General features: G+C 42.7%; 7 protein-coding genes and 3 long non-coding RNA genes across 27 annotated transcripts in view; 5 read left to right on the plus strand and 5 right to left on the minus strand.

Annotated features, from left to right (window-relative positions):
* Positions 1-12,714: 12,714 nt before the first annotated feature.
* On the plus strand, positions 12,715-110,320 carry PLXNC1 (plexin C1). 4 transcript variants are annotated; one of them, XM_053255787.1, is made up of 31 exons: positions 12,720-14,034; positions 30,344-30,472; positions 32,087-32,221; positions 34,033-34,133; positions 34,792-34,906; positions 40,481-40,640; positions 47,830-47,905; positions 49,874-49,958; positions 50,047-50,106; positions 54,781-54,917; positions 58,709-58,885; positions 63,150-63,237; positions 68,395-68,589; positions 68,707-68,907; positions 72,964-73,057; positions 75,838-75,948; positions 76,740-76,843; positions 77,887-77,934; positions 80,352-80,473; positions 84,792-84,990; positions 86,451-86,597; positions 90,399-90,576; positions 92,257-92,360; positions 94,984-95,035; positions 97,835-97,866; positions 97,945-98,052; positions 98,710-98,873; positions 100,477-100,624; positions 103,389-103,529; positions 103,860-103,934; positions 107,772-110,320. In XM_053255787.1, exons 1-31 carry the CDS (start codon positions 12,805-12,807, stop codon positions 107,874-107,876), a joined length of 4,821 nt encoding a protein of 1,606 aa, XP_053111762.1. In that variant the 5' UTR covers positions 12,720-12,804; the 3' UTR covers positions 107,877-110,320. The 4 variants fall into 4 exon arrangements, 3 of the variants coding, with proteins under 3 accessions (XP_053111763.1, XP_053111762.1, XP_053111764.1); XM_053255788.1 differs by lacking the exons at positions 98,710-98,873; positions 100,477-100,624 and having other exon boundaries at positions 12,715-14,034; XR_008308547.1 differs by lacking the exons at positions 100,477-100,624; positions 107,772-110,320 and having other exon boundaries at positions 12,716-14,034.
* Positions 109,127-161,257, minus strand: CEP83 (centrosomal protein 83). Of its 3 annotated transcripts, XM_053255793.1 has the most exons (17): positions 160,940-161,256; positions 154,510-154,773; positions 152,819-152,969; positions 144,228-144,320; positions 143,900-144,031; positions 142,370-142,621; positions 140,468-140,599; positions 135,763-135,877; positions 134,500-134,644; positions 133,582-133,731; positions 132,355-132,430; positions 131,324-131,481; positions 120,788-120,917; positions 114,622-114,725; positions 114,022-114,199; positions 113,018-113,127; positions 109,127-111,621 (listed from the first exon to the last, which is right to left on the minus strand). In XM_053255793.1, the coding sequence occupies exons 2-17, from the start codon at positions 154,659-154,661 to the stop codon at positions 111,603-111,605; spliced, it is 2,097 nt and encodes a 698-aa protein (XP_053111768.1). In that variant the 5' UTR covers positions 154,662-154,773; positions 160,940-161,256; the 3' UTR covers positions 109,127-111,602. The 3 variants fall into 3 exon arrangements, with proteins under 3 accessions (XP_053111768.1, XP_053111766.1, XP_053111765.1); XM_053255791.1 differs by having other exon boundaries at positions 109,127-113,127; positions 154,510-154,666; positions 160,940-161,257; XM_053255790.1 differs by having other exon boundaries at positions 109,127-113,127; positions 160,940-161,255.
* Positions 161,258-163,873: 2,616 nt separating this feature from the next.
* Positions 163,874-351,281, minus strand: TMCC3 (transmembrane and coiled-coil domain family 3). 7 transcript variants are annotated; one of them, XM_053255796.1, is made up of 6 exons: positions 227,740-227,831; positions 212,924-213,034; positions 212,604-212,727; positions 174,430-175,340; positions 172,434-172,569; positions 163,874-171,138 (listed from the first exon to the last, which is right to left on the minus strand). In XM_053255796.1, exons 3-6 carry the CDS (start codon positions 212,631-212,633, stop codon positions 170,836-170,838), a joined length of 1,380 nt encoding a protein of 459 aa, XP_053111771.1. In that variant the 5' UTR covers positions 212,634-212,727; positions 212,924-213,034; positions 227,740-227,831; the 3' UTR covers positions 163,874-170,835. The 7 variants fall into 7 exon arrangements, with proteins under 7 accessions (XP_053111771.1, XP_053111773.1, XP_053111774.1 ...); XM_053255798.1 differs by lacking the exon at positions 212,604-212,727; XM_053255799.1 differs by lacking the exons at positions 212,604-212,727; positions 212,924-213,034; positions 227,740-227,831 and adding an exon at positions 351,215-351,281.
* On the plus strand, positions 213,900-216,895 carry LOC128327253 (uncharacterized). The gene is made up of 2 exons (XR_008308550.1): positions 213,900-214,041; positions 216,246-216,895. It is a non-coding gene; the product is annotated as an uncharacterized LOC128327253 (long non-coding RNA).
* Positions 351,282-364,301: 13,020 nt separating the features above from the next.
* On the minus strand, positions 364,302-373,899 carry NDUFA12 (NADH:ubiquinone oxidoreductase subunit A12). The gene is made up of 4 exons (XM_053252056.1): positions 373,690-373,899; positions 372,562-372,644; positions 371,328-371,415; positions 364,302-364,563 (listed from the first exon to the last, which is right to left on the minus strand). The coding sequence occupies exons 1-4, from the start codon at positions 373,776-373,778 to the stop codon at positions 364,383-364,385; spliced, it is 441 nt and encodes a 146-aa protein (XP_053108031.1). The 5' UTR covers positions 373,779-373,899; the 3' UTR covers positions 364,302-364,382.
* An 8,645-nt stretch (positions 373,900-382,544) lies between these two features.
* On the minus strand, positions 382,545-465,762 carry NR2C1 (nuclear receptor subfamily 2 group C member 1). 4 transcript variants are annotated; one of them, XM_053252055.1, is made up of 16 exons: positions 465,626-465,762; positions 459,913-459,965; positions 446,991-447,066; positions 446,034-446,141; positions 440,491-440,721; positions 436,694-436,775; positions 426,597-426,776; positions 414,938-415,085; positions 414,765-414,855; positions 412,437-412,621; positions 410,980-411,145; positions 409,023-409,144; positions 398,745-398,884; positions 397,150-397,287; positions 387,116-387,221; positions 382,545-385,261 (listed from the first exon to the last, which is right to left on the minus strand). In XM_053252055.1, exons 3-16 carry the CDS (start codon positions 447,042-447,044, stop codon positions 385,087-385,089), a joined length of 1,926 nt encoding a protein of 641 aa, XP_053108030.1. In that variant the 5' UTR covers positions 447,045-447,066; positions 459,913-459,965; positions 465,626-465,762; the 3' UTR covers positions 382,545-385,086. The 4 variants fall into 4 exon arrangements, with proteins under 4 accessions (XP_053108030.1, XP_053108027.1, XP_053108028.1 ...); XM_053252052.1 differs by having other exon boundaries at positions 414,938-415,103; XM_053252053.1 differs by lacking the exon at positions 465,626-465,762 and adding an exon at positions 464,825-465,067 and having other exon boundaries at positions 414,938-415,103.
* A 60-nt stretch (positions 465,763-465,822) lies between these two features.
* LOC128326017 (uncharacterized) lies at positions 465,823-495,299 on the plus strand. Its single transcript, XR_008307800.1, has 6 exons — positions 465,823-465,973; positions 478,779-478,869; positions 485,303-485,399; positions 488,092-488,127; positions 489,550-489,635; positions 494,906-495,299. It is a non-coding gene; the product is annotated as an uncharacterized LOC128326017 (long non-coding RNA).
* On the minus strand, positions 481,140-570,149 carry FGD6 (FYVE, RhoGEF and PH domain containing 6). 2 transcript variants are annotated; one of them, XM_053252043.1, is made up of 21 exons: positions 569,814-570,149; positions 536,583-538,974; positions 522,953-523,109; positions 519,930-519,997; positions 519,805-519,835; positions 513,710-513,861; positions 512,778-512,934; positions 509,321-509,408; positions 501,016-501,066; positions 499,111-499,169; positions 496,524-496,595; positions 495,390-495,458; positions 494,421-494,504; positions 493,566-493,645; positions 493,131-493,233; positions 491,930-492,076; positions 490,350-490,452; positions 489,509-489,639; positions 485,252-485,380; positions 484,670-484,818; positions 481,140-481,910 (listed from the first exon to the last, which is right to left on the minus strand). In XM_053252043.1, exons 1-21 carry the CDS (start codon positions 569,824-569,826, stop codon positions 481,874-481,876), a joined length of 4,272 nt encoding a protein of 1,423 aa, XP_053108018.1. In that variant the 5' UTR covers positions 569,827-570,149; the 3' UTR covers positions 481,140-481,873. The 2 variants fall into 2 exon arrangements, with proteins under 2 accessions (XP_053108018.1, XP_053108019.1); XM_053252044.1 differs by lacking the exon at positions 569,814-570,149 and adding an exon at positions 542,102-542,139.
* LOC128326018 (uncharacterized) lies at positions 526,588-528,433 on the plus strand. The gene is made up of 3 exons (XR_008307801.1): positions 526,588-527,249; positions 527,607-527,797; positions 528,219-528,433. It is a non-coding gene; the product is annotated as an uncharacterized LOC128326018 (long non-coding RNA).
* A 64-nt stretch (positions 570,150-570,213) lies between the features above and the next one.
* VEZT (vezatin, adherens junctions transmembrane protein) overlaps positions 570,214-576,716 on the plus strand; it is a 71,943-nt gene continuing 65,440 nt past the window's right edge. For 2 of the 3 annotated variants that reach the window (XM_053252049.1, XM_053252050.1), the window contains exon 1: positions 570,389-570,995. In XM_053252049.1, the coding sequence (XP_053108024.1) occupies positions 570,876-570,995 (120 nt within the window). In that variant the 5' untranslated portion in view covers positions 570,389-570,875. The other variant, XM_053252051.1, reaches the window with a different exon arrangement.

The following is a 576,716-nucleotide window of genomic DNA, read 5'->3' on the forward strand; positions in this document are numbered from 1 at the left end:
ATGGCATTTGGGTTTTTGAGGTGAAGGCAAAGGGAGATTGCCTGGTTTTGATTTTGAAACTGTTCAGCAGCAGTGGCATCCTCTATTTCCAACACCTCCTCCACCTGCGCCTGAGCTACTTCTTCAGTTGGTGGTAATTCTTCTAACATATCTTGAGCCTGTGTTGCTCTTTGCAGTTCTTCCAGCTCAACTCCTGTGAATACTTTATTTCTTATTATGAATCTTCTCTGGTCTGCTAGCCTTTGTCCTGTTATTTCTGTATCTGGATGCTTCTCTTTCCAAATTTGGTACATTCTTTTAAAATAACCCCTTCTAGTTGGACTAGACTTGCAATAGCAGATCATTATTTCCTTGTTGGCATTTTTCATATATTTTTTTCGGTTAAGCGATGTTTCTTCCAGTAATTTTGCAGTCTCCAGCCCTGGTTGCTCAACTGAAGATCCTGAGTCCTGTAGCCCACTTGCCACCAGATGTCCAGGGACTCCAGCACCTGGCGTGGTCCTTGTTGACCCGGGCGACGACCGATCCGGTATAGATTTATTAAAGTTACATCTCACCATATTGTTGATGGCACTCTTTGTCTGGGTCCTCTGGTAAGACCTGTCCAGTATGGTTGGACCTCTGGCATATCTCTCACCTTCCTCAGAGCACGCAAGCCCCACAACCACACCAAGGTGATTATTATTATTGTTGTTGTTAAGTTTATATGCCGCCTTTCATTAAAACAATCCCAAGGCGGTTTACAGCAAAATTTAAAAACAAGATTGTAAAAAAGACACAATTAAAATATTAAGCTAAAAATATAAAACAAATCTGATGAAAAATTTTAAAAGCAATACAGAGTACAAAGAGCAGCAGCAGAGACAATCATATGGGTAAAAAAACCTGGGTTAAAAAGTCACTATATAACATGCTTTCTAAAAGCATATATCAAACGGACTTCGGGGGTAAATCTGGACAATATGTGAATGCACACCCACCCTCCCGGGGGTGAAGCAAAGTAAAGTTGCTGTCTGGGAAAGCTCCAGCAATTGGCTTAATCTTACCTTTAGAACTGAAAATGGGGGAGGATTCATATGCTAATGGTTTCTCTGAATACTAGGTTTTGTAGGCGCAAACAGATTTCTGTCTCTGCATCCAAACATGTAACCCAGCTAAGCTTTTATTATTTCAAGTAAAGTTTTTGTTGGAAGTTAAGGACTTTGCGCTGTCTTGTCTCAGACAGTGGAGGACAGACTAGTGAGTCAGAGGGCTAGAGTGTCAAGACATTGGTCATCCCTTCTCCAGTGCTCTGATACTATCCCTTTGATATGTAGATTGCTAATCTCAGGGACTAACTTCCTTCCTCTCCTCTCTTCCCTACCTGCCCTTCTACCTTGCAACATGGCAAGCTCCTCTGTCCCTGCACCATGTGTGCCGAGAAGATGCAGAATCCATCTGCATCCAGCTAGATAGATAGATTAGAGATCCTAACTCCTCACTTTCCTATCTAGAATGGAGTTCCTTAATAAATGCCTTATATATTGATTTGAAACTATGAATTGGCTCCAAGTTACTGTACTCTCAGCATACATGCATGCCTAACTAAATCCGCTGTGTTGTGCCTCTGTGCACTCTGCTATAATGAGAAAGGGATTCTCTCACCACAGAGAATTTCCAACAGTTTTGTGGTTTTGTATTATAATTCCAAGTGGTTTCTTCAGAACCCCACTCTGTTACCACCCATAGAGTGCTATTTTAAAAGAATTTAAAGGAGACTAATAGGTGCTTAGTAACAATGTTAAAAATAGGCCTCACAGATAACATGACATATTTTTACAATATTTTTTCTAAAGTATTCATATCACACCACCAGCTCAGTCTTGTGAGCTTCTGCACCAGTAGTTGAGATTGTGGAACAAGAAAAAAACAGACACAGCCCATATCAGTTAATTTCAGTTACCAACTGGCAGCTACTTCTAAAGAAAAAACTTTGCCAGCTGTGGGTGGACAAGTTTCAGGCACTGATAGCATGCTTTGATTAGTTTTAGCAAACTTTTCCAGCTGAGAAAAACTTGTGCAAATGAACATCAGTTAATTATCGGTTAATGAACATTGGTTATCTGAAAAAAATAAACCAGTGTTCCATTGTGTTTTTGTACCACCCTTTCTTTTCAGTTTGGTTCAGCCCAGGTGTACAGGTGAAACTCGAAAAATTAGAATATCATGCAAAAGTTCATTAATTTCAGTAATGCAAATGAAAAGGTGGAACTGATATATGAGATAGACGCATTACATGCAAAGCGAGATAAGTCAAGCCTTAATTTGTTATAATTGTGATGATCATGGCGTACAGCTCATGAGAACCCCAAATCCACAATCCCAGAAAATTAGAATATTACATGAAACCAAGAAGACAAGGATTGTAAATAGAACAATATTGGACCTCTGAAAAGTATAAGCATGCATATGTCTTCAGTACTTGTTTTGGGCCCCTTTTGCAGCAATTACTGCCTCAATGCAGTGTGGCATGGATGCTATCAGCCTGTGGCACTGATGAGGTATTATGGAAGACCAGGATGCTTCAATAGCGGCCTTCAGCTCTTCTGCATTGTTTGGTCTCATGTCTCTCATCCTTCTCTTGGCAATGCCCCATAGATTCTCTATGGGGTTCAGGTCAGGCGAGTTTGCTGGCCAATCAAGCACAGTAATCCCATGGTCATTGAACCAGGTTTTGGTACTTTTGGCAGTGTTGGCAGGTGCCAAGTCCTGCTGGAAAATGAAGTCAGCATCCCCATACAGCTCGTCTGCGGAAGGAAGCATGAAGTGCTCCAAAATCTCCTGATAGACGGCTGCATTGACCCTGGACTTAATGAAGCACAGTGGACCAACAGCAGCAGATGACATGGCTTCCCAAATCAACACAGACTGTGGAAACTTCACACTGGACTTCAAGCATCTTGCATTGTGTGCCTCTCCATTCTTCCTCTAGACTCTGGGTCCTTGGTTTCCAAATGAGATGCAAAAGTTGCTCTCATCAGAAAAGAGGACTTTGGACCACTGAACAACAGACCAGTTCTTTTTTTCTTGAGCCCAGGTAAGACGCTTCTGACGTTGTTTGTTGTTCAGGAGCGGCTTGACAAGAGGAATACGACATTTGAAGCCCACGTTCAGGATCCATCTGTGTGTGGTGGCTCTTGATGCACTAACTCCAGCCTCAGTCCACTCCTTGTGAAAGTCCCCAACACTTTTGAATGGCCTTTTCCTGACAATCCTCTCCAGGCTGCGGTCATCCCTGCTGCTTGTGCACCTTTTTGTTCCACACTTTTCCCTTCCACATAACTTTCTATTAATGTGCTTTGATACAGCACTTTGGGAACATCCAACTTCTTTTGCAATTACCTTTTGAGGCTTTCCCTCCTTATGGAGGGTGTCAATGATGGTTTTCTGCACAACTGTCAAGTCAGCAGTCTTTCCCATGATTGTGATTCCTAATGAACCAGACTGAGAGGCCATTTAAAGGCTCAGGAACCCTTTGCAGGTGTTATGGATTGATTAGCTGATTGGAGTGGGACACCTGGAGCCTAGACTGTTGAACCTTTTCACAATATTCTAATTTTCTGGGATTGTGGATTTGGGGTTCTCATGAGCTGTACGCCATGATCATCACAATTATAACAAATTAAGGCTTGACTTATCTCGCTTTGCATGTAATGCGTCTGTCTCATATATCAGTTTCACCTTTTAATTTGCATTACTGAAATTAATGAACTTTTGCACGATGTTCTAATTTTTTGAGAGTTTCACCTGTATAGGAAGCCGGCGATGCTGTGGGTGCAACCCGCCACCTGCAGCCCCTAGGCACCCTAGCGATGTCAGATGCAGGGGGTGTGGCCAGGTTGGATGGGGCGGTTCCACAGGGGGTGGTGGCGGGTTCTTTGGATCTGTCTGCACACTGGTGGCTTTGCCTCTGGTTCAACTCCTTTTCTTTTTGGTGCTAATATAGAAACACATGAAGACAATAAGTACCTCTGGTGTGCCCCAGAGGGTGGCTTAAGCCATGAGGCTTTGTGGCCAGGGTCCTCTTTAATCCTGCCACTCAAACTTGTAGGTTGCTAAGCTCACTGAAGGTAATATCAACAGAAAATTGTTAAAAGCTGTAAAAATGATTCTTTGGTAGCCATTTGGAGAGAGTGTCATTAGTTCTATATCTAAAGGCACAAAACTAACTTTTTATATCATTCTCTCATGTTGTGGACCTTTACACTTTATCTTCTCCACAGGAACCACAGAGGAACAGAAATTGCTGACTGTAAAAAAAATAATAATAATAAAATCCACTGCTGAAGACATAATTTTAACTATTAATGTGATTTCATTAAAGCACAATTAGGCCTTAAAGCTAGATACTAGATAAAGTTATTTGAAACAGGACGGGGATTTTTATCCAGCCTTTTTTTTATAAATAGCTCTTGGTATTGCTCCTGATAGTTACTCCTGATAGTAACCTATTTACAGTTACTATCATATGACTCAGGAAATGTTACCTTCCTTTTGCCCCATGTGTCTTGGCCTCTGTTCCCCTATCCTTTCTCAGTTCCTTCAATCCATTTACCTCCTCTGTGATTCTACATACATTTTCTGCCAGTAGCCTCTGCTGTTTCTTAGTGCTTAGCTTGCAGCTTCTTATTTGCTTTAAACCGCCTCATGCTTTCATATCCCTTTTCTGCAGTCCCTGGGTGCTCCCTTCCTAAATCTGCCTCATTGGCTTCTAGAAGCTTACACTAACAATATCAAATCGCATAATTTCAGAATTAACTTAAATTCTTCTCATAAAACACAACCTCTCAGAAACTTATGCTTATATCACTAGCTAAAATGGAGCTAAACTTGTATTTAAAGGCATAGGGGGCAGCTTGGTACAGCAATTTGGAGAGGAAGCTGCAGGCTGAGAATGGGTTGTGCATCTTTCCTTCCTGGGTAACATCTATAGAATGACTGAGAAAAGCACACACTTATGGGTATGCTGTCAAAAGGTCAATAAACTAGAAAACCTAAGAGGAATAAACTTCTCCCCTGAATCAGAAACCAAAATTCTGAAGGTGTTTGTTAAAGAGGCAACTAAAGGGGCATCAGTTGCTTTTATTTTCAATATTTTTTTGAATGCAATAGATGTAACAATAAACTAATAAAGTGTGATGAGAGTGATAAATACAATGGTGCAACTGTTGCAGTAGTGTGTGGCTTCACCAACCTTATGGTTGCATAAATACACATTCTAGTGGGAATGAAGAGAAAACATTTCTTGACATGACTATGCATTGGAACTATTGGTCATGGAACTGACCAGAGGGAAAGCAACCCTTAAATTCATTCTTAGTGGTACCCGAGATCTGGTGAGAGATTTAAATGTCAAATTGATTAGGAACTTCCACAGTCAAGAAGATCAGTTGTCTAGAACACTTGGGTTATTTCTAGATTAAATTGCTCATGAGTAGTCTCATTTAAATTAATGGAACAAATTAGTCATGTCTGACTTATTTTATTAATTTGAATTGGACTATTTATTATTACCTTTACTCTGGATGATTAGACAAAATGCACACTGCAGATCAGAGAAAGTATAAACAAATTCAAAGGGATGTCACCATGGTTAACAAGCAGAGTTCAGGAAGCTATAAAAGGCAAAAAAACTTCCTTTCAAAAGTGGAAAGCTTACCAAATGAAGAGAAGAGCTCAAAATATAGATTAACAATGAGACAAAAAACCCAGACCTCACCCTTTATTGCTAACAGCTTTAAGACAAACAATTTAAATACATCAGAAGCAGGAAACCAGTTGGGGAGATGGAATATGGTGATTGCAAAGACGCAAGACATTGGGCAGACACCAATGTTGAACAAATTGTATTTATTTATCTAGCAAGGAAGGGCCTATGAAAAATGATGTCAAATGAGATTAGGAGATGGAGTTGTACAACTAACTCACAAATAAAAAATTAAAAGGAACCAGGTCTAGAGTGCATCCTTAAAGGGCCCCTTGATGCATCGCCAATGCAGCGGGCCTTCAGAGGGTGGAAACAAAAGCATGGATTTTAATCCTCTGTTACTGGCTTAGGATCCATTTCTCTCCTCTGGGATTGATCCCTCTTATGTTGGCTGATAGTTTAAATCCACCTGGACATGAACACTGATGAGTAAACTGTCATCACTTGGCCTTTCTGCTGAACATTTGTCATTACTAGATTACAGTCATGCCAAGGAGATCCTCAAACAGAAGGTCTCGGACACTGAACATCAGAACGATTTAAGCTCCATCCCGGAGACCATAAGAGGGTGCCTTGGTGGCTTTAACTGGGAACCTACTAGCTGGTTATTGTCCCTTTCTTTACCAAGCCACCACAGGGTATTCCTTAGAGCAAGATATGATGCATCAGGAGTTTTATCTGGAAGGTTTTTGAAAACCCCTCTGGCCAGTCGGTTTTGCCCCTGTAGCTCAGGTCAGGTCGAATCTGTCCACCATGTGCTGCTGTTTTGTCCTTTTTATAATGATAGCCAGTGCGGTCTTATTTCTCACTTGCTATCATGCTTCCTCGGCTGCACGGCTGAATTTCACACCACACTACTTCCTGAAGATAAGAAGCCTTCCATCACCTACAAGGTTGCCAAATTTTGTGCAGCTGCTGTTAAGATCCGTCAACAGCTAATTTCCAGCCCTTCCTTTTAGATGCTGTTACAAAGGCTTCTATGTTGGTGTATTCTGTATGATTTAATTCTTATCTGAATGCAGTATCATCTGTTTGTATATATAACTGATCAATCATCATAATGAAGCTATTCATTCATTCATTCATTCATTCAGGTACAGCATTTAAACCTGTATTTTTTCCATGGAGCTAATTTGGAGTGTGTGCGTGCGTACGCGCGTCTGATTTGGATCATGGAAATGGTTAAAAGGAGAGGGGACCCCTTAGTGCTACTACTTTGTTCAAAGTTGGAGCCTTTTGCATCTCTTTTAATGTAAATCACAGATCTCCCACATAACATGTATTTTGGCCTTGAAATGTCAAACTGTTGACCTTCTAACAAATATATGCAAGTTGCCATTACAATCAGCCTCCTTACCATGAAGCATCTGCATGTAGCCATTATAATATCAATTTTGAAAAAAGGATCCTGCCAGTAAAATTATAGAAAGTTACAGAGAGCTTAAAAAAAAACAAAAACCCAAGTAAACAGATGGAAAGCATTGTTAAAGTTAGATTGGTTAAAGGATAAGAATATTGGAAAAGATATTTAGATGTCGTGAAGTGTCTATACCTACAAAGATTAGAATTTTTTTGATAATGGTTTTTCCCATGAGACGTGAAAGCTGGACTTTGAAGAAGCAAGATAGAAAAAGTATTGATGCTTTTGAACTTGCACACTGGACTTCTGCAAATAATAGAAACTGGGAAACAAAAGAAGGTGATACCACAAGTATAGAAAATACAAAATATAGCAGTTACTCAGTTTTGTCTCCAGCATTAATCAAAGCACATGGGCTCCATTGTAAGGCAGAGAACAGAAGTAAAATAGAACCATTGCAATCTTTATGTTAACAAATCTGGAGATTAATTTTGCACTAAGTGCAAAGTCTATATTGGGCTGTGCTAGTGGTTGGAAAGTTGACCTGTTGTAGTTGAATCTACTTTTGCATCAACAGAGCAGCTGAAATAATCACAGCTTTATAGCAAAATTGTTGTCAAATTATACATCTGAGAGGTCTGCCGAAGCAAAATGTCTGAACATTTCACTTCACCATGTGGCCTCTAATCTAGCTGTATCGTCTGGATGGGCCTTTTAATAATATTGAAAGGAAAACAGGCAGAAAGAATAGAACTGTTTCATGTGTTACTTTGTCATGAACCCTGCCACATATTAAGATAATCTGGGGAGGTCCGGTTATGGGTACCACTGCTGGCTTGTCTGGTGGTGACTCCGGTCTGGGCATTCTCTGTGGCTGCCCCAGGGCTTTGGAATATGCTCCCTATCAAAACAAGGCTTCTTCTTCTCTGATTCCTCTTAAAAAGTCCCCTAAGACATCTGTTTTCTCAGGCTTTTAATTAAAATTAATTTTAAACTGTTTGTTTTTACTCTGTGAAATTGTTTTAGTTTTTATTCTGTTTTGTTTGCTGTATTTTGGATTATGTAGACGGCTTAAAAATACACAGGTCAGGCGGTATATAAATAGGATACATATTTTTTGCAACATGAAGCTCAGACAAGAACCTGCATTTTTAATGTATGAATTGAGGGGGAACTGACCGGTTGAGCAACCTATAGAAGCATGTGGGGATAAGCCACATGTTAAAACACACATCAAAAAGTTCTGGTGTGTTAATCTGTTTCTTTTAAATTTAACTGAATTTTCATGTAAACTGAGAGGACGTTATATTCAAGTTGCTGTTATATTCAAGCAAGACAGTTGTTCTTTTAACAGAGATCTTATAAGATTTTCAAACAATATAATTGCTCCTCAAGAGGGCCTTTGTAACAAAACACATTTGGCTTCCAATCAAATCAAATATATAATATTATACATTTACAAGCATCTGGAGATCTGTTCCCTCTTTTTGTTGGCATTTTGGTTAATGTTTCCTGGGTTTTTTGTGCTTTAAACATTTTCTGTAGCCTAATTCTTCTATGTAGTGCCTGGTGGAGAGAAGGAAGGAGTGGGAGGTGTTCATTAACATTTCTCAGTTTCAGTATGTCAAATCTTAAAATGTATACTGTGGCCAATAAGAATTTATTGTGCATAAATGCCTTTCAATGAGATTTGTGCAGGAGAACATCCTGCCGGGATTGTGTCCATCTATCCTGTTTCCAAATTTCTGCTTCAAAATAGAAAAACTTGCAAGTAACTGTTCATGTTCAACACATATACATGTTCAACATGTACATTTCCTATCTGTACTGTACATCTGAGGGTGGGGGCTGTACTTAGGTTCACTCTTTAATGAACACATGTACAGTTTATTCACACAGTCACTAATATAAGATGATGTCTGAACAGGGCTACAGTGACCTGCAGTCACCGAAGTCTGCATCCTGTGTAAGAAGCTGACCTAGTCCAGGAAAATATTTCAGATATCACTGCAATTATTTCCATAGAGTAAGGGCTTTTTGCTTCCTCCTGAGTATGCATTAGTTGTTCTGCTTAGCTGCCTGCTAACGGGAAACAGGAGAACCATGCAAGAGGCAATTTTCCAACAATGCTAAAAGAGGTTGATTTCATATTCAGAGATTAGTTTGAAGGGGAATTTTAATGTCTTCTAGAGAAAGATGAAATAAAATAGGGGAAATTTCTATTTTTCTTTACAGTTTTAGACTGACCATACCTGCATATGAGTAAATTCCAATAATGTTAGTGGGACTTACTTCCAAGTAAACATGGTTAGGATTTGCTGTAGGGCTACAACACCTAACCCCATTAAAATGGGTGGCATTTATTCTGCAGTACCTGCCACTTACTTAAATGCCAAGAAAGCAATTTTGGCAAAGATATAGCTAAAAAAGAGAAGCCCACACAGAATTGTCCTTTATTATCAACAGTTTAAGACACCTCAGCAACTGCAGTGTGTGAAATGGGAGGCTGTGCACTAGAAGCTGCCTTAGAGAAGGGGTTCCCAACCTTGAGTCTCTGGATTCTGTTGGACTACAACTCCTATCATCCCCAGCACAATGGTCTGGTCACTGTGGCTGGGGATTATGGGAGTTGTAGCCCACCAACTTCTGGGAATCTAAGGTTGGGAACCCCCACCTTAAGAGTTGATAATAACAGAGAGAGCCGCCCTACACCGGTTTAGGCCACTAGTCCATCTAGTTCACTGTCATCATCCACACTGACTCCCCAGGGTTTCAGATGGGAGCCTTCCCCAGGCTGCCCTACCTGGAGATGCTAGGTTTTAAACTGGGGTCATTGGACATGCATCTGCACTACCCCTGAGCTAAAGCCCCTGTATGCATGTGCACTAGACATAAGATGCATCTGCCCATTCACTCATATTTAAATTATAGAAATCTAGAGGATGAAGTTGAACTCTGAATGACAATGCTAACAGTTCACATTAACACAATTTTTATTAATAAAAGACAAAAATAGGGACAGGACTGAGATACAGATTTACCAGGGACAGTTGGATATTAGGCTACTGCACTCTACTTTGGGGAGGCGAGGAAGAACTCTGGCCTGCCCCATTTCATCCCCTCTACAAAGTAGCCCCCCTCTGAAACTCGTAGCTGACCACCAGGGGCATAGCAGGAAAGTTATTAGGGGTGGCACTGCCAGGCAGCAACTAAAGCTGCAGTGCTTCAGAAGGTGTACTGCTGATGTGCAGCAGTCACCACTACTAGCAGAAGGTCCCCTGGGAGGTTCAAACTTACCTGTTCTGTGTGTCATGCCACTGCTTGCCATGGTGGCAATTCCACCATGGATCCAGTGTTCCCTCTGTGCATGCACTCATATGTTTTTTGATGTACACTTGGTTAATTTTAGATTCTGCTCAGGTTAAATCAGGAAGGTGCACACTGCTTTGATACTGCCGCCCAGAACAAAACTCAGTCCACACACTGATGACAAAAATTAAGAGAGAACACTGCATGGGAATGGGCCCATTGCACCACCCGAAGGGAAAGTGCAGGTGAGTGAGCAAAAGGGAGGATTAGTCCTGTTACACTGCTCGGGGGGGGGGGAGTCACCACCTTTACACTGCACACTTATTTGCCTCCTCTCACTGGGACCACTCCCCCACCCCACTCTCCAAGACAGCTCAGGTATATGAGTGGACAGCGTCAGCAGCTGCTCCTGCAGAGAGCAGCTACCACCTCCTCTCAGGAAGGGTCTTAGTCTGGCTGGTTTGGCAGTGGGGATTGGGCCTAGAGGTAGGGCTGCCATGTCCCTCGGATTTTGGCTCCTCCACCCGGCTGCTAAATTCCACCCAGATTTGCACGGCTTTCAAATGCACTGCCCGGATTTAACTCTGGATCCGATCACATGGGAAGGCAGAGGAGGAGGGAAAAGTGTACACATATGTCAAAAATAAATTTAAAAAGCCCAAATTAGTTGCCACATAATTTGCATAATATGCAAATTATGCCACCCGGATCTGGGAAGCTTGAATATAGCAACCCTACCTAGAAGTGAGCCCAACCCTCTCAGCTGCACAGTAGGGGTTGCCAACTTTCCTGGACTGGCTTGGAGTCTCCAGGAACTGACATCCATTTCCAAGCAATTTTTGAAAGCAAACCAGGAGATTTTAAAGACTTGGTGTGCTGAAAAATATTTGGGGGCAGGTGGGGGGAGAACGGAGAGAGAGAAATCTCCAGGAGTAGCTTTGCTCAGAGCTGGTAACCACAGCTACAAATTCTGGCTGCTGGGGATGATGGGAGTTGTAGTTCAGAAACACCAAGAGAGCCTCAGGGCGGCCACCCCTACCCTAGCTGCCCTGCCCAGAGAATGCAATGTGGGCATCGAGGGAGCATGCAGAGTAGTAGTGTGCCCGAACCGGTCCGGCGGCCATTCCAAAGAATGGCCGAACTGCCGGACCGGTCCGGCCCTGCCTGGTTCGGGTCTGGGTGGGGGGTATGCCTTTAAGGGCGGGAGGGCTTACTTAGCCCTCCCGCCTCCTTGCCCCCGCCAGCGCCCGTATTTTCTAGTATAGGGGCGCTGGAAACCAGCCGCCCTCCCGCCGCTGCCGCGGCGGCGAAAGAACTCCCAATGCCAGCCCTCCCTCCCTCCCAGCTAGCTGCCCGCCCGCCCGCTCGCTCGCTCACCGCATAGAAAACGAGAGGAGCTCCGGCACAGAGCTCCTCTCCTTTGGAAGGCCTCCGGCATAATGGTGTTTTGCGCGCACGCGCGCATGCGCGCGCCGCAAAACACGCCGTTCGCCAGAGGCCCGGTCTACCCGCCGGGAAAGGGCCGGGTAGACCGGGCCTCCGATCGTTGGGTAGACCGGGCCTCCGGCGATCGGAGGCCCGGTCTACCCAGCGATCGGAGGCCCAGTCTACCCAGCGATCGGAGGCCCAGTCTACCCGGCCCTTTCCTGGCGGGTAGACCGGGCCTCCGGCGAACGGCGTGTTTTGCGGCGCGCGCAAAACACCATTATGCCGGAGGCCTTCCAAAGGAGAGGAGCTCTGTGCCGGAGCTCCTCTTGTTTCCTATGTGGTGAGCGGGTGAGCGAGCGGGCGGGCGGGCAGCTAGCTGGGAGGGAGGGAGGGCTGGCATTGGGAGTTCTTTCGCCGCCGCGGCAGCGGCGGGGGGGCGGCTGGTTTCCAGCGCCCCTATACTAGAAAATACGGGCGCTGGCGGGGGCAAGGAGGCGGGAGGGCTAAGCAAGCCCTCCCCGCCCTAAAAACAAGGCCCCCCTTCGGTGCCGGTCTGGACTTCTCCAGACCGTGCACATCACTAATGCAGAGGCAAGAAGCTTGCAGCACAATCCCGCCCCCTGTTGGGGGTGGGGTGGGAATCTGGCAGAGGCAGTACTAGCTCCTGCTCTCGTGCTCCCCCTCATGCTGGAAGGTAAGATTTGGACCTGTTGAAACACATGAGCAAACAAGTGGCAGCTGCTCTCCCCACCTTGCTCTCTGGACAGCGGGGTAGGGAGGATTGGGCGGGGTCAGCAGGGCGGGCCCCGAGTCCCCACCTGGAACTGGACCTGGGTCCCGTGCATAGCCCCATAACATTCCCTAATAATTTTCCCTCCTGTGACGCTCTGAAGCGCAAAGCCCGCCTCAAAAGCCCACCTCGCCGTTTGGGGGCCAGGAAGAAGCGCCGGGCAGGCTATTGATGAGCACGTGCGTCTTCGTAGACTCACGCGCTCCCAGGCCCACCAGCGAGGGGAAGGGGAAGGAGGCCGCTCCTCCCAGGCGGGGAGGGCGGGGGGAAGCTTGCATAAGTCAGCCAAGCGGACCAACAGCCATCCCATGTAGGCGGGAAAAGGAACTTCTGTGGCAGACGGAGAGAGGCCCCCCCTGCCCTCAACATATCCATGGGGCGCTTGTTGCCGTGCGGCTCGCAGAGGCGCAGCCGGGCAGCTCCAAAGCTTTAGGCAGGTGGAGTGTGGGGCTGCCAGGCGCGGCTGGTTGGCTGCGAAGGATGAAGGAAGAGGCGGGCGGCGGCCGCTGCTGGCTGCTGCTGGCCTTGGTCGCGGCGGGGGTCGTGTGCCAGCAGCAAGAATTTAACAGGAGCATCGACAACCTGGCCGTGATCCTGAGGCGCGTGTGGGTGGCCACCGGCAACTGCCTCTACGAACTGGAGCCCTCGCTAGAGGGGCCCCTCCCGAGCCCCTCTTGCCAGGAGTCCCCCGGCACTGTCAACAAGCTCCTGCTGCCCTTCGGCGAAGGGGACGACCGCCTACTCACCTGTTGGACCTTGCCGAACGGCGACTGCTACCAGCACCGCCTCAGAAGCAGTAACGAGACCGTGGAGTGGGGGCACCGCTTCGGGTCCGAATTGGTGAGCTGCTGGGAGCGGGGCTCAGCAGCCGGAAAAATATACAAAGCCGACTCGAATTGGTATCTGATCGTGGCCACCACTACCCCCCTGCATATACTCCAACCCGGTTGCGTCCCGAGGACCGAGGTGATGTATATTAAGGAAGAAACAAAGGAAGTGGCGGAAAGTCGGCTGCTGAAGGTACACGCAAATAACTCCTTATACTTCGTGGATATCTATCAGTGGGGACGGCATTTCTTTTTTCCTTACTACCACACCAACAACAGCATGGACCCCTTGATGGTTATCACCACGCAAGACTTGAAGAGGCACCACCTCCAGGGGCACGGCTACGGCCAAACAGCCTTGCGATGCGCCCGCGGCACCAAAATCCTCTCCTCCAGCTGGATCGAGCTGTCCAAGCAGCGCGTTTTCTGGGTAGGGATTTTCGGCTCGGCTCAGGCTGGGAGCACTCCGTCTTCTACGGCCCTTTGCATCTTCGACCTGACGCAGGTGCTGAGCAGCGCCCAAGGCTGCACCTTTAAGGACTTTGCGGAATTAGTTCCGTCTCATTCCCCATGTGTGAGTAGTTTTGTTCGTTTATATAAGTTAAGTTGTGCCCAGGGGCCTAGTGAGACTCCCAGAGGTCCAGGGACAAAAACTGTATAGGGGGTCCCCCTCTATCATGCGTGCAAAGTGCATGCACACCACAAGCCACGCCCCCTGCACCTGACATCAAACACAAGGAACGGGGCAACAAACATCTCTCCCCGCCGCTGCCACCATCCTTGCACCGCCACCCCTGCCTTTGCACGGCCATTGCTTCTTATCTTTGCTCATGTGATGGTGGCAGGTGCTGTGGTTGGTCTGGGCCTCTCCTCTCCGGCCAGCCTCTTTCTCTGGCCATGAACTGCGCCCATGTGCAGTTCCAACTATTGACATTGCATGCCTGTGACATCACAGGTGTGCGACTTCCATAGTTGGAACTGTGCACGTGTGCCGTTTGGCCAGCTGGTAAGAGAGTGGCCTGCCGACTGGCTGGAAAAGAAAGGCCCAGCCACAACACCTGCTGCCACACAGGGGCAAAGATAAGTGGCGGCGTGGCAAGGGCGGCGGCAGGGGAGGAGCGGTCCAGTCTGCTTGGGGGCCCCCAGTCAAGTCAGTGTGGACTCCTGGTGAGCACAGAGCCATGTGGTTTTCCTTGGTAGAATACAGGAGAGGTATACCATTGCCATCTCCCACGCAGATGATGCTTTTCAGCATCTTCCTATATCTATATCACTGCTGTCCGATATAGGTGTTTCCCATAGTTTGGGAGACATACCAGCAGGGATTTGAACCATCAACCTCTTGCTCCCTAGGCAAGTTACTTCCCCGCTGCACCATTAGGTGGCTTGTAGGAGTTGTCATGCATGGTCTGGCCATCTAGCCCAGTACTGTCTTTGCCAGTGGTGATCCAGCTGCTTACAATAGATCACTGGTGCAGCTCAGTCCTTTATATGCTTACTAGGAAGTAAGTCATGTTCACTATAGTGGAGCTTACACCTAAGTAAGGGTGCATTACATTACAACTTTAATATGGTAAAATATGTTGCAGTCTAATTTCAGGCTTGAAACTATTAAGTCACTATTTCCAAAGTACAAAGGCAGAACTGAAGCTGAGAGGCACAAGTTCAATTCTTGTGTTATGTTCAGCATGCATGCAATCTGTATGCATGGATACAGATTGTATTCACACATTATGTTCAATGTATGTACAGTAGTACACTTCCTAGCTTTACTTGTATCTGAGAGAATCTGTACACATGTTCAGTTTTGAAATGAATGCATGGGTAGTCATTCACACAAAAACATGTACTTACTGTCAGTACACAGCTACAGTGACCTGGCAATTTCAAGATTGGGGCATTAAAAATACTTGTCACACCATGTATACTAAGCTTTCATGGATTGCAGTCTGCTTCACTAAATTCATGAAGTAGGCATTATAGAGGAGATACATTTAACAAGAGGTGTTAAATAATAGGAGATGCAAGAGTCTTAATTCTGTGGTAAGCTTTAAAGCAGGGGTGTCAAACTCAAATCTGGTGGTGGGCCAGATTAGGTGGTGGTGGGCTAATTCCGATGCATCTCTGGGGTGGTCACACATAGCCTCTCTTCACCTTCTGTCACCTTGCACCCACCTCATACCACCTTCTGTCTTCCTCCCCACTTTTTTCTCATTCCCTTTCTTCTCCCTTTTCTTGCCCTGCCAATTAAATGTACTGAATGCACTGCTTTTACACTGGAATATGCTCACGGAAAATTAAAATTATTTGGTAGTTTTTGGAAAGAAGTCTGAATATTATACTTCCAGTGACCAGGGAGAATGGGTGGGGTGGGGTGGAGTGGGGAGGGAGGCTTGATAAGAGAAAGGGGGTGGAGAGGCTTGAGGAGGGGGCAAGGGAGAGAAAGGTGATGGGCAGGCTTGATGAGAGAGAGGAAGAGGATGGAAGAGGGGGAGAGAAATACTGGTGTGGGGAAGAAGGAAGCCGCCGGTGCTTTGGCAAGGTGGGAGGTGAGGGGAAAGGAAGGAGCGGCTTCAAGGGGAAAGGAAGCCCCGTCTAGCACAAGGAGCGACACAGTGTGTGTGTGAGTGGCGGGAAGGAAGCCACCAGTTTTGACACTGGGTAGGGTAAGGAAGGAGCTGCACAGCACAGCGTGGGGGATGAAGAAAGGTCGGAGGGCCAGAGGAAGGAGCTGCACAAGCTGGATCCAGCCCACGGGCTGGGGGCTTAACAGCCCTGATTTAGGGCATTATAGGTAAAAACCAGCACCTTGAATTCAGTTGGGAATAAATAGTAACTGATGTCAATCATACTATTGACATACCATCGACACATACTATTATATGTATCCTATAATTAGGTCCCAATTGGGAGCTGGGCTGTTGTAGTCTGTACCAGCAAAGTTTCTGAACTCTCTTCAAAGGCAGTCCCCTATACAGTGGATTGTAAAAGTCAAATCTAGAAGCTACCAGAGTATGCAGAATAGCGGCTCTACATAAAAGGACATGGCTGGCAAACTAGCTGAAGTTGAAAGACCATACACCTGGCCAAGGCAGTCACCTGAATCTAGGAAAACTTCTAGACTGCAAGCCTAGTCCTTAACAGGCAATGGTATCTTATCAAAAACAAGATTATCATCCATATCCAGGTTAATATCAGCACCTCTGTCTTGTCTGGATTGCATTTCAGCATATTCACTTTCATTCAGCTCTTTACTGGCCTCAGTCAGTCACTTGTGTTTCTGTTACACCTGTGCTGGGGGAAAGGAGAAACAAAGTTGGATGTCATCAGCATATTGGTGACATCACATTTGGCCTCTAGAACTGTCTCACTCTGTGGCTCCATGTAAATGTTTAAGAGCCTGGGAGACAAAATGGAACTTCAGAATGCTGTAGAATAATTCTCTTTGAGCCGAGCAGTAATCTCACAACACCACTATTTGGAACTGTTACATAGCAGCATAGGAATCTGCCATATACTGAGTTAGACCATTGGTCCATCTAGCTCAGTATTGTCTACACAGACTGGCAGCGGCTTCTCCAAGGTTGCAGGCAGGAGTCTCTCTCAGCCCTATCTTGGAGATGCCAGGGAGGGAACTTGGAACCTAGATGCTCTTCCCAGAGTGGCTCCATCCCCTGAGGAGAATATCTTACAGTGCTCACACATCAAGTCTCCCATTCAGATGCAACCAGGGTGGACCTTGCTTAGCTAAGGGGACAAGCCATGCTTGCTACCACAAGACCAGCTCTCCTCTTTTTAGGAGGCAGGAGTAGAACAAACCTTTTAGGAGTAGTATAAATCTCCTCCTTTTAGGAGGCAGGAGTAGAACAAATGGAAAACAGTGCCCCCAACTTACACAAGTGGTCTGCAAGAACACCACAGTAGAGAAGGCCACTAAGAGCTCCAGAGAATCAACCAGGTCACTTTCTTCTGTGCATCTCATCATATAGGTCATCTCTTAAGGTGACAAAAGTGGTTTCATCCCAAACCAGAGCCAGAAACTAGTTTGTAAAGGCTCTAGAGAATTTCCTTTATGTTTGTTTATTTATCTATTATCATTTTTATACTGCCTGACATGTACATCTCTAGGTGGTATACAAAAGTTAAAACACAATATAAAACAGAGTAAAAACAGTTAAAATTGTACAATATATAGTAAAAACAGTCTAATAAAACAAATTAAGCAGTTTAAAATTGATTTCAGTTAAAAGCCTGCGAAAACAGGTGCATCTTGAGGGACTTCCTAAAAGCAAACAGAAGGAGATGCTCTTATTTCAGCAGGGAGCATGTTCCAAAGCCCTAGGGCAGCCACAGAGAAGGTCTGGTCCAAGTCGCTACCAACCATAACCGGATCTCTCCAGAAGTAATAGGCAACAGACGTTCATGACAAAGAAGGCACTCTCTTAAATACATTGAATGCAAGCCATTAAGAGCTTTTTAGGTAACAACCAGCACTTGGTATTTTGCCTGGGAACATATCGGCAGCCAGTGCATTTCTTTTAAAATCTGTGTTATATGGTCCCTTCAGGATATCCCAGAGACCAGTCTGGCTGCCACGTTCTATACCAATTGTAGTTTCCGTACTATGTACAAAGGCAGCCCCATGTAGAGTGCATTACAGTAGTCAAGCCTAGAGATTACCAGCATATGCACTAGGGATGTGCCCGAAACGTTTCAGAGGCCATTGTAAAGGCCTCCGAAACGTTTCGGCGCTGGGGCGGGATTCGGTGCTTCGGCACCGGCGGGGGTAGGTCTTTAAGGGCGGGGGAGAGTGTACTCACCCCCCCCGCGTTTCCCCCGCCGGCACTCTTCAAAGTCCAAGCCCCTCGGGGCGGCAGCGTTCCTCCCTGCCACCCCGTTCCCCCTGTCGGCCAGAAGTGGCTGAAAGTTGCGACTGCCCGTGCGCCCGTCGTGCCCGCACGTGCCCGTCCGTCTGTCGTGCGCACGACGGGCACAGAAGCAGATCTAAACCATCTTTTGGGTCCCGATCCCCCACAGTCAGTACCTCTGTCTTATTTGGATTAAACTTCATAATCCCAAAAGATTAAACTTAATTTAAAATTAAATTAAACTTATCATCCAAAAGTGCCTGGAGCTCTAGGCACCCCTTCTGTCTGAGATGAAGCAGGTGGCAGTCAGGGAGAGGGCTGTTTGGTGGTGGCAACCTGATTATGGATTTTCCAAAGCAGCTCACCTTGTACCTAAACTCCTACCTTTTGGCACTAGGCAAATACTTATTACACCCCCAGGCCCCAATGAAGACAGGACACACTTAGTTGGAGTAAATAAGGGCCACTTTATTATTGTACAGAGGTAACAACACTTGCAACGGGGTCCAGATTAACCAGAGTGTGGGTACTCTCGCGTGGTGGCCCTTCCTAGTGAAGGGCACCCCACACCAGGGCGAAGGGCCGGGTCCTGATTTGGTCAGGCTCCAAGTCCTGACCTCCTCTCCCTGTGGGGCTCCACCCCACCAAGGGGGGTGGTCCAACCCCCCCAACCCAAGCCGTCAAAGCTCTGAGCCGGTGAGTCAAGCCCTGAAAGGCTGTTCCTTGACCCACCCACCCCACCTAACTGGCCCTCCAGCCAAACACCGATCCCTGAATCTACCTACCCAACACCCTCACTCTCCTGCCACAGAAGTGGGGCAAACCTCTGTTTAGCCCTGCTTTCCCCACCCCACTAGTACCTCCTGAAGACCACATTGAAAATTCTGGAGGAACACCTCGTTCCCCTGGTGATGCACTCCATCCCCTTCTGTACAGGGTTGCATCCTGTACTCGTATGTCAGGGTGCTGTGTTACCCTAAGGCAGTGATCACGCACCCAACCGCCTTATTTACTTCCTTATGCACCCTATTGAAGCACAGGGGGCCCCCCTGGCCCCTCCAGCATGTCCTCGGTAGCAGGTTGGACCAGACCAACCACATCTTGGGCCATCGGGCTGCCAGGCCCCGAAAATCCTCGATTGCCAGGGCCCTGCCTTGTAGCAAACCCAAGTTGTTGCCTCCCAGGTGAACGACCAAGATGTGTGGTGCCCCCTTTGCAGCAATGCAGAGAGACTGTTGATAAGGAGGCTGCCGGGTTAGCTCTTTCCCCCGGCCCCCTCTCCTGATTGGCCAGACCCTGGCCACATGAAGGGGGCCAAGATGGCATTGCCGTGCCTGCCTCTCAGGCCAGACGCACAACCCGCCCCCACCCCACCGCTTGGGCGTAGTGGTGGGAAGCGGCATTTATTTTCCAGGCTTTTAAGCATCCATCAAGTTTGATTTTTAATATTGACTTTTCTCTACTGCTTGATATATTGAATTGTTTATTGTGTGTTTAATGTTTTATTCTGTGTTGTAAACGACCCTGGGACTCACTGATTGAAGGGCAGTATAAAAATATAATAAAAATTTGTCATCACTCACTAAACCACCTTGTCCAGGAATAATAACACAGACCTATAGTTCCACAGTATTGTGGATTCAAGACTTGACATTTTAAAGAGACTTGACTGATGAAGATTATGATGGGTGGGGCAGACGGTGAATGGATTCCAGGTCTGCCTTGTAGGAGAGCAACTGGGGTGCACAACTCAAATACCCCAGTGGGCCAGAACCAACCGTGACTTGGTGCATGGGGGCCGAGGTAAATGTTCAGCACACTAATGATTACATTAACATTAATGATTAAATATAAATGAAAGCAATTAATTACTCATTAAAAATTTAATGAAAGCAATTATCAGTTAACCACCACATGAGAGAAGAGGAGACAGATAGCAACTTTCCCCTCTCCCTGCCCCTCATGCACTTTCAAAGCTTAATTTGGAAAGGGGGTTGGGCCTTGCCCCTCGGCCCACTAGGGCCGAGGGGCAAGGTAGCATTTTGTACCTCACCTCAGGCACCACAAAACTTTGGGCCAACCTCTGGGGCCAGCAAAAAAGTCCCGATGGGCCAGATATGGCCTTCCAGATATGGCCTTCTAGATATGGCCTTCCAGATATGGCCTTCTAGATGGAGGGAATCAAACCATTACAAATTTGAGTTGGGTTCTGCTCAGTTTCATCACATATTTAGTTATCTGGTTCAGTTCCTGCTCGGACACTAACATTAAAAAAAGTTGTTTGGTAGCTGGGCCCTGGCCTCTTTGAATGGGTTTAGATACATTTCATGCAAAATAATCTCAAACTGGCTGGGCATAACTAAAGCAAGGTCTTGTGACATTACTCAGCATAGCTAGGAATCAGGAACTTGGGCTTGCAATTGCAAACATTATATTGAGACACAATTACTCAACAGTTTGACAGAGGGCTTTTCAAAGCTAGGTTTATGCTCATGTGACAACATACATACACAAAAAGCCAGAAAGTACATTAAGACGTCTCCTTTATTAACTATTAAAATGTAAATGGTTGCAACCACTCTTGAATCAAAACAATTTGCAATTGTGCGTTATCCAAGATCTTGCAAGGGAGAATGCAGTATACTGCTAGTATTCACACTAGCAGGAATTCAGCGTGAAGGCTGAGGGCAGTATGTAATCTTTATTTTTATCCAGCAGTTCTCAGTTGTACACTAATCCTGAAGGCATTACATAGAAATAAGCCCCACTGAAATCTGAGATTTAGCTCTGTGTAGTTACTCTGATGGGGGCAGGGTCCTCCCACATGCAAGAGATCCAAGGTTTATAAAAGTTATCACCTTGTCACATCACGTCGGCCCCAAGTTCAAGTGACCCCCCCCCCCTGCTGCTTTCTAAATGAGCATGAGCAGGTTTTCACTTGATCTCCTTCCTTTGGATGTCAGCTTCATCTGCTGCAATGTGTAAGCAAACCTTTTTCAGGCCTCGGCCAGCCAAGACTGCACACCCTAAGGCAGGGCTGTGACCATCCCTCCAGCAGTTGTCGGCCTACAGCTCCCATCATCCCTGGCTACTGGCCATTGTGACTGGAGATGGTTGTAGGCCAGCAAGAGATGGAAGGCCACAGTTTGACTCCCCTGTCCTAAGGAATGACAGCAGCAATGCCTGCCTCCAAATTTGTGCCCTTCAGGGTTCATGAGGAAAAGAATACCACTTCCGTGAGAGCCCCTGAATAGATGACAGACTGGCCTCAGTTTCCTACCCTTAAACCAGCAATGCTTTAAGTCAAATTGTATTAAATTAAAGGAGCACTTATTAGGAAAAAACAGTTGCATAAGTGGCCATCCCACATGGTTTGCCGCTTATTCCAAACCATGGTGCCTCTTTGTTCTCTTTGCCATTGCCAAGCGCATCTGTGTGAGTGGGTCTTGGTCCACTTTTGCCCCATACTGTAGTGTATAGTATATATTTCAGCTCTCAGCAGAATGTGATCCAATGAGTCATTAGTCTCTAGCCTTTGAACATGCATGCTTTTGCTGACATAGACAGGCAGGGGGATATCTGAGCGGGTGGCAGAGTTGTACATGTTTCTACCCATACGTTCCTCATGACATCAGTCTGTGGTCTTATTTTATGGCTCTCACCACTCTCTCTGCAGTGAGATGCATTGCAAGACAAAATCTGGTATGTGCCAGATTTCAGATGGCTGAGTGGAACATTGCATACCAACAGGGCGTGGTTGGTATAGGTCTGAGAAGGGTCACAGGATCCTGTTCTTTCTAACAGTTGCACCATTAACAGAAATCCAGTGTGAAGCTTTCCTGGCATAGAGATGCAGGGATGAGAAAAGCTGTTGCTTCTAAATTTCAGTATGTTGCACAACTTTATTAAAGGCACAAATGCTCTGTCAAAAAATTGGTAACCATAGAGTCTAATATTCAGATAGATAGTTACTATAACTTTAATTGGCTTCAACTGACACAAACCAAAGTATTCCTGCTGAAGGTTTTAGGAGTGCAATGAGAAATTCCTGCTGAAGGTTTTAGGAGTGCAATGAGAAATACAGAGAAAACCTATCTGGACAGACTTTAAAAAAGGATAATAAAAATAGAGGATTTCTTTTGCAGAAAGGTGCCACATCATAAATTAATTTCATGAAAAGGGTGGCGATAGGTATGAAAGGCTAATGAGACAATAACAACAAGAAGGGGAATCTTTCAGAGAAGAGGAAATCTGTGTTCCAAAGGAAATCCTTTCATGTGCGTGTTGGAGGGTTGTGAAATATGAAAGAAAAACAATATAACATCAAACTATACATGCATTTTAGAACTAGATCAGATTTGATTGTAGGTATAAAAGAAATGTCTTGGAAGGAGGACTTGGAGTGATGTTACTCTATTTGTTATAGTGAAACAAGTTAAAGTGCTAGCTAAAATTGAAATGCATGCAATGAAGGAGGAAACAGAAGAGGAAGCTTCTGCTTAATGAGAAAAAAGTAGTTGAGAGAGATTCATTTTCATAAATTAAAAACTAATGTTTTAACACTACTAAATTGTTTTCTATAATCCATGTACTCAAAATCAAAACAATTGTTCTCTTTAAAAATAACTGAATTATTTGGGTATATCTACACCATGGACCTAAATTGGTTCAATAATATTTTTTTTCCTCCCTTGGAACTGTTCTACTGCTACTTCAACAAATACTGCTTTTCAAGAAAAGTCCTTAAAGCAGTTTACATAGAAAATGAGCCATACATAAGGTGGTAAATAAAAATTGCCAAAAATAATGGCAAAACAATAAAAGCAATGTCAAAATATCTGTGGGCCTTTGTGAGAACCCAGTCCATCTTGAGAAGCAGCAGCTGATGGAGATGGCAATGGTGATCTTTCACGTTGCTGGTTTCTTTACTTCTCCTTATTTGGCTCACGGGACAGTTGGTGGATTCTGTCAGCCTCAGTGAGGAAAGGAGGGACATGATGCTAAGGCATCTCGTAGGATGCTGTCTCCTAGTCATGTGGGCATCCAATTTGGGGTGTCTTGGAGCTTATTTTGAGGTGCACAGCATCAGCTCTGTATTCTCTGACATAGGATGGTCATCAGCCTGGAAGACTTTAAGCGAAGTTTAGACAAATTCATGAAGGACAAGTTTGTCAGTGGCTTCTAGTGCTGATGGCTGTAGGCTACCTCCATGTTCAGAGGCAGGATGGCTCCAAGTACCAGTTGCAGAGGAGCAGTGCCAGGATGCCTTCCCAAGGCATCTGAGTGGCCACTCTATGAAACAAAGTGCTCGACTAGATAGGCCTTAGGTCTGATCAGAAAGGCTGTTCTTATGTTCTTTTATATATGAATGGGTTAGTACTGGACTGGGCCAGTGTGCTTGTCAGTATCTTGTACAGAAATGAAGCATTGGACCAGACAAGATGCTAAAACCTCTAATAGGGGACTGTTTCCTATTTGTGTGGGTGTATGATCTGGGATGGCTCAAATCCCATGAATGAATATATGGTGTAACAGATTAAAGTCTTTGTCTCAGAGCAGCTCACATCAGGGGGGGAATGCTGAATCATCCCTGGCAAGCTGCCTGGCTGGGCTTCTAATCTATATTTCCAGTAGAATTAAAATGCTGTTGCCACCACCCCTCTTATCAACAGAGCTTGAACCTCCCTGGGCTTGGGTTGGGATTCCAGGGAAAACTCTCTTTATTTTGCTATTGGATAAGTACAAAAACCTTCCACGTGTAGGCCTACGCGTGATGAAAAAACTTATAGCTGCTGAGCACTTGAGGATGCTTTTGCACCAGGTAAATCTCCTTTCTGCCCTCCCTTTTTCTTGAGTTAAAAACCAACTCCGAGAGGCTTGTAAAAAGAAAAGAACAAAATCAGTTTTATTCAGTTACTACAGACTGCTTTTGTCTGAGGTGTATAGGTTTTAAATACACTCAGAAATAATTAGTAGGGTACAAAAATAGGTTGTCTTCTGTTTCAGGTTGCATTTAGGCATGCTTAGAAGTTTATAAAGTCTTTTGCAATGCCTTAGGTGGGTTGAGCATAGGTTAGTGTATTTTATTTTAATTATGTTGCAGGTAAATGATAATAGAACAGTATCAGGAATATGCAAAGCACACACACAAAGAAATATAAGTATCTAACACAAAATCTGTCTAACAAACTGTTCCCTATACTGAATTCTCTTTTCTTTGAAAACTCACCCAACACCTGATGAGAATCAATCTTTTTGCAATCCTGTCTCTCAAGGATCTGCAGAGTTATTTCATGAAAGGAACCTCCATGCTGGCTCCTGCCATGAGGGAGCAAACTCCATGCTCCTACTAAGCCTTTACTCACACACTTCTCCAGCACAGAACTTCCTTTCTTGTTCCCAGAATTCCCAGCAACCACTCTCTAGGTCCCACCCACCTGGTGTACTAATTGGCTGCCCGGGAGTTCACCAGCCTGTCTATCAAGACAAGAGTTAACTTCCTGTTAACTCTTTAGAACAGGGATGTCAAACTGTGGCCCTCCTGCAGATCTTGGCCTACAACTCCCATCATCCTTGGCTACTGGCCATTGTTATTGGAGATGTTGGGTTGTAGGCCAACAACAGCTGGAGGGCCACAGTTTGACACCCCTGCTTTAGAGGGAGGGGAGGCTGATCACTATATATGGTTATTCATATATGTTGCCTGGAGCGTCATGTGTTAATGTGTTCTATGTAAAAATAATGCTATGGCATGGACTTGTGCATCTTGAAGAAGACAGTTTTCTGGTGAGAGGTATATATTTTTTATTATTTATATACCACCCTTCCAAGGTAGCTCAGGGTGGTTTACATTGAAATAAAAAACAATTAAAATCAATTAATAATTAAAATAAAAAATCAGTTAAAAGCAAATTACAATTAAAATCAGTAAACTGCCCAGAGATGCAAGTTTTGGGCAGTATAGAAATATGTTAGATAGATAGTTAACATTAAAACTAGCTATCATTAAAAGCCAGGCTAAAAAGATGGGTCTTTATGGCTCTGCTGAAGGCCATAAGAACAACTAAGACAATCCTCTTATATCAATGGGGAGCATGCTCCACAACCTAGTATGATATTTTATTTATTTATTTATTTATTTATTTAGATTTCTATTCCGCCCTTCTAAAAATGGCTCAGGGTGGTTTACGCAGAGAAATAACAAATAAATAAGACAAATAAAAATGGATCCCTGTCCCCAAAGGGCTCACAATCTAAAAAGAAACATAAGATAGACACCAGCAACAGTCACTGAAGGTACTGTGCTGGGGGTGAACAGGGCCAGTTACTCTCCCCCTGCTATTTCAAGAAAGAGAATCACCACATTAAAAGGTGCCTCTTTGCCAAGTTAGCAGGGGCAGCCCAAAACCTATTTTGGGATTCAGTGAGTTGAAAAATTTATTCCTATTCAGGCTGATCTGCCAGCTCTTTGTTTCTTGTTTTGCGCTTTGGAATATGCTCCCTGCTGAAATAAGAGCCTCCCCATCACTGACAACTTTTAAAAAGTCCTTAAAGACGCATCTATTCACCCAGGCTTTTAATTAAATAGTGTTTTAACAGTTTTAACATAGTTTTAAAAAGTTGTTTTAAAATTTAAATTGTTGTAATGTTCTAACTTCTACTATATCATTTATTTTGTTTTAACTACTGTTTTCAGTTTTCTGTTGTCATTTGTTTTAACTAATGTTTTAACTTTTTGTTTGCTTCTTGCAAACGTGAGGTTTGGGTGGTATAAAAATAAAATAAAATAAATATGGAACTAGGTACCTACTTCAGCATCATGTTTCGGTGGAAATAAAAAGTACCAGCTGAGGCCAAATGTTGCTTATGATAGGATAACATTTTTACTTTCTGAAACCAAGCAGTATTTAATAGACCACATTTCCTTTTCTGTAAGTAGGACACCAAAAACAAACACTGAATCATTTCATCTTCAGATTGTGTGTGTGTGTGCTTGCACGTGCACACACATACACATGTGGTGGTGGTGGTAGGAGGAAAACTTTATTTATCAGTGTTACACAACTTAACAATTTCTCATCTCATGTGTAACATTTTATAGGACTTTGAGTTGACAATGAACATGTACATTGATTTCTGAATATTTCTAAAACTTTTTAGAACACCATTGGCATAACCAGTAATATTGGCATGCATCGTCTTGAAATAGAACTACTATACATATGTGTTTAATATTGTTTTAAAATACAGAGGGATTCAGTGGCAACACTCCATGTTATGTCTTGAATTAAGCCATACACTTAAGAACATTTAAATGCTAAAAAGCAAAAATTAGCTAGTGCCTGCTTTCAGTGACCTTAATCTTATGCTAGGACACAAGATAATGGGTTGGAGCCAGAGACCTGTGAGCAAAAGGAAAATAGCAGATAGTGCTGTTCTGCAAATGCTTGCATAACTATGAAAGATGAGCTTATGTGGTTCTGCTTGTGCAAGTGGTTGCACACACTCATGAGGAAGGAAACTCTTGCACAATAGAACATCTTTGAAATTAGTTTCATTTTTCTTGCATGACGTACTAGTGCAGCCTTTTCAGACATGTTCTGTGTGTGGAAGGGCACCTTTGACTCTAGCCCTAGAAAAAGCATGGAGGCCTCTCCAGAACTGAGAGATCATGCTTACCTCCTGACAACCCAAGAAACACAGCAATATGCGGGGTGGAAGAGCTATGCTTATCTGATTGCTGATTTCTTGGAGCAGGTGAAAGGAATACAAAAGAAATTGCATACGTCTGATCCATGGTTTAGTTTAATAAATTATTTACTATCTGAACCCAAAACATGTGCCCAATCTGACTAGGGACTGTTTCTGCATGGAAGCAGGTTTCTGTGCACAGATTCCTAGCTGGATGGGGTGTTACATATGCAAAAGCTCCTCTGCCAGTCTAACTGTGAAATTTCTGCATATGTAGTTCTTTAAACAAAACTCAAATCCTGCTGCTTGGCACAGAGAAAACAAGCCTGGGTCATCTTGAAATAGAACTGTGTGTAACTATTGCTTCAAAACACAGAGGGATTCAGTGGCAATGCTCCCCCCCCCCCGACAATTGCTCAAGTAGGGTTTCAGCCTTTTTTTATTTTAGAAAGAGCTACGCACATGCTGCCCCTGTTGCTCCATGTGTACTCACCTGGTCTGGAGCAATGGTGTCCAATTAAAGATTTTTCTGGCTATAGAATTCCCCAAATATTGTTGCACATTTCTCAGGGGGAGAATATGAGGAGAGGGGACTTCTGGGAATTTTCTACTGAACTTTAGCATATTCTCTTAAATTCTCATCCTCATTCAGGAGAAGTAAATAAAGAAAAAATCCCCAGCCAGCCACCACAGATGGGAACAGAAACAATTGAGCCTTATTGGATTGTTGCTTGCTTTTTATAAAATGGCAAGAGAATCATTCCACAAGCAGCTGACTGAATCTATTTAATTTTATAATCAAGTTTATGAACAAGTTTATGACTCTGCACATGCTCTACACATGTTTGTGTGTTTATTACCTGTAGTGGAGAGGAGAGCTGGTCTTGTGGTAGCAAGCATGACTTGTCCCCTTAGCTTAGCAGGATCCACCCTGGTTACATTTGAATGGGAGACTTGATGTGTGAGCACTGTAAGATCTTCCCCTCAGAGGATGGAGCCGCTCTGGGAAGAGCAGGAGGTTCCTCCCTGGCTTCTCCAAGATAGGGCTGAGAGAGATTTCTTCCTGCAACCTTGGAGAAGCCGCTGCCAGTCTGAGAAGACAATACTGAGCTAGATAGACCAATGGTCTGACTCAGTATATGGCAGCTTCCTATGATTATGAAGTGTGGATGTACTTAGATTCATACAAAGGGGATTCGGATCTTACACTCTGCTCATGGCTCAGAGTGAGCATGCATAATTCAGCAACAGGCCTCACTGAATGAAGGGAGAGACTTAAGAGGGGTTGATGGTGTACTGAATACCTGTTAATAACTCTTCTCTGATTTGCAAAATAACTTTCCACTGCTCAGGTGCCTTTCAAATTTCAGATTAACATTTTATTATTCTATCCTACAGAAGAATGTTTTATCAAGACAATTAGGGCCTTTGTTTCTCTGATCTTGGAAACAGGTTGTTCTAGTAAGAACTAATCTGCCTACTTTCCTTTCACTATCTCTACAACTGAACTAAATTTGGTTCAAATTGGGGTCCACAAGTTAGATCTCTTGCACCTCAAATGTTCACGCATCCACTGTCTTGGATCGGGGTGGATGACATCATTACAAACTACACCATTGAGATGTCCCTGTGTGTCACTCACTACAACTGTATCTCATTTGGTAAAAATCGGTTAGACAATCTTCAGGTTAGTGCACTTGTGCCTCAAAAGTTCTCATGTCTGCCATCTTGGATCAGGGTGGATGACATCATCACTAATTGTGGCACTGAGATTTCCCCATGTGCCCCTATAGCTGTAGCAAATGTGGCTTAAATTGATTAGGCAGTTCACAAGTTAGCCCAATTGTGCCTCAATAGTTTATGCGTTTGCTATCTTGAATTGGGCTGGATGACATCATCACAGACTGCGCCATTGAGGTGTTCCTGTGTGTCACTCACTACAACTGTACCTCATTTGGTTCAAATCGATTAGGCTATTCACAAGTTAGCCCACTAGCACCTCAATAGTTTATACGTCTTCCATCTTCAATCAGAGTGGATGACATCATCAGAAACTATGCCATTGAGGTGTCCCTACAATTGTACCCGATTTGGTTCATATTGTTCCAGACATTGCGAAATTAATGGGGGCGAGGGGGACACACACACACAGAATGCCAGGTGATCTCATAAGCCTACTGGAAAGTAGGCTAAAAATGACTTTTGTTCATTAACTTGCTTATGAAATTAAATAGATTCTATTAGGTTCTTATGCACCCTTAAAAAATAAAAACAACCACCAGAAGTCTCAGGTCACTGGCTTTACCCTCTGAGTATGCTCCTTAAGATTTTCTGAAGTTGTTCTTCCTGTGTCAAACAAGCCCTCAAGGAGCCATCCATGGATATGTGAAACATTCTTGTGTGAAGAAATTGGTGAGGCTAGAATTTGTGAATCGGAGTATAATTCTATTAAGCATTCACCACCACCACCACCCCAACTGCCCTAGTGAAGAGTATTTTTTGGAGGGGGGGGGAACAGTGGCTGGAGAATATTCTCCTCCGTGTCTTCTGCAGAAAGCTTGCTTCATTTGCACAGAGTAAATGACTGAGAACAGAAGTTATTTAATTTTGCATTTCCTTTGTTTTTGGCATTGCAATTTTGCTATTCTTGTGCTTTAATGGCCTATGATGGTGTTTTCAAGGACTGCCTGTTTTGCACTTATTGACTAACTGAATAATTTTTTCCTTTGTTAAATTGCTTTAATTTATTTATAGCTTGCAGCATGTAACTTTTTAGCTAAACAGGCACAGCTTGTTGCATTTCCATCAAGTATGGGTGCTGGGAACCAAAGAACATGATAGTGTGGTAGGATAGGTATGCATAGCCAAACTCATGATTGAGAGGGAAGTATGCCAACAAGTCATGGCTGTGTCTATTTCATTGCTTTCAGTGTTGTAAACAGTGAATGGCCATGTGTTCACTGATTTTCTCAGACCTCTCAATTCATGATCAGCTTTTGAACTCTTCTGTAATAACCTTAACTTGTCTCCCATTCTCATTTATCTTTCCCATGATGAAGTTGTTACATTATCAGCAGGTGACTACAATGTGTACAGAATGTGTTATGTGAGAGACAAGGTAAAGGTAAAGTTGTGCTGTCGGAGTCTAGTTAAATATATAAAGGTTTTGCAGTATTGTTGCATTGAAGCCCTACTAGAAATAAAATAATGCATCCAAAATTTGTGGTTCATTGGCTGAGCTGCTATCTGCTGGCAATAGTTTCTTGAAAAGAATACTCTCCACATATGATTAACATGTTTTTCTCCTGTGTAAAATCTTGGCAGAAAAATACAACACAGCCAATCAATGGATCACCTTCCCTGAGTCGCTCTGATTTAACATCCGTTTATGCCACTGTTGTTCTGGGAAAGATTGTTTTGTTTTTGGGAACAGAACAAGGACAGTTGCTGAAGGTAGGCAGTCTATGGCTTATATTGTGAATCTCTGGTTTGTTTCATGCATTTTACAGTCAATGGGGGTCTGTTCGCATTTTTACAAGCTCACATTGCAACAATGTCACACTATTTCTGATTTATATTTTGAGGTTTCTTCAGAGAAACTGTATCATAATTATTAAATAGCCGAGATCTTTATACACTTCCTAAATAAGCACACAGTGGGTGCCTCTACCCTTTTACTCTGGCCTTACCATCCTTTCCCCCCTCATATTTATTTATTTATTTATGTATTGTATTGTATTTCTGTACTGCCCCAAACTTGTGTCTCTGGTTTACAATAAATACAGCATAAAACAACGATTAAACATTAAGACATTTTAAAAATCACAATTAAAATCTAATTAAAAGCTTGGGTAAATAATTATGTTTTAAGCAATTTCTTTAAAATGGCCAGAGATGAGGAAGCTCTTGCATCAACTTCATTACAATATATGAGACAACGCAGGACAGGACCCCAGTTATTAAAGCCACTAGGGGCTACCTACAACCAATAAGGGGCAGGCGGAGGGGGGGAGTAGCACCCAGTTCAAGCCACTAGGGCTGCTGGTACAATTAAAAAAAATTAGAAGAAAATAAAAGCATTTATAAATGCCAAAAGCATTTGCAAATTAAAAGGATTTTTTAAAAATAGATGCGCCCAGCAGGCACTATCTGTCTCTCTCTCTCTCTATTCACTGGGCCAGGCAGACAAGCAGGCCCAGACCAGCACCACCAGTCTCTGCTCTCCTCTCAGTGCTGCTGTAGTCTCTCTCTGATCCCTCTCTCCCAAGGCACAAAATGGCACCCTACCTCCAAGCAGCCACTTAAATACATTTTGAAAACCCCTCCTTTGGCCTCCCCCCTTCCTGCTCCTTTCCTCCTCCACCAGCCACTGGGGGCACACTTAATTTGAATTACAACAAGCCAACCAAGAAGCAAGGAGATCTCAAGCCAATCAGAAGGCAGTGCCAGAAAACTAATCAGCAAGGGAAAACATGAAGACAAAAAGGCGCTTCAATTACTTGAATCAGTGGTGATTCAATTTGAACTGGAATCAGGCCCTTTATTTTAGGGGCGATTCGAGTTCTAATCGCTCGAATCATCTCAATTTGAGCTCAAATAAATTTGAGTCTAATTGATTTGCACATCTCTAGTAATAATAAAATAATAATGATAATATGTAGTATATATATATATATATATATATATATATATATATATATATAGCCTTTTAGAATGTTAAAAGCATTAGCTTAATAATCAGAAAATTACCAAGGATGCTTCATATACATCTCTTGTTCCTGACACTTCCATTCTCATTGAGTTAAACGTTCAGCAGCCCTTTAAGAGGCAAACCAAGATCTGTGTGTGCTACCATTGTGCTTCACTGTGTGAAGCAGCTGCTTGTGAGGCTTTTATTTTTGCTATTTTTTGGTCCTAAAGAATGCTTCTTGAGGCTAGAAGAGAGAGAAAATGGTGGAGCTGGAGGTGCAGCATTGTGATGAATGGACAGGAAGTGGGCAACTGTCTCCTAAATAATTTGCAAACCTTTGATAGTTTTGATGATTTTATGTATCTTGTGCTTTTTAGGTTCTTCTTGATGAGAACATGAAGCCAGATTGCCCCAACATTTTATATGAAATTGAAAGCGAAACAGCCATTTTTCACAAACTTGAACTTGACCCTGTGAATAAGGATTACATCTATCTACCATCTGTTAAAAAGGTTTGCTGAATAATTGATAACATTGAATAGTTAGTACAAATGGTATTTCCAAAGTTGATTGCCAAGCTTCATCTGGCTGGTCCCTGGTTAACTGAAGTCTATCAACTGTACTGCAGACTATTGCTATACTTCCGTAGAACAAAATGAATATCTGCAAATTTCATTACTGGTTAAACAGTTAGTTATCCTAAAATCTGCAACTGATTTAAGTAGCTTATCTAAGCTATCAAGTTTATTCAGTGTAATTTGGGAGATTTGCTATTGCACTTTTTTCCTCAGTATTTGCCACTGTGTAACTGAATCACAACTCCTTGCATAAGCATGGAGAGGCATTTCAGGACTGAGATGATTAAATGAGAGAAATGTATGTCATCAGCATGCTGAAGTGTCATCATCCTTGTCTCCATATGACTTGGGTATTGGGTAATGATTTGGCTATTGGGTAAACAGCCATCATTTATATGTTGGACCTGGAGGATGATGAGCCCCTTTAGGATCCCACAAGGAACATTTGGAGGGATGATAAGAAATTAAAATCACCTGTTGCCACATTCTGTGTCCTCCTTACTAGAAATGAAAAGAACTCTTACCAGATCTTATAGTTATGTCACATCATGGTGTCAAATGCTTCAGAAAGACTTAAAGGGGTGCAGTTGTTGTGTGATAGGGGGCCACCCATGCAATCAGTTCAAACTACAAGCCAGACTTGTGGGTGGTCAGAAAGTTGGTGTTCTCAACATGAACCAGGGATTGAAGGACAACCACTAATTTCACTACCTTTCCTAAAAATAGAGTTGGAGCTGGGTATAGGACTCTGCATAGAAATTAGTTTTATGTCTCCAAAGCATTAATAGACAGTGCCAGCAAAGGACTCGTGCTTTGTCAGCTAGTTTTCACCAGCTAGAATGGGCACAGGTCCAGTTTACAGTATCCCATATATACCATCTGAATTATTTTAAAAGCCTGTTAGAAACTGATGCAAATAATTGGACTTGACCTGAAGAAGCCTAAGAGCATAGTCCAAATACCCTTGTTAAAATATTCTAGGAAACACCTTTGAATGCCTTAAATTTAAAACAATAACAAAACAGGTTCTTACGGAACCTTGAATATTAAAATATTTATATCAGCATAAGCTTAATTTTATCAGATGCATGTTGTGTTATTCTTTAATTGGGGTGTGTGTATACTTGTACACAAATAGAGAAAAATAAAATTTAAAAATTGGTGTGCATGGGTTACGAAATCTGCAGTCATTTTATGTAAAGTTAGAAAGCTTATATCAATAGTAATTAGTGATATGTGGTATTGCAAGATATCCAAGATAGGGCTGAGAGAGATTCCGCCTGCAGCCTTGGAGAAGCCACTGCCAGTCTGTATAGACAATACTGAGCAAGATGGACCTATAGTCTGACTCGGTATGTGGCAGCTTCCTATGTTCCTCAGTGACTGCAATCCGAAACACACTCATTAGGGTATAATTCCCATTTAACACAGTGGAACTTGCTTCTGAGTAAACATGCATGAGATTCAGCTGTAGATTCCTTAATGTATATAGTGAGCATATATCGTGAAATAGAATGTCTTTGTTCAAGCTTAGGTGGAAAGAATCTGACTTTGACAACTTCTAATTCAGCAGTTTCACTCTGGAGTGTCCCTTTGAATTCCTTTGTTGTAAAATGGGGACATTTGCTGGTGAATTATAAAGTTTTGTTCCCATCCCTGTGTTTCATGGGTCCATGGAAATATAATTTGATTGTTTAAAAAGGATGTCTACAGATGTTCAAAAATGATTGCTTTCTGTATTTTAGATCAGGAGAATACCTGTTGCAAACTGCAGCAAGTTTATTTCCTGTAATGGCTGTTTATCTTCAATGGACCCACACTGTGGTTGGTGTCATTTGAACAAAAGGTATTTCTCCTCTTTGCTCTTTAGAATCATGTAAATAAATGTTGCTTCCCCCACCACACACACACACCTCCTCCCTTTATTTTTTCCTTGGTAGGTTGTATCTTATTATGTTAAAGTTATGTTTAAGGGATTTTTCTTTTTTTCAGTTATACTCACATGTATATTATTATTATCCTTGATTATGTTATATGCACTATGGTAATCTTATTGTAATAAAAAGGAAATGCTGCATTCTCAGTAACTTGAGAATGTGTGCTTGGCTTGAGGGGAAATTCGCAGTGCATTGTGGGCTAGCTGGAGGCCAGGACACATTTTCCTAGGCTCCAGAACGTCATGTGGCTATCAGCAGCATCCATCTTGTTTTCGGGGCAAGCCGTGCAGCTTGGATCATGCCAGGATCATCTGGGGGGAAGGTAGGTTCAACCTTGCCTTCCCCTCTGCCCTCCCTCCTCGCACCAGTGAGACAACCTTACTATGTAGTTTTAATCATCTCTTCTGAGACAGATATCTGAAGTTCAGCCTATTGAGAATGGAACAGCCAATATAGAAAGGTAAAGTTGAGGTGGCCACAACTGGTCTAGTGAAATAGAAATAAAACAAATTTCTGTATAACATTAACATATCTTTCCATATTTATTAAACTTGGATTTTTTTTCAGGTGTACTTTAAAAGGAGACTGTCCATATTCAAATAACTCGGAGAACTGGATAGATATTTCATATGGAACAGATAAATGCCTAAAGATCTACATAACTGATTTAGACAGAGGTGAGGTATGTTATACATAATTTTATTTGCATTCAATTATATAAGATTATTACTAATAGGAATAATAGATGGAGAAGATAGCTAACCTATACATCATTTTTACAAATGCGGTCATAGAATCTTTTATTGAGTTATCCCAGGAAGCCAGTCTAATAGGCTAATAGTAACAGGCATGGATATATCTCTCAAAATCATTTCATTTTGTGGCTAAGAGCAGATGGGGCAGATTTTGATAGGGTCTGTACCGTGGGCTGGGGGGGGGGTACCCTCCCCGCTAATGCCAATTCCCCTCAATGGAAATTCCTCCCATAATTGCTTCTAGCTGCATGGAGGAATATACAGGCACCCTATTGTGCATTTACATTTTCCCACTCTGCATCCAATAGCTCTGAAGGGATTATTTCTGTCAGGGAATCAGCATAGTCAAAAAGGATTAGATCCATATGCCACAGTTCCAAATTGGGGCCTCCATAGTTGTTCTATCAAGAACAATCACCACCACCACCACATTGGGAGATGAATTCTTTCACACATCTACGATATCACATCTAAGTTTGGTCTAGGGGTGTGCACGAAACCAATTCTGGCGGTTCAGTTTTAATCCAAACTGGAGTTCTGGTCAGTGCCGGCTCCTCTAAACTCCAGGCCAGGTCCGATGCTCCCAGCAGCATGGGCTGGTTCCAGCCTTTGTGCATATACAAATGGCATGTGCAGAGGTCAGGACCAGGCTGCAGTGCAGGGAGAGCTGGCCCCGGCCTGGAATTTAGAAGAGCCACCACTATCGCAGCTGCTGCCAGTGGTAAGGTGCCCTCTTGCCGCCCGCCCCCCTCCTAGCTGCCATTAGAAGTATTTTAAAGGCAGGGTACTCCACTTTGCTTGTAAAGGGGAATCCTCACCAGATTCCCCATCATAAGCATAACCTTCAAACCACTGAACTGGTTCCATTCAAACTGGGTTTGGTTCAAATTTGGACGATCACCCCTTTTGGGGGCTCCGATCCAGTTCAAATAGAACCGGTTCCGCTCATCCTTTGTTTTTTTGTTTATCAGATTTGTATACCGCCCCAAACTTTCGTCTCTGGGTGGTTTACAATAACCTAAAACCAGTTAAAAACATATACAAAAACTTAAAAACAATTTAACAATTTAAAAATAACCAGAAATTAAAACCCAAAAATATTAGGAAGCTGGGAAAGCTTGGGCAAAAAGATGGGTTTTCAGGTGTTTTTTTGAAAATTACCAGAGATGGGGAGGATTGTATCCCAGCAAGGAGCACATTCCACAATCTTGGGGCAGCAACCAAGAAGGCCCGTCTCTGTGTAGCCACCAAACGAGTTGGCGGTAACTGGAGACAGACCTCCTCAGATGACCTCAATGGGCGGTGGGGCTTGTAATGAAGAAGACACTCTCTTAAATAGCCAGGGCCTAAGCTGTTTAGTTTGATCCTTAAACATAATTTACTGCTCAATCCTAAGCTTCCTGAACCTTTGTCCTGGTGTTGGGCTCTTTACACACTTACACACACTGTAGTGGGGCTTCAGCAGGCCTATCCCTTGCTGGAAGTTCCTCAGGAAGCCCTTGCAATGCAAAGGGACTTTTAGTGAGCCGGCAAAAGGTGGATGTGGCTACCGGTGCTCCTTTTCAGTTCATCCTAAGGGCTCATACAGCAGGGCCTGTTCCTGGTATTGTGGTGGAGTCAAGCGGGGTTCACACAAGTGATACAGAGCTTTAAGAAGTCGTCCCACTTGTCAAGATCAGGACGTTGATCTTTAGCTAATACTGCAGCACAAAACAGCCCTTGCTCTGTAGAACTTTAAGCTCAGCATTGGGCTGCTAGTTGTGCCCCACCAAGCTTTCTGTATCTAATGAGGCAGTGGCAAAACTCACTCTGACTTTGACAAGGAGAGCTGGTTTTGTGGTAGCAAGCATGACTTGTCCCCTTAGCTAAGCAGGATCTGCCCTGGTTGCATATGAAAGGGATACTATAAGTATGAGTCCTGTAAGACATTCTCCTTGGGGGATGGAGCTGCTCTGGGAAGAACAGAAGGTTCAAAGTTCCCTCCCTGGCTTCTCCAAGATAGGACTGAGAGAAATATCTGCCTGAAACCTTGGAGAAACTGCTGCGACTCTGTGTAGACAATTCTGAGCTAGATGGACCAATGGACTGACTCAGTATATGGCAGCTTCCTATGTTCCTGTGTAATGCCACAGTTTCTTGTTCTGTGACTTTATCACATTATTTCTGAATATTTCTATATGCTAAGAAGATACTATAAAAGCATTAACTGGGAAAGAGGAAGGATGCTGCTGGAGCAGTCGTGATGTCTTCTGTTGTACCCCATATCTCTTGTTTACAACAGCATTAGATTCCCTTGCTAGTTTATAGAGATGACTGGCCTCCTCAGGATGGCAATGGTCCTTATGAATCGGCTTCTCTGAGCCTTTGCCTTTGGAGCTGGAAGGGAAAGTACTGACATATTTTAAAATGGGATTTGCTAAGCTCTTAGTGCACTCACCGCATTGTCACCAGCTGTACAATCTTCTTCACAAAACTGAGCTCAGGGGAAACCAGTTCTGCCAATACAAAGCAGAAGCTGGTTGTGCACACAGTCCTTATTGTTGGATGTCTGTGACATCATGGAGCCACCTTTCCCACCTCATCCTGGAAGCAGCTTTTCAGGATTGTTGTTGTTGTTGTTTTAAACAAAAAACCAATTAGGAAATAAAAAAGAGATGACAGGTGATCTTTTAAATGTATAATTGTAGAAAGTTAACCAAAAACAGGAATGAAGCATAGAAGAGGGGCAAAGTTGATGATGAAAGCATTGTTCAGAGGTAGGTATAAGTGTGTTGCTTGTATTGCGAGGGTGGCTAGAAGATGGGCTCACCCTGTAGTACAAAAAAATAAAAACACCTGAGTCCTATTTGGGGTATGTCTGGACTTTCCCATGCTGGCTCTTACAAGCCAGGGTCTGAAAATTGCCTTGGTGATGTGTTCTCCCTTAACCCATTGTTTTACCATACACGATGAAACTATGGTTAACAAGCCAAAATCTCTTGTAAACCAGAAACTGAAGCCGTGGCCTGAAGAGTCTTTACAAACCATGGTTATGAGGGATCATTGTTTGACTAAAATGGTTTGCTTTGGTACACATGACATGTGTGGAGGAATGAGGCTTAGACCTCTTGAGTGTCTGTAAATAAGCCCTTGCATTGTTAATATTCCCAAACTTCTTTTTGTAAATTGCCCTTGTATTATGAATGAATTATAAATGAGATTATATTCCCAAAACTGCATTATTGTAAATAGGATTCTATGGTTGCAAATCCCTGTGCGTGGAGAAGGCTGGCAGGGCCAAAAGTTCAAACTTGTTTTTCTGTAGTTTGACAGTTGATTTTTGGAGGGGAAAGAGAGTTTAAAAAATGGAGTAAAATTTTGTATTTTTTTGTTTTTTATATCCCGCTCTTCCTCCAAGGAGCCCAGAGTGATGTACTACATACTTAAGTTTCTCCTCACAACAACCCTGTGAAATAGGTTAGGCTGAGAGAGAAGTGACTGGCCCAGAGTCACCCAGCAAGTATCATGGCTGAATGGGGATTTGAACTCAGGTCTTCCCGGTCCTAGTCCAACACTCTAACTACTATACCACGCTGGCTCACTCATTAGAACAATTTAGTTTGTTCTAATTGAATGACTTTAAAAACTGCTGGGCTGGAGAAACTATATATTTGGGAGAGTTTTGAGAGGGTTGAGAGAAGAGAGTCCTGGAAGGAGAAGCCAAGAGAGTCTGCTGGAGGCAGTCAGAGCTGGAGGTTGCAGAAAAAGGAAGAGAGTCTGGAAGTCTGCTAGAGTGAGTCCATGGAAGTAGCGATGTGCACGAATAAACTTCAGCACTGGCGGGGGTAGTACTTTAAGGGCGGGGGAGGGTGTACTCACCCCTCCTGCCGCATTTCCCCCGCCGGTGCTCTGTGATCTTTAAGCCCCTTGGGGCAGCAGCATTCCTCCCTGCCGCCCCATTTCCCCACCAGCTGGAAGTGGCTGGAAGTAGCGAGCGTGCGCCCGTTGCGTGCGTGCGCCCGTTGCGTGCGTGCGCTCGCTACTTCTGGCCACTTCCGGCCGATGGGGAAATGGGGCGGCAGGGAGGAACGCTGCCACACCGAGGGGCTTAAAGATCACAGAGCACCGGCAGGGGAAATGCGGCGGGAGGGGTGGGTACACCCTCCCCCGCCCTTAAAGTACTACCCCCGCTGGTGCCGAAACGTTTCGGAGGTCTTTATAATGGCCTCCGAAACGTTTTGGGCACATGCCTACATAGAAGCAGAGAGTGAACAGCCAACAAGAAGTGAAGCCTAACTAAAATCACTAGAAGAAAAGGAAGAGCCAGGCTGGATTGAGCCCCAGACCTGTGAGGTAATTAGAACAAGAGACTACACAGCAAGCTAGAAGCCCAAAAGAAAGCACAGAGGACTCTTGAGTAGGGACCAGTATAGTGTCAGGTCGTGATTGCATTTTCCCAGTTTTTATTTTCCCCTGACCTACTCTGTTGTTAACTTTTTTGAATTTGTATTTTTTGCTGCAAAAGTAATGTGTTAATTGAACAGGTTTTTTTGTAAAAGTAAACTTTCTTGTTATAAAAAACCCCTAGAAGCTTGTTGTTTGTCTCCACCCCACGCCTATAAGCCTTTCCACTGAAGTTTGTTTTGTTTGTAATTTTTGAGAAAGGTGAAGGGCTGTTGTAGTGGACCCAGCCATACCAAAAGTCCACTTGGTGGCAGCAGTAAAAAGGTTAGGAGGAACAGAGGACTGTTCCGCCACACATGGTGGTAGAGGTGGGATGTGTCACCCGTGGTAGCATGGTGGATAGCTGTTCCTCCACATGTGGTGGCAGTGGTGGGATCTGGCACCTATGCTAGTGCGGTGGGATAGCTGTTCCCATAGTTATCGCAGCCATAGTTGCGATAACAACATCAGGAAGTAAAGGAATAGGCAAATTGTTCTGGAGAAATCTCACAGGCGATCTCAGATCTAGTCTTGTTTTAGCAAGCATGAATTGTCCCCTTTGCTAAGCAGGGTCTGCCTTGGTTTGCTTTTGAATGGGAGACTACATGTGAGCGCTGTAAGACATGTGAGCTCTGTAAGACCTTCTGCTTGCATGCAGAAGGTTCCAAATTCCACCCCGTCCCCAGCATCTCCAAGACAGGGCTGTGAAAGACTCCTGCCTGTAACCTAGGAGAAGCAACTGCCAGTCTGTGTAGACAATACTGAGCTAGACACACCAAAGGCCTGACTCGGTATAAGGCAGCTTCCTATGTGCCAGCCCTTAATCTAGTAGGAATCTTAGAATGCAGTGCATGGGGTTGGCAAAACTCAACATGTAGCCATTACCAAGGCAGTTGCCAGTAAAATCAGGCAGATTTTGGAAATATTTCTCACTATATACTCTGATTTAATTTATCTATTTAGTCTTATAGTCATTAACCCGTATGTGCACAAACTTTTATTCAGTTTTCTTTCAAGTTCTTCCAATCTATCCAGAGATGAAGAAATCTTGTAATCACTCTGTTTCCATATACTTCTAGATTTCCATGACTGCAGTTGTGAATTTTTCAGGCCTTTCTAAAAGAACTTCAACTTGCAAGGTGATAAATACCAAGACAAACAAAATTATTTGTGAAGAAGGCTTTTCAGACCTCATGAACTGTTCATGCCACTTTAAAAAGGCAGATCTAACTGACAAAGGTAAGTTTTCTTAATATTTTTAACTATGTGGCTTGACACATTCTCGGTAATTCATTATGTGTGAAAGTTTAGAATTTTCAGAGGCACGGTGCATTTAAGTGAAATGGAGCTTCTTTTGTAATATTGTTAACACTTACTTTGCTGCTGATTCATTGGTTTTTGTCCATGTTTTTTAATATTTATACACACACACACACACACACACGTACACACACCCTCTGCTCCAGGCAGCCCTGGATTAATCTGATTACTTAGATCCTTCCAGTCTGGCTTCCGGCCTGGATATGGGATGGAAACTACCTTGGTCGCCCTGATGGATGACCTATTCCAGGTGGTAGACAGAAGGAGTGTGACTCTTGTTAGTTCTCCTAGAGCTCTCAGCAGCTTTTGATACCATCGACCATGGTATCTTTCCGGGTTGGGACTTGGGGGCACAATTATATGTTGGCTCCACTCCTGGCTGAAGGGTCGTATTCAGAAGGTGGTGCTGGGGGATGCCTGCTCCACCCCTTGGCCTATGGGGTGCCACATAAATCCATTTGTCCCCTGTGCTGTTTAAACCACTGGGAGAGGTTATCCATGGATATGGACTGTGGTGTCATCAATATGCTACCTAGCATTTAAGTCAGCAGATACCAGGAAGGCAGTGGATATTCTGAACCAGGGTTTGGAGGCTGTTCTGCCTGGATGGAGGCAAACAAGTTGAAACTTAATCCAGATAAGACAGAAGTGCTCTGGGTTAGTAAAACTGATTATCTGAGTAGTGAGGTAAATCTGGTCTTGGATGGGGTCGTACTTCCCTCCACCCCTGAAAGACAAATTCCGAGCTTGGGGGTGCTTCTAGACCCGACTCTGTCCTTGGAGATGCAGGTGGCAGTAGTGTACTGAAATGCTTTTTACCAGCTACAGCTGGTACACCAGCCACAACCCTACTTGGAGAAGTCAGACTTCACCTCAGTCACTCATGCTTTGGTGACATCTGGATTGGACTACTGCAATTGTCTCTGTGTGGGGCTGACCTTGACACTAGCTCAGAAGTTTCAGCTGGTTCAGAATGCAGTAGCAAGGATGCTCGTGGGCGAAAGTCACTTCATGAGTGTTACACCCATCCTGTGGCATCTTAATTGGTTACTAGTCCACTTTTGAGCTAGATTCAAGATGCTGGTCTTGACCTTTTAAAGCTCTACATGGCTTGGGGCCGGAGTACCTGTTGGACTGCATTTGCCCATACTAACCTGCCAGAGTTCGCTGTTTGGCATCTTAGATCCTGTTCATGGCCCCACCACAAATGGAGATCCAGTTGGCGAGGACTAGAGACTGGGCCTTTTCAGTTGTGACCCCTCATCTTTGGAACACCCTCCCTGAACAGCTTCTCCATGCTCCCTCCCTCAGTGTTTTAAAAAACCATTAAAAACACATCTACTTAGACTTTTTAATATTTTTTTTCTGCTGCATATATATGGCAGGTTTCTTAGCTTTTTATTTATAACTTTGAATTTGAAACTTTTACAATTTGTACATTTTAAATGAGCTTTTAGTCTGGGCTTTTAAATTTTTGATTTTTTAAAAAATGTTCTATATTGTATCTCTTTTATTAACTTTATAAACTGCCCCAAGAAGTAGAGTACTGGAGGGGTGGGGTATACATATTTTAAATAAGTACATTAAAACCCTAAGTAAAGGAAAGAGTGCAAACCAAACATTATTGTAAGGCTGTTTGACAGAAGAGTTGGATGATGTTTCTAGGTGGTGGACAACTTTGTGCCAAATTCCCCCTTCAGGTGGCCTCCAGCTGGTTTTCCGTTGTCACTCATCTTGCTCTAATAGAAGAAACCTTTCAGCCCATCACACCCCCTTCATAGCTAGCAATAAGAAGAAAGGGGAATTTGCCAAATATACACAGGATGTGGTGCTTGCATATTTTTTGCTGTCTTCATCATCTACTTCTGCTCCCAAAGGAAGACAGCACGCGCCAGGCTTTCGATTTCAGTATGTCTGTAGGAAGCTGTCTTGTACCAAGTCAAACTAGCTAAATATTTTCTACTCTGACTGGCAGCAGCTCTCCAAGGTTTCAGGCAGGAATCTTTCCCAACCCTACCTGGAGGTGCCAGGGAGTGAACCTGAGACCTTCTGCATGAAATCTATCCGCTGAACCCTTTTCTGGCACTGAAGTACACTGATGAAGAAATCATCAGCTGTTGAATTTATGCCTGTCATGCAGCGGTTCAAGGCAGAGGAACTGTTTAGAAAATAAAGTTGGCAATCCTAAAAGTTAGGTTTTGTAGAAGATAGAACTAACTTGTTCCTGTGCTTGGTTTGTGCTGTGATTGGTCAGCCAGGCAATTGATTTTTACCCCACCATTGGTATCTATCTTACCTTCAGCCACATAATATTGTTTGCAGTACCTTGCTTGCTTATTTTTCCAGCACACATTTTTAGAGAGGCAGAAAATGTTTCTTTGTTTTGTTAGTGTTACCTGACTCTCTAAAGTTGGTGCAGTTACATTATTCATATTTTCTAATAAATAAATTCTTTTAGAATACTTCGTTATGCATTTGAATGTAATAGTTTTAATGAAAGGTTTTATCATGCTTGTTTTAAAAAAAAAAGTCTATTATTACTTCTCCCACATCTGAGGCTAAAGGCTTTTGGGCATTACGGGAGACGTTTTGGGAAGTGGAAAAATCAGACAGCCATCCTCCCTTTGCCTAGAGGAATTATGAGGATTTTGTAATTATGAGGATTTGGGATAAACCTCTTAATATGACAAATAGTTCACAGATAATCAGAGTTCCATCCTTCTTTCCCTTACATTTATTTCTTTATCAGGGCAGTGCTAGATGGTTTGAAACAAGCACAAAGGCTGACATGCTGTCTAATGAAGTACTGGTGCAACAGGAGAAGCACTGGTGCTTCTGAAAGGTTCAAAAACCTCAACTCCACTTCTGACTCAGCAGTGGGGACACACTATGTCCTTGAAGGTTTTGCAGCCCTCAGGGTATATTTTTAGATGACACAGAGGGCTTCCATGGGAAGGGGAGATAGTTGAAATTCCATCCACAACACACTCTCCCTCTCACTCCAATGAAGTGTTAGTCTGGAACTCTTCAGAAGCACTGGTGCTTCACCAGTGCTTTGTTAGTCAGGGTGTCAGCCAGAGTTCCTGACTCCTGTGTTTGCCTCCTAAAAGTCCCTGGTGGGAGGCATTTGCAGAAATGAATCGGTTGAGAGGAAGCAGTCACTTAACTTTTCCCTGGCTGCCAGTTCTCCCTTGGAAACCTTTTCCCCACCTTCCTCCCCTCCCACACACATTACTGTTAACCAGCAAACATGTTAAGGAAAAATGTGTTTGCTGATGTAATGTATAGTTCTGTCATTGCTCTGACATTTTTTCCCCAATTGAACATGGAAGAGAGGTTGTGAGGAAGAGAAGAAAATGTCCAGTTATCAAGCTGAAAGTCATTCCTGTTGTAGGTCATTCCAGAGAATAAATAATCTGTGTCTAGTGGGGTATCCTTCCATGAGGCAAGGTGAGATGGTGCCCTCAAATAGCAGATTTGGGCACCAGCAGGGTGGCAACAGCTTTTTGCTGAGTGGTGGCATAGTCACTGCTCATCAAGGAGCCTCTCCAAGATGATTCTCTTCCACCTTCTCTTTCATGTCAGCAACACCCACTAATGCTGCCTGATTTAGCACACATTCTCCTACCTACCTCATGTGCTGCTTTGCTAGTTATGAAGAAGGGAAGGAGGCAGAAGAGGAACTTGTCATGACTCCTTGTCCGTGACTCCCCAATTAGAGGATGAAGCAGACAGTTCATGGGATGAGGCAGAGTGCGGAGACTCTATGACCTGGGTGACTAGAAGAACCTAGGAAATTTAGGATCCCACACTTCAGAAATCAGGCAAGGGCCTTTTAAGAAACAACCTTCCATAGGGAAAGGGTGGGGCCAATTTACTCTGCCAGGGCAGCAGATTTTTTTTAAAAAGGCAGTCTAGTTGAAGAAGCTGCTGGAGCAACTTTGCTGCTATGTTGCTGGATCCACTTCTTATAAATTCCCCTTGGAGCTGTCTGTGGTCCATTTCCCCCAGATCGTTGCCTTAGTGGAGATCCTGGCTTGACCTAGAACAGGACAGAAATGTGAAGCATCCCCAGTCCTCTGCTATTGCCAGTTGCCTTTAAGCCCTCTCAATCTCAGATTTTTTAGAACTAAAGGTGGTGGTTTTATCCCAGCGGCCATTGGGTTGTTTATAACTAAATCCCTGTCACAACTCACCTATGAAGCCCAGTTGGGCCCCTATAACTATTTTACCCTATTAGAAAGAATTCAATCTGTTTTTCTCAAAGCACTGTTTTAACACTCCTAAATGTACCGCTAATGCAGTGCTCCGGCAAGAGGCAGGGCTTCCAAAGGTGGAATCTAGAGCTTTAAGGATTATTATTAACTTACTGGCTGAAGATCTGCTTGCTGCCAGTAGGTCTAATACCCTTCTTCCTTCCTGTCCCCACCCCCACCCCCCGGCCTTCTTGGTTCGAGGGGAGAATTAACAAATTGCTTTCGATAGGGTTAGACTCTGAACAACTCTTGGAGCTGGGATTTTGGAGAGCAAAGGCTATGGTATCCAAACATCTTTCTGACATCGAGCTACAGAATGAGACAGCTCTCCTTCCAATCCTATATAGGCCTTTAAAATCATGTGCAGGATTCTCTACTGCCCCGTACTTGTCCACTATCACCTTTTCTATGTTTCGTTCAGCCTTTTCTAGAGCTTTCTAATGCCCTGCCATCTGCTTTACTTTATGGTAGATTTCATCAGTGGCCGATAAGAGGTGCGATTATGTCCCTGCAATGCTAATGAGATCGAGACAGTTGCCCATGTGTTACTTTATTGTGAATTTTATCAAGATGTCAGGAAGCATTTAATTGGCCTTTGCTGTCTCAGTTTTCTGATGGTCCTGGGCATTTTTGTATCCCTAACGATTTGTTAGTAAACTTCTTACTTGAAGATAAAGTCTCTAGTGTTTCTTGTTCAGTGGCAAAATTCTGCTTACATTGCTGGTAGAATTCGGATCACCCTGGTGCATGGTGGGGCCGGTGGGATTGTTTGAATGTATTTCTTGATGGTGCTGCTGTTTTATTTATGTGATTTGCTGTTCAGTTGACCGAATAAAGATGTCTGACTGACTGACTGGCCCTCTCAAGCCCCAGCACCATCTTGGAAGATGTGCGCACAGTCCTGGGAAGTGTAATTCTTTTCAGTGTTTTCTCCATAGAGCTCTATAAGGGATGCACTGGGAGAGTTTTGTTTGTGCTTCCAAGATGGTTTTGGAGCTTGGCAGCGCTCCACTTCCCGTAATCTGCTCCCCCTGGTGCTGGGGAAAGTGCAGCTCAATATGGAGGTCAGTGTGGTGAGCAATGGCTCTTGCATTGAAGGGTTTTTGCCAGAGTGGCCCCTGCCTAAGAAATGGTGAAGATTACTTGTTTATGCTATTCTCATAGCACTACACGGAAGCATCCTATTCATAGATCCTCTAAACAGGTGCAGATCTTGTTGACTGAAATAATGTCAAATGGGCTCTCTTTCCCCATCTCTCAAAACCCTGTATTATTTTCCTTAGAGTACTACATCATGGACATAATTTAGCACAGTACTGTAATTATCTGTGATGGCACCTACACTTTTAGGGAATCTCCCCTTAGTCATGAAGTTCCCTGGGTAATCTTGGACAAGTCATTAAGGTAATTCACACAATCAAAAACTGTGTTCTACCTGGGTTTGGGAGCTGTGTGTGCTCCCAATTTTCAGTTGTGTGGAAGCAAGTTAGGAGGAAAACCTGGGTAGCTTTTCCTCCTACCTTGCTTCCACACAACCAGAAATGTGGAGCACACACAGCTCCCAAAGCCTGGTAGAACACAGTTTTTGATTGTGTGAATGACCTCTTTGATGCTGTGAGGAGAAAAATGGGTTAAGGACAGGGCACAGCATCCTGAGCTCCTTGGAGGAAATGTGGGATAGAAATAAATAAAATGTTTTAAAACCAACAACTTGGTAGGGAGCATGAGATTTCTACAGGTAGGAGGAAAGCACAGAAGTGGCTGAACTCATAAACTTGGGTGAAGGTATGTGTCTAGTGGCAATTAGGTCAGAAAGATAGAAGACAGATGGCTTGGTTTAACATACCTTTGCACAGTATGTTAACAATGGGAAGTATATTCCTTCAGAAGAACAGAAGATGAAGAAATTTATTTCGAGCCTGAGCCTCAGTTATTGGGTTTGCCCAAAATAAACAAGGCTTTGAAACAGTGTAAATGCAGAGAAGTTGCTTTGTATGCTGCTTGTGGGTGAAAAAGACTGTTTGTGGTTAAAGGAAATGTGAATACTGTTGGGCTTTTAAAAATAAATAAATCAAAACCGTATCTTCTGTATGCAAGTTTGAAGAAGTTGTCCTTTCTGTTTGCCATTTGTTTCATTGAAATAACATTCCACTTCCCGAATCCAGTCCTAAAGCTCTGATCTTATGTTGACAGCAGTAGATAATTTGTGTATATATTCTGCAGTGTTTTCTATTGCAGGGAAAGACTTAATATTAAATTAAAAACTAGTTTGCTATCATATGACTTGCAAAAGTGTGGGACAGAAATTGAGAAGAATTGGCAGAAGTGCTGCTTTTGTGGGAATGGGCTGTAACTCAGTGGTAGAGCATCTGCTTTGCATGCAAAAGGTCTCTGATTCAATCCCTGCCATCTCCAGACTCCTGTTTGAAACCTTGGAGAGCCGCTGATCATCAGTGTAGGCAATACTGAACTAGATGGGCCCATGTTGTGGTATAAGGCAGTTTCATACGTTATGGATTTGCATTGTTACCATCAGCTACTCTGGATTTATCTGCAATCCCATTTCTCTCTGATCTGGAGTGGCCTAGGACCTGGATCATGTCCCCAAATTGCCATGGCTCAGAAGAGACTGCTGTATACACCACATCAGTGTATCCTTAGCACATTGTGTTTATGAGATGGATGTTAACTTGTGTAGGCCACTTTAGGAGCCTTGTCTGAAAAGTGGGGTATAAATAGAAAGACAATCTTTGTACATCTTAGACCTAGATTTAAATAAATCATTTCTGAATTACCCATTACATCTGTGCTTGCATCTGTTATGTAAACACTTTCTTTCTTATTCTTTCCAGTTCAAGTGTCGCTCATTTCTGGTTCTTGGAATTGGTCAGAGATATTAGAATTTGATGACTGTTCATTTAACAAAATGTAAGATATGTTCTCCATTGTGTGTGTTTGTGGTTTTTGAGTGAGTGTGTGGCTTTGAGAAGCTGCCCCAGTATGGTGCACAGTTAAAGTAGGTGTTCTGTTTGTGTGTGTGTGATGCTTTACTATCAGCACAAAATATGCACTAGTATTGCTACTAGGACCATGGAAAATTATTTTGTTGAACTATTGCTATAAAGTCCAGTTCTGTTGTGCTCTGCATGAAAGTTCCAGGGCCATGACTAGATCAGGGCTGCACAATGCAATAGCCTTCCATATATTGTTTGACTACATCTCCCATCATCCCCAGCCACAGTGGCTAAGAGTCAGGCATGATGGGAGTTGTAGTCCAGCAACACTTGAAGGGCCAAAGTTGTGCAGTCCTAAACTAGAGAATAGCTTGTCCCCTTGCAGCGACACTGGGAGTTGCTGATAATGCTGCCAAGGAGCCACTATTGTTGCTTGCTGTATGAACCTACCTATATCTGGTAGGTTATTTAGTTTTTATAGTTTTAAAATAACTTTTAATTTGGTGTTTTTTAAAAATTGTAATATTTAATGTGATTTTGGCCCATTTTTAACTTTTAAATTTAATCTTTTAATCAGATCTATATTTTTATATTCTATCTAATATTTTAATTTGGTAACTTTTGTAGTCTTGTTTTAACTGTTGTGTGACCCGCCTTGAGATTGTTTTAATGAAAGGTGGTATAGAAATCTAACAATAAATAAATGAAATAAATTTGTTTAACTTTATTAGTCTTATTTTACATCGTATCTTTTTATTAATGTTGTGAGCCGCCCCGAGCAGTAGTGTACTGGAGGGGCAGAGTATAAATATTTTAAATTAAAATAAATATAACTCTTTCTATATCCATTGTGTAGTGTTTTGCACCAGGCAGTTTCAGGATAAGGAGAGATAGTAAGGAGGAAGTAGGACAGGCTTCACAAGAAGACCTGCCACTTCTTATATTGTCCAAAAGGTACCTCAAATTTCTACTAGTATTGTTTATTATTCTTTATTATTCTTTATTCAATTTCTATCCCGCCCTTCCAAAAATGACTCAGGGTCGTTTATACACAGAAATAATAAATAAATAAATAAATAAATAAATAAGATGGATCCCTGTCCCCAAAAGGGCTCACAATAAAAAAAAACATAAGATAGACCCCACCAACAGTCACTGGAGGTACTGTGCTGGGGGTGGATAGGGCCAGTTACTCTCCCCCTGCTAAATAAAGAGAATCGCCACGTTAAAAGGTGCCTCTTTGCCAAGTTAGCAGGGGTTAGTACAAAGCTATACTAGCAGTGTCTTGAATCAAGTGAGATCGTAGAGATGATGGAAAATTAAATGTCAAATAGGAGAGAATGGCAGGGTTCCACCACTCTTTTCTGGCACAACGTGTCATTCTTCAGAAGGGCAAGTCATCTGCTTGTGCCAGCAGCTGAAACAGCACCGTAGGAACAGGCTGCTTGAAGAGAATACCTTTCCATCTTATTGGAGCCATTGTATTCATTCATTCATTCATTCATTTTATGCCACTTTGGGAACTTCTGTTGAAAGTGGTATTTATGTATTTATTTATAACGCTGTGGGAGGGCTGTTGTTCTCATGCTCTGCTTGTGAGCTGCCATGAGACAACTGGCTAACTACTGCAGGAAGGATACTGGACTGTGTGGGTTTGGTCTGATCCAGCAAGGCAGAAGCATTTTGCTATAAATGTAGAAGAAGAGGTTTCTAGGTTGAAAGCAGTACCTTTTTGAGATTCTAGCTAATCAAAACTGAATTTAAATCCTATAATTGTGTATAAATCCAGTTCCCCAGCACATAATAACTATTTGCGGCACATAAGCATCCTGAATACAACCTAGATCTGCATTGTCCGCTTTTCCTGATCTTTAGACTCTGCTTGTGCTGATACCTTGCCAGTCCCTGCAACGGTGTAAGTTATTTTTAATAATATTGCTAGGTGCGAAGAATGTCATAATGCTGGCTGCATCTGGTATGCAAGGGAAAACAAGTGTGCTGCCTCTACTGTGACTTGTAAGAAAAAGGTAAGATGTCCTGGCTTTCATAGAATTTAAAATGCCACACACAAGCATAAAGGTGTGTTGATAATAGGAAATATTTTCAATTTTTCAGCTTGACTGTGGTACAGTTCTCAATGCTTCAAATGGGAAAGGTACGATGCAGAGACCAAAGGTCAGTGAATATTCTGAAACTCATGCAAATTATACCAGAATTAATAGGAAAAGAAATATCCATATGTGGTGCTGTCTCCATCTTTCCTCATAATTTACCCAGTTAACTGTCACTCTCATACTATCTGTAGTAAGATATGAATAAATGTACTGCTTGATTGAACTCTAAAATTGTTGATGAATTCTTATCCCAGTGGATGACTTTTCTCAAAATCTAGTTAGAAAGTTTATGACAAAGATTGAGAAATAAAAATTCATAATGAAGAGAACTGAATACACAAAAATCACATTATTTGCGGGATACGAATGCCATAAAGGAACAGTAAACCTGCTCTGTCTGTTGTCTTTAGTGCATTGAGTTTATATAGTACGTTGTTTCTAGTTTCAGATTGTAAGAATGATGAGCAAAAACCTCAAACAGTCAAAAGGTTGTTTTGGTGTACCACGCACTTGAAATTCTGCTTTCCTTTCCTGATCCTTAGATAAAACAGCAGTTGTTATTTGAAGTACACCTTCCTATTGAGGGAAGACACTATACCTTCATATATTATCAAGTTAATGACTATACTTTAAAGTGCCAAGAAGTGCATATTATGTTTTGCAGAGGGCTTTTCAAGTGATTAGTTCCTCAGTTGGAGTATTTTTAGGTATTCAAGCTGTATTCATAACCATAGTTTCAAAATGACTTAGAAATGTTGTTGTGAAAATATCAGTTTCCTTTCCTTGCTCTCCTCCGCCCACTTCAAATTCAGACACACACCAATTTGTTAAACTTAGTAAGTCAGTTTGGCATTTAATGGTGATAAGGTTGTAAAAGCAAATCCTCCATTCTTTGAGAAATCAGAGGTAGAAAATGGTATTACTTTGTATGTGGAACTGGCATCTTGTCCTTTTGTTGGGACTTCAACATGGAAATTGGCTATCAGAATTCTGCCTTATGAAATGTTCTTGTTCTTGTATTATTTCTGTATAGATAGCAACTGCCCCATCCATAGAGCTAGCAATCCAAATATTTTCAGCCAGCTTTGATTAGATCTTTGAATATATTAAGCACTCTTGTCTCATTGGAAGTCCAATGGAAGAGCATTAAGTACATGCTTATCTTTTCCATTGAAATAAATGAGACTGAAATGTGCTTAATTTGCTGATTAAGACTTCTACTTGGTATTGTATCCAATTTTAATTTTTGTCCCTATGATGACATTTCAATTTAAGCATAATTGTGTACATTTAATCTCATTTAAAAAAACCAAAATAAAAGTATCTCTTTGCAGGTATACATATAGAACAATGATTTCCTGCTGGACTTGCATGTCTAGCCTAATATTCAAAGAGGTTTTTTAGGTGCACACAAAGATTTGGGCATACATGGTGAGATTGTTAATCTTTTCCCTCTTGAATGCAGCAGAATCCTGTGTCCTATCACAAAAGTGCTTTTGAAAGTCCCCACAGATTCCAAAATTGGTTGTGATGTGGCTTGGAGAGGTGACAGCTGTTCAGTAAAGACATGTCTAACTCTTCTGGGTGTTCAGAAACAGTTACATGCTTCTTTGGATCCTGATCCCTGGATTTTAGATTTTAGCATTCAGACCTAATAGTTAGAACTATCTAAACCATTAGGAGACAACTGCAAGGTCCTTTAAAACTGCAAGGTGGACTGAATTAGAAAAAAGGAGTAGAAATGCCCTCTAAGAATACTGTGAACAACAGGGTTCCATAAAGAGTCTAGAATGGAACAGTCTTAATCCTTTTTAAATGTATAGAATTGGTTGGAGGGAACGGAGGTTGGTGGCAAAGCTCCAATCTTGCTTGTGGAAGACCCTAATTTCAAGCCCTGGCATCTTCAGGTAGGATGGATCCTGTCTGAAACTCTGAAGTGTGGCTACTGAGCTAGATGAACTAGTGGTATGACTTGGTATAAGGCATCTCCCTATGTGCTATATACAGTAGTATCATTGTTCATTCCCTAGAGTCCTAGTAGAAATTAAAACCAAAGGAAGGGAATTCAAAATGCAAACACTAGAATTATATGAAAGAGATTTACATTGTTAGATGGATTAAAAACCCTATGAATGGCTATCACAAATAGGTTCAGGGATATGATAATCTGTACAAAACTATCCTCTACAGTCAGAGCATAGCTTTTTCAAACAGTCTTCCGATACATATAATTTGTTCATTTTTGCATTCAGTTGTAGAACTTCATCAGTCATAGTTTTCAACTCAGCAAACCTTGGTGACGTAGGCAGACCAAAAAAATGCTGGGAAACTACAAATTTCAGTATGCTGGGGCTCATGAAATACCCAAATACTATGTGGAGGTGTACTTGGAAAACTAAACAGAAGTGCCTGTCTAATTCTCTACTATGCACTGTAGCATCACTATTACATAAGTTTTAAAAATAAATGGAGAATTTGACTTTTCCCAGATAATCTGAAAATAATTAAAGGATATGCAGAGTAAACTGTGTCACTGCTTGGAATATATTCTAGTATTTCAGAAAGACAGTTAAAATGAGAGAAAGAGAGCAAGAAACTCCCTGTGGGCCTTAATACTAAGGATTTCACACTGATTCAAAGACAAACTCACCATTAATAGCCATATTATTACAACATCACATTTAACTCACTTATCACAAGAAGCAAAGTAAGAGCAAATGAATACAATCCTAGCTCATAAGCTTCAGCTCAGTATTCACAAGCCCTGATTCTCTGTACATAGTGCCAAACTAAATATGTGTACAGTGACTTATATTAATTTTTTTTAAAAAAATTTTTTTACCTGTAGCCCCTTTGGGGGGCTTCCTAAAGGCCGTGGGTGGGGGTCTGCAAAGGTTCCCCCTCCCCCCACTGGCCTCTAGAGCCTCACAGGGATCATTTGAGCATGTGCAGTGGCCATTTTTTAAAATAAATTTTGTTTTTAAAAAATGGCTGCTGAAAACAAAATGGCCACCGCGCATGCTCAAATGGCCTCTGTGTGACCTAGCATGGCCTAGGGCCTCACAGAGGCCATTTGAGCATGCACGGTGGCTATTTTGTTTTCAGTGGCCATTTTCAATTTTTTTTTAATTTTAAAAAATGGCGCCCCCCTTCAAGTGGTGCCCGGGGCATGTGCCCTGCCTGCCCCACCCTAGATACGCCCCTGGTTGGTAGCTTTATCTTTCTCTTTAGCAGCAAGGGTTGAAAAGCAATTTTTGAAAACTGCCACCATGTTTAGCTGCTACAAATGGCTTAAAAGATTCCTGAGAGAACTAAGCAGACTATTTGTGCGCTTAATTGTGTCATTCAAAAAAGTACTCCTATAATTTATAAACATTCATTTGAAATCTCATTCATGGAAAGGATAATTGCATATCATCCAGTTAGGTGTGCTTGACCAGTGGTGAAGTACCTATTTTCTCATTGTCACTCTATTCCAGTGATCTCTTGAGGGATCTATGTGCACACATGGAAATCCTCCATCTCCAATAGCTTCCCATTCCCATTAGTGCTGCTAATTGGGCAAAGAAGTATCTTTTAAAGTGGTGGCTATCTCAGGGGGATAGTGACTGTTCCTATTCATTCTAGAATAGTGTTTTTCACAGTGGCTGATGCTGGTTGCTGTCTTGTGTATCTTTTTAATTTGTTTCCCTTTGTCTTCTCATTTATTTTGCTTTGTAAAACTCTTTGGAAACTTTTTTGTTTGGTTTTGTTAAAAAGCTGTTTTTGTTTGTTTGTTTTTTATTTAATCAAGGAATCATAATCAAGGAATCATATCCGCAGTCTAGGCTCGCTGTCAGCCTTTAGGAGAGCTCTAAAAACCTATTTATTTGGCCTGGCCTTCCAAGGCTTGTAAAGTGTTGATGTTTTTAAATGTATTTTAATTGGTTTTAAATAGTTGTAATCATTTTTGAATTGTTTTTATATTGTTTTTAGCATTGTTTTATTTGTGGGTTTTATGTCTTTTTAAAAGTTGTTGTACACTGCCCAGAGCCTCTGGATGGGGCAGTTTATAAATGCAATAAATAAATAATAATATTTCTGTTCTGCCTGATATGTGTATCTCTAGGCTGTGTACACAATTTAAAGCACAACAAATAAAAAACAGAATAAAAACCATTAAAACAATTTCATGGGAGGGAAACAAACAGTTTTAGAATCAGTTTCAGTTAAATGCCTGAGAAGAGAGGTGTGTCTCGAGGGTCTTCCTTAAAGCAAACAGAGATAGCTATGCTCTTATTTTGTGTGTGCCAGCACCTCATGCAGGCTGCAGGGAACAGTGTCGCAGCCATGCGCGGCCTTTGGTAGAGCGAGCACCGCACCTGGAAAAGCAGCAGGGTGGCAGTGGAGCAGGTAAGGACCTGCTTACCTGCTTTTTAAGGGAACCACTTCCTGCCCTACCAGACTGGTCTGGCTGCGGGTGCCTGAGTCAGTTCGGCGCTTCCGAAAGGAGGCACCGAACTGGCTCATGCACATCTCTACCTTTTTGACCTCAGAAGCAAGATACCTCTAAACACCAGTTGCAGGAGAGCAACAGCAGGAGAGCAGGCACACCTTCATCTCTTGTATTTGGGCCTCACAGAGGCATCTGGTGGGCCACTGTGGGAAACAAGATGCTGGACTAAATGGGCCTGGGCCTGGTTCAGCAGGGCCCGTTCTTCTGTCGTTAAGCCTAGTTTTACTTTGTTTCCAATAGTTCATGCTCAATGCTTCAATTGAACCAATGTGGATATCGATATTGGGCAAAAGTGAAGTAATAGTCACAGGAGACAATCCTACAGTGTCAAACATTTTGGTGGAGATAACTGGAACCAGTAGCTGCAAACCAGATGTGTGAGTCAAAATAATATCAACAGTCTTATCTTTGAAATGTGCATACACCTATATAACAGAGCAGTAACCAGCCGTTTAATCAGGAAAATGTTTGAAATGTTGCTAGGACTGTACAGTCAAGATGGTGCTTTCCAACTGTAAAGTTAATACTTGCTTATTCATACTGTACTGGAACTTTGAATCTGTCTCGTATTTGTTGTGTTAGTCACAAAAGCTGAATTTTTCTAGTAACTTGATAATAGGAATACTTGCACATATTTCTGCTTTTAGTCTTCATATGATGTATTTACTTATGTGTGGCATGTGAAAGAGTTCAGATCTCAGTTGTAAGAGTTCCTCTGCAAAATGTGAGCAACTCGGAGGCAGTGTTCCCTCTAACAGTGATTCCCAAATGTTGTTGATCACAACTCCCACAATCTCCAAGCAAAAGCCATTGCAGCTAGGAATTCTGGGAGTTGTAGTCAACAACATCTGAGAATCCCTGTTAGAGGGAACACTGCTCTGAGGCCTGGCACCAGTCTTGTTGGACATAAACTTCAGTGAGTTCCATGAGAAGCCATACACTATTTTGAGCTCCTCCCCAGTGAGCGCCCACAGAGCCCTGTGGTTTTCTTTGGTAGAATACAGGAGGGGTTTACTATTGCCATCTCCCACTTAGTATGAGATGATGCCTTTCAGCATCTTCCTATATCGCTGCTGCCTGATATAGGTGTTTTCCATAATCTGGAGAACATACTAGTGGGGATTCAAGCCGGCAACCTCTGCTTGCTAGTCGTCATTTCCCCGCTGCGCTGTTAGGTGGCTTTGTGGGAAAATTACTTGACTAGCTACATTCTCTTAAATGTTTAAAATCTGGGGAATAAAACATTTTGTGCAGACTTGAGTTTTAAAAAGCAGCAACTTCCTCTTTGCTGCTACTTTTTTGTTTTGAGCAGAAAAATACACTGCTGCCTAAATAGACTGTGAAAGAAGGGACAATAAAATTGATTATCCCAACTAGGGTTTTGGAGGATGGAAGATTCAACTCCAGCACCCTTTCAAATCTAGGTTCTTTTTTAGAAAAACACACCACTAAGAGAAAATGTGTGAAAGTATTTTAGTCTTTGTTCAAAATAAACTCCAAACAAGAAGTCTTAGAATATTGTAATCAACACTAATCATATTTCAGATTCAAGAAATCTTTCCATCAGATATGTTATTCAGATTGCTTCAAAATCAGTCTCCAAATCATTACTGCAAATAAAACTTCTGTGCTTAAGTTTCCTGAGTATGTCTTTTGTCATCTACTTTTCTGCGTTGTAAGCTTTGTGTAACTTATCTATCTTCTCTCAAGATCAGGCACTGTTTCTTTGCTGGCTTCTGACTTTTTTTTCAAGATGAAAACCCATGTGTTCCCTAAACCTAAAACCTTTCAAATCTATCTCCCATTTTCTTTCTCTCTTTCTCGTACTCTCTGCTACTCTTAACCTCCAGCTCTTACTCTCTTTCTCTTTACTTACTCGGTTCTTCAACTATACTAGAGCCCCTGGTGGCACAGTGGTAAAACTGCCGCCCTGTAACCAGAAGGTTACAAGTTAGATCCTGACCAGGGGCTCAAGGTTGACTCAGCCTTCCATCCTTCCGAGGTAGGTAAAATGAGTACCCAGAATGTTGGGGGCAATATGCTAAATCATTGTAAACCGCTTAGAGAGCTCCGGCTATAGAGCGGTATATAAATGTAAGTGCTATTGCTATTGCTATTGCTATTTCCCTGCTAATCTCCCCACCCCCAAGCTAATTCCACTTCACCTAACTTCATGCTTCTCCTCTTCCTTCTCCCCCACCTTCATGAACTTTCTTGTTAGTCTTTAAAGTTCCACGTACTTGAGGATTATGGGGGTGGATTCACAACCATATTCTGTCCTTTCACCGATCTCCCCAAGACTTGATTCCCAAATGTGCTGAATTCTGCTTTAGGGGTGTGCACAAAACCGGCTGGACCGGTTTGGTTCAAGGCTGAAGTGGCCTCGAACCCAACCAGGCCAGTTTGGTCCGGGACTCCCTCTCCTCAAAGGAGTTCCTGGAGGCAGTGGGGGGGGGGTTGTCTGTGGAGGTTCCCTTCCCCCCACTGGCCTTCTAAATCACTCCCGCCCCATTTTGAGTGCTCTGCGGCTGGTTTTCAGCCTTCATCCAGTGGCCAGCGGCCATGTTGGGGGCTGGGCGCCTGCACGGATGGTCTCTGTGTGGCTCAGGCCACGCAGAGGCCATGTGCACAATCACTCAGCCCCCAACATGGCCACTGGGTGCAGGCCAAAAACCTCCACAGACCCCCCACCCACCACCTCCAGGAACTCCCCCTAGGGGTATAGAAGGTCTTTTAATATTTGCAGTTCACGAACCCCCAAACTTCAGGGGAGGGGGGTTAGGTTAGAGGGTCGAACCCCCAAACCAAAACCTCGAACCTGTTTGCACATCCCTATTCTGCTTTGGTCAACTTTGTGCCAACTTACTGATACCACATGTCTTTATTCTTGTTGACCCCTCAGAACATATGGTACCATTTTCATTGCCTCACCTTAATCTAGACACTAGGCCTATTTCTAGATCTAATTTAGGGGGACAGAAAGCCATATCACTTCCTCCTTTTCCGTGTCACTCACACATACCACTGACCATCTTAGCCGCATACTTTATCTTTTTTTTCCAGCATTACTGGTTTTGCTTATCCTTGCCATTCTTTTCTGTCAGGAAGCCTATCTATCTGCCATCTTTTGTCATGCTCAATTTCAATCTCATTCTGAATCTTATATTGACTGATATTTTATCTTATCCTAACTTAACCATTTCTTACCTAAATATCATCTGCTACAATAACTGTTAAAATCCCGGATAGCTCCACTGTTTTCTGTGAGTAGTTCTCATTCCCATTCTAGGGGAAACCAAAACGTAGCTTCCAAAGTGACCCTGGAAGCCCTCACTGTGTGCAAGTCTTTCCAATATGGAAACTCTTTGAATGTTTGTCCTGACTGAGCTGAATTCCACAATGAAATATTATAAACATCCAAATAAGGCTATTTTATGAATTGTTACAGCATTTGATTAACAACTTTGGCTGTTTGTACATATTCATTCAATTTTTATTCTGCCATTCACAATCATGTCAAAGCGACTAACAGAAATGATAATAAAAGCAGAGAAACCTAAGGATGTTCCTTTCTTTCTGCAGTCCCAGGCAGCTGCCAGTTAGAACAGAGCAATTATTTTTAGCAGGGATTTTGGCACAACCAGACCCTGTTTGAAGTAGACTGAGGCATGTCATTCTATAATACTTGCTGAATGGAACATTATTGTATATACTAATACTTCCACTCAAAGGTGTGATGCAAGACCTGATTATTTTTTGTTTTTACCGTGTGTTTAGTACCTGATCTTTATGAAACAAACTATATTCCTAGAGTATTTCATCAAACTTTTGTGTAGCCTGTAGAACAGGGCTGGGCAAACTTGGCGCTCCAGCTATTGTTGAACTACAACTCCCATTAGTAGTTCAATAATAGCTGGAGGGCCAAGTTTGCCCAGCCCTGCTATAGAGCATAGAGAGGTGCTGGCAGTCATTTGCTTAGTAGTATGCAAGCAGGTTGCATTGCATATGGGCCTTAACTGAATTCCTAGCTTCCACGCAATGTTAATTTTGGGTTCCATAGAGACATTGGGCAAGATTCAAACTTGGTCCAATGGGAATTGAATTTCTAAAGTGGTTCTAGCACAAAGTGACACATTTGACTTAAGGGGTCACCTTATTTTTCCTCCAGCATACCCGTCAGGAACAGAAATGGAACACACATGAAATTTTGTTTACCACCAAGTCGCAAAGAAGTCAAGAATATATGCGTAAAGGCAGATGGGTTTGAATGTTCACCCCCTGGACTACTATATTATGTTTCTCTCCCAATATGTTCCAAGATCTTTCCAGATATCTCCTGGATGAGGTAATTTTTGAATTATTTTTCTTATGAAAATAATAAATTGTATACGAATGTTAAACCATGGAAACTGTTTTAACTTAATACCCTAAATCAAGGCAGTACTACTGACTTTAGTAGTCCTTTCAACTTTATTGGTCAGGTTCCCGTCATGTATAGATTGTAGATGTCTTGTTGACAAAGCTGAGTCCTGCTATATGCTTGTATTATCGAACATATAAATGGTCCAGTTCATTTTATATTTAATAATTCATACTATAGTCTTTCTTGCGTCTTCAGAGAAGGTTATTTTAAATATTTCATTCTAGATGGACCCCTGGTCCATCTAGATCAGTATTATCTACATTCACTGGCAGCAGCTCTCCCAAGGTTTCAGACAGAGGTCTTCCCAGCCCTATCTAAAGATGCCAAGTTGGGATGTGCACAAACCTGTTCGGAGGCCCTTTTACGGACTTCCAAACTGGTTCGAACACTGGGGGGGGGCAGGGGTTGAAGTTTGATGCCAGGGGGTGGAGCTTTAAGGGCGGGAGAGGGTGCATTTACCCATCCCGCTGCTTTCCACCTGTCGGCATCAGTTTTCCAAAAAGCCCCTCCGGGTGGCAGTGTACCTCCCTGCCAGCCCATTGCCCTCCTCGCCGGAAGTGGCCAGAAGTACCGGGTGTGCATGCGCCCGTCTGCTGTGCATGCGCACACATGCTACGGCTGCACATGCGCCCAGTACTTCTGGCCACTTCTGGCTGAGGAGGGCAGCAGATTGGCAGGGAGGTACACTGCTGCCGCCCGAGGGGCTTTTTGGAAAACTGACACCAGCGGGGGGAAAGCTGCCGGAGGGGTAAGTGCACCCTCCCCGCCGTTAAAGCGCCACCCCTGCCGTTTCCGAACCGCCCAGCCACGGTTACGTGCACATCCCTAATGCTAAGGATAGAACCTGGGATCTTCAGCATGCAAAGCACAAGCTCCACCACTGAGTTATTTCTCCAGAGTTTCTTCGTCTGGCAAAACAAAAGTGTGTGTTGCTATTTATTTCTTAGGCATGTATTTCTTCATGAAACTTATGTATGAAAGCTATTAGCAATTCTGATTTTAAAGTACAGCTGAAGCTTGTTCTGTAGGAATGTGGCCTGTCATAAAAATAAGTGAGGAGGAAACACTTTTTTTCAGCAGAACTGTCAGGATTTGCTGTGTGAGGCTGCTTTCACAAAAAACGTGGAGGCACAGTGAGAACAGAATATATGCCATTTATGGAAGGTTTTTGGATTCCAAAATCCAAACACAATCCTAGCTGGGTTTGAGACAGTATCTTGCATGCCATGCGTACCTGCCAACATATCCCTACTTTCCCATTCAGGTGAAGGGGGAAATAGGGACATATTAGTAGGTATATGTCATGTGGGGAAGGGAAGGAGTAGACATGGTGAGATCGGATAATTCTATCTCATGAAAATTAGCTCATTACTGGTTAGGATTACTGTGTCTAATTGGCTTATGATGAAGTGGCCTGTTGAGCAAAGTGGTCCACATTCTGCACAGCAATAGGTGGGTGGGAGGGAAGAAGGGCTGCGTGCTTGCGAAACCCTGTGGCAAAGACTTATTGCACAGCTGAGCAGTCAACAGGGTGGGAGGGAGCAATATTTGCATCTCTGCCCTCACTGTAAAGGATTTTTCCACTTGCATAAATGTGTTTTGGGGTGACACAAAGGGTTTCTGGGGGGAAATGAGGTAGTTGAAATTCCCCCTCACACACACTAGCACTGGTGCAGCATTAGTTTGGAATTCTTCAGAAGCACTGGTGGCTTCTCCTCTTGCACCAGTGCTTTGTTAATCAGAAAGTCAGCCAGGACTATATTTTTTGTGTCTTTAAAATGTGAAGAGAAGTTGGAAGTGAACACCCAGTAACTCATGAGAGTCAATCAAAAATACCTAAGTATCCTAGGAAAATATCTTTACACACACACACAGAAAATACAGTGAGGGAAACAAGTATTTGATCCCCTGCTGATTTTGTCCGTTTGCCCTCTGACACAGAATTGACCAGGCTATAATTGAAATGGTAGGTTTATTGTAGCTGTGAGAGACAGAATAACAAGAAACAAACCCTCAAAAGCCCAGTGCCCAAAAGTCAGCGATGGATTTGCATTGTAGTGAGGGAAATAAGTATTCGATCCCTTCACAAAAGATGTCTTAGTACTTGGTGGCAAAACCCTTGTTGGCAATCACAGAGGTCAGACGTTTCTTGTAGTTGGCCACCAGGTTTGCACACAACCCAGGAGGAATGTTGTCCCATTCCTCTTTGCAGATCCTCTCCAAGTCAGAAAGGTTTCGAGGCTGATGTTTGGCAACCCGAACCTTTAGCTCCCTCCACAGATTTTCTATGGGATTAAGGTCTGGAGACTGGCTGGGCCACTCCAGGACCTTCATGTGCTTCTTCTTGAGCCACTCCTTTGTTGCCTTGGCTGTGTGTTTTGGGTCATTGTCATGCTGGAATACCCATCCACGACCCATTCTCAATGCCCTGGCTGAGGGAAGGAGGTGCTCACCCAAGATCTGACGGTACATGGTCCCGTCCATCATCCCTTCGATGCGGTGAAGGTGTCCTGTCCCCTTAGCAGAAAAACACCCCCAAAGCATAATGTGTCCACCTCCATGTTTGACGGTGGGGATGGTGTTCTTGGGCTCATAGGCAGCATTCCTCCTCCTCCACACACGGCGAGTTGAGTTGATGCCAAAGAGCTCGATTTTGGTCTCATCTGACCACAACACTTTTGCCCAGTTCTCCTCTGGATCATTCAGATGTGCATTGGCAAACTGCAGACGGGCCTGTACATGTGCTGCCTTGAGCAGGGGGACCTTGCGGGCACTGCAAGTTTTCAGTCCTTCACGGCGTAGTGTATTACCAATTGTTTTCTTGGTGACTATGGTTCCAGCTGCCCTGAGATCATTGACAAGTTCCCCCCGTGTAGTTCTGGGCTGCTTTGTCACCGTTCTCATGATCATAGCAACTCCACGAGGTGAGATCTTGCATGGAGCCCCAGACCGAGGGAGATTGACAGTTATTTTGTGTTTCTTCCATTTGTGAGTTATCGTGCCAACTGTAGTCACCTTCTCACCAAGCTGCTTGGCAATAGTCTTGTAGCCCAGTCCAGCCTTGTGCAGGTCTACAACCTTGTCCCTGACATCCTTCGACAGCTCTTTGGTCTTGGGCATGGTGGTGAGTTTGGAAGCTGAGTGATTGCTTGCTTCTATGGACAGGTGTCTTTTATACAGGTATTGTAACAAGCTGGGATTAGGAGCACTCCCTTACAGAGGGTGTTCCTCATCTCAGCTTGTTACCTGCATATAGTGAAAAGACACCTGGGAGCCTGAAATCTTGCTGGTTGATAGGGGATCGAATACTTATTTCCCTCACTACAATGCAAATCCAACGGACAAAACGGACAAAATCAGCAGGGGATCAAATATTTATTTCTCTCACTGTACACTTAGAGAGACAACATATATTAGTGTTTTGACTGTTGGCATTATTGTTTCAAGCTAAATGGGTGATTTAGAAGATGTGGTATGAAAAGATAAATAGAGTAGGTGTACCAGAAACCTAGAAAAACAATTTACAGTTATTGCTTGTCACTCTATAAACAAAGCTTGAGTAAACTATCCTGGAGATAGGACTGCCACATTGATACATTCCAAACTATGAGTTTTCTGAGGTGAGGCTTAGTGATGTCACAACTGTGAATCCTTGAAAAATGGAGGGAAAAATGGTACCGGAGCCCAGTGGCCGCCCCCAAATGGCCTGGAATTAACTTTTACTGCCTGTCTGAGAAAAGAGCAAACATCTGAAGAAACTGTTCATTTTTTATAAACTGGCAATTCTAACTGGAAGTAATGTTGTGTAAATACTACATTAGGCAAACAGCCCAAATGAATTAGTAATTTAAGAAGAAACATATGTATTCACAGAATTACTATGAATAGAAATTCCAGGATGAACAAGGTAATATAGTTCAAGACATACTGTCTCAGACACAGACATACGCACACAATCAAAATTCTGTAGGTTGTCGATTATTTGGGATCAGCATTTGGTTTTGTGAATATTTGTGCTTTGCATTCATACTCTGAAAGAAATAGGAATATTAGACTATAGATACTAATAGGAATGTTAGACTATAGATATAGTCTGTATTAGACCCTGACATAAATGTCTTATTTGTAGAGAGATCCAACCTTGAAGCCTTTCCTCCCCATTCCCTCTTCCCCTTTTCTGTTGCAGTGGAGGTCGTAACATAACCATATCTGGAAGAAATCTGAATATTGCAGACATAGTGATTGTTTCAAATGAACAGGGAGTACACTTGAGTGTAAGTCTTGTATGCTTTCTCTAATTCATTTTCTTCCAAATCTGTCTGGCTTTAAATGGTTAAAAACTAATGCTTTGATACCTTTTTTTCACTCAAGAAATCAGTAAAGTGAATAGTGCTTATAAAGGATTTTTTTGCATCTCAGTGAACAAATAAGTAAAAACTGGCGACTTCTTTGGTACAAGTTCTACTGGTAATGCTTACAACACACTGTATATGCTGTAGGAAGCAAACAGGAAGCTTGCTTGCTGAGAAGTGCTAACTGCTGATCTCTTTTATAACACCAAGCACACCAACATATCATTGGCAGGGGCAGATCCAGCAGGAAATTACAGGGGATGCCCAAGGATGCTTTTTTCTCCCATAAAAGATACATTTTAAAAATATATAAAAATATTGGGGTTTGGATTTTCTTTCTCTTGCAAATGTCTCATGCCAGGATGTCAAACACAAATCTGCTTGTGGACTGGATTGGATTCCGATACACCTCTGGGGGGCCACACATAGTGTTGCACTTTTTCCTGTCACCTCGTGCCTACCTCACACTACCTTCTGTCTTCCTTCTCCCCCTCTTCCTCTCATTCCCTTTCTCCCCCCCCCCCCCACTTACCCTGCCACTTAAATTAGCAGAATGCACTACTTTTTACACCAAAATATACTTGGAAAGACTGAAAATGTGTTTGGGGTATTTTTAGAAGAAATTCTGAACAACATACCTACCAATACCAGATTTTACATGGACAATCCTGCAACTCTCCCCTGTTCCTCTCTCCCTTGCAGAGGTGTTGTTAGGTGCTTAAAAGCTCCAGGGCCTAGGCTCACAGGGCCTGGCTGAGGCCCACAGCTTCCCCACAATTTGGTAATTAAACCATTTCATGCTTTCTTCCATACTCTTTTATCATTCATTCATTCATTCATTTATTTATTCGAATTCTATACTGCCCTTCCAAAAATGGCTCAGGGTGGTTTACACAGAGAAATAATAAATAAATAAGATGGATCCCTGTCCCCAAAGGGCTCACAATCTAAATAGCAACATCAGATAGACACCAGCAACAGTCACTGGAGGTACTGTGCCGTGGGTGGATAGGGCCAGTTACTCTCCTCCTGCTAAATAAAGAGCATCACCGTGTTAAAAAGTGCCTCTTTGCCAAGTTAGCAAGTTAATATTTTCTATTAAGAGAAAATATGCCTTAGTCGAAAGGGATGAGGGAATTAAAGTAGATGGTGTCAACGTTAGCAACCTAAGATATGCTGATGACACCGTCATTTTAGCTACTTCCTAGGAAGATCTACAAAACCTAGTAATAGAAATAGCAACAAAAAACAAATGGGCCATAAAATAAATACAAAAAAGACTATAACAATGTGCATAAGTAAAATGAGATTTATCTCTCTCTCATGCACACACTTCCAAATGGGGGAGGAATGGAGGTTGGAAGAAACACAAGCAAACTGGCTTTCAAATGCACACAGGCACATACAAGTTTTCAAGCTGGGAGGGAAGAAACACATACACACAAATGGAAGTTTTCAATGTTGGGGTTCATGATTATTTATCTTTCCCTTTGGGGAAAGTACAAAGTATTCTAGAAGAGTTCTAAGGAAAACTACCACTCCAGTTAATGGAGTGGAGTTTAGTTGCTGTATCATCACTGTTTCTTAGCTACTACCAGTTCAAAGTCAGTGTCTTCCATTACCATTTCTGTCACTAGTTGGATGCTACTTTCAGTATTGCTTGAAGCATAAAGCAAACTAAGGAACATGCATGGAGATCACTATAGAGTCCACATAACTAGTTTATTGACATTCAGATAGGAAAGACCTAACCCTATCTAATAGCTACCTATTGAATAGGGGTGGGTGGGGGAGAGATGTTTCCATCTTCTCCCTAGGAGGAAAGGAAGAGGACCGACTCACCACAGGAAGTACCTGGGGAGTCAAAGCAGGGGTCATAGAGTATAGGCAAGGAGACCCTCACTAACTACCAATGCCCTAGTGGTGATTAGGATAGCCGTTGCAAAAGGTCGATATCACTGGAACTCCATCTCCAACATTCAAGTGGAGGTGAGACTTCTCATGTGTGTGTGTGACACACACACACGGTTCATGTGGGGCGGGGAGGACAAAGTGGTATAAGCAAGGGAAACAAATCACACAGAGACAAAACAAACAGATAAGTCCTGGGTTTTTAAAAAATGTTTTACTTTTCTTGAGGAAAGTGCCAGCTTTCAGATCCTCCTGGGAGCTTTCAGATCTTCCTGGGAGCTTCCTTGCTCTGAAATTACATTCAAATGCCAAGTGGGCAAGGAGCACAAGACTGCAGGTGAACCAATCAGGTGGTGGCTGCTCCTCCTGGGAGAGGGCAGGACTAGCAGCAAGAAGGAAGATTAACCCTTTTTTGATTCTGCTGGTGATGGTGGCGGGGGTGGTGGACTCCTCTTTGGCAGTGGCACCCAGCACCACTCATGGGACGGGGAGAATAAACGCATGGTGCCACTGTTCACAAAGGGTGCCAGAACATCCTGGTGTGCACACACACCCCAGATCAACCTCTGAACATTGGTGAACAGTGCAGCTATTGAAGGAGGACTTGGCTTCAGCCACATTAATGGATCCATCCACTTCAGTAAGAAAGTATAGAAGATGGAGTACAATGACAGCATCACCAGTGCAAGATAATAATCTTGGCCATTAAACTCAGAATGGCAACCCACGAGGGCACAGCCCAAATGCAACAGAATAGCTCAGGTTTGATGCTGCAGTGTGTGCAAGAACCACCACTACCAAATGTAGGGTGGAAGGGTCAAGACCAAAGAAATCTTGAGGTCTTGTCTGCAGATGACAAACTGATGCAGCATCCTAAAGTTACTTTAAAGGTTTCATAGAGGCACCCCCACCCCACAATAGACTTAACATTCGGAAATAGCCTTTTAGGTTTGTAATGGCAGACAGCGCAACTTCATTTATTTATTTGACATATTTAAATACTATCTAAACATATGTCTAAAGGTGGCTTACAAAAGTTAAAATTCAGACCATAAAAATTAAAATACAATTTTTCAAAAAAGCAATAGAAACATGATAAAACTACTTAAAAATCAACAAAAAGTCTGGTTAAACAGGTACACTTTGAGCATTCTTCTAAAGACTGCCTGAGATGCTAGAAGCACTTATTTCACATTAGGAATGCCTCTAAGATTTTATCCATTTGACTTTTTCCATAGATTTTGTGGTTCTGGTTTACCTTGTCTTAGGTGCACAGCAGCACTAATGCATTTGCTTGGATGTCCAGAATGTGTATGGACCATGGTGCACAAGTTGTTAGCTCTGGCTTCAACTCTGAATTTCTTCCGTTCATCGTTGAATTTTTCCCCTTTTATGCTGTTAAATCATGCTTAGAAGCAATAGTTAAATATTGCATAATTTTTTGTTTTGAGCATAAACAATTACATTCCTTGGCAGCCTCTCTTTTACTTGATCTGTCAACTGTATGACTTGTAGTGCTGGTCTAGTTCCCCATTTTGAGCCCCCTCTAACATGCTAGTGCTTGTCTAGTTTCCCATTCATTTAAATGGGGAACTAAGTTGATCAGTTGGAAAGCGGGTAAAATGGAATCTGCCAAGAAATGTTGGCATATGCAAATGACCCCCAAAAGTGCATTTTAAAATTGTGCATATTTACAGCTGAAGGAAATAAATGATGAATGGAAGAACCAGCAAGCTGCTGCAAAAGCAAACTCTGCATACTTAAATTCTGAAAGTATAAAAAGCAGTTAGAGTGGAATAACAGGCAAATCCAATCTGTGGAATGGAATGGAGCTGAATGGAACAGGAGAGCATTATGGATTGCGTTGCTTTTGCACATTAGACAGTACCTCTGGAGCACTATTCCCTCTAAGGTGTGCGCACGTGCGCGTTCGCAAGTTTTCTGATGTCCACACAGTTAATTTTAGATTCCACTCAGGTTGAATCATGAAGGTCCCACTCTGAATGCATGTGCACACACGTGCCTTGATACTGCCGCCCAGAACAAAACTCATTCCACAAAGAGATGGAAAAAATTAGAGGGACCACTGCTCTGGAGCTACAGTAGAAGGTACATAAATATACCAGGGCTGTTCATAATCTACACTAAAAAATCCAAGTTCTATGAAAAGAAAAGCAGTTATACAGATAAAAACTTGTAATATTTATTCAGATTGTTGCCTAATTAGGGTGCATTATTTTGTCCTGAATACCAGATTTGGCATAAATTTAATTAATTAAAAATGGTAAGGATCTTGGTCTAAGCATCTAGCTGTGCTTCCATGGATATTTATAGCTGCAGTTAAGCTACAGACTCCTTACTAAACCCTTGCACTGCCCAAATATCAAGTCCCATTATGACCTGACATTGAGATTTTTGGGAGGGGCCATGTTGGCCCCTCCCAAATGCCATGTCAACTGTGTCAGATCAGGGACAGTCAAGCTCCTCCTTTTTTACCTGGGATGTGGATGGGGTGGGGCAGAAGATAGGCAGTATGAAGTTATCCTTGTTTTGTAGTGAGCACTCCACCAGTCTTGCCTTCTGGCATCCCACCTCCCCACCCACCTTCAAAATCCCCTTGGAGTCCCTTAGTGGTGTGGGTGGCTCTGAGATTTGTAGTTGTTCTGAGGCTGGCTTGAATGGTCCCTATGGAGTGAAGAGGATGTTGCACTGACTGTCTCTTGCCCCACATGGCTCACAGGTAAAGGAAACGGACTGGGTAGGGCAGGTACAGTCCGACAAACATGTTGGAATTCTTGAGTTCTGACAACAATGAGAGGAAGAGGCTTCGGGCTTGTCAGAGGCTCCCTGCTATCATGACGGAACTCTCTCTGATGATGATTGACATACCAGACTGATGTGACTGCATAGCTCTACTGCTTATTGTGTAAAATAAATGAGGTTACTGTAGGGATTGTTGTAAATAGTCCACTTTAACTGTCATAAGGACTACTGGTTAAATCAATGTAAGTACTATGTAAAATCACACTGAAATCAGTGGAATTTTAGCAGCTTGACTCTGCACAGAATTGCATCCAAAGTGATCCTGACACATTTTATCAATATCTATTGAATACCTTGTCATGCTCTATAATTTTCTCAGTTTTGTTCTCTTTTTTTAAATATTAGAACTTTACATGCCGCAGCGACCCGTGTAATTTTACAACGATTAAGTCTGAGAAAGGAACTAAAATTGTTAATATCGATCTAGAAATAGAAAGGAAACGTATAGCATGTGGAAAGTTGCGATATGGCCCTGATCCTAAATTTATTCGCTTTGAACTGACAACTGACATGGAACCCGATCTGGAGTTAAAAATATACGTAAGTTGTTTTTTTTCAAAACACATGTGCACACACACTCTTGTTTTTGAACATTCGTGTAGTAATTGCATTTTACTGCATGTTTTATGCTTTAACTTATTTGTCATTTCTTCCCAGGGAGAAAATGACAACTTCAAAATTTTAAGAAGTGAGATTGAAGTTTATCTGTCTCACATGACTGATGAGAAATTGAGAAATCTAACTTTCACTGTTCAGAATATTACTAAGACTGAAACTTTTAGCATTATACACTGTAGAGCCAAGTGGGAAAATAATTTTCCTACTAGCAAGTTTGATAAATCCAGCGTGAAAATTTATGTGAGTAAAAACCTATTGATTCTTTTTTTCATAAAACTTCTTTAATTGGTCACAAATGTTGCTCTGAAGTTCAACGTTACAATTTTAAAGATATTTCATAGTCAAGTGACCTTTCTGTAATTTGACTGTTCCAGTTACTATGCAAACTTGCTGGAAACAGTCTGTATCATTCTGATGAATTAAACTATCTGCCCTCAGTGCCGTGGGCAAATTTCAGATCCCTTGAAGAAATTGTGTAACTTCCTCTGCTACAAAATACAGGTGTCAAAGTCACTGCCATTTGCTGGAGCAAAGTCTGGTAAATCTGTTCTCTTCAAAGATCTGCTATCTATAAAGATTGAGTGACTGAGAATTGTCTATGTGTGTGCGCGCCACACACACACACATACACAAAGTGATGGTTGCTTCTTATATATTATGCTCTAGTAAACCCAAGTTTGCAACATGATGTTTCACTTTCACTATGGGCTATGTTAGGTTTGAAACCTGTGTCTGTTTTGCAGTATACAATATACTTTTAGTCACAAATCAGACCAGCAGACATTTTACAACTTTACTGCGGTTTCAAAGCATACAATCAAATGACATGAAAGGCAGGCTAAGAAATTACAGGTACAACAATTGCAGACTTTTTATGGCAAAGTAAGTGGCTTGATTAACAAGCAGAAGGTTGCCGGTTTGAATCCCTGCTGGTACTATATTGGGCAGCAGCGATATAGGAAGGTGCTGAAAGGCATCATCTCACACTGCGCAGGAGGAAGCAATGGTAAACCCCTCCTGTATTCTACCAAAGAAAACCACAGGGCTCTGTGGGCGCCAGGAGTCGTAATCAACTTGACAGCACACTTTACCTTAAAGTTTCTATGAATCACTATTAAATCTATAAGGGAGAGAGAAATGCAATGGGAGATTACATGAGAAAACAAATTTTGGCATTTAAAGATTATTAGCCAAATAAAGATTATTAGTCTAATAAAAAACTTTTAATTTTATAGTTTAAATATTGCAATCAGTATGACACACATTATTAGCATATGTCTTTATTGCTATTACATTAAAAGAAGTGCACTATTAAATTGAGATTAAGAAAGATTCTTATTAAATTGAACAAAGTTATTCACAGGACTCTTCAAATAAATCACAGTCTATCCAAGAATAAAGCACAATTCTGGCTTATTCTATCCAGAAATTTTCAAATAAGCCACAACAGCTCATGTTTTATTTGTAGAGCTCTGGTTAGAATAAACCAAGGTCAGCTGGTTTAGATGTCACAACCGATCCTGGCTTGTTTCTAACCACAGTTAGAAGTAGAATTCTTCTGAGTCTTGCATGCAAAGGGGAGTGGGGAGCACACATTTCTGAAGCTCTGAGACATCTCACCAAGCCAGAGTTTAATCTGGCTTCACATGACATTTGAACCAGCTCAACTATTTGGCCTTACTCCAGAGTGATACTTTCAAGAAGGATTTAATATCGATCCTCTCCTCTCATGTGACTCACACATCCCTGCAGATGTGTGAGTTGCTACTTCAGACATTACAGAAGGTGTACATCTTCTCTAGACTCTTGAAAGTGATGTTTGAAGCCAGAGAGGGTAGAGGGCAGTTGCTAATAACTGCTTGATAGCAATTAAGTGGGGGAAGGGTAAGAATGGCATCAACTTTATATTCGCTATTATACTGGAGACATACATTAATAAGTTATTATATATCACTATTTACAACTTGCTGTACATTCACTGAGCCCCATTATTTTGTGTCTTTTTCCAAGTTTATAGGAATTATTGGCTGACAGGTGATTAAATTATTCAATACAAGTCTCGTTGAATTTAATTGGATAAGTTAGTCGTGACTAACTTGTCATATTAATCTTAATGGGACTTCATTGAATAATTTAGCCAGGATGGCAGCCCTTGAGTAGGGAAGACTAGGATCCAGATGGAGGATGTGTTGGCAGGGGGTATTATTTGTATTTAAGCATTTTTTAAAAATCGCTCTTTCCTGAAGGATAGGTGATTTGGTTGTGTGTTCATGTGCATAAAGGATCACTGGGGGCACCAGAAATGTTCTGGCCCTGGGCATGCCTGGTTCACTCGGGCCTGTGTTAATTCCTACTCTTGATGTAAGAGATTATTGACATCTGCATGCATAGGTCCAATCCACATTATTTTTACCCCTTGCTAATTTGGGGGGAAAGGATTGCAGTTATTGGGCCTACATAAAGTAATAGGCCTATGCAGTCTAAACAATGCCAGATCATACCCAACAAAGATACTGTTGGGAGGGCCAACAGCCTACACGCACATACACAGGTTGTCAGGTCAGATTGGAAATTTCCCAAAGTTGTCAGTTGCCATTTAAAACTTAAAGGAATTCTCCCTTTAACTTTTAAGCAGCATCCAGCCAAATGGCAATCAGTCTGCCTCTCAGGTGAGGGTTGGTGGTGTTACATAGGAAGTCCTCCATTCATATGCAACCAGGGTGGACCTTGCTTAGCGAATGGGACAAGTCATGCTTGCAGTTGCTACCACAAGACCAGATCTCCTCTCCTGTTTAATTTGCTGTTTAACTTTCAAAGCAGAGCTGGTCTTATGGTAGCAAGCATGAATTGTCCTCTTTGCTAAGCAGGGTCTACCTTGGTTTGCATTTGAATAGGAGACTATATGTGAGCACTATAAGATATTCCCCTTAGGGGACAGCGCCTCTCTGGGAAGAGTATTTGCATGCAGAAGGATCCAAGTTCCTACCCTGGCAGCTCTCTAGATAAGGCTGAGAGAAACTCCTGCCTATAACCCTGGGGAATTCACTGTCAGTCTGGGTAGACAGTACTGATCTAGATGGACCAATGGTCTGACTCAGTATAAGGCAGTTTCCTATGTTCCTAAATGGCCCACATGCCACCTCTCAGTTGAGAGGCAGCACGTGGGCCACTTGAAAGTTGAATGGTATGTTAGACATCCAACAGTTTTGCCAGGACAGAAGGGTTCTTACTTGGAGTTCTGACTGTTGGGGTGTCCCTCCTGTCGTGGCAGAACTTTCTCCAGAGGGCATATCAGGACTGTCATGACTACACAGCCCTGTAAATTAGACCAGGGCTACACAACTTCAATCCTCCAGCTGTTGTTGGACTACAACTCCCCTTGTCCCTGACTACTGGCCACTGTGGCTGGAGATGACTGGAGTTGTAGCCCAACAACAGCTGAAGGGTTGAAATTGTGCAGCCCTGAATCAGACTATAAGGTCATTTACACAATCAGAAACTGTGTTCTACCTGGGTTTGGGAGCTGTGTGTGCTCCCAATTTTTGATTGGGTGGAAGCAAGATAAGAGGAAAAACTACCCAGGTTTTCTTCCTAACTTGCTTCTACACAACCAAAAATTAATTGTGGCTACACCACAGTCTTTGATTGTGTGAATGACCTATATGTGTGCATGGCTTCCTAGTTACACATTAGGCTAGATCAGATGTTCATGAATCCAGGAGTAAATTCTAGCTTCGTGTGACATTCCTAGGTCTCAGGAGCTCATCCTCCCCACTCATGAGAACTGGAACAATTATATTTCTGATTCTTGTTAGAACAAGCCAGGATTGCTTGCTATATTTGAATGGAGTGATCCTGGCTTTTCCAAACCATGATTTGAAAATAAACCAGGATCTGAACCTAGCTTCACATTACATCTGAATTAGCCCACTACATCTAAGGTGCAGATATAAGGCAAGGTGGGCCAGGGGGTGATGGCAGAAGGAACATTTACTTTATTTGCTTTGTCATGCTATGAATAGGCCATAAAATGCCTACTTTACATTTCTATATACGTTTCCAAATGCAGAAGTATTTTATTTTATTTTTTGGCAAAATGTGGTCCACTTTCAGTAATTTAATTTATTTTTAGCATCAAGGACTCTTCTCTTTTTCTTTTAATCTTAGATGTGATAAAGGAACTTTGAACCACTTCCTTTTATTTCTGTAGACAAGGGGTTTTTTAAAGGTACAAATCATAGTGTGTTACAATAGTCCATAGCTCATTTTTATTCATTTGACTTCTTTATTATTTAGGTCAAAATGGGAAACCTGGACCTTGAAGTCCCAAGTAAATTGCCCAGTTATCCACTTCTGTATCTTCTTTTGTTCATCCCAATAGCAATTTTGGGTATGTGACACTATACATCTCTGTAGTGTTTCGTTTGTTAAAAAATGACATACATGTTTGTATAATTTTATTGTATAATTATATAACTGTATAATTATTAGAGCCCATATAGTTAAAGTATTCAGTATATGAAATTTGAACTCTTTCCCCACACTTCATTGTTCCTCTGTGTATCCATCTCCTTTACTTATCAGGCCTTCCCATATAGAGGAGGGCTACTAATCAACTGTGAAGTGGTTCACTGAGGACACTAATCATAGTCTAAACATAAGAGAACTCCTTAGGTATTGTTTCAAAAATAAATTCAAAATAAATACATTTCAAGCACCTTCTTCTAGGTGAACTCTAGCAAATAATTAAGTAATTTCCATTGAACTCAGTGGCCTCTGGAGGACCAAACTAGATAAAACAGTGAAAAATCATGACCAGGTTTCATGTCTCTTTAAATTTTTGCAAGAAGCTACTGTGCCTCTCCTTCTCAATATGGATTGGAACTGTTTTGCTGGGAGAAGAGCTTAACTCTTCCTCACACGTATACAGGCAGTTCTTCTCTAATGGGACAAATATCAGCTTTGAAACAGTGATTTTCATCAGGGAAGCTGCACAGGAGACAGGGGTTAAACACTTCCTTCCCTAATTAAGGTGCAGCCTTGATCTGCATTGGCTGCTCTGGTGCTGGCCAGCATTTAAAGATATGGGGGGATCCAATCATGCATATTTCTCACCATGTCTACTTTTGCCTTGAATGCGTGAATGATTTAAGGGAGGCACTCAGCATGAGATGACTATTCCCAGACCCTGGGAAAATATGTGGGTACTGGCAAACGTGATGGGCATCTCTATGTCATAGGGGTCTGCTGGGGCCAGGGCTGTCCTTAGAGAGCCCTGGCAGGGTGTGGGGCCCCCTTCCAGTTAATTCTAATGGGGGTTAAAAGAGTGGGGCCTGGGGCAGTCACCCTGCTTGCCATGTCCTAAGGACAGCCCTGGCTGGGGCTTGCTGCATAAGAAAAATGGCCCCAGTGATGTCACAATGGGGTGGCTGCAGAATTTCTTAAAACTGCTTCCAAGCAGCAGTGCAGCGCTCCAGCCATTGCAAACAATTGAAGTGTCTGCATTTTAAGTTGTGCAGCAATTCCGGCAGATCCCTACCATCGACAGAAGGCTGCCTGTCATGTCAGCCACTGAAAATTATCTAGCATACCTAGTCATAGCTCTGTTTAGAAACCAACTCTGCTTAGAAATCTTTTCACAACCTGGCTCAGTAGGTTCATGACTTTTTGTTAACCACATCTGTGCTGATTAGATGGAATGGCAGTCTGGGAAACAGATTCCCAGGAGGAGAATAGTAGGAAGCACTACAAGTCATGCATAATGAGTTATATAAGGAAGTGGGTCGTGATTTGTCATGAACATGGCAAGAAAGGAAAAGGCAAAGGATGAATATTTGTTACAACTGCTGTTTCAATTAATATGTGCCTGGCAGTGTGTTTGGAGTACGGGTGGTGTTGAGGCTGTAGCGCAGTGGCATACCATGTGCTTTGCATGCAGAAGATCCCAGGTCCGATCCCTGGTATCTCCAGGGAAAGACTCCTGTCTGAAACCCTGGAAAACCACTGCTTATCAGAGTAGACATGATTGAGCTAGATGGAGCTAACTCAGTATAAGGCAACTTCTTATGTCCCTATGAGGATGTTTAGGGCTATGCAGATTCTCCTACTGGATTCTAAGGAGAATATAAACACCAAACTGCAATCTGGGGTACAGTTGAGACAGGACAAAAATAATCCCTCATCCTAGACACTGGAGGCAAAGTTAGCCTTCATCCCAATGGTGCTTCTAAGTGTAACCTTCCATTTTACAAATGATGCAATCCCACAGTAAGAACTAAAAGAGCTGTTGGATTCTAAAAGGGAATCCAACAGCTGCCACCCAACATCATTTAAAACAGCAGACATAGAATATCAACAATCAGGCATGTGAAAGCCTACAGGAATAAAATGTCTTTGCAGCAGTGAAAGATTAAGAGTGGGCTGGTTAGAATGATACCGTCCCTTCCCATGTGATGCCTGTCAGGACGTCCCATTGGTGCTAGGCCATAAGATTAAATTCCAAGTTTCTTTGTTCCTCTCTGAGGACAAAGAGGCAGCAGCCATGATTCCTAGAATGCCTTAAGACTTTGAAACATCTTTTATCATCCTAAGTAAATCAGCCTTCCAATCTAATCACAACTACTTGATCAGGTAGTAAGCACAGAAATATGGCATATATTCTTTCATGAACCCTGTCACCTATTATTAAGATCATCTGGAGAGGTTCAGTTATGGTTGCTGCCGGTTGTGACTTGAGACTGGGCCTCCTCTGAGGCTGCCCTGGGGCTCTGGAGTACACTCCCTGTTGAAATAAGAGCATCTCCTTCTCTGCTTCCTTTTAAGAAGACCCTCAGGACGTACCTGTTTTCCCAGGCTTTTAACTGAAATTTAAATTTTACTGTTTTTATTCACTGAGATTGTTTTTAACTGTTTTATATTGTTTTTACATTTAGGTTTTATTTATCATATTTATTTATTTATCATATTTTTATACTGCCTGATATGTACATCTCTTTGCGGTGTACAAAATAGTTTTTAAAACAATATTTAAAAATAAAAGTTTTTACTTTGTACACTGCCTAGAGATGTCTATATCAGGCGGTATAGAAATATAACAAATGAAATAAACATATTTATAAGAAGTATGTATATGTTGTAGATGGCTCATTCATATTTCTCTTATTAATTCAGTTTTTTCAGTTCCAATTTATATGACCCGAAGAAAATCTAAGCAGTTAAATCGCAAACTGAGTGAACACTTGGAACTATTGGAATTTGAACTTCGTAAAGAGATACGCGAGGGTAAGTTTACCTGGACTTGGTGTGATTGGTAGAGTAGATTGATACCTGGAAGTGTTTGGGTATGAGGCTCCAGTTCAGTAAAGTGCACACTGCATGTTTTCCATGCCATGCCATTTCTTAGTTATGATAAAATATATAATTCCTTTTAGTACTAAGGAATCAGTACTAGCAATTAGTGCGATAGAATGCTTTTAAAGCCGCAAGCCAAAGTACAGCAATACTGAGAGCAGCCACATCCTCCCAGTATCAAGGGGTTGGTGCAACATACTCAGGTTTAGCCACACTGAAGTATAGGCCTAGTGTTTTCCAATTTGCATATATTAACCCTGAGGATGACAACGATTAACTAGGCGGCCAGATGTAAAATGCTGACCTATCTAGTGAAATCCTACATGATCTGCTCTTTACCATGAAATTGAGTCTTTAAAACCCAGGGGGGCAGATTGTGGTTGTGGCTCGGTTTTAAAAAGAGCACATGCTCCTCTGCCTTGCAGCTTCTGCTGGTAGGGTGTAAGGTCCCACTCCTCCTTGCTCTCCACTCAACGGCACTTGCCACTTGCTACCATCCATTCACCCTGCTAGCTTCAACTTTAGTGTGTTTTAAGAATACTGGATAAAGGACATGCAATCAATATTGCACTTCCCACAAAAAGGGAGTGGAGGTGGTGGAGAGAATGCATACTGTGAGAATTGTCTCTAATAACCACTTTTCCAGGTCGTATTGAAAGCTGCAATTAAGATAATGTTATATTTTAAAGACTGGTGCTCCAGGGGATCTTTGTTTGTTACAGGATTTGTTGAACTACAGATGGAAAAACTGGATGTGGTTGATAGTTTTGGAACCATTCCTTTCCTTGACTACAAACACTTTGTTCTTAGGACTTTCTTCCCAAAGGTAAATGACTGCTGGTATTTTTGTTCTAATCCTTCTATAGTGAAATAGCCTAAATAAATAACATGTAGTGGCTTACAAATAATGACAACAATGATGTAAGGGAAATGCTTAAAAACGATGCAGTCACTTAACCTCTTATCCTGCTCATTCACTGGTCCTTTCATCCACTCTTCCCTCTCACTTCTCCAGCCTATAATGCTGTAGATAGGAAATCAGTTTTCTTTTTATCCAACACCTTTTCTCTTTTCGTGGCCTCAGTTAGTGATACAAAAGGTGTATTGAACTATGCTCTTCCAATGACTGAGAAAGATACAAGAAATCAAGGAATCTGATGTGGCTCATATATATTAAAATATGTATATCTTGACTTATGTATTTTTAAAGTCCTTCCTGTTGTTTTAAATTTTCACACCACTCCTTGCTCAGAACCAAAATTAACATCATTTCATGACTGTTTTCCTCCAAGATTTCCTTCATTTACATAACCATTATTTCTAGGCTGAAAACAAGGGGTTGATTTTTAAAAAACTGATTTTTGCACTGATAGCCTAGACCCCAACACAATAAATCTGTGTTTAATCCATCCTTCATTTAAACTCTGTATTTGATCTTTGATGGAAATAAACATTGATTGATTCATCCTTCATCCTTTTTGGGGCATATTGTGTTGCAATGATACACCATTCAGAAGGCCTGATCACCAAGTGACAATCCACTAAAAAACCACTAAAAGTTGACTTCAAGTCAAATAAACTATTGTGTGATTCCATGCTACATTTGTTTATAATATAAACCTGTATGTCATAGGTTTAGAAGAAAGTACTTTTATGAAAAATAATTTCCTTCAATATACAGTATTGCTTTTTTGCATATCTAGTCCATTCAGTTCTAACTTCTTGCAGAATAAGTGCAGTTTAGTCACATGGGCAAGTCTAAATCACCACTGTGTTTTGCTATAATACCATTATTATAATAATGGTATGTATGTCTAGCAATTTTTTTAAATTTCTAGCAATAAAATATCTACTAATCTTTTATTTTAGTCTGAAGACTCTTCATCTGCCTTCACTGAAGACACTAATGAATCTCTTGTAAGTGTTTATATATAATTGTAGCTTTCTTGGAAAAAGTGGGCAACTTGTTCCTTAGAAAGGGACACACTGGCTGACATCCAGACTAGAACTGTACTGGCTCAGAAGTGCTTGACATCCAGACAAAAGCTGCACTATCACACAAGGGAGATAATGATCTATTATCTCTCCTTGCCTCTGAAGTCCACTGTGCATCCAAAAAATATATCCCTGAGGGTTGTGCAACCTTCCTTTTTGGAAGGCTCAGTGGGCTTCAGAAGGAAGGTGAGATGGTTAAAAATCTCCTCTTCCCCCTTGCTTTCTGGCAGTGGATGTGTGGCATTGCTGCACCAGTGAAATTCTAGCCTGGATGTATGTTACTGATAGTAGGGTGGTGGGGGGTGTTTTCATTGTGAACTTATTTTATTGAATTTTGCCTCCATGCAGATAATACAACAGATTCATTCTGTCATAAGCTGAAAGCTATAGCTGTAGCATACATATATGTGCACAATTCACCTGGATTCCCATTTCATCTTCATGCAAACCATAGTTATGGACAAATGGCAAAAGCTAAAGAACCTACCAGATATAAACTAGTAGATGAAACATTTAAAAGCCTCTTTAAAAATATGTGTGTTTAATAGTTATTTAAAAATACTGAGGGAGGGAGCATGGCGAAGTTCTTCTGGGAGGCTGTTCCAGAGCCGAGGGGCCACAACCAAAAAGGCCCTGGCTCTAGTCTCTGCCAACTGGGTCTCTGTTAGTGAGCAGGACCTGAGATGCCAAGTAGAGGGCCCTGGCAGGTTTATATGGGCAAACTGAAGTTGGAAGCTTCAGTTGGAGTTGGACACAGCAGGAGTTTTTGTGCAACATCCCCAGGCTGGGTGCGGGGAGTGGACTGAGGTTCATAGTCTGATCCGAATTCTGACCAAACCATGGTTCCATGGACCGTTTTAGTCCAGTTTGGCCCATACAAAAACCGGTTTGGTGGTTTGAGGGCACATTATGGTGGTGCTGGCAGTGAGCAGTGCCTTTAAACGTAAGCAAGCAGGTCCTTACCGGCATGACCGCAGCTCCAGGTAGTTTCCTAGTGTTATGGTGCCCCCCCCCCAGTCACCCACGTGTAGCAGCCATGCAACTCCAGCACTCACCTGGCCTCTGCGTGTGGGCTTCTGTGGGGAGCACTGCCACACCAGGAAGCTGCCTGGAGCTGTGGTCATGCCAGTAAGGACCTGCTTGCTTACTTTTAAAGGTGCCACTCACCACCCCCAGCACCACTCTCACTGGCCTTCGAACCGCTGGACTGATTCCTGTTTGGGCATAACTGGGCTGAAATGGTCCGCAGAACTGCGGTTGGGTCAGAATTTGGACAGGACCATGAACCTTGATCTGTGCATACCCCTATCCCAGTCTGTTTGCACTGTTGGTCTAACCTCGGTGATGGGCTTCCACTCTTACAAAGCACTTCCGGAGTGTGGGCAGCACTTGGAAGTATTGGTGCTCTTGTGCAACAGTGCAAGCACAAGGAGACTAGGGAAGTCTGTGAGGGCTTCTGGTGCATCCCTGCAGACCCTACTAATGTGCATGCTTGGTTAGGAAGTTGACAATCAAGATCAGCCTCAAAGGCCTACTTTCTGGCATGACATTGTCACATATTTTGTTGGCTGTGACTAGAAGTAGGGCTTTTTCTGTGGTGGTCTTTTGGCACTGGAATGCCTTTCTGGGGAGATTTGGCAAGCTTCCTCACTGGCATAAAACATGTAGGGCTTTGAAGGTTACCACCAGCGGTGCTCCCACAAACCAGGTCACAAAATATAAGAAAGCTGTGAGAACCCTCCTCTTTTGACTGAATCTTTTTAGAACACCTGTAGAGTTTAACTGGGGAATTAAATTCTGCTCCGATTCTGATTGTATTGTTTTATGACTCTGCTGTAGTATTGCTTTTTGATGTGTTTTAATTGTGTGCAGTTGTGTTTTATTGTGACATTCAGTTGTCATTTTGTGAGCCCCTTACGCCTTGTCCTTGAAAGGTGGGATATTAAATATTTTAAATTAATAAAATAACATTCTCTTCACTGAGAGAGAACAAGAGCCTTATTTATGTAGCAGTGAGGCCATATATCCATGACTATTATTAGCAGAATAGGTAACAGCTGGGGAGGACCAATAAACTAATTCTTACCATAAAACCTGTTTGTATGATAAGAAAGTTGAAGTTTTAATTTTTCACACTCTTCTGTTTAGAAGGAGGAGTGCAGCAACTCTGAAAAACCACCTAACACTCACTAGCAAGAGTTAATTGATTGAAATATATTACTTTGCCTACCTCAGTTGCGCATCTTATGATAATGCAGTATCATCCTTTCTAGACTTCTAGGATGTGGCATCACATTTACAAAGAAACAGATATTTTTGTTGTCCTTTAACTATTGCAGAGTAATCCAGGTCACAAGGATGAAAGCATTACTGCGTTAAATGCATTAATTTGTAATGAGAAGTTTCTGATTACTCTGATTCACACTCTTGAAAAACAGAAAACCTTCTCTGCGAAAGACAGGTATGATATAAAACTTGCATTTGTCAGCCTACAGAAATACAGAACATGCTTTATATCCTATATAATAAAACGCTTGGGTGCCTGCGGCCGTGTCTGCATCCGTGTCTCCGGCGGGTGTTCTGTGCATGCGTGGTGTGCACGTGCGCAAAACACGGCAAAAGGGAAGCGGAGTGGGCGGCCGCCGCCATGTTGGGAGCATCGGGGAGGCGTCCTCCCCGCGGCCACAGCGGGGGGATTGGGCCCACTGGCGGCGGCGGGACTGGGCCCAATGGCGGCGGAGGCCGCGGGGGGGCGACTGGGCCCGATGGCGGCGGCAGCCGTGGCGGGGTGCAGGGCCCTATGGCGGCGGCCGTGGTGGGGTGCAGGGCCTGCTGGCGGCAGCAGCGGCGGGGTGCTGGGCCCGCTGGCGGCGGCGGCCACACTCGACCCTGCTGGCCACGCGGTGATGGTGGTGCGGCGGGGCGGGGGCAGCCCGGCGTTCTTCTAGCACCCGTTAATGTAACGGGCCTAATGTGACTAGTAATACATAAATGCCAAGCTTCCTTTGGTTAACTCTAGATAGCTTCCTCATTATTCACTTTTGTACTCGCAGCAGTACTCAGAATCTGTTTTCATCAAATAAGCTCTTGGAAAAGAAATGCAACTGTTAGTTATAGATTTATTACAGCCACAACAATGGAAATATCTCAGAATTGAAATCAGTATCTGGGAATATTACACAGTTGTGTTGCAACAAAATATTCAGAGTAAATTGAACTAGAAGGCACTCTGCTGTAAATGAAATTAACACATAATGGTGTAAATGATTTATGTTTTATGGATACTTTCTGTCTTTTCAGACTAATCAGTGAGGCAAAATTGGAAGGGGGCCCCAACTGGGCGCCGTAGAGGAGTTGCACCAATGGCTTGGCCTCAAATAATTTGAGCGTTGTGGAAACGTATTGGTCACCTCTAGTCCATAGGAATTTTAGAATGGCAGTGGAGCTCCTCTGAGCGGTGGGGGCAATCGGCCTTTCTTGGGCCAGAGGCATGTAGAGTAAGGGTGTGCAATTTGGGTTTTTGGTGATTCGGTTTGGGACCCGAACCAAATCGCCCCCGTTCTGTTCTGTGCCCGAATCTGGGCTACCCGAATCACCCCTGATTCAGTTCGGATTCGGATTAAATCTGAATCGATTTGGGTAAGAAAAAAGGGTCCCAGGGGCAAAATAGTGGGGTGGGGTGGTAGTGCCCAATGGTTGGAGGCTACCACCCAAATTTCAGGGGAATTGGGCAAAGGGCTGATTTTTGGGGAATTTTTGAAGTTTTAGTGTCTTTGGGGCAGATCGGGGGCATAGCGTGGGATCTGGGCAAAAAGAGTGGGGTGTGGTGGTAGTGCCTAATGGGTGGAGGCTAACACCCCAATTTCAGAGTGATTGAGCAGAGGGATGATTTTTGGGGAATTGTTGAAGTTTATGCATCTTTAAGGTTTTTCCCCATAGAGAAGCATTGAGGTGTCAGCAAATGTATAGCTTCACGCGGGGGGCAAAGGGGTGGCCTAGAGCAGTGTGGAGTTGGTGGTAGTGCCAGGTAGGGTCAAGGAAGCTACCTGAATTTTTTCAAAGGATTTGGGCAGAGGGCTGATTTTTGGGGAATTGTTGAAGTTTACGCGTCTTTAAGGTTTTTCCTCATAGGGTATACATGGAGCTTTCAGCAGCCCCATAACTGCACTTGGGGGGTGCTGGGGTGGCCCAGAGCGAGTGGTAGTGTAGTGCACATAGGGTGCCAACCACCCCCATGGGTTTCTAACCCATGGGGTACAGGGTTCTGTTGTTTCAGAAGTATTCTGAGTGTGGATTCTATGATAGCTAATGAGATTTTCAATGAAACACCATGAATCCACTCTAATTTGCTATCATAGAATCCACACTCAGAGTCTTGAAATTGTGTGTGATGGCTGAATTGCCATATCCTATTTCAGATCCATATCACTTCTGCAGTCTGAGGCTAAGCACAACCCATCTTTAAATCCTGGCTGCGGCCTGGTGATTTGCATAACTGCAGTAAGTTGACTTTTTAGCTGGTGCAGTTCATCTTGGTGGGAATGTGAGGCTGCAGTTTAGCAGTCTCTGTGGAGGTAGTTAGTTGAGGCTTGTCTTGACTGGATAATTTATTGTGATTGGGGTTATATACTTTGGCTTATCTCTTGGCCGGAGATAGGTTTTCTCTCCTTTGACTTCTCGTTTGAATGAAAACCCTCTTTGCCGAAATGTTGTAAAACTGCAGGCTTTGTGTCAAGCACATTAATTTTGAGACCATTGCTGCATTTTGAAAGGTTAAAAAGAGCCTTTTCATTTTCAGTCTTGAGGGGAGATAGTAGTATGAAACTAATCCAATTGTTTCTGCCTGAGAGTTTGAGAGACAGGGCAGTGAACCAGCAATAGCCTGGCAGCTAGTCCATTTGTGATAATCATTTCTGGGAAATTCAAGGACAAGTTGAATTGTTTGAAGAACTCCATGAAAGTTTGGCTGACTGTTGATTCCCAAGAGCCCTGGTGGTGTCTTATGTGTGGGGAGTGGAAGTGGCTGGTCGGAAGTAACTAACAGCAACTGTATTTTTAACCCCTTGTTGGTTCTTTATGATGAATTGGTCAAAAACCTGCTTTAAACTGTCCATTTTTTCTGCAATGACATTCAGACAGCCTAGAATTATTATTGAGGATTCAGCTGAAATTAAACAGGCATCACTGAGTTCCGGTGATGAGGTTGAATGTGGGGTGAGATGTTTGGCTGGGAGCTATGGAACCCCTATCTCCGTGTTTCAAGGAACATCCCTGATTGGCCCTCTGATGAGACAGTTTCAGAGCAGTTTGATTTAAAGCTGCCTTCCGAGATGGCGGCTTACGTTAAGCAGCCTCCTTGGCTGAAGGAGAGGGAGATTCCGTGCCCAGAGCCATAAATCTGTTCTTGGTACTTACAGTGCTCGCAACTCTTGCTGCCGCCTCCGTGGGGGAGAGGAAGGTATCAGTTTTCATTTGCTTCTGCTTTCCTGCATGACCTCCACTGTCATCGACAGGGGTCTTATTGTCAGGGCTCTTGCAAGTTCTTTTCTTCCCCCTGAAGGGAGGCAAGCTCCTGGAAGACTTGCCCAGGGAGGGGGGTAAAGCCCGGGCTGCAGCAGGAGCTTGTGAATTGAGCTGTTAACTGGTCACCATCTTGACTCCTCCTTGGGGGCATAGTCAATAAGAGGGTGCCTTCACTTCTCTTGAACCTGTGTATTGTGTGTGTGTGTGTGTGTGTGTGTGTGTGTCGTGGGTTTCCAGAAGTGGTGTCAAGTAAAGGTCTTGTCTTATGCTTGATACTGCCCTTTCTATGAAATCTCGAGTGTCAAAAATGGCTAGAGGTTGTGTGTTTCAGCTGTGAAATTTACCCCTTTATCTTGAGGTAACTTCATTTCTTATAAAGAGCCTCTTCTAGCACCCTTTCCCTAGTACTTGAAGCTTGCGCAAAATGCTGGCCACATAACTGCTTTTTGGTCTAGACATATCATATTGTTCCCACTCTGATATATATATATATTTTAAATAAATATATAGGTATCTATAGAAATAGTGGTACTGGCCTTATTAAGGCCTAGAATTATTAGAAGGTCTTATTAAGGCATAGAACAGAACAGGTCCTGGCTGTATTTGAGAACTTGCTATGTGAGGTACTCAAATTTGAGTGTTCTTCACCCTGCTTTATGCTGTTAGGAAATCATGCCTTTCCTATGGCAGATACCACACTGGATTCCTTCCAGAATTTTTCTTTGATTCTTTCTCATCTTTAAACATCATCACCCATTTTTTTTCTTGTTCTTTGGGTGTTCTTAGTGAATCTTAGTGACTTAGCATTTACAAAAGTAACAAAATCATTGAGAATTCTGAATGTATTGTATTGAGCTTTATGCAACTTGAGTGATAGCTGGTGGAGTGGCTATGGCTATATAAATCAACATGATGTGCATTTCTAACAGAAGCACTAGAACCTGTGGCACCACTGCTACAGGCCTGGACAGCAATGCCACTGTAGAAATCCAACATTACCATACCTCTTCCCATTTACTACAATGGGAATAAATACGGCAACATGGATAGCACTTACTGCTGGTACTTTACAGTGGTGCTACTGCTTCCGGGTCTGTGGTAGTAGCACTGTATGTTATAATGTCTCCATTAGAACTGTGGATCACGTTGGCCACTATTACTACTTAAGCTGAGAGTAAAATGACACATTAACTTAAATGAGAATCCTTCAGATCTTTCCTTTGTGCCATGAAATTTGTTATTCTTTTTGTGAACAGGTGCTTGTTTGCATCTTATTTGGCCATTGCACTACAAACAAACCTAGTCTACTTAACCCATATTCTAGAGGTTTTGACAAAAGACTTGATGGAACAATCTAGTAATATACAACCTAAGCTGATGCTAAGGCGCACAGAATCCGTGGTGGAAAAGCTGCTGACAAATTGGATGTCTGTCTGCCTCTCTGGTTTTCTTCGGGCAAGTATTATATCTTTTCACAGCTTAGACTGGGATTTTGATTTTTTTTTTTCTTCCATATACAGAAATGGAAAACTACCACTTCTGATATGCTTTGTGATATTGGAAGCTTAAATGTATTCAGAATCTCCTATTGGGAATTCTCCATTCAGTTCAATGGAGGAAGTCCATCTTTATGCAATTTATTTTCAATAAATGGGACCCTCACATCTGAGCACCCACAGATGTCTAGATTGCAATGCTGGTGCTCAGTGTCAGTGAGATGAGGAGTTTGGAGAGCAACAGAAGGACCTATCTAGATGCATCTCTGGAATCTGCCATTTCAGATATTACACATTGTACCCCAAAGTAGAGCACATATATAATACTGCACTTTGCTCTCCAAAAGGCTAGCACATTCTGCACTCCAAAAATACAGTCGTCTTTTCTCATTATATCTCAGTCCCCAATAAACCAGTCTCTTAAAGCTGCTCTCTCTCTCTCTCTCTCTCTCTCTGATATGAATTGCCTGCCTTATTCATTTCCAAAAAGAAACTGTCTCAGACTGGATTTCCAAATTAAAGGCAGCATCTTTTCATCTATTATAGGAGTTTTGCTCCCAACTGGGAACTTTCTCCCACTGTATCTTCAAGCAGTTCAGGATAGTCGCCACTGGTCATCTATGCAGACTGATCATTGAACCCCACGAATGAGCAGCATGTGTGGCTGAAGTTAAAGCCATAGGGACATAGGAAGCTGCCATTTACCAAGTCAGACCATTGGTCTATCTAGCTCAGTATTGTCTTCACAGACAGGCAGCAGCTTCTCCAAGGTTGCAGGGAGGAATCTCTCTCAGCCCTATCTTGGAGAAGCCAGGGAGGGAACTTGAAACCTTCTGCTCTTCCCAGAGCGGCTCCATCCCCTGAAGAGAATATCTTACAGTGCTCACACTTCGAGTCTCCCTTTCATATGCAACCAGGGCAGACCCTGCTTAGCTAAGGGGACAAGTCATGCTTGCTACCACAAGACCAGCTCTCCTCTCCTCAGAACTCCACATCTCTCAGTTGGGGTGTCCCAAACTCAAACGTTGCCTAGGGTCGTCCCATAGGGCTGTCCCTGGCTGGACAAAATCCCTGTCTGAAACCCTGGAGAGCCATTGCCAGTCAGTGTGGACTGACAACCCTGACCTTGATAGACCAATGGTCTGACTCAGTATGTGAAGCAGCTTCATGTGTGGGTTTAATGATAGGGGTTTAATGATTTTTCTTGCATAGAAATGTGTATGATTTTGAAGCAGACTTGGACCAGGACAAGTATTGAACAGGGGCATAGTTATGTGTAGTTTTCCCCATTGTTTCTCTTTTATGCTGCAGTAATGTGATTATGAGGAAGTCCAGGGAATGCACAATGAAATGTAAAGAATTAGATAAATGAGATAAACAACATATAAGCTGTGGATTTTTTAAAATTTTGTTTCTTAGGAAACAGTTGGAGAACCATTCTATTTGCTTGTAACAACCCTAAATCAAAGGATAATCAAGGGTCCTGTAGATGTAATAACTTGCAAAGCCTTGTACACACTAAATGAAGACTGGTTACTGTGGCAAGTTTCTGAATTCAACACAGTGGTATGTTTGTTGACTTGTTAACTTATGTCTTCTATAAATGAAACCAACAAGCTTTGTAAATGAGAAGTTGTATATTATGATCAAGGCTTGATGTATTCTGTGCTTAAAGTCTTCTGTTTAATTAACTTATTTTGCATATTTGATTCTGCATCTACTAGTCATGGAGAATAGCAAGGGCCTGAATGAAATTTCAGGCCCTGGTTATGATAAATAGTATTGAGCCTGCCCACCTTTTCCAAGCATGCCAATACATTTTTCAAGCGTATCTTTGTATCCATCAAACTAGCATGATCCATGCACAGCTGCATATACAGTCATCCCTTGCCAACCACAGTTTTGAGTATATGCGAATGGGAAACTGTAACAGGTCTTGCCAACCATGACCTGAGTATTCACATTTGGCAAGGTTTTTTTTAGTGATTTTGAAGGGATTTCAGAGATTTGGGGTGGGTTCAGAAGTTCGATCTGCTCATTCCTCTTGGTGACCCTTGCTGAACTTGCTGTCCCTTGCCAAAAAAATGCAAAAAAAAATGCTCAGAGGTTTGATCTGCTCATTCTTCTTGGGGATATTACTGGATTTTTAGGGGGGGAAATGTATTTTTCCCCTTATTTTTTTGGTCTTTTTGTGGTCGTGGTTCCCCTAACCTCCTGTTTCCCATAGACTTTAATGCCTCACCAACTGCTAATTTGCCAGTGGTGAGATTCTATCTATGTGGTCGCTAAGAGTTGACACCGACTTGATGGCACTTAATCAATCAACCAACCAATCAATCAAATGTTTAAAAAACAGTCTAAAACTAAAAACTAAAACTAAAATGCATGGGCAAACGGGCAAGCTGGAGGGCTGATAGAGGCCTGAAGATGCCTTTTAAAAACCCAGCCACGATTGACAGGGTTGGGTGGTGGGTGAGAATGCATACTCCTGCCAGTTGGAGCTCCAGTATGTGCCAAAATTTTCTGAACCACATCTGAGAACTCCTAAGTGACATAAGCTTTCCAAGGCCAGGTTTGGGTTTTCTCTGACATGGCCTAAATCAGAACATTTGTGACCTCCCCCATCCAAACTTTCACAGCCCTAGTAGCTACCACATGCCAGTCATTTCAATGGGAGGTTTATGCACACATCTTATGTCTATGGACCCAGTGGCGGCTGCTGGGGGTGGTGACGGGGATCACCTTTAAATGGCGGAGGCCATTTGTGTGGCCAGCAAATGGTCTCCATGCGTGTGTGGAGGCCAGCTGAGTGGCAGTGTTGGTGAGCCGCTGCTGAGCAGAGCTTTCAGGTGTGATGATACGGGAAGTAAGCACCTACTAATTTACACTTAAAGTGCCTCCTGCGGCGCCCTCCAGTGGCACCCACGCCAGCTGCCACTGTATGTACCCATTTCCTCTCCTCACCATGGCTCTGCCCTTCAAAACTATTTCTGCTCCAATGCTATGTTCACCATAAGTCCAATGCAACATAGCAGACCAGGCACTTGACTGTGTCTTATAAGAGTGAGAGCAAAATATTGAAGATGTGTTTAAGGAAGAAACTAGCCCACTCCATGTTCTGCAAACAACGTGTCTCCTGTTTCATCAAACAAGAAGAAAAGGTTTTGCTTCCTCTTTTATTTTATTTTTAGTGATTTTATTTTATTTTCATAATCACCTTATGAAAATAAGGTAATTATGAAGCAGAATAGAAAAACTTCCATTATAACGTGTATTCACCCACTAAATCATAAAGAATCCTGATGAAATTTAACTCTTTTGAACATGTTACATTAAAAAAAACCAAATGTTTCTTAGTGCTGGATATTAAGTAAAACACTTCTTTGATGTATACTGATACTGTATGGGAACACACACACACACACACACACACACACAAAATTACAACTGTAAGTTGCATGCTGCATAAAGGGGGGGGCAGCTTTTGGCATTGCTTACTTAAATGTAGCTCAGACTTGATAGCACAACCATTCCACTCCTCCCATTCTTGTTTTATGTTGCTCATGTAATGTGTGTGTGGTGGGGGGAGGTCCTTTGGATATTTTCTTCAGAAATTGCTGAAATCTGGTATGACTTCATTCCATAACCAAGTCTGCAATGAGATGTGTGTATCTGAATATGTACTGCACAAGCTTGTTTCACTTTGAAAGCACCATCACAAGGGCTGTTAATTTTGTTTTGTTTTGTTTACTCTTCTTATTTCATTAGCATTCAGTATATGATGGACCATCTTGTATAAATTAATAATTTCTTTTCAGTATCTGGCTTCTGTTTCAGGTCTTAGTTCCAAATGTTGTCCCATTGGAGATTTGATCATAGGCTTGGTAATGAGTTTATTGGGAGGCCTTCAAGCCATAGAAATAATTTATTTTATTGATTGCATTTATTTCGCACCAGTCCTAGCATACATGAGGTAGTCTTTTCCACCCCATTTTTATCCTCACACCATCTCTGTGAGGCAGGTTAGTCTGAGAGATGGTAATAGCTTAAAGGTAACCCAAGTGAGTTTCATGGCTAAGTGGGAGTTTGAACCCAGGTCTCCACTCTATAGTCCATTCGCTACACAAAACCTGGTCAGGTGGCAAAAATAATGATCTGCCTGACTCATATGTATGTTTTAAGGATAAATGTGTGGGAAACTTTTCATTTCCCTGTAATAATTCAGCAGGCAGGATCCAGATTAATTAGTCCTTGCTAAGCACTATTGGATAAGTTAGTCATGCTAATGTAAGTACCATTAGAGTTGATAGGACTTAGTTTTGACTGACTTAGTCTGAATCCTGCCCTTATCATTCAGAGCTCCTGTGTGCATTCATTTTACTCAGAGATCCTTCATTTGCAAACTTCTCACTCATTTCAGTGGAACAGGCAACTCCCTTTGTATATGAAGATTCTGCAATATATTTCTAAAAATAAATGTTGCCTTTAAAAACTTTTATTGAGCACAAATATCACACATTAACACAGCAATTAACTCTACCTAATGAGACACTTACTCAAGTATCATTTGCTTCTGGGGAGGTAACTTGTCGGACCCCACTTATGTCCTGTGAGACAATGGCTAGTAATTTTCTTTAACAGTAACTACAAGATTGTTTTAATGTCCAATTATTTCTCAAACTGGTAACTACTCATGGTAATTTTTAACCTATTAAGATTTATTTTAAAAAATTATTCTGCCATTATTTAAGGTGGTTTACCAAAACATTAAAATACAATATATAGTTTTTGTTGATGACAATGAATATTTATATACCACTTTTCAACAGTTTAAATAGATATAAACAGTATGGCTCCCTGTCCCCAAAGGGCTCATAATCTAAAAAAGAAACATGAGAGACCAGCAACAGCCACTGGAGAGATGCTGTGCTGGGGATAGATAGGGCCAGTTGCTCTCTCCTGCTAAATAAAGAGAATCACCACTTTAAAAAGGTGACTCTTTTCATGCTGCAAAAAGTGTTTTAGAAGCCTTAATTAATTAATTTAATACACACACAAGACTGCTGGGTGAGGTGGGTCACTCCTGTATAAGTATTTTCAAGTGGGAAACTGAGGCTGTGAGATACCAACTTACCTCACAGTCCCATGGGTATGAAACTTGAACCCAACCCTCGCTGATCCACATTCAGCATACTGATGCAGTAGGGAATGAGTAAATACCAAGTGTGATAATATTTTTAGATATCTTTGTGGGTTTTTTGGAGGTAATGCAAGACTGGTTAATGTGAAGCCTATTGATTCACATAAATCTAGATTCCTATCTGGTTTCACTTCTCAAGCTGGTTTGAAACATTTGTACTCTTTCAGGCATTAAATGTTGTCTTTGAAAAAATCCTGGAAAATGAAGTTGAAGAAATCACTCGGAATATCCAAGTAAATGTTCTGGATTGTGACACCATAGGGCAGGCCAAGGAGAAGATCCTGCAAGCCTTTCTAAACAAGAATGGTTCTCTTTATGGTCTCCAGCTGAGTGAAATGGGTCTTGGTAAGGCAGTGATGCTGCTGTACATATGTCACAGTTTGCTGCATAGTTAGGTATTCATTTTGCTGTATCAGTTTTATGGGCAAATAAAACAGGCAAATCTCATTCCTCGCACGGGTTCCATTTCTCGCTTACTAACGTGAGTAGCGAAACCATGAGGCTTTATGCCTATGGGGAAAAGGGGGCTAGGTTCCAGAATAGACCAAAAAGGTGGGGGGGGAAGCAAAAAAATCAGCGGGGAAAAGGTGAAAATAATTGAAATTGTTTACTGTACCATGCCCACTTAACCTGCAAAATGTCCCTCAAACCATGAAAAATCACAAGGTGGTTTGTTTGTTTTTAAGCAATAAGCCACAAAATGGCTCCTTCTGATTTCTCCTGGGCAACTCCTGACGAAATGGAGGCTGGATGTAACCTCCGGCCCTCTAAGAACTGTGGATACATGTGTTTTAATGCTTCTGTATCCACGGATAATTGAAACCAGATTGAAACCAGGTGTCAATTGGACACCAGTGAATATGTGAAACCGTGGATATAGGGTCCATGTATAACTAGGTTTGCCTGTACCCAACTTTTGAAACTGCAGTTATTTTTAATAAGACTATTTGAGTTGTGAAAAACTGAAAATGACTATATCCCCATTTGTTGTTAAATTAATAGTGAGACCAGACCAACAAGCCATCATTGAAGTCTTAAGTAATAAACAAAGCAACTTAATGACTTTATTTGTATAGCACCCTTCATCCTAAGTAGTGTAATGGCAGATTTTCAAATGTAATATGGGATGTCATTTGTTTGTAGTTTTTTTAAAAATAGATTTCGATATAGCAGCCTGAGCATTTGAGAGAGAAGTTATTTAGGATTTGGCAAAAAGAATGCTGTGTTAGCACAAAGCCAATGTTGCTAGGGCAGTTGTGGACCTAGAAAGCTGTGTTGAGAATAACCGCTGCAGCAATGGCAGCAGCTACATCACCTGATCAGGCATAGTGACTCTCCACACAAAGTGGTGCAGAAATTGGGATGGAAGGAATGAGATATCGGACATCCCACAATATCTGCTACATCTATGATAATACATTTTAAGAACTTGTTGTATTATGAGAACTGTAGCAGACAGGCAAAATAGCAAGATACTGTAGGTTGCCTAACAACTTTTGTGTTCAAAATCTGATACAAATGAAATTCATTGCACATGGGAGGGGATTGTGGGGTATGCTGATAGGAATTTTTTCTCTCCATCTTGTTTCAAGAGATCACTACCCCTTAAGAATTCATTTGTAGACAGTCCAGTGCAAACCAAAATCTCAGCACATGTGAGGGGGTCCTGGAATATGCTGATGGAGGTATTTCTCCCCATCTGCTGTCTTGGTTCAAGATGGCAGCCACTCACAATATGAGCAACATCCGTTTAGAACTCTCGTGTGAACTGTGAATACAAACCAAATTCACTGCACTTTGGATGGGTCTTAGGATATATCCTAATGATATGTTTTTCATTGCAATCCACCATCTCTTTAAAATGTGTATTTTTAAAAAAGGACAAACAAGCCAGATTACCAAGAACAATAATCAAGAATAGTAATACCCACTATCAAATGCTAAAACCCTTAATTTCACTTCGAAGTTGAAAAACGTGGAAAGTATATTCTATTCGTTCTGTTTAGAATCTTTTTTTTTTTACAGCTCTTCAATCAAATGCACAAGCAAAAGAACTTCTAGACATAGATAGTTCCTCTGTTATTCTGGAAGACAGAACTACCAAGCTGAACACTATAGGCCATTATGAGGTATGAACAAAAACTTTAATCTGTTTAAAATGTTTGTTTATAAGGAAGATCTCCCATGGTGAGGAACCATGTAATCAGTGTGGTATCTGTTTGAAGGAAGTCCTTAGCAAGGATGCATTTCTATGTGTCATTTCTTGAAACAGTAATGAATGTTCATCTTCATAAAGTATAATTTTAAAAAAAATGTGCCTAAAAATAGAAAAATGGCACTATTTTGTATAATAAAGCTAATAATGATCTGGCCCAAAGTTAAGCATGTTTTAAGCCTGTGTTTAAATATCTCCCAGTGAAATCCTCCTAATTGCTCCTACTGATTTAAATGGGATAAGCAGGACAGGCTGAAGCTTGTTTACGCAGAACCAAGTTCTGTGGAGTTTACTTCCAAGTAAGCATGCACAAGATTGCAACCTTAGTTATGACCAACCTTAACTGGATTGGGGTTACTGAAGATAATGGGTCTGTGTATGGGACATAGCTGTGTTTATTACCTCAAAGCAGATCCTCAGTTGCTTATTGGTTATAGTTTTTCAGCTGGTTGTGAACTTATTTTACAGTATATGTATCCTACATTTCCTTAATTTATTTAGGGACATGTCATGTAAAGCTTTGATACCATCTTACTGAAGTCTAAGAATCCATTTCTCACATCCATTTAACATCTGTCACTACCACAGAAGGAACTGGAGTTGGTTTGGCATGATTTTTTTCAACCAATCTAGGTTGACTTAGTTGGGTACCCTGCTTAGGATCATATGCACATACATAGACTGGTGATTTGACAAAGCATATTTTCTGGTACTCAAGTGAGACTGACTGGTCTGTTGTTCCTTGGGTCACTCTTAGCCCTCTTGAATGGTTTTTAATTTGCCCTTTCATTTACCCCCCCTGAGTTTCTTGTCAGCCTGACTTCATATTCTGTCTTTTGCCATCCTAACTTTGGCTCTGCTTATTTGTGCTTTGTATTCTTTTCTTTATGTTGGGGGGAAGGCCCATAGCTCAGTGATGGACCATACGTTTTGCATGCCATCTGTTTAAAGGATCTCGGGTGGCAGGGCTGAGAAAGAGTATCTGCTTGGTACTTGAGAGAGATGCTGCCAGTCAGGCTGGGCTCAGTGGAGCAAAAAGCAGCTTTACATGTTCTTCAGCTTTCTATTGTTGTCAGCTATTTTTGTCTGAATTTTAAATCACCAAATATTTCATTAATTGAACCAGAACCAGTTCTCCCTTTCATCAGAAATGTGAAAGGGAGAAATGTCTTCCTCTTTCAAGCAGTATCTCGTGTTGTTTTTTTTTAAATCCAACTTGGTCTCCTGGACATCTATTGAATTACACATTATGCATAGAGAAATGTATGTTTCCTCCTCCTACACGCAGAAGCAGGGGTAACTCCAGGATTCTTCTGGCAGAAGAAAAGGTTTTCTACAAGTGTCTAGATGAGCAAACAGTTTTTCCCCTGGGCTCATTGCCAGGTTCTTAATATATTTTTGCCCCCCCCCCATTTCTGGCAGATCCAATGCCAGTCATTTCAGTAATTAAAGTGCAAACGATGCTAGCATTTTGAAAGCACACGGTATTCAACTGATGAACATTATGCACAGCAGCTGAATACTCTGCAAGTGGTTTACCTTTGGAGCCATCCATTGACAGCAACAAGCTGACTGACCAGGAGATTTTTAAGCAAATATTTATAGTTTCTATTGCATAACTAATGTAGACAGAAGGAGAAAGCAAGAAGATATTTGTAGAAGTCTCTAGGAAACTGTGTGTGTGTTTTGACTCTGTTTGTCTTGAAATCGAAATTGATCTTGGTTGCTTTGGGAACTGAAAAGTAAAAACAAGTACTAGAAGAGTAGAACATAATTGACTCAATTCCTCTTCCCCAGCTCCCAGCCTAATTGCACAACTCAGTGGAAAAGATAAGCTGCCTGCAAGAGGCTCAACATTCAGGACTGGGAAACTAGTGTAATCTGCCAGAGTGGGTGCAATAATGATTGCAATAAGGATGTACTAAATATAGTGCTAGGAAATGGTTAGTGTCTTCCAAAGAAGAATCAGGTTAATATGGGGAAGGAGGTAATACAAATATTCATAGTAGGAAAGATAAGGGTGCACAGTTCAAATTACTTTGAGGGCTCCTACTTAAAAAAACAACCCCAAAACATTTTGTTAATCCAAGGAAGTCATGTTGATGGTCTATGGGTCTAAGGTGGGAACGGGCAGTGAACAGTAAGCTTTGGAATTTCCCTGGATGCTGCAAAGAGTCAGGAAGGGGCCACTGACTTTCAAGCAGGGCTTAATTTTTGGAATAAGCACAGTTCCATTGAAAGTTAGATGCAGCTGTGACCACTCAGTTTGCCCAAAGGCTGTACTCACCAAATGCCCAGGCTGTACTCCTATGGTGAGAACTAAGATGGATTTAAAAAATGGTGGCTGGATCAGACCAAAGGTGAAGCATCTGTTTCCATCAGTGGCCAGCCATATGTTATTTACTGTTAAAATGTTGTGAAACACACATTTTATCTTGTTTAGTCATGTATAACATAGAGCAGAGCACATGAAACATAAGGACTCTAGATTGTATAAGAGTGTGCATATTTCAGCAATACTTTATTTCCCTTTTCAGATTGCGGATGGAGCCACCATTGAAGTCTTTAAGAAGGAAACGGATCTACTAGGTATTGAAAACAATGAAAACTTCTTATTCTAAAATTATAATGGCTTGACAGAGATTTAGTTCATAGCAGGACTGTGCAAAGTTTCAGGGGACTGAAGCAAAGGGCCATCAGGTTGGGGTTGAAGTGGGACCAAAGTGAAGCACACTGGGCTCAGCCCTTCACTTCTGCCAAAGCTTTGCTTTGGAGGGCCAAAGTATTCCTGGAGTGAAGTGGGAGCCTCTGAAGCAGGTCCAAACCAAATGGGGATGTCTCTGAAGGTCCAAGGTTATCTTGAAGCAAAGTGGGACTGCTTCGCACCAGTGTTCCCTCTAAGGCATGCACACGTGCACATGCTCACAAGTTTTTTGATGTTCACTCAGTTAATTTTAGATCCCGTTACAGGTTGAATCAGGAAGGCGCAATTCTCAATGCATATGCGCACACACTGTCTTGATACTGCCGCCCAGAACAAAATTCATTCCGCACACAGATAAAAAATTAGAGCACTGCTTTGCACAGCCCTGGTTCATAGTAGCTTATGCCTTATGACACAGTTTTATGTGCCATAGGAATGAGGAGAATGGATGTTGAACTTTATGAAATATACAGTCAGAAGCATGAGAACACAAGAGCTTTGCTTGATTAGACCAAAGATCCATCTAGCATTCAGGTTTCAACAGTGGGCAGCCAGATGCATCTGGAAGGTTTGCACATGGGGCATGAAGGCAAGAAGACTGGGGGGCTGGTTGAGAGGCCAGGGATTTTTCCCCTCTGAATCTCCCCAGCCTGAGCCAGGAGATGTGCTGAGCCTGCCCTTCCTCCTCCAGAGTCCACATGAGAGGTGAGGTGCTGGGGAGCTTGACATAAAAGGGCAGAGGCAAGCTAGCAGTGCAGGCGCTGGTAGGCCATCTGTCTGCAGGCAGCTTCTGAAGCCAGCCACTAGATGGATTGGTCCTTTGGTGTAGGACTGAGGTCTGAGGGGAAGTTAAGTTCAGAGGTCTCCAGTTTTAGTTTTAGTTAGTTTTTTTTGTTTTAGTGATTTGTGCCAGGCTGCTCACAGGGATGTGTCTTGGTTCTCTTGTTAAGGATGGAGCAGAAGGCACATTCTATGAGATTGGGGTGACTATTTCAGTAGTGGTGGGAAATAGAGGATTGGGCATTGGCAGGCCAGGTCAGTTCAAAATAAGATTGAAATCATCCATGATTTGATTGTGGATGAAGGAGCTGACCTGGCTTGTATAACCGAGACCTGGTTGGGGGATGCTAGTAGTCTTGTGTGGGCACCACCTCTTTCCCCAGGATGCTGAGCAGGTATGGGGAAGGGGGCAGAGTGACTGTGGTCCATAAGAATAACATCTCTCTTACTAGGATCCCTGTGAGAGAATGGACTTACATTGAGTGTCTTTATCCCATGCACCCTAGGATATGCACCCTAGGACTAGCATGTTGCTGGTCACATGCTGCATTTGGTCTTCTGCTCAGATCAGGGGTTCTTTCCATGAATGAGGTCTCCTGTAGTTCGCCCTTTTCAATGAATGGGCCACTTCCTGGTTAAGGTTGATCTCACAGTCATGTTAGACCCCCTGCAGGGTGGTAGGCTTATTAGTATGGTCCATCCAAGAAAGCTGTTGGATCCAGTAAGAATCCAAAACGGCCTTGGAGGGTTTTGGAGTTGGTTGTGCTCATGATTCTGTCGGTGCCCTGGTGGATACCTGGAACAGGGAACTTACCAGGGCAGTAGACATGACTGCTCATAAGCATCTTCTCCACCTGCTTCATAATCAGCTCCATGGTATACGGAACAGCTATGGGAGCTGAATTGGCAAGGTAGAAGACTGGAGCACAAATGGAGGAAGATTAATCTTGAATTCAATAAGTCACAGCATAGAGCCCATTTGAAGGCCTATGTTGTTGTGACAATATGTGCAGCAAGGAAGCAATTTTATTCTGCACATATTGTGTCTGCAGGTTCTCATCCGGCAGAGCTGTTCCAGATTGTTAGGGATTTAACTCAAGCCCCTTCTGTTTCAAAACTGTTTCCATTTCAAAACTGTTTCCGGAAACAGTGCCTCATTGTGACGCATTCAGTGAGTTCTTCGCAGAGAAAATCCTTCATATTCGGTCTGACCTGGGCTCCAGTGTTTCTGCAAGGCCAGTTATGGAGGTGTCCAGCAATCTCTCTTGCAGTATTAGATTGGATCATTTTCAGTTTGTGACTCCTGAGGATGTGGACAAGCTGCTTGCAGCGGTACTGCCTTCCACCTGTTCTTTGGCTCTTTGCCCAACATGGCTGTTTTCATCTTGCAGGGAGGTTGTTGGAGCTTCTCAGTTGTCACCCCTGGGTTGTGGCACAGTGGACTGCAAATGGAAAGGGAGGTTGTTGAAAATTACCTCTCCTGTAGCATGTGCACTGCCAACATGCATGGTTTATTTCAAGGAATACAAAAGTATCCTATAGTTTACCTTATGTTTCAACCTCCTCTCAGAAGGTTGGAATAATCATTTGTGGTAGGTGTATAATAGTATCAACATCCTTTGCATGTCAGAATGTGGGAGATTTGTCTCTGAAGACCCTAAACTTGCAAAATAGGAGCACTGAAACCAGTGCCAATGATGATTCCTTGTGGGGTTTTTTTCTTTCTTTCTTTCTCATTGCTCATCTAGAGTGGTGGGAATTCCAAGGTCTGAGTAGCCTGAATAGAAATATAATTGAACCTGCATGCCTGGATTTTCTTCCTTGTAGTCCAAGCAACAATCTACTGTGTGCACTTCATTTATTCTTTTTTCCTTTCCTTTTTTCTCTGTTGACATGTTGCTCAGGTGAGGAGTACTCTGCAAACCATCGCCATCTGGTAAGCCAGGCTAACAAACTACTCATTTGTTTACTTCCTTAGCTACCATATCTGCATTAATGTAAACCTTTCTTACAGATATTACCAGATTCTGAAGCAGCCAAAGATATACAGGGTGTGAAGCACAAAGGAAAACAAAAATTTAAAGTGAAGGAAATGTATCTCACCAAACTCCTGTCTACAAAGGTAACTCTGGGGGTTTATTCCAAGCTAGAACGGCAAAAATAAGAATGGAAGCTTTACTAATCTAGCACATAGTTATATGGGCTGACAACACAACAGTATGTTTGTCTAGTATCACAAGTTGTGCAGGTAATGCAAGTTGCACAAATGACATTACAGGAGACCTTGGGAAAAACTCTTGCCTGAAACTTTGGAGAGCCGCTGCCAGTCAGTGTAGACAATACTGAACTAGATGGACCAAGGGGGCTGATTTGGTATAAAGCAGCTTCCTGTGTTCCTATGCCTTTACGGGGCCCACAAGCAGGGCATGGAGGCAATGGCCCTCCTCCACTGTTGCTCCCCAAGGTTGGTAGTCATTAGCATCCTGTCGATGAACACAGAGGTTCCATACTAGCCATTGATGGGCCTGTCCATGAACTACTCTAATCCCTTTTCAGATTGTCTAAGTTAGTGGCCACCACTGCATTCGGTGGCAACACATTCTATAAATTTTAATTGCACCTTGTGTGAAGAAGTGCTGTCTTTTGTCTGTCCTGAGTCTGCCAGTCCATTTGATTGGATGACCCTGACTTCCAGTTGTGCCTGGGTGCATTTCCATCTCAAGAAACACTTTGTCTGTGTACACATGTCAGGAAAGCATCCATTTATTTTTCTTCACAGGTTGCAGTTCACTCCGTAGTTGAGAAGCTCTTTAGGAGCATTTGGACTTTGCCCAACAATAAGGCTCCAGTTGTTGTCAAATATTTTTTTGACTTCTTGGATGCTCAGGCTGAAAATAAAAAAATTACCGATCCTGATGTGGTCCATATATGGAAAACCAACAGGTATATATGCATGCATCTTTTTACTGTAAAATTCAAACACAACATTCCTGTTCAGAACTAGGCAATGTGGGCCACCTTGGGACGTAATGCAGAACATTAGACCTGCAGTTCCACCCTCCCCCCCGCCACCCCCTGCACTCCCATCTGCATTCGGATGAAACAGAGACCTCCTTCTCTGCAGTTTCACTGACTGCAGAGAGAAGGGGGAATTGGCTGTGCGGGCTTCCTTCTTCTCAACTGCAGTTGCAGAGGGAGGAAACTGTGATACCAGTGTTTGGACGTAATGGTGGTACCTCAAAACCGGAGTTGGAGGCAGCGAAAGCTTGTGAAAACCAAAGGTACAAAGCAGATACAATTTTGGGAGAGAAACTGTGGGTTGATTTCTTGACAAAACTGCAGTTGCCCACATTCGGACTTAGAGTTTCTGAAACCATAGGTGAAGGGAATGCTGGTTTCATGTTACATGCGAATGTGGCCGTGGTGTACCTTGAAGGCTACACTGAAAGTATATCCTAAGCTCAGGACACAACTAATTGGTATGCTGAACCTTGGATGGTTGGCATTCTGCATGTTGTTGCAACTTTCATGAATGTGTGTTGGAGGTTAAATTATTTTTAGTGGGGCTTGTTGAACTGTCACTATAGCATTGTTAATCTGAAATGATAGGTTTCCCTTAATTTCTTTCAAAAGTCAGCTCTCAATGGCCCAGCATTATGAGCTGCATGCAGCACTTAATCTGAGGCAACACATAGTGACACTTGGGGCCAAACCACATTGTATGTTGAACCCTCATTAGCACTGATGGGCCTTGATTTTCTTTTTAAAATATAGCTGCTGGTTCAGCCCTCCTGTAAACTGGGACTGTCCTGGTTAGGTAGGGGATTTTAACTCTTCCCCTGGTCCCAACCAGATCAGGCCTCCCACTGCTGCTCTTTGTCAAGGGGAAACGCTCTGCTTCAGCCCCACAGTGGAGGAGGAGAATGCACGCCCTCTACTCTGCCCTGCCATGGTCCCAATCTGCAGAGGATGGATCTCGCTGCTCATTTTAAAAGAAAAGTTAAAACCCGTCAACACTAATGAGTGAAGACCACCTTGTTCACCCAGGCTTCTTAACTTTAAAATGTTTTTGTCTCTTCTTGTGACTTTTTGTTTCTTATGTGCTTCTAATCTTGTGTTTTATTCCATTGTGGGTTTTTTTGGCCTATGAGCCTCTCAGAGAACAATTGTTGCTAGTTGACAAATAAATGTGCTGTTAGTTGTTGAGTGTAGTTTGTCCGCAAATACCACAATTCATTAGTGAGAGGTATGTTTATGCCCATTAAAAATGGTATTTCAAGAGGCACACTTTGTTTCTTATCCTGGTGATGTTTAACAGTATTGAGCAGGTCCCAGACTAAGCTAATAATCACTGAGATCACTGAAATAAATGAGAGAGAGAGAGAAAAAGTTAGACATGTTTAATAGCATTAAATTCAATGGTACTTAGTCATTATTAACTTTGTCTGGATCTTGCCCATTTATTCTCAGTCATCTAAAAAGTAGCCTAGAAAAATGACCTGCCGTCTAAAGTAACTTACAGGTGTTTTGGTTTTTGGCTGACTAGTCTTCCCCTTCGCTTCTGGGTGAATATACTGAAGAATCCCCAATTTGTCTTTGATATTAAGAAGACTCCACATATAGATGGGTGTTTATCAGTAATTGCCCAAGCATTTATGGATTCCTTTTCTCTGTCTGAGCAACTACTGGGAAAGGTAATATATCACATTCCTATTTTATATCTTTTTCTCAGCTTTGCTGGTCAATGACCGAATAAACTTATAACACCCTTTTTCTCAGGCTCTTTATTCAGACTAGTGATTTTAAGCCTGTTAAATTAACGGGCGCTAGTAGACCTTTGGGGCCAGCTTTCTCCGCCTCCTGTAGCTGGACGGCGTCCTCCTCCTCCCGGCCGGGCCCTCCGCCTCCTCTGGCTGAGAGTGGGGGTTCTTTTCTGAGAGTTGTGTTCTTTTTGCTCTGTGTGCCCTCATTTATTTTATTACTGTTTGTGTTGGTTTCCGGGTGTTTTGGCGGGCGGGGGGTATTGTGCTTAGTGCAAACCTCTGTGTGTGTGTGTGCGCATTGCAACCTTTTCTTTATTGTCGGGCTGGTTCTCCCTCGCCCGGTCCAGACCCGCCCTCGATGTTTCTCCCCTCCCTATGGGCCCCGGTTCCCGCTTCTGCTCCTCCTTCTGTCCTCCCCAGTCCCCGCTTCTGCTCCTGCGGCCGTTTCTCCCTCAGCTGGCCGCCGCCTCTGCCCTCCCCGGTCCCCGCTTCTGCTCAACATGGCCGCCTGGTGCCTGCGGCTGTATCTTCCTCGGACGTTCTGGGCACGCGCTCCGCGCATGCCCAGAATGTCCGAGGAAGACACGGGCGCAGAGACACGGGCGTACACCCTGGCTCTTTATTATAGAGGATTAACTGTTCTTCAGTAGTTATTATGTTGAAGCCAATGTTTTTATTCAAAACTGTTCTTGAGTAATTTGAATATCTGATTCTAGTAAAAATGCATGTCCTGATCCAGCAAGCACAGATTTCTATAGACAGAGCCTATTGGTTGTCTCTTCCATGCACACAAGAGCGTTTGTATGGAGTTAAAAAGAAAGAAAAGAAAAAAGCCTCATACCTAAAACTTGGCTGCATATACTGTGATCTTTGCTGGATTAGATCCACCTAGCAGGTGGCTGGCATGGTGGGCCTTTTAGGAGAGTAGAAGTTTTTTCTTTTTTCTTTTTCTTGTTCTATCTGATTGGTAGGTGATCATGTGGAACATTGCTTATGCAGCAGCATACATGCAACTTGATTGATTTTGATTCCTAACTTCCTAGTTTAAAGGTACATTGAAAATAGGAGTAAACTGCATAATATTGGGTCGGTGGTGCTTAAAGACTGTGATCTAGAGACTGCCGGTGCTCTGCCCTGTGCTTTCAGGTTAATCCATAAAACCATGATACCAATAACAGAAAATTTGGCAGAAGTGGATGTTTCTTGCAAGTTCCCACTGTACATGCTTGCAATGATGAAGAAACAATTTTAAAAACTGAGTGGCTCATATACTGCACAGAAGTATGTCAGCCTATTAACGTTGTGTTTGCCCAATTTGCTTAGAACAAGTGAGACCACTGGAGACAATGGACTTATCCCTGTGTAAAGCGGACTGTGCAAACATAATGTTATTAGGCTGATGTACGCTTGCACAGTATGTGAAGCCAGTGGCTTTAAAAAAGTAATTTATTGTTATTTCATCGGAAAAGTGCTCAAAGTGGTTTCTCATAGAAAACGTTATACATAATAGTAATATGATTCCCTGACCCAAAGGGCTCACTATCTAAAGCTTAGTTTTTTAAAGTGAACTGAAAATAAAACAAGTTGCCTTCTCAGCAGTGCCATGGTTGAAACTTCAGAGAAACTCAGAGCTGTGCACCCAGCCTGCTGTGTGGAATGCCTTTTAAGTGGCCTCCCACATGTTGACTGTAGAAGAACTGGCCTGACAGTATCTTGACTGCGAAATGTCTCCGTAGCACCCAGCATGGATATCTCCCTACCACCTAGCAACATTTCCCCTTCCCTTTCCCTTCCCTCAGGATGATCATTCTTTTGGTTGCAATAGAGGAGGGCTGCCTCTTCAGAAAGAATACAGCCCAGCAGCCACTTGGCAGGTGTTCGACAGCCACCTCTTTTTTGCAGTCCTAGACAGGCAGCAAAAACCAAACCCAGGTTTATCAAGCCCCAAGTGGGCTTGGTGTGCACATTGATTGGTTTCAGACAGTCTTCTTAACCTCAGGCTCACATGTTCCCTTCCTCCTCTTCTCCATCTCACACACACACAAGGGTAAGAGACTAGAGGCTGCCACTTTTCATTTTGAATAAACCACTGTTTCCTGTTAACATCTAAACTCAAGGGTGGTTAGTTAACTGTTAAATCTCACTGTGGCTAGTTAACAACCAAACTCTGAAACCCTGTTTGATTGTGTTTTGAAATAGCCAGAGCTAGAATAAAATGTATTTCCCCAGTTTTGGACAGAATGAGCAACTGCAGTTTATTCAAACCTGATAGTGGAACCTTTCAGCCGCCTCCTTCTTGCAAAGCAGGAGGAGGGGAGGGGAGAGAAAAGCCTCACTGCAGCTCATTCACATAACGCTAAGTATAGATTAGTGTTGCCCCTGAACTGGGCCTTTGTGTAGGCTTGAGGTAGCTATATTGTACCGAGCAGATGCAGTCCAGTTTAGTCTTCATTTCAAAGCTTTACAGCATGGTTTCCTGCATGACAGGAGTCTCATAAGAAAATGAAATGGGCAACAAAGAACAAGTAAATCTGGTGAATAGTCTTCAGTACAACCTAGCTTAGGAATGGCTCCATGAGGTCAAAGCCTTGTCGGTCATTAATAAATATCACAGGAATGCTAAAATATTTTTCTGCTGCTAAGTTGTGACCATTTACCAAGTGTTGTAAAATTTGTCTTTTTTATGTATTTAAAGGAAGCACCAACAAATAAACTTCTTTATGCTAAGGATATTCCACAGTATAAGGAAGAAGTTAAAGCTTTCTATAAAGCAATAAAGGATTTGCCCTCATTGTCCACTTCAGAACTAGAAGAATTTTTAACTCAGGAATCTAAGGTATCATTTAATCATCTTTGCTGTGTTTGAAACCTAAAGAAACCCCAAGCCATGTATATGGTCTGCTACAAAGTCTTTAAAGTAGATGCCTTTAAAAGCAGGCTTTCCCCATGTCTTGACTGTAAACTTGGCCTTGGCCTCAGTAGTGCCTTAATTGAGCAACCTCTCTGTGAATCTAGTTGCACCTACCTAAACACTTTCTCTTTGCTTTCAAGTTAATATTATTATTACAATTTATATGTTGCTGCTACTATTACTAAAAGATATCCTCAAATATAAACTGTTTCACCAGATCCCACCCCACTTTTACCCCATTCTTCTTCTTCTCAGAAACATGAAAATGAATTTAATGAGGCTATGGCCTTGACTAAAATCTATCAATACATGGCAAGATATTATGATGAAGTAAGTATCTTTGGTCTTTCTCTCTCTATCGTTCTCTAGTTAACCTGTGTAAACATGCTACAAGCTCTGATATCTATATATGAATATGCTTTTGCAAGATAAGCTTTTGATATTGATTGATGGAGCTGGTGTCATGTCATAGAAAGTTTATGAGCTGAGGGAACAATGTGGTCAGAATGTTTTCTGTATACAGTGCATATCTACATTTGGATCAGGGCCACATGTAGAACTAAGCCATGGTTTGGAGTTGTATCATGAGCCTCAGACTTATGTTTCCCTATGCCTCCTCTTGCACACACCGATTCCCATCCTTTTGTTGCAAACAAATTCCTCATTATATCTAAACCAGCAAACTGTGGTTTGCACTTAGTATCCTAAACAGAGTGGTATATAATCAAACTATTGAACTATAATCAAACTATGGTTTGCAAGTTTGACTCGAAGGGCAAGCACAAACCATAGCTTGCCTATTCAGATGTGAAACAGACTATAGCCCTATTCAGATGTATTAAAAAAGCTGTTCTCACGTACAGCTGTTGAAATGCGGGGAGGGGCAGAAGTCCCACCTCTGATGTGTCAATCGGTTTCTCTCTCCTTCTCCCACTCACAGTTACTGTGGTCAATGGAAGAGGCAGCCACCATGAGCATGATGGTGGATGCTTCTGTGACCAGCTTCCTGAATTTCCCCAGGTTGCCAATCGTGGAAATGTTCACCATCAAAGTTATGGCGGTTGCCTCTGCAGACTGTTGCAGTAACCCTGAGTGCCATGGGAGGGAAAGTGTAGGAAACTGATCACTGTGTCAGGGTGAGACTACTGCCTCTTCTTTTTGACAGTTGCCCACAAGTACAATATCTGAATAAGGCTTATGCTTTGCCACAGAAGTGCAACAGTAAGGAGAGAGAGCCAAGCTTAAGATTTGCTGATGTAGTTCCAAGATGTGATTTGGCATTGTGTCCAAACAAGTCCTTTTTCACTAGTTTCCAATTTTTTTTGGTATATTTTTAATTGCTGCTCTTTGAGTCTTTAGAAGCTTTTCATTAGTACAACTTGTATGTGGCATCAACATTTATTTCTTAACACCAAGCTTTATCTGCATGTATATTTTGATGAACTATTATGTTTTTTTAAAAAATACATAAAGTCCAAATCAATTCAGTTCAGTTTATTGCGATCTTTGCTCAGATACACAATCCAGATCAAATAAATCTACCGTGAGGGTAGATATCAGTATAAACACATACATGCATATACATATAAAAAATCAGTTACATAGAAGATTGAGATAAAAATATATAGGATAAAACACAATTAAAAAGGAAAAAGAGGGACGATTAAAATTGACCGTTTCTGACACACCATGAGCAAATTTTAATCGCAACCATACAGAATTTGGCTACTGAGTGTGAGACATGAGCATGTTTATCAGAAAGAAATACGTTTATATAAAATTTATCCGAATTGTCAGGGTATCTAAGAATGAGAGGAGCAATATATTTAGAACGCAGCTCACGATAGAAAGAACAATACAGAAGCACAAGGCCAACCGTCTCAATATTCCCACTTCCACAAGGGCACAGTCTCTCCGAATAAGGAACTCTCTTATACCTACCCTCTAGTACTGCAGAGGGCAGCACATCCAGCTGAGTCAATGTCAGGGCTCTTCTGTGTGCTGGATACAGGTATTTACCTGGTTTTTGTGAGGGCTTGGTGCCTGGCTTAAATCTGTCTGGCGTTCCATATCAATAATACGCCACTTAAGGATCACTATAGATAGCGTTATCATAGCCTAGAGGGAGAAGATATTCCATTGACAGCCCATATGATTTTAGCTTTTCAGTAATCCGATGCATCCAATCAGAGGGATGTTCATCCTTAAAAATTAGGGGAGCTAAACCAGAAAGGGAATACAGGTGAAACTCGGAAAATTAGAATATCGTGCAAAAGTCCATTAATTTCAGTAATGCAAATTAAAAGGTGAAACTGATATATGAGACAGACGCATTACATGCAAAGCGAGATAAGTCAAGCCTTAATTTGTTATAATTGTGATGATCATGGCGTACAGCTCATGAAAACCCCAAATCCACAATCCCAGAAAATTAGAATATTACATGGAACCAAGAAGACAAGGATTGTAGAATAGAACAATATCGGACCTCTGAAAAGTATACAGTGTACTGTGCTTGATTGGCCAGCAAACTTGCCTGACCTGACCCCATAGAGAATCTATGGGGCATTGCCAAGAGAAGGATGAGAGACATGAGACCAAACAATGCAGAAGAGCTGAAGGCCGCTAATGAAGCATCCTGGTCTTCCATAACACCTCATCAGTGCCACAGGCTGATAGCATCCATGCCACGCCGCATTGAGGCAGTAATTGCTGCAAAAGGGGCCCAAACCAAGTACTGAATACATATGCATGCTTATACTTTTCAGAGGTCCGATATTGTTCTGTTCTTCAGTCCTTGTCTTCTTGGTTCCATGTAATATTCTAATTTTCTGGGATTGTGGATTTGGGGTTTTCATGAGCTGTACACCATGATCATCACAATTATAACAAATTAAGGCTTGACTTATCTCGCTTTGCATGTAATGTGTCTGTCTCATATATCAGTTTCACCTTTTAATTTGCATTACTGAAATTAATGGACTTTTGCACGATAGTCTAATTTTCCGAGTTTCACCTGTAAATCAGTTTCAACCAAAAGCTGAAGATATAAGTCCAGGCACAGGAATCCAAGCTTGATACAGTAAGCCTGCTTCCAAATGCAATCATAAAGTCCAAATAGTGATGAAAATTTTATTTGTGAGAGTTTGAATAATTAGCAAACTTTATCCTGCATTTTAGGGGCAGTGGAGGGCTTGGTTTAATGAGAGTAGGACAGTGGAAGCTGATGACAATTAGTGAATGATTTCTGCATTGAAAAGAGTTGAGTGAGAACCTATATCCAGATAGAATGTGAGTCAGGGATGAGCCTTCCCTAAATTGCACCATTGACAAAGTTTATCACCCATCCCTCTTCCAAGAACCTTTGATGCTACTGACCTAGATACCAGACAGTGCCCTGCTGTGTGGAAGAATGGAATGAACCATGCATCCATGCTATAGGACACTTCTCCAATTTGGAATGATGGTAAAATCCTTAAGCATCACAGAGAAGCTGCATGTTTGCAAGCAGCATTGATGGGCTTTCCACACTCACAGAGCCGGGGCATATTCCCCATTCTTTTATCAGCAGGGCACTGTGTGGCATCTAAACCATTGTAAATCCTTTCAGTGGAACTGAAATCTGGGTCACCTTAGTTTCCAATCTCAGTGCATCGCTCTGGACATCTTTTGTGCATTATGTATTTGTGACTATTGTCACTTGAAAGGGTTCTTCTAATCAAGACCTATTCTCATTTATGCTGGAGTTTTAAGATACTATAATCCAATCAGTGGCAGTGGGCTAGAGCATAATTGGTGTGTCTTTGGACAGGTGCACATCTCTGCTCAGTCCTTGATAGGCCAATGTGGGGGTAGCTTCCATTTACTGGGCCCATCATGTTTTCCATGACCATTGAACCTGGGAGCCCCTTGATCTTGCCACAGTTCCATAGCTGCCTGCTGCTGCTGTTGCTCAAGGTTGGGCTTGCATTTACTAAAAGATTTGAGGTTTTTAATTGAGACCTCTATCAGCAGTGAAGGTGGTGTTCATCCTGTGATTGATAATGACTTGTAAAAATAAAATGCAGAAACAGCCTAGCATTAGGGGGGATGGTTTGCTCAAGCAGGGTTTACGCTTTACATAGAATGTGTTAAAATAAGTCAGCCCACATGTCTTTGTTTCCATAGATACGGAATAAATTGGAGAAAGAACGAGGGCTGGAAGAAGCTCAAAAGCAACTCCTGCGTGTAAGATATTTAGCTGATGAAAAGAAAAAATGCAAGTGGAATTAAGAAGAGCCTCATGATCCTCAACTGTGAAGAGATGAATGTTAAAAACTGGTATTGTCACTAAAACAGAATTCAGAATATTGACTCCAATCCAGCTCTGCTCACATATAACCAGTATCGCTAATGAACCCCAGATGGGATGCAGCCCCCACCCTCCACCCCCCTGCTGAACCTAAAGACTCATCTAAGGCAGGTCAGTGTGGGCTGGATACAATAGTCCACTATGTAGATCTAAGCATAATGTCACAAACAGAAGACTGCTACTACATGCAGATCATGTGGATTAGAACCATGGAGGCATTTTTAGCTGTATTTTAACGTAGTATTCACCTTTTTTACTGTGGCAGGTGTCATTTATATATGTGCAATTTAAACCAAGCCCTAGAGCCACAAACCTTATATAAAAGGACATGCTTGCGTTTCAATTGCAGAATGGTACTCCCTACACCAGTTTGCCTGGTTCGGTTTGGGCCTTAAGAGGGTCCTCTGTTATTCCTACATGAAGCACAAATACATTCCCCTGCTGCAAATAGCCCGGGTGCTAGAGACTTTAGGAGCAGCAGACTATGGGTACTTGTGAGGTCCAAGAGGGCCTTGGCTCACCACAGATGTTGTGGAGTGCTCAAAGGCCAGCCGTGCACATGCTGTGGGACTGACACCAAGTAGACAACTGCAATACATTCCTAGGGGGAGGCACTTGGATCCTAGTTTTTGCATGAAGAAGGGGCTGAAAATGTTCTGTGACTGTAGCTGTGTCCAGTAGATGGATATAAACTGGTGGCATTTCTTATGTATTAGTTCTTTGTAAAAGCAGAGGAAAGAAATGCTGTTGCTGTACACAAGTTCCAATGAAATCTCAGGTGACCCAAGGACTCTTCAGTCTGAAGACTTGAGCCAGAGTTCATAAATACACATCATAGTTTCATTTCAGATATGTACATGTGTTGCATAGCCATCTTTGTGGCCTTTCCCCCCTGCCTTCCTTTCAGTTGGAATATAGAACCCTTCCACTTTATTGAATGCACATCCCAGGTTTCCCTAACACTTATCCCACACCCTAATCTTAGGCGTGCTGAAGGGAGCACAGATATCTTAGGCGTGCTGAAGGGAGCACAGATATTCATGGAGTTGTAGCAAAAGAAATTCCAGCTTACTGAGGGCATCTTTTCCAGCATTGCTCAAAGACAAATAGTGTGTTCTTGACAGAAAAGAGATGCTCCTTTTTGCTTGATTAAAATAATTTGTGCCTGTAGTTGTTTACAACCTTTTTTATTTTTATTTTTAAAGAAAACTGCAAATAGATGGGAGAATTACCACATTAACTTATGGACAGGCTTGCAAGAACAAACAGTCTGTAACACAGATTTCAAATCTGACTCTCTCCACTGGCCAGGCAGAGTCACACTGGCACTGATGCTGCCAATGCTGAGTCAGCTCTTATCACTATGATATTTTACTATAGGGGACACAGTTGGTTCACAGAGTGCCACAAAACATACTTATCAAAATACATTAAGTGCAAACTATCCACTAAATCTAGGCAGAGCACACCAGTAACAAAGAGGTAGATGACAACTATTTGAAGATAGTTTTCTTTTCCTTCCTTTGTCCATGTTTGGTATACAGGCGGACCTTGTTATTCATGGGGATGCTACTCCTCGCTTTCGACCACAAATAATGAAACTATGAATAATGAGTCATTGCATCTATGGGAATTAGGAGGTTAGGTTCTGGAGCCTAGAAAATGATCCCCAAAAATCAGGGGGGAAAGCAGAAAAGGATGGAGCACAGCACTATACCATGGCCACCTCAGATCTTATGCTCTCCCAATCTCTAGCTCCTCCAGTAATGCATACAGTACAGTAATCACGAAGCTGCCTTACCCCCACAGTTGAAGTTCAGCACTTATCAGCACAAACCCCAGGCCAGACTGGTTGGCAAGTTGGCCAGAGAGGCATCACAGTGTGGGAGCCAGTTCAAGTGAACACTTGTGGGGATTCCTTCAAAATGTCAAGTTCAAGGTCAAAGTTTCAAATTAAGGGCCCAAGTGTCAAGGTCAAGCTCAAATTTGCAGATATACAAAACACCCTACCATGAATATTGAACCTGGTGCTTATTTTTAAACTGTAGATATGCAAAACCACAGCTGAGGTCCGCCTGCACACATTTCTCTCATGGGTTAGAAGGAAAGCTTACTCAAGGTGGAAAACTTAGCTGTTTATATGATAGTGATCTCTTGTCAGTGAACACCTCTGAAGCAAACCAGCTTGGAAACAGCTACTATGTATCTTTAAAGTACTGGTGTTTTGTTTTTCAGACTTTTTAATGTCTGTTCATGTAGTGTGGGAAATAATGTCTGTCCTATTAAAAAAAAATAACAGCAGTATTTTCTGTAAAGTAATTTATTTTGTATGTTGTATATTAAAAACAAATTTAGTAAACAGGAATTGATTAAGTAGTATGTGTATAATTTTTATGAGGCCCTTGTTTCACGGTGCCCGAGCCCCAACCATCCCCCCTCCCGCTTGGCCACAGAAACCAGAGAACACAAAGGGGGAAAAGGAGGCACTTGACTCAAGGTCCATATAGCTTGCTGACATCTGGTGATTTGACTTGGGCCAGAGTGATTTAGAAGAACTCTCTCTCTCTCTCACTCACTCTTATGGTACAGCAGCTGAACTGGCATAGATTTTAAGACGTGGGGGGACTTGCTCTTGTGAGAAACCTTTCGTTGGGCCACTTACATTAATATGGTAGAGTAGAGCCCTCTCACAGAGACCGTGCAAATAACTTTGGGGATGGTATTTGTTCTGTTGCTCCTGAGCAGAGGACTAGAACTAGTGGGTTGAAATTACAAGGAAGCAGGTTTGAACTAGATATTAGGAAGACTTTCCTAACTCTGGGAACTGTTAAATAATGGAACAGTCTGCCTCATGCAGTGCTAGGCTGGAGGTTTTCAAACCGAGATTAGCATTAGCTAGTCATCTGTCAGGAACACTGTTGCAGTTTCCTGCACTGAGCAGGAGGTGGGACTAGAAGACCTCCAAGGACCCTTCCAGCTCTTAGTATGATGGGACAAGCTACTGCAGACATATCATGATGGAGAAAAGTCTTGAAAACTTACTTTTGATATTGTCAGCTCTGTAGGTGAAGCAGACTTGCCACCTCATATGAGAATTTCAAGTTGCATTGTGACTATTAATATCATAAGCATTTTATATAAAAGTAGGGTAATTAATACATGCTTTAGTATTTGAAAAAGGTGAATGACTTGGCTAAGACTTTGAAACAGTTCCTCCCAATTGTCCCGTTTTAATATACCAAACTATATAGAGTGCAGTATTTTTTTTTAAGTATTGTTTGACTCACTTGATACTTACTGTGTATTGCATCTCTGACAATGCAGACGAAGCACTGTTACTGTAACTGCATGAAACAATCTGAATTTATTTTCAGATGTATTTAGGTAATAACTCATTTGACAAGAATAATTCCTATATATGAGATTTAAACTGGGTAAAATTTAAATGTAGATGAAAAATATCCTGGATGTTTATATGAAATATTTTATTTCAAATATAAAATGTTTGATGTTTAGTTAGTGAATTTGTCTGTCTGTGTGTATCTGACATACTAGTTTACCTTTGAAAAGCTGGAACAAAAGTTAATCAAAATTGCATGTTGAACAATGAGTTAAATAGGGCAGTGTAGATTGGCCTTATATTGAAGTCAGTTTTTTGCAGGACACCTGTCTTGCAAATGGAGACAGACAGACAGACACACAGACACAGAAACACACACACACACACACAAGAGAGAGAGAGAGCCTCCAGTCAGTTACAGTGGCATGGCATTCTCGTCCTCATTCTCACAGTATTACTACACCCAGGTACATACTATTTCTAGAATGGGCCTGGAACTAGCTGCAAAGTGGTTCCAGGCCCGTCTACTAGTTTAAGTCCAGTTGGGGCAACACTCCCATCCCTAATCAAACCATTATAGTGGACACACAGGCTTAAAACCCATATGTCCTGGTGCATAAAGCACAGGAAGAATGAGGTTTAGAGTCTCTGGAGGCCGTATCCTGATTCCTCTTTGACAGGTCATGACCCACTCCCTGAGAATTATTGTTGCCTGTTTAGTATTTATACATCCCCATCAATGTGGATGGCAAAGGGTACAAATAACAGGCTGCACGCACAGAGGAAAAATCTGAGGAAAACAAAGTTTGCTAAATTAGCTGTGTGGAAATTAGCACTTGAGTAGTTGCAAAAGCACTCTGGATAAAGAAAATCTGATGACTTTCACAAGTGCATGCTCTCGTCACTGCTGCAGTTTAAAAGGTGACACAATTTCCCTTATTGTGTCTTGAACAAGGTGTCTTTCTCTAGTCTTGTTCTAGAGTAAGGAGTGTTTGAACCAGAGCAAGATTTGTTGTTCCAAAGCAAGGAAAACTGTATTTCACCCAAACAACACAAGGCTGTAGATTTTACAAAAATATATTATATAATTATATAATAAATAAATTTATTTATATAATAAATAAATTTGATCACTGTTAAAGACATTTCTTTGTGCCACACACAAAAGTATCTCTGTATAAAGATAAACCCAAACATTTGCACTACTTTTATAATCATTTTAAGAACCTGATTGAGAAAAATAACCCATAATATTGTGTTAAAGTGCAAATAAAAACTTATATACATAGCAATCCCAGCATTTCACCAATTGAAAAATTCATGTAATTTGATTTTACATTATCATAGTATTTTTAATTGCATGATACTAGCCACAGAGTTCCAATACTAATGAAGGTGGAGAACTTTTGAACAAAAGAGTAGGAGGGGATTTTCTACTGTATTTTTCTGAGCAACCAAACTCCCTAGAGACTTGAGTTGCCTCGTTCAAAAATGTTTTAGTGCAACATAATCCCTTATAATAATTTTAATTAAAAATAATACAAAGTGATGCTGAATATATTCAGACCTTTCATGTAGTCCAAGGCACATATAGGTATAAGTGTTTTTGGCAAAGGACAAAAGGTATCTAATTCTTAAGAGCTCAGTGTTTATGTGGAGTCCTCAACTGGTAGATCATACTCTTCAACAAGCTTATTTCTGTAATCAGCACTTACTACTGACCAAGCTCGCTCACTAGAGGCACCAAGTTCTTGCAACTGTTTTCTTTGTGTGGTTTCTAGTTCTTCCAGGCGCTTGCGAAGTAGGGAGAGCTCTCTTTGATGCTGTTCCTCCTTGACATTAAGAGACATACCAAAGGAGGAAGAGAGATATTGTTATTTAGCAATGCTTACAAATACATTACCATGATTTTAGCTATAAAACTGTAATCTGTGGGAAAGAAAGTATGTGTGGGGTGGGGTGGGGTGGGGGTGTCAATAATATAATATGTTCCAACTAGTGTGCCCTCTAATGGATTCCCAGATGTTGACTACAACTCCCATAATCCCCAACCAAAAGCTATTGCAGCTGGGGATTCTGGGAGTTGTAGTCAACAACATCTGGGAATCCCTGTTAGTGGGAACACTGGTTCCAACACATTCTGCTACAGAAGCAGAAAATACACGCTTGCTCTCTGATGGGACAGACAATTTGATCAGTGCTTGAAGCCCATCTTAAAGAGGTAATATGGATGCAGTTTCTTTGCATATTGCACTGGTCTATTAGGAGTGTTCCTGAATTTAGAGAACCAAGAGATCTATGTATTGCTGAACCTCAGAAGTCCTAATTAATGTTTCACCAAATGACCTCAGTAAGTATGATCTGGCTGCAGTCCAAAGAACAGTGCAATTAGTTCCACACATGTGAAATGGGGATGGTGGTTTGCAATTCTGCTTGTCAGACATGCCATCTGATAACACACTTTTGAAACTGAGAAACTTTCAAGAAGCAGTTTAATATTGCACAGTTCCCTTATGTAATGGGAAAGAAGTAAAAACTTGCACTGGGTATACCAAATCCCTTGAATCTGCCTAAAGGAAATCTTTGGCCGAAATCCACATCCTAGCACAGACTGATATGCAAAAAACTTTCAGAAACATATCCCATACCTCTTTTGTCATAGTTCATTTTATTGCTCTTATCCCATGAAACAATCCCTTTGGGAATTTCTACATGATGACACCAACCTGTAGGTGAGGGAAGGATGCCTCTGGTCCAGGAACTAAAGCTGAAGACAAAAAGCTTACTGGATTCACTGCTGGGATGTTTGGAAACAGAATTAGCCGGCGGAATTCATTGTGTCTGCGCTGCAAGTCCTTTAATCTTTTTTGAAGACGAATGTGTTCTTCAAAAGGTACGTTCTGCCTGAAGCAATTAGACAAAAGATTTATTATGCAGACCTTCCAAAATGGGATACTTACTGTGCAACTCTCAAATACTGGGAGCATTTAAGGAAGGAACTTAATAGTTCTTATCTCCGAAGCTTATTAAAGGATGTTATCTTTTATAATGACAGTGACCCACATACCACCCACTGTTAGGTGGACGTTTTGTGCTGAAATCACACACCAGGGACACACAGCAAGGAATTAATGGCTGTACACTCATACAACTCTTTCACACAACTGCAACATTTGCGCAACTGCTCTAGCGCAACTTGCATTTGGAAGACGCAAACACATCCATGGTGCACAAAACACCCACAGAACATGGTGTGGTATGAGAGAGCCAGTAATCGTATCCCTGAGCTACAATGCAGTCAAACCTCAAGCAACACTTAAACCTACCTGTTTAATACTTGATTTTCTGTTTCCAGTTCTTCTTTCTTGGCTTCCAAGAGTTCAATCTTCTCTATCAGTTTCTTCTGCTTATTGTCATTAAGTGTCTTTCTCTGTGAAGAATACAATGTGTATATTTAGAGAAATGGTTCCTCCCTCAATGCCTTCACTTGTACGTTTCATTCCCAGCCCCCATTTGCTATACCTGTGGTCTGATTCCAACGTTCTCAAACTGAGCACACAAACTCACCAGAAGAGAGGGTGGGGTTTAAAAATATACTGAGCAAATCAAGTGCCTTCCCATAGGAAAATATAAGTATGATGTAGGACACAATACTGTAGTGAAAATAAACTCTAGGGATTTGGGTGGAGTGTTTTGCATCCCTTTGATGTAAAAGCAGCATCCTCCAATTTATTTTGTTGCATCACATACATTTTTGGCAATGAGAAAAAGGGCTAGTAGCAATAAAAGTCAGAGAAAGGCTGACAGGATATGAATATTTAGGACAGAGGGAAAGCAGGTTGCTTACCTGTAACTGATGATCTGGTAGTGATCCGTTGACATCCATTAGAAATGGGTTCTGCGCCTATGCAGAATCCCTTGGTGTGGAGTATCACAGCTTCTCGTGGCGTTTCTGCCCCACCCCGCCCCACGTGGCTGCTATTTTAAGGTGAGAAAAACAACACTCCCTCAGTTCCTGGACGACTGCTGGAGCAGGCAACCATCCTTGCAATAAGTAACAGGTGAGTTCTTTTACAGAGACTATAACTACTGCAATGCGGAGGTATGGGAGGGTCTAATGCAGGGCTGCTCAACTTTGGCCCTCCTGCAGATGTTGGCCTACAACTCCCATAATCCCTGGCTATTGGCCGCTGTGGCTGGGGGTGATGGGAGTTGTAGTTCCAAAACAGCTGGGGGGCCTAAGTTGAGCAGGCCTGGTCTAATGGAAGTCAATGGATCACTACCAGATCATCAGTGACAGGTAAGCAATCTGTTTATCTGGATCATGATCCGTTGAGCTCAATTAAAAATTGGTGTTTAGTTAGCTCATCTAGGAGGAGGGACCAGTAAACTGCAGCATCCTTTTTATTACACTTCTCCCAAAATTAGCCTCCGCTGCAGAGCGTAAGTCAATGGCATAATGTTTCACAAAGTGCAACTCAGATGATCAGGTTGCTGCCTTGCAAATGTCTTTGAAAGAAATGCTAGATAGATGGACTGCTTAGGCCGCATAGGCTTAGGCTGGGCATGTCCTTATTAACTTAGGCGGTTCTACTTTTGATATTTGTACGTTAGTAGAATCAGTTCCACCAGCCAGTGTGACAGCCTCTGTTTGGATATGCAGCAGCCCTTTGTCTTTCCCTTGTATGAGATGAAAAGTCTTTTTGTCTTGCGAAAAGACTTGGTTTCTGCTAGATAGAATAACAAAGACCTCCTGGCATCTAGGGAGTGAAGTGCCTTCTCCAGTGAGGTGGCAGGGTCTTTAAAGAAGCTTGGCAGAACAATATCTTGGTTCAGGTGAAAATCCGATATCACCTTAGGTAGGAAAATACTGTCAGGGCTCATGAGGACTTTATCTGAGAAGAATTGTGTGTACGGCTTGTTCATACACAGTGCCGTGAGCTTGCTCACCCTTCAGGATGTTGTGATTGCTACCAGAAAGGTAGTCTTTAAGGTGATTAATTTTAGGCTTGCTATGGATACAGTAGAGGCTCAAACGGCTTTTCAGTTAATGCTGAGCAAACCAGAGAGATGCTCCATTGGTCTAATGGTTTTCTGATTGGCGGGTATCGGTTTGTGAGGCCTTTCAAGAAACTCTTGCTACTGTACTTGGATGGGAGAGAATTGACTTCCCATCCCAGCCTGGATGCATTGCAGAAAGTTCTGCCAGATGTGCCTTGACTGAGACGTTAGGCCTTCAGACTTCATTGATGTCAAGTATAGTACAGTAGAACCTGTCTGACTGATGCTCTTAAAGGGCAGAAGCCATGAGATGATGCATAAGATTAAACCTTTTCCACTTCTTTGTATAGTTCTTTCATGTGGATGGCTTCCTTTGGTTTAGAATAATTTGGTCTAGAAGCCTATCCTCCATGCTGTTAGCCTCAAGGTGCCTAAGTAGGGATATAGTACCTGTCCTCCTTTGTGAGACAGAAGATCTGGGTATTGAGGAAATCTTCTGTAACTTTGTTGGGATAGTCTGAGAACTAGTGAAAACCGAGACTGTCTTGGCCACCATGGTGTTATCAGAATTCACGCAGCTGGGTAAGTCAGGACTCTCGCACTACCCTTACTATGAGTAGAAGAGGAGGGTACATGTACGAGAGTTCCTTGGTCCAGACCATCTGGAATGTGTCTCCCAGAGACATTGGATCATGTCCCGCTCTGGAACAGAATTTCTTGCATTTGGTATCGATATCACGAATAGGTCTATCCAAGGCCAACCCCAGGGTCTGCATTTGCCACTTGTGCCGATCTCTGTGTAGAAGCATGCAACTCAAGTTGTCTACTAACACATTGTCCGTCCCTTTTATATGAATTGCTTGAGGACGGATGTGATTGTGGATGCACCAGTGCCAGAGATGGATGCTTAAGACACATAGAGACCTTGAGACAGTTCCTCCTTGCCTGCTGAGATATGTGATTGCCATGGTTTTGTCTAGATGGACTTTTACTGTTTGACCCTTCAGCATAGGCAAAAATGCTTTCATTGCTTGAAAAACTGCCAAAAACTCCAAGAAGTTAATATGAAGCTGTCTTTGGCAATAGCTCCACTGCCCCTGAATCTTGTTGCCATTGCAGTGACCTCCCCAACCCATCATGGAAGCATCCGTCGTCACCCATACAGAAGGTGTTTGCTTTTGGAATGGGACAGCCTGCAAAAAGTTCTCTGGACACATCCACCAATGAAGTGATTGGATGACTTGTGGAGAAATAGTAGGTCTCTGCAGCGGGCTGTCTACATTTGGATAGAAAATGGAGAGGCACCATAGTCGTAACTTCCTCATTTTCAAGCGAGTATAATGGACTGTCATCTTGCAGGAAGCCATCAGGCCCAAGAGGTGCTGAACTTTTTCAAGCATGTTGAATAGGCTGTGCTGTAAAAATATGGACTAGGGCCTGATGGATTGGAATCTTTCCAGAGGTAAGTATGCCCTTCCTGCTTGAGTGTCCAGGATTGCTCCTATATAAACTGTTACTGGTTCTAGGTGAGACTTCTTCCAGTTCACATCTGTGCCCAATTTTTGGAATAGTTGCAACAGATACGATATCTGAGAACATAACTCTTCTTTGTTTCTGGATGCCAGAAGCCAATCATCTAGTTACAGGAATATTGCAATTCCTCTGGTCCTCAGCTGTGCAACAATCGCCACCATGCACTTTGTGAGTACGTGTGGGGCAATGCAGAGGCCAAAGGGAAGAACCTTGTACTGCTAGATTGAGTTGCCTACTGTGAATCTCAGGAATTTTCTGTGAGCTTCCCAAATTCCAATGTGAAAATAAGCATCTTTTAGGTCTAGCGTTGCAAGCCTGATGCAATAGTGGTAGAATGTCCTGCAACACTGTCATTCGAAACTTTCTCACATGGACAATTTTTTTTAGATGTTTCAGGTCCATTATTGGATGAATTCCACCCCCCTCCCTTTGGGGATTTGGAAGAAGCGGGATTAGAATCCTTCCTGCCTGTGTGCCCACCGCACCAGGACTATTGCACCTTTTGATAACAGCTCCTTTGCCTTCTCCAGCAGAGCAGGTATGACCCTTGTAAAGTGTACACCTTTGAATGGCATAACCTTGAAACTCCATAGCTTAGCCTGCAGATATTATCTTCATGACCCAACAGTCCGATGTTATGTGGTGCCATGCAGATGCATGGCTTGCCAGTTTGATGGTATTGGCAATTGTTGCTGATGTTATTGGTGCTGCAAGGATGGAATTGGCAAGGATGGAATTGGCAACTATCTGTGGTGCCATAAGGATGAGATTGGCATATGCTTCGGCTCGACTGAGGTTTAACAATGTTAGCTTGTATAGTGGGCTGGCCTAGTTCTCAAAGATGCTGCTTTGGGGCCTCAGCCTGTTTATTGCGTTGGCTCTGGTTTCCTTTATTCTTGGCTTGATAGGGGCACTTGTAAGGATTATAGGACTTCCTGTAGTCCCCCCATCCCGTTGCTTGTAACCCGACCTTGGTCTGTTGTAAGAATTATATTTGGATGTGTAAGTAGTTGTAGATGCAGAAAGGAGTCTAAGTGGTAAAGTTTACTGCTAAGATTTCTTTAACATTTCCATGGTGAAATCAGTTTTGTATGAACAACCTCCCAAGCAGTTTTTGCAGCTCTGGAAATTACTGGAAGAAGTGGGAAATCCAATGATTGTGCAGAGAGAGAATCCAGTTGTAGACTGGATCATCAATAGTCAGTCTGTGCCTTGAGATCTTAGCCTAAGGCCTCAGCCATCTCTTTGATTTGCAGGTGGTAAGCTTTCATCTCAGTCAGAGACACATGAGTAGCCACATCTGGTGACAGATCTTGTAGCGCCCCCACAGTCTGATTCCTGGGGAAGAGCCCGGCACTGGGGTCTTATGACAGAGACCTCAGTGGAGGAGACTGGGGTGCTTGAATTTGAGTCTCAGTAGAAGTGGTTTGTTTGAGTCCAGTCTGAGTTTGCGTGGTATTTGACCCAGATCCAGAACAATGGGAGGCTGAATTGGTGTTGTGGCTGGCGAACTCAAAGTCATCTTCGGTGCCGATAGTGGCCTCGGTATTGAGACTGGAGTTGGTGTCACCGGCCTCGGCATTGAAGGCTTTGGCGATGATGGATGAGGCACTGGCAATTTCGAAGGCTTTGATGCAGAAAGGCCCTGCGAGTCTACCAATGTCAAGGGATGCCTTGGTGTCAACATCAATACTCTCTGTGTTGTGGGTCTCGATACGGATATTATAACAACATCCTGGAGACTCAGTGGCGATTGAGTCTTCTCCTAGATCAAGGTTTTCTATTTCTTTGACAATTCTTAAGTCTCCTCCTCTGCAGCTCGATCCCTCGATCTTTTTGAAGGCTTTGGTGATTTAAAACGGGGCTGCTGAGGATTTAGACTGAACAATTGCAGTCCTCAGGCCAGGAGGCTTGGTCAATGAGCCCATCCCTTCCTTAGACGTCGAAGGAGTTGGGGGATTTAAGGCGTCATCATACAAGGCAGCTCACAGACAGAGTTCCCTATTGCACATAGTCTGTTTCGAAAATGACATACAAACCTTGCAAGCTGAGGTGCTGTGCACTTCGCCAAGACAAATCAAGCTTAGATCGTGTCCGTCCTGAGAAGGCAGCTTTGCTCTGCATTCGGAGCAACGCTTGAAGGTCTTTCCCCCCATTTTTCCCCTCCATCTTTTTTGGATCAACCATAGTTGTCATTATTGTCTGAAGTCTTTTGCCAGAAAAATCAGTCCAATTGTTTGTTTAGTAAAGAGAACTCACAGGGATGCTGAGGGAATCAAAATGAGGAGCCCCAGCAACCGAGTGACAAATAACTATGGCAGTCGAAAAGGAATTGAGGGAGTGGCATTCTTCCCGCCTTAAATAGCAGCCACAATAGCAGTCATGTGGGGTCGGGTGGGGCTGAAATGCCACGAGCAGCCGTGGTACTCAGGTGCAGAACCCATTTCTAATGGAGCTCAATGGATCACAATCCAGATCAACAAGATAAAGACAATGACCTCTACTAGGATGAGAGAGCCTTCTTTAGTGTTCTTTTACTCTCCCATTCAAATGCCATTTACTTCAGAGTGCAGGAGAGGAGTAAAGGGGTGGTATTTTGCAAAAATCTAGTACACATAATTGAGAAAACCTTTGTACCACACATCTACATATTTCTGCAGGGAAAATATAGTCACATATAAAATCTGCAGTTGGTTTGGGTATGTAGCACTTAATTCTTGGTCCCTTAAATATCAAATAAGGTTTTAACATCATGATTGAGCCTACATTTTTCTTTAGACTGTCACAGCTTCTCGCAGCCATCTAAAACTCAAAATAAAGGTTTTGGTAATTAAATCTAAGACTGTTTTTACAAATTAGGACATCCTGCTTACTGCAGCTACAATCATGGAGCAGAATCATAACTCAGCTATCCCCGAATGAAAAGCTTCCCTCAGAAATATGCACTTAGGAACATGCCTTCTTCTGAGCAAGTGCTGCTCGATGCATTTTTTCTTTTATCTGGTTATATTTTTCTTCTCCCTCTGTGATGCGCTGAATAAGTTTGTGTTTTTCTTCCAGCCATTCTATACGTTTATCTTCCACACTCCTAGGGAGAGAAGAAGAAGAAAAACCAGTGTTGCGTTGCAGATCAAGTCCATTTAGCAGTGGGACTGAATACGGATTATTGCCAGCACTGGCTTAAATGCTGTGCAGCATCTCATAGGCACTGTGGGCACCGTGGGAACTGCTGCATGCTCTTAACACAAGAGTGCACAAGAGCACTCTTACACTACGCTAATGCAATTACCTGATGGATGGTGAGTGGAAATAATGGGTGCCCATTGTGCAACTTTGTACAGTTTCCTGCATTTGTGCAAGAGCATTCACTCTGGGTTAAAAGATCCAGTGGTGCCTACAGGATCCTGCACAGCATGTAAGCCACTGTTTCTCACTTAGGTACTGTGTACACTGTATACAGCTAGCTGAAGCTGTCTTAAAAGGGCCAAGGTCCTTACAACACAAGTCAAAGAGGCAGGAATCTGAGAAAGCACAATTCCAACAGCAGTTCCAAAACTATGTGTTGGGGCTTCCTTCTGTGACACAATAAAATTAATGTAAATAAACACTCCTGTGAGCCTGAAGTATCCATCCACAAAAGCAGCTGTACGATTTGCTCTTGCCTCACCACCTTCCAATCACTGCTACTGGGGATAGGTCCTCACATCATCTCACTCCATAACATTCTTAGTGTAAGATGCAAAACAGCTTCAGCGAAATTGTTGTGTGCCTGCACTAACTAGAACTTGGCCCCTTCCCTGAAAGAGGCACCATGTGAGAACTCCTGCAGTCTGATGGGAAGGGCCCTGCAGGCAGGTGGCCCATTCTTAGCCTGACATACTCAAAAATTACACTTTTGGGGGGTCTAAGAATGAAATGTGCTCACAACATGTGCTTCAACCATCAGAAGTTTGGAGAACAGTGTGCTAGATACATCATGAACGATATTGAAAAGGCTTCTTTCCTTGGCATATATAGCAAAAATGGACTTTCAGATCAAAGCATAGGTTAAGACAGCCATGAGCTCAAGGGAAAAGAATCTCCTGGCACATTAGAACAACTCTAGCTATTAAGTGTCTTCTCGATTAAGCTCTGCAGCAAACAGGACTGAGGCTAAGGGACAACATCTTCAGGCAGGCACCGAGGCCTCAGGACCCCAGAAAGGTACACTGCTACAGCTGCTCCTCACTGCAGCTACCACTCCTTCACTTGCCCGCCCACTCAGATGACGACATGGAGGAGCTCCTGCTGCCACTACCACCACCAGTAGCACCACCTGGGGGCGCTCACCAGAAGTCATTTGGCTAGAAGCTTCCAACACCTGAAACCCAGACTGGTAGCAAATCCAAAATATTCAGAGAGCAAATCTGAAACATTTAGAGAAAAATAAAAAGCTGCATTCCTCCTTCCCATCTACATGCAAGTTCTCAGAAAAACTACCACTCCAACAATGTTAAGTCTGTAGCACATCTGCAAATATAACATATTAATCAATTTTTGCAAAACAGTGGCGTAATTAGGCCTAGACTCCACGAAATGAGACGAATTAAGGTAACAAGAGCTGAGGGATCAGATGCATAAACAAATCACTCTAACTATGGAAACATGTTTAGCTGCAGCACTAATTTGCCCCCCTCTGCACCATTTGCCCCCCTCTGCACCTAAAACTCCTTGTATGCAGCAGTGGGTTGTGTATATGGTACTACATACAGTGCTTCTTTCAAAATACCAGCAAGGTTTTTTGAAAAAATCAATAAGGATTAAGTGATTTCAACCTCCAGTAACAACTTATCAAAAATATGTAAGTGCTCCACTATAAATACTTAATCGAGCTATCATCTTGAAACTGCTGACAAAGGCTTGAGCCAAACATTCATAAACATCGCTCATGATTCACAGTTGAATATGCAATAAGCCAGCTCTTAAAAGTATCTTGTTGGACTTAAGAACACTACAGCCTGAAAGTGAGAACCACTGAGAGGACCAGTTTGCCCACCTTATTTCTCAGTCTTTACAGGTTATCTGCTGGCCCACTCCCTCTTCAATCGGCCTGATATTGGCTTGGGGAAGAGGATGCTCTGGGGAGCCGCAACTGTCTTCTCTACTGTTCCAACTGCAATGTCCTGTTCAGCTGCTATAGCAACACTTCCAAAGGACTATGGGACCGCTAGAAAACTGGCTGACATACCGTGCGAGGAAGCGCCAGTGCAATGAGACAAACAGGCTAACATCATTTCCCAACTAACTGCATCAAAAAGAGGTCTATTTTGAGACCCTCCTCTTCCTCAGAAAGCCCTCTTGCCTGGAGCACCAGGGCAGTTAGCTGGGCAGTAATGCTACCTGGCTCCTTTTGCTGCACTGGTGCTTCACTGCTCTGTATGTCAGCCACTGAAACCTAGAGGTGAGAAGGGTTTGTTCACCTTCCTCCACCCCAGCATGTTTGGATTGCAAAGATTGGATGTGCATCCTAACTGCTCCCAAAAGTCCTTGTGGTTGCAACCCTATTGCCATCAACTTTTTATTTTTTACCATTTGACTGAATTTATTAATTGCTTTGATTTGCTTTTATTGGAAACTGCCGTGGACACCATAGGCTGAAAGTACTATATATAGTAGATAAACTATGAGGCAATGTGAACGTGCCATTTGTAACGTTTGATCCATGACAAGTTTCATATACCTGCAAGTCATCACTAGATGCTGCATCAAATGATGAACATGCCTGTGTGAAGTCACACATTTTATACAAAGAAAACTGTTATCGTATATAATGAGGCTTCAGTCATACTTAATGGAAAAGAATAAGCTAGCTTGCCGATACATTACATGCTTTTATGGCAACATACTACCTAACTCTTCATACCATAATGGAAGTAATTTTCAAATACAGAAATAAGTGAAACCTCAGTCATCATTAATAGGTTTGGGCGTCAGCCATTCTGAATCTGAACAAAGTGCACTGCTGTGACGGTGCATGAGGAGATGGCTCCTGGTGCGTAAGCCGGGTCTGCAGAATACTGGGCACTTCCAGGATGTGGAGAGCCTTCAATAAGAAGTTGAGCCCCGCCCTTCTTTCATAAGAAGTTGAGCCCCGCCCTGGTGACAGCTGGGTTGGCATGTTGGGCATACCAGGTGTACACAGAGAACAATGGGAGAGGTAGCCCCCGAGTGCTTTCCCTGGGAAGTCTATGGGGAAAGTGCTCAGAGGGGCAACCCCTTCCATTGCTCCTCGAACACATCTCCTGCTGTGCTCCGTGCACCGTCCCCATTGCTGGAGCAGTATGGGGTGTAGCTTCCCATAAAGGAGCCCACACACACAGCAGAAGCACACGTAATGTGTGGAGACAACTGCGCTGTGAGCAGCTGCCGCCATGTGACAATGACACAACACATTCGATTAGGAAAGGCTACTAATTGAACCATATTTGAAAATTATTACAATAGAGAATATTTGTATTACAAGCAACTGAACCCAAGAAAAACAGCTAAGCTAATTTTCCACATTTCTTTACTTTCTTATGACAAGTGTGGTGTAGTATTTAGAGTGTTGAACTAGGACTGGGGAGACCCAAGTTGAAATCCCCATTCAGCCATGAAATTCACTAGGTGACCCTGGGCCAGTCACTTATCTTATTATTTATCATATTTATATATCACTTGATATATACATCTCTGTGTAATTTGGTACACAATCTAAATTACAATATAAAAACAAAAACAAAACCGTTTCACAAATTAAAAACAACTCACAGAGTAAAACAATTTCACAGAAGTAAACAGTAATTAAAAGCCAGGGAAAACAGGTGTGTCTTAAGGCTCTTTTTAAAAGCAATCAGAGATGGCGAAGCCCTTGTTTTGACAGGGAGTGCATTCCAAAGCCCTGGGGCAGCCACAGAGAAGGCCCAGCCACAAGTCGCCACCAGACGAGCTGGCGGCAACCATAACTGGACTTCCCCAGATGATCTTAATAGGCAGTAGGTTAGATATTTCAGTCTAATATGCTTCACAGGGTTGTTGGGAGGCAAAAAAAACAGGTTGCTTACCTGTAACTGATGATCTGGTAGAGATCCATCGATATCCATAAGAATGGGGTTCTGCGCCTGTGCAGGAGCCAAGCAGTAGCCATGCCTAAGCTAGTCGAAGCGCCCAAGCCACGCCCCCACAGTGCAGCATGCTATTCAAGGCGTGGCTGAGGCGCGAAGTCCCTCAGTTCTTGGACGACTGCCGCGGACGACGATCATCTATCAGGTAAGTTCATCCATGAAGCAGAAATGAGATCCCAAGTGAACCGAAGGAGGCTGCACACCTGAACGCACATAGATGCAGCACTACTGCAGAGGGGAGGACGGAAGGGTCTTATGGATATCGACAGATATCTACCAGATCATCAGTTACAGGTAAGCAACCTGTTTATCTGGTTCGAGATCCATCGATGCCCATTGTAACAACCACATGATCCAAGGGTGGTGGTCCCTGCAACGAGCCCAGTTGCACATCAACTTCGTCGAACTTCTAGCTGTCTTTCAGGCACTACTGGCCTTCTTACCGATCCTTTGCGGCAAATTCATCCAGATTTACCTCGACAACACGACAGCGCAAGCTTATATCAATCGCCAAGGGGGACTGTGTCCCGCAGCCTCTGCGCCCTCAGTGTACAAATGTGGCACTGGTGTATTCAGCACAAGATTTATCCAATAGCCGTACACATAAAGAGCCTGGACAACTCCTTAGCGGACGACCTCAGCCGGGTCTTCCTGCAAGACCGTCAACACGAATGGGAACTCCAGACGTAGGCTCTCACCCCCTTCTTCGACCTGTGTTTGAAACCCACCATAGACCTCTTTGCTTGCTCCGAAAATGCGAAATGCAGCCGCTTCTGCTCGAGGGCGGGTCACGACCCCCAGTCCCTTGGGGATGCTTTTCAATTAGATTGGTCCCTGGAGACTCCTTACATGTTTCCTCCTCTACTGTTAATACCCAGAGTGGTAGCTCACCTACTGTCCAATCCAACCAACTGCATCCTAGTGACTCCTTGATGGCCAAGGCAGTCCTGGTTTCCACAGCTATGCAGACTGGCATGGAACTGCTACAAAGACCTTCCTCACCGGCGAGATCTACTCACTCAAGACGAGGGTCACGTTCTGCATCTAGACGTCTAAACCCTCCGCCTGACCGTGTGGCGGATGCTCTGTTAGATCATATTCTACTCAATCAACGGAAGGAATCCACCCGCCTGAATTATCAGAGCAAATGGTGCCGATTTAAAATCTACGCCCGCTCCAGAGGTTTCCTTCCTAAACATGCTTCAGTCCGGGAGGTTCTTCAATACCTCACCATGCTCAAAATGAAGGGTCTGGCTAATGTATCCTTGAAGGTCCATCTGGCCGCCTTGTCCTCTTACCACCTCGGGTGCGATGGGAGTATGTTATTTTTGCACCCCTTGAGCAAAGCCTTCCTTAAAGGCCTTTCACGAGTTTACCCTCTGATCAAGTCTCCAGTGGAACCATGGAGCCTCTCATTGGTCCTGTCTTCGTTGACCCAGGCTCCCTTTGAACCCATGGCCACCTCCTCACTGAGGCTGGTGTCTTGGAAGACAGCCTTCTTAATTGCCATAACTACTGCCAAACGTGTGAGCGAACTCACAGCCCTCAGGACTGACTCCCCTTATACAGTCTTTTACCCAGATAAAGTCCGCATGCGTCTGGACCCCTCGTTCTTACCTAAAGTAGTGTCCAGATTCCACTGGAATCAGGAGATCATCTTACCTACCTTCTTCAGGAATCCTACTTCTGCACTTGAGCAATCATTGCATACCATGGATGTGCACCGTGCCCTCCTGTACTACATAGACCACACGAAAGTGTTCAGGCTGTCTACCCGCCTCTTTATATCCTATAAGGGACCAACTAAAGGGTCCCCGATCTCTAGACAAAGGATGTCAAGATGGTTGATGGAACTTATTCTGTTTGCTTATCGTCTACAAGGTAAATTTATTGTTGTATTTATTTATTGTTGAATTTCTATACTGCCTTTCATTAAAAACAACCCCAAGGCGGTTTACAAAAGTTAAAAACATACAATAAAAATGACAGTTAATATATTAAGCTAAAAATATAAAACAAATCTAATTTAAAAACTATAAAATACAAGCATAAACCACCTCCAGAAGCCATTAAGGCCCACTCCACCAGGGCTCATGCTTCCTCTGCTGCACACCTTTCAGGGGTATCCTTTGAGGACATCTGTAAAGCTGCTACCTGGTCCTCAGAATCCCCCTTTATAAAGCACTACGTACGCTCTGCTGCGGAGGCTACCTTCAGGAGAAGTGTTTTAAAACAGGTGTTATATTAATCACTACTGCTCCCTCCTCCTACTGGACTGGGCTCCTACTGGGCTCCCCAACCTATCAGGGAGGCGTTGGTTGCCATCCACACCACAGGAGAAGGAGCCTGGAAGGGGACTCCGCTGAGCAAGTTCCTCTGAGTCATCCACCAGGTAAGCGATTGAAAGACTTATGGCGGAAGCAACAAGCACTTGTTCTGGCTGTCCCTGGCAGGGTGGAACATAGACAGGAACCAGAGCTGAAGCTTTCGCATTTTCAGCCGCGCATAATGGATTACTGTGTTGCAGGACGCCATTAGGCCCAGTAAACGCTGTACCGAGCGGGCCAGCTGCAGAGGATGGTGATGGAACTGCGAGATCAAGTCCCAAATACAAACAAACCTGTCCTATGGCAGGAATGCCTTCTGCTGCACTGTATCCAGGATCGCTCCTATGTAGAAAGTCACTGGTTGAGGTTCCAGATGCGACTTTTTCCAATTTATCTCGATACTCAAATCGCGGAGTAAGCTCACTACATATTGGATGTGCGAATGTAACTCGCTTTTGTCCCTGGCAGTCAGGAGCCAGTCTTCCAGTTAAGGATAGACCAAAACCTCCCTGGTTCTCAGATGAGCAATGACCACTGCCATACATTTTGTAAAAACCCTTGGCGCGGTGGACAGTCCGAAGGGCAATACATTGTATTGAAATACTTGGATGCCGACGATGAACCATAGGAACTTGCGATGACAAGGCCTTATATTTATATGAAAATAGGTGTCCTTCAGGTCCAGCATTGCAAGCCACTTTTCCCCTTGGAACAGCGGAAGGATTTGTTGCAATGCCATCATACGGAACTTCTTGATGCAGATGAACTTGTTCAGGTGGCGGAGATCCATAATCGGCCAAATGCCTCCATCCCTCTTGGGGATCTGGAAATTATTATTATTGTTGTTGGTGTTGTTGTTGTTGGTGGTGGTGGTGACAATCCTCAAAGACGCTTCTGAGTATCCTGAGACTTCGTGCGCTGGGATTGAGGAGCCTTCTTCTTTTGGTAGTAAGGATGGCGCTGGTAGGTAGAGTAGAGTTTCCTAAAATCGCGTCTGTCCTGATTCTTATATGAGGAGCAGAACTTGCCATAGTTGCTACGGTAAGTTGCTGATGATGTAAAGGTGGATGGATGTGAGGTGAAGGTCTGCTCCATGGTCGAGTCGGTTGTTTCACTGAAGAGACCGGAGCCATCAAAGGGCAGCCCTTCTATTTTCTTCTCATGTCCAACTGGAGGCCCATGGATCTTAACCAGGCGTGTCTCCTTAACGTAATGGCCACTGTCATAGCCCGTGACTCACTTTCCGCCATATGCTTGGCAATGCTGAGTTGTCTGTGAGTCAGGTCTCCAGAATTCTCTAGGATTTGGCAAAATTTGCTTTTGAAGTCCTCAGATCATTCAGCCATGATACTAGCTGGGTGACTCTGGGACAGTCACTTCTCTCTCAGCCTAACCTACTTCACAGGGTTGTTGTGAGGAGAAACCTAAGTATGTAGTACACCGCTCTGGGCTCCTTGGAGGAAGAGCGGGATATAAATGTTAAAATAAAATAAAAAATAAAAGGAGTGAGTCCAGTTCGCCTTCCAATAGTTCCCAAAAGCCATGCGCATATTTAGCTGTGCAGGACGCGTAATTTGCAACCTTGATAGACAGGCAAGAGGTTGAGTAAACCTTTCTCCCAAGAAGGTCAATTTTTCTACCCTCCTTGTCCAGTGGAACTGTATATCGCTTGCCGGTCTTAGATGCTGTGGCGCAATCAATCACTAGGGGGTTAGGCGCGGGGTGTTTTAAAAGGTAACCATTGTCTTTTTCCTGAACTCTGTAAAGGTTTTCCAACTTCTTTGAGGTTGGAGTGGAGGTATGCAATACCTCCCAAGCGCACTTGGCTGCCCTAATGATGACAGGTAACATAGGCAGAGCCACAGGGGCAGTGGATTGCGATTTCAGCATGAAATTGTACACAGGATCATCAATGGTGGCTAACTGTGACCAGATGTCCAACCCCAAAGCATCAACCATAGCATGAATTTGCTTGTGACAAGCTTTGAGTTCATCATTAGGAGAGTCGTAAGTTACTGGAGCTACATCTGTAGGTGGTTCCACCACTGAGCTATCATCGTCTGGATCAGATTCGAAATCCGAGGATCCGTAATGTTCTGACAGAGAGGGTTGATGGTGGACGGATGTCTTCGGTTGGGCGAGAAGCAGTCTGAGTTGCCAATGTGATCAAAGGGACTGGCACTGATGTCTGTGTAGACTCCGAGCAACAGGGAACCGTGAGGGTCTGGGAAGCCTGTTGGACAACAGCCGGGGTGGAGGTCTGAGTAGCCACTGACCTGACCACAGGGGAGGGCCGAGCCAATGTAAGGGGCCTCCAAGGTCTATCACTCTCATCCCCATATGGGCCAGCAGGAGAAGTGGCACCCAGAGATGGGTGACAGTGCCCACAGGAATGCCAGGGAGTCGGAGGACGAAGATGGCTGGGTGACAGAGGAGCTGCATGTAGCGGCGTAGAGGGCACTCCAGGCTGAGGTGGATCCAGGTCTGTGCATGGAAAACCAGCAAATGTCGAGTGAGTACTCGACATCGAGTCCAACAGTGGAAGGAGGGAACGAGTCGCTGTCAGAAGAGACTCCTCGGCATGGACATTGATGACTTGGAAAGATGGAATAGGCGCTCGATACCGAGGGGTGACCTGAGTCGAGGCTGAAAGGACCGGAGTATGCAGCGCAGATGGAAGATGTACAGTAGTCTGCGGTGTCGAGGGAGAGGCTGAGGCATCGGAGCTGGAAAGAGAGCTCTTGCAGCCGGCATCGAAATGGTTGTCGGTGATGAGGGATGAACGTTCAAAGTCTGGTCGGCATCGAACGTTATCGGCATTGAATGAAGAGCAAAACTCACGGGTTGTTCGGCGTCAATCGCAACAGAGGTCGATATGGTAACCTCATTAGATTCCGAGGGGTCGTTGGCGTCGATAACTATCGATGTCGAGGCGGTAACCGACTGAGGATTCAGCATCGAGAACGCAGCAGAGTCCTTCAACGCCGAAGGCGCAGGAGTCGAAAAAGGGCGCGACAGTGTCGAAGGTCATGCCAAAGAAGGAGACAGCGTACGGTCTCATCCCTCCCAATCCTTTCGATGTTTGGCCCCCCAGTGGAGGGGAAGAGCCATCATGCCGCCGCGTACTTGTCTTACCCCGTTCCTCAGATCGGTGTGTCTTTGAGGAGGAGGAGTTCGAAGAAGAAAAAGACGACCTGTCCGATGTCAAAGGCTTGTTCGATGTCGAGGGTTTTTTGGATGGATCGACACTAGAAGACTTGCGAGAGCTTGATGCCGAAGCGGATTGAGCCGTCTTTTGCACGGGTGAGGGGCGCGCAGCAGACGTCGAAGGGCGAGGTGTGCCTGGCGTTGAAGGGCTCAGTACTTCATCGTAAATCGCCACTTGAAGGTGAAGTGCCCAATTTTTTAAAGTCTGTTTCGAAAAGGACAGACATATTTTACATGAGGAGACGTTATGCTCCTCCCCAAGGCACAGTAGACAAAGGTCATGGAGATCTTTAGATGGCAGTTTCGCTCTGCAACCCTCGCACCATTTAAATGATTTCTTTTCCTCAGCCATAATCGAAGTCAAGCTGTTCCGTGGTCAGAATGTGCCAGAAGGTTTCCAAGCCGGTCTGAGTCAAAGCCAGAGAATCGGCATCAGCCGTTCCGAAATAAGGATCCCACAAAGCCCGATTGCCAGTCCATTGTCAAAACCAGAATAAACAGATGGATGAACGAAAGAACAAGGAACTTTCCGACTAAGAGGCAGCAGACCATAGGTCCGAGTTGCAAGGCAGTCGGAAAAGAACTGAGGGACTTTGCGCCTCAGCCACGCCTTAAATAGCATGCTGCAGTTTGGGGGCGTGGCTTGGGCACTTCAGCTAGCTCAGGCATGGCTACCGCTTGGCTCCTACGCAGGCACAGAACCCCATTCTTATGGGCATCGACAGATCTCGAACCAGATCATAACCATGAGCATGACTCTGTGCTCCTCACAAGAACAGGATATAAATGTAAAAACAAACAGCAGAAGGAAAGCCTACTTCTCTGAATCTAGTTGAGCCCTCTCTGCTTGACTTCTTGCATTCCGACATTCGTGTTTTAATCTGTCCAGCATTTCCTTAAGTTTCTGATTGGAATCCAGCAAGTCATTCTCGGACTGTGAAAGTGAGGCTACTTGGAGCTGCAAATCATGGATGTGCTGCAAAAAGAAATACACATTACCAAAGTAATCCATACAATGTCATTTGTCATAGTTCTAGTGGGAGAGTTAGATTTGTCTCCACACTTACAATTGTGGAAGAGCTACAGAAGGCTTACAGAAGGCTTCAGCAAAGGCTCTTAAACCAGCTCAGCTGACACATTATGAGCAGAGAGATTGCTTTTCATAGGCAGCAATTGCTCAAAAGAAGAAGAAACCCAAACAAAGAAAACAGGGTGTGGAACTGCTATGTGGTTAAGCCTTTGAATGAAAGGAAATAAACTGCACAGCTCTCAACAATTAATTACTTGGTAAAAGGGAATGAAAATATATAAGTTTAACCTTCATGTAAACATAAAAGCAGATTATGATCTCATGAACTAATGGACAGGAGGAAATTTATCTCCCTATTCATAGAGAAATTGATTGCTAGTAGGATCAGGACAGATGAAAGTACAGTACTTCTTTGCTCAGAGCATACACAACTTTTGGAATTCAGTGCCACAGGATGTGGCAATTTTATCACTTTAAATTAGGCGGGTTCATGACAAAAAAGACAATCAACAATAGTAAAATGCTTTGCTTTATTCAGAGGCAGTTTCTCTGCTGGAAACATCTGGCCCTCATGCTTCACTTGTGAGCTACCCAGAAGCATTTGGCTGACCAATGCTGGAAACAACACAGTCCTTGTGATGTCCTGGGAGTTTCAAAAGAGCAGATGGCATTTAAAACTGAAAAGTTTTTGAATGTGAAACACATCAGAAAATAAAATAAAAATCCCCAACATCTGCCGGTTTCTAAATCAGCTGCTACTGAACTAAAACAGAATGATTTACCATGATAAGATGAAGGACTATGACCTCAGACACCTACCTGCTTTAGTTTAGAATTTTCGCTTTTTTCTTTTTCTAGCTCCTCAGAATTAGTAACTTGCTGTTGAAGCTTTACCCTACAGATGAATACAATGAACAATTCTTAATTTTGTTTTTAAATAAATCTATTCTAGATTGATATCTTCAAACTGATACAGAGAGAAAAATTGCATCTGTGTGTGTGGTGGGAGGTGGAATCCAGAACACTGAAAGAAAGCACTGACCAGTATTAAATCCTCCACTATGGATTAAATCCAAGACTGATTCAGCAGGAGATTCTGCACAGAATTCACCAGAATCCTGTGGAATGTCTGGATTGCTACTGATGTCCCTTGGAGGTGTAAGACCCTCTTTTGAACACAGAAGCCTGAATGTTAAGTGAGTGAACTGGCAGCTAAGGTATAAGTTGCATATAAATGCAATGCATATATAAGCCAATACATGAAAGAAAGGTATAAAGAAACATGGGGACATTTTGTAGAGACAGAAACAGCATAAAAAGTATATAATACTGACATCTAAATTGTTTGTTTTCCACATTTTTCTTTTCCTCTCTCCCCTTCTTTCTTTTCCTTCTCCTAGTTTTTTCTCTTGCTGTGCATGTGGAAGCATGAATGGTTATGTGTGGCTGAATGTACGAACAGTTCACAAAAAGGTCCATAATCCTTAACAGAAAGGATCCTTTACAGATAGTTGAAATGGTAAAGACAATATTGAAAGGAAGGGGAATTATGCTGAGGAATTGTGGGAATGAAAAAACATGTAGAGTATTGGAAGTCCTTTTAAGTAAGTGCTTACATGTTTGTAAAATTAAAATAAAATCCAATACAGTCATTTAGAATACTGTGAAGGAACTGTTGTTAATAAATGATAGAGCTTCATCACCTGAAGTTTTAGTTTCCTTTACTGATGCAAATCTTGTGAGCAGCCTTGTGAGCAGCCTTGTGAGCAAATCTTGTGAGCAGCCTTGGAAGTTTTAAGAAGAAATTGAGACAATATGCTTGAACTGGCAGGGAGGAGTTGCAAAAGAATGGCCTTCAATTAAATATGTATTGCTAGAAATTCATTTCTGAAGGAAAGGGGGAAACATATTCTGTCAAACTTATACACAAACAGCAAAGCGCTGAGGTCTGTGTTCATATTCTAGGCAGGTTTGTGCAGCAAGAAAAGCACTTTCTGCTAAAACATTAAATGCTCGAATTCTAAACACAAAATCACTACACATTACCTAAGATTCTGGATTTCCCTTCTGCCGGACTCTTCTGCCAGTTGCATACCAGATAACTTCTCTTCATATCGATCCTTTTCCAATTGCCTCTGAGCATCTTGCTCCATTTTGTTTTTCTCCAATTCAGCTAATTTGGTCTCAAGTTCTAACCTAAAACAGTATCCAATACTTAATATCTGTGAAGTGGAAGATTTTTATCTAAATAATAATTATTATTTATTATTATTATTTTTACATTTATATCCCGCTCTTCCTCCAAGGAGCCCAGAGCGGTGTACTACATACTTGAGTTTCTCTTTCACAACAACCCTGTGAAGTAGGTTAGGCTGAGAGAGACGTGACTGGCCCAGAGTCACCCAGCTAGTTTTCATGGCTGAATGGGGATTTGAACTCGGGTCTCCCCGGTCCTAGTCCTGCACTCTAACCACTACACTACGCTGGCTAAATAACCAAAAGCCCAGCCCCCGCACCAAGTACCGATGCCACAACAAAAAGAATGCTTTCTATTACTATCTTGTGATGGTAGTAGAATGTCACTTCTACTGGTATAGTCCCAGTGTTCTGTGATCTGTGCAGAAATTGTGCCATATCCCTTCCACAGATGGCATGGCCAGGAAAAAACTAACACAAGAGTTTCCTTGGATAAAGAAAGAATAATTTCAGGGCATGGGAAAATAAACAAGATACCTATAAAGCACTTTGTAGACTGAAAAGTGCTGTAAGAAAAGATCAGTAGCAATTTTACAGCTGGGACAGAATGCACAGCTGACATGCACAAGGCCTAAACTGCTTTGGGAACTTTCTAGTAGAAAAGTGGTATTTAAAAAGTCTTATGCACACAGTATATATTCATAAAGAGGGAGATCATTAACAGGTTTTAGCCCCTTGAAAGCTGGACAAGAAAATGAAAGATCATACTTTTCCTCCTGTAAGGTAACACATTTCTGGAAGCCTTCTTCTTTTGCAGCTTGTACTTTGCGTACTAACTCACGATCCTTTTCTGCTGATAGCCCTTTGTGCCGCTCAAGTGTCATCTTAAGAATTTCATTATCTGAGCGTAACCCTGTTTTTATAAATTTAAGAAGTTACTAATCAGCATTCCTAATATCTAATATTTAAAGTACCAATCACCACAAGGCAAAGGCTGATACACAGGAAACGGTTGCTCACTCTCCTGCTCTACCTTCCTTTGGACAAACTTCAGGACAATTAAACTAATCCAGAGTAAGCAAGGTCCAGAAAAAATTAAGAACCTTCAAGTCATACTGGTTCTAGTGGGAAAATGAAGACTCTTGAACTCTCCCTAGTGGAAATAAATGAAATGTAGAAGTACTTAATTTTGGCTGGAATGTGCCCCATATGCACTTAGAGGGTTAATGGGCACCATTTATACCAGGATTAGTGAAAGTCTACAAGTATAAGTGATGCTTGCAAAACTGCAATTCTCATTTATGGGAGGGCATCCGCAAAGCAATCTTATGATGAAAACTTCTATCTGGGAATAATTCCTCAAATACATTTATGCTCACCCCACTCCCCAATAAAATTGCTGCAATATGCCTCAAGTTATAGAGAAAGACCACATGAGATATTTAAAATAATTCACAGCGCTCCTTGAATTCTGGAATTACAGCTGACTAGATCCATAATTACCAGGCTGACATGTTATACTGATTCATGTGAGCACAGACCTGGAGACAGTGACTAACATCCTAACAAAGCTCTGCAAGATGTGCCGGTGATGTGGATGGGAGGGCAAATTTCCATGATTTCCCATTCCCCAGCATTCTTCTATGTCACCCAAAAATATATCCCTAAGGGCTGGGTGATCCTCAGGGACCTATTTTCAAGTGATACAGAGAGCTTCTGGGGAAAGGAGAGGTCATCAAAATCCCCTGTGCACAAGTGCTGGTGCTGAGTTACTCAACCCTGACTGCAATGTCAAAGCATCAAGATGTCAGCTGATGGGGGTTACTTGATAGGCCCAAATGTTTTAATCCTTAACACCAACCTTTATTGATTTTGAACTGTTAAAATGAAAAGATTCCTAGTGAAATAATGGACACAATTATTTCCCCTGCCACACATAGTTACAGCACAGCAGCATTTGCTGAATTGTATTCATTGTTCCATGTTTATAGTCAATGACTATAACAAATCACTGAAGTAATAAAGTTTTACCATCCATTTCACTTTGAATCTTGTTTCTTTCTCTTTCTATCTCACTCTTAGCTCTTGCTGCTTCCAGCTTGATGTTTGTTATTTCTAACTTGTGTGAATGCTTAAGTTCTTTGACCTATAGAAAAGAAACTGTTATCAGTTTTTGGTTTTTATCATATCAGTTCTTACAAAGGAACATTGGATTTGCAGTGAAGACTCTTTCTGTTCAGAAGAGTATGACAGCATAAGACAGGCAACATCTCTTCTGGAAGCAGGACTTTCAGAGGCTCTCTCTCTCCTTGGGGAGGAGAACTGGTCTTGAGGTAGCGAGCATGAATTGTCCCGCCCCCTTTGCTAAGCAAAGTCTGTAATAGTTTGCATTTGGATGGGCAACTACATGTGAGCACTGTCTGCTGTAAGATATTTCCCCTAGTGGACTGAGCTGTAGCTCAGTGGTAGAGCATCTGCTTGCATGGAGAAAGACCGAGGTTCACTCCCTGACATCTGGAGGTCGGACTGGGAGGGACTCCTGCCTGAAACCTTGGAGAGCTGCTGCCAGTCAGTAGACAGTACAGAGCAAGATTGACCAATGGTCTGACTTGGTGTAAGTCAGCTTCCTATTTTCCTATGATCCTGTTCTCCTAGGAGGAGTTTCCCCGTGAAGGAAGGTGATGTTGCTGAAGTGGTTTTGAAAACTGTGGTTAGCCTTTTCTTTTTGTGTTTCCCTTCCCTCTTGGGCATGCTGTCTCCCAGTCCTTGAAAAACCACCCACCTAAAGCATGTGTAGATATAAAGACTGTCCTTCTACAACTGAAGGGGGATATGATGGCTCAAGTTCCCAGGAGTGAGAGAGCTTAATCTTGTAAGAAGCACTGGCAGCAGGAAATCCAATGGACACAGAGGGCTGCTACCTAAGCAAGTGTGGAAGATGGCAAAGATGCCTTTAGGTATTTTGAGACCAACAGCCTCTGTCAACTTCACCTTTGTCAACTTCTCCCATGCACAGTAGTCTCTTCCTGCATCAGGGAGCCTACAAATTCAGTGTAATTAGTAGATGAGAACTGTCCTTGCAAGTTCCCAGGGGTTTTAGTGGCTACAGTAGGTGGGATATTTTGTTGAGTTCCAACATGCTCTCCCTGCATTGCTGGCTGACCATAATACACACACAACTACGAAAAATCCATACACACACTTCATCAAACTAGCTAGTGAGGTTAGCTAGTGCGATTAGATGTGGTCAGCAAACAATGGAGGGGAAGCTTGTTGGAACTCAACACAAGGCCCCACATGTCTCAGAGGCTTGCTGATCAAAAGAAGAGCAAGAAGACTTGCTTGTTTAGAAGAGGCGGGGCAAGATTGAAAAAGCATCTTCCAAAGACAAAGCCTCTGAAAGCCCTGCTTCCAGAAGACAATTGGAGAGGTTATCTATTTCAAGATGCCCTCCTTCTATGAATGAGAATATATGCTTCTTAAATAAACATTAAAATAATGTGGCAAGCCACGTATATGCTAAATATGAGGTGAACCACATATGTGCTTGCTTTCTCACTTAAAAACCTCACAGTAGTTCTCTGAGGACACAGTGCATTCCATAGCAGAGCTCTAGTGATAATGAAAGTTCCTTGCAAGGGCTTCCATTGCTGCTGTCAGGAGTCAACAGAGGGTCACAAATCAGAGACTTGAGGGTGTCAGGCTGCATGCCATCAGTGATTTCTGGTTAAAAGCAAGACATTGGAGATAATTGGCAGCAAGACCAGCAATAACTGCCCATGGGGAATTCATCTGACCCCCAATAAAATCCTTCAGTTCAGACTCATCAGTGGTATGGAGCAACAAGGGGCTTCTGCTGCCCCTTCTGCCTTGTAATAAGCCATCTTGACCTCATGTCTGCATGATCATCCCCCAACTTGACAGGAGTTGGGTGAGTTGCTCAGTCAGTGGGTCAGTCTCTCTATTTTCTCTCAGCTTCTCTTCTAATATAAAAACTATGGGAGCAATACTCCCACTGATGCGCATTGCTAGGACATGCCCCCAGCCCATTCCAATAAATCAAGTTGTGCTGTACACATTTCTTAGGATGCAAAACTATTAAACTGGGTAATCACAAAGCAAATAATACACAAGAGCATTCCAAAAAGATCAGCACATCAGAAGTCTAAACTTTTTACAGTATCCAATGAACACAAACAAGACACACAGACACACCCAGTTGGGCAATTCATTCTTCTCACTTTGTTTATGCATTTTGCAAGGCAACTGGCAACAACATAAGTCTTCAAGCTAAAGTCTTAAAAACAACATTAAATCCTTAGCTCAGTATTATGATCCTTAGCTCAGTATTATGGTTTTTGCTGCTATGATTTTAAGTTTTAATTTAATTTTTTAAATTAAAATTTGAAATTAAAACTTAAATTAATTTTTATTTTTAATTTTAATCTGGTGGTGTTTTTTAAAAATTTTAATTGTTTTATTATGTGTTTTTGATTTTAATGTAAACTGCCAGAGCCACTTTAGGGAGGATAGTATATAAACTGAATAAATAAATTTTTAAAATGGTGCATCTCTTTATGTCACTCTGTGAGCATTGCACATAACCCTCTGGAAAATAAATTGTAACATGCTTCCCTACAAAATGCAACAGAATCTAAAGCTAAATGCATACGACTGACTGCCACAACACTACAAGTTGTTCAACTAAAAATCAAAACACTAAAGTTCAAGTGTTTCTAGTACAGTAATTAAAGAGTCGGTGAAAATTAATTAACTAGAGAAAAGCTCTTATAATCCATTTTCAATGTCAAACATAATCACCTGTTAATCTGTGGAAGCTACAAAAGGTTAAGAATGGCACAGTAGTTGATTGAATAACTATAATGTGAATTTCTTTTTTTGTTTTTTTTGTTTAAATGGCCCTTTAAAGGGGATGGGGTAGTTTCCCATGAACCTGAAGGCAGCTGTGCAACTCCATTGTACAGTTTCTCATGAAACTGAAGGCCAGAAACTTTAGGACCAACAAAAGGAAATACTTGTTCACACAGCATAATTAATCAATCTATGGAATTCTCTCATGGAGGGCAGGTATATCAATAGCTACTAGTTTGGTGACTATAGGTCACCTCAGAGACAAGATGTCTCTGAATACCAGTTACAGAGGAGAGGGCATGCCCTCACTTCTTGCCTGTGAGCTTCTCGGAGGCATCTGGTGGGATACTGTGGGAAACAGGATACATTACTACTCCAGGATACATTACTACTCTACTGGACTTGATAGGCCTTGGGCCTGATCCAGCAGCGCTCTTCTTATGTTCTAAGCAGCACAGTGTAACTTTAAAAAATCATGGATGCATTGCAAGGCTTGAACATAATCCATCAAACTTGGTGATCATCAATGCTTCTTCCATAAAAGACACTTAAAACAATTTCTATATAATTATCAGTCCATGATTGTGTGATCAAAAACATCTTTAGTGTCATTTTCTGTAAATGGACATATTGGCTCTGACTTGCTCACAAAGGGCCAGTCACTTCTCACAGAGGCCAACCTGTTCACTCTCAAAAGAGCACTCAAACAGCAAACAGCATTCTATATGAAAGGCACAGGAAGGATGGGGAACTTTCTACTTTTCACAAGTATTTTTCCTTCTCCAGGACTCTCCCCCAACAAGAGTCTCACATGGTCCATGGTTTGCCAACTCCTAATTTATATTCCTTATTTTATCTATTTTTGTACTTGTTAAGAATGCTACAATGAGAACTACTCCTCACTGGAGACAATCCAGTACTATTTCATGCTGGAAAAAGCTGCCTGAATGTATATATTCATCATATGATTGTTACAAATAGTTTTTTTGTTAGTCAAGATGATATCCATTATTATATTTTTTCCTATACTTTCAATAATTTTTTTTAATGAAACAGGACTATACTGTATATGGGCTCCAACAGTCTCTTATAGATTCTGTCAGGTAACATTCCAATATCATAAGAAGATGGATGCATGGTTTCTTTGTACAAATATCTGGTTTCTTTGTACAAATTACTGTTACAGAGTGAAGGCCATTACTGAAAAAATGTGGTTACAGTTTATCATTTGTACATTCTTACAGTTCTTTTCTGCAGCTATCCAGCTTTCACTCTGTGCAGAGTTCTCTCTACTGTTAAAGATTTTAGGCTCAATCCTGAAATTACCATGAAAGAAATTAACCTAACTTTAAAAAATGTTTCGAACTGAAGAATATTCTTTTGTTCCTATGTTCTCACATGACTGAATGTTCCCCATGCATGCACTGTCCACACTGCAAACTAGCATATCAGAAAAAAAGGCTAGTTTTCTATGTGGAGGGAATATTTTTATGGAAGAGTTTTCAAGTGTGTGAGTTCCCACTTGCTATCTGAAGTAATACAGCCTAGACACAGTTTACTACGTCATTAATAACTAGGCTAGACTGACCAATGGTCTGCCTTAGCCTAAGACAGCTTCCTGTAACAATAAGTGCTATTAAATAAGACTTGTGGATGTCGTTATTGCTTTAGAAAATAGCTCCAAAGAGCAAAATGCTAGGGATCTTTTTGTACCAACAGAAAAATCTAAGGACAGTAAAATATTGCTTTTCAAACTGTGAAAAAAAGGGGGGAAACAAAAACAAAAAAGTCTTCAAAGAGACATGCAGGGATGTTTCCTGCAACATTTCTGAAAATATGGTCCAGGCACCATAAAGGTACTTACTTTTGTAGTCAAGGAATTGATTTCTCGTTCAGTTTTATGTCCTTTGCCAATTAACAGTGCATTTTGCTCATTGCTCATCTGCAGTTCTTTTTCAACGCGCTCAAGCTGCAGTTTAACAGACTGTTTTTCTGCCTTAAAATTAAGAAAATGGAAGCTTAAGTTGCTTTAGGGAACAGACTCTTGTAGCACAATCTTATTTCTGTTTAAACAAACTTAAGTTCCATCAAAGTCAACTGAATTTGCTCAGGATTGCAACATTAATATGTTTGGGGCTTCAAATCTATTTGAAGTATAGAACATAAAATTACACATTAACACATTTTGGACTGTAATCTGCTTTGGATAAGAGCCTACCCACTATTTGGGGAGGGTAAAACTAGTAGATTTTAGGCACTAGATTAGAAATAATATAAATGGCTGATATCCAGCATGACCCTCAGAGACATATTTTCAGGAGGCACAGTGAGCTTCAGAGGGAAGGCAAGAATCATGAAAATCACTTTTCCCCCATAGTACCAGTACAACTTTAGTTCAGCCATTAATAACAGATCATTATGCAGAATATTAAATATAATTTAGGATTAGAATCAACAGGTAGCTTCCAAATTTGGCACAGCCACATACTATTGTCAGAAGGATACGTCTGTCAAAGGGCCCTTGCATGAACGCAACCATCCTTCTGCTCACGGAATGAGCTGCTGTGAATGGCATGCCACTATGTCAAAGGGCTGGATGCTGCCCAACAAGCATAATTATTATTAGTTCTAGAGAGAAGCTTGCTTACTAGAGAAGCAAAGCTACAATGACTCTCTCTCTTCTCCCCCACCACACACACCTGCTTTAAATTATTTATAAAAACTTCTTGCCAACAAAATTTTGTAGTTTATACTGATTATCTACCAATATCACAACTCAAAAGTTCTTAAAAACACATATACATTTCTAGTACAGGTTGAGTATCGCTTATCCAGACTGCTTGGGACCATCAGTGTTCCGGATTTTGGACTTTTCCGGATTTTGAAATTGTCCATATAAAGTACACTGAGGCAGAATTCTCGCAAGAGTCTGTGCAAGAGTCCAGTGTCAAAAAACTATGGCAGTGGCGAGGAGGCGGCAGCAAGGAGGTGGGCGAGCTGAGGAGGGTAGCAGAGGAGGCGGGAGGCGCCAGTGGCGACAGGGAGGTAGGCGAGCGGAGGAGGCTAGCAGAGGCGGCGCCGGTGGCGGTGGCTGGGCGGCAGTGAGATGGCCTGGCCCTGGCCCTGAGGAAGGTGGCTTGACCACATTTTTAAAGTGAGATGAGGTGTTGTTTGTTTGTTTGTTTTACGGAGTGGTGTCTGGATTTTGGAGCATTCCGGATTTTTGATGTCCAGATAAGGAATACTCAACCTGTATGACTTTAGTCTTTTTCGCATGTTAAGTTCAGTGCTTGTACAATCTGTGTACGTACAATATTCATGTGTAATGTTCAACACATACAATAGTGCACTTCCTATCTGCACCCTACATTTGAGGTGGCCTCTATTCAGGTTCACTTTAAAGTGTACATATAAACAGTTATTTACACAAAAACATGTATGTGTATATAGATAACTGTAGGCATGTATAACATAATGAATGAATATGACTTTTGTGAGGAAGTTGTCTGCTGTTTGAAGGTGGGTGAGATTGAGTCTGATAAGAAAGAGATAGTCAAGTATGAACCAATTCTTTGATGGTTTGATGTCAGTTGGGTCTAGGGCCAGATCTCTCTCTCACTTACTCACTCACTCACACACACACCATAGCAAAAGCATAGTCCCTTTTCATGCCGTGCAAGGCTATAAACTGCCCTGGACCAAATTGGGAGGGGCGGTATAAAAATTCAATAAATAAATAATAAAATAAATAATTAGAATTTCTTACCTCCAGGGATCTCATTGTAGCCTGCATCTCGGCTAACTGCCGCAGCTGTATTCTTTGCACATTTTCTGCTTGCATTCCAGAATTCTCTCTCTGGGCTCTTAATTCTGCCACTTCCGCTTCAAAGCCCTTTAATTTCTGGAGTAGCTGGGTTTTTTCCCTTTGCAATGTTTCCACACGCTTGTTATCTCTTATAGGATCAATACTAAGCATCTGGTTATGCAATTCTTCTTTATCTTTATTCACTCTTGCTATCTATTAATAGTTGGACAGAAAACATACATTCATTCATTCATTTATTTCGCACCGTATGGGCCCAGTCCACCTCAAATGTCAGATACAGTGCTCATGTGTGGATGAATCCCATAGGGCTCAAAAGCCCTGTCTCCCTGGTTACATATATGTGCAGGCAACGTAGGGATCAGTGCAAAGAATGGGAGGTTCCACTTCCATATCCATACCTGGCATAAACATTAGTTGTGTTCCAAATGCACAAAGATATGTAAGTTGCACACAGGTCTCCCATTCCCTTCAGTGATACCATATGCAGAATCTGTGTGCACAGATGCAAGAGAGAGAGAATGGGAATCCTCCATGCACAAGCACCGGATCAGACTGGATCAGGTCCTATATATTTATATACACATTTTAAATTGTTAAGCTAAACTAATGAAATAATACATTGAAAAACTGAGAAATATTGGCCAAGTGCATTAATTATTATTATTATTATTATTATTACATTTATATCCCGCTCTTCCTCCAAGGAGCCCAGAGCGGTGTACTACATACTTAAGTTTCTCTTTCACATCGACCCTGTGAAGTAGGCTAGGCTGAGAGAGAAGTGACTGGCCCAGAGTCACCCAGCTAGTATCATGGCTGAATGGGGATTTGAACTCAGGTCTCCCCAGTCCTAGTCCAGCACTCTAACCACTACACCACGCTGGCTCTCTTTGTGCATTAATGATCTCTGTTGTAAATGTAGTAAGATGGAATACATTGATATAATTAGCACAGTGAACGGATTCAGACATCACACAGAGCCAAGATTAAACCCCAGGTTTGAAGTCTAGTACAGATTGTGGTTTATTTCAAGCATATTGGTTAGAATAGGCCATGATAGAGCAGTTTTGACATCATGAGCAATCCTGGCTCCACCTGGCCACAGCCTCCACCTGCTGTTCAAGCAGGAGCCATGAGTCCAGGAGGACCCCCAGATCACAAACCGTCTCTCACAAGGGAAGCGCAACCCCACCAAGAGATAAACTCGCACACGGCAATTGGCCAGATCGCAAACTGAACAAGAGCAACTCGGTCATGAAGGGATTAAGCCTGAGCTTGGCCCATCCAGGTCCTGACAGCCTCTAGGCACTGAGCCAGCACATGAACAGCATCATCTGTTTGCCCAGGCATAGAGATATAAAGCTGAGTGTCATCTGCATATTGATGAAAACATACCCCAAGCCAACGGATGAGCATGCTCCATTTTCCCTCCCAGATTTGTGTTGTTTCTAGTAGTGCAGTGTTCCTTACCTCAGATTCATATTTTAACTTTTGCTCTTCTAAAATGCGGGCCTGCTCTTCTTTCTGATGCCCAATCTCCGATTTGAGGAAAGTATGCTCATAACGAAGTTTGTTGTATTCAGTTCTATATTTTTCTACTTCCTAAATTAAAAATAAATAAATCTGTGATTGAAGTGAATCAAAGTTAAATGAAGAACAGAAACTCATGCTCCCAAACAGCAGCCTAAAATGCTGTTACCCTTTTGTACCACAATTCTACTTTCAAGAAAAGGCTGGGTGAGCATCTGTCTTTTCCAAAAAAAGAAAAAGAAAAAAGAGAGTCCATGTTCATACTTACGTTGTCCAGCTTCTGAAAACGCTCTCTCATGGGTGCTTCTGATTCATGTTGTATTTGGGCTTTCAGAAGTTCCAGCTTCTGTGGAGTTATTACCTACATGTCAGCAGAAAACAGACACACAAAAGAAGTAATCAAATAACAGTTGTATCATGGAATACATTGGAAAATAAGTGACATTTCTCTATATGCAGTACATATATTCTGCTACCATTTAAAAATGTGGAGTGTCTGCAAATATATTAAATGAGGAAATTAACCATTTGAGTACACCCAGAGATGAGAATTTGCTCATTAAGTAATTCTTCCCCTGGGTCAGGGAGCCTCTGTTCTGAGATCTGATGCCAATGATGTCCTCATGGAGTTTACTGCTTTTTCTCTCCAATTTTTTCTCAGTAATGGGTACATCTAACCCCCTGTTATGCTGCATATGCTGTTATATCCCTAAACTACTGGAACTGGCAACAAAGTTGGATCATGGCTGTTATCCAAGAAAGTTCTCCTCAATGGGCAACTGCCAAACTGATTCAAGCCAGAGTTGCCTAAGGGGTATACTCATGGGTCAAATGGGCCGTAAGCCAGAATTTGGCTTTATAAAAGCCAAATCTGGCCACCTAGATTCAAGCAAAGGAAACTAATTATTAAGATTCTTGCCACAGACAAAGGCTGATCTTAAGAATAGATGAACAATTGTTCAGGAACTATTTGGTGGCATAATACAAATTTAGAATTGCTCTCAAATTCATAACGGAGAAGTGTTTTAAGCTGGGTAACATAGGAAGCTACCTTATACAGTCAGACTATTGGTCCATCTGACTGAGTATTGTCTACACTGACTTTTAGCAGCAATCCAAGGTTTCAGGAAGGAGTCTTTCCTATACCTGGAGATGCCAGGGATTGAACCTGGAACCTTCTGCATACAAGCAGATGTTCTACCACTGAGCTATGACCCCATCCCCGAAGGGGAATATCTTACAGCATTTGGTGCTCACATGTAGTCACCCACTCACATTCAAAACAAGGTAAGCCCTGCTTAGCAAAGGGGACAATTCATGTCTATTACTGCAAGACCGGCTCTCCACCCCCAAAGATTTACAGAGGTGATGCTACACAATAATTAATTTAAATAGTTATTAGAGAAGCAGAGACTGTAGCAACCTGAAATATTTCTTACAGGTTTGCTTTTCAAATAGGCTGCTACAACTATTTTCCTCCACTTCAGAGAAAGAGGTCTGTTATCAATATAGTTATAAGACTGCATGCTACAAGAGGTAGTATTTCAGGGGTCATACAACTGTTTGGTAGATTCTCTCTTTTTCTTCACATTTCACTAGTTGAGAAATACAGACTAAGCTGGACAAAATCTCACAGGCCAGATGCTCCCTTTAGGCCACTAGTAAAAGTTCTGTGCAGGCTGGGATGCACAGAACCATGAAACTAGTTCTCCTGAGATTGTATTTCTCAACTAGTAAAGTGTGAAGAAAAAGAAAATGTACCAAATTATTCCTGGAATCCTGGGAGTACTTCTGAATTCACCCCTCTCCCTGGTTTCTCAGGTTGAGGCGGTGGCCAGGGGTGCTTTCTATCAGCTCCAGCTGATACGCCAGCTACGCCTGTTTCTCGAGATCAACGACCTCAGAACAGAGGTACCTCTGTTGGTAACCTCCAGACTGGACTTCTGTAATGCGCTCTACGTGGGGCTGCCTTTGTATGTAGTCCGGAAACTTCAGTTGGTTCAGAATGCGGCATCCAGGTAGGTCTCTGAGTTATCTCGGAGAGATCACATTACTCCTTTACCGATGGTGCTACACTGGCTGCCAATAGGCTTCTGGACAAAATACAAAGTGCTAGTTATGACTTATAAAGCCCTAAACGGCTTAGGCCCTGGGTATTTACAGTAAGAGAGCGTCTTCTTCACTATGAGCCCCCACTGCCCACTGAGGTCATCTGAGGAGGTTCAGCTCCAGTTACTTCAACTCATTTGGTGGCTACACAGAGACGGGCCTTCTCAGTTGCTGCCCCAAGATTGTGGAATGTGCTCCCGGTTGAGATACAATCCTCCCCATCTCTGGCAATTTTAAAAAAACACCTGAAAACCCATCTTTTCGCCCAAGCTTTCTCCGCTTCTTAAAATTGTCGGTTTTAATTTTATGGTTGTTTTTTAACTATTGATTTGTTTTAACTTTTATATGTGTTTTAATTGTTTTATGTTAACCGCCCAGAGACTAAACTTTGGGCGGTATATAAGTTTTAAAAATAAATAAATAAATAAAATAAGCACAGCATCTTCTGACTTTAGATCCTCATTCCCTGCACTGGGGGAAAATAGTTGCAGCAAGCTATTAAAAAGCAGGGTCAGATGACTGGTATCCTAGGGTGCTAAAATAACTTGCTGATGTATTATCAGAATGTCTACCATCTCTGAGAAATTCTGGAGAACAGGTGAGGTACCACAAGACTGGAAATCAGGGATGTGCACAAAGCATTTCATGCATCATGGGGGTGGCAGAAAACAGGTGCTTTAAGAGGAAGGCAGGACTTACCTGCCCCTCCATTGTTGCTGCTCCACTGCACCATGGCACTATCCATATAAAACAGCCACACTGCAGCTGCTTCCTGCTTGGGAACAAAGAAATTCCCTGTTCTCAAACAGGAAACAGCCACAGTGTGGTTTTTCAGAACAGACAGCGAGGCTGTTTAATATGGACAACGTTCCAGTGGGGCAGCAGAGGAGTGACGGAGGGGCAGGTAAGGCCTGCCTTCCTCCTTTTAAAATGTCACAATACTCAAATGGTGGGGTAGGGAGGTTCCAAGAAATTGCAGTCTGATCTATCTGACTTTGATAGCAGAGAAGATACTACAAGAGATTATGACCTTAGTTGCCAGAAGCCTTGCAGGGAGGAGGAGGCTTTAACATCTGCTTCCCAGAGATAGCTGCTGCCCAGTGGTGAGAGCCTGTGTGGTTTCTGTCTGCAGCTTGCCAGCCTGTGTGCCCCCTAATGTGTGGGGCAGGGCTGTGGCTGCTGCCCTGTAAGCGAGTCTGTGTGGGATCAGTGACAGACGGAGTGAGTCAGCAGTTCTTGGGGATCAGCTGCTTAGATTAGCCATCTCTCTGGGCTTATAAAAGGGCTTTCTTTCTGCCTAGATTAGCCCATCTTTCTGGGCTGCCCTGTGGCAGCAGGCCTGCCACCAGCGGGCTCACCACCGAAGAGGCAACACCAAAGCCCCTGTGGGGGAGCCACTTCGGGGGGCAACGAGGAAGAGGGCAAGGTGGTATTTTTTGGCTTCTGTTGTTTTTGGGTCCTGGGTTTTTCAGATGTGTCTTGTTTCTCTGGGGATGGGGAGATAGGGGGTGTGTCCACTGACTGTGGGGTGGCTATTCCAGTGGTGGTGGGGAATAGAAGAAGTAAAGTTGGCAGGTCAGCACGTCATTACAGGAGAAGGAAAGTCAGAAATCTATTAGCTGTTTCCCCTTGGGACTGTTGTGCCAGGTCTTTGACCTTGGGGAGCAGTGCCAACCTCCCACAGACCCTCACCTTGCTCCTCTGTAATGCCAGGTCTGTATTACAGGGACTTGGTTAGGGGAGGCTGGTGGACCAGTCTGGTCCCAGCTTCTCCCTCCAGGGTACTCTGTTGAGGACCAGGTGTGGGGACGTGGGCGGGGAGGTGGAGTGGCTGTGATCTATAAGAATGACCTCTCCCTGACCAGGATCCTTGTGGAAGTGTCTGACCATATTAAATGTGTGTACCTAAGTTTGGGGACCAGGGATAGACTGGGACTTCTGTTGGTGTACTGATCACCCCGTTGCTCGATGGAGTCCCTAACTGAGCTGATGGACCTGGTTTCGGGTTTGGCGTTGGAATCTCCCAGGCTTGTGGTGCTGGGCGACTTCAATGTCCACTTTGGGACCAATTTGTCTGGGGTGGCTCATGAGTTCATAGCAGCCATGACAACTATGGGCCTATCCCAAAGGGTCTCGGGACCGACCCACATCACAGGCCACACACTTGAGTTGGTCTTTCACTCTGATCAGGAAGATGTTCCGTGGGTGGGGACGCCTGTGATTTCCCCATTGTCATGGACAGAATACCATCTGGTTAAGGTTGGACTCACAGTCACACCCCACCTTCGCAGGGGCAAGGGGTGCATTAGAATGGTCCGCCCAAGAAGGTTATTGGATCCAATAGGGTTCCAAGAAGCCTTGGAGGGATTTAATGTCGGCTCTGCCGGTGATCCTGTTGATACTATGGTGAACTGGAACAGCAAGCTTACCAGGGCAGTCGACATGATCGCACCTAAGCGTCCTCTCCGACCCGCTTCAAAATTGACCCCTTGGTATATGGAAGAACTACGTGGGCTGAAGCAGCAAGGTAGACGACTGAGTGCACGTGGAGGAAGATTCGACTCAAATCCGACAGATTACAACATAGAGCACATTTGAAAATCTATGCTGTAGCAATATGGGCTATTCTTTTCGGCCCATATTGTGTCTGCAAGTTCAAGTCCAGCAGAGTTGTTCAGGGTTGTGAGAGGGCTAGTGAGTGCCCCTCCTCCCTTGAATCAGAATTTGGAACCATCTACTACCTGCTATGATGTGTTTAATGATTTTTGTGTGGATACAATCTCTCATATTCGGTGCGACTTGGATTTAGACCCCACAATTACTGCAGTGTCTTGAATCGGAGGTGTCCAGCTACTCATCTTATGTGGTTAGGCTGGATCAGTTTCAGTTTGTGACTCTTGAGGATGTGGACAAGCTGCTTAGAGAGATGCGGCCTACCACCTGCTCTTTTGACCCTTGCCCGACATGGCTAATACTATCTGGCAGGGAGGCTGTTGTAGAAGGCCTAGTAGAGATCATAAATGCTTCTCTGAGGAAGGGCAGGATGCTTCCTTGCCTTAAGAAGGCAATTATTAGACCACTTCTGAAGAAGCCTGCCTTGGATTCCTCAGAGTTGAGCAACTTCAACTCCAACCTTCCGTGGCTGGGCAAGGTAATTGAGAGGGTGGTGGCCTCCCAACTCCAGCCAGTCTTGGATGAAACTGATTATCTAGACCTGTTTCAGACTGGCTTTCAGGCGGGCTATGGGGTGGACACTGCCTTGGTCGGCCTGATGGATGATCTCCAATTGGGAATTGACAGAGGAAGTGTGAATCTGTTGGTCCTTTTGGACCTCTTTGCAGCTTTCAATACTATCAGTCATAGTATCCTTTTGGAGCATCTGAGGGGGTTGGGAGTGGGAGGTACTGCTTTGCAGATTCCAGATGGTGTCCCTCGGGGACTGTTCTTCAAAAACTTAACTTCAGTATGGTGTCTCTCAGGGCTCCATATTGTCTCCGATGTGGTTTAACATCTACATGAAACCGTTGGGAGAGATCATCAGGAGATTTGGTGCAGGGTGTTATCAGGATGCTGATAACACCCAAATTTTTTTCTCCTTGTCAACATCATCAGGAGAAGGCATAACCTCCCTAAATGCCTGCCTGGAGGCAACGATGGGCTGGATGAGAGGTAACAGGCTGAGGCTGAATTCAGATAAGACGGAGGTACTTATTGTGCGGGGTCAGAACTCAGGAGATGATTTTGATCTGCCTGTTCTGTAGGGGATCACACTTTCCCAGAAGGAGGAACAGGTACGCAGTCTGGGGATCGTTCTGGACACAAAACTCTCCCTGGTGTCCGAGGTTGAGGCAGCGGCCAGAGGTGCCTTGTATCAACTTTGGCTGATACGCCAGCTGCATCCATTTCTTTAGATAAATGAACTCAGAACAGTAGTACCTCTGCTGGTCACCTCCAGACATGACTACTGCAATGTGCTCTATGTGCGACTGCCTTTCTACGTGGTCCGGAAACTGTAGTTAGTCCAGAATGTGGCAGCCAGGTTGGTCTCTGAGTCATCTCAGAGAGACCATATAACGCCTGTCTTAAAGGATCTACACTGGCTGCCGATAAGTTTCCGGGCAAAGTACAAAGTTTTGGTTATAACCTATAAAGTCCTAAACAGCTTCGGCTCTGGGTATTTAAGGTAATGTCTTTTTTGCTATGAACCACACCACCCATTGAGATAATCTGGAGAGGTTCATCTGCAGTTGCCACCAGCTCGTCTGGTGGCTACTCGGGCACGGGCCTTCTCCATTGCTGCCCTGAGGCTTTGGAACACACTTCCTGCTGAAATAAGTAAATAAGCCTCCCCATCTCTTACAACTTTTAAAAAGGCAGTCAAGACACATTCGTTCACCCAGGCTTTTAATTAGATATTGTTTTAATAGTTTTAACATTTTAAATTTTAATTGTTGAAATGTTTTAATCTTTTTATTGGTTGTTTTTATTGTTTTGTTGTAAACTGCACAGAGAACTTGCATTTTGCACGGTATAAAGATTGTGTAAAATAAAATAAAATAACGCAGTCAGTCTGTCAACATATGGATAACAATGCACTGATTAGTAAAAGCCAGCATGGAGCTCTTGCTAAACTATTCTTATCTCTGTGTCCAGTTCTGCATCCCATATTTTAAGAAGGATGTAAGCAAATAGAAATGATTTCAGAGGAGGGCAATGAAGATGGTAAAATGCCTGGAACAGAAGCCGTGTGAAGAAAGGTTGAAGGAACTGAGTGTGTTTAGTCTAGAGAAGGCTGAAGGAGGATATGAGAAGATTCTTCAAAATATGTAAGATTCTTCAAGCAGGAAGCAGCCGTCTGTCACACAGAAGGGGTGCTGGACTAGATCTAGTGGGTTTAAGTTACAGAATGGTAGATTTCAGGTGAAGACTAGGAGAAACAACTTAACAGTAAGAGCAACTTGACAATGGAATGAATTATCTAATGGAGTGGGGGTTCTCCTGGAGGTCTTCAAGCAGAGACTGGGCAGCCACCTGCTGGAGATGCTCTAGTTCTGGATTTCCTGTATTGAGCAGGAGGCTGGACTAGATGACTATTAAAGGCCTCTCCAACTCTATGATTCCCTGAGACCAAGGGGGCTTTAGACTTATTTTGCTCAAACAACATCCCACATGCCTCATAGCAAACTAGTTTTAAAACAAATGGCATCTTCAAATGAGTGCAATAGAATATGGAGGTCTGTTGTTCAAAGAAAAGGAAAATGTTACAAATGTTACTGGTCTAGCACAAGCCTTCTGTATGAGCCAAAGCAGTTATTTAGATACTAGTCACAGTTTAAGCACAGAGGAAAACAAGTAGTTCTGGTAAGAACTAATATGCCTACTTTCCTTTCACTTCCCCTACAAATAGACTAAATTTGGTCCAAATTGGTTAGGCAATTCACAAGTTAGCCCACTTGCACTTTAAACATTCACACATCCGCCATCTTGAATTGGGGTGGATGACATTATCACAAACTATACATTTGAGGTGTATCTACAACTTTACCAAATTTGGTCAAAATCATTTCCCACTTGTGCCTCAAACATTCACGGATCTGCCACTTTGAATCAGGGTGGATGACACTATCACAAACTACACCATTGAGATGTCCCTATGTGTCCCCACAGCTGTAACAAATTTGTCTCAGATTGGTAGGTGGTTCCCAAGTTAACCCTCTTGTGTCTGAAACGTTAACATGTTCACCATTTTGAATCAGGGTGGATGATATCATCACAAACTACACCATTAAGGAGGTGTCCATTTGTGTCACTCAAATTTGGTCCAAATCGCTTAGACAGTCAACAAGTAAGCCCACTTTCACCTCAAATGTTCACGTATCCGCCATGTGGAATTGGGGTGGATGACATCATTACAAACTATACCCTTGATCCGTCCCTGTGTCCCTACAGCTGTAGCAAATTTGGTTCAAATCAGGCAGTTCATAAGTTTTCCCAGTTATGCCTCAAACATTCAGGCACCCGCCATCTTGAATGGAATGGATGACATCATCACAAACTACACTGCTGAGTTGTTTCTATGTGTCCCTACAACTGTAGCCAATTTGGTTCATACTGGTCCAAGCATTGTGAAGTTGATGGAGGGGGTGGCCTATATGGGCAAAGGGACCCACACAAACAGAATGCTGGGTGATCTCATAAGCTTACTTTCCTTAAGGAAAAGAGGCTAACAAGAAATGTGAGAGCTGAAATACAAAGTACGTGAATTAATGTACTATGTGACATACTATTATATATGTGCTTCGGTAAGGGGTTCCCTTAAGAGGAGGCGGGCAGGTCCTACCTGCCCGTCCTCCAAGCCTCCGCTGCAACACTGTTTAAATTGAAATACCTCCATGCAAGTGGCACGGTTGTGCCGCTTGCCCCTTTAAAACGCCGTGACTATGGGCTACGTCCCACGGCATCCCTCGCGCAGGGTCAGCACATAAATGGCGTGTGCTGGGGGACGCAACCCATTGCCGCAGCATGACATTTTAAAGGGGCAAGTGGCACAAGCTACCACTTGCACAGAGGTATTTCCATTTAAACAGTGCTGTGGCAGGGCAACAAGGGCTTGGAGGATGGGCAGGTAGGACCTGCCTGCCTCCTCTTAAGGGAACCCCTTGCCAAAACATTTTGGCGAAATGCTACGGGCTCATCCCTACTATATCAGTTTGATACTCATAAAACCAATTGGGGGAAATATGGCCTTACCTGCATCTTTAACTCTTCTACTTCTTTAGTTTTATTCAATAATTCCTCTCGGAGTTCAGCAAGTAAACACTGAAAATTGTCATGAACAGTTTGCTTTTCATGTAACAGCTGTTTGAGTTCATTTTGTGATTTTGTATAGTCATCCAGTAGCCTACAAAAACAAGATTTTCCTTTTATGTTATAATATAATATATTCATTTTTAGATTATACTCCTATTTATCCAATTAAAATCTATATGCACAGAAATTTCAAAAATATGAGAGGATAGGTCCTTGCCCCAAGGGGCTTACAATCTATAAATCAACACAGTCTATAAATCAATCTATATATACAATCTATAAATCAACACTTTTTGACCTTTAAAGCCTTGCAGGGTTTGGCACCTGTCTACCTACAGACCCGCGTCTCCCATCTAGTTACATCCCATCCGGTCAGATCTGCTTAGATGGCCCTTTTGTCGGTCCCCAATTTCCGAGAGGTTCGGGGCACTTGGACCCGTGAAAGGGCCTTCTCGGTTGCTGCCCCACTTCTCTGGAATTCCCTTCCCCTGCAGATTCGTTTAGCTCCTTCCTTGTTGATTTTTAAATCTTTATTGAAGACTTTTCTTTTTTGCCAGGCTTTTATCCTGTAGTTTACCTATTTGCTTTTCCCCCTCTTTTTGTTAAGTTACTTTAGTTTTATTTAGAATGTAATTTTAATGCTGTCTTGTTTTGCATGTTTTTGTACACTGCCCAGAGTCTTCGGAGTGGGCGGTATATCAAATGTGTCAAATAAATAAATAATCAAACAAACACAGGAGAGATGAGACAATTGAGTATTTTCATACTGAAAACACCAAGATACAACAATGGCATGTCTGATGTGCCATTCCTTAATATAATTGCCATACTAAATATTTGATATCCCAGCTTCCCAAGAGACACATGGCTAAGCCAGGTATTAATTTAAACAAGTAGGCCCTGCATGTTTATTTTCCTTTTTAAAAAGAGCAGCCATGGGAGACCCCTCCTGATCAGCTCTATAGCGCAGGAGAGGAGGGGTGGGGAGACTTAATCCTTTGCCTGCTGAGATCTAGATGCCACCCACCTGTGGCTTCTGTGTGTCCTAGAAAGGAAGCTGCCATTGGCACAAATGGCAGCTAGAAGCCCTGATTCTGAGTCCGACTGGAGTTCCATGCAGCTGTTGTTTGCAAAACAAATAGTCAAATAAAAATCCTGCAAACACATGCAGGGCCAAGTTCTATGCTTAAAGTTTCCTTAGTTATCCCTAAGGCCCAATTCACACAAATCAACAGCACTGACAGCCACTTAAAACACAGTCACCGGCATAGAGGCTACTCTATTTGGCAAGGTGTGCTGTGGCCTGCCATGCAAAGTCAGTTGTTTTCACCAAGTTATTGTAAATTGCCCACAAGAAAGGTTTGCCATGACATGAAGAAGAACACTGGGACATGATTGGTCTTATTAGTGAGATTTACTGCAATTAATCTGTAAAAACTTGTTTTCATTACCAAAAGCCAATGGCTGACCTCCTGACTAAAAACTAGAGGAAGTCTCACCGAAATTAAGTAACGGAGTAAATTTAATCAGGATGTCAGCAAATACGTTTAAATAGCATAGGAAAATTTTTCTATTCATAACTGAAGAGTAGTTTTTCACTCAAACTGAAAAAGAAAACAAGCATACTATACCTTGTATGTTGCTCCTTTAGAGTTTGGTAATTCGTTTTATGATGTTCGCACCTCATTCTTGCGTCAATTAACAACTTTTGCACTTCTTCTTGTGAGTTAACAAGATCGCCACTTCCACCCATTGCCGAGTGGACATTCTGCAAAGTATCCATTCTGACTGAATGTTAATGAGATGACAATCAGGTAAAAATGCTGTCAGCACAAGCCTGCCACCGTCACAGAGACCGCTTTCTCTCCTGAGGACATCCCTAGAGGTCAAATTATCTTTACAAACATAAAAGCATCCAATTAGCAGTCAACATATTTGTGGCTTAAAAGTATGTTCGAATTAATGCCACGAAGCATCATGATTTCTCTGAGAAGGCTTATGTCTTTGCCAAGAATATATATTTGGGTGCACTAATTTTATCTCAAAAGCAGAGTTTCATTAAACAAAATATTTTAGCTTGCTAGAATTTTGTGGGAGCACTGAATATCATTTCCCATTACCTAAACTTTTTTCTTACTACACTCTTGAAGATCCCTTTGGGTATTAAATAACTGTTCCTAAAGGACTCTTTACTCTGAAGCTTTACGTGGAAGTCGGTCTCTAATGAAAACACATCTTGTTTAATGACAGATGCAACAAAAGCCATGACATATGACAATTTGCCTGAACTGGATTTCTTGCGAAAATGTTTCCTGCCATTATCAGCACGACAAACATTATAGTATAGTAAACAATCCAATCAAATGTTGTTTAATGGCTTTCAGCCCAGTCTGAGGATATGGACATGGTTCTTGCAGAGGCCTAGCACCTGCCAGCTTGATCTTTGTTCCTCTTGGTTCATAACATGAAGTAGTGGTGGGATAACTAGCTGGGTCCAGGAAGTTATAATTGCCTCTCTGCAAAAGGAGATGGTCTCAACCGCTCCAAAAGAGGCAATCGTGAGAACATTCCTGAAAAAACTTCTCTAACCCCAAGGGTTATTGTGTCCAACAGAACAGTTGCAAATTTATCCTTTTTGAGTAAAATGCATGGGCAGGGGTTATTGTGCAGCCACTTTTAGTTGACACCAATTGTCTATAGTTATTGCAGTCTGTTCTCCAGCTGGGGTTTGAAATTAAAACAGCTCGAGCCATGGTTGACAAGCCAGGAGGCACACAACCCTATTACTGGCCTTTGATGCCATCGATCATGGCATCCCTCTGGATCACCTGTCTGATCAGCTGTAGGGATTGGGAGCACTCTGCTTCAGTGCCCTTTTGAATGACTATTTCCAGAAAGTGGTGCTTGGGAGCTACTGCTCTGCCCCACAGAAGTTTTGCTATAGTATTCCACAGGGCACTATTCCCCCCCCCCCCCACATGCTATTCAATATCTGCACAAAGCTGCTAAGTGAGATACTATCAATACGCTGAGGACACAACTCTATTTCTCCTTTTCAAATAATTCAGGTAAAATCATGGGACGTGCCTGGAATCAATAACATGAGGACCAACACACCAAACCTCAGTCCAGACAAAACGGAAGAACTGTTGGGTGGGTAGCATTCAGTGTTTGGGTTGGAGTTCAATCTGTTTTGGATGGCACTCCTCCTAAGGAATCATGTAGTAGTCTAGGAATGACATTAAGTCTGGCCTTGCCTTTGCAGGCCCAACGGGCTTATGTGGCACAAATCACCTTCACCATCTGAGGCTTGTGCTTGATGTAGCTGCTCCTTGGCAAATAGCTTCACCACAGTTATTATCTGTAACATCCTGTTTGGTTTACTACAATGTGCTTTATTAGGGACAATGAAGATTGTTTGGAAACTGCAGCTGGTTCAAAAAACAGCAATCGGTTACTGATTGGGAAAGGGCAAATGTATTTTATTCATTTATATCGTGCTTTTAAATTAAAAATATCAAAACAGCTTACAATACATGCAGAAAGGTTTTAAAAAGTAAAAGAATAATAAAAATTACATCAGATTAAAAGTGGGTAAGAGGCAGAAGGTTGCCAGTTCGAATCCCCGCTGGTACTATATCGGGCAGCAGCAATATAAGATGCTGAAAGGCATCATCTCATACTGTGCGGGAGGAGTAAACCTCTCCTGTATTCTACCAAAGAAAACCACAGAGCTCTGTGGGCGCCAGGAGTCGAAATCGACTTGACAGCACCCTTTACCTTTCAGAGCAGTCTAAGCAAGACACAAGATAACAACCATTTTATGTTGCAGAATTAAAAAAACACTGGGAACAGGAAGGTTTTCACAGTTAAAATCTAAAAGTGAAAAGTCTGATCTGATCTTTTAAGGCAGCTAGTTTTACAAATCAGGCCCTGATTCTGGTACTGCAGAATCTCTTTTAATGGTTGACCAGAGAGAAAGGTTCCGACAGCTGATCTCAAAGCCTCATAGAAGAAGGTAGGCCATTAACACAACTATACTGGTTCTCATGATTATTACAATATAAAAAACAAGCATTATTTTTAATGTATATTTTTACATTTTTTAATCACTTCCATAACTGCACTGTATTAATGTTATTTTCATTTTAGTAAATCTTATTGGCATCCTTAATTTGTTACGGATGCTGAAAAAATAATTTGGATTATGCTGACACCTTGTGGCAAGCTTCCAAATGCTTAAAATTCTCAAAAAAATTGTTTTCCATTTACATAGGAGCTGTCAATTTCCAGTTGTCTAGAGTTGAAAAGTGACCAATTCCAGGTATTTTGTAAGAAAAGCAGCACTAGAACGGTAGCCATTACACCCTAGGAAGCACCTTCTCCTATATAACCCCTTATTGACTGAAATTTTCTCAGTAACTGCTTCATGTTCCATTCTCAAGGATATTAGAAATAAAATCACCCTATCTTTCCTTATTTCATTTGATTCAGCTAGGCCTAGAGATGATGGCCTTTTTACCTAAAACCTCTTCACCTGAAACTTCATGGTTGCATTTCAGGATGTTTGCAGATTTTGTAAAGTTAATCCCTTCTACCTTAGTTTTCTTCTCAAACACACGGATTAGTGAGGGGATTTAAGACCTACACTTAAAGAGGTTAATTATAAATTTGAGTTAGAGTAACAATATATAAAAGAAGCAGCAGCAAACAAATGTGTGCATGACCACTAGTTTCCTATTAGGAGAGGACTAGAATGCTGATGTGTACAGAGTTATGGTTTTGTAGTTAGGAGAAGTTTTAGGACTTATTAAAAAGGTGGAAAATTTGATGGGTTTCTTGATATAGCCAAGGCTCAGGAAATCCACTAATCTACTAGTTTATGAAGAGTGAAAAATGATGCCTGACAAGTGAAAAAAGTCCTGATGAGTAATGTACCGACATAGCTCGAGGAACCATCTGACAAGTAAAATATTTTTGTCTGGCTGGTGAACTTAGCCAACATTTCTTGACCCCTGGATATAGCTTACAGCTAATGTAAATACTGGAGTGTAAAAGGTGATTACCAGAGGCAATCCACAACACCATTTCATTGGTATTAAAAGCGCAAAGTAATATATTTGTTGTGGTATGGCACTTTTGGAGCATCTTTCTCAGAAAGGCCTGCCTTGCTATATCATCCCTTAGTTTGTTTAAAAAAAAAAAAAACCAGTGAAAAACTAATTTACCAAACAGAACTTTGAAGTTATTTAATATTTAAATATGCTACTACAAGTTTTAAGATGAGTTTTTAATTTTAAAATTGTGATTGTTTGACTTTGTATTTCACCTCAGATGCTTGGAAATGTGGGAGTGCAGTTTATACATTTAAAAAATAGATCATTAGACAGTCCCATGCATGGAAGTTGTTGATAAATAATAGGTTAGCACTGACAGTGTGTGTAAAGCACTTTGCTGTCATTATCTAGTCAAAATAAGACGACAATTCAGATTTAATACTTTGCATTCAGTTTATTCAATATATGTATACATATGAATATACAAGTGGCCCTTGTTATCCACAGTCCCAGCACTTGCATTTTGTGTATCTGCGAATGGGTCTTAGAGTCCCAGTTTCTTTATCTGCAGTACAAAAATAAGCTAATATTCGCCTATTCACGGTTGCTGAGTGGTCAGAAATGACCTGGAAATGACTTCCAGTTTCACATCCGGCCACCATTTTACAGCATGGAGCCGTTTTAAGGCTTTTTCTTTTAAAAAACCTATATATATATTCACCAAAAATTCTGCCGATTTGAGAGTTTTGGGGGGGCATTTTTGGAGCCCTGGAGAGCAGGGTCCTGTGCATTTTTACTCTTATTTATTTTTCCACTTCCCACTTTTTTGGCACTTTGTTGTTGTTAGGAATCTAACCCCCAGATTCCCATAGGGGTTAGGTTTATTTATTTGTGGTTTATGTACCTGCAGTTATAGGAGAGAACAAAACTTCCTTGAATAAAGAGGGCCACCTATATTTGTTTGAATGCAAGAACCATGCAATTTGTTCAATAACAGCCCCATAGGCTGGATAAGTTAGATCTAGCTTAGTTTACCATGTTTGAATAAGATGTGCAATTTCAATATTGTGTCAATATTTGCATTTCCATGCAGGCATGAGAATAATCATTTTGCATGGGTAACAGCAAATAACTGAAAACTTGAAACAATTGTATCATCAGAACTAGCACTTCAAAAACCCCAAAACAAAACAAAAACAGAAGAGCCTTGTGGCACTTTAATGATTAACAAGTTCACTGTGGCATAAACTTTCACAGATTATTAGATGAAGTAGGCTTTAGACCATCAAAGTTTATGCTGCAAAATATGTTTGCTTTTAACGTCACGTGCATGTGCACGTATGTGTGCGTGCACAGAACTAGCACCAAGGCTGAAAGTGTGACTTTTTCAAAGCCAGCTACTAGTCATAGTTTTTTGAATTATGACTTCCAGTATTTCTCTATCAGTTCTACCAATCTGTATCTCATCCTTGGTCTCTTCATTGAACATTCTTTAATCTGTGAAGAGTCAACGTTCATTTACTAAAAACTACTGTTATTTATATGCTTTTCAACGAAAATTCACAAAGCAGTTTACATAGAAAAAGAATAATAATAAAGTGGTTCTCTGCCTCCAGTCTAAAAAGAAACACAAGACACAACCACAGAAGGGATGCTGTGCTGGGGCTGAATAAGAACTGTTGCTCTCCCCCAGCTTAATATAAAAAGAATCACCACTTTGAAAGGCACCTCTTTGTCCAGTTAGCTGCTGGAAATACCCATTTCATTGATGTCATGTTGTATAGCACGGCTTCATAGTTGTCAGTGTACAACTGACAGGAGAGCTGGTCTAGTGGTAGCAAATATGACTTGTCCCCTTACCTAAGCAGGGTCCTCCCTGGTTGCATTTGAATGGGATACCACATGTGAACACTCTAAGATATCCCCCATAGGGGATGGAGCTGCTCTGGGAAGAGCATCTAGGTTCCAAGTTTCCTCCCTGGCTTCTGCAAGACAGGGCTGAGAGAGATTCCTGCCTGCAGCCTTGGAGAAGCTGCTGCCAGTCCATGAAGACAATAGTGAGATAGAAAGACCAATGGTCTGACTCAGTATATGGCATCTTCCTATGTTCCTACAATGATCTGTCCCTGATTTTGAATGTTATTAACCTGCAAATGGGCAAGAGATTGGATTTTCTCCTACTCTTAGATAGCATATTCTGGTTGTTGGGTCCATCCCCACCCCCCACATGGAAATTCTAATCAGCTACAGGAATAAATCTACTGGTTAGGTGTAGTGCAGGTCACTAAGTATTGTAGCACCCTTTGGTGGGTGGCTGCTGCTGCTGAAAGGTATTCTCAAAGCCAAGAGTTCACATCCACTTCCCTCCTGGGCAGAGATATCATCACTATAATAGTGAAGAACTGAACTCGTTCTGGAATTTTTGTTTGTATGCCCCCCAGCCCCATCAATTGTAAGTCCCTTAGGAGCAGGACTATTTAAAAAACAAACAAACTATAAGCTACTTTGAGTCAAGAGAATATAGCAAGATATAAATCAATAAACAAATAAATCCCAATAGGAAAAAAATGTGATTTCTTATGAAGGGCGCTCCTTGTACATTAATTGGTGAAACCTAGACGAGAAGAAGTGCTCCGGATTAAGCAGTTTCGGGACTGCAGTTTAACCAGTCTGCTTCAGTCTTGCCTGGCCCTTTTACCCAGCCAAACACAGGTTTCTTAGGCCGTCCTAGCCAGGATAACTGAGCTGGGGCGACAAAACACAGCCTTGCCAAACAAGAAATAAAGAAGGGGCCGAAGGTAGCCAGACGCGCACTTTCTTCCGCTAATTAGAAAGGGGGAAGTGAGGAAACCTTCAGCCGCAAACACGGGCAGAGACACTGGGCAAACCCAAGGGCCGGAGAAAGAGAACAGCGAGGTTTCTTCAGCACAAGAGCGGGGGACCGCAGCGGTTCCAGCCAACTTAGAGACACGGCAGCCCGCGACCAACCCTTCCCCACACTCACCTACTACCAGCGAGAGCGGCTATACCGGTTGCTTCGGCCGTTTAAAAATGGCGCCTCCGCTCCGCTCGCCCCGCCTCTTCGTTTTCACTTGAGCCCTCTCGGGACCCGTAGCCAAGTTCTACCTTTTCATTTCCAAGCGGCCGGCAGGGTGGAACCCACCGGACAAGATTTTCGCCAGCCCCGAGGCATCACGGGAAGGGAATACGGAAGCGTGGTTGAGGCCGTAGAATGGAGAGCGCGGCGCGAGACGGCGCGCGAAGCTAGAACAGGGCGGAGCTTGCTCGGTTTCTTGGAGGCAGCGAAGCTCTTGAGAAAGCGCCGTTGGCAGAGGCTAGCTACTTTCTTCTTCTTCTTCTTCCAAGGAGTGATTCACTCGGGTTCTTCCTTGCAGAAGTTTGTTGACATTTTGCTTCCCCCTGCTGCCTGAGCAGAGGCACTTTTTAAAAGGGATGTTTCTCTTCTTTGATCAGCAACTGGCCCTATCCATCCCCAGCACAGCATCCTCCAGTGGCTGTTGCTGGTGTCTAGTTTATGTTTCTTCTTTAGATTGTGGGGACAGGGATCCATCTCTTTACTGTATGTAAACCGCTTTGGGAACTGTTGTTGAAAAGCAGTGCATAAAATATTTGTCTTCGCCGTGGTGGTAGACATAGCTGCCAAAACCATTGTTCTAATAGTGTGTTTATGCCCACTTTTTAAGAAGTCCCTCGAACCCTGCTGGATTGATTTCTGAGTAAGCATGCTAGGATCCGGTTGCACACTGTGTAAAGCGTGCCATCGAGTTGGTGTCAACCCTGGAGCCCACAGAGCCTTGTGGTTGTCTTTGGTAGAATACAGGAGGGATTTACCATTGATATCTCCCACGCATTCTCTGCTAATGGATCGAAGAGGCACTTTTTAAACTGTCAGTTCAGTTGTGGGGTGGGGGCACAGCGGGGAAATGCTTGACTAACAAGCAGCAAGTTGCCAGTTCGAATCCCCACTGGTATGTTTCCAGACTATGGGAAACACCAAGGCTGTTCCGGATATAAGATAAGATTTACTTCTGAAGAAGATTGTTTCAAAACTGGTGAGATAACCTAAGACACCTGTAAAGGGATTTATATTTCCAATTTGTGAAGAATGAGGACATGTTTTGGTATCTCCAGCTTTGAAGTACTTTGCATGTTTTATACTCCAGCTGTGAAGATTTAGACTTGAACTTTTTGTACATTCACATTTTCTGCTTGTTGCATTTTTGCATTTGTTGTATTTTGCTGATTCTATTCATGGTCTGTGATCAGTTGCATAGTTTGTATGTTTACAGAGATTCTTTATGTGCATGTTTAATATATTTTGATCTTGTTTAAGGTTGTTTCACAGATTTCCGTTTATGCATTGGTACCGGTATACCTCTGAGTAGCAGTTATAGAGGCAAACAAGGTACTGGCTGTTCGTTTGCAGCTTGCTTGTGAACTTCTTAAGAACAATTGGTTGATTATTCTTGGACACAAAGTAATAAAACTTTTGATCTTATCCCAGTAGTTCTTGCATTTAATAATAAAATAATAATAAATACACTTTGTTAACTGCCCCATAACAAAATGGCTCCCAACACAGCATTAAAACATGAAATAAAAACATGTAACATATTAAATCATAACAGAAAACATGTAACACATTAAATCATAACAGATCAAAGGGTGGAAAGAAAAATGCAAATTAAAGAAAAATTAAAGAAAAAGCCCTAAGAGGGAAATGCAGTACCTTTCCCTGAAACAGCTACTGGTAAAGTAATTGGGTGAACAAGTGCTGTAATCCTACTCAATCTGAGTGCAATGCAGTCCTGATATAGTTTAAACGTGGGGTGATGCTCAGGTAAATACTGTGATGAAGTTTAAAGTAAGCATAAACTTGGTGCTTATATGACTTAGAATATTTAAAATACATTATCTAGTGGACGCTTGAAGAAAAGCTGTTCCATTCTCCAGTGCCTTTCTAATTTTAATTGGTCAACAAAAGAAGGGAGTTAAGTATTTTCCAAACTGCAGCATACTTTTAAAAAATCTGATTAAAGATTTTTATCTTTACTAATACTAATACTTTACTAATACTGATACTAATTTGGATATAGATTTGCAGTTAGAATTAGTGCCCACAGAGGGTGCTGTACCCACAGAGATAGAAAAGGCAGGTATTGCTTTTCCCTGCCTCAATGTTCTTTCTCTTAACATGATAGTGAGGAAAATGGCTTCACTCCCTGTAATGGTAGTAGGGACCCAAGTGTTCAGTGCATGGGTCCAAGGGGAAACACTAGCAAAGAAGTGATACCGAGGTAGCAGCCATTTAGCATTCTCCAGAAAATATATAATTAATAATTTTAATAATTTGTTTTACATTGTTTTTATCGTGTTGTATGTATTTTAACCTGTGATTTTAACACTGGAATTTGTACACCACCTAGAGATTTACATATCAGGTTGTATAAAAATATAATAAAATAAAAGTAATAAAAAATAGAGTCCTGAAATGCTCAGACATATATTTGGGAGGCACAGTGGGCTGCATTAGGAAGGGGAGATTTGCAAAAATTGTCCCTCCCCTATTGTGTGCATGTAGTTTGGATGGCAGCCAATACCACAGAAAATGCAGTACACTGAAATATGGGCTGAAGTTGAAGGAGTCCCCAGCCTGAGCCTATTCATCTTTACACAGAAGAAAATCACAAGGCCCATGGTACTTACTCCCAAGTCAATGCACAGAAAATTTCAGCACACCAATTATATTGGCTTTCCCCAGCACCATCTATTTCTTATGTTACTGCATGGTCATTTTCTCTCATTAGAATAATTAACTGTCATTACAAAATGTATGTATGAACTGATAAAAAGTTGCTTGGTAATTCTGGTGAATAGATTTAACAAACTGGTTTAATAACCTGAACATCATACCAAATTAATTTAAAAACTTTTTATTAAAAAATTTGATGGTTCCTTGAGGCAGTCATGATCACCCTATGAAATCTACAGAAAACACAATAGAGAATGCCAACACATTTATATTTTACACAGTGCCACACAAAATGAAAGTGGTATGGTTATGCTGTATGTTACATACACTGAGACCAATTTTCTATTCAATGCAAATAGACTTTTGTAGACTTTTTCCACATTGCCTGATTGGCATTATCTTACATAAAAAGGAAGGAAGGACAGTTTGGGGTACAACTCAGTCTACCAAACATATGCAATAAATTAAAATTTTACAGGACAGTTCACCCAGTCACCATGCAAGCAGTATGTACAGTGTTTTCAAAATTCATACTGGTAGTTAAAAGTCCAAACCTGTATTTGTACAATGATTGGTAAGCCATGAGATTCCACACATATTTCAGTGTTCTTGCTGAAATATATTTTCTTGCTCTAATGTAAAAATAACAAATGTAAACATCCTACCTGTTTAGTTCTGTTTTGCACATCTTCAGTCTAGAGTCAAATTTTATTTAAAACAAATCAGACAAGACACTGACAAAGCACTATGGAGAATTTTTAGCATTAGTTTCCCTAAGAAGCTAAACACATTCTTAATCAAGTATGTAAATTATATTTATAACTCAAATCGCAGGTGTTTGATGTGTCAAAATTATATATAAATATATCCAATAGTGAAACTATGAGAACGAGTATCATGGACAATCAGATAAAATAAAAGCACCATTGAATTCCATGAATAAGACACCATATAAGGCAAAAAAGATGATGAGGTAATGTGAATGAGAATTCACTCAGCTATTACTCACAAAGCAATTGTGGAAAAATTGTTTAGCTGTTTCAGGTCTGTGTTTACCCCCAAACCTCTTGAATCAAAACTGCTTCACACATTTTATATGTACACATAATAGAAGTATATGGATGCACCAAACAAACGGTCATAAAGATACCAAGTGGTCACAAAGTGGATGTAGAAACAACCTACCAGAAAAAGAATGCTAACATGTTCCAAGTGATTAATCAGGAGAGGTTTGCTCAGTTTCTGCAGTGACTGCAGTTTGTTTTCTGTGAACCTCAGGCCTGTAGAAGTACACCTGTCAGAGAGTTAAGATTGGCTGCAACTGCTTGCTGCATGATCACACAGTGACAAAGTTGCATTTTCTGATATGTGATGTGTGGAGAGAACTGCAAATGTTTAATAGGACATTCTAAGACAATATCTGGGTGATCTGAATGTATACAAACTTCACTTGAATCAGCTGGGCTCTTGTATCATTTATTGTCAGTGTAGTACCACCAGTCATGTCAATAATATAGTAGATTAATTAAAGTTGGATTTAGATTTTAAACTGGTTTAGATTTAAACCAGATTATTCCCTCCTAAATCAGTTGGACTATATTCACTTAATTGCTATTACTTTGGCTTAAGAGATATCAGTTTCCCTTAAAAGTCTGCATGATACAAGCTCACATTTCTGTATCACACCCCAATAGCAATACTAATATTATGGACACTTCATCTGTGCCCTTTATTAGCTTATCGAAAATCTACTACCCATGAAAAGCGGTAGAGCATTGGGAAGCGCTTGAAGGAAGGGGGCCTCTCAATTCAGTGGGCTGCTATGGTTCTTCTCACACTTGCTGAAGTCTGCACAGCACTTTCCAATAGTGTTATAGTGGGGAGAGACTCCCATTGGGCTCAATACTGTCAAAATTAGGACTGCCCCGGAGTGGCTCTCCAAAAGGCCTGGGCAGGTTTCAGATTGTTTGAAGTAGCCTGAGGTTCTCAAGAAGCAGCAGAGAAGCAAGAGGTATCATCTTTGAAGGCTGGTGCCTAAAGTTTCCTGTCCTCTTCTCTTCTGTTCTCCATTCTTCTAATCTCCAGCCAGGCCAGTGTTGGCTGCTGCCACTCCCAGATACTGCTTACAATCTGTGCCCACACTTGAATCCTACCTGGGTCCTCCCTTTCCACTCTTTCTAGTCACCTGAGTTGCAAAGATGGAAACCAGTAATAATGGATAGTTAACTGCATATTTAACTCCACAGCATAGTTAACAGATAGTTAACTCCCGCAGAGAGAGAGAGAGAGAGAGAGAGAGAGAGAGAGAGAGAGAGAGAGAGAGAGAGAGAGTATGCACACTTCAGCTGCACTTTAGCAATTGTTTTGAGAATTTTTGCTCTTTTTTGTCCTTCTGTTACAATTGTCAGCGTTCTAAATCCACACCCCACCTTGCCCCATTGGCTTCAAACTGGCATGCTCAGAGTTCATCACATATGCTCATTTCGATAAAATGAAGCAAGGAGCTGCAGCCATTATGTGCTTCCTAATGCCACCTTGGACTTTTGTGGAGCATGATGACAAGCTTGGACCTATCTCCACCGCCACCCTCACGTTTCCAGAGTCTGCAGCTCCACTGAATCCCAAGAACAAGTCTGGGGAACCCCAGGGAGGGCTGTGACGTGTCTATACATAACTGGAAGGCCGTTATTGTTCATATAGAGCCCTTTCTCACGATTGAGTGAAAGGGCTTGAGGTTGGACAGCGGGAAACGCGGTGACAGCAGCTTGCCTTCCCTGCAGACGATCTATGTGGAGTTGCTGGGTGCACGAATCATGCCCAGATGGTTCGCAGCTGCCACGGGCAGTACAAGGTGTGGGGGTCAGGACACATCGTCCTGGCCCCCAGAAATCCCACAATGCACCACATGAGTGCAATTGTGAATACGAGTGAAAGCAGCCAGCGCTGACACACAGTTAATTAAATGGGGTTAAGAGAGCATTCGCTCCCTTAACTTAGTTTAACAGCCCGGCTCCTTAGCCTGGTACATTGCTGCAGTACTGCTGGGAGCCGTGTGACTCCCGAAGGTTCCCACAAGCAGTCAAGCCCAGGGCTTAGTTGCCCTAGCCCAGTCTTGGCTGCTCATAAGAACAGCCTCAGAGTTTATTAATGGTAATAGGATTTTTGTTACTTACAAACCTGAATGCTTTTAGTATGCTGCCTCTGTTCAGCATTAGTGGCTTCTACTGCATCATATTTAAATCATACCACATTAATGTGACTCAACAAGGTACCTCTGACACAGAAATACTGGCAATGTACTAAATTACTTTGGAGAAATATTGAAAATTAATATCTTTTCAGTCAAAGCTTGGGAACAACAGAAACCAGAATGGTTTGCCTAGAATGTAATGTCTGCTCTGCAGTTTGGTAGATAGTGGTGAAATAAAAATCCAAACAAAACTGAGCCTTTGGGCTGGCAGATGTTGTTGGGTACTAAACCGGGGACAGAAAGTAAGGAAAAGTCAATTACTCTAAGATTTTAAGTAAACCAAGAGTCGGTTTTGACATCACATTTGCCATCCATGGAACAGCATTTGTTTCCCATGAATATGTAAAAATTCCTCACTGCAGTGAGCCGTCTGTGCAACTTCAAGCATTGCTGCACAACCTTCATTCCTTGTGCAACAGAGCAATAGTCATACTTAAAATGATAGTTTTACTTAAAGTGATAGTTTTTTACACCTTAGATTCTTGGCACCTTCAATTGTTAGTACTTTTATTCTTTTGAAGAAAAAAATCCAAACTTTATACTGTTGCTGGTTTCTTATTAATTCCACATTTTGTAAAGCATTTTCAAAACACTTTAAATGTCAGATAAGCCAGCCTGCAATACCATACATGTGAAAGAGGAGAGTGTAAACAAGAGACTGCTATTCACAACAATGGGTCACATATATTAAGAAAAATCAGTAGTGTTTGCACCTGAGGGAATTGCTGCTTTTTAAAAAGTTGTTTAACTACTGTGAGATTTAGACACTTCATAAGAGAATTATCAGCACTTTAGAAAAATATTCTTTAAAATGGCAAATTGCCGTATGCAAAGAGATGTATACCATGAACAGTTTTTGAATCTGAAGCATAGTTCTGAGCTGAGAGACTGGTGCATTCCTATGTTGATGTTCAGTGCTTACAGTGCTGTGTGCATGAACAAATATAGAAAAGCACTGTTTAAGCAAAGGAAAAGCAAGATATTCCAAGGCTGCGTCACAAGGACCAGTAATCAAAACAAGGGAAATCCTCTAAAGGGAAGGGACATATGAGTTCTGGATTAAATCCAGAGAAAATAAATATATTTACACAGAAGGGACTTTACGGGCTGCAACTGAAGGAAAAAATTAAACGAAACTTGCACATTAATTCTCACAGTCCATATTCTATTGCAATTAAAAACGGTTGCACAAGCAGGATACTTAGATAACAATCAGCCATGGTCAGAATAAATATTTAAATTCCAAATTAGGAGGTTTTATAGGAGATAGACATATGTAACATGCAGAAAATAACTAAACATGACAAAATAGTTTAAAAACAAAAACCTCAAAGGAATATACTACAAGCCTGAAAATTGTAGAGAGCAAGCTTTACATCCAGGCACCCAATTTTGTTTGCCCTCTGAGATACTTTGGAATTCTTTGTTTGCTATAAACAGCATTCAGTTTATTAAGATTCAATGAAGAAAAGGCAAGTATTACTTTGATTGTATCTTGATTTATATATCATGTCTGACAGTTATGCAGAGAGGTTCTGCAGGGTTTCACACAGTTAAACTTGGGAGTAAGCCTCTTTGAACTCAGCCGGATGTACTTTTTTACATTTTAAAAACATCCCTGTTGTCACCACTTCTGGATCACTGAAGGACAAACAGTTTTCTGAGAATCACTCCGTTAGTATGCTGCAGAAAAAACCAATGGAGTTCTACAACATCTTATTATAACATGACTTTTGTGGACTACATGATGGGGCAGCTGTGGCTCGGGGAGGGGGCTACAGCTAAGAGGCAGGGCCATAGTTCATAGTTCAGAGCATCTGCTCTGCATGCAGAAGGTCTTTTATGGTGACATAGGGTTTATTGCATTTTCTGAAGGAGAAAGAATTGACAGTGCTAGACGTGCAGCCGTTGTTGTTGTTTTTAATGGAACTAGACTTGACGGGGAAATGAAAACGAAAACATACTGGCAGACATCCAAACTAACAAAGTGCCTGTGTAGCAATGCTGTGCTGGTCCTAGGGATAGGGACAACTTTTGTTGATCTCCCCTCTGCTCTGAAGCCTACTGTGACTCCTGAAAATAGGGCTGTGTGGACCTAGGGACATATTTTTGGAAGTCACAGTGGGCTTCAGCCTAAAAGGGAGATCAATGAAAATTGCCACTAACCCCTAGGATCAGTCACAAACACGTTGTTAGTCTGAATGTCAGTCACTGATTTGAAACCATTTTTAAAGCACAAACATTACCTGTATTTACACAGTTAGCATCATCTTTCCTCATAATGTACTAGCGCCTCATAACTTACCAAGGCTCCAAAGGGGCTTTCTAGGCTCTGGGCTTTCCCCATGAGGGGCTGCACAGTCTTTCCCATTTCTTCACTGTCACTTGAGACTTGCAAGTATTGTATTCTTGCAGGTTCTACACTGCTGGTTTCCCAGCACTAACCCTGACATTTCCATTATGGACTCAGTAAAGTGGGCTAGAAAAGCACTAGCCATCTGCACTGTTACTTTCACAGGCAAATGTGTTGGAAGTGCTTTAGGAGCAAAATCCACTAGAAGTGTCTCCTGTGCAGACCCCATTGAAATAAATGGGAAATTGCAACCATGACAAGACTGCTTCATTGAGTTCCAAGCAAAGCAATGTACACAAAAAGTGTTAAGACAGTTTTGCCCCAGCTAGTGCTGAAAATGAGATGAGCAAGTGCTCTTTTAAAAATTAAATTGAAACAGAAACATATCATCTATCTTTTTACTTCCTAGTCAAAATGTATTCAAATATCTTGTGAAAGGATTTCTTTTACATGAAGTTTTATTTCCATATAAACTTCACAGTGACAGCGGCGTTTATTGAAGGTTGAAATGCATTGATTTGAGAGTACTGCCTGCTATAGCTGAATCTAGGTTGTAGAACATCACTAAGTAGTACTTAACATCACAAAGTGGACAGATGGGTGGGAGCACTGAATTAGAGAGGGAGAAGGGATGAAGGAGGAGAGCAAAGGGAAAATGTGCATTTTAAATGGTTGAAAAATATGGAAGAGGAAAAATCAGGAAAAAGTGATACTGTTCTGCTCATGTAAATCCTCCCTCCAACTCCCACCCGATCATAACAACATCCTTTATAACTCTGCAAGAAGGTGAAGAGGATATCCTACCTCTGCATTTCTGACAAAAAGGAACTCCTCATAGACCACAGAGATTTTCCCCAAAAGCACAGAAACCATTAAATGGACCATGGGAAGAACCGCATGCTTGGCACATTCATTCATCAAAGCCATTTGTAGATTTTTATGATCAGGAAACAGAATCGGAATAGAAACTAATTTGTAAGGCAAAACAATCTCTAGAAACAGTTAAGCAAGAATTTTCCATAAATACTTGGCAAATGTCAATAGTAGGCAAAAGAGATATTAATTCCACCAGGAAATGTAACCAACATTTTCAAGATGCATACTTCTCAGTTTACCATTTGAATCTGCTCCATAAGGGGAAAAGAAACTATTACATGGAAGTCAGATAATGTAGGTTACCATATATTAAAATGTAGTCTTGTAGGACTGTTGTTAGTTATTTCTATTATAGCTCTCTTAAACTCATCTAGTTAATACAATGGCTTGACCACTGAGAGTTCTGTTATGTGGAAACGTTGACTGGATTAAGGCAAAAAGATCTATATGAGTAATTGATTCATAACAGATTCACCTCATCCCATACAACATGACTGATCAGGCAAATGTACTGCTAGGAGTTAGCAGTTTTACAACTTTATACTCAGAAGGCAAAAGGTCTTCAGCTAGTTTGCAAAATTAAAGATCTGGTAATTTGTTTAGCAGTTTTTCATCTTTTAAAAATAGCAAGGCTCTGGAGATATCAATTCATCTTGGTATGATCATTTTTTCTATTGCACAGACAATGTGATCCCAGTTTTTGCATAAAATTGCAAGCAGAGTTACTGCAAAAAAGGTGCAAATAATATGGAAACGACTTCTCATCATAGGAGCTACAAACTTTGCTATGGTAGAGACGCACACTAGGATGACAGTCATGAAGGCCAAGACCACATTTATACATTTCCCCAGGAGGACTTTGGCGTTAACAGTTTCTGACTGCAATGCTTGCTGTTCTTGCTGATGGAGCTCCAGCTTAGACACCCGTGTCTGGCAAGATTCCAGGGCTTCCTATCAACACAAAGCGGGATGGGGGAGAGAAAAAATAAGATCAGGAACCACCATTGTGATGACCCAAAACTGATTCCCACTCCCATCTGATCAGTTGGAGATCTCATTTATAAGGGTCAGCTCCCTTCTGTGCATAAATAAGCTAGTTTTTGGGGTTTTTTTTAAAACCACCCAGTAATTTACAATTGTTTGATAGTTATAGACAAAATTACAAATTTATTAAACATGCGTGGTCTCAACTTTCCTCAAAGGAGAAAAACATGAGCAAGGTCAGTGGTTTTGTTTGTTTTGTGTTCTTTGACTACGCTGATGAACAAAAAGTTGGGTGAACAATAGGGATGTGCACAAACAGGTTCGACATTCCCTTTCTGGGGTGCCTGGCCTGTTCAAATGCTGGGGTTCGAGCTGGCTTGACAGGCGGCAGCAAGGGGTGGGATGCCTTTAAAGAACAGGTAAAGAGCTTCTTACCTGCTTGCCCTCTCCCGCTGCTTTCCCCCGCCAGCGATCATTTTAGAAACAGCCACGCAGGGCTGCAATGTTCCTTCCTGAAGCTGCTATTGGCGTCGGCACATGTGCACCAGCCATTTGCATGGTCAGTCTGGCATGTGTGTGCCCTGGCCATGTGCGAGCCGACGCCGATCAGAGCTGCAGGAAGGGATGCTGCAGTCCCACGCAGTGGTTTCTAAAATGAGTGCTGGGGGGGGGGGAGCAGTGGGGAGGAGGCGAGCAGGTAAAGAGCTCCTTGCCTCTTTTTTAAAGGCACAACTCCGTGTCCCTCAAGGGAATGCATGAACAGCTTGTGCACATACCTAGTGAACAATAATGTATATAGGACTTCCACGTATTTTAAAGTCTACATTTTGTTCATTACCACAACAGCCGTATGAGAAAGAATATAATTGCTTCCATAGAAAATTAAGGCTGAAGACCAGTTCCTATGTTGCAGGAGCAACAGAGATGCCACCTTGTGGATACCTGCCAAACTAGTGGTCAGATATGCAAGCTCCGGATATGGAGATTATTGCTCTGGAGGAGGGAACCATGACTATCTAAGGTGCAAAAATTCTATTCCAATATGCTGAAGAAACACAAAAATGGGAAGCAAGGAGCACTTCTACTTCCTTTTCTTCCTGCATCTCTAAAAGTCAAAAGCTCTTAAACTTGAACGCAGGTTTAATTTTAATTCTCTTAAGTTTAAATTTCCCAAAGTCCAATTCTCCACCCAAAATGCTACAGTGACTAAAATTCTTTGGAAGCACACAACAGTCTTATGAATTAATTTTAAAAGTTGATACCTGAACATCTCGTGACCGCTCATAAGCCTGATATGCTACTTTTTCTTCAATACTAGCTAGCTCTTGTTTCAGGTTGGCCGTTTCATGCTGATGGAGGTCCGTTAGATCACTGAGCTGGTCTTCTAATCGTTCATACCTTGACATCAACAACAGATATTTATATTAATAAATTTAAAATGCTACATTCTTATTTGTGGGTTGTGTCATCATGTTTCTCTATAAAGATAGCATTTGCCTGAAATCCTTGATTAGACTAGTTTTAGAGAGGTAAGCTGCTCTGTATATAAGCTGAACAGTTAAACCTTTAGGAAGTACATTTATTTCACATTTAACTCCTGCTCCCCTGCCCCCATCATCACTCCAGTCTCCAAACAAGCTCTTGACAAGAGATTTAATTTCTCTCCATGAGTGCTCACAGGGTAAAGCTGTTAACTCTGGAAATATGCATATGTACAGAGATGGTGCAGCAACTTGATTTGCTTCTGCAGGTGCACCTAGCTTCTAACAGGGATTTCCAGATGTTGATGACTACAACTCCCAGAATTCCCAGCTGCAATGGTTTTTGCTTGGGGATTATGGGAGTTGTAGTCAACAACATCTGGGAATCTCTGTTAGAGGGAACACTGCTAGCAGGGAGAAACAGCCAATTGTTCCTGCACATGAAAATGAATAGTATATGCATCCAGAAACATGGATGTGCTGCCTTCACATTATTTTACAGTTTTATAGATATACCAGATGTAAAATGTTGTGTGTGTGTGTACCTGTAAAGAAAGATTAAACATGTGAAGTAGTCCTCAATATTTAACCTTGGGTTCAGACTTGCTGCAAAGTATCTCACTGTCCATATTGAATGGCATAAGACATTGATTTTAAAATAGATATGAACCATTATGTCTGAAAGCTAAAACCACACTGGTCTGATTCAGCTGAGCACAAGTCAAAGGAGCTCTGAGCCCATTCACTCCCTCCTTTCCTTCCCCTCCCCTCATGCACTGGTGCAAGGGAGGAATTCTAGAATACTTTATTAAATCACTCCCATGTGTTATCTGAACCTGGAAACTTGGGTTTAATGACAGTTTACAACCCAGGATATTGAACAGGGGCCAAGATAACAAAGATTTCTGGAAAGCTCTAGATGTATTTGATACAATACTTGCTTGCAAAATAAATATGTGGTGGCTGATATGTTTTCTGTATGTCGCTAGGATTACTGTGCAGCTTCACAGGGCATCATGAAGGACAGTGGAAAGAAGAGGCCTCTTGAACTCCTGTGCCCTTCCCAACAATAAGCTGCACTGCTCTTCTCTTTCTTCTCCTCTCCAGCAATTTTGCTTGCTTCCTGCTACTAATGGTTCTTGCTTTTCCACAGTGCCTCTTTTTCTCAAGCATTCTGCACTCTGTATTCCAGCTTTCTTCCACTCCTTGGCCTTGCTGCCCCTTCCTGGTGCTACTCTTCCTCAGGCTGGTGTCAGGTAGTGAAGAGCCCTTGGACAAAACCTCTGATGGGCTCCGTGGCCCCACACCCCCCATGGAACATGCTGCCCCGCAGTGGTGCATCAGGAGATTGGGTACTCTGGAAAATCTAAACTGGCCCTGCACATAAAGGAGACTAACCCAACTCAATGGAGGCTAACCCACTAGGCAGCAGCTGTGGATGCTGGGGCTGAAGTGGTTGGCTGTGGGGGAGCAGACTGGTCTGGGCAATCTGATGCCAACCCTGCCCTGTCTCTCTCATGCCACCCATGCTTAATAAAGCCCCATGCCCTAAAAATCTGAAACAACCTATGGCTGTACATTGTCACTATCAAAGGTGGAGATCAAGTACACTTCAATATGTTGCTGGTAACTCACCCACATTCACATCGTCCTTATTTGCTGTGTTGCTTTGACTCACCCACGTTCACATCGTCCTTATTTGCTGTGTTGCTTTGACTCACCCACGTTCATATCCTCCAGTGCAACATGATTTCAATAGAACAACAAAATGGCATACCTGTATCTTTCCTCCTGCAGTGTTTGAGAAATAAAGCCATAGTCTCTCTTGAACTGCACTTTTAAATTCTCTATGTCATCTGCCAATTGAGATTGTGCCTCCTTCATTTCCCGCAGTTCCTCCAAGAGCATGGAAAGTTTTCCATGGCTGTCCAGTGCATTTGGCCCACCATGGCCAAAGGACTGGTTGCCATTACTGTCTGCAGAGCCAGATGTTGCACTTGAGCACTCATCATCACTGGTGTATTTTGGTTTAGCCACTAAAGTGGCACTGCCACCATAGGCCCTGGGACTAGTTTCTGGTCTGAAGTCATCCAAGTTGCTCTTTAGGTGAGCAATATTGTCAGCACTACCAAATTTATTCCGGATCAAGTTTGCAAACTCTCTGGATTTGCTGAAAACAAATACTGGTGGTGTCAATGAGACCCCTGGAACGCCTGTCTTACTTTCGCTGCTGTGGCCAGTAGTACGAGATTTTCCATGGGCATCCTTTAGAGATTGGATTTCCTTTAGGCTGTCTTTGGATGCATCCTTCGTACTCTTGGAGGAACCATTTTGTTCAATATCCTTGAGCTTTCTCTGATACTGTTCCAGTTTCTTCTGAAGCTGGGCTATGGAATGGGCAGACTTTTGGTTCTTCTTTTCAAAGACTTGTTTAATTCGCCCAGCTTGCTGTTTGTCTGCACTGTTTACCAGCTTTAAATACTCGGCCACATTCCCATCCCGAGCAGTTTGTTCTATTTTGATTTGTTCCTTAACTTTCAGAATCTTTTGTTTCAAGCTGTCTGCATTGAGTTTTACTTTCTGAAACTCAAACACACCGTCAGGTACATCGAAATTGAGATTGGTGTCCGAACCTCCCCGACGAATGTTAAGAGGCAAACTGAGCGTATTCATGTCATGTCTTTCTACCTGCAAAGAGATTAAATTCAAAAGTGGATTAGAGGTTTCTTTGATATTACACACAGAGCTCAAGTTGATTTCCGTTAAATAATTCTAAGCAGAAATTAATGTGTGACCACAAAGTATGAAGCACCTTGTGGGGGATATGATCCTGATGCAGTAATCAGGATGAGGAAAGTGTTCAGCTCACTCAGCTATGAGGAACACAAGTCTAGCGTATACAGTTAACCAGGGCATTGCTAAGTATCTAAAAGATTGGGGGCTTAGGCTGACAGCTCCCTTTTGATAATTAAACTCAGTCATACCCACCTCCAGAAGAATAATTACTTGTTTTTTAAAAAAAAAAAATTCTAAAATGGTAATACAACACCTATGAAGGTGCAAGCAGCAGAGAACTAGGTGAGGCCAGACGATCCCACCCATGCTCTGTGCAGGGGTTTCCACTGCTGCACAGAGGTCACAGAATGGGGAGGCAGCTGATGAGATTCGGGGCTCTAAGCAATTCACTGGGGGCCTGTGCCCCATTCACCACAACCCAGCAGTTAACAAAAGACACAACACTACATGATTTACCTCAAATAGAAAATAAATACTAAGCAATAGATTATTGGATTTTCTCAAGACTGTTTGCAACCAGTTACAAAGTTAAAACAATACTTAGCATAAGAAGCAAAATAATAATAATAATCTCACAGCTTTTGTTTATATAAATGGCTTGTATCCTCAGTTTTCCTAGCTAAGCTGTCCTCATACTTTCACTGAACTGGTTTCTGATTCTCAGACCAAACACAAAGCTCCGTTCTTTCCACAAACTTTGTAGTTCATATAACATGATTTCTTTACTTGACCTCTGATCCTATAGCTCAACCAGCACTTTCAGCCATTCATTCCAGTGCATTCACATCCCCAACACCAGCCAATCAGCACTGTAAACAGCTCACTTATGCTGTAAATGAGAAGAACCTATTTTTCAAAGAGCTTGAAAGGAAAGATATGCCTCACAAAAACGTGGACAATGCATTTCAGAGCATAGCAATGTCATTTTTATACTGTATACATTTGGTTGTATCCTTAATCTGCAAAGTTATCCAGCAGCAAAGTTTTAAGATAAAGAGAGACCCAGGTTAGTCAAATCTTGGTGCAGAAAGAAAAGGCTACCATTTTCCAAATCACAGAAGGTATCCAAAGTTCCTGCAGAGTGCTAGCAGCTTTAATATTAGTCCAGTGAAATCCCTTGAAAATGCAAAATGCTCTTAACCTAAAGAGAATGTCCAAGATACTAGTATTGAGTCCCTATTAACCTATTAGATACTTTGCACATTGGACCCTGATAAGCATTGTCACAAGGTGGAATCTTTGTACTTGGTTACAGCAATAAAGCTTCTTGATTATCCAATCCTGTTTATCTAATCAAGCAATAATTGCTAAGAATATTTCCTTATAGGGTGTTTATTCTCATATGGGTGTTTGTGCACAAGCATGTACATGACAGGGAAGATGTTATTTCACTAGAATATACTTTGCAGTACAGATGTAACATGTTCATGACAGAAATCAAGACATGCACAATCTGCCTTAGCATTCAAATTATAGCAGCTGTTTCTAATTAAAGGTTCTCACCATTCTGGATCTTGAATATCTAATTGCTGATTAGTTGCTATGTGAAGCTCCAGTCAGAAGACTCTGCTGCTGAGAAGGAGCTAGCTACACATTACACAAACATGCCATATAAGAATCCCAATGCTAGGTTTGGTTATATTTTGTTTTTTAGAAAAATAATTTCATGAAGGAGCAATTGAGAGAGACGTGATGGAAGAAGGATGAAGGGCACAATCCTGCCACACCCACTGTGTCTTCACTCCAAATCATCCTCTCCAAGCTGCTTCCACACTCTATGGGATTAAAAACAGATGCAAACCTGTTTTCAAGCCCTGTGGAAGGAAAAGCTACTGAGGTGCCATTTGAGAAGAAGGTGGCATGCCGGGAAAGGATTACGTGCTGCTCCTCTGAACACTCGTCTGCTCTCAACTGCTGCTTTTCAGGGCAGTTTTTATTTAACAAAATGGCATCAAGGTTCCAATGTATACAAGTGCACATAATATGAAGTTAATTCCTGGGAATAAGCACACCACACAACTGTGCCTGGTGAGAAGGCTAGTTATGAGTGTTGGGCCTCCAATAGTAATAATTTTATATAGCCACCCCATAAGAAATTGTTCTCTGGGTGGCTTACAAAATAAAACAAAATAGTACAACATATGCACATTTGGATCTCTGTTTCTATCTATCAATCATATTTTTATACCACCTGATATGTACATCTCTGTCATTGTACTTCATATCAGATGTCTTGAGGTGTCTCAAAAATGTGGCAGTGTTGTTTTAAGGTAAAAGAGGGAACTTTCCCCTCACCCCATTCCACCACACAGCGGCATTTTATTTATTTATTATTTATTTAGCACATTTTTATACCGCCCTCACCCAAGGTCACCCAAGATCTTAAAGTTAAAGGGAGAACCTTCCCCTCACCCCCGCTCCCCCCAGCCACCCACCGCTGTGCCTCCTTCCCTGCCCCCCATCCTGCTGCTGTTAGAAGAAAAAAGAGGAGGACTTCCGTCTTGCCACTCCTACCCTCAGTCCCCACAAATTTTGCCGCCATAAGCACATGCCTACTTTGCCTCTCCTTAAATCCTCCACTGCAATTATCCAAAGATTCAGCTGAGATGGCACAAAGCAGTTGGATTATTGTAATGCATTGTATGTGGGGTTGCTTTTGAAGATTGTTCAAAAACATCCAGTTCAGTTACTTTGGTTTCCAAGTGGTTTTAAGTCATTTTAGAGATCTTGTTGAAAAGCAACACATACATTTTCATACCTTGTATGAAAAGTAAAGTAAAGTAAGTAAAACTTTATTTCGGTCATAGACCAGCAATTGTATGAAAAGTAGCATACATATATGTGTGCATGCATATGCACGTGTGCACACACACACACAGCCAAAGCCATTTGCAAAGGATCTAAAAATAGGCGAAACATTCAAGACACATCTTCTCTTTTTGACCCTTAATGAAGAATTAAGAGACCCAGCAATCTGAGACTACTGGAGAACTATTTGGGAGGAGTGGTCTCATGTGTATATATTACTTTCTATTGTAATTTTTCACCAGGAGAACTATAAAAATAATATTGACGTTCTCCAGTTTCAAGATAAGTTCGTGGGAAGCATGTCAAACATATTTTATTCTTCTCCAAACCAAGCCAATAGCTATTGTTAATGCATATTATTATATATAACTTTCACAAAGACTACTGATGCTATTTCTTATAACAGCTAACATAGTCCTCTCAGCATTACTTTCTTCAAGGATGCCACTAAGACCATCTTTGTGTGCGTGTATTTTAAATTTCTCTCTCTGGATAATAATCTTCCCCCTCCCCTCCCCTCCCCCACAAAAGATGTACAGACGTAAGAATATTCTATGCTTATTTTTAGTAACACAGTTCCAGTAAAAAGCTAAAATATATATAATACAATAAAGTATACCCTTTGACCACATGCCTTTCTGTTTGGAAAGAAAGCACTATTCAGAGAGAAAATTAATCTAAACACCCTTGTGAAGCTGCCCTGAACTCTACTGTTTGACCTGAGATTTCTCATACAGAATTTCTTTTCGTTTGGAATACTTGTATCATTTCATAAATGTTAAAAAGTTTCCATTGCATATGACACACAAATGAGTCATTTGCTTACTAGGCTTGGATAGGTTGTAAGAACCTAACCAACCCTTCCCATTTTCCTGTGCACAAAGAGAAAGAAATAATTCAAATTCAGATTTTGTTTATGGAAGAAGCTCATAGGGATATGCTACTAAAAATGATGAATGTGGTTGTTTTTTAAACAGCACCATTGACTAAGTCTGCACAACATGGGAATTCGTTGAATGAGTATGTGCAAGAGTGCTAATAGTAATTCTTTGTACCCCATCCACCAGTCCTAACATTTCCATTCATTCTAGTGAAGACATTTCTACATATGTTGTCTGCAAAAGGAAATTTGCTGTAAAATTAAATTATAATTTAGAAGTATCCACCCATACTTTTTACTTACAAGGGGGGAAACACATAACTGGGATAATGCGAAGATAGGAGTAAATGAGATAAAATTAAACATGCTTAAATTACACTCTAAACCGTTAATTCCAATGGGACTGAATAGCATATAATGTTTTCCAGCTTGCACTAATTAAACTCCAAAATAAATATACCAATATTTACACGCCTAATTTCACCTTTGCTGACTGTGGCAATCCAGATGTACCTAAAGCAGACTGTGGACGTGCCCATGCCATGCATGTTGTGTTCTGGTGACCCACACATTTAATGCTTTGCTTATGATCTAGCAGAGGATCAAACCAGGTCACACAAAAAACATTTCATCCCATGCTAATCCTGGCCATGATGTTGGTGCAGTTTCTGAGAGCAGCACAGGGGAGCAGTGCTTGCAGTCTGTGTTCTGAGTCAACTGTTAGCAAATTATATTGAAGGATAAGAGGCAGCTCCAGATGTGCCCTAACAGCTTCGCCAGTACACAGTCTGTTGCTACTATTCACATTGCTGGCAATGTGAAATATCTTTATACTCCCCCCCCCACCAACCCCCGCTTGCTATGTCCATGAGTGTAATATAAGATAGTCAGAGGTTCTGTATGGGCACTTCTAGACAGCGCATTTTACAAGTGTTTAGCAACACAATTCATCATGCTCAACACTTTCAAGACAAATGGGAATTGTTCTGATTGTTGCATGTTCAAAATGACCAGCAGAATCAGCAGAGATGCTACTATAAGTCTGCAACAGAGCATGCCCTAGACTTTTCACCTATTCTCTGTGTGTCTAGTTCCCTGTTATCTTCTGCCAGCTGCTGCACACTGTCCCCAGCCTCCACTGCCTCTCCTGACCTGTGCTTAACATACATGTGCAGTTAAGGTGCATGCTAGTCAGTACCTGCCAGAGTTGCTCTTGACTTGCTGCTGCCGACACCAGAAAAAGATGCAACGCGGTCCCAGCTGGGAGAGCAGTGAAGGGGAGAAGCAGATTGGAAGATGTTTGGCATATTAACCCAAATTTGCCATCTCTAAATGTGGCAACAGAGTTGGGGGGGGCATTGCTCTCCAACACATGATCAGGCAACACAAGATTTTGTGTGTGAAATTTGATGAACATAGTCCATGTGCTTTCCTGCAAGGTTTCTACCGCAAGGCTAACTGCATACTTCCAGTACTCAAAAGGGCAGTACAGAACTGAACAAATACAATATTTTTTTTCTGGATAGCACATTAATTGTGCAAGTATTACAAGCACTTGAGTATTGCTTATCACAAAGCCATTGATAAAGAACTCCCCTCCCCCAGCAGTGTTCTCTCTGATTTTTTCATCTGTGTACACAATGAAGTTTGTTCTGGACATCAGTATCAAGGCAGTGTGTGCGCACATGTATTCAGAGTGGACCTTTCTGATTCAACCTGAGCGGGACCTAAAATTAACTGAACGGACATTTTAAAATGTGTGGGCACATGGACGCGTGTACGGGGGAACACTGTCCCGCAGTGCCTACACTATATTTTATTCTTTGTTAGGTGTGCACTTTGCACTGTTCAATTTCAGCATTCCTGTAGCCACATTTTTAAACAATGTGTGAACCAGCAGCAAAACTAATGCTCATGAATTTACAAACATCTGTGTGTTATTTTATCTTTAATTCTTTGAATAATGTGAGCCAGCATGGTGTAGTGCTTAAGAGTGTTGGACTATTACCAGAGAGACCCGAGTTCAAATCCCCATTCAGCCATGATACTTGCTGGGTGACTCTGGGCCAGTCACTTCTCTCTCAGCCTAACCTACTTCACACGGGTGTTGTGAGGAGAAACTTAACTATGTACACCACTCTGGGCTCTTTGAAGGAAGGGTGGAATATGAATGTAAAAATAAACAAACGTTCTCTCTGCAGCTTTGGAATGGACATCTACCTAGATGTTTCTTTAAAGAGTGGGAAACAAACAGCTAACTATCACTACAGTAATGTCGCCTTCCAGACAGCAAGCCTACCCACATGCACTGAGGTTATACTGTTGGTATTATGAAGGACTTTCCAGTATGTTGCACAAAGGTTATCATACGCTCAAGGCATGTTTTTGACTAATTATGTGGAAAGGCTTATGGTTATAAACCTATTTGTTTTTTACCCTCTGTACTCTATTCTTCCAATCAAACATATCCTCTATACACGGAACCATTAAAATGTATTCATTAACTTGAACAAAGTGTACTGAAATGCAAAAGTGAAAACAAAAAACCTGAAATGCACTGTACTTCTTCAACTTCCAGCAGATGGTGCTACTGCATAACTCATCCCTACTGAGAGGAACAACAAAATTAGTGGTGAAGTAACTGCCACCTTAAGTAGTGCAGCGGAGAAATGCTTGACTAACAAGCAGAAGGTTGCCAGTTAAAATCCCCGCAGCTACTATAACAGGCAGCAGCGACATAGGAAGCTACTGAAAGGCATCATCTCATACTCTACAGGAGGAGGCAATGGTAAACCCCTCCTGTATTCTACCAAAAGAAAACCACAGGGCTCTGTCAGCGCCAGGAGTCGAAATCGACTTGACGGCACACTTTACCTTTAAGGGGCCCTAGTTCTCAAATATGGCCTACAGATGATCAGACCCAAACTGTTAAAGCTAACCCCTTCTAAGTCTATCTCCTGCTTCTGAGTTGGCAATAAAAAACCAGCATCTAAACTCACCAACAGAAATCCCAAGACAACTGAAGTCATGGAACAACTCCAACTGCCTTCCAAGCAGGATTTCCAGTTTTCTCATTGGAGAGTGTGTGATGCTCTCTCATGCGTCAAAATGAACGAGGCTGTATCTGCACCAATATAACTGTCAGATTTAATTTCATGTGACTGTAATTTCACTCTCTGGCCCAAATAATGTTCACACATTTCCAATACATACACATAAACATCTTCATGAATTTCTGTGCCTTGGATATTAACTTTTAACAAACAATATACAATATTTATGCAATTGCTTCCATTTATCCACATACCTTCAAATGAGATTTATGCAGTGTAAAAAAAATGGAAAAGACAACCTTGAATCAGAATAAAATAGCCATGTTTATAGAATTATAGAACAGCCTTGCAAATAGCATTAACAAGGAGCTTAAGTACATAACTTAATGCACATATAGGTATAAATAAACTTTGTTTCTCCCACAGTGATTTATTATTCAGTAACACAGAAATAAGCAGCATAGATTATTATGAGGGGTTCGATATCAGTCAGAAATATATAGCTGATATATATATGACCCCTTTGGTCATAGCTATATAGAAAGAAGTCCCAATCCAGATAAAGTTAGTGATGCTTAAATCCCATTAAGATTAGTGGAACTTTAGTTATGATTAACTTGCCCCAACAGAACTTAAACATGACTAACATTATTTGGATTGGAACATTACATATATTAATGCTAGCATACCTGCATACTTATGATGAGGATGCTAAATATTATCTACATCTATGTAACAACAAATAAATGTTGTTATAAATAAAATCTATCCAATATTTTAAATTGTATGTATTTATGCATTAAAGGTAAAGTGTGCCGTTGAGTCAGTGTCGACTCCGGGCAACCACAGAGCCCTGTGGTTGTCTTTGGTAGAAGACAGGAGGGGGTAACCATTGCCGCCGCCTCCCACGCAGTATGAAAGGATGCCTTTCAGCATCTTCCTATATCGCTGCTGCCTGATATAGGTATTTCCCATAGTATGGGAAACATACCAGCGGGTATTCAAATGGGCAACCTCATGCTTGCTAGGCAAGTCATTTCCCCGCTGTGCCACTAGGTGGCTCTATTTATGTAATTAGACTTTCGAATATATTTATTATAGCCAATACATTTATATACAAAATAAGTTTAAATAGGTCTGTCTGTCTTGTTATCAAACTGTCAACTTGAAAAGAGATTCAAAAGGTCCAAGATAATATCCTAAATAATTATAAAGAGTGGCCCACATGATGTACAAGGCAACGCTGGCATTCCTGATTAGCTGATGCTACTGCACATGTGGAATGTTATGCAAGATCACAGCTGCACAACTATTTAAAACAGCACACACATACTTGTACAGTGGAACTTACAGCATTTCCAATGCAAATGGAAACAGCGCAAGTGCAGGTGCCCTGTTTTAAGCAGTTGTGCAACATCACTGGGGCTGGCTTCCAGTGTGCAGCAGCTCTGGTTGATTGGCAATGATGGTGTTGCCTTGTGCATCATGTGGGTCAGCATGTTCTGCATTCATTTGCCATTACATTAATTAAGAGTGAAATCATCTATTCCAAGTTTCACATATTATGCCAGGACGACTACTTTTTAACAAGATTTAATTTAGTAATGCACTGACTGGGGAAACTCTTCAAATATGTAAATTAACCAAAAGAGTTTCATTTAATAGCCTAGAAACAGCCAGCAATGTATCTATGATAATTAGTTTTAGCATGTGCTGTATTGACTGTTAAGAGAACAGAATTTTCAAACTCTGTCCTACTTCTTCTTCCAAAGTCAAGAAAACCTCCTTGACACCCACAACCTCAGTATTAACAAAGGAAAAGAGAACAGCTTAATTACAGTTGGTAACATGATGCTCATTCCAATCTCATGTCTAGGTCCAGGAAAACAAGAGCCCATTTTTCAAAAGTAGGTTTTGACACATTTATTGTTTTTGGTGCACATCATCAACTGGAACAGTTGCTGGAGCTGCCAGTCCACTACTTTCCCAGGAGAAAGGATACCTATCATTTCTAGGGAAGTTCCGAGAATAGTTCAGAATTATCTACTTAATTAGAAAGTGCTAAGAACAAGAAGCATGTCCAGCTGTCTCGTCCTCAAAAATAGTTTATTTAGAATATTTGTATGCTGCTTCTTTTCTGACCCAAGGGGCTCCCAATCTGAAAAGAAACACAAGGGAGAAACAATATGCTGGGTCGAACAGGGGCTGTTGCTCCTTCCCTGCTATTCAAGAGCCACTGCCAGTTAGTAGGAGAGATGGTCTCTCAGACATTAGTGGTACTACAGCGAAAATTATATTCTAGCACAAAAGACCAATTCAAACCATTCACTGATGGATAACTTAGAGGGGCATGATAGATCAATCAAAAATAGGATGGAAAAGGTAAAACACTGAGAAATTAATTTCTAGTCCTCTAAAAACCAGAACTCAGTCATGACAAACAAAAGAAAATATCCCTTGATTTGATGCATAATTAGCTATGTCCACCTAATGGAGCAGCAGGGAAATGACTTGACTAGTAAGCATGAGGTTGCCGGTTCGAATCCCTGCTGGTATGTTTCCCAGACTACAGGAAACACCTATATCAGACAGCAGTGATATAGGAAGATGCTGAAAGGCATCGTCTTATACTGCGTGGGAGATGGCAATGGTAACCGCCCCCCGCCACCGCATCTTCTACCTAAGATAACCTCAGGGCTCTGTGGTCGCCCAGAGTTGACACCGACTCGACAGGACACTTTACTTACCTTCATTATGCCTATTTGTGATTCTCCCAAAGGCAGGGATACAGACTGTTGGACTAGATTCATTTTTGGTATGATTAATTGCTCAATAAAGTTTTTGTTTTTCAAATCTTGATTTGAAAACAATGTGTGGGTTAAGTTTTAGGTAGACTCTGATTTCTGAGATATTATAAAGACTTACTAGATAGAAATATGCTTTCTGGCAGCAGCGATATAGGAAGATGCTGAAAGGCATCATGTCATACTACGTGGGAGATGGCAATGGTAAACCCCTCCTGTATTCTACCAAAGACAACCACAGGGCTCTGTGGTCACCAGGAGTTGACACCGACTCGACAGCACATTTTACTTTTAATGGTTGTGTAGCAGAGGGAATCTGGCAAGTGAGGTGAGAAAAGCTGAACCTGCCAAAATTCACACTTCTACACAACCATTAAAAGGTACAGGAGTTTTGGCTTCCTTTGCTTCTGATCAGCCTATCATCCAATTTGCCTTAGTATGTTTTATTGTATTTATTTTACATCTCTATCCCGCTCTTCCTCCAAGGAGCCCAGAGAGGAGTACATGGTTCTGTGTACCCTCACAACATAAGATTTGAGAGTCTCCATATTCTAACAAGAGCCATTTCTCTCATGATCTACTGCAATAGTGTTAACAGAACCCATGGATGGAAACATCCATGACTGGATGCAAACCATGGATGCAAACATCAAGCCATGATCCATGGCTTGTCTATTGCAATGCGTTCTACGTGGGGCTCACATAGTTTGGAAACTTCTGTTAGTTCAAAATGTGGCAGCTAGATTGGTCTCTGGGGCAACCCGGAGAGTCCATATTATGCCTGTTTGAAACAGTTACACTGGCTGCCAATATGTTTCTGGGCAAAATACAAAGTGCTGGTTATTACTTTTAAAGCCCTGAATGGCTTAGGATCAAGTTATCTTAGAGAGTTCCTTCTTCTGCATGATCCCCACTGCACGTTAAGGTCATCTGAGGAGGTCCGTCTCAAGCTACCACCGGTTCGTCTGGTGGTAACTCAGAGCTGGGCCTTCTCTGTAGCTGCTGCTGAGCAATGGAATGCACTCCTGGCAGAAGTCCATAATTTGAGTTCATTACTGTCTTTCAGGAGAGCCCTTAAAACCTATCTATTTGGCCTGGTCTTCCAGGGTTTTTAAATTGTTTTAAATGGTTGCCCTAGTTTTCCAGGGTGTTTGGCTGCTTGAATGTTTAATTGGTTTTATTCTGTTTTTATAGTTTTTATTTTAATTGTTAACTGGTTTTAATTGTTTTTATCCTGTTGTAAGCCACCCTGAGCCATTTTGGAAGGGTGGTATATAAATCAAATCAATCAAACATAACACTGATTTTAACAGGTTGCTGCTTCTAGTTTTTTGTTGTTGTTTTTAATCAAACTGAAACCATCAGATAGTCTAAAAACTTCAATTGAATTTCACAAGATATAGGAAATTGATTCGTTGACATTTTACAATTGTTGCAATATCTAACAAGACAAGACAGAGAGATCTATAAATCTCATATTTAATTCTCTCAGTGGGCAGATAGTTTCATGTTCTTCATTAAACTTTTGTTTAAAAATGTGGCTTCCATGCAGTGATTTAAATGATAGATTAGGCCCATTACAATTTTCACACAATAATTTAATAGCCTGTGCAAAATGTTAACTGAAACATGCTGTTCGTTTTTTGAAAGCTAGTATTAAGAATGAATTATACAAATGTTTAAAGACTAAACCTATAGATTGTTTACATATCAGAAAAATCAATACATTTCTGAAGCACTCCTATTCCTTTTAATTTTATTGATTTAAAACCCCCACAAACTAGTTTTCTAAGTTTAGGTTAATTTAGTTTTCTTTTTAGATTTCTGGTTTTTAAAGTTAGAGCATAAAGTCTAATTTTTAGTTACAGCATACCTCATATACCAGATTCCAAAGCTTGTGAGAAGGCATAAGAGATTTCTTAGGAAATTTTGTCACAGTGCAGACTCCAATAATCAGGAATCATTTTAAATTCAAATTAAGTTCATTACAGTCCGAGACCAGAAAACAAACAGAAACAAGGGGGGAAATGCGGAGTTACAGAAAAATTAATACAGCTAACTTACATTTACAATATTACAGATACACTAAATCAATACTCAGAGTCCAACACTTCCCCAGGGAATCAAATTACATATCTATAAAACTGGCAGTATAATATCACATGGTCCATAGTTTCAACCTCTCTCAATGGCAGAGACAAATTGGATATTGCATAAGGAATTCAAAGGTATCTCCCCTCCAGTACAGCTGATGGCAGCACATTAAGCCAGGCTAAGGTGAAAGAGCTTCGGTACTTCGGTTTTACAATATTGTAAAGATATTTTGCTGGGGAGAAATCTTTAATAAGGTTTCAACCTCCACACAACGGGAGACCAGACTACTGTCCATTTGAAAATCCATGTCCCAAATGTGTTGTTTTATGGGTCTCCTTTGCTTTAGAATATCCCACAGACAGCAGAGCTGGGGGAGAGAGTCTGCAACTCTGGAGTTTCTCTTCTAAAACTCTCATCCAACCTCAATGGAAGCTGTCAACCAGGGTTAAGGGGCCAGTCCCACAGAGTAAATCTTTAGTTTGAGCCAGAAATTGGTCTTATTTAACCAGGCTCATGCCTCTAATGAAACGGACCCTGAATCTATACAGAGGTGAACTGTGTCGGGGACACAGCGTGATACACCAAAGATGGCTTTCGAAAATTTGACTGGATCACCTCCAGGGGGCAAAAATCCTTATAAACACAGGTCTGTGATCCACATAACAGTTGAGCAACTATCTTACCTTGGAACACTCTAACCACAGGAGGAATAAACGACCCTCCATTTGAAAAACAGAATCTAAGGTTTGCTGCTACACTTCTTTGGGCACTCTCTGTAGCATGGGAAATCTGGGCCCTCCTAACCTTTATAAATTTATCTGTCATCTGTGTTTAGTTAGGCTCTTTAGTAAAGATCATAACTTCTGTTTCAGAATAATTGATGGTCAACTTTTCCTCTGAGCAATAGGTGGAAGAAACCTGGAGGGCTCTCCTCAGCCCTAGTAATGAAAAAGGGAGAATAGCAGTATCATCTGCATATAACAGGCCAAGAATTGGCCTGCTCGCCAATCTTGGATTGTGAAAGCTAGAGTCAATAAGAGCCTGGATCACTGAACTGATATAATTAAACAGGAAAGGGGCCAATATGAAGTCCTGCTTCACCCACCTGTTTGAAGGAACTAAACAGGTGGCTAGGCATCATTTTAGGTAAACTATAATGATTCACAGTAATCAACAAACAAGATACTGGGATTCAGCCCTACTTCTAGTACATGTACGAAACTTGCAATCCAGTAAAACTGAAGTACATGCTATATTTTTAAACAATGTTAAAAAATGGATTTGTAATCCTATTCCAAAACAACTTCCCTTCCCTTAACCAACGCCTATCATGCAATTAGCATTATTCTATGTACTCATTAGCTTTCATACATCACTCCCTTTCCCCTAACACTTACTGAGGCTATTCACACGACTGCAGAAAATCGGACTAGCCTCCGCTATCCTGATTTTCTGCAATCGTGTGAACCACCAGGCTCGGCTGCGAGCCCTGTGGTTCTAGAGCGGGTAACCCGCTCAAGTAAACCCGCTCAAGGTCCCCCTCCCCTAAAACCGGGTTTGCGGAGCGAGCACTCTGCAAACCCGGGTTTTTGTATTGTGAGTAGGCGTGGCGCAGCTCCACGCCATGGCTACTCACGAGGAGACTCCCGGAGGGAAGGCAAAAAACCACATCCTGGCTCTGGGGGTCTCGCCAGCATGCTCTGCACATTCGCACAGGGCGTGCTGGAGCTTCCGGGGGGTGATCAGCCCCCGCTTCCCGCAACCCGCACCGGCTCCGTGACAGAGCTGGGAATCGCGTGGGCGGCTGATCCAGCCACCCAGGCCTCCCGCTCTGATCGTCTGCGGGGAGAGCGGGCTTAGCTCGCTCTCCCCGCTCAGCTCACCAAACCAGGTCTCACTGATCGTGAGACCCGGCTCACTATCTCTGTCTCAGTGCTACTCTTTTTCTCACCAGCCATCCACAACTGTTTGTTATTGCCAGTTCTAGAAATGTCAAACTGAAGTTACCTAGCCAATGAGAGTTTGTCCATGTGAGAGATGCATTCCACTGAGTTCATGAGTTCATAAACACTCTGCAAGCTGAATATGTGCACAGATGTACATATTTTGAGAAGACACAGTTCTTCCCACCCCAAATTCACAGGCTATGTGATACACAGAAGAGGGCAACAAAGATGATCAGGGGCCTGGAGCACCTTCCTTATGAGGCTAGGCGACAGCATCTGGGGCTCTTTACTTTGGAAAAGAGGCAGCTAAGGGGAGACATTACCGAGATGTATAAAATTATACATGGAGAGAGTAGACAGAGAGAAATTTTTCTCCCTCTCTTACAGCACAAGAACCAGGGGTCACCCCATGAAACTGAAGGTCGGCAAATTTAGGACTGCTTTAGGAAAAAGCGGAAGTGCTTTTTCACACAGTTCATAATTAATCTATGGAATGCAGTGATGGCCACCAGCTTGGATGGCTTTAAAAGAAGCTTAGACAAATTCATGGAGAACAGGTCTATCAGTGACTTCTAGTCTGGTGGCTATGGGCCACCTCCAGCCTCAGAACCATGATGCCTCTCAATACCAGTTGCAGGAGAGCATCAGCAAGAGAGAGGGTATGCACATACCTCTTACCTGTGGGCTTCCCAGAGGCATCTGGTGGGCCAATGTGTGAAACAGGATGCTGGACCAGATAGGCCTTAAGCCTGATCCAGCAGGGCTGATCTTTTGTTCTTAAGTAGCGGCTCACATTGCGAAGGTTTTTCCATTCACTTTTTTTATTTGCACCAACAGGTTGAATGATGGACTTGGGGGCTTCTTTAATCCCAAAGAATAATGTCTGATTAATTAATAATGAATCTCTAGTAGGCTTTTCGGTATTTCTCCACCTTTCAGTTTTGGAGTAGATAATTCTTTCTTTTTAATTCTTATGGGATGCACATTCATCTATAATATTTACATTTACCCAGATACATACCTATATTTTCCTCAGTTATGCTTTTTTTAACAGCTCCCATATAAACACATCAAAATACCAAGGGACGCATGAAGAAACCAACAAGCCAATCTGATTGACCAGTAAAATGGTATGATCTCATCTTGTTCATGATGTGACCTCTGATTGGCTAGGATCATTTATTTACTTTTACATTTATATCCTGCTCCTCCAAGGAGCCCAGAGCAGTGTACCTGGTTATGTTAATCCTCACAACAACCCTGTGAGGTAGGTTAGGGCTGCAAAGTAAGTGATTGACCCAGAGTTGCCCAGTGCGTTTTGTGGTTGAATGGGGATTTGAACTTGGGTCTCCCTCATCCTGGTCCAACACTAGACCTTGCTGGCTCTGCATCATGCAGTTAATGCCTCTGGATCATGCAGTGAAGAAGGCACAATGGTGCCAGAGGAGGAACATAAAGCAGGACTATCATGGCCACAAACAGCCATTTTCAAATGTTTATTTGGGTTTTTTTAGATACAGTATTTTCCAGCTCCCAGTTCCCCTGAACATCTTCATGGGTGATAATCTTTCTTGATCTTAGTCTCAACATGGATTCTCTTCACTGAAAAAAATATGCCTCAGAATGGAGCACATGTGTATTGATAATCCAAAAATATGTGTTCATTGGCACAAAAAGACTCAACTGCAAGGAAGTTGCCCGCTAGAGATAGAAGATGGCAAATTTGTTAGCATGAATTTGCTTGAGTTTTGCATCACCAAGAAAGGATACTGTACTAAACAAGAGCCTGTGACATTTACAAAGCTTATACAGATACATTCTTAAACTACACGTGTTTTATTCTGACCTAAATCGGCGTCTCTGAAATCTTTTGAATATATAGATTTGTAAGGGTACAGGCAGACAAAAATGTGGTGAATGTTGCTTGAACATGTTTGCTGCATTTGCAGCCACAACAGTCTTCCTTTTTGCTCTTCCACTGGCACAATTAATAGCTTCTTCCCTGAATAGTCCTAGCCAGGCAGAGGTCACATAGTCAGCAAGATGTCACAATCACTACTAGCCAAGCAACTTGAAAGAGGGAACTTCAACCAATTGCCTTTTTTCTAGGCAATAAGACACCCCAGTGAGAGGTGGTATGGAGAATTACTCCCCCCCCCGTGACTTTCTTGATATTTTGGTTTTTTGTTTCTATGTAAATACTTTGGGAAATACAAATAACTGAGAAAAAAGGGGAAGTGCATCTCCTAGGTAATCAGGGACACATCCCTCTCCTCCTGTGCTACAGAATTACCCATCCTGGCAGGACAGTGCCAGAAAAGATTAAGCAATTCCTGGCTGTCCCCTAGGCGAGGGATTCTCAACGTTGGGTCTCCAGATGTTATTGGACTTCAACTCCCATAATCCCCAGCCCCAGTAGCTTTTGGTTGGGGATTACGGGAGTTGAAGTCCAAGAACATCTAAGGACACAAGGTTGAGAACTATCATGCTCCTGTCCTCAGATAGCGAAGAAGGGGAAGCTGGCAGTCCTCCAGCAGCTACAGGGGTACCTGAAGGGCAGAGCCTGGCTGCCAGCCCACAGGAGATAGCTGAGGCAGGTCCGGTCAAAGCTTCAGGACAATCGGGGCCATCAGAGGCAGCAGAGGCAGGGAATGGAGAACAGAACACTGAGGGAAACAACAAACCACCTCTGCCTCCTCGCGAGATAAGACTGATGAAATGTCAACAACAGGAGAAGTAAACGGCTGCTCAACAAGCCAGATAAACTCTGAAACTGTGTGAGCTGGCCAAAGGCAGAGAAAAATTAAGCCAGGCTATAAATTAAGTCTGAAGGCTGTAGCCAAACGCTGGAAGCAACATGTCTCCTGGAGCCTGCTTCAGCTGAACCTCAGACTCAAGAGGAACCCGAGCTTCATGTTGGCCTCTAGAGACCAAAGTGTTTCCTGCTTTAACTCTGCTACCTGACCGAGTCCTGACAATTGTACCTAGCTACAACATCTCTCCTGGGAACGCCTTGCATCCCTTTTGCTCTGGAACAGTGCTATCTGGTGAGCAGACTGAGCTTGTGGGGGAGGCTGTCTGAACTTGATACCATAGTAAATTGTTCTTTCTGCTTTTCTTGCAGACCAAAGAGCATTCCAAGGACCTTCCAGTGACCTTAATGGAGACTGTGACTTCGACACCAGACAGACAGACTCCTGACAAGAACCCCTGCTCTAGGCAACAAGTGGATGCACTCCCACTCCCTTCCACAAGTGAATATTTTCCCTGTTTTTGCAGGTCCCACAAATCATCATCAGAGTGGTACAAATGGGGGCTGACGAGCCAGGGGAGGCATTTCAACTCAGCCCTAGTTTAAACCACTTCCACCACACCTTAGAATGTAGATCTGTGTTCACCACTATTCCACCTAGTTTCTTAACCCTGTCCCCCACTCACAACCCAGCATCAACCATCTCTTTACTATGTGAGTATGCAGAGATCCTCATTCATAAATGGATGAAAAAGATTATAGCATTATAATATCTGGCAGCTAATATTGTCTATTTGGTGGTTCAGTTTTTCTCATGTATGCCACAGTATTATTTTAATTTGTAACAAAAACACTGAGTAGCATTCACAGTTGTCCTTAGCCTAGAAAGGAGTCTTTTGTCTGGAACAGAGGTTCATGTTTTAAGTCTGGAATAAGAGCTCCTGTCCAGTCTAAGATTTTTGTTGCAGACTAAGGATGTGACGATTTATCATCAAGAACAACTTGACACCAGAAGATGAAAAGAGAGCTCAACAACCTGGATGGCTTTAAGAGGGGTTTGGATAGCTTCATGGAGGAGAGGTCTATTAATGGCTACTAGTCGAAGGGCTATAGGCCAGCCTCAAGGCAGGATGCCTCTGAGTACCAGCTGCAGGGGAGTAACAGCATGAGAGAGGTCATGCCCTCAACTCCTGCCTGTATGCTCCCAGTGGCATCTGGTGGGCCACTGTGTGAAACAGGATGCTGGACTAGACAGGCCATGGGCATTATCCAGCAGGGCTGTTCTTATGTTCTTAACTTATGTAGACAGAGGTTAAAAAACCCCAAAACATACAGTATTACAATTCAAAGAAGAAAACCCCAAACAAATAAAAACAAAACATTTGCTGAACAATCTACATCAAAATCATTCTTAAACAAATACATCTTTTCAAGCCTGAAAATTTTTTGAATTGCTCCCTTCCATATTTTTTATGATTAAATAATAATAATAGATCATGCCAAATCATAAAGATAAAGATGGAATTATGCCTTTTCAAATATTTAAATAACAGGTTAATTTTTCAGCTGTTGCTATATACCTATATAGAGGATTATTATACTAATCCTCTAAAGATTACACTCCCTCTTTCCCTTTCTAGCTCGGATCAGTCTGGCTGCTATTAACATATAGGATAGTAAGTCTTCAGATTTCAATGACTCTTGTTCTCCTGAAAAAATACCTAACAAGGCCCAAAAGAGGTCATCAACAGAGGTCGTGACTTTATGTAAGCCAGAGAAAATAAGGCTTAAAGGACCAGATTATCCTGAAGCTCAACTGGCAGTTGATTAAAGAAAGGAAGTCAATTTCCTCATTTTGCTTCTGAGAAAAATAATCATTGTGTTACATATTTAGGTTGCAATAATAAACATAGTTTCTAGGAAATAAGTCCCACCAAATTTAGTGAGACTTGTTTCTGAGTACATAGGTTTACTTTTTAAGAAATCTGAAAATATTTCCTTATGATGTTACTTTAATGATGGTTTCGAAAGATTACTTCTCACTTGGCCAACACACTAATATTTATAATTTTAATCTTTGCCGTTTTGTTCAGAACAAAAGAAACAAAAAGAAGTTATTCATACAATCAAAAACTGTGTTCTACCTGGGTTTGGGAGCTGTGTGTGCTCCCAATTTTTGGTTGTGTGGAGCAAGGTAAGAGGTAAACCTAGGTAGAAGTGATTGTGTAGAAGCAAGGTAGAAGCAAGGTAAGAGAAAAACCTGGGTAGCTTTTCCTCCTATCTTGTTGCCACACAATCAGTTCTACCCAGGTTTTCCCCTTACCTTGTTTCCACACAACTGAAAATTGGGAATACACACAGCTCCCAAACCCAGGTGGAACAGTTTTTGATTGTGTGAATGACCTCAGAGTTAGGCCTAACTTTGATCTATCCTTATAACTACGCTGATTAAATCAGAACATGTGGCCTTGGAAATCGACAAAAATTAAGAGTGTTTTGACTATGGCAACATCACTATTACATATATTCCCTTGTATCTCCCTTTTCATAGCCCAAATAAATCAGGGGCATTTGTTTGGAGTTCTAACCCTAACGTATTCTCATTACAAAATTCCTGTGGCAAGTATACAGCTTGTTTAGGTCAAGCTGCTTTTTAGAAAGGAGGACACCTCGCTCATATACATATTAACTGTGCATACCAAAAGCATTTCACATATGCAACAGAAAAGAAGCAACTTTCGTGGATCCCGTTCTTTTTGCAATCCACTGTGGCACCCAAAAAATATGACCCTGATGGTTGAAGAGGGAAGGGCAGGGGCTGTAGAAAATTATGTCTTCCCCTCCAGTGATGCAGTAGCAAATTCAGAAGTGCAGGCACTCTCCATGACAGCCCCCATGGCCATGCCCACCCCAACAACCAGAGAAGCTGAGAAGGACCAGCGCTCGGTCTCTGCGCATACCCCCTCCACTACACTCCAGCTTCTTCCACCGCATTGTAGGATTCATCTGGATGTCAGCCACTGTATTCATTTTACAGAGTTGCACTGCAAGCAAGAGTTCAATATTATTATTCTTGAAAGATATCTAAACTGGTTCAAAGTGCTGGAACCAGTCACCAAACCACTTTTTAAAGTTAGTGTCTGAACCAGAGAGTTAAAAAATATTGATGATCCTGAATCAGAACTAAACCCAAACGGTTCAACTTCCTGGCTATAAACTTGTTTTTTTAATTTGTTGCATTTACATCCTATCCTTCATTTTAAAAGCTCAGAGCTACAGCCATAGTTCACCCATTCATGTCTTTGGATGAGTTCAGCATCAAGTAGTGACTGTGTAAATGAGTCGACACAGATATGGGAATTTCATATCCACTTACACAAAATGCTTCCCCCAAAAGAGTCAGTTTACATATTCTTTTGCAAGTCATTTATTCAGTAATCCAGTGATGAAACTGTAAGTAACTGCCATAGCCTCTCTAGGAATGACTGAATCTTTTGAAAGGATGACATAAAGTAGAAAGGAGAGTGTATCTACTGAAGGGTGGCTGGTACCAATGTGCATGAAGCCTTTCCCCATAATGGCACCTAGCCTATGCAATTTGCCAACTGAGACATCAGATTAGTCCCATCTGTGCCCAATGTACCACCACCAGCGAAAAATTGTTTTGTTCCAGCAAAACTTAAATTTGTCTAGTGTTTGAATTCTGCTGGGGTATTGTACATTCTGATATTGCCTTCCTGTGACAGATTGTATTTGGTTATATTTTGCTTATCTTGTTTTATTGTGTTATGGTTGTTAACTATTTAGGACATTTGGAAATTGTTAACTATTTAGGGTTTGGGAAATGGAAAAATGGGACAGAAATCCTATTATAAATAAACTGAGTCATCTATTTTACACATCGGTATAATACCCCTCAATCAAAATGGTTCACATATGACAGATGATAAAATCTGGAAAAAATATACACAATACAATAACAGAATATTGTTTATGGGTTTCAGTGTATCTTTGCATGGAAAAAGTTTGTAAATTCATTTTCAGATTTTAAAGTGTAAGAAATGTGAACATGATTACTCATAAGTGACAAGATGCTGTACAAAAATTACAAAGTCTGTAACCAATGTGTAAAATGAATTCAGTGTATGACAAGCATTTGATACATTTTGTTCTTTTCCATTGATCCTGAAGGTGAGTTCACATTTTCATCATTCAGTGACTGCAATGTCAAGAGATGGCTTGCATGTATGAAATGCCCCCCATAGATGAAACACCTTGCATGCCATCAAGATACAGGGGCATTCTACAATGAGTAGCATCCCAGTCATGCTAGCGCAATGTGGTTTCTTCCCTGTCCCCTCCTCCTCCTCAAGCCTATCCTGAAAGGCCATGACTGACGGTCAGGAGACCTTCAGCAACAACAGAGAATGCAACTTCCCAAGTTTTCCTTTCTCCCTTTATTTCTGTACTCAATGAGTACAGAAACCCCTGCTAACCTGGCAAAGAGGCACCTTTTAATGTGGTGATTCTCTTTATTTAGCAGGGGGGAGTAACTGGCCCTATCCACTGCCAGAACAGTACTTCCAGTGACTGTTGCTGGTGTCTATTTGATGTTTCTTTTTTGGATTGTGAGTGATACTGATAATTCTGATATAGTCTCTGAGCACCCGCTTCAGGACCAGTACAATGGCTCTCCTTTATTCTGCATGAGATTCCTTAGTAATAGTGACATATATAATCTCCATTATTTCTTTCATCACTGAGTGAAGGTTACAAAGTTTCTGATCACTTCCCCTTTGCAAATACTATGGGTTATTTATTTATTGTTCAACTTCTATAGCACTTTTCATAAAAATTATCCCACAGCAATTTACAAAAGTTAAAATACAACAAATAAAATCCATGAAAGTTGTATTAAAATAAAAATTTTAAAACCCCATAAAAATACAAACAGAGCAGCAACTATGAAATAAAGAGACTGAGCAACAGGAGAACAGAGAGACCAGCAGCCCCTAAGTGGCAAAGGCCTGAACAAACAACAAGGTTTTCAGTTGCTTTTTAAAGGCAGCCAAGGAGGTCAGAGAATGGACCCCACTGGGAGAATATCCCAAAGCCTGGGGGCAATTTAGAGGCAGTTTTGACCCACAACAGTCTAGCCTCCCCCAACATCGGTGTACAGAGCAGATCACTCTCCGGTGACCTTTCTGGGTGGGCAGAAGCCTTTTGGTATCAGACACTCCTTTAGGTATCCAGACCCCCAAAAAGCTGGTTTTAATGGTAATAACCAGTACCTTGAACTGGATCTGGAAACTAATTGGCCACAGTGCAGCTCTTTCAAAATGGCCATAATATACTCCCAGAGAGCAGGAGCATAATATTGACCCCACCACCACCAATCCCGCCTCAGCAACAAGGATAATATGGCCCAGTAGTTCACCCCTTTCCTTCTGTTTCAGATTGACAAGCTCAATTTCTATGAACTAAGCAAAGACCCCCTAGTCTCATTTTCAGTATCTAGGACTGATTTCTCTTCCCTTCCTTCCTCTGGACTAATCCCCACCAAGCCCTTCCTTTCCTGCCACTCTTAAATAGCATTTAATACCCACATCAGGGACTGGACCTCTCTGCCAGAATCTTAAATATATCTGATCAATAATATTAATACTTGAAACAGTCTTTGCTATGACTCAATTGCATTAACTAAGCCTTTTCAATTGGCCATTGCTGTACCTCCTCAGTGTCACTTGTAAATATTCTAGGGAGCTATTTATTGCAACAAACTTGGAAAGGGGAGGGAGGTGGAGGATGGACACAAAGTTATGCATACGGCAGACCAAGCTGTGCAAGTGGATTTGGCCCTAGTAGATCCATGGGTACAGTAGCCAGCTGCATACTTACAGAAGCCATGGAGCCACTCTTCCATCTGCAAGGGGCAGGATCCAATGCAAACATACTTTCTCCCTCCCACCAAGCACTTGCAGCAGAGGTGGAAGCAGGGGAAGCTCCCGGGGGCCAACATCTCCCTGTCACTGCTCCTATCTTTTGTTGGCCGCGCACGGCACAGCTACTGCCCCTGCCCCTGCCCCGACACCGCTTCTTATCTTGGCCCCCATGGTGGTGGCAGGAACTGTGGCTGTCGAACCTCTCTGGCCAGCTTGCACAGCTGTGACATCACGGGCATGCAACATCCATAGTCGAACTGCACAGTAGTGCAGTTTGGCCAGAGAGGTGCACAGGCCAGCCGGAGAGGCCTGAAAGCCACAGCGCCCCGGGGGGGCAGGGGGGTGGTCTGCTTGTGGGGGGCCCTGACCCTCTGGGCCCAGGGACATTTGTCCCTGCTTGTCCAATGGACGCTACGCCCATGGGTGGAAGAAGACCTGCAAGTACATCACTCTTGCAAATCTCTAATCAGTCAGAGTAATATACCTTCCTCTAAATTTTTCAATTTCTAACAGCAACTCAAATTATCACATCTCTGATCATATGCTGCTGCAGCAGTCTTCATTCCAAAAGAGAAAAATGCAATTTGAAGTATACACTGCAATTTTATCATTGATTCTGACAACATGTTTGTCTCATAATTACTAAAAAGCCTGCAGGTTTGCAAATTCCAGGAGTCGCTCTTCAAGCTCTCTGGCAGCTCTTTCTGGAAAAACATGATGATTAAAATTAAAAAAGTAACCACTGCTGTACAGTGTGTAAGATCTTTCTACTCATGAGATTCAAAAAACTATGAAGTTCAGCATACTTTGACCATCTAAACTTTGATAATCGGGTACACATTGAATTATCAAACTGATTCGATGTAATTCACAATACTCAAATTATATTGATTGTCCCCCACTATACATGCAGTGCAATCCTAGGCAAGTTCACTCAGAAGTAAGTACCACTGTGTTCAACAGAACTCCCCCTCTAGCCTTGGGGTGGTCCAATGCAAAATTGAAGTGAATGAAGTACACTGAAACACAAACAGAATTCCAGTCTTTCCCATAGTACTCCCAGGAAAATTAACCAACTGTATGGAAGCAAATAAGGAATTACAAAGTCACTTCCATTTCTAGAGCACCATATTTTATAATTCCCTCTAACCTATGAAACTATTTGGACTACATAAACACTTAATGGAAAACTTACTTTAAAAGGGGGAAAGCAAGGAACAGAAATTCAATGTTTATACCCACAAGTTTAGACTACCATTTTTTACAGCAGTAAAAAGAGAATGAAAGCAACATCAGCTATCTGAATACTTAGAAGGACAATCAGACATTTCGAACAATTAAATTCTGTGGCATTAATAATGCCTGCTCCTCCCCCTACACACTCTGCTTATGCTTTCCTTTTCAAAAGTGATACTCCCACCCTCCACCAAGCAAATGTTTTCTATAGGGTGTCTGGGTCTTTGTCTTATGTTATGTCTGAGCTTTTTAGGTTTTTGGTTTGAAGTTTGCCAGTGAAAATGCATTGTGCCTGCCTCCTAGAACAATGCCAAAAAGAAAGTCTTGAGGGTGCATTTGGGCCACTATAAGTTGATGGGAAAGAAATCAGTACAGCCGTGCAAGCAGTATAGTCATGCTGTGACAAGCTTGTAAGCTGCACAAAAGCCATCTAAAAGATTTTGGACAGAAAAGCAGGAAGGGGCAGGAGGAGATAAGATAATTTGTTTTTGTTTTTTTGAGGAGAACTGAAATAAGTTTGCCCTATATCCTTTTGAAACAACATAAGTGCAAATGTTTAAGAAATCTTATTAGTTATCTGTAATTTTGTCTAGGTAGGTTGTTAAGTAGTAAATAAATAATACAGGGTAAAATCATAAAACTCTTTAGCTTCCACAGTCAGCATTTCTAAACTTTATTAACACAGCTATTCCTTGTGTTAATAGATTCCTGTACAAAAGCATGTTATGAATGTAAATCCTCGTTTTAAAAAACTAGACTCAAATATTATTGAATGGTTTATCTTGAATCACTCACTCATATGGTTGTCTAATTTAGCTGATCATGAAAAGCAAATGATTTTGTGCAACGGGGATCAAAATCCTGCTTGGCTTGAAACAGCATAAAAATTACAGTTATCTATCTAATTGCCTAACAGCCCCCAGTTCACTCAGTCACTTATCCCTTCAGCTAAATTTTCATTTAAATAATTCATTTAGAGATTGACATAAGAACTGCAGAAATTGTGACCAACTGCTCTCACCATGACTTAAGAACATCTATCAAAATAAGTTTGTGTGTGTGTGTGTGTTTTACAGTAATGGCATTTTGATAAGACAGAGTTCAAAACTGAAAGCAATTTGAGGTATCTGTATTACCTTCAAACACAATTTATCATAACTCTTTATTTCCCTATGGCTTATGAGCTTCCTGTGGCATCCAGACAGCTAAAATGAAGTTTTTGTGTTGTTCAAAGGTTTCATCATGTATGTGCCAGTAAGGCCATAAGAGGGACTTGCTCTCCCTTTCCTTTCCATCTTCCTTCTCATTGACACACTAGTTCCGAGAAAGCCTAGGAAATGGAAGAACACATTTTGTAGGGCTTCAAGTTGATGGTCTGCCAAATCCATATGCCTGGCCAAGGGAAGAAAAAGAAGGCAATTGCCTAGTGTCTGTCTAAGGTTGGGAAACCAGTTATTGAAAAATAAGCAAAGAGGAAACTGTGGCAAACAGGACTTGTGGAGGGGATGTTTGCAGGATCTGTGGAAGGGCCACTGTGTCTTGTGGAAATCAGCCAGTTGAAGATTTCAGCATAAGTCTCTTAGGCTTAGAAGCCGTCAACCTGGTAGGGTTGGTTGGTAGTATGTATGAGCAGATTTTTAAAAATGTTATGGACCCATTCTAACACACACAAGTGATTGAATATGAATGAAAACCTAAGCAATTTTTTTTTAGTTTGATATCCACATAAATACAAAATCTGAGCAATCTCCCTATTCCATCATCACTCGTTCACATGCTATATACATCCTAGGCCACTTTGAAGAGGAGACAAACTGGGAGTCAGAACTCATCCTTATTTCCACCCTCAAAGTGGACTGCCAGCAAATTTGATTGCCACACCACTCTCTACACATTTGGGGGCGGGGTTGAGAACTGGGGGAGGGACAGCTGGTGCTCTACAGAAGGCCAGCTTTGGCCATGGGGTCATATTACACACGCAAGAGAGCAACCAATGCACTACAGAAGTGCTCACCACTTGTATAGTTAGGTTTCTGTTTTAAAACCTTAAACCGCCAAGTTCCAATTATGCTTACTCAAAAATATGTATGGTTAAGATTGCAGTTCAGGTCTGTAGCCAAAGTGATATATAAAAGCTCATCTCTCAGTGACATGTTAATATGGAAATATTTATGCAACTATCTTTCAGGCATCTTCAAATTCCAAAGTATGTTTGGCTTGATTTTGTTTGGCTCTACTTTTGTTATCTGAATTGTTTAGATTTTCTATTGTTCGAGAAAGTAATGAAAAATTAGGAATATAAATAGTCAATAAAATAGTTTATCCCCAAAGCATAACAATACTGTTCTGCAGGGCGTCAATTACAACAAAGCTTCACTTCCAAATGGTAGGATGTTTTTCTTCTAAAAACGCTCTCTCTGTTACTAGCAGGACAGCAGTGTATCCAAATCAGTTTCTTTGTACTTTTAAAATACAAGCAAAATTGAAGGGCTACTTCAGACATGTATAAATGAAGGGCTACTTCAGACGTATATAAACCCTCATCTCACATCTGCTGAATCTTGCTCTTCATACTTATTACATTAACACATTTTTCAAAAGAAAAGCTAAAAAAGGTCATGAAGATTACTCAGGTCTGCAGAAAAGTGCTGGTGTAGATGCAGATATATGCATGACACATTTTGCATTAGTAAAGAAGTCATTAGATATAGAAATAACTTTTATGCTGTGAAGACCAGAGATAGCAAATTATTGATAGCATTAAGGGCTTGTCCGAAGAGACTGGAAGGACAATACTTTTCTAAAATGTTCACATTCTGTTTCCATCTTATTAAGCACTGCACATGTGACATGCCATTATTCCACAAACAAGTGAATTGGTATTAACAGCTTCTCAAATGTTAGCAAGGGTGATATGCCTACTTCAACTAACACAGAATGCTTGAGTAGCTTTTGCGACTTTCATCTCAAACATAAAAGGGTCCCTCCAATTATGTGCCACACAACTGACATAATTTCATTTTGTTCAGATACAGCAAGATTTTTAAACTACCTCAAAACACCTGACTACTATATACAAATTTAATCACAGAGTATATATTTATCTGTCTAGCCAACCTATTTAGTCATCACTCACGAAGAAAACACTTGTCACTACATAAAAGGATACAGAAGCATGTGCCTTAAAATATTGGTAAGCTGTCATTTGGATTCTTGACTGCCAGAAAAGATGTTCTGCCTACCTTTTTATTTTGAAAGAGCTACAACTCTCAGTTTGTTCAGTCTCATGATTAGAGAAATTTCTCCTATAAATTTCTCTAGTTCATGTGACAAAAAAAAGTAGGCCTTACCTTTTGCCTACACTATTATTATTATTATTATTGTTGTTGTTATTGCTGCTACTACTACTTCCACTTCTTCAGGATGCTAACTAAGCAAACCTAACCCCTGCTAACTAAGCAAAGAGACATCTTTCAAAGTGGTGATTCTCTTATATTTAGCAGGGGGAGAGCAACTGGCCCTATCCAACCCCAGCACAGCATCCTTCCAGTGGCTCTTGCAGGTATCTGCCTAATGTTTCTTTTTAGATTGTGAGCCCTTTGGGGACGGGACCATCTTCTTGATGTATTATTTATTTTTCTATGTAAGCAGCTTTGAGAACTTTGGTTGATGAGCAGTATATAAATATTATAGTGGTGGTGGTGGTGGTAGCAGCAATATATATTCAACCAAATATTTCTGGTGCAGGTTTTTTCTTGTTGGAGATATAAACACTGTAGAATTGCTAGCATATCATAATGCCACTAGTAAACTGCTGGTGCAAATCAAGCTGATTTATGCCTGTAAATCTTTCTTACCTTTGTTTTTCTCTTTTAATAACATCCATGTACCAATAACATCCTAGCCACCTAATGGCGCATTGGGGAAGTAACCTGCCTAGAGAGCAGGAGGCTGTTGGTTTGAATCCCCGCTGGTATGTTTCCCAGAATATGGGAAACTCCTATATCAGGCAGCAGCTATATAGGATGGTGCTGAAAGGCATCATCCCATACTGCACGGGAGATGGCAATGGTAAACCCCTCCTGTATTCTACCAAAGAAAACCACACGGCTCTGTGGTCGCCAGGAGTCAACACCGACTCAACAGCACAACTTTACCAATAGCATCCTAAGTTGGTTGTATGAGCAGATAACTCAAGTGGCTACAATAGCAAGGGCAATTTAAGGTTTATACTGATGGCGATGTCCCTGTACTTGCAAAAAATAAAATTAGAAGTGGGGAAGCAGTTTCCCCTAGCGTCAAATCACTCCATAATGAATGCATGCATGCCAACTTCATCATCAAGAATTAATTTGGGGGAGAGGCAGAATCATCTGGCCTGCCTCTATTTCCTGGACCCAGACAAAGCTGTCACTGAGGCTCAATGTGCTCCCACTGTTGCTGTTTCTATGCATGCTCTGAGTTATTTAAAGAGTCAGAGCTGAGGCAGGTGGACATGTTAATAAGAGGTTCCATCATGTCATGAAGTACTATATCCAATATTGCATAGGCACATTCCCCTCAAAGATATCTGAAGATGCTGATGAAACCATTCTTGATGTAGCTGCTATCTCTTCTAACAGAGCTCAGGGGAAACACAAGAAATTCTAAGCAAAACTAAGAGCCTACTTTCTGCTTCTTTCAACATGATGAAGTTTACAAGATACACTGAGATTTTGACCACAGTATAAACACGTGAGTGTAAAAGGGGAGACATATAATTCAAGCGGTTGCCATCTTGTTTCTAGATTGCAACTGAAAATAAAAACATCACTGCCAAGACCTCCTGGGACCCTTACTCAAAAGCTATACATTTGGTTTGTATCAGACTGGAAACAGATAAGTTGTAAAGGGATTGTGCTAATAATTTGATTGGCTGCCATCTTCAAACAAGATGATGAATCACAACAAAAATACTTCTGTCAGCATCCCCTAGGACCAGTGTTCTCTCCAATTTTTTTCATCTATGTGCAGAGCGCGTTTTGTTCTGGGCGGCAGTATCAAGGCAGTGTATGTGTACATGCATTCAGCATGGGGCCTTCCTGTTTCAGCTTGAGTGGGATCTAAAATTAACTGAGAAGACATTTAAAGTGTGTGTGTGTGTGTGTGCGTGCACGTGCGCGCGCGCGCGCGCGCACACACACACACACACACACACACACCTATCCCTTAGAGGAAACACTGCCTAGGACTCCCCCCATGTGATGTAGATTTGGCCTTTATCAGACTGCAAACACAAAAGTCTTGTGTGGGACACATACACGGACATGATAAACTCAGACTTCTTCTATTTGGAAAGTAGGTTAAAAACAGTGATGTACTGCAGTATAAAAGTATGCAGTAACCACTGGAAATATGTAGTCAACTTGTTCAGTCACGATGACTAAAGGCAATATTCTTGTCAAGACACAGGCCAGGACAAAATGTGGGTTGATATCCTGGTTTGTTCAAACTCCAGTTAAGATGCAGTTCCTTGAGTTCCTCCATAACATGGAAGTGCAATTGACTTTTTCCCCTCATGCATGAGAGAGAAGGAAAGGGCCATTTTGGAAGGGTGGTATATAAATCAAATAAATAAATAAATAAGGGGAGGCCTTGAACCTGTGGCCACCTTTATGGTGCTCTAAACCATGGTTTAGCATTATGTTTGAACTAGGCCACTACCAAAGGAGTGAGAAAGTCAAAATACCCAGGCAATGTGTATTCTCATAAGATTCTCAGTGCAACTGAGACGTTTAATTTCAATCTTGGTTTTAAAATTTCAATCCATTGTATCCCTAATGTATGCAAAACAAACCCATTGTTAAGATTATTTTTTTTAAAAGATTCCTTGTTAGATACTATACTATCAATTCTGGTCCTTAATTATGCCTTTAAGCATTTTGAGCAACCATTTCTGAAAGAGGAAAACTTTGGAAATCATTTGTCATGTCATGGCTGGAGAAAGATGGGGGAAATATTGGTCTTAGAGTAGAAGCAACTTTTGCTATAGTTCAAATGTACTTCCATAATAAGTTACAAGGCACCAGGGAAATAGTGGAGGCAGAATATTTAGACTGTGAGTATGAAGGCTGAGCAGAACCACCTTCAGATTTCATTAACTTTGGAACTTTTATTTCAGCCAGACATCATAGACAGAGGCCATCAACCCCATCTGTACTGCTAGGGATGCTAGGAGACCACTGCAAATAGACCAGGATCATTGGCTGACTTTTCATCAGTGGGAGCTAATGACAGGAGATTTCCCCCAATATCTGGGGATTTTGTTCCAGGTTTTGGATTGTGATATTCATTCCAAATATCAATCAGTCCTAGTGAAGTTGGCACCCTTCTAGCTAACGGGAGGGGGCAGAGAAACAGCCTGCAGTTTGACATGGAGGAAGCAGAGGTTGAAGGCTGTAAGATGGCTGAAGTAAAAACATCCTTGAGGTCCAGCTGCTCTATCTGGGGACCTGAGGCAACATTAGCAGTTGTGCCAACTGCTGAAGGAATCTATATGCCATCATTATGCTCTGCTAGGAAACCAGGGGAAGTCCATTACATCTATGGTTTTTAGGTTATCCAAAATATTTTTGATAAATAAGAGAGGAATACAAATCCTCTCTTTACTTACAGATCACAAGCATGTGTGAAGGTACAATTATCTATTTTACTCCGACTAAAAAGAATATCACCACAGCAACACAATTTCAAACAACCCCCCTTCCCCTTTTTTGAAACCAACAAGGCTTATCATTTAAATTTAAACACTTTGGAGTGGGGAAAGTCCCTACGCTATACAAAGTTTCTGAGCAGTCAGACATGCAGCCAACATGTATATAAATAGCTCAGCTGGCAACTGACAGAGCACAAAAGGGCATCATGCGCTCCACTCAAAGAGGGAAGTCATCACAAATGAAATGCAAACCCAATGCACACTGGAAGCCGAGTGTCTGGCACAACCCAAGCATTTAATTCTGAACCTCAGGTTCCTAGCCAAAACAGAACAGTCTTCAGGAAGAATGCATGTACTGATAATTCTGCAACATGAAAAAGGACTGACACTCCAATTATGTCAGATAATGTTCAATGTGCTTGGCAGAAGAGTATAAAGCATCAATTGCTCTCTTATGGCCTTTCTCCTGGTTTTCTACTCTCTCTGGGCGATGAAAAGTCTAAAGATATCATCCAACAGCATATATTGGATACTGAACTGCAGAGTGATTTAAGCTTGCTGCAGGTGGTCCAGAATGCAGCAGCCAGTTTGGTCTCTGGGTTATCTAGGAGAGCCCATATTACTCCTGTGTTGAAAGAACTACACTGGATGCCAATACGTTTCTGGGCAAAATACAAGGTATTGGTTATCCTCTATAATAAAGCCCTTGAGTGTAATCCCGTGTCCCTGCATGTGTCTTTCTCGGCCGTTCTGGGCATGCGCGGAGTGGAGCGCATGCCCAGAACGTCCGAGAAAGATACGGCCGCAGGGACACGGGCGGCCATGTTGGGAGCAGGGAAAGACGAGGCATGGAAAGACACGGGGCAGGGAAAGGCGGTGGCGGGACCGGCCTGACCGCGGGGGGGGGGGGAGGGGACGGCAGAAAAGGGAACAGCCTGACCGCGGGGAGGGGGGACGGCGGGAAAAGGCGGTGGCAGCGGGAGGAGAGAGAGGAAACAAACGGCGGGGCCAGGATCCGGACCGAGCGCGGGGAAGGAGGGCAGAAGCGGCCGACTGCTGAGGAGGGCAGAGGCAGCCGAGGAACGGGCTACGGGGAGGGCAGAAGCGGCAGCTGGGGGGCCAGGAGGGCAGAGGGGGCACGAGAGGACCGGGAGGACAGAGGGGGCAGCGGAGGAAAAGGAGGCAGAAACGGCCAGAGAAAGAGGGGACCGGCGCGCTGCAGCCAGAGGAGGCGGAGATAGGCGGCACCAAAGTACTACTAGCGCCCGTTAATTTAACTGGCTTAAAATCACTAGTTATCTATAAAGCCCTAAGCAGATTAGGCCCTGGGTATTTAAAAGAATGCCTTCTTTACCATGAGCCCCACCTCCTGTTAACATCATCTGGAGAGGTTCGTCTGCAGTTGCTGCCAACTCATTTGGTGGCTACTCAGAAACGGGCCTTCTCCATTGCTGCCCCTGGACTTTGGAATGCACTCCCTGTTGAAATAAGAGCCTCCCCATAACTGGCAACATTGAAGACACATTTCTTCACCTAGACTTCTAATTAGATTTATAGTTCTGAAATTTTTAATACTGAGTTTTAAATATTTTTAATGTTTTAAATTATTTTTACTGTAAACCATCCAGAGATGCAATTTTTGGGCAGTATAGAAATATTTTAAATAAATAAATAGTTCATATAGGTGGCTGAGAGAACTTTCTAGACCTGTACCAGCATACTATCTATCAACTCTCACCTACCCAAAATATCACCGTGCTTTTTCTAGGGCCCGTTTTAATTAGGGATGTGCTTGAAATGCAATTCAGCAACTGAATCGCAACACAATCCCTTAAAACCAAGGGCTTACACCACCTCTTTAACATGGAGGAGAGCAGATCCAAACCTGCTCCTCCGCTCACCACCACTTCTGTAACTGCGGCACTCCACCCAGCAATGACTGCACGCCAACAGGGCATCTCCCAGCAGCCCCTGCGTGACACCAGCACACAGATGGTCTCCACGCACGTGGACCAGTTTACTTGCTTTTTCAAGGAACTGATCCCCACCCATGGTTGTCCAAGCCAGTTTGGGCACATCCCTAGCTAGGACTATAAAAATGGTAAGTGCAAGAGGCTAGTGGAAATACAACTATATAATGGTAAGGGGTGATATCTAAACCACAGTTAAGAAAGCAGGATTATGCCATTTCATTACATACTCCCCCCATTTCTTCACCTCTCTCCCCAGCATGAATTCCTCCCCCTGCCCTCCCCATCCCCTCCACTTTACCTCTGACTGATAGGTATTTCAACACTTACAATAACTGCTGCTATGGTTAATCAGGCTCCCTGCTTTCCTAGGACTCTTATCCAGCATCAAATCCATGCCAGTCTTAAATGTGGCCAACAAAGCTGATGTAATGCCTAAATATTGGGAAGCAACAAGCCAATAACACCCTAGATTCCTATTTATGGGACATGTGGGTAATCCTAAATAGGATCCTTAAGAGGAAATGGAAGTGCTGAGCTTTGACCTGAGATTAACTCAGTGGTGGTTGTCAATTTTTTTAAAAAAGCCTCAATCTCACTTTCAAGTTTACCAACAGTTATGCAGAGGTTTGTGGTCTATGAAATATGGTGTTAATATACCAACCATAGAATCACACATTTTTATTCTCTAGCACCACAAATAACTAACTTTTCCTGATGTCAAATTTAACAGTATCTGATACTGTTAAAAACTAACTGCCAGCTATATACCAGATTATTAGACCTAAAATATCAAGGCATTTTAACAACTTTTAATCGCAATGATTTTAATGAAAGACGTTTGAACAGTTTGGCCAGATTGTGTCCTATATTTTTCCAACAATTCATAGGCTTTAGAAATGAAACTAAGCCCATTTTTTCCTTCTTAGCCACCTGCAATTTTGCTTGAAGAATTATCATATCATAATGTAAAACTCGTTTAACATTCTGAAGGCTCTTATTTAGTATGCATAGGTCATGCCCTTCTTCCAATGATTTAAGCTTAAATCTCCTACTAAGAGAAGTTTCACATTTTTCAGTGTATCAAGTATTAGTTTATTAGCTTTATTTGTATGGTCCATACTAATAGCAGGGATGTGAAGTCTGACTGAATATTAGATCAATATGCCTCCAATATTGGGGATTATTGAAAGGATTTCAGATACAACTGCAATCCCAACTAAAATCTCAGGATATTAAGGACTATGTATCATGCATATCGTGCTAATACTGGTCAAGGACATACAATACTGTGGAATGAGGGGAAAATGCCTTTTCTGAAAGCTGCTTTGTAATTACTTTGTTCTCATGGAATGGGAAAGTGTCTTTGCAAAAAGTGTGAGAACTCAGGTTTGCACTGGTCAAGAAATGGTTAATAGAGTCTACAAGTTGCCTTGCCAAATTCCTAGCTGTAAAGCCATAAATTTGCTGACAAGCTAGAGGGTGAAGAGCCCCCCCCTCCTTTCCTTGTATCTCTTGAAAAAGCAAAGGCCTGAAAAATAACACTTCAAGGACATCTGGCTAGAGAAAGAGAATAAGAAATGCTTCATTGTACCAAGAGGAATGTTTGTCTAAACTAGCAATGATTATAATATTTGTAATATGACGGACAATGATGCTAACCAATGAACTAATTGGTTCTTTGGGGCTGAATGTTGATGCCCAGCTATGTAGTTATGCCAAAGTATAAAAACTTGTGACCCAGGCAGCTGCGCGTGACTCTCAGGTTTACCGTGAGGTACTGGGAAAAGCCACCAGCGCTGGGTTAAATAAACGGTGATTTTGCTTCTTTCAACCATCTCTGCCGTCTGGTTTGTGGTAACTGGGGGCCTCCCAGGTAACAATACATTGATTGATTAAAATCCTGTCATGTTGGAAATCCTTGCACTTCCAACATTCCTACTGGACCAAAACCAGCCTGGAGGTCAGCTTGGAGAAACTCTTCTCTCCAAGCCAGCTCCAGGCTGATTTTTAGGGACTGCACCCCTGAAATTGGAAGAGGTTGGGACAAAGGTAACCTCCCCACACAAGGAGCCCTCTAGCACTGTGGGTCTCCATTGAGGTACATTTGCCTCCCACCCCCTATATCACAGGTGCACTTCTTAAAATCCTTGTCAGGAGCCAGTTTTGAAAGAAAATATCTCTAAGCCAGCTTCCAGGGTATTTAAGGATTGTACCCCTGACATTGCAGGGGGGGGTCAAAGGTAACCCCCACAAAGCATCCACTGGCTCAGTGGGTGCTTTGTGAGGTTACCTTTGCCCCACCCCTGGTTTTGGGGGTGCAGGTCTTAAAGTCCACCTTGGGAGATGAGGTGTGCCCTTTTCCCCCGCCACAATAGACATACCAGAAAATATCAGGTCAATTCCGATGGCGTTGAGGATACTATATCCTGACATTTTTTTGATTGGATCAAATTGGATTGGAATTGATCTGATATTTTTGGTGGAGCAAAGGCATACGAAATAGCATTTCACTGTCTTATTCAACTATGAAAACACATTGTTATTACATGGGCCATGTTTTTATTTGTTTGTTTAAATAATATTTTAGTATTCTTTCTGTTTAAATGCACTATTCATTTCTAGCTTTTGAATGATGTTTCTTAAAATACAAAACTTGAACTTCTGTGCCATTTCCTCCATCATCATCATCATCATCATCATGAAGCTTTCTGACAGTTTGAATGTTGTTCTCTGTTCTTTATTACAAATTCCCTGTAACTATCTGTCTTACTGTGGAACGTTAGTTACAGTCATTTATTTAAACCAGAGTCACAAGATCTATTGCTGTCTCTCATGCCTGAATACATTATTTACTCTAAAGGATTTACCAAAATAAACCACTATTTGTGAAAACTCCAGAACAATATTCTTAAACCTATGGGACCCAACTTTTCAAATCTACCTTTCTCTTCGAATCTCACATACTATGTTGTTTATGGATTTTAAATGTATGGAAATTTATTTCAGTATTTGTCTAGGAATAAAAAAGATTGAAAGACTAAAGTGGCTCCATAGAGCAACACACAAAGAAACCAACAGTCTTGTATTTCCAAGCTTCATCTATAGATAGGCCCACCCAATTACACAAGCAACCTGAGCGGAGACAGTAATTTTAGAGGCACCAATGAAGAAGTACCTAATCTGAGAAGTGCACCCCAAGTCCCCTTGCAATATTATCAGCTTTTAATGGTGCTTTTATAAGCATCATTATAAACCACTGATTTCATTAGCAGCTATTCTCATCAGTAACATGTATTGAGTCAGCTCTGTTCAAATAAAACATAGCTGGCGTCACTGTTCCCTCTAAGGCGTGCGCATGTGCACGCGCTCACAAGTTTTTGGATGTCCGTTCAGTTCATTTTTTATCCCACTCAGGTTGAATTAGGAAGGCCCCATTCTGAATGTATGTGCGAACACACTGCCTTGATAGTGCCGCCCAGAACAAACTCATTCTGCACAGAGATTTTAAAAATTAGAGGGACCCAAGCCTGGGGTTTCAGAACTACTTTCCACTTTACTTTCCCCTACTCATGTTCTTAAGATCTAACTAGAGAAGCAGTTAGGGAAAAGGTCACAGACTAAAATGAAACCTGCATTTACCAGGCCTCCCTGAACATGGCCCACCCAGTTATAGATGGCAGATAGGCCTGGGGAATAGCTTCAGACAGGTTACTCAGACTCCCGTCTGACCTTTGCATGCTACAAAGACCCATATTCCAGCTCAAAACCTGAGGGTGGGAACAAATGCCCCAAATTGCCCGAAAAAGTCTTAATTCTTAGGACTTAATCTTGAAACCCATTTTGTAAAGTATATTCCAGTCAACATTCAGAGTCAAGCTAGAACAAAAACGACACTCAGTTAAAGGAGCACAGCCGCACTCCTGCTCCTCCTCCACCGTCCCGTTGCTTCCATCCTCCTAACCCCTCTTGGTTGTGGCTGCAGTGTTGCTGGTGACTATTGGTCAAGCTACAGCCCCTATCCCCAGAGACCTCCCCACCCTCACCCGAGCCCTGCTCCTGCTCCTCCCCACAGTAGCAGCAGCGGTTGACCAGCCCCTTCCTCGCTGCCAACACCACCGCTCGTTCCCCTCAGGCCGCTGACAGGCCCAGGCCCATCCCTTGCTTGCCTACCTCCGTCAATGGCCTCAATAGGGAACAAAACCTTCTGCTCTTCCCAGAGCGGTTCCATCCCCTGAGGGTAATATCTTACAGTACTCACACTTCTAGTCTCCCATTCATATGCAACCAGGGTGGACCCTGCTTAGCTAAGGGGACCAGGCTTGCTGACACAAGACCAGCTCTCCTCGCCCTAGACCAGCTCTCCTCTCAGATTCATCTTCATGACCCTTCTTTTTAGAAATGCACACACAGCTCTATACTCAAATGGCAAATCATATATGGGAGCCAAATTATGTTTCCATTGAAACTAACTTTGTACCATTCACCTTTCTGGAATAGAACTAGGCTACTATCACTGTTAAAGCTGCACTCCTGTGGACGCTTGTCTAGGAATAAACACCACTGAATACAGTTAGACTTGCTTCTGAATAAACATGCATAGGATTGCTCTTCATAGACCATACTCCCAATCAATAGATCACGTTTTCAGACCGACTGTTTGCCCTTCTATATTTTGAACAAGACTTTGTTATGATTAATGTTTCCAAGCGTATACATTACAAGTGCAAGAGCTAATATAGGGCATTTTCTGTAGAAAAGTCTATGTGCCGCACCACAGAATTTTGCCACCAGGAAGGAACATGGTTAATCAAAGGAAGCATAAGAAACCCAGACTTCAAAGTATGATTTGAGTAATCTTGTTAGCCAGAGAGTGCAGCTCTTAAGTTTAATTACATAACTACATAACAAAATGTGTTCTGCAATGATATGTTTAGCTTATCCTGTGACTTATCATTTTTCTTTCCTATACTTACTGAAGAGCACAAAGCAAGCCATACGTTCATATTAGTAGTTATGATGGTTTCTTGTCAGGATTTTCTGGGAGGACAGCAGGAAAGCATGTTTTCAACAAATTAAGACTTTGCTCTTAAGCCACCTCTACATTAGAAACACATAAAGGGTTTAAAACAGTTAATTGTGAAAGACAACAACAAACTAAATTAGTACTAGTAAGGGATGACAGAAACAAATGAAAAACAAACACAAAATACAAGACGGGGGACGGGAAAACTATTGCCAGGACCACTGAAGGAAAATAAATACTGGCCGGCATCTTAATTAATACTGTGCTTACACAACAAAGTTGCGCTAGTGCAAGAAGATCACAGGGGATGTTCAAATTTCACTCTTCCACAAAAGTGCTCTGCAAGACACATGAGGCATGCCACAGGTTGTGCACCTTGTCCTGCAAGAGCAAACATGTTTGTGTTAGTACAACACTAGTCTGGATTGCAAGCTCCAGACTTGGAGCAACTATCTAGCACAACAGCCATGTGCTAACACAACAGCCTTGTGCAAAGGCAGCGTTAGTCCAGATATCAGCCACTGAGTTCAAACTTCAGCAAAACTAGTTAACTGGTGCAATAATTTAGGAAAGTTTAGACAATGAAGCAAGTTGCCTAAAATAGTCTGGCATCCTCTTTCTGTGAGATTGACTAGATGAACACTCAAGGGTGGTTTAAATCTAGGATATCATTCTACTATATGAAGTTGAACTAGCTGAACTTCCTTTTTAATATGTGATTCATTTCCAGTAAGGTACCCAGAGAGTGGAACAATCCCTAAATGAATCGGGTCTCAAATCACAAATCATTAGAAATTAAACTCAATGCTCTAAGTCTGAACTCCAAACAGAAACAAACGAAGTTGCTCTAGCCAACTGTGGAGGAACGAGGCCTAAACCTCTTGAGTCTCTGTAAATAAGCCCCTGTGTGGTATAGTGTATTAATATCCCCAAACCTCTTCTCATAAAAAGAGCCCTAATAAATGAATTGTGTTATATTATATTCCTAAAAACCTCTGTATTATTGTAAATAAGATTTATGTGCTTGCAAGTCCCTGTGCATGGAGAAGGATGACAGGGTCAAGAGTTCATTCTTGATTTTCCGTAGTTTCATGTTTGGTTTTTTGAGAGTTTGGCATTTTGACAGTTGATTTTTAGAGGAGAAATATTTCAAAAAATGCAGGGAATTTTTTGTTTGTTCTGATTGGCTGGCCTGAGAAACTGATAGGCCAGAGAAACTGTATATATTGGGAGTGTTCAGAGAGGGAAGAGGGTGTCCTGGAAGTGAAGTGAAGTGAACAGAGACCTGAGACAGAGAGTCTGCTGGAGCAAGTCAGAGCTGGAGGTTGCAACAGAAGGGAGGGAGTCTGGAGGTCTGCTAGAGTGGATCCAGTGAATCCATGCAAAGAGTGAGCATTTTTTTAGAAGCATGTTGATTTGTCTCCACCCCATGCTTATAAGCCTTTCCACACTACTGAGGTTTGTTTTTGATTTTTTGTAAATTTTGATAAATGTGAAGGGCTGTTGTAGTGGACCCAGCCATACCAAAAGTCCACTTGGTGGCAGCGGTAAAAAGGTTAGGAGGAATAGAGGGCCGTTCCTCCACACCAACCTATTACCATATATATATATGGGTTGGGCCATCAGTTGCTGCTCATAAAAAGTTCTAAGATTGATTTTTAAAATGGGAACAGCTATGTAGCACAGTAATTATTGATCACAAATGTATTCACCACTTGACTGGACTGTTAATTTAAACAGCCATAGAATCAGATCACATAACTTTGTTAATCCATACAATTATAAAATACTTTTTAAAAAAGATCCCAAGTGCATGGTTCAGAAATTCAAGAACCCTAGAGGTGTCTAGAGCCTTCCTCACTAATTTCCCAGTGAAGAGAACAAGCTCAGAAAATGGCACCACTTGCTTTATGTGCTTTTTTTAAAAAAAAAAGCTCAAATGGAATATCTGACAATGCCAGATGACTTCTGATCTAAACTTTACTATTGAGTAACAAATCAAAGTCCACCAAATGAAGTGAACCCGACAGTCTCTAGAATGTAGAGACATGGTGCCAGCTGGCATTGCTTCTGAAAATTCTACACAGAGACAGCTGCAATGACAAGTAAGCAAATTAAGCTTCTGCATCCCACCAGGGAAATGCCAAGTTGACAGAAGGACAATTCAATGTCCTTCAAAGTTATCCAGAACCACTAATCCATGAATTCTTGACTGAATGGCTAGGAAAAGGTAGGCATAGATTTTAATATATCACATGTAGTATTTAATTCTATCCAAGTCCTTCAGATGCATAGTAAGTACCTTGCTAAGGGATTCAAACAGAAAACACTAAAATGCTTTGGCAAGGGCTGTCTGCAAACTTTAGACAGCAGCAGGCCAAATTTAAGATGTTCTCAAGCTCTTACAACACAGTTTACTTGATCAATCCAAATATTTGTTCAGTCATCAAAGCAGAATTTCTAACACCACCATGGCAAAATTATGTAACATAATTCTTCTGCTACTACCACCACCTGACCCAGGAAATGAAAGTTTAGCAGTTGCCACAGGCATAGGAAGAGCCCCACTGTTTCAAGAGGAGGAGCTGGTCTTGTGGTAGCAAGAGCTGGTCAAGAGGAGAGCTGATCTTGTAGAGAGCATGAATTGTCCCCTTTGCTAAGCAGGGTTTGCATTTGAATGGAAGACTACATGTGTGCACTGTAAGATATTCCCCCGAGGCCACTCTGGGAAGAGCACCTGCATGCTCGCATGCAGAAGGTTCCAAGTTCCCTCCCTGGCATCTCCAAAATAGGACTGAGAGAGATTCCTATCTGCAATCTTAATTTTTTTTAAAAAACATTTTATATACCACTCTACCTCCAAGGAGCCCAGAGCAGTATACTACATACTTATGTTTCTCCTCACAACAACCCTGTGAAGTAGGTTATGCTGAGAGAGAAGTACCGTAACTGGTCCAGAGTCACCCAGCAAGTATCATGGCTGAATGGGGATTTGAACTCGGGTCTCCCCAGTCCTAGTCCAGCACTCTAACCACTACACCATGCTGGCTCAATCTTAGACAAAGCCCCTGCCAGTCTGTATAGACAATACTGAGCAAGATGGCCCAATGGCCTTACTCAGTATATGGCAGTTTCCTATGTTCCTAAGACATCTAGAAATTGAGTTAGGTTTAGGCATTTCAGCTGATATGAAAGCTACAAACCTGTTGCAGCCAGAAGCAAATTGAAGAAAGCATGAAAAACAAGTGGCACCCTAATAAACAGGGTATATGAACACGGAAAGGCTCCCGACAAATAGTTAGCAGCCAGCATGTCATCAGAAATGGAAAGCACAATCTCATGTGCCACCACCTCTTTTCTGAAAATGTGGCAGCATCACTTAATTTTTTAAAGACCCAGGAAAACAATGGAAAATTGCAGGGGGTGGAGGGATTACCCCCAAGGCCTGAAATAGAAAAACTGGAAATCTTGCGGGAAACCTTTTTAAAAACTCTCTTGAAACTATCTCTTTCAGAAATGATTGAAACCTGTTTCAAAGCAAAGTTTTAAATAATTGACTGTAACAGTATTAATTCTGCTCCAAATCTTTTAGATCAAAAATTCAGAAATGATAATCATGATGGAATTGCTACAGCATTTGATGAACAAGCACAGCACTCTTAGGATTTGATGCTGGAAATGTAGCTGCAGAACATCTTCAGGTATTCAGCACAGGGGCACAGTTTTGAAGTCCACCAAGCATGCTCCTCCTGCAATATGGTGGCAACCCTCTGACTCCTCTTGCTTCCCAGTTGCTTCAGATTTCTCCATCATCACGTGACAGGATGTTTGAAAATACACGCACCACCATCAAGGAGCAAACTAACATATGAAAGATATGAAAGAGTTGAGAATCTTGTTTCAGTTCATTCAAACCTTTCATTTTCTGCAGCTCAGAGTAAAAGTTAAGAAACATAAGCTACAGATTGTTCAGTACACTTATTCTGATTAAAGAAATAAACTTACACTAGTATTTCAATGATATATTGTTTACGGGGGTGAAGTGAGGTAAAATAAAACTGATGAATAAGGCTTTGGGATAGTGAATTCTGTACACAATTACTATGACATTTCCTGTGCATGATGATAATGTATTATAGGAGCTCCGTATTTTTCTTCCTTATTCTTGCTTTTTAAATTACATTATAGGGATTCTATGTTCTGAGCTTTTACTAAAAATAAATAAATTCCTGTATGATAATGCAGAGGCCTACCATTTCTAAACTCACCTAATTAATCTTTCCCTTTTGCTTATTACATGGTTGATGGTTTCTATTTTTAATTTTTCTGTATTTTCCCAATGAGAAAAACCTAAGATATATTTAGTTATTTTAGGGTGCAGCAGCTTGTAGCTAAACATATACCTGTGCCTAAACCAAGCTTCTCAGGGACTAAAGAGACTGAGTACTAAAGTACTCAGTGCTAAAGTACTGAGTCAAATACAAGTGATGAGAGAAAACATTCTAAACTGCCTGGGAAAATTAAAAATTAACAAATTGCCAGCACCAGATGGCACCCTCTCAAGGGTCCTTAAAGGACTCAAATGTGAAACTGCCCCCTTGCAAAAATATGTAACTTATCCCTACAATCAGGCTCTGTACCAGAAGACTGGAAAGTAGCCAAGATAACACCAATTTTCAAAAAGGGATCCAGGAGGATCTGGGAAATTACAAGTCAGTTAGCTTAACTTCTGTTCCAAGCAAATTGATGGAAAGCATTCTCAAGGATAAAACTGTTAAACATATAGAAGAACAGGCCCTGCTGAATGACATCCAGCATGGTTTCTGCAAAGGAAAATCTTGCTTCACCAACCTATTGGAGTTATCTGAGAGTGTCAACAGGCTTGTGGATAAAGGTGATTCAGCTGGCATAGTATACCTGGACAAGTTCCTTTGTCAAAATTTCCTCTAGAGGAAATGTAGCAGTCATGGGATAAGAGGGCAGGTTCATGTATGGATTGGTAACCGGTTGAAGGACTAGAAACAGAGGGTAGGAATAAATGGAGAGTTCTCTAAATGGAGGGAAGAAGTGGGGGTCCCCAGGGATGTTGTACTGGGACCAGTGCTTTTTAACTTATTCATAGAATATCCAGAACAGACCATGGCTGGTGATGATAGGAGTTGTAGTCCAAAAACATCTGGGGACCAACAGTTAAGAAACCCTGATCTAGAAGTTGGGGTAAGCAGCAAGGTGGCCAAATTTGCATATGGCACTAAACCAGGTCTGCTCAACTTAGGCCCCCCCCAAGCTGGTTTTGGACTACAACTCCCATCATCCCCAGCCACAGTGCCCAAAAGCCAGGGATTATGTGAACTGTAGGCTAACATCTGCAGGAGGGCCGAAGTTGAGCAGCCCTGCACTACACTATTAGGGTAGTGAAATCCAGAACAGATTTTCTGGAGCTCCAAAAGGGTCTTTCCAAACTGGGGGGAGGGGGCAACAAAATGGCAAATGCAGTTCAATGCAAGTAAGTGTAAAGTGATACATATTGGAGCAAAAACCAATATGCTGATGGGGTCTGTCGGTGACTGACCAGGAGAGGGATCTTGGGATTGTGGTAGACAGCTCATTGAAAGTGTGCGGCAGCTGTGCGTGGCAGTGTGCAGCAGCTGTGCAAAAAACAAGTTCTATGCTCTGAATCATCAGGAAAGAGATTGAAAATAAGACTGTTAATCTCACAACGCCCTTATACAAATCTATGGTGCAGCCACATTTGGAGTACTGTGTATAGTTTTTGTCACCATATCGCAAAAGCTACATTGTAGAACTGGAAAAGGTGTAGAAGAAGGCATCCAAGATAGTCAGGGGCCTAGAGCACTTTCCTTACGAGGCAAGGCTACTACACTTAGAGGCATTTTAGCTTAGAAAAAAAGATGACTAAGGAGAGACATGATCGAGTTCTATAAAATTATGCATAGTGTGTGGGGAGAGAGAAATATTTTCCCCTCTCTCTCAACACTAAAATCAGGAATCATCCCATCAGTTGTTGCCAGGAAATTTAGGTTTGACAGAAGGAAGTACTTTTTCACACAGTACATAATTAATATATGGAATTCTCTGCCACAAGATGTGGTAATGGCCACCAGCCTGGATGGCTTTAAGAGATAGCTTAGACAAATTCATAGAGGTGAAGGTCTATCAATGGCTATTAGTCTGAGGGCTATAGACCACCTCCAGCCTCAGAGGCAAGATGCCTCTGAATACCAATTGCAAAGGGAGCAACAGCAGGAGAGAGAACATGACTTAATCTCTTGCATTTGGGCTTCCCAGAGGTATCTGGTGGGCCACTGTGCCAAACAAGATGCTGCACTAAATGGGCTTGGGCCTTATCCAGGAGGTCTGTTCTTGGGTTGAGAACTGGGCTAAAGACACTGGGTGCAAGTGACTTTGGGCAGAAAAGTGATAATTATTTTTGAACAAACTGATGAATGTAGACATTTACATTTCGTAAATACACTTAACAGTGCAATTTCCTATTCTAACACAATGCATTTCCTGTTCTTAAAGTAGTCAACTACTATGAACATTTATATGCAGTTGTCCGTCTCCAACCACGGGTTTGCCAATCGCAGATTTGAGTATCCATGCACATCCCTAACACCAGCAACAGTCACTGGAGGGATAATGTGCTGGGGGTGGATAGGGCCAGTTGCTCTCCCCCTGCTAAATAAAGAGAAGCACCACTTTAAGAAGGTGCCTCTTTGCTCACCAGGGGATAAAGTAAGTTTTGGTTCGATAAGACAATAACTACTGCAACTATTTCAACTTCTTCCAAAGTTTCCATCCCTTGCCTGCTGTAAACAGTTTTTTCATGACTTCCAGAAGTTTAATTTCTCAACTTGCTTTCTTTCACTCAAATAGAAGTTGGCATTACCAAAAAACTTCGAAGAATCTGAGAGAAGTAAATTTGTCCAGCAAGACAGATGGCTACTGTCAGTACCCGATATTGCTAATAATCCCTTTATTGAGTTCTTGGTTGCTTTAAGTAATCCAGTTTTCTATTCCCTGTGTCTGTAAGGGAAAGGGTCTAACTACAGGATCTGAAAACGTAAAAGAATACAATACCCCAATATTTTTTTTAGTCTTAGCCCAGGTTTGTATGTTATTCACAGCAGCAGACTTTGCATTGTGGGGAAGCAGGCAAGTATCCCTTGAAATATGTAGGCCAGGATTAATTAATCTTGTCACATTATATATCAAGATGGGCATAAGTAATGAGGATGTCATAACTGAAGGTTCATGAATCCAAAAGTTATGGGGTCATCCAGAGCCTCTATTCAATCAGACATTGGTGCGAAGGTCACGGCTAACACATTCTTGGAAGCATGTAGTGGAGGAGAGGGGCATGTGCCCCTCCATCAAGGAAAGCTGTCACTCACAATACAGAAACTAGTACTATATCCCAGGGATTCTGGAGCTGGCAGAGATGAAATCTAGTTATACTACTTTTAAAAGGGATATGTAACATCTTTATTGCACGATAAGGGGCTTTTAAAAGGAATACCTGTTGAGTAGATAATTTTTAAAAGCCCAACCTCTTGAGTTGCTTTCTTACTGGAGGAAAGCTACTATCTGAACCATTCTGGATCCTATCTGTCTCCAGTTCAACAGAACTTAAAACATTATCAGAAACTCCAAGAATCTTCCATGGAAATGCACAAAAATATCTAACACTCCCCCCACCACCACCAGACACACACACACCAGCAATAATAATACTAAACTTCCACCCAAAAGCCAAGACAAATAAAGTTTATTTTAATCTCTCTGAAGTCCACTGTCTCCATCACTGCCTCTAGGAGAATAACTCCCGAGTTAAGCACATATAAATGCTATGCATGCTATGTTGACAGTGAGCCAACAATCAAAGCCACAGCAAATGAGTTTACTTATTTTAAAACGTTTAATTATACAATAGCAATGTGAAGCACACCTTCTGTTTGGCAATGTCGTTTAATGTGATAGGAGGGGTAGAAAGAGACTAACATTCTATACAGAAAGATTACTTCCTTTCCCAGCACAGATAAATAATCCAACTGCTTCAAGCTGTGAAGCTCATTTATTCTAAAGCACTAAACATTTCACCTTAGAAGAGGGAAAGCAGAACAAGTATTTTTGCCTCAAGCCAAAACTAGCAAGGGGAAATTACAATATAAATAATGAAGAGCCACTTTGTTTGCTTTTACTGGTCAAAGATGCCTATACTTACTCATAGCTGACTGCCTGAAACATGTGTGCAACCTAACCAAACCTTTGCCCCACTTGTAGCTATCAAGTCTGCGATTACTGTTTCAGAGTTATCATCAGATTCACAAGTTCACTTACATATAAATCCCATGCAACTTCCCAATAAAGGATTGCTCCATACATGACATCTTTTAAGTATGAAGACATGAGTTATGTGTCGAAAAAACATACAGTGCATGTACACTATAATAAAAAACCGTGTGTCCATTTCACAAGTATGCACACTGAAAAACCATAGTTGATCATGGCTGCCCACCATGTGTACACACAGGAAAAACAGATGTGTGCATTATTTGAATGTGTGTTTTTTTAAATGCAAGTGGTATCTGAATATCTTTAAAAAATAAAAAGCTGGTGTAACAGTGATCAAGAGACTGAGCCACAGGTCAGCACATTCCCATTCTAAATCTTGCCTTTGCCACAAACTCAGAAGATTAAACTCCCTCTCAGATGCAGCCTCCAGCTGCAATATGGGGACAATACTACTTAGAAATAAGTCATTTTCTGGAGACATTTAGGATTGACTTCTTACCAGAGAAAAGTTACTTCCTCCATGTATCTTCTCTTAAAAGCCATCTCACTGTGAAACTTTCACATTTGTAAGAGATGAGTCACGCTACACTTTAAATCAGCCCCGCCCCCAATCCATTCCTGATTGGAGTGTGTGACTCCACATATTCACTGGATTTAACCCAACCTCCCTGTGGACTATCAGGGACCAGGACAGACAGGGCTTTGTTTTCCCCCAAGGGAGGCTGTGAATTCTGCCCGAGGTATGTCCAACTTAAAATAATCCTCTATTTCCAGCATCTTTTGAAAAAAACCTGACATTTCTGCTAAGCTCCAAGGCTTGTCTTTGATGTGCGTAGGGCTATGTGAATGCTCCACTTAATCCCCTGGATTAAACTGTCTCGAATCTGCTACGAAACAGATTTGCTCTTCGAATACCCCACAGCATAGGAACATAGGAAGCTGCCATATACTGAGTCAGACCATTGGTCTATCTGGCTCAGTATTGTCTTCACAGACTGGCAGTGGTTTCTTCAAGGAATCTCTCTCAGCCCTATCTTTGAGAAGCCAGGGAGGGAACCTGAAACCTTCTGCTCTTCCCAGAGCGGCTCCATCCCCTAAGGAGGATATCGTACAGTGCTCACACTTCTAGTCTCCCATTCATATGCAACCAGGGCAGACTCTGCTTAGCTAAGGGGGCAAGTCATGCTTGCTACCACAAGACCAGCTCTGTAAAACCTCCTGCAGATGTTGGCCTATAGTTCCCATAATCCCTGGCCATTGGCCACTGTGGCTGGGGAGTATGGGAGTTGTAGTTCAAAAACAGCTGAGGGGACTATGTTGAGCAGGCCTGCTTTAAATACTCCGAGAATGGCCCTATCCACCACTAGCACAGTACCTCCAGTGACTGTTGCTGGTGTCTATCTTATGTTTCTTTTTAGATTGTGAGCCCTTTGAGGACAGGGATCCATCTTATTTAGTTATTATTTCTCCATGTAAACTGCCCTGAGCCATTTTTGGAAGGGCGGTATAGAAATCTAATAAATAAATAAAATAAAATAGCCAGCTTGCTTTTCATTTTTTTGTGTTTACATTTACTCTCTTCCTCTCAACAACCTCCACTTGATTTCAAGCTGCATCTTTGCAGCTATGGCTACGATTTAAATATGTGAAGAGTCCCCTGCTAACAGAGCAAAGAGGCTCCTTTTTAAAGTGGTGATTCTCTTAATTTAGCTAGGGAGAGAGCAACCGGCCCTATCCAACCCCAGCACAGCATCCCTCCAGTGGCTGTTGCTGGTGTCTATCTTAAGTTTATTTTTTTGATTGTGAACCCTTTGGGGATAGAGAGCCATTTTATTTGTTTGTTTATATCTACGTAAAATGATTTGGGAACTTTGTTGAAAAGCAGTATATAAATATTCATCATATTTGAATTTGTTAAACTGAATGTTGAGTTGACTGACTTAAAAAGTGGACTGACAACCAGATGAGGGGGTGGGGGAGCGATCTGCATTGAGGCCAGGATGTAGGGGAGGATTTAACCCTTTGTTCCATGCCTTTGATAACAAATCACACCCATCTACCAGAAGCCGCAAATAGATATGCAAGATAGATAACAGAACTTTCTTCTAGGATGCAATAGCAAAATATAAGTCTGGGAGATATCTCGTTTGTTATGTTTAGGCATACGTATAGCTATAGCCTCTCTCTTCTGGCTATATCTAGGTGGGAGTGATAAGAATTGTAGTACAACAATATCTGGGAATCCAAGGTTGAGAACGCTTGGTCTATATCACCTAAGCAAGCACTCAAGTTGTGGAGTTATCGCTGCACACCAGATATCATACCTCTGTTGATCCTGGTAATGAGCAATTCCTGCCTCCAAAGAGTTGCTCACTCTTTGGTGTTCAAAAAGAGGCTATGCTAAAGTCACTGGCACTGACTAGACACAGTATCTGTGACATTACTGAGATATGCTATCTATCTATCTATCTCTTTTTAAAGCAACTGTATGGTGTTCCAATTATGATCAGAAAATGTAGTGGTAGGGAATCTTTTCCCCTGTGCCATTGTTGTGATCTAAACTGAGAACAGCCCTACTGGGTCAGGCCCAAGGCCTATCTAGTCCAACATCCTGTTTCACACAGTGGCCCACCAAATGCCTCTGAGAAGCCCACAGGCAAGAGGAGAGGGCATGTCCTCTTACTTGCTGTTGCTCTCCTACTAGGGATGTGCACGGAACTGCAGTGTGGGGGTCTCTTTAAGGGCGGGGGAGGGTGTACTTACCCCCAGCACCACCACGTTTCCCCCACCACCGCATTCGTTTAGTAAAGCTTTGGGGGCGGCAGGATACCTCCCTGCCGCCCCTTCCCCCAGTCGTCGGCAAAAGGCTTCACAAAGCCTTTTGCGCATGCGCATGCGCATGCCACGTCTCCGTGTCATGTGCACGCGCGTCGCAGAGACGTGATGTGAGTGCGCAACATGCGCACCCGCAAAAGGCTTTATGAAGCCTTTTGCCGACGACTGGGGGAAGGGGTGGCAGGGAGGTATCCTGCCACCCCAAAAGCTTTACTAAACGAACGCGGTGGTGGGGGAAATGTGGGGGGGGGTAAGTACACCCTCCCCCGCCCTTAAAGAGCCCCACACACCCGTGCCGGACCGCCCTCATGTCCGGACCGGTTCGGAGGCCTTCAAAATGGCCTCCGGACCAGTCCGGGCTCATCTCTATCTCCTACAACTGGTATTAAGAGAGATCTTATGTCTTAAGGTGGAGGAGGTGGCCTGTAGCCCTCAGACTAGTAGCCATCAATAGACCTGTCCTGCACTGTATGAAAAAGTACTTCTTTTTGTTGGTCCAAGTATACTATGTCAACTGGATCACCTTTATCCACTTGCCTGTTGATACTCTCAAAAAACTCTAAAAGGTTAGTGAGGCAAGACTTGTCCTTGCAGAAGTCATGCTGGTTCTCTTTCAGCAAGGCCTGTTCTTCTATAAAAATTAAGAATTTTTTCTTTAAGTAGGCTTTCCATTTACCCTGCACAGAAGTTAAGCTAACTGACTTGTAGTTTCCTGGATCCCCACTGGATCTCTTATTTTAAAATTGGAGTTGCATTATCTAATTTCCAGTCCTCTAGTATAGAGCCTGATTGTATGGACAAGTTACATATTTTTGCTAGGAGATCTGAAATTTCACATTTGAGTTCCTTCAGAACTCTTGGGTGGATGCTTTCTGACCCTGGCGATTGTTAATTTTTAGTTTTTCAAGACAGTTTAGAACATCTTCTCTGGTCACCTCAAATTGGCCCAGTTCTTCAGCCTCCAAGCCTAAGAAGCTCAGAGCAGGGATATGGGCAGTACCCTGCAGGGATGTGCATGTACTGGTTTGGAGGTCCAGAGTTCAGGCCGGTTCCCTTTAAGGAGCAGGGGGGTGCTCATCCCCCACCCTCCACCGGCACTGTCTCGGGGGGCAGCAGCGTACCTCTTTGCTGCCCCAGTCAGCATTGGACCGGAAGTGGCCAGTGCATGTGTACCAGCCACTTTCAGTCCAGTGCTACTGGGGCTACAGGGAGGTACGCTGCTGCCCCACACCAGGAGTTTCGGAGACAGCACCTGCAGGGGAAACCCCCGGGGGGGGCATGCACCCTCCCTGCTCCTTAAAGGGAATTCCCCGCCCCGAACTGGCTGAGTGCTGGTTCGTACACATCCCTAATATCTTCCACTGTGAAGCCAGATGCAAAGAACTCATTCAGCTTCTCTGCAATCTCCTTATCCTCCTTAATAATCCTTTTCACATCCTCGTCATCCAAGGGACCAACTGCCTCCCTGGCAAGTTTTCTGCTTATGGTATGAAGTATTTAAAGAGGTTTTTGTTATTCCCTTTGACACTTCTAGCTATATGCTCCTCAAACTCTCTTTTTATATCCCTTATTGTCTCTTTGCATTTGTTTTACCAGAGTTTATGTTCCTTTCTGTTCTCTTCATTTGGGCAGGATGACTTCCTTTTCTGAAGAAAGTCTTCTTCCCTTTTATAGCTTCTCTTACTCTACTTATTATCCATGCTGGCGTCCTCCTGAATTTGGTGGTACCTTTCCTCCTCCTTGGTTTACATTTCAACTGAGCTTCTAGAATTGTGATTTTAAATAAGTTCCATGCTTTCTGGAGTGATCTGACCCTCCTTACTTTCCCCTTCAGTTTCCTTTTTACCTCTCCCCTCATTTTTGAAGTTTCCTATTCTGAAGTCCAATGTATCTGTTTTGGACTTCCTTGGCAATGCTCCACTTGCATGTAAGCTGAATTGGATCACACTATGGTCCCTGTTCCACAATAGTTCTACAACCCTGACATTTCACATCAGGTCCTGGGCACCACTCAGGGTCACCTTTTCTCTGGTTGGTTCTGCGACCAACTGTTCTAAGGCGGTGTCATTTAGCATGTCTACAAATGTGACCTCTCTGTCAATACCCGCATGTGAAATTTGCCCACTCTATATGAGGGTAACTGAAGTCACCCATTATTACAGCTCTGTCTCTCTTTGATGCCTTTCTGATTTGCTTCTCCAACTCCAAGTCACCCAGTGTTTTGATCCAGAGGGTGATAGCATTTCTCTAGTAACACATTTCCTTTCAGTGGCGCAGCGGGGAAATGCTTGACTAAAAAGCAGAAGGTTGCCGGTTCAAATCCCCACTGGTACTATATCAGGCAGCAGTGATATAGGAAAATACTAAAAAGCATCACCTCATACTGCGTGGGAGATGGCAATGGTAAACCCCTCCTGTATTCCACCAAAGAAAACCACAGGGCTCAGTGGGAGCCAGGAGTCGAAATCGACTTGACGGCACACTTTACCTTTATTTTCACCCATAATGATTCTGTGGAGGACTCCAGTCCTCCTAGGTTTTCTAGATTGTTGGATTCTATCCCTTCTTGTGCTACTCCACCCCCAATCCGCCCCTCCCTGTCTTTTCTGTAGAGTTTGTATCCAAAAGTGTCCCACTTGTCTCACCATTCCATCAGGTTTCCATTATATCCATTATAGCTATTTTTTTATTAGCAACCAAGCACTCAAGCTCCCCTATCTTGGCTCAGAGTCTTCTGTTCTGGCATTGGTATATAAACACCTATATGCTGATTCTCTTACCTGGCCCATGAACTGGACCAATTGCTCAAGTGGGCCAAACTGCCCCATAAACCTACCTATATTTTTCTCAGTAGTGCTAATTGCTTTGGGAGCGCAATAGGAAAATGCAAAGGAAAAAGGGTTAAGCCTCCCTTCATGCAAAGACCTGCTCTAATCAAAATTGGGGGGGGGGGGTTGGCAGCTGCTTCAATTTTTTTTCCCTTTTTTTTAAACTTTTTTTTTTTAAGATAAGACAATCCAACAATTAATATCATGAACCAGGTCTGTTCTGGCTGATTGGGAGGGCAAAAATAAACATTAGGATTTTACAACTGGAACTCCCTGTGGTTTTTTGTCTGTCAAAACAAATCTGAGGGAGGGGTCTGGGGCCCCATCGGCACTGAGTCCAAAGTACAGGGGAGGATTTAACCCTTTGCTCAATGTGTTTCACTGACAACAAATCACACCCATCTACTAGATAGAAGCTGCTAATTAGTGGGGGAAAGAAAAACATTCAAGGCCAGTTTCATAGAACACTGACTATCCACCTGTTGCAATGTGCCAAACTGCCACACACAGTCAACTTAAAGCCACCTACATAGGGAGAGGTACTAGCCACCTATTTTTCTGATGTCTACTGAACTACATTCTCCCAGGAAAAAGAGGCAGGTGTGTGCTTGACAAGCACACCTCCTCCCACTGACTCAAAGCTCCGTGTGTCAGAGCCACACAGATTTCTGCCACCATGGCACCGGGAGGACGCTCCTGTCCCTGGATGTCCCAGAACCCCAGCAGCAGCAGGGCAGGGCGAGTTAAAACTTGACGCTTTGACACATCACAGAGACACGCAGCTGAACTGCAACCGGGCTTGGGGTTGCTGAGGGTGACGGGCGCCTCTGACAACACCCACAGGCGAGGAAAGGCATATCCTCCGAGGGAAGCCCCGAGCGACCTCCAGCACCCAGCGCAGGGTGAGCAGGAGGAGGGGCCGGGCGGGGGCCCTGCACTAACACCCCGCCACCATGCGGGTCATAGTGACACAGCCCGAAGAAGCAGGGGCTTAAAGGGAGAGGCGGAAGGGAAAGCAGTGCTCGGCACTGCCGATCGAGAGAGGCTGAGGCCAGGGAGGGAGCCTCCTGCTGCTGCTGCTGCCGCCGCCGCCGCCTTAGTTACCCGGGTTTTGAAGCGCCGGTGCCTCTCGGGGTCCGAGTAAGTCCTGTCCACCGCCAGGGCGGTATCGCTGCCAGGCATGGTGTCGGGCGGCTTTCTTCTCCACGGACCGCGTTGCAAGCCTCGCGCGCTGAGCCACCCGGGAGCCCAAGTTACGCAGCTCAGCCTCCCCGAGCGCAGCAGCAGCAGCAGCAGCAGGAGGCTGCTTTGGCTGCCTCTAGGGCGCGTTGCTTCGACTGGTCATGAGAGCGCGCGCAAGAGAGTGCGAAAGGCTGAGGCGGCGCGCGAGCTGGGGGCGCGCCCACACTCGCGGCTCTCCAGCACAAAAACCGCCCTGAACTCTTCCGCAGCGCAGCTGTCTCGCGGCGCACTTTCCTGGAGAGCGCTCGGGAGGAAGCACAGCGCGTCCAGACAGAGAGGGAAGGAGGCGGTCAGTCGGCTGGCCCTGTGTGTGCGTGCGTGCGTGTGCCGGCGGCCAGCATTCTCAAGGCTCCGTCGAGATGACAAAGGGAAAGAAGAAGGGAGGGTCTTGGGAGAAAAGTTGGCTTGACTTTCGGGCCTCCGCAAGTTGACCTATAGCCGACCCCGCCTCGACTCCAGGGAAGGCTGCAACCCTTTCCCCAGCTATTTTCCCCCACCCAGACGCCCCCGCTTTTGCAGTCCCCCTCTCTAGAGGAATTCTCCAGGAAAGGGGATTGGTCATAGCCGGACTGAGTGAGGAGCATTGTTCTGGGGACTCTTGCAAGTGGAAGCCACAAGCCAAAGGAAACGTCCTGAGCACATAACAGGAAATCTAACTCTGTCGAAGATAACAGACACTTCTCTGAGGCCGCTTCTCCTAGGCCGAAATGGAAACTAGGAAGCAAGTCAGCATGATGATGAAAAGGCCTCCTTAACTCACAGTAACTCATAATGTGTTCCCATGTCTGACCCCACTTGGATTTGTGTGGAAGGAGCTCTTTGAGTAGTGCTCCCCCCTACATTAAGGATTTGTGATACTGATTTGTATCCCACTGTATCATCACCCCATAGCACCTTACAACAGTTTTTCCAAGAGCAGAACTACTTTTCAGTTATTGCAATATTCCCATGAAAGCAAACTGCTTTCCTCTCACTGTCTGATTGTTTTACCATCTTTTGAAGTCCATTTGTCACAGTGAACCAAGGACAAGCACTCCTATAAATCAGGAGTAGGGTGCAAGTTGTACAACCCGGCTTTCCCCACCTTTTCTGCATCAAAATCCACCTAGTCCAACATTGTTTTCCACACCGGCCTGCCAGATACTTTTGGAAAACTCACAAATTGCAGAGTAGCAATAGCTTCTCTTACTTCTATCCCAAGTACTTGATCCTCATATACTAGTGTAGTGGGCAGCCAGCCAGCAATTTATAGGGTTAACTGGTTTTCCTTGATTGTAGCCCCCTAGGTCATGATGACCCAATCATTTAACTAGTTGGGTGGGACTAAAGGGCTCCTGAGGCTCTTCTAGGAAGAAAAAGGGGTTCCCAGGGGAGAGAGGAGCAACAGAGTCTTGCCAGATTCTCTCAGGGTGAGTTCTGCAAGTCCCTGTGGGGCAGGGATTGGTCTCACCTAAGTCCTGGTGAGGTCCAAGGGGAGGAAGCCAAGCCTTATGGCTTTTGACATTTTGCTGTAGGACAGGGTTTCTTAACTTTTGGCCCCCAGATGTTGTTGGACTACAACTCCCATCATCCCCAGACATGGCCTTTGTAGCTGAGGATGATGGGAGTTGTAGTCTAACAACATCTGGGGGCCCAAGGTTAAGATGCCCTGATGTAGGAGAAAGTGTTTTAGTAAGACTTGTGTTAGAAGTTATTTTCTTTTATGGGTGTTGCTTTGTTTACCCCAGTTTCTGCTTTTGCAACTACCTATCGTCAACTTCAGTCTAGGAACGAACAAGTTAAGCACCGCCTGAGACCATCCGGGTGTTCTAAAAAACTCTTGTAACCACTAAGCTAATATTATCTGCAACAGCTGCGTGTGAAATCCTGAACTGGCTTATTCTTTGTTTTTTAGTAAATCAATAAATTGTTTTTCTTTGTTTTTACAAACCATCTCAGAGTGTCTGACTGACACTAGGAGAGGGGGAAAGGAAGCCTCTAGTCCGCGTGCCCTCAAACAGGATAGCAAAACCTGCTACTTCCCCACTTAAACATATATAAGTGGAACCATAGTTTTAATATTTGCTAGGGATGTGGATGGAACAGGAGGGGAACTGGTTTGACAGTGGAGGGGGGTAACTTTAAGGGTGGGGGAGGGTACACTCCCCCCCCCCAAGCACACCCCGTGTTTCCGCCACCAGCACTCGGTTTCCTCAAAGTCTGTTGGGGTGGCAGTATAGCTCCCTGCTGCCCCACTGTCCCCTTTACTGGAAGTAACCGGAAGTATTTAACGCACGTCAGGCACGAGCACATGCACCCGACATGAGTGCTCATGAGCATAATGTCTGCGTGCCCAACGCACACAGGCACATAGAATACTTCCGGTTACTTCTGGTAAAGGGGACAACGGGGCAGCAGAGAGGAACGCTGCCGCTCTGACTGACTTTGAGGAAACTGAGCAGCGGTGGGGGGGAGTGCACCCTCCCCTACCCTTAAAGCCAGCTCATCAAACCCCCTCTCATCAAGCCTTCGGACGTGGCTGTGTTTGAACCTATTCGGAGGCCCATGAAACGGCCTCAGAAAAGGTTTGTGCACATCCCTAAAACCTGCCTGCTTGCAAAGTAAAGGGTGGACTGGAAGTTTTAGTGTTCCCATTCCAGTTCAAGGTAACTCTCTTAACTAAGGAACGCTTGGTGGCAGCGGGACAGTCTACCAGAGATTCTTCTTTTCTTTTTAATTAATGTAAAACCCAGTCAGCCCACGAGGCTCAGAGAGGTGTGGCTCAGAGTCTCCTCTCCGGTGGGCTGGGCTTGGGTTTGGTTCGTTACAACTAGGTCTTCTGAACATATATCAGTTGCCTGACCAAACCTCATGATAAACTTGAGATGCAGAAAGAAGTCTGAGAGTCAGACAAAGATGAGCATAATGGTGACCAACTTTCCTCACATTTATTGGATAAATGTGCATTCAGGTCACAGAAACAAAGTTCCTAAATGCAGTAAATGCACCTTAGGGCCCTCAGCATAGCGCAGACCTGCTGCATTTCATGGCCTTTTGACTCCACTTTTACATTTTTTCCTCTGTATTGTCTCCCAGCTTAGGATAACACTTAATGAATCTGATGGAAGGTTCTAGCCCACAAATGTTTATGTCATAATAAACCTGTTACATTTGGCACGCTAAGACTTATTGTTTTTGCTACAACAGATTAACAAAAGGCTTAGAACAGCTAATCATAGATACTGGGTAGAGGAGAGGCAACCCTTGACCTAATAACAAGTTGTGCCCATTATCTGGTGTGAGATGTAAGGCTGTGCCAAACAGCTCAGGAAGAATGACCAAATTCGACTACCAAAGCTTCAAGCTATAAAATTCAACATAAATGTAAGTGGAAGTTTGCTCAGAAAATCTGACACAGTCATGTTTAATTTGAAAGGGGGGGGGACTTCTAAACAATGAGGGCAATCACTGAAAGGAAGTCAAAAGGGAGATTCAGGGGGTCAAATGTCTTGAGGATGCTTGTAAGTTACTTAAAACTTCTATAATACAAACACATAAAATGTATACCACAAATACGAACAAGACCCAAAAGGGTGCCAAAGTAGGCAAAGAGCAGAGTCAAGGAAACCACGGGAGGCAAGAAGGCTTCCTTTTGAAAAACAAAAATGAAAAATGCCCAAATTAGGTGTACAAAAAGGATCACACACAGGCTGGCAAAACAAATATATAAACTGAGAATAAAGCAAGAGGGAAAAATAATTTGATGAGAAAATCACTAGAAACATTAAAATAAACATGAAATCTTCCAGAAGGGTTAACTGGAGAAGATGTTGGATATGCCTGAACCACATTTGTCACAGAGGGAGCTTTTGAAGAACTAAAAATCAAATAGAGGTTACAAAATATGACTTTCAAGAGCCAAGTGACTACTTCAGAATCAATACATCATCAAGTTCAGATGGCATACACATGAGAGGTTACTTCTGCAAAACTGCTGAATGTTTAACAAAAAATATGCAGCATCACTAACACTGATCTCACCAAAGAACTGGAAGGTAGCCTGTCTTGTAGACATAGTGGCCTAGAGACTGAACTACAAATAAGCAAGACCCTGGTTTGAATCTCACCTCTGCCTGAAGAACTCACTAGTGCTTTTAGGGAAGAGAAACTCCCTCTCTTCCTCCTTCCCCATGTGCAATATGGAGAAAATGCTACTCACTTATCTTCCAAAGTCGTCGTAAGGATTCCAAGATAATATATTTAAAGTGTTTTGAATACATGTAAACACTATACAAATGCAAGTATTATTAAATAACACCACTTTAAAAACGGGATTCAGGAAATAAAAGATCTGACCCAGGTATATTGGTGGAGAACATTATGAAAGCCTTAATAGCATTACTGAAGTTATAATCATTGAGTATACAAAAGAACAAACCTTGCTCAAGAAAAATCAGCATGGCCTGTGCAAAGGCCTCCACAAACATCTAGATCAGGGTTGCTCAACTTCGGCCCTCCTACAACTCCTATAATTCCAGGCTATTAGCCACTGTAGCTGGGGATTATGGGAGTTGTAGTAAAAAAAACAGCTGGGATAGGGCCTATGTTAAGCAGGCCTGATCTAGATACTTCTGCTCTAATAGACCAGGTGCAGGCAACCTTGGTAGACAAACCTTGTTCACCTACAATTTTATTGCAGCTGAAGATAATGGGAGTTGTAGCTCAACAACAGCTGGAAAGCCATGGTTGCTTACCTCTGACATAGACAGTGGGGCTATTCTTACGATCACAAAAATCGGGCTAGGAAAATCCTAGCCCGATTTTTGTGTCACAGCTGAGCCCGGTGGTTCTGGAGCGGCTTAGCTGCTCCTGTAGCCCGCCCCTTAGCCCGGGTTTGCGGAACAAGTGCTTCACAAACCCAGACTATCTGCTCATGAGTAGCCGTGGCGCGGCTACTTGCAAGTAGACTCCCGGCTGGGAGGCTTAAAAGTAGCCTCCTAGCTTGGGGTTCTCCCCAGTATGCCCTGCGTGTTCGTGCAGGGCATACTGGGCCTTCCACGGGCCGTGCAGCCCCCGAGCTCCCCAGCCCCCACCGGCTCCGGCTCGGAGCAGGCCATCGTGTAGGCAGCCGATCCGGCCACCCAGGGCTCCCTGCCTGCTCATGAGCGGGGAGAGCAGGCTTAGCCCACTCTTCCCGCTCACGGCTAGGAACCGGGTCTCACTGATCATGAGACCTGGTCCAGTGTATGTTTGGACTACCAGAAAGATTTTGATGACAGTCCTTCATCAAAATCTCCTGAGTAAACCTAACAGATGGGTTCTCGTATAATATGAATTCTTTAACTGATTAAAGAACAGGAAGCAGAGGCTCTGCAGCAGAACGAAGGAATAAGAGGCCAGTTTCTACAATGGAGGAAATTAAGCAATGAAATCCCTCAAGGATCTGGGTCTAATAAGTTTAATATAAAACATTATCTGGATTCACAGATGAACGGTAAGGTAGCCAGGTTTTCAGATGACACCAGTTATTCAGGATGGTATAATTAAAAGCAGACTGTGAAGGACTCCAAGTGATCTCTCCAAGTGGGTGAATGGACAATTAAAAGGAAATGTGGCTCTATATAAATAAATGAAGAAGTTATGCACACTGGGGCAAAAGAAACCAACCTATCTTTTAACTATATATGAATTAATGGTGTGCACAGAACCACGCCTCCATGGTCCGGTGCCATGGGGGTGGTTCTTTAAGGGCAGGGGGGTACACTTATCCCTCCTGCTGCTTTCCCCCTTCTGGCGCTCCTTTAAAAAAAAAAAACCTTCTTGTGGCAGCAGCGTACCTCCCTGCCGCCCTTGCCTCCGTTTTCGACCGTTTTCGACTGGGGAAGTACCGTGTGTGGGGGGGGGCGGAAGTACCGTGTGTGTGGTGGGGGTACATGTCGCCTGCATGTCTGACATGGTCATGCACATGCATGCACAGTACTTCCGGCCTCTTCCGGTCAAAAACGGGGGCAGAGGCGGCAGGGAGATATGCTGCCGTCCCAAGAAGTTTTCTTTTTAAAGGAGCGCTGGTGGGGGGAAAGTGGCGGGAGAGGTAAGCGCACCCCCCACCCTTAAAGAACCACCCCTTGGCACTGAACCTTCGAACTGCACCACATTTGAACCAGTTCGGAGGCCTCTACAATGGCCTCCGGACCAGTTTGTGCACATCCCTAACATGAATGAGGCCTGAACAACCTATGACTTTCACAGAAAGAGATCTTGGGGTTTTTGCAGTCAGTGATGAAAACACCAACTTAATGTGTAGAGTAAAGATAACGTGTGCCATCGAGTCCGTGTTATCTCCTGGCAACCACAGAGCCCTGTGGTTGTCTTTGGTAGAATACAGGAGGGGTTTACTGTTGCCTCCTCCTGCACTTTCAACATCTTCCTATATCGCTGCTGCCCGATATAGGTGTTTCCCATAGTCTGGGAAACATACTAGCGGAAATTCGAACCAGCAACCTCTGGCTTGGTAGTCAAGCCATTTCCTCGCTGCATCATTAGGTGGTAGCAGCAGTGAAAAAGACAAATTACATTTTAGAGATTATTAGGAAAAGGATTAAAAATAAGCATTCTAATGCTTTTACATAAATATATGATGATGCTGCACTTGGAATACTGAATACAATTCTAGTACTAGAGCTTGGGGATCACCCAATGATACTGACTGGCTGTAGACACAGGACAAATAAAATTAAGTACATCTTCACACACCCTAACTAATTTTCAAATGAAATGATTCAGAGGCAGCATATGTCAGAGAATACCAGTTACTGGGGTGCCCAAAATTCAAGGTACCCTAATGCTTGGGACTTTTCTGGATGCATCAGGATATTCACGCTTGGAAACAAGATACAACTTAGATGGTCTGATTAAGCAGGGCTCCTCTGATGCCCCATTGAGCTAATAGAAATTGATAGACTTAGCTACTATTAATTTCCCAAATCCTTTTTAAAAGCCAGCTAAGTCAATGACCATTGCCATATCTTTGGTAGTAAACTCCACAAAGTAGTTATGCATTAGCTATACAATCATCAAGACCAAATCCTCTGAAAGCTAAGACAAAAAGCAGATGTTTTCAGGATTCATTCCACAGTAATCTCTCCAGTCCAGTGAACTGATACCTAAATTGATTGATGAGAAGAAAACTGCTCAGGAGGTCAAACTGAGCAATCTGTGTCTCTGCTTTCATTTCATTTTTTCCCATTTCTTCTGTCCAGGTTGAAAGTGTAATACAAGGCAGGTTTTCTGCTTTTCTAAAAAACTGCCAGACTGTGTGGCTCAATTAGTGTTCTTGAAATTGGAAAGTATTGTGTAAGGCAGAAAAGATGCGGGCAACACTGCCCTCCTGCCTTCAGTTTTCCCTCTCCCTTTCTTAAAAATCTATCTGTGCCCTGCAAATGTAATTTTGTTCCTATATATTTTAAAAGAGAACCATGTAGTGATTTTCTGATGTCATCATGGAAGCATAAGATAAAACAAATTCAGAAGCAATTTCAAAAACCCCAAGTGGCACTTTATTTAACTGTCAAACCTGCTGAGCTCTTGGAAGTTGCATAGTTTTGCATTGCAGCTTTATATGCTAGGAAATCTGCTAAATACTTGTAAGTAGGCTGGCATTTCCAATGGGGCAAAAGATAGCTAGCTCCCTAAGCTGTTGTTGAACATCTACATATAAATGTCAGTGAGGCTATTCTCACGACCAGCAAAAACGGGGCTAGGAGAGCCTAGCCCGATTTTTGCTGTCGTGTAAACCACCAGGCTTGCAGGCGAGCCCGGTGGTTTACAAGTGGCCAGCCCACTTAAGAAGCCCTCCCCTTAGCCCAGGTTAGCGGAGCGGGCACTCCGCTAACTGGGGTTAACAGATCGTGTGCTGCCGTGCCTCGGCTCCGCACTGCGGCAACTCACAAGGAGACCCCTGACCGGGAGGCTATAAAGCAGCCTCCCAGCTTGGGGGTCTCTCCAGCATGCCCTGCGCACTTGTGCAGGGCATGCTGGAGCTTCCAGGGGCACGCAGTCCCCAAACTCCCCAGCCCCGGCTGGCTCCATGACAGAGCCGGCAGTCGTGTGGGCGGCCACTGCAGCCACCAGGAGCAGACTGACTGCTCGTCTGCGGGGAGAGTGTGCTAAGTCCGCTCTCCCCGCAAACCTCATTTTGGTGACTCCCACTGATCGTGGGAACCGCCTCTGTGCCAAAACATCAGCTCTGCTTGTGGACATGAACCCAGTATTTTCTTTCTCTCTCCCTCCACCATGCTGACTCTTACCCAAGGAGTTGAACTGACCAAGGGGAATGCCTTCTAATAATTACTAAGCAACCACATATTGCTTACCAGGGTGGAAGCAGCACCAGAGTGGCAGTCCACCCAACTAAAAGGACTACCTAATCCAAGGCAAGATGTTGAACATATATTATTGTTTTCCACAGGAACTAGGGTCTCTTTACATCAGCCAAATGCCTCCTGCTTCTACGAAGACTACTTAACATCGTGCTGAGAAAAGCTTTTGCTAAAGAAACAAGTTTCAATCAACTCAGAATCATTGGCTGACATCCTGACTACCAAAATGCACATGTAAAAGAGGACAGTGGGAACACAACTGGAGTTTGGAGTGGTACAATCCTATTAAGAACAGGATTGCACCACTGGATTCTTTATGGAATGGATTGATGCCAGGATATCCAATTATGTTCTAGGCATAGACTAGCTATTGGTGGAACTGTAGAGTTTACATATTTCCACTTTTTACTTTGTCGTGATACTGGTTATATTTTTGAATTAATTTATTGTATACTTCATTATACTACAAGTATGCTATAGGTATTGTGATTCTAAATAATACATTTTTCTACATTAGATTTATACATTTGGGTACTTTTGTGTTTTGTCCTAGCATGATGAGAGCCATTTCCCACTTCCATGCAGTGCAGTGCTTTACCCAGAGCCAAAGAGTAGTGTGTGTGTGTGAGGGGGGATGCTATAAGAAATGGGGGCTAGGTAAAGCCTCAGCACCACCTTGAAAGGCACACACAGAGCACTGGGAAGTGTTATTCTCCCCAGCATTTTGTCCATAGCCCTGCCTTACCACCAACCCCAATGCTAACTGCAACCCCATGCTAATCCACACTTACACTAACCCTAACTCTAACCCATGCTTTTCCAATGGGAGAGTTTCCCTGCATTTTCTGGGAATTTAATGGATTTTTCTTGTGGTTTTCCTTTTTTTCCTTTTATTTTATTTTTATTTTTTGGTAGTCTGGGCGAGATCCAGAACCTACCTGTGCCTGTCTACTATGTGTCTATCTTTTGTGGTCTGGGAGTTACATGTCAGTCAGTGAGTTAGTCAGGCACAAGCAGCTTCATATTATAGATAAGAATACATATACAAAACCTGACACACACATATATATTTTATTTATTTATAATAAATGTCTAATTTATTTATTGGTCAGGCTTCTTTCACTTCCACACTTCAGTGTGCCATAGTTAAGTATTAATATTATTATATCAGTTATTTGTTGTTGACAGAGGAAACATTTCAGAGCTTATCTGTCAAAAATCTGTATGGCAAATATACCAAGAAATCACAAAGCAGAGATTTCTGCTTTCCTCATTTCCTAAGACACCATGAGCTGCAGGCATCAAGGTATCATAAACAAAGTCGCTCTCATCCAAACACTATTTGGCCTGCTATGTAAATAGCAATAGGCAGCCAACTATCAGTGCCAGTTCTAAATCAGCCCACCAATTAGAAGTGCGGCTGTGTGACACAGGACATGCTGTCTTTCCCAAGAACACTATCAATGAACACTCCCAAGTTTCTGTCAGCCTTCCAAAATGAGATATTCCAACTGCTCAGGCATATGCTCTTCTGCCTGATACAGCTGGCATGAAATCACACTGTCCATTGTGATACACAATGGATACAAACACTCACTCAGGTAGTTAAGATTACTCAGAATATTGCATGCAGATCTTGCACCTATAGAGCATTATTAACGAAACTGTTGCTTCTTCCCCTCATGACAAAGGTGACAATAGTTTGTAAACAACTTACTTGCAATTTATTTATAAACTTGTATTTACTTTTTTCAGGTATGTGTGAAAAGGAAAGGTTTACAAGAGATCAAAATAAGTTCTTCTTGCTCTACCAGGGAGAGCAGTCATAGGTTACATTCTTTACATAATTTTTTTGTTGTCTTTTACTGCTTTTTTGATGTATTTTACTGCTCAGGTCAGACATCACAACCAAACTACAATATGACCACTGAGTACATGCTCCATTCTTGCATGCTTCCTCCTTGCATTCTCTGATTCTCTTCTGTTAATATCCTGCACTTCTTGGTAATCGTAGTTTGTTTCAGAAGTCAGTATTAGCAGTGCCAGGTAGGAATTGATTTTTTAGTAACACATTTGAAACAGAAATACTAGGAGCTGGTTCTGACATGTGTCCAGCAGCTAACAGGTTGAAGGTGGTGTTAATGAAACTGACTTGAAGGTGATTGGCCTGCATCCCCTAGTTCGGGTGAATGTGGGGTATTTAGCTCAAAAGGAGAAACAGTTCCAATCAGCCATAATTTGTGCAAGCAAGCATTATGAACTCAAGAAAACCGGCTTGAGAGAGGTTTTAATTAAATAAAAAAGGAGTTTATTTAAAGCAAAAATAAGACTAAATAAAGTAGAAGCAATGCAAATATGTTTAAAAATAGTCTACTGTAAGGCACATTTAGCTTAAAGTTCCAAATTATGTGTAAATTCCCAGGAGGGCTAGAGAAGTACTTGAAGATAGAGGGGCAAGATTTCAGAAATAAGAGAAAGGGATAGATTCAGCCCTGAAGAAGACGAGCAAGAGGCTATATCACCTGTCCTGGAGAGGAACACCAAGGTGGTCTGCTGGAATCAATTTTTGCAGTCTGCTGGGGTCCAGAGTGAGAGGCACAAGGGAACACTGAGATGTTTCACAGTGAGAGTCCCAGTTAGAAGCACATTGGGTCATGGAGTTAGGGATACTTACATCCCAAAACGTGCCTTGAGGGCACTTGTCTTTTGTCCTGCTCTGCTGAACAGTGGAGCCCAGACAACCTTTTTTCGGAATACATTGTGTCTTAGTCCTTCCTGGGTAGGAATGTGTGTGAATTGCCTATGGCATTCAAGGCTGATTGTGAGGACAACTGGAGTGTGCAGGTGCATTTAAAGAATATCCTGTGCTAGGAAGGGCTTCCCAATAATTCTATCAAGAGTTTCAATGGGCACCTCTTCAAAGTTACATCACAGACTCATCCCTATTGTAATAGAGTCTGTTGTCTTATCTTCCTTGCCTTCCAGGCCTGAGTGCTTCCTTAACAACAGGTGTTATCTCTCTTGCAAGAGGAAGAGGGGAGTTTAGATTTCATTCCAAGGCTGAATGACCTTGAATGCCAGACACTTGCAGTAGCTAGTCCTGGAGACTGGAGTCTGCTTAGTCAGGGCCCCGTCACAGAACCAGGGAGTGTGGATCTAATCCCCTTTCCAATTTGTGGGGCTTGCAGCCAAATCAGGGGCAACCAGTCCCCTGCCAACTAAGCGACTTGTCCCCATGCATAAGACAGACTGGGAGCTCACATTGCAGTGCAGTTCCTGAGCATAGCAAAAGTGCAATCTCCAAGCCTGGAGATGCTGTTGCAACCAGGGAGGCTTCTGGGAGTGAGCAGAATAAGCCTAGCTGGCAACAGTGGAGATATGGTGAGAACGCGCCTATAGTGATGTCACTAAAAGACATTCCAATGCACTGTTGGGACATTCTTTAATCACATAAGAGGTATGTTCATCTGAATCAGCCTTCTGCACACGCTCCCAAACCCTGTTTAAACAGGGTTTTGGAGCATGTGTAAAGGGGCGATTTGGATGAATGCCTCTCTAATGCAATTAAAGGACACCCTGAGAGTGCAAAAGGATGCCCTTTAGTGACGTCAGTAAGCATGTTCTCGCCACATCCCCGCAACGCATGAGCTATGTTCAGCCAAACTGTCCCTATACGTCATATGGATACAAAACAGGATTGATGATGCTATGCTACTGACCAGACTAAGACACTAATTGTCTCTTAGATCAGAGAAGCAAACAAAGTAAGGCCAGACTTTCATCTGATAAATTTAAATAATAGGACATTAAAACAGACAATGACTGTTCATCTTACACGTTTGTAAACAATATGTGGTGGGGTAGCAGGATCATGCCCACAGATGCCTACTTTGTCCTCAACTTCCATGCATGTTCTCCATGCCTACAAGGTGTAAACATGTGCTCTTACATGTATATTAACATATGAAACTGTTTTATACCAAGACAGATCATTGCTCTCTCTAGTTTGTATTGTCTACATAGACTGGCAGTAGCTCTCCAGAGGTCTCTCTTCAGAGAGACCTTTCTCCCAGTCCTACCTGGAGATCACTGAACCTGTGATTGAAGGTTTCCAGTCCTTATCTGAAGATGATTAAAGCGGGGCCTTCTGCAAGCAATGTATCTGCTTTCACTGAGCACGTGAATCTTGCACTTTCACGTGAATCTGCTTTTCACGTGCACATACATGGCATGCATGCATGGGCTCATGCTGACATGCGCGGTACTTCTGGTCACTTCTGGTCCGACAAGGGGACAGGGCTGCAGGGAGGTACGCTGCCTCCCCGCCTGACCATTTGAAAGTGCAGTGCCAGCAAGGGAAACACAGTGGGAGGGGTAAGAGCACCCTCCCCCACCTTAAAGGTATCCCCCCCACCTTCAAACCAGCCCCTGCCAGTTCTGTGCACATCCCTAATGCCTGATAATATACGATCCTTAAATTCCAACCCCACAAGATCAGAAAATAAAGAGTATCTGTTACTGGACATACACACATGGGATGCTCTATTTATACACCTAGGCAGTGTAGCACACATGTAAAGGCCAGGGTGGGGTCTCAGTGGTCTACCAGGGATTTACTTTATTTATTTATCTGCCATAATTAATTTTTTTAAAAAACCATTAAAAGCAGATTAAAATTACAATTACAAACTAGATAATATTAAAACTAAATATCATTAAAAGCCAAGCTAAAAAGATGAGTCTTTAAGGCTTTCCTGAAGGCCTGCAACGAAGAAAATCCTCCTATTTATCCAGTTTACCAACCATGTGCAAAGGCCTAAAGTCAACTATTAATTTTTATGTCCTAGCTTTTATTCAAATTCACTGGATTGACTCCTGGGCTTTTGGCAACCATGTGCATAACCCATTTATGTGTTTCCCCCCAGCTTGCTCCACATTATGAAAATCCCCCTTTAAAATTACAGGAACACAGTTCTGTAACTATGTAATCTAAGCAGGTTAATAGGATGGTAATGATGCATTAAGTACTGTTTTGTAATAGGCCATTTAAAAGGAATAATTAGAGAGAACATTTCTGCATACTCCATAGTATTTAAAGCTCTCAAACAGCCAAGGCCCAAAGATGCATTATAGATATCTCTCTAGACTTCATACGACAGGAACTACAAATCTGTGTTCACTGTATTTAATGTGTCAGGTTTTTGATCATGGCCGAATTCATGGTCCAAACATTCAATAAACCATTAAATTGGCAGTAGATAGCCCACTTCAGGTTCTGTACATTTACGAATACTGTAAATAGTAAATAGTGTAAATGAACCAAGGCCATCTTCCATAATGAGCTACTGATTCTCAGAGGTGCCAGGCCCATGTCCCACTTTACAATTAGTGCACCTAATTGACAGCTAGTGGGTGCTCTTCACATTACCTGCTTATCTGAATGGGCTTCAGGAGTAAGAAGAAACTACTGCAATGCTTTATTTCTGTAACTATGTTGATAATTTGTTTCTGAATTTCCAATACAGTGTATTGACTTCCCTTGAGAAGACTTGTGATTAAAGCATTGATGAAATCCAGGGCTGTAGAGAAGCCCAGTACTGCTTAATTTCTGTTAACACTGTTCAGAAGTAACTTACCCATGCACTTCATGTCAAAAACATAATTAAAATGCTATTAACTAATCAATCACATATCTGCACTATGGAACACTGCCTCTATCTCACCTTTATACCAATCCCTTTTAAAAACTGCTTACTGCAGTATGCAGAAGTGTTTGTACTGATATGATCAATTGACTGAAATAATAAGCAGGTTTATTGATTGGAATAATTGCGCTTTCACTGTACTATACAAGAACATTTCTCTTGGAGATATTTTACAGAACACATGAAAACATTCTAGTATTCTACGAAGAGGGATTGTATGTTTACCTTTTAAAAAATGGTCTCAACACACCCCAAAAGAAATCAAACTTCTATGAAGGTTTGTATTATTATATATTAGTGGCATCTGTAACAGAACCATCACATTTGCCCACTATGGTTTGAACAGAATATAGTTATTAGCAGACCTGAGGCTGACTCTGATGATATATAAATATGAATATGATAAATATTTATATACCGCTTTTCAACAAAAGTTTCCAAAGCAGTTTATAGAGATACAAATAAATAAGTAGGTGAAATGGTTCCCTGTCCCCAAAGGGCTCACAATCTTAACAAATTGTTCCAGTAAGAACTAATCTGCCCACTTTCACTATAATCTTAATTACCATCTTCACAAGTTAGCCTAGTTCACCCTTAAACATTCACATGTCTGCCATCTTGAATGGGGTGGATGACATCATCACAAACTACACTGCTGAGGTGTCCCTATGTGTCCCTACAACTATTACAAATTTGGTTAATCAGTTAGGTGGTTCACATGTTAGCCCAATTGCACATCAAACATTCATACGCCCATTATCTTGAACTGATGTGAATGACATCTTTACAAACTACAATGTAATCCTTAAAATCAGTTAAACAATAAAAACCATAACATCCAAAAAAAAAAAAGACACCACTATAAAAAAGACAACAGAACAGGAGAACTGAGAGACCTGGCAGCTCCTAAGGGGTAAACTCTTATTTTTATCCTTTTGCTCCTCCACTACCACCTCCACTGCTCACTTGACAATTCTAGACCAGTCTGAAATCCTTTGGAGAGATTCGTGGTCAGGCAAAGAGCTTTTTCTTTTCTCAAGCTTTTATAGTATGGAATCAAGGAACTTGGTGAAAATAATGGATATATCAATCATTGATATCAGTCTGCTATACAAATACCTGAAAAGATACAATCCTGTGCAGAGTTATGTACATTGAGTCCTACTGAAGTCAACAGTCCTACAATATTTAAAACTAAGTGCAGGATTGCAATACTGTACCAGACCCATCAGGATTTGGGTCTGAAGTGGGCAGCTTTATGTCAAACAGAGCCTTGAGTTCATGTCTGTCAAGGATTTCCCCAATGAGGACCCTGAAGACACTTCTGATGAGGAACCCCCAGCAAGGAACTTAAGAGGATCACTGAAGAAACCTCTGATGAGAAGCCCTCCTGGTAAGGACCCTAACTGATTATTGAACAAAGCACACCCTGAGGAATATACTTCTGACAAAGAACCCATCGGTGGTGCCCCACCCCCCAAACACAGAAATAGTGACATCCTCACCTGGCTCCTTAATAGACCCCATACTGGCAGACCCCCAAGAATGCCATGCCTCCCAAGCACCTCTACAGGTCCTCCAGGCAACACAGCCCCAGCAAAGGAGGAGGGTGTCCAGGTTGCAGATATACCCAGAGCAGGAGTTACCACCATCACCTCCAAACCCACAGGAGGGACGCCATCACTAAGCTCAGTTTGAGCAGTAACAACATCGGAAGAATGCATGGCTGGCAGCTTGACGCCTTGCCCTAGAACAGGCAACTAGTAAGAGGAGTCTTCTCAAGAAGAGGAAACAGGACCCAAATCAGGTGCACCTGATGAGAGCCTAGGGAGCTAGCAAAGAGGCTGAGACCTGCAGGCTCCTATACAAGCATTGCAGAAGCACAAGCTAGTTGTTGGTACAACAGCCCTCTAAGTTGTGTCTTCCAGCTCTAGATGACCTTGCCTTGTACACTGCAGGACACTGGGTCCTGTAGATGCTGCTACTGTTTTTCACCACAGATTCTGCCTCAGCCTGGGGACCATAGCCCCTGTTCTGCCTGTTGTCTACCCAGGTGACCTCTCAACTCAGCCAAGGCTATTACCTTGGGTCTGGCTCCCTTCAACTCCACCCGAGCCTGCTCAGTTGTCTGACCCTTATTGGTTTGACTACCAAACCTCTCTCATTGTGAGTTGTCACACTTCTGCAGCCTTGCCTGTTGAAAACAGGACTATGTCTCACAGAAAGAAAACCAGCAGACAGAGATGCAGTGGCCAACCTTACTTTAATTGAGGAATGGGTAATTGGGTTGTAATGTCTCCCCACTATTGACATGCCTTTCCAAGGCCCATGCTCTCCAATGCATTATGTCATTGCCGGACTGGGATCCTCTTCCTGGTTTCACAGGAAAACCCCTTCCTCTGCATTGCAATTGTAGTCTCAGTTAGATATGTCCTCAGCCAATGAGTGATTTCTCACTGCAGCTCCTCCACTGTCCCTACCAGCCCCAGCCCCTCCGGAGCCCACTGCCTAAATAAGAAGGCTGATCTTTCCTCCCTGGGTACAGCTTCCCCTCATCCCTGTCCTCCTGGCTTCAGGTGAGCCATGTTGAGACAGGACTGCACAGCCCCTCTGTGGAGTCCTAGCATCTCCATGGCTTGCTGGGATATTATATTTGTTTGTTTGTCTGTCTATTTGATTTATATACTGCCCTTTCAAAAATGGCTCAGGGCAGTTTACATTCAAAACACTAAAATCAATTAACTGTTAAAATTGAAGACTGTAAAAACATAAAACCATTATTAAAACAAAACAGTTTTTAAAACCCTGGAAAACCAGGCCAAACCTTTACGGTTTAAAAACAGTTTTAAAACCCTGGAATGCCAGGCCAAGCAGATACTGTAGGTCTTGAGGGCTCTCCAGAAGCCAATAATGAACTCAGATTACGGATTTCTGCCAGGAGCGCATTCCACAACCCAGGAGACACCACAGAGAAGGGCCTGCCTCTGAGTCACCACCAGATGTGTTGTTGGCAACTGAAGACGGACCTCCTCAGATGACCTTAATGTGCTGTAGGGATCATACCAAAGAAGGCTCTTTCTAAGGTAACCTGGACCTTAGCCGTTCAGGGCTTTAAAGGTAATAACCAGCACTTTGTATTTTGCCCGGAAGCATATCAGCAGCCAGTGCAGCTGTTTCAATTCAAAATGGGCATAATATGGTCTCTCTGAGTTGCTCCAGAGACCAATCTGGCAGCTGCATTTTGAACTAACTGAAGTTCCCAAACTACGTACAAATGCAGCCCCATGTAAAGCGAATTGCAGTAGTCAAGCCTGGAGGTTACCAGCTGATGCACCACTGTTTTGAGGTTGTCCTCTTCAAGGAATAGATGCAGCTGTCAAATCAGCCAAAGCTGATAGAAAGCACTCCTAGCCATAGCCTCCACCTGAGATACCAGAGTGAGGCCAGGGTCTAGGAGTACTCCCAAGCTGCACACCTGCTCCTTCCGAGGGAATATAACCCCATTCAGCACAGGAAGATCTAACTCATCCCTCAGATTCTGAGCTCCTACAATGAGCACCACCATCTTACTTGGATTCAGTTTAAATTTGTTATCCCTCATCCAGCCCATTACTGCCTGTAGGCAGGCATTTAGGGAATGAATGTCATTTCCTGATGATGAAGATAACAAGGAGAAGTAGATGTGGGTGTTGTCAGCATACCGATAACACCCAGCACCAAATCTCCTGATGACCTCACCCAGTGGTTTCATGTAGATATTAAAAAGTATTGGTGACAGAATGGAGCCCTGAGGGACTCAATATAACAGCTCCCATTTTGATAAGCAGCTATCACCAAGCTCCACCATCTGGAATCTACCCATGAGGTAGGAGCGGAACCACTGCAAAGCAGTGCCTCCTATCCCCAACTCCCCCAATAGTGATGTGCACAGACTGGTCTGGAGGCCATTCTGCTCCACTGTATGGTCAGTGGAGAGGCTGCCCGCACAAATGCAGCAGCTCCCAGCTTCCTCATTGCTCTATAGGTGGCACTTTATGTTGTAGAGCAAGCTGGGCTGCTGGGACTTGCTGCAAAGTGCCTCGACACCCCCCCACACACACACACACACGACTGGGACTGTGCAGTAACAATGAGGCTATGAGGCTTTAACCTTGCTTAAAGCTAAGGTAAGAGATTAGGGTAGCCCCCCTCTGGAGCAGCAGGACGAGAGCAGGTCCCATGGAACCACACAAGCCTTGCTACCTGGGTTTTCCCACTCCTGCCCTGCTTTGGCTAGTTGTGAGAATCTTTATTGTTTATATAGTTACTTATCCAGGGACTGAAAAGAGATGAAGCTGTGCAGAAACATGATTGTTTCTGGGGAGCAGTGATTAGTGCTGCCATGGAACTATCCTTGATCCAGCATTGGTTGTTCAATAATGTTATCATTAGAATGATAGAGAGCCTTGTTGCTGGGAGCACTGAGGGGAAAAGTCTGATGGCTCCATTATCCTAACCGCTAGTTGCAGCCATTTATCCTAGTCCTACATAAAAATAGCAAAGCTGCTTGTCTGGTCAATATCGCTCATAAAGAAAACTTCTCAAAGCAGGGTTTTGTTTAATGCCATGGCGGACGGCACTGCTGAAACCGAAAAGGTTAATTTTAGCTTTACCAGCTTATAGCTTGATTGCTACAAAACCTATAAAACCTGTTGGACCAGAGACTCTGGGGGACGCACTAAAAGAATGACCACAGTCAAGGACTACAGGCTATTATCTGCACACAGCTTGAGTCAAGAGCTTCTATCCTTGTGAGGGCTTCCTGATTCCACACACACACTCCTGCCAACTCATTTGAGTTTTCAATTTACTTCTTGAACAGGCACACAAATGAGACAATTGAGCAAACTTATTTGAAAGGGGGAAATCCTTAACATGTAAATAGGCCACAAAAGTGGGGTGGGGAGGGGAGGAATGGAGAGGGAACAAATTACCTGAGTGCTTGCAATTATATATATATATATATATATATATATATATATATATATATATATATATATAAAAAACATTTTCATACTTTTTAATAAGAAAAAGGAATAAAATCACCAGAGTTTTAAGCAAGACTTTTGAATAAAGCTTGCTAAACAAACATGATGGTGACCTTGTATAGGTAGATTCTGCTACTCTATTAATATTAGAAGTATATTGTACTTCCTGCATCTTTTCATGTGTTATCCATGGTGTCCTTTCAATATGCTTGAACTGTGTCCAGGTCTTTTAAGTATCTATTCCAATTTGTCACTATTGCCTGCTCATACTGCACCAGTACTATGCATTGTCCCTAAGTACAACATTGCCTATGGAACAGAGCAATGCTCACCTGGCTCAAGTTATCAGCAACTGTATGGTAATGAGTGTTTGAATGCATAAAATATACTATTCATTTTTATCTCTCTGTGATTTGTTTTCCATACTAACCTTTTACTGTTTTTAGCTGCATAAAGGCAAGGAGAGATCAAATAAATAAGTCGGCAGAGTGCATTTGAAAGGAAATATGAGAGATTACTGCCAAACTACTTGTCACACATCATACTAACTTTCTCCAACACTTGTTTTGAAAAGGAAAAGCAGTTGCAGGAGACTGCACCTGAGTGGAGCCACAAGGGGCAAAGGAGTTACTAACCCTTTCCCCTTCCTTGGCTGTTTTCCCCTCAAAATTACTGCCTGAGGCTGAGCTGTTTTTCCTCCTGCAGGAGAAAAGATACAAGCCCCTGCATCTTTTCCTCGGCAGGGGGGGAAAGCATTTTGGTTGGGGAACCATTATGAGCAGACAAATGGCCTGAGGAGAAAGGATTAATAGCTTCTCATGGTTGTTTTTCCTTAAACAAAATCTGAGAAAGTTACACACAACTTTATGTAACATGTGGTTTGAGACTGAATTTCTGGATCAGGTATGTTGTTGAAGGCTATTACATCAGCAACATACTCCCTTTAAATGAAAAGCCATGTTAATGTAGTTTGACTTTAAAAGTTAGTGACTAATGCTATGGCTTATAGTGGGGCGTGTCACACGGTCATCCTGGGAAGCTTGGGAGGGCGAGGAAGGACGGCTGCACTTAACCTACTTTTCCCCCAGATGACCGAACCCTCTTCCATCAGTGCACCTCCTGCACACCCACATGGACAGCCCTGCTCCGTGCCACTCCATGAAGGGCAGAGAGATTGAGGGCCAGAACTTGTTGCTCCAAGCATCCCTCAATGAAATGCTTGGCATGCACATTGCATTGGGGATTCCTCCATCAGACAGGGAATCTATGCACCTGACTCTGTGACTCCTCGGGCTGCACACTTCTCACAACCAGCCTTGGGGCAGCCCAGGGAGGGTTAGGCTGGTCATTAGAACAGCTTCAGTGTATTACCAAATATCTACTAAGATTCAAGGGAATTAATCAAAGGTTATCAAAGGTTATCAAAGGTTATCATTAAACGTTATTGTTGAGGTGTCCAGTAACTCCTCTGGTTCAGTTAGAGTGGATCAGTTTCAAATTGTGAGGAGGATGTAGACAGGCTCCTTGGAGTTGTTTGGCTTACCACTTGCCCTTTGGATCCATGTCCAACATGGCTTATAACATCTAGCAAGGAGGCTGTTAGAGATGGCCTAGCTGACATCATAAATGCCTCACTGAGGGGGGACAGGATGCTTCCATGTTTGAAGAAGGCAATTGTGAGACTTCTACTTAAGAAGACAGCCCTAGAGCCCTCGGTGGTGGATAATTATAGGCCAGTCTCCAACCTCCCTTGGGTAGGCAAGGTAATTGAGAGGGTGGTGACTGATCAACTCCAGGCAGTTCTGGATAATACTGATTATCTAGATCCATTTCAAACTGGTTTTAGAGCAGGCTATAGGGTGGAGACAGCCTTAGTCAGCCTGATGGATTATCTCTATCAAGGAATGGACAGAGGGAATGTGACATGGAAATAGACATGGAAAAACAAGGCAAGTTTTCAAAAAGATCTCTGAACTCAGAGGGAGGTTCCAACCTTGAATTGGTGTGTTAAGGGATGCCAAAGGACAGATAGTAAATGATTCAGAGAAGATCGAACAGAGATGGAAGGAGTATACTGAAAATCTGTACAGCAGGGACATCAACATCCAAGATACTCTAGAAGATATTCCCTACTTGCAAGAACCTCTAGTACGGAAAGGTGAAGTTAGATCAGCACTCCAGTCATTACCAAGTCGGAAGGCTACAGAAATGGATGGAATAGCTAAAGAAATATGGCAGGCAACAGAAGAAGAAACAGTCAAGGCTCTAACCAAACTATGCCAGCAAATTTGGAGAACAACACAGTGGCCAACAGATTGGAAAAGGTCAGTCTACATACCCATACCAAAGAAAGAAGACTTAACAGATTGAGCAAACCATCACACAATATCCTTAATTTCACATGCTAGCAAAAGAATGCTCAGGATCATCCAATGCAGATTAAAGCCCTACGTGGAAAGGGAAATCCCAGATGTTGAAGCTGGTTTTAGAAAAGGCTGGGGAACAAGAGATATCATTGCTGATGAATGCTGGATAATTGGGAAAGCCAAAGAATACAAAAAAGAAGTCAATATGTGCTTTATTGACTACAGAAAAGCCTTTGATTGCGTCGACCATGTCAAGCTGTGGAATATCCTTAGGAAAAAGGGCATCCCAGAACATCTCATTGTTCTCATGAGAAACCTATACACAGGACAGGAAGCCACAGTCCAGACAGAACATGGTGAAACAGACTGGTTCCAGATCGGCAAAGGAGTAAGACAAGGCTGTATACTTTCTCCTCTATTCAATTTATATGCTGAAAATATTGAGAGAAGCTAGATTGGAAGAAGATGAGCGTGGTTTTAAAGTTGGAGGAAGAAACATCAATAATCTGCGCTTCGCTGATGACACCACTCTGATAGCTAAGAATGCGGATGATCTGCAAGCTCTAATAATTCAAAGTCAAGGAGCACAGTGAAAAAATGAGACTACAACTAAATGTCAAGAAGACTAAACTAATGGCAACGGGTACAGCAACCAGCCTCAGAAATGACAATGAAGACATTGAAGTGGTGGATAGCTTCTACCTTTTAGGATCGACCATCAACAGTAAAGGATCCAGCAGTCAAGAAATACGCCACAGACTAGCACTTGGTAGGGTTGCAATGAAGGCCCTGGAAATGATATTTAGATGCCGTGATGTGTCTACACCTACAAAGATTAGAATTGTTCAGACAATGGTTTTCCCCATGACACTCTATGGATGCAAAAGCTGGACTTTGAAGAAGCAAGATAGAAAAAGCATTGATGTTTTTGAGCTTTGGTGCTGGAGAAGACTTTTGAGGATACCATGGACAGCCAGGAAAACAAACAAATGGATCATAGAACAAATCAATCCAGAATTTCCACTCGAGGCACAAATGACCAGGCTCAAACTATCATACTTCAGAAACATTATGCGAAGACCCAGCTCCCTTGAGAAGTCCATAATGCTGGGGAAAGTTGAAGGAAAGAGAAGAAGAGGACAACCAGCAGCAAGGTGGATGGACTCGATTACAACAGCAATGAATGCACCACTGAGAGACTTTAAAGGCCAAGTTGAAGACAGATCATTCTGGAGAGGATCTATCTATGTGGTCGCTAAGAGTTGACACCAAATTGACGGCACTTAATCAATCAAAGCATTTCAAGTTCACTTTTGACAAGAACAAAATAGGACATGAAAATCTAAGACACTGGGATGTTGTGAGACATCCCTAAAGTTGATGAATGTGATGTGTCAGGCTTCATTGCTGTTGTTAGGCTAGAACATATAGTAAGAATGCTGCTAAAATTTCCCTGTCTAGGTCTTGAAGACAGACATGTGTATATGCTGAACAGTGGAAATAAAGACCTTAGTCAACAGAAAGAGAGGCAGCCAAGAGAGAAAGGCATATAAGAAAGCATACATACATTGAAAAAATTGTGTTGCTCACAAAGGAAGCCAGCCATTAATGAAAAGTGAGACTTGGGACAGGACAAGATCTACTGATCTATTTCTCTTCCTTCCTATTTTAACATGGCTTGCAAATTTAAACATGCCCCATGATATAAAAATACCAGGTAGCAAATGCTAGGTAACAACTTTCAGCTGAAAGCTGATTTATCTACAAAGTATGCATATAAATTACTTCCTTGAACATTTTTTTGAATAACATTGTGAATAAATTGTTTGGAAATCAACATAAAATAAAAATACAGACAAATTAACCGACAGCACTCAAACAGTTTAACTTGTTCAGATTGAGTCAAAGAAGCCCAGAGCTAGACAGGACTTGAAGATAATTATCCAACTGGTTGTAGTAAGGAGTAAATGTTTACACTAAACATGCCTAAGCGGCGAGGATGATCAAACTAAAGCATGCTTGATCTTCCTTTTTTGTGTTTTATGGCATGCTATAATATGGCATAATCACTTATGACCATTTAAGCGTTGTAGGACCATATCGTATAAGACAAATTGCTTCAGCAAGGAAATAGTCTTATGCTGTAACTGAAGTCCCTTTCTTCTCTCATCCCATTTTTACACACTAGCCCTGTTCAATTGTGCACCAGCCATGAATACTGTACCTCAGTTCAGTGGAGCACACTGGCAAGCCCCGTCCTCCACACTGATTTGTTCTGTAACCCAGCCCCGCCCCGCCCTGTCCCTGGGTACAGCATTCGTCTGTACTTTAGAGGGAGATGTGTGAAAAGTGAATTCTAATGCAAGCTACAACTTTGTACATTCCAGTTTATCAATATTATTGTAATGAAATAACTCTGAATGAAAACTCCTATCAAATCAATTTCTACCCTTGACCCAAAAGTATATCTCACTATCAAGACATCAAGAAATCTAGTGTTGAATGGTTGGACATGAACCTAGCTTCCCTTAATTCACACCTTGTCTACAGTGATTAGGGTTAGGGTGATAATAGAGTGGTTGCCATGTTTATTTTCTTGCTACAGAATCATCATACAGGGCCACTGACATCACTCTGCAATCTGCGTCAGTATTTCTGTATTATATGTACTGTGGCACATCTAAAGCAATGAAAACTTCACAGATGATCTGACTAGGCAAAAGGTTAATAATATTCTGATGGGATGACCTTGCTGTTCTAAGGGTACTGTGAATGTTCTTCTGTGTAGAGGAAGCAGTTTACAATGAAGGATTTCCTCCCTTTGTATGCACATTCAACATTGTTTATCTTATTTTCCACTCCTATTTTCCATTAATGATCTTTCCTATTTTAATTTCTGATCTCTCATAGCATCTCAAGTTTTGATGTGTGCTCAGTACAATGAGTTTCCGACTCTAAGGTATGAGTACATTCTCCCTTCCCCATTGTAACTGGGCAATGTAACTTCCCCATTGTAACCCAGACAAGACAGCAGAAATATTGTAGTGAGGCCCCTCCCTTATAGCAATAGCACTCCCTTATGACAGCAGGTCTGGTGTAAAAAATGGAAGTTTTAGGAAACATCATGTCAGTGAAGTGGGGAAAGGGGATCCAAATCTCAGGTAATCATAGTTATCCTCTCACATCATTTCCGATTCATTTATTCGGAAAATAAATCTATTTGTGATAAGCTTGCTAACTTTGCTCCCTGGTACAAACAACCAGGTATCATATCTATTTATTTATATCAGAGAGATAATTATATCTTTGGAACCTTTGTTGAAAAGCGGTATATAAATAATATTTGTCATGTTCTTTTATCTAAATAGGATACATTATTTGGTTCTCTTGGCTTTCCCCCTCTCTTGATTGAACTTTTGGTTTCCCTTAGAATATCAATCTTATCCATGATGCTGAAAAGAACTTACAGACCACTGAACATCTCGAACGTCTTTCCTCGGGCCAGATTCAATTCTGGCTTGATCTATAAATATCCCTGCTTTTTTTTTTTTTTTTTTTTTTTTTTGGCCTTGGGTACCCTTCTTTTCTTTAATAAGAGAAAGATTATTTGTAAACTTTGACCCAGCTTCATAGTCAGTTCTTGCTCCCTGTTCCACAAAAATACTGTATGATATGGATGATTTTTTTCCTCCCAACCAGGTGTTGAGACCAAGCTATGTGCAGAAGCCGAGTTCTTCCGCATGAGGCTTGGAACAGAAAAGCAATGACTGGTAAGTGATGCATTCTTCAGTCTGGAAGTGCCCTGGTTTTGGAACATGACACCTGCACACCCTAGTAAATTCTAGATGAAGCTACTAAAATGTGTTTTGAATAGAGCTGCCCAGTACAAAAATTTCATGTGATCCTGAATACACTAGCTTGGGCTAGCAACTGGGACCATATTATACCACTATTAAAAGAACTTCCTTGGCTGCTGATTGTTTCCAGACTGAATTCAAGATGATGATTTTTACCTTTAACGTCCAAAATGCTCAGGATTCAGGGCACTTTAGAGCAGTGAACGTCACTATTTTCCAAGCAGGGGCTACTACAGCAAAAAACCAACCTCCAAACCTTCAATGACGCATAGCCACCATTGCACCAGGCGTGTGTGTGTGTGTGTGTGTGTGTGTGAGAGAGAGAGAGAGAGAGAGAGAACCCAGGCCACTATGCCCCAGGGGCTGCACCTGGCACCCCAGCCACACACCCATGTCTGACATCATCAGATGTAGGGGTGTGTGGCCACAAATGGGGCTGTGTGCCCTGTTTGCAAGTAAACTTCATCCAATGCCAAATTTGCAGCACAGCCCAGAGAGCTTTTTACTGCTTGAAAAGGCAGAGAGAGGTTGTTCCCGGCCAGGCTGGGAACTCAGCGCTGGCTGAAACCTCTCAAAAATGAGCAACACAGAATAAGTTTGGCTATTTGAAGCGAGGCCAGGAGCACTTTTTCTCCACTTGGAAAAGCAGATGGATGCATTCCCAGCCAGTGGGTTCTCCACTGGCTGGGAACTGAATGCTAGCTGGAGCATCCCAAAGATGGAGCTGTGCAGCTCCGTTGCTGAGAAGCTTCAGCCAGTGCTGGGTTCCCATCCTGGCTGGGAATGCATCCCTCTGCCTTTCCAAGCAGAGAAAAAGTGCTCCCAACCGCACTGCAAATATGGCGTGTGGCTCTGTTTCCAAGCATGGCCACGCCCCCTGCATCTGACATCAGGGGGTGTAGCTAGGGGGCCGCCGGCAGCGGCCTGAACCAGGGCCACCAGCGGCTTCCCTGCACCACCAGTGGCTTCCCTACACCACTGGTAAGAGTCTAGTGTGAGATACTTTCAGAGAGTGCTGTACTTTGCCCAGGATGGTGTGGCCCTTTAAGAGAAATTGAGCCCTCTTGAGCCCCAACACCATCTTGAATGGTGCACATGGAAAACTGGAAAGCACTGGGAGGGACTACACTTATTATTTATTTATTGAATGTATATACCGCCTTGCAGCGTTCATGCCTTCCAAGATGGTGCTGGAGCTACCATTTCTCTTAAAGGTCACCTCCAGTTCTGGGCAAAGTGCAACAGTATGCAATGGCAACAGTAGCTTTTGAGCAGTGCCAAGGGGCTGTGCAGAGTATTCAACTTTGGCTGAAGCTTCAGACAGGCCTAATAATCAATTAGTCAAGGAGCCATACTTAGGGTCAATGGGAGCCACCACTGGCTCCCAGAACTTACAATGAAGAACACTGCCTTAGAGAGTGCCCAATCTCCCATGTAGGCCTCCCCAGCTAATAAAGATATTTGGATGGAGCTTTGCATCCTGTCGTCATGGCTGAATGTGAGGTTGGTATCTACCAGAAGCAGGACCTTCTCAGTAATGGCAACTTGTTTATGGGCTGCCCTGTCCACAGGCCAGCTTACTGCTGGTCTTTCAAAAGCAGGTAGAGACCATTCTATATTATTGGTCTTTGGGAAATTTTATTCTTGTGTGATGTTCTTAGAGATTCAAATTGTTTAAAAGAATTGTGGAGTTGTTTTCAATAGAATGCTGCCTTAAGAACCTATTCTAGCAGAAAGATGGAATAAAACGATTTAAGCTAATTAAGAAAAATGAATGCATCCCTTTTGAACCTACTGCCCAATGGAAAAATCTCTCAGGGTAGGATTATCAGAGGTGTGTTTGTATATAGCAACCCTTCCCTTCCCTTCCATTCCAACCCAGTTCACTGCATCATAAGAAGCAGTCTAGCACCACTTGAAACAGGCTGTCTCTACTACCCTGCAATGGTGGCAAGTTTATATTTATATTTCTTTTTATTATCTATCTATCTATCTAAAAAACTTCTGTGGAAGAGTACACTAGAGGTTTTCCCCATTGCTCACCAGATTAAAACTGATGAGATGACCATATTTTGGGGTCCCTTTTTCTAAATCTAAAAATAAACCAATAAAAATTATGGTGGTGAACCATGACAATATTTCCTAGTATAAGGTTGTAGCAAGGCTTGGAATTTCTGACAGAAAATACTGTCAGGGATCTCATGCCGAAAACACATTCTCCTGGCTGCTAATTTCACTGCAGCAAGTCTGGTCAAGTATCGGTGAATCACACAAACATGTATTTACCTGAATTGTGCATAAATGTGTCAGTCTGAGCCTGGATCATTACTGTAGAGAGGCCACACAATAATCAAACCTGCATCTCTAAACAATGAGGCTGACTTGTTTCTGATTCATGCATCACACATTATTCAGTAGCTGCAGGCAGCTATTCAAGAGGCACTTTGTGTCCTTTTATGTGGAACTTGTGCCTCTTCCTTGACCTGTTCAATACAGTCAGCAAATTCATGCATCAAGTGGGTGACCATGGATTTTAGCTTGAGAGAGTATCCATGTCAACAAATTAGTCATGTCTAATGCTACACATTTCCATGACTAAGGGTTGGTTCATAGTGCACTTTTTACATGTTCTCATTTCCGTTTTACCCTGGCATTCAAAACTGGGCTCCCTTGAGAATATTACAGAACTTAGCATGCCAAAGAAAAGGCCCCTAAGCCTTTGCATAGTCAGATGGGTACATCTTAGAGAATTATATATATAGATGTATGTGTCACTGTCATATGCATGTAATGTTTTTCTCCCATGTGTTAACAGAGTCTGTGAGCTGCATCTTCTATATAAACATACATCTCACTTTGAATGTATGGCTGACATCTAAACTAATTAAGCATTGGTGCAGCGACACTGCAAGCTGTACAGGTGAGGGGCAATTTTCATCAGTCTCCCTTCCCTCTGGGCCAACCTTAGGGTCATGCAGCCCTCAGGGACATATTTTTGAGAGTTGCAGAGAGGGAATCAGAGAGCTTCAGAGGGAATGAGATCTACAAAAATTGCCCATTCCGCACAGCATGTGCAGTATCACTGCACCAGTGCTTTGTTAGTCTGCATGTCAGTCTATGTCTATAATACTGGAATTTTAAAACTGACATACCATGCAAGGGTATATCAGCGCAGTATCACTGTATGCATGCAAGTTGGGTAAGTGGTGTTACACAAGAGTAAGCTTATTATTTCCAATAGGCTTGCTCTTGTGTAACATTATTTGCACCATTTTTGCATTTGCAATGTTACTGGGCTGACATACCCTTGCACAGTATTTCAGTTAGTGTAATCAACTTGAATATGGAGTTGTGCAGTACGTCACTGAAGATTATTCAGAAGCTTCAGCGAGTGCTATATCACCCTTTAATGGTGATATATAATTAGGAAGACATTGTTGTAGAGAGTTCCAGCATTTACACTGAATTTCTGCATCATGGTTTTAATATGTTATCCGAGTTATCTTAGAGAACGCCTTCTTCTGCATGATCCCCACCGCACGTTAAGGTCATATGAGGAGGTCCGTCTCCAGTTACCACTGGTTCATCTGGTGGCAACTCAGAGGTGGGCCTTCTCTGTAGCTTCTCCCGGGCTGTGGAATGCACTCCCAGCAGAAATTCATAATCTTAATTCCTTACTGACCTTCAAGAGAGCCCTTAAAACCCATCTGTTTGGCCTGGCCTTTCAGGGTTTAAAATGATTGAAAATTTGTTTTAAATTATTTTAAATGGTTGCCCTGGGTCTCCAGGATTTTTTAGCTGCTGAATTGTTTAATCGGTTTTATTCTGTTTTTATAGTTTTAATTTTAACTGTTAACTGGTTTTTTAAAATTGTTTTTACCTTGTTGTAAACCACCCTGAGCCACTTTGGAAGGGTGGTATATAAATATAAATAGATAGATAGATAAAATTTATTTTATAAAGCCCTACATAGCTTGAGTACTATACAACTTTGATACTGCCTCCTTCTTTGTGTTCCAATACGATCTTTCCATTTATCTGGAATCTCTTACTTGGATGTCCTTTCCATATAGCAAATCTGAATTTTATTTTATGATATATAATCCATTTTTTGCCTTCTGGCTTCAGCAAAATAATTTAAAAAATAAAATTACAGGAGCACTAAAACTTTAAAAGACAGAGCATAGAAACTAACATCAAATAAGAGAACCCCATCTTAATTTATCACAGGGCACCCATCAACACAAGTGAGTCAATCTGAAGGTCAGGAGAGATGCAGACACACCTCTCGGCGGAAGGAATTCCACAGTGTGGGGGCTACCCACTGAGAAGGCCCTGCCTCACATGTTTATTGGCGAAACATCAACAGGTGTTGAGCAGAGCCTCCCCACAGGGATAATGGGCACATGTGAGCAGGCAGTCCTTAAGACAGGGGTAGGCAACCTTGATTCTCCAGCTGTTGTTGAACTACAACTTCAATCATCCCCAGCCACAATTTTTGTCTTTATTAGAAAAAGTATTAACACCTCAGGTAGAAAATTTTTACTTTTGCAATGATGCAGGCTAAACACGAGTTATGAGTTCAGTGGACTCAATTACCTCCAGTTCTGGTGAAAGTGGGGCATGCCTATTCTAACTGAAGCCCAAATTCATCTATGCTCTGTAAAAGGCTTTCTATTACATTTTGGTTACATTAGGTAAACAGTTCCCCTCCCTTATCTGCATTACCCAGCACAACATCCCTCCAGTGGTTGTTGCTGGTGGCTCCCTTACATTTCTTTTTAGGTCGTGAGTCCTTTTTGAACAGGGAACCACCTTATTTATTTCCGTACTAGACATTAAGCCCATTACATTAACGGGCGCTAGAAGAGTTGTGTAGAGAACAGTCTTTCTTCAAGGGCAAGGGACGTGGACCTCCTTGTGCTTGTTGCCTCAGGTTTAACGGGTTGCTACGCGGACATACGACACAGAGACGGTAACTACGCGTGCATGCAGTTGTGTGCATAGTTTCCGTTGGTGCGTCCGCGCGCGCCACGCATGCGCATAACACCTGCAAGAGACATGGACGCAGGTACCTTAGGGTTTTATTATATAGGATGTGAACCATTTTGAGAACTTTGGTTGAAAAATAGCATGTAACTATTTGTTGTTGCTGCTGCTGCTGCTGCGGTAGTATAAACCCATCAATATTCTAGACTACACCATGCATCCAACAAAATGAGCTCTAGTCCATGAGAGCTTAAAAGGTAAAGTTGTTCCCTCAAGCCAGTGTCGACTCCTGGCAACCACAGGGTCCTATGGTTTTCTTTGGTAGAATATAGAAGGGTTTTTAAATTGCCTCCTCCTGCACAGTGTGAAATGATGCCTTTCAGCACCATCCTATATCACTGCTGTCCGATATAGGTGTTTTCCATATTCTGAGAAATAAACCAGCGGGGATTCGAACCAGCTACCTCTTGCTTGCTAGGCAAATCATTTTCCTGCTGCGCCATTAGGTGGCTTCCATGAAAGCTTAGACTACAATATATCCAAGATGCTGCTGTGTGACTCTTTTATCTTTTTGCTATAACAGATTATTGCAGCTCTCCTTCTGGAATTTATCACAGGACAGCAAAGCAGAGCCTTACATGTTCCCAGATGGTGGATAATTGAGAATATTAGTAACCTGGACAACATGAGAAGCAGAATACAAACTGCACAGCAGAAGAGTTGAGTGGCAGGCTAGGCTGGGGTGGCAGAGAGAATGACCATCTAAGGTCAAACTTTGTATTTGGCCAACAGATAATAAACTGTGGCTTGTGGGGCAAGGATGTGGGTCCCCCAAATATAGTTTCCCACAGGGCCCTCATATCCTTCAATTTGTTGCTGTCTGAAAAAAAGATTCCTTCTCTTTCTCAATGAATGTCCATCCATTCTAAGCAATGCAAAGGTATTTAACAAATTGACCTTCAATTTGCCCTGTCTGAAAAGGGATTAAATGAATGCATTGCTAAGGTATTTAACATGCACTAGCCTTTAAGGCATATTTTCTTTTTCTGTGATGCTGCCACAAAAAAAAATTATATCTTATCTACTGTACATTGTGCAGTGATGGCAGTGCCCTTTTAGACATTCTTCCAACCGCCTGGGATCCATTCAGCAGCTCTCAAGTATGGCTGGGCAAATATTTAAATGACCAAAATACATTAAATTTTGGACCTCTCATATAATTAATATTTCACACAAATGGTACAAATTCCATATGAACGTCCCATGTGACTGGCCTGCACCCACAAGGTTCAGTCATTTAAATGTTCTCCCTGCCAGGGAAAATGATGTGGCTCCCATGTGCGGAGGGAGAGAAGGTCTAAAGGGAACATGATTGGAGGCAGAAAGTCTATTTCATTTAACATAGCAGAGACTAGCCTTGGGCCCCAGGCTATTCAGATTGTTGTGACATCTCCATTCCTACTATTGCTGCCCCTAATTTAGAGTAAAATCAGATCAAAAGCTCATTTACTGGAAGACAAAGGAAATTTTACTTAGCAGGGGGGAGAAATTAGATTTGCTTTCCTTTAGCATAAGTTGATGGATTGTTTGCCATGCAGGAAGAGTAGGTGGTTGCTTATGGCATCAAACTAATGTCCGTTTCTAATTTAAAACACCAAGATTTGTAAGGCCCATGCATTTACATACTTGCATAAACAAACAAAAATGTAGGGAAAGTGCTCACTGATCTGCAATAAAATTTGCAGCTCAGTTGGTGTGTTTATTAGGGATGTGCACGAAATACTTCAGGCACATCCCAGGGGGCAAGGAGGGGTCCCCTTAAGAGGAAGCAGGCAGGTCCTACCTGCCCCTCCTGTGAGCTTCTGCCGCCCCATCACTGCGCTGTACTCCATAAAGATCCACCGTGAAAGCAGCAGCCCGTGCTGCTATCTCCTTTAAGATGCCTGACACAGCGATGGGATGCTGCTCCCAGCATCTCTCATGCAGCATCAGCACGGAAATGGTACTTACACATGCACCGATACCATTTGCGTGCCAATGCTGTGTGAGGGATGCTGGGAGCAGCATCCCATCGCTGCGGCCGGCACCTTAAAGGAGACAGCAGCATGGGCTGCTGCTTTCACAGTGGATCTTTACAGAGTACAGCGCCATGATGGTGCGGCGGAGGCTCACAGGAAGGGCAGGTAGGACCTGCCTGCCTCCTCTTAAGGGGACCCCTCCCCACCCCCTGGAATGTGCCCGAAGTCTTTCATGCACATCCCTAATCAAGTGTTCCATTCATTTTCCTCTGGACTCACCCCCAAATGAATGCATTGTTTCTGCTGAATTGCAGCTCATCTAACATACACAGATTGCTGAAACCGCTAAACTACATCATCAGGAGATGTGGAGTAAAATGTTATCAATGCGTGCATGTCAGGGTCCCACCCTGATGCCCCTCTCAATTCTAGGGAAGTTATTTGTTTTTATCGTTCCATGACCGTTTAGTCTCTGTCAGGTTCTGGGAATTCATTCAGCTTTTACTTTCCCTTGCTACCACCATACAAATTCTTGTTACTTGCTCTTAGTACGCAATACCTTTGGCTGTGTAGCCTCGTGAGTACAGGATAGGCGTATATGTTCAGGATATAAAATGAAACAAAACTTGAGGTATAAAATAAAAACAAGAATAAGTTTATTATTTACAGATTAGAATAAAGAGCTCTGCAAAGCAGGGCACACAAGCTTCTTTACTAAGTTACTAAGTATGTCCGCTCTTCTGGATAAAATCTAACATATAGAGAGGTGAGATAACTGGGATAGAGATAATTACACTTGGGCTTATAAACTTAGTGAATTCTGAGCCAGCGTGATGTAGTGGTTAGAGTGCTGGCCTAGAACCGGGGAGACCCGAGTTCAAATCCCCATTCAGCCATGAAACTAGCTGGGTGACTCTGGGCCAGTCACTTCTCTCTCAGCCTAACCTACTTCACAAGCTTGTTGTGAAAGAGAAACTCAAGTATGTAGTACACTGCTCTGGGCTCCTTGGAGGAAGAGCGGGATATAAATGTAAAAAAACCAAACCAAACAAAACAAATTCCTCCAGACCTTCTTGTCTGTTATTAGGAGCTGCCCAGAACACTGCTGGTTCTCCAACCTCCACACATCCACCCTTCAGATTCCACACAACCCACTCCCCCAAACAATCTTTCCTCTTCAGAACTCACCAACCAATCTCTCAACCCTCAGCCCAACACACTTCCTACTCCCATGCAACAAAATCCAACTCTCTCTCTCTCTTCTGTCTCAACTGCCTTTTTTAAAATCCCTCCTCCTCTGAACCTTCTGTGCCTGGTTACTAGGGTAACCTACACACACTCACAAACACACTCACCAGCTCCTATATACATTCCACCACAGTGTATGACACCCAACTCTATATTTCTCCTGTAAGATTCTGGTGAGGCTGTGGAAGTGCTGAATTGCTGTCCGGAGCCGGTAATGGATTGGAGGGTGTGTCCCAGAGTGATGAGGAAGAGTAGCACCCATAATGGTGAAGGACTGACATTTACTGTCTCCTGCACTCTTCTGAACTCATTCCTGAAGCGATCACCTCCTCTGCCACATGGAAAGGCTGCCACTGGCAGTGACCCACATTTTAGACCATGGGTCCACCATAATAATTTCTGGTTAGATCTGTGCACTGAATCCTATGCATATTTACTCAGAAGTATGTCCCAATGAGTTCAGTAATAAGTATTCTTAAATAAGTGTACATAGGGTATTAGCAGCCTTAGATAACATATATAAGATATGTGCAGAGCATGCACTGAACACTTTGTGAAATTAAAAAGCCTCTGGATTGTAGCAGTTTATGCAGTATGATTTATTCAGAAGTATTACTTAATTTGAAACTAATCCCCAGATAAGTGTGTTTACGATGGGAACCTTAGTCCTGTATAAGGAATTAATTATGTTGTTGTTGTGGTTGTTAATTATTATTCTCTATTATCAATTGCTGGGACTTCATGTGCAAAACCATCCTCTATAATAATTCCCTAGAGTGTGCGCCCGTGCTGCCCGTGTCTTTTTCGGCAGTTCTGAGCATGCGATCTGCGCATGCTCAGAACTGCCGAAAAAGATACGGCCGCCCAGACACGGGCAGCCATGTTGCCTAAGATTAAGGGCCAAATCGGCCCATGTATCTGCCCCCACGGCCCCGCCCGCCCGCCCGCCCTCCCAGCTGTTTTTTTATCCAACCCCCCCCCCCGATTAAAGGCCAAATCAGCCCAGGCACTTGCCCCCGCGGCTTCCGCTGCCAACCGCCCACCCTCCCAGCTGCCGAGACCTCCTTACCCATAGCCCTGGACCACGTCCTTCGCTTGATCGCATTATCTATTTACAGAAGGAGAGAAGAGCTCGCATGCAGAGCTTCTCTCTCTTTAAAGCCTCTTCCCTAACTGGCGCTATGGACGCAAAGGACGCAATAGGCATCCTTTGCACCTAAAGCGCCAGTTCGGGAAGAGACTTTAAAGAGAGAGGAGCTCTACATGCGAGCTCTTCTCTCCTTCTGTAAATTGAAAATGCAATCAAGCAAAGGATGTGGACCAGGGCTGTGGAGGTCTTGGCAGCTGGGAGGGCGGGTGATCGGTCGGTGGCGGAAGCCGCGGGGGCAAGTGCCTGGGCCGATTTGGCCCTTAAACGTTGGGGGGGGGGGCCTGGATCACAAAGCAGCTGGGAGGGTGGGCGGCCGGTCAGCGGAGGGAGGGAAAATGGCGGCGGGGGGCCAGGAGCACCATTACTAGCGCCCGTTATTCAACGGGCCGAAATTCACTTGTCCTTTTATATATGGTTTCGTCATGTTCTAATCTTTTGACATAATAAAAAGCAGGGGAGGGGGATTAGAACCTTTACTTTGTTTCCCCAGTGAAGTTCTCCTGACTTCATCACTTTGTTCTTTTAGACGCCAGATAAAAGGTTCACCTAAGCCTTTTAAATTCAGGTTTTCAGATTTGATCTGATTTTTAACTAATTTTAAAATGAGTTTTTAAGCTGCTTTGTATTGTATTTTGTATTTTCTTTTCACCTTTTTTGTCTGTTATGATTTAATGTGATATGTGTTTTTATTGTATGTTTTAATCTTCTGTTGTGAGCTGCCCAGAAAACAATTTGTTATGGGGTCACTAACAAATAAAGATTATTATTATTTATTATTGTTGTTGTTGTAGCAAAAAGGGTCACAAAGCTGTTAGATGGAAAGTAGTTAGGTTTGTAAAGCTGATTCTAAAAATGATTCTCTACCTAAAATCAGGATTGTGTGGAATTGTACTTCTTTGACAACTACTGGTGTATGTGTGCATTTTAGGTATAGTATGAATTTGCTGTTTTGAACAGATGTTAAGATTCTAACTGTATGCATCATGTTTTGTTCACCAGTGTAATAATAATAAGCTTATTGACATGTAAAAATGTTAAATTGTATTTAAATTATAGTACTGTGTTTTTCCTTAGCTGCTATGTAACAGCATACCTATGCAAACTGAACTTCGGTATGGTGTCCCTCAGGGCTCTGTATTGTCTCCAGTGTTGTTTAACATCTACATGAAACCGCTGGGAGAGATCATCAGGAGATTTGGTGCAGGGTGTTATCAGTATGCTGATGACTCCCAAATCTATTTCTCCATGTCAACATCATCAGGAGAAGGCATATCCTCCCTGAATGCCTGCTTGGAAGCAGTAATGGGCTGGATGAGGGATAACAAGCTGAGACTGAATCCAGAAAAGACGGAGGTATTTTTTCAAATTCAAATTTATTATTACGATCAATGACCAAGAAAACGAGGAATAAAAACAATACAATACAGTAAAAATATACAAAACCAAAAGAATAAATTAGATAAAACTGAGTTACAAGGATGGCAAGGTCATGCACAGCTAAGTTTATTTCGACTCATTTTACATGCTGCAGCACAAAATCTTGCAATCCTCTCTGTAACCTCCACGTGGCGATCCATTAAAAAATAAGAAACATAATAATCATCAAAATAACCCGGTTTAGCGTTTAAAAGAGGTTCTATCCATATAGAGCAAATAGTCCTATAAAAGGCACTGTGTAAAAGGACGTGCGCTACTGACTCAACAACTCCAGTGCCACAAAGCATAACTGATTCCTTAGGGGAATTTCCTTAAACCTCCCTTCTAACACCGCAGAGGTAATGTGTTAAAGCGTGCCTATGCAAAAGCTCTTCTATTAGTTAGAGTAGTCAGGCCTATCAAGTATCCTGCTGGCTGGGGATAGTTCAAAAAGCTGTCTAAGGTGTTCTTTGCAGTAATCAAACTTAATTCTCTTTGTTTCTCCATATTGTCTGGTGGCTACTCAGGGAAAGGGCCTTCTCCATTGCTGCCCTGAGGCTTTGGAACACACTTCCTGCTGAAATAAGAGCCTCCCCATCTCTTACAACTTTTAAAAGGGCAGTTAAGATGCATTTGTTCACCCAGGCTTTTAATTAGATACTGTTTTAATTGTGTTTTAATAGTTTTAATTTTAGAATTTTAATTGTTGAAATGTTTTAATCTTTTATTGGTTTTTAATTCTCTTATAAACTGTCCAGAGAACTTGCATTTTGGGCAGTATAAAAATTTGTTAAATAAATAAAAATAATAAATAAATTTTTAATAAGAAATAAATGACTGAAAGGAGTATCTTTAGAAAAAAAAATTAAAGAAAAATATTTTATTGTAAAATTCTCTTTTTCCCCCTACACTGCCAGGATAAAGATAAAGACTAATGATGAAACAGATGCAGTTTTTACAGATTTGTTGAAGCACCCTGGAGAGACACTCAGGGCAAGTCAGTGCAGACACTGCTCTGACTTGCATTAACAGTATTGAACTAGATGAATGAAGTGTAGTTTCAGATGTTCTAAGTATATATATGCATATAATATTTTAAACTTTCACACAGTGAGGAATTTCAGCATATAAGTTCATTTGTGAAACTCCATCTTGTAGTGAATCCCACTTAAAGTTTTTTTAAAAAACCCAAACAAAACAGAGCATACCAGGATCTATAAATCTACCCAAAAAACCACAGAAAGATACAAGGAACAATATACAGGAAAACCTTAATATTTGCGGGGGTTCCATTCCAGGCTGCAGCCATGTATATGGAAACCACGAACATCGAGTAATTGATCCTACGGGATCGCGGGGGTTACTTTCCTGGTCAGCTGGAAATGGCAGAAAATCGGCCAAATTTCACGAAGGGGGGAGATTCTTCCCTTGCTCTGCTGCTCCCCAAGTTGTGCTGTGCCCCCAAATCAGCCCCAAATCAGCATTTTCTTGTTCTTTTTTTAAAAAACAAGGACAGAAGCCATTTTGTAGCCACATTGAAGAAAATGGCAGCCGGAAATGACCTCTCCGATCATTTCCAGCCACCTCCGAACCACGGATACGTGAAGTCAGCATGTTTTTCATTTTTTGCATATGCTGTGGTCGGGTGTCTTTTCCTGACCGTTGATATGAGAATCTATTGGTGTGAAATCCATGGATAATGAGGTCCACCTGTATATGAAACATTTAATACCTCATATGTCACTGTGAAGGAACAAGACCTAGACCTCTTGATTTTTGTAAATAAGCTTTTGTATTATAAATGAATTGTAAATTGTATTGTTACAATTTACAAACTGGCAGGATCAAGAGTTCATGCCTGCTGTAGCTTAGTTTCACTTTGAGAATATCAGTCTGACAGTTTGTTTTTGGGAATGGGAAGTTTTGAAAAATAGAGGGAAATTTGAGTTACACCGATTGGGTTGTTAAAAAATTACACTGATTGGGTTTTTTATATCTGTGGGAGCAGATATATAAGGGTTGTTCAATGAGCCTGGTTAGTTGAAGTTGGAGTCTGAGTGAGTTTAGCATTGGAATAAGAACAAGAAGAGTGCAGTGCAGAATTAGAGAGGAATTCAGCATGAAAGTTGAAAAAGAAAGACAGTCTGGAGAGAGACTACAGAATTGAAGAATTGCAGGCACAGAGCTGTGGCAGTAGATAGAGTGCCAGTGTGGTATAGTGGCTAGAGTGCTGGACTAGGACCGGGGAGACCCGAGTTCAAATCCCCATTCAGCCATGATACTAGCTGGGTGACTCTGGGCCAGTCACTTCTCTCTCAGCCTAACCTACTTCACAGGGTTGTTGTGAAAGAGAAACTCAAGTATGTAGTACACCGCTCTGGGCTCCTTGGAGGAAGAGCGGGATATAAATGTAAATAATAATAATGATTAATAATAGAGCTGTTGAATTACTGGCAGAGTGGTGCAAACTCTGCAGAGCTGAAATCACTCAGGGCTGGGGGGAAACAGGACCTAATTTTGAACTAAGGAAAAGCCAGAGTTGCTAAAAGTGATGACTGAGGACTCTTAAATTAGGGCACAGTGAGAGTAAGGTTAGTGGATGCGTTTTGACCATATTTTGTGTATTCCTTGTACTCTTTTGGTTGATGGTGTTTTGTTTGTTTTTGTACTAAAGCAACTTTTAATTTAAATAGAATTGCAAAGTAAAAATTTCTTGTTTACCTCTAAAGAAAAATTGTAGCTTCTGTTTTCTCCACCCCAAGCCTATAGGCCTTATCAGTCTACCAATGTTTGTTTTTGCCACAGAAGTTTGAAAGGCTTTTGTGGTAGACTCAGCCTAAAGCACAAAAGTCTAATTGGTGACAGTGGTTAAAATGGTAATTGTCAGGGAGATCCATGTCACATGTAAGCAGGAGTGCAGATCCCCGACAGTCACTGACCAACATCATATAAACGGAACTATAATATAGGCACAAAGAATTATACAGCCATCCCTTGCAATCTATGGGTTTCCCAACAGCGGATTTAAATATCCGTGACTGGGAAACTGTGGCAGGTCTCGCCAACCGCAACCTCAGTATCTGCAGTTTGGCAAGACTTTTTGGAAATTTGGGGGAAAAATTGGGGGTCAGAGGGTCATTTCTAGAGGGGCCTATTTCCAGGGGTCAGGGGGCAGTTTTTTTCTATTTTTAACTGAGTTATTTTGTCTTTTTATGACCGCAATTCCCCTAACCCCCTGTTTCCCATTGGTTTTAATGCCTTATCAACTGTGAATTCCCTTAAGGTATGAGGGTGTAAATACTTCTACTCTGTCCACTTCTGGTTACCACAGAACCTCTGTGGGTGACAATACAAGGCCTGAAAGGAAATGTGCTACTAGGAACATGCTATAGTGCGATCAAATTCAGCATACATGCAATGAGAGAATCACGAAGGAAGTCTAACACAGACACTTTGAACTTCAGCAGAGGAAACTTCTCTAAAATGAGGAGTTTGGTGAAAGGGAAAGGAAAAACCAAAAGAATCACTTCATTCCAGAATGCATGGAGTTTATTTAAAACCATAACAATAGAACCCCAGTTAGAATGAATACCAAAAAAAGGAAAGGTACTTCCAAGTCTGGAAGGATGCCACCATGGGTAACAAGTAAAGTCAAGGAAACCATAAAAGGGAAGACAACTTCCTTCCGAAATGGGAAGGCCTGCCCAAATGAAGAGAACAGAAAGGAACACCAATTCTGGCAAAACAAATGCAAGGAGACAATGAGGGATGTAAAAAGAGACTTTGAGGAACATTTAGCTGAAAACATCAAGAGGAATAACAAAAACTTGTTTAAATACATCAGAAGTAGAAAACCTGCCAGGGAGGTGGTTGGTCCGTTAGATGATGAGGGAGTGAAAGGGATTATTAAGGAAGATATGAAGACTGCAGAGGAGGTCAATGAGTTATTTGCATCTATCTCCACAGCAGAGAATACTGAGCGTATACCTGTGCCTGAACCGAGCTTCTCAGGGACAGAGGTTAAATAACTGAGTCAGAAAGAGGTGACAAGAGATGATGGTCTAAACTGTCTGAAAAAATTAAAAAAATACAAATTGCCAACACCAGATGGCATCCACACAAGAGTCCTTAAAGAACTTTCAAACAAAGGTCACCAGTGAAACTGATGGCCTAAAAGATGTAACTTGTCCCTACAATCAGGCTCTGTACCAGAGAATTGAAAAGTAGCCAATTTAACACCAATTTTCAAAAGGGATTCAGGGGTGGGTGCGAGAAATAATAAGCCAGTTAGCTTAACTTCTGTGCCCGGCAAACTGTGCCCGGCAAAAGCATTCTCAGATACAAAATTGTTAAGCATATAGAAGAACAGGCCCTGCTGAGAACCAGCATGGCTTCTGCAAAGGTAAATCTTGCCTCACTAACCTTTTGGAGTTCTTTTCGAGTGTCAACAGGCGTGTGGATAAAGGTGATCTAGTTGACAATGGATACTAGGACTTCCAAAAAGCTTTCAACAAAGTTCCTCATCAAAGACTCTTGAGAAAACTTTGCAGACATGGGATAAGGGGACAGGTTCATGTGTGGATTAGTAACTGGTTGAGTTACAGGAAACAGAGGGTAGGTATAAATGGACAGTTCTCTAAATGGAGGAAAGTAAGGAGTGGGGTTCCCCAGGGACTAGTACTCTTTAACTTGCTCATAAATGAACTAGAAGTTGGGGTAAGCAGCGAGGTGGACAAATTTGCAGGTGACACCAAACTACTTAGGGTTGTGAAATACACAACAGATTGCATGGAGCTCCAAAAGGATCTTTCCAAACTGGGGCAGTAGACAACAAAATGGCCAATGCAGTTCAATGTTAGCAAGTATAAAGTGATGCATATTGTGGCGAAGAACCACAACTTCACATATACATTGATAGGGTCTGAACTTTCAGTGATTGACCAGAAGAGAGATATTGGGGTATTGGTGAACAGCTTGTTGAAAGTGTCGACACAATATGCGGCAGCTGTGAAAAAGGCCAATTCAATGCTTGGAATCCTTAGGAAGGGGAAGGGATTGAAAATAAAACTGCTAATATCATAATGCCCTTGTACAAATCTATGGTGTGGCCATATTTGGAGTACAGTTATGGTCACTATACCTCAAAAACGACATTACAGAACTGTAGAAGGTACAGAAGTGGGCAACCAACGCTCAGGGGCCAAAAGCACCTTCCTTATGAGGTAAGGCTACAACATCTGGGGCTTTTAATTTAGAAAAAAAAGACAAAGAAGTGGTGACATGATAGAGGTCTATAAAACTATGCATGGTGTGGACAGTGGACAGAGAGAAATTTGTCTCCCTCTCGCATTACACTAAAACCAGGGGTCATCCCATGAAACTGATTGCCAAGAAATTTAGGACTGACAAAAGGAAGTAGAAGAGGACAGCTGGTCTTGTGGTAGCAAGCATGACTTGTCTCCTTAGCTAAGCAGGGTCTACCCTGGTTGCATATGAATGGGAGACTTGATGTGTGAGCACTGTAAGATATTCCCCTTAGGGGAATGGAACCACTCTGGGAAGAGGAGAAAGTTCCAAGTTCCCTCCCTGGCATGTCCAAGATAGGGCTGAGATAGATTTCTGTCTGGAACCTTGAAGAAGCTGCTGCCAGTCTGTGTAGACAATATTGAGCTAGATTGACCTATGGTCTGACTCCGTATATGGCAGCTTCCTATGTTCCTGTGGAATTCTCTGCCACAAGATGTGGTGACAGCCAATTGCCTGGATAGTTTTAAGAAGAGCTTAGATAAATTCATGGAGGAAAGTCTTATCAGTAGCTACTAGTCTAAGGGCTATAGGCCACCTCCAGCTTAAGAGGCAAGATACCACTAAATACCAGCTGCATGAGAGCAACAACAGGAGAAAGGGCATGCTCTCAACTCTTGCCTATGGGGTACCTAGAGGCATCTGATGGGCCACTGTGTGAAACAGGATGCTAGACTAGATAGGCTTTGGGCCTGATCGAGCAGGGCTGTTTTTATGGATTCATTAATTGTAATTGTTGAAAAAGCTTATGAGATTTTAATGTATACAATATGCTATATCACTGAGGCTTCTCCAAATGGAGCATTCAAACTCCTAAACATTTTTTTGGGGGGGGGGAGAATTTTCATAGTTGTGAATTATTAAATAAGTTATCTTATTTGGAAAATAGAGACACTGAACTATTTCTTGGAGGGAATCAACTTTTCATCTTTCTCAAACAAACAATGAAACAGGATTGCCTAATCAATAGTATTGTACAAATAGGCATCATTTTAGAGAAGTTGCTACTAGAGAACAGAAATGTTTGTGCTTTTAAAGATCATTGAGATTCGTCTATTTGGTAGAAATGCATGATTCTGTTAACTACTTCTGTAGATCTCTGAAGGAAACATGGATTTTAAATAGATAGTATTGGACAAAAATATTCAGTTTTACAAGTTTTTACAGCAGTCCTTTATAAAAATTACTTTTAAGTAAGAACTACCTCAGTCTAGATCAGGGATTCTCAACGTTGGGTCCTCAGATGTTATTGGACTTCAACTCCCATAATCCCCAACCAAAGGCCACTGTGGCTGGGGATTATGGGAGTTGAAGTCCAATAACATCTGGGGACCCAACGTTGAGAATCCCTGGTCTAGATTATCTACACTATGAGAGCCAAACCAGATGCATCATTATCTAGCAAAGGAATTAAATTTACTCCAAAGTAGCAGCCAGGTGGTGCTGATTTGGATCAGGCCATTTTATTTATTCATTTGAAATATTTATGCTCTGCCCCTCCACTGCTCAGAGCAGCTCACAACATTAATAAAATAGATACAAAAGAAAAATAAAAGATGAACAAAAGTTAAACAAGTTAAAAGATGAAGATAAAACCACATTTAAAACTACAATGGGAACTAGAAAAACTCAAGAAACTACCAGATATTAGCAGCAGATGAAACATTTAAAAGCCTCTTTAAAAGGATGCATTTTTAATTGGTTTTTTTTAAACAATGAGGGAGTGAGCATGGCGAAGTTCTTCAGGGAGGGTGTTCCAAAACCAAGGGACACAACTGAAAAGGCCTTGTCTCTAGTCCCTGCCAACTGGATTTCTGTTAGTGGCGGGGCCATGAGCAAAGCCTGAGATGCTGAGCAGAGGGCCCAGGCAGGTTCATATGGGTGAATTAGGTCTAATAGGAACCCCGGCTCCAAGCCGTGCAGAGCTTTAAAGGTCAAGATCTCCACCTTTAATCTAGCCCAGAAGTGTACGCATGACCCATGAAGCTGCCACCGTATGGGTGTGACACTCATGTGCGCCCACAAGCAGCATTCCAGACCAGCAGAACCTTCCAAACTGTCATCAGGGGCAGCCCCATGTAAAGCGCGGTGGTACTTAGGTAGAGGTTTAAACTCTGACTACTAAGCTGTTCTCATCAAAAATCCCCCAGTGGCTTTTTAAGAGCGTTATTTGCTTCAACTCTCTGTAAAAACTAACATTTCCCTCCAAAAATGTGCTTGTTGTAGTTTGCTTTGTTATAGCCTAGAAATATAGGTTTGCCTTAAGGAAGTCTTTACTCTCACTGATAAAAAGCGAAGCATGTCTGCAGCATCTGATAAGGGACACAAAGACTGTGTAAAGGAAATTAATTTCTTACTTCAGGATTAAGGGCAGTAAGACAGTTACCAAAAGATAGAAGTACTGCAAAAATGTCTAGGGATGAGCAAGAGCCACTAAAAACACAGTTAAAACACCTAAAAGCTTTGAACTCTGTCTGATCCTAGCAAACCTTTCCTCAAGCTAATCAAATCACCTTGTAATTTTAGCTCTGTAATTAATATTTATTTAGTGCTTTCTATGTGCATGGAAGCAGCCACCTAATGGTGCAGCAGGAAAATGACTTGACTAGCAAGCCAGAGGTTGCCAGTTTGAATCCCCGCTGATATATTTCCCAGAAGTAAACACCAAAGACAACCACAGGGCTCTGTGGTCGCCAGGAGTCGACACCGATTCGACGGCACACTGTGTACATTGAACTTTACAAGAAATGAGAGGACAGGTGCCTGCCCTGAAGGGCTTCCAATCTAGATATCGAAGAGAGCAAACGGAGTGAAATGGGTAAGCTGGGGAAGAACATGCAATTGTTTCAGTTACATATACTTAAGCTTAGTTAGGTACATGTGTTATTCTGGTGGTGGGTGGTAGTATTATTCATTAGTATTATTCATTAGTATTATTAATATTATTATTTAGTATCGGAGTATTTTATGTTGTCTGTAACTGTAATGGCTGGCTGGTTGTGGACTGTAAGAAATGATGATGATGATGATGATGATGATGATGATGATGATGACGATGATGATTAGTTAAAGTGGCTGACATGTGCAACATTACCGAGGCGTAACCCTATGCCGTGGGGCTGCTTATGCAGATTCTAAGGGCTTTCAGAAGGGGCAGTTGCACAAGCAACGCTTCCACAAGCCTTCCTATTTGGAACAATGGGGAAACCTGTGGAAGGTCTGGTTGCACACCCGCCCCTTCTAAGCAGCCCCAATACTCCCTTTGAAATCTGCAACAGCCCCACAGCACAACATTATGCATCCGTAATACTGTGCATCACGTTAGCCACTAGGAAAGGAGGATTAAGGCATTATGATAAATGTTTTGTGGAAAAGATAGGTTTTAAGAAGGGGTTTGAAGTAATAGAGGAGACATCACAGATGTTTTTCAGAAGGCCAATCTAAGAATATGGGACAGCAGGGGGAAATAGGGCAAAGTCATATAACCAACAGAAAACAAAAATATTATATGGAGATCCAAAGTATTACACTTCTTTATTGACACCTGGAAGTAAATATCTACCTTGGGAGGAATTATGAATATACTGTAATTAACAGAATGTAAAAACCTATAAATGATAAGTAATTTTGCTAATTACACCATGTGCAACTGATTGGCCCTCACACAATAAGGTCATTCACACAACCAACACAGAGGTGTGGTCAGGGAAGGCGGTGCCAAACCTACCTTCTCCCCAGGAGATCCATCAGTTCCTGGGTGGAGTGTGGCTCGCACACCCACATGAGCTGCACAGCCCCTGGCCGTGCAGATCTCTGGAGACCAGGGAAATGCCTCCAGGAATCCCAAAATGCACCAGACGAGCAGCACAGTGCAGCATGGTGCATTGAGGGAATTCCCCCATGAGTTGGATGCTCTAGGTGCCCAACAATGTGTGCACTCGGGCTGTGTGCAGTCTGAGCACACACGAGACTCCAACACTGGGATTAAGGGCACATTCACACCCTTAAGCCTTGCTAAAGACCAGGGTAAAAAGTCGGGCTACCCGCAAGGGCAGGGCCTGGATCAGGCTTGATTCCAGTGCTCCACACGAGCAGCCCAACCCAGACTGAGCTGCCCAAGCCTGGGTTGGGCTACTTGTGAGAACAGCCTTTATATCTCTGTCATTATGATGTCCTTTTTAGTATGATTTTGTAAAACAAATTTGTCCTTCATGGCACTTGCATTTGTATGCATGTACACGCATATGTGTGTTATGTTTTATAAAATTTTCATTATTAGGCTCTCATTCATACTCTATGAACGAACACCTAATAACAGAGTTTTTATGAAATGTATCTTCCGTATCCTTAACTCCTGACATTTTACTTCTACAAATTACACACATCTTCTTTGAGGATATTTGTAATCCTATACAGTTCAATGAGACTAGACTCTTCTTCAAAGGGGCCTTCTTAACAGGGCTGTAATGTAGTATGTAAACTTTGTGAAGCTCTTCTAGTTTGCCCCGATTGGACCTTTGTTAAGTGGGTCAGACCTGAACAAGAGCAAGCAAGACAAAGCATGATCTCAGCAAGAAAGAATCATTTTCTTTGTGTTCATTAGGATGAAAGCATCTTCTGTCCCATTTTGGACAATAGGACTTTTATAGCAATAGGGAGATAATGGAGGAAAGGAAGAGGTTAGCCCAGAAACAGCAGCACTCTGCAGTCTGCAAAATAGTCTGCAGTAATATCTTCCACAATGTTCCTGTGAGGCTGTGGCAGTTGGTCTGAGTCAAGGATGCGCGTAAAGTTTATTTTAAGTTGTTTTTCACTTTAGATGTTATTTTGGCTTGTGTAAGTGTACTTATTTTTCTGCTGCTACCAATTATGCGATGAAGCCTCTGTGTTGGTTTTTTTACCCTGATAACATGGCTTTGCAGACGTGAGGAGGGTCTGTTACAGAAATCACTCAGTCGGATGCACTTTAAATTAAAACATTTATTTAAATATGTTATTGGAAGTTTGTTTCACTACTGATTAGTAGGGCTGCTTGGTTACAAAGTTGATGATTTGAACTTCTCACAGAACATAGTTACTTTACAGCAGGGATGTGCAGAATGTTTAGACTCAAAACAGGCCGTTTCAAGTGTTTCGAGCTCGAAACAGAACAACTTCTAAATAAAGGGCCTGTTTCAAGCTTAGAACAAAACAACTCCATTTTGATCAAAGTGTTTCAATGTTTCAAGCACCATTTTGGAAGTCTGTTTTACCCTTGCTGGTTGGTTTTCTGGCACTAGCTTCTGATTGGCTTGCAATCTTCTTGCTTCTTGGTTGGCTTGTTATCATACAAATAAAGTGTCATGGGCAACTGTGCCCCCATTGGCTGGGTGGAGGGGGGAACCCAAAAGGAGGGAATTTCAAATGTTCAAAGGGACTGGGAGGCAGAGAACCCTTATAATGTGTCTCTCCTGAAGAGGATACATGAGGAGGAGAGGAGGAAGGAATCAAGGAAGTTTGATTTTGTGGCTTTCTTTTCTCAGCCTTGAGAATAATATGCTGTGCTATTGCTGCTATAACTATCGGGTTTTGCTGGATCTCAGATTGACAAAGGCAGAACCTGGGCGCCTGCCTTCCTTCAGTTCTGGTTTGTTTTATTTGTGAGATAGTGTTGTGATGAGAAATGGGCAGTAGCAGTGCTGTGTGTGTGTGTGTGTGTGTGTGTGTGTGTGTGTGTGTGATATTTCTTGGTGATTAATGTGATGAACTCCATGTCTGGCCTTGAGACTAACTTGTGCTTCGCTCACTGCTCTGGTCTGCTCTGCAGTCTGCATTGAAATGTACTCAGTTGCTCTAGGATCCTTTGGGAGTTTAGGGGAAAGGTTAAAAATGTGTTTAAAACCACCTGTTGCCCATTTCTTTTGTGGGTTGGGTAGCAAGTAGCACGCATCATGCCCTACCTCCTTGGTGTCCTTAGGAGCTACCCATGGAATGGGGTGTTTAGAGTTTCCCCATTGTTACTGATGGCTGAAACACTCAAAACGTTTCGAGTTTGTTTTGTCGAAACAGCCAGTTCGACCGCTGTTTCTGATTAAATGTTTTGACTGCTTGCATTTCATTTCGATCGCTAAACAAAATGCAAAATTCATTTTGTGCACATCTCTACTTTACACACAAGACTTTTCACCTTCTTATCCCAAGTGTGCTGTGGCTGACTGTGGTTAATCCATTCGGAAAGGAAATAACACTCTGCAAAAAATGATAAGCACTTTCCTATTGATTATTACTTCACATGTTCCAGAGCTGAGCCCTGGCCTTAAAAACAGGCTGTATAGCTCAGGCCTGCTGAATTCTGCCACAGAATTCCCCTACTCCTCTCCTCTTCTTAATCTGTTCATAGGTATTGCCCTGTTTTTGGTTGCCATTTCCCGTAAACTTTAAAAACCAGACCAGATTCTGCCCACCCGTTTCTGTTTCAGCCCATTCTGGTAATTGTTACAGCAGATATAAGAAATCCCAGGTTGTGCAGAGATAATGCAGTCCATATGTGAAAAGATGTAAGCTGGTACAAGGAAAAACACAGAACACTGAATTCCATTTCTGATACAATTTCCTATACATCCAGAGGTTCTCTTACCCCTGGACTTCAGGGCCAAAGTCCAGGGCCTCCACAGCCCCTGGGGGCCCCTAAATCCGTTTTAGTCTGTCCCAGGTGGTGTGGTCGCTTGGCCGAGCATGATGATGCTTAATTTGCGGGGGGGGGGGCTCCAAAGGCCTATAGGTCCAGGCTCCAAAACCTGGAGTGCAACTCAGTCACATCTGACTGTATGCTTGAGAGTCAGTTTACACATTATGCTCACCATAGAAGAGCTTGGTTCTCCTATTGGGAATTCCTAAGGCTTCAGCAGAGAAGGCTGGAAAAAGCAGCAATTGTACACCCAGAAAAGGAGCAGCTGCTGGCTACCTTTCTCTCTCAATTCTTTAAACATATTTCTTTCTCCTTAGTTTTCCCTGTTCTTTCCCCTCCCAGTTAGTAAAGCAGCTGCTAGGTAGAGAGAAAAGCAGAAATAAAGGATCAAACTATGCATTTAACATAATGAAGTCATTCACACAACTGGGTGGGTGGGGTGGCGGGCAGGCGGGCGGGCGGTGGGAAGGCTGGTTAAACTCACTTTTCCCCCGGACAAGAAATCACTTGTTTCTGGGAGCATGGACAGATCTCCCAGCTCCAGAGGCCAGGATGATACGTCCTGGCCTCCAGACATCCCACAATGCACCGCTCGACATACGTGATGCATTGGGGGATTCCCCCAGGAGACTGCTCTAGGCACCCATCTCTCTGTGTGGTCAGGCTGGAAGCAGCCTGAGCTTGCACACACAAGCAGGAAGCCCAGGTTAAGGGCGATCGCTCCCTTAACTTTGGTTAACAGCTGGGCTAAAATGCCGGGCTAGGTGGCGCTGCCTCATTGGGATCAAGCCCGATCCCAGCAGTTCTCATGCACAGCCTAACCCAAACTGGGCTTCCAAGTCAGTGGAGAGCCTTCAGAATTCTCAGTACACAGTCTCAAGCTGATTTCATGTGGCAAGCGTAACACCTAGCTCTAAAGCTCTAGACATGGAGGAGAATGGGCTGATAGAATGAACTTCACAATTTCAGACTAGGGAATCGATGTGCGAACAGGTTCAATTCCAAACCTGTTTAAAATTGAACCAGTTCAGTTCAATGGTTTGATATTGGACCGAACCCACTCTGCCCCCGGCCTGTTGTTGGGGGTGGGTGGGTTCCAAAGTTGTTGTTTTTAACTACTCACACCCTGGTGCTGCCACAGCCATGGGGATGTCTCCCGAGGTACCCCCTCCCCACACTGGTCTCAGTTTATGCCCAAATCACCTAACGGCCACACAGAGGCCCATTGGGCATGTGCGGCAGCCTCCAAATTGGCCACCACAATGGAGGGCAGGCCTGGAATGGGCTGAAGACTGCCCAACAGTGTTCCTTCTACGGCGTGTGCATGTGCTTGTGCTCACACAACTTTTGATGTCCGCTCAGTTAAATGTAGATTCCGCTCAGGTTGAATCAGGAAGGCTTTACTCTGAATGCATATGCGCGCACACTGCCTTGATACTGCTGCCCAGAACAAAACTAATTCTGCACATAGTTGAAGAACTATGGGATACCTCAGGGGCGTAGCAAGGTTGGAGTGGGCCCAGAGACAAGATTTTAAAATGGGGCCCCCCCTCACTGAAGCTCAGCTCATGAAGTAACGTAATCTTAAATGAGGCTGAATAGTGGTAACAAAAAGCATAGTAAAATTGTGTGTGTGTGTGTGTGTGTGTGTACACACACTCACTCTCTCTCTCTCTCACACACACACACCCCTATGTGCCACAACAGAACATTGTTCTAAATTATTTTTTTAAAGGTTTTGTAAATTGTGGATGATGCAAGTCATTTAATGGTACTAGAGAAAGACATGCTGTTCTGGTAACTCCAGGTCTTAACACTCACATCAGTTTCGGAGGATGAATACAACTGAAGGAAGCCCGGGCAGGTGCGTGGCTGGGGGAGTCAGTCATGTGACTTGCCTCTGGGGGCCCCCCAAGGCAGTGGGCCCCCAGACAACTGTCTCCCCTTGCCCTATTATAGTTACGCCCCTGGGATACCTCCAGAGACCACTCTGTGGTTGCGGCAGCACCCTCCCCCCCGGGTGAGTAATTTTAAAAAACCATTTTAAACCACAAACCCCCACAAACCAAACTGGGGGAGATTCGGGCGGTGCCAAAACTGAATATGCCCAGTATAGTTCGAGTCTGCTCTCGAACCGAACTGGGTAATCCAGTTTTGTGCACACCCCTATTTCAGACTACCGTTGTGGGGGATATATATATATATATTTAATTCTCTCTCTGCAAATAAAAAACACTAGCATTGTAAGGAGAAATAGTCTAGCCAGGTCTTTTGTCTTTTTTCATGGTTTTCTACTGGCAGAATTTGTTTATTTTTTAATGGAACAATAATCAGAACTGTGATTTCCCCCACCTGGGTCTGAAGTTCTGTGGTCCATTCTACCACCACATTCAGGGCTGGCCCTAGGATAAAAAGCACCCTGAGTGCCTCTTTGGCACCCCATCTAGTTAGTTTTGCAGTGTTGCCAAGTTGTGTTGCTTGTGCAAAACTAGTAACGTAAGAAGCTCTACTGTTCCCAAGCTCTTTCAGCAATGCTCACAGAAAGAATCCAGAGCTACCTCTCAGTAATTTGCTGCTTTGCAGCCTGTGCTCTCTTGAAATCTCACAGGTGTTCTACAGCTTCTTCTTCTTCCCAATTTCCACCCACACAACCCACCGTTCAGTAGAGACAGTACACTTGACAAACAGTGAGCCGCCAATTTCAGCTCGGCACTTCCTTCAGGTAGATTCCCTCAGTGACTGCCCAGGCCACCCATCCCTAAGGCCAGGGCTGCACAACCTCTTCCCCCACCCCACTCCCCAGCTGCTTTTGGACTACAAAAGCTCCCATCCCTGGGTATTTAAGAGAGCATCTTCTTCGCTATGAACCCCACCGCCCATTGAGGTCCATCTCCAGCTACCGCCAACTTGTTTGGTGGTCACACAGAGACGGGCCTTCTCGGTTGCTCGGTTGCTGCCCTGAGATTGTGGAATGCACTCCCTGCTGAGTTACGATCCTCCTCATCTTGGACTATTTTTAAAAAACATTTGAAAACCCTTTTTTTTAACCCAAGCTTTCTCAGGTTTTTAATAAAAAATACTGTTAGTTTAATTTTATAGTTTTTAAATTATTGTATTGTTTTAACTTTATATGTGTTATGTTGAACTGTTTTAACTTTTATATGTGTTTTAATTATTGTTGGTTGCCCAGAGACGTAAGTTTGGGCGGCGTATAAATTTGACAGATAAATAAATAAATAAAATAATCCCCAACCACAGTGTCCAATATTCAGGGATGATGGGAGTTATTGTCCAGCATCTGCAGGAAGGCCAAAGTTGTGCTGCCCAGCCAAAGGCCAACCCTGACCAAATTCTGAATGAAATCAGAATGCCTCTTTCACTGCAGAAGTTCTAGTTAATTGTTTTGTTTTGTTATTTATTTATTTTCATTTATATACTATCCATACCAGAATGGCTCAGGGTGGTTTACATAAAAAATTCAAACCAACTAAAATTTAACATAAAACATAAAATCAAAGCAGTTAAAAATATGACGACTCTGGCTTAAACAATACATCGTAAACTATGCTGCTTTGGAATCTGCTCTTGACCAAGGACCAATCTAAATGGTACATGTAATACATCATAGTCTCCAGTGTGATTTCCCCCCACTTTCAAACAAGCAGCTTGAGGGGTGGGCAATCCAGACCAGGACTGCACTGCAGATGGAGAGGAATTTTAATCCTTTGTACTCTTGCAATTTGAAAAGAAACACATACACAAGAAATAATGGCATGTTAAAACATATCACCTGGATTTGGTTCTGAGAATATGGCCACTATGCATAGCTACAAGGTTTTAGAAAAAAGGATTATATGTTCTTATAAGGCCTTCAACATATTAACAAGCAAGGTTAATTTGATTTAAATCACAATTTAAACCACTAGTCAGTAAGATTCTATTTAATCATCATTTTCTAGTAAAAACACATTCGTGTTGTATATCACATAACCTTAATACATATTCAGGGATATATGTAAGTTTCATTTCTAGAAGGTAGGTACACACTAGTGCACATATCTCATAATGCTGTTTCATTGGGGCAACCAGGCCTTGCATTTCTTTGTTGCAATGTTTGCATTTTACACACATGCCTGTCTTATCCACAGGTACAGAAACGTCATTAAAATACTCTCAAATGAGGTTGTTTTTACAGCCTTCTGCCATGGTAGATGTTTCATTGGAGGACACACTCAAAATAATTAAGTTTCCTTAGGACTGTATGACTATGTTCTGTTTACTTTTGGTTTCACTTTCTATTCCCATCCCCTAACCCTTGAATTTATAGCCAGACTACTACTTCTCGCTCAGATCTACTCCATCCCCTCCCCAAATTTTCAATTATTTATTGGCCTTCTTTAGCCCAATTCAGGCATTACGTTTTACATATCTCTTTCTACTTTGGTGGGTGGGGGCTTGACTGTATGTGTGTTTGCGCTGCATGTACAGCACCTACAAAATAAGATTAATCAGGTCTGTTATCTCTCATTACCATATACCACTGTTAGCATGTTCATAGAATATAATTAAAAGTTATTATTAACATTCATGATTATATTTTTCACACAGGTTTAAAAAAAATTTTAACGTTAAATTTAAAATTTAAAAATCCAATCTAAATAAAAATGAGATATTATATATATTATATCAAGTTTATATATCTATTATCAAGAATATGTTAAGAATGCTTTCTCATTTGTCAAGTCATATTGCATGCATATTCTTTAATATAAATATGCAATGAAAAAACTAATAAGTAAAAGATACAATCTGTCAAGCACCAATTCTGTGCAACTTCCATTTAATTATGTAGGATTTGTGGTGGGCTCTCTCTGAAATGAATGGACACTGAACAGCAGAACACACTTGAACACCGTTCTAGTGTAATGTTATTTTGATCAGTGCTGTATCAGCTAAGTCCTTTCAAAACAAAACAACATCCAATGTTTCAAGAGCTCTGCAGAATCAGAGCTCTTTGCGCAAAATAACACCTTGCCCCAAACACCTAAACTTTAATCACCACTCAGGAAACTTTCAGGTATCAAATACATATTAATATTTTGAGCCCTGTATACCTTCAGGACCTCCTACGGTTTACAATTCTGCCTGCACATTGTGATATTTCGGGCAGAGGGTCTTCTTCATCTGCTGACAATGGTTGAAGCCCGGCTGGCTGCATGCACAGCAGGAACTTGTCTGTCGTGGCTCCTAGGCTATAGAACTCCCTATTGCAGGGAGTTTGCTGTGCCCCCTCCCTTCTGGTCTTTATGAAAGTTTGAAAGTTTTAAAGACCTCTGTATTCCGCCAGGTCTTTGGGGTATAACTGAAGGGTTGGCTCCCCATGATGTGATGCTGATGCTTTTATTATCTATTATCTATCCTTAGCTGTCAATGTATTTTATAAAGTAACTTGACTGTATCTTAATATTCATAGGAACATAGGAAGCTGCAATATATTGAGTCAGACCATTCGTCTATCTAGCTCAGTATTGTCTTCACAGACTGGCAGCGGCTTCTCCAAGGTTGCAGGCAGGAATCTCTCTCAGCCCTATCTTGGAGAAGCCAGAGAGGGAACTTGAAACCTTCTGCTCTTCCCAGAGCAGCTCCATCCCCTGAGGGGAATATCTTACAGTGTTCACACTTCTAGTCTCCCATTCATATGCAACCAGGGTAGACCCTACTTAGCTAAGGGGACAAGTCATGCTTGCTACCACAAGATCAGCTCTCCTCTCCTTATTTGATATATTTTCAACTTATTTGGTTAGCTGTTTAGGGGGCCACTGGAAGAAGGAGAGATATAAAATTGAAAAATAAATAATAATTACTACCACCATTCACAAGTTATTAACTTTTCCCACTTTAGTGGTATGATAAAAGTAAAGTGCATAAAGACTTTCTTAATCACAATGTAAGAAGGAGTCTAATGGGAGTGTGGGTAAAATACAAAAAATGGCTGGAATCTAAAACTCCATTATGGGTATCCCTGACTGAAGCTTTGGCATGTAAAGAGATGAATATGCAATCTGAATAGGGTACCTATAGGGATTTGTTATGTTTTCAAGAGAGGGGCTGCAAATTAAAAAAACCTAATCGAAGTACAAAATTTGGTTAGTAACTGGTTTCAGTATCATCAGCTAAATGAAATTTACAAGAAGGATCTTAAAGTTAGATTTGAGGATCAAATGTCGAGATTCAAGAAGGAATTGTGTGAAAATGATGAAAAATTAGTCTCTAAGATGTATAAGTTGTTGCTTTTGGAGGAGACAAGAGATGAAGTGGTTAAAACAACAATGATAAAATGGGCTCAAGATGTGGGTCATAATATAGATATGGCAGCTTGGGGAAAATTATGGAAAACTGATTTAAAGTTCACTGCATGTTATACTTTAAACGAAAATTATTATAAGATGATGTACAGGTGGTATTTGACACCGAAAAAATTAGCATGAATGTATAAAAATGTTCCAAACAAATGGAAATGTGGACAATGTGAAGGAACCTTTTTTCATATGTGGTGGTCATACGGGAAGGCAAAGGCCTTTTGGGATATGATATATAATGAGTTGAAGAAAATTTTTAAAATGACATTTCCTAAGAGGCCAGAATCCTTCCTGCTGGGAATAACGCAAGGAGAGTTCTCCAAAAGAAACTTAACATTTTTTATGTATGCAACCACAGCGGCTAGAATAGTATATGTGCAGAAATGGAAAGATAATAAAATGCCCTCAAAAGAAGATTGGTTGATTAAAAAAACTGAATACGCTGAGATGGCAAAACCTACAGCACTCATAAGGGATGAAAACTTGGAAAGTTTCAAAGAAGATTGGGAACCATTCTTACTTTACTTAAATAACTATTTTTCCAATATGGACCTTTCAGCAGGGTTTGAAATTTAGTAACAACAGCAGGTTGGGCAGGGTAAAATCGAGTTTACAATGTGGAGTATATATGTTTTGAATTATTATAGCAATGGTAGATTTGTATAGCCAATATGAACCGTGCAGACTGGTAAGCGGGAAGTCAATTTTTACTTAATTAAATGTAATTGGATTGTTAAGATATTGTAAAACTAATAAAATTTTAAAATGCTTAAAAAAACCTTTTCCTACTTTAAATGTCACCATACTCAGTGCTGGAATCAAGGTTTGGCACAGCTGGGCTATTACTGAGGGCCTAGGACTTGACTAGCAAGCCAGAGGTTGCCAGTTCAAAATCCCCACTGGCATGTTTCCCAGACTATGGGAAACGCCTGTATCGGGCAGCAGTGATATAGGAAGGTGCTGAAAGGCATCATGTCATACTACGTGGGAGATGGCAGTGGTAAACCCCTCCTGTATATTACCAAAGACAACCACAGGGCTCTGTGGTCACCAGGAGTTGACACCGACTCAACAACACACTTTACCTTTAGAGCCCTCAGAACCAGAAGGGTCCACTGCTGATCCTTGAGAGCATGTTGGTGCCCATAGCATTTGTGCAGTTCTAGGGAGTGACTCTCTTGGCCAAAGAGTTACTCCTATGTCACCTCTTCTCCCTGTTCAACAAGGTAAGCCCCACCATGAATCTTAGAGGAGGGTCCATCTAGAGAGAAAGGGGCAGAGGTGCCTTTCCCACCAGTCCCCCACAGCCTCACCAAATCCTCAGAATTTTTTCCCAGGGGGTGAGGGTGGCCGTGCCACCACCTGGCCACACCATGCAGGGTAGCTGAGCACAACTGGACTGAAAGGGCTGCAGCCAGCCCATGTCCCACCCAATTCCCTCCACATGCACCACAATGGTGGGGCCAGGCCAGAAAAGCAGCTTTCCACCCAGCCAATGTGTGTGCATATGTGATGGTGTCAGCCTGTCAGTCATCCTCAAGCAGCATGCCCAAGCTGTGCAAGGGAGTGGACAAGCAGCAAGGCATGGCAGGCTGCCTGAAGGCAGAGGCAGCTGAGAAGAAAGGAAGCAGAATGGCCAGCACTGACTGCCCAATAGAGCACTGTGCGCAATCTCTGGCCTGAACTTCTCCCACCTACTGGTGTGCTGAGCCTGTGCCGGGCTGCCTCGACCTCAGACCTAGTAATGGAAGGTATGTGATTTCCATTCGGTGGTGATCCCCCCCACTCTTTGTATATTTATGGAATAGCTTGCCATAGGGGCTTTGATATTGGGAACAGATGTTGGGAAGGGTGGGAGGGTTCTGTACATTTAAAATTGAAGTGGATTGGTCTACCCATAGTTTTAAATTATTATTTAAAAAAAAAATTTAAAAGGTTCTATAAGTCACTTGTTTCATGGCAGAAAATTAAAAAACCTCTGGAATTAACCCCCCCCCGGACCACTATTACATCCCCAAGTGGAGGAATCTGCCCTTTGCCTTCATAAAAAAAAGGATAAAGAAACTCCCCCTTTCCCCCTCCACCCTTTAGATGTCCTGGAATGGCTTGGCATAGGGCTTTGATATGGAGCACAGATTGTAGGGCAGGGTGGGAGAGGCCTGTACATTTAATTTGAAGTGGATTGGTCAATCCATTAATTTTTAACCAACGTTTCCCCTATTGCAGTAAAGCTGACAGAAAAAGTTCTCTCTATCCATAGAGTAATTTACACCTTGTGAAAGTGGAGCTGTTAACATCTGAATATTTTTTTTAAATAAATCCACTATGCTCAAGTTGTTTTGCAGTCTAGAACGTCTGAGTGAACTGTGAAGCAAGGGGCATGTGTTGTTGTTTTAACTTTCCCCCCTTACAAATGCACTATATGTCCAAGCTGGTTTGTAATACAGGTGTGTGTTTGAACAGTGGAGCAAGGGACACATGTTGTGTCCCAGTTGGTTTGTGAATGGTCAAGAATTCATTGAGGGTTGTGTTGCCTTTTTTTTTTACAAATGCACTCTGGCCTAGACGTATTGATTTGTGGTGGATGCTCAAGAAGGTTTGTGGATTCTTTGGGGGAGTTGCATAGTCTGTCCCCGCTCCCAAATACATTCGAGCCCACACCTGTGGGTTGTGATGAATGATCAAGGTGGAGTGTGGATCCTTCAGCTATTTGGCAGGTGGGAGGAGCTGGCTGCTGCAGAGAGCTCTGTGAGCTGATGCCTCATTCTGTTCCTGCTGAAATGTGGTTATAAATTGATCTTCCTGAAAAACCTTCAATAGATTGCTGCCTCAGTATGTTCCTTAGAGGGAACACTGTGTGAAATGTGTCTGCCATTCTCCATCTTATTCCAATCTTGGTCGCCTCAGGGCTTTCAACAACAAAGGCTCTGTACTCTTTCTTTCACATTTCTCAAATCATACTAAAAGCAAATATAAAAGCTAGCAATGAGTGCATAGCAATATATAATGTCATAAAATTATTTCAAGTGCATATATATTTAAAGGGAATTCTAGCAGATGGTGTTTGGCTAAAAACACAGAAAGATACTGGGAGGAGAACTATGTGGTAACAAGCATAAACCGTCCCCTTTGCCAAGCAGGACCTGCCCTGCTTAGCATTTGAATGAGATACTTCATGTGTGAGTACTGTAAAATATTCCCCTTAGGAGATGCGGCCACTCTGGGAAGAGCATCTGCATGCTTGCATGCAGAAGGTTCCATGTTCCCTACCTGACATCTCCAGAGAGGGCTGAGAGAGATTCCTGCCTGTAACCTTGGAGAAGCCACTGCCAGTCTGTGTAAGACAATACTGAGCTAGATGGACCAATGGTCTGACTCAGTAGAAGGCAGCTTATTATGTTCCTATGTTCCTAACACAGCTGTTCTTTTCACCCTAAAAACAATAGGAACTACCAAGAAAATAACTGCGCTGAACTGTTGTTGCTTTATATTTTAACTGTATGAATCAAATGAACTATAAAATGAACGTTGCGCTGCACCTGGAGCTCCTCCTTGTGTTTGAAACACACACTTTTAAAACTGTATATTATTAATGTCTTGTTAATCTTAATATTGTTTTAATAATGCCCTATAGGTCCAACACACACAAACACAGAGACATCTAAATCACAGAACTTTTACTAATGTAATTATATATTAATTAAACAAATAAATGAGAAAAATATGTTTAAAACAACTGAGAGATGAAAATGCTTCAAACACATATTATATAATGGTAAAGTAAAGTTGTACCCTCAAGTCAGTGTCGACTCCTGGTGACCACAGAACCATGTGATTTTCAATGGTAATCAGCATTTTTGTTTCTCATAAGGTAAGAAGAAAAAATTCTCCTTTATTTGGGGGAAAAGATAAACCTTTTACAGGACTTGTGGAAATGTCACACTAATGTCATCACACAGATTAGATTCAGCTATTTACATTTAAGTTAATTCCAATGGCCCACATTATTCAGAGCTTTATAAGGGTGAAGCAAACACACTGTATTTGCATGGAGCCAGCTGCATTGCAAGCTTGCCTCAAAACCCAGTGCATGGCAAGGGGATGGGGACGCAATTTTCACTTCTCCCCACTTCCCGCAAAAGCCCCGTTTGTTGCCAGAAATATGTCCCCGAGGGTTGTGCAGCCCTCAAATGTTGCTGCATTCTGCAGTAATGCAGTGCACACCCATGAGGGGTATGATTTTTGCTTACTTTTCCTGACCCAGAACTGCTCTTTGGGATCTGGAAATAGGTTCATCAGAGCTGAACAACCCTCAGAGACCTACTTCCAGGTCACACAGAGCACTTCTGAGGGCAGGGGAGAGAGCTCTGTGTGAGAGGGCAGGGGACAGTGTCCGCACCCCCCGCAAACAGCAAAACACACTAATCTGGTGCATTCTTCATGTGCATGTGAGCCAAGGATGCCAAACAAAGCACCTGAATAGCTTGTCTCTCCTCTTAGTAAAAAACATTTTTGTGGGACATCAGATGACTTTTTGAAGAGAACCATTTTTTCAAAATAAAATTATTGGATGAGCCAAGACTCCATGTGAAGCACACATACTCACTGAATATGATAAAGTTAAATTTTATAATGCTAAATTGCTTAATTATCTTATTTTTCACATTTTCTAAAGGTCTAATTCTATGAGGTCAAATCACATACATCAATATGAAAAGGGGGCATTCAACACCCAGCAGAATCAAGATTCGTAATGAGCAATTATGCACAATTATCGATGCTACTGTTTTTCTTGCTCTCCGCTATTCTTGAACTCTTGCTTGCCCATTATTTGCCTCAGGGAAGAAAAAAATAATCATTTAGAGACAAATTTACTTAGAAAATGCTTTAGTAACAGATCATGGTAATTAGGGACTTTAGAACTCTGTTAAATTTTGATTAAAATTTGCGATAGTCATCTTGCTCTCGAAATGTCATTAAATAATATGCATGCATTTCAGATTGCATATTAGCTGCACACTGCATGCTTTCCATACTTTTTAGTCATTATGGAGTCTCTACCTCATTTGAAAATGTTTAAATGGTAATTGTTTTTCACACCAGAGACACAAGCATGCACTCGCATACCTTTCATCAAAAGAAACAGATTGGTACTTGCTCATTTACAATAGTAATATAATTTAAGACAGAATGTGGTATGGGACATCCAAGAAAGAGCCATTCTAAGTCATTGCTGTAGTGAAAATAAGAACAGCCCTGCTGGGTCAGGCCCAAGGCCCATCTAGTCCAGCATCTTGTTTCACACAGTGACCCACTAGATGCCACTGGAAGCCACAGGCAGGAGTTGAGGGCATGCCCTCTCTCCTGCTGTTACTCCCCTGCAACTGGTACTCAGAGGCATCCTGCCTTTGAGGCTGGCAGTGGCCTAGAGCCCTCCGACTAGTAGCCGTTGATAGACTTCTCCATGCCCCTCTTAAAGCCATCCAGGTTGTTGGCTGTCAGCACATCTCATGGCAGAGAATTCCATAAGTTGATTATGTGTTGTGTGAAAAAGTACTTCCGTTTGTTGGTCCTAGATTTCCTGGCAATCAATTTCATGGGATGACCCCTGGTTCTAGTGTGATGTGAGAGGGAGAAGAATTTCTCTCTATCCACTTTCTTCACACACCATACATTATTTTATAGACCTCTATAAGAACATAAGAGTGATATTTTAGAGCCAACCAGTTCCTGTAAACATCTTTGGTACCCAAAGGTCTTCAGAATAATTTGCATCCTAAACAGTTGGGAGAATTGAGGAATTTGAGATGCTAGTCCACTACTGTGTTCTTATATCCCACTATAACTAATGCACATTTATGGAATAAACAACAAGAACAAGATAAACCACCATTATTTTTATGCCATTCTTTCTACAGTATTTGTAACTTGGCTTTTGCTATTTCCACAGTCTCTGGGTTTGCTAAAATACAGGTGACTGACAAACAACAAAAACAAGGTTGAACGGGCTAGAGAGCAATCTACAATTACGAATTGGCTACCCACATACTGGTAACATTAAGGCTGAATTATTTTAATGCACTCTGTGGGGGCTGCCTGTGAAAAGTGTTTGAAAAACTTCAACCAGTGCAGAATCTGGCTGCCAGACTGTTGACTGGCACTAAAGGTTGTGAGAGTGTCACATGCTTGTTGTATTATTTATATTGGCTTTCAATTTGTTTCCATAAATTCTACTACAATTCAAGCTACTACACTACTACAAGGTGCTGGGTGTTCTAGAAAAAAACATTGGCCTTACTGTAAAGGGTTCTTTTTCACAGTATAGAGAGGCCATCCATTAACATGGGTTGTGGACCCAATATGTTCCCTGCAGACAGGACAAAAATAGAAAGTGAAAGTGCTAGTTCCTGCAGGCAGGTGGTGCCAAAACCCCAGTTCGGTTACTGGTGCTACTGCTCAGGAGAAGAAAGACAGAACATAGGAAGGCAAGAAAAGTCCCAAGGACAAAGCGGAGTTGCTCCAGAAACTATGCTCTCTGAAAGTTGCCACCCTCCTAAAAGCAAGCCCCAAGCCCAAGGAAGACGCCTGCCCAAAAGAGATCCATGGGTGGGCCAGATGACCTCCGTACACTGTGAAAAAGAACCCTTCATGGTAAGACCAATGATTCCCACCCACCCCACACAGTGTAGGGGAATGATATCTGAACATGAGATATCCTTAATGGCCATCATGGCCTTGACAAGGAAGACCTCAAAATCTGATGTGGCAGAAAGGCAAAATGAAATGGGGACCTGAGGGCAGGTTTCCTCATCAGACCGTTGTCCATCCTTTTTTTCTGAGCCTAGGGAGTAGTGTGTGCCTGCTGAATGCTTGGATTAGGAGTCAGACACTGGAATCACTCAGTTGGCCAGCGGATGGGGTACTGGTAGAGCTGAGGCCAGAGGACCTGGAGGTACAGGGGGTGGTGTAGGAGCCGCCTCGATGGGAAGATAGGCTGTGGAATTGGCCTTTTTAAAGGAGGATGGAGTTCCTCCTCCTCTGACGAAGATGAGAGTGACAGCCACTCTCTTGCACCAGGGTGCTACTAAGAACAAAGCACCGTCTTTCTGTGGGAGGACTAATGTTCCAAAGAGGGCTGGAATCCGGTGAAGTGGAGGGGTGAGAAGGGGCTGGTGGCTGTTCTGGGGCAATAGGAGGGGTGGTGGGTGGAGAGGGGCCAGGCTGGGGAGCCAAAAGGGATCTGAACTCGTTAGCAATAAAATCCTTTAACCAGTGTGCCACATCTTCTAGAAATGGATTCCATGACCCCTGAGGTGGCAGGTGGACTGTACTTACATCTGGTAGTGCAGGAGCACTGAGACCCGGCTCTCTGGGAGTAAATATAGGTGCTGGTATAGAAGGCAGTACTGGCGCCTCAGGGCGGTCAAGTCTGGAAGCCTGATCTTTTAGCCCTGTGCTCGTGCCCTCATCAGGGTTGATTGGGGCCTCAGTGGGGAGGCGTGGCATTGCCAGTTCCCCATTGCCCAAGTGCAACTGCTGCTGCTGCGGTGAATGCTGTACAGGAGGGGTGCCAAGCAGAGGCGTCCAGGCACTCCACCTGCTCTTGTTGGGCCTGTGGAGGTAAGCAGCAGGGCAGACTCTACTTGCACACTGCCTGCACAGGAAGGTGTTCGCTGAGCCGCACTGCATACAGCTTTGGGAGTTTGGCTCACTGCTTCTGTGGAGGCTCAAGGATGGGTTTCGCCTCATTTGAAGCTTTTGGGGGTGGCTTCTCTTGGTGAGCAGACGAGGAGAAGGGAGGAGTAGAGCGGGGCCCACTCTGTGGGGAGGCAGAGCAGGGCCATTTGTACCTTGCTGGCAATTCTTGGGAAGTGATGGCATCACACAATCACACAGATGATATAGCTATATAAAAATAATATATAGCTAATATAAAAAGAATATATAGCTAATATAAAAATAATTAGTGCAAGTTACACCCCAAGAGTGCTATTCAATTAAATCAGCCTTCCATCCAAATTAACTAAGTGTTGTATGTCTTCTTTGTAACTTGCGCTTTCCAGGTTCTGAAAGTAGTGGCCCAGGAATTACATTAGATTTTACAGACTTTACTAAATAATATACAGAAAAATAAAATACATTTATGCAAAACCGCTAATGATCAGTTTTAATGTCAAATTAAAATATTAAGAGAAAATCAAAGAGCTAAATATAGACTCCATATCAACTAACAAAGGTTCATACTCTGCAATGGTCCTCCAGGGCAAATCAATAAAGCTGAACTTTCTGCCAGAAAATTCACACACACACACACACACACACACACACACACACACACACACAATGTGAAAACCACAAAAACAAACTAATGAAATAAGTATATTTGGGAAATTTCCTTCATCCTACCCACAAAACCACAAACGTCTTTGCATTAAAAACAAAACTGCCCAAATCAGCATATCTCCAGCTGGCAATCAGCATTCTTCCTCTTTCCCTTTTACTTTAACAAGCTTTAAGCTAAAAAGGCTGAAATGTCTGTCTCAGCTAACAAAATACACAGGTCATTAATCACGCACCAACAAATAAAGTCATGATACCGACAAGATTCACATTCCCCAGCATTCTTTAAGGTACTATAAGATATATATATAATTTTCTTGGCTACTTACTCGTGGGTCTGTGAGATTCTGCTGCTCACATTCTATGCTGTCATCTTCTATATACCAGACTGAATTTGCCATTTACTTGATCTAAAAAGTATTTCAGGTCGTTTTGCTTGGTTTCACAGGGACAACCTGTACAGCAGTCTTAGCCACAACTTGTGCTGGCACGAAGTCTTCACTAACAACACAACAGGTAATACCAGTTGAAACTCATAAAACTCAAATGAAATCTGCTTTCCTGGAGTAGCAAAGTTCAAAGATTGCATTTGCACTTGATGTTCATAACAGGTTGGGTTGCTGCAAGTGGCCGAGATACCTATTAAATTCATCTCGTCACTCAGCTGACTCACTGTAAGTATGTAACTATGTAATACAAAGGTGTGGCAAACTTCTAGTTCAGTTCTGAATCACACTGATAACAGAAACTGGCCAAACAGAAGATCTGCCCTAAGAAAGAAGAACCCCTTTCTCACAACACTAAAACCAGAGGTTATCCAATGAAACTGAGGTCCAGTTAATCTGGAAAAGACTAAAAGAAGTAGTTCTTCACAATTAGTCAGTGGCATTTGTTTCCATAGGGTGTGGAAATGACCACCATCTTAGATGACTTTGAAAGAAGACAACTATTAATGGCTACTAATCTTGATGGCTACATGCTACCTCCAGGTTCAGCGCCAGTATGCTTCTGAATAGAGCAATGGCAGAGCAGGGGACATGCCTCCATCTCCTGCTTGGAGGCTCCCGGAAGAATCTGGTGGGCCAGTGTGGGAACCAGTATGCTGAACTAGATATAGATAGGCCTTGGGCCTGATGAAGTAAGGCTCTTTTTAAATTCCCATGGTGTCTCAAATGCCAACAGCTTTCTATCTGCAATGTAGCTACTGGAGGGGTTTGTTTGTGTAAAATAATTACAAGGCCAGTTAAACCAAGCTCCTCAGAGAAACCTTACACCCAAACCATTATAACATGCTTCTAAGGATGTTCTTAAGCTTCCCAGGAAAGGTTAATCCAGGTATGAAAAGCCAGAGTTGTTTTTATTTGTTAAAATATGCACCTAGGCCAAGAAAGCATATGAAAACTGTATGTGCCCAGCACACAGACAAACATCTTAGAGCAGCTTCAGTAGCTTTTACTTCCTGTTGCCAGGTTATCAACTTGGAATCCTCATCTCAGAGCCTCAGCACTCTTATTCTTTATTCAGAACTTTTCAGTGAAAATAGGAAAAACAAACTCTAACCATAGCCATCTTCTGCACTCTCTTTCTCTCAGGCAGCAGTAAACCCCAAGGGTATAATTGTCCTCATACCCAACATGCCTTAAATAGGTGTAAGGTTTCTCTCTTCATGCTCTCCCCTCCCCCTTAAAGTCACTTACAACAAAAAGTTAGCTTTGTTCCATTCCACTGTCCCAGTGACACTGCAATCCACACCGATAAATGAGAGGAAGCGAGAGGGAAGAAAGAAGCCACCTTCCCACACTCTGCTGATATAGGGGCTACCAAAAAAAACATCACCAGAACTCACCTTTGATCTGGTTGGGGCCAGTGCACCCTCTAAGGCATAGGCACGTGTGTGTGCTCACAAGCTTGTTGATGTCCACTCAGTTGATTTTAGATCCTGCTCAGGTTGAAGCAGGAAGGCCCCACTCTGAATGTATGTGCACACACACTGCCTTGATACTGCTGCCCAGAACAAAACTCATTCCGTCCACAGATTAAAAAAATTAGGGAGAACACTGGTTGGGGCAATGGTGGTAAAAAACAGAAAAATCCACCCTCCAGCACATTCCTTCATTCTCACTCTTGCGTGAAACTAGCTGGTCACACCAGGAATTTCTACAGAAAATGCCACCCAAGTTTCTGAGCAACCCAGAATTCTCATATATTTGCATACAAGAACTCAAAAGATTTCACACTAATTCAGAAGTACAAGAACTCTCAAACATTTGGCCCGTGGCTTTCCAGACTCCTCTAAGAGATGGATGGCTCTCCAACAACATCAGCCATCAAACAGGCCAACAGTTGTGCATACACTAACAAGCCAATATCCTCTTAGTATATCAGAAAGCCTTGACTAAGTGAAAGGGTATAAAATTGAGACATCCAAGCACAGTGCAAGACAGACACACTATCAAATAATTCATCAATCATCATCATTGGAGTTTCTAGAGGTGGTCAAATGAGCTAATCAAGCGTAGCAGCAAAAGGTCTGACCTTATGCTCCATCTCACAGATTAGTAAAACTGTACATCACAGGGGGGGAAAGCATGACTGGTGGTATCACTAGGCCAAATATAGACCTATTGCACCACATGCAGACATATTGCACCACATAAGTAATGCATACGTATCACTTGAAGCGTAACAAAATTCCACAACCTGCAAAGTCACATTAATGACTAGAATACAATTACACAAATTATGAAGGTGCATGTTGATGATTTCATCCAACAATTCAACTGAAGCCCAATTCCCTGTCCTTTGATTGGGCACTTCTTTACACTCAGTGTGATGGAAATGGTGAGATGCTGTGGCCAGTGACTGCTCAGCTAGCAGCCTGCTTGCTGGTCACACCACTAGCTAAGTGTACTCCATCCTCTAGCTGACCAACCAGCTATCCCCCAGATCAGTGGCAGCAGGAATCCCGTCTTAAGCCACTCTTCCATTCCAATCTCAGCATATGGGTTCTCAGCAACATTGGATAATCTCTTCTGGCTTTTCACCGACTTCACAGAAGCTGTAAACAATAAATTAGTGGTTCGTTTCATCTCAGTTTTCTTTTGTGTTTCCTATCCTTCATCTTCCCACTTTGCTGCTCTTCACTGCTGGCACAATTTGATTTATTAGACAGAAACTCCATTCAGCATGAGCCAAACTGTTTATTTCAAACACCACCATCACTGGTACTAATTCAGATATTCCTGACAGGTTAATGACACAATAATAAAAGAGAATGAGAGGAATCTGTAAAGAACAGAAGTGTTTCCTAATGACAACTGCTTCTAAACTTTCTCTAGACTCAGTCCTGATAGTAGATGCTTTCTTCAGGTTTTTAATTTTATCTCCACCACTGTAAGAATTAGAAGCACTCTCTTTCATAATGAGCTACTTTTTAAAAAAGTAATCTAGTGGGCATAATTGATTATGTATTAGAAGTTAATCTTGGTGGTTCAAGGTATGATTATGGATATAAGGCAGAATCCCTGTGCATAATGGAATAGGTGAGAAAATATAACCAGAACCTGGATGAGCCATGAAGCTTAAATATCTCATTTCCCATATTGTCAAGGCTTCACCCGGGGGGGGGGAGGTAAAGACATGTGGTTTACAAATTTTCATGATAGATATGGGAACAAGTTCATTATCTGCCACCCCAAAGGATCCCATTCACAGAGGAAATGCCAAAGAATCATAGCATGATTCTCCACTCAATTCCACATTTATTTTATTTATTTATTTTTGCATTTATATACCGCCTTCCGTTAAAAGACAACCCCAAGGCGGTTATATAAGAACATCCTTATACAAAATAAATACTTTTAAGAGCACACAAAGTGACAGGAGCATAACTCTTCTAATGTGTCTTTACCTTCTTTATATATCAACACCTGACAATAAAACTAACAAGGCAAGCCAGAAATTTCTAAATGTTTCTTAGTTATAATTAATTTGGAAAGCAAAAACTCACCAAAGCAAAAACAGACAGGAGGAATTTAATGTCATAAGACACAAATATAGTAAATGTTGGTTTCAGTATAGAAGAAAATTGGCAATAGTAAGAGTATGCAAAACAGCTGAGTATAGGTTGCTATAAAAACGTCTCATCCGTATTCATCACGAAGCTCAAAACCAGCAAAACATACAAGTTCTGAAAAAACCAAACCAAAACACATGTACCTGACTAACACCAGCAGACCTCTTAACATCTTTGCCTGGTGAGATGAACTGTGTTTCCAAAACCAAAACCAATGTATTCATATCCTGAAAGAGTTATCAAATCTGATCTCTCTCTTATTTGATACAGAAAAGAAGTTGCAGGAGGAAATAGATATGTAAAATCAGATTGACAAATATTGTTATTTTCAGCAACTTCACTGTATAAGCTAAGCAACTTTTTATTCTAGCAAAGAATTACATTATAGTCTAAGGCCTTGCAAGAGTGTAATTTTATTAGTGATATTAATTTCCATGCTTCATGGGAATTAATGCACAGTGAACACAGGCATTAAATTACCAGAGCTAGAAGCATAGGAGATATTTAAGAGAGCAGACTAACCTGTTTAAAAACTGGTTTTCTCTCTCACTTCTGTTGATTTGCTCTTCCTACCCTTCTGTCTTGCCACCTAATGGTGCAGCAGGGAAGTAAGTTGTCTAGGGAGCAAGATGGTACTGGTTCGAATCCCTGCTGGTATGTTTCCCAGACTATGGGAAACACCTATATCGGGCAGCAGAGATATAAGAAGATGCTGAAAGGCATCATCTCATACTGCATGGGAGATGGCAATGGTAAGCCCCTCCTGTATAGGGATGTGCTCGGAACCAGGCACGGATGGCTCGATGGTGGGGGGTGTCTCACTTTAAGAGTGAGGAAGGGTGCGCTTACCCCTCCCTCCACTTTTCCCCTGCCGGCGCCCAGTATTTTACATGTCCTATGGCGTGGCAGTGTACTTCCCTGCTGCCCCATTTGCTCTTCAGCCAGAAGTGGCTGGAAGTGGCTGGCGTGTGTGAGCCCGCCTGCCCGCCATGCACAACGTGCATGTGCGCCCACCGTGCACATGCGCGCCAGCTACTTCCAGCCAAAGAGCAAACGGGGCGGCAGGGAAGTACGCTGCCGCCCTGTAGGACGTGTAAAATACCGAGTGCCAGTGGGGGGACTGCAGAGGGAGGAGTAAGGGCACCCTCCCCCACCCTTAAAGTGAGACACCCCCCATCTTTAAACTTCGAACCCCCTAGTGTTCGAACCTGTTTGGAGGCCCGTAAAAAGTCCTCCGAACAGGTTCGTGCGCATCCCTACTCTTGTATTCTACCAAATAAAACCACATGGCTCTGTGGTCACCAGGAATCGACAATGATGCGATGGGCACAACTTTACTTTACCCTTCTGTCACTTGAAAGAACTCTCATGAGGGAGTAATGGGAATTGGCGTGTCAATCATAATTTACAAGAAGCCGGCTGATATGTTCTGTCTTTTTGAACTAGAACTCAAATATTGCTTTCAACAATTTTGGGCTTGTAAGTGTGAACTGGTACCACCATTTGTTCAGTATGCTACAGCCTCACTTCTAGCCATTGGAATTTGTCTATTCAATGCAAATATTCCCTGGCATGCTACTAAAAGCAGTTTTAAACGTAAAATTTTATGCATATACATTTCCCCCCATGCACTGACAATGACAAAATGAATCAGGACATTCAGAAGTGTGGCTAAAGAAATATATAACCACATCATTAGCACACATTTACCTTCTTGTATGCACTTTGTGGAAGAACAGTCAAAACATTTTACTAACAGTAATGAATTGGGACTCATAATTATGCTGAAATAAGTATTCTCTAAATGTTGTGGGTAGTGCAATATTCCTCACACGAGTTATCTTATTTGCTAAATTATCGTGCCTGTCTTTTTTTGCTAGTGCAATAAATAGTACAGTAAATATTAACTGGAACCTAACAGAATTTCTTCTTTTATTCACCCTCCGAGGCATACAGTATTCCCACTTAAAACTGACTCATTAAAAAAGAAGACATATTCACTATTCTGCCCTGAGAAGGGAATGCTTCTGGATGATCAAACTGAAAACCAATGCCTTATGTTCTCAGTTCAGAGAATAATACATATCCTGTTTTTAATGCTTGCATTCCTATTTTAAACCTTTCCTCCTGCACAGACAATGCTCCATCTTTGGCAGATGTCTCTGTCCCTCTGTGTTCTGAAAGCCATTCCTTTGATTCTTACTGCCTGTTCTAAAATATGACAGCTTCAAGTTCCTGATAAAGGCGGAAGCCAAAAAGTTTCATTAAGGTTTGCCTAGTTTTATGCTTATGGCTATTTTATCAAATCATACATTTGCCAATTAATAATTACTATAGATTTTCTTTGTGTTGCCCTCCACATCCCCGTTTTGCCTTGCATCATTTAGCCACTCCTGGTTTTTAGACCAATTTCCACTTTCCAGCCTGCTTGCTGCTCTGGACTTCAACCATGGGAGGCTGTGCTCTGGATTACAACCTGCTCGTTTTGGACCATGCAGTTTGCTTCTGCACAGTCTACATGGGCTGATATCCAGCTATCTCAGGTCCTGGAACCCAACATTCAGGAGCCTTATCCTTTTGGGGACCTGACACCTACCTCACAGCACTGTTGTGAGGATAAAATGAGAGGTAAGAACCACATACTGCTGAACTCTTCGAGGGAAGGGCATGATACAAAATAAGATAAATACAGTGACTTGCATTCTCCACAGTGCAACACAGGTGGTAATGCACTGCCCATGCTGCTGCATCCATGTAAACACCACCACCTCTGTGAACCCCAATGCAGCTTCACTCCAACATAAAGTTGCACAATCACATTTGCACATAGGAAATAATGGGTCTCCTGATGTTCAACTGCATTTGCTCAACTTTATGCTGGAGTGAAGCTGTGCTGGGGCATAGCAGGGTTGGCATTGCTTACACAGACATGGGTGGTGCTCCTACTGCCTGTGTTGCATTCTGGAGAATATGAACCATTATAAATTATATTTTAATAGCCTACTAAGGTTGTATTCTTGGATGGATATAATAATACTGTAAGCTCTTTGGGGAAAAGAAGCTCTTTTTTTCTAACGTTATTTTGTAGAGCACAACAGACAATAGCACTATTTAAATTATCTAATCATCATCATAAGCTTGGGTTCAATTCAGGATAGAGACTGTGATAAAATTTGAGAACTGCCCACAGTAACTGATCACCACACAGCTGTTTAGCATTACAATGATTCTATAGGGCTAACATTCTATAGCGACACCAGTTTTATATTCTGCCTCTTGAATATATGAGTTCTGCTATGAGCAATATTGGATCCCAAAATAGAGACAAAATAAGTAGAACACAATGGTGATGCTGTAATACTTGTTCTGAAAGGCAACTGCAATACTGAGTGGGTTAGAATTCAGAACTAAAAGCAGACTTGTGGATTGTACGGTAGCAAGATGTACTTGTCAAGATCAGATATGCTGCGACACTATGCCATGTTATCTGAACTATTTTGATCTAGATAATGGCATCCTGATGTGAGCAGACATTGACTTGAATAGGACACAAGTTTTATTGATTTCAAGGAAGGTAAATTCAAAACAAATGCTAGTTTCATAGCAAAGTTAAGTGGCTGACATACAGAGCAAGAAAGCATCCTCCAGCACAGTACTTCCAGTGACTGTTGCTGGTGTGTGTCTTATGTTTCTTTTTAGAATGTGAGCCCTTTGGGGACAGGGAGCCATCTTATTTGTTTGTTATTTCTCTGTGTAAACTGCCCTGAGCCATTTTTGGAAGGGCGGTATAGAAATCGAATTCATCGTCATCATCATCATCATCATCATCAGTGCAGTGAGGAGGAAGCCTAACAACACTTCCCAATGAACTGCACCCGTGAAGGGACAATTTTTGACAACTTCCCCTTTGCCAGGAAGCCTTTGGTGCACCAAAGCTATAGTGCAGCTTTGTGCCATCCCCTAGGGCCCTAAGGCCTGGGTTTGACAACACTGCTAAAAGATACTTTGCAAATGCAATGGCAGAAAGATTTCTTCATTACTGCCACTGCTGCAGCAAAATTTTGACTTCAGAAGAACGTCACCATAATCTCTTAGATTTGGAATAAGAATATTCTGCCAAGGGCTGTTATGTTAAGACACAGGATGGAGCCTTGGATTCTTGCATCCTCCCCTACACAAGCAAGCTATACTCATGCAATGTGTTACTCATGTACAGACCCATGTGCATAAGTCCCAATTCACATTTAAAGGCTCTACACTCCTTGGGGGAGCAGTGCACAAGCTCAGAATTGCTCCCACGTTTCACCACATATATGTATAATTGCTTGGGCCATGTATGAACCGGGTCTAATTGTGCTTTTGGCAGACAATGAAATGTATGCTTTAAAAGGTCCCAGTTGTTAAACAAATCTGCCATTAAACTAAATTCTGCCATTAAACCTGGTTGGGAATGCTGGGAATTGTAGTCCAAAAATACCTGGAGAGCCAAGTTTACCAACCTCTGGTTTATAGTGTAGACCCCTGTTAGACCCCTGCTGAGTAAAGAGAGACCTTTTACACTGGTGATTCTTTTATATTTAGCAAGGGGAGAGCAACTGGCCCTATCCAACCCCAGCGCAGCATCCCCCCAGTGGCTGTTACTGGTATCTGCCTTGTGTTTCTTTTTAGATTGTGAGCTTTTTGGGGAAAGGGGACCACCTTAATTTATGTATTATTTATTTCTCTATGTAAACCGCTTTGAGAACTTTGGTGGAAGAGCGGTATATAAATATCCACTGTCATCATAGTAGTAGGTTTTGTTCTACAGCATGTAGAATTTGCCAAGATTTTATTAAGTCTCCACCTAAGTAGTAGTTTAGTTTAGTAATATTTTAGGTTTTTGGCAAAGTTGAGATGTGCATATTTTACTATATAAGCTTTGTGTTTCTCTGAGAATGTTATATATTCTACTTTATTGCATGCTGGTCATAGACCGTAATAAAGATATCTGATCTGATCTGATCAGGAAATTGCATAGAGTTTACCTGATTGACAGTTGGCTGTTACATGAGACAGGAAACATACACAGAGGTAAAAGCTTTTGTGATGTCAGAAAAGTTCAGAATGGAGTTTCAGAATAAAGGAAAGTTCTGGCTTTTGGGCTAAACAAAGGCTGGGTTCTCTACATATATATTTGATTGTTTTATGAATAAGAGACTGCAGTGACTGGAAATATATTAGATCTTCAAAACTGAAAAACTCCTTTTAAACTACTGAGGTAATCTAGGAAATAGATGGTATATTTGCTACGTAGTTCTGTTCTCTAAAAATGAGTCTAGTTTAGCTTGGGGGGCAAATTGTCACCACAATGTAATTGTTGTTCAACACAAACCATATATTTTATATAGGGTTGGTTCTCATGATCACAATGATGCCAGGTAACCATTAAATCTGAAATTCTTGTGGCACTCATGCTCATATGGAGTGTGTCATGAAAACCTAGATGTTTACACCAATCCCAGATCCATGATACAGCGCACCAGCATTTAACCGAGATCAACAAGCTGAGTTCAGACCTAAGATTAACAATCCTGGTTTAATGTCATGTTGGTGTATCTCTAACCAGAGATAATAAAAAACTTCTGGTTTCTCACAACACGCTCTGCAGGAGAGTGTGCACTGTGAGAATTTCGGATTTAATGGTTATCCGGTGTTGTTGTGATTGTGACAACAGGCTCATAGTTTCTCAGATTTGTTTCAAACCACATTTACTTACTTACACTTACTGATGTAAGTTTTGTGTCTTGAAAAAATGCTCTGTTTTTAGCTATCATTGGTAAAGTGCAACAAAAGCTGAAGTGCCACTGCATACATATTTGTCATTCATATCACCTTCTAATAGAGGTGGAAACATGTAAAATTTTGTAGTACAGAGACAATTTTGAAGCACATGTATAACAGAAAGAGGAGCCACTGCTCTTCAGTTCAGGTTATTTTGAAAGAGCCTTTTCTGTTAAAAAGGAAAGCACATTCATTCCTATTTTAGAATAGTACATTTATTCTCAGGTCATTGAGTATGTATGTAAATGAGAAAATCAGTCCAAGTCAGGTTCCCAGATCACTGCATTTATTAAACATTTGATGCTTCATTGTTGAAAACTATAATTCACTAACAATGCACATTAAATAGATGTGCTATTCTTTGACTACACAAATAACACATCAAACATTCAATACTGTAGTTCAAACAATCTCTCTGGAAGATGGCGTTTTAACTCAAGGTGGATTCAAACAATCAGCAGCCGGGTGATGCCCACCCCCACCCACCCAATCTGACTGTATAAAGTTTGCTTCTCCAAGAGGAGATACAACAAATATTGCTCTTAAATTTCAGGTTGCAGTTATCTCTCTCTCTGTGGCTTGGGTTGCCTGCAGTTTCACTGCTGACAGAAGCCATGAGAGTACACAGCATGATAAGGGAAGGGAATGAAAACCAAGTGCATCCACACTTGGCAGTTGTATTCAATGCTTTTTTACAGTGTAAACTAGCTCTATCGAACAGCTCTCTCTCAGTTAAGTGTATCTGCATGGTTCATGTATAAAGGACAATAGAGAAGACACCTGTGCTAAGTCTGTTGTGATGGAAATGCTTAGAAAGAATTATAAGTGGTAATAGTCTCACTGTGTGCATGAATATATGTTGAACAATACCTTCAACAACATGTTTATATATACTTGAAAAGGCATAAAACATAGGAAGGCATGGATATGTGGATGCATGACTCACTTGTGGTATCCTTTCCCTCCTTTGTCATAATGTACCTTTGAATGGCATGTGCCAGCAGTGAATCTGCAGGCAATGCCAAGCCTGAGAGACAAGCTGAGGGAAACAGCCTTCCTGTATACTCCACATATTCCTAGACTCCCAGGGAAATAGGTGGGGGAGAAAGACAGTGGTGAGATAAGTTAGGCTAAGACACTGAAGACACTCAATAAGCTCCAAGTCTCTCTAGGATGCAGAGGAAGAGTATGAAATATCCCCCTGTCAAAATCCAACACTGGATCTACTGTAGAATCTACTATGTAGTGGGGTTTTTTTGGAAGGATAACATTCAATAATAGAGCATGAAAGATTTTCAGTGAAGGAGAGATGTCTGTTTGGTTTTTCTTTTTGTCTCCCCTAAATTAATATAATTTAAGAAGCATAATCTGTTTTATAGATACGGAGGCTGAGATATGTAAAAAAGTAAATAATAGATAATATCCAGACTAAATTACTCATGGAGTAGTCCCACTAATATCAATGGGAAAAGTTAGTCATGATTAACCTGTCTCAGCCATTTCAGTGGAACTATTCACGAGTAATTTAGTCTGGATATCGGCCAATACATTATTATTATTTATTATTTTTACATTTATATCCCACTCTTCCTCCAAGGAGCCCAGAGCGGTGCACTACATACTTGAGTTTCTCCTCACAACAACCCTGTGAAGTAGGTTAGGTTGAGAGAGAAGTGACTGGCCCAGAGTCACCCAGCAAGTATCATGGCTGAATGGGGATTTGAACTCGGGTCTCCCCGGTCCTAGTCCAGCACTCTAACCACTACACCACGCTGGCTCTCATTAAAGGGCACACCCAAATCTGAGGGCTTGTGCATATATAACATTAGCCATAGAAGCTGCCAAAATGCGCTTCCCCATATCAAGTGTGCCATGCCACAAGTGCATGATTGCCACACCATATGACAGTGGACACAATAAGCCTCTCTAGACATTGCAGCCTCAGCATGAAGTATCCACCACAGGGAGAGTGTTTTTGCCACTTCTAAATTCACTCTTCTTTTATAGGTAATTTTATCAGTAAATGTTTTCATGCCAGTCAGCGTCACTTCTTTAAATTGCAGGAGTTTGCTCTATGCTAGCTCAATGTCCACAGGTATATAATCTATTTATCTGAAACTCCTACAGAGTTAATACAAATTGCTCAGCAGGTGCTTCAAGAGTCTATGTAAAGAAAACTGCTATGCCGAAAACAGGGATCTTCTTCCTCAACAATAGTGAGCTAGCAGGAATCTGCAGGGCTTAACAGTACTTTTCTCTTTTACTTTTATGACTACATTGATATGTCTTGAATTTTTTGAAATTAAAGTCACTCTGTTTAAATCTTTCCTACTGTTATACTGAATAATAAACTTGCAATGTGGCTTTTAAAACTGCTCCACCTTCTCATGTCTAGTGCAATTATCAAAATATTAAGATTCTAAATCAAGACTGAAAGAGTTCCTATATGTGCCATTGCTAATCACAAACCGTAATGTTTGAGCACTTAGTCTGGGCCCTCAAGAATACCTTATCAATTTCTCTGAGTAAAGTCAAACTCACTGTAATCCAATCAACATAGTTCCTGCTTAAAAAGCTTTCTGTTCCTTGGTTCTAAAGATCATGAGTGCTCCCTCTGGCTAATATCAGCCTTTATATAGAGCATCTTGAATTTCTGCTCTAAAGCTGAAGGACCATTTGTTGTAACTAGGAGGAGGAGGGGTAGCAAGTGAGAATAAAAGGTCAAGCCTCCACTGCAAAACCAAAAGAGAAGAGCAAGAAAAGCAGAGAAGAACAAAAGGAAGAACAAAAGAGATTGATGCCTTTTATTCCTTTCCTTTTCCACTGGGGTTCTATACTGGGAATGCATATAAATCTCAACAGGGAGGGAGCCAGTGGTTCCAAGCCATGATAAGGCTTTACCAAACTGGATTTGCAACCTCAGGGATGTGGCTAGTACCTTGATCCCAGAAGCATCTGGAAAGCACTGAATCTCATCTGTCAAATCATGACATTCATTCATTCATTCATTCATCCATCATATTTATATACTGCCTGATATATACAACTCTAGTCATTCTGTTGCCAGCCATATAAACTCAGAACTAAGCCTGAGTTCAATACTTTTTTTTTTAACCCTAATTATTCCTAGGATATTTTAAGTACCTAGCAATGACCCTGCTCTGAGATAGGTTACGCTGAATGAAAATGGTCTTCCCACGATCACTCAGCAAACTTTATTGCTCACTGGAGATTTTAAACAAACATCTTAACCAAACGCGTGCCCTCCAATCACCTCAGACCTCACCACTACCACCACTTTGCAATTATACAAACGATATGCTTTTCATTAACTCCAGAGGAGAATCTTCGAAATGTACAAAAAGACATAAAGGTTATTCACATGAGTGATGGGACTGGGGAGCAGGGGGAGGCAGACTCCTACCTACCTTTCCCCACATGTTCCTTGCTGCTCCCAGGCTCCACTGTGCCACACGCCCATACAAGCAGTGCGACGGCGACCAATGCAGTGAATAGGAAGTGGGTGAAAGGCATCTGGGCCATCAGATACCCCACAATGCACTGTGCAAGGTCCACTGGGTTACCTCCCGGCTGCCAGGATGCTTCTTCTCCTGGCCTCTATGGGCAAGATGGCTGCTGGCAGCCTGAAAGGAGCAAAAAAATGGGATGCATGCCAAATCAGAAGGAAAAATGAAAAAGAAACCGTGTAAGTCGTTGGTCAGGAGATTTGCTAGTGCTTGCTTTATTGTTACAGAATGTCTCTGTTCTCTGATGAAGGGTTATCCGAAATGGGCTTAAGAATCCCGGGCTAGCCTATAAGGACTCTTTCCAAGGACTCTTTCCATCCTGGCAAGACTTCATTTCTTTTTCATTTTTCCTTCTGGCAGCCTGAAAGGAGCTGCCAGCAGCCCACTCACCCACAACACAACCGTGCGGTGAGATAGGAGGTGCATGTGCACACACCCCACCTCACTTTTAGCCAGGGTTTAAAACCCAGGTTACCAAGCAGAAGAGTGCCAGGATCAGGAGTGATCCCAGCAGTTCTCACGACCAGTCCTACCCGGGCTAGTACTGTCCTACTCAGTTAGGGCTGGTTGTAAGAACAACCTCATAAAATCTTTCACCGGTTCCATTGAGAATCAGAAATGACCTCCTCCAGTCAGCACAGCCAATCAAATGGCTCAGAACATACAGATTGCACCCGTCTGGTAGCATAAACACGAAACATGAACATCAACATGCTGCAGAATGTAAGTGAAGGAAAGACTTCTAATCAAACCACATAACAGAACTATCGTATAATTCTGAACTCCATTTTGACCTTTTCTTCCTGCCTCACATAACAGTCTCTTATGGTAACTCCTGTGTAATTTCTGGATTGTCAGAAAGCTACTTGAGGTGCTAAATGGCCAGCCTTCATGCAAATAGATTCCCCTATTGTCTAAGAATCTATCACTATCAGGGGAAGCAGTAAGTCTTTGAATTTGGTCCTCAGAGCCACTGACCAGCAAATGCCATAGCCAGTAGCATTCCCCACAGTCCCGTATTATAAGGAAAGTCCCATATCTCAGGCAAAAATCACTTGTCCTGAACAGGATACTGTTTTTCCCATATTATTGGCAGAGCCTGGGGATCTCCCTCATCCCCTAATGCATTTGCATTGAGCTCTTTGAAGTCTGGGTGAAGTCCATATTATAATGTAAAAGAAACAAGAAAGTTCACAAAAGAAGCCCCAATTGCTCTGCAAACTTGCAGGAGCAATCGCCTGATTTTATTTACATCTTGCAAGGTGCTAATTGTTTACTTATCAAATGTAAATAGACCTACAGACTCCTACTAACCGACTCACCACTTCTTGCAGATAAATATGCCTTTCAGTGAGGCTTTCAGCGAGGAAGCTGCCAGGATGTAGAGTGTGTGTACGTGTAAATCTGGGGGGTTCTCTTAATTTTTCACCTGACACTTGCTCTATGTCTACGTGGGATAGTCTGTGTGGACAGGTAGTTTTGTGAAATCATGGGGCTTGTTTTGTTGTTGTTTCTACAAATGTATTGTTACTCAGACTTCTAGGATGACTCCACCCACAGATGACCCTGCCACCAAGACACCCCCTTATACAGACACATATTTCTATATAAAAGCTGAGATAGTTTTCGTCTGAGGGGAAGTTTTTTGAAGGTTAAATTATTTTGTTGTTCTTGGGTGGGAACTCCTGAGAAGCAGTGAGTCCAACCCATAGGCTCCAGAGTTCCTGAGACCATTAAGAATCTTGTTCCCTGTGACAAAGGCAGATCTTCATGCAGTTAGCTTTACCTTTTATTTATTTATTTATTTATTATTGTTATTATTATTATTACTACTACTACTACATTTATATCCCGCTCTTCCTCCAAGGAGCCCAGAGCAATGTACTACAAACTTGAGTTTCTCTTTCACAACAACCGTGTGAAGTAGGTTAGGCTGAGAGAGAAGTGACTGGCCCAGAGTCACCCAGCTAGTATCATGGCTGAATGGGGATTTGAACTCGGGTCTCCCCCGTCCTAGTCCAGCACTCTAACCACTACACCACACTGGTATTGTAAGTGTATTGTAACCAATACTCTTAGCCTCCTGACTTAACAAGATCATGTCAGGCTGGAAGGAAATAGCCTTCTACCTTTATGAAAATCTGTTTTGATAAACCTGTAAACTGCCTCTTTTTTATATTAAATAAAGTCAATTTTTAATTCTTGCTTCATCATAAAGCTGACTGTGCTGACTTCTAAATCTACATTTGCCTCCCCATGTTGCCTGCTCAGGCTCTACACAATTGAAGAGGTTTTGAGACATTTTTTGATATAATCTTGAGGTCACCCCTGTTCTGGGCTAAACAGGGAAGATTTATCCCACAAAGGAATGGCGGCAGCATTACCATAGGGTTAAAAGGACCCTGGATACTCAATGAGGCCAGCTAGACCGCAGCTCATCTGGGAACAATGTATAACCCTCAAGTCTCTCTCATTGACCAAATTCAAAATCAAGCTGAGAAATGGGTGAAATAAAAGGGTGGTCTTACATCGTTGTCTCACAGCAAGTCTTCTTGTGTGTGCACTAGAGCTTGGCAGCCTCCTGTTGCAGTTGCCTCAAGCAAGCTTATTTCTAGGGGGGGGGGATAGCAAACACTACTGAGCAAGTGCAACAGCATTGTCATGCTGCCATAGAAAGAAATAGGACATAAATCATTATTTTTTAAAAAAAAATTTAAATGGCCAGTGTTGGCCCATGGCCAATTGTGCTCTGGAAGCACTGAGAAAACGGAAGGTCACTTCCAAGTGCATTGTATATGGATGATACCAGTTGCCAGTTTATTCCAACTGTATCATTCTATGTGGATGGTTCCAGCTTCCAGCTGGGTAGTTGCAAAGTGTAATGCTAATTTCAGTTGCATGATAGCTTCAGTTGCAGAGGCTTCATGCATGTGTTCTAGGAAGGAAGTCCACCATTCTGACAGCCATCCAGCTCCAAGGTAGTGGTGAAGCTGGAACAAATCACAGCGTAGGATATGGTACCATGTCTATATTGCCTATACAGTGTGCCTGTTAAGGTTGTGGCCACAGAGGCTGTTCCCATGAGCAGCCAAAACCAGGCTAAGGCAGCCAAGACCAGGCTTAGCTGCCCATGTGAACTGCCGGGAGCGTGTGGCTCCTGGTGGCAAACCCACCAAAGCAGCCCACTAGTTAGCCCAGGTTGAGGGTGCGCTTGCACCCATAACCCTGTCTAACTGCTTCTGTGTCAGCACCGGTAACTTGCAGCCAGCACTGAGATACTGTAGCATTCCTGGCCGGTGCTGGTGGGGTGAGATCCCCACAATGCACCGTGCACACATGCAGTGCATTGTGGGATTTCCTGCGGCCAGGACGATTCATCCCGACACCCACATCTCTGTGGCAGCAGCAGACTGCATGGGTGCATGATTCACGTGCCCAGCAACTCTGCAGGAATCATCTGCAGGGAAGGAGAGCTTCTGCTGTCTTCCCTGCCGCCCACTCTCAAGCCCTCTCACTTGATCATGAGAAATGGCTCATAATTTCCTGTCATTTTTGAGTATGAGTGAATGTGGTAAGCTAATAATATGTTAAACCAAGAGGGTTTTTTGTCTGTTGGATTATGTGTAATATGTGGGGATAGATTGGTTGCATAGCAAGAGTATCTGAAAGGTTTCATATTTAGAAATTTAGTTAGTATAAAGAAAGAAAATCCTCTCTGCTGCTCCACATGAGCTACTGCAATCTGAATTCTCTTTTATTCTAAATGACAGTTTCTGAATGTGTTTCCCTGTGTATTAACATTCTCCTGTCTTTGCCCATAGCCTATACCTTCCAATATGTAACTGATGAAAACAGGCACACCCCTATGAATGTGTAGGGGCCATGGTCCCTTGGAACTTGGAAGTGTGGTGTACAGTGTATAAGGGGTGTGGCCAAGCAACATAAGAGCTTTGTCATACAATTCTGATGACAAGCATACCATGAATGGAAGGCAAGTAATAAAGTGCATGTAGGACATATTATTCCTGATTACCAAAACAGATGAAACAAGCCCATACCTTCCAACATTTTATAGGTGAAAATACGGACTTCTAACACTTATAACAACCAATTCTATACCGAGGATTACTTCCCAAGTCTCCCACGCACTATTACACATTGCTGAAGATTAGATTCCACCCCCTATATCCTATGCATTGCATAGTGCCTTCATGTTGTGAACCCAACATGCAGGTACACTAATGAGGTTGCCATCTCGCCTAAATTTCTCTCTATTTACCGGATTTTAAGCGTGTTCTCCAACCCTTGGTTAACTCATTAGCTGGCCCAGATTCCCAGCTTTCAAAAGCTAAGCTCTAGCCCTTGTAGAAGTTAAGGAGCAAAACTTGTGGTCACTATTCTGTTCAACCACTGGACTTCAAGAAATCCACTTTCAAGTATACATTCAAGTAAAGCACAGGACGCTGGCTGGGAGAGGTTCACAATAAGTAATTCCCTGAGGAATGTAGCCGGTCAGCTCAGCAGGGGATCTCTATTGGGCAATTGGGAGGATAGCTTGGTTTTGATGTAAATCACTGCCTACCTGTGTACAGCAATGTTTAAGGTTTTTGGCTTTATAGTGCAATCCATTCTATGCATGCCTACTTAGAAATAAGTTCCATTGGTTTCAATCAGGGTTTCTCCCAAGTAAGTGTGTATAAAATTGCAACCTTCACTGAAAAGCTAAGTGTATTTTTCTGTTCTATTGCTGTTATTAATATCTCAAACGTAGTGTAGTCTTCATTTATTTTCTATATATATTATCTTGTTTTTGTGTGTTTTTTAATTTTGCTTTAAGCCACCATGAATTCTCTCTGCCCCCTGCTCTTTTCCAGCCAATAGTCATTTTGGTGTTACATTTTATGTACTTATCTCAGGATGTAAATAGTGAACATGACAAGTCTTAAGCATGAAAGCCTTAGTCCCTAGCACCAGTTTTATAGGGTCAATTGTAGAACTTCGTGGTAATGAAAATACACTCAGTTGTTACTAACAATGCTTTTCTGCTAGCTCCCAGGAGCGCACACACACACACCCCTCCCCGCTTGTGTTTGAGTCTCCAGGCTTGTGGCACATGGAGACAGGTCATTTAGTTGACAGTGGGCCGGTCACCCCTAGATTTGGCTAATAACAAGCAAATTGGAAAGGGGAACAGATGCACGCCCTTCCTATCTGGAACACCCTAAGTAGACCCCAGAAGTTAGCTAAAGCAGGTTAACTTCCAGCCAAGGCCACTCACTCAAAGTTAACTGCCTCAACTCTCCCTCCTTTTGCAAAGGATAGCAGCAAGCTAATGTTCCAATTAACTCATCAGGAAGAATGCAGATAAGGCTCACAGAGGTAAATCTCCCCCCTCATAAAAGAGGTTGAGTCAGCAATAAGAGATGCACCCATTAAAAGTACTGATTGGATTATTGGACGCTCCATCCATGCAGATTTTCTGTTTTCACATCTATGCACTCTATTTTCAAGACAATCAGCCTTGGCTTGCCTCAGCAGTTCCCACATTGTTACACCCAGGAGGAGCGATCAGCAACAATGGAATCCTTGCCACTTCCACCCAACACACCTATTCAACAAAAAAGGTTAACTGGAATGTACCCCCAGGACATGTTTTGGGGTATATCAAATCCCAATTCCATGATCCGGTGTGCTCTCTGCGTACCTTGGAGTCACCAGTTACTTGGGTGATCTACTGTTCACATGCCACCATGCCAGGTTGCGTTCAGTTCTACATGCACCTCTCCAGATCAGCTTTATTGACTAGCCAGATCTACCCAGTCTTCCTTGACAACATAGGAAGCTGGATCCACAGAAGAAGCACCCTCGTGGATTCATCTCTATCAACTAACCCCTCCAACCTTCTCGTCCCTGTCTCTGACCAAGCTGTCCCTGAGGAACAAGGTCCTTTAGTTGTTCCAGAAGCCGAGGTTTCTTCATCCTCGCTGGGACCAATTCTATCCCTTTTCTTAAATTCAACAGCATCCTCTTCTAAAAAGCCTCTTTCTCTTGCCCACCTGGGAATTTATACAATTAGGACTTAAAGGTCAAATGCCTCTTTGCAGTTGAACATACCCATTCAGTTATTGGCAAATGGAGTACCACTTTCTGGTATTGGCAAATGGAGTGGGATGGTAGTCTGCAGTTGGTAAGGAATCCATGACAGCACTACACACAGCTAATTAGACAAGGTTAAAAATCGAACTTGAATTTTATTTTGTTTTATTATTTTATTTTATTTAACATATTTTATACCGTCCAAAACTTACATCTCTGGGCAGTTTACAACAAAAACAGAAAAGTTAAAACTTTAGTTAAAACAGAAAAATGACAACAAAGAAATTAAAATATTGGTTAAAATAAATGACAGAAAGAAGTTAAAACATTACAACAATTTAAAGCCTTAAAACAATATTTTAAAACAAAGTTAAAACTTTTAAAACGGTATTTAATTAAAAGCCTGGGTGAACAAATGTGTCTTTAAAGATTTTTTTTTAATTGTCAGAGATGGGGAGGCTCTTATTTCAGCAGGGAGCGCGTTCCAAAGCATCGGGGCAGCAATGGAGAAGGCTTGTCCCCGAGTAGCCACCAGACGAGCCAGTGGCAACTGCAGACAGACCTCTCCTGATGATCTAGGCAGTGGGGTTCATGTGAATAGGCAGTGGGGTTCATGACGAAGAAGATGTTCTCTTAAATACCCATGGCCCAAGCCATTTAGGGCTTTATAGGTTATAACCAGCACCTTGTATTTTGCCTGGAAACTTATCTGCAGCCAGTGTAGCTCTTTCAATACAGGAGTAATATGGTCTTTCCAAGATGACCCAGACACCGACCTGGCTGCTGCATTCTGAACCAGCTGTAGTTTCTGTACTACATACCAATGCAGCCCCACATAGAGCACATTGCAGTAATCTAATCTATTAGAAAGTGTCTATTAGAAAGTCTATTAGAAAGTGTTGGGGTATAAAGTCTGGGTGTTTAACACTCAGGTAAATGGTCAGGTAAAGAGATCCTCCCCAACTATTGTTGGTAGATATCAGAGCAAATAAAGGTCAGCTGAACAGCGCATCATAATTATTTGCAAGCTAATTTGCATAAATTAGGGTACCTGGATTTGGAGAGTTTGAGTATGGCAACCCTCTGCACTAGAGACAAAATACATCTACCCACCAACTTGTAGGTTTAATTTCTAGAGACTCAGGGGAGGGAGCTGGATTCTGAAAAATGACCACTCCAGCAACTCACATAACAAGGTATTCCCAAGAGCAAGAATAGAAACAAAATAGTGACAGTAATTTACCAGGAATAGCTTCCAGAGAATTCAGACTGTCCCTGGTGAACAGAGGTAGCTGGAGCCTATTATAACTCAGAACAAAACAAAGATCACCTGTGGGTGATCTCAGCTATAAATAGATTTATTTGGTAGATTATTTTTTTTTACAGGACCATGAATCAGTGAATTGACAGCAAGGTGAAGAGACCATGAAAGGCTTAGCAAAGAAACAGTTGTTAAATGCAAAACTGTGCAGATGATCATTATCAAAAGTTATCAGTTTGTACAAATGCAACTCTCCCCAACTTTGTGACTCTGGAACTTGTGAAATCTAAATTCCTGCAGGCAGTGAAGTGCTCCAAGTACCAAGCTGGGTCTCCAGTGCCATCCTGCATATGGAGACAGGCCTGATCAAGATGGAGGCTAGGGCATGGGTGGCCATGCTTTGCTACTGGCTCAGATGATCTTTCTGCCCAGTTGGTCTTGCCCCACTAACCCTAAATGATGATTACCAATCTAGTTGGACTCCCGTCAATTGAGACAAAAAATAGCTACTCTTGGCCTCTCTCCTTTGACCTTATTTAGCATGGGCCATGCCCAGACAGAAGCCAACATCAAGCAGCACATCATAGACACTGAGTGCCAAACCGATCTTAGCAAGGCCCCAAACCTTCATATCAGTTATAGGCTTAGATGCTCTGCCTCTCCAGCAGCATACCTTATTTAGTTGGAGGTCCCAAAGCACAGGAGGGTGTTCACTTTGGCTCGCTGTCCCTTCAGCAGTGCTAGAAGGCTATTACAGAAGGAATCCATTTGCAGAGTGACTTTGCCCCTGTGGCACAGGGCAGATTGAAACTACCGAGCATGGCCTCCTCCACTGTCTGTTTTACAGCGACATTTGCACCTCCCTCATCCTTCCATTGCTATGCAAGTATCCAGGACACGCGAGTCAATTCTATGTCTCTTTCTTGCTTTCTGACTTTAAGCCTGCTATCACATATAGTGTTGCCAGGTTCTGCATGGCAGCGACCAGCATGCGTTGGAAGGCAATGGATGGGTCCTATCAGCCTTAGTCTGACCTCCAATGACAGAGTGGGCTCTACACTTTGCTCATTCAATACTGTGCACCCTAGACTCTTCTCTTACTGTCCCTTATAGTCCTATAGCCTGGCATTCATTCATTCAATACATTTATATACCGCCCCAAACCAAAGTCTTGGGGCAGTTCACAATCATAAAACAATACAAATAAATAAAACATTAACATCAATTAAAACTCCAAAAAGCTGCTTAAAATGAAAAATTTACAATATTTAAAATTACAAAAGCTAAGAGGCCTGGTTAAAAAGATGAGTCTTCAAAAATCTTTTAAAAACCACTAGAGATGGGGAGAGTCTTATGTCAGCGGGAAGCGCATTCTAAAGTCTCGGAGCGACAACTGAGAAGGCTCGTCCCTGAGTGGCCACCAAACGACTTGAAGGTAGCCACAGATGGGCCTCCCCTGATGAAAGCTGTGGACGATGGGGATCATGCAGAAGAAGATGCTCTCTTAAATACCATGGGTCTAAACTGTTTAGGGCTTTATAGGTTATAACCAGCACTTTGTATTTTGCCCGGAAACCTATTGGCAGCCAGTGTAACTCCTGTAATATAGGAGTAATATGGTCTCTTCGTGATTACCTGGAGACCAACCTGGCTGCCGCGTGCTGTACTAATTGTAGTTTCTGGACTATGTACAAAGGCAGCACCTCATAGAGCGCATTGCAGTAATCGTCTGGAGATTACCAGTAAATGTACTACTGTTCTGAGGTCATCAATCTCAAGAAACAGACGCAGCTGGCGTATCAACCAAAGCTGATAAAAAGCACTTCTGGCCACTGCCTCAACCTGAGAAACCAGGGAGGCGTGAATCCAGAAGCACTCCCAAACTGCATACCTACTCCTTCTGAGGAAGTGTGACCCCATCTAGAACAGGCAGGTCAATATCATTTCCCAAGTAATGACCCCGCACAACAAGTACTTCCATCTTGTCTGGATTCAGTCTCAGTTTGTTATCCCTCATCCAGCCCATTACCACCTTCAGGCAGGCATTCAGGGAAGATATGCCTTCTCCTGATGAACTTGACATGGAGAAATAGATTTGGGTGTCATCAGCATACTGATAGCACCCTGCACCAAATCCCTGGATGATCCAATTATCCAATTTCATTACTCATTAAATTTCATTACTCATTATCCAATTTCATTACTCACGCTTTTATGCATTTTTGTCTTTTTATGTCTTCTAACCTTTTTATATCCCCTTTTTATGCCCTCCATTCTTTTTATGCTTTTTGTGCTTTTATATTACCTTTATGACTTTTTAGGCTTTTTATGCCCTTATGCTTTTTGTGTATTTTATGTACTCTTACTTTTATTGTACCTTTACCATTTGTAATCACCCTTTATACTTTATGCTGGTCTATGACCATAATAAAGATTGATTAATACAAATGCAACTGCACGGAAATCTTGCAGGCTAGTTAGTTATAACTAACTTGATTTCAATGGTGCTTTGTCATGACTAACTACATGTGGGTGTTGCTTATTGTACTCAGCTGTGAGGCATATCCAAGAACCAAGATGGACTTCCTGAAATACCTTTGAATATTAAACCAAATAGACTCTAAGACTTTGCAACTGACAATCAGAAGTGCAGGAAAGAGGTCTGACCTGAGACTTATTAGCCAAGTCCTTAATAATCACCACCCCTCCAAGAACAACTTGATTAACAGCCTGACTCATCTGATATGCAACCATCAATGGAAGCTGAAAATATTTTGAACTTGTTGGCTCTAGATAAGATGCATGTGTTTTGTCTTATACTTTTCAGTCAAGAAGGGAAGAAGAAAACTACATTCCTATCAGCAGCCCTTTGGCAATGAGACAGGGTTTCAGTTTTCTTCTGTAACAGTTACTTGCCCCTCCTACCATGGTCATTGAGATCAAATCTTTCAGATCTGACCCCATAATGCTAGCACTTGCTGCCAGGTCATTTTCCCATTCACTATCTACCCCTCCATCCCTGCAAGCCTGACACTACGTTATTTCTCCATTGCATCATGGGACAGATATGTACTAAACACCTTGCTATTCTTTGGTACAGAAGTCCAAAAATGCAATATGGATTTTTTAAAATTTCCATTTGACTTCAATGCCCATGCTTTCATAACAGCATCAGAACAGATACACAGAGAATGGATAATATTTGTATCTGCAAATTTTGAGGCCTCTAAGATGCTGAAACCTTAAGTGGTGCAGTGGGGAAATGCTTGACTAACAAGCAGAAGGTTGCCAGTTCAAATCCCCGCTACTATAACCAGGCAGCAGTGATATAGGAAGATGCTGAAAGGCATCATCTCATACTGCGCGGGAGGAGGCAATGGTAAACCCCTCCTGTATTCTACCAAAGAAAACCACAGGGCTCTGTGGGTGCCAGGAGTCAAAATCAACTTGACGGCACCCTTTCCCTATAAGATGCTGAAAGGCATCAACTCATACCTGCTGAATGAGATTCATGCTGAAAGGCATCATCTCATGGTAAACCCCTCCTGTATTCTACCAAAGACAACCACAAGGCTCTGTGGTCGCCAGGAGTCAACACCGACTAAACAGCACACTTTACCTTTAATTTTCATCCTATAACATACAACAATCGCTTTCTAAAGTAAATGCTGTTGAAATATTCCTCAACACACACCATACGTTCAGGATGCTGAGTTGTTGGCAGAAGGTGGCCAGCTTTTTAAAAATAATCTGGTTCTATTGTAAATCTCTAGAGTATGTTTAATATTAGGAGTTATGTAAAAGGTAGCTGAGATAACTAATGGAAAAGACCTGCCTCCTCTTGATCCTCTCTGCAGGCCAAAAGCATTGAGTGATCAGTCATAGAACTCCTCCGCTCTGAAGCCAAAAATGAACAGCCAGCAGGTACACAGAGCTCTGCATACAGATTTCAGATCTTTATTTCATAAGCTCAGCATTCAACTTGATGTTAAGTTTCCTCAGGTAAAGTAATAAAGTGCTGTGAACACGTGTGGGACAGACCCACCAAGTAATTATACCACAAGCTAACTCTTGTTTCTCTTTCCTTCGGTGTTCTCTTTTAGTCATTTAAGCTTGCCCCAATCAATTATTGTAGGAAGAGGACTGTTTTGCAAAAACATTAAAGAAAATAATCTCATTAGCTTTATAGAGTATCATGATAGTGTGTTTGGTAAGCACCTCTACAGAGCTGCAGACGCTTTGCTAAATGATTAGGTGAAACAGAATCTAAAACATTGGCAAATATTAGAGCAAGCTCTCACTGGCTGCTTGAAAGAGAAAATACGTACTTGCAAGATGTGTTCTGAAAAACACTCTTCTCATTAGCTTAAAAGGGCAGGCAACTGGATCACATACATTTACTTTACTTCTGCAACAAAACACACACAGGGGAGCAACAAGAGTGTTTCAGTGGTGCAACATGTGCCAGCGTAAGGCACCCTCCCCAACCCCTTCTCCCTGCTGAAGTCCCCAAGTCCCCCCAAATGCCATGACTGCGAGTCAGGGGACCTTCAGCAATGGCATGGGATGTGACACAGAGGGCTGTGAGGGAGGCGGGATACCTGGAAACCCATGCCATTAATGAAGATCCTCCAATCCTCAGCTTTTGGGGGAGCTCCAGTGAGGAGGAAGGATAAAACGGTGTTTTGCACTGGTGCATGTTACAATAGTGGCACTCCACAATAGCCTTCTTCAGACATTATTTTTGGAGGCTGAACTCACATACAGCCTCCAACAGCACAATGGAAGTCCCTTCCCTGGCGCATCACTCACTCACCTCCCCTGCAGGCATTCATACTTACAATGTTCATCTGATGTGGTGAACACTGTAAGCAGGATGGTGGGCACTTCCATGATCGTGTGCGTTCCTGCCAGAGAGGGCGAGTGAGTGATGTGCCAGGGGAGAGACTTTTAATATGAGTACAGCCTCCAAAAACAGAGTACAAAAAAAAAAGATTACAGCGTCTGAAGAGGGCTATTGTTTTACATCAATCCAGTGAGTGGTGTACTAATCCTGACAAATGGTAACAATCCTGCCAGTGCAACATCCGCACCCATCTCAAGTGATTCTAACATGTAGCCACTGACATGGCACATTTTTCACAAAACTGTACCACGTTCAATACACAAGGTTTGGGGGGCAGACAGTCATTTGTTTGTGTCCCCACATCAAAGTCCCCTGCCATATGAAAAGCTTATTTTCCCCACACCTTTGGAATGTGGTCTGAGAAAATTCTGTTTCTCCTTGGGAGGAACCATTAAATTCTCTCTTGAGTTTCACTTTGGACAAATTTCAGTTCCAGCCCTATGTAAGAAGACTACGACATGAGCACCAGCAAAAATGAAGCTGCTTAGATCCAAACCACAAGGATGTGCCCCATCTCTTTTGATCCTAACGGCCTTTTGACTCTTAGGATACTGTGCAGTGAAGCTGTCCTTAGCTTCTCCTCCCCAGTTCCACAAAAGGTTGCTAATATTCTTTACACAGGATTAGTAAAAAATGCAACCAAAACACACCTTTCTTGTAAAGGAGAATATTTTATTAACCATGTGTAACCAAAAGCAGAAACAAGAACCTGACATGACAACATATTTAACATGTTCATGGAGAAGCCTCTTTGATTACATGTCTGTTGTTTCTATGCTACAAGGACAGTGTCAACATGTCAGCAGATGTGCTATTATTCTGTAATAATTTAAACCATTTATCTTTGGCTTAACAGTTTAACTGTATTAAGTGATTACTTTAGCAATGAGAAATCGTCATGAACAATTCACGAGGGCTCCAGGCTATTATGGGTACTGCTTGCAACCCCAACAAATTATGAGAAATTAAGCATGCAGTATAATGGCTTTTGCACTGCCAGCCTATTTATTTATTATGGGAAAGATCAGAACAATGTTCCCATTTATTTTTAAAAACCAATGGGGAAGGACGCTTTTTACTCTAATCTTCGCATTCTGAATTACATTTATTGGCTGTAGCAAAGCCTTCTATGCAGCTTACAAATTTATCATGCTTTCCTCATAGATTAAGAGCTATATCATCACAGCAACTAAATCACATGCTGTAAGAACAAACAAAAAACCCCACCTAGAATTAAACTGTTGGGGGGAAATGTGTGTAAAATCTGTTTCTTTGAAGCCTGGCTCATCCAGGCAGATCTGGCCAGTTACCCATGCATTAGTAACGTCACGGCTGCATTACTGTAATGCACTCTACGTGGGGCTGCCCTTGAAGAGTATCCAGAAACTGCAGCTAGTGCAAAATGCGGCAGCTAGGGTTTTATCTGGAGCTGCCCGGTGGGAGCACATCACACACATTTTGAAAGAGCTGCACTGGCTACCAGTTTGTTTCCAGGTCCAATTCAAGGTGCTAGTTTTGACCTTTAAAGCCCTTAACGGTTTGGGCCCAGGATATCTGAGGGACCGCCTGCTCCCAAGGGTTACTGCCTGCTTGACGAGGTCATCTGAGGGGGCTCTGCTCCAGGTGCCAACAATGAGGGAGGCTCAGTTGTCATGCACATGGGACAGGGCCTTCTCTGTTGCTGCCCCCAGACTCTGGAATTCTCTCCCGGTGGCTGTTCGCTCCTCAGTCTCCATCACAGCTTTTAGAAAGCATGTTTAATCCTGGCTTTTTACCCAGGCTTTTATTTGACTGTCTCTGCTGCTGCTCTTTGTACTCTATATTGCTTTTATGCTTTTGTTTTAAATTTTTAATCAGATTTGTTTTATATCTTTATCTTAATATTTTAATTGTGTCTTTTTTACAATCTTGTTTTTAAATTTTGCTGTAAACCCCCTTGGGATTGTTTTAATGAAAGGCGGTATATAAATTTAACAATAAGTAAAATAAATAAATAAATCCAATTTCAACATTAAAAACATACAATGGAATATCCAAAGTTGTGCTGTTTCTGTCCATCTGTAAGTTGTGTTAACACTGCTGGAGAGTCTCTGTGGCTCCTAAGAACAGCATCAGCACTTAGCAATGCTTCTCTCATTAGGAGTAATGGGAGAGACATTTCTAAACCCTCACACTATTCTTAGGAGCCACAGAGGCTCTCCAGAAGCATCAATGCAATTTGCAGACTGATGGAAACAATGCAGATGCCCCACCCTTGATCAGCAGGTCCTTAAGCTGTATGGGAGTCCATACATTTAGAGAGCCCTTTTAGCATGCTCTCAATGTGTGCCCTTCCTGTATACACTGAACACACAAACTGTATACATTAACTACACAAAGAGAATAATTCTGAAGATACAAGAAATATAAGACATTATGAAGGAACAAAGGATAGCGGATGGTTCAGTCTAATAGATCAAAATATTTAAAGAAACTATACTTTCTTTTGCAAGTTGCAAGAAGTTAGCAAGTTGTTCAGAGAGCTTTTTATCTGCAAAACATCCATGAAAATCGGATGCTCCTGTAAAAGTCATTAATACTCTGGAGTGCTTCCTGGTTGGTGACTGTTGGCCCTCAAAACCTGAACCAATTCCAAATGTTAGCTTTGCCATTCATTTTAATGTGATCAGGCAATAAGTTATTTGGGCTGTTCATTCTGTTCTTCCAACCACATCTGTACCTTGGCAAACTGCATTTAATCTACTTGTGGACAAAGTTTAACAAATGCAAATGAAAGTACTTTTTAAAAGTTTCTAATTTTCAATGACATTTCCACAATGTGTTAGGTCTGAGGAGATCTAGATCTCTCAGTCCTAGATTGAAAGAGAATACTCCAATCAATTTGATTATTTAAACATTTTTTCATCAATTAAAACTTGCCCTTGATTAACCAGGCAGCAAGTTTTTAAATTATTTTATATAAGTACTTGCAAATCTATGGCTGGCAGATGCCTTCTTAGAAGAGGCATTATTCCTTCTCTCACACAAAGCAGGGAATGCCTCTCCTGAGATAGTGGTCCCTGCTCTGTGACACAGGCATGCATAATCTAAAAACAAAGAATGTGAGAACTATTGTTTATTAATACGCTAATGTATGCAGTACATCTATGTGGTTGCTAAGAGTCCACAGGCACTTAATCAATCAATCAATGCAGTACACTTTTAAAAGAATACCAAAGCCCCTGTACAAGAACTATTGATGCCCCGCCCCACCCTAAAGTGGATCAAAATAAAAGCTGTCTTAGAATACTAAACCACAAGTGCCAGAAAGGAGATATCTTGTTAAAAATGTACCTTTTAAAGAGCTCAAAGCAGACTATTTGGCTTATAGGAAAGGTTGTGCCATGGAGTCGGTGTCGACTCCTGGAGACCACAGTGCTATGTGGTTTCCTTGGTAAAGTACAGGAGAGGTTTACCATTGCCACCTCCCACGCAGTATGATATGATGCCTTTCACCACCTTCCTATATTGCTGCTGCCTGATATAGGAGTCTCCCATATTCCGGGAAACACACTAGCGGGGATTCGAACCAACAGCTTCCTGCTCTCTAGGCAGGTTACTTCCCCGCTGCATCACCCATAATAGCTTCCAACTCTTGACTTCAGACAGATGACCAACCTGTGAACACAGAAAACAATTACTTAGTATGGGAGTAATCTGACTATAAATGCCTTTGTTTTAGATTTTATACATAGCAAACACACAAGCATCATTTGCTACCAACTGGAAAGACTCAAAATTCGAAGTAAAATTATTTTCTTCATTGGCCACAATCTCACTCTGAGAACGATCATGGTTAAAAGGTTAACCGCAATTGGCGAGCCCCGCACACTCCCGCAGAGCATGTCATGAGAATTTCCAGGCTATTCTCATTAAATCGCTGGGGTTAACTAGCGTTTAACTAGAATAGATAGCTTGGATCTGATATTTCCCACTAGGAGAAATATCAGCCCTAGCTCCCAAGATATGAGTGGGCCCAGCCAGCAACTGGCTGCCAGCTAGGTAGACTACTTTACTTTCCCCTTGCCGTGGTAATGGATGCAGGTTTCTTTTACACTTGATAGGCCAGCAGTAGTGACAAAAGCGCTTTAGCAAATGGTGCTGCCTACCATGTTTTTCTCCACTACAATGTACTACGCAGTACGACTGAATCATAGAATCATAATCTGGTGGCTAAAGGCCACCTCCAGCCTTAGAGACAAGATGCCTCTAAATACCAGCTACAGGGGAGCAACAGCATAAGAACCTAAGAACTGCCCTGCTGGATCAGGCCCAAGGCCCATCTAGTCCAGTATCCTGTTTCACACAGTGGCCCACTAGATGCTGCTGGAAGCCTACAGGTAGAAGTTGAGGGCATGCCCTCTCTCCTGCTGTTACTCTCCTGCAACTGCTCTTACTCCCCTGCATCCTGCCTTTGAGGTGGAGGTGGCCTATCACCCTCTGACTAGTAGCCCTCGATTCACCTATCCTCCATGAAGTTATCCAAACCCCTCTTAAAGCAGGAGAGAGAACATTTATTTATTTTTACACCTATATCCAGCTTTTCCTCCAAGGAGCTTAGAGCAGTGTACATGGTTATTTTTATCCTCACAACGACCCTGTGCAGTAGGTAAGGCTAAGAGATACACTGGCCCAGAGTCACCCAGTGAGTTTCATGGTTGAATGGAGATTCAAACCTGGGTCTTCCTGGTCCTAGTCCAACACTCTAACTACTACACTATGCTGGCTCTCATGCCCTCAGCTCTTGCCTGTGGCAGCTCTTCCCAGAGGCATCTGGTGGGCCACTGTGTGAAACATGATGCTGGACTAGATAGGCTTTGGGCTAGATAGGCTTTGGTCTTATACTCTTATGTAGTTGGAAGCAGGGGTGTAGGAAGGCTGACATGGCCCTGGGATAAGATTTAAGGAGATGCAGAAGCCCTTCATTTGGCTTCTTTCTTCTTCCTTGTCACTGTTGCAGAAACCCACTCCTTCACCACATTAAGTGGAGAGGCCTTACCAGAAGTTAACTTGCCGAAGGTCTCAAGCCTGAAGCCAGCCCTCAATCACAGTGAAAATGTTGTGTACATTTACAATAATTCTCAATTTTAAATCTGTTGGTGCCCTTCTTTTCCAAAGGGAGGGAGAAAATAAAAAATCTATTGTATATGCATTGCAGGTTGTGATATATTGGAATAAAAACTGGTGTGCAAGTTCAAGACACAATTTTCGTTCAAACCCAGTGTCAATCACAGCAGCCATTTTCAGGAGAGCCAGGAGTACACAAGGCCACACTGTGCTTTGGTAGTTAATTAAATGTTTTCTTTAATTTAATTAAATAAAAATCTGAACAACTGCCAGAATTACCCAGCCTGAAATGTTTGGGCACTTATAGCTTTAGGCTATTTTTTCAAATGATTTGAGCTATCACAAAGACTTGCAAGATAGCCAAATCAAATGCATCTTTGCCAGCATCAATGATCCCAAACTGAAGAGGCTAAACAGGGTCCTGGAAGAAATAAAATAAATGTACAATGGGAGTGAGAGTTAAGGGTAAAATGGTAACGTTTAAAAGGAATGAGAAAGAGTTGCTGTTACCATATAACCATTATGACTCCTAGGAACATAGGTAGTTGCCTTATACTGAATCAGACCATTGGTCCATCTAGCTCAGTATTGTCTACAATACATCAGGGCTGCACAACTTTGACCATCCTGCAGATGCTGGACTACAACTCCCATCATACCCCTCAATTGGCCCCTGTGGCTGAGGATGATAGGAATTGGTCCAAAAACAGCTGGAGGATCAACGTTGTGCAGTCCTGGTCTACACTGACTGACAGCGCCTCTACAAAGTTTTGGGCAGAAGTCCTTCCCAGTCTTACCTGAAGATGCCAGGGATTAAGCCCCGAGGTGTTCAGCATGCAAAAGATGCTCTATAATTGAGCTATGGCCTCATCCCCAGGTTTACAGTACCTGGTATTCCGAGGCAGCCTCCCATCCAAGTACCAGACCTGACCCTACCTACCTTCCGAGATCAGACAAGAGCAGGCGCATTCAGGGTAACAAGGCTGTAGACTCCTGGCTGATCTTCTGAGGAATATAAGCATTGTCTGTAGTGGTGAAATCATGATTGCTAAAAAGCCCATATTTGTGAGCATGAAAATAAAAAAAGGAAAAGGAAAACAAATTTTTCCTGTTGCACCCAACCAACCTAGAACAGGATCAGGACCCAGCAACCAATTAGCCCTTGCCCAGATGTGTTCAGACTCCTTCAGAGCAGGGACATCTCTTCATGGACACACAATATCATAAAAACCAGTGAAGCCCTGCAGAATACCACAGGAAGCCAAACATCTTATATCCCACGATGTGACTTTGTACCATCATGTGCTGCTTCATAAGCCCAGCAGTGCCAACATCTGTGTGGAATAGAGCAGACTATCCTGCAAGGGCTCAGGCCTGTCTGAAATAGGGCCTGAGGGGTGGTTTCCCCAGGGCTCCATACTCAAGGGGGGCCCTGTGCTATTCATAGCAAGAGAGACTCCAGTGGTTGGAGGGGAGGGCAAAGGCAGAACAATACTAATTCCTATAGGGCAATGTCTTGCTAAAATTAGCAGAGATTATTTCTAAGCAGTGCTCAAATTACAGGAAGGCTAAAGGGGGCCCATCTACCCCCTTATCTTTTGTGCTGGTCCCCTTAGCTACTGTCTTTAGAAGGTTATGGCAGAAGATCACATTTGCCTAAATAAGAGTGGGGAAGGGTAATCAAGGACTGGGGATTGTGGATTTCATTAACGGCTTGCCTACCTGTTCCTCCCTAATTTGAGCACTGCTTCTGAATAAATATAGCTGGGAAAATGAAATAAGTGCCTTCATGGTGTTTGCAAACATACAATAATCAGTAGTTTTATGACAAATCCTTCAATAGTTTTTACAGCTACTGTTTTAATTGTGTACACTTGTGAAAGCCTAAACAGTTTAATGTGAACATTTTAACTGTATGATTTGGTTGGGAGGGTGTTTTTTTTAACAACAGTATGAGTAATGAATGACCAATATTCTGGGAGAAAAAATGTAAACAAAAAATTATGAATGAAAGTTTACACACTACTTACTGGCTGGAGGAAGCCAAGTAAGCAGCTTGGAGCTTTTTCACACAGGGCTTTTAGTTCGCATCTCCTCCAGAATGGAGTGTGTGTGGTTACATATCAGCCAGATTTACCCCGAATTCCCTGCGAGCTATTGGGCAGCACTTTACACACTATTTGGATTTTTCATTGCGCATTGGAGTGTAGCCTGATTCATATCCAGGATTTTTTTAAATCTACTTTTTGCATTGGGGTTTTTGTTTTGTTTGGGGCAACTTCAAACTCGCAGTACAGCCTTGCTGTAAACTCACAGTAAAGCCTGTTTTCTGAAAATGCTCTTGCTGGTGCTTAGTTAGAACACATCCATCCCAACTTAACGGTTAATCACTAGTATTCAAAATCCTGTATAAATGGGATGAAGTAAGAACAAGAACATTTTCACTAACAATCATTGACCATGAAAAAAAGTTCACCTTTACTCACACATTGATCCTGTGAACAGAAAGTTGGCCAGCGTATATAAATGCATTATTAAAGAATTTACATCAAGTGACCTTAAGAACATTCCCTAAAATATAAATGGCTTAATTAAACCATGATAGAGCTAGTATGTGATCTTGTGAATGCTTAATTTTCAGCACCACAAAAAGCTATCTTTGTTAGGCCTGTGAAAAGATTTGGCTTCAAAGTGCCAAAGCCGAATCATTTCCACCTCTTCCCTGGCCCTGAACAGAGGCAGCCACTCCCCCACTTACCTCTGCACAGAGCAGTCCATGCACAGTACCAGGGAACACTAGCAAGGGAAGCTGTGGGAAGCCCTGGTGATGTTGTGGAAGACACGCAATAAGACACATATGGAACACTGGGAAATGTAGTTCTCTATTGTTCAATTTATATACCACCTTTTATAAAACTTATCCTAAGGCGGTTTACAAAAGCTAATATAATATCGCTTCAGGGCCTTTTGGCTAAGATCAAGGGTTAGGGTTATCCACAGAATCACATGGAAACATTAAAATCAGTTAAAACAATAGAAATACCATAAAACACCAAAAAGCAAGTTCTTTCCAGTGTTTTCTTCATGGAGCTGTATAGGGAAAGTGTTACTACATTTCCAGACTTTCTTTGGGTAGCTTCCTGTGTGGCTTCCATGACAGCACCAAAGCTTCCTGCAGCTTTGCTCCCTTTGTTCCCCAATGCTGTGGACCAACTGCTCTGTGCAGAGGTAAACAGGGGAGCAGCTGCTTCCGTGTGGGGCCAGGGATGAGGTGCAAATTATTCAACTTTGGCACTCAGAAGCCAAATGATTCCACAAGCCCAATATTTATCCTGTCTTTAAAAAAAAAAAAATATCATTGTTTATGTACCACAACTAAAATAAGTCTCTCTTTTTGTCCATTTGAAATAAACCACTGAAAGGATTTTTATCACAGCACGTAGCATAGTTTCCACTTGCAAAATTGTACATTATACATGTATCTGTGATGTATTTCGCTGCCCGCTCTACTTTTCTCTTTTACCCCCCCCCCCCTAAAAAAGAGAGCGAGAGAGAGAGAAAGAGAGAGAGAAAAGACCAATCATACACGTGTGTTCTCCAAGGGACAAAATTACTGAACACTGCAGCAAACCCAAACACCTTTGTTGAGAGACACAAACCTATAATTCCTTCTGAACAGCAGGGTCCAGGTGCCTGCTGAGACACCAGACTAGCACTGTCTAATACAAAATGTCGCATTTCAGCCTGAGCTCACTGAATGTATGTATGAAATGATGAAATTAACTCTGTGAGTACAACTGTGAAAAGCAGAGCCTTCTCATCCTGTGAACTGTTAGAAGCTACGGAACCTTTTCAATAAAATTGCTACATCCAGAATGATGCAGGAAGAAACATGGGAAATTACTGTATGACACATATGACTTACTTAGATGTGCCACTGTGTGCTGCATGAATCAGAATAAGGAAAATTGGAACAAAATACTTATGGGATTCAGTTCATCAGAGAACAGTCTAATCCTGCAATATTGGTTCTTGTTTATATTGTACTTTTCATTGAATGTGTTAAAATGTAGCTTGAAAACAATACATAAACAGGTAAAGAAAAGACAATCATACTAGTCGTTATAGCACTATGTCCCCACCAAAACTGCCAAGTTATTGAATTAAAGTATTTACCCTGCAGAGAGCAACAAGCTTCTACTTGAAAACATTTTTACAACACAAACACTACTTGAAAACATTTTACAACACAAACACAAGCCTGCATCTGCGCCATGCAAGAGAAAGGCAAAGCACGAAGGAGCAGCAGAGAAGGCAGGAAGGACAGGAGGTGGAGGCGCCAGTGGGAATGTTTATTTTACTTCTTCTTCTTCAAGCTCTCGCTTTATAAATAAAGTTAAGAGGGGCGGTGTGGGGGGGGGGGTTGAGCAGGAGTGGAGGGAACAATTTTTTTTATACTCAAATAGCCAGGTGAGTCAGTCAGTCCCTGAGGGAACAAAATAGATGGGGGCGCCCACTTGGCACACTGGCCTGCCCTCTCTCCTCTCCTGGTTTTCCTTATTTCAGGATCCCCCACACTGCAAGCATTATTTAAAAGAAAGGGAAACAGGCAGAAAAACAAGAAGGGGTGAAAAGGACACCACAGCAGGAGACTAGCACTGTCTGAAGGAGGCGGGGCAGGGAGAGGCAAGCATTTGGCATTACTGGAAAACTCCTAATGAAAATGCTCTTCAGTGATCAGTCATCATTCGAATAACATAAAATAATAAGCCTTCGAATAACATCATTCGAATAACATAAAACAGTCATCATTCGAATAACATAAAATAATAAGCCACCTGGCAAAAGCTTATGCTGCACTGCATCACATATGTATTACAAACAAATTCAACAGATAAAGTTTTTACCAGGATGGAGATAAACTGAGGTGGAAGCTGGACCAGTTGAGTTTATGCAACTTGTGCAAGCTATTACCAGTACAGTGCCTCCATCAGGGCAATAAGAGCTGACAAATGACTTATTTAAAAACAATATTCTGGTTCTGAATAGGATTGAAAGTGACAAAGCTTTCTAACTAAATGGGATTATTCAAACATCACAGTTTACTTTCTTTAATTTGTAATCAATGAGATTCTATAATTACCAAGCCTTGTTTCAGTATTATATAGAATTTCTTCAGAAATTGCCTGTGACCACAATATATTCAGCACTAGAGTCCAACAGTTATAGCAGCTATAGTAAGCAGGCAATTAATCAAAGGCAATTGATTTCTATTATTAATATTAGTCATTAGAATCGTATTTTATTTATTTAACATATTTCTTAACCGCCCAAAACTTGCTTCTCTCAGCGGTTTACAATTAAAATCATTTAAACATTAAGTCAATTAAACAATTAAAATCATTTAAACCCCAACATTAAAAATATTAAAACTTAATATTCAGTCTCAACAGGTATGAATATTATCATATTTAATATTAACATAAACATGAGATCACACATTTATTTTATATTGCAGTCAATTTACAATAACTATAATACATTTGTTTTGTATTTGGGCATATTTGTTTTGTTTTGGGTTTTTTGCACATCAATACAAATCCTGTGTAAAGATTTTTAGCTGGGCGACCCGGGGGGGGGTGGAATTCACTGGGGCCCGAACCAGCTATTGGCAGTCCTGCCCACACCCATCATCTCCACACCCGGTTTATAATCCAAGTACTTTAGTCAGATAGTACTCATGGAGATGAAAATGATTTTTTACTATTTACTATGTGTCTTGCTCCAACAAACACAGGACAGCACACATGATGTGGTTATCCCATTTTATCCTCACAGCACCACCATGAGTCTAAGCTGAAAGATACTTACTAACTAAAGGCCTTTCAATGAGTTTCATGGCTGATCGGGGATTTAAAGTAGGGATGTGCCCGAACTGTGGTTCGAACACTTTGAGGGAAATTTAAATGGGAATTTTGAGAAAACGGAGAGCAGGTGTTTACCTGCTCTCCGCCACCCCTGCCAGCTTCCTGCTGGGGAGGTGCATGTCCCAAAACACCTGCACACTGTCAGCATGCACATGGCGTCAACATGCACATGGTGTTGCTGACCATGCAAATGGCACCAGTAAGCACCTGCTCTCCATTTTCTTCAAGTTCGCTTTTTAATTTCCCTCAAAATGCTCAAACCGCACTTTGAACTGTGGTTCGGGCACATCTAATTTAAAGGAAGGCTTTCGTGGCCCAGGCCAAGACTTTGTACACTATATGACATCTCCCCCATATGATATGCAAGGTAACGTGGGTGGATTTCGGCTTCAGATACCATTGTTAAACAAAACATCAAGCCTTTTAGTTAAGCTTAAAGCTAAATACAAAACAGTTTCACTGAGTCTGCTAAAAATACTCAAACAGAATGCTGATTTATGGCCTTTCTGGATATATAAAATAGATAATAAAATAGTTTGATATTGTCAAATTACCAACATTGAATGGATTAGCCTTGAAATTTCTCAATAACATACATTTGGGCTATAATGCCTCATTATTTAAGAACGTTGATTTGAATTAAAACATCACTTTTTCTTGTACACTGGTCTAGCTTTACAGTGTTTTTGAATGCTGGTATCATGTTTAGAGAAGTAATAAAGTTGTTACAAAAGGAAATTTTCATGGTATCTATGTTGCTGGTCTTACAAGTCAGGTTTCTAATGCATTGTACAGAGTTTTTAAATAGCCATTTAAGGCAACAATATATATTATACTATTAGTCAAACTAGTCACATGGTTTTGTCATAAAGTAATTCATTTGTCTGGTTCCTACAGATTACAGGAACTGATTCTTGCCAAATATAGAATTTTCTTATCAAACCCTGTAGCCAAGTTCTTACCTCTGAGACATGGCCAAGACATGAATCACTTGAGAACTAAGGTTATAAGAAGTGCCCTGCTGGACCAAGCCAAAGTACATCTAGTCTAGCATCCTGTTCCAATAGCGGCCAGTCAAAGGCTGCCAGAAACCTTAGACTAGAAGCAGGACAGAAAAACAACAGGTGCATGCCCTCTTATCTTGTAAGACCTCAACATTTGCTATACTGTCTCCACACATGGAAGTTCCACTTGGACATGGCAGCAAATAATAGACCTATCCTCCATAAATTTGTCTACTCCATTTCTAAAGCCATCACTATTTCCCATGGCAGTAAATTACACTATGCATTCCATGGAATAGTGCTTCCTTTTGTTCCTTTGGAACATAGTGCTGAACTCTATTATTATGAGAGAGGGAGAAGTCTATCCACTCCATACCATTGATAAGGCGGAATGGAAGGGCAGCCTGGTACGCCCTTGCATTATACAGCTCAGTCTGCCAGATCTGCTAATGAACCAGAGCACTGGTGGTGCAGATAGTAAGGTGCTGAAGACTAGCCCTGGGAGGCCCTGGTTCACTGGGATCCCGCCACCAGCACCGTACACACCATCAGACACTGCCACCTTCACAAACCGTTCCCCACATGATTGTGTTGCTGCAGTTGTTGAGGACAGTTCTCAGCACATGTCTTAACAACAGCACCAAGAACAACTACAACATGTAGTTAGCAATCACACTTGGTGAGAGCACATATATACAATAGTAAACAAGCAACATTTGAAAACAGGAATAGGGTTTATTGCAACATTATTAATTCTAAACTTTCATAAAGATAAGGATCTGATTGCTACCCTGGAGATGGGGTGGAGGGGAGATTCAAAATCTCGCAAATATAAAAACTAAGCACTCGAGCAAAATTTGCTCAGCTCATTACCAAACCACCAACAGAGAAAACATAAGGATTGCTCACTTATTCCCCCCACAAATGTTCAGTGAATGTATGGAGAGCAAGTAGACTTGCACTAACTGGCCCTGCACCTCATTCAGTGAGAGGGTGAAAGGGACTGTACAGACATCGGCTCCTACATGAAATCAGGAATTCTGATTGCCCCAGGGTTCCTCATCACATGGAGGAGCCAACATTTATTTATTTATTTGATTTCTATACCTCCCTTCCAAAAATAGCTCAGGGTAGTTTATACAGAGAAATAAATAAATAACATGGTTCCCTGTACCCAAAAGGCTCACAAACTAAAAAGAAACATATGACAGACACCAGCAACAGTCACTGGAGATACTGTACTGGGGGTGGATAGGGCCAGTTACTCTCTCCCTGCTAAATAAAGAGAATCACCACATCAAAAGGTGCCTCTTTGACAAGTTAGCATGTGTACACTTGGACATGGACAGACATCTTTTAACACTACTATTGAATATGGAGATGAGAGCCAGTGTGGTGTAGTGGTTAGAGTGCTGGACTAGGACCAGGGAGACCCAAGTTCAAATCCCCATTCAGCCATGAGACTTGCTGGGTGACTCTGGGCCACTCTCAGCCTAACCTACTTGACAGGGTTGTTGTAAAAGAGAAACATAGGAATGTAGTACACTGCTCTGGGCTCCTTGGAGGAAGAGCGGGATATAAATGATGCAATAATAATAATAATAATAATAGAGAGTAAAACATCCCACATGTTTGTAGCCATGTCAGTGACCCTGCCAACACTGGGGCAGGGCCATCTGATAAGCTCCCACCCCAGTTGTAGAAAATGAAGATGCAAAAATATTATGGGACTTCTGACTACAAAAAGACAAACATCTGCCACACAATACACCAGATATAACTGTAGTTGAGAAGAAAGAAAAATAAGCTAAAATAATCGACATAGCAATACCAGAGGATAGCAGAATAGAAGAAAAAGAAATAGAAAAAAATCACAAAATACAAAGATCTACAAATTGAAATTGAAAGGCTGTGGCAGAAGAAGACCAAAATAATCCCAGTGGTAATTGGCACCCTGGGTGCAGTTCCAAAATACCTTGAAGAGCACCTCAGCACCATAGGGGCCACAGAAATCACCATCAGTCAATTACAAAAAGCAACATTACTGGGAACAGCCTATATTCTGTGACAATATCTATAATAATAACAGCAACAACATAGATAATAAAATTCAGCCATCCCAGGTCCTTGGGAAGGACTCAATATTGACAAACCAGTCAATAACACCTGTCTGACTATGTAAACAACAATAACAACAACAACGTGAAAGTCAAACATCTCACATGTTTGTAGCCATGTCAGTGACCCTGCCAACACGGGGAGGGGCAGTAGATATGCTCCCACCACAGCCCTCCACACATTCTGTGAATACATAGGTGGGAAGTCTGCACAGGACTATATTTAAAACATTAGAACACAGAAATTTAAAAGCAAGGAGGAATAATTGCAAAGCGTTTCCCCCCCACACTTTCACAGTACATTGATAAAGTGGTTCAATACTGTCAAAATGTCCATGCTCAGCTGGACACATGTTTTCTAGATCTACCCATGAGCATCATCAACTGAATGCTATATAATTGTTGGCATGACACTCTCCTGCATTAGGACATTTCTAAAACCAACTTATCAAACCTAGATGGTATACATTAGCATGCAGTATAATTTCATCAGGGGCTGGTGGGGGTGAGTTCGAAGTTTAAAAAGGGGGGGAATCAAAGTAAAATGTTGTAAAACAAGGGGAGATCGAAAATCAAGACCAAAATGTTATATTGAATCTGGAAGAGTCAGAGAGACATACTGAAGCATTGAAAATGTAAAAATTCCCCATGAGGATTATTGCAGTCAGCAAGTACAAGAATAAGTGAACCTACGAAAAGTATCTTTCTGCTAGAATATTAGAATTTTCTGTTCAGACCAGCAAGAGGGAGGATTTGCAGCATCAGGGTTTTTTTAGAGCAGCTTCTCTGATTAATAATCTCATTAGAATGTCTGTGAAGCAGAGTTTGCCCCTTGGGAAGACTTACCTAGAACACAGTGAAGATTTTAAGCACAGGTTGCAATTGTCAGAGCACTGGGGAGGAGGAGGAAGAGGAGGAGGCGGCGGCGGTGGCATTCTCCCTATATACTCTTGCTCCAGACTTTAACACACACTAGCTATAATGATTAAGTTCCTATAAATAGGCTATCTAGTGCTTTAAAATCATTATGTGAGACAAAATAAGCCCTAAACCAAAGGATTAACTAACCTGTATTTAATCATGTGTTAGGCAAGGATTGCACACATGTGAGGACAGCTGAAAAATGTATGACCTGCTTCAAAGTCCACCTAGCTGAATTGTGGAAATATCACTGAATTTCAAACTTTGGATTAGGCCCCCGGAACAAGAAAGGGTATTTCTATACCACCATTCTCTGTACAGAATATGATGTCACTGTAGAAGGAAAAACCGACTTATCTGCTATCCATCTCAACTGCGCTGTCTTCACCTTTCTGCTACCCATCTTTAATTAAAAATCAGATACTTGTACTCCTCTCTTTAAAGCCATTCTTATTGAAAGCATCTGTTTTATACAAAATGAGCAATGACAAGCTGTGTTTTCTGATAAAATCTCTTCCTGCCTGAGGTATTACAGCAACGAAATAATTCATGGCTCTGCAACAAACAACAGATGCAGGCAGAACTGCCACACACTCCAACAACTCCTAAAGATAGCTCAAGGCTGTTCCTCAGACCTCATTTTTGGGTCCAGCAATGGGAAAAGCACATGCTTCCATCAAAGCAACCCCTGCATCAGGTATACAATGCATATGTCTCTCCTCTGTTTTATTATAATATGAAATAAGGTTTTTGTTAGCTAGCTTGAAGTCCTAGAAGTATAACCCTTCCTTTTATCTGAAATACGCAAGAGCGATAAACAATAACATGCGCTACTAGGTTGAATCAAAGACTGCAACTAACATCACTTTAAGTACATGAATCCATGGCAACTACTTTCTAAAAGCAAGTAATGAGAAGAGGGTTTCATCTGTAAGTGCGAAAGTTTCACTACCTTAAATCTCCAGTCTTTAACACACATTTATTGTGCAGCGCAAACTAATTCAGTATCAACAGGATTTATTTTCAAGAAAAAGAAGGAATTGCAGTATTGGAGGGAAAGCCTTTGTTGAGCCACAACACAAAGCAATCTCAGATAACCTTAATCTGCTAAATTTCAACCAGAGCAGAAGTCTACAAAACTGCACACATCTTGCTGATTTCAAAGTGCTTTACAAGATAATCCTAATTCAAATCTCTGCCATTTTCCTCTGATTAGCACCAATACGAGTGAGATTCAAAATCAATATAGATTCAATTATATGTTGCTTTAATAACCATTTCACATAGAACAATGCTCTTCAGGTTTTCAGAGAGAAATTGTCACATGGAACATAGTGACAGCAATATAGGTAGGCTCATATGGCTGCCACATATATGAAATATTGGGCTGGCATTCAGTCTCAGCCATTTAGTTGCTTCACACCATGTGTGTGAGACTGATTACTGTATTTCAGCACCAGTGATGTAGTTTCAAATTCAGAATTGCAGGCGCTCTCCATGACATGCCTTACAGCCATGCCCACCCCAATAGCCAGAGAAGCAGAGAAGTACCAGTGCTCCATCCCTGCGCATCCCCCCTCCACTACACCCCTGTCCAGCACTCAGTGGCAGAGCATATGCTTTGCACTCAGAAGATCTCTGGCATCTCCAGGTCAGGCTGGGAAAGATTCCTTCCTGAAACTTCCGAGAACAGCTGCCAGATAACGTAGACAAAGATGGAGCGATGGTCGGACTATAAGGCAGCGTCCTATGTTTCTGAGCACTTTTGTGAGAGTTGCTATAAAAGTATTTTACACACACACACACACACACACACACACACACCCCCCACAGCTTTACAGCAAATCAAACTGCCTGAAGTGCAAACACCTTGTCAGAACTAGTATTGCTCAACTACGTTCTTTAAAAACTATGGAGGCAAATGCATTAGAAATGTCTTCAAGCAACACTGTAATTCTACTCATAATATCTGCTCCAAGCAGCCATACTCCTGCCATAGCCAAATCTTGCCTCTGCTTTAATCTTTCCCAAACCTTTTACTAATGGGAACACCCAGTCACTTTTATGTACTCTTCTGTACCCACACCGATTCTTGCCATCATGGCTATACACCGACAGAAATCGTAGGCAGCAACCCTTTGCACACTTAACTGGGAGCAAGTACCATTTAACACAGTAGGATTTACTTCTGAGCAAACATTTACAACTATGAATATTTATGATAAATCTTTATATAATGCTTTTCAACCAAAGTTCCTAAAGCAGTTTAAAGTGTGCCGTGGCGGCCACACACACTTTGGTATGAATACAAGAGGGGTTTACCATTGCCTCCTCCTGCGCAGTGTGAGATTATGCCCTTCAGCATCTTCCTATATTGCTGCTGCCCATTTTTGGTGTTTCCCATAGTATGGGAAACATACCAGCGGGGATTTGAACTGGCAACCTCTGGCTTGCTAGTCAAGTCATTTCCCCGCTGCACCATTAGGTTTACATAGATATAAACAAATACAATGGCTATGCAAACATGCCTAGATTATGCTGTTAAAACACACTAATGAGTCCCATCCCACTGAATGCTCTGAGGGCACATAATACACAAAGTCACCTTGCTGGTGACTGATCTGGTCAGTGCCCAGATGTATAATTAATTCCCTGATGAAAGAAAGGCAGAAATATAAATGTAATAAAATGAAAACTGGAATTTTCTTCCTTCAAGGATTTTAGGGAAATGCTGGATGCATTAGTTCCAAACCTTTATGTGTGGGATCTTTTGCCACAGGATACAGGCTTGGGCTAGTGGTTCTCATTGTAGCTGGTAATTCTGTGAATTGCTAAGCTTGACACTTTCATATAAATCAGAGTGCTCTCTAACTGAGCACAGCTGAGACTATCTCACACAACTGAAAGGACAGTGTACACTGTGAAAGGACCTCACAATAACAGTCACGGTGGTCAAATTAGAGACATGACAGGAATAATAAGGAATTACATTGTCCTTATCAGCTTTGCTCAACCCCCAAGTCTGCAGGGGTAGGGAGGGAAACCCACCATCATAATAGCTTTGCTAAGAACCATACTTGAGACACACAGGGTTTCCTACTGGAAGCCACAAAAGAAAAGAGTTTCCAGAAACTTTCACTATTGCTAGCACTACCAGATGTCAATTATTCTGAGACATTAATACCCAGCTGCATAGATAGCTGAACAGCCCAGCCTTGATCTCAAGACCCCTGAGAATCACAGAAAAGAAACTGTTGTCTTTGTTTTGGGATTCTTCAGCTCCACAGAGCATATGAACCCCTCCTTCAGTACACATATCAGAACAGCATAAAACAGCAGTTTTGTTTCTTTTATGTGCAAACAGAATATGTTTCTTTGACCAGTGTCACAAGCCAGTATTTATACATCAAGAGTTTAATATTTTACAGCAAAAGGCTAAATAACTGTGAAACATTTTAAAGTGGTTAATACGTTATTAAGCATGGGTGAGATCTGCAAGTCCCACCTCATAAATTACAGCAGAAACAAGGAGCAAAGTGCTTCCCCCATGTAGCATATGAATGAGCTCTTCATATCATTCATGTGATAGTAAAATATGTCCCCACAGCAAATGACCATGGTGCCAGTCTCACACCAGAAACAGGGAGGAAATGTATTGTCTACATGTATTGTATGTATTGTGTACAATATATAGATGTACACTGTATCGCTTGTACTGGTCCCTATCCGTTGATGAACAGATAAAGAGGAGCTTGGCCCTTTGCCATGGGCTGCACAGACAACTACTAAAATGTGGTCCCCATAAATGCACATATGCCAGATAAGACCAAACAGACTGGAAGCAAAAATCAGTACACCTCAATGGGAATCTTGCCATTGATTTCACTGAGATCTGCCTTTCACCCTGAGCTAAAGTATAGCCACATTCCGAGTGAAAGGAAGTGGTCAGGACAGGTGGTGCTGAAACCCGACTTTGATAGTTTGCCTTTCCCAATAAACACCGAAGGGAAGCTATAATTATCATACCTCAATCCTCTTACGACAAGGAAGGCATCTTACTGCTTCAAATTAGACAATAAATTGCTGCTTAGAGAAAGGAATCACAGGGGGCCAACGTCAGATTACTGAACCCCGAAATTCAAATACCTCCCCTCTGTGAAGCACCTGGGCCACAATCTAGGAAAACAGCGCACTCTAACGGCCAACGCCGATGCTGAACACTTAGGAGACCAGAATTGGCTCGTGCGTGAAATTATCAATGCGAAGAACGCGCTGGAGACCGTGCGGGAGACTCCAGGCTTGGCGCAGAACTGCCCTGGCTTTCGTTTCGTAAATTCGTAGTACCACCAAGGGGCCGCTTTTCTACCACTGTGCATACTGGCCCGGCGCTTTAAACAGACCCCGCCGGTCCGGGTAGGCACGTGACGATACCCGAGCGCCCATGGAGGGACGTCTTCCAAAGGCGCACAGCAGGGTCTCTCTCCCAAACCTGCTGCGTCCGCTTTTGCGTTTCAGATTCGGCCTAGCGGGTCCTCCTCGCCAGGCACAAGGTACAAAAAATGATCCCCCCCACCCCCGTCCATTCATTTGGGGCTGCCTTGGGGACAAGCACGTGGAGCGAGCAAGTTGCGCTCCATCCCTCCCTGGGTGGTCTCAACCACAGCGGCTCTCGAAGACTCAACCACTACTGTCCTGGAGCGCGCCAAATCCAAATGCGACTCCCAGGTGGTCAGGAGTGGACAGCAGTCAAATGGCAGGCACAGGTGCAGGCGGCGCTCAGCCTTCCCGACCTCTCCCGGCGAGCCGGTTGCGGCGCGGGGGGTAGCCTAAGCCTTACCTTCCGCAGCATGCTGGGCAAGCAGCGGCTGGGACTCCTGGCGCCGGCACGCTCTTGCTCCTCGCGTTCGCTCCTGGCCCATTCACTGGCCCATTTCTTGCTGGGAGATTTGGCCAGCCCCAGGAGCGCACATTTCATGCCCGCCGAGGCAGCGGCTCCGAGCCCGGAACCTTCGCTGGCACATGCGTGTGGCACGCACAGGCTCGGTCCCCCCACGAGAGCCAGGGCTGCCTCCTCGGGTTGCTTGCCGCGAACGCTCACCCCACGGCTAGCCAGCCTGGCAGAGCAGCCGCCGGCTTCAGAGGGCAGCGCAGCGAATCAAGCAGGCAGGCAGGCGGCAGCTGGCTTCAGCAACGCCGAGGTGGGGGAGGGGGAACTCCCTCACGTTCCCCAGCAGCCACCCCCGCCTCTTCTCCTCAGCGCGCGAGCTCCTCTTAGGCGCGCTCGGGAAGGCGAACTTGAGGGTGCCCAAAGAAGGCGAGCGCGCTCCGAGGCTGGCAGCGGAGGAGAGCAAGCTGGTAGCGAGGCAATTGAGCCAACCGCTGTGTGGAAAGCTAGACCAGCTACAGGGGAGGTGCTTAGCTGGGAAGGAGCCACACAAATCCCCCCCCCTTGCTCGCAAAAGCCCCTTTAGAAATTACTGACTAAAAAGAGAGACCTGGGAACCATTTTTGCAGCTAACGTACTAAGTCAATTGGTTCACCTCTTGACTAATACCCACTACATGGACTGGCACCTACTACACGGCTTCCCCATCTCCTTTAGCCAAAGGTGCCGGGGATTGAACCTCGGCCGTTCTACATGCAACATATATGTGCTCGAATTGCTTAGCTGTGGCTTCCCATCATCGCTTCTGCCTGGGCTTAAGCCTGTCTGGAAGGCGCATCTGCCAGAATAGGAAGCTCCCACCAGCGTGCAGAGCGCTCAGTTCCAGAAAATTCTCATCCAGCTCCGTGCTGTCAGCTTTTCACACTTGAGGCTCTTGCTTCAGTCATTTGCAATGTAGATATAAAGGCTGCATTGGCCAGAAAGTTCATTGGCAATACCATCCTGCTGCTTTCTCTTCCCCATGAGCAATTATCAAGCAGTTGACATAAATAGCGCAAGAGAAGCTCAAAGGCAATTTAAACCTCCCATGTGAAAAAAGCTCTTAAAGGCACCACCTTCTTATCACTTCACATTTGCCTGAGTACTGGGCTCAAATAAGGCTCTCACCTCTTGGCTAAGACCCAATAACTAATAAGCCCTCACATTAAGCCTTGCCTGGACTTTTCACTGGAAGAGTTTAATTAATAGGAGCCTTGGCTTACTAGGATTTTGACCAATAACCTGTTTCAGTGCCAGAACTCTCTCCTGACTGAAAAATGTGAAATAATATAGAAGAGAGTGTGTCTGAGAAATGTGCAGAGTACTTTTCCTTCACTACAGAGTAATTGGCACACTCGCTCCAAGTGTATGACTTGCAGGCAGGCCGAAAAGCCTTGCCAGTGTAGAAAATTTATTTATTTGGAACATTTATAACATTTTTCTTCTGCCCTTTCTCCACAGAGCTCATTGTGGTGTTTGTTACATAGGAAGCTGCCTTAAACGGAGTCAGACAAGTGGTCCATCTAGCTCAGTATTGTCTTCCCAGACAGGTAACATCTTATCCAAGGTTACAAGAAAGGAGTCTCTCCCAGCCCTATCTGGAGATGCCAGGGAGGGAACTTGAACACTTCTGCTCTTCCTAGAGGGGCTCCATCCCCCTGAGGGGAATATCTTAAGGTGCTCACACATCAAGACTCCCATTCATATGCAACTGGGGTCAGAGGCGTAACTAGGGAAAACGGCGCCCGAAGCAAGCACTGAAATGGCGCCCCCCCACCGCGCCCCCCCCAACATACTACATTATACTTAGGTTTTTCCTCACAAGCGCCCGCCGCCGCCGCCGCCAAGCCAGGCCACTGACTGGCCGCCAGGCGCCAGCAAAGCAATGGGGGGGGGGCGCAGGTGGTGCGGAAGGGACCGCTCGTGGGGAAGGGGGCACCGACGCGCTCCCTTGACTGCTGCAGCGCTGCTGCACTGAGCAGGAAACATTTGTATTAACAAAAAATTAAAAAGAATTTGGTCATGGCGGCACCCCCCACGTTACTAGAAAAGATGGCGCCCGGGGCACGTGCCCCCCCTGCCCCCCCTATAGTTATGCCTCTGACTGGGGTGGACCCTGCTAAGCTAAGGGGACATTAACTTCCCAAACAGCCCCATCTTACAGTGCACACATGTAGTCTCCCATTCAAATGCAAAACAGGGCATACTCTGCTTAGCAAGGAGGGCAATTCATGCTTGCTACTGCAAGGCCACAAGAACACCATTACTTCAAACAATCTTCTATATATTTATTTCTCCTAGGCGTACCCATCGTTAATCCATGCATGGCAACTCTTGTGAGAGAGCTGCGGATTGACAACAAGGACAGGAGGAGAAGCAGGAATGGAGGAGAAGAGGCACCTGCCTGGATGGCCAGCTGCGCAGGGGAAGTGGCCTCCTCCAGGCCAGCAGATGGCTGGCCGAGGAGAAGCAGCAGCTGGCCGCTGAGGGAGAACAGGCTGGGGGGGGGAGAAAGAAATGGGGCTGGGGCGGGAGAGAAAGAATTGAAGATTGGGGAGGAGAGGCAGGGAGAACTAGGGGCGCAGATGCTCTGTGCCAGGTCAGCTAGTTTATATTTCAAGTCCTAAGCTGTTTTATGGTATTTCTAGTATTTAACTATACCAGTGTTGACAAATTGACCATTTTTATCTGAGTTCTGTCTAAAATGCAATATCTGATCCCTTGACCATCACAGACCTACACATCTCACCAACAAATCTCTGAGAGGAGTGGGGTGGAGGAAAGACTTGGATGGTGCCCGCCATAATATTGCTGCTGATGGATCTCTTGATGCTGAGCAATGGTTGGTGTGGCGTATGTCTCCATAATGCATTGAGCTGTTGGGATGCAGAGTAGTGATTGGTGAGATGGCAACACCATGGTGTAGTGTCAACAGGGATGAGTGCAACCAGGGGTGTGGCTAGAGGAGAGGGGGCCTGTGTTTGCCCCTCTCCGGCAGCCCCTCGAAGTGAGGGAGATAATGAAGAAAAAAGGGAGGGGTGTTGCTGGGAGGCCCTCAGGAGCTTAGGGACCTGGGTTCTTTGAACCCATGATTCGCTCAATTATAGCTACACCCCTGAGTGCAACCTCCTGTATGCATTTAGTGCACCACAGGTCCTGCTGCATCTTCCTAATGGCAATTGCAAAAGCACACACTTGTGGAAACACTGAAACTGCATGAAGGAACTGTGTGATTTCAGGGTTTCCACAACAAGTGCACACTTTCACAACTAATTTGAGGAAGATGTAGCAGCGCCTGCAGTACACTAAACACACATGGGAGGATGTGCTGTATTTCAGCATCTATTAGGGAATATGGGAGGAGGAGTGGCTGTTGCTGAATATAGGGTACTCTCTAGCTTGACTAACAGCACAATCCTATGCATGATTACTGGATGCTATGCATGATTACTGTTTTCAGTGGGGATCTCAAGAAAGTTACCAGTTTTGAGTAACACTTATGCTTTTCTGAACAAAACTGATCCTGTGGAAGTCAGGATTTGGCCCTTCTGACAAGACATAGGATCCTGCTGCAGCTGGCAGCCTCTCCATAGGAACATAGGAAGCTGCCATATATAGAGTCAGTGCCATTGGTACATCTAGCTCAGTGTTGTCCACACAAACTGGCAGCGGTGTCTCCTAGGTTGCAGGCAGTAGTGTCAGCCCTATCTGGAGATGCCAGGAAGGGAACTTGGAACCTTCTGCATACAAGCATGCAGATGCTTTTCCCGGAGTGGCCCCATCCCCTAAGGGAAATATCTTACAGTGCTCACATGTAGACTTCCATCCAAATGCAAATCAGGGTGAACCCTGCTTAGCAAAGGTGACATTTCATGCTTGCTACCAAAAGATCAGCTCTCCTCCCATTAGACCATCCATATCCCTCTCCTGTTTCTGCCCCTTCTCACCCACCTGTGTGTGGCATTAGGTTGGAGCAGCAAGATAGTATGGTCCTTTAAGTAGGACCTCAAAACCTTTGTCTTAAGGAAGATTTTGGGTGGCATACAATTCTCTAAAGAACAACTGTGAGGATTGCAGTCATAGGCCTCTATATTTGGGATGTCCCAGGAAAAGGAATGGTATCCTTCCCAATTGGCAAGCAGGGTGACCGCCTGAGTCCCACTGTTGTTGCTGCCATTAAAAGTATCTAGAAAGAGGCCCCACACTGGCTGATTTGCCCTGGACCCCACACCTCATCAGGTCTCTCTAAGGACACCCTTGGCAATCCTATACATATGGAGTAAATTCCATTGAATTAAATGGTTTTCTTTTAAATAAACATAAATTGTACCTGCTGCACAAAGACCTTTTAGTCTGGAATTCATTATTGATGTAGCACATCAAGAGTGGAAGAGGACTGGAAGAGAACCATTTTAATATAGGATATTACATTCTAGTCAATGGAGGCTTTTCATTTAAATAGCATACTTGGAAAATGCAAAATAACTGTTGAAAGTCACTTGTAAAAATAGCCTCTGAATTTTATAGTTCTCCAGTTTCACACATACAGACAGTGATCAATTTATGTTAGCTAGATGAGACATTTCATACTGATAAAGCAATTTGCTAGCACTTTAGTTTTTATCCTGTCCAGCACGTAGCTAACCTTCATTTTATCTTAATGAAGACATAACACCATCATAATGCTATTAAAATATGCCTTCAGACCTTTCAAAAACATAGAGTAAATGGGCTGCACAAAATATCAAGTTGCTACTCAGTTTTTGTTGGGCACTTCTGATGTGAGAATATCATAGCAGCCATATCAGAACCACAATATCTAGGATTAACCTTATTAAAGGATGTAGATACAAGGAGGTCTAGCCAATGAGAGGGAAGGTCTGGAATTTCCTTGAAAGGCAGAATAACTACAATGGATTACCTGGTATTGATGAAACTGAAAGCATTCTTTTACAATAATAGGTTGAATACAAAAAAACATCAACTGAAAGGAAATAGCCTCAGTGTTCCACAACAGCTTGCCCAAGAGTTCATGCAGTACTGTAACAGGTATATCATTCTATAGTAGTCTCATGCTCTTCCACTTGCACAAGAGATTGTGCAAGATCTTGTGCAAACAGAATAACTTTTTGATTGAGATTCATTTTTCTCACATAATGTGATAGAACAAAGACCCCTGTAAGTGGAAGATGATCTCTAAATACAGTAGTGGACCTTTGGCTCCAGCCCAGTGAGTTTAACTTCTGGTGATCAGCAAATGTGGGTTTTATTTATATTAATCATTTACTAAGTTTATATATTGCCTTTCTTCAGAAGTTGGAACTCAAGGCAGAGTACCCATCAAAGTGGGTTACATTTTTTGGTTGATAGCTTGAAATATATTCCAGTGTATAGGGTGCTACAAAAAACTAGGGGTGTATGTTTGGAAACCTCTCTTCCATTCTATTTATTTTAGCATGTTCTCCATGGGAACTTTGGATAACTTGTAAAAAGCTAATGTGTAGCATCTGAGTTCTGGATTTTAGATGTTCACTAGTCCTAATCACACATTATATTCAATGCACTTATAATCTGTGTAGAATGTACACACAGAGTTATTCACTTCTTGAATGCATGTACAGCAGTTCATTTCCTATCCATACCTACATTTGAGGAGGTCTGTACCCTGGTTAACTTTTAAAATGTACATGTATAGGAGGCCCTCTTTATTCACAGAGGTTCCGTTCTCGCCTATAGGTACAAATATGACATTGTTAATAAAGAAATCTTACCCCATGGGAATCCAGGAGCTAGGTTCCTTACAAAAAAAAAATTAAAGCCAAAAAGGTGCGGGAATAAGAGTGGAAAAGCACAGTACCTTGCTCTCCAGATCTCCAGCAATGTCCCCCCAAATTCCAAAATTGGCCAAATTTTTGGTGAACATTCACCAAAAACATATCTCCAAGATGTGTGTTCTATCTGGGTTTGGGAGCTTTGTGCGCTCCCAATTTTTGATTGTGTGGAAGCAAGGTAAGAGGAAAACCTGTGTAGAAGTGATTGTGTAGAAGCAAGGCAGGAGGAAAAGCTACCCAGGTTTTCCTCTTGCCTTGCTTCCATATAACTGAAAATTGGGAGCACATACAGCTCCCAAACCCAGGTAGAACACAGATTTTGATTGTGTGAATTGTCTCCTTGTTTCATTATGCCTCTCTCTCTCTCTCTCTCTCTCTCTCTCTCTCTCTCTCTCTCTCTCTCACACACACACACACACACACCCCCATGTGGATAACCTCAACTGGCCTATGCCCTGGTCATGGCTGCATGGAGGTAGATGCTTGCAGCAGCCTGCACATCCTTTTATATACCTCACTTAATATAAAATTGAGAAACAGTTTAGATTAACTGTTGGTGTCATATTTGTAATCTCCTAATTTTCATTATTAATTTTACTATAGAACATTACAATTTCTGATTATGTTTGCATATCTGTATGACTTAACAAACTGATGCATTAAAACTGCAGTCCTACACACACCTACTTGGGAGCAAGCCCCTTTGAACTCAATGGGACCTACTTCTCAGTAAGCATGCATAGGATTTGACTGCAAGAGGCCACTTATTTTAGCATATTAAAATTATCCATATATAGAAATGATGTTATTATACAGTACATATTTTGAAAACAATATATTCAGTTAGGGGTGTGCACAGACCAAAAAACATAGTTCTGCTCAAATTTGAATCAATTTTCACTGAACCATGTTGCTTCAAAATGGTTTGGTCAAACTGACCGGCCAATCTGGTTTGTTTGATCGAACCAGTTTGGCGGTTCAGGTGGCCAATATACTTGTAATCTCACTGGATTCCCCTTTACAAGTACAGGGGAGGGGAACTCTGCTAAAGGTAAGGGGTGCTTGGGTGGGGGCGGTGAGAGAGGTAAAAAGCTCCTTACCTGGCTGGCGCGGCTGCCAGTGGTGCCACTTGCCCTCCCAGCACGGCCCCAAGTGCACCCCCCCTTCCTTTACCAAGCCAGTGGCTTGGTAGAGGAGGGGGGAGTGTGCTTAGGGGCATGCCAGGGGGAAAGGTGAACAGCAGCACTGCTGGCCAGATAAGAGCTTTTTACATTTCTCGCCACCCCTGCCCAGCCACCCCTTACTGTTGCACAACTGGTTTGCTCACACCGGGCCTGGTTCAGTTCGATATACAATCGAACCTACAAACCGGTTCCGCTACAAACTGTTCGTCTACAACCCTATATTCCGCAATATGAATATTTTAATGATGTTATTCCCAACCAAGTTTCTTCACAGCTTGTAAGCAGAGAAATATAAGTGCATGCCACATATTGCAAACCACCGTCCTTCCTGCAAGCCTCAGTGCAAAAACGTTGTCATGGCAACAAAGCCCCCTTTTTGTTCCAATCAGATCAATTCCGAATGTAAACCATGGTGATGATATCACAACGCGTACAGCCCACCCAGACTAGAGGGGGGGAAATCCCAAACTGAATCAACAAAAGGGTTACTACAAAGGAACTGGAAGGTAGAAATGAAAATTCTTCTATTAGAAAAAGAAAAGAAAATTGTCGACATTGCCGTGACAATGCCTAAAGTACATAATGTGCCTTTAAACATATTGAATCATGATTGCAGGTCATTTTATTTCTGAAAATGAAATTAGCAAATTAAAAAAAGACTCTCTAGCTCAAATCAGCAGTCACAACAATAATGACTTAATAACTAAACCATTAATAATATATATTACAAATATGTTACAAAAGTAAGGAGAAGTTCCAGCTTTAATTTTTGGAAAATTATGACATGTCTAGTCTTATATTATATTTTGGCTAGGATCCAAACCAAATCCCATCCCAAGGCACATCAAAGGGCTTGTGTGCACACAGAAGGGCTTCTTGCCTGTCCTCCCAGGCTCGGCAGCAGCTCTCTGCACTTAGAAAGTTTATGATGATAAAGCATCTATGTGTGCAGATTATGTCTTTCTTTCTTTCTTTCTTTCTATTTATTTATTTGGTTTACCAATTTTTTTCACATATCTCAGATATTTATTCCAAATACAAATGCCCACCACAAGCTTCCATACAGTCAAGTTGTACCTTTACATCCTACCATTATCCATACCTTTAATAGCCTACTGGCTATTAGCCTTTCTATCCCTGAAAGGGGCCTGGACAGCATTATAAATTACAATTATGGACACTAGATGTTAGACTTGGAGATACTGTGGTGTGCGATCCAGACTAATTTAGTCATTATTATGTCCCATTGGAATTAATGGAGCTTAAGCTAGTGCTCACAGAACTCACTCACATCCTATCCTACCTCATCTAGAATCACTAGGTGTATGCTACCTTCAAATTCTTGGGAGGAAGAATGGAATACAAATTCACATCCCCAATCCTATGCAGGTTTACTCAGAAGTCAGTTTCAATTGTGTTCAAGAAGGCTTAAAACCAGGTAAGTGTGCATAAGTTTATAGCCTCAGTGTGCCTCTTTTAGCATCCTGCACAAGTATGAAAGCTATTAACCATGATCACCTTAAGCTATTAATATGTTCACTTTAAGCAGCTGATTTCTGAGTGTTCACCATTTCCCCACTGGTCTTCATTTCTGTGAATCATTTTATTTAAAAAACAAACAAACAAGAACAAGAACAAAACTCCTATCCAGAGTAATAGAGAGAGGCCACTCCGACTTGCAAATTGGTGCAAAAGCTGGCACTATTCATACAAATCAAACTAATACAGTTTTAGTTTTGAAATGCCATGTGCTATATTAAAACATATTCATGTTGGGTGGCATCCACAATGTCCCTTCCTCCAGAGCAATAACTCCTTGTTCCTGAGGAAGAGAAACTGTGGGTACCACCCATTATCTTTACAATACAGATTTGATAAACTTATTTTATTTGATTTCAAATACATCTCTCCTTTGCTTGTTTTGATCACGATCTAACCAGAATTTGTCAGTATATGTACATGAGGCCCTTCACAAAACATCCAATAACCTCTTCAGATAAGGAGGCACTTGAAATTCCACTCCCAGTTAAAAGAGGAATTCAAGCCCAACAAAACAAACAGTTATAAGTGTATTTGGCAACACAGCTGCCCTAAATAGTTCCCTTCTTCATCAGCACTGGTTTGTCCCAGTTTCACCACACATCCAGTTATGAACAGCTGTTTGCAGCAAATGCCTCCAGTCTTGCCTGCCTCTCTTTCTTTCTTCCAGCTGTCACTCTTGATTGGTTCTCATCAGTAGAAGCCACCTGCATCCATATTCTTAATAATACCCATTCCAGGTGAGTATTCAAAATGGTTACTCCAAAACAAAGACAAGTACTGCAGTACCAACACACAAGCAGACTACAGACAGCTTTCATCTTTCATTCACAGCTAGACAGCTGTCTGAGTCATATGAATGGCGGAGATCTTCTTGAGCACAAAGGAATCTCAAACCATTTGTTAAGCATATCACACTATTGCTAAAAGAAGGGAACTACAGTTTTCAACATCAGCCCACGTCAGACCAACAGTAAATGAGGGCTGGCAAAAAGGTATCTAATTCTAGGGACCTGAGATCAAAAGCACTACATTGATACTGTAGAATGAGAAATCTGCTTGAGAGATGTTGATGTATATTTGTCTTCTGTTTGGGGTACAGCATTATGTTGGAAGAGGTTAATTTATAGGTTAAGTCTTCCCTCTGCATTCCCTCCTCCCAACAGAAATAAATTAGTATCAACCAAAAATTAGGTCCGAGTAGTTTATACACACACAAGTGAACAGCTGAGCCTGACACAAAGAAGTACAAAATTGCAGATTACAAAAACCGGCGCTATATGGGGTAGCTAGATTGAGGAGGAGGATAGAATATCAGTGCCAGTATAACACTTTCTATACACTATATATGAGTTATAGAATAGATCTTCAAATGCTCTCTATGTAATAATCTGTCGGATTCGAGTCAAGTCTTCCTCCACTTGCACTCTAGTCATCTACCTTGCCGCTTCAGTCCCCGTAGTTCTTCCATATACCTAGGGGTCAATTTCTAAGCGGGTCTGAGAGGACGCTTAGGAGCAATCGTATCCACTGCCCTGGTGAGTTTATTCTTCCAATTCTCCACCAAAGTGTTGACAGGGTCACCAGCAGAGCCAACACTAAATCCCTCCACAGCTTCCTGGAATCCTATAGGAACCAGTAACCTTCTCAGGTGGACCATCCTAATGGGCCTTCTACCCCTGTGGAAGTGGGACATGGTTGTGAGTCCAACCTTAACCAGATGGTGGTCCGTCCATGACAATGGGGAAATCACCGGAATCCCCAACCATGGAACACCACCCTGTTCAGAATGAAAGACCAGATCAAGCGTGTGACCAACAATATGCGTTGGTTCTGAGACCACTTGGGATAGGTCCATAGTCATCATGGCCACTATGAACTCACGAGCCACCCTAGACAAATTGGTCCCAAAGTGGACATTGAAGTCCACGAGCACCACAAGCCTGGTAGACTCCAGTGCCAAGCCAGAGACCAAGTCCGTCAGTTCAGTTAGGGACTATGTTGGGCAGTGGGGCGATCAGTATACCAACAGAAGTGACAGTCTATCCATAGTCCCCAAACTTAGGTACATACATTCAATATGGTCAGACACTTTGACAGGGATCCTGGCAAGGGAGATATTGTTCTTATAGACCACAGCCACTCCACATCCCCACCCATGTCCCCTTCCCTGCTCCTCAACTGAGTACCCTAGAGGAAGAAGCCACCAGCCTCCCGCAAACAAATCTCTGTAATACATACCAGATCGGCCCCTTCATCCAGAATTAGATAATGGATGATTTCAGGTTTATTCTGGGCTGACCTGGCATTACAAAGCAAGATGAAGCTCTGTGGGTGGTTGGCATTGCTTCCCAAAGTCAAAGAGCTGGCAGGACAGCCAGAAGGAGAAACAGCAATTAAGTTTCTGATTCCCTTTTCCCTGCAATGTCCTGCTGACCCGTCAATGTTACTTCTTCTATTCCCCACCACCACTGGAATAGCTGCCCCATAGTCAGTAGATACATCCCCTATCTCCACATCTCCAGATAGACCCAGACACATTAAAACTGAATTCACCCAAGATTTTAGACAGAAGCTGAATTAAAATACCCACCCACCTTCACACACCATGAGGGCTCCTGAGCCAAACAGCCTGGCCCTCACCCTCATTGTTGGAAGTGAAGGACTATGCGCTGTCTCGTCTCAATGACAGTGGAGGACAGACTAGTGAGTCAGAGGGCAAGAGGGTCAAGACATTGGTCATCCCTTCTCTACTGCTCTGACACTATCCCTTTGGAATGTAGATTGCTACTCTTAGGGACACTTCCTTCCAGCCACTTTCTTTCTCTCCCTTCTCTTCCTGTTCCTTCTACCTTGCAACATGCAAGCTCCTCTCCCCTGCACCATGTGTGCAGAGATGCAGAATCCATCTGCATCCAGCTAGTTAGATAGTTTAGAGATCCCATCTCCTCACTTTCCTATCTAGAATGGACTTCTCTAATAAATACCACTTATATTGATTTGAAACTATGAACTGGCTCCAAGTTACTTTACTCTCAGCATACACGCATGTCTAACTAAATTCCACTGTGTTGTGCCTCTGTGCACTCTGCTATAATAAAAAAGGGTTTCTCTTACCAGAGAAAATTCCCAACAGGTTATGGGAGCCCAGTATTTTGAGCTGCGTGTACTGCAACTAAAGAGTTAAGTCTGTTCCAGGAGATCCAGTGAGATCTAGCCATGGACACGTTGAATCTACAGCAGCTGCCCTTTTATGGAGCTCAGTGAGGATGGCTACTTACCTAGAGGGAAAGCTCAGGCTGACTATCCTGAACCCAGACAATTACTTGGAATGGAAAACTCGGCTGAGGATGGCAAACGTGGCAACTCAAGGATGCAAAAGCTCAAGCTCTGATAGCTGCTTCTGTGAGTAAAAATTATCTTTCTACCATATGTGATCTTGAAACCTCAAAGGAAATGCTAAGCAAGCTAGATTCCTTGCATATAAAAAAGGGGTGGGCATACATTTTTAACTTGAGAAAGAAAATGCAGAATCTCCAGTATAAAGACTGGGACTGTTTCGCCGCGCATGTAGGATTGCTGCAAGATTTTTTTCTTTGAATTTAAAGCTGCAAGAGAGGAATTTACAGAGAGTCAGAAATTGGAAGCTCTGTTCCTAAGCATGCCGTCCAGCTATAGCAATATAATCAGCCAATTGGAAACCCACACCGCTCTAACCTTTGAGAGAGCAGTGGAAACTATCTCTGCTGAAGCAAGCAGAAGAAAAGTTTTGAATTCTTGATATGAAGGTGAACTGGCAAATAACTTTGCTCTTAAGGCAACATTCCAGAGGAAATGCTGCAAGAAGAAACTGAATGGGCCCTCCACATTTGCATACAAAGAGGTCTGGCTCCATTGCCAAGGGAACTCAGTCCAGAGAGAGAGAGGTCACATGACCACCAGCAGGGGGACTGCTCCTGGAATGAGGCCAACTGGGACTAATGCCTTTAGATGTTTTCTGTGTAACCAATTTGGCCACAAGGTGGCGTACTGTCCCAAGAATCAGACAAAGAAAGCTGACTTTACAGAAAGAGATTCAAATAAGAATTTCAATGTTTGCCTGGTGCAAGGTGATGAAAATTTTATTCTGGACACAGGTTCCATGGTCCATGTTTCAAACCACTTAAATTTCTATACTGAACTGTTTGATATTCCTGAAGAGATTGTTCATCTGGGCAATAATACTACAATTAAAGCAAAGAAGAAAGGGGAAGGAATTTTATATTGCAAGTTACCAGATAGATCCATTAATCAATTTCTAGTGAGAGATGTTTTGTGTATCCCTGACTTCTCAAGCTCCTTGCTTTCAATATCCAAGCTAGAGAAACAAGGCTGTGAACTGTATATTAGAAATGGACAATGTGTTGTTACCCAGAATGGAGAAGTTTGCCTTGTAGGCTCTGAATGCAAAGGCCTGTACAGCATGCAGGAGCAACCTGTGTCAAAGACTGACAGAGAAAGACCAGCCTGGTCCAAACCTGAAGCATGCCAGCCCAATGAAGTGAACCTTGCTCAGTCATGCTCGCATGAAAACTGCTTGCAACTGTGACATAGATGCCTAGGACACAGGAGCGATGAGTCAATCCAGAACATGAAGGAAAGGGGATTAGCTGATGGCATTGATTTTGTACCATGTGACATTGTGACTAACTGTGTTTGTTGTCTTGAGTCCAAAGCAGTTAACCAGCCATTTCCTAAGCAGAGTGAAAGGAAGATCAGAAGACCCCTGGAGCTGATCCACAGCAATATATCTGGACCACTACCAGCAACCATAGGTAATTTCAGATATTTTATCACATTCATGATTTCTCACAATACATAGTTGTCTTTCTACTAAAGGAGAAATCACAGATGCTCAAGAAACTCCAGGACTACATGGCCAAGCAATAAATTTGGGCAGAAGCCAAAAATCCTGCGCACAGACAATGGAGGAGAGTATATGTCCAATGTCACACAGCAGTTCATGAGAGAATATGGAATCGTGCATCAAACCACGGTAGCTTACAATCCATCGCAAAATGGAGTCTCAGAAAGAAAGAATAGAACCCTCCTGGATATGGTAAGATGCATGCTTGCTGATGCACACATCCCACAGAAACTCTGGGGAGAAGGCATCATGACTGCTACATACATTCAAAACAGAATGCACACAAAGCCTGTAGGAACAACACCATGTGAACTTTGGCATAGTCATAAGCCATCCATGACACATTTGCGTGTCTTTGGAAGCACGGCTTACTCATACATCCCAAAGGAAAAAAGGACTAAGTTAGGGGCTAGGACCACAAAAGGGACTTTTGTAAGCTACTCAGCGCAATCCAAAGGCTACAGAATCCTGGATCCTGACACTAACAAGATAACCATAAGCAGATCAGTGTATTTTGATGAGAATGAAAGAGCTACGTCTTCAGAGGAGGCCTACACCGAAGCAAGCAACCAGACCAAACACCCTGATGACTGGATTATGCTTCCTGATCTCAGCAGAATTGAGGAGGAGGAGACAGCAGATCCAGATCCAACCACGCTCAACACAGAGACCCCCAGCGATCCACCAGATGCACCTGAGATAATGGAAGAGACCACAGAGGTTGAGGTGAGGTGCTCAACCAGAGGTGTTCCAGCCCCAAGACCGTCCTACCTCGCAAGAACGGTGGAACAACCAGAACCCTCATCATGAGAGGAAATACCCCAGCTACCACAACCATAAGCCCAGAACTGGAAACAAGCTGCAATTGGAGAGCTTGAGGCTCTACAGAAAAACAAAACCTGGACTCTTACTAAGTTACCTCAAGGAAGGAAAGTTATAGGCTGCAAATGGGTTTTCAAACTCAAACATGATGCTGATGGTGAGATTCAGCGCTAAAAAGCCAGATTAGTAGCAAAAGGATATTTACAGAAATATAGAGAAGATTATGATGAAACCTTTGCACCAGTGGTCAAGCACACCACAGTAAGGACTCTGTTAAGTATTGCTGCTAGCAAAGGAATGCATGTCGAACACCTAGATGTGAAAACTGCATTCTGTTCTTGCATGGCAAACTAGAAGAGGACATTTATATGCAACAACCACCAGGTTTCTTAGAGAGAGGCAAAGAGGACCTTGTATGCAAGCTGCAAAAGAGCATTTATGGTGTAAAACAGGCTGCCAGAGCATGGAACACAAAAATAAATGATATGCTGCTTCAAGCAAACTTCAAAAGAAGTGAAGCTGATCCCTGCCTGTGCACTCTGCTATAATGAAAAAGGGTTTATCTTACCAGAGGAAATTCCCAACGGTTATCCTCCCAAGGGAGCAACCCCCTTTGGTGTGATCCTGCCAGTGGTGGCCCACCACCACAGGTAGCATTCCTATAAAGCCCAGAGCTAGGCAGCTTACCCCAGGAACTGCTGAGTCACCCACCCCTGGCCCTAGTCCTGCACACACTCCCCAAATGTTACCCAGAGGCAGCAGGCTGCAGTCTCACAAGGGGAAGCCTATAAATTACCTATAAAGCCCTTCACAGCTTGGGTCCTTAAGAGAGCACCTTCTCTGTCATGAACCCTGTTGCCTATTAAGATCATCTGGAGAGGTTCGGTATTGTTGCTGCCGGCTCAATTGGTGGCAACCCGGGACCAGGCATTCTCTGTGGGTGCTCCAGGGCTTTGGAATATGCTCCCTGTTGAAATAAGAGCATCTCCTTCTCAATTTGTTTTCAGGAAGACCCTCAAGACATACCTTTTTTTTCTCATGCTTTTAACTGAAAAATGTAAACTATTTAACACATTTTTATCTTGAGAGAATGTTTTATTTCATAAATTGTAACTGTTTTTATACTGTTTCTATATTAGTTGAGTTTTTTAAATTTGTACACCGCCGATCAGGCAGTATAGAAATATGATGAACAAAACAAAGTCCATAAATGGACATACTAATATCAGCCCTCGGACTTGTGCATGATAGTGTCATTGTCATATTAACACTGCTGGTGAGAAAAAGAAATACAACTGGAAATCAACAACCTGTTGTTATTTCTAAGTCTCACTGGATACAAAATGTCACAACTATAGCCCTGCTGTTCTGTCATGTCAAACAGAGAAATTGACCTCTGTCCCTAGGCTTTATATGGTCTGATCATTTATAGGACAATCAATACTCTGACAGGTAGTAATTTAACACTCTTAGGATTTGATGGCTGATTCACATGTTCAGATAAATCACATGGTACCTTAATTGTTTGGGACAGGTTAATAGTTTCTGCATTCATTTTGTACTTGTTGGTAATTTGTACAAGCTTTGCATTGTTAGTAATTTGTACTGTATTGAAGTGTACTAAATTCATTTCCCTAAACCCAAACTATTTCTTACTCCATTGCTTATCTTTGTTCTGTAACTCAAGAGATTTTTATTCGCAGGAACAGTGATCTGTTAGAAACCAGCTTAAATTTAAACAGAATTTCCATGCAGTAATGAGGAAAAAAGAAATTAAGCATTAACTCAACACAAATAGCATTGCCTTTGTCCCCTGCTACAACAACTATATAAGAGTGTGCAATATTACTTTTTAAAGAAACTTATATTTATGCAATATTACTTTAAGCAGGTTTTGATTAGTTGTCTCTACCTTGATTACTTTCTAGGCTAAAGATGCCTCTTAGGAACATAGGAAGCTGCCATATACTGAATCAGACCATAGGTCCATCTAGCTCAGTATTGTCTACACAGACTGGCAGCGGCTTCTCCAAGGTTGCAGGCAGGAATCTCTCTCAGCCCTATTTTGGAGATGCCAGAGAGGGAACTTGGAACCTAGATGCTCTTCCAAGAGCACCTCCATCCCCTAAGGGGAATATCTTACAATGCTCACACATGTAGTCTCCCATTCATATGCAACCAGGCTTGACCCTCCTTAGCTAATGGGACAAGTCATGCTTGTTATCACAAGACCTCATCACCCTCCCCCCTCCAATTCTGAAAGTCAGTAGGATCCAATGGTCATGTTTTGAATATGAACCAGGAAGATAAACTCCTATGTTAGCCATGATCCCACTGGGTGATTCTGATAAGCCAGCATTTCTGTCAATTAATTTTGTCCCTTACAAGTTAGGCTGCCTATTTGACAAAAATAGTTTATTTATTTTAATGTAAACTGCCCTGAGCCACTTTTGGAAGGGTGGTATAGAAATCAAATAAATAATAAAATAATAAATAAATAAAATGTCCCAGTTGTCTGGAGAGGTCTATTTAAGCAGCTTAATGTTTGCTCTTTTGTAAAACTTCTCTAAGTTAACATTTGAAAGCACTAAATGTTTTTCAATGCATCTTTTCATCCTGCCTCACAATGTACTATTTGACAAACAAGACAAAACACCTTACATATGAAAAGGTGCAATGAAGAAAACTAAGCAGCTATACCCAGAGGAAGTTATCTATTGAACACGCATATGTCAATCTTTGTATTCTCAGTCAACTTCTTACACCTATCCCAGATGTAGGTACAGAAAGAATTATTGGTTAAACAAGTCAGATGGATATTCTCTGTCTGGCAGATTATCAATTGCTTACTGTATATTGTCAGTTCTGTGCAGGGTTGAAATGAATGCCTACCAACACAGAAAACATTCATAAGAACATAAGAACAGCCCTGCTGGATCAGGCCCAAGGCCCATCTAGTCCAGCATCCCATTTCGCACAGTGGCCCACCAGATGCCGCTGGAAGCCACAGGCAGGAGTTGAGGACATGCCCTCTCTCCTGCTGTTACTCCCCCGCAACTGGTACTCAGAAGCACCCCGCACCCAAGGCTGGAGGTGGCCTACAGCCCTCCGACTAGTAGCCATCAATAGACCTCTCCTCTATGAAATTATCCAAACCCCTCTTAAAGCCACCCAGGTTTTTGGCTGTCACCACATCTCGTGGCAGAGAGTTCCACAAGTTGATTAGGCATTGTGTGAAAAAGTACTTCCGTTTGCTGGTCCTAGATTTGCTGGCAATCAGTTTCATGGAATGATCCCTGGTTCTAGTGTTATGGGAGAGGGAAAAGAATTTCTTTCTATCCACTTTCTCCACACCATGCATGATTTCATAGACCTCTATCATGTCTCCCCGCAATCGTCTTTTTTCTAAACTAAATAGCCCCAGGTGTTGTAGCCTAGCCTCATAAGAAAGGTGCTCTAGGCCCTTGATCATCTTGGTTGCCCTCCTCTGCACCTTTTCCAGTTCTACAATGTCCATTTTTAGATGTGGTGACCAGAATTGTACGCAGTACTCCAGGTGTGGCCGCACTATAGTTTTGTATAAAGGCATTATAATATTAGCAGTTTTATTTTCAATCCCCTTCCTAATGATCAATCCCCTTTACACTTGCCAACATTGAACTGCATTTGCCACTTTGTTGCCCACTCACCCAGTTTGGAGAGATCCTTTTGGAGCTCCAAAGAGTCACAGTTCATGATACAGCTTTCTTCAAGCCTACAAAAGCCGCTCATCTTGTGTTTCCAACCACTTGCATTAAACCAACAGAAACATGCCTGTGTGTGTCACTGTGGCAAGGTTGCATGCAAATTGCAGAGTAACTTATGAATTGTCCAAAGTAGGGGCATTATTAGGGGGGTGGTGCATGAGGCATGGACCCCATATTAATTGTTCAGAGCCTGAATCTCATCAGCCACCTCCCTCCTCTATGACCCCTTCCAGAAAGAAGGAAGTGGAGACACCTGCATAGAGCACAGGAAAGAGCTCCTAACTTCACCTAGTTCTCTGCTGCTTCCACCATCATAGGGGCTGTATTATAATATTAGAGACTTTTAAAAAATACATTATTATTATTGGGAGGGGTATGATGATTGAGTTTAATTATCAAAGTGGGGGCTCTGGGCCTTGGCCAGGATATTTGCAGTACCTAGCAATGCTCTTGGACCAAGGCACATGTTTTGCAGGATGTGTGTGGGGACAGAAGTGGGATGGACACCCTAATTTATGAAAAGAGTATTGCTTTGCCTCTTGTTCTGTCTAAACAGGAGGTTCCCTAGATATTTACTGGGACCATCCCTTTTAGAGGTTCAGCCTACATGAAATTCTACCTGCCCCCCCCCCTGCATGGAAGATGGAAACACCCTTCTTGTGGTGAACTCTACTGATACTGTGGCTAGAATATATTCAGTGTTTGCACTGCCAAAATTGTAGGGAACTTAATTTAGCTCTGGATAAAACTGTTTGAGGAAACAGGCTGGAGAAGCTCCATGACCCCATGAAGCCACTACCAGTCAAGCAAGGCTGCTGTGCTGCAAACAGCAGGACTACCTCTATTTTTAAAAGAAGATTTATCTCCTGCCTTTCAGACTATATAATAATGAGTCAACTAAAAGCCATACATTAACAGTTTATCCATGTCTTCAACATTCATAGGAACATAGGAAGCTGCCATATACTGAGTCAGACCATAGATCCATCTAGCGCAGTGTTGTCTACACAGACTGGAAGTGGCTTCTCCAAGGTTGCAGGCAGGAATCTGTCTCAGCCCTTCTTGGATAAACCAGGGAAGGAACTTGGAACCTTCTGCTCTTCCCAAAGCAGCTCCGTCCCCCTGAGGGGAATATCTTACAGTGTTCACACATCAAGTCTCCCATTCATATGCAACCAGGGCAGACCCTGCTTAGCTAATCATGCTTGCTACCACAAGACCAGCTCTCCTCTTGCAAGCAATAAGAAATTCCCTTTCTTATTGCTTGCCACACTTGCAATTTCCATGTACCTGCAGCTTCTTTCTGTGCATGCTGTTCTCTTTTCCCTAAACCAATACAAGGACATTGCAACATGAAACCACTACACAAGCCATAAGGAGAATTCGTGTAATGTAGTAGAAAGGGCATTATTTGGCAGCATTCATGACCCCAAGTTGCATCTCCCTTGCTTATAACATTTATGTTCATGTCCTTGTCCCTTTGTGTTTGGATCAAACTCATCCTGACCTACGTTATCTATAAGAGAGTGGTATTTGAGATGCCATGTGACATAACAAAAGTTTACAAAAGGTCAGAGCATGAGTAAGTGAAATGAGATAGGTTTTACCCATTTGGGCAAGATTCTTCATCTACCTTTTAGGGAGCATATGGAAAATATAGACAGCAGCCCCACAAAAACAGGTTGTAATCTATCTATCTATCTATCTATCTATCTATCTATCTATCTATCTATCTATCTATCTATCTATCTATCTATCTAATTCGTTAAGACGTACCCGTAGCTAATCCCATGCATGGCAGCTCTCACGAGTGTTTGCAAGCGAGGGGAGGGGGAGAGGAAGGCGAGCAGCCAGTGAGAGCAAGTGGTGGCTGGCCTGGCTGCTGGCCGGATGGCGAGAGCAAGTGCTGGACAGCCTGGCCGCCAAGTGAGAACAAACTGGGGCTGAAGGGAGGAGGGGGGGAGAATGAATGGGGGCAGAAGGGAGGAGGGGGGAGAATGAACTAAGGCAGAAGGGGGAGAGAATAGATGAAGGGATGAGGGGGAGACAGGAAGAACTAGGGGTGCAGATGCTCTGAGCCAGGTCAGCTAGTTTAATATATTACTAGCCGACCCCGCACAGAGCATCTGTGCACTCTTTGGGGCCGGCTACCTCTCCCCCCGCACCTTCTGCCCCAGTCTTCTGCTGGCCTATGCTGGGCCCAGGCTGCCAGGCTGAGTGCTGCCGCCGGGGCCAGGCCCGTGATCGCCTCGCCTTGCCTCCGCGGCCGGGCCAGGCCTGCCTCCGCTGCTGGGCCCGCTGCTTCACTACTGCAGCAGGGCCTGCTGCCGCCTCGCCTCCGTGGCCGGGCCCGCCACGGCAACTAATTCTCCTGGGTGCGCCTCAGCCAATCAGGCGCCTCCGCCACCCAGCCAATCAGCTGGGCACCGGGACGCACATCCCAAGGCTTACCCAGGAGAATTAAATATATAGATTCCATTTTTTAAGTTATTTGAATATATTTTGAATCACAGCCTATGATTGTTTTACATTAACAGCTAGAAGGTTAAAATGTTATTGGGCAAAAGAAACCAGAAGGCAATAGACCAGGAGTTCTCCCCATGGAATAGGATTATTAGGATTGTACACCACCTAAAGATTTACATATCAGGCGATATAAAAATATGGACGGTAGGTAGACAGACAGACAGACAGTAAGTAAATTTATTACGGTCCTTAGACCAGTTTAACATTTAAAGATAGATAGATAGATAGATAGATAGATAGATAGATAGATAGATAGATAGATAGATAGATAGATAGATAGATAGATTAGGCAGCTACCTTTAGAAGGACTCACTGCTGACCCCTAAGACCACCTCTGTGCCCATAGCCTTAATGTGGTGGTAGGAGTGGAGTTATTGTCTCAGAGCCCAGCCAGGTAGGTGGTAATGTTCATAAGTTGAATGGTATAAAACGATTAGTACATACAATCATAATTTTTTTTGTTCAACTCTATTGCATTTACATTTTTTGCCCATCTATTCAAGAGCTCCATTGGGCAAAAAGGAAAAAAAAGTATGCAGTTATTCATACCTGGATTACACTGCTTAATTATACAGTGCAATTAAGTGCTTGCAGTGTGCAATAAAGGAAAATTTAGATAGAAAAAAATTAAGCCATTGTTGAGTCTTACACTATTAGTTCAGAAGCACAGTGCATTTGTAAACATTTCATCACAAAGAGCCCATAAAAGGAGAGAACCCTTTTGCAAAATCTCAAATCCCACAAATTAGATATTCAGATATTTAGATGTGCACCTAATTCCTTACAAAAGTCAAGTCAGCTGACCAGAGAACTGGGAATGTGTACTGAAGTCAGCAGAACACCACTTCATGTGCCTGAGTATGATGTGAGCAACACCCAACCATGCCTCAGCATACAGAAAGGACTGAAGAGGCTCAGAGTCAGTTTCCGCTGCAGCCAGTATGCATTAGTTTGGGTTGGAGACAAGAGGAACACCATAACTTGAATTATCTGTAAATGATGTAGTAGAGTTAGGAAAAGAGATAAAGGACCAAGTTTTTTTCTAATGCCTTTCAACTTCATATTCCCTCACTTTTCAGAAATTTTCAGAAATCATTTCAGAAATAATCATTTGAGAAATATGTAGAAATAAGTTGTATATATTTTAAATTTTAATGTAATTGTGAAGTTTAGAGGCCTCTTCCTGCCAGCAGCTTTGTTAGGACTGCTAACTTTTATGACCTTTGGAGTCTGTATGAAAGAAAGATGGTGCATCATGTTGCCTAAGAGCAGGGGAGGAGAGCTGGTCTTGTGGTATCAAGCACAAATTGTCCCCTTTGCTTAGCAGGTTGGGCACTGTAAGATATTTCCCTTGGGGAATGGAGCCACTCTGGGAAGAGCATCTGCATACTTGCATGCAGAAGGTTCCAGGTTCCCTCTCTGGCATCTCCAAGAGAGGGCTGGAAGAGACTCCCGCCTGCAACCCTGGAGAAGCCACTGCCAGTCTAGACAATTCTGAATTAGATGGACCAATATGGTCTGACTCAGTAGAAGGCAACTTCCTATGTTCATGATGCAGAATGCCACAATTCAAAGTTTACACCAGTTGTTCACTAATGGGTCTGTAAAGCAAGTTGCTCTTTATCTGCAATATAGTGATAATTATAGGACTGTTATAAAGATTGATGATGTATGAAGTACTGAGATTACTTGAAACACACTATATAAAAAGTATTGTTAAATGCATCTTTGGTTTTGACAGAATTACAAAGTATCATTCTTTTATCTGGAGCAACAACACTGCATCAACACACAATGAAATATTCTTATGTGATAAATGATACAGCATCACTTCCTAAACTGTACAGCAAAAATGCCTTTTTTCATCCCATTGTCCTCTAAAAGGTTCCAACTGTGCTTTGATTCCACCACCACAGTTCTTTTTCCAGAGCCTTTGATTCACCACATCAAGCATTGATTTTGTTAAAATAATTAAGAAATCATGAGAGAAAGCTAAAGAACAAAATCAATTGTTAGGGGGACATTTTGTTCAATGCTTTACCTTCCCAAAATAGTCCTTGATTACAATGCCGAGCATTTTTGAATCACCAACTGCATTTAGATTAGCAGTTAAAGTTGTATCTGACTCTTGGTAATTGTTTTCATTTTTCACACCAACTTCTAAACTAACAGATCAGCTTCCTTGCTCTCTCTTTCACCAAAGCAGCACTAATTTAATTAATAATTTTATATCTACTAAATTCTTTTCATGAATCAGTTGATACTATTTGATCGAAAATTCAGGTGTTATTTTATTTTCAAACTATCTTTCTTCTATTTCCAATTGCCAGTTCTCAGTACAGTAGCAGACTGTAAATCACTGATTTTAATGGTTCTTAAACTTGCGTGTGGGTGGAGCAATATGAATGATCAAGAATTGCCTGTGGAATGGGAAACATTGGGACCATCAGCCTGTGCCAGTCCTACCAAATAAATCCCAAGGCATGAGAGCATGTTGGTAAAAACCCAGCTAATACAGACATCACTGCTCATAGTCATTCATGTATAATCTTAACTCTTTCCTTTGACTGCACTTATGCAATGTCTGTTGGGTGTATTAGAAACCAACTAAAAATCTGGGCATATAAACTAGGAATTCATACCATTTTAATGGAGAAATAGTGACATTCTCTAAGGTCAACTAAGAACATAATCTTATCACTACCATCTGTGAAATGGCATGAGAACAGAAAGGCATTTCTGTGCTGTTTTACTGCTATGAAGGCTTATCCACTCCTGAGCATCTTCCAGAGGTAATGCAGAAATTTTCTATTAATTCTAGATTTGGGGTTAGATGGTTGTTATGGTATTTAATCTTGTTCAACATATTTAAAAGCCTTACTTGATTATTGCCCACCTAAGCCTTGAAAAGTAACATATATAAATGAATAAAATACATACACTTTATAGGACATTAACATATCCCTTGAATGAACCACTCTCTAACAATGGGAACTGCTTTACTCAAGAAGAAAATAGTCCTGAGCCAATATGATATCTATAAAAATGTTTGTGAAACATTGTGAAATGTTTTTTTCAGTCTCAATATGAAAGTGTTCCATTTGCAGGAAATGTTTTGTTAGGTCCTGTTCACACTAGCTGCTTATCATCTATCAGTGCCCATCTGAAGTTCTTCAATGTGCATCTTTCGAGGAAAAGGTTCGTGTAGATTACTGTGCTTACGTTTACAGGTTTAAAAGCAGGGAAGACTGCATTTCCCAATGTTGATTCTGCTTTTGCTTGCCCAGCTGACTGACATTTGCCCCTCATTTCAGTAGCTGCATTTTATCACATTAGCAGTAACTATTCAGCTATTAAAACAAGTTGTTCTAATAAGAACTAATCTGCCTACTTTCCTTTCACTATCCCTACAACTGTACGTAATTTGGTTCAAATCGGTTAGCCTGTCTGCAAGTTAACCCACCTCAAAAGTTCACGCATCTGCCATCTTGGTTTAGGGTGGATGACATCATCACAAACTACACCATTGTGGTATCCCTGTGTGTCCCTACAGCTGTAGCAAATTTGGTTCAAATTGTTTAGGTGGTTCACAAATTAGCCCACTTGCTCCTCAAAAGTTGATGCGTCTGCCATTTTGAATTGGGGTGGATGACCTCTTCACAAATTACACTGTTGAGGTGTCCCTACAACTATACCCGATTTGGTTCATATTGGTCCAGGCGTTGCAAAATCGATAGTAGGGGACACGGACACAGAGAATGCGACGTGATCTCATAAGGCTACTGGAAAGTAGGCTAAAATAGCATAACAGATGAAAAAATCTTACATTGAGGAAGTACAGTCATCCCTTGCCAACCGTGGTTTTGAGTATATGGGAAATTGTGACAGGTCTTGCCAACCACAACCTATCTGCATTTGGTGAGGGGTTTCAGCAATTTTGCAGGGTTCAGAGGATTGATCTCCTCATTCCTCTTGGTGACCCTTGCTGAACTTACCAATTTTAAATTTATTTGGGGGGGGGCATTAAAAACAATATCAAGGTTCGATCTGCTCATTCTTCTTGGTGATGCATGATTTTTAGCATTTTTTTAATCCCCCTCCTTTATTTTTAGGTCTTTTTGTGGTCATGGTTCCCCTAACCCCATTTCTCATAGACTGTAATGCCTCACCAACCACGAATTTGCCAACAGCAAGGTTTTGCCAGAATGGAACCCTAGCAGTTGGCAAGGGATGACTGTAGTCATAGGGGAAAAGAAAATGTGCACACAAATCAGGGAGTTATTCGCACATGGCTTCATGCTGCAGGGTAAATGTTGAGAAAAGACACTTGGAATTACACTTGTGGCATTGAGGGAAGCAGCCCTTCCTCCCTGCTTACAGGTTTTGTTTTGGTGCAAGTTCACATTGCATGCCTTCATATTTTCCTTCTAGCTGGGTGTGGAGGAGGGGAGATTTCTAAAGAGCTATATCTGCATTTCTAAAGAGGGTGTCCCTCTTATCATGCTAATGATTCTACCTTGGTGCCACTCCCTGTTTGCTCCAGTGTTTTCAGAAAAAGCAGCTTTAAACCAGCATTTGAAAAACCCAGAAATACATTGAGATAAGCTAGAATTCACAAGAGAAAGCCTGATTTGTGCGTGGAGTGCTTCCAAGGATCACGAAGGGACTTTGGGGTACGTTTGGCTGGTGTGTGAACACACAGAGGCTCTTCCGAAGAAGATTTGGGGTAACAGCCCTGTCTGTAAAGCCTCCAGTGACCCTGAGGTGTAGATATTGCACTACTGTATTTCACTCTGCCAATCCTCCGAGTTTATGATTTAGATCAAAGGATATTATTTTTTTAGATAGCATATCTTCAAAAAAATATTTTATTGCTTCCTTTAAACCTGATGCTTTGATGGAACAATCCTACAGTAGATTTTAGAAGTTAACTGGTGTGACTTTAAGCTACTGCCGTGGGGGCGTGAATTGCCTTATTCAGATCACACAACATTTGTTATCACAAACTAGAGAGGAGAACCAGCTATAAAGCTTCAGTCACTATTATACTCAGAGTTCTTCATAACAAATGTACACATATCAAATTATCTACAATGATGAAAGCCTTGCCAATATTCCTGGGGAAAATTGAATTAAATAGTGCCAGATACTAACAAGAATATACATACATATACAAATCCAGTCATATACAAATCCAGTCACCATGAAAACAGATTTAGAGGTCTGTATAATAGGGTATTACCAGAATTATAAATTCTGATTTATAGCATGCAGTCCGAGGAATTTCTGGTGCACTTCTGGTTTCCTTTTTGATGTCATTTTGAAATCCCTATACACACTTAAAATGGGGTTTTTAAGAAGAAGCCTGTGACCCTGAAAGCTCTTCTGTGCTCCAAATAAATGCTATTTAGTACAGAACACACCTCATAACATACGCAAATATAACACACATCTGTTTCCAAAGAGCTAAGGACAACAAATCATTTCCTTGCAAATTAACATTAATGCAATTGGCCTTTGTTAAGCTGTCTTCAGCAGTAATGGCAGCTGTCTGCTCCAACTGTCGGTCCTCAGGGAATGAGCACTTGATTTAAAAGGTGCTTCTATTTGGTGCTGCCAGCGATTAACGACTTCCCGACTGCCCTTCAGGCTATAAGAAGAAATTTTCTCCCTAGGTGTGAAAGGAGTCAGGTTAAGGAAACTTGGTTAACAACCAGTTACCAGCTTCATGAAACAGGAATTGGCCATAAGTTAAAGGCCAGTTTGAACATTCACCCTCCCTCCCAGTAGTAGTAGTAACCACAGTACTACTGGTAGTAACTGTAAGGCCCAAGATGTAAGGCAGTAAGGCCTCAGAAGGCTTCATTGCACCCTGCTGTATCCTTGGAAGGTAAAAAATTGAACTAGTCCTTGCTGTTAAGCATTTAAATACTTCTGTATTGGGGAGGACAAAGCCAGGAATAACTTAGGGTAAACTATTAACAAGAGCAGTTTGACTAACAGGACAAGTTAACAAGAGAGGTGGTGGTCTGTGCTTCACTGAAGGTCTTCAAGCAAAGTCTGGACACCTATTTTTTGGGATGCGGGATTTCCTCTGAAATGTCTATCAAGCAGCGAGGATTGGATCAGATAGCCTATAAGGTGTTGGGGATGTGCATGGAACCGCAGCTGGGCGGTTCAAAGGCGGCAGGGGTGTCGCTTTAAGGGTGGGGGAGGGTGCACTTACCCATCCCGCCACTTCTCCCCCACTGGCACTCGTTGCTGTTAAAAGCCTTCAGGGCAGCAGCGTACCTCCCTACCACCCCATTTCCCTCCTCGGCCGGAAATACCAGGTGCGCATATGGCAGATCGGTGAGTGCGCACATGCGCCCAGTACTTCTGGCCGAAGAGGGCAACAGGGAGGTATGCTGCCGCCTTGAAGGCTTTTAACAGCAATGAGTGCCGGCGGGGGGAAAGCAGCGGGAGGGGGAAATGCACCCTTCACCACCCTTATAGTGGCACCCCCTCGTCGAACTTCGAACCAGCCCCGTGTTAGAACCTGTTCGGAGGCCTGTAAAAGGGCCTCCAACCAGGTTCGTGCACATCCCTATAAATTGTGCCATCCTCCTCAGTCTATGGTTTTATATACAGTCTGAACAATTGCCATCATTGCAGTACAGAAACACATGGAGCCACACTTAACTCAAAGCAGTAAAGAGTTAATTCAGATATAATATTGGGATTGTTCGTCTTGTTGATAATTCTGATACAAAATTATTACAGCTGAGCTGGTCTGGCAATAGTAACATTATATTAGAATGTGCTTAGAACAGGGCTGCTCGTTGGCCTACAATGCCCATAATCCTTGGCTATTGGCCGCTGGGGATTATGTGAGTTGTAGTCCAAAAACAGCCTAAATTGAGCAGGCCTGGTTTAGAACATCACAGCAAATATATATTAAAAAGCTGACCACTTACATCTTCAGTTGTTTCCTCTTCTAGAGATATCTCATCGTTAATTTGCAGCAGTTTGCAATGCTCTGCTGCATTTTCATCATAGTATACAGCGTTAAAACATTCCCAAACACCATGATATCAAGAAATGAGTAGTATTAGGAAGAGCAGCACAATTCAATCTCAAGAAGAAAGCAGTCATTCAGAAATAAAATGTGTAAGCTTTCAATACTTACCATCAATACTGATGGTATAGATTATAGGCCATTACTGCCTTAATATTGTTTAGATGAAATAAGTGCTCAGAACTAGATTGTTTAGAAAACTCCTTCAAAGGAAAATTTCAGAAACATTATCCCATAGCCTATTGCATATTCTTCAGTAAGCCATCTTATTAAGCCATTTGCCACTCATTACTTCTTTTTCATCAATATTTCTCTTTTCAGAAGGCTTATGATGAAACACTTTTATTAAATACAGAAAATACAGTTCATAATATACATTCAATTTTTGGTAAATCAACATGTTCTTTTCACTTGCTAGGTGTAGAAGGTGGGACCCACTCCTGTATCTTCTTACGGGTGGTAGAATATGGTACATATTGTCCAGGAGTACCACTTAGATTGAATTTATGGTTCTCCCAAATGAATTTACGAGCCACTGGTGGATGCGTAGTCGGGGGTTCCTCTGTCATGCAGTGCAGCCAACGATGCCTAAAAAAACCAAAACATTACTGATAAAGAAGTTGACCTAACAGTCCCTTTAAATAAAATATTTAACAATATTTAATCCATACACACCTGCATACACAGGTTCAAAAGCAAAAATTACATGATATGAAACATTAGCTGGGTTCAGATGCAACACAAAACCAGAGTTAAATGGGGCGGAGGCTGGAACTCCAGTAAGTCCAAATTCATGCAACTGCAGTTTCGTGCTGAAAGCGGCTTGCAGTTTGCCTTGTCAAGCCCCTGCTTACTGGGCAAAGAGGCACCTTTTAACGTGGTGATTCTCTTTATTTAGCAGGGGGAGAGTAACTGGCCCTATCCACCCCCAGCACAGGACCTCCAGTGACTGTTGCTGGTGTCTATCTTATGGTTCTTTTAGATTGTGAGCCCTTTGGGGACAGGGATCCATCTTATTTATTTATTATTTCTTGTGTAAACCACCCTGAGCCATTTTTGGAAGGGCGGTATAGAAATCGAATAAATAAATAAACTCCAATTTGAAACTTTGGTTTGCACAAAGGTTTGGTGCTGAGATCTCCGGTTTGGCAGCCAAAGCTATACATCTGAACTATAACCACGGTGTCATGACCATTTTGGAACTACAATCATAGAGGTGGTGGTGCAGATGTGCCCAGGATTGTGCCTGCTCCATGCCTGTAGAGCTTCTTGCTGGCTACCTCTCTGAGCACCAGACCCGCCCCTTCTGTCACCTAGCCAGTTGCCTAGCAACAGACACACAGCCACATCGCATCCCTGGCTTGTCAGACTGTCAAGAGGCAGAGTCACATAGGGGCATTCCCTCTTCCCACTGTCACTCACTCATGGCACCTGGCAAGCAGAAGAAAAAACAGATGGGATAACAGGACGGGCACTAAGTGCCTTGCTCCCCGAAAAAGAAGCGACAATGATGTATGTTCACAAGCAACATTAGCAGGCCACAGTGCTGGGGGTGGAACAAATGGTGGGGGGGGGGAACCAATGGGCTTGTGCCCTGAAACGGCAACCCTGCTATCCTGGGGTCACTGGAAATTGGGGTTCCCCTCTCCCACAAATCCTCACACCAGTAAATCTGCATACAGTGCGATGCTGAAACAAACCTGGTAATTTTGAATTGGTTTAAAGATACATCCACATACCTAGTGTTTCCCCCAATCCACACATGCGGCCAGGCTGGGAGCATTAAAATCCTCTTTGAGTGTGTGTTCAGAAGGAAGGTGGTGGTGTTTTTTTGCAGTGTTTAAGTTCTATGTTTTGCCATGGAGAGTTGGGAGCCTCACACAAGCAGGGGCCCTTTTTGATGGATTAACTCAACTCATGAGCATGCAGCCCAAAGGGAGACCTAGAGCTAATATCCCATGGTCTTCCCCAGTAGACTGGCCCTCTCATGACAGGGACAGCCCAACATCAGCAGGGCACCCTATCACAGCACCAGGAGAGGAACATCCGACATGACGGGCACCAAGTGATATGCTCCCCGAGAATGAAGCAGCAATGATGTATGTTCACAAGCACAGACACTGCAGGTGGAAATGGGAGCAGGGCACCCCCATCACAGTGTTGGGAGGGGAGCAAATGGCTGAAGGGGTGCCCAGGGTTGGGTTTAAAAGGCAGCCCCAAGCAGGGATTCTAGAGCAATTTTCCCCACAGAAAGGTTGGGGAAGGGGGGCCCAGCTGCTTCCCCTTGGAGGATTTGCACTCCCTAGGTTTACTCATGAGCAGGGCTGGTCACCAGGGTCAGTAGTGCTCCAGTCAAAGGAGAGTGCACAGAATATGCCAACCCAGGGTGAACTGTGCTCGCTCAAGAGAGTGCCAGGCTATGGGGACACCCCCTCACAACTCAAGAGAAAAATCACCTGTGGGGAACAAGGTGGGGGTGCAAATTAGTAATTACTAATAATACACAAAGATGAAACAATCCCTTCTCCCATGGACTACTCCCTCACGAGAGTGACAGGCCACTGGAGCTCTAAACTGAGCCGGTTGCTCTATGGAGAGAAGCTGCGGGGATGAGTCTCTCCCTCTCTTCGTGATTGCGGGCCAAGTACCTGTCAAAGCGTGCCCCCTGCTAGCCCATCCACCCATGTGGAAATGTGCACCCTTATTTGTGCCCCCAAACAGCAACCCTGCTTTCCTAGAGTCACTGGAGACCGGGGCTCCCTTGTCCTGTGATTCCCCACACCAGCAGATCTGTATATGGCACAATGCTAGGCTGGACCCAGGAAATTTGAATAGGTTTAAAGGTCTGTCCCAGAACCCAGTGTTTCTCCTGTCCATGCATGTGGCCAGCCTATGGCACATGGAGCATCCAAATCTCCTTTTCATGCATGCAAGTCTTCATAGGGAAGGGTCTCCCCTCCCCCAGATATTCTGTTCTGTCTTTTACCATGGAGAGTTTTGGGGCCCCTACAAGCTGTGCCCCCTTCGGTGGGTTAACTCAACCCATGACCACACAGTTCGAAGAGAGACCTAGGGCTCACCTGCTGTGGTCTTCCCTAGTAGACAGGCCTTCTTATCAGAGGGCAAGCCACCAGTGGAGCTTGAGTTCAGTTTGGTCTGCATGGACTGCTTTGCTGGGCTAATCTCTCACAAGAGCATCCTAGGTCATGGCGGGGCAGACCCCCCAGGATCTTTTGCCCCCCCCAATCAATCAATCATCTTTATTATGGTCCAAGACCAGCACAAGATAGAACAGTAGAGTAGAGTTCAAAAATAATAAAATAATAAACACAAATTATGGAACCATAAAACTATATTACTTTAAAATTACTACTTTAATAGTACAAAGCTATATTATAATACTATAAGATGCTATCCTTAGAAAAGCGGGTAGCTATGAGATTATTAAACAGTTGTATTAGAAAAATTATGAACGTATAAAATGCAAAATATATAGGATGCAAAAAGCATTGGCTAAAATGGGATATATAAAATAAAGCACCTAAATAGGAACACTATTCGTGAAGGACAGGTCTTCATCCGAAAGCAGGAACCAGGTGTAGATATGATTTGGGTGGTCAGGGTACTTGTGAAGTAGTAGAAATATAAGCTTGGCCTGAATGTCTCTGTAAAGGGGGCTAAAGAAGATTACTTGTTCTGTGGTTTCTACCTCCCCAGTGTCACAGGGTCAGAGTCTCTCTGCAAACGGGATCAAACAGAAACATAGTTTTGAGTTGGCCAATTATTTGACCACCTTGGATGTGCCTAAATACTGAAGGGCCTTTCCCAGAGCCTGCTTCAATGCCCTTCCATTGGTACTTTTAAAGGGCAGGTACAAAAATATCCTTTTTGTGGAACATACTTGTCTTTGTGGCTCCGGTGCTGTTGAAACCATTGGTCATGTTCTTCTTTATTGTCCCTTTTATAGCGAACTGTGTATTAGCAAGTATTTCACTTGTGCTAAAACACTTTCCAGGTCATTCAAAGGAATTTTATGTTTCATTTATTTTAAATGATAAACAAACAGATATTACATGTAAGGTAGCCAAATTTGTCATCTTGTAGATCCCACCAAGAAATTGTATCACCTTTATAATATTTTAGTGATGCATCCAGGAGTAGCTGTTAAGGTAGTATATAATCGTATATTATTTTATGTATTAGTTGCTTTTCTTCTGTTGGTCTGCGACTGTATTTAAGGCTGATTGATTGATCGATCAACATCAGCAAATCACCCTATCTGCAGTTGATATAGTTAAGCGTAATGGAAGAGGAAAGAAAAAAGTCAGAAGTAAACCTAAATCAAAAGGGGGAAAAGATCTATTACATTTATATAAAATTACTACTGCAGTGCACTTGAGGACTTGATATTTGTAGGCTACATTGAGTATTTATACTGTTTGGCAGTGAATCTGGAGATAACATTGCATGGAAATATAGAAGATTGTTACAGGGTTTGGGATAATTAACCTACATTTAAATTCTGCTTTGTTCAGAATCACGTCTGGGTAGGAAACACACATTCACAACTTGTGTTAAGTCTCCACAAATGTATATTTTGCAAAAAATCTGAGCATGCAATCCTTGTTAACGTCTGTATAGATTACAGGGATCTAATGTGCTATGTACCACTGGGACTGAGAGCATTCTTCTATTGGATCTCATCGAAAGATTCCAGGAATCTTATTTATTTATCATATTTTTACACCACCCAAAACTTATGTCTCTGGGTGGTTTACAACAAGATTAAAAGTAAAACATTAATTAAAAAAAAGAACAGAAAAGTTAAAAGCAAGAAATTTAAAATACAATTTAAAATTTTAAAACAATATTCTAAAAACAACATTAAAACAATCAAAACAATATCAGTTAAAAGTCTGGGTGAAGAAATGCATCTTTTTAAAAGATGTCAGAGATGGGGAGGCTCTTATTTCACTAGGGAGCACATTCCAAAGCCTTGGGGCAGCAACGGAGAAGGCCCGTCTCTGAGTAGCCACCAGACAAGCTGGTGGCAAATGCAGACGGACCTCTCCTGATGATCTCAATGGGCGGTGGGGTTCATAACGAAGAAGACGTTCTCTTTAAAACCCAGGGCCCAAGCTGTTTAGGGCTTTATAGGTTATGACCAACACCTTGTATCTTGCCATGCATATTCTCCTTTTTGAATCTCAATATTCTCCAGAGTCATACGCGTAGAAGCACTAAGAGGCCCATGAAGCAAAAAGGACAAGTATAATACCAATTACTGTGACAGCTAGGAGACAGGGAGTATTTAGATGAGGTTCTCATTAATGAAAAGGGTTCTGTCTACCTGTATCAATTTTCTTCTATTTCCTTTAATTTATATCATAAGGCTGCAGAACAATAGCCACTTCATTTTAAATGTGCATAAGAGTTATAGAACTAGAAGTTATTAATAAACCTGAATGCTTGATGAGGACAAAGTTTGATTGTGGAAGCAACCATGCACATGAACAGCCTCTCAAAGTGTAGTTAAATGTCTGTCACATTTTATGCTAAAACACAGTGTCCACTGCAGTAATCCACAGATGAAGACCCCAAGCAGAACTGGAAGTGAATTAAGGCTCATGGACAGAATGCCAGATAGGTATTTCATTTTGCTTCTGAGTTTCCCTCTAGATACCACCACCAACAGCACACATTAGCTCTCCCTCCTCTCATTTAAAGAGAAATTTCAGTTACTACTAAAATAGGGGACTTCAATTTACATCTCCTTGTCATGTATTTCTACGCTCCACATTATTGGTTGCTACCGGAGTAGGCAGTGAGAAATGCGATGTAATATCATGCCTTTCCCTAACTAGGTGATATAGCAAAAAGAGGAGGCACAACTTCTGTTTTCAGTAACAAACATGCATTTACTGAGATTCCTAGACTGAGACTGACACTTGCCTATCCAATGTAGGCCTTTCTCCTTTCAGACATAACTGCAGTGTCTGTTCTATCCTGGAAACAGTGAAGTATGTTTCTGGCAGAAGATTCGTGTCATAGATAAATGCAATTCTAGACTAATCTGGCCTTCCTGCTTGACATGAGAGGAGCCATTTGTGTGCCAGAGCCACTTGGAAGCTGGAAATAACAACCTTTGTGCATATCAAGGCCTTACATGCCATTGGTAAGATACCAGTCTGACCGTAATGAGAAGAACACAAATAACCAAAACAAGATTTCTGTCTCCACTCAGAGCAACATTTCAAGGACTGAGAAATATAAACTAAACGGACTGTTTTGAATTAGGAGGGGCAGGTGGAGTGAAAGTTCTCCATTTAAGTGCTCCAGAGCAGACACAGAAGGAACTTTTAATCATGACCTGACCAGGTAGTCAGTCAGACAGCCTACGTCTGGCTGAGAAAATTGACTTTTAAAGATACTTTTGAATAAGCAGGGTGGTCTGGTTACCTGTTTTAAGATGGGGCTGGTTTCTTTTGAGACTAGGAACAGTTTTGAACTGTATTTTATCTTTTTAAGAATGCTTTTTGAGATGCCAGAAGAGCTAAAGAACTATAATTTGTATACAAGCCAGAGCCAGCCTTTTGAGGCCAAAACACTGTTTCAAGTATCTTTTCAGACTAGGAGAGAGAGGGGCTTTTTCCAAGCCTTGATTGTTTATTGATTATTACTGATTGTATATTTTCAAATATGTTTTAATTTAAGCATTTCTTTTAATGAAAGCCTTTTGTGATGGCAAGTTATTATTTTGATGCAAGCCTTTTAATGTAAACTTCTTTTCCAAGAATAGTCTTTTATACCAAACTTCTGTATTATAATGTTTATATTAAATTTTGTTAAGACAATAAAAGCTATGTAGAAAGGAGAGAAACAACGCATGCCTATATGTCAAACAATACCTTGGCAGCGTTCAAAATATGTTTGTTTAGCAACAAGGGAGTTTTGGACGGGGGGAAATCAAGTAGGGATGTGCAAAACTGGTTTGATAGTGAACCAGACCACTGTGAACCAGGCTGGTTCGAACGGTTCAATCGCGAACTCTTTTGAACCAGTTCATCAAACCGATTGGCACAGCCGATCCATTCGATTGAACCAGTTCACATACCTGCAGTTCGGTCTGAATTCAGATTGAACTGCGCCAAACGGTCCATGTACACCCCTAAAAACAAGTTCCTGACAAGTTACACGGAAGAATCTTCGAAGATGATATACCATTAACAGTTTTGCATTTTCATTTCTTTGCTTTTGCAAAGTCCCAGTTTATTTGTTTTGAGGGTAACTGATTCACAGTGTTTATGCAACATACAAACACATAAATATATGTGTTAAGTTAGTGTATTTACCATTCAGGTGGCACCATGCTTCCATCCACGTTCCAGAATGTGTCCTTTCCATTCATTTCCTCAGTATATATGACCCATCTGTGACGACCTTTAAATTTAAAAAGAATTCTGTATTTAAAATGTATCTGATTGAAGATGAAATGTGGATGCATGCCATTTTATTAATTATAAATTTGGCCTCTTGCCCCCAATTCAAATTTTGTGAAATCAAAATAGCAACATGCTATTTAACAGCCCTGCTTTCAACAATATTAGGGCATTTTAACATACATTTTCAACATATAGTCTTTATACTTGAGTATTCTTTGAATGAGGATCATTTTTATTGGCATATGACCAGCTTCCAAATAAATTAGTCCTAATAGTATTAATTGGAGGCACATATATATTACAAGTGGATGACAGGCCAAGATCATTTTCAAAACTCCAGAAATATACAATACATTTGTATTCCAGAGTTCAGACAATACACTGTGTGTTTTCTGCTGGATCAAAAACTGATGGAAATGAAACTTGAGAATTAAGAGTCCTGAACACAATCAGGAGATTCTCAAGTTTCGTTTCCATCAATTTGTATTTTCACACGCAAATCTCATAACCACCACATTATCAGCCCATGCAACCCTGTGACAAGTATAGCCTTTCATTTCTATAACTAGAGTTTGATTTCACTAAATAGTCTAAGGGTTAAGCAAGGGATTAAAAGAAGGTTGATCTACTACTTAGCTGAATAAATGAGTCAGCTACAACTGTGATAGCAATTGTGAGCCACCCAGAGAAAAATTTGTTATGGGTTGGCTAACAAAGTTCATTTATTAATTATCATTATTATAATTAAGATGGACATCACACACCCTACTAGCCAATCCCAAACCCCGAATGTAAATCTGGAGACTTCCTTTTTTCACATCTCTATATCTGAACAAGAAGGTGGAGGAGCAGTGAGGTGTTGTGGACGTAAGGTAAAGGTAAAGTGTGCAGTCGAGTCGATTTCGACTCCTGGTGCCCACAGAGCCCTGTGGTTTTCTTTGGTAGTCTACAGGAGGGGTTTACCATTGCCTCCTCCCACACAGTATGAGATGATGCCTTTCACCCTTCTCCTTGACAAGAAACCTAATTAGGTGGTGACCTCATATAAGAGGACACATTTTTCTCTCTCTTTTTGTTTTCAAAGAGGCTAGGTTAACATATTTACTAGAATAAGCAGTTCAATTACTCAAGTATACATACTCACCAAAAAAGTATCTTTTGTCTTCATAGTATTTGTTTCCATATTTATCAACGCCTACTAGTTCACCAGTCTTCAAATCATTGACCCTGCAAGTTCCCAAGACACATAGCAGTAATTTTAACTGACAATTATCCTACCAGATTAAACCACTAGACAAAAAGCTCTGACACAATCTACCTTACAGGGTATTGGTTTAGGTAAAAAAAAAACCATACATACTAATATCTCCAACTTAGACACACTTGAAAATAGGCCCTCATGAAGAACTTATTTCTCAATAACCAATTCACAATTTGAAAGACAAGGGCATTTTCACACTGACAATCCAGTGTGTATGTGTTTACTCAGATCTTGCAAAGCTAGTCTAAAATACTGTACATAACAGTCTGTAACAATATAAAAGTTCGGCTAAAACCCCCCAAGAACTCCCAACCAATCCAGCCACATCATCCCAGGAAAATAGAGATTATTTTTTTCCTAGCCTTATTTTTATTGAGACAATTTCCACATAAAACTTTATCTTGGAAAGAACCTCCAAGATGGCTAAAAGTGGCAGTACTGTATAAAACACAGAACCAATACAAATGCCATCAGTACAAAACCAAACTCCCCACACCCTTACAATCATAACACAGAACTTTATTCATACTCTATTCAAGCAAGCTGCTTCAGCCCACGGTGACAGCAGCAGGGTGGGCTTCCCAAAATCTGTTCCACAGTTCAGATCTGAGAATAGTTTCCCTATTCTCTCTCCCACAGCAGCAATCTCATATCTGCCAACAGGTCCCTATTTCCCCATTCAGGTGAACGGGAAAACAGGGACCTGTTGGGGTATCCAACCTTGGGAACTTCGCTCCCTTTGAAAGCACAATGGATCCCGACTCCATTCCTTTCCTCAGGGAGAAGCCTGATCGCTCACCGCTTGCCATTTTCTCACTCCCTCCGAGCATTCAGAAAACCCCTCAGGGTGAAAGGATCCGGTGTGCGGGTACTGAGAAAGGCCCACTCACTTGACCGAGAGAACAACCAAGCGTCCTCCCGTCCCACCACCAAGGTGACCCCTCATGCAGAGACAGCCCCCAATCTCCCGGCTTTCCAGGGCGGGGGGGGGAGAGGAGCGCCTTCCGTTACCTGAGCAACCGCACCACAGCCCCGCGAATGCCGCCATGACCCCCGAGCTGCTGCAGCGCCCTCTTCGCCACCTGCACATACTCCGCCATCTTTCCTGGGCCCGACGAGGGAGCCTCCTCTGTTCTGAGCCGCAGGGCGACTGCGCAGCTGCGGCAACCCGGTCGGCCGCTCAAGGCTCCTCCTCCTCCTTCCTCGGCTCCGGCTGTCTGACGGTCAGTCACCCCAAGATAAACATGCGCAGACGAAGGGAAGGAAGCCCCCGAAGAAAGGCTGGCCGGTGACTGGCAGCTCGAGGGGCTGGCCTCAGCCTGTGCCTGCTCCTCGGGATTCCTCTTCAGGGTGAGTGTTGGGGCCGCCAACTCTGACGGGAGGGATTCCTGGAGTTTTTATTCCCACTTTCACTTTCTCCTCCCACCATGAGGACAAGCCTGTAACACCTCCAGGGTTGCTTTCAAGAGTCTCCTGATTGATGCCAGTTCCTTGGAGACTCCAGGTCGGTCCTGGAGGGCTGGCAATCCTGCTGGATAATAAACAACACAAGACGCGGGAAAGGTTTCCGAGTATGCCATTCTAGGGGCCATGTGACAGTTTCCAGACTGTTTGGTGGCATTGTGGTTAGCCCAAGCGGTTCCCCGCTTCCCCTCAGCGAATAAGACGCTTCTGGGCCGGGGAAGCCAACCAGCAGGACGCAAAGGCTGCCGCTTCCCAGCAAATAATATTCCGGTCATGCTGGGCTGATTCAGATGAGACGCACCGGCCATCACGTGAGAAGAAGCACACGCGTGCACATGCCTTCCTCCCAGTGGACTGAGTTCCCTGCAGAGTCACGCGGGGGCGGGGGTGGAGGGGGGGGAGACCTTCCCTCTAAAAAGGTAAAGTGTGCTGTCGAGTCGGTGTCGACTCCTGGCGCCCATGGAGCCCTGTGGTTGTCTTTGGTAGAATACGGGGGGGGGTTACCATTGCCTCCTCCCACGCAGTGTGAGATGATGCCTTTCAGCATCTTCCTATATCTCTGCTGCCCGATATTGGTGTTTCCCATAGTCGGGAAACATACCAGTGGGGATTTGAACTGGCAACCTCATGCTTGCTAATCAAGTCATTTCCCCACTGGGCCTGACTCTAAAAACGCAATGTAAATACTGAATTCAAGGCAGCAGTATTTAAACTGCAAAAGAAGTCTAGGGGCGGCAGTTCAGATATTTTGCCTCCCAGGTGACTATGGGAGAACCCAACGATTTGTAACACAGGTGAGTACACGCTCCTCCTCACATGACCACTGGCATGTATTGTTCAAACTGCCCAGTCTCTAAATTTTGTTGGGCTGGTTCAAATGATCAGGGCCCCAACACACAAAGAGCAGTGGGGAGGTGCTGAAACCCTTTGGGTTTTGGTGCACGTGTTCTCCAGACAGCCCCCATGAGTGACTGAAGGACGTCTTGACAGAGCATCAGGATTCCCTTCAGCAACGGTGAGGCAGAGCTCTTTACATATCTTCGCCCTTTGTGTGTTGGGCCTTATTTGAACCGGACCATTCTGTTTCTCTGTCATGACTTTTGATTTATCCTCCATGAATTTGTCTAATTTTCATTTAAAGCTAGTAAGTTCCATAAATTGATTGCACTTTGTGTAGAAAAAGTAGTTTTTAGAATCTGCCTTGTATTTATTGCCAGTCAACTTCATTGGGTGACCTCCACAAACAGAGCCAATTCCAGTATCCTGGGCAAGGAGTGCCTTTGCCTGCCTCCCCCCTGCCCCATGGTTACTATATGTAACTGACTCCAAGTCTAGGTCCCCCCCGCAAGTTTTTTGATGGTAGAAATTAAGGGGTCATCTTAAATTCAGCGTGCTGTTCCTTGGCAGATCTTTCCCATTTCCTGAACTGCGGCTTCCTGCAGTGAGCACATCTGTCTTGTTGGGATTCAGTCTCAGTCAGTTACTTATTGATTGATTGATTGTTAAATTTATATACCACCTTTCATTAAAACAATCCCAAGGCGGTTTACAGCAAAAATTTAAACACAAGATGGTAAAAAAGACACAATTAAAATATTAAGTGAAAAATATTAAACAAATCTGATTAAAATTTTAAAACAAAAGCATAAAAGCAATAAAGAGTATAAAGAGCAGCAACAGAGAATCAAATAAATGCCTGGAAAAAAGCCAAGATTTTACACTCTTTCTAAAAGCTGTGATGGAGACCAAGGAGTGAATAGCCACCGGGAGAGCATTCCAGAGTCTGGGGGCAGCAACAGAGAAGGCCCTGTCCCACGTGCACGAAAACTGAGCATCCCTCATTGTCGACACCCGGAGCAGAGCCCCCTCAGATGACCTCGTCAAGCAGGCAGTAACCCTTGGGAGCAGGCGGTCCCGGGCCCAAACCGTTAAGGGCTTTAAAGGTCAAAACCAGCACCTTGAATTGGACCCGGAAACAAACTGGTAGCCACTGCAGCTCTTTCAAAATGGGTGTGATGTGCTCCCATCAGGCAGCTCCGGATAAAACCCTAGCTTCCGCATTTTGCACTAGCTGCAGTTTCCGGATATTCTTCAAGGGCAGCCCCACATAGAGCGCATTACAGTAATTCAGCCATGACGTTACTAATGCATGGGTAACTGTGGCCAGATCTGCCTTCTCAAGAAAGGGACACAACTGGCGCACTAGCCAAAGCTGTGCAAAGGTACCCCTGGCCACCGCCTCCACCTGAGCTTCCAAAAGCAGAGCCTGGTCCAGTAATACTCCCAAGCTGCATACTTGCTCCTTCAAGGGGAGTGCAACCCCATCCAGAACCGGTAAAATCTCCTCATCCCGATTGGCTCACCTACTGACCAACATTACCTCTGTCTTGTCCGTATTCAATTTCAGTTTATTAAATAAAATATCGTTTTTACTGCTGCTGCTGGGTGTTTTTATTTGTTGTATTGTTTTATGCCTGTTTTTATATGTTTTTATACTCTTAGCATGTTGTTTTTATTGTGTTTTTATTGTATGTTTTTAACTTTTGTAAACCGCCTTGGGGCTATATTTTAACGAAAGGCGGTATAAAAATGCAAAAATAAATAAATAAATAAATAAATAAATAAATAAACCCACATCCAACCCATCACGGCCTCCAGCCCCCGATTCAGGACATCCACCACCTCCCTAGGATCAGGTGACAAGGAGAGATAGAGCTGAGTTATCTCTCAAATTAAAAAAATATATTAAATAGCATTGGAGACAAAATGGAGCTCTGAGGGACACCATACAAAAGCTCTTGCTTTGTAGAGCAGCAGTCTCAAGGTAACACCTTCTGAAGTCTGCCAGGTATGAGTGGAACCACTGCAAAGCAGTGAAACTGCATTATATAATACATCTACCTCAGTACACTAACAATAGCTCTCAATAGTTGCAGGCATCGCTCTTTCCCAGTTTTATCTGGAGATGCCAGAGATTGAATCTAAGACCTTCTGCCTTTAAGACTTGTGTTCTACCACAGAGCTAAAGGCATCGTCATCTGGAGGAGTTGGTTCCCCCCCCCCATTTCCTTATCATTTGGATGGAGTTGGGGCATTTTCCAACTCCAGGCCCTTAAGAGGGAGATCATCACTGGTAGGGCAGCTAGGAGCTAGCTAGCACTTTGAAGGAGACAATGCTGGGAGGTATGTGCTTGTTTCATCTCTTCCCTTTTCCCTTCTGGGTGGGGAGGTTTGGCTGAAGACTTTGCTTGAGGTTTCTTCTCCCATCCCTTCCCTCTTTGGCATCTCCTTGGCTGCTTTGCCCATCATAATTGCTTAGATAATTGCAGTTGGGCCAGTTTTGCCCCATAGGGTGAGTGGCAGTCATCTGGTGGGTCCCCCCCCCCACAACGTCCAGCCCTTAAAAGGGAGGGCAGTGCCGAGGGCACAGCCTCTGGTGCAGCTTGCCAGGAGGCAGCCACCAAAGCTAGCTGCCAAAGGGTGGCAGCCTTTGGTGCCAGGACTGATGGCTGTGGGGCCAACATACTATTTTGGTCTCCTACAAAGAAGACTCATCATTATTTTACTATTGTTGCCCAGTAATTGGCTGGGCCCGGTACAGGTATGGGTCTTGGGTTGTCCAAAGATGGAGAGATGGGGGATGACTCTGGGGCAGCTATTCCAATGGTGGTGGGGAACCGATGAAGGTATGGCACTGGTAGGCTGGCAGTTCGTTATAGGGGAAGGGAATTCAGAAATTTAATAGCTGTTTCCCTTTCCAACAGGCCTATCATCTCTTTGACCTTCTAGAACAGCGCACAGAACCTTACCTTATTACTTTGTAATGTCAGATCGGTTCAAAATAAGTCTGAGATCACCCGTGACTTGATTATGGATAAAAGAGCTGACCTGGTGTACGGAGACCTGGTCGGGAAAGGCTAGTGGTCTGGTTTGGTCACAGCTTCTCCCAATAGGTTTCTCTGTAAAGGAGCAGGTGAGGGGATGTGGGCAGGGTCGGCTGACTGTGATCTATAAGAATAACATATCCCTTACCAGGATCCCTGCCAAGGAATTGGCCTATATTGAATGTGTGTACCTAAATCTAAGGACCAAGGATAGACTGGGGCTTCTGTTGGTGTACTGATCACCCTGCTGCCCAATGGAGTCCCTAACTGAGCTGACAGACCTGGTTGTGGAGTTGGCATTGGAGTGGCCCAGGTTGTTTGTGGTGGAGGACTTCAATTCCATTTTGGGACCAAGTTGTCAGCTCAGGAGTTCATAGTGGCCATGGCGACTATGGGCCTATCCCAATTGGTTTCTGGACTGATGCATTATGCTGGTCACACACTTGATTTGGTCTTTTGCTCTGGTGTTCTGTGGATGGGGACTCCTGTCATCTCCCCATTGTCATGGACAGATCACAATCTGGTTAATGTAGGACTTGCAACCACAACCCACCTCTGGAAGGATGAAAGACCCATTAAGCTGGTCCGCCCAAGAAGGTTATTGGATCCAATAGGATTCCAAGAAGCCTTGGATGGGTTTAGAGTTGGCTCTGCTAGTGATTTTGTTGATGCTCTGGTGCAAACATAGAATGTCGAACTCACTAGAGCAGTAGACACAATAGCTCCTAAGCGTCCTCTCCAACCTGCTTCAAAGTCAGCCCCATGGTATTCAGAAGAACTACAAGAATTGAAGTGGCAAGGTAGAGGACTAGAGCACAAGTGGAGGAAGACTTGGCACAAATCCAACAGAGTTCATTTGAAGAGCTATGCTCTGGCAGTGCGGATAGCAAAGAAGCAGTTCTTTTCTGCTCACATTGCTTCTGTAAATTCATGCCTGAGTTGTCTAGGGTTTTGAGAGGGCTAGTTTATGCCCCTCCCCCTTGAATTTGGAACCAACAGTTGCTCGCTGTGATGTTTTAAATGAATGTTTAACAGATAAAATATCTGTTATTCGGGCCGAACTGGACTCCACAGTTACTGCAGAGTTCGTTATAGAGGTTTCCAGCAACTCCTGTTATAGGATTAGATTGGATCACTTTGTTTGTGACTCCCAAGGATGTGGACAAACCTCTTTGGACTGTGCATCCTACAACCTGTTCTCTTGATCCTTGTCCAACTTGGCTTCTTTCATTCGGTAGTTGTATTATCAGAGAGGGTCTGGTAAATATTATAAACACTTCTCTGAGGGAGGGCAGGATGCCTCCTTGTCCCAAAGAGGCTATTATTAGAGGAAAACTGCATTGAGGAAACCTGCATTGGACCCCTTATTTGAGGAAACCTGCATTGGACCCTTTGGAGCTGGCTAATTACAGAACTGTTTCTAATCTTCTATGTTTGGGCAAGATGATTGAGTGGGTGGTAGCCTCTCAGCTCCAGGCAATAAGAAGATACAGATTATCTACCTATTTCAAACTGTCTTTCGGGCGGGCTGTGGGGTTGAGACTGCCTTGGTCAGCCTATTGACAGGGGGAGTGTGACTCTGCTGATCCTTTTGGATCTCTCAGCTGCTTTCTATACCATTGACCATGGTATCCTTCTGGGTCGCTTGTGGGAGGTGGGATTGGGTGGCACTGTTCTGCAGTGGTTTTGTTCCTACCTCTCTGGCAGATTCCAGATGGTGTCAGTGGAAACCGTTGCTCTGCAAAGCGAGAACTAAAGTATGGAGTCCCACAAGGCACCATACTGTCTACAATGTTCTAACATCTATATGAAATCTCAGGGAGAGTTCATCAGAGGATTTGGTGTAGGGTGTTACCAATATGCTGAAGACACCCAGATATTTCCTCTAGACCAGCTTCTTCAGGAAATGGTAGAACTTCCCTAAATGCCTGGTTAGAGATGATAGTGGGCTGGATGAGGGATAACATACTGAGGTTGAATCCAAATAAGATGGAGGTACTGACTGTGGGGGATTGAGACCTAAGGGATGGTTTAGACCTGCCTGTTCTGGGTGGGATTACAGTCCCCCTGAAAGATCAGGTACGTAGCTTGGGAGTGCTCTTTGTCAGCTTTGGCTGATACCAATTTCTGGAGACAAATGGCCTTAAAACAGTGTTGCATATGCTGGTAACCTCTAGGCCTGACTACTGTAATGCACGGTATGTGGGGCTGCCTTTGTACATGGTCCAGAAACTACAATCGGTACAGAATGTGGCAGCCAGATTGGTTTCAGGGACAAAACAAAGGGACCATATAACACAGATTTTGAAAGAATTGCACTGGCTGCTATGCTTCCGTATGAAATTCAAAATACCTATGAAGCCATTAAGGGCTTGTATCCAGGATTTTTAAGAGAGTACCTTTTTCGTCATGAATCTTGTTGCCTATTAAAATAAACTGGAGAAATCTGGTTATGGTTGTCACCAGCTCGTTTGGTGGCAACTCGGGACCGGGCCTTCTCTGTGGCTGCCCCAGGACTTTGGAATATGCTCCCTGTTGAAATAAGAGCATCTCCTGTGTTTTCAGGAAGCCCCTCTTTTCTCAGGCTTTTAACAGATTTTTTTAAAAAATAATGTGTTTATCTGTGATCTTGTTTTATTTGTTCTGTGAATTTCAACTGTTCTGTATAGTTTTAATTTTTGCTGGTTTTTAAAATTTGTACACTGCCTAGAGATGTTTGTATCAGGTAGTATAGAAATATGATGATGATAATAAAGCCAGTTCTCAAGCTGAATTGGTGTTTTCATTGAGCTATCTACCTCTTGTATGTCAGATACAATACGTATTGTATCGCCGGATAGAAGGCAACTAAATTTAAGACTATGCCTTAAAAGATGGTTGAATACAGGTTATACCTGTATTTACCCCAAAGAAAGAGGACTTTAATTCAAGATGACTCCCCACATTTAACAGGGAAGCGCTTGGGGAAAAACCTCATATTGGATTCTGGTAAATACAAACCCAAGATATTTTTCTTAACTAATCACTACCTGTTCTGGTCTCATCAGTGTGTATATGAAGTTATGGGCCTCAATATTAATAGCTTTACAGTATATATTATATTATATATAATTTCATTTACCATTTTGTTGCCCATTAGTCTAGTTTTGATATACCTTTGAAATGCTTCTGTTTATCACCAACCTGAAAAATGTGGTATCATTTGCAAACTTGGCCATATCACTCTTCATCAGTGTTCCCTCTAAGGCATGCACACATGTGCGTGCACACAAGTTTTTTTGATGTCTACTTAGTTAATTTTAGATCCCCCTCAGATTGAATCCGTACATGCACACAAACTGCCTTAATATTGCTGCCCAGAACAAAACTCATTCTGTACACAAATGATGAAAAAAATTAGAGAACACTGCTCTTTGTCCCCAGGTCATTTATGATAAATCAAATAGAACCAGTCCCAATAAGAATCCTTGGATACCCCACTAACTTGCTTCCCTCTATTGCAAAAACTGTCCTTTTACCACCTTCTTCCTGTTATTTAACCTTCCACTAACCCATAACAGGGCCTATCTTGTAAATCCCAGGACTGCTAGATTTACTCAGTGGGGAGCCTTTGGTGGGGGATTTTTAATAGCTCCTGGATCATTCTTAGCCACATGCTCAAGGAACTCCAGAAACCTAGCTTTGCAGAAGCTATGCTGAGTAACAGGCTTGTTTTTGTGCTTTCTACAAATTTTGTTAGGCTAGGTGGTCTGTAGACACCTAATGGCACAGAGGGGAAATGACTTGAGGTTGCCAATTTGAATCCCCACTGGTATGTTTCTCAGCCTATGGGAAACACCTATATCGTGCAGCAGTGATATAGGAAGATGCTGAAAGGCATCATCTCATACTGCTTGTGGTATGGCAATGGTAAACCCCTCCTGTAGTCTACCAAAGACAACCATAGGGCTCTGTGGTCGCCAGGAATTGACACCGACTCGATGGCACACTTTAACTGGTCTGTAGTTTCCGAACTCTACTGGATTCCTAAAACAAGTGCATTAGTTGGCTACTCTCCAACCCTGTACAAAGGATGCTGATTTTAGGGGCGAATGAGAACTTTTGCTGGGAAACCAGCAACTGCACATCTGAATTCTTTAAAAACTCAAGTGTATGCCACACAGACCAGTAGCCTACATCTGAACTAGGAGTTGTGCACGGGGAACACTTCTGCACATGGAGAGGGGTAATTTTTGGCGATTCCCCTTTCTCTCTGTAGCCATCCATGTCTCCCAAAAGTATGTCCAGATGTTCCCACAACCCTCAGAGTAATATTTTTGGGAGGTACAGACAGCTGCAGTGATAACTGAAAATCACTCCTTCCCTCAATGCATGGAAGTGCTCCCCATGGCCAGCTTTTAGTTTGGATGTAGCCCACTGACTTGTTAACTTGTCAATTAGGCCTAAAATGTTATCTTGTTACCTCTATTTTACTCAGTTCTTCATCCCCTCTCAGGAAATAAGTGGTTGAGGCATGGGTAGCTTCCATCCAAAATTTTTAATATTGAAGACTGATACAAATAACTTATTCAATTTTTCTGCAATGTCCCTATCCTCTTTTAGCAATTTGCTTTTGTGTAGCCTCAAATTATCAGTAAGAGTCCATTAAAACTTGTTTTTTGTTTCAAGGAATTTATCTTGGCTTGTTAAATGAAACCCAAATATATTGGGATGATAAGCAGAGTAATAAGTTATGCTACAATAAACATGTTCATTTTTTTTACTGATAGTTTTTAGAGCAGGATATTATTAGATGTTAGAAATAAATACCTGAATATTTACTTGGATCAAGACAAAAAGCTAAAAACGAACAAGGATTGAAGGGCTAATGATATGTACAGGTGGGAAAATTAAACTGAAATAACAAAGTGAGTGCATCTGAGCCGAAGTACTATAATTAGCCACTCTATATTACAGTACTGCAAAATATTAATCTCTAACAATATAACAAGTACAGCAAACAACACAGCTCCAAGTCTTTGTATATATAAGCTCACAATAGTTTTCTTCAAAGAACATCACTGCATTCTATAATAAAAAGTTACAATTTATTTTTAAAAATACAGCCAAAATAGAATTTATACTTCTTCAGGTTTCAAGACATTTACAGTAGGGTTCTTTTTTTTTATACAACAAGACAGTCATTGGGACATTGTGATGCTTACACTAAAACTGAACTATAATTAATGTATACAAAAGTGGAATGAAATGAAGAAACAATTTCCAGGGACAATAGAGAGGCTCTAGATATAACACATGTATCAACACCATTAGGGAGGTGTGCAACGCAACTGACCATTAAGAATTTAAAAACAATTCAGATTGTACCTACAAGATGTACCCAGAAATATATTAAAACTGTGTGTATAACACACACCTACATGCACACACAAGTGTACCTTTTCTTGGGGGGGGGGGCTTTTCACATCATTCATTATTCTTAGGTAACTCATACTGAAATATATAAAAATTACTCTTTCTGTTCAAACAATTTACAAAAACCTAATGCAAATAATACTGAATTTCACATTATAAATGGGCCTTGATCTTCTGATAAAGATTATAACTTGAGAAGTCTCCATTAGAGGCAGTTGTGTTAGTATGATCCATACTTAACATCGGAAATAAAGGTGAAAATAATGACAAAAATTAACACTACATGGGCTATCCTTGATAAAGTAAATGGGTATTTAATGTTGATTCTAAATTAACTTTACTATTGGTAATTAAACAAGGAGCCTTTAATCAATCACCAAATGCCTCCAGAAAAAGACTGAAGATACCTAACAACACACATGCGCGCGCACACACCCACACCCCATGAAAATATAACATTTGTAAAAATGAAGATTCTGTGATCACTGCTATTTAGGAAAACCAGAATACCATTCAGTAACACATATCCCATCATTGGTTTATTAATTCATCTGATTATTGTTTAAAACAACCCTCTTACGAATGGGCCTTGATCGGAAGCCATCTATTTCTGAAGCCATCTCTAGTCTTATCTAATCTATATCATTTGTATTATGAGAACTGAAGACTTATTTAAATCTTGAAGACATGGGACCATTATAGATCCAATTTTATTAACAGTGGTAAAGTGGAGTATGATTGCTCACAAATCTGTGCAGAATGGACCACCTCCATGATTAGTCCATCTGAGTGTTAGGTAGATGTAACCAGCCTTACTAAAATGAGTATAGTTGGCACTAGTATTCTGCATTGCATATGTATATAATATAACAGACCCTAGGTAATAAAAACACAGTGAAAATCTGATGTAATTGGAATACCTATTATACTTAAGTTTGAAGTTATATTACCAGCGGATATAACTCTGAACATGACAGAGTTGCAACTCAGATTGACCCAAATAATGATGGAGTAATGTAATGATTGCTTTGGTGCACTAACAGGACATCAAGACATTTTACAGCTTTCCTGTAATTTCTCTTCAATTTTAACAAACATTTGTTTGTTAAACAAAAAATTAAGTTCTGTTCAAAGCAGTTGAAAGATATCCAAAATGTTGTACTCCATTTATATTAGAAATACGTTGGCTTGTTCAGAATTTCAGTCTTACATCAAACAGACTAATAAATTTCAGAAACAAGATACTGAAAACACAACATGGGGAGAAAGTTAATTTATTTTTTTCTAAAACATCAAGCTGAAATGCCTTAATGAAGTTTCTTCTTCAAAGGCTAATTTTTTACATTTGTTTGAAGTTCAAAAGTGTCACTTCCAGGTATAGCTAAGCTACAAAAATAGGATGAACAATTCTTGATTTTCATTAAGATTCTAAAATAATGTACAAGTTCTTGAAAACCAAATAAAAGGCAAGTCATCCTGTACCACTTGAGATATTCTGCTGTGTTTCTCAAATGCACTGGCAAGGAGAAGTTGCGCCTTATTTAATTCTTCTTGTTATCTCTTGGAGATAGAGTACATTTACATCAATCACCATGATTGCCATGGTATAGAATCTGTGGATCAACTGTGGCCTACATCTGTGGTTTTATACAGCATGACCAATTATTTGAGAGTTGTAGTCTGCAGTCTCCATTCTTAGAATATATGGTATGATGCTGTCAATTTGTACATTTCCAATTAGTCCTGCAAAGAACAGTTCTTCAGTGATAGCAGCACTCATCAGTCGCAGGGCAGGTAATCTGAGAAGTAGCCTTGACAACCTGGAAGACAGATTGAGAAAGAGGATGGAACACTGTTATGCGCAAAAAAAGGGGGGGGGGGAGAGGAGCACCTTATTTCATTAGTAAAAATCTTAGTATAGATTAAAGGTAAAGTGTGCCGTCGGGTCGGTGTTGATCCTGGCGACCACAGTGCCCTGTGGTTGTCTTTGGTAGAATACAGAAGGGGTTTGCCATTGCCTTCTCCCCCGCAGTATGAGATGATGCCTTTCAGCATCTTCCTATATTGCTGCTGCCTGATATAGGTACCAGCGGGATAGGTACCAGTGGCAACCTCATGCTTGCTAGGCAAGTCATTTCCCACTGTGCCATTAGCTGGCTTTAGTATAGATTACCAAGTGCAAATTTAACAGATATTTTAGTGAATTCTGATGATACATCTTATTGTCAAGCTGCAGGCAGACTTAATTAGACATAAGTTATATAGAAAGCTGCCTTAAACCAAGTCAGACCATTGGCCTATCTAGCTCAATACTGTCTACACTGAATGGCAGTGGCTCTCTGGGGTTTCAGATAGTTATTTCCTAGTCCTACATGGCAGTGCTGGGGCTGAATCTAAAACCTCCATGCTAAGCAGATGCACTTCCACTGAGCTGTGGTCCTTCCCTATTCCATCTAGTAATTGTAAAAGCTCTCTCAAACGACGATCACATTTTGATATTCCATGTAAAATGTGCTATGTTGTGTTAAAGTATAGATGTATAGCCCAGGCTTAGCAGCAACAGAATCAATAACTTGCTGCCACGGCTACAGCTCATTTCTGACTCTGGCAGGCAGGCAAGCAAGAAACTCTGCCATTCTTTTTAGGAAATCCTTTTCCTCTTTGTTACTACTACAAATCATTTGCACACACCTTTGCAATTTATTTGGGCTTGAAAAGGCCACAATATACAAATTGGTCTAATCAATCAAATGTATTTGAATCTTTTAATCCAATGCTTTCTCCAATAGCAGACAACCAGATGCTATGGAAAAGTTGAAATGTTTACAAGCACAACACAACAAAGTCAGGATGGACTTTTGCACTGCAGCTGTGCCATATGAAGAACAAGATGCTTAAAGAAACACCACACTGGCTAAGAGGCTAGAATTGGGGGCTGTTTATTCGAGAGAAAACTCAAATGTGTTTCTACCGTCACAACAGGGACAAAGAATGTCTGAACCAAGCAGTGCTGTGTTTATTTTGAATGGAGTATTTCCTTCACCCATTATAGCAGGATGGGGCATTTCTCTTATAGAGACAGGAGACACAGTGTTCAATTAAATCTGAGGGGCACTTGAGATTCTCACCAGCTTGAGCTCCTTGGCTAGAAATACTTGAACAGGTTTTTGATCTGTGCACTGGCATAAGAGAGTGTCATTAGTAGCCTCACACCAATAGGAGACTAGTGGCGGACATCCAGACTAATATACTGAATAGTGCTGCTCAAGAGTGTACTCTAAAGGACTATTACATTTCACTAGACTTCCTCTGGTAAATTTGGTCAGGATGTCAGCTGTATCTGAAACTCTTGCTGAGCAGTGGCATATAGCATTGGGCCATTTGCTCCATTTGTGTGCATGTAGCTCTAGTGATTTCAAACGTCGTACACGTAGCAGGAAGTAAGAATAAACCTTTGCATTAAGTTTATAACCTCATGATGTACTACTCAAATAATCACAAAATTACAAGTAGAAATAAATACTTGCTACTGTTTATCATATATGCAATATCAAAAAAATACAGACATCTCATCCTCTAGGAGGGCTTACAATTTATTCTCACATTTCAAAGTGCATTCTAGACAATTCCCAGATTAATACAGTTCTGAAATTAGTTATACTGATTATACACACCTGTAGGTGTCATCTGGATATACTTTTGTTACATAGTCCTGGAACTCCATATATGCTTTTTCTTGAAATTTTTCAATCTGTACCACATTTTCTAACCCTGGATGATCTAAAAGAAGATTATTATTAGATTTGCTTTGAACAGGGTGCACAATAGTAGGCAATAAAGAAAACACCACAAGACAAATATTTTTTATCACTTTGAATGCAAACAATTGTGCACTTATTATTTATTTATCATTTTTATACTGCCTGATCTATCTATCTACCTATCTATCTATCTAGGCGGAGTACAAAATTTAAAATTTAGAAGTCATAGATTAAAATCAACAAAGCACAAAAAACCCAGCAAAAAATTGATTAAAACAAATTATTAAAATTAATTCTAACTTAAAGCCTGAAAAAACAGGTGAATCTTGAAGATCTTCCTGAAAACAGAAGAAGATGCTCTTATTTCAGCAGGGAATATATTCCAAAGCCTTGGGGCAGCCACAGAAAAAGCCACCGGTCTGGTGTCGCCACCAGACAAGCTGGCGGCAATCAGAGGATCATAACAGGCAGCAGGGTTCATGCCAAAGAAGACGCTCTCTTAAAAACCCTGGGCCCAAGCTGTTAAGGGCTTTATAGGTAATAACCAACACTTTGTATTGCACCCGGAAACATATAGGCAGCCAGTGCAGTTTAAATGTTTGGCCTGGTTTTCCAGGGTTTTAAAACAGTTTAAAATGTTTTAATTGTGAATTGGTTTTATATTGTTCTTACGGTTTTTTATTTTAACAGTTAATTGATTTTAATTGTTTTTATTTTAATGTAAACCACCCTGAGCTAGTTTTGCAAGAGCGGTATAGAAATGAAATGAAATAAATAAGCATCACAGTTTTAAGGTCATTTACCTCCAGAAATGGACGTAGCTATGTATCAGTCAAAGCTGATAAAAAGCACCCCGGGCCACTGTCTCAACCCGAGAAACCAGGGAGAGCTTTGGATCCAAAGCTTATCTCCCGAGAGCCAGGATTATAATGTTTAAAGCAATTTATTAGAATTATTTAAGACAATGATAACCTGCTTTTCTTGTGCTAGATGCAGTTCCGATCAAAACATACTGGGACAACAATATGAACAATGAGCAAGACCACCCGCCCACCCTCATGAATGAGCAGAAAGCAGAAGAGTGTGACAATGTTTCTTCCTGGTGGCAGTCCTTGTGCCTTATGTGATGCTGCTATCTATGGAGGAGCCTTCCAACTGTGGAGGGTGTGTAGTTTTTGAAGATGTGAGGGGCTACTGCTTGTAGGGGAGAGGAATGTAGCAGCTCCCGTGTGTGAACAAAGCATGCACTAGTTTGCATCGTAGCCAACTATCAGTAGATTGCATAAACACAATGCAATCAGAAAATGAGAAGCAGCTCCCAAACCCTTCCAAGATACAGTGGTCCCTCGACTTACGAAGCACTCGACATCCGAAGATTTCGACATACGAACGACAAAAAATACCGGAAGTCGTTGCCGGTTTAGATGCGGCTTCCTCGACCTACGAATTTTTAGATGCGGTTTCCTCGACTTACGAGTGTTTCCGGACCTCCGTGGATGCGCTTTTCGACTTACGAAAATTCCGACCTACGAACGTGCGTTCGGATCGGATTATCTTCGTAAGTTGAGGGACCACTGTACTTAAATTGTACATCTTTATGGAACAAAAAGAAGGAAAGGAACATTGGGTCCTACCTTGTGAAGGGTCCTTTTTCCCTGATCTGGAGATCATCAGTATGGGATCAAGCACTGAGCATGCTCAAGACAAGACCGGAAATTTGCATTGTAGATCCTCCCACCGCTTGGTATCGTCCCCAGTTCCGGGACTGCTGCGAAACGGTGAGGAGGACCTGAAACGCTCTGCCAAGAAACAACTAAAACATGTAAATAACGAGAGGAATACTAGTTGTGTAAGGTAAGGACAGAAGGAAGGAAAGGAAGCGACAGGGAAGACAGATAGGTATAGGAATCTGTAACCCTGGAGATGTACCTCCTCCCAAAAACGAATGAACCCTGAATCTGTATATGGAGGACAATGACATCTGGGAGGGCCTGATGATCTCCAGATCAGGGAAAAAGGACCCTTCACAAGGTAGGACCCAATGTTCCTTTTCCCCCTGTCTGGAGATCATCAGTATGGGACATACCCAAGCCGAGAACTGAATATGTCCCTGAAGGATGGGAGGGAAGGATGCCACACTACCTGTTGCAGGACCCTGCGACCAAAGGCCGCCTGGGACTCCCAAGAACGACGGGATTTTGTAGTGACGAATGAAAGGAGTGATAGAACTCCAGGTGGCGGCTCTACAGATCTCCGCTAGGGGTGTTTGAGAAGAGAAAGCCGCGGAGACAGCGGCACTGCGGGTGGAGTGAGCCGTGATACCTGGAGGTGGAATCAGCCCTAGGGTTTCATAAGCTATTTTAATACATGCCCTGATCCAAGCCGCCAAGGATGATTTGGAAGGTCGATGACCCAGGTTATGAGGAGAGAAGGAGACGAATAGCGCGTTTGATTTCCTAATGCCCTTAGTCTGCTGAACATAGAAGCGCAGGGCGCGCCTAACGTCCAGTTTATGCCAACGTGATTCAGTGGGATGAGCGGGGTTAGGGCAGAACGACAGTAGTATGACCTCCTGAGCACGGTGAAATATGGAGTTAACTTTGGGAAGGAACGTAGGATCCAGGGTCAGCCGAACCTAGTCTTGAAGGAATACGCATAACTCCTTGCGGGCAGAAAGGGCCCCCAGTTCGGAAATCCTTCTAGCTGACGTGATGGCAACTAGAAAAAGCGTCTTGTAGGATAAGAGCTTTAGTGGGATGGATCCCAGAGGCTTGAATGGGGCAGAAGTCAGAGCATTCAGAACCTTGTTGAGGTTCCAAGACGGAAACCGTGGAATGGGAGGTGGAGCCAAGTTCGATGCTCCTTTGAGGAAGCGGAAAATGTGTGGATGAAGAGACTGTGTGCCAGGATCCGAGATTTTTAAAACTGATGCCAGCGCGGACACCTGTCTGCACAAAGTGGAAGGTTTGAGATGTAGCGCCAGACCAGCTTGCAAAAAGTCAAAAATCTCTGGAACCCCTGCCGAAAGAGGGTTAAGACGCTTAGAGCGGGCCCATCTGGAAAAGGCCACCCATGTAGCCTGGTAAATTCATTGAGTAGACGGGCGCCGGGAGGCCAAGATCATGGACAGGACTTGAGAGGAGTAACCCACGGATTTCAGGTTGTCGCGTTCAACATCCATGCGCAGAGCTATAGCCAATCTGGGTCCGGGTGATGGATCGGCCCTTGAAGCAGTAGGTCTCGACGCTGAGGAAGACGCCACGGGGGAGATGCACTGAGGTTGACTAGATCCGTGAACCATGTCCTTCTGGGCCAATGCAGGGCTATTAGGATGACTCTGGCTTGTTCCATGCGGATCTTCCTGACCACCTGAGCGAGAATGGGAGTGGGTGGAAAGGCATAAAGAAGAGCCTTTGGCCATGGAAGAGAAAGGGCGTCTGTTCCTGCAGCGGCTGGTGTGTGGTACCTTGCAAAGAATTTTGGAAATTGAGCGTTGAGGGAAGACGCGAAGAGATCTATCAGAGGAGTGCCGAAGCGCTGCGTTATCTAAGTGAAGACTTGAGGGTGGAGACTCCATTCGGATGGGTCGACCTGGCGCCTGCTCAGCCAATCCGCAATCGTGTTGTCCGTTCCGCTCAGATGCTCCGCTTTGATGGAGAGGATATTCTCCTCCGCCCACTGGAACAGGAGATTCGTCTCTGACATCAGGCCCTTGGAGCGTGTGCCTCCCTGACGGTTTTTTATGCGCCTTGGTGATCGTGTTGTCGGTCCTGAGAAGGACGTGAGACCTCTGGATGTTGTCCTGGAAAGCCAGTAGGGAGAGTCTGGCCGCTCGAAGTTCCAGACGATTGATGCTCCACGAGGATTCCTGGGGGGACCAAAGGCCCTGAACTGGGTGACCCAGACATACTGCTCCCCAGCCGAAGGGGCTGGCGTCGGAGGTAATCAGGATCCTGTCTGGCTCTGTGAAGAGAAGTCCCTTCTGCAAGGCGGGGGAGGCCCACCAGAGGAAGGAGCGGCGAACCTTGCTGGTCAGGGCTACCGCTGTATGGGAACCCGAAGTAATGTGATCCTGGTATGGAAGTAAGAGCCATTGAAGGGGTCTGGAGCGCCATCTGGCCCACGGAACGCATTCCATGGGTGCTGTCATCATCCCCAAGATTTGAGCTAGCAACAATACGTCCGCCGTGTCTGAGTGAAGAAGAGACTGAAGTAGAGTGGTGAGCTTGGTCCTCCTGTCTTCTGGGAGGGAGACCAGGGCAGGAACTGTGTGAAATACCACTCTGAGATGCTGAAGGGATTGAGAGGGGCACAGGTGGCTCTTGTCCCAATTTATCACAAATCCATGGTCCTTGAGACAAGCCAAGGTGGTGTGAACATGGCGTGAGGCAATTTTGAACGAGGGCGCTCTCACGAGTAAATCGTCCAAGTACGGATGGATCCATATGCCCTGGAGGTGTAGGTGTGCCGTCATGGCCACCATAATTTTGGTGGACAGGCCGAATGGTAGAGCACAGTACTGAAAGTGGCGTCCATTGTAGAAGAAATGGAGGTATTTCCTGTGTGTTGGGTGGATGGACACATGAAAGTAGGCCTTGGAGAGGTCGATGGAGGCCAGGAACTTGTTTGGAAGGACGGCCTGTTTAATTGAACGGAGAGATTTCATCCGGAACTTCTGTTTCCTCACAAAGCGGTTGAGGCGCCTCAGATTCAGCACCGCCCATCTGGACCCGTCTTTCTTGGGGACCAAGAATAAAAGCGAGTAAACACCGGAACATTCTTCTGTGCAGGGAACCGGTTCGACCGCCCCTGTGTTGAGGAGGTGTTGAATCGCTTCGAGCATCAGAAGACGTTTTTTGAGGCGTCGTGAAGATGGAGTGGTGAAGAAGGAATCTGGAGGAGGAGACGAGAATTTTATCGCGTAGCCGTGAGTGACGGTGTCTACGACCCATTGGTCTTGAGAAGTGGACTGCCATGTGAGAGCGAAATGTTGCAGTCTGACTCCTATGGGCGGATAGTCATTGTCTTTTGCCAAACTGGTTAGAGGGATTGGGTGACTTGGCGCCTTGCTGTCTAAAGGTGCCCCTGCCCCTGGATCTCCACTGATAACTACTAAAGCCTCTAAAGGAGGGTTGTCTGGAATCTCCCGATCGAGAGGAGGACTGAAACTGAGGTTGTCTGAAGGAACGAAAGGAATAGTTTTGGTTTCGTGGATACCTGCGAAAGTCCCGCTTATTGGTGGGCATGACTTTTTTCTTATCTTTGGAGTCCACTAGGACAGAGTCCAAAGGGGGGCCGAAAAGATTAGTGCCCGAGTAAGGGGAGGCCTGAAGGGCCATCCTAGATTTTGTGTCGACCTGCCAGCCTTTTAACCAGAGGGACCTGCGAAGGGCAACTCCAGAAGCTAAGGAACGAGAGGCATACTGTACACAATCAAGGCTAGAATCTGCCATGAAGGCGGAGGCTTTCGCTAACTTATTCAAACCTTGTCTCAACTGGGTATGACCCGGTGGGACCAGAGCTGCGAGCTGCTTGATCCAGAGGATGGAGGCTCGGGCGAAAATAGAGTTAGAGGTAGCCACCTTAATGACCGTGGCTGATGCCTCGTGGGCCTTTTTAAGAAGAGAATCATTCTTTTTGTCCTCTGTGGTTTTAAGTTGTTCCTGCCCCTCCACATTTAGCAGGGAGCCCGAAACCATTTGGACTACAGGTGGGTCCACCCTAGGGGTAGCTAAGAGATCCGAAACCTCCGCAGATAGATTATAGTGTTTCCTGGGCAGCGTCCCAACGGGCCTGCATGAAGCGGGGTTCTGCCATTCAGCCAACATAACCTGCTTAAATAGCGTAGGGAAAGGCACGGAAACAGAAGCCCCAGAGGAAGAGGGAAAAACCTCCTGGTCAAACTCAGAGGGGGGCACTACATCAGCGGAAGAGACATCCTTAATGGCCCGCTTAGCTTTGGAAAGAATAACATCAAAATCTTGAGAAGAAAACAGGCGAGGTGATATGGAGGGCACAGGGGTGGATTCCTCCTCAGACAATTCGCCTTCTTCCTTGTCTGGGTTCCCTTCCGGTTTGGTGGGGGATTCACTATCTGAAACAGGTTGAACTGGAGGAGCCAGGAGAGTGGGCAGGATAGGGTTGGGAAGGGGGGGGTCCCTCCCCGCCTTTCCTAGGAATCTTTGGTAATGGAAAATCCGACCCTGAGTCGGATGAGGAGAAATGTCTGCGCTCCTTACGTTTGCGGAGCAGATTAGGCGCGAAACGGCCCCTCTCGAAGGGGGGAATGGCCTCCCTGCGTGGGCTAGAGGCCGGTGACGAGGAGGAGAGCCATCCTCCAGTCCTGGGTGCCCGGGAAACAGGAGCCGCCGGCAGAGGGAGGGGAGCGGCAGGAGCCGACAATAAGCCGCTCGGAGGAAGGCTAGGCTAGGTGGGAAGCAAAGGGAGGCATTCATGCACGAAAAAGGCTTTAAGCCAGCCCGCCACATTGGGAGGGAGCTGCGAGATAGGGGCCCCCGTTACAGTACCTGCGTGATCCGGAGCGGAACCTGGGAGGGCAACTGGAGGAGAAGCGGTGCCTTTATCGCTCTCGAGCGGGTGGCTAGAAATGGCGGCCGTGACTTGTGCCGTGAGCGTTGGCGGCGGGGGGAAGCCCGCCCTCTACTGGAATTGCCGGCGATGTGCCTGGAGAGACCGACTCACCCGAAGGGAAGGGTTCACCCTTATTCCGCTTGGCTTTTGGCTCCTTCTGTCGGCGTGAGCGTTTACAGACTGCCTGTAGGAGCAGGCGCTCGCTCAGCCAAACTGATTCGGAAAGCTTCTTTGCTTTTTTGGCCTTATGGCCGTTTTCCTTCCTGTCTTTGCTCGCCTTTTTCTTAGCTGCCTTGCGCGGGGAGAGCAGCTGGGGCGGGGGAGGGGCCGCTGCCGAGGCAGGATAGGCCGTCCCCGAGGTAGAGGGGGTGCCTGAGTCAGGCAAGAGGGGACCCGAGGGCCCCTCTGGCACCGCGGTGCCCTCAGATAGGGAGCCTTGGAGAAGCTCCTCCGCGTGTGCTACCTCCATAAAGCCCACGAGCAGAATGCCAAACAAACAAACAAACAGTAAAAACGAAAGTAGCAAAAAACCAATCAGCCGAATTGAAAATCAGAAACAGAGTTGGTAATTTGGCAAAAAAAGAGACAAACTAAGGTAGTCTCCTTCCCCTCTGGCACACGAGAGTAAAAAAAGAAAGAGCAAACAGATCCTCAGATGCAGAGCGATGTTCTATGCGACCAAACCTTGAGCAAGACAAGACCGGAACTGGGGACGATACCAAGCGGTGGGAGGATCTACAATGCAAATTTCCGGTCTTGTCTTGGGCATGCTCAGTGCTTGATCCCATACTGATGATCTCCAGACAGGGGGAAAAAGTAACTTTGAAACTCAGGCTAGGGAATTCCAGAGCCTTAGAGCAATCAGGGTAACTGACTTGCAGCTGTTGTGATATTCAGCACAGGGACTAGTCTGTTACATTGCATGAAAGCTTAATGCATACCTTAGAGGCAGTAGCCCTATTCAGATGTTATGTCTGTACACTTGCATATGTATATGTGTTAATGACTATACCTGTGTTCATTTAAAAGTGAACCTGGATATAAGCCCCTCAAAAGCATGGTACAGATAGGAAATTTACTGCTGTACCTGTGTTCAACATGTGTGAATAACTGTACCTGCGTACACCGATTATACAAATGTTGAACATAATGTGTAAACAGGACTAATCTCTAAGGTATATAGGTCCCAAACAGTACAAAAGCTTTAAAAGGTAGCTCAGAAGTCCCCGACATCTTGAATAGGGCCCAGAAGCTAACTGCCAACCAGTACAGTTGCCACAAAACTGATGGAATATGTTCATGGTCTGGATAGTGGTTCTAGACATTCATAACTAGTGGGTTCTGCGCCTGCACAGACCAGCTTTGGATGGAATTCGTTAGTTCCTCGCACCAGCTGCAACCACCAGCTGCACGTGACTGCAGTACCCTTCAGTGTCGGTTGAGCATCCCTCTATACAATTTCTTGCTGACTGTCATAGTGATCAGACCTCGGAAACAGTTTGCTCCTCGAAAAACTAAATAAACACTACAAACTTTTTCAAAAAAACTACTGGCATGGACTAAGACATTGGAAGTCACATTATAGTTGTTGATCTCAGATCACAACCGCATGGTGAGGTTTCTTCTTTCTATTAAGAGGTGAACCCTATGCAATAGGTAAGAATTATAAAGAGGCATCTTTGGCCATGGCTGTCACCTACTTATCAAGGAGAAAGACAGGGTCTAGAAGTATCCATGCTGCTCAGACAGGTTGATTACCATCCCATCTATCACAGTAGGATAACTCTCCACCGTCATTTTAGCATATTGATGATAGCAACTTAGATGAACTCATTCAGCAACTTCATATACTGCAGATACTACAAGAAAGCTCACAAACTCTACTAGGAGGCCCTGCACAGGCACAGAACCCATACTTATGAAAGTCAACGGATCACAATCCAGATCCGCTGTCACACAGGTCCAGACACTCCAGGCCATTGTGTTCAATTCTACTGAAAACAATTGTCCAAAGTATAAAAAGCGACCAAGACTTCCAGAATGGAGCTATAGATCTCATCCATCCAATCTTTCACTATACTGAGGAAAGTCTGCTCTTTGAGAGGATGTGAAAATGATGCAATTTGTTCAAAGGCATCAGTGAACACTTCAGAAGATGCTTAACAGGGCTGGCAACACATAGGTTTAAAAGGATTTTAAAAAATTATTTATCCAGATATACTTGGAGTTGCTCTGCTACCACACGTTTGATTATGGTTTGAAGCTAGTGATGTTCTCCCTATACACAGTTTTTCAGAAACTGATGAATCACAGCCTTCTTGAATGAAGGGACTTACTTCTTAAATGAAGTATTTACAATCCTAACCAGCAGCCCAGAAAGTTCAGCAGCATTTGCTTTATCTAACCAAGATGGGTATTAGAGAGCAATATTAGAGTTACCAAAGCATATAGGTCTCTAGAATATTTCCCTGGAATTCTGCATCACCATTTTGACTTTCAATCTGTGATCATCCCAGAGATTTATTCCAACAGCATGTACATCAAAAGAACTGTCTTTTTATTGTTTTCTAACCATTTGTCCCAACACTTCTGGGGTATTCTTTGCTTCTCTTTGACTGATATATTTCCTTCAGACTGGACAGATAAAAAGACATAGTGCTATTTTGGTATATACCTGTAACTATTTACATCAAGCAAATTTACTGCCAATTTTGGCTCTGATGTGCATTGTAGAAGGATGCACTCATGTACGTGCCTCTGGTTAAATACAAAGTGGCAACAGGCGGCCACTAGACCAAAACTTGTTTCCCTTAAGGCAGTGTTCTTTGTAAGGCCCAAGTGCCAGTGGTGGCTCCCATCAAACCCAAGTGTGGTTCTCTGACTAGTTGTTTATTGAGCCTGTGTGAAGTCTTGGGTTTGTTGTCTCTGAACAATTTTCTCAGCAGTAATTAGAACTTTAAAAAACCTTTTTAAAGTTTTACTATTTTAAATAAGTTGTAATTAGAACTTTAGAATTTCAGGACCCTATAATATGGCTGAAATGCTGAATGGCCAGGCCATATACTGCTTGTCTCTGGTTAAGCTTCTTCTGTAATGTACATGCTAATATCTGTCATTTGTGAACTAACTGCATCAGTTTCACATGCTATCTAAGAGCAGGCTTCATTCAATGTAGTGAGAAAAAATGAGAAGGATCTATTTAAGTTAAAGAAGAAACCAGTGAAAATAAAAGGTTTATCATCTGTTGCCATGCATGAATTTACAAAACAAGCAGGTGTCTTTTCAGCAGATCAGAATATTGTGGAAATCAGCATAGGTCTAAAACCAAAAGGCTTCAATTTAAAGTTTTAACATACCAGGACTGAAGAGGACGATTGATTTCAAATAAGCATATTCATAACCATCCAAGCAAAGCTTCACCATACTGTTACAGAACTCCTGCAGTTTGAAGATATGTTCCATCACTAGCTTTCCTCTCTCTGCTGACAGCTTATCTAAGTTAACACAAAACAATACACACTGAATGAGGATTCTCTTACTATATGCCTAATTGGTTTAACAGATTCACATTTCTAAAATGGAGTAACCTTAAATCAAAATGCCTATTATTGCACATTTTTAAAACTAGCCAACTGGATTTTTAGAACTGTACAGGAGGACCTCGATATTTGCAGGAGTCCCATTCCACAGTACAACCGCGGATATGGAAACCATGAAATATTGAGTCATTGTGGCAATGAGGAATTGGGAATTTCTGGCCACCCACAACCCGCTCAGCAAAAGCTGAGTTGGCTTTTGCTTCTGCTCACAGCACAGATCAGGCATGAAAACTGAAGAGCAATTTCATCAGATGCTCCAACTAAAAAGAGATGATGCATTGTCACCTGGTGGGTGTTTCCAAGTCACTCCACTACCCCCTTCCTTCAGAGGAGGGAAATGAAGAAGATCAAACACCCTGAAACTTGTTCAGATGGTGGGAGAGGTAACCCTCTTTAGGGATTGCTCCTCACAGCTGGTAAGATATGCCATTGGCATGCCCATAGGGCTGTGCTCAGGGTTAAGGTAATTTACAAAACAAGCAAACAAAATTAGTTAAATTTTCACTGTCACACAAATTCTTCAAAATATATAATAGATATGTACGTATAGACAAGTTATGGATCTTTTTCATATTCATTCCTCTTTTTTGTTATGTGAGCAATGTTAAAGGACAAGTATTCACCTGTATAATATAAGCTAAGAGGAATTATCTTGTTGGCTTATTTATACTTACATACTTCTTTTTTTAAAACAACCCTACCATTCTGATTCCTGTCTTAAATCCACACAACTTCTAAACTTTCCATATGGGGGCAATTTTTCAAAGCAAATATGACAGCCTGGAGTCCTCCTTATTAAAAGAGCACATTTAAAAAGAAACTCAGTACTTCCACACGATTTCTTTGAGTATGGGCTGTTCTGTGTTTGCACACAAATCACACTCTAAGAAAAATTTTCAATGCATACATAGCATATACTTAGTTTATTATTCGTCACCTCACCACATTTTCTTTTTTAGTTATATTTATCAGATTGTAAGCTTTCAGACAAGGCCATTTTGTATAGTGTCCAATTGAAATAGGCACTTAAAATAAATATAATAGATGAACAAACAACCAATTCAATCTATGTTGTCGTCATCCAAGAAATTGTATATTGTTTGGTACCTTGCAGCAGGAAGGTGACTAATAAATCCCTTTAAGCTAGAAAGATGTGTGTCCCCAAAACTTATAATCTAAATTTAAATTCAGCAGAGAGGGAGACACAGGAGAGGAGCAAATGAAGTCATGGCTAATAGGAACAGTTAGATGTACTATGGATGTAAGTTTTTCACAGCAATCAAAGTGACTGAATCAATCAATGGCAGAGAAAGTTACTGAGCCCCTCTGTACCAATGCTGGACATATCTTACCTTGCTGCAAGCTATTATGAAGGTGATTAACAAATGCAGCCAGTATAGTTGCTACATTCATTACTTGTGAGCACTGTGCAAGTCCAAGTGTAAAAAGTTCATTCCAGCAGGCTTTCACTAGTGATATGCTGTTATCCTGCCTGTTAAAAAGGAATAGAAATGTTAATGAAACTGCAGGTTCAGTTAAGTGCTTTGCAACTACTGGCAACTATTAAGCTCCTTCAATATACACACTAAAGTTTTCTCACTATGAAATAGAAATTCTTGATACACCTAATATGAAAATATGTACTCAGGTTTCCCAATTCTAAAAGAACATGGAAGCTGATGTATGCAGGGCTATCTTTATTTAGTAAGGGTGCCACTTGGTAATGATGTTATTTCCCTGGAAATCTTTAAGCTCCAAATGTTCGATCAACACAGGAACAAAGCACACTGAATTTTGTAAATAAGAGTACAATTAAGTAGCTAGGACTTTTCTGCAATGTCCCTGAAGCATTTTAAAAAAGAAGAGAACAAATTATTCCAATAAAGAATACCCAACATGGAAGAGCTGGCCACTGTATTCATGCTTTTATCACTTCTTGATTAGACTTCTGTAATGCAGTCAACATAGGACTGCTTTTGAAAATGATCTGGAAACGGCAACTAGTGCAGAATGCAGTTGCCCTGTTAGCAGGTATGGATCACTAATCACATATATCACCTATCCTGAAGCATCTGCAGATGATCTTTTGGACCCTTCCCTCTTTATGATTCTAATTCTTTCAACAAGCCTTTGACTAATAAAAATTGGTTTTTATTGTGATTCTGGTTTAAATTGGTTTTTTAAAAAAATTGTAACTGTTTTAATTTGGTTTTAATGCTGGGTTTTTTGTTTGTTTTGTAAACCACCATGAGACGTTGGTGTGGCAGTATAGAAATATAAATAAACTAGCTAGGCCGGGTGCAGAGCATCTGTGGCTCCGCTGCCTGCCTGGCCCGCTTCTCCCCTGCACTTCTCCCCCCCCCTGCTTCTTGCCTGCCTGCTGCCCGTGGCTTCTGGCTACTGGGCCAGCCAGAAAGCCGACCTGCCACATCCTCCCTTCCAATTCCCAGAAGTCAGGCTTCTGCCACCTGCTCCTGGGGCTGGGCTACTGCTGCCTGCTCTTGCCGGCTGGGCTGCTCCCGCCAGCCGGGTGGCCCTCAGCTGGCTGCTGCTCCTGCTGGCCAGGTGGCCCACTGCCTGCTCCTGCTGGCCTAGCCCGCCCACCGCCAGCTGGCATCTCTGTTTTCTCCCCTGTCCCCTCACTAATTGGCAGCTGCTTGCAAACTCTCACAAGAGCTGCCACACATGGGATTAGCGATGGGTATGCCTAGGAGAAATAACTATATAGATGGCTCTTTAAGTAGCTTCTCTGCAACCTCCATATCCTTAATAATCCCTTTCACTCGACCATTAGACAATGAGGGAGTGAAAGGGATTATTAAGGAGGATATGGAGGTTGCAGAGAAGCTAAATGAGTTCTTTGCGTCTGTCTTCATGACAGAGGATACTGAGCATATACCTGTTCCCGAACCAGGCTTTTCTGAGGCTAAAGAACTGAGTCAGATGGAAGTGACAAGAAATGATGTTCTAAACTGTCTGGAAAACGACAGGTTGCTTACCTGTAACTTGGGTTCTTCTAGTGGTCATCTGTGCTCTTACACGAAGGGCATTACGCCTGCGCAGAGACCACATTGGAGCTTCCAAGTTAGAGTTCTTAACTTTTGGCGGTAACCCCGCCTCCTCGGTATATAGGCAGCTGCGCGGGCTTCCCTCTTCAGTCTTCTGAGTCCGCCAATCTGAAAGACTAGCAGAAAAGACATTAGAAGAGGGAAGGATGGGTGGGCGTGTAAGAGCACAGATAACCACTAGAAGAACCCAAGTTACAGGTAAGCAACCTGTCGTTCTTCGATGTGGTCTCTGTGCCACACACACCTGGAGAAGCTGCACCTGTGCCATGCTCACCTGGAGAAGGGATCAGGCGAAGATGGATTGTAACACCGCCCTGCCAAATGCCGTGACTTTTCTGGCTTGGACATCCAGGGCGTAGTGCTGTACAAATGAGTGTTTTGACGCCCATGTAGCCGCCTGGCAGATGACGTCCAAAGGAATGGCTCTGTCAAAGGCAGTGGAAGCCACGACCGCTCTTGTTGAGTGCGCTTTGATGGAGGCCGGGAGAGGCTTCTTGGAAATCTGGTATGCTAGAGAGATGTTGCGAACCACCCATCTGGATATAGTCTGCGTAGAAGCCTGCTTGCCTCTGTTGGGTCCAGAGTGAAGCACGAAGAGAGAGTTGGAGGTGCAGAGCGGAGGTTTGGTCTACATAGAAGGCGAGCGATCTGCGAACGTCGAGTGTGTGGAGACGTCGTTCGGCCTCAGGCGACAGCTCCGAGAAGAATGCAGGTAAGGAGACTGGTTGGGAGCGATGAAATGAAGTGACTACCTTCAGCAGGAAGGCAATGTTTGGCCTAAGGATGACTTTTTCTTTGTAGAGAACCAGGTAAGGCGGGTCAACTCTAAGTGCCCTGAGTTCACTGACCCGCCTGGCAGAGGTGATGGCAGTGAGGAAGGCTATTTTACAGGAAAAGAGGTCGAGAGAAATTGTAGCCATGGGTTCGAAGGGAGGGTACATGAGGGAGGAGAGCACCAAGGTCAGGTCCCAAGCAGGGGCCATGACCGGCGGGTCTGGACAGAGGTGAGTGAGTCCTTTAAGGAAACGCTTGACTGTAGGATGTTGGAACCACGATGGCATAGACGGCGGGGAGTTAGCCACTATGGCTGCGAGATGAACGTGCAAGGAAGGCATCTTAAGTCCAGCCTCCTTAAGGGACAGTAAATATGAACAAACATGTTCTACAGAGACGGAGTGTAAGGGAACTTCCCTGTCCTTTAGAAAGTTCTGAAAGCATGTCAATTTATGGGAATAGGAGGCGACGCTAGCATGTTTACACAAGGCATTGACTATTCTCTGTAGGTTTACGGGCAGGTTGGGACTATGTGCCAAGCCCGTGAGAAAGAGGCACTGTAAATCCGGATGGAGAAGGTGACCCCCTTGCAGGGAGAGGAGGCGAGGTGTGTGCAGCAAGTGGTGGTTGGATAGGTGGAGGAGGCGGGGGAACCCTGGCCTCCTGGGCCACCAAGAGGCAATGAGTATGCAATGTGGGCGGTCCTGGGAGATTTTCTGAAGGACTCAAGGAAGTAGAGGAATTGGAAGGAAGGCGTAGACTAGAAGTCCCGTCCAGTTCATGGCAAACGCGTCCCCCAGAGAGTTGGGTCCGATCCCGGACCTGGAGCAATATAGGTGGCATTGCATATTCGTCTCTGATGCGAAGAGGTCTATTTCTGGGAGGAACCAGCGGTTGAAGAGGGAGCAGAGTGTGGGGGGATGTAGTTGCCATTCATGTGATGTTGTTTGAGTCCTGCTCAGCCTGTCTGCCGTGACGTCGTCCTGGCCCTGAATATGGACCGCCAGGGGGGTGACACTGTGGCTAATGCACCAGAACCACATTTCCATGTCCAGGAACAGGAGGGAGCTGGAGGAGGTGCCGCCTTGCCTGTTCAGGTAAGCTTTGGCGGTAGTATTGTCCGTTTGGACCAGGACGTGGGAGCCCCGTATTAGAGGGAGGAAGGCTTTTAGAGCATTGAAGATGGCTGGCAGCTCGAGGTAATTGATATGGTGGGTGGCTTCGGTTGGGGACCAGATGCCGTGGATGTTGTGATTGTTGGCGTGGGCACCCCAGCCATCTATGGACGCATCCATGTTGAGTAGAAGGGCGTGACGTGGGGGCTGGAAGGGGGAGCCGACGCTGAGGTTGGCAGAGTCCGTCCACCACAGCAGGGCATGTAGGACCCGAGGTGGGATCCTTAGAGTGTTGGTGAGGGAATCCTCGTGTGGAAGGCACACTGAAAGGAACCAGTGTTGAAGAGTCCTGGCATGCAGACGGGCGTGAGGCAGGATGTAAGTGGTGGAAGCCATGTTGCCTAATAGGCGCTGGATTGTTCGTGTTGGCTGACGTCGGTGGTAGAGGAGGTGGGATGACAAGTCCAGGATAGCTTGAATCCTGCGCTGAGGCAAGAAAATTTTTGACTGGATGGAGTCAAAGAGGATCCCCAGAAATTCTATCGTTCTGGAAGGGCTGAGTTTCGACTTTTCGTAATTCACCTGAAGACCCAAGTTGGAAAGGAGGTCTATGACCGTGTGGAGGTCTCTCAGTAGGGACTGCAGGTTGTCGGCTACCACAAACCAGTCGTCAAGGCGTGGAAAAATTTGAATGTTCTGTTGTTGCAGGGCTGCCACCACTGGAGCCATACATTTGGTGAACACCCACAGCACGGATGCCAATCCGAAGGACAGGGCGCATAACTGGTAAGTGGTGTCCGCTATCTGGAAGCGGAGGAAACAACGGTGTTGAGGTCTGATGGTGACAAGATAGTACGCATCTCTGCGGTCTATTGAGATGAACCACTGATTCCTGTGCAGAAGGGAAATGATAGTGGGAATGGTGACCATTCGAAACCTCCGGTAGGTGACATAGGAATTCAGCTCCTGGAGATCCAGGATGGGGCGAAGGGAGCCGTCTGGTTTGGGTACTGTGAAGTATCGGGAGTGGAAACCTGGGGACTGCGAGTTGTGAACCAGTTCTATTGCCGATTTTGTAAGTAGAGAGTCAACTACTGCAAGGAGAGCAGGGGTGGCCGGTGTGGAGAGTGGGGGATTGTATGGTGGGGTGGATGCAAACTCTATAGCATAGCCGACCCTCACGATGGTAAGGGCCCAGGAGTCGGAGGTGATGTTCTCCCAGGTGAAGATGAAGTCTGGTGCCCCACCGGGGAGGGGGTTTTAAGCAGGGTGGATTTGATTTAAATCAAACTGATTTAAATCACAATTTAAATCACGATTTAAATCACTAGCAGGTGGATAAAAATCAAAAAAATCCAATTTAAATTAAAAAATGGATTTTTTTAAATTTAAATTGGATTTTTTAGATTTTTATCCACCCTGCTAGTGATTTAAATCGTGATTTAAATCAGTTTGATTTAAATCAAATCCACCCTGGTTTTAAGTTACTGTCTCTTATTCTGGGGCTGTGACTCCTTAGAGTGTTGCTGCTGCTTGGAGCCGGTAAAGTTGGAGCGCTTTCTGTATGGCTGGTACCTGGCGGAGCGAAAGGACCTGTCCTGTGGTTGGCAGTAATGGTGTTTGGAGGAGTATGGCTATTGCTGCCATTTCTGAGGCTTGTAAGGCCAGGAGGAGGATTGTTGAAACCCCATAGAGCGGGCTGTGTTATGAAGTTTCTGCACTTTCTGAAGTGCATCATCCGTCTTTTCTCCAAACAGGGATGGGCCATCAAAGGGAAGATCTTCCACCCTAGATCTAGCATTGGGTGTAAGGCTGGAGGATCTGAGCCAGGCATGCCGACGAAGAGTGATGGAAGTTGCCATCACCTTACAAGCGCTTTCTGTTAAGTGACAGATTGCGTGGAGTTCCTGTTTCGAGACCTGCGTGGTTTCACGCAGGAAGACTTTAGAAGGGCCCTGCTGTTCCTCAGGCAAATGATCTAAGAAGGGGGCAACGTGGTCTCACAGAAAGGACTGGTATCTGGCGTAGTAGGCCTGATAATTTGTAATTCTGGTCAATAAAGACAAAATCGAATACAAATGCCTGCCAAATGTATCCAGTTTCTTTCCTTCTTTGTCGGGTGGTGTGGAAGAGGTATATCCACGGAACTTAGAGAGTGAGAACTCTACTATGATGGAATCAGTGGAAGGGTGCTGCTTCAGAAAGGAGTTGTCCTGGTCAGCAGAAGTGTGTACCTTATAGAAAGAATTGAGTTTCTTCAATGTCTGGGGCAGGGAGGAGGGTTTTGACCAAGAGGCCTTGGTGACCTTGAGGATGGACAGGTTCAATGGAAGCGATACCAATGGACGGGCATCGTCTTCAATCAATTGGAAAAAGGGGTCCGGCTCGGATTTATCTTCTTGGGAAAGTTGAACACCCAGGGAGGTCGCCATATGGGAGACAAAGTCAGTGTATATTCAGAAATCTTCCAATGGAGAGCTAGGCCTAGGTTCCATTGTAAGTGTAGGGGGCGAAGAGCCCAACGATATCCTGCCTGAAATCAAGGACTCTGGTCGCTCTTCATCCAAAGACAAATCCAAGGAGTCCTCAAGACCAGAGGAAGAAGGGGTTGGATTCGAAGCCGAGTAGGAGGGGTCTAGAATCTGGGGTGATCATAGACATGGCCGCCTGCATGGGAGAACTTCTCGGTGGAACCCGCGGCAGTAGCAGAGACATGGTTCAGGGTGGAGGCGGAGGAGGAAGGTTTGTTGTCTCCGAGCATGGATTCAGTATCGAAGCCAGTACCGAGGTCAACAGCTAGGGTGAGGCAGAACGCTGAAGTGGTGGTTCCGTAGCAGCCGAGGCTCGGTGGTGTTGGTGAACCTCTTGGTGGGCATAAAAATAGTCCACCTCTTCCTCAACTTGATGGGTATAGTGCTCGTCGAGGGCAGCTTCAAGTTCTTGATTGGATCATCGACAGGGCTGTTCTGGGGGAAGTTCCTCAGGTTCAGAATCCCACTCGGATTCGTATATGGGATCGTGGGGACTAGATGCATAGACCACCTCAGCATCCAGAATGGTCTCTGTCTGGAGTGTACGGGATAGGTGTTCGGTATCATACGTCGATCTATGCTTTTTCTTAGGAGGCTCTGTAGACACATGATGGGACTTCTTTCTCTTTTTCTTCTTAGCAGATTGGACATAGCATGGTTCAATGAGTGCCGCTGTCGAGATTGACATTGCCATGGAATTCTTCGGTACTGAGGTCGAAGCCCAAGCCACGGGATCGACCGGTACATGGGCCTCTGGAGTGTTAACCGAGATCCCCGGTGGAGAGGAAACGGGCTGTAAGCCCCGGGCCAAATGTGAAGCACTTGAAGGGGCCTGCATAGTAGGCGATTTGTCCGAGCCCAAACACTTGAAGGCCTGTTTCCAAAGCCAAGAACGAAGTCGAGATGCCCGATTCTTGCGTGCCTGTTTAGTAAAGGTCGCACAGTGCGAGCAAGAGCCAACTTTATGGGCCTCGCCCAAGCAAAAAAGGCAAAGTTTGTGGCCGTCGGTTGAGGGGATCTTAGATTTGCAGTGACCACACTGCTTAAAGTTTGTAGTCTTGGCCATAGGCCAGAAAAAGACCAGAGAAACCGTAACATGGTGGGCCCGAAGGCCACGACGTAATGGCAAACTCAGGAAAGAACTTCAAGGAAGGGAAGGGGGGGTAACGGGGATGAAATAGAAACGCTAACGAAGGGGAATACTGAACAAAATATAGGGTAAAACCGGCAAGGGTAAATACTCAACAGCGTAATCTAGCAAGGAGTGCTCAACGATGTCTCTTCTATCGCGGACGAAGAAAGACTGAAGAGGGAAGCTCGCACAGCCGCCTATATACCGAGGGGGCGGGGTTACCGCCAAAAGATAAGAATTCTAGCTTGGAAGCTCCAATGTGGTCTCTGCGCAGGCGCAAAGCCATTTGTGTAAAGCACAGAGACCATGTCAAAGAAACTAAAAACTAACAAAACGGTAGAGCCAGATGGCATCCATCCAAGAGTCCTCAAAGAACTCAAATGTGAAATTGCCGACCCCCTTGCTAAAATATATAACTTACTAGCTGACCCTGCACAGAGCATCTGTGTGCTCCTTGGGGCTGGCTGTTTTCCCCTCCATCTCCCTCCTGCCCGGTCTCTCCTCTCTCCCCCCTCCCTCCAGCCCCACGCTCTCTTGCCCCCCATTCCATTCCTCCCCCCCACCTGCACAGAACTGCGGCGGGTGGCCAAAAAGGACCCCTCTGCCGCCATTCCTGCTCCTGGGCGGCAAACCGGAATGCCCCACCACCCGTTTCTCTCCTGCCCCAGCCTCCAATAGGCGCCAGGGCTGTGCCCCGCCACCCGTTTCCCTCCCATCCCAGGCTGCAACAGGCGTGGGGGCTTTGCTCCACTGCCCATTCCCCACTCACCCCCTCTGACGCCACCCAGGTCAGGGCCAGTCTGTCCCACTGCCTCCTGCCACCCCCCCACCCGGCCCACTTCTCCCCCTCACTACCAACCACGGTTTCAGGCCTGGGCTGGGCACGCCTCCTCCTCCTCACTACTGCCGCCTCCCCACTGCGGCAGAGCCCACCGCCCGCCTCCCCAACACAGCCGCAGCTGCCTCCCCCTTACTCGGGACAGCCAGGCCTGCCGTCTTGCCGCCGCCTCCCGACCCTGGTGGACAGGCTGGACTTTGCTGCCGCCACCGCCTCCCCATCACTCGGGATGGCCAGGCCTGCTGTCCTACCGCTGCTGGCCAGCCGAGGCTGCCTCCTCAGCTCAGGCCGTTTTGTGGCCCGCCACCACCATTCCCCCCCCCCCCGAACTCTCGCCCAATGATAGGAACTCTCACGAGAGTTCCACCACCAAATCCAGGACACGCATGCTAGCTAAGCGTATTAAATATATAGATCCCTGCAATCGGGCTCTGTACCAGAGGACTGGAAAGTAGCAAATGTAACACCGATTTTCAAAAAGGGATCCAGGGGCGATCCGGGAAATTACAGGCCAGTTAGCTTAACGTCCTAAGACAAATTGATGGAAAGAGACAAATTGATGGAAAGCATCCTCAAGGATAAAATTGTAAAGCACATAGAACAACAAGCCCTGCTGGGAGTGAATCAGCATGGCTTCCGCAAAGGTAAATCTTGCCTCACAAAACCTTTGGAGTTCTTTGAGAGTGTCAACAAGTGTGTGGATCACAGTGATCCAGCTGACACAGTATACCTGGACTTCCAAAAGCTTTTGTCAAAGTTCCTCATCAAAGACTCCTGAGGAAACTTAGCTGTCATGGGATAAAGGGACAAGTACATGTGTGGATTGCTAACTGGTTGAAAGACAGGAAACAGAGGGTAGGTATAAATGGAGAGTTTTCACAATGTAGGGAAGTAAGAAGTGGGGTCCCCCAGGGGGTCTGAGCTGTCGGTGAATGAACAGGAGAGGGATCTTGGGGTCATGGTGGACAGCTCGACTCAAAGAGCGGCAGCTGTGAAAAAGGCCAATTCCATGCTAGGGATCATTAGGAAGGGGATTGAAAATTAAATGGCTAATATTAAAATGCCCTTATACAAAACTATGGTGTGGCCACACCTGGAGTACTGCATACAATTCTGGACACCACATCTAAAAAGGACATTGTAGAACTGGAAAAGGTGCAGAAGAGAGCAACCAAGATGATCAGGGGCCTAGAGCACCTTTCTTATGAGGCTAGGCTACAACACCTGGGGCTATTTAGTTTAGAAAAAAGACGACTGTGGTGAGACATGATAGAGGTCTATAAAATCATGCATGGTGTGGAGAAAGTGGATAGAGAGAAATTCTTCTCCCTCTCACATAACACTAGAACCAGGGGTCATCCCATGAAATTGATTGCCAGGAAATCTAGGACCAGCAAACAGAAGTACTTTGTCACACAACGCATAATCAACGTGTGGAATTCTGTGCCACAAGATATGGTGACAGCTGACAACCTAGATGGCTTTAAGAGGGGTTTGGATAACGTTATGGAGGAGAGGTATATCATTGGCTACTAGTTGGAGGGTTCTAGGCCACCTCCAGCCTCAAAGGCAGGATGCCTCTGAGTACCAGTTGCAGGGGAGTAATGGCAAGAGAGAGGGCATGCCCTCAACTGCTGCCTGTGGCTTCCAGTGGCATCTGGTAGGCCACTGTGCGAAACAGGATGCTGGACTAGATGGGCCTTGGGCCTGATCCAGCAGGGCTGTTCTTATGTTCAGGTTTCCCAATGTCATTTGCCACAAGTCCAAAAGCTATTCAGGAAGAATCTCATAGGCAAAGTAATATTATCGTAAGAGTTTGGAGCAACTATCACTGATTTTGCAGAACAGTTGCTGTTTCTCTTCTTCCCATACTAGCTGCCCTGCTATAACTGGGCTAAGAGATTAGAACAGCTGCAGGTGTCCAGCAGGGTAGCATCCCACACAAATGACACAGGATTAAAAAATAATAATTCTAGCACTGCAACAGTGGTATCAACTTAATCAGATTGCCTGCCAACTAATGAATTTTGAAAAAGGCACAGTAATACCATATGTCCCTGGCCTTCCGACACCTATGCTGCCACTTCAGCACAATTCTCTCTTCAGCAAAACAAAACAAAGTTGGATTATTTTAAAACCTTGGTTATATTATGTGAACTTTTCAATACTCACCCTAGAGCTTGAAAGGAAGGAATGGAACGTGCCCAGTGCATAGATAAGAAGAGCAATCTGGAGGCTGTTTCACAAATATAATGAACATTCAGGTATTCAGGCATAGGAGAAGGCATGGTGAGCTGTCAGGAGAAGGTATATTAAAAAAAATATTGACTCTCAAATACAACTAATAGTAATTTAATTTTGCAAAGAAATTGATAAAAGTTTTAGTGTTACAATATTAAAGAAGATACATGACTATTCAATATTCTATACAGACTTGCAATTTTTTTAAAAAAGCAAATATGGATTCTATTCTTTCAATAAAGCAGATATGGGAATAGCACAGCCAATGACATTTTCAATGCAGCCCTCAAACATTTTATAAAATAACCTGCAAGCAGGTTTGTAATTTCTCTTAAACGGTTGCAAAGTTATTTAAAACAGGTCTCTATATCATTGATAAAGAAATGACCCTCTTCAGACTGAATATGCCCAAATGTTGAAAATGCCCAAAGAACATATTTGCTTATAATAAATGTCACCTAATGCTACAGTGGGGAAGCAACTTGCCTAGAGAGCAGGAGGCTGTTGGTTCAAATCCCTGCTGGTGTGTTTCCTAGAATATGGGGAACACCTATATCAGGCAGCAGTGATATAGGAAGGTGCTGAAAGGCATCATCTCATACTGCGTGGGAGAAGGCAATGGTAAACCACGCCTGTATTCTACCAAGAAAACCACATGGCTTTGTGGTCGCCAGGAGTCAACACTGACACGAGAGCACAATCTTTCCTTCATTTTTTCCTAATATGTCTATCTTGATAATTCCTTGAGATTTACCATGGAAAGGAGAATGGGATAATAATTTGGAGGGGCACAGTTGAGGGATTGTTCTGTATTTTCCAATCAATAAATAAAACCTATGGTTAATACTAACCAGGATTTGCCAATAACAAGTATTTGAAACAAAGGTTTCAAAGTAGTTTCAAATTCCTGGTTAAGAGCAAACTCTGGTTAACATTTACCATATAGAAAGTTGGTGCCAATGTAACAGCAATAGAAGGAATTCATACCAGAAGGAGAGTGCACAATATTGACCATTGTTTAGAGGTCAGGAATGATACATCTGCACCATTCCTTAAAAGCAAACACTATAAGAAGTCCAATATACAAACTTTTAAAAAGTCATTGTATCACAGTGTGAGGTCAAACATTTCTATAAGATGGAAATATAAAATAGAGCATTTATTTTTTGCAAGAGTGACTGCATGAAACAACATTACTATATTCAAAAAGATACTATATATTTAATCATATAACACCAAAGAGCAATGGAATGAAGGAGCAAAAAAAGGAGAGAAGGCATCACACATGTGACACAAATGGGGTTTTGCACACAATACTGGCAATTTTTGTACTATTTTATTATTTATTTATTACATTTATAAACCGCCCCATCCAGAGGCTCTGGGCGTTGTACAATAACTATGAGAGCCACTGCCATTTAATAATAATACTGGGGAATTGCATGACTGTGTATAGAGAACTGTTTGGAAAAATGAGAACAATGATTACATTCTGCAGTGATTATTCATAGCGCATTATCATTTCACAGCTTGCAAAGCCCAGTGAGTTCTCATGGTGGCTTCTTTTATTAGGAATAAAGTTACATTCAGGACAACCAATCTATTGTGTCTGTATATTTTAAAATTTATAACCACCTTTATTATATACTCTTTTTTTTTTCTGATGCTGCCAAAGGCGAACAGATTTTGATGGAAACATAGTCTACAACCAAAGAAACCTGCAATCATATATATTCTTCTTCATAAGTGTCAGCTAACCACTGAAAAAAAGCAGTACATTTCTTAAAATATAATTTTTCTATCCAAAGTTCACACAGTTGGATTTTAAAGCATCTGTACAGGGGTAAACAGCTTAATGATGATAAAGAAAGGGTATATTTTAAAGTACCCTGAAAGATACATGAGCATCACTGAGAAGAGGGCCCTCTATTTCAACAATATTCATGCTTGCTTCTTCACCAACTAGACGTGCACTGGCTTCCATACTTTCTGCAGAGCTCTGACAGGATGCACTCTCTCCTGGGTTTAGTGCTTTTGCAAGCGTATCAAATGCCCTATAAATAATATATTTACAATTGTGAGATCCATCAAGTTAGGAAGCAAAGCAGAAAAAGACAGAATCAAGTCTTATTTGAATAACAGAGGGGGACTCTACTTCTGTGTATTTCCATTTTGCAATCAAGTAGTAGTTTTAGGCCCAGAAACTGCATATTAAAGCAAATCAAGGGAGTGATGAAGAAAAGAACAACAGATATGTGGTTCCTGGAACCTCTAATTCTGAAGCATGAGTAATCGCTATGAATGGCATCCCATTTTTTTTTTTAAAGAAAGTGTTAGAGCCATGGTCAAATCATCAAGTTATGGATAATTCTCAACATCACCTCTTAGTACACAGCCCGTTTTCAGGTATCTTGGGCAAAAATAAACATGATTTATGGCCATTACGTTCCCTTTTCAGACAACTTTAGAAAAGGTTATCACACTAGGAATGAAATATTCCCTTTTGAGAAGTTCCAAGTAATCCTTCAAAACCTTAACACCAAACATTACTAATTATTTTCCCTATTGTTCCAATGCTAAACAGATGCCACAAAACTGTGCTTCCTGAAGATGCATATGCATGAATAGACACTGCATTTATAACAGAATGAAAGGAAGGCATGATTTGAGGAACATCCCTCCCCACCCTTCAACATAAATCCCAGAACCTTGGTTCAGCAAGCAAGAAATCAGAATAGATGTGTATAGTATTGAGTTTATTATTCATAACTCCCACTGCTACTCAATTTTCTTTCCTTACTTTTTACATTTCTCAGATTAATGAAAAGTTTCAATTCTATACTGAAATGATGGATTAATTCCGAGTTGCTACAGAGCCTGAGCTTCTTGACAACAGTATTTAGAAGTGCAGCAGAAAGGAAGCAATATCTGAAAATATTTTACTAATGCTTTTGTGCAATGTTTTAATTAGCAAATGCTTTCCATAAATTGGACTTTGGAGGAATAATTTTCATGTCACTAACTTTCTCTGACAACTAATTAATCCCAGGCTTGCCATTTGCCAGTCTTAAGCAGTCATTGTCCTCCAAAACCAGGATGTGCACTCAAAACAAAACAGGGCAATGCCATGCAGACTGCATGCGGTCTGCTTCTGCCTTAAAAAGCTACCACAGGGAGTTCCTGAATGCAAAGCAAGCAGACAGAGCAGGGAATCGCTCTGGGTTAGACTTCACTCACTTTAATAACTGATCTAAGCAGTTTAATAAGACTGTTCATGGTTAATTATTCATACTACGTCTTTTGTCCTCCGAAAAATTACTAATTTCAAAGGCTACTATTCCTTACCTTGTAACATCAGTATTTGCATGTTCATCTTGCTGGAGTTCAGATAATGATGTATCTCCATTGCTTAAGCTTTCTATCATAGAAAGCTCAGGACTACTTTGGGACATGTCTTTGGACTTGCTTAGACTTGCTAATGATGTTACCACATTTGCTAAAGTACTTAAATCTCCTTGACATGTTTCAGCCTAAGAAAAAAAGAAATGAATCGTTCCATTTTTTCCCCACATCAGCAACAGTTAATCTTACAGTGAGCTTGTCTTTTCTAAACAGTAATAATATTCCCTGGCAAAATCCTTCCGAGGGAGAATTTGCTAACTATAACAACACAGTTAATAATGTAAACATAAACACAGGAAATCTCTTATTCATAAAGCTTTCACTTACAGCAATATTCTTGTAAGAAACATGGAGTATAGCAAGAGCATTTACCAAAAGCATCTAAAAGTTTGTCCAAGGCTTGTATCATTACCTATTGATAATTGTCACTAAGTTTTATTAATTTATGCTTTTACAAGAAGCCTGAATAAATTTTTTTAAAGTGTTGCTAATAATGTACAAAAACATCTTCATCTGCCTAGATATTTCCTTTCCTCTAACCCAGGTCATTGAACAAACTGGTATGACTTATATTTCAATAGTTTTAAATGCATTTCTGGAAACTAAAGGTAGTAGAAAGTGGGCATGTTTCAGAATGGTACAGGTGAGAGAAAAGCTAGAGTATTCAAAATACTGCTGATTTTAATAGCAGTCAAGTTCCATCAGCAGATGTCGGGCAACTGGGTAACTCTTTTTCCTTAAAGTAGAAATACTAGTAAAGTCCTAGATAACTACTTTTAAATGCCAACTTAAAGGTCAAACATAATGGCAGCATATTTGGGCGTTTAAACACAGATCTTGCAATCATGTAGAAAGATAAGGAGAGTCTGTTTTCAACAGCAAAGGGGCACATGCATGAAGAGTGCAGACCTCCCCTGTCCCCCATGTTTTCTTCTCAGTCAAACTCAGATACTTGGTGGCAGGGGTGCTCATTTCTTTTGCTGCTAATGGTTGAAGCACATGTCTCACCTTATACATGACTGGGGCAAATCCATGTTAAATCACATGATCTGCCAACACATCTAGTTTGGCCTTTAATCATACTTTGCATGGGGGGCGGCGGGGGGGGGAGAATGACAAAAGACAATCCTTATTCAAGCTGAGCAGTCCAAGCAAGTTGGGAGTGAGGCTGCCAAAACAGGGAGAAGGAAAAGTTCAAACAAACAGCCAAGAGGAGATCAGGATACAGAGTTTAGGGGCAACCCATGGGGTGCTTTCTAACACAGACAATGGGTGAGGACAGGAAGAGGAAATTACAGGAGTGAGAGGGCAGTGAAAAGCCACTGAAGAACAAAGAAAGAGGCTAATGAAGTGACTTGAAGCCAAGGATGCCCAAGATTTGCAAATGCAGGGTTTCAGCACATTTCCCATCTGTTAGAACTTGTTATCCAAGATTGTTAGGCATGAGGGCTCCCCTTTCTGCTTCCGGTTTGCCTTTCATACAGACATTTACCCCTGCAAAACGGGCAGAAGCAAATTTTAAAGTGGTGACTCTCATATTTAGTGGGAGGAGATCAACTGTTCCTAATCACTGCAGCATAGTGTCACTCCTAGCAGGGGCGTAGCAAGGTTGGAGGGGGCCCAGAGACAAGATTTTAAAATGGGCCCCTCGCTGATATACACACAAAAACACACTACACAATATATAGTGCACTCACACTCACATCCCCATTATGAATACGGTGAATATCTAGTTCACATTGAATCTAGTTTTCTTCCTCTCTGCTCCTGCTGATCTCCAAGAGTTATCACCCCCTATGAATTATCTCAACATAATTCATAGGGGGTGCAACATGGGCTGGTGGGGAGTCATGTGATGTGCCTCTGGGGGGCCCCTCGAGGCTGTGGGGCCCCAAGATGACTGCCTCCCCTTGCCTAATGGTAGTTACGCCCCTGACTCCTAGTGGTTGCTGCTAGTGTTTCTGTGTGATTTTTGTTAAGACTGTATGCTCTTTTGGGACAGCAAACCATCTTCTCATTCCTTTTGCTACATAGACTGCTTTCTGAACCTTTAAAAGCAGAACAGTCCTAATTACTGTTATTGAAATACTACACACATTTTTCCTAAGTTTGTAGAAAGGTAGGATAGAATAGAATAGCAGCAGGTTTGTAAAGATAAGATCTTCGGTAAGATTTTTTCAATATTTTGAACAAATCTTTTAAATGTTACAAGGTATCAAAATAAGTAAATATGCACTTTATATTAACTAAATGAGTTACTTCACTATATACCTTCTCTGGAGTCATCAACACTGCAGGCTCATTCTTTATACCGGACTGATGAATGTTCACAAACATGCCAGATTCTAACATTCCCGTTGATCTGAAATAAAAGGGCACATATTGTTGCTTATTGCCCTTATAAATGCCACAAAACTATGTAATCCACAGTAGTATTTGCATACCTTGCAGTTTCACTGTCTGTTACAAAGGTTGGGGTTGCGGTTAGTGGGCTCCGCAGATCTTTCCGGATGTAAATCTTTTCTGTAGAAGCTGCACAATTTGAAGACTTTTCTCGTGACACTTCAACAGGTTTCCTCTCACACTGAACAGCTACAAAAGGGTGTGGAGCTATCAGTAACAATCCAAAATTCACACACAATTAGCTGTTAAGTTACAAACTAGTTTCTGGAGAACTCTGTTGATTTTCGGTTATTATTGTCAATTTTGTAGTTTAAATAATTGTATAGGCCCCCCCTTCCAAAAACAAACAAAAACAGCATATAAAACTTAACCCTGGTTTGCATTTGAATGGGAGACTGCATGTGTGAGCACCGTAAGATATTCCACTTAGGGAATGGGAGCACTCTGGGAGAGCACCTGCCAACTTGCATGCAGAAGGTTCCAAGTTCCCTCCCTGGCATCTCCAAGATAGGGCCGAGAGAGACTTGTGCCTACAAGCTTGAAGCAGCTGCTAGTCTGTGTAGACAATACTGAGCTAGATGGACCAATGGTCTGACTTGGTATAAGGCAGCTTCCTATGTTCCTATGTAATGCTAATAGTCTTTCAACCATGAAGGGGACCAAAGAAATGTGCACTTCCCCCCGTCACCAGCTTGTTCCCTGAAATGCGCCTTAGCCATTATTAATACCAACCAGAGGTCTCATTTAAGCAGGACTTGAAATATAGTTAGCAAGTCCAGGTTAGCATTAATTCAAACCAGCATTTGAATTATCCATTTCAACCATGGGTAACATTTAACCATTAAGATCAGCACGAGGAATTAATGCATAAGTGGTACTTCAAGTTCTCCCTAATGGAGCAAGCAGCTTGGGCACTGGGAGAGAATGTTTTTCATTGGGGTTATTAAACTACATCTGTCTCAGTGCTGCAGCCCCAAATTTGAATCATGTTCCCTGATTGCCTTTTATAAAAATGTCAATTGTAGATTATTTGATTGTGGATCTTAAACATCTTATCCAGCGCAGCCCTTAGAGACTGTTACAGTTGTTTCTGTGTTAGTCCACAGTTACTCAAAAAGTAAAACAAAGTGCTAAGCCAATTTATACATTGGTCAATCATTTTGAATATAACACTAAATCTCCATAGCAATTTTTTATTGTTGCTTAAGATCTCTATTTATTTCCCACATTGTCCCAAAGCAGCATACATGTATACTATAAAAACAAATAAAGCAAATATAACACACAACATATAAATATTATACAGTAACATATTTATTGTATAATACATACAATAAAAACACAATACAAAATCACAGAAAACCCAGACTCAAAACTCCAGACTAAGAAATTCCCCTCTCAACCAAAGGCCCAATGGAACAACCAAGTTGTGACTAGCTGTCAGGAAGACAGGAGTGACATGAACCTCACAGGGAAGCAAATTCCTGTTTCAAACTTTTTCCCTACAAGAACCTCTTTTCACATGAATTTGGCTGCCAAGGGACTCTTACACACATCTGCTAAACCAGCCCTGAATATTGCAGTGGATTGTGGGAAATCAGAGGGCTCACTCTCTAAGTCATGTGAGATGTTGGCTAAGCCCTTTGGACCTCACTATTCCTCCACATAAACCACAAATGCTGAACACATCCAGTACTTCTCTCTGGCTGCATAATGGAGGGACAAACCACTTTTCATAAAAGCTTATTCACCATTACTGAAAACACCCTGCCAAGCCTCTGCAGAATACAGTCTGAGAGCACTTCTAAGATAAGTTTTTGATTTTGTCATAGCACCTAAAATAAGCAAGAGTTCCTTCTTGTCTACACTATCACTATGTTAGGGATGTGCAAAACGTTTTGACTTTAAACACGCTGTTTCAAGCACAAAATAAAATGCCCTTTAAATAAATGGCCTGTTTTGAGCTCGGAACAAGACAACCCCATCTTGATTCTGACGTTTTGAGTGCCATTTTGGAGGCCTATTTTTCCCTTGTTGATTTGTTTTTCTGGCATTGGTTTCCGATTGGCTTGTGATCTCCTTGCTTTTTTGCTGGTTGTTATCATTCAAATCAAGTGTTGTCTTGGGCAACTGTGCCCCCATGGAGGGACGAGAGGGGGGGGAACACAAGAGTGTGCCTCTCTTGAAGAGAATACATCAGGAGAGGAAGAAGGAAGATTTGATTTTGTGGTTTTTCTCAGCACTGAGTATAATATGCTGTGCTATTGCTGTTATAACTATCTAGTTTTGCTGGATCTCAGGCTGACAGAGGCAGAACTTGGGTGCTGCCTTCCTTGAGTTGTGGTTTGCTTGGTTTGTGAGACAGTGTTGCGGCGAGAAATGGACAGTGGCAGCTCTGTGTGTGTGTGTGTGTGTGTGTGTGTGTGTGTGTGTGTGTAATATTTCTTGGTGACAGCTGTGATGAGCTCCATGTCTGGCCTTGAGACTAACTTGTGCTTCTCTCACTGCTTTGGTCTGGTCTGCAATTGGCACTGCAAGGTGGCACTGCAAGGTGTACCAATCAAAATGTGACTGAAGTTGCTTTAGTTGAAAAACAGGTTGCTACCTGTAACAGATTATCTGGAGGAGATCCGATTATATACATAAGTATGGGTCCTGCACCTGTGCAGGACTACCCCCTTTTAACGTGGCAATTTTCTTTATTTAGCAGGGAGAGAGTAACTGGCAATATCCATCCCCAACACAGTACCTCCAGTGACTGTTGCTGGTGTCTGTCTTATGATTCTTTTTAGATTGTGAGCCCTTTGGGGACAGAGATCCACCTTATTTATTTGTTGTTTCTCTGTGTAAACCACCCTGAGCCATTTTTGGAAGGGCGGTATAGAAATCGAATGAATGAATGAATGAATAAAATAAAAATAATAATACAAAGATCTACAAATTGCAATTAAAAGACTGTGGCAGAAGAAGACCAAAATAATCCCAGTAGTAATTGGCGCCCTAGGTGCAATTTCAAAATAACTTGAAGAGCACTTCAACACCATAGGGACCACAGAAATACCAATAGCCAATTACAAAAAGCAACTTTACTGGAAACAGCCTATATTCTGCGACGATATCTATAACAACAGCAACAACATTGACAATAAAATTCAGCCATCCCAGGTCCTTGGGAAGGACACGATGTCTGGATAAAACAAACCAGTCAATAACACCTGTTTGTGTAAATAATTAATAATAAAACATCTGCTGTACATGGACGATCTGAAGTTGTATGGAAAGTCCCAGTCAGAAATTGAATCAATGCTAAACACTGTCCGTATATTCAGTAGCGATATAGCAATGGAGTTTGGACTAGACAAGTGTGCTGCATTAATAATGAACAGAGGGAAAATAACAAAAACAGAAGGAATAGAACTGCCCAATGGAAGCAAGATCAAGAATCTGGAAAAGAAAGAACATTACAAATACTTGGGCATTCTCCAGGTTGATAACATTGCACACACTAAAGTTAAAAGAAAAATTGGAAGTGAATACTTCAGGAGAGTTAGAAAAATCCTAAAGTCCAAACTCAATGGCGGGAACACCATACAAGCCATAAACACCTGGGCTATAGCTGTTATCAAACACACTGCAGGAATAATAGACTGGACCCAGGCAGAGCTAGAGATGCTAGATCGTAAGACCAGGAAAATCATGACCATCAATCATGCTCTGCACCCCCGCAGTAATGTCGATAGGCTCTACCTCCCTCGCAGCTCAGGTGGAAGAGGAATGCTGCAAGTCCATCAAACAGTAGAGGAGGAGAAAAGAGGCCTTGAAGAATATATCAAGGACAGTGAAGAAGATGCACTTCAAATGGTCAAGAACGTGAAACTATTCAACACCAATGAAACAAAGCAGGCCTACAAGAAAGAACAAGTCAAGAACTGAGCAGAAAAATGGAGAAATAAGCCCCTGCATGGTCAATATTTGCACAATATAAGTGGAAAATCAGACATCACCAAGACCTGGCAATGGCTTAAGAATGGCAACTTGAAGAAAGAAACAGAGGGTTTAATATTGGCTGCACAAGAACAGGCACTAAGAACAAATGCAATAAGAGCAAAAGTCAAAAAATCCACAACAAACAGCAAGTGCCGCCTTCGTAAAGAAGCAGATGAAACAGTGGACCACCTAATCAGCTGTTGTAAAAAGATTGCACAGACTGACTACAAACAAAGGCATGACAAGGTAGCAGGGATGATACACTGGAACATCTGCAAAAAATACAAGCTACCTGTAGCCAAAAATTGGTGGGACCATCAAATTGAAAAAGTTGAAGAAAATGAAGATGCAAAAATATTATGGGACTTCTGACTACAAACAGACAAACATCTGCCACACAATACACCAGATATCACTGTAGTTGAGAAGAAAGAAAAACAAGTTAAAATAATCGACATAGCAATACCAGGGGATAGCAGACTAGAAGAAAAAGAAATAGAAAAAAAATCACAAAATACAAAGATCTGCAAACTGAAATTGAAAGGCTATGGCAGAAGAAGACCAAAATCATTCCAGTGGTAATTGGCACCCTGGGTGCAGTTCCAAAAGACCTTGAAGAGCACCTCAACACCATAGGGGCCACAGAAATCACCATCAGCCAATTACAAAAAGCAACTTTACTGGGAACAGCCTAAATTCTGCGACGATATCTATAACAGCAGCAACAACATTGACAATAAAATTCAGCCATCCCATGTCCTTGGGAAGGACTCAATGTCTGGATAAAACAAACTAGTCAATAACACCTGTCTGACTGTGTAAATAAATAATAATAATAATAATATCTGGGTAGAGTTCTATAGCTCCTCAATGCGCCCAGAACCACCTCCCTGCTCATGAAGGAGTTCTGTTATAACTGGTGGTTGGGCGCTTTCCTTTTCAGTTCCTTCTTTTTGGCTGGCTACGCACTGAAACCATCACTGAAACCATCAGATGTCCAGAAAACACGAGCCAGTGCAACTCACAAGGTAAGTTGAATTCACCTTTATTTTTTAATATCTAAACTTATTTATGTTTTTTTTAATTATCATTTCAACATTGTTGCAATAAAACACCAAAGAAAGGTAACATTTAACAAAATCACAGTGGAGAATGTATTGCAGGCTTACCCATGTGGGGAGACTGGAAAGGCCTTATGAATGTCATCGGATCTCCTCCAGATTATCTTACAGGTGAGCAACCTGTTTATCTGGATGGAGATCTGATGACATCCATAAGTATGGGTGTTCTGCAAGCTACCCAGAATGGCGAAGGTTGCAGTATGCTATGGCAACACCTTCTTCAGAACACTTCTTCCAAAATTAGCCTCTGCAACAGAGGAGAGATCCAAAGCATAGTATTTCACAAATGTTTGCTGTGATGACCAACTTGCAAACATACAAATATCTTTAAATTTTATGCCAGACAGATGTGCAGCTGAAGTCTCATAAACCCTAGTTAAATGAGCCCTAATCGATTTTGGCGGATCCACCTTCTGCTGCTTATATGCCAGGTAAATCAACTCAACTAACCAGTGTGGCATATGTTGTCTGAAGATTAGACACCCTTTTGCCCTGCCCTTGTAGCCTACAAAAAGGCATTTTGTTCTACAGAATGCCTGAGTTCTTTTTATGTAAAAGAGCAATGCCCTCCATACATCTAGTGCATTCAACACCTGTTCCAGCCTTGTCTCTGATTTCCTGAAAAAGGCTGGAAGAATAATATTCTGGTTTTGATGGAAGTCTGAAACAATTTTTGGGTGGAACTTGGTATCCAAATGGAGAACAACTTTATCTTGGAAGAACCTAGTGTATGGTTCATCCACATGTAACACAGTCAACTGACTCACTCTACGTGCAGAACAGCAATAAAAAAGCCGTCTTTAGCGTTACATTCTTCAACGTGGCTGTAGCCATTGGCTCAAATGGCTTCTTTGTCAATGTAGCAAGGACCAAAGATAGATTCCACTGGTCCATTGGCCTATGTATTTGAGGATATAAATTATTTATTCCTTTCATGAAACGTTTACATTCAGGATGTGAAAAGAAAATCTTCCCATCCCATCCCTTGTGGTGTGAGGACAAGGCCACCAGGTGGACTTTCACAGAAACATTTGCTAGCCCACCCTGCTTCAAAACTGGTCAAATAGAGCAGCACATGCCTGATCTTTTCCGAACTTGGTTTAAAGCCATGCAATGTAGCATACTCTTTGAAATGCCTCCACTTAGAGGCATAATTTTTCCTAGTGGATGTTTTCCTTTCATTAAGTAAAATTTTGGCTAAAAGCCTATTCTCCAGGCTGTTAGGCTCAGGGTACCTAGACTTGGATGAAGCACTCGACCTCCCTCTTGGGAGAGGAGATCTGCATTTTGTGGTAGCCTGCAATATTTCCCCTTGGAAAGTTTGGGTACTTGAGGAAACTATGGCTGCCTTGGCCACCTAGGGATTACCAGAATGCAGTGTGTCTTGTCCTGAAATATCTTGGCCACCACCCTGCTCAACAGCAGGTAAAACGGAAATATGTAAAAGTATCCTTGAGTCCAGGCATACTGGAAGGCATCCTCCTTCATACCCTGACCTATTCCCGCCCTCAAGCAGTAAGCGTGGCATTTCTTGTTCTCCCTGGTAGCAAATAGGTTTATCCCGGAAGCACCCCAAGCCCTGAATATTGGTAAGAGATATTCCTAATTCATGGACCACTCGTGTTGTCTCAGCACCCGAGTCTTGCTCAATGCATCTGCCAGGGTGTTGTTTACTCCCCTTATGTGTATCACCTGAATGACTATCTGTTGTGCGATACACCAGTTCCAAATTTGTTGACTCAACTGGCCCAATGAGCGGGACACCATCCCTCCTTGTCTGTTTATGTAAGCTACTGCTGCCGTGTTGTCCAGCTGCACCTAAACAACACAGCCGCTTAGCCCTAAAAATATAGCCAAGAGTTCCCGCAAATTGATATGTAGACTCTACTGCCTTGGAGTCCACACTCTCCGAGTCTGATAAGCCCCCAAATGTGCCCCCAGCCTAGGAAAGATGCATCAGTGGTTAGCCATGCTGTAGGCTGTGGACTCACCTGTATACCGATGTGAAAATATGCATACTTTAAATCCAGCACTGCAACCCATTCCTCTCTGTGTAGTAGAGGAAGGATATGCTGCAACACTATCATCCAGAATTTTCTCACATTGATAAACAGGTTCAGTCCTCACAAGTCCATGATTGGACGAATGCCTCCATCTCTTTTCGGAATTTGTAAGTATTGAGAATAGAAACCTCTGCTTTGCTCTGTCCATCGCACCGGATAGCTAGCCCCACTTTCCAACGTCTTCACCTCTTCCCACAATGCAGGTGTCGCCAGAGTATATTTTATGCCTATGAAATGAGGCACTGTCTTGAACTCTAAAGCATATCCCATTTGTACTATTCTCAATACCCAGTGATCCGATGTTATGTTTCGCCATGCAAAGGCATGGCTTGCCAGCTTGATGGGTAATGTGGCATTGTTGGATGGTATTGATGGACAATTGTACAGATCAAAGATGTTGTTTGGTCTGGTCCATTGTCTTGTTGTGAGAATCTTGTTGGTTCTTAGACTTGGGGTTGTATGGCTTTCTTTGAAACTTTTGACAGGGCCTCCAGTAGTCATGCCTGTCAGGAGGCTGGTATGAACTCTGTCGACAACTGTAAGAACGGTATTTGGTATTCACAGTCAAAGATATTGTAGATGTGAAAGTCTTGGCTGTATAAAGGAGCCAACGTGGTGTAGTGCTTAGAGTGCTGGACTAGGACCGGGGAGACCCGAGTTCAAATCCCCATTCAGCCATGATACTACCTGGATGACTCTGGGCCAGTCACTTCTCTCTCAGCCTAACCTACTTCACAAGTTGTTGTGAGGAGAAACTCAAGTATGTAGTACACCACTCTGGGCTCCTAGGAGGAAGAGCGGGATATAAATGTAAAATAAATAAATAAAATATTTTGGTTTTTTTTTACTTTTTCCATTGTTGAGTCCATGTTCTCACAAAACAGGTCTTTTCTATCTTAAGGCGGGTACTCTATTTTTTCTCTCATATCCCGCTGCAGAGCAGTTGATTGCAGCCAGGCGTGTGTCTGTAGTGTTATGGCTGTAGCCAGCATACTTGACCCCATCTCAGCTAGATGCTTAGCTAAGCAGCTGTCATGTTAGAATAGCAGTTTTCACAAGTGATTCCTTGAACTGCTTTTGGAAAACCTCTGGAGGCAAACTTGTTTGCTCCTGATAAAGCGAATCCAACAGTGAGTGGGTATATTTGGCCACACAAGCCATATAGTTTGCTATCTTAATTGCTAGACATGCAGTTGAATATGTTTTCCTTCCCAAGACATCTAGCTTTTGTCCCTCATCTGCAGGCGTAGTAGGTCTGCGGCCTGATTTTGATGAAGATGCACAATCAATGATCAGTGAGTTAGACAATGACTGCTTCATCAAGTACTCATTCTCATCCTTGTGAATCCTATAAAGGGTCCCTAGATGCTTTGATGCAGGAGTTATGGTCTGGATTATAGCCCAGGCTGACTGTGCTGCCTTTGAGATGACTGGCAACACTGAAAGAAACATAGGCTGAGGAACAGCTGCTGTCTTCATAAAATCATAAACTGGATCCCGCAAGTCTATATTTTTCTTTTTCAGATCAAGATCCAAGACTGACGCCATCTCCTCAATTTGCCTGTGATAGGAATGGAGTTCCTCTGAAGGTGTATTAGTTGGAGCCTCAAGCACCACAGGAGTGGGATCTATGGGAGGCTCTGACTCATGGAAATCTATTCGCAGAATCTGAATCTATATCCAGATCATTCAAGTATTCCACTGGTTCTGCAGGTGCAGAAACATTTGATTTTGCAGCATGGATAGACGTTTGATTTTTTTTTAGTCTGGTGATATGCTGCTGCTTTGGTTCCAACATTACATGTACCTACAGGAGTGTCTTAACAGTAAGGTCTGTGTACTGACTGTTGGCCTTCTAGGAGTTGCTATTACACTCGTGGTTTGAGTACCCACTGCAGGCCTAGAAGGCTGAACCTCTACAGAGGTCTGCGTTGCAGTGGATGAGTGGACTGTGCACAATGGTGTCACTTGTGTGGCTGTGGGCATCATATTCTCATAAGCACTTTTCCTTGCCTTCCATAATTTATATTCCTGGTACTCATACCTAAAGCCACACGATTCCACTGCCTGAAGACATCTGTCACTCCATCCATCATGGGGCAACAATCTATAGTCCTTGGAATAATCTATATGCTCCTGTGCTAGAAACCTCTGCGTAAGGAGTTGAGGTGTAGAGGGATGAACTAAAGAACTAAATGGTTGTATCATTTACAACAGGAGACATATGTGGAGTTTTTGGCACAAGTGGCTCATCCCCCAAGGTGTCATCAGCATCTAAACCATGGCTCAAGAAACCATGAAAAGTGGATGCAGAGGGGGTGCTTTCATTAGATTCTAGTAGCGTTAAAAGTCTGTGCAGAATTAGGGTCCAGACTAGCCTCCATCCCTGTTTGAGCAGGCACTTCCTAGAAATCTCTTGGAGACTGGGCTGCAGAAAATGCCTGATGTTGGGGTGGTGGTGGTATGTAGGGATTGCTGTGGAGTTGGTGCAGGAGAAAGGGATGCTGCCCGATATTGAGCAGATGGAATGCTTTGTGTGGTTACTGCAGATATAGCTAGCTGCTGCCGTCTCCTAGCAACAGCTGATGTCAGTACTACGTCTTTAGCCAGAAGGATTGCTCTGCAAATGGTGGAGTTGCCTGTATATTACGCTGCAGCTCGGTTGGTGACGGCATAGAGGAACCCAATACCTGGGTAGACACAGGGGGTGCAGGCACTCTTATCTCTTATGTTTTTTAGAGAGAGGCTCAGCGCTTACATCCCTTTGCTTTGTCCTTCTTGTGACGCCGTTCCCACTCCTCTCTCTCTTGATCTGGAGGACTTGGCTCCCTGAATTGGCCTGATTTTGACAATGCTGGAGTCTCCGATATCGAGGGTTTTGACTGCGAAGGAGTTCCAGCCCTTGACATCATCGCTGATCCGAATGGTGACAAAGCAGGTGAGCGGGGCATAGGAGTCCCTGTATGTGAGAGCAACTTGTGCAAATGATGTTACTGCTGTGCAGGCACTGTGGCTGGCAGTGGATTCTGGGTAAGTGATCCTTTTTTGGCCATTTTTTGACTATGTTTGAAATCTATTTTCTGTGTTGGGAGAGACAGATTCCCTTTTACTGTGTGCTTCTGCAGTGTTTTTCAAGGCAGGGATGCAAAATGCACTGCAAATCGCAGTTCAAAACTTGTGTGCAAGCACTCTGCGAGTGCAGCTTGTTCTGGCCATAGGGAACAATGGGAAATTGGAAACACCCAACAGTTATCCATGGGTAACTTCTAGGGACACCAAAGTGGGTTGAGTGATAGGGCATGATGGGTGCTACATATCATCCAACCCACAAAAGAAATGCTTAACCTTTCCCAAAACCCTCATAGGATCCTATGTGGGTTTGGGGAAAAGGTTAAATATTTGTTAAAAATTGCCCACTTGTCCATTTCATTTGTGGGTTGGGTGGTAGGTGTCCCTAGGAGCTACTCATGGGGGACAATTGCATGTTTCGGTTATCTCCATTGTTCCCTATGGCTGAAACACTCGGAAAGTTTTGGGGTTTGTTCTGTCGAAACAAGTGGTTCAATCACTGTTTGACGAAACATTTCAGCCATCTGCATTTTTTCCCCAAGCTCAAAACAAAAATGCAAAATCTGTTTCACGCACATCCCTACACTGTATAACATAAAAGCAACCAGAACAAATAGCAAAACATGCACATAACTGCTTTTGGTGGCATTCCATTTGTTGTTGTACCAGATCTACTTCTACGAATACAATGAATATTTATATACCGCTTTTCAATAAAAGTTCCCTAAGTCGTCTACATATAAACAAATAAGGTTCCCTGTCCCCAAAGGGATCAAAATCAAAAAGAAATAGAAAACAGACATCAGCAACATAGGAAGCTGTCTTATACCGAGTCAGACCAGTGGTCCATCTAGTTGAGTATTGGCCACAGACTGGCAGCAACTTCTCCAAGGCTGCAGACATAAGTCTCTCTCAGCCCTATCTGAAGATGCCAGGGAGGGAACTTGGAACCTTCTACAAGCAAGCACTGGAGGGATACTGTGCCTCTTCCTAACCGCTGGAGGGATACCGTGCCAAAACTGGATATACTGTACTGTTGCTCTCCCTCTGCTAAATATAAAGAGAATCAACATTTTAAAAGTTGCCTTTCTGTTCAATCAGCAGGGGTTATTGGGTTAGATGTTCAGAATTTGAACCATCTTCCAGAACTAGTGTAAGACCTTTTTTGTTTGGTCTGGTAGCAATGTAGGCAAAACAATGTATGCAAAAAAGGAGGTGGTATGACACCCTCAAAAGACATTGCTTACTTGAAGTTTGACTGTATACAGGAGTTCATGCAGAAGTTCAGAGCAAAGTGGCCATTCTAACTTAGGCCTCTGTATTACCTATGGTAGCTTGCCACTAATGTTTTAATTTATTCTCAACTATTAGTTTGGGTGCACTGCATTGAGACTGTACAAGAGTAATAAAGCATACATCTCCCCGCCATCAACCCAGCTTTGGTTAATGTTCATACTTACAATCTTGTTTCATTCCAAATGCAATACATCTCTGCAGCCTACAGTATTGACATCTGTTTCTATGGTGCTTGTTAATCACACAGTCTTTTGCCCCTCGGCATGAATACACCAAGTTCTTTCGTATGCTTCTTTTAAAGAACCCTTTGCATCCTTCACATGTCACTGCTCCATAGTGACGTCCTGGTTGCAGAACAATAAAATATATTATGCAATATTATGGTTATGCTTTATTAGACATTTCTGCATCAACTAAATTTACACAAAAGAAAAGGCACAGTTCTGAAAAGAACAACAGATATATATATATATATTCATTCAAACATTTAAAGATCAACTAAGTTCTTGATGTATATAATGAAATAAGTGCATTTATTCAGTAAGTTGCAAAAAAGCGCATTCTACATGATACCAGGAAATATTTTAGCAATGGGTGCAAATAAATAGGCTGAAAATGGAGCAGATCACCCATGGGCAACACTTAAATCACAAAACACTTAATCACAAACAGTCAGGGTCAGTTGTTTGTCAGACAACACTCAAATTTGATGCCCCTGGCTTTATAGAACAGTCAGTCACTGAAAATATTACATTCCTACCCCCAAAGCTTAGGGAAAATAAAAACTACATCCAGGAAAAATACTATCCAATTAAACGGCCCTTTGAATTCAACTTCACCATGACTTCTCTCATTAATATTATTCCAATATAGTAATGGCAATCACAAAGGGAGAAAGCCTTGCTCAGTTACGTTTTTGTTCAATAGGGTTTGTCTAGAAGCAGGACTGAAGAACAATCAATATTTGTGATATACATATTGTTTAAAATTTTATTTAGACAGCTAGCCAGCACCATATTTCGGATTAGCAAAGCCAAAAAGGATCATGTCAGCAATCCCTGCTCCAGTCAGCTTTGATCATCTGCAGATTAGGCCCTTATTAAAACTCGATACACAAGCCCAACAATGTAGGCTTGAACTACAGAATTCATACACCAGAAAAACAGGGCATACAGATCCTATGATTCACACCGACATGTTTTGGACTTTATACGCTGCTAGGCAACAGTGATACCCAAATGCATGGACTAACAGCATGTATCTGTGCTGACTTTGTAATTGCAATAGATAATACAGAGCTACAAAAGCATACCTTTTAATTTAATATATTCCTCTGCAGCAGAGAGGTCTAAAAATACTGGCTCACATACACACTGAGCATTCTCCACAGAAGAAGAGAGTTAGGGAAAGTAACAATTGGCACCACTTCACCCTCTGAGCCTACTGGAAAGATGTTGCCAAGGGATGAGGGATCCTTGAGAATGATGTGGGCTGCAGCAAAGGGTGGAGAGCCCAGAAACCAGGTGGAGCACACCTGCTGCTGCTAGTGGAGCTCTGTTCAGTTTCCAGGCCCTTCATTTCTTCCTGCAGTCACCTATGACACTGCTCTCGGCAACGCTTTTAGCAGGCGTGCTGATCTGCAATGGTGCTACAAATTGCTTGTGCTAACTCTCTTCTGCCACTGGTGTCTCTTAGATTAGAAGAACCAAATGTTTTTCAAAAGGGTGGTTAAAGGAAACATTCTAATTCAACAGTATTAGAAGGGAAGCCAACTGAACTGCCAGCTTTTTAAACAGACTTTGGAGCACATCATGAGACGATATAAAATTCTTGCACAACTCTTGGAGCCATGCATTTTCACTGTCATTTATTTAAGACTCATGAATTAAACCTTAACGCTTGCCACACACACACATAAATACTACAGATTCATACCACTGCTCTTCACCACAAGCTATGATGTCCCAGGAATATTACATAGGCATTGCATGCAGACACAAATGTCCAGAGTGCAAGGGTAGGTCTGAAAAAAAACAGGTTGTTTACCTGTAAGGTGATCTCTCTGGTGATCCATATTTCACTCACAACTCGGTCTTCTGAGCAATAGCTTCACGGCGGAATCTATAGCTCTAATAGGCGCTCTCCAGCATTCTGAGGCACGCGGAGAGTGTCCATTAAAAAAAAGTGAGAGAGCGCCTTCTCTCTCAGTTCCTGAATCGGCCGCTGTGGTGTGACTGAGATGAAGTATGCAAGAGTCCAGGTAAGAGTAAAATATTAAAGCTGTATGCTAGCAGAGGGGTCAGGCGGCGGGTGTTGTGAGTGAATATGGATCACCAGAGAGATCACCTGTTATAGGTAAAGTGTGCTGTCAAGTCAATTTCGACTTCTGGTGCCCAAAGAGCCCTGTGGTTTTCTTTGGTAGAATACAGAAGGGGTTTTCCATTGCCTCCTCCCGCGCAGTATGAGATGATGCCTTTCAGCATCTTCCTATATTGCTGCTGCCCAATATAGGTGTTTCCCATAGTCTAGAAAACATACCAGTGGGGATTCAAACCGGCAACCTTCTCCTTGTTAGTCAAGCATTTCCCTGCTGTTCCACTTAAGGTGACCCTGTTACAGGTAAGCAACCTGTTTATCTCTGAGGTGACCCATGTTTCCTCACAACTGAGTGAATTACTAGCTCTGGAGAAGGTGGAGAATGCTAGTATGTTGAGAGCACTTCCTTGAGAACTACATGACAAAAGTTAGCCTTAGCAGCTGAGCAGATCCACAGCATAGTGTCTTACAAATGATAAATCTGAGGACCACATGGCAGCTTTGTAGATGTCAGCCATACTGAACCTGGGCATGTGGCAGCAGAGGTGGCCATGGCCCAGGTGGAATGGGCCCTTACTCTGGCTGGAGGCTGGACTCCTTGCTGTCTGTAGCAGGAAAAAGTGAGTTCTACAAGCCAGTGAGAAAGTCTTATTGTGAAACTGCAGAGTGCTTGTTAGGCCCTGAGTAGATGAACAGCTTGTTGGAGTGGCGGGAAGGCTTTGCAAGGTCCAAGTAGTAAAGGAGACATCTACAAACATCCAGGGAGTGCATGGGACTGTTCTAGAGGTGTCGAAGGATTGATAAAAAGGTAGGTAGTATGTTGTCTTGATTAATGTGTAAATCAGTAACTACCTTCGGACGGAAGGTAAGGTCAGGTCATAGTACTGCTTGATCTGGGTAGAATTTTGTGTATGGTGAGTTGGCCCTTAAGGAAGAAAGCTCACTGGCCTGCCTGGCCAATGTAATGGCTACGAGGAAGGTAGTTTTGAGGGAAAGGTGCTTCAAGGAAGAAGAAAGCAAGGGCTCAAAGGGTGATTCAAGTGAGGGATGAGAACATGAGGGATAAGCTCCATGGTTCAAACAATTATCTTACTGGAGAATATAGGTTATTTATACCCTTAAGGAAGCACTTAGACTCCAGGTGGACAAAGACTGATTGGCCATCCCACCCTGGGTGGCACACTGAGATAGCTGCCAGGCACATTTTCAGGACAGCAGCAATATACAGAAGATGCCATTGAAGTGTAAGGTTGGACTTCAGAGAAGTATTTGAGGGTCCCATTCTCTTGGTATAGAAGAATTTGTTGAATGGAGGCTGAGAAGGGGTCAAAGTCATGTGAAGAAGCATGGGATGTGAAGCATTTCCACTTACACATGCAATTTTTTCTAGTGGAAGCCTTCCTCTCATTGAGTAGAATACAGTCTAGTAGTTTCGACTCCATGCTGTCAAGCTGAGAGTTCTTAAGGCGTGATGGAGAATTCATCCATCTTCCCAAGAAAGCAGGTCCTTCCTGGATGGAAGATGATGATGTTGTCTCTTGGAGAATCTCAGGACGACTGGAAACCAGGGTTGCCTTGGTGACCAAGGATGCACTGAGTCCAGTCCTGGAGAATTCTACTTACAGTCTTCAAGTGGGAACTGGAAGAATAGGCCTTCCCTCCAGGAGATCTGGAACACATCCCCCAGAGATCTCTGTCCCATGCCATTTTGTTTGCTTGTCTAGGTTTGGATGAAACACAGCTGCAATCTGCACATCTTTAAGTGAGCAAGTGTGAGGGTGGTTGTGCAGGAGGCCATTAGGAGGCACTGTATGGAGCGAGCCCTATGCTTGCAAGAGGCCTAGAAGAAAGATATTAGGTTGGTGATAGTTGGCGTTCTGTCCTTTGGGAAATAGGCATGTTTTCAGACCGCATCCAGGACAGCACCAATATACAGAAGACGCCATTGAGGTGTAAGGTTGGACTTCGTGAAGTTCACTGTCAAGCTTAGATCAGCGAGAAGAGACAGAGTATACTGAACATCAAAATGGAGAGAGGTTTCACATTTCCCAGTTATAAGCCAGTCATCCAAGTAGAAGTATATGGAAATACCCTCTATGCACAGGTGGGCAATAATCGCACTTATACACTTAGTGAAAATGAAGGGTTCTGAGGATAGGCCAAATGGTAGGACCAAGTACTAGTAGGAATGTGAGCCCAGACAACCAAAGAAGCTGATGGTGAAGTGGATGGATTGCTATATGAAAGTAAGCATCCTCCAGGTCTAGTGTCACAAACTACTCCAACAGGAGAGGTAGAATGGTTTGCAAGGAGATCATCCGGAACTTGTTTATGCAGACATATTTGTTAAGCTTCTACAGGTCCAATATAGGCTGAAGCCCCCAGTTGTGTTTTGGAACCTGAAAGTACCTGGAATAGAAACTACGTTGCATTGCCTCAGTTGGAAGAAGCTCAATAGCACCCTTCTGAAGAAAAGTAACAACTTCTTTCTCTGGGGTAGGAGCTGAGTGGCAGTATTTTATACCTGTATACACAGGTAGGGAGTCAAATTCAATGGCATAGCCAGAGAAGACTATGCTCAACACCCAGGTGTCTGATGTTATATGATGCCATGAGGGAAGGGAAAGTGTAAGACGGCTGGGGTGATGCCGGAGGGGGAGGGGATCAAGCACTTTCAGGACCACAAAATCAAAAAGGCTGTTTAGCTTGGTCCCGGTATTTCACTTTTTGTGGTTGGCACTGGTGTCGTTGGGATGGGCAACTAGTATAAAACTTGGAAGCACATTGGAAATCCCTACACTCATGAAGCTTAGCCCAGTAGTGCCACTTATAGAAGGTGCAATATCTTTGGGAAAAGATGGCTATTGAGAGGATGGAGCAAAAGCCTTAGCAGTGTAACATGACTTTTAAATTCTTCCATTGTTTCATCAGTGTCCTTAGAGCCTTCCCCGTCAAATGGTAGATTTTCAATTTTGTCTTCATGTTGGTCTCAAGTGAGGTAGAGTGTAACGAAGCATGGCTCCTGAGAGAAAGAACCAGCCAGCAGCCTAGACTCTGTGCTTGACGGTGCTGAGGTGCTGGTGTGTCAGGTCAGCTGACTTAGATAAGGCAGACATGTATTTAGAATGAAAAGAGTCCGGCAACTTGGAAAGATCCATCTTAAAATTATCCCATATGGAATTTCGCCATACAAGCCAAATAGTTGGCGATCTTAAGGTACAGGCAAGATGCAAAGCACAACCTCCTGCCCATGGCATCGAGCTTACGGCCTTCCCTGTCCATGGGGGCTGAGCGCTTCCTTGCAGATTTTGATTAGAAGGCACAGTCCACAACCAACGAACTAGGAGCTGGGTGTTTAAATAGGAAGAGGGAAGGAAGTTTCCTGGACCCTGTAGAGACTCTCCAATCATTCTGAAATTGTTGTAGAGGTAACAGGAGATTCCCATGAAACTCTGGATGCGCCCACCAGTACAGGCAACATAGGTAGAGCTGCTGGGTGTGTAGTAGTGGTGCAGGCCAGAAAATCATAGACCAAGTCTTTGATCTCAGCTGCAGAAGTCAGTACCTCAAGGCCCAGGCCGTTTCTGCTACCTGGATCTGATAGGACTTAGTCTCCTCAATAGGAGAAGCAGACGGGGCAGTAGCGACCTGGTCATCAAGGGAGTTGTCTGATGGGAGTCTTCGTCACATCCGACTCTTCCCCCGATTATTCACAAGAGTCAACTTCACAGAGAGGATGCTCCTCAATTGGCTGTGCAGGGTTTACAGGCTGAGGTGGACCCTCAAGAGGTTAAGCAGGGTTGTGAGGCTGTTCACGTTCCCTCAAAGGTGAGCGAAGTACAGGAGTGGAGCATATGCTGGAAGCAGCAGGTGCGGCAGGATGCCTGAAGGAGTCAGCCAAAATATTGTCACTGGGTGCACGTATGCCAGGTTCAGACAGCAGGACCCTCAATTTCATAGTCTCCCACCAGAGATAGCCCTCAAAATCATAGGGAAGACTGGGAAAGGCAAAATGTGTTTGACCCCTATACCTGTCATGAACACAGAGGTGGCCTCAGTCAAAATCCCCAGGAGAGCTGAGATAGTTGAGAGGACGTACAGGCAGATGAGGGGCTGAATAGTGGCAACGTTCCTTCCAAGGGTAACTGGGCAAACGCCTTGGCGACTGGAGCACAGGTGAAGCTGATGAAGTTTTAGGCACAGGAGGTATAGAACCTGCTTCATCATCATCCAAGCCCTTTGTAAGAGGGAAACCTTTAAAAGTTAAAGAGGAAGGGGTCATGTTGTTTAAACAAAGCAAAGACTCAAGATGGTGCTGAGAGACAATTGATTAGGCCAGTGATGTATCCAATAATGAGTGGCACCTCTCAGTGTCCAAGGTTGAACCACCTCCTCAAGGGGAATGGGCAGGCGTCGAGGATGGTGAAATTACGATGGGTAATGGTGGCTGAGAGGGCACAAGAGACATGTGCACGGTTGACATTGTTGACATCGGGGCTGAAGAGAGCGTCACTGTTGATGTCAGAGGAATTTTCTTAGGCAGGGGTTCTGCTGTTGATGTTGAGCATTTCGATGTCAAGGTTGTTGAAGAAGTGGTGGCAGACACATCAGTCTGCCACGCTGAAGGCTTTGAAGTTATCTTGTCAGCATTTTCAAGTCAAGGCCTTAGAAAGTTCTAACACTGGCAAAAAAGTCCCTCTGTGCAGTAGATGGAGACAGCGTGTGCAGAGACAAGGCAGCTGCCAATTCCAATGCCTATATCGATGCGAGAGACACAGTAGCATCCAACGCCAGCTTCTATGTAGTAGAATGTCGATGTTTGCTCAGGCTGATCAGTAGAGGAAGTGTTATCTGGGCTAGACATCAACAATGTCAACAATCTTAGATTGATCGGACCCGGCATGGGTGACGGCAGCAGACTCAGACTGGGTGTTAGGGGATGGAGCACTTTCTCATAAAGAGTGGGTCTCAGTTCTCTGCTACTTTTGGTCCGTTTGCTGAAGGAAAGGCAGACTTTACAACTGTTAAGTGTTTAGGCAGGATTCCTCTGAGTACCAGTTGCAGGGGAGTAATGGCAAGAGAGAGGGCACGCCCTCAACTCCTGCCTGTGGCTTCCAGCGTCATCTGGTGGGCCACTGTGCAAAACAGGATGCTGGACTAGATGGGCCTTGGGCCTGATCCAGCAGGGCTTGTTCTTATGTTTCTCCACACAAAAGATCAGGCAATCATCAGAGGATGGTAAAGTTCCTCTGCAGGACTTACAGCGCTTCAACCTTTTAGGAGCATCCATGATAAGTGAGGGCCAGGCTGAGTCAAACCAGAAAATTTCCATTGACTCACCAAGTTAAATGGAAGATCCAAAAAAAGCAGTTGTGGAATGGGCGAAGTCAAAATGGGAGAAACACCAAGTAGCCAAAATTGAGGGAGAATCCAAACGGGTGGTCATGGGCTGGGATGAGTCAAAAATGGGGGGAAATACAACTGACCAAATAGAGGGTGATCCATAGAAAATAGTAAAAAGAACAGTCCAAGTCAAGCCGAACAGTAAACCAAAACGTTTGCTTAACAGGAACAAGCAAGGGAAAGGAGCAAGAACCTTCATGTTGCAGCAAGCACGGCAGACAAGAAGGAACTGAAGAGGAAGGCACTCACTCGCCTATTTTAATGGACGCTGTTCATGCCCCTCAAAATTCCAGAGAGCGCCCATTGGAGCTATAGATTCCTCTGTGGCGCTACTGCGCAGGAGCAGATGATCCAGTTGTGAAGGAACATGGATTACCTCAGAGAATACACAGAGAATTCACACATCAAGCAATACACAGAAAGAACCATGAGGAAACAGCAAGAAAATGCAGAATACCAATCTGAAGGAGAAAACAAGGATATAGCTCAGACACACCTAACAATGTGTATGTGCAGACACAGGATAATAAAATGGTAACAAATAAATGGTTTTATATTTTACAGGGTGAGGAGCAGACCTTATGAGACTTTATGGGGGCAGGGAGAGGTGTGTGTGGGGGGTCCAAGTTAAGTAAGAATTTGTCCATCTTTCATTTAACAACTGTTCTTAAGTTGAGTGGCTTTCTCAGCAATCACGAAATCATACCCACAACATAAAAAAAAGAGGGGAACCTTTGAATTTGGCAGCGATAAAAAGGGTCTCCCCCTAAAAAAAAATTAAAAGTATTTTCTTACAGTACTCTTTGATACAGAGCAGTAATAATTATTATGTTGGAATAAGCTTGACATAAACAAGTGATAGCTTATTAAAACATGTAAATGAATTTCATTTGCAGAAACTGGGTTGTATCCAAAGAACTTCTTCCATTTGCGCAGGGGTGAAGGGGGTACTTTTAGCCTATCTCCTCTTCTGTAGTCTCTAAAATCTGCTCCTGAGGGTTAGGGACCCTCAGGAGCCAGCACTCCTGGACCTCTCAGCCCCTTTCGATACTATCGACCATTGTATCCTTCTGGGACATCTCTCTGGGTTGGTACTTGGAGGCAAGATTATACAGTGGCTCTGCTCCTACCTTGAGGGTCATAATCAGAAGGTGGTGCTGTGGAATGCCTGCTCCACCCCCTGGCCGTTGGCCTATGGTGTGCCAGAGGGATCTATTCTGTCTCCCATGCTGTTTAACATCTGCATGAAACATCCGGGAGCGGTCATCCGTAGGTGTGGGCTGCTATCAGTATGCTGATGACACCCAACTCTACCTATCAGCAGACACCAGGGAGGCAGTGGATGCTCTGGACCATGGCTTGGAGGCTGTTCTAGACTGGATGGGGGTGAACAAACTGAAACTTAATCCAGATAAGACGGAAGTGCTTTGGGTTGGTAAAACTGATTATCTGAGTAGTGAGGTAAATCTGGTCTCGGACGGGGTCCCAATCCCTCTGAAAGACAAAGTCCGCAGCTTGGGGGTGCTTCTGGACTCAATGCTGTCCTTGGTGGCACAGGTGATGATGGTGTGAAGAAGTGCCTTTTACCAGCTATGGCTGGTGAGCCAGCTGCGAACCTACTTGGAGAAGTTGGACCTGGCCTCAGTTACTCATGCTTTCGTAACATCCAGATTGGACTACAGCAATGTGCTTTACGTGGGGCTGCCCTTGAAGATGGTTCAGAAGCTTCAGCTGGTTCAGAATGCTGCCACAAGGATGCTCGTGGGTGCAAGTCACTTCACGAGTATCACACCCACCCTGCAGCAATTTCATTGGTTGCCAGTCTGCTTCCGGGCTAGATTCAAGGTGCTGGTCTTGATCTTTGAAGCCCTACACGGCTTGGGGCTGGGGTACCTGTTGGACTACATTTGCCCATATGAACCTGCCAAGGCTCTCCGCTCATCATCTCAGGCCATGCTTATGGCCCCACTACTAACGGAGATCTGGTTAGCGGGGACTAGAGACAGGGCCTTTTCGGTTGTGGCCCCTCGTTGTTGGAATGCCCTTCCTTAAGAGCTTCACCATGTTCCCTCTCTATGTTTTTGAAAAAAACTACACACATTTTTTTAAAGAGGCCTTTAAATGTTTCAACTGTTGGCTTATATCTGGTAAGTTCTTTAGTCTTTATAATGCTTAGTTTTTAGCTTTTTAAAGAATTTAATTTGAAATTTTAAAAGCTAATTCTGATTGTGGTTTTAGCTTGGATTTTTAACTTGTTTAATTTGGTTAATTTTATTAGTCTGATTTTACATTGTAACTATTTTATAAGTGTTTTGAGCTGCCCTGAGCAGTAAAGTACTGGTGGGGGGCAGGGTATAAATATTTTAAATAGATAGACAGATAGATAGATAATAAACACAGGGAGAAGGGGTGGGGATCAACAAAAAATCATACCCCTCCTTGTACTAATGGAGGAAATGCAAGAAGTTCTTAGGATACCACCTAAAGTACAAGTGAAAAAACTCCACTTAATTTTGAAAAGCAGAAGTACAAAGTTATTTACCTGAAGCCTTGTCTCCACAAACAACACAAAGATCAAATACTTTATTTAGGGCTTGTTCAGTAGAAGAATTGTCTGTTAAAATCTGAAAAATAATAAATATATTAATTCATCTCTCACTTTCATCAACTCTATTGCCTGCATTCATGCCTATAATCTACAGGTCTGATGCTGTAAATGCAAGAGCATGAAGGATAATTTTTCATAAAGATATAACTGAGGTCTTGCTGACTTCCAGAAGACATTCAGGTAATACTGGAAAATTGAATAGAAAAAAATATTCTTTGAAAAAAGCACATTATTGTAAGTTGCCTTGTGAGGCTGACTGGCTTGAAAGGTGGGATATAAACCCTTAATATTAATTAATTAATTAATTAATTAATTAATTAATTATTAATAATTAATTATTATTATTTTACACAGTCAGACAGGTGTTATTGACTGGTTTGTTTTATCCAGACATCGAGTCCTTCCCAACAAACTGGGATGCCAGAATTTTATTGTCAATGTTGTTGCTGTTATAGATATCATCGCAGAATATAGGCTGTTCCCAGTAAAACTGCTTTTTGTAATTGGCTGATGGTGATTTCTGTGGCCGCTATGGTGTTGAGGTGCTCTTCAAGGTCTTTTGGAACTGCACCCATGGCGCCAATTACCACTGGGATTATTTTGGTCTTCTTCTGCCACAGCCTTTCAATTTCAATTTGTAGATCTTTGTATTTTGTGATTTTTTTCTATTTCTTTTTCTTCTAGTCTGCTATCCCCTGGTATTGCTATGTCAATTATTTTAACTTGTTTTTCTTTCTTCTCGACTACAGTGATATCTGGTGTTGTGTGGCAGATGTTTGTCTGTTTGTAGTCAGAAGTCCCATAATATTTTTACATCTTCATTTTCTTCAACTTTTTCAATTTGATGGTCCCACCAATTTTGGGGTACAGGTAGCCTGTATTTTTTGCAGATGCTCCAGTGTATCATCCCTGCTACCTTGTCATGCCTTTGTTTGTAGTCAGTCTGTGTGATCTTTTTACAACAGCTGATTAGGTGGTCCACTGTTTCATCTGCTTCTTTACAAAGGCGGCACTTGCTGTTTGTTGTGGATTTTTTGACTTTTGCTCTTATTGCATTTGTTCTTAGTGCCTGTTCTTGTGCAGCCAGTATTAAACCCTCTGTTTCTTTCTTCAAGTTGCCATTCTTAAGCCATTGTCAGGTCTTGGTGATGTCTGATTTTCCACTTATATTGTGCAAATATTGACCATGCAGGGGCTTATTTCTCCATTTTTCTGCTCGGTTCTTGACTTGTTCTTTCTTGTAGGCCTGCTTTGTTTCATTGGTGTTGAATAGTTTCTCGTTCTTGACCATTTGAAGTGCATCTTCTTCACTGTCCTTGATATATTCTTCAAGGCCTCTTTTCTCCTCCTCTACTGTTTGATGGACTTGCAGCATTCCTCTTCCACCTGAGCTGCGAGGGAGGTAGAGCCTATCGACATCACTGCGGGGGTGCAGAGCATGATTGATGGTCATGATTTTCCTGGTCTTACGATCTAGCATCTCTAGCTCTGCCTGCGTCCAGTCTATTATTCCTACAGTGTATCTGATAGCACGTATAGTCCAGGTGTTTATGGCTTGTATGGTGTTCCCGCCATTGAGTTTGGACTTGAGGATTTTTCTAACTCTCCTGATATATTCACTTCCAATTTTTCTTTTAACTTCAGTGTGTGCGATGTTATCAGCCTGGAGAATGCCCAAGTATTTGTAATGTTCTTTCTTTTCCAGGTTCTTGATCTTGCTTCCATTGGGCAGTTCTATTCCTTCTGTTTTTGTTATTTTCCCTCTGTTCATTATTAATGCAGCACACTTGTCTAGTCCAAACTCCATTGCTATATCGCTACTGAATATACGGACAGTGTTTAGCAGTGATTCGATTTCTGACTGGGACTTTCCATACAACTTCAGATCGTCCATGTACAGCAGATGGTTGATTTGACTTGATGTTTTAGATGTTTGGTATCCGAGGCCTGTTTTGTTTAGTATTTGTGAAAGTGGGGTCATGGCGATTACAAACAACAGAGGGGATAGTGAGTGCCCTTGGAAAATGCCTCTTCTAATGCTAACCTGTCCAAATGTCTCGCCATTGATTGTTAACTGTGTACTCCACATGCTCATTGCTTTTTAAATAAATATCTGAACGTTTTAATAATAATGTTTATTATTAAAATAATAATGTTTATTATTATTTATTATTATTATTATTAACAGCAACACTGGCAATACAAAATCATTAAATGAATCAACAATAAATAATTATTAATTTCAGTTACCAAATAACACTGGTAGTATTCCTTTTTACTTTCCTGTGTTGATTTACATATTTGTTCATTGCATCATGCTGAGAATTAGCATCACACTGACTGCCCCGATTACTATTTACCACTTAGATAATGTAGCATTTCACATAGCCAATTTAGGATCAAGAAATCCACGGCTTGATATTTGGTTTTGCAAATTGTCAAACGCCCAGCCTGCAAACAGCAGTGCACAAGATGAGCCACAGGCAGTTCCACCAGGGAGAAGCAGGCGCACGGGTGGAGCAGCATGCCAGGTGTTATGTAAACATGCTGACATCACTGAGCTGCACCAACAGAAAGACAACCTGAGCAGCAGCATTGCCTGGCCAGCCCTTGGGAAGCTGCAATGGGACAGTGCAGGAGAGATCTTGCTGCATGAGAGATCAGCCTCACAGATCTGGATTCACAGGTTGGGATGGAGAAGTTAGTCAGGGAAATCACAAGGAGCTAGCAGATAGTGCTGAGAAGGAAATGAATGGCCTGGTTCCCCAGTGAGGGACAGATCAAGAGACTGAAATGCACCAAGAGATATAGGAACATTAACCACCTCCACCCTTCCTATCTGAAGTACCAGGATGAGAAACAAGTACTGGGTCGATATTTCCCTGGATCTGAACACCCCACACAAATATATTACTCCACTGTGCATTTTTCAATTTCATGCTTACAAGAATATAACACTGTCATATGTAACATAGGCTACATGGCTAATTAACATAGGTGTGGTTTCTAAAGTAACAGTACTGAAGAATATGATTCACTGTCATCAATGACACTGGCAAAGAGGCAGTACTTCTGCTACAGAGACCATTTTATCAGCGCCCTAACTGCAGTATTTTGTCACAGAGAAAATGGAACGCTTGCACAAGCTAGCAATTGCATAATGGATTGTGCATGACAAAACACTAACAGCACCACTAATTAGACATAATTTCACCTCCTCCAATGTCTATGCTTTTTGGGGACCTGAAAAAAAATGTGTTCAAATCTTTTTTGGAGGTCAAGCAAATTCCTGCATAACCTGTGCCAAATACCAGCTTGGCTATTCCCATTCACTATACCAGCTTAGTACAGTAAATAGGGCTTTCAGACTAGGACTGGAGAAGTCAGAGTTTAAGTTTCTGTTCAGCTATGAAGGTCACTGGATAAAAATAAAGTGGTTCCCCCACAAAGCAATGCCCCAACATTCTGAACCTTTTAAAAAGCAAAGAAAAAGTAGTATTTCTTCTATGAAAACAATGTTTCAGTCTGCAGCACCAAAGCACACATGCTGCAATATTTTGGTTCAAAAAGTAGTAAACAGGCTGCCCTCCCACCCACAGCAAGACTACCAGTCCATAACACATAGGCAGGACTTGAATACACCACTACTGCTGGTGCATCAGGACTAAACCATGTTAAGAGGGAAGTCTTCGTTTTAAAAAAGTATCTGGCTAAGCTGTAGGTCACTGTACCTGAATGTGTTGTGCAGATATATCTGGGGATGCAAAAAATAGCTGGTTGACCCCTGCAGCATCTGGAGTTGTTAGGAAAACTTTCCCAGGAGCAGCATCTTGTCTGGCAAGAATCACTTTACTTGGAGTAGAACCATCATGATTTGTTAAAATGTACTGCTTGCCTGTTGCAGTCTGATCAAGTGCTGTAACAATCTGAATCTTCTGCCCCGTCTGCTGTTCCGTGACAATCTGGTAACACATTTATCTCAAAAATGTTAGAGTAGTGTATGTTTAATAAAAGTGTGATCTAAAATAATAATAGTTTTGACAAGTATGATTGGAGACAATGCATCACACTTTATAAATCAACATCCCAAGCAAAACATTAGTATAATACACACCCAAGATTCACAAGTGCCAGACACCTAAAGATAAATCCACATTTAAACTAAAAATCCCCCGATCTCCAGTTTAAAACATTCTGAATGGGGGCCAGTGGGAGCAGGCAGGGGCCGCTAGTGGCGGGCTGGCCGGTGGGAGGAGCAGCAGGCGGCGGCCAGCCGGAATTGGTGGGCGGACGGGAGGTGGCAGCGGGCTGGCCAGGGAGGGAGAAAGTGGTGGGCCAGCTTTCCAGCTGGCCCACCAGCCAGAAACTGCGGGGGAGGAGAGAAGCGGGCTGCTCCTGCCAGCGGCCAGCCGGCCACCAGGAGCAGGCAGTGGCAGCGGGCAGGCAGGCGGGAGGAGGTGGCGGGCCAGCTTTCTGGCCGGCCTACAAGCCAGGAACCATGGGTGGGGGGTGGGGAGAAGTGGGCTGGCTGGCAGAGGTGCAGATGCCCTACACCTAGCCCAGCTAGTATATATTTAAAATGTGTATATCTCGTTTACAGGAACAGGAGTGGGGGCAAGAAGAGATTCAACTGTCTGCTTTGAAATATATGCATAGTGCAATCTCAGTAAAATCAGTATGAGGACAGAAAGTCAGCTGGGGACGGGGCACTTCCCAGTGAATTGCACAGAGTGCCACATGTATGACTATTTGTTCCATGGGCAGAAGTCATGGGTGATTGCTTGATGCAAGGAGCTCCTGGCTCTCAGGGAACAGGTTTATTCTCTTGAGAACAAGGTGGCGGATCTGGAGAAGCCCAGAGAGACATGCTGAGGAGACCTTCAGGGACAAGGTAGAGGCATCCCACTCCAGGGCTGATAGCTCCTCTGCTGTCAGGGAGAATGATGGTCTCGGGGAAGGAGGACATTGGTCTGAGGAAGAGGGAAATGATGCTTTAGAAGGGACCCCTTCCGTGGAAGATGAACCCAAGTCCTCTCGCACAGGGGATACTCCTCTAGGGGGTGGGGGCCTCTTTGTAGTGGGTGATTTGATCCTTAGAGGTATAAAGAGATGGGTTTGTGACCCGCATGTTGACCGCATGGTGACTTTCCTGCCTGGTGCAAAGGTTGCGGACATCACGCAGCGTCTAGATAAGCTGTTAGGCTGTGCTGGGGAGGAGGCAGCTGTCGTGGTGCACGTCAGCACCAATGATGTGAGGAAATGTAGTCGGGAGGTCCTAGAAGCCAAATTTAGGCTGATAGGTAGCGTATTGAAGTCCAGGACCCCCAAGGTAGCATTCTCAGAAATGCTACCTGTTCCATGTGCAGGTACAGTGAGACAGGCAGAGCTGAGGGGTTTCAATGTGTGGATAAGACACTGGTGCCAGGAGGAGGGGTTTAGATTTGTTAGGCATTGGGATACATTTTGGGGCAAGGCCTGTACAAAAGGGACAGGCTGTACTTGAACCAAGATGGAACCAGACTACCAGCACTTAAAATCAAAAAGGTTGCAGAGCAGCTTTTAAAATGACACCTGGAGAGTAGCTGACAGGAGCTGGACAGTATCTGGTTCGGCAAATGCCATCCTTTAAAGTGCGAATGTGCAAAGGGTTCAGATATAACAGAAGGGGACAGAACAGAACCACATAAAGAGCAGACAGAAGGCTGTGCCAGCTGGTCAAAAAGTAGAAAGATAGCACACATCAGCTAAGAGATTCAGTGTATAGGTGCTTATATGCTAATGCCAGAAGCTTCCGAGCCAAGATGGGTGAGCTGGAGTGCTTGGCTGCTAATGCAGAAATAGATATAGTGGGCATAACAGAAACACGGTGGAACAGTGAGAACCAGTGGGATACTGTTATCCTTGGATATAAACTCTATAGAAAGGACAGGGAGGGGTGCCTTGGAGATGGAGTAGCACTATATGTTAAAGAAGGGATAGAATATAACAAGGTAGAAAACCTAGGTGGACTGGAGTCCTTCACAGAAACCCTGTGGGTGGCAATACAAGGCTCGAAAGGAAATGTGCTACTGGGGACGTGTTATTGCCCTCTGGATCAAAACGTTGACAGTGACTGGGAGTTGCAGGAGGAAATCAGGGAGGCTTCAAGGAGAGGCAGGGCAGTAATAATGGGTGACTTCAACTATCCACACACAGACTGGGTAAATTCACAGTCAAGTCATGACAAAGAGGTCATATTTCTAGATACACTGAATGACTGTGCCCTAGAACAGTTGGTCTTGGAACCAACCAGAGAAAAAGTGACCTTGGAGTTAATCCTGAGCGGCTCCCAGGACCTGGTGCATGATGTCAGTGTCATCGACCCTTTAGGAAACAGTGACCATAGTGCGATCAAATTCCGCACGCATGTCAGGAGAAAATCACCAGAGAAGTCTAACACAGATACTTAGAATTTCAGAAGAGGAAACTTCTCCAAAATGAGGAGTATGGTGAAAAGCAAGCTGAAAGGGAGAATCAGGCAAGTCACTTCACTCCAGAATGCATGGAGTTTACTCAAAACCACAATACTAGAAGCCCAGTTAGATTGTATAGCCAAAAGGAGGAAAAGTAAGTCCAAGAGGATGCCAGCATGGCTAACAGGTAATGTCAAGGAAGCTATAAAAGGGAAGAAGACTTCCTTTCAAAATTGGAAGGCTTGTCCAAATGAAGAGAACAGAAAGGAACACAAACTCTGGCAAAAGAAATGCAAGGTGACAACAAGGGAAGTGAAAAGAGAGTTTGAGGAACATTTATCTAAAAGCATCAAGGGGAATAACAAAAACTTTTTAAAGTACATCTGAAGCAGGAAACCTGACACGGAGGCAGTTGGGACCATTAGACAATGAAGGAGTGAAAGGGATTATTAAGGAGGATATGGAAGTTGCAGAGAAGCTAAATGAGTTCTTTACGTCTGTCTTCATGGCAAGGGATACTGAGCATATACCTGTTGCTGAACCAGGCTTTTCGGGGATGGAGGCTAAAGAACTGAGTCAGATAGAAGTGACAAGAGATGATGTTGTAAACTGTCTGGAAAAACTGAAAACTAGTAAATTGCCAGGGCTGGATAGCATCCATCCAAGAGTCCTCAAAGAACTCAAATGTGAAATTGCCGACCTCCTTGTTAAAATATATAACTTATCCCTGCAATCAGGCTCTGTACTGGAGGACTGGAAAGTAGCAAATGTAACACTGATTTTCAAGAAGGGATCCAGGGGCGATTGGGGAAATTACAGGCTAGTTAGCTTACTGTCCGTTCCAAGCAAATTGATGGAAAGCACCCTCAAGGATAAAATTGTAAAGCACACAGAACAGGCCCTGCTCGGAGAGAACCAGCATGGCTTTTGCAAAGGTAAATTTTGCCTCACAAACCTTTTGGAGCTCTTTGAGAGTGTCAGAAAGTATGTGGATCAAGGTGATCCAGTTGACATAGCATAGCTGGACTTCCAAAAGCTTTCGACAGAGTTCCTCATCAAAAACTCCTGATGAAATTAAGCAGTCATGGGATAAGGGGACAAGGACATGTGTGGATTGCAAACTGGTTGAAGGACAGGAAACAGAGGAGAGGTATAAATGGAGAGTTTTCACAATGGAGGGATGTAAGAAGTGGGGTCCCCCAGGGATCTGTACTGGGACTGGTGCTTTTTAATTTATTCATAAATAATCTAAAAGTAGGGATAAGCAGCGAGGTGGCCAAATTTGCAGATGATACCAAACTCTTTAGAGTAATGAAATCCATAACACATTGTCAGGAGCTCCAAAAGGATCTCTCCAAACTGGGTAAGTGGGTGACAAAGTGGCAAATGTAGTTCAATGTTGGCAAGTGTAAAGTGATGCACATTGGGACGAAAAACCCCAACTTCAAGTATACATTGATGGGATATGAGCTGTCGGTGACTGACCAGGAGAGGGATCTTGGGGCTGCAGTGGACAGCTCGCTGAAAGTGTCGACCCAATGTGCAGCAGCTGTGAAAACGGCCAATTCCATGCTAGGGATCATTAGGAAGGGGATTGAAAACAAAACTGCAATATTATAATGCCCTTATTAAAAACTATGGTGCGGTCATACCTGGAGAACTGCGTACAATTCTGGTCACCACGTCTAAAAAAGGATATTGTAGAAAAGGTGCAGAAGAGGGCAACCAAGTTGATCAGGAGGGCAACCAAGATGATGAGTACTTAGAGCATCTTTCTTATGAGGAAGGCCTGGGGCTATTTAGTTTAGAAAAAAGATGACTGCGGGGAGACATGAGGTCTATAAAATCATGCATGGTGTGGAGAAAGTGGATAGAGAGAAAGTGTCTTCTCCCTCTCACATAACACTAGAACCAAGGGTCATCCCATGAAACTGATTGCCAGAAAATTTAAGACCAACAAACGGAAGTATTTTTTCACACAACGCATAATCAACTTATGGAATTCTCTGCCACAAGATATGGTGATAGCCAACAAACTGGATGGCTTTAAGAGGAGTTTGGATAACTTCATGGAGAAGAGGTCTATCAACAGCTACTAGTCGGAGGGCTATAGGCCACCTCCAGCCTCAAAGGCAGGATGCCTCTGAGTACCAGTTGCAGGGGAGTAACAGCAGGAGGGAGGGCATGCCCTCAACTCCTGCCTGTAGGCTTCCAGCAGCATCTGGTGGGCCACTGTGTGAAACAGGATGCTGGACTAGATGGGCCTTGGGCCTGATCCAGCATAGCTGTTCTTATGTTCTTAATATAAACTAAATGTAGCAGTGCTGGGTCTCTCAGTTTAACCTGAAGTTTCTGGACTATCTCTCCCTTCTAAGGGTCTTCAGAAAAATAAGTTAAATTTCAGGGTAAAGATTCAGAGGTAAGAGTTTAAACTGTTTTCTAAAGTCTGAACATGATCTTCCAGTCAGAAGATCAGAAAAGAGTAGCACAGACTTCTAAGAGAGATATAATAAGTATATATACTTTTAAATGCAAGGAAAGAGGGCAATAATCCTGAACTAGAAAAGAACTCTCTCTCTACAAAAAACCCCAACAACACTGTACACACATTACCGAAGATGGGTGATTTTTACAGTTCTCCTCTTCCTTCTGAAGTCCACTGTGCCAACTGAAATATGTCCATGACCCTCAGAGAAATGTTTTTGGGAGGCAAACAGCTCACAGCATAGGTGCCAGTGGGTAGAACTGCAGCAAGCACCCTCACTGTGTAGGATACACTTTTCAACTAGTTACACAGCCCAAGTACTTTAGATGCAGTGTACCTGTATGCGTTGTGGTAAGGAGAGACCTGTATCTGCAGGTACAATCTGAATTCTTTGCGCTGTTCCATCCATTAGTGTTTGTGTGACAGATCCTTGAGAATGTGCAATCTAGAACAAAAAATAAATAGTACACTATTCAGATGAAATAATAAAGTTGGGTCAATGTCAGCTGTGCCTTACTCTAAAGCTACAGGACAAGCTAAATTACTAAATAATTCTGAAAGCCAAGAATCTAATATACCTAAACAGAAGCCATTTCTTCTTACTAGACAAATTAGCTACAGGTTGAACTCACACAGTCAAATCTCCCCACGACTCTAGAATAGAATCCTTCATTGATTACTATATCATCACAATATACCATATCTTAACATGTGCTCATTTAAGACTGACTGACACTTAACATTTTCTAATCACTCAACCTTCCCACAAGAGATTCCTATGTCTGGATACCCATAATACAGAAGCAGAGTGCTTACTTACAAGGACATCTGAATTGTAACTGTTGAATGAAAACAAGCTAGATTGTAATGCACATTTTTAAGGATATCAAGACACAGGAGCAATTCTTGGCAATAAACTGCAACTGTGATCCTGGCCAAGGGAGGACAGCTGTTATTCCCCATACCACAAGTCTTAACTGTGTCATCAACTAAAATCACACTAGAGTTTCCTGGAAGCTAAGAAAACAACTTACTTTTTAAATTTAGAATTTGGATGGCAGTAAACTAAATCATATTACTGCTCCCAAAATTTAAAAGAATGTATATTTATCAGATTACCTTCTGCCAAATTCTAAATTTAAAACACAAGTTCTGTTTTGTATCTTTTCAGATTTACACACAAGATACCAAGAATATAAAGCATATTCTAAAGTGATGGATAAGGTATTACTAGAAAGTTTTTTGTATGTGTATTTTTAATGAGATCTTGTACTGCGTCTCAAAAAATAAATACCTCCCCCATTTGCTGTTCAATAATCTGATGGGCCAGTTCCTCAATAGTTGCCATGATCTTCAGTCACCAGTATTTCCTGTTAAAAAGAGAAATACTTATATTTTAAAATGTAGGAGGAAAAGAGAACAAAAACAATAGTAGGCATGATTTCACAGATAGTATAGTAGTAACACTTTGAAAGATGAAATAATGTTTGTCATAGCTCAAATCTTTGCGGTAGTTCTTTTCACAAGCTACATCACCAATGTTCTCTCTAATTTTTTTCATCTGTGTGCAGAATGAGTTTTGTTCTGAGCACCAGTATCAAGGAAGTGTGCACGCACATGCATTCAGAATGGGACCTTCCTGATTCAACCTCAGCAGGATCTAAAATTACAGAGCAGACATCTAAAAACGTGTGAGCACATGCACACATGCATGCCTTAGAGGGAACACTGTACACCACATTACTGTCAAGCAAGCATGCTAAACCTGCCCATAGATATGGATATGCATGAACTAGCAGATGGCCAGTTCGGTAGCGGTAGCTGGGGGGCACCTTTAAGGAGCAGGGAGGGTGCACTCCCCCCCCCCGGCTGCATTTCTCCTGCTTGTGCTGTCTGCAAAATTACTGGTGCGGGGTAGCAGCATACCCTCTTGCCCCGCAGGTCTGATGCTTATTGGGGCAGCAAGAGAGTTTGCTGCCGCCCCGCATCAGTGATTTTGCAGACAGCACTGGTGGGGGAATCGCAGCAGGGGGTGGGGTGTAAGAGCACCCTCCCTGCTCCTTAAAGGTAACCCCCCCGACGCCAAACCGGTCCAGAGGTCTGGAAAAGGACCTCTGAACCAGTTCGTGCATATCACTACCCATAGGTGCTCGTAAGTGGAGTACCTCAAAAACATCTTGATTCTAGAAAATGCTTTCACAGAATCACAGTTAGCAGTCTGACCATGGCATATCACACCAAAATAAATACAGTATGATGTCCTTTCTCCTGAATCCTCTTTATTAAGGCTGTACATCAGATGCTCCAATCCTGATCAATTTGCACCTCCATCACCCAGTGTTCCCTCTAAGGCACATGCTTACAGGTTTTTTGATGTCCACTCAGTTAATTTTAGATTCCACTCAGGTTGAATCTGAAAGGTCCCACTCTGAATACATGTGTGTGCACACTGCCTCAATACTGCTGCCCAGAACAAAACTCATTCTGCAACCAATGTAAAAAATTAGACAGAACACTGCCACCATCTCTTGGTGCTGCGCAGAGGCAGCCATCTCTGCAGAGTTCTCCACATTTTCGAGATGTGGTGAGGACCTCCTACCGGGTTGTAGAGCTGGCTGAGAAGGCATGTTGGGACATTCCCTTGATATCCCCACACTTTGTTCTGAGACTCCAATGTGCCTTCCCAGCCAGCCCTACAGTTACAGTAAAAGAGCCCCCGCCGCCCCATGCCAGAAATGTGAGGAATTGCAGAGACAGCTGCACTGGGAGTGCCAGTTCTTAAGGGCTTGGTTTCTTCTGGCAAAATGTATTTCCACTTAAATCCTACATACTTCCAAAATATTTCCCATTTAGGAGGAGAGCTGGTCTTGTGGTAGCAAGCATGACTTGTCCCCATAGCTAAGCAGGGTCTGCCCTGATTGCATATGAATGGGAGACTTGATGTGTGAGCACTGCAAGATATTCCCCTCAGGGGATGAAGCCGCTCTGGGAAGAGCAGAAGGTTTCAAAGTTCCCTCCCTTGCTTCTCCAAGATAGGGCTGAGAGAGATTCCTGCCTGCAACCTTGGAGAAGCCACTGCCAGTCTGAAGACAATACTGAGCAAGATAGACCAATGGTCTGACTCAGTATATGGCAGTTTCCTATGTTCCTACCCCTTAATTTCATAGGTGAGATTCAGTCATTGCCACAGGTAAAGGACAGACAACCTAAGCATCGTGAAGTCTCAAAAAGCAAACATCCTCCCTTGCACTTCTGTAGATATCTCTAACCAATAGAACCCAATGTAGGAATGGAGAAATGGAAATCCCTGGACTAAATGTTGTTGTTGGGCTATCATCTGATGCACTCATTGCCACCCCTATTCAACTCCAGCACAGCATTCCTTCAGTGGCTATAGCTGGTATCAACCCTATGTTTCCTTTTAGATTGTGAGCCTTTTAGGGGACAAGGAAACATCTTATTCTTATTTTCCTATGTAAACTGCTTTGAGATCCCACCTCCCCAAATGCATTATGTAAATAATAACAGTGAGTAGCAGTGTTTCCTTTAAGGCATGCACATGTGCACACACTCACACGGTTTTTGATATGTGCTCAGTTAATTTAAGATCCTGCTCAGGTTTAATCAGGAAGGTCCTACTCTGAATGCATGCACGCGCACACTGCCTTGATACTTCCGCCCAGAACACAACTCATTCCGCACACAGATGGGAAAAAAGAGAGAGAGAGAGAGAACACTGGTGAGTAGCAGCTCTGGCTATGTCACTTGTCAGTAGTCTGGGGATGAGGACTGTCTCCAGCCTCTATTACCTTCTCAAAAATCTCTTTAAGGGAACACCTATGATACGTAGGAGTAGGACCTAGGGGAACATGCTCCCCAGAAAGTAATATCCCCTTACCCTCCTGCCTGTTCATCCACTACATATATGTGGTAACATGACAGGAAACCAAACCCACTCCCTCTCTCCCCCACCCCCCCGCCAAGAAAGTGCTGTATCTTTGATCTGAATTACGGCTGCAGTGAAACAACTGATCTATACTTCTATTTAACAGGTCAACTTCAAACTAACTCCATTGCCAAAGAATTAATAACATTTTCTAAGCTTTCAATTATAAGGAAACATGTTCGTAAATTCCATATGCATAACCTTTTTCTTCCACAACCGCATTTTCTACAGGTTTCCCAAAAACAAACAGCATATTCTTCTGGGACAAAGGTTATGATTGCAATTATTTCTGAAGGAAAGGCTCAAGATAACAATCACAGTGTAATTAATATTTAATAGCAGTTCCAGCAGCTGTAATCTTCTACTGTTCTCTGAAAAGGGTAATTAATTCGTGCTTTAAAGGCTGGAGGACTAGCAAGTTTGATAGCAATATTAATTATTTCTGCTGTAGCTAAACTTGAATGTTTGGGTCAAATGTCTAATATATCTTATCTGCTGAAAAACACAAGATTATGTGTTTTAGTATTTTCAATGATTTATTGATTTAATGATTTAAATAATAATAATTTAATTTGTGATGTTACTATTTTGGATACATTTTCAGTAAAATATGGAAACCCCTGTGTTTATTTATATATTTATATATTTTTATACCACCCAGAACTTGTGTCACCATTGCAGCCTCATATCATATCCTGTTAAATTGAATAAAATTAAGCATTATGTATGACAAGTGAATTTTGGCCCGTTGAATAATGGGCGCTAGTAATGGCGCTCCTGGCCCCCCGCCGCCATTCCCCCTCCCTCCGCCGTACGCCCCCCCTACCTTTAAGGGCCAAATCGGCCCAGGCACTTGCCCCCGCCAGGCCGGGGAGACGGAGGCCGGGACCAGGGGCGGAGCGGAGGCCATGTAACTTTAAAAAAAAAAATTGCTCCCGCGGCCGACGCCGCCGACCACCCACCCTCCCTCCCAGCTGCCGAGTCCCCCTTACCCTGGCCGACTGCTGTCGGCCGAAGACTGCCCTCAATTTAAGAGGCAGAGAGGAGCTCTTAAGCAGAGCTCCTCTCTGTGCAAAGCCTCTTGCCGAACTGCCGCTTTGGGCGCAAGGGACGCAAGCGCCCAAAGCGGCAGTTCGGCAAGAGGCTTTGCACAGAGAGGAGCTCTGCTTGCGAGCTCCTCTCTGCCTCTTAAATTGAGGGCAGTCTTCGGCCGACAGCAGTCGGCCAGGGTAAGGGGGACTCGGCAGCTGGGAGGGAGGGTGGGCGATCGGCGGCGTCGGCCGCAGGAGCATTTTTTTTTTTAAGTTACATGGCCTCCGCTCCGCCCCCGGCCTCCATCTATTTTGGCCGAAGCGGCGGCTCTGCCGCCGCCTCGGTCACTTTCCCCCGCCGCCGCCTCTCCGGCTTCTTCGGGGCGGCCGCTTCTGGCCGCCCAAGATGTCTGCCGGTGCCGGCGAGCGTGTCTCCCTTGCCCTGTTCTGGGCCTGCGCTTCGCGCAGGCGCAGAACAGGGCAGGGAGGCACGGACACCAAGTGTTTTATTAGAGAGGATACTGTAAATATTAGATTTTATACTATAGTTTCTACATGCCTTGTTTGAAAAGAAAATTACATCTATGACATCACAAGCTACTTTCAAAGGAAAAAACAGGTTACTCACCTGTAACTATTGATCTGGTAGAGATCCATCGACATCCATAAGAATGGGTAATGCACCTGCACAGGACCCTCACAGTAGAATTCTGCAGCTGGTTGAGGCAACCGAGCCCTGCCCCCTCGCCTACAGTGTGCTATTTAAGGGCAGGCTGGATGCCTGTTCTTCAGTTCTTGGACGACCTCCATGGAAGATGATCATCCAGAATCAGGTGAGTTCATCGCTGAAGAAGAATAGCATCTACTCTCAATACACACATAGCGTAGTACTTCTGCAGAGGGGTGGTTCGGGAGGGTCTTATGGATGTCGACGGATCTCTACCAGCTCAATAGTTACAGGTGAGCAACCTGTATCTGGATCGAGATCCGTCAAGATCCATAAGAATGGGTGTTTAGCTAGCTCCCAATGGAGGACAGTGCAGTAGTAGCTATTGTAACATCCACTTCAAAACGCTTCTCCCAAAGCTCACCTCAGCAGCAGAGCGCACATCTATAGCGTAATGCTTGATGAGAGGTAACTCACTGGTAATTGCTGATTTACAGATGTCCGTGTAGGTTATCCCCAATAGGTGTGCAGCTAGCTGATGAAGCATAGGCATGGGTAGGGTGGGCCTTGATTGCTTCCGCTGGTTGAACATTTGGTGTCTTGTATGCTAGCAGGATAAGCTCAAATAGCCATGTGGACATTTTTTGTCTGGAAATGCAGGAGCCTCTCACAGACCCCCTGTATGCCACAAACAGACGCTTGGTGGATCTGAAGTCCTTGATGTGATCTAGCAATATAAAAAAGTCCACCACACATCCAAGGAGTGCACTGCACATTCTAAAGGGGTAGATGGATTCCTGAAGAACGTAGAGAGAACAATGTCCTGGTTGAGGTAGAAGTTGGACACCACCTTGGGTAAAAGGTCCAGGTCCATATGCATTAGTACTTTATCAGGATAAATTCTGGTGTATGGCGAATCTATCCGCAAAGCTTTCAATTCACTTAGATGTTTAGCTGTAGTTATGGCCAATAGAGAGGCAGTTTTCAAAGTCACTGGCTTGACAGAGGTAAAACCCATAGGTTCAAATGGATCCTCTGTCAAAGTTGAAAGGAACAAAGATATGCTCCATGGTTCAATGAGTGTGCGAATGGGTGGATACAAATTCCTAAGGCCTTTTAGGAAAGCCTTACTATCTGGGTGTGAAAAGAGAGTCTTTCCATCACAGTCTGGATGTTTTGAAGATAGTGCTGCTAGATGCACCTTCAAAAATACATTTGCTAGCCCTTGTGATTTTAAATCAGTCAGATAGAGGAGTACATCCTTGATTGTGGCCTGGGTAGGGTGAAAACCATGCATCCTTGTGTAGGATTTGAACTGGAGCCATTTGCCTTTATAATTATGCGTAGTAGATGACTTCCTTTGGTTTAGAAGGATCTTACTCAAAAGCTGATTCACCATGCTGTTAGACGGAGTGTGAGAACGTCTGAATGCAGTATGCTGCTGTTGTTCAGTGTTAAGAGATCCACCTCTTGTGGCAGCCTCTGGTAGTAGTTCCCTGACAGTTTGAATACCTATATAAACCATGGTTGTCTTGGCCACCATGGAATCACCAGGATACATGATGTAGGAGCAGTCAGAAGGCTGATCAGTGGTCGTGGAGGAAACATATACAGGATCTCCTGATGCCAATCCAGCTGGAAGGCATCCCCCAGTGATCGTGGGTCATGACCTGGCTCTGGAGCAGAAACAAATGCACTTTGTGTTCTCTGAAGTGGCAAAGAGATCTATAGTATCCAACTTGTGAAGAGAGGTGTAATGTATTTTGCCTTGATTTCCCATTCGTGCTGCTCTTGTGGGAAAACTTGACTCAAGTTATCTGCCAGGATGTTGTCTAGGCCCTTTATGTGTATGGTCATTGGATAGACCTGATGCCAGATACACCAATGCCATAATTGAAGGTTGAGTGATCTCGAGACACTGTCCCTCCCCAATGGTTGATGTAGGCCAGGGCCGTGGTATTGTCTAACAGTATTTGTACAACTTTCCCCTGTAGAAGTGGTAGGAAGGCTTTCATTGCTTTGAAAACAGCTAGAAGCTCCAGGAAATTGATATGTAGTTGTGTTTGTTGAAGGGTCCATTTGCCCTGAATCTGATGTGCTCTGCAGTGGGCCTCCTAGCCTAGCAGAGAGGTGTCTGTCATTAGAGGGAGACAGAGGGAGTTACCATCTGAAAATGAATTCCCTCCAGCAGATTTCTTCTCATCGTCCACCAGGTGAGTGTAGAATTTGAACCGGGAGCACTAGGTGTACGCCTTGATGATCCACATTTGGGCAGAAGACCGACCCAAACCAAAGTTGTAACTTTTGCATCTTTAACTGGGCATATCGCACCACTGTGTTGCAGGATGCCATAAGACCTAAGAGCCTTTAAATGAGTCAGGCCGGTTGAGATGGATGCTGCTGGAAATGGAGAACCAGGTCCCTGATGTACTGGAAGCGTTCCTGAGGTAAGTACGCATTCCTGGTTTCTGTGTCTAGGACTGCTCCAATGTAGTTGATAACACGAACTGGATTTTTTTACAATTGACTTGGATCCCCAAGTCTGGAGGAGAGATAGTATGTATTTCATCTGAGAACATACTGTAACTCTTCTCTGCCTTTGGAAGTCAGGAGCCAGTCGTCCATGTATGGATAGACTGATATACCTTGGGTCCGCAGGTAAGCTACCACAGAAGCCATACATTTTGTAAATACCCTGGGGGGGGTGTGTGGCAAGCCTGAAGGGTAAGACTGTGTATTAGTACACTTGATTTCCTACTGTCAACTTTAGATATTTTCTGTGTCGTGCTCTGATGCCAATGTGGAAATACATGTCTTTGAGATCCAGCGGCACAAGCCAGTTCTCTTGGTATAGAAGAGGTAGGATGTCTTGTAACTCTATCACGCAGAATTTTTGCACATAGACACATTTGCTCAGGTGGCATAGATCCATGATAGGTCATATGCCATCATCCCTCTTTGGGATCAGGAAGTAATGGGAGTAAAACCCCTCCAGTCTGGCTAACAGCTCCTTCACGTCTTCCAATAATGCTTGGGAGGGATGAGTGAACATCAACCCTGTAAATCTTGGGGTTGTTCTGAACTATATGGTGTAGCCTGAAGATATAATCTTCAGGACCCAGCAGTCTGATGTAATGTGGTGCCATGCGGTGGCATGGCATGCCAGCTTGATGTTGGACATTAGCAGAAGAATAGAGTTCATGAGATTGGTGTTGTTCCTCACATGCCGAGATGCTGTGGCCCCTGGTGGTGGGGAAAGGAAGGAGTGTAGTGGTGACAGTGGGTGGATCTGTACCTCAAAGATGTTTTTGAGGCTCAGTCTGCTTTGTATGTTGGGGTTGATTTGACTTCTCCTTGCTGTGAAAAGGGTGTTTGTGGTAAGGTTGGTACTGCTTCCTAAAGTCATGGTGTTCCTGCCGTTAGAATGTGGACTTCTGTTTTGAATAAGAACAGTATTTGGAGCCGTAGGAAGAGGTAGATGTTGATGCAGTGAATGGTTTAGCAGTAAATTTAGATTTTTTCATTTTCACCATCATGGAGTTGGTGTCCTCACTGAAAAGGCCCTTACCATCAAACGGTAAGCCCTCAATTCTCTCTTTCATATCGCCCTGTAGGTTGGTGGAGCGAAGCTAGGTGTGACTCCGCAGGGAGATTGCAGCTGCCAAGGAGCACGATTCAGACTCAGCCAGGTGTTTGGCAGTGCTCAACTGCTGGCGGGTGAGTGCCACTGATTCATCCGTTTCTTGGAATTGTTTTTTAAAATATTCTAGAGAAAGGACATCCATGGCATTTTGTAGATCTTCCCATAAGCCATGGGTTTATTTCGCAGTGCACGCCGAATAATTCGCTATCTTGGCAGATAGGTAAGAAGTGGAATAAATCTTTCTCCCCCCAAAATCCATTTTCCTACCCTCTTTGTCTGTAGGCATAGTATGTCGGTGACCAGACTTAGAGAATGATGAAGTAGCGCAGTCGATGACTAGAGAGCGGGATGCTTTAGAAGATATTCATTGACTTTCGCCTGACCCATTATAAACTCTCCAGTTGCTTAGACATGGGGGTTAAGGTTTGTATTACCTCCCATGCACACTGTGCAGCCCATGAAATGACTGGGAGAATAGGCAGAGCCACAGGCTGATTTGATTCAGACCTAGTCATAAAATTACTGTGTCATCAATGGTGACTAATTCGGATTTAAGATCAAGACCTATCGCTTTAGCCATCTCCCTAATGTGATGGTGATACGCTTTCATTTCCACATTAGGGGAGACATAGGCAGTTGGAGGCACATTAACTGGACGATCCACCCTGTTGTCTGGGTCATCTGGATTAGACTCGAAGTCAGAAGAGCCATGGTGATCAGGTGGTGAGTGAGATGGGGAAGGAAGTACGTCTGTCTGTGTCTCAATAATAGTTGTCTTCTGTGAAGTGGGAAAACTCAGTGTTTCAACCTCCAGGCTTTTGTAAACAGTCTGTGCAACTGTATATTTTAAAACTTTGATAGTGGGCCAGGAAGCCATTTATGTTACCACCAAAACAGTTTTAATTGTGGGTTGTGATGGCATGGCTAAATTATCACCTCCAGCCAGCATGTGTACAGTATGGATTAGAGTCACCCCTATAATAACGGTAGATAAGGTTTATTTTGTGAGGACTTCCAGGGTCGGTCCTCTTGAAAATTATAAGCGAAACCGGGACATTTAGTCTTCATAGGTGTCAGTGTCACCCCTGCAGCCGATGAATGTGCGAAGCCACATGTATGGCATAGCGAAGAGCCTGCCAAATGGGCAGCAGTCAGTGTCGGTGTTCCCTGTAAGGCGTGCACCTGCTCACACGGGTTTTTGATGTTGGCTCAATTAATTTTAGATCCCGCTCAAGTTGAATAAGGAAAGACCCATTCTGAATGCATGTGCATGCACACTGCCTTGATACTTCCGCCCAGAACAAAACTTATTCCACACACAGACTAAATAAATTAGAGAACACTGGTCAGTGTACCCAGTGTCGTAGTACGGTGGACCAAAGACTGAGCTGCAACTAATTCCCTTGGAGTTCCCTCTGATGATTTGAAGAGGAAAACCTTTAAACGTGGATGTCGAGGAAGGGCTGGAGCTGGAATTGAGTATCAAAAGCAAGGTGTGGGCAGTAGTGGAATCTAATACCACATCCCTGTCCTCCTCCTCAACATTGAAAGTCATTATCTGGGCTTGGCATCGTGGAGTCACCAACCTCAACGCCGACAGCACTAGCATGTTCAAAGTCGAGACTGGAACTCATGCTTTTAGAATCAATGGAATTTGTGTCGATACTGAAGGGGTCTCTCAATGTTGATCTGTAGGTGCCAATGGAGTCAAAGAGTCTAATGGAGTGGGATCTGGAGACAGAGAGCGCACGCTCAGCGTCGACAATCTTGGCGTCGACATGCGGTCGACATCAAGGACTCCCAGCATTTCCGATATTGGTTCCTTTTCCTTTGTTGAAGTTCTCGACGTCTAGTGATGTCTGTCCACCTCAAGATAAGAGGACGAGGATTTTGAGGGCAAGGTCTGTAGGCCTGATAGAGATGGTGTCCTGTCCCTTGTCAAATCCACTGTTTTGGATTTCTTCGGTCTTGGAGAAGAAGAAGAATCCTCCAATCCCAACTGTTCGCGTTTTGACTTTGAATGCTCCGGTGTTGAAGTGGGAGCAGACTTCGAAGAGATATTTGGAATTCGAAACGATGGCAACGCCAAGCTTGATGTCAATGGCTGTGGTTTCGCTGGGGGGATCTTAGATGCCAACATCGAAGTTTTGTAAGTCATCGATGAGGTTGTTGGGCAGAGTTCCCTTGATGTTGAGGGATTTAGCACCTTGTCATAAATGGCGGCGCAAAGCCACAAGGCTAGATTTTTTCTCATCCGCTTTGAAAAAGCTAAGCATATCTTGCACAAGGAGACATTGTGCTCCTCTCCCAGGAAGATAAAACATATGTCATGGAGATCGTTTGAGGGAAACTTGGCATTACAGCCTATGCACCTCTTGAAGGTCCATTTCTCCTTAGCAATTTTAGGGATATCCAAACTCGTAGTCAAAGTCCACTCCAAATTTGAAGAATTTGACACCAGTGAAGTCCGGAAGCTGTTTCCAAGTCAAACACAATAGTCAATCTGATATATTTTTATTTTATAGATTAACTCAGAAAGATCCTAACCAATGAGGAGCGACAGCCTGAGGACTGAAAGCAATGGCGTTCAGATAAGAACTGAAGAACAGGTGTCCAGTTCACCCTTAAATAGCATGTTGTAGGTTTGAGGACAGGGCTCAGTCGCCTTGATGAGCTTTGGCATTCCATCGTGAGGGTCCTGCGCAGGCACATTACTCATTCTTATGGATCTCGACAGATCGTGATCCAGATCAGTAGCTCTGTTCAAAAACTGTGTTGTATGAGTGTATACATGTCTGTACACGTGTTTGTGCAAATGACTGCACCTGTGTTCACGTTAAAAGTGAACCTGGGTACAGGCCACTCAAATGCATGGTACAAATAGGAAGTTTACTGCTGTACCTGTGCTCAGTGTAACATATGAATAACTGTACCTGTATACAGATCTCTACCACTGGAGCCTGTATACTTGTCGTATGAGTGAGAGTTCAACATAATGTCAGAATAGGCCTAGTCAAAGTTATGTAAACTGGATGGCATCCAGCATAAAAGCTGTGTAAACAGAATGCTTCTGCTTGCACAACAGAGGAAGGGACAATTTTCAGAATTCCCCCTTCCTTCTGCAGCTTCGTAAGCCCTGAAAGATCTGCTCCTGATGGTTCCCCAACTCTCAGGAACATATTTCAAGGGGGCGTAGGTGGCTGCAGAGAGAACAGGGAGCTGCTGAAAATTGTTCTTTCCAGTGCTATATGAGCAGAAGAGTTCTTATGGAACTTTTAATCTAGATCTTTAAAATCCTCCGATATCAAAGATCTGTAATACACACATTTATTTAAAATTTATTAAAGAGAGATAATTAAAATAGTTTATTCAGCATACAGATAAGATAGCAGATCCTCAAATTTAATATTCTCAATTTCTTCATCTTATTTTAAGAAGGATTTAGGAGAGGATTTTCTTTTCTAAATGTCTTATATACATATGATAATAGAAATTATTGTTCTTTTGTAGAGAAGTTCAGCTCTATTGATGATTCCAGTCTTCTCCAACTAGTGAGAGTTCCTGATCACCTATAGGTCCCACTGCTTGTAATGTTGCTACTGAGGGCTAGAAAAAAATTGTAGGGCTGACAACAGAATACAAAGAAATAGCGTATCTTCATCTTGCCTTCAAAAGTTGGACAGATACTCTGAACTACTGTATTCTGCTGTAAGTCCCAAGCTATGAGTCATTACTTTCCTGTTCCTCCCAGTCCTTACTTCCAATATTTTTCTCTCATCTTTGCAAATATACATTATCACATACAAACCTTATGGCATGCAATCACATCCTACTAAATTAAATGGCAATCTATCACAGATTTTAAACTATAGGAACATAGGAAGCTGCCATATACTGAGTCAAAAAATTGGTTGATCTAGCTCAGTATTGTCTACACCAGGGCCTCAGTATTGTCTACACCAAGGCAACTTCGGCCCTCCAGCTGTTTTTGACTACAACTCCCATAATCCCCAGCCACAGCAGTCAATAGCCAGGGATTATGGGAACTGTAAGCCAACATTTGCAAAAGGGCCGAAGTTGAGCAGCCATGGCCTACACAGACTAGAAGCAGCTTCTCCATGGTTGCAGGCAGGAATCTCTCTCAAGGGAATATCTTACAGTGCTCACACATATAGTCTCCCATTCAAATGCAAACCAGGGTGGTCCCTGCTTAGCAAAGGGGGCAATTCATGCTCACTACCACAAGAGCAGCTCTGCTCCCTACCTGTACATGACATGCGAGTATATTCAGACTGGTATTCCAAAACCAGTCACATTTATTTAGAGTTAAATCTTTATTCCAACTGAATTTAATTCTACAGAAGTATTTTTTAGGACTGTGGCCTTAGTAGTTGTCAGTCCTATCATCTTCTGGACAGACCTAAAAGTATAAGCAGCAAACAAACAACTTCTAAGTCTCCATCAGTTCTCACAAGTATTTAAAACAAAACAAAACATGATCTTGTGCAGCATCCAGACAAGTTAGTCATGACTAAGCACCACTGAAATCAACAAAACAAATTAGTCATGACTAACTTAAATGCTATTAATTTCAGTAGCAATTAAATTAGTCCTCGGCCCAGGACAGCAGAAGATCTCTCTCCCTCCAAGTTCTCTGAAGTAATACCAAGAGAACCTGAAGAAGGGAAACTTTGTTGGACATGCAGGGGAAGGGCAGTAGCCACTGGGATTGTGGCCTGCTAGCCAAGGTTCACTGAGTTGAGCTCCATATATTCATCAAATGCCATAAGCACAAAACAATTTTAGGGGAAGCTGAAGCCACCAGCTATTACCAGACAAACAAGCAGCCAGTATGGTGCAAATTAAGAGAGTAATTCTTTGCATTTAGAAAAGAATATAAAAATATTTGTAAGTTAGCATTTTGCTTACCCAAACAATGTTACATTCCACTTCCTGTATACATAATCACTCTCTGGAGACCCCTATGACAAAATTAAAAAAAAAAATCATCATTTTAGTTTCAAATATTTTATTATCAGTGTTCACAAAATGAAAAGGCTTTCCAATGCCTTTCCAATTTCCACTCTTTCTATCCCTGAAAGAGTGAGCAGAATAAGATTTAAAGAACAAAATGTAATGATGTTACATCAAGGTTTATCTGTAATTATTTTTAATCAATGTTTTTAAAAATTGATTTAAATTCATAAATTTTAAATTCATAAATATATGTTTGCTAATTTAATATAAGGCAATTATCTGAATAATATAAAGATCTTGTATGTACCAAAGGGTCCCAGTTTGCATTTGAATGGGAGACTACATGTGAGCACTGCAAGATATTCCCTTCAGGGGATGAGGCCGCTCTGGGAAGAGCACCTGTATCATGCTTGCATGAAGAAGATTCCAAGTTCCCTCCCTGGCATTTCCAAGACAGGGCTGAGAGAGACTCCTGCCTGCAACCTTGGAGAAGCCACTGCCACTCTGTATAGACAATATTGAGCTAGATGGACCAATGGTCTGACTTAGTATAAGGCAGCTTCCTATGTTCCTATGCAATGTTATGGCAGTATCTTCTGCATACACATATTACAGTAAAATTAATGGAATCTAGAATCAGCTTTGGCTGATACGTCAATTTCACCCTTTCATGGAAGAGACTGACCTTAAAACAATGGTGCATATGTTGGTAGCCTCCAGGCTTGACTACTGCAATGCTCTCTATGTGGGGCTGCCTTTGTATGTAGTCTGGAAACTTCAAATGGTACAGAATGCTGCTGTCAGGATGGTCTCCAGTATATCCCAAAGAGACCATATTACTGCTGCTCTGAAAGAACTACAAAGGCTGTCAATAGGTTTGACAGCCCTTAAAGCCCTTAACAGCTTGGGCCAGGGTATCTAAGAGAATGCCTTTTTCATCAGCCATGAAACTTTTCTTCTTCAAACAGTTTAAATATAGAAGAGAAATTCAAATAAAATAAATTTGGATCACCAATAAAATTTAAAAGTGGATGAGATATGGAGATAAGTGGATAGCGTTTCTGCCACATCAGGGTAATTGCTTGCTCAAGATCAATTCAATTTCTCATAATTTGCACAAAAACAATCAAAACTAAGATGTTCAATCACCACATGATGGTGACAGTCTTTCATTTTATAATTCAGATATAGTAGCTACTTAGAGTTTTAAGGAAAAGTGGCATAAAATATAAGTTATTACACGTTAAGATTAGCTTAACGGAAAGCTTAAAAAACAATATTTACAAAATACTGTATACTATGAAGTATGAGCAAGTAACCAAGACTACTGACCACCCTGAGGTATTTTTATGAACATGCAGGGCTGTAGCTCGATAAAGCAATCCTAAATTCACTCTCAGATAGCTAGAAAGGCTGGGAAATAATTCTAGGAATCACTGCTAGAAAAGGTAGATCGTAGCAGTTTAGTGGGCTGAGAATACCTTTAACCTCAGTATTGGAAGGAACAGGGTGGGGGAGTTTTTGTTGCCAAATATCATTATTTCTCATTTCATCCTACAAGTAAAGAGTAGTTTACTAGCATGCAATACATAAACTCTTGGTTACTTGAGTTGGTTGGGGAAAAAATATCGATGTAAAAGATGTCCACACATCAGAAGACAGAATCAAATGTTCACACTCAGTGATTACAGGAGGGGGAAAGCAGCAACAGGTGAACATTACTATAGGTTTTTTCAAGCAAATCATAATGCTGTATAGACACTGGCTCACATACAGCGCAGTGCACTACCCATGGAAGAGCAGGTGTGTATGCACTATACTGGTTCTGTGAGAAGCAAAACCACATCCTCATTTATCCTGAGCTTGCAGAGGCTCCATTGCTACTAACGACTGCATCATAACTGCATCAAGGGGAATAATGAGATGGTCCTCACTGCAATGACGACTGCAGTTGTCAGTGGTGATGAAGCCTCTACAAGCTCGGGAGAAGTGAAGACACAGTTTTGACCAGGGCCAGCACGCCAGTCTCATTCTTCCATGGGTGGTGCAAACTATGTGAACCACTATTCTTATGAAGTACTGCTATTCTTATTACAAGACACACTGTTCTACAGGCATTTTTAAGAATTATATATTTTAAAGAATTGTTTGGTGGTTGGTGTGAAATAAAGTTTGCACTTCCCAATGACACACAGATACCAAATTTTGCATGTATAATCTTACTGAAATTAGCTGAATGCACCACTTTCCACACCAAAATATGCTGTAAAAATTTAAATAATTGTTTTGTAGTTTTTTAAAAAATATATAAATATCATCATACTTCCCAATTACCTACAGAAACCAAATTTTGCATGAACAATTCTGCTACTTGAATCAGCTGAATGCACTACTTTTTACACCAGAATATTCTGGGAGGAAAGGTCAACTAACCTTTATTGTATTTTGAGAATAAATTCTGAATATAATTATCACAGTTTATTGTTCTCAACAGATTTTTAATAATCAGATCATTACTTTCAAAATATCATGCCCAAGAAAAGCAGACCTTCCTCAGACTCATATTTACTATTATACAATTTATCATATTTAGTAATTATTTAATAAAATGAATAATGTTTGCAGTTGAAATCCTACAAGTTCCAAACTGTTCCTTTACTTTCTTTCTGCAGTCACATTAATTAAATGATGATATATACAGATGGCCCTCTAATGGCGATTTTGCCCATTCATGACCCACCTTAAATTGTACACCAATTTATTTATCACTGGGGGTAGTTGTGATTATTTGTGATGTTCTATTCCCCTAACTAAATTGGTATACAGTTTAAATAGTCACTCTCCCTGCTTCTCAGTTGATGTGCAGGGAGGCTGCTCCATGCACTCCTGCAAGCAGAATGTTTAGCTAAAAAACCTAAACATCTTTTTTTGCGTTAGATCAAGCACCAATATTGCAGTTTCCACAAACATGACAACAATATTAAAGGCCCTCCTAGATTTCATTTCATGAACTTTCCTAACAGTACAATCTACGCAAAATGACTTTGCACAGTCAACAATGGACCTACTAGTAGCTTTATATATGCAGATTTTCAAATCAGCTGCAATCTTTTATAACCAAGTAGGCAACTTTGGCTCCTGAGCTGTTGCTGAACTACAATTCCTATCATCCTCAGTCACATTTATTTGTGCCCGGGGATGATGGGAGTTGTAGGTTCAGCAACAGCTAAAGAGTAGGGATGTGCACGGAACCAGCAACTGCTGGTTCGAAAGTGAACATAGGAAACAGCCATATACTGAGTCAGAACATTGGTCTATCTAACTCAGTATTGTCTTCACAGACTGGCAGCAGCTTCTCCAAGGTTGCAGGCAGGAATCTCTTTCAGCCCTATCTTGGAGAAGCCAGGGAGGGAACTTGAAACCTTCTGCTCTTCCCAGAGCAGCTTCATCCCCTGAGGGGAATATCTTGCAGTGCTCACACATCAAGTCTCCCATTCATATGCAACCAGGGCAGACCCTGCTTAGCTATGGGGACAAGTCATGCTTGCTACCACAAGACCAGCTCTCCTCTCCAAGTGAAGGGGGATAACTGTAAGGACTAAGGAGGGTGCTCTTCCCCTAACCCCACGTTTCAACTGCTGGTGCAGTTATTAAAATCGGTCCTGCGGGGCAGCAGTGTACTTCCTTGCTGCCCCAGTACATCGCGGGCCAGAAGTGTCTACTGTGCATGCGCACGCTGCAGCATGCACACATGCAGTGGACACTTCCGCTCTGCGACGTACCTGGGTGGCAAGGAGATATGCTGCCAACCCACGGGACCAATTTTAATGACAGTGCCGGGGGGGGGAGGAGCACCCTCTCCAGTCCTTAAAGCTATCCCCCCCTTCAAACCAGCCAAACTGCTGGACTTAAACTGGTTCAGAGGTCCATAAAGGGCCTCCAAACCAGTTCGGTGAGCATTCCTACTGGAGAGCCAAGTTTGCCTACCCCTGCTCTAGAAGGTTACTGTTTGCTGCCAAGGACCACAAGCAGTACAAAATGGCAAATGCTTACTCTAAAGCAGACCTGCTCAACTTAGGCCCCCTCAGCTGTTTTTGGACTACAACTCCCATGATCCCCAGCCACAGTGGCCAATAGCCAGGGATCATGGGAGCTGTAGGCCAACATCTGCAGGAGGACTGAAGTTGAGCAGCCCTGCTAAGTGACACTCCAATTAGTCTACAAAATTAAATGCTGACTTAAGTAGTGTATAAGCAGGAACAGAAAAATAGCCCCAAGAATCATATTTTTAATAGCAAGCTATAGACTGAATTTAGTGTTTTAACCAGTCAATTGCATCAGCTGACAGATGCAATAAGAAATGGAAAGCTTTTAATGTCATATTCTCTCCAAGTAACAGGTGTGCCTTTTCCTCCCACTGTGCCAAAATACCACAGCCCTAAGCACAGGAATCTTTCCTGATCTGTCAAGAAGGAAATGAAACTAAAGGACACATAAAGTTGTGTCCTCGGGTCCTGTCAACTCCTGGCATCTAAAGAGCCTTGTGGTTTCCTTTGGTAGAATACAGGAGAGGTTTACCATTGCCTCCTCCTGCACATACTGGCCCTTTATTCCACATCTTTATTCCGCTGCAATTATCACCCCTAAGGGCAGTTTTGAGAAATCACCAATGCCATTGTGAGGAACCTTTAGGTGAACAAGAACATAAAAAGAGGGGGGGGGGCAGGGGAGGAAATAGCCTACCCTTTTGTTATTGGTTTATCACACGAAATCATCACAGAACAAAAGACTAACAAGGGGCTCCTTCTCAGGCCTAATTTGTATATGCGGAAAATGAAGCGGGCAGCTCATATCTCGGCTTTACCATTCAACACTGTTGGGTGTTTCAACTTTTACATAACTGGAAACTCCCCCCGCGAGAAACACATCCGCACACAGACGTAACTAGCATCTCAAGGGGGATGGAGAAGACTGACATCTTGTCAATTCCTTTTTATTTTATGCATCTTGGTACGGTGAAGCATCGCACACGAGGCGACTTCCCCCCTGAAGCGGCCCAGCCCGGACAAGGGGAACACCGTTTCCATCTGTGGTGGGCCGGGCGCGCACCAGGCAGTCAGTCTACCAGTGGCTGCCTACGTCGTGAAGGGCGGCAGTCAGGGCCCGAAGCCAGGCTGACCCCGTTACCGGAGTGACGGGCATGAAGGCCCAGCCCGCTGTCAGTCGCTGGCTCGCACAAAATGGCTGCTGCTACTGCAGGGCCAAGTTTCTCCGGCCCCTCCCGCGCCAAAGCGAAGCGGCGGACTCCCTCGCCCTCGAGCCCCAAGGCAGCCAGCGCCAGGCCGGCGCACTGTCTGGAGCCGGGCCCCGGGGCGCGGCCGGGATCCGGGGAGGGGAGATGCAAGCCTTTCCTGTGGGTGAAAGGTCAGGGGGGCGGCGGCCGCGGCAGGAGGAATCACTGCCGCTGCCACATGGGGAAGGGCACCCTGCCGCCGCCGCTGCTACAGGGCGCGGACCAGGCCCCAACCGGGAAGCACAACGCGGAGGAGGAGAAGAAGACGCCGCTACCACCAGCCCAGGCCCGAGCGCACCGGGAGGGCCTCGCCCAAGGGCGGATATGGCAAGCACCACTGCCGCTCTTCTCCCCGCCCTTTTCACGCCTTACCTGACAGGCGCGGCGCAGCCGCGGCTCCGGGGGCTTTATTTGTCGGTGGCGGCTCCGGATCTGGGGGTCAGAGTTCGTGACCCCGCCTCCTGCGCTCGGTCCAGTCCCGTCTCGCGTGGTGTAACGTTCTCCCTTCCCCCCTCCCCTCCGCAGTCCCCGCCGCGGCCACCACCACGGCTGCGCTTGCGCAAAGCGAGCCCATCGCGGAGGCGGAGCGAATGTCACCGTGCCGGCGGGGAAGGAGAGGCGAGGAAGAGCCGGAGGGGGGCGGCACGGCAACAGGAACAGCCCCGCTGAATCTTTTTAACCAGAGAGGTGTTATGCGCATGCCCATGCAAGGTCTTTCAGGTGCGTGGTCGGGTCGCTAAGAGTTTGCTCTTACGCACATGTACTCCGGAGTAAGACCCCCGAACACAACGGGGGAGCCACGCACTTCCAAATAAACGTATGTAGGGTTGCGCTATTTACTAGGTAACCAGGCGATCATCATTCAGGCATTTATCCAAAGAGCGTGTTTGTTCCATGATTTTGGAATATATTAGCCAGAAGAGATAGTGTCGTCCAACAGCCGCCTGGTGCTTACTTCGGTACTCGAGCTGGTATTTTTTACATGAACGAGATCATTTTATTTTGCAGAATTATTTGAATGGGCGTGGGGCTTTGCAGAGCAGCAACAAAAAGAATGGTCCCTGCCCCGACAAGTTTACAATCTGAAATTATGCGTTAGGGAGGTAATAGAGAGCTGGGATCTTGGATAGCAATTAGTATAAACATTAATATGCATTCCGTTCAGTTACACACATGTAATTTAAGCGTGGACTAAATAGCAACTTGGGACTAAATAGTATTGAATTCAGTGGGATTTTATGTTTGGCCTTGTGAAAATCTGCAAGTTCATTTTGAGGAACAAAATCTTTTAGTTGCTATTATAGGAACTACTGGCCACTTTTGAATTAACACACCTAGAGCCTTTTTGCCTTTGTGTTCACATTTGGTAGTGCTGACTCACCCAGCTCCTATTACAATACAAATTCCCTGCCTTTTGGAGAACTTGGAAATTCCCCAGTCAGAAGCCTTTTGTTTTCTGTTATCCAAATTTTCTGCAACTGGTCCAAGCACCCAGAATGTGGTGTGCTTCCAGCTGTGGAGTTGCTAGCAGATACTGCCCAAAACTACACTGGGAAGTCCTAACTGAGCAATACTACCCTTTACGCTCACCCCTGAACCTGGCTTGGGCCACAAGCTGTGCTTAAGTTTTCTTTGGACCTTAGTACTCACTTGTCACCCAGTCACTTTGGACCCTTGGATGTTTCCCTTCTCCCCCTCATTGAAGGCTTACTGCACTGTGGAACCCAGATCTCAAGATTCACCTCTGCTCATCTTCAGCTGAGCAGGAGAGGTATAAAACTGCTCTTTTCCCCTTCTTCCCTTTCATACTAATTTTCTACTTGCATTTTCCCTGGCAAATAGCTTGATTACCTCATCCCTTCCCTCCCTTTCAGAACAGCCTTCAGAATCATTTGCTCAGCTATTGTGGTGTTCTCTTTTATTAAAATATATATTTATTTTGAAAAGTTCTAACTTGACTCTGCTTGCCTGTTGCAGTACTTTACGGATGAAGCTTAACTATCTGAACTGGATCTAAGGTTATGCACACTTCTTGTTAATCTGGGCCCACTTCACCAGATGAATAACTGCTTGCTTCCCCTGCTGGTCAGAACTGGCTGCAGAAGGGAAAGGGTTTCACTACCATCCACTAATTATCTTCACTTTCAAAGCAATTGGCATATTTCCACATATCACCATTATGTCTGGATGTTATCAAAAGCAATCTTTCATTAAAGATCATGAGCACCAGAACAGATTCAGCAAATCTGTCAGCTGGTATGATTATCATTAAGACTATTTTTATATAGCTTTTATATATTTTATATATATTCATACATACATATGTATGAATTTCAAAATCAAGAGAGACGAAACAGTGGAAGGTAGTAAACACTGATGAAATGCAAATAAAGTAAAGTTGTGCCATCAAGTTGGTGTAGACTCCTGGCAACCACAGAGCTATGTGGTTTTCTTTGGTAGAATACAGGAGGGGTTTACCACACAGTATGAGATGATGCCTTTCAGCATCTTCCTATATCACTGCTGCCCGATACAGGTGTTTCCCTTAGTCTGGAAAACATACCAGCAGGGATTCGAACCAGCAACCTCTTGCTCCCTAGGCAAGTTTCTTCCCCACTGCGCCATTAGGTGGCATATTGGAAAATATGATGCTCACCAGATTTTGTTGTGTTCATCCATGCAATGAGTAGATGTGATACTACATCTGCTCTTTTTGACCATGTTAAACCTAGCATTATGAAGATCTTCACATCGCAGGAAGTGAGATTGCTAAGCAAGAAGATAAGTAATAGGGAACCAACACAAGATGAAAACTGTACTCAGAATCTTTGTCAGGATATCCAAAGGAAGTGGCAATGAGGTCATTCACACAATCAAAAACTGTTCTACTCGGGTTTGGGAACTGTGTGTGCTCCCAATTATTGGTTGTGTTGAAACAAGGTGGGAGGAAAACCTGGGTAGAAGTGATTGTGTGGAAGCAAGGTAGGAGGAAAAGCTACCCAGGTTTTCCTCCTATCTTGCATCCACACAACTGAAAATTGGGAGCAAACATAGCTCCCAAACCTGGGTAGAACCAGGGGCGTAGCCACCGTTGTGAGGGCAGGTTCAAAGAACCTGGGCCGCCAATGGTAGGGGCCACTGAAGTCCCCAGGTGGGCGTGGCTCGGGCTCCAGAAGAGCCCCGAACAAACTCCCCACACCTGAGCAACTAAGAGCCCTGAGCCAGCACTTGCCTGTGCTTTTCAGGCAGCAAACGCTGCCTGAAAAGGATGAGCAAGTACTCACTCGTGGGTGGGGAGGGGATTTCTCTTGGGGCCAGGCACACCCCGTGCATGTGACATCATCAGAGGGGCCACTGAGCAGGGCTGGACTCAAACTGCCGCTCGGCTGGCTCCATGCCTGGATAGAACACAGTTTTTGATTGTGCAAATTACCTCAGTGACTACTTGAGAACATTGTCCTACTAACAATATATGAGGATGGCTGCTATAGGCACAAGTTAACCCCTGCCACAAATTTCCACTCACAGAAAGAGAAGCATATTTTTCACAAACAAAAAGTGCCTCTCCGGGTAGCTTTCATGGCAGAATCTTAAGCTACATTTACTAGATTCAAAAGAGTAGGGCTGTAGATAAAAGCATGTTTACTTCGACAAAGCACTAAGAATTATGTCTCATGATCTCATTAATGTCATGTGGAATGCAATATGTCAGTACACAGTATAGGAGTTTGCTCTTGTCATAAATCTGGCTTAAATGCCTTACAACGGGGTGATTGTTATAGCAAGGTAAGAATCTGGGAAACCAACAATGGTTCATCAATGGTATCATGTCCTGACATGCTGGCACATCCTAAAACCCCACCCCACCTGTGAGAGAGTCCTCCTGTGATCAGAGTGCTGGGTTGCCCCAGCATTCCACATAATGGAGAGGATTTCCGTAAGTACAGCATTAGGCTCTGTAAACTCTGGGACAATGGAGAATGGTGGGGAGATGGTCAGAGCACATCCTCACAGATATTGTTTATGGATCTACTGTCTTGGGGATCACTGTTTCCTCTAAGGCGTGTGCGTGTGTGTGCACACTTAGGGTTTTGGATGTCTGCTCAGTACATTTTAGATCCCGCTCAGGTTGAATCAGGAAGGCCCCATTCTGAATGCAGGTGCACACACACTGCTTTGATACTGTTGCCCAGAACAAATCTCATTCCACACAAAGATTAAAAAAAATTAGAGGGGCTGCTGTGGGGATGCTGTTCACTAGTCTGGTGGTATCTCCAGATTCCATAATGACAGCTAGTCACCTTTCATTTGAGCTCTTGTATGGTTCCATTGTATTTTCTTCTCAAAATATTTACCAGCTACCTTATGATACTATGAGATTTATAAACGGGGCCAGTGTGGAAGCAGCCTATTAAATATAAAAGTATGACCTTATTAAATATAGAAACTCTATCATTGAGCTTTTTTGAGTTATTCATTTGAATGGAGAAAACTGGCCATGGATTAGCCAGTTCTCTGATCACACAATCCAGTCCCTGGAACTTTTGCAACTCATTTTAAATTAATACTAAATTTAGTATTTGTTCCTTAATAAGGTCAACAGATAAAATATATATTGTGTTTTTTAAAAAGGTGGACACTGTGTCTGAAGCAAGGGGGAAGGGCAAGACTGCTACTAATCAGTGTTTGATTTACTGGTATTCATATCTGTCAAGAAAATGGCAAAGGAAAGAAGAAGCTGGGCTCACACGGGTGCAACTTTCTGTGGCTGGCTGTATTCATCCTGAAAGGGCAGACTCTGAGGCCCTATTAGCACTCCAGAGGTGAACTGAAATACCACAACAGTTCTGAGAACCTTACCAGTCACAACTACTGTTAAATGGATTTAACATCATTAAGAACTATTTTAGTGCTCTTCGGTGGTGGGAAAATCCTGGGGATAGGGAAGACACGATGCCAGGATTATTTATCAAGTGTGGTGTGGTACTTAAACTTGCTCCCCTCGCTCCTTCCCCCATTTTGCATGTTGGCTTGTGAACACTCCTTGTTTCAAGTACTTTACATGCAAAGCTTTGTATGTATCCATCTCATTGCATCATTCTGATGTCAGCATGTGGGGGAACCCCGAGGTAAGAATTGGCAAAATATGGACAACTAGGAAAAACAGACTTTAGAAGGGCTCCATTTGCCTTGAATTAGAGCAGGTACACTGCCTGTTTGTTTTCTCAAGCAAATCAAGGTGCCATTCTTGTGATTTGTAATGTAACACTTGAGACCTGGAGACATTTTATATCATTATCACCCTAGAACCTTTGTAAACCATCTCTGTTGCACTGGAAACAGCCAGGAGCTGCAGACTGCCCAACGGAGAAGATGCAGTGTCCTTCGGGTTAATAAATAAATAAATGTGTTACTACCTGGCCACAGTTGCTAGGTAGCACATTTCAGGGGAATGCTATTTCTCCCCTATGGTCACTCACAACACATCTGAAAAGCAGCAGCAACACCACCTGAGGGTTGGGGAGTAGACACTTTATATATGTGTGTGTGTGTTGTGTGTGTGTGTGTGTGTGTGTGTCTTGGCTGCTTTTGGGTACCTGTTCTAAAACAGTAGCTACAAACTTAAATATATTAAATTTGATAAAAACCACACACAGGAGAAGCACTTTAAAAGGGTGGTGCACTGATTTCCTTGTCAGAATTATCCATGTGCTTAACATTCTTCCAGATTTCAGGAGGACAATAGGGCTTAATTTTGATGAGATAATGCTCATTGTTTCTAAATAAACTTCTGTCATAACTTTAACCACATCTGTTCTTTTGGTCAGTTCCCCCTCCACCCCATCCCAGCCCTCCTGCAGCTGTAGTTAGTAAAGCCATTCATCTAGGCTAACAGAACTCAAGCTTCCTTTGGAAAAATGCAAAGGATGGAAGAAGAGAAACCTGCTCATGAGAAACATGGCATAAATCTGAACATGATAAATCTAATTGTAGCCAAAGTATTTTGAGCACACATTTGTTTTAATGATACCTGTGTAATGTTTCTTATATTCAAGCATTTCTGTGCTTATAATAATCAAGTTAGCAACTTGGAAGAAAAATACTTGGACATTTATTTTGATAAGAAACTCAACAGCTATTTACAATAACTTGCAACTGTTTTCATTTGCAACGGTTCTATTTCTCAGTTTAGGGTTATATAATACAGTCTTAGAGCACTCATCGTAGTTAGGACAGTATGTGGAAAATTAGAAGACAGTCTTTGAAGTGATGGTAGTGGGGAACTATGAAATGCCTCTAAAGTTCTGTGATACTTCCACTCCACGCCATTACTACTGAAGGCTTTTTAAGAATATAAGCTGAACATTTGGAGGCATTTCCATTTGGCCACTTTAAAATTGTGCAATACTGGTTGTATGTTCCATCTCAAATATATTGAAGACATTTAGCATAAAAATCAAATTGGATAAGATCACTCTGTTTCAAAGTAACTACGCAACAAGGAATAAAACTTTAGAATGAAAATTTATAGTCACAATCATCCCCCTCAAAACTGTGAACAATCCAGAAGGTCTCATAGAGACATGTTTGTGTACAACATAGCTCCATATTCTTCTCTTCCTCCCATAAATGGCAGCTGTACTTGAATGGTGGCTCCAGATTCAGCACAAACGTTTCTTTTAAGGAAAGAGCGGGACAAGACAAAATATACCTACACAAGTCTAGAAGGGCTTCCTACATTGAAATCATATTGTGTTTGTTGCTTTGTTCATGAAGCTAGTGATGCCCATCATTTGTTCAAGTACTCTGAAGGCTTAAATTAAGAACTGACAAGTTGACACGAAATTTATGCATATAATATATTAACTATTAAAAAAACTAATTTCTAGTGCCTTTTTACCATTTTGTGTTTAGAGGGAGATGGACTAAAAAGTGCTTTTTTTCTATTCTATTCTTATGGAAGAAATTAGAACATGGAAAGAAAGTCAGTCCTGATATTTTAAGATTTCATACATAAAACAAATCAACTCAGCTGCTTAGATCTCATTATAATGTACCTCATGGGGCTCTTATTTCAGCCAACTCTCTTTAGAATTCTTTTATGCCTGTACCAGCATCTTGAATATAGATATAGAAGTTCTGAAACAATTGCACAGTCCAGGGAGCACTCATGCATAGCCCCCATTCATTTCAATGAGGTCTTGTGTAGGAGAATATGCATTTTTCGAAACTGTGTAGTCATCACAAGATCTTTCGTTTGTAATTTGACTAAGCGTACTGAAAGCTTGGTCTATTTCACAGCGAGTGAGTGACATCAAAATAAAACTATATTTATAGTTACTTCCATTCAAGTCGGGGGGGGGGTGTGGGATATTTCTGGCTACTGGATGGAAACTCTAGCAGATTATTCCAAGCTCAGGCTGGTGCTAAAGACAGACTATAGGAAAACGTTTCTGGGATAGTGCTAAGTAAACCTTAGTTTGGCTGCCCATGGAATATGGAGTATTTGTGTATACAAATAGTTTCATTCTTCCCACTGAATATATTTTAAAGCACATAGGTAAATTTCCTTAGGTAAAAACTTAACAGAAATGATAGCACTTCCAGCAACTTCATTGGTGTCTTGCTCTCATCATTTCCACTCATGAAAGCTTCTTGTGTAGTGACCGAAGGCATTCAGTGTGTGATACAACTCTTATCTGTACATGGATTGGGATAGGTGTATTTCTTGATCGGGCAACACTCAAACAACATGTAGATAGTTCCTCTGTTTTCAGTGGGAAAATTCAAACCTTGCTCCTTCTGGGAGAGCCGTAGCTCAGTGGCACAGCATCTGCTTTGTATGCTGGGAGTCCCAGATTCAGTCCCTGGGATCTCCAGTTAGGATGGGTGGAGGGAGGGAGGAGATTCCTGTCTAAAATAGTGGAGAACTGCTGCCAGTCAGAGTAGACAGTACTGAGCGAGATTAACCAATGGTCTGACTCAGTATAAGGCAGCTTCTGATGCTTCTATCTTGAACAGGAGTAGCAAAATAAGATGAAACAAGCTTTCTACACAGTCAATACAGTTAAACAAACAAACAGTTCCAAGAGCAAGAAGTGTCTTTGAATGATATACTAATCTTTGGCAGCAAAACAAGCATTTTATGAGCAATGCTTTTGATCTAAGCATCATTGCATTAAAAAAACCAAAACCTATTTTTTTCTTTTCTTAGCTGTGTGCCTGTGTTGAAGCATCTGAGAGTGAGAGAAGTGTTTCATACATGGATTTCCATCAGTTCTGCTGGAGTTATACTATAAACTAATGTTTGGTTGGTTGGAGTTCCGTTCAAATTCAGTTACAGATTGGTTTCATCATGATGTCTGAGTAGGTTAACATATTCAACACCTGACCAGTCTTATTTAAAGTCTCATTAACACAGGAAACAAAACAAAAAAAAAGCTAGATGTTTTCAGGAGGTTGATAAATACTTCTAGTGATTTCTGGGTCGATGACCGAATAAACGTATCTCTCTACTTCTAGTGATGAGCTCCTCCTCTCTCCACAGCTTCATGTATCTAGATGTATCTACCTCGTCATCCACAGCTTCATGTATCTACGGTCGGGCCATGTGCACCTGACCTCAGTATTAGGGATGTGCAAGGAACCGGCCGGGGCCAGTTCGAAGGTGGGGGAGAGAAGTTTAAAGGGTGGGGGAAGGTGCCCTTATCGCCCCGCTGCGTTTCCCCCACCGGTGCTCACTAAAACACCAGTCTAGCGGGACAGCAGCATACCTCCCTGCAACCCCTTCCCCTCCTCTGGCCAGAAGTGGAAGTAGCCCGTGCACATGTGCAAGTCGGTGCACATGCACGCACATTGCGCATGTGCCCGATGGGAGCACAAGCAAGCCTGATGTGCATATGCGCATGGGCTACTTCCACTTCTCGTCCAAGGAGAGGACGGGGTGGCAGGGAAGTACACTGCTACCCCGCTGGACTGGTTTTTTAGCGAGCGCCAGCAGGGGAAACGCAGAGGGGGTTAAGTAAGTCTCTCCCCAATGTAGAACCTTTGAACTGCCCGGTGTTTGAACCTGTTCAGAGGCCCGTAAAAGGGCATCTAAACAAGTTCATGCACATCCTTATGCTGTTCAGGGAAGAGTTAATATCTGTGTATCAGCAGTTTCTAGGTGGTTGGAAATGACCTCTGAGGTAATTTCTGATCACCATTTTCCAGAATTGGGGTTTTGGGTGGCATTCTAGACAGCTGGAGACCTGTGGAGCACAGTACGGCACTTTATTTCTCTTATTTCTGCTGTAAAGAACGTAAGAACAGCCCTGCTGGATCAGGCCCAAGGCCCATTTGGTCCAGCATCGTGTTTCACACAGTGGCCCACCAGATGCCGCTGGAAGCCACAGGCAGGAGTTGAGGGCATGCCCTCTCTCCTGCTGTTACTCCCCTGCAACTGGTACTCAGAGGCATCCTGCCTTTGAGGCTGGAGGTGGCCTAGAGCCCTCCAACTAGTAGCCATTGATAGACCTCTTCTCCATGAAGTTATCCAAACCCTTCTTAAAGCTATCCAGGTTGTTGGCTGTCACCACATCTTGTGGCAGAGAATTCCACAAGTGGATTATGTACTTCCACTTGTTGGTCCTAGATTTCCTGGCAAATGATTTCATGGGATGACCCCTGGTTCTAGTGTTATGTGAGAGGGAGAAGATACTTTCTATCCACTTTCTCCACACCATGCATGATTTTATAGATCTCTATCATGTCTCCCCGCAGTCATCTTTTTTCTAAACTAAATAGCCCTAGGTGTTGTAGCCTTGCCTCGTAAGAAAGGTGCTCTAGGCTCTTGAACATCGTGGTTGCCTTCTATTGCACCTTTTCCAGTTCTACAATGTCCTTTTTTAGACGTGATGACCAGAATTGTACACAGTACTCCAGTTGTGACTGCACCATAGTTTTGTATAAGGGCATTATAATATTAGCCGTTTTATTTTCAGTCTCCTTCCTAATGATCCCTAGCATGGAATAGGCTGTTTTCACAGCTGCCACAAATTGAGTTGACACTTTCAACGAGCTGTCCACCACGACCCCAAGATCCTTCTCCTGGTCAGTCACCGACAGCTCAGATCCCATCAACGTATACTTGAAGTTGGGTTTTTTTGTCCCAATGAGGATCACTTTACACTTGCCAACATCGAACTGCATTTGTCACTTTGTCATCCACTCACCCAGTTTGGAGAGATCCTTTTGGAGCTCCTGACAATGCGTTATGGATTTCACTACCCGAAAGAGTTTGGTATCATCTGCAAATTTGGCCACTTCGCTGCTTATCCCTACTTCTAGATTATTTATGAATAAATTAAAAATCACTGGTCCCAGTACAGATCCCTGGGGGACCCCACTTCTTACATCCCTCCATTGTGAAAACTCACCATTTATACCTACCCTCTGTTTCCTGTCTTTCAACCAGTTAGGAATCCATCCATTATCCCATGACTGCTTAATTTCATCAGGAGTTTTTGATGAGGAACTCTGTCAAAAGCTTTATGGAAGTCCAGCTATACTATGTCAACTGGATCACCTTGATCCACATACTTTCTGACACTCTCAAAGAACTCCAAAAAGTTGGTGAGGCAAGATTTTCCTTTGCAGAAGCCATGCTGGTTCTCTCCCAGCATGGCCTGTTGTTCTATGTGCTTTGCAATTTTATCCTTGAGGATACTTTCCATCAATTTGCCTGGAACGGACATTTAGCTAACCAGCCTATAATTTCCCGGATCGCCCCTGGATCCCTATTTGAAAATCAGTGTTACATTTACCACTTTCCTGTCCTTCAGTACAGAGCCCGATTGCAGGGATAAGTTATATATTTTAACAAGGAGATCGGCAATTTCACATTTGAGTTCTTTGAGGACTCTTGGATGGATGCCACCCAGCCCTTGCAATTGGTTCGTTTTTAGTTTTTCCAGACAGTTTAGAACGTCATCTCTCGTCACTTCTATCTAACTCAGTTCTTTAGCCTCCATCCCCCCAAAGCCTGTTTCGGAAACTTATATGCTCAGTATCCTCTGCCATGAAGATGGATGCAAATAACTCATTTAACTTCTCTGCAACCTCCATATCCTCAATAATCCCTTTCCCTCCCTCATTGTCTAATGGTCCAACCGCCTCCCTGGAAGGTTTCCTGCTTCTGATGTATTTAAAGAAGTTATTCCCCTTGATCCTTTTAGTGAAATGTGGCTCTCAGCCTTGGGGCGAGCTGCCTGGGGTTGGAAGATCCTTCTGATGTCTCTTCTATCAAAAAATCAGCATAAGTCGGTTGAGTCCTGGATCTGGTTTTGTTAAGTATTAGAGCTGTGGTTGGTTGGACTGGGGGATGTGTCTGGGAGAGCAGGAAAGTGGGGTTGGTGTGGAGGCAGCAATATCACTGGTAGCGGGCATATGGCGGTGGGAGTTGGGCTGGCCGTTACAGGAGAAAACAGTCCAGGCAACTGAGGCCTTTTCTTTTTTCCAGCTCTTCTCCCAACCCTGAGACCCCTGGGAGCTCTGATAACACTCCCTCAAGGTTTAGGGTGCTGCTATTGAATGCCAGGTCAGTTAATGCTAAAACATCTCTCATCCACGATCTGTTTGTGGATGAGCATGCTGACCTGGTATGTGTGACGGAGACCTGGTTGGATGAGCTGGGCGGGGTTGGTCTCTCTCAGCTCTGTCCTCCAGGTTTCCTGATCATGCAGCTGCCCCATCAGGAGAGTCGGGGAAGGGGCATTGCAGTCATCTATTGAGAGAACCTCCCCATTTCCAAGTGCCCGGTCAGGCAATCTCAGAATTTTGAGTGTTTGATGTTGAGGGTGGGCCTCCGAGATAGGCTGGGGATTCTGTTGGTGTACCGACCACCCCACTGCACTTCGGGAGTGGTCTCGGAGGTGGCCTTGGGTTCCCCCAAAACTTATTGTTCTGGGGAATTTCAATGTCCACGCTGAGGCCCCCCTAGTAGGTGTGGCTCAGGATTTCATGGCCTCCATGGGCCTGTCTCAATTGGTATCGGGCCCTACCCACATGGCAGGACACACTCTGGATCTGGTTTTTGCTGACCAGGGAATAAATGATCTGGAGCTGGGGGGCTTTGAGATAACTCCCTTGTCATGGACAGATCATCATCTGGTGGGGTTTAGTTTGACTGCTCCGTCTGCCCTCTGCAGGGGTGGTGGACCGATTAGAATGGTCTGTCTCTGGAGGCTTATGGATCCGCTTGGATTCCAGACGACCCTCAGGGAGTTTCCAGTGTCCAGAGCTGGTGACCCTGTCGAGGCCCTGGTTGATCTCTGGAATGGAGAGACGACCCGGGCTGTTGACACGGTTGCTCCTAAACTGGTTTGGTGGAGCCAGTTCGGCTCGGAGCGTAGGGTGATGAATCAACTTGGATGATGGCTGGAACGACGCTGGAGGAAGAGTTGTGCTGAATATGACCAAACACGGGCTAGAGCCCATTTTAGGGACTACTCCGTGGTGGTGGGGGTGGTGAAGAAATGTTTTTTCTCTGCTTCCATTGCATCTGCTCAGTGCAGACCAACGGAGCTGTTTCGTGTGGCAAAAACATTGCTCCACACATCCACGTAATGGGGGAGGAATTATCTACAGCCCGTTGTGATCAGTTTGCTTGTCACTTTGTAGATAAAGTCGCTCGCATCTGTGCTGACCTGAATTCCAGAGTTTTGGCAGTTCCAGCAGACATGCCTTTGGTAGCATCTGGTCCTGTTGTGTTGGATTCTTTTCAGCTGGTGCAGCCTGAGGATGTGGAGAAGATCCTGTGCAGTGTGCGGGGGACATTGTGCGCTCTTGACCCTTGCCCTTCATGGCTAATAAAAACTGCCAGGGAAGGTACAGGCAGATGGTTGGAGGTGATCATTAATGCTTCATTAAGGGAAGGCCGGATGCCACCGTGCCTCAAGGAGGCGGTGGTAAGACCATTATTTTAAAAACCCTCCCTTTATCCCACCAACCTGGACAACTATAGACCTATATCTAACCTTCCCTTTTTGGGCAAGGTGATAGAGCGTGTGGTGGCGTCCCAGCTGCAGAGGGTCTTGGATGATACGGATTATCTGGACCCTTTTCAATATGGCTTGCACGCTGGATATGGGACTGAAACAGCCTTGGTCGCTCTAGTGGATGACCTTCACTGGGAACTAGACAGGGGGAGTGCATCCCTGTTGGTTCTGCTGGACCTCCTGGCGGCATTCAATACCATCGACCATGATATCCTTGTGGACCACCTCTCAAGTATGGGAATTGGAGTTACTGTGCTGGAGTGGCTCCGTTCCTTTCTTGGGGGGAGGGTCCAGAAGGTGGTGCTGGGGGACTACTGCTTGGCCCCGTGGCCATTGGCCTGTGGGGTCCCGCAGGGTTTGGTTTTGTCCCCCATGCTGTTTAACATCTACATGAAGCCACTGGGAGAGGTCATCTGGAGACTTGGACTGAATTGTCAGCAAAATGCAGATGACACTCAGCTATATCTCTCCTTGTCACTTGATCCTAGGGAGGCAGTGGATGTCCTGAATCGGGGATTGGAGGCTGTGATGGACTGGATGTGGGCTAATAAACTGAGACTGAATCCGGACAAGACGGAGGTAATGTTGGTCAGTAGGAAAGCCAATCGGGATGAGGTGATTCTACCTGTTCTAGATGAGGTTGCACTGTCCTTGAAGGAGCAAGTACTCAGCTTGTGGGTATTACTTGATCCCGCTCTGCTTTTGGAATCACAGGTGGAGGCAGTGGGTGCCCTTGCATGGCTTCGGCTAGTGCGCCAGCTGCATCCCTTTCTTGAGAAGGCAGATCTGGCCACAGTTACCCATGCCTTAGTCACATCACGGCTGGATTACTGTAACACGCTCTACGTGGGGCTGCCCTTGAAGAATATTCGGAAACTGCAGCTTGTACAAAATGCGGCAGCTAGGGTTCTATCTGAAGCTGCCCGGTGTGATCATATCACACCAATTTTGAAAGAGCTGCACTGGTTACCAGTGTGTTTCCGGGTCCAATTCAAGGTGCTGTTTTTGACCTTTAAAGCCCTTAACGGTTTGGGCCCGGGATACTTGAGGGGCTGCCTTCTCCCAAGGGTTGCTGCCTGCTTGACAAGATCTGAGGGGGCTCTGCTCTGGGTGCCGACAATGAGGGAGGCTTGGTTGTTGTGCACACAGGACAGGGCCTTCTCTGTTGCTGCCCCCAGACTTTGGAATGCTCTCCCAGTGGTCATTCGCTCCTCAGACTCCATCACAGTTTTTAGAAAGCTTGTTAAATCTTGGCTTTTTATCCAGGCCTTTACATGATTGTTTTATTGCTGCTTCTGTGTGTTTTTATCTGAGTACGGTTTTTATGTTTATATATTATATATTTTAAATCAGATTAGTTATCATAGTTTTGGCTTAATACTTTTAACTGTCATTTTTATTATATGTTTTTTAACTTTTGTAAACTGCCTTGGGATTGTTTTTAATGAAAGACGGTATATAAATTTAACAATAAATAAATGTTCCTCAAACTCTCTTTCCGCTTCCCTTATTGTCACCTTACATTTCTTTTGCCAGAGTTTGTGTTCCTTTCTGTTCTCTTCATTTGGACAGCCCCTCCAATTTTGGAAGGAAGTCTTCTTCCCTTTTATGGCTTCCTTGATGGTACATGTTTGCCATACTGGCATCCTCCTGGACTTAGTGGTACCTTTCCTCCTTTTGGGTATACAATTTAACTGGGCTTCTAGTATTGTGGTTTTGAGTAAACTCCATACATTCTGGAGCAAAGTGACTCTCTTGATTTTCCCTTTAAGTTTTCTTTTCACCATACTCCTCATTTTGGAGAAGTTTCCTCTTCTGAAATTCAAAATATCTATGTTAGACTTCCTTAGTGATTTTCTCCCCGCATGTATGCTGAATTTGATCACACTATGCTCACTGTTCTCTAAAGGGTCGATGACACTGACATCATGCACCAGGTCCTGGGTGACACTCAGGATTAAGTCCAAGGTTGCCTTCTCTCTGGTTGGTTCCAAGACCAACTGTTCTAGGGCACAGTCATTCAGCGTATCTAGAAATTTGACCTCTCTGTCATTACCTGACTGTGAATTTACCCAGTCTATGTGTGGGTAATTGAAGTCACCCATTATTCACCTCCTCAAGCTTATTTATGTTCAAGTAAATAAGACTAAAAGATGGTAACAGTCATTGGCAGGCAACAAGGAATGGAACAAGAAATTAGGAGGTGAACACAGAGGCACTCTCTTGTCAAAACCTATTGTTATATTTTAGGCTTAGGTACAGTGATGTAATAGTCCCATCTCCTTCCAGTGCCCTGACACAGGAGGAGTAATTATTCATTATCCCTACATTGTCATAGTACATTTGATTTGTTATATATAAAATGTTTTGAATAAATGCACCAAACCTACCAATTATGTGCTTTCATGATTTTAAATGACAATTTGCTAAATATAAAAATGCAGCTGAAATAATGTATTCAACTGTCCAGCAGATCAAACTGTGAATGGAAAAATGCAATCAAGGATTTTCTTTGTCAGTGTCATTTTCCTAAATATAGTTTTCTTGATACGGAAGATCCAGTTTAAACGTTTATTAAATAGTGTAACAGTATTTACCCTTAAGCATCATGATTTTGCATTAATGTAAGTGAATCTTCTTTTAGGAAGTGTATATGACGGAGAAAACTCTCTCATGCTGAATAATCTTTTGCTTGCTTGAGTGATCTAATTCACTCAAAAATATTCATTGTATTCATATTCACTTTAAAATATTCATTTTAAATCTTTAGGATTTGATAGCATCTGAAGTGCAATGTTATAGGGAGAACATTCTGCTCTCCCTTCAACAACAAATCAAGAAACTCTCCCTTAAAAAAAATTAGAGTTTTAATTCCAGGGGAAATGTTTACATATGCTGTTTTCACTTCAAAAAGTCTAAATTAATATAAGCAAAACTATCACCTCATTGTGCCATTCAGAAACCACTTGTGAACACAAATACATATCTAACGTGCACTTGATCTGGCTTAGCTACACATGTGCAAGTTTTAAGGGTTCATTAATTTTTGTATATGTAGGTATAACATATATAACATATATTTTGGTAAATTATTAATCTACTTTGCACTGAAAGAGATCACACAGCCTTTCAGTCAAATTATGACAGATGAAAACTGCAAGAATATATCCGACAGCCTGCTAAAATGTCTTGTACTTCTCACTTCCGACAATCAACATTAAACACCAGGTCTGAAACTGCACCCACAGCAATGCTGCAGCTAATCAAAGAGCTTCCTAATAAAGGAATTCCTAATTGCTTTCTAACAAAGTTTTCTTCTAAAGTCAAGGACACTTTGGAATTCAATGTGAATTTCAGAGATAATTCTGACCATTAAAAGAGTGGTAGCATTTAATAAATAACACTTTTTGTATGACAAAAAGACAAGTATACAAATTTCTTTAAAAATTATTGCGCCTAACCAAATTTGCTTAGATTAATGCTTGCAAAATTCTATGACTTTTTGATAAACAGAACTGTAGTGTTCACTTTGTCATCTGACTTTTTTTCTTCCTTTAAACAACAAAGGATGCCATCAGCCATGCTACAATATTGTGGCTTCTTGAAAAGCTTCTATCCACCTGTTGGAAAAGACAACGGTTTGCTGTGAGCACATGGAAGCTTTGAAACACATTCTGTTGCTTACAAACTTTCATCAGAAAGTTTCATTATTCAACTCTGTTCTTATGACTTAAGATATAAGTCATAAGAATGCAGTGGTAGGCTTCCAGAATCCCCAATTTAAAAAGGACACAGGATATGGTCCAAAGTTAAGCAGCTTTCCTTCAAATCCAATCTTTAAAGGAAATTAAAACAGTGATAAAGTGGCCAGGGCATTCTTTGTAGTTGCCTCAAGGCTGTGGAACCCACTCCCTAAGGTGTACATTTCCTCATCTTTAGGATAGAGTGAAACATCTTAGTTTCAGCAACCTTTGAAACTTAAAAGGTCCATTACATTACTGCTATTTTAATTGGGATGAATTATTTGCTTATTCGACTTCAGATTCTGCGTACTGGACTTTAGTTTATTAGGGAAGTTTCAGGCATTTTATACTTTAAAAAAATGTTTCTTATTTCTCCTTTTCATTTTGCAAGCCACCATGAAAGTTCTGATAAAATGGGGTACATGTTTATTATAGAAAATGCAATTAAATAGAACTGTTTCAAAACAGTTTGGAGGACTGCCGGATATCATATGGCACAATCTAGCTTGTTGCATGTTGACAAAATATATTCTCTGTGAACTTGGGAAAAAGGAGGGCATTTTCTCTAGCTTTCTCTTGGGTTTTGCTTTTGCAGTAGCAGCAATGTCCTGCTTCTTTGGAAAGAGAGAAAAAATCCATAGGTGGTACCCCTTTGGACAAAGCTATTATATCACCACAGGATCCACATTTTAGAAAAGTACACTGAAGCTAGAAAAGTATACTCCAGCTATTCTTTTAATGGTTTTTAAGATTAAAAATTAACATAAAATCCTAACTGCATGAATCTACTGACTGAATTGTCTATATTTAGTACAAATATCTTGTTCTTTTCAGAGCAGCTTCCATGAGACTACCTCCCGTCAAACAGTGACCAGGCTGAGACAAGTAACCCTGTAATTAGCCCCACAAATTTTAGACATTGGTACCATCTCAGGGCTCATAGTGATTTTTTATTATTATTATTTTTTGCAATGTTTCCCCCGCCGAGATGGAAAATAGATGATATCATTGCTGCACTTACGACTTTCTGTATGTTATCTATCACCCCTTCTTTATCTCTACCCCCAAACAATAAGGGTAAAATTGCAGACATTTTTTGCACACAGGAAAGGGTCAGGGTAGCAATGAATAAATTGTACTATCCCCATGGAGTAATCTTTGGAGAACATTCCTGCTAATTTTCATTTCCATTCCTCGGACAATATCAAAAATGCTTTCTAGTAGGTTTTGTATTTTAAAAGCTTTTAAAATACCATTGCAAATTTGGCCGTTGCAGGCCCAATGGTCAGGACAATAAAAACGTGAAAACACACTGGAAGCACTGCATTGCTATCACCCATTTTCCATCTGTAGGGGTGTAGACCTTGTCAAAAATCACAATGAGCTTTTGTCCCCCCAGATGGTACTGACCACCCTCAGTGGCTAATGTCCGAAAGAGTATTCTGTGTCCTCGAACCATTATCTGGGCTTTGCATCTCTTAGAACTATGCTCTTCTTGGCACCCTTCTAAGCAGATCGGTTAGATTCTGATTTCCAATGGGAAATTTCAGGTTATCTTCAACCAGAAATGCTGGCTCAGGAGCTCTGCCATACTCTTTTAAGCTGGTCTCTCTGGTTCCGCTCTCTGTCAATAGTATTTTGAAGAGACAGGAAACACAGCTTGCTTAACTGATGATCCCTGAGTGATCCTAGTGTATATTTATTAATTTTAATTTTTCTGTGTAACCCGCTTTGGGGACTTTTGTTGAAAAGCGGTATATAAATATTCATAGTAGTAGTAGTAGGATTCACACCACTGGGTTTGTGTTTGTGCAGGCATGAACTCAGTGATGTGAAATACATTGAGGATCATGAAAAGGATTAGGCTAAATGCTTCCACCTTATTATATTTGGAATACCATGTCCATTTTATCGCTGTTTAATTTCCTTTATGGACTTGGAAGCTGCTTAAGATGATATACTGTCCCTAATGCTTCCACCTCATCATACTGTAGAAACCTTTGTGTTCTACAATGCCTCCTTTACCCAGGATATGTACATATATTCTTTTATAGATGATATTTTGATGAGTCCTGGGCATCATTGTTAATTATTTTCAGTTCTGATGATAGTTTTTGCACAGCTACGTGCAAATTTGCATACTGGATACCAAGCATCTACAAATCTTGGCTTAGCTTAACAGCCATTATTGATTCTTACTACTAGTCCCTCCCTTCCTCCAAATCCTGATAAAGTCCAACAGAAAGTGAAACAATCCTCTCCCTCATCTTCATTTTCTATGAACAGCAGTGAACTTAGGCTTTTCCCTTGGGCTTTTGCAGAAGCAGCAATGCTCTTTTTATGCCCTCTGCTTGTTATTGTTTCTTTCAGTCATTGAGCAGCACAAACATCACACCATAAAAGAAATAAGTCATATATAAAAATGAAAACCTATCACAACTCAGTAACTCACACATTAACTCAAACAACATTAACAGATTTAGAGCTTAATTTTGAATCTGGTGAGTGCATTTGCAGAACTCTGTTCAATGCTTCCAAAAGTATACACAAACGTATACCTGTGAAATTACAGTAGTTAATACCTTAAAACTGTACAAGTTTCTTATTAGCACATAGGTTTGTCAATGGTCACTTACTTCTGTGTTGAATGGGGGTCCTCTGCTTTGAATATATAAAATAAAGTATTTTTGTGCAACAAATGGAATACTTTAGATTCCAAATTTTCATCTTTGACTTCAACAACCGCAAATCCCAGTAACGGCTGGCTCTCCAAAGCAGCTACATCCTAATTTTACAAAGAAATCTAGAATCAGAGATATACATGGAATACATTTACAAAAAACTACACACACACACACACACACACACACACACACACACACACACACACACACACCCCTTGTCGCATATACAGCTGAAATACAGACAGTTGTAAAATAATTAGTGGCATACAGGATTTTTCTTGCAGTACATGTATGGTTAAATCCTTGTTTTTATTCATTTACTTTGCTTTTTGTATATTTAATGCACATCTCTTTGGTCTGGCAACTGCTACCAGAGAAAATCGAGGTAGGTCACTACTGCTTGTTACCATTTCCCAAATGGCTTTTGTCTTGCTTAAGGTCACCATGTCAGAATACCACATGCTATTGTTATCATTCTCATTCCATCCATGCAAATGTTCATATTAACTTGGCTTTTAAGTTTTGACCTCTTACCTCACTAGCAGCGTATGTGTATAACACCTTATTCTTTATCACAAACCATAGGTGTTTCCATGGTTTCTTGTTGCCCTTTGATCTGAATAAATAGCCACTCATTGAAGAATCTTCTGTACTTGCTGATACCTACATTTAAGCAAATATGGTAAGAGTGCATGCGATTGTGGCACAACTGCTAGGCCAGCCAAGATCAATAACATTAAATATTTTTAAAGGGGTGGAGGGGAGTGAAAAGGGAATCAAAGCTGTAAGCACAGTGGCCAGCATCCTAAGTGTATATGTTAAGAAGCTCTGTGGAGATGTGACGAGGCCCACATGTAACTCCCTCAGCCCCTCTATACGTATGCTGTTTTATAAGTGGGCAAAGCTTCCCAGCTCTGCCTGTGCTCTGGAAGCACAGAGGGAGAATGTTGTTTGAGGTCAGTGATATGTTTCCTCTCTTACAGGATAACTTCTGGAGCACAGGCAGAGCTGGGAAGTTTTGCCCACTTGCACAATAGTGTGCATGGAGAGGGACAGGGGAAGTTGCCTGTAGGCCCCCATCACATCTCTGCGGAGCGTCCAAACGTATGCACTTTGTTAGGACATCAACCAATGTGGGAAAGCGGTATACAGATTTTAATTCGTATTTTTAAAAGCAGCAGCAGTGCTCCTAGTAACAATATTTCCTTGGCGTACAAATACGTCTGTACTGCTCCCTATCCATTCCGATGTCTAGTGGAATGAACAAATGAGCACTGAATCCAACAGACTTGGATATCTGCAGTTGCAACTGCTGACTTTTTAAACTGTGTTGCTTCATCCTACAGGAGTATATTTCAGTCTAAAAAGAGGTACTTTATTAAGCTAAGTCATATTTTAAGTTATGGGTATTATGATAAACAGCAGGCACATACTTTTCACTCGTAATAGAAGGTCTAAGATGATAGACAGACAAAAATAACTAGATAGATAGGATAGATAATAAAATAGTAAAATAATAATAATAATAGGCTAGAGTAAAACTAGAATCACACATTTTGATTCATTCAAGCAGAACTGAACCCCTATTTCAGTCATGGAAAAGCATTGTTGGAATTTAACCAGGTGTTTTCTTTTTAACCCACTCTTAAGCTCACCTTTTCTTTATGCATCCATAACATGCTTTCTTCTCTGCATTCCTTCCCTTTGCTAGCCCCCTTCTTTTTACTTTCCTGCTCTGTAATGCAATCTTTGCACCTCACTGCTCTCTCTTTAGTATACACACCATTTTCATCTCTCTTTTTCCTTCCTTAACTCTTTCTATGCTCAGTTTCTGTCTCCACCTTCAGATCTCTGCTCCTCCTTGTTGAACTTAGCCACAGCAAACAAAGCAGCCTCTCTCCCAGCAGTTCACATAGTAATGGTTTTTCTGCATATTATGTGGCAGCAAACCTGGAATTTCAGCTAACTGTATTTGACAGTCTGTGAAGGATTCTTATCTTGCCAAGGCTCCATCAATCCATTTATCATTCCATTTAAATGAAATGGAAAATTTAAATGAAGTGAAATTTCCCTTTTATCACACAAACTCAATAGCTGGGTAAGGTAGTGGGTGGGTAGGTAGTTAGTTTATTCTTGAAAAGAATTCCTTTTAGTTCCAAACAACATCTGACAGCTTTAGATTTAATGATTTGTTTTGTTCTTTTTAGTTACTGCTGACTGTATTTCTGAACTCAGTTACTCACTCATCAAATCTCTATAACCATAATCTTTTTTCTTATGGTACTCTTTCCCCACCATTAGAAAATAGGCTTGGCTGTAAAACAGGCTCTTCCTTCAACTGTTACTGTGCAGTGTGTGCTATTATGCATCTTTGAGACAGGCTCAGGAACTATGACCGACTTTCTCTCTCTGTCTCTCTCTGGAAGTTACTTTGAAGGATATTTATGAGAATTCCTCTCTTTTCTTCCTCCTTCTCCTTACTTTCCTCTTGACTACAGCCCTCTTTTTAAAATAATAATTTAATAATTTTAGAACAGAATAGAGAGTAGATTTAAATACCTGTCTACAAATCTAATTCACATTTCTATGTGAACTTGTCACTGCAAGCATCATGTATCATTTTAAGTAGGATGTAGTTACAAGATTAAGGCTAAGAGATTTTTTTAAAAAAATCATACTTTTAAAAACATCTATAAATGCCTACACATCTGTGCAAACAACAAATATACATGCTCTCATTTGACCAAAAAGGGATGTTCCTATCATGAAAACATTAATTGGCACTGCTTCCCACAGAAAGCTGTGCCAAACAATTGTGTTGGAACTTCTCCGCATCAACATTCTATCTAGACAGCATACTTGAAGGAACTGCACGTAACATCCTTCCCATTACACATTAAAAAAAGGAAAAAAGAATGCATCAAATAGTTCAGAAATACAGGGGGTGCCAAAAGGTTTCACACAACAGCACATTTAGTTACATTAAATAGTTTGTATCAATACATTATTTTGGCTTACTGCATTTTCCCCCAAGCAAGCAAAGGGGAAGAGGAGGCTGCCTAAAGATTCTTGAGATGTTTTACATCAGTTTATGCAAAGAAATAAAAAATACAGTCTTGGTAAGTGTCCAGCTGAACTGTAACAAAAACTTCCCCCAGACAGCAATTCATATCCAAGAATGCATTTCATTTTTTTCATGCTTAATTTTAAAAAAATCAATATCCAACCACTTTTAATATAGATGAACATGTCCACAGAATCATTTTCAGCGTTATGGATGTCTTATTGTATCTGTATGATCTTATCTTTATTTGACTCTCTCAAAGCAACTCTCTTGATCAGCCTAACAACGCATATTTTTAAACTTTCTGTAGGGCTTCTTTGTGACAATTTCCTTTCCATATGGCAAGGTAGGAATTATAATGGATATAAAAGTGTGGATATGTTAACACCACTTCTGATTTGTTAGAATACAAAACAACAGGGATACCCCTCCTCGAAGCTGAAGAAAGTAGTGGCGGAAACAACAGAGAAAGCCTGGTTGTATCCCCATGCCTGCTGAACTGCATGGGAGCTTGGAATTTTATGATGGCTTAAACCAAATGGTACATGACTAACTCCCAGAAGCACAAGAAATATATCTGTTTTTATGGGTTTTTTGTAAACCACCTAGAGACTTGCGTTTTGGGCAGTATATAACTGTTTTAAATAAACAAACAAAACATATATCCGGGTTGAAGCCATAATGACTTGCAAGTTCACAATGTGGTCAGCACTAATGGCAGACAGACTACCCCAGGCTCTGAAAAGACCTCAACAAATCCTGACTCCAAGCTGCTTCTCAGATGCAAAGTAAGGCCAAACTGGTTTCCATGTTACCTTCTTAACGAGGGGTAACGTATACCAAAACATGTTCTGGACTCTGATTCCTACAGCCACTAAACAGGTCTGTGGCTGCTGAGCCCCGTTTCCAGCACTTGCCTTGCCCTGAGCTTCTAGAGAGGCTTCTCATCCTTGCAGTGCCTTCCCTCCGGCAAAAAAAAACCTGTTCTTGCCTCAGCTGCAAAAGGAAAAGCAGTGGCCAGTGAAAACAAAAGGAATAGAAGGCACTATGACTCTCCAGCTGCAACTGGTGGCAAGAGTGATCAGAAATAGCCCCAATTACAGGCAAAGAGGAGCTTCAGCATACTTGATCTATCATTAACAGAATAAAAGAGCCAGCGTGCTGTAGTGGTTAGAGTGCCAGACTAGGACCGGGGAGACCTGAGTTCAAATCCCCATTCAGCCATAAAACTAGCTGGGTGACTCTGGGCGAGTCACTTCTCTCTCAGCCTAACCTACTTCACAGGGTTGTTGTGAAAGAGAAACTCAAGTATGTAGTACACCGCTCTGGGCTCCTTGGAGGAAGAGCGGGATATAAATGTAAAAAATAAATAAATAAATAAATAAATAAATAAAAATAATAATATGTGAGCTTGCCCTTCCATTCTCCCTTGCACATCATCTTTCAATTCCCAAACCATGGGGATGAACAGGAGGGAGGGATATTATTGCTGCTCATACTGAATGAAGTGAGCAGTGATGGGAGAAATGAGAGTGGCACGGGCTGTACCCAGTTAGCATAATTTCAGCACCCTCTGGCCATACCTGAACTCTGCTCCAGTTATATGCTAAAATATCATAATTGGCCCTACCAGCTCATCACAAACATTTTTTTCCTGATTATGAAAGATTCATTGTAAGTCTTTTGCTAGTACACACAATTTAATGCTGAGAATGTGTAGCACGTACTTCCTTGAGAGCAGCTGGGATCTTTTTCTGCTTTCTTCCAGATGGGATACTATGCAACACTGTAGACAAGGCACTGGATGGAGATCTGTGATTTATTGGAGACCCGTTTTTGGAAGGAGTGCAAAGGGTATCTGAAATGTAGACACCAGTTATGGTATTTTAATGTATCAGACAAATGGAAAGATGAGTTATCTTTTGGTGTTTGCTAATTGCACATTTTGACTCAAACTATTGATTTCAAAGTGCTTTATAAGTGCTTACAAATAAGCTTTTGGGTTCAATTCCACTATTTGAAAGTCAGTGAATACAACACGATTATTGTACAATCGTATATTTTCTGGAGTGGTTACTTTCTGTGGAAGAGCATCCTCACTCACACTAACTGGAGGGATATATGACACATCTTATTGTGGACAAGCTTTACTTCAACACAGACTGAGTGGGGATGGTTAAAGATTTGTAAATTACAATTAAATGAATTTTCAAGACTCTTGCAAAAATGCCTTTAAATCAATGTGTTTTACTAACACTGCTATCCATATTAAGCTCAATGTGACTAACTACAAAAAACCATTCTAAATGAGCTTATAAAAACATTTTCAAAACAGCAAAACAAGAAACTCTTAGTATGAGAGGTGCATTTTCAGCTCTTGAGAAACAACATTCAAAGTTAAATTGCATGTTGCACTGGCATGCATTATATTTATGTTCAAGGATTGATTTCTGTTCAATCTTATCCTCAGCTAACTATGCCACTCTGAACCAAAAAATGTCCTGTCTTCAGGACTGCAGTTCCCAGAAAGAAATTTGAAGCAAATAAAAGTAGCAAAAATTACCTTACCTTGTTTCTGCAGCTCTTTAAAGCAATGATCACAAACTCTTGCAGGCTGGTTTTTCATGTAGTCTAACCCATGTTTATTTGATGAACAAGCCTGGCAGATTACCTAGAAAAAAGAAACATGTAAAGTATATACACATATCCACACACATCTTGTTCAAGTTTGCATTTTAAGGTTATTCCATCGTATGTCTCAGAATAACAGTGTTATACTATTTTGGGTAGAGCCTGCTCCGTGCTACATCCCTGAGCCCTGGAAGCAAATGCTCCAATCTCTCATGCCTGCAGAAGTTTCCACTTCTGATTTAGTTTCAAATAAACCTAGATCAGTTGTCACATCTGAACAGACCAATCTTGGTTTAATGTAACCTATTTACTTGAAATAAACTGCAATTCAAAACAAAGGTTTTAAGAGGGGAGGGCAGAGGGCTGCATGCTCTCAAAGCTCGGGGATGAGAGCCAGGCTTTAACAGAGTGACATCTGGACTAGCCCAGAGAGCTTTCCTATAAGGCAGAATTGCATCAACTAATTAAATACTTCAAGAGTTCTATTCATATTGGGATAATAATGTGGGAAGGTTTGCAAGAGCAGTAAAGTAACTACCAATATAGTGAGATCAAAATTGATCATTCTTAGAGATACACATTTAGGGCAGAACCAGGGATTTAATTCTCCACGTCAATGTTAAAATCTACAGTTAGTCTCCTCATCTTAGTGGCTGACCAGATAAAGCGGGCCATAAAGCTTGGACTAGTCACTGGAGGTTGGGGGGGAAAACAGACACAACCTTTCCTTCTTTCCTCTTATTCTCCTTAACAGGGAATAGCTGTAATTGAAAAAATGGGGACAAATGGGCTTGGGCCCTTGCGGGAGAGGGGGCCACCAGCTGAATGACAGCTTACTCTTTTCTCCCCATCCCCACCTCTCTAAAAAAGACTGGGGGTGGGCAGGGCGCATCTTTACATTTTGTCCCAGGGCTCACTCCAACCTTGCTATACCCCTGCATCTTGAGATATATTAAGTTCCTTCCTTTCTTTTCAGTGTTGCACTGAAGCTTAAATAATCTTCAAGATCTTGGGAATTAGACATCTGAGAGAGCAGGGGGAAACTGAGCCATGAAATTTCATTATTCTTAATATTTCAGTGTTTGTCAGGAAATAGTCTCATTCCAATTCATCACAAATTACATTTAAGAATTATTAACATTTCAGAGGTTTGTTTTAAACTTGCTTTTATGCAATAATTTTAATAATGTAAGCCAAACTGTGTGCTGTTATATTTGTAGAAGTGGTTTAAGAAGTTTTTAAAATAAATGAAATGAAAAGTGGAAACTAAGATCCCTTCAACAGAAGAAATTCTATCCTCAGTCATTTCCCAACTTTATTTGCAGTCATCAGATCGGCAGATATTTATTATGTGACCTGGGGCCATTTCTCATAGCCTGAATGCTACATAGTGAATACCACTAAACTAGAGTGCAGTTTTTCTCAAATATGTTAATAGGCTGCAGAAGAGCCAAGCCCAACCTATAAATATGTTTACTAGCAGAAATGCAAAACTAACTATATGAAACTTTCCCAACCTTCCCACATGCTCGGCAGTGGTGCCTTCTCCATGTCAGTGTAAACTCGCTAGTACAGATCATACACATGGTAGCTCTAGTGTCAGGTATCCAGATGGGAGCCTTTGACCCTATAGGATTATCTTCTTCCTCTTTCTCAGGATCTGCCTAAAGGAGAGAGAGAAGGATGAATGAAGCAACAAAATCTCACTGTTTACATTGTTAGATTTAAAAACATATTTCAAGATGTTCCAATTTTCTAATTAGGGGAGTATAATATTTCAATGAGGCTATTCTCATGATGGGGGAAAACCGGGCTAAAGAAGCACAGCCCAGTTTATCCCCATCACAAGAACCAGTGGGCTTGCGGGCGATCCCGGAGTTCTCTGGCAGCTAGCCCACCAAAGTAGCCCTCCCCTTAGCCCAGGTTAGCGGAGCGAGTGCTCTGCTAACCCGGGTTTTCTGATCATGTGCCGCCACAGCACGGCTCCACACTATGACAACACATGAGAAAATCCCTGTCAGGAGGCTGTGAGCAGCCTCCCAGGTTTGGAGATCTCTCCTGGATGCCCTGTGCACTCATGTGGGGCATCCTGGAACTTTCAGGGGTCACGCAGCCCCCCGTTCCCCACCGCCCCCAATTCCTGCCACCCCTGTTGGCTCCGTGACGGCGCCAGCAGTTGTGTGGGCAGGCAATCCGACTGCCCAGCTACAAGCGGCTACTCGTTTGCGGAGAGAGCGGGCTAAGCCCACTCTCTCCACAGAACCCCCTCTGGTGCTTCACACCGATCATGTGAAGCACCTCAATATCTCATTTTTCAAAGACAACAGAATTCCTATCAAGAGGCATGGTTCCAGGACACCATTTTAGATTTCTGAGGCTGGTTTTAGTTGGGGGAGTGGAGAATTCACAGCTAAATTCAAAGGCTCACATATATCTGGTGTGGCTACTTTACTATACTTTATAATAGATATAGAACTGTCAACACAGGAAGAACAGCCCTTTAAAAAAAACAACAAAATTTATCTTTAACTCATTTATCTTTAAAATTTATCTTTAAATCTTAAAATTTATCTTTAACTCATGGTGTCAAACTAGTGATTTGAACCAGAAATATAGGTATTCTTGATGAATAATCTCATGTAATCTGAAATATGTGATCAGGAGACAAGCTGTACTGTTACAAAAAAGAAAGAAAGGAAAGGAAAGGAAAGAACCTACCTCTTCCAGACTTTTACTAGGGTTAAAAGTTATTCGTTTCTTTGTATATTCTTCAATTGACCTTGAGATGGCTTCCAGCCATCCATCACGTTCCATTGCAGAACTGTTAATATCAAGCAAACTATGGTCAAGGAATGTTTAGTTTCATAACATAACTGAGCAGCTTTTCCTTTTATCACAACAGTTCAGTAATACTAGTTTGAGGCAATAACCAATACTTTGTTTCTAAATATACATGCTCTTGTGTAGGGGCACAGCCCGGGGAGAGGGGGCCTGTGTTCACCCCTCTCTCTGGCGGCCCCTCAGAGTGAGGGAGATAATGAAGAAAATAGGGAGAGGTGGAGCTGGGGGACCCTCAAGAGCTGGGGGACCTGGGTTCTTTGAACCCTTTTGTTCAGTTATAGCTACACCCCTGCTCTTGTGACTAGGACTTACCTTGCTGACAGAATGAAGGATCGCTCTACACTTTCTATGTTGAGTTCATTCTGGTAAGCTTCATGGGTTGGCTTTCTAACCTGACAAGGAGGAAAAGGAACCATTCAGCTGTATCTGGCTTAATCAGAACAATGTCAACATTGCCTCAAAAGTGTCCGCAAAGGAAAACAACAGGCACAATGGGATCAATACAGTGCTTTAAGATTACAGAGGCTACAACAATGGCAAAACAAAATGAAAGTTAAGCTTTCAAGATAAATGAGTAGATTCTGGGGAATTCTAATGTTGAATATAAGTCACAGTTAGGACTAGAAACAGATTTAGTCCTATATATGCCTGGGACAAACTTCCAGAACATATACATAGTACAACTTCTCCCTTTCTCCTTCAGAACCCATCAAGTTTGTGAAGTCTTAGTCCTCAACTGAAATAAGGCCCAAAATGCATTTACATTTTCACATATTCATTCCATTACTCTTGCCTGTGTCTTTACTCCCTTTGCTCCTCTCCTTTTCCCTGCTGTCTAAATTTAAATTGTAAGCTCTTCACAGCAGATACTTGTCTATTTTTGCTTATGTTGCTCCGTAAAGCACCATCAATAGCCCTATACACATAATAGATAATCTGTACAGCAGAGTTCCCAACAGCATTATGTTCAAGAAATCGTTCTTCTTACAAGTGTTAACTCCATTAAACAAAAACATGGACTCATTTATTAGTGAACTAAAGACTGTAATCCGAGGTGAAGGCTGATCTTTGTTACTGTACAACATATAAGTGTTGCAAGTGATTGTGGTACAGAAGTTCAAGTTATGTGTTAGAAGACATGACACAGCAGAAGCTTCATTAACTCACTTTCATTCCAGCCAGTGACAGCATGTTGTTGAGTTTATACATTCCAGACTGTACAGGAGTTGTATATAGCAGAGCATCATTGAACTGCAACATAAACATGTTTAAAATGCAATTGAAATTAGACTGCATTTAGCATATAGGAAATGTGTACATTCCACATACCAAAGAAAAAGACCTACTTTTGCCTGCACAGACCAAAGCAAAAGGACCTGCTTTGACCGCTGCCACAATGTGCATGTGCTGGGCATATGACAATGCACAAGACAAAGCATGACAACTCATATTTCTCTGCTCTTCCCTCAGGCATATCATCAGATCTCCACATACAGGCTTCTCAACACAAGGCTCTCTATAAATTCCAGTCATGAGGCTGAACAAGAGCTATGGTCAAAATTAAATGGGTGGATGGCAATGTTAATGTACAGCACTGGATAATATACCAAAGGCAGCAGGTGGGAAAGTCTGATAATTTCTTTTTCTTGCAGAATTTGCCCAAATTACTGAATGTATGAAGCTGAAAGCAGTACAGTCTTTCTTTCTCGAAGATAAGGAAATATCCAATACTGCATTTTTTTTCCACACTGCCTATTTTTTTTTTTTACAAGTTTGTTAATATAACTCAGTATACAACGTGTCTGTGGGTGCTACTTGGTCATGGACTTTGCACATCTGAAAAAGCAGTCATTTTTTTCAAGGAATTTATTCCTAATGCTGAACTTGGAGTGGAACATTCTTCAAGAAGAAAAGGCTACATAAAAGCCACCAAATGGGAGGGGAAAGATGCTGTAATGCACACCCAGAAGAAAAATTCATGAAGCCACAGTGAGAGGGAAAACATTGTCCAGACTGCAATGTTAATTATTAAAAACCATTAGCTGTTGTTACTATATAGTACTTGTAGTGAGACTGGCTGCACCACTATGAAATTACTCTAGCGTAAGGCATGTAAAAGCATTCATGGCATCGTACCAGGAAAAACATTCGTGGCTGCATGACCTTCCTGGAGAGCTTCATTAGTGTTCCTTCTTTCAGAAAGACCTGAATGTTCAAAGCCAATAAGTACAAGAAATTTATATTTAATAAAATATTGAAGTTAGCTGTTGGGCACAAACTCTTCAAAAGAGAGGGAGATTCTTAAAGATGCTATTTATAAACTAGAGAAAAACCCAACATGACTAGTGGTGTGTTGGAACAGAGCAAGAGAGGGACAAAAGGGAGATGAAATCGCCAGGCAAAGAGCTGCCACCCAGTGTCTGTATGGGCCAGGATACTGTTGGTGTAGCGAGAAAAAGGGGGGCTACCAATTAGGGGTGTGCGTGAAATGGATTTTGCATTTCATTTCGAGCTAGAAAAGAAATAAAAAATGCTCAAAACATTTTGTCAAAACAGCAGACAAGTCAGCTGTTTTGACAAAACATTTGAAACGTTTTGCATGCCATTTTGGAAGGCTGTTTTTCCAGGGATTGCTGGTATACTGACTAGGGTTGGCAGGTATACCAGTCCTCCAAGGGAGGCTGACGTGCCAAATAGAGAGTGGAGGTCTGGTCTACCCACCACGTGAGGATGGTAGACCAGGCCTCTGCTCTGGACTTAGCACACCATCTGCCTTGGAAGACTGGTCTACTCACACCAACCCCAGTCATTAGACCAGTTCTCCCTGGAGAAACAGCCCTCCAAAATGGTGCTCAAAACTATTCAAACTCAAAATGGGGTAGTCTAGTTTTGTTTCAAGCTTTAAATAGGCCCTTTATTTTAAGGGTGCTTTGTTTCAAGCACCCTTAAAATAATTGCTTGAGGTGGCTTACAATATTAATGAAATAGATACAATATAGAACAATAAAAATTAATAAAAACTTAAAAGTTAAAAGACCAGACTAAAACACATGTAAAAGTTACAAATTTTAAAAGTTTCAAATTAAAAGTAATAAATAAAAAGCTAAAAACTAAAAAAAACAACACCCCAAAACCCACCCCTGCCAGATATCAGCAGCACACATTTGTTCATTTAAAATGAATAAAGCCATAGCCCACAGATGGATTGTAACACTGGTCTTCAATTTCTACATTTCTTATACTCCCCTTCAGACTTGTTACAGAACTCACCCTTCCTGGCTGTACAATCTCATGATGACCATTTAAACTGTACTGGATTTGCATAAGCTTCTGGAAGTTATCCTAGAGGGAGAAAACATATATAGTTATTGCAAACATGGAAGGATCTGAGAAGTTTCAAACAAGGGTGTATGGGGCAGGTATGGAAAGAGATCCAAGGCTTTCCAAACACTAAAAAGTCACATTGGTGGCTGGCTTGCATTGGCTTCAGGGGTGCTCCAATTCTTTTTCTTTTTAAAAATCATATTTCCACATTCAGCCAGGGGAAAGGAGACCTGGATTCTCCCCCATCCCTGGCAGTCCTGCCAGGCACACACCAGAGATACCACTTGTGCATGATTTTGGGCATGGCCCGAGCTCAAGAGGGCCTGCGTGAGCTCTCTGGAGCTCATTCCCAGCCAGCACTTGCTGACTGGGTGCATTTATTTCCCTTTCTCTCCCTTGTTGGAGGGAGAGAAAGCGACATGCACACTCGAATGAACTCTGGAGGACTCTCACGGGCCCTCCAGAGTTCTGGCCATGCCTGCTTGCACATGACATCACACACAAATGGGAAGTAGCTAGTAGGAATGTGCACAAATCGATTTTTAAAATTTGTTTTGTACCCAAATTGAATCACCCCTGATTTGATTTGTGTCCAAATCTATCCTCCCGAATCACCCCAGATTCAATTTGGATTCGATTCAGACCTCTTATAAAGGTCCTAGGGGCACCAACTTTAGATAGTGGGTAAGTCCCCATGGGTGCCACCTAACAACCAAATGTCAAGGCAGTGGGGCACTTGGTTGATTTTTAATGAATTGTTTTAGTTTTTACTGATTTTGTATATTTCCGCCATAGGAAATAATGAAGATTCAAAGTTAGGAGATTCATCCTAACATGGATGCCCAGCTCTAATTTAAAAAAACAAGCTAAGCTCTAGCCCTTGCAGAAGTAGAGTTATGGAGCAAAATGTGTGGTCACTATTTTAAAAGTGTTTGGATTCTTTGGTGTATAACAACTTTTCCTCATAATGAATCCCTATGAGGATTCATTGCACACCTTCATTTCTGCTGTTCATTTTGACTGTCATTAGACAGTGCCAACTGTCAACTGCCACGTGTCAACTACAACCCCCAACCCGCAACACTATTTTTTAGGAATTTTTGAAGTGCTTAGATTCTTTGGTGTCTTCATTACACAACTTCATTTCTTCTGTTCATTTTGACCCCATTGCTTGGTGGGGAATTAGTGGCATCCCATGTGCCAACTACCCCCCAACCTGCAAGCCACTGGGTACTCAGTTTATCTATTAGGAATTGTTGAGGTGTTTATAGACTCTTTGGTGTGTAATGAATACTTATAGGGATTCATTATGAGGAAAGGTTATTAGACACCAAAGAGTCTAAACACTTGAAAAAATTCCTAGAATATAAACTGAGTAGTACTCCATTGCCTTGAGGGTGGGAGGCGGGTATCCCAGTTGGCACATGGCAGTTGTCAGTTGGCACTGTCCAAAAACAGACAAAATGAATAGAAGAAATGAAAGTGTGTAATGAATCCTCATAGGGATTCATAGAGGAAAGTTATTATACACCAAAGAATCCAAACACTTGAAAAATAGTGATCACACATGTTGCTCCATATCTCCACTTCTAGAAGGGCTAGAGCTTAGCTTTCTTTCTTTCTTTTTTGTAAAGAAAGTTGGGAATCTGGGGAAATTAAAGGAGGAATCAGAATCTTGAATCAATTTGAATTGGGCGTGATTAGATTTGGACCCAAATCTTGCCAATGGATCACAGTGGTGATTTGTTCTGTTTTCAAATCACCTGAATCACCTAGATTTGTATACAAATTGATTTGTACCCAAATTGATTTGCACATCCCTATTGGCTAGTGCCTCAGAAGGACTGTACAAGCCCTCCAGGGCTCATTCTCAGCCAGTGTGTGTGGGCTGGGTGCAGAGAGAAAGGGAAATAAATGCACCCAGCCAGCAAAAGCCAGCTGGGAATGCACTCCAGAATGCGCTCACACGAGCCCACAAACACTTTTTTGAGCCTTGCACATGAGGTATTACACAAAGTGGCATAGCTAGAGCCCTGGAAGGGCTGTGTAAGTCCTGGACTTTTTGTTTGCTTTCTACCTCGTAGAGAGAATCAACAAAACATGGACTCAACCAGCAAATGCCGGGTGGGAATGAGTTCCGGAGGGCTTGCGTGGCCCTCCTGGGGCTTTAGCCATGGGGTGGGGGGAGGTGGCGGTGTACCAATTAGGCGGCTCCCAGGAGTTGGGCAGGCCCAGGTTCTTGAAACCCATCTGCCCAATTATAGCTTCACCCCTGCATGTAACACTGCAATGTAAAGGGTAGCTAGAAAGGATTTTTTGTGGGGGGGGGAGCAAACTACATTTATTTATTGAAAGTGGGTGCCAGTTTGGGCCTTCTGCAAATCTGTGAACTCTAATGTATGTCTGGCATCACATATATTATGTGGATCCACTTATGTGGATATAAATGGGATACACTGCTACAATTACTGTGAACACAATACTTCTGAATGTATAGTAAGCTCATGTAAGATGCCACAAACGAGATACTCACCCCTTGTTTCATAATGTCATTGGCATGGTTGGCTACTTCTATGACAACCGCAAGAGCATCTGAAAAGAAAAACCAACATTTAATATAATCTATTTAGGTTATAGCAGCACTGGTGAGGCACATTGCAGAGTAACATAAGCAAAAGAGACAAAGTGCATGAAGTTTTAACTCTTCCAACTGTGTGAGTAAGTCGTTTTAAGTTAAGCTGACCTTTTCAATGAACTAGAAAGAACTAGCAGCCCTTAACGCACATGGAAATCTGTCAGCAATCTGGCCACCCAGAAGGGAAGTCCAGGAAGACAGTCCACAATACAAACTGGGCTGCAGAAACAAAACACGGCTCGGAATAGTTCTTTATATCAGGCTTGGGCTGAAAGCTGTTGACACAAGGGTTGATAAATGTTGTCTTCCAGCAGCTAACAGAAAGCTGCTGACGTGCTTTATAGTCCAAGCTGATAACTCTCAGCTGGCAGGGATTCAAGGCTTATCAGCCCCCTGCAAGAGGCGGTTACTCCTCCTGATAGTTTCCAGCTGTGTTCTCCGCCTTGTGACATGCCGTTGCTGTGGAGTCAGTGGGGGTTGCCTGCACAGCTCATCTTCTAGTCTGTCCGTCGCTGTCTCTGCTGCCTCAGACTGCTCTGACTGCTGTGCCTGCTGTGAAACATCAGCCGGACCTTCCTCAGCCGTCTCTTGGGAACTGACAGCTGGGCTCTGCCCCTCAGGCACCCCTGCATCGGCTGAAAGGCTGTCAGCTTCCCTTTCCTCCTCGCTATCTGAGATCGAGGGCGTGACAAAATCACTGACACTCTCTAGCTATACCAACCCAAATAGGAGTTTCCTGCCTGCTCCAACCCCACCGGCAAGTTTACCTATATATATCCTCATTGCCTTTTCCAAGCCAGTTTCATGTGTCAGTCATGTATTCTATAGTGCTTAGAAGCAACAGGCAATGCTTGTGTAGTTCTCATAAAACCACTTATGCAATTCTTTCCCCAAATCACTCTCTCTTTATATTAGTGTACAATGTAGTAGTAGTAGTAGTAGTAGTAGTAGTAGTAGCAGCAGCAGCAGCAGCAACTTTGCCAAGTAAGGAGCGGGCTGCTCAGGCAGGAGGAAGGTGGACTTTCCATTGCAAAAGGTACAGGGGAGGACTGCTTCCCCTGAAAAGAGAGTACTTATGGAGGAAGGAGGCCCCTTGAGATACATTTCTAGAGCTCTACAAGATATTTTTGTGCTGACAGTTTTCTGAATGGCTTGAATCCACTCAAGCCATCCTGAATGGTAGAATTTGTGCGGCATTAGGGTTACTTTTGGGCTAGCTGCCAGAAATCAGAAGAACAAGGTCTTAAAACTGGCTTTTGATAGTTTTATACAGGGCTGTGCTCCTTGACCTGTGAAAAATGATCGGCTCCATCCCGATTGCAGATCCCCAGATCCCTGCTAGGCTTTATTTTCCTAACCCTGACTTCTTTTTTCAACCAGTAAACACCATGTTTTAAAAAAACATGTTGGCAACCACATGTGGCATTGAGACTGCCAGCAAATCTGTAATGGGGCACCAACAAAGGCTATTCTTTTAGAGTCAATATATTTGCTTGCAAACTGTATGGCTGGGCTACCATTAATCATTATACACGACTAAGCTCAAAAGGATTTGTAGTTTTCATATAGAGGAGGGTCTGTAGCTCTGCGGTAGAGCACCTGCTTCAGTCTCAGGGCTGGGAAAGTTGGGAAGGACCCCCGTACTGAAAACCTGTAGAGCCACAACGGAGCAAAGTGGCCCAGTGGTTTAACTCCGTATAAGGCAGCTTCAAAGGTTAATGTTCAAGTTCTTCCTCTTTGCCAATTGTCATATTGAAGAAAAAGAGGGGCAGCACCAAAAGCCATATGTTCATTAACAGTTACCCTGAGTATCTTTGAAGTCTGTTGAATCTTCTAAAAGGTTCTTCAAATAATCTGCAGAAAGAGAAATATTAAACCTTATGTTCTTATAAGTATGCAGGAAGTAGAGAGTGGACAGAGAGAAATTTTTCTCCCTCTCTCACAACAGGGGTCATCCCATGAAACGGAAGGTTGGGAAATTTAGGACCAACAAGAGGAAGTACTTTTTCACACAATTGATCTATGGAATTATTTGCCATGGGATGCGGTGATGGCCACTAGTTTGGATGACTTTAAAAAGGGCTTAGACAAATTCATCGAGGACAGGTCTATCAATGGCTACTAGTCTGGTGGCTATAGGCCACCTCCAGCCTCAGAGGCAAGATGCCTCTGAAAACTAGTTGCAGAGGAGCAAAATCAAGAGAGAGGACATGCCCTCACCTCTTGCACAGAGGTGGGCTTCCTAGAGGCATCTGGTGGGCCACTGTGTGAAACAGGATGCTGGACTAGATAGGCCTATGTTCTTATAAAGGGAAAAAGTAGAATCAAGTGTTACACTAAACAATCACATTACGATAAATAACAACCATATTTTACAAACAATGGCGATATACTAATGTTTGAAAACATGAACAGAAAAGGCTTCCAATTTTGCATTTCTGACATCAAACATTCTGAAAAGTTAATCATCATCCTGTTAGGCACATGGAAAAAATCCATACAAGCCCAGTTTGTTTCCGGAGGCTAATTGATTCTGTACACGGGCCTTATTGTGAAACAAATAACTGAAGACTGATTATGGATATGTAAATCGATTCAGAGCATTGTCTAACCAAAGAAAAATACATTTCTAGCCCATTGATTTATATTGGGAGAGAAAAGAATATGCTTGTCTCCCATTGAGGTGTTGTACTGAAAAAGTATTTGACTGGCTAGATCATGTCCTCAGTGCACTCAGAATGTGTGCTGTAGGTATGCAGAGTTCATGACAGAATATATGCTACTAAATTCTGTGAGCGTTTATGCATAGTTTTGCTTTTGGCCACTAGATGGACCAGTGGAATCACAAAATTATTCTAATGCTAAAAAATTTAAAATGTTTAAATTACCTAAAAGAAAACCAAAAGTACCCTGATTTGATTTCCCCATATTATATCCTGTATTTCAGACCCATTTATTTCAATAGGATTTTAAAACAGTTAGCTTGACCTGAACTGTGCAAGAACATTAGCCATTTGCAGATGTTAATCCAAATGTGTGGAGAAGAAGGAAACAGATTGTGTGCACTTGACCTCCATACATTCAATACAAAGTCTGAAAAAGTCCCTGTGTGGAAAGCTGTATACATGGGAAGGTGGTGTGTGTGTGTGTGTGTGTGTGTGTGTGTGTGTGTGTGTGTGTATGCATGTGCACGCCTTTCTCCACATGATCAGGAATCCTGAAAAATCAGGCTTCCTGATTATGTAGAAAAAGCCCTCCCTGTATACAGCTGTATGCATGGGACCTTTTTCAGACTTTATACCAAATGCATGCAGGTTGGGTGCATGTGATCCTGCTCCCTTCCCCATATTCTGATGTCTCAAAGGACTTTGATTAAATGTGCACTTAATACTCTGATGATGCAAGAGGTTGTGGGGAGATCAGAACATATCCAGGATATTTTTCTGAAATAGGGTGCTTGCTCTCTTCTTCCAATCAGTACGTAGCAGGAATCATAGCAAGACACAGAGTGGTGGGAGAAGACTGAAATAAATTATACTGCCTGGCAGTGTTACAGCCACTAGCTGAAAGCTATACACAAGTCGCAATATAGATCTGAGCGGCAGGAGGCTCAGGTAGACATTTGCTTGAGTAGGCAGAATACACAGCTTTTCCATTCTGACCTATCTTTTCAAAAAGAGAGAGATATATATAATATGGTCTGCTCCCAAACTCCAACAACTTGATGCTAATTTTACTTAGAACAATCTGGAGATGATTAACAATGGCAATCTGTCTGATATTTCTGCCTGCATGTCCATACAGATTTCTCCATCAGGAGTGCCTGTAATTTCCTATTTGGTTCCCCGAGTTGACAATACAGTGTTAATGTTTGCTTTCTACAGCTGCAAGCATTAAAAATGAGTTTGTTGCCAAAGCATGTTGGACCTCATCTGACATTCAAGTAAGTATGCAATCTAAAAGGCTAATGGGAGGGGGAAATGGGATCCATTTCTTTCAGAAGTAGAAGTGAAAATACTTAAATAGTTTAGCAACAGTTGAGGAAAGGAGAACACTTTTTTTCTGGCAAACAAACAATAAACAGATAGAGGATAAGGATAAGGGACGTGAAGAATATGAGCAATGGTAGAAAGAGAAAGAGAAAGATCATCTGGGATCAGAGGAAGACCTACACATTTTGCTGTAGCTATCTTAGTGGAAACAAATGAACAAGGGAGGTTACTACATTTGAGCCAAGGCTCCTGGGCATTCAGCTTTAAAGCCCATTTTCCTAGAGCCTGTTTCCCAAGTTTTAGGGAGCAGCCATGGAATCTGTACATTAATAAATATGGTGTGCTTCTACAGATAAGTGTCACTTTCACCACTGTTAAGCACAGCCCCACTCCACATATCTGGGATTAGAGGAAAGTGTTTTTAACTTAGACATTGCAACTTGGAGGCAGACTTGAGCCTCAACCTTCCAATTCATAAACTAGCTGCTGCTGTTAACCAACATTTCTTTCTCTCTCTTTCAGATTTTGTCCCTAGTACTATATTGAGCCCACACATCTTTGGATAGTGGTAAACATATTGCAAATTCCCATTGTTGTCTATATAGCACCATCACTTTATAAAACAACATCAGCATGAGAGACAGGCCTTCCTCCCCCAGGGGGCTTACAATCTATGTTTTGGCCAGGGTGAGGGAGGGATACCACAAGAGACAGAGAAGCAAGAGTAATGGAGGATGAATGCACTAAAATACAGTTATAGGCACTTAAGTGAAGTAAGACTCATTTATCAGTCAATAAAAAGACTCCAACTCTTTCCGTACCATTTTCCATACCATCAAGCTCCTATATACATGATGGTAGTTAGCATTTTACAAGTTCTGTGGGGTGTGTATATATTTATATATTAGAACAATTCTATGGCAAATAAAGGTTAATTAAGGTCACAGATAGAGTGCAGCCATAACCTAATACAGTGACAAATTCCAAAGCTGTGTTGCTTTCTTTGCAAACACAACAAAAAGCCTTAGCACACCTTAAAGACTAATGACTTTATTGTGACATAAGCTGTTGTGGGTCATAACCTATTTCATCAAATGTATGAAGAACTAATTCATCTGACAGTTTGCTCTGTTTCACAAAAGCTCACACTATGAATAGTGATGTGCATGGACCGGTTCGCAGGCCATTATAAAGGCCTGCGAACCAGTTTGCTGGGGGGGGGGGCGGCTCGTGGTTCGCAGCCAGGGGGTGTGGCTCTTTAAGGGCGGGGGAGGGTGCCCTTACTCCTCCTGCCGCTTTCCCCCCCACTGGCGCTCCTTTTTTGAAAAGCATTTGGGGCGTCAGCGTACCTCCCTGTCACCCCTTCCCCCGTTCCTTGGCAAAAGGCTTCAGAATGTATGACTACATGTGTGCACAGTGCATGCGCATCACGTGTGTGTGTGTGTGTGGTGTGTGTACGTGTGTGCCCATGCACACACGCAATCGCGCATTCTGAAGCCTTTTGCCGAGGAATGGGGGAAGGAACGGCAGGGAGGTATGCTGACGCCCCAAATGCTTTTCAAAAATGAAGCGCTGGCAGGGGGAAAGCAGGGGGAGGGATAAATGCACCCTCCTCCACCGTGAAAGAGCCCCCACACCCGGCTGCGAACCGGAACGCCATGGTTCCGTGCACACCACTAACTATGAAATGTATTAGTCTTTAAAGGTGTCATAGGATTATTTGTCATAACCATTACAAACTTTTTAATTCTTATTCTATGGTTGTTTTGGGGGCCCTTTAATAGGGTTTGACAAATCCCAGGCACCAGGGAGCCATGGTGCCTAGAATTTAACTGTGATGCCTAGGATTAGGATATCCAGAGGTAGTTAATCTATATTATTAATTCTCCAAGATGGGCCATGCGTGGGGATGTGGTAGAAAGGAGGCGATTGGCTGACAGAGTTTGCAAGCAGAAGCACCTGAATGGGCAGTGGGGATTCCATATGCAGATAGGGAGAAGGAGCCTGTGAGAGCAGAAGCCCCATGGTGATTGGGCAGTGGGGATTCCATATGCAGATAGGGAGGAGGAGCCTGTGGCACTGTGGTGATTGGGCAGTGGGGATTCCCTATGCAGATAAGGAGGGAGAGCCTGTGATGGTTAAGGTCAGTTGGAATGCAACTGTTACTGGTCGGAAGATGTTCTTGATTGTAGAGGAGAGGAATCTCTCTATATAAAAAGACAGCAGGCAGGGGTCTGCAAAAAGACGAGTCGTGAGGGAGGGAGGAGTCCCTTCAGGAGAAGGAGGATGCTGCTGTGTGAATTAAATGAGGAAACAAGATGAACAAAATCTGTTAACTCAGGGAGGGAGGGAGAGAGAGAAAAAACATGAAGGGAGGGGAAAGAAAGAGTGGGGAAGAGCAAGTGGAGGAGAGAGAAAGAGAAAAAGAAGGGAGTGGGAAGAGACACAGAAGGAAGGGCAAGGGACGGGCCTGAGCCTATCAGCAGCCTGAGGGGAATGAGTGGCCATGGCGGCGCCTATTGGCATCAGGGAAGGGCCCAATCAACCACTGCTACTGTTTGGGGCTACCGAGGTCATTGTCAGAGGGAGGCAGGCAGGCAAGGGATGGGCCCGGGCCTGTCAGCAGCCTGAGGGGAACAAGCGGCCATAGTGGTGGCAGCAGTAAGGAACGGCCCAGGAGAGCGAGCGAGCGAGCTGCGGGGGGGGGGGAGAACGAGCGAGCTGCAGGGGGGGAGCGAGTGAGAGTGCTGCAGGAAGAGCGAGCGAGAGAGCTGCGGGGGGATGCCACAGGCTCAATGCACAACTGCACAGATGCTCTGTACGGGGTCAGCTAGTAAAATCATTATTTGTCTCAGGCAACCTTGTTTCTGTTCTAAATATGTAACTTATAAAGGGGATAAGGAAAAGCCCATTTACCATCCCCCTCTACAATGTCCATCACTAAATCTGGGGAGTCTGGCTCCTAGATCCAAAGAAGGTTTTGTCAAGGCCTGCATTTTAATATATAAACAAGCAAAGCTAATGGTTAATGTGATAATCGTTGATACATTCTAAAATACAAAATGAAAGTAAGACAATGAAAGGCTGTAGAGTATGTATGCTTTTTACTTTTCAAAGCAGGTGGTTTGCTTTGTCCTAAGTGGAGACTGATCCAATCCAATCATCATTTAAATGTCAACACTCTTTACATCTGGTGAATAATCTCTGATGTACAATTAATAAAACTTGTGACCACAAAGAAGAAACTGAACATGAGCTTCTAGTTCCTTGCTTTCCAGGAGTATCCGCTGGAAAGTTCATGCATGCTTTCAATTGACTCACTGGAATTACTGAGCTAACAGATGGGGCCCACAATAACATAACTAGCTGGTCTACTTAAATCCCCCTGATTTCAGTGGCATGGCTGGTCCGCTAGGTAAACTAGGCAGTCGCCTAGGGTGCAGAGCAGGGAGGGGCAGCGATGGCTCAGGTCACATATCACCCCGTGGCTGACGGGGCTGAAAGAGTGGGCACTCCTCATCCCTGTCCCCCACCCCTTGATCTCATGCCACAGGCCTGCTGTGACATGTAACAATGACATCGCCATGCATGGGGATGTCATTATAATGTGCTTTGGCAGAAGAGGGTGGCCTGCCATGGTGAAAAGAGCAACATACGAGAAATGGAGAGTGCCTGCTTGCTCTCCTCACTGCAGGGATGCCACCGCGGCGTGTTATAATGGTGTTGCCACAGTGAGCTGCCGGCAGTAGAAGTAGGCAGTAAGGAGAACGAGTGGGCGCTTCCCATTCCTGTTGCCTGCCCGTTGCTCCTCTCACCGCAGTGGACCGCTCCTTCTGCCCACTGCAGTGGAAGAGCAAGCGGGTGAGTGATGGAGATGGAGAGCATCTGCTGAGTCCACTGCGCACCCACCTACTTGTGCCCACCAGATGGGAGGCACATGACTGCACAAAGGGGGTGGGGGCATGGATGAAGGGGGCATGGGGCGCCCCATTCACCTGGAGCACCCCAACCTTTGTGCCGGCCCTGTTCAGTGTGATTAGAACAAGAGCAGCTGGAACCTGGACATGCATATTATTTCACAGCCCTAGATGTGCAGGGCCTTCTTGTTCAATCTTTAAAAAGCACTGTGTGCGCTCACAGGGGTTCCATGTTATCCACATGGACTGTTCTCCTGCTCATACAGAAGAGCAGAGAAGCTCATACTTGCACAGAACTGTGTGCGTAATGTGTAACAGAGGCCCCAATTAACATATACAGAAGAGTTACAGAGAAATTATCTCCTGGAACAAGCTATGTTTAAGCAATCAGCATGCAGAGTCCTTCCCTAATCAAAGGAACTAGCACAACCACTTGTTTATTTCTACATACTTTGAGGATTCATCTGAGGAGTCAATTTAACAGAAAGAATGCTCAGAACAGAACACTCAACCCAATGAAAAGTAAATGTCACAGAGGGAAGACAAGTTACAAAATGCTTTCCTTCTTCATTTTGATCCATGGTCTGTTAAACTTTTCTGAAAGCCGAGAGCAACAAAACCAACATTTACAGCTCTTGACTTGCCAACACACTACCATAATACAAGAAAAATAAACCAGAGTAAGGAAGCCTGAACAGTGTGGAATTCACGAAGTCAGCATAAATAATGGTCTGTGTATCTTTGGCAATAGATGTAACATTTCTGCAGCAAACATGCAGAAATGTTTTTTAAAAAATAATGGGAAAAAAGGTTTTCATTACAGGGAAGATAGGTGGATAGCAGAGTGGAGTTTACAGATTACTATGAACAGAACAGGACCCTTCCCCCACCAACCCATTCTGTAGTATTAGTACAGTCACACACACACACCCGCCACACACAAGGAACAGCTGAAAGAGAACAAGAGCTGGAACTGAAGAAAAACAAGAGGAAGCAGCATAAGTTTATCCTATTGCACAGTATCCATTTTTCTCCCCTGACGGTATGGAAAAAAAGAAACATAGGCAAACAGTTTACTACTCTTTCTCCCCTGTTGTCTCTTATTAGAAGGTATAGCCTCCCATTTCCAGCTGCTCAGACATTTTAAAGCTCCATTACCATATGGATCACTAAACATAATTGTCCCATTTAGCTCTTATATGAACTACATATTAATATATCAATCCTCTATTAACTTGTTTAATTCTTATATTCCAGTGGCTATACCCAATTCTTAAGAATTCCCAGTTCCTAGTCAATTTAAGTTATATACCATGTGGCCACCTATCACATTATCTTCAAACTATCTAAGATCGGTCTGGGAAGGTCACAGGCTGCTATGGCCCCCAAATCAGTAAGTTTGGCTCTGAAAGTGGGGAAGACCTGGAAAGAGACCTACTACTACAGTATGAGAGTGTTAAAGAATATTCTCTACATAGGTCACAGACTGGAATTTTCTTACAGGAAATTATTGTTACAGAGCCACAAGATTTTTTTTAATAGTTACTTAAACAAAAGGCTAATATTTAAAAGAGAAAAAGTTTTAGAACACAAAATACTGATAATTCATGAGTCACATGAGTTATTCCCAAACAATAACCTACACAATGCTTTTATAGGATATGTCCTACAGATCTATAAGGCCAGGCATTAGAGCCTTGGGAATAAGAAATCATTTCTTATACTTATTTGGATGCCTTCTTTTTATGCCTTTAAGTAGGTTTTTAGAGGGAGGCCAAACAGGTTTTAGAAGATTGTAGCTAATAGCAGCCAAAAAAACTATAGAATATGCATGTATCAACATTTGTTATAAGAAAAATATTTGTATTGTATCAGATTTCAGAGCCTCCCTTTCCCTTTTGAAATAAATGCTTTTCTATCCTGAAGAGCAAGTCCAGACTGAACAGCTGTGGAAACACAGCACAATTTCATAGACTTAATGTTTATCACCATCAAAATTTACTTACCAGAAGATGAAACAGAATCAAAAACAGGTTTCCTTGACATTTTACTTACTTTTCTTACTCTTTTACTTAAGAGTAGGCCAGAATAGCTTCTAGCTGTATAGTAATTTGACTGCCCATTTGAATTTTGGTAAATAGCTTGTTGAGTTTGGTACATGTCAGAAATAGTTTTTTGTCTTGTAATGTTTACTCTTACCTGTCAAAAGCAGCCTGTACTGGGGGATTCTCTGAACTGGCTTGAGCAAATAGTGTTTGAGTGCCAAGCTAGCACAGCGGGGGCTCATCTGGAAAACAAACCACCCAGAATTCTGAAAAACCCACTAACATTATTTTAAAACACTTAGCCAAACTAGACCAAAATACAACAATGGGCAACATCCAGAGCAATCAATCATGACTAAAGTGCAATTGTAATCAATGAGACAACCTAGTTATAATTAACTTAAGTCCCATAACATTTCAAAAGGACTTAGTCTGGATGCTGCGCAATGCATTTAAACAGTTTACTTTTTCTCCTACTTGCCGGAAAATAACTTATCCAATTGTAATTTGGTTGTTACACCACCAGAAAACCACCAGTTGGCTTCAATTTAGAAGCCTTCTTTGAGAGAGAGAGAGAGAGAGAGAGAGAGAGAGAGCGCATTCAGTACACTAAAACATTAGCATCTTAACTGAACTGATGGCTTTCTCTCCCCCACAGCCCATATGAGTTAAGCATAATTGTTTATACTTTTGTGCCACATGCTAGGCAGGCAGGCAGCTGAAAAACATTATGGAAAACAATGATTTTCTGTTTAATAAATCCAAGGCACCATGCCTCCTTGTAGATTTATACTCAAATTTACATACAGCGAACCAGGCAAGCCTTAATTAAGTAGACATGGAGGCATGATGCTTTGGATTTGCATTTTGGCAGAAGATGTAATCCCAAAGGAAAAGAGCTTTAGCCAAGAAGCTTGACCTGCTTCTAACATTCCATTCACTTTAAGTGGCCTGCGAGGGGGAAATTCATTTATTGTGGATATGAGACTTGTATGGTACAGGCAAGAGATAATCACTACTAGAGGGAAAGTGACCTCCTTTCCAGTCTACTTGGGTTTTTTTACCTTTGTTGCACATATCACTGGATGCATGTATAAACACACAGGAGGTAGCCAACCGCACTTGATGCAATCCTACTTGCTAGCTAGAAGAACAGGTCCACTGTGACCAGCTTTCATAAAATAAAGCTATTTTTAGTCTCAATAACTGCTTTCTCCATGTGCTTTACCAAATAATTCACGCTACAAAAATTAAATAGGAACTTATTTTTATTGGCTTACGTGTCATACAGTGTAACATGAGTGTTGCAGATTTGCTCATGCTGCTGCGAAGCTCTAAAGTATGCAGCTATAGTGCTGCACAAGAGGGCAGTACTGGAATTACGATTAGGGATGTGCAAGGAACGGGTTCTGTGCACACCCGGAAGAGCAGGGGGATTCCTTTAAGGAACAAGGAGGTGCTGCCTACCTTCCAGCCCCTGCCCCGCTGTCCCCTCCCTTGCTGGTGCTCTCGTAAAAAGCGGGCATATGGGGCTGCAGCATGCCTCCCTGCAGCCCCGGTCAGCAGTGCCCCGGAAATGGCAGACACGTGCATCCTGCAGGGATGTATTCTGCAGCCCTGCACATGCACTTTTTACGAGAGCGTCAGCAGGCGGAGGGCGGGGGGGCTGGCTGTTAGGCAACACCTCCTCTGCCCCTTAAAAGGAAACACACACACCCCGTCCTCCGAACCAGCTCGAACGCTGGACCACGAAACCAGTTCCGCACCCCCAGAATGGAACGCCAAACAGTTCAGTGCACCCCTTATTTCTATTCCATTGGGAATAATGGAAGTTGTGTAAGATGTGCAACTGTGCAAAAAGGTCAATTGTTCCAGTACTCTTGCACAGCACCATTACAGCAGGGATGTGCCCGGACCGGTCCAGAGGCCATTCTAAAGGCCTCCGGACCGGTCCGGACTGGTATGGACCTGGGTGGTTCAGTTTGGGTGGGGGGGTTGCTTTAAGAGCGGGGGGAGGGTTTACTTACCCCTCCCGCCGCTTTCCTGCTCTGGCGCCCGTAATTTTAGTAGTAATTGGGGCGGCAGGATACCTCCCTGCCGCCCCTTCCCCGCTTTCGCTATGAAAAGCTCCCAGGAGTCCTCTGTGCGCACGCGCATGTCACAGAGACATGAAGCGCGTGCACGTTGTGAAGGGGGTAAGGGGCAGCAGGGAGGTATCCTGCCGCCCCAATTATTACTAAAATTATGGGCACCAGAGCAGGAAAGCGGTGGGAGGGGAAAGTAAATCCTCCCCCCGCTCTTAAAGCAACCCCCCACCCCAGTGCCGGACCGCAGTTTGGCGGTTCCGTGCACACCCCTACATTACGGTATTAGTCCTGCAGCAGCACAAGTATTCTGCAATGCCCATGTTAACGCTGCGGAACATGTTAAAGCACGGGTGTCAAGTTGCAGCCTTCCAACTGTTTTTGGCCTACAGCTCCCATCATTCCCAGTCATAGTGGCCAGTAGTCAGGGATGATGGGAGTTGTAGGCCAAAAACAGCTAGAGGGCTACAGTTTGACACCCCTGATGTAAAGCCATTATTTTCAATTTGTCAGTAAGGCAAGGCAGTCTTTGTAAAAGACATATCTGGCACTCATAATTGCACAGAATTGCACAGTCTTTAAAACAGCTAAAGTCATTGGCTGAATCCTGACTACTGAGCAACAGAAGCACTGGTGTTGCACCAGTGCTTTGGAAGAGTTCTGGACTAACACTGTATTTGTCCTAGAATGAGTGGAATTTCAGCAACCTCCCCTTCCCCCGGAAGCCCTTTGTGTCATCCAAAAAATATATCCTCAAGGGCTGTTGTCACTCTCGGAGACATATTTTTGGGTGGCAGAGAGCACTTCTTGGGGAAGGGGAGGTTGTTAAAATTTGCCTGCATTGCTAAGCCAGCAATGGAGCTGAGTGATTTATTTATTTATTTATTCATTCATTCATTCATTCATTCATTCATTCGATTTTTATACCGCCCTTCCGAACTGGCTCAGGGTGGTTTACATTTAAAAAACAGAAATCATTAAAAACAATTAAAACAGAAATACAAATATAAACACCAATTTTAAAACATCTTAAAAAACAATTAAGCTATCAAAACAATTAAAACCCTGAAAACCAGGTTAACATTAAAACAATTAAAGCTAATTAAAAACCCTGAAAGGCCAGGCCAAACAGATGGGTTTTAAGGGCTCTCTCGAAGGTCAGTAAAGAATTAAGATTACGAATTTCTGCTGAGAGTGCATTCCACAGCCCAGGAGCAGCTACGGAGAAGGCCCGCCTCTGAGTCGCCACCAAACGAGCCGGTGGTAACTGGAGACGGACCTCCCCAGATGACCTTAACGTGCGATGGGGATCATATAAAAGAAGGCGCTTTCTAATATATCTGAAAGTTGAACTTTCAGAAGCACCAGTGCTTCATTAGTCAAGATGTCAATCACAATTTGAAGTCTGATGCAATTAACAAAGCAATGTAGCCTGACTGTGTGTGTGTTTATAAAGAAACAAGTTTCACAAAGTCCAAAGAAACTTATTCCCAAGTACGCATGCATAGGGATTGCAGCCTCAATTACCTCAAAATCTCGGACAACAGTAGCAAACCCAGGGTTCTTCTTGCATTGCTCATCCAAAAGGGCAACATTCTTATCGAATTCTTTGATGTATGTTGAATACATCTTCAAGTAAGGCCCCTTTTTCACAAATATATCAGCTATCCTCTGATGGTCAATCCTAGAATTTAACAAAGAGAATAATTAGAACTTCTGCCTGCAGAACACAGCATAGAAGAGACCTAGCTTCCCTTCCTTATTGCCTCTCCTCTTGAGTTCCTCATCCCAGGGGAGAGAGGATGCTGGGAGACTGGAGCCACATCCGAAGAGTTCTGGGGTTGTAATGCTGTCCCCTTGTCCAGTACCTGCAGTGGGTTCAAAGCTGAAGGATGAAAAGTGAACTTTCCAACTTCAGCCCCAAATATATTGCAGGGGCTCTTGCTTGACTGAAGGGTACAGTTAAGAACTGTACATTGCACATTGTCCAGTCAAGAACTGAACTGCACATCGTCCTCGGCAAGGAGAGGCTGTGAAGTCTTTGGCTTTACAGCAGTGGCGGTGGGGAGAGGCAGAAATGCAGGTTTCCTTCAGCTGCCTTCTGCTCCTCATCAGACAGCATGTTGTACTGGGGCTTCTAGATGTATCGAATAATGGGTGAAATGGTCAGAGGAGGAGAACCCTCTCTGACCTTTGCCCTCTGCCTTGATGGCCCAACAGCAAATCTAATTTAGGTCGCTTGTCTAAATGCACATGTGTGTATGTGTACATATACACACCCACCCACCTAATAAAAATGTCTGATACTTTGCAAGAATAGTCATTTACAATACAGACTCTTGACTTTGGAAATCAGCTTTGTAATCTAAAAAGCACAAATAACTAGAGGTCTGATTAAACTCTAGCATTGATATCCTTCTGTGCAAACAATCAGGAAAGGGCAAGATATGTATAGTTACCAGTGAGACAGCCGCTCCTCTAGCTCTCTCAAGAGGTCCCGATTAAGCTCATACAGCTGAGGTAGATAGTACAGGATCTGATTCAGGATCCTGTCCTCAATTACTGGCTTGCCAAGCTGCCTGGAAGCATGTGCCACTGAGTCCCGGAAATCCTATCACAGTGCAAATAGGAAACATACACACCCTCTGAGAAACTGGCCTCCAAGCAACAGTACAGGTTACAGTATTTCCTTTGCACACATGGAGCACACCTGGCTGGCCCAGTTCCATAGAACTGGACATGAAGCCCAAGGTTACAACAGGCTCACTTCTGAGATTTGGAAAAGAAAGGAAATTCAGGCAGGGAAAACTCTGTGCTTAGCTAACTAGAGAACATGAATTCAGTGTCTGGGGAAGTCTGCTTCTGGAATGGCTGCAATGCTGTACCCAGGAGAGGTGTTGGTCGTTATGTCTTGTCAGATGTTTTGAAATTTATCTGGATGCTGGTGCTGAGGGGGTGCTATACCAGTCGTACAGAATTTGTAGACACTTAAGTAGCCACCTAATGGTGCAGTGGGAAATTACTTGACTAACAAGCCAGAGGTTGCCAGTTCGAATCCCCACTGGTATGTTTCCCAGACTATGTTTCCCAGACTATGGGAAACACCTATATTGGGCAGCAGTGATATAGGAAGATGCTGGAAGGCATCATCTTTTACTGCACAGGAGATGGCAATGGTAAACCCCTCCTGTATTCTACCAAAGACAACCTCAGGGCTCTGTGGTCGCCAGAAGTCGACACCAACTCGACGGCACACTTTACCTTTAAGAGCTACTACACACATTACATGGCAGCAAATGTGTGTTTGTCAACACCTGCAGATAAGGCAAGGAACTACAAGGTGGGGAGCTGCAAGTCTGTCCCAGCTCCCTACCACATGTACCTTAAAAATGCACAGACATTTGCAAACATATCTTTTATTTATTACTAAAATATATATTCTAATGACTAGCTCACCAGGCTCTTGCAGTGGCTTATAAAGACATACACTCTACATAAAAAGTGTTAAGTACTATGAATATTTATATACCGCTTTTCAACAAAAAGAAAATCACAAAGCAGTTCACATAGTAAAAGGAAGAGGATGGTTTCCTGTTCCAAAAAGACTTCTAATCTAGAAAGAAAAACAAAGTAGACACCAGCAACAGACATTGGGAAAACATTGTGCTGGGGTTAGATAGGGCTCTCCTGTCCCACAAACCTGAATGGAGAGATTGCAGGTTCCCAGTCTTCCCAGATCAACACAGAGATGCAGTGCTTGCTCTGTCACTCTAGCACGTGTGCACATGCGCGCACACCTTCCTTCTGTAGCAGTTCCCCTGTCAGCAGACTGCGGATAAGGGCTTCAAAAAAGTAGTGCATCTGTGCACATTTTCGCCCCAATCCAACATCAGGAGAAGAGGCACCCAAACCATAAGCTCCTTTCAGCATCTCCCTCAACATTTTGCACTTGGGACAAGTCCATTCTTGCCACACACATCATGACTCTAGACATATTTATCCAAGTAGCTAAGTTGTCTTTTGTCAGCAACACAATTTAATTTAAATCAATATAAATGCACAGATGCAAGAGAGGCAAAACAATTATGCAAATGCTTACACAGCTGTTTGAGACGCTTGCTCATTATGCCAAAAAAAAAAAAACCCCACACACTTTAAGAAGGGGGAGAATGAATGCTGGTCAGCACTTTCTTCTTTTTGGGATTTTCTTGCAACTTCTTTTAGTGTTAGGTGACTTGAAGCATGAATGGGATTTGCTTGCTGGTACCAGAGATTTGACTGCACTAGGTTTCGATGAAAACAGATGGTCTTATTCAAATGGAAATGCTGTGCTTTATATCTTGTGAGCCAGCTGGCGACACAAACTTAACTAGCCTCTTAACATCCCTGGGGCTTTATGATGTTAAAATATTGCCTTCACACACAGAACTAAGTCAAGGAATTGCTAGTTAATAGATCCCAGATGGAGCATAGTAGCTCAAGCGAGCTTTCAGCAAAACATAACATGCTCAACATTAACAGTAATAGAGAAATGTTGGGGTGGAGGGAATATGCTGGGAATGCGCATGCTCTCAAAGCCAGACACTGTATGTCCCAATCTTGAAAGCACTTATTCATGAATGTAGAACAGTCAAAGACTATTGACTGATTGATTGATTGCATTTTTATACTGCCCCAACCCAAGGTCTCAGGGTGGTTCACAACAGTCTAGCTCTTTTTGGCTAAAGTCTTACAACAATTCTTGTCCCCCCTACTAGATACACATTCCCATTCCAAAGAAAATAACAGATGGATGCTTCAATCTATGAAAAACCAGTAGTTCCAACTGAGGCCCACCAATCCAACATTATAATCCTAATGTTGTATAGAATATTGACACCCTCCCACACAATATGGTAGGGTAAAACTAGTTTGTGACATGCATAGAGAAAGACAAAAAATGTTGTTACTTGAAATCAAGAGTGGGCAACATTGCACCTCAGAGGTAGAGATGTGCACGAGCTGTTGGTGCACTCCCTTGTGGGGCAAAGATGGGTACCTTTAAGATGCAGCTAAGGAGCTCCTTACCTGCTCGCTTCCACCCTGCTGCTTGCCCCCCACCAGTGTTTGTTTTAGAAACAGCTGTGTGGGGCTGCAGAGCTCCTTCCTGCAGTCCCCCGTGGCATCAGCACACACATGGCCGGGGCACACACACGCTGGCCATGTTCATGCTGACACTGCATGGGGATGAAGGAAGCAGAACTGCAGCCCCATGCAGCTCTTTCTAAAATGAGCACCAGCGAGGGAAAGTGGTGGGGCTGGGGTGAGCAGGTAAGGAGCTCCTTACCTGATTTTAAAATCAACCGCTCTCTGCCCTGCCAAGCCAGTTTGAACGCTGGTGCCCGAGCCAGTTTGGAGCTTCCCAGAGGAGGCACCAAACTGGCTCATGCACATCCCTAGTTTGGGTCCAGAAGTACTCCCAAGCTATGTACCTGAACTTTCAGCGGGAGTGTAACTCCATCCAGAACAAGCAGATCTAAACCATTTCATAAGTTCCAGCCTACCACCACAAGTATCACCATCTTGTTTGGATTCAACTTCAGTTTGTTCTCTCTCATCTAGCCCATTACTGATTTCAAGCAGGCATTTAGAGAGGCTAAGTCATCTCCTGACAACGTTTATACAAAGAAATAGATCTGGGTGTCATCAGCATATTGATAGCACCCAGCATCAAATCTCCTGATGATCTCTCCCAGCAGTTTCATGAAGATGTTAAAAACCATTGGAGATAGAATGGAGCCCTGTGGAATTCCATATAATAGCTCTTACTTTGAAGAGCAACTATCTATAAGATAGTTATATCATCACCATCTGGAATCTACCTGAGAGGTAGGAGCAGAACCACTGCAAGTCAGTGCCTCCCACTCCTAAACCCCTCAGGATACCCTGGTCAATGGTATCGAAGTGCAGGATACCCTGGCCGATGGTATCAAAAGCCACTGAGAGATCCAAGAGGACCACAGGGTCACACTCCCCCTGTTGATTCCCAACTGGAGATCATCCATCAGGCTGACCAAGGCAGTCTCCACCCCAAAGCCCGCCTGAAAGCCAATCTGAAACAACTGCCTCCTTGAGACAAAGAGGCATCCTGTCCTCCCTCAGAGAGGCATTGATGATGACAAGACCCTCTCCAATAATTTTCCTGCTAGACTGTATGAGCCATATAGGGCAAGGGTCGAAAACACATGCACATACGTAGGATAAGACTCTCCATCATGACATGCTTCCAGTAGGACCGCTCTTTGTGCTGAATTAGTAGAAATAACTCAAACAAAAAAAAAGAAGAAGAAGAAGGATAGAGTGGCTGCATCCCAGGGAACCTCTTTACATATATTAAATTAGCAGCTTTCCACTCCAGCTCTCCCCTGGAACACATGCACTGTCCATTCTGTTTTATTGTTTTGTGTTCCTTTTTTAAAAAAATGTAAGTTATTTGGGTATAGATTGGTTTGGAAAAACAGAATGTAAACTTTAAATAAGAATAATACATTATTATAAGTTTCAGTAGCATGCAATGTAGGCAGTTGTTAAAGGGGGACATCCTAATTCAAGAAGAATGGTTGTGTGAATTTTGCATGCAAAGTGCATCAGCATTAACACACTTTAAAACGACCTGCCTTACATTTAAAAAGGTATTTTTCATACAGCATAGAAAGAAACATGTTCTTATTTTAAGAAAAAGCACACCTATTTATCTCCAATATCCACTACCTAGTCACATCAGACTCTAATATTAAACATATGGCTCCCAGGTGAGTTTCAGGAAAGGATCAATTACTTAATAAATTTTAATGGGTTACAGGTGCCTGACTCTTGAATTACAGACCAGTAAGGTACAATTTCATGTATTGGCTATTTAAAAAAAAAACCTTTGGCAAGGAGTGTTACGAGTTGCTCTGAACTCAGATACTGCCTTTTCTCTTCATGAAATATTTTATGTATGTATGTATGTATGTATTATTTATTTGATTTCTATACTGCCCTCCCAAAAATGGCTCAGGGCAGTTTACACAGAGAAATAATAAATAAATAAGATGGATCCCTGTCCTCAAAGGACTCACAATCTAAAAAGAAACATAAGATAGGCACCAGCAACAGCCACTGGAAGTACTATGCTGGGGGTGGCTAGGGCCAGTTACTCTCCCCCTGCTAAATAAAGAGAATCACCATGTTAAAAGGTGCCTCTTTGCCAAGTTAGCAGGGGCATAAAATATTTTATCGAGGTTTAAAAGGACATTCCCTCATATTTATGAGATTATATGATCCACACATATACCTCTCTCTATTCCTTTAAAAAGCTTTGCCATAGTTCCCAGCAACTGGCTGATCAGAGGAAGCATTAGCATTGTAAGCACAAATGGACTTACAAAGGAATACTTTGTTAACCTGGATAGCAAGGTTTAAACACAAGTCATTTCCCCCAGAGAAGTCCTAGTTTTCTTCTTTAGGATGACTCATTGTGAAGCTGAAAAGGCCCAGCCTGAGAAGCAGTCCTCAGCTTCTGAACTTTGATTGCCAAAAGGAAAAGGAAAACCTGAACTGTCAGGTTCAAAACTGGCAGTTCAGCAAGCTGCACATACTTCTTGTAATACCTGAGAACATGATCAGCATAAAAATCATACTTTTTAAAAGCCTAGTTAAACATGAACATACCCAAGTAATTCAAGTGTCACTTTCATATTTCTCCTGATTTAAAAGTTCCTCCAGTGTACACAAACACAAGCCTATACATTTAAAAGGGCAATGCAGGTAAGTAAGAAAGGAGTTTCAAGGAATGCATTGTTAACATCTCTCATTTATGAATGGCAATAGGCGGCAATGCCTTTTAATGTAGCATAGGTGCAGTATCAAAGGTGACTCTGTCCATGATCACCTTAATTATACAAACTGATATGATGTCTCAAAGCATCACATTAGTCCCATAAAGCTGACTAGAGGTAGTATTTTCTTTCACAGCACAACAATTACTGGCAATTCAAGCCACCACAAGCAAACTGAAATCTGTGCTGCATTTTCTTAGTATGTGAAGGTTCACCTGTGTAGACAAAAGAGAATCATCGGCTGTCTAAAACACAAACAAGTGACAAATGAAGACCCTCCTGCTCTACTGCATTCTGACCTAGCTGGAAATGCAGATGAATTTCTGACTCCTAGCCTTGTGCCTAGTTTCAGCATTTTTAGCTCTCAGTCTCCATGGCACAAACCGAGCCCAGTTCTAAGTCCAATATACACCTTAACTTTCAATCCAAAATGTCTACGGATACAAATGAGGGGTGGTGTTTTTTTCTTCTTACAACTGAAGAAAATTAATGCACCTTAAATATAACCTGCTCAATCAGTTAGAAAGAGTGCCAAGAGCTAGAAAGAGTTTATTTTGTTTCTGCTTAATGAGGTTTTCCAGCTGTTTTGAAAGAGGAAGCAGTAATAATCTAAATTTAAGACAGTTTCTTAGAGGAGCTTCATAAATGATTAACTTGTAAAACAAACAACAGAGTGAACAAAGGTAAATACTTACAATGTGCAAGAGCTTTAAGACGTCTACAAACCTGTTACAAAAAGAATTAACACACTCAAATTATATCAATGGCAAAAGGGGAAAAATCAATACATACATACATTTATTTAAACACCAATACTTACACTTTCTCTGAGCTCATGATTTCTTTAGCAATATGGTAAACCTTTGTTTCCTTCCCAGCTGCTTTAATCTGCAAATAAAAGTAAATTTGACAGAATGTCAAAACAAAAGCAAAGAAAACAAACACCCAACTTTGCCTCACCTTGCTTCTTGAAAAAGCAATAGTCCCAATTTCTTATATATAGATTTTCTGTTACAATATTTCATACCGCTCTACAGTCCACTTGTATTCAAAATTGAAAGTACATTTATTCTTAGTTTTTAATTAGGCAAGTTCCACAGAAATGCTAATGTTCAGTTAATTGCCAGTTGCTTCCATTTCTACCTACTCAAGAAAACAATAAGCCTCCTTAAAAATGGCATTTGTCATCTCTAGAAAGAAATTAAGTCAGGGTAACATACCTTGGTGCTCCAATTATGGGTAAATAATGAGAACATCCTTTCTTTAGTTTCTAAAACTGTTGGAGACAGTGGCCGATATTATGAGACTAATGATATACTGGTGGAAGGAAGATCAAACAAGGGAGGACAATGATTTTTTTGTAATACCCGCTTCCCTCGTGCCTTCCAAGAACATCTCCCTGAAGGTTGTGAGATCCTTAGGGACATATTTTCAGGAGGCATAGGCAGCTGCAGGGTCACACACAGACACCTTTTGCACGACAGAAAACACACTTCTGTCAGTATATTGTTAGTCTGGGTGTCAACCAATGCATACATAGCCAAAGAAGTTGACAATATATAAACTTTCAGATTATTTGCTTTTTATTCTAAATCCAGCAATAGAAAGGAAAGTGGACAATGAAAATTGTGCTCCTTAAACTACCATGAGAAATATTCGCTATACATACCACACTGTCTGAAAATCAAAGCCTAATTGCTTAGCTAGGCCAAGAGAAAGAGACCTACAACATGTAATTGATTTCCATCACAGCTTTGCAAATGTTGAAGCAGCAGCAGATTGTTAGGAAATTACATCACCTCCGCCACCCTTGTGTTGCAGAATAGCTGAAGCAAGAATCCCCAATTAGTTCCATGTGATCCAATAAACGTCCAAAACACAAGGAGCTTTGTAGTAGGACTGAGTTGTTCAATTTACTTTCCAGGGATGTTCCACACACATTGGTGGATTATTATTTTTTAAATCACTTTGTATCAGAAAAATTCTGGTGATAGGAAATATAATCACTAAGACCAACAGCCAAGTCTCAGAGGTAGATCCACCATACTTGGATAGTGGATGATTTGCAGGAGCTGGGGCAATGAACATTTTGCAAGAGAAGGGCCAGGAAGAGACCTGGCAGAACTAGGTCCAAGGCTGGATAGAAACACAAAGCAAGGAGTGGCTGGAAGAGTTAGAGGAGGACATGGAAGGCTCAGAGTGGATTAAAAGGGGGAAAATATTCATTGCTTCTTTTTAGAAATAGCCCTGTTTAAAATGAAATCTGAAATTAATTTAAAAAAAATTTGTATGCAAAATTTTTGTATGCATGCACTTTTTGTATGCATGCACTTATAATCTCTTAAAACAGAACTGTGGCTTTTTAATCTACAGCTCAGTTAAAGGTTGTTTTTCCGTAAAGAAGAAAGTCACATGGGGAAAATGACTCCCAATAAGTCATGCATTATATCTATATATAAAAGGCTAAGGACATAGGTGGCAAGTCTTGCCTACATAGTGCTTTGCCTAACGGAGCAGAAGCATCATGGGGATTGGGCAGTGGGGATTCCATATGCAGATAGTGGGGAAGAACCTGTGAGAGCAGAAGCACCGTGGTGATTGGGCAGCAGGGATTCCATATGCAGATAGGGAGGAGGAGCCTGTGATAGTTAAGGTCAGTTGGAATGCAACTGTTACTGGTCGGAAGATGTGCTTGATTGCAGAGGAGAGAAGAATCTCTATATATGAAAAGACAGTGGGCAGGGGTCTGCAAAGAGAGGGGTTGTGAGGGAGGAAAGGCCCCTTCAGGAGAAGGAAGCTGCCACTGTGTGAATTAGATGAGGAAACAAGATCTGTTAACTCAGGAAGGAAAAGAGAGAGAAAGAAAAAAAGAAAGGAGAGGAAGAAATACAGAGGAGAAGAGAGAGTGGAGGAGAACGAGAAAGGGAAGGGGAGAGAAAGAAGGGCGAGGGATGGGCTTGGGTCTGTCAGCAGCCAGAGGGGAATGAGTGGCCATGGTGGTGGCAGCAAGGAAGGGCCCGGTCAACTGCTGCCACTGCTGCTGCTTGGGGCTACCAAGGCCATTGGTGGAGAGAGGCAAGCAGACAAGGGACAAGCCTGGGCCTGTCAGCAGCCTGAGGGAAATGAGTGGCAATGGCAGCAGCGAGGAAGGGCTCGATCAACCGCTGATGCTGATCCTGCTCCTACAGGGAGGATCAGGAGCGGGGCTCAGGTAAGGGTGGGGAGGTCTCTGGGGTTAGGGGGCTGCAACTTGGCCAATTGGAGCTGGCAACACTGCAGCCATGACCAGGAGGGGTAAGGGGGATGGAACAAAGGGATGGAGGATTGACCAAGAAGGGTGAGGGGGATGGAGGTGGAGGAGCAGGAGCGTGGCTCAGGGGAGGGTGGAGAGATCTCCGAGGTGATGGGGCTGTGGTGGAGGGGAGTGAGGGGAGTAATCAAGTACTAGCGCGCAGATGCTCTGTGCAGGTTAAGCTACCATTTATTATTATCATCATTATTATTATTATTACATTTATATCCTGCTCTTCCTCCAAGGGGAAACTCATACTTGAGTTTCTCTTTCACAACAACCCTGTGAAGTAGGTTAGGCTGAGAGAGAAGTGACTGGCCCAGAGTCACCCAGCTAGTATCATGGCTGAATGGGGATTTGAACTTGGGTCTCCCCGGTCCAAGTCCAGCACTCTAACCACTACACCACGCTGGCTCTCCGACTACTATTCTTTATTTTCTATGTAAACCACTTTGGAAACCATGAAAAGCGGTATAGAAAATAGTAGTACTAACGGATTTCCTATTGAGCAATGGAAGACCTTATATTCCTCTGGTACAATATATACCTACCTGCTTATTGTCTTGTATATCAAGCTCCCCTTTGCTAGAATCGGAATTGGTATCATCATCTTCATCAGAGCTGTTCACATCTCTCAGTATCATCTCATCATCTGACTGAACATCTTCTAGCACCAAATCAGAACCATCAAGTTCCTCTGCCAAGGATCTACAAAACAAAAGGGTGCACAATCTAAACACACTTTCACTTATTTTTTAGTTGAAGCACACACCACTGCAAGTTACATAAATCTGGTTCACTGTCAACACGATGTTGAATTTTGTAACAATCCAAAGAGCGGGGGAAAGAGAACAATTTCCTGAGAGTCTACAACCATAGCCATTTCATGTCTCACAAATAGACAGTTGTGTGGGTTTCTTTAAAAATTCTGTCAAACAGACCAAAATTAATGTGTGTCAATCAGGACAGAGCTCAAACCCACTTTACATGCATGGTTTCATTTATTCTCCATGGGCTGGTTCAGATGACTGACAAACCATAAGTTTGTTGGGAGGTGAGTGTGGTCCAAAGCTTGCTTCCTGGTACTTCTTCACCTTGCATGTTCCACAGACCATCCAAAGCCAGGAGCTGTTGTAGAACTATAGTTTGCAAGACAGGATTTTAATCCCAGTTTAAAATCCTGGTTTGTAGTGGGGAAAATGATTAGCAAGACAGAGGTTGCTGGTTCGAATTCCCACTGCTATGTTTCCTAGAGGAAACACCTATATCGGGCAGCAGCGATACAGGAAACATGCTGAAAGGCATAATCTTATACTGTGTGGGACATGGCAATGGTGAACCCCTCCTGTATTCTACCAAAGACAACCACAGGGCTCTGTGGTCGTCAGGAGTCAATACCGACTCAATGGCACACTTTACTTTAAACCATAGTTAAACCACAGCTCTCAGCTTCAGACAGGATGTGGTTTCAATTAACGAGGATGGAAACATCACAGCTCTTCACAGAAGCTGAGGAGGTAAGAAGGGAATGTGTGAGTTCAGCAGCCTTTGTGTTGCATTTAGAACCCAACAAACCACAGTTTGTTGGGCTGTCTGAACCAGCCTTGTAACACAGCAAAGATAGTGGTTCTTCTTTTCCTCTAGTATCTTATGGCTTCAGATTAATATTTTACACATCAAAAAGCCCTTTAGTGCTATAATTCTATTATCATTTCCCAAGGCATCCACTATTTAAAATATGCATAATGTAGATCTTGATATAATCTGTTAAATATTACATTATGTGGAAGTCAGTTATTTCAGAAGTCAACTTAACTCTACAAGCATAAAACCTTGATAATATTTCTCTCTGACAGCTGTCAAAATAAATAGAAACCTAACATTCGGGGCAGCCTGCTGATATGTCTCAAGATGCTGTCTCTTTTCATTAGATACACCTGTCCTACTATAGCAAATGAGAGAAAAAACATGTACTGACCTTGTGAACAGACTTCCTCCCACAATCTATTATCATGTAATCTATTAATGTTTTTGTGAAAATGTTGCTCAGGAAGAAAATGATCAAATGTTTTGGAAGAGCAGTAGGGCAGCACAATGTCAGGCAAACTAATTTATCTTCAAAATAAATGATTTGGAACTAAATTGACAGGGCAAGTCTATTTATGTCACAGAATGGAGTGGTAGAAACTAGCTCAACGACACTTATAGCTTCAGGAGAAACTGCTTTGCTAGTTGTGTTGTATATAGCTGATCTGTTGGAAAAGTCATGAAAAAACAAAAATTGTATCCTTCAGGTCTTTCAGAACCGAATAGGAGTTCCCATTTTTGCGATCCCAGGTATCCAGAATGGTTCTGGCAAGTGTGGTGTAGTGGTTAGAGTGCTGGACTAGGACTGGGGAGACCAGAGTTCAAATCCCCATTCAGCCATGAAACTAGCTGGTTAACTCTGGGCCACTCACTTTTTCTCAGCCTAAACTACTTCATAGTGTTTAGGGATGTACACAAAACCGGTTTGCCTGGTTCGGTTCGAATTCGAACCAGGTTCGAACCAGGAGGGGGTGGTTTGGTTTTGGTTTTGCTCGAACCTCCCCCTGATTCAGTTCAAATTTGAACCAGTTCAAACTGGTTCGGACATCCAAAAATTGGTAGGATGGTAGCTGGCACCCAGGGGCACCTGCCAACCAAACCCCAAAGAAATCGGACACTCGTATGATTTTTTATGAATTTTTGAAATATTTTTAATTATTTTTCTCATAGGGTATAATGGGACCAGAACCACCCCATATCCCCTATTATGGAGCACTTAGGGGCACAAAAGTAGGGTGGGTGGTAGACAGCTAGGGGTGCCTACCACCCACAAAGTTCCAAGGGAATCGGACACTCCTCTGATTATTGGTGAATTTTTAAATTATTTTGGAATTCCTCATAGAGAATAATGATTGCAGCCAATGTATAGCTTCACGTCGGGGGGGGGGTGTTGTAGAGAGGCGTGTGGTGGGTAGTAGTTCCTAGGGTGGGCAAGGAAGCTATCACAATTATTGGAAAGGAATGGGGCAAAAGGCTGATTTTTAAATGATTTTTGAAGTTTATGTGACTGTAAGGTTTTTCTCCATAAAGAAGCATGGAGGTGTCAGCAAATGTTTAGCTTCATGTCGGGGGGAAACAGGTGTCCAAGAGCAGAGTGTGGTGGGTGGTAGTGCCTAAGGGGGGCCAGGTAGCTATCAGAATTATTTGAAATGAATTGGGCAATGGGCTGATTTTTAAGTGATTTTTGAAGTTGATGTGTCTTTAAGGTTAGCAGATGAGAGTGGATTCATGGTTTGTCATTGAAAATCTTATATGCTACCAAAGAATCTACACTCAAAACACTTCAGGAACAACAAAACCCAGTACCCCATGGGTTAGAAACCCATGGTGGTGGTTGGCACCCTCGCTCTGGGCCACCCCAGCACCCCCCAAGTGCAGTTATGGGGCTGCTGAAACCTCCATTCTTCCCTATGGAGAAAAAACTTAAAGCCACTTGTGGGGTGCTGGGGTGGCCCAAAGTGAGTGGTGGTCTAGTGCAAAGAGGGTGTCAACCACCCCCATGGATTGCTAACCCATGGGGTACTGGGTTTTGTTGTTTCTGAAGTGTTCTGAGTGTAGATTCTTTGGTAGCATATAAGATTTTCAATGACAAACCATGACTCTACTCTCATCTGCTAACCTTAAAGACACATCAACTTCAAAAATCACTTAAAAATCAGCCCTTTGCCCAATTCCTTTCAAATAGTTCTGATAGTTTCCTTGCCCACCCTAGGAACTACTACCCACCACACGCCTCTCTACAACACCCCCCCCCCCGACGTGAAGCTATACATTGGCTGCAATCCTAATTATTCCCTATGAGGTATTCCAAAATAATTTCAAAATTCACCAATAATCAGAGGAGTGTCCAATTGCCTTGGGGTTTTGTGGGTGGTAGGCACCCCTGTCTGTCTACCACCTACCCCACTTTTGTGCCCCTAGGTGCTCCACAATAAGGTATAATGGGCTGGTTCAAGTCCCATTATACCCTATGAGAAAAAAAATCAATTTTTAAAAATTCATAAAAAATTGTACGAGTGTCCGATTGCTTTGGGGTTTGGGTGGCAGGTAACCCTGGGTGTCAGCTACCATCCTACCAATTTTTGGATGTCCGAGCCAGTTCAAACTGGTTCGAATCGAACCACCCACGGTTCGGTTCGAATTCGAACCTGCAGCTCGATCCTGATGGCTGGTTCGGTTCAAATTCGAACCTTCAAACCACCCTGGTTCAAATTTGAACCAGTTCGTACATCCCTAATAGTGTTGTTGTGAGAAGAAACCGAAGTATGTAGTACATTGCTTTGGGCCCCTTGGAGGAATAGCGGGATATAAAATGTAAAAAAACATAAATAAATAAATAAATAAATAAATAAAGTAAGTGGCAGAAAAATCCTAGTTGCAGTTCTTAGGGGTGTCAGTGACTTGGATAGTGCAGCTCATCTGGGAGGGGATCCAGACTCAGTCCCAAGATCAGAAAGGGATTTCCAGTTGTAGCAAGGGATATAGCCCTACTCCTTTGCCATGTTGACCCTCAAGGGAACAGAGCTCAAGCGAGATCTTCATTCTCAAACAACAGGAACTTTGGCAAAACTGAGGAAGAGCTAGAAATGCCAAGTCCCATTCTGGTCCATAGGAGAGGTTGCTCACAACTGTCAGGACACGCAGGTTCTAAGATCCCAGATCTCTATGTAAAGAGGAGGAGGCCAGAAAAAGCATAACCTAGTACAAGGCATTCAGGGGCTGACTCAGGAAGAGGATCCTACAAGAGCCTAGCAAAAAAATGTGAGTCATGGCTCCATCTCTCTACAGTATTATTTCACAGATGAAATAGTTGCAGCTTGTCCAAAAGCAACTGAAGCTATCTGTAACAATTTTTATCTCCTCTGCCTGGATTCCTCAAACAAAAAGTGTATTTTACTAATCCAGTGTGGGGCTGAATGTACCCCAAACTCAATAATAGAAACTATAACTTCAGTGGATTGTCTTGAGCATGACATCAGCTGCAAAGAAACAAAGTGGGGTGGGGGAGGAGGTTGTGCTGTCGAGTCGGTGTCAACTCCTGGCAAAATGGGGTCAATAGCAGGGATTATGTGTGTGTGCGCATTAAAAATGCAACCAACAGGTGTATATCAATTTCAGTTTCACAGTCAAAATCGCCACAACACTGTCAGTGTACACAGTGCAATTTACAGAAAAGTACAACGGTAATTACAAGAGAGAAGTGACGCCACAGGTTAACACTGAGAAATACATGGAGTTATAGATGACTGAAATCAAAAGTTTATTAATTGCTTTCCTCTTCTTCGGATCAATTTGATCCCACTATTCAGGTAGGGATTAACAACTTAATATACCATATTCACCAGAACAGAAGATGACTCTAAATTTAAGACAACCCCCTTTAAAATACAGGGTTAATACGGGTGATGCTGTTTTTACCTTAAAGTAAGACAACTCTGAATTTAAGATGACCCCTGATTTCTATCATCCAAGAACCTGGGGGGGCAGAAATACCTAGTCTTGTATTTGGGTAAATACATTATCGTCTTTAAGCATTTTCCTGGAAATTTAAGCAAATTTCCACCCTGGTGTTGTTGTTGTTTTAACGAAACCCTTTCTTTGTATCACTTCATCATCCACATATCCTGGTTTTATATAGAGCCTCTCTATAATTTTAGAAAAAATTCACACACATAGGTAGTCCTAACTCTGTTCTCAATTTGATTTAATCTTCTATGTTTTCTGTTTCAGTCGTTACCAGAGATTATGCTCTTGGAAGGGAAACTTCTGTATTAGCAGTCATGTGAAAACAAGTCACCATTACGTCACTATACCATTCTTTGAGTAAGAATATCCTGTCATATCATGTGAGCTGCCTCTCAGACACAGATACATACACGTACACACACTTCCTGTTTTGTCAACTTTTGAACTTTTGATAATCAATCATTAAAAATCATGATACACTGTTATTAATTTTGCATTTTAATCTAATTTTTCGCTCAGGACAGATAACAGAAATGAAAATAAGGCATTTATTTATACACCAGCTGGGCCGGGCGCAGAGCATCTGCACCTCTAGTTTGTCACCTGTCGCCTCCCTGCTGTTCCCATTTTGTCACCTACCAGTCACCCACCCATTGCCGCACCCTTCATCTCCTGCTCGCTTATTGCCGCCTCCTTCTTCCTATGACCACCTGTTACCACCTCCTTCTCCTCCCCTACCCTTTAATGTTGCCGCCTTCTTTCCCCGCCCACCCATTGCTGCCTCATTGTTCTCCCTGCCCGCCCTGTCTTGTTCTCCCCCCACCTGCATGCCCGTTGCCGCCTCCTTTCTCCGTCCTCATCCATTTTCTTGGTGCCATCCCCATCGCCTGTCGTTTTCTTGGTGCCATCCCCTCCCAGCTGCTGCCACTGCCACAATTTTTTTCATCCTACCCGTCCCATGGCTAGCCTATCTGGCAGCTCTCCGAACTCGTGCGAGAGCTGCCACACATGGGATTAGCTACAGGTATGCCTTAGAGAATTAAATATATAGGTTATATATGACTAAAATATTTCAGAGCAAGCAAGGCAGTGTTGGATTGCTCCCTCCTCTTCCTGGTGGCTTCCATCCATCGCCTGGCTCAGGAACCATGCTTGCATTTCCAGGTGCAATGGTGAGCTGGGCACCTGGGAACTGTCAAACCCTGTTCTAAATCAATAAATCTGGAATGTTGGTCTTCTTTGCAAACTACACAGGAAGAAGGGTGTCTCGCTCAAATTCAAGCTGTGATCCAGATCCTATGCACGTTTATTTAGAAGTAGGTTGCACTGAATTTAACTGGACTTCCTCCAAAGCTCATGCAGAACTGCAGCCAAAAGAGGCAACACTGCAAACTATTCAAACTGAATGTTGGTCCACTCGAAGCAAGCCCTTTGCCTTTAAGCACCTTCCCTTAAGCTGTGTGGAAGCATTAACAGATTTGTTCTGGTCTGGCCCAGGAAATAGAGTCGAGACACACTTTCTAATTGCTCTGTGCTTATTTTGAAAGAGGTGTTCACACAACGTAGTATTTGAGTAAATATTTTGGATAAGCTCCTTAGCAAGTAAGGAGCTCTTTTATTTTAACACTGACTGTGCTGGTAATAATATTAAGGAACTTTCTACACAGTTCCAATGAACTCTTCTCTCATTCATTCTGTACAAGCTTAATAATTCAATGGGCACTGCCTTTTGGAAACTTCAGAGAAGAAAAGCCCCAGAGAGAAACTTTTGTTCAGCACATCACAATAAACTCATTTCGCAAATTTACTTAGTAATATATTGCAGTTCATGGTCCCATAAGTTAGTAACATTTCTTTTATAAAACACCATCACCGTTGTCTTTTCCTCTTAACAGTGTAGACATTAATTAAGTGACTATGGCCAAGAAAGGAAGAACGAGCACTGATGCAGCCTGAGGTATAAAGAGGGATTATTTATTCCTCTGCTTGTAGCATTAGGGACTGTGCTGCACTTGGAGGAAAGCAAAGAAGTTCCCTCACTCCTCTGGTCTCCAAACATCCATCCCCAAATCCTGGAGAATAGCAGTGGGCAGATTTATCAGTCATTCACCAAACTTTATAATGTCTGGGAGAAGTTGCCATTTTTTCCTGACAAGTTTAGGGGTGTGCACGAACCGGTCCAGAGGCCATGCTGGAGGCCTCCGGACTGGTCTGGTTCCGAGCCGGTCCGGCAGATCGGAGGGATGTAGCTTTAAGGGCAGGGGGTGGTACTCCCCCCCCCACCGCTCTTCCCCCTCCGGCGCTGTGATTTTTCATGAAGATTTTGGGGCGGCAGCGTTCCTCGCTGCCGCCCCTGCCCCCATCGTTAGCCTGCAAGTGGCAAAGTAACGATGACGCATGCACCCGTTCTGCCGCGTGCGCACTCCGCTGATGTCACACGTCAACGTGTGACGTCAGCGGAGCACGCGTGGGGCGGCGACGGGTGAGCACGCGCGGCGGAACGGGCGCATGAGTCATCGTTACTTCGCCACTTGCAGGCTAACGACGGGGGCAGGGGCGGCAGCGAGGAACGCTGCCGCCCCAAAATCTTCACGAAAAATCACAGCGCCGGAGGGGGAAGAGCGGCGGGGGGGGGGTTAAGTACCCCCCCCACCCTTAAAGCTACATCCCCCCTCGTGCCCGTCCGGACTGGCTTGGAACTTTGCACACCCCTAGACAAGTTAATGTTACTTATTCTTGTTGCTAGGCGTGTATAGTTTAATTTCCAATGAGGTTGACAACATTCTTTCCTTGTTAAATGGGCATTTTTTAACATTTCTTCCAGGATGGAACTCAAGATTTCTAGGCAATCACCCATCCAGGCACTGACCAGATCTAGACTTGTTTAGTTTCAGTAAAGTGGCTGTATCATGTGCCTTTGGACAATGTTCTCACTAGCCCTTCCTCATTACAAACATGGAAACATTGATAAAGAATATGCATGCTTCTTAGCCCCCAGAAGTGGAGCTGGTCTCTTCTTTCTACTTGCTTAAGAAAGCTGCTGCTTCAGTAGGAAGCAGCAATGAAGTTTAAAAACACCGACTTCCTCCTTGGCAAGAAGTCAATAATGCTCCAGGGAATAATGCAACATCATGACATTGCATCCTTTCCCTATTTATTTTTATTTTACTGGGAAGAGAGAGAAAAGTAGCAATCCTGGACATCCCACCCCTGCCAATAATGCACCAGGAAAAGGATGCAACGTGTCCATCTTGTGTCCTTCCCCAGAGCATTATAGCCTGGCTGCCAAGGAGATAGTAGGAGTTGAGGCAGCAGCTTTTCCAAATAAGAAGAAAGGGGGATAAACTACTGCACTGTCAGCAGAAAAGCACCCCCCCACAACAATCCAATCTAATGTAATACAGGGTATATCAGATACCCTTGTGTCAGACCCAAATTTGATCGGGCCCTATCAGATATATTTTTATCAGATCAGATCAAATGAAAAGTTGTCTGATAGGGACTGCATTCAATTGGGTCAAATTATTGACCTGTTTCAATGCACAGCCTCATTTCCAAGTACCTACCAAAATTTTCTTATTTTGGGGAAAGCTCAAACATAACCATCAGATCTACAGATGTTCACATACCATTACTATAAGCACAGAATCAAGTTTACTCAGTGCAAACAGACATCCCAAATGTATTAGGTCATTCCAGGGGATCCTAGAGAAGTCTTCCGAGATCATGTTCTGCCTCTTTGATGAAAATGTTGGTGTCCTAAGTGACTGCTTGAGTTGTCTTTGAAGTAGGATTAGCCCTGAAGATCCGAAGTGTATATGAGCAAGATCGATAATACAGAAGTACTCTGTTAGATAGTAATTATCAAACGGTTTGCAACGAACGATGAATATACCACTCTTCAACCAAAGGACTTTCTCTCAGCTCTACCTGGAGATGCCAAGGATTCAACCTGGGACCTTCTGTATGCAGTGCAGATGCACTACCATTGAGCTAGGGCTCCATCTATAGGCCTTGTCAGTTCACCTGGATGAGACCCAGTGGAGAAGAAAGAGTAGCCTGCCCCATCTTGGACACCCAATACTGATATCAGTCCTCTAGATCCTTTGAAACTGGGACAACTGGAGTCAGTGGACCATTTAAAGGAGTTCTAAAGCACTGGTGCCCGCCAGCATGGCTTCTGCCCCTTACTTAGAACCCCCTCCATCACTCCCAAGTCCCCGGAAGCAAAGACAATGCTGCACAAGGACAGAGCTCCAACTTCATTGGCGGAGTGCTTGCCTGGCTGCTCGGGGCCTCCCTTCTAATGTATCTACTTGGAAAGAGGGGAGAACAGTTCAGGTGCCTCCTCTGGAGTAGGGTTGGCCCAAGAATCTAGGATGGGGTGGGGCCAATTCTCAGTTAGCACCAGTCTTTTGCTGGTTCAACAGCTTTCCTTTAAGAGCTCATGCCTCCAGTCTACCTTGGTGCTCTGCTTGACCTGGGTTCAGACATCTCTGCCCCAAAGAGCTTACACTAAGATATTGACACATAAGGGAGACAAAAATAAATAATGGAGGCAGGGATAAGCAAGACATGCAAAGGCACATTCTGTTTTTCAGTAGCTAACAGCAAATCCTATTTATGTTTACTCAGTGTGAAGCTCGCGGAATTAAAAGGGGCTTACTTCCAAGTACATTTATACAGGATTGTAATCTAAGTGTGTCTTACATCTGCTGATTTCTTCCCCACCTCAACCCTTAAATTTAAAATACAACCGGTGTTAATATGCATGTTGTGCATTCTGTATTAATTCTGAGTAAGCTATTCAGGTCTTAATACATGATTTGCCAATAGTCGTAGGACAGCCCTTCCCAATCAGAACAGAGGTATCTAGATTTCATGCTACTCTAGGAGTCTCATGTGACAACTGATATGGTACAGTCCCATTCCAAAACATTTGATCAGCTCCTATGTTTTTGGTTGGCAAGTGCCAGCTTTCCACAAATATACATATATTGCTGCACTCATATAAAGACATGTCTAAATCATTCCCATATTACCATATTGGTCACAGTAGTATAAGCATTAACAAGAACAAGGGGAACAGTTCTGAACACCACAGGGCTTTTGTCAGCTTGTCAGTGATTTCAGCCTTTCGATGTGCTACCGGTACAATGCTATCCTTGCTTTGATGTGTACCTTCATTTGCACCTAGCCTTTTAATTAACTCAGTCTTAATTCATGCTCGGATCTCCTTCCTGGGAACCTAATCCCCAAAACTACTGAGCCAAAACTCTGATGAAGGATTGTCTAGTGAAACACCTGAATCATGGCCAGATTTAACATTTGTCAGATTATGCGGGCAAAATACAAGGTGCTGGTCATAACCTATAAAGCCCTAAATGGCTTAGGTCCTGGAAATTTAAGAGAACGTCTTCTTCTTCATGAACCCCACCGCCCATTGAGATCATCAGGAGAGGTCTGTCTGCAGTTGCCACCGGCTCGTCTGGTGGTTACTCGGGTACGGGCCTTCTCCACTGCTGCCCTGAAGCTGTGGAATGCGCTCCCTGCTGAAATAAGGACCTCCCCATCTCTGATAACTTTTTAAAAGTCTTTAAAGACATATCTGCTCACCCAGGCTTTTAATTAAATATTGTTTTAATAATTTTAACCTTGTTTTAAAATTTTAAATTGTTGTAATGCTAACTTTTTCTGTTGTTGTTTATTTTGTTTTAACTTTTTTTTTAACCTTTTCTGTTATCTTTTTTGCTTTGTTGTAAACTGCCCAGAGATGTAAGTTTTGGATGGTATTTTTAAAAAAAGATCAAAAGGTAAGAGACCTGTTCCTGGACTGTACAACTTCTGACTACAGGGAAGGGACTGCATAACTGAATTCTCCCTCCTACCCACCCCTCAAGGAAAAAACACACACCATCCTATACAAAGAAAATTAGTATTTCCAAGAGAAGGGTGGGCTAGAACATCTTGCCTTCTATATTCAGCAAGTTGTGTGGTTTTTTTTAATACAGAGAAGTATTCCATCATACAATTCCCACTTTCAGCTCAAAATGGTTCAGTCCATGAACAGTTTTGGCATAGGAGCTACTTGTCTAGAAAACATCAGGCTTGCACCAGACTGACAGCCAGTGTACTGATTCCAACTGTGTGTACCTACACACATGACTTTAGTATGGGGGGGGGGATTCAATCACATTTACTCTGTAAGTTAGTAAGTAAGTCGGTCATAGACCAGCAATATATTTACATTTACATTTCAGTTCCCACTGCCCCCTTCCTCGAAAGCTTTCAAATGGAAGGGAAATCCTTTTCAGAGCTAAGACAGAAAAATAATCAAATTTGACATATGGACTATTAAAAAAAATGTGCTTAGAATTTCAGTGCAAGGAGTGGGGGGAAGTCTGAAACCAACGTGTATTTCCTGATCTAGCTGATGCTGAAAATAACATACAGGAAAAGGCCGTTGTCCAGCCACACAAGTAGGCCTTTCATCCATTCTCACTTTGTGCAACTTTCCGTTCCTCTTTTAAATTATGGTACTCTTGGTAATTATGTGGTGGTACACTGATGTAACAGGAAGATTCATGTTCAAAGCAAAAAAAGAAAAGAAAAATCTTAGCACTTCCAGTCCTCCCTTCCGTTATTACTCTTTTTGACAAACCACTGTATGTTACACTGAAGAATATTATAGTTTCTCTGGAGCATTCCCACATAATATTTCTGGCCTCGTTGCCCCAGGAGAGTTGGATGTGAATCCACATATTTTAATTGGATGTGAGCATTGCATGGTAGCATTCCGTTAGAGACAAGTAAAAAATTGTGCCCGTAGGTTTTTGCCTGTGTGACTAATAGTAGTTTCATGGGGAGGAGAGCAATTTGGATCAAGGCTGTAGTGCTCATTTTTAGAAGAAACACTGCTTGCTGCACATACACCAGTCTGGTGTAGTGGTTAGAGTGCTGGACTAGGACTGGGGAGATCCGAGTTCAAATCCCCATTCAGCCGTGATACTTGCTGGGTGGCTCTGGGCCAGTCACTTCTCTCTCAGCCTAACCTATTCACAGGGTTGTTGTGAGGAGAAACTTATGTAGTACACTGCTCTGGGCTCCATGGAGGAAGAGCGGGATATAAAATGTAAATAAATAATAAATAATAATAATACTAAATATACTAGGTTTGTTGCATAAAGCCACCTGACCTTTTGAAGCTTCATTCATCAAGTTATCCTTAATGGACCAACATTTGTTTGACGGAATTAAGGGTTGCAAGACTGGGTTATAATTAGGTCAAGGACAGTATTTAATGAGACAAATTTCAAGCTATCATCAGAGAATGAGCTAGCTCTTATTCAAGGAGTCATATGTTTATCCCATGCAGAGGTGCACCTAGCTGATTAGGGCACCCAGACCTCCAAGCTGTGAGGCTCCCCGAAACCTCTCACTGGACCTCTGCCCCCGCCCCTTATTACAGCTGCCACACAGCCGAGGTGTGGCTGCCAGGGGTGAGAGAAGCAGTCCTTCTACCCCCTCAGACAGCAGCGGTGGCGGTGGCCGGAGCGATACTGGGCCTGTCCGCTCCGGCCAGCATTTTCTACCAGCTGTGAGGTGCACGAGCACAGTTGAGAGATTGTCATGGGAGCCACCCCTCAGCCACGCAGCAGCTGTAGTAAATATAGATAGATAGATATATGGGGTTTTGGCAGGGTGGGCATGGGGTGGCTGCCGGAGACCCCCCGGGTATTGGAGCCCCCACCCAGACCTTGGAGGCCACAGACCGGGGCCCGAAGGTCTGGGGGTTAGAGACCTCTGCTCCCATGAAGTGTGTTCATACAAACTTCAGCCTACTCAATGCCACTCCAAACAGTCTTTATATACATTTCTCTTAGGCATACCCATCGCTAATCCCATGTGTGGCAGCTCTCATGAGAGTTCGAGCAGCTGCTGGATAGCGATGGGGATGGATGGGAGGGAAGAAAATGGTGGTGGCGACCAGCCGGCCAGCGGGGAAACAAAACGGCGGCGAACAGTGGCGGCTGGCAGCCGTGAATAAAAAAGCGGCGGAGGCTGGTGGGCGGGGTGGTGGTGGTGGAATGGAGGTGGAATAAGACAGTGACAGCAGTGGTGGGGGTGTGGCAGTGGTGGCGAACTAGAGGCGCAGATGCTCTGCCCCCAGTTCAGCTAGTTTTGAATAAAACACAACATAAATGTACCCTTTATTAGGGAAATTAGTCCTAATTAAGGGGGCCCCACGTTTTTGTTCTACTGCGGGCGTTGGATAATTCTCCTAGGCCCTGCCCATTTATCATTCCTTGGTCTCTATATAATTAGAAAACAATATAATTATTAAACTAAAACATATAGGACAATGATAAAGAGAGATGAGGGGTAACTGGAATAAATGGGGAACAAAGAAATATACATCAAAATTATAAGCTTTCCACAGGGGGTTAAAGACCCTTGATAGAACTAATCAAGGACTAGGTGTCCATTGTTGCTGAAGCAAAAATAAATTATATCAGAGGACACAGTCATGTACAATTGTTTGATCTCTAAAGTGTTTCCAAGGCATACATTATAAAATAAAGACATCCAAAAGGGATATCTGACTGTATATCAACCGCAGTATCTTACCTGTTAAACTCTGAACAGCATCTTGTGGCTTCATATAGTTCTTCTACCTCATATACATTAGTGTCATGGTTCTCAATGTGATTAGAATTGTGCCATGGGTTTTTATCAGTGGACACAAAAGGCAAGTTCTCATACTCTGGGATTTCCTCATAGTGACTCACATTTTCATATTCTGGAGAATAGTCATGAGTAAGAGAACTCAAATGTCCTTGCAATGAGAATTTTTGTTCATCTAACGACTGTGATCTTTGACTGTTTGTCATTTCACACTGATCCCTGGATCTTTGCTTTCCCTTTTGTGAGGACAGGCTGCTTATTTCTGCAGAATGTGCCTTAGAGGGCTTAGCTTTCCTTCCATTTGTTGTGCAAGTTGTATTCCGATTTTTGTTAGGCCCTTCCCCACTAGAAAAAGCAACAGAGGCATTATCCATAGACTGGCTTCCCCTAGTCCAAAATCTCTGCAAGTCACTTTTCATTATGCACACAGACAATTTCATGTTTAGGAATTTTTTTAATGAATTTTTCTTTTGTGGCTCTTTTGGAGGCTTATGTATTCTCTCCATGTCTACAGAAGACAAGGATTTGGCTCGAGGTTTTGTCACAGATGTAAGTTCAGAGTTCTTTTGATTCTTGGTGTTTTTTAAGGCTTCTGGATTGCCTGAAAATGGAAGAATAGGGTGAGGTAATTTCCAGATAGGCTTCTCTGAAGAGGATTTTGGAGTATCACACAACAGCAATGTACTTCGTTCATTGGCTGACAAATGCCTTATACGAGGTCTCTCCATGGGAGTCTCTGAATGAGACTCTTCCTTAGAAAGATAAGTACTTTTTTCTATAAGTTCCTCTGATGCAGCTTTTTTTAACAGCCCAGCTGCAGGGAGACTCTGCCTTTGGGGTTTTTTTGGAACAATTCTTGGTGAGCTTTCACATTTTAAGTGAGGATTTGTAGCTTCCTTATTTTGTGCAGAATCAACAAGACTGTCAGAGGCAGGCAAATGCTGATTGCATGATAACTTTAATTGCTTAGGCAAGCTCATAGAAAGATTATTACACCTTATAAAGCCAGTCTTTTCATCAGCCAACATACTAATATTTTCCATTATATCATCAGCAGAATGTATCGAGTTACGGTCTAAAGAATGTTCAACATTTTCTACCAGGTGAGAAGTTTCATGTGGAATCTGAGGCAAGAGGTTTTGCGAGAGCAGGGAATCAGTAGGTTCCATTGTCGGATGTATTTTTTCAGGAACATATGAATTAATCACAGATTTATCTGCTGTGGGTATAAGTTCTTGATTATTATAAGAAACACTTTGAAAAAGCACATTGATTTTTGTTTTTCTAAGGGCACACTCAGAATGCACCAAAGAATCAAACTCTGAAGCAATTAGTTCTTTCATTCCTTCCCCTGGGATATCTACACCATCTTGCCGGACTAGGCACTGTGCACGGAGCTTTCTTGGTTTCGGGACTGGGTGAGCTTTGGGTGCTGGTGTTGAGCCTGTTCCAAAAGAAGATACAGATTCATTCTCTCCTTTTGTTTGGATACCTAGATGCAAATCACCAGCATTTGCATCATCCAGAGCTGTTTGGTCCAATGAGCAAAAGCTATTGTCGATTCTTTCAGTCAGAAGAGGAGGAGTTTCTGACATTTCGGACACAACACCAGCTATCTTTGTATGGCTGTTTGGGTTGCCTGTAACTTCCCCAGAAATGCATGAAGACTGGACAATGTCAGTAAATTCTATTTTAATATCATTGTTAGAATTACTCAAGTTACCTTTTTCAAGTTTACCCAAAGGTCTCTGTCTCAAACAGCTGCTACTGGGGAAAACATTTTGCGTCAGTACATCTTTGAGTTTTTCCTCTAGAAAATTAGCCTTGAAGACAACCCTGTTTTTATTTACTATGTTTTCATTATGGCTATCAAGTACTGCCCTTGGTTTCAAAGATGATGCTGGTTGTTCATCTATACCTATGTTCTCTAGGTTTTCCAACTGTTCAAAAATTGTTGGATTTTTGCATATATTCTCCCCATTCCCAAATTTATGAATGCATTCAAAATTGCATGAACATACTGATATAATATAAGCAGTATTGTCTCTTGGAGTTCCATTTTTGTAATTTAAATGAACCAAGTATTCAGAAGAGTCTTCCTTGAGTTCTTCTAAACTCTTAGAATTTTTCCTTAAAGATGGTGGCACAATTCTAGTCTCAGGAACAGATGAGCACTTGATAACCTTTGGCTTTGGGGCTATTGCTGGTTTTGTCTTCCTTGTAGGTTGTATAATGTTAGCAAGAACAACATCTGGTTTAGGTGCAACAGGAGGTGGCATGACCTTGGGTACTATAACAAATTTTGGTTTGGGGGCCACAGGTGGCTTCTTAAGATCTAGAAAGGAGTGAGAAAACAGAAGAGAAATATCAGTTTTGTCATTCTAATTAACTTAGTGAAGATCACAGACTACACATTATTGACTGCCATGACTTCTGCTTTATATCATCAGTGTTCACCACTCTTAGAGCTGTGGTTCAAGGGGAAAAAGCTTGACACTTAGGGAACATTATATCTAAGATAATACTTATCTTACCAGTCACAAAATAATGAGAATCAAAGCAAGGTACATTTCATTATGAAAACATGACTATTATGACAATTTTTAAAACTACAGAACAGAGATTTGTAAGGAAGTTATAAATTCTACCTGTAATTGTACTTTCTGGGTTGACTGTACCTCTTTCCACTCATATACGCCCCCCACCCCCAAATGCTTAAGTCAGCTTTGCAAATAAGTCTGCAAGACTTATTGTGCGACTTGAGAAGCAATGCAGTACAGCAGACAGAACATCCAATTTAGTTCACACAGGGGTTCAAGTCCTCATTCAGTCACAAGGTCTAATTAGTGACCTTAGGTCAGTCAGCCAGTCACAACATTGTTGTGAGGATAAAATGGGGATGAGGAGACTCTGTGTGTTTCTTGAGTCACACGTAGGAAGGGCAGGATGACAAGTCATCTCCATTCTCTATTATCAGATCCTAATGCCAGTATATTTTAATATTTCAATGAAAAACCAAACTGAGTTAACAATATACATTTGAAGTACATTTCAGTTAATGGAAGGATGCATAGTTCCAGAGGATGCAGCATTAACAACATACAATTTTTATTTATTTATTTATTAGTAACATTTAATATACCGCCCACTCCGAAGTCTCTGGACGGTGTACAAAAACATCAAAGCAGGACAACATTAAAATTACATTCTAAATTAAAAACTAAAGTAACTAACAAAAAAGGGGAAAAAACCAAATAGGTAAACTACAGGGCAAAAGCCTGGTGAAAAAGAAAAGTCTTCAATAGAGATTTAAAAATCAGTAAGGAAGAAGCTAAATGAATCTGAAGGGGAAGGGAGTTCCAAAGAAGTGAGGCAACAACCAAAAAGGCCCTTTCACAGGTCCTAGAACCCCGAACCTCTCGGAAATCAGGGACCGACAAAAGGGCCATGTGACATGATCCGACTGGATGCAATGTAACTGGATGGGTGAGGCAGGTGTGTAGGTAGACAGGCGCCAAACCCCGCAATGCTTTTAAGGTCAAAACCAGGACCTTAAATTGAATTCGGAAGCGAATAGGCAACTAGTGCAATGACTGCAGGAGAGGTGTTACTCTGTCATATTTTCTGGCACCTGTGAGTAGGCGAGCCGCTGAATTCTGGACCCGTTGTAGCTTCCTGATCGTCCTCAAAGGTAACCTTAGATAGAGAGCGTTACAATAATCTAAGCAAGAGATAACTAGGGCATGGGTCACTGTCATTAATGCCTGCCAATCAAGGTAAGGGCGTAACTGGCGAATCAGAAGAAGAAGGGCAAAAGCACTTCTGGCTGCAGCCTCCACCTGCTGTTCAAGCTGGAGGCGTGAGTCCAAAAGGACCCCCAAATCATAAACAAGTTCCTTTGGGGGCAGTGCCACCCCATCTAAAACAAGGTTCACATCCAGCTGTTGGCCGGTACGAGGGCTGAGTAAAAGTAGTTCAGTCTTAGTGGAATTCACCCCAAACTGGGAAATGACCTGACCCAGTGGCTTCATATAGATGTTAAAGAGGACAGGGGCAAGAACTGAACCCTGGGGAACTCCATAAAGGAGTGGCTATGGGTCAGAGCACCTGTCCTCAATGCATACCGACTGGACACGCCCGCTAAGGTAAGAACAGAACCACTGTAAGACAGTGTCCCCGATACCCAACCCACGCAGGCAGTCGAGAAGGATAGCACGATAGATAGTGTCAAAAGCTTCAGAGAGCTAAAAGGACCAAGAGAGGGACACTACCCTCGTCAAGGTCCCGAAGAAGGTCATCTACCAGAGCAACGAGTGCTGTCTCTGTGCTATACCGAGGCCTGAAACCCGACTGATAAGAATTAAGATAACTAGTTTCTTCCAAGACCCTCTCAAGCTGGACACATACAACCCTCTCTAACACCTTCGCTAAAAAAGGGAGGTTGGAGATCAGTCCATAGTTGTCAAGGACCTCTGGGTCCAGGGAGGGTTTCTTCAAGTGAGGGCAAACTATTGTCTCTTTAAGGGCTTCTGGCACGAAACCCTCACATAGTGAGGAGTTAACCAACTCCTGTAGCCAAGAATTTACATTCCCACCGGCTGCTAACCAGCCAGGAGGGACAAGGGTCCAAGCAACATGTTGCCGTACCCATACCCGAAAGGATCATGTCCATATCCTCAACCAACTCAAAGGTGTCCCATATAATGTCACAAAGCGGAATCTCCTCTATCTGATCAGATCCTATAGAAGTAGAGTCCAACTCTAGCAGAAGGCAGGTGACTTTATCAGCAAAGAATCAAGCAAATTGATCACAGTGGTCAGATTGAACATCTACCAGATCCACTCTCCTAAGAAGGAAGCGGGTAATCCAGAATAAGGCCGCTAGACAAGAGTAAGCTGATGAAATAAGAGCGGAGAAATAGTGAGATTTTGCCGCTCTTATCGTCCTAGAATATTCCTGAATATGAGCAAGTAATCGCATTCGGTCATCTTCGGCACCAATGATGTTCCAAGCGTCTTTTGGTCTGCTTCATCTCCCTAAGCTCCACAGAGAACCAAGGGAGCCGGGATCCATGAACCTTAAGAGGACACTTGGGAGCGATTTCATCTAATGCCTTTGAGGCCTTGATGTTCCAGGATTCCACCAGCTACCCTCATGGAATCGTTTTTAAAATTAAAAAGAAGAGTCCCAAAGATAAACTTTTAGAATAGAACTAACTTTGTATGCGTCAAAACCAATATAATTTATATTTAAAATGAAGACACTTATTTCAGCAACTTTCAAAGGACTTTCTCAATTAAAGTGTTAAACTTCTCAAGGTTTTGGCAATTGCCCATTTAATTGTTGGCTTTGCACAAAACCCACAACCTCATATAGATTAAACAATTTGAAACCTATTTCACCAAGATAGGAATCCTTGAAATCACGCTATCATAATAGCAACATGCAAGTTAATACTCACCACATATATTGCTTCTGTGCACTTTTTAACTGCCCCATTTTCTCTTCTTTTACGAAGTGCCACCAAATTTGTTGAAGGGTTTTTTAAAAAAAGTTATTTCTGGGACACCAACATCCTATCATATCCACCGTGACACATGAGTCGGGTTCAAATGCAATGCACAACCATGATTTAGAGTTACTACCATGAGCCACAGGCTTGTGCGCTTTCCACTTTGCATATGAGGAAGAAATTTACAGCTTCTGTTGCAGGGCTTGGACATAGTGATTTTCTGTTGCATTCAAGCGCTATAAATCCTGGTTTGTTCTAACTATAGTCTGGGAACAAGTTTTGATATACTGGCTTGTTCATAAATTATGGTTAGAACAAACGGGGATTTGTCAGGTTCGGATGCAGTGACAAACTACTGTTTTAAACTCTGAATGAAAGCTCTAATTTTCCTCTTCTCATGAAAAGAAGGGGGGAGTGCATGAACTGGAAGCTTATGCTAGTCATGCTAAATCATGGTTTAGAATTACACTGGAATGAAACTATGATCCAGCCACAATCTCTTTAATTGCACTGCCATCTTTTAACTAACATCACTATTCCTTTTGCTCAGATTCCAACACCTGTGTACTCCAAGCAATTGATGAAGAACCACTGTGTACATTGAGCAATTGATGAAGACTGCATTCATCTCTTCCCCTCCCCATCTCTGAAATCTTTATATCAGGGGTTCTCAAATTTGTGTCCCTAAATGTCACTGGACTACAATTCCCATGATATGGAATGGAATCTTTATTTCAGTCATTGACCAGACAAAATTCCCATGATAGAAGCTGTAGTCCAACATCATCTGGGGATCCAAATTTGAGAACCCCTGATACAAAGGTATACAGCAGGATCTTCAGTGGCCTCCAAATCATAAACCCATTTCCCTTTCAGCATTTAGCACATGCTCCACTTCCTTCTCTCCTGCCACAATCAACTGGAACCTGCCCAAATAATCAATTTCAGCCCAGACTTCAAAACCAGATCCCTTTTCATTTAGGGCCAGGCTAGACACAGTAGTGAGAGTTCTACATGTTGAAATACAGAACTGTCCCACTTACATAGAAAGAGAAGATGGAAATCTGATTTTCACCGCAAAGGGGAGTGTGAACCAAGGGGGCCTGGCTCCTCCCCTGGCTCCTGCTCTCTTCCTCTGCAGCCCTTCACCTCAAGTGCTTTTTGCCAATTTATTCATTTTCTTAAAATGATAGATCATCACAAAACAACCATGTTCACAGTGCAGAGTAAGTTTACAGCATGCAGAAAACCACTTCAAACATGATAATAAACACAGTGCTTATAATCACTATAATTACACAAAATGTCAGGGTCAAAGGGAAAATCAGGTATCACCACTATCAGACGGTCTCCACAAGAAGAAACAGACTGTATATGCCTGCTTTTGGTTTTCTCAGCAGCAACAAAACAGCACTGCCTTATGGACAACATATTTATCTGCACTGTGACCTACCCATATTTTACGGACTATAAGATGCTACGGACTATACAACGCACCTTAAATTTAATCCAGTTTTTGAGAGCTTTCCTTCTCTGAGCTTTCCTTCTCCCCTCCAAGCCCTTCCACTCTTGCTTTTGTTCTCTTGCAGGGTGAGCAGCAGCGAGCCAATATTGGTGACCCGCAGCGGCGGCAGCCGCTGGTTGTTGTTCATTGCGGCCGCCAGTGGGCAGCAGCCTCCCTCACTGCAGAAGCATCGGAGCAGCAACCGGAGGGAGCCTGGGGAAGGGGGCGGCAGGCAGGCTGACTACGATGCTCCCGGCAGGCCCCAGCGAGAGAGGAAGGGAGGTGGGAAGCGAATCCTCCCTGCTTGCCCTTCCTCCTCCTCCTCCCCTCTCTTTCCCGACAAGCCCAACTTCCAACAACTTCTCCCCGGAGTACAAGACGCACCTGAATTTGGGCGGTTGTTTTTCAAGGGAAAAAGTGTGTCTTATACTCCGTAAAATACGGTATATACAAATATAAGGTTTTTTCACAATACAGATAATCTTATCAGATACCTAATAAATTCTCCCAAGGATTTCCCTTTATCAGTCTTTCATGAAGATCAGAACAGCATGCAATGGATAAGGACTTTAAATATCCCTTGTCCACAATCACAAATGTGAAGATTTATTAGAATTTTACAATATCCGTCATCCATATAAGCTGATAAATTGTTTAAAAATGCCACCTGGCAAAGACTTTCTACAGAGAATAATAGGCAAGTTTTTGAGAGCAGCTTTGTTGGATGTGGTTCCAGCTTGAAAAGTTGATACCTTCTGAGCAGGGACGTAGCTAGGGAAGAGAGGGCCCATGTTTGCCCCTCTCCCCGGTGGCCCCTCAGAGTGAGGGAGATAATGAAGAAAACAGGGAGGGGTGGATCTGGGGGCCACAGGTTCTTTGAACCCATCTGCTCAATTATAGCTACACCCCTGCTTCTGAGATCCAAATGGTGTTCATGTCTAATTGAGTACCTCTTTCAGATACTATTCTTAATGCATTTCTTGGCTGTCTCCATATCTGCTGTGATCAACATGTCCAGAGGTAGCTCATAAGTTAAAAGTAATTCTCTATGCTATTGACTCCCAGCTATTTATTACTTTTTTTTTTTTTAGTGTAGTAATTTTCATACATCCTCTTCAGGCGTGGAGGGAGTGGCCCAGGTCGAGCCCACCGCCACAGCCCCTCCAGCTCTGCCCCCTGCACCAGTGTCTGATGTCAGATCCAGGGAGCAGTTAGCCACGCCCCCTGCATCTGATGTCAAACAGGGGTGTGTGTGTCTGGGGCACGGCCCCTGAGGGGCAGCAGCCCGGGTTCTTTGAACCCGTTTGCTCAATGGTGGCTCCCTCCCTGATCCTCTGTAGACTGCAACTTTACCCAGTATAACACCACCACTTTGAATCCCCTTAATGGAAGGAAGTCCTACTTCTGTTCATGGCACTGAGGATGGTGTTCCACAGGTAGACACAGAAGAGCCTTAAGAAATGAATTTAGATTGTTTCTCAGAAGCTGGGGTCCACTGTTAGACTCAATACATTATTTGGGGAACCATTTTTCCAGTCTTAATTGTAGACATTACCTGGTTTCTTCCTTTGCCATAGGGAAAAATCAGTATTGTACTGTCTTAGACTGAACAAGTGCTATGATTTATTTGTGTCAATTCTAGCTCATGGTATTCCACTCCTAATCAGTTATTCACTATTTAATATCAAAGCCCTTTAGACCCATTTGTGAATTTTCTGGCCTCTTGCTAAAGACTACGTTGTGCTTTGTCTGTCTTATATTTCTTTTAGATTGTGAGCCCTTTGGGGACAGGGTTCTATCTTATTTTCATTTATTATTTCTCTGTGTAAACCACCCTGAGCCATTTTTGGAAGGGCGGTATAGAAATCGAATAACTAACTAACTAACTTATAATTCTGAACTTAACACAGAGCTCTTGTTGGCAGCACTTCTATCCAAGACCACTTCGAGTATTGAAGCTTAGAGGAAAATCACTCAGAGAAGATGCAGTGCAGGGGGAGGGTTCTGAAGTTTTGCTACCACTTTTGCTGATAAAATCAGACTCTTGCCCCCCTTTTTCTATGTGACTGGGGGAGTTCTGTGTTTAAACACAGAGGATTGCCTCAGCCACATTTAGCTTGGTGCCAATCTTTATTTGTAAAGTCTAAGATTTATATTCTCCACCTTTTTGGAAAGTTATCTTATTTATTTATTTAGCATATTTGTATACCGCCCACTACCGAAGTCTCTAGGTAGTTTACAACATTAAAACAAAATTTAACAGTTTAAAACATATAAAAGTTCAAATTAGAATAGCTAAAAACTACTAAATATCTAAAAAGCTTGGCCGAGGAGATGTGTCTTCAGTTGTTTCCTAAAGGTCAACAGGGATGGAGCAGCTCTAATCTCAGCAGGAAGTGCGTTCCACAGCTCTGGGGCAACTACAGAGAAGGCTTGCTTCCGAGTCATCACCAGACAAGCCAGTGGCACCTTCAGACAAACCTCTCCTAAAGATCTTAATAGGCGGCAGAGTTCATAACGAAGAAGGTGTTTTCTTAAATACCCTGGGCGCAAGCCGTTAAGGGCTTTATAGGTAATAACCAGCACTTTGCATTTTGCCCGGAAACCTATTGGTAGCCAGTGTAGTTCTTTTAAAACTGGAGTAATATGGTCTCTGTGGGATGACCCGGAGACCAACCTGGCAGCAGCATTCTGCACCAATTGCAGTTTCTGAATTAAGCACAAAAGCAGGTCCACATAGAGTGCATTACAGTAGTCAAGCCTGGAGGTTACCAACATGTGCACCACTGTCTTAAGTCACTCACTTCTAGGAAAGGGTGCAGTTGTAGAACCAGCTGAAGCTGATAAAAAGCACTCCTGGCCACCGCCCCCACCTGAGATATCAGAGAGAGGGTTGGGTCCAGAAGTACTCCCAAACTGCAGACCTGTTCCTTCTGGGGAAGTGTAACCATATTCAGAACCTGCAGCTCTATCTCATTTCCTGAACTGCAGCTTCTTACAATGAGCACCTCCGTCTTGTTTGGAATCAGTTTCAGTCTGTTATCCCTCATCCAGCCCATCACTGGCTCAAGGCAAGCATTTATTTAGGGAAGTTATGCCATCGCCTGATGAAGCTGACATGGAGAAGTGGATTTGGGTGTCATCAGCATACTGATGCCGATGACCAAATCCCTTGATGATCTCTCCCAGTGGTTTCATGTAGATGTTAAAAAGCATTGGAGACAGAATGGAGCCCCGAGGGACTCCAAGTAACACCTTCTGGAATCTGCCTGAGAGGTGTGAGCGGAACCACTTCAAAGCTGTGCCCCCTAGGCCCAGGCCATCCAGGAGAATACCATGGTCGATGGTATTGAAAGTTACCAAGAGATCCAAAAGGACCAACAGAGTCACACTCTCTCTGTCAATTCTTCTTTGGAGATCAGGCTGACTAAGACAGTCTCTACCACAAAGCCTGCCTGAAAACCAGTTTGAAATGGGATAGATAATCTGTTTCATCGTAGACTGCCTGCAGTTGAGAAGCCACCACCTTCTCAATCATCTTGGCAAACCATGAGAGATTGGAAACAGGCCTGTAATTCCACAACTCTGAGAGATCAAGTGAAGGCTTCTTCAAAAGAGGACTAATAATTGCCTCCTTTAAACAAGGATGCATCCTACCCTCCCTCAGAGAAGCATTTATGATCTCAACCAACCCCTCTCCAACAAAACCAGTCCCTCTCCCTGCTTGATAATATAAGCCATGTTGGACAAGGGTTATGAGAGCAGGTGGTAGGACGCACAGTTCCACGCAGCTTGTTCATATCCTCAGGAATCACAGACTGAAACTGATCCAGTTTAACCACACAAGAGGAGTTACTTGCTAAAGACTCTGCACCGATTGTGGAATCCAGGTCGGCTTGAATACGAGAGATTTTGTCCACAAATATTATCTTCTATGCAGCTTACACACACAGGACATAATGCCAGACAATACTGAATAAGTCACTCAATTTCATCATCTCAAACTTTCCAACATCAAGCTCAGTGGTTTATTTAATAGACAGGGGAACAAGTTCAGACATGGTGAGCATTCATCCATCTACTGAAAGAACATCCGCCTTTCAGCCTACTCTTTTTCAAGTCATAAAGCAGCAATGTAAATCTTAGAGCCTATAGCAGTCTGGGAAACAATCCAGACAGAACATGCCATAACCTATTTCCCCCCAAACCTGCATAATGGGAATATCAGAGCCAGCTCCTGTGCAGCTCATTGTGGGGTTGGGGCAAGGCAGGAAAGCAACCTGAAGGCGGTATGCATGTCAGAGCAGTGAGGAAGCCTGACCCAGAAGTTGTTAAGTCCAGGAACTTCCTGAGTGAATGTACCTGCAGCTTTTTTTGCCTGCACCTTTCTTCCTTTGGCCAGAACTGGGTGGTGGAACACAGGCACACCAGTTCTATAGCGAACTTAGATCCTGACAGTGGCAGACATCCAGATGAATCCTCCACGGACACAAGTGGTGATTTCTGGGTATCTCCAATGGTGCAGTGGGGAAATGCTTGACTAACAAGCAGAAGGTTGCCAGTTCGAATCCCCACTAGTATGTTTCCCAGACTATGGGAAACACCTATATTATTATTATTATTATTTCTTGTTTACACAGTCAGACAGGTGTTATTGACTGGTTTGTTTTATCCAGACATCGAGTCCTTCCCAAGGACCTGGGATGGCTGAATTATTATTATTATTTCTTATTTACACAGTCAGACAGGTGTTATTGACTGGTTTGTTTTATCCAGACATCGAGTCCTTCCCAAGGACCTGGGATGCCAGAATTTTATTGTAAATGGTTATAGATATCGTCGCAGAATATAGGCTGTTCCCAGTAAAGCTGCTTTTTGTAATTGGCTGATGGTGATTTCTGTGGCCCCTATGGTGTTGAGGTGCTCTTCAAGGTCTTTTGGAACTGCACCCAGGGCGCCAATTACCACTGGGATTATTTTGGTCTTCTTCTGCCACAGCCTTTCAATTTCAATTTGTAGATCTTTGTATTTGGTGATTTTTTCTATTTCTTTTTCTTCTAGTCTGCTATCCCCTGGTATTGCTATGTCGATTATTTTGACTTGTTTTTCTTTCTTCTCGACTACAGTGATATCTGGTGTATTGTGTGGCAGATGTTTGTCTGTTTGTAGTCGGAAGTCCCATAATATTTTTACATCTTAATTTTCTTCAACTTTTTCAATTTGATGGTCCCACCAATTCTTGGCTACAGGTAGCTTGTATTTTTTGCAGATGTTCCAGTGTATCATCCCTGCTACCTTGTCATGCCTTTGTTTGTAGTCAGTCTGTGCGATCTTCTTACAACAGCTGATTAGGTGGTCCACTGTTTAATCTGCTTCTTTACGAAGGTGGCACTTGCTGTTTGTTGTGGATTTTTCGACTTTGGCTCTTATTGCATTTGTTCTTAGTGCCTGTTCTTGTGCAGCCAGTATTAAACCCTCTCTTTCTTTCTTCAAGTTGCCATTCTTAAGCCATTGCCAGGTCTTGGTGATGTCTGATTTTCCACTTATATTGTGCAAATATTGACCATGCAGGGGCTTATTTCTCCATTTTTCTGCTCGGTTCTTGACTTGTTCTTTCTTGTAGGCCTGTTTTGTTTCGTTGGTGTTGAATAGTTTCGCATTATTGACCATTTGAAGTGCATCTTCTTCACTGTCCCTTATATATTCTCCAAGGCCTCTTTTCTCCTCCTCTACTGTTTGATGGACTTGCAGCATTCCTCTTCCACCTGAGCTGCGAGGGAGGTAGAGCCTATCGACATCACTGCGGGGGTGCAGAGCATGATTGATGGTCATGATTTTCCTGGTCTTACGATCTAGCATCTCTAGCTCTGCCTGGGTCCAGTCTATTATTCCTGCAGTGTATCTAATAACAGGTATAGTCCAGGTGTTTATGGCTTGTATGGTGTTCCCGCCATTGAGTTTGGACTTGAGGATTTTTCTGACTCTCCTGATGTATTCACTTCCAATTTTTCTTTTAACTTCAGTGTGTGCGATGTTATCAGCCTGGAGAATGCCCAAGTATTTGTAAGGTTCTTTCTCTTCCAGGTTCTTGATGTTGCTTCCATTGGGCAGTTCTATTCCTTCTGTTTTTGTTATTTTCCCTCTGTTCATTATTAATGCAGCACACTTGTCTAGTCCAAACTCCACTGCTATATCGCTACTGAATATACGGACAGTGTTTAGCAGTGATTCGATTTCTGACTGGGACTTTCCATACAACTTCAGATCGTCCATGTACAGCAGATGGTTGATTTTACTGGATGTTTTAGATGTTTGGTATCCGAGGCTTGTTTTGTTTAGTATTTGTGAAAGTGGGGTCATGGCGATTACAAACAATAGAGGGGATAGCGAGTCCCCTTGGAAAATGCCTCTTCTAATGCTAACCTGTCCAAGTGCCTCACCATTGATTGTTAACTGTGTACTCCACATGCTCATTGCTTTTTTAATAAATATCTGTATGTTTTTGCTGACACCAGTTGTTTCTAAACATTTTAGTATCCATGTGTGAGGCAATGAATCGAAGGCTTTCTTGTAGTCAATCCATGCAACACTTAGATTTGTTTTTCTTCTCTTGCAGTTTTCTAAAATCATTTTGTCAATCAGCAGCTGGTCTTTTGTGCCTCTGGTATTCGGGCAATTTCCTTTCTGTTCAACTGGAAGCTTTTTGTTAGTTAATAAGTGTTGCATCACTTCTTCTGCTATTATTCCAGTTAATAATTTGAACATGGTTGGCAGGCAGGTTATCGGTCTATAATTACTTGGAACTGCACCTTTTGCTGGGTCTTTCATGATGAGATGAGTTTTCCCAGTTGTTAGCCATTGTTCAATATCACCGCCTTTCATAATGTGATTGAACTGTTTTGATAGTTGTTTATGAAGGCTTGTTAGGTGTTTAAGCCAGAAGCCATGCAGTTCATCGTCGCCTGGCGCAGTCCAATTTTTAATTTTCTTTGCTCTTTCACTTATTAATTCTGGTGTTATTATTAGATCTTGCATTTGTTGGTTCTATTTTTGACCTCTTTCATCCAGCCTGCTTTTTTATTATAATCTATTGGATTGTCCCATAATTTCTGCCAGAATTGCACTGTTTCTTCTTTATTTAGTGTTTCTACGTTTCTTGCAGTTTCTCCTTCTGTGCTTTGGTAGAAACGTCTCTGATTCGGCTGGAACTGGAGATTCTGCCTGTGTTGTGTAATTCTGGCTTCATATCTGCTAATCTTCTTTGACACTGCTGTTATTTGCTGCTTTATTATTTCCAGGACTTCTCTAATTTTCCTTGAATCTAGGTGGTATTTTTGGATCAGATACTGTTTGGTGTTTTCATTCTTCAGCTTCTTGTCTTTTATATCTTTCAATTTACTAGCATCTGATCTAAGCCTGGAGATTTTATTTTCTAATCCAATCTTCCATTTAGGCGATGTACTGCTTTCTTTTACAGGTCCATTGATCTTATATCCGAGCTCTTGTGTTGTTATTGTTGCTGCACTGTACATTACTTGGTTTGTTTCTTGCAAATTATTGGTTGTTATTTCTGCAAGTGCAGCATTGACATCTTTTAATGCCTGAGCAAGTTGTTCTTTGGCAACTGTTTTTAGAGCGGGAAGTTGAACCCTGGTGGTTGTTTGGTTCGTGTGCTCAGTTATTTTTTGCTTTAGTTCTTGTTGCTTTTCTGTTAAACGGCATTTGGGTTTTTGAGGTGAAGGCAAAGGGGAGGTTGCCTGGTTTTGATTTTGAAACAGTTCAGCAACGGTGGTATCCTCTATTTCCAACACCTCCTCCATCTGCGCCTGAGCAACTGCTTCAGTTGGTGGTAATTCTTCTTCCATATCTTGAGCCTGTGTTGCTCTTTGCAGTTCTTCCAGCTCAACTCCTGTGAATACTTTATTCTTATTATGAACCTTCTCTGGTCTGCTAGCCTTTGTTCTGTTATTTCTGTATCTGGATGCTTCTCTTTCCAAATTTGGTACATTCTTTTTAAATAACCTCTTCTAGTTGGACTAGACTTGTAATAGCAGATCATTATTTCCTTGTTGGCATTTTTTGTATATTTTTTTCGGTTAAACGACGTTTCTTCCAGTAGCTTTGCTGTCTCCAGCCCTGGTTGCTCAACTGAAGATCCTGAGTCCTGTAGCCCACTTGCCACCAGATGTCAAGGGACTATAGCATCTGGCGCGGTCCTTGTTGACCCGGGCGACGACCCCGGGCGACGACCGATCCGGTATAGATTTATTAAAGTTACATCTCACCATATTGTTGATGGGAGAGGCACTCTTTGTCTGGCTCCTCTGGTGAGACCTGTCCAGTATGGTTGGACCTCTGGCATTATTATTATTATTACTATTACATTTATATCCCGCTCTTCCTCCAAGGAGCCCAGAGCGGTGTACTACATACTTGAGTTTCTCTTTCACAACAACCCTGTGAAGTAGGTTAGGCTGAGAGAGAAGTGACTGGCCCAGAGTCACCCAGCTAGTTTTATGGCTGAATGGGGATTTGAACTCGGGTCTCCTCGGTCCTAGTCCAGCACTCTAACCACTACACCACACTGGCTCTTATCAGGCAGCAGTGATATAGGAAGATGCTGAAAGGCATCATCTCATACTGTGCAGGAGGAGGCAATGGTAAACCACTCCTAACAAAGAAAACCACAGGGTTCTGTGGGTGCCACGAGTCAAAATTGACTTGACGGCACACAAAATTGACTTGACGTCCCTTTACCTTAACCTCTGTGATCGCCTATTACTCTGCAGCCGTTTGTGCCTCCTGAAACTATGCCCCTGAGAGAGCCACAGGTGGCTGTAGGGGGAAGAGGAGATGGCTGAAAAATCACCTCTCTCCCTTGCACAATGGAAAAACTTGGTGTATTGGTGGAGGGTTAATCTGCATGTTAGCCTGTGTCGCTGTCTTTATTTATTGCAGAAGAGCAACATTGCCCCTCTAAATTCATCACAGTGTACTCATATAAGTGGCATCATCTGCAATATGAAATTTCAAGACTAAGCCTGTGGGGGAAACTAAGGGATACTAATATCGACAGGCAATTACTTTTCCTCATTCAGAAACCTTATAAGAACACCAGTGTATAGTGAGATGTAATCTGCAAGGTTCACTTTCAGTTCTAATAACTACCAGCAAAGGAGTTAAATAAGGGTGCATTTGGCTGCCATCCCTGTTCAATCTGTGCATACCTTAGCCAATAATATTTCAGATCCATCGCTACTCCCTTCAACTATTGCAGAGGTACATATCCCAATTCTGCTGCATGCGGATGACGCTGCTATCATCTCTCAAACTCCAGTAGGTCTTAGGAGAGCTCTTGGGCTTCTGGCTAATTATTGCAAGAATAACTGCAGTAATGCATGGACTGCATGGTTGGGCAAGGTGGTTGAGTGGATGGTGGCCTCTCAGCTCCAGGCAGTTTGGGATGATGCAGAATATTTAGACCCATTTGAAACTGGCTTTTGTTTGGGCTATGGGGTTGAGACTGCCTTGGACAGCCTGATGGATGATCTCCAACTGGCTATCAACAGAGGGAGTAGGACTCTGCTGATCCTTTTGGATCTCTCTGCAGCTTTCGATACCATCGACCATGGTATCCTTCTGGACTATCTGTGGAAGGTGGGACAGGGTGGCACTGTTTTACAGTGGTTCTGCTCCTATCTCTCTGGCAGATTCCAGATGGTGTCACTTGGAGATTGTTGTTCTGCTAAGCGAGAACCGAAGTTTGGAGTTCCACAAGGCTCCATACTGTTTCCAATGCTTTTTAACATCTACATGAAACCGCTGAGAGAGATCATCAGAAGGTTTGGTGCTGGGTGTTATCAATATGTCGATGGCAGCCAGATCTACTTTTCCATGCCAACTTCATCAGGAAATGGCATATCTTCCCTAAATGCCTGCCTGAAGGCAGTAATGGGCTGGATGAGGGATAAGTTGAATCCAAATAAGATGGAGGTACTGACTGTGGGGTGACAGGACCCAAGAGATGGTTTAGATCTGCCTGTGGGGTTACACTTCCCCTGAAATATCAGCTTGGGAGTGCTCCTGGACTCAAAGCTCTCCCTGTTTTCTCAGGCTGAGGCGGTGGTCAGGAGTACTTTTTATCAGCTTCGGCTGATACGTCAGCTGCGTCCATTTCTAGAGGAGAATGACCTTAAAAACAGTTGTACACATGCTGGTAGCCTCCAGGCTTGGCTACTGTAATGCACTCTATGTGGGGCTGCTTTTGTACATAGTCCGGAAAATACAATTGGTACAGAATGCATCAGCTAGATTGGTCTCTGGGACAACACGGAGGGACCACATAACACCAGTTTTGAAAGAACTGCACTAGCTGCCAGTTCATTTCTGGGTGAAATACAAAGTGCTGGTTCTTACCTATAAAGCCTTTAATGGCTTAGGTCCAGGCTATCTAAGAGAGTGCCTCCTGTGTCATAAACCCTGCCACCTGTTACGATCCTCTGAAGAGGTCCAGTTACAGATACCACTGGCTCGTTTGTTGACGACCCATGACCGGGCTTTCTCTGTGGCTGCTCCAGGGCTTTGGAATATGCTCCCTGCTGAAATAAGAGCATCTCCTTCTCTGTTTCCAGGAAGAACCTCAAGACTGTCCTGTTTTTGCAGGCTTTTAATTAGAATTAATTTTAACAATTCTATTTTATTATATTGTTTTCATTATGTATTTTGTAACTTAAATATTTTAAATTTTGTACATTGCCTAGAGATGTACATATCACGTGGCATAGAAATATGATTGACAAACAAACAAATAAATAAATAAATATCACCTGGTAATTAATTTTCAGGAATCCAAAGTGATCGTCTTTGCTAGGAGGCCTAAGAGAATTAATTGGTACATAGAGGGTCATTGGATAGAACAGGTCAACAGCTTCAAATATTTGGGTGTTGTTTTTTCACACCACCGGTCATGGAAGGTCCATGTGGACTATGTTGTTCAATAGTGCATCAGCAATATTAAAATTATTTCACTCCAAAGGTGGAGTGGTTATCCCTGCAGCGTTAAAGCTGTTTACTGCCAAATCATCAGCACAACTACTAAATGGTGAACAATTGGGCCCCTACTCTAAATATAGCCCATTGGCGACTATTCAATCTAAGTTTACAAGAGCAGTATTTTGAGCCCCTAAATGTATCTCCAATGCAGCTGGAAACAGGCCTACAAACGGTTCAAAACAAAACAAAACCATGGATCTTAATCTTTAATTATTGGTTTAAGATCAATTTTTTCCCCTTTGGGGCTGATTCCCCTTGTGCTGGCACTGGCTGCCAGTATTTTTCTGGACAACATGTTAGTTACTGCCTTAAAAACCCTGAATGGCTTAAGTCCGGGTTTCCTGAGAGAGCGCCTTTCTCTACAAGATCCCCACCACTCATTAAGATCACCAAGAGGGATCCGTCTTCGAGTGGCACCAGTTCATCTGGGGACAACCTAGGATTGAGCTTTCTCAGTTGTTGCCCCTAGGTTGTGGAACGTGCTCCCTGTGGATATAAAAGGATTATCTTCCTTGGAGGCATTCAGGAGAGCCTTGAAGACCCATATTTTTAGCCTGGCTTTTAATGAATGATTGGTTGATTGGATTGATTAAGTGCTGTCAAGTTGGTGTCAACTCTTAGCAACCACATAGATAGATTCTCTCCAGGATGATCTGTCTTCAACTTGGCCTTAAAGGTCTCTCAGAGGTTCATTCATTGCTGTCGTAATCGAGTACATCCACCTTGCAGCTGGTCACCCTCTTCTTCTCTTTCCTTCAACTTTTCCCATCATTATGGACTTCTCAATGGAGCTGGATCTTCGCATAATGTGCCCGAAGGATAATTTGAGCCTGGTCATTTGTGCCTCGAGTGAAAATTCTGGATTGATTTGTTCTATGATCCATTTGTTTGTTTTCCTGGCTGTCCATGGTATCCTCAAAAGTCTTCTCCAGCATCAAGTCCAAAGGCATCAATGCTTTTTCTATCTTGCTTCTTCAAAGTCCAGCTTTTGCATCCATAGAGCATCACGGGGAAAAACATTGTCCAAACAATTCTAATCTTTGTAGGTATAGACTATAGACACATCACAGCATCTAAATATCCTTTCCAGGGCCTTCATTGAAACCCAACCAAGTGCTAGTCTGCGGCATATTTCTTGACTGCTGGATCCTTTACTGTTGATGGTCGATCCTAAAAGGCAGAAGCTATCCACCACTTCAGTGTCTTCAGTGTCAATTCTGAGACTGGTTGCTGTACCCGTTGTCATTAGTTTAGTCTTCTTTACATTTAGTCGTAGTCCCATTTGTTCACTGTGCTCCTTGACTTTCATTACTAGAGCTTGCAGATCATCTGCATTCTCAGCTATCAGAGTGGTGTCATCAGCGAGCGCAAGCTATTGATGTTTCTTCTTCGAACTTTAAAGCCATGCTCATCTTCCAATCTAGCTTCTCTCAGTATGTGTTCAGCATATAAATTGAATAAAGAGGGAGAAAGTATACAGCCTTATCTTACTCCTTTGCTGATCTGGAACCAGTGTGTTTCACCATGTTCCATCTGGACTGTGGCTTCCTGTCCTGTGTATAGGTTTCTCATGAATACAATGGGATGTTCTGGGACATCCATTTTCCTAAGGATATTCCACAACTTGACATGGTCGACACAATCAAAGGCTTTTCTGTAGTCAATAAAGCACATATTGACTTATTTTTGTTATTCTTTGGCTTTTTCAATAATCCAGCATGCATCAGCAATGATGTCTCTTGTTCCCCAGCCTTTTCTGAAACCAGCTTCAATATCTGGCATTTCCCTTTCCATGTAGGGCTCTAATCTGCGTTGGATGATCCTAAGCATTATTTTGTTAGCATGTGAAATTAAGGATATTGTGTGATGGTTTGCACAATCTGTTAAGTCTCCTTTCTTTAGTATGGGTATGTAGACAGAGCTTTTCCAATCTGTTGCCCACTGTGCCATTCTCCAAATTTGTTGGCATAGTTTGGTTAGTGCCTTGACAGTTTCTTCTTCTGTTGCCTTCCATATTTCTGTAGCCATTCCATCAATTCCTGTAACCTTCCTACTTGGTAATGACTGGAGTGCTTATCTAACTTTATCTTCCCGTACTAGAGGTTCTTACAAGTAGGGAAGATCTTCTAGAGCAGGGATTCTCAACATTGGGTCCTCAGATGTTATTGGACTTCAACTCCCATAATCCCCAACCAAAGGCCACTGGGGCTGGGGATTATGGGAGTTGAAGTCCAATAACCCAACGTTGGGAACCCAACGTTGAGAATCCCTGTTCTAGAGCAGTGTTTCTCAATGTTTTTGGAGTCATGGACTGGTACATTATTCATGTGCAGTTTCCTGGACCAGCAGTTAGTAAGGGGGTCACCCCCTCAACCCTACCCCTAGGCACCTCCCCCAAAATAATTTTGGGCAGTACTCTGGAGCTCATTTCCAGGCAGCCCTCTCTGCTGGGTAATGTTCATTTCAAGGAACGAATGAATTAATGAATGTTATCAAGAGAGCTTCGGGTGGCCCCCCATTTGGGTGTGTGTGTGTGTGGTTTTTATTAGTGATTCCTCACAGACCGGTATCCAATGCCTTGCGGACTGGCACTGGTCCACGGACTGGTGGTTGAGACACACTGTTCTAGAGTATCTTGGATGTTGACGTCCCTGCTGTACAGATTTTGAGTATACTCCTTGCATCTCTGTTTGATCTTCTCAGAATCAGTTATTATCCCTTAACATACCAGTTCGAGGTTGGAACCTCCCTCTGATTTCAGCGATCTTTTGGAAAACTTCCCTTGTTTTTCTGTGTCTCCTTCCATCCTCAAGGTCTTTACAGATGTCATTGTAGTACTGCTCCTTGTCTCTTCTAACAGCTTTCTGAAATTCCCTATTAGGTTCCTTCCTGAGGCCTTTATCTTTCTTTATTTTGGCTATTTAATGATATCCAGCTTTAATTTTAATGAGTTTTAATCTGGTTTAAATGTTTTTTTTAATTTTAGTCGTTTTATTATGTGTTTTTTATATTAATGTAAACCATCCCAGGCCACTTTAGGAAGGGCGGCATATAAATTAAACCAGCAAAGGTTCCCAAAGCTGTTTACATAGATATGTATTGTTTATTTTTCTATGTAAACCACTTTGAGAAGTTTGGTTGAAAAGCGGTATATAAATATCACACCTAGCTTTATTAAGCCTGAATCACACTCTGCTAGTTTTAATAGGCCCAACCAGGCTTCCCTCTAAGGAGTGCGCATGCACACCAACCCACAGGTCCCCGCGCAACCGTTTCTGGAGGGTGTGCAGTCTCTTCTGCAGTCACCACTGACGCCCAACTGCCTGAAACCCCTTGTCCCTAGCCGGGAAGGGAAGGATTTCCCCATTTCCCCCTCTCCCCATCACGCCACCTCCTCCCCCACCCTAGGCCGGGCCTTGGCCTCCTCCTCCAGCCAGAGCACGACTGGTGGCGGCTTCCCCCTGGCAGCCCAGAGAAACTGGAGGTGGGTGCCTGGGAGCAGGGGGAGGAGGAAACCAGAGGAGGACAGAGGGAGGACGATGGGTGGTGGCTCCCCCCACCATCACCGGTAGTCCAGAGAGATTGGAAGTGGGGTAAAAAACGGTTTTAAACAATTGTGTGCATTAATTTATTTCTGGGGGCCTGCGGAAATTAAAAGAAATTGATTCCGTGTGTGTGTGTGTGAGAGAGAGAGAGAGAGAGAGAGAGGAGAGAGCAAGAGAAAGAGAGAGAGAGAGAGAGAGAGAGAGAAAGAGAGAGAGAGAGAAAGAGAAAGAGAAAGAGAGAGAAAGAGAGAGAAAGAAAGAAAGAGAAAGAGAGAAAGAGTGTTTTATGTGCAAACGCTGCCTTGATAGTGCTGCCCAGAACAAAACTCTTTCCGGTGATAAAAATGAGAGGGAACATTGGGTCCAACCCATCTTCCCGCCAAAGCACTTCAGACTCCTTTTCACAGCAAGAATGATGATCAAATTATTTTGCTCTCAGAAGCTGTATTCAACGGGTTTTCCCAGAGTAAGAGCAGCTCTTCATAAACAAGGAGACCCTCTGTGATGAAAGCCTGCTTCAACAGTCTTCTGCCATGCCTTCAAATCTTACACCTTTCCTATCCTGTTACACATTGCCAAACAGATGCTCCATCTCCTTGCACTCTTATCATTAACTTGCTTCTTTTTTCCTTAGATTCTAATTTAACATTTTAACTCCCTCACTATAATAGCTCCACAATAGTCATTTTGTAGCTACAGAATACCAACAATGGACAAAAATACATACAATTGTTCCTACTCCTCACATGGATATTTGTGCAAGCTTTTTTCCTCTGTATCGTGTATTGTTTGTGCACTGCCTGTTTGGAGGTTTTATTTTTCTTTCAGGTGCACAAGTGTTCAGTGTAAACACAAAAGGAAATGACTCACAACATCCTGGAAGATATAACAGTACCCTCTGAAGGTACTTACTGGTGGTGGTGGGAGATAACTCCTGTACCAAACAGAGTTTGAGAAATCACCTAAACACATCTCAAATCCAAAAGGAAAACACTGATTTGAAAGTTTAACTTACTTAACATTATGCTGAAGGAAAACAGGAAAATTATTAATAGCTTTAGAATGAATACAGAAGAGATGAACAAGCAACTTCCTTAACCCGGATGGTGCAGCTGTAGCTGAGTAAATAGTGGAGTTTTTAAAGGATCAAAAGGACACCTAGCCTGTAGACCCTTTTTTTTTTTTAGCCTTTTAATTGGAAGAGAGTTCTGTCCATTTAGCTGGTCCCCCTTTTGCCACAACTTCTGTACTAAAAAACATTGTTGCTCTACTAACCCAAGAGTTCCTAATAAAATCTATATTTTAATATATTCTGTTGAGAAACTGAAAAGGAGGAATTAGATTTATAACTGTATTATCACAACCATGCTTTTTCCATCCTGTGAATGATTCTAAACTTAATGGCACTAAATTCTAGATATTGCAAAGGAAATTAGTTACCAGCAATGATACTTAGGATTACACTTTCACACTTAGCATTCGCACAGCACTTTTTTTCAGCATGTAAAGCTCATCTCTCTCTCTCTCTCTCTCTCTCTCACATGTATTATCTTGATGTAAAAGATTACCACAACCTTGTAAAGTAGATTAGTAATATTAACCCCATATGGCAGTTGGGGCATTGAGGATGATGACTTGCCTAAGGCCACCTAGGAAGTTCATGGCAGAGATGAGGCTTGAACTCAGAAAGTCCTGATTTGCAGTTCTCAAAACACAGAGCTTATCATGTTTACTCAGAAGCAGATCCCACTAAGCAGATCCCACTAAAGTTAAAATGGGGTTCAACCATAAATAAATGTAAGGCTTCAATCCTATGTAATTTACTTGGGAGTAAGCCCCATTGAACTCCAAAAAATGTGTCTCCTTGAATCTGCATAGGATTTGTTTGCATGGCTCCAATAATATTTGACCCTATCTACTTAGGTCTGAGTCTCATTGATCTTAGAGGGATCTACTTCTGAGAAAACAAAACCTAGGACTGGGTTGCTATCACTATAAATACTGCAGCATTACCTTTTATAGACTTGCATCTTAAGACTTAGGCACACTCATGAATCTCTTTCACAGCAAAAATGAACATTTGCTGAATATTCATCTGTCATCTGAGCAAATATGTGAGTAACCATTCCAATAGGCTATTTTTGAACATAAAGCAAAACGGGTTACCCGATGCTTCTGCATCATGATAGTCATCTTAAATAGACTTCCTTGTGGTCCATAAATTATCTCTGAAGCTGGCATATTAATTAGGCTGACACAAAGTCCAATTTCTAGACTTGTTTTGTCAGCAATGCGATAGGCAAAGGCAGTAACCGCCTTGCCACGATGTTACAAAATGAGGCATTAAGATGTTATACTGGTTCAGCAGCAACGCTGGCATTGTAAGAAGAAACCAGTTCAGCATATATTATAGTACTTTCTCCAGTGCTGAAAAATGTGGAAATTATTTAGGAACAAATAGGGTTACAATCTGTTACAACCTATGCAATCTGTATCAGGCCATGACACATTTTATTTGGAAGCACACTAGACAAACTATGGGACTTAGTGATGGTGGAAGATAGGATTGTGCACGGAACTGTCTGTGGTGGTTCGGTCTGAATTCAAACTGAACTACTGGTCAGTGAACTAGTTCATTAGAACCAGCCGGTGGTTCAGTTTGTGCTGTCGAACTGGGTCACCCAGTTTGACCCGATTCGAGTGCCTTTGCTTGTAAAGTGGAATCTGGTAAGTATTTCCCTTTACAAGCAAAGGGGATCCCTAACTCTAAAGAGGTACAAGGGGCAGGTGGGGCGGCAGGCGAGGGGACACCTTGCTGCTGCCAACAGTAAGGTGCCCTCTTGTCCACTCCCCACGTACCCCTTTAGAATTAGGGATCCCCTTTGCTTGTAAAGGGAAATACTTACCAGATTCACCTTTACAAGCATAGCCAAACTGGGCTGAACTGGTTCAATCCTAACCAGGCCCAGTTCAAATCTGGACTGGCCCCCTTGGGTGGGGGGAGTCTGGTTCGGCTCGAACTGGTCAAATCAGGCTGGTTCGATGAGAAGCTGTTCTGCACCCCGCTAGTGGAAGAGAGAAAGGGTAAATAGTTTTCTCTTCTCAGGAACAGAAACAGGGCTGCCTGGGACAATAAAGACCAGTCACTCATACATGGGTGACATCTAGATTGGGTTACTGCAATGCACTTTATGTGGGGCTGCCCTTGAAAATTGTTTGGAAGCTTCGGTTGGGCCACAATGCTGCCGAAAGGGTGCTCGTGGGCATTAGTCACTTCTCGAATATCACACCCATCCTGCAGCAGCTTCACTGGCTGCCAGTTTGTTTCTGGGCCAAATTGAAAGTGCTTGTTTTGACATTTAAAGTCCTATACAGTTTGGGGCCGCAGTATCTGTAGGGCTGCATCTGCCCGGGCCCTTCACTCATCATTTCAAGCCCTGCTCATGGCCCTAGCATTGACTGAGATTCATTTGGCAGGGACAAGAGATAGGACCTTCTCAGTTGTGGCCTCTCAGCTCTGGAATGCCCTCTCATAAGAGCTGCGCCAGGCTCCCTCTCTTAGGATTTTTTAAAAAGGACTTAAAACCTACTTGTTTAAAGAGGTTTTTAAATGCTTTTAACTACACTTTGATGGGTTTTTAATTAGAACTTTTAAAACTGATTTTATTCTACACTGTTCTAGTTGTTTTACTTTTTAAAATGTTATATTACTCTTATAGTAGTAACAGAAAAGCAGTTTTGTGCTGGATGGGTGGGATATAGATAGTTTTAATTAATTAATTTACTTACAACAATTAATTAAATTGCACCCTAGGCACCAGGGATTTATCAAGTCCTAATCTATATCTTGATTTCGATAATCACCAAAGACACATTTAGTTGTGTAGGAGAATTTAGTTGCCATGCCTCAACACTACAGTACCCTTCAGGATCACTGATGTATGAAGTGGAAAAAATGCAGGAGCTGAAAGAACACCGAGTGTTTCCAAACAGAATGCATACTATCCTTATTTATTACATCAATCTGATAACCTTCTTCAAGGCTGAAATTCTCCAGCAGCAGTCTCTCATTTAGGACAAATTCTGAGCAGACAGATTTACTTGAGTGGTCAGGCTAGTGGAAAATTTCTGCTGACTCCCTCAGACTGCACAGAGTGATAAAACTATTGTCTGCAACCCCCAAAATGCAAACAAATCCAATCATAGGAGAAATCTTGTTAAGGCAGCACCTCAAACTAAACACTACAAATGCAGGCAAACACATCGTTAAATTAAACCCAGCACCAAGAGAGGCCCAAACTATCTTAATTGCTCTGAAATAAATAAGCAACTCTACAAGCACCAAAGCCTTAGTTGTCTTTAGCTTTATCGCCTGTTGCTGATGACAGAGTTAGTAGGTCCAGTGGAATTTTATACCCAATATAAAATATGATAAATATGATAAAATATGATAAGTGTGGTTTATGGAACATGTTTAATCTCATCTGTGTGACTAAAGCTTCTGTCAGTGATTTATAAGAGAAGTTTTGAAAGCTTCTGCAACAAAGGCAGAACACTGCTGATATTTTAACCACAGATAACAGAGGAGGAGTGGGACCCATGTCAGAGTCAACCATCATGCAAATATGTCTGTACCAATGCTAACTAGGTTGATACTAGCCAAAGTTAGTTTTTAAGCAGAGTTTGAACTAAAGATCTAAAGCTGGTTAATTTTAGTGCAGACATACTACTAAATCATGGTAAACAACGGAAGAGGGGAAGGAGAGGGGGAATTCATTCAGTGGACAAGGGTGGAAGAGGGTGAACCCATATTTCTCTCCTGGTTAGGAGAATACACGTTTTCTCTTCAGCACAGTTAAGAGGCTGGCTGCATGATGTTTACACCAGGCTGCAGACTGGTTTTAGTAGCTTCTTAAGAGTGCTATAAATGGGGAAATCATATTTACATCTATCTTTGATTTTATTTCCTCTTCCTTTTTTCACGTTGTGATTTATCTCACAGCTCACTTCACAAACTATTTTTTCCCTCCCTCACACTCCATTTATTTCCAGGGTAAACTCTCAGCAGCATTTGGAATCAGTTTGGTATTTGCATGGTTTCTTGGAGACCATGGGGGGTCTCCAACCAATGGGGGGTGGGGGAGAGACTTCTTCCTAGTTTTCTCTCCCAGCTTTCAAAACTGACACCACACCTTGTTATAATTCCTTACTTTCAACTTTCTCTCAGCATTCCCTTTAAGTCCTGACACCAATCACTTCTCTGATAGAACTATGCACAAGTCTCCCCACAGGCATTGCAGAAGCTCATTTTACTTATCTCATTTTCATGAGCCAGAGAGAAACTTCGGGGAGGAAATGATGCTCAGTTCAGCATATCTCCAAGCACTGCAAACTGGACAAACTCTTATTCTGAACCAGCTGACCATAGACTTTGGTGACATCACCAGCTGTTTCCTTCTTATATTGATTTTGCAAGCTATGAGAAGAAAAGTACTATGCATGACAACTGTCCAATGCCAAGAAATTATCTAATGTGTTACGTGCCATCTCCACTGAACCTGCACTAAGTATACACTATATTATCAAGAATATCTAAACGCAATAATTCTGTTCTTATTAAAGCGGCAATTAAGATATGTAATATAAACAAAGAAAGTAAACAGAGAAGTGTAGGAACTCTACATGCTTAAGGCTATATTACCCCCAAATAGACAGTGTAGTACACTGTTCCCTCCAACAGGGATTCCCAGAAGTTGACTACAATGCCCATCACACCCAGCTGCACTGGCCTTTGGCTGGGAATTCTGGGAGTTGTAGTCAACAACATCTGGGAATCCCTGATAGAGGGTACACTGGGGTAGTGTAGTGGTTAGATCAGAATTTGACAAATCCCAGGTTCCAGGGAGCCATAGTGCCTGTACCAGGATATTCAGAATCATTTAATAAAATATTTATTTGTCCCAGGCATCCTTGCTTCTGTTCTAAAAGAGAAGCCCATTTACACCCCCCGCGCCAGCTCCACAATGTTCATTACGAAGTCCAGTCATTTTGCCAAGTGTCTCACTGTCTGGCTCCTAGATCCAAAGTAAATTAGACAAGACCGGGCTTAGAGTTTTTGAGTAGAACTGGGGAGATCCTAGTTCAAATCCCTGTTCAACCATGAAACTCACTAGGTGACTCTGGACTAGTAGCTTATCTCTTAGCCTAGCCTATTTCGCAGAGTTCTTGTGAGAATAAACATAACCACATACACCACACTGGGTTCCTTGGAGAAAAAGCAGGATATAGAGGTGCACCTAGATAATTTTGGAGCTTGGACCTAAGGGCCTTTGGAGCACCTGCCCCCGCCCTCATCTATATGGCAGGATATAGACACAAATAAATTTCACATATATCCATGGAGCAACTCTGGGACAAATGACAAGAGTGCAGCCTTGTTTAAGTATGACCAAATATCATGATAACTGATTGAATCTTGCCTTACAGGAAGTTTCTTACTGTTTAACATGACCATTCTGTCTTATATCTGCTCAACAAACCAACAATAAAAGCAGCTGAGCAGCATGATTAATCTACCACTCTTAATTCAATTAAGATAGGCAAGAAATGGTGTTGCTGATGCAGGTAAAAGAGGGCTACTAATCTAGCAGATGGGCAAACACAAATATGAACAATGCATCTCTGTTTGGAAAAAGAGAAATCTGAGTAATACTCACACACAGAAACCTTTCATTTTAAAACCAATGATTTTCCTTAGTTTTCTCAAAAGAAGATGGTTAAGGAGAATGAAGTACTGATGTTGAGCAGTTCAGAATAAGAGTCTAACAAATGCCGCCTGATATTTACAAAAATGTGACTAAGCTTGTGTGATTTTGATTATGAGGCGGTATGCCTCTGCAAAAGGAATCAAAGGTCACAGTTGAATTAGCATTAAGGACTTTTAAGCAACAAATATGCCCAGGCAAGTATTTACTTCACAGTAAAGAATGCATAGGTGGGGACAGCTATCCCAGAGGACAATTCTCCGAAGACGGATTTGCACTTTTGGTTCTGCGTTCCTACTGCCTAACACAAACCCCAGGACTTTTGCTGTGTGCTAGAAGAGCCTTAATGACATCTGACAAAGTCCAGAGCTGAGTTAGATAGCAAAACTGTGTGTCAACAAAAAGTCAACTGTCCGATAAGAACAGTCACTTGGGCTTCACTTCTGCACAGACCTAATCCCAAGAATGACAGCCAGCAAGGTTCAATGGAAAGTCAGTGTTGAATTTGGACAAGGCATCAAGTTCCAAACAACCACTGATTGTGGCTGGGGATGATGGAAATTGTAGTTCAACAACAGCTGGGCTGCCAAGGTTGCCTACCCCTGCCTTATATGCTTAGAGTTGTCTTTTATGTCATTCAGAGCATCACAGTTGCTTCTGTGGCTGCTCTGAGGTCACTCCTGGAATATATCTTTTGCCCACATGGTTTGGGCCACATCCAGACTAGTTAGTGATAACCAAGCACCATTGAAACCAATGAGTCTAGTGAGCCATGACTAACTTTAATCTCATTAATTTCAATGGAAACTTAGTCATGACTAATTTAGTTTAGGGATGTACTGAAATGCAAATCCCTCTCTCACAACTCTAGAACTGGGGGGTCATCCCATGAAACTGAAGAACAGGAAATTTTGGCCCGACAAAAGGGAGTACTTTTCACACAGTGCATAATTAATCTATGGAATTAATTTATGGAATTCACTGCCATGGGATGTGATGACGGCCATTAGCTTGGATGGCTTTAAAAGGGGCTTAGACAAATTCATAGAGGATAGGTCTATCAACGGCTACTAGTCTGGTGGCTATAGGCCACCTCCAGCCTCAGAGGCAAAATGCCTCTAAATACCAGTTGCAGGACAGCAACAGCAAGAGGGCATGCCCTCACCTCCTGTCTGTGGGCTTCTCAGAGGCATCTTGTCAGCCACTGTGTGAAACAGATGCTGGACTAGATAGGTCTTGGTAGGGATGTACATGAATCAGTTCAGCATGTCCAGTAGGGATGAGCCAAATCATTTCAGTTGGGCAGGGAGCAGTAACTTTAAGCATGAGTAAACCAGGTCCTTACCTGCTCCTTCGCTGCTCAGATTTTCTGGGTCCGGCGCTGCATCACTCAGAAGTCCGTGCATGGCCGCAGGGCTTCTCCCAGCAGCCTGCGCATGGTGAGGGGACATGTATGACCACTGTACATGCACAGTGGCCATGTGCATGGTCAGCATGGTGTTGCTGACCATACACAGGGTCACCACACATGTTCAGTGGCCATGTGTCTTGCGCCAACGTGCACAGGCTGCTGGGTGAAGCCCCGCAGCCGTGTGCAGACTTCTGAGCAGTGCAGCACCGCACCTAGAAAAGTGGAACGGCAGCGGAGCAGGTAAGGACCTGGTTTACTCATGCTTAAAGGTACCTTTCCCCTCCCCGCTGAAACATTCATTTACATCCATAGGCCTTGGGCCTGATCCAGCAGGGATATTCTTATATTCAACATGGTTTTCTCTATAAAGCAACATTTTAGCCAAAACTGCACTTATATGAACTTAAGTTATTATATGGAAATCTATGCTGCTTATTTCCAAATAAATATATTATTGAGACCTGGGTAGCAAGCATTGTGATAGCAAGCATGAATTGTCCCTTTTACCAAGCAGAATCCACCCTGGTTTGCATTCTGATGGGCAATTACATGCAGGTGCAGTCTACTGTAAGATATTCCCTTTAGGGGATGGGGCTGTAGCCCAGTGGTAGAACGTGTGCTTGGATGCAGATGGTCCCAGGTTTCCTCCCTGGCATCTCCAGGTAGAGTGGGGAAAGAATCCTACAAAAAACCTTGACAGGCGCTGCTATCAGTATTAACAATACTGAGGTAGACGGCCCAACGGTCTGACTCTATCTAAGACTGCTTCTTATGTTCCTATTTGTATGTTATTTGTTTGGGAATGGAATGCCAAACCTCCACCCAAAATTTCAGAAGAGTCCTGCTGGCCCAGAGCAAAGGCTGTCTAGAAGCCAACCAGATACTTCTGAGAAGCCCACAAACAACAGATGAAGGCATGTCCCCTCTCTAGCTGTTGCTTCTCTGCAACTAGTATTCGGAGGTATCCTGCCTCTGAACCTAAGAGGTAGCATATCACCATCGTGACTTGTAGCCAATGCTATACACGTCCACCATGAATTTGTCTAATCCCCCTTTAAAGCCATTTGTGTGAGTGGCCATCAACACATCTTGTGGCATTGAATGTCATTGAGCTGTTTACACCATGTGAAGAGCTACTTCCTTTTATTTATTTATTAATCTATCTATCATATTTCTATACCATCTGACATGTGCATTAACCTAAGTACATAAATTAAAGCACAACAAATATGAAAAGAGGACAAAATGATTAAAACATTTTTTTAAATATATAACCAATTAAAATTAATTTAAAGCCTAAGAAAACAGGTGTGTCTTACGGGTTGTCTTAAAAATAGCCAGAGATGGAGAAACTCTGGTTTTAAGGGGGAGTGAATTCCAGTGCCTCAGGACAGCCACAGAGAAGATGGGCCAGCCCACCAAACCAAACAAGCCGGTGGTAGCCACTGGACCTCCCCAGATTATCTTAATAGGTAGGAGGGTTCAAGAGCCCCTGGTGGTGCAGTGATAAAACTGCCACCCTGTAACCAGAAGGTTACAAGTTCGATCCTGACCAGGGGCTCAAGGTTGACTCAGCCTTCCATCCTTCCGAGGTCAGTAAAATGAGTACCCAGAATGCTGGGGGCAATATGCTAAATCATTGTAAACCGCTTAGAGAGCTTTGGCTATAGAGCGGTATATAAATGTAAGTGCTATTGCTATGACAAAGGAGGCACTCTCTTTTGCCTGTCCTATGTCTCCTGTCAATCCGCTTCCAATATCTTCAGACTCACACTGATAAGAAAATGAGATCAAAGACATCAGGAACAAAAGATAACAGAATGGGATTATTTAGTGCATTAGCAAGCAGCTCTCACACAAGTTTTTTTTTAAAAAGAAGAAGATCAACCATCAAAGAGATTAGCTGCAAAACAAATGAATTCAAATATTTTTAAAAATACAGTACAAAATTCTGCAAATCACTAAACACTGTATCTCTGCAGCATATTCTAATCTAAAACAAAGTGTTTTTTCTTCCTAATTTGGGCCATGACATAAAAATACACCTTTATTTGCTTTCTAAATCATGATGAAACAGATAGAGACAAAATTTTAAGAAAAAGCAGTGCCAAACAGAAAGCATGTCAGATAATTAGGCAAAGAAATAATATTTAATAGATAAATCCACTCTATCACCACAGCAACATCTGAACATGGATAACTGCTCAAGTCCACTTCTTAGTTTTATGAAGTGACAGCTGGGACACCTGTAACTATACAGATTCCTGCTGTAGAGGATTCATAATCAAATCAATTTAAACTACAAGGAGTCTTTCACAGCATATTAAAAAATATACTCAAGTATCATGGCACAGTTGCCCAATGATGTGGTGTTCTATGTAACTCAAATGCTTGCTACATCTTCTTTGAACAGCAAAGGTGGATCCAATGAGTTGTCACCTTACCTATTTGTGTGCCTCTAGATTTTTGTGTCTCACACAATTACAGTCTACACATTTCTGAATTGCTAGATGTAGAACAGAAGCATACAATTAAAAAAACCCCAAAAACTTTCTTGCCTGGGAAAACAAGCAAAAACTGGTATTTGGAAGAAAATTCCTTGTTTCGGGTAGCACCTCATGGTTTTTCAGGACAACCCCCAAAAAGAGATTGAGAAAAAGCTACCAACAGATAAAGAACAGTGGGGGTTCTTTCTATTTTAGTGGGCACAAAATAGGAATAAGTTTGGATCCATCTACATCAGCCAGAAAACCAGAAGCTTTGTTTACTCCCGATTGTTACAATCCCAAGACAACGAGGCGATTTTACCACCGAAAAACAGCAAAACCCCACCAGCCAGCCACAACTGCATTTCACCCTCTGTTCTCAGGCTAGATTCGGTCCGACAGAAAAGTATTCCATTAGAAAAGTTATTACTGAATCGGGTTTTTTTGGGGGGGGGGCACCAAAGGTGATGGGGGAGGGAGAAAGGAATTTAAAAAAGGGGGGGTCAAGACCTATGGGCGTTTGGTTTGGCTCCTTCCAGTAGCCGGACTCATCTCTCCTCCTCACCCACCCCATGAGAAAAAAGGAAACAGAATGAACAGGACTCAGGTCAGGAGCACAGACAATGCAACAAGCATGGGAACTGAAGGAGCTGAACGTCCAGCTCAGAGGAAGTTGTCTTAAAGGGAGGAAGACCCCAAGTCAACCCCATCCATCGCGCCCTGCTTCAATGGAAGAAAAAGAAGAAAAAGAGAGACTGGATACGGGAGTAGGGAGGAGTTTCCTTGTATTGTGCATTCAGCCGCTTTTGTTATTCCATCTTGGCCAGCTGCATCTGGCTTGGAGAAGCATCTAAGAAAACTTCCCCACAACTTTCCTGCGCGTCCCGTCGGGCACTCACCGGCTAAGCTCATGGTGCCTCCCTTCCCATGCGCCTCTCCTTGCTGCCTATCCACGGCCCCCGTTTTTAAAGCACAGCGGCCCCTCTCAGGGCTGCTGCGGAGAAGCAGAGAGTCCGCTCTTCCGTCCCGGCGGTCACCGAAAAGAGTAGCTCGCACCTCCGGCTCCTGTTTAACATCCCCACCACTGTTAAGAGAGAATGGCTGGCTGGCTAAACGAGCCCCGACAGCCACCAGCACTCAGCAGAGTTTCAAGCTCCTGTGGACAACTTCCAACACAAAGGGCCCCCTACAGGTCAGAAGCCGCCAGCACAAGCCTGGGCCGCCAATGCTGCGCTCTGCTCTCTACGAGTTCACTCTCCAATCAACGCTGTATAAAAAAGGACGCTACGTCTCGCCGCGGTGGCTTTTGGGAGTTGTAGTTTTCTGATGCCGGCGACTGGGCCATACGGGGAGATAATACGGCGGGCGCTTGGCGGACTCGCTTTCCCATCGTGCCTGGAGAGCGTGGCACGGATGGCGGAGAAGGATGACACCGGAGTTTGACGACGAAGTGGTGTTTGAGGTGGGTGCGGAGGGGAAGGGCGCAGCGAAAGGGGCTCTCGGCTGAGGCCTCTGGGTGCCCGGAGGGGCCTGACGCCGGCATTCCTCCTAGCCTTGGGCGGTAAAATTGGCTGGGGCAGCCCGCAGGGTGGGGCGAGCAGAATTGCCTCAGGGCCGCGTTGGGTGCCTGGAGGCAGATGGAGGTGGCGGCTCCCTCCGAATGGCCAGCCTGAGGCGCCTCTGGGCTTGACACCTCACCCCGAGCCGGAGGGGCAATCTGAGCCCGGGTGGCAGCGGCAGCAGCAGCAGGGGAGGCGAGGCGTAGACAAAAGGAATGGCATGGCTCAGTCTAGCATTGCCAAAGCTGACTCAACCTGCTCTAGGAGATTCCACCCACTCAGTATTTTTTCCGGTTTTTTACCCCCACAATACCACGCTATCTCTAGAAGCGCTTTCAGTCGTCACCTGGAGAGACTGACATCGAATCCTAGAGGGTTCGATATCGCCCAGTGAGTGGGGTGATGAAGAGGCAGCAGGCTCTAGTTGAGGCTGCTCCAGAGACTCCATGCTCGCAGTTCGCCTCCAACTTTGGGGGAATTGCCCTTTGTTGGCCTGACAAAGAGCACAAGTATAATTCTGAGGTATAATTTAGAGTGGTGCGTGTCAAAGGGAGAGGGATTTTTGGTTGGTTGGTTTATCATATCTCGATTGATTGATCGATTAAGTGCCATCAAGTCGGTGTCAATTCTTAGCACACAGATAGATAGATTCTCTCCAGGATGATCTGTCTTCAACTTGGCCTTTAAGGTCTCTCAGTGGTGTATTCATTGCTGTTGTAATGAAGTCCATCCACTTTGCTGCTGGTTGTCCCCTTCTTCTCTTTCCTTCAATGTTTCCCATCATTATGGACTTCTCAAGGGAGCTGGATCTTTGCATAATGTGTCCGAAGTATGATAATTTGAGCCTGGTCATTTGTGCCTCGAGTGAAAATTCTTGATTGGTTTGTTCTATGATCCATTTGTTTGTTTTCCTGGCTGTCCATGGTATCCTCAAAAGTCTTCTCCAGCACCAACGTTCAAAAGCATCAATGGTTTTTCTATCTTGGTTCTTCAAAGTCCAGTTTTTGCATCATAGGAATATAGGAAGCTGCCATATACTGGGTCAGACCATTGATCTGCCTAGCTCAGTATTGTCTACACAGACTGGCAGCAGCTTCTCCAAGGTTGCAGGCAGGAAACTCTCTCAGCCCTTCTTGGAGAAGCCAGGAAGGGAACTTGAAACCTGCTCTTCCCAGAGTGGCTTCATTCCCTGAGGGGAATATCTTACAGTGGTCATCCATTCAAATGTAACCAGGGTGGACCCTGCTTAGCTAAGGGGACAAGTCATGCTTGCTACCACAAGACCAGCTCTCATCCATAGAGTGTCACAGGAAAAACCATTGTCTGAACAATTCTGATCTTTGTAGGTGTACACATGTCGCAGCATCTAAATATCCTTTCCAAGGCCTTCATTGCAACATATTTCCATACTGCCTGATATATACATCTCTAGATAGTGTTTAACTATGGGGTGGTGGCGGTAGAAATGGCAGTGTGGATTTCCGCTCTGGTGTAGACTTAGACACACACTCTCCTTGAAATTGTCCTTTTTTCTAATTTGAGGTAATGTTAGTATTAAAACTTATTTTCAGAATTGTGTTCACATATACAAAGGGGGAAATTCCACTTACTGTGAAAGATGGAAAGAAAAATATTCCTTTAAAATATTTGTTTATGTGCAAGAAGACCAGGTTCTCTGTTGGTGGGACCTAGGTGGTGGAGGTGGCACATTACAAATGTTGTGGTCTATTTCCATGAACTTGGATGAGGTAGTTAGGTGCGATTTCCAATGCAAATAGAGTGCAGCCTCTGAAAATATATGCAAATATCTTGTACTTTGGTGCATGTATACAATAACAATAAGCACACAGAGCATCTTTTTCGGAGATGAGGTAGTTCTAGAGGCCTTTGTGGAAGTATTCTGTAATGGGTAAATAATAATTTGCACTCCTCAGTTCCCTGAAGGGTAAGGTATCAGCTCCCTTTTAAAAGAGATAGTATTAAAGGCTTGTAGTATTTTTGTGATGTCTGTTTATTTGGAAGTGTGCACGTTTAGTATAAGGGAAGAGATAGGCACTCAGACAGACTGCTAATATTTAGATTAGCATCAGTTTCACAAAAACAGCATACTCTTGGAGTCTTTGTCCAGCTCATTCTTGCCAACCAACTGCAAAAGCCTTTTACTGTCTTCGGAGCTGGCAACTTGTTCCCTTCATTCCTTCCCCAAGCACATGGGATATTGGTATTAAGCAAACATCTCCCACTAATATTACAAAATCCTTGAGAGAAGATCATTTTACATGTCCAAATAGGATATTCTTCTTCCTTCACCCCATCCTGCATTTTCACATACTTGTCTGACATTTCAGTTCGGTTGCTTCATTTTAAGCTCAATATGTTCAAGACCAGATTTCTCATCTTTCCAAGCCTTCCTCTTCTGGTACTGTCGTCATATCCACTCACAGTGTCACCACCCATTTTGTTAAACAGGTGCAAAGCCTTCTCTTTGACCCACTTGTCTCCTTTATACTGCATATTCAGTCTGTTACCTCTCCCTTTACAATATTGCAAAAATATGCCCCTTTCCCTCTGCTCCTTCAAAAAAGCTTATGCCTTGGTAATGTCTTGACTACTGCAACCTTCTTTTTCACTTGGCTCCTTTTGGTCTCCTTGTCTCCAATAGGGATGTGCACAGAACTGCAGAGCTTTGGTCCGACGCCGGTGGGGGTGGCTCTTTAAGGGTGGGGGAGAGTACACTTACCCCTTCCACCACTTTCCCCCCGCCAGCACTCCGTTAAGTTCCCCAAATCCATGGGGCGGCAGCATACCTCCCTGCCGCCCCTTCCCCTGTCGTTGGCCAGAAATAAGCAAATAACGTTGCGCATGCACCTGCATTGCACACACACGTGACGTGCATGTATGACGTGTGCAGAGGTGTCGGACCGGCAGAACCACTGGTTCTTTGATCTGGTTTGGAGGCCAATAAAGGGCCTACGAACCGGTTCCATGCACATCCCTAATCTCCATACAGCATTCTGCTGTCAAAATTCACCTCTCTCATCACACCAACTACATCATGCCCTTCCTTAAATCCCTTCCTTGGCTCCCAGATCCAGCACAAACTCCATGTCTTTACCTTCAGTGGCCTTGATCCTCTGTACACCTTAGCTCTCCTGTCCTGTTGTACTCCTACTAGCTTCACCACTCTCAATCTTCTGATGGTTTTGAGGAGAGATTGTGAGGCACTCCAAAAGGATCTCTCCTGAGTGGGTGACAAAATGTCAAACGCTGTTCAGTGTAACGTGATCCATATTGGGGCAAAAAAAAACCCTCAACTTCATATATATGCTGATGGGATTTGAACTGTCAGTGACTGACCAGGAGATCTTGGGGCCATGGTGGACAGCTCGTTGAAAGTGTTGACTCAGTGCATGGCAGCTGTGAAAAAGACTAATTTCATGATAGGGATCATTAGGAAGAGGATTGAAAACAAGAATGCTAGTATTATAATGCCTTATAAAAATCTATGGTGTAGCCACATTTGGAGTACTACATACAGTTCTAGTCACCATATCTTAAGAAGAATATTGTAGAACTGGAAAAGGTGCAGAAGAGGGCAACCATGGCGATCGCAGGCCTGGAGCACATTCCTTATGAGCCAAAGCTACAATATCTGGGGCTCCATAGTTTGGAAAAGAGGCAACTAAGGGGGGACATGATAGAGTTGTATACAATTATGCATAGAGTAGAGAGAGTGGACAGAGAGAATTTTTTCTCCCTCTCTCACAACACTACAACTGGGGTAATTCCATGAAATTAAAGGTCAGGAAATTTAGGACTGACAAAAGGAAGTATTTTTTCACACAGAGCATACTTAATCTATGGAATTCTCTGCCATGGGATGTTGTGATGGCCACTAGCTTGGATGGCTTTAAAAGGGGCTTAGACCAATTCATGGAGGACAGGTCTATCAGTGGCTACAAGTCTGGTGTCTATAGGCCACCTCCAGCCTAAGAGGCAAGATACCTCTAAGTGCCAGTTGTAGGAGAGCAACAGCAGGAGAGGGGCATGCCCTCACCTCTTGCCTGTGGGCTTCTCAGAGGCATCTGATGGGCCACTGAATGAAACAGGATGTTAGACTAGATAGGCCTTTGGCCTGATCAAGCAGGGCTGTTCTTATGTTCTAAAGTCTCCTGCTCCCTCAAATAACTCTACCCTTTCTCTTTTACAGTCCCTTATACTCGGAACTGCTTCTTGGAATATCTGTGTGATGCCTCCTCTCTTTATTCCTATAAATCCCTTCTTAAAACCCACCTTTTCTGTGAAGCCTTCAGCACAATGCCTTAGTCTGCATTTCTTATTGTAGTTAAGCTCAAGTATGTGCAACTGAAAGATTCAAGCAATCTTCTGTTTACCTCTGCCTGTTTACCTCCTCTTCCTCTATTGTCTTGTTTCACTGTCTAGATTATCAGCCCCTTGCAGCAGAGATGTGTCCCCTAATCTTTTGTAGAGCACCATCTATATAGTGTCTATCTACATGACACTATATAAACAAATATTACTACTACTACTGATACTAGTACAGTATACCTATTATAACAACCCAGGTTTATTCATGAAGTGTGTGCTACGCAGGGCAAACAATTAATACGTAGCCATATTCACAACCTATATTAGTCGGAGATCATATAAAGGGAATAGCCTGTTGGAGTAGTTCCATAACTGGAAAGCATACTGTGACTTTGTCTGCCTTGTAGTAGTGACTGCTGAGTTACTCTATATTTGGTGAGCAAGTCTGAGTTTTGTAACAGCTCAGTCCTGTGCTCAAGCTAAGATGGATCTCTCTGCATTTTGCTTGCATCCATGTCAGTAAACTGGTATCCTGCCCCTTGACTTGTCTGTTTGCTATGCTATCCTTTATTCTCTGCATAATCTCTTACACTAGTGTAATGTTTGCAATGCACCTTACATACTATATGCTAACATTGGTAGTCAAATCTGTAGGGGGCAGTTTGTGCCTCTTCCACAATTTCCACTATTTTGCCCTGTTTGTGATTTATATAAGGTATTGTGATATATATAAGGTATTGCACAATTCATTTCCAAGGTCCAGAGAAAGGAGCTAGTCTTCTAAGGATATGCATGGACTGAGGTTCATGCACTAGCTCGGTGTTGAGCTGGTTCAGATGAGGGCTGAACTGGTTCAGCACCATAGGGAGCAGCATCTTTTTTTTTTTTTTTTTTAAATAAAGTAGAGCAGGCTCTTACCTGCTCGTGCCCCATGCGTGCCATGTGCATGCTGGCGCCGCATGAATGCCCTTGGGACAAACACTGCCATAGCAGGACGGGGAGCTGCATGCAGCAGCGCGGAGCAGGTAAAGGCTTGCTCTCCTTTAAAAACAGACAAACAACCCACTCCCTTCTATTGTTCCATCTAAGGCGTGTGCACGCACTCACACACTTCTTGATGTCCGCTCAGTTAATTTTAGATCCCGCTCATGTTGATTCAGGAAGGCCCCATTCTGAATGCATGTGTGCACACACTGCCTTGATACTGCCACCCAGAACTAAATTCATTCCACACACAGATGAAAAAAATTAGAGAGAGCACTGCTCCCTTCCCTGCAATGCCAAACTGGTTTGGACCTCATCTGAACTGGTTCGGCCCTGAACATCCCTACAGCCTTCTTGCTACACTGGTGCAAACTACAGATTAATACCCTTGCATTATAAGATTGTAGTCTCAAGCAGTTGACTACATACTAATGCTACTTTCAGCTTGCTCAAACCACCTGTCCAAAGTCATGCTTATTCTTGTCTTAATTTTCAGTGTAATAGCAAATTGACGAGCAGAACAAAAAAAATCTGGCAGTCTTCACAGTTTTCTGCAGTTATTTTATGAAATTAGCTTAACGGGCTTCCCTACTGCAACCACAAAGTTTTTCTTTTGTAACTTATTCATGAGGTATCTGCTGATAGTAGAAACACTGTTTACATACACTCAGTGATGCTGATGTTATTCATTGGAGATAATGGAAGCATTTGGCAAGTAAGTGGGAGGATGCTTATGGTGCTAGGCTAAAACATTTCAAAGTATCAGTATTATCTTGACCCTTCTTCCTCTGTGTGTGCATTGCTTTTTCTTCATGTGTGCTTTTGAGCGGCAATGACATAATATTAAATTCCAGTATCTAATTTACATAAACCTTATTAATGTCTTTTTAAGAGAAATTTATTAAGTTGCTCTTACAGCTCAGCCCAAAG

The sequence above is a fragment of the Hemicordylus capensis genome, chromosome 5 (assembly GCF_027244095.1).
Source record: "Hemicordylus capensis ecotype Gifberg chromosome 5, rHemCap1.1.pri, whole genome shotgun sequence".
Lineage (NCBI taxonomy): Eukaryota > Metazoa > Chordata > Lepidosauria > Squamata > Cordylidae > Hemicordylus > Hemicordylus capensis.

What these genes read in the sequence shown, in the direction of transcription:
- CEP83 (XM_053255791.1), bottom strand. Translation starts at nt 154,661, where the DNA reads ATGGATACTTTGCAGAATGTCCACTCGGCAATGGGTGGAAGTGGCGAT. An exon ending in TAGAAGAGTTAAAGATGCAG is followed by an intron (nt 144,321 to 152,818) that starts GTAAGGCCATAT and finishes GCTGACATGTAG; the next exon opens with GTAATAACTCCACAGAAGCT. An exon ending in AGTTAAAATATGAATCTGAG is followed by an intron (nt 142,622 to 143,899) that starts GTAAGGAACACT and finishes AACTATTAATAG; the next exon opens with ATAGCAAGAGTGAATAAAGA.
- NR2C1 (XM_053252052.1), bottom strand. Translation starts at nt 447,044, where the DNA reads ATGGCAACTATTGAGGAACTGGCCCATCAGATTATTGAACAGCAAATG. An exon ending in TTGAACAGCAAATGGGGGAG is followed by an intron (nt 446,142 to 446,990) that starts GTATTTATTTTT and finishes TTTTTGTTCTAG; the next exon opens with ATTGCACATTCTCAAGGATC. An exon ending in AATCGTCCTCTTCAGTCCTG is followed by an intron (nt 387,222 to 397,149) that starts GTATGTTAAAAC and finishes ATCTTCTTTTAG; the next exon opens with ATCATCCAGGGTTAGAAAAT.
- TMCC3 (XM_053255794.1), bottom strand. Translation starts at nt 336,415, where the DNA reads ATGAAATGTGCGCTCCTGGGGCTGGCCAAATCTCCCAGCAAGAAATGG. An exon ending in TGCCCAGCATGCTGCGGAAG is followed by an intron (nt 175,341 to 336,277) that starts GTAAGGCTTAGG and finishes ATCTCTTTGCAG; the next exon opens with GTAGAAAGACATGACATGAA. An exon ending in CTGCAGGAGGAAAGATACAG is followed by an intron (nt 172,570 to 174,429) that starts GTATGCCATTTT and finishes GTTGATGTCAAG; the next exon opens with GTATGAACGATTAGAAGACC.
- NDUFA12 (XM_053252056.1), bottom strand. Translation starts at nt 373,778, where the DNA reads ATGGCGGAGTATGTGCAGGTGGCGAAGAGGGCGCTGCAGCAGCTCGGG. An exon ending in GCTGTGGTGCGGTTGCTCAG is followed by an intron (nt 372,645 to 373,689) that starts GTAACGGAAGGC and finishes GGGAACTTGCAG; the next exon opens with GGTCAATGATTTGAAGACTG. An exon ending in AGACAAAAGATACTTTTTTG is followed by an intron (nt 371,416 to 372,561) that starts GTGAGTATGTAT and finishes TTAAATTTAAAG; the next exon opens with GTCGTCACAGATGGGTCATA.
- FGD6 (XM_053252043.1), bottom strand. An exon ending in TCCTTCATTCTGTCAGCAAG is followed by an intron (nt 493,234 to 493,565) that starts GTAAGTCCTAGT and finishes TGATATTAACAG; the next exon opens with TTCTGCAATGGAACGTGATG. An exon ending in ACTGCCGAGCATGTGGGAAG is followed by an intron (nt 490,453 to 491,929) that starts GTTGGGAAAGTT and finishes TCTTTTTTCTAG; the next exon opens with GTAATCTGCCAGGCTTGTTC.
- PLXNC1 (XM_053255787.1), top strand. Translation starts at nt 12,805, where the DNA reads ATGAGCACGTGCGTCTTCGTAGACTCACGCGCTCCCAGGCCCACCAGC. An exon ending in AACAAGGACAGTTGCTGAAG is followed by an intron (nt 30,473 to 32,086) that starts GTAGGCAGTCTA and finishes TGTGCTTTTTAG; the next exon opens with GTTCTTCTTGATGAGAACAT. An exon ending in TTTTAACTCAGGAATCTAAG is followed by an intron (nt 103,530 to 103,859) that starts GTATCATTTAAT and finishes TCTTCTTCTCAG; the next exon opens with AAACATGAAAATGAATTTAA.